This window comes from Schistocerca serialis, chromosome 3 (assembly GCF_023864345.2).
Source record: "Schistocerca serialis cubense isolate TAMUIC-IGC-003099 chromosome 3, iqSchSeri2.2, whole genome shotgun sequence".
Lineage (NCBI taxonomy): Eukaryota > Metazoa > Arthropoda > Insecta > Orthoptera > Acrididae > Schistocerca > Schistocerca serialis.
Window position 1 is genome coordinate 141,867,051 of NC_064640.1, and position 576,716 is coordinate 142,443,766.

Below are 576,716 nucleotides of genomic sequence, written 5' to 3' on the forward strand. Positions count from 1 at the left end.
AGGGACTGATGACCTTAGCAGTTAAGTCCCATAAGATTTCACACACACTTGAACTTGAATTTCTTTCCGTCACTAAAGCAGCGACTTTGTTATACTAAGTGTGTATGGACTTTAGCATATTGTACAAGCTGTTCCAGCGCGTACTGACCACTTGTGTGAAAGATGATTTCAAAGATAAGCAGAGACCACTTTTCTTCAAGTATCGTATAATGCATTTTGCAGTATTAATTTTTGCTGCAATATTCACTGCATAATTTAGCAAGAAAATATGTTCATCGAAAGTGTGGCTGAATGCTGAGCAGCTCAAAGAAACCTTTCGTCATTTTTCAATGCTTTTATTAGAATGAGATTTTCACTCTGCAGCGGAGTGTGCGCCGATATGAAACTTCCTGACAGATTAAAACTGTGTACCAGACCGAGACTCCAACTCGGGACCTTTGCCTTTCGCGGGCAAGTGCTCTACCAACTGAGCTACCCAAGCACGACTCCCCAGTCGCCCTCACAGCTTCAATCCTGCCAGTATTGCCCGCGCAAGGCAAAGGTCCCGAGTTCGAGTCTCGGCCCGGCACACAGTTTTAATCTGCCAGCGAGTTTCAATGCTTTCTATTAGTCTTGCTCTCCGTTCGCAGACAAAAACAAAATTACGCAACATGTCCGGCAAAATGTACCAATCAGCCATATTTTCTTACACTTCTTTTTTAATATTTGCTCCCGTCTTCTTAACGTCCGGGAGTTAAGTTGCAAATAAAACATTATTCACAAAAGACCAATCTATTTTTATGTAATGCGCTGCAAGTGTCAAATAACGCACTTGATTGCGTGAATCAGACCACATATCAACTGTTGCTGCACATGTTTATTAATAACTTTCTTAAAAACAGAGGGCATCGTGTTTAAAATTGTACCAACCTGTTCTTTGACATATCTGCTTATAGCAGAGGGCTGTAGTACGACATCTAAGAGCCTGACTTTTCCGTAACGTGTATCTACGCCTTCTTGGCTTAGTTGTTTGAAACCGCCAAAAACAGCATCAAAAGGTCTCTTATCTTAGTCACTCATTGCAGCACGTTTTGACGTTATTCTGTTTTCTATTCTTGCCGGTATGCCTGAAGGAGCTTTGTCGGTGGGGGATTTCTTACAACTGTCTTTCTTTAAATGAGTCGTTCCCGACTGGAACAACAACATTGGGCTTGCATTTTTTTCTGAAACCAACAGAAATTTATACCATAGATCGCTTTTTAGACTCTCTAATTTCTTCAGTGTCTACTCTACTTACTGCACTGACTTCCTCCGGCGGCATTATTACAGACACACTACTAAGGAGGAGCCTGTGTTGTAAGTAGCTGCGCGAGGACAAAGACATGTTTAAGGTCCTATACATTACCTAGGATTCGATCATGGCCTCTCTGCACGGCCAAAAAAACTGACGCGGGCAGACTGTGCAGTTAGGCTGTGCTTGCCCCATCTCACGTATTGTGCTCGCTTACTCGGTCATCCGAGACTCTAGTCCTCAAGAAAGAAGAAAACTGTAGGATGTTGGGACTCAAGTTTATTGCTGATGTAGGAGAGCCGAAGGTGAGCTAGGTATCTGAGGAGATGTGGAAACTTTAAGAACTGTTACTGGATGCAGGCGGGAGAAGGTAGCCAGATACGGGAAGAGAAGTGGAATGTGCGTCATTCCAAGAATCTGAGGGAGGAACGTAAGTCCATGTTCGACCGGTTAGTCGTTTTACTCTACTCTGAGGTTTTTTAAGGGTATTTATTATGTGAGGGTTTCAAGTTAGTTTTCGATCAAGTTTGAACGTATCATTTCCCGGCCGACCATGTATGCTAGCCCTGTTCGTTTTTTTAATCGCACATCCAGTTGATGTCTGCAGCGGAAAGTGTTTTCTCGCTAATAATTCTGAATGGGTGGTGGTCGGAGCCGACTAGGCCTATTTTAAGGGCGAGTATCTCCCCAGCTCGGTCTGTGCCTTCAACATCCACTGCAGAAAAGGTTATTACTGTCATACCAAGAGGCAGCACCTTACAGAAGGGGTGTAAGCAGAGCAGAAAACGACCAGTGAGAACGCCTACAACCCTCTCCTGATTCTGATTGTTTGAGTGGCCGATATGTTAAATAATTTCGTGGAACAGCTGCGAACTTGCGAAAACGAATCATCGGCCGGAGGGGCAGACGGAGTGTGGAAGTTGTCTGAGACGGAGGTGGTGTTTTCGTTGTGGATATCAGAAGTCGGGAGAAGGTAATCAGCTAAGTTACTTAGCGCTCCTCTTCATGAACCAATATGGGTTCGGAAAACAACGAACGTGTGAAACCCAGCTCGCTACGTCCGTCCACGAGACCCAGAAAGCAGTAGATACAGGCTCCCGTGTAGATGTCGTGTCCCTTGTCTTGAGGAAGGTATTCGGTACAGTTCCGGACTGCCGCCTAACGAAGAAAATACGAGCGTACGGAATATCAGGTCAACTGCGTGACTGTATTGAAGAGATTGTAGCACAACATGTCATTCATAACGGAGAGAAGTCTTCAAACGGATAAGTAGGTTCGGGCGTGTCCCAAATGAGTGTTACATAACCACTACTTTTCACAGGAGATATAAATGATATAGAAGACAACGTCGGAAGTTCCATGGGGCGTTCCGTGCATGGTTCTGTTGCATACAGAGAAATCGCGACGGTAGGAAATTGTATCGAAATGCAGGAAGACCTGCAGAGAATCGACGCTTGGTGCAAGGAGTGCCAATTGACCCTCAATGTAACAACTGTAACATACTGCGAATGTAAAGACAGAAGGACTCTTTACTGTATGACTACACAATTTCAGAACAATCACTAGAAGCAGTTACTTCCATAAAATATCTAGGAGTGTGCGTACGGAGCGATATGAAGTGTAACGACCACATAAAATTAACAGCGAGTAAGGCAGATACCAGACTGAGAGTCATTGGAAAAATCCTCAGGAAATGCATTCCATCAATAAAGGAAGTAATTTAAAAAACACTCGTTCGACAAATATTTGAATATTTCTCGTCACTATGAGATCCATACCAGATAGGACTGATAGAGTAAATAGACAAGATACAAAGAAGAGCAGCACGTATCCTTATAGGTTTATTTAGTAAGCGCGAAAGCGTCACGGAGATAGTCAGCCATCGCTGCTAGAGAGCCGTTCTGCATCACGGTATGGTCTACTACTTAAGTTCTGAGAGCGTGAGTTCCCAGAAGAGTCAATCAATAAGGTGCTTCCTTCTACGTATATCTAGCGAAAAGACGATCAAGACAAAATTAGAGAGCTTCGGGCCCACGCGGAGGCTTACCAGCAATCGTCTCCTCGCGAGCCATACACGACTGGAACAGAAAAAGGGGGAGGCGACTGGTACACAAAGTACACAAGCAACACACCGTAAGGTGGTTTAAGGAGTATAGATGTTGATGTGGATACAAATACAGAAGAATGAGAGGCTCCGAACTGCGTTCCCGGGCGTGAGCAACGACTCTTTCTGTAAAAAGAAGGAGCTCAGAGTAGAGCGTGGGACCACTAACCCTCTATGGACAGAATTATTAAGCTATAAATACAAAAAATTATAAGTGCTATATTATTTGTGTTACGAGCCACAAATATATTTTGATAAAAATATACACACATCAAAAAAAGTTTTGCATCACCTCGGTTCCGAGAATTCCGGAACCTGTACAGAAAATTGGAAAAGAGATCAACATAAACATCATTTCCGCCCTTTTTATTACTCATGTAAACAACACATTGCATGTTGTACCACCATACAGTGAGACCTTCAGATGTGGTGGTCCGCCGGCCGCGGTGGTCGTGCGGTTCTAGGCGCTGCAGTCCGGGACTGCTACGGTCGCAGGTTCGAATCCTGCCTCGGGCATGGATGTGTGTGATGTCCTTAGGTTAGTTAGGTTTAAGTAGTTCTAAGTTCTAGGGGACTGATGACCTAAGATGTTAAGTCCCATAGTGCTCAGAGCCATTTGAACCATTTTTTTGTGGTGGTCCAGATTGCTGTACACACCGGTATCTCTAATACCCAGTAGCACGTCCTCTTTTATTGATGCATGCCTGTATTCGTCGTGGCATATTATCCACAAGTTCATCAAGGCACTGTTGGTCCTGATTGTCCCACTTCTCAATTGCGATTCGCCGTAGAGCCCTCAGAATCGTTGGTAGGTCACATCGTCCATAAAAAGCCCTTTTAAATCTATCCCAGGCATGTTCGATAGGGTTCATATCTGGAGGACATGCTGGCCACTCTAGTCGAGCGATGTTGTTATCCCGAAGGAAGTCATTCACAGGATGTGCACGATGAGGGCGTGAACTGTCGTCCATGAAGATGAATGCCTCGCCAATATACTACCGATATGGTTGCGCCATCGGTCGGAGGGTGGCATTCACGTATCGTACAGCCGTTATGGCACCTGCCGTGACCACCAGCGGCGTACGTCGGTCCCACATAATGCCACCCACCAAAACACCGGGGAACCTCCACCTTGTTGCACTCGCTGGACAGTGTGTTTAAGGCGTTCAGCCTGACCGGGTTGCCTCCAAACACGTTTCCGACGATTGTCTGGTTGAAGGCATATACGACACTCATCATTGAAGAGAACGTGATGCCAATTCTGAGCGGGCCATTCGGCATGTTGTTGGGACCATCTGTACCACGCTGCATGGTGTCGTGGTTGCAAAGATGGATGTCGTCAGTCCCCTAGACTTAGAACTACTTAAACCTAACGTAACCAAAGGACGTCGCACACATCCATGCCCGAGGCAGGATTCGAACCTGTTGTGACCGTAGCAGCAGTGCGGTTCCGGACTGAAGCGCCTAGAACCCCTCGGCCACAGCGGCCGGCAAGATGGACCTCGCCATAGACGTCGGGAGTGAAGTTGCGCATCTTGCAGCGTATTGCACGCAGTTTGAGTCGTAAGACAACGTCCTGTGGCTGTACGTAAAGCATTATTCAACATGGTGGCGTTGCTGTCAGGGTTCCTCCGAGCCATAATCCGTAGGTAGCGGTCATCCAATGCAGTAGTAGCCCTAGGGCGGCCTGAGCGTGGCACGTCATCGACAGTTCTTGTCTCTCTATATCTCTTCCATGTCTGAACAACATCGCTTTGGTTCACTCTGAGACGCCTGGACACTTACTTTGTTGAGAGACCTTCCTGGCGCAAAGTAACAATGCGGAGGCGATCGAACCGCGGTATTGACCGTTTAGGCGTGGTTGAACTACAGACAACACGAGCCGTGTACATCCTTCCTGGTGGAATGACTAGAACTGATCGGCTCTCGGATCCCCTCCGTCTAATAGGCGCTGCTCAAGCATGGTTGTTTACATCTTTGGGCGGGTTTAGTGACATATCTGAACAATTAAAGGGCCAGCGCTGCCACCTCTCGCCGATGTCAAACCTGTCGGACACCTTTCATGGGCGGATGACACGGATTTCCCGCCTCCATCTGATGCGGAAATGAGATCTGTTTTTCCGTTAGACCAAAACTAAAATGGGGGAAGTTTCTACGGCGAATCCTGCGACTTCTATGGACTTCCAGCATCCACCACAACAATCTTCACCAGCTACGAACCTATCAACAGGACGGATCTCCCATCAGGCGTACCGAATAGCTACTATCAATACTAACAATATCGGCTCCCACGCTAAACTTCAACTGCTCCGTGACACGCTCAGAGCAGCGGACATCGACATCGCCCTGTTGCAAGAACTGAGGACAGCGACTTGGACTGGGTGTTATGGATATGAGACGTACGCCGCCCCTGCAGCTATGGAACACACAGGCGCAGCCATCCTCCTCCGAGAAGGAATTGCAGTTTCCGATGTCGCATACCTCCCAACAGCGCGAGGGGTGGCCATAACAGTTGAAGGACTCAAAATCATAAACCTCTACGCCCCATCAGGCACTGACAAACGGAGGGATCGCTCCCAGTTTTACGCAGAAGATATCACGCCTTTATTCCTCGGTCGATACGATCATCTCATCGTAGGTGGAGATTTCAACTGTGTTCTCGAGCGCACAGACCAATAGCCCCATTTCAACACATGTCCCGAACTTCGCTTCCTCGTCCGCCGCCTTCGTCTCCTCGACACTTGGCGAGTGGTACACGGCGACCGCCCGGGGTATACACACATCACGAGCCACTCCTCCAGCCGACTTGATAGAATATACATCTCTAACGCTCTAAAATCAGTTCTCCTCGACGCGGAACGTTGGCCATCTGCCTTTTCGGATCATGACATCTATATCTGTACCATGAACCTACGTCGACAATCTATATGGCGCAGTGCAGGACCTTGGAAACTCAATGTCGCGCTACTGCGGGACCCTGAATGTCGACAACAGGTCACCGACACGTGGCACACCTGTGTTCAGCGCATTATGCGTTACGAGACCACACTGCAGTGGTGGTCGCTGTGCGCCAAACCGGCCATCCGACGCACATTGACACACTATGGCAGAGCCAAAGCCAGGTGGAATCACCATACAACTGATTTCTACTATAGCGCTCTACGTGAACTCATGGATCATCCTCCATCCCCGGATCGCCTCAAAGAAGCTCAACGCATCAAGGCAAAGATTTTATCCTTGACCAGATGCCGTCTAGAGGGAGCCATTGTACGAGCCCGCAGCCAAGACAGGATTAATGGTGAGGAACCTTCTATGCATCATATTGTTCAAAATGTTCGTCGACGCCGACAGGCTTTAATGACCACTTTAGACTTACCTGATGGACGACGGCTGACTTCGCAAGCTACCATTGCGGATGCATTCACAACGCACTATAGACTTTTCTATCAAGAAGTACCTGCCGGTGCAGAGGCCATTGCTGAGGTTGCCCATGAGACACTTGGTACTCTAAACGCAGCAGCTGCAACCCTCCTGACTGCTGAAGTGACCACCGACGACGTCCAAGGCGCTGTGGCCAAGGGGTCTCTGAATCGATCTCCCGGCCCGGATGGTTTACCTCTCGAATTTTACAGAACCTTCCAAGATTTGCTGATGCCACGATGGAGGGACATGTACTGGGAACTTTTGTCCGGCGCGGCGAACCCGCCACCAATGTTCATGGAAGGCTTACTTGTACCAGTCCCGAAACCCGCAGGAGGAACACGACTCGACAGTTATCGGCCGATCACGTTACTCAATTCGGACTTCAAGATTTTCACACGCCTTCTAGCAGTGCGACTCAAACATGTCTTACGGGACATTGTTTCCCACGAACAAACATCCTTAGGCGGCGATCGTAATATACAGACGGCCCTCAGTGAATATCGAGATGTGATCGCTGTGGCAACACACTCGCGACTGCCAGGCGCTTTAATCTCCATCGACTTCAAACAAGCGTTTGACCGCGTCAATCATGCATTCCTCGACGCAGTGATGAACCGAATGGCAATTCCCCCGACGTTCACGCAAGTGATTATGCGGCTCCTTCGTGGAGCAACGTCCAGACTTCTCGTCAACGGCAGACTTACAGAACCTATACGGATTGAACGCTCAGTACGGCAGGGTTGCCCTTTGTCGACGGTACTTTATGCCATTGCGATGGAACCACTCATTTGCGGATTACGGCGACGTTTGACAGGTATTCCACTCCGGGATCATATGTTCCGCTGCCGAGCTTACGCGGACGACTTGGCCCTCGTCGTACGTTCAGCGGCTGAAGTACAAGCTGCGATGCAGTGGATTACCCGTTACAGTGTAGGGGCAGGGAGCGCTATGAACGTGGCAAAATCATGCGCCATGAAGATCGGCCGCGGCCTTCCCGCAGACAGCGTAGTTCCATTTCAACTGGTGGACACCATTCGTTGTCTCGGATTGGTGTACACGCGAGACATTCGCCGCACCTCGGCGATCAATTTTCGGGCGCTGCTGCAACGCATCCGGGCCAACATACAAAATCACATACTACGCCCGCTGAATATGTGCCAGAGAGTCACCTTCGTCAATACCCATCTGGCAGCTCGGATACCCCATATAGCGCAGATTCTGCCCATCACTGCGACAATGGCGGCCAGGTTACAGGCGGCATTCGGATATTTCATTTGTTCTGGACACATCTTCAAAGTCCAGTATGAAGCTCTCACCTTACCGAAGCGGGACGGTGGCCTCGATCTGGTTAATGTGAGAGCCAGGACAACGGCACTTTACACCAATACTATGCTCCGGTTATGGAAAAACCAAAATGCTAGTTTTACTGGAATGTTGACCACCGAGCTCGCACCTGTTTCGAGACGCCCACCGACGTCTTTGGCACACATCCCACCTCCGATGTCACATATCGGCCGTTTCTTTTTGGAGTACAGCTACATATGCACCGAGCTCCCCAGGACCAGGATGACGACCACCCGCGACATCTACCGCCTTCTCCGAAAGTCTCCACCCCGCAACCCCGTCGAAACACGTCACCCCCAGGTTTCATGGCCTACAGTTTGGAAAACGATCCACCAACCATATCACACCACTGACACCACCTCTCTGTGGTACCTTCTCGTCAACGGCAAGTATACTACAAGACAGAAACTGCATCGCATCGCACTGGTGGACTCACCCCTGTGCCTCAAGTGCAATGTCGAAGATACAGATTTACATCGTTTTGAGTGTGGGCCAGCAGCAGCTGTCTGGACCCTCGTACAGAAGATTGTGGCTTTCTACCTCCGAGTACCACCACATCACGTTTCTCCCACTATGATGATATATCCCGACACGACCTACTTTCCATCGGCTAAGTGGCACGCCATCACATGGATCAGTGGCATGGCCGTCCACTACCTCTTCCGGGACGACATCGTCGATCCGGCGGACTTTTGGACACGCCTCCAAGTACATCACCACACCCTTCGCCGGCATTGACACTATCGGGCCACTTTCGCGAACTATTTACAGAGCATTTTCACCAACCCGCCTCAAAGCTGGAATCTCAACGAACCGTGCCAGCCAAGGCTGGACAATCCCACGTTCCCCTTCAATGGTCAATGATAGAATGCATTTTGTTCTGTTGGCGCGCCAAAGTGGAGCATGGCGCAGAAACTATTCCTATTTTATTTCAGTTCTCTTTTCTCCTCCTCTTCTAAGTTTTTTTTCTCTCCTTACACATGTTTATCCTTTTCACACATAGCTCTCTATTTGCACCCTATTTGTTTTCTTTCTCTTGTGCTCCCAAAAAAAAATAAAAAATGCTGCTGATGGTGAGAAGACTGCATACTCATTTATGTTAACAAAAAACATACAAATACAAAAGAGGGCCGTTGCGGAAATATAGCTACCTTTTATGTTTTACGTTTTCACAGGATATTGTGTTATTTATGAAGAACGTCGTTTTTTATTTTCATACCCAACAAGAGGTTTTTATTTGTTTTCTTAAAAAAAAACACTTAGTAGAGCACTTATATAGAAAAAAAAGGCGCTCAGTCAGGAGCCGCGCGACTGCTAAAAAAAATAAAAATAAAAAAAAAATAAAAAAGTGGGTAGAGCACTTAGAAAAAACTGAAAAAAAAATAAAAAAAAGTGGGCAGCGCGAGAGAATGTCAATCCCAAGAGCCCGGGTTCGATTTCCGGCTGGGTCGGAGATTTTCTCCGCTCAGAGATGGGGTGTTGTGTTGTCCTAATCATCATCATTTCATCCCCATCGACGCGCAAGTCGCTGAAGTGGCGTCAAACCGGAAGCCTTGCACCGGCGAACGGTCTACCCGATGGGAGGCCCAAGTCACACGACATTATTTTTATTACTATGTTCCTGTTTGTTGTTACGGTAATTAACACAGCGGTGAAAATATTCCAGTCCAGTGGTCGGACCTCGGAATCTTTTCTTACATACCTACAGGTTACATACCTATTGGCTTTTGAGTTGTGAAGTTTGGCTTTGTCTCGCGAGTTAAAGCGGGGCTACCGATCATTATTAATATTGATTTGGTAATATAGCAGTGGTGATAATTAGAGTGGGTAGGACGGTAAACGTTTCCAATTACATCCACGGAACAATGCGTCGCGTAATTAGTCTCGTGCGCCGCACGTCGCTAATAGTATGTGGATTCTGGCCGCTGCCGCAGCCGCTGCTGTGACGCCACGGAAGACCCGAAGAAAGGGCAAAAGGATCTTTTCAAAGTGTGAGTCCAGCATACTGTAATACACTAATGGCCATTAAAATTGCTACACCACGAAGATGACGTGCTACAGACGCGAAATTTAGCCGACAGGAAGAAGATGCTGTGATACGCAAATGATTAGCTTTTCAGAGCATTCACACAAGGTTGGCGCCGGTGGCGACCCCTACAACGTGCTGACATGAGGAAAGTTTCCAACGCATTTCTCATACACAAACAGCAGTTGACCGGCGTTGCCTGGTGAAACGTTGTTGTGATGCCTCGTGTAAGGAGGAGAAATGCGTACCATCACGTTTCCGACTTCGATAAAGGTCGGATTGTAGCCTATCGCGAATGCGGTTTATCGTATCGCGACATTGCTGCTCTCGTCGGTCGAGATCGAATGACTGTTAGCAGAATATGGAATCGGTGGGTTCAGGAGGGTAATAGGGAACGCCGTGCTGGATCCCAGCGGCCTCGTATCACTAGCTGTCGAGGTGACAGGCATCTTGTCCGAATGGCTGTAACGGATCGTGCAGCCACGTCTCGATCCCCGAGTTAACAAATGGGGACGTTTGCAAGACAACAACTACCTGCACGAACAGTTCGACGACGTTTGGAGCAGCATGGACTATCAGCTCGGAGACCATGGCTGCGGTTACCCTTGACGCTGCATCACAGACAGGAGCGCCTGCGATGATGTACTCAACGACGAACCTGGGTGCACGAATGGCAAAACGTCATTTTTTCGGATGAATCCAGGTTCTGTTTACAGCATCATGATGGTCACATACGTGTTTGGCGACATTGCGGTGAACGCACATTGTAAGCGTGTATTCGTCATCGCCATACTGGCGTATCACCCGACGTGATGGTATGGGGTGCCATTGGCTACACGTCTCGGACACCTCTTGTTCGCACTGACGGCACTTTGAACAGTGGACGTTACATTTCAGATGTGTTACGACCCGTGGCTCTACGCTTCATTTGATCCCTGCGAAACCCTACAATTCAGCAGGATAATGCACGACCGCATGTTACATGTCCTGTACGGGCCTTTCTGGTTACAGAAAAGTGTTCGACTGCTGCCCTGGCCAGCACATTCTCCAGATCTCTCACCAATTGAAAACGTCTGGTCAGTGGTGGCCGAGCAACTGGCTCGTCACAATACGCCAGTCACTACTCTTGATGAACTGTGGCATCGTGTTGAAGCTGCATGGGCAGCTGTACCTGTACACGCCATCCAAGCTCTGTTTGACTCGATGCCCGGGCGTATCAAGGCCGTTATTACGGCCAGAGCTGGTACTGATTTCTCAGGATCTATGCACCCAAATTGCGTGAAAATGTAATCACATGTCAGTTCTAGTATAATATACTTGTCCAATGAATATCCGTTTATCATCTGCATTTCTTCTTGGTGTAGCAATTTTAATGGCCAGTAGTGTATGTGGACTCTGGCAATGGCCGCGGCCGTGACTGTGACGCAACGGAAGCCCCCAAGAACGGGCAGAAGGATCTTTTCAAAGTGTGAGTCCATCATACTGTAATATATTAGTTAGGTGGAATGGACAGCTGTGGACGGAATTGTCTGGTGGTTTTTCCTATAATTATTGGCTGGGTTTTTGCAGTATTGACAACGGCCTTGCAGCAGTAGGTACACTGGTTCCCGTCAGATCACCGAACTTAAGTGCTGTCGGGCGTGGATGGCACTTGGATGGGTGACCATCCGGGCCGCCATGCGTTGTTGCCATTTTTTGGGGTGCACTCAGCCTCGTGATGGCAATTGAGGAGCTACTCGACCGAATAGTGGCGGCTCCGGTCAATGAAAACCATCATAACGACCGGGAGAGCGGTGTGCTGACCACACGCCCCTCCTATCCCCATCCTCAACCGAGGATGACACGGCTTTCGGATGGTCCCGATGGGCCACTTGCGGCCTGAAGACGGAGTGCTTTTTTGCAGTGTTGATGGAAAGGTACGAGGGGCGTTTATTAAGTAATGCAACACCTTGTTTTTGTCGGTCAATTTCGCTAGAAAAAATGCGGAATTTGTTGTGGGACATTGTGTAATATTCCCGCTTCAGCCCCTATAGTTTCATGATGTTACGATACGTGGTGGCGCTATATGCAGCCTTCAAGCTTGCGTCTGTAACGGAGGTGCATTACGAGCAGAGAGCTGTCATTGACTTTCTCTTGACGGGAAACCAGAACATTACAGATGCTTGCGGAATCTGTGCGGAGACCAGGCACTGAAGAAAAGCACTGTGAGTCGTTGGGCGAAGCGTCTGTCATCGCACCAAACCAGTCCGATCTCCCGTGTGCCGGTCGGCTGCAAACGGCTCTGACTCCTGCAGTTTTAGAAGGTGCGGACAGTCTCATTCGAGCTGGTCGACAGATCACAATCAAACACGTCGCTACACTACTGGACCTCTCTGTTGGTAGTACTGACACACTCGTCCACCAGTAGGCAATGGGTTCCACGCCGCCTAACAGAGTACTATAAAAATCAACGAAGGACAGTCTGTGTGGAACGGCTTGCGCGTTACGAGGCTGACCGAGACAATGTTTTGTCGAATACCCTCACAGACAATGAAATATGGTTTCATCACTTCGAACCGGTAACAATACGGTGATCCGTGGAGTGGTGCCACACCTCCTATCCTCCGAAGAAAGAGTTCAAAGGAGCACCCTCAGCCGGCGACCGTCTTCTGGGACACTGAAAGGGCTATTCTGTTTGATGTCATCCCTCATGGTGCAACGATCAACTCTGAAGTGTCTTGTGCTACCCTCAGGAAATCGAAGAAACGACTTCAGTGTGTTCGTTGCCCAAAAATGCAAACGAGCTTCTTCTTCTCCATGACAACGCAAGGTCCCACATAAGTCTGCACACCCGAGAGGAGCTCACAGAAGTTCATCCACCTTACAGTCCGGATGTCGCACCTTCCGACTTCATCTGTTTGGCCCAAAGAAGGATGCACTTCGCGTGAAGCAGTACGTGGATGATGGGGAGGTTATTTATGACGCAAGACGTTGGCTCTGACGTCGAGTAGTTGAGTGGTTCCTTGCGAACATGCAGGCCCTCCCAGTAAAGTGGCCTAAGGCTGTCGCGTTGAACGGAGATTATGTTTAAAAAGATAGGAATTTGTAGCCAAAAGTGTGGGGAATGATGTGGTGTATTGGAATCCTAAATGAAACCAACCTGCTTTCACAAAAAAATTGGTAACTTTACTTATTGAACGGCCCCTTGTACCACTGGTTACACCACAACGTGAAGTTGAGAGCGCAGTTTTGGGGGCGACATTCTTGGATAAATTCTACACGAATTTCTTGCCGCAACAGATCTGAACGTATTTTGAAGCTTTTGACGACTACCTTTGTCGTCGTCTTATAGAGTTACATGTAGCCCGTGTGGTAGTTTATTTAGTTGGCCGAATTACGTCACAAAGATGTCACGATGTGGTGCGTGGAAGCGGGTGCGTGGTACTGAAAAGCTACGGAGAAATAAACTGATATGAAACTACCTGGCAGAACAAAACTGTGTGCCGGGCCGAGATTCGAACTCGGGACCTTTGCCTTTCGCGGGCAAGTGCTCTACCATCTGAGCTACCCAAGCACGACTGACGCCCCGTCCGCACAGCTTTACTTCCGTCAGTATCTCGTCTCCTACTTTCCAAAGCTGTGAGGACGGGGTGTCAGTCGTGCTTAGGTAGCTCAGATCGTAGAGCACTTGCCCGCGAAAGGCAAAGGTCCCGAGTCCGAGTCTCGGTCCGGCACACAGTTTTGATCTGCCAGGAAGTTTCAAATTAGCGCACACTCCGCTGCAGAGTGAAAATCTCATTCTAAATAAACTGAGTTATCCACCATCTAACGATATACGTGTCGCCACCAACGTCACTCCGTCGTAGACGACGAGACAATCTTTTCATAACATACTATGGTTCAAATGGCTCTGAGCACTATGGGACTTAACTGCTGAGGTCATTAGTCCCCTAGAATTTAGAACTAGTTAAACCTAACTAACCTAAGGACATCACACACATCCATGCCCGAGGCAGGATTCGAACCTGCGACCGTAGCGGTCTTGCGGTTCCAGACTGCAGCGCCTTTAACCGCACGGCCACTTCGGCCGGCTAACATACTATGCCCAGCTAAATAAAGTACCACGATGCTACAGCAAACTCTTGACGATGACGACAGAGGTATTCGTCGGAACGTTGTGACTATATACAAATCTGACGCGGCAAGAAATACGTGAAGCATTATCTTGTACTGAGCGACGTGGCGCAGTGGTTAGCACACTGGACTCGCATTCGGGCGAACGACGGTTCAAATCCGCGTTCGGTCATCCTGGTTTAGGTTTTCCGTGATATCCATAAATCGCTTCAGGCAAATACCGGGATGGTTCCTGTGAAAAGGCACGACCTACTTCTTCCCCATCCTTTCATAATCCGATGGGAGCAATGAAGTCACTTTTTGGTCACCTCCCCCAAATCAACCAACCAACCGAGCATTATCTTGTAGTTGAAATTTCCAGGATGGAATTGGGGGGTATCGTTGGGATTAATGGAGGGTAGAATAGACTGCAAGGATGGCTGTGACGTCGACATACTGAAGTGGATATGAAGGAACAGGCGGTTTGGGACTTAATATCGTGCAGCTATAGTCGCATTTTCATACTGTTCGTGTGAGAAGAACTTGTTACTCGACAGAAGTACTCATTTCTACGCAAGGTGTGTATCTTACGTTCATTCAGAAAATCTTTTGCCTCCACGACATGCAGACGACATCCGAGAACTGAATACTGACTCGATTCTGGATCGTTTTAGCCGGTCGCTGTGGCCGAGCTGTTCTAGGCGCTTCAGTCCGGAACCGCGCTGCTGCTACGGTCGCAGGTTCGAACCCTGCCTCAGTCATAGATGTGTGTGATGTCCTTAGGTTAGTTAGGTTTAAGTAGTTCTAAGTCCAGGGGACTGATGACCTCAGATGTTAAGTCCCATAGTGCTTAGAGCCATTTGCACCATTTCTTTTTTCTGGATCGTTTTTCTGTTGTGACGCCCGGGACAGCGGCTGTTACTCTAGCTGACCGCAAGGCTGTCTGCTGCTCAAACGGTTCAAATGGCTCTGAGCAGTATGGCACTTAACATCTGAGGTCATCAGTTCCCTAGAACTTAGAAGGCTGTATACGTGGAAGAGGCCTCGAGATACTAGAAGGTTTCAGATAGATTAAGACAGAGATTTAGGAACCAGGTTTTAAATTGTAAGACACTTCCAGGGGCAGATGTGGATTATGACCACAATCTATTGGTCATGAACTGCAGATTAAAACTGAAGAAACCGCAAAAAGGTGGGAATTTAAGGAGATGGGATCTGGATAAACTGACAGGACCAGAAGTTGGAGAGAGTTTAGAGAGAGCATTAGCGAACGATTGACAATAATGGGGGCAAGAAATACAGTAGAAGAAGTTTGGGTAACTTTGAGAGATGAAATAGTGAAGGCAGCAGAGGATCAAGTAGGTAAAAAGACAAGGGCTAGTAGAAATCCTTGGGTAACAGAAGATATATTGAATTTAATTCATGAAAGGAGAATATATAAAAATGCAGTACATGAATCAGAGCAAAAAGGAATGCAAACGTCTCAAAAATGAGATCGACACGAAGTGCAAAATGGCTAAACCGCCATGGCTAGAGGACAAACGTAAGAATGTTGTTGTTGTGGTCTTCAGTCCTGAGAATGGTTTGATGCAGCTCTCCATGCTACTCTATCCTGTGCAAGCTTCTTCATCTCCCAGTACCTACTGCAACCTACATCCTTCTGAATCTGCTTAGTGTATTCATCTCTTGGTCTCCCTCTACAATATTTACCCTCCACGCTGCCCTCCAATACTAAACTGGTGAGCCCTTGATGCCTCAGAACATGTCCTACTAACCGATCCCTTCTTCTAGTCACGTTGTGCCACAAACTTCTCTTCTCCCCAATCCTATTCAATACTTCCTCATTAGTTATGTGATCTACCCATCCAATCTTCAGCATTCTTCTGTAGCACCACATTTCGAAAGATTCTATTCTCTTCTTGTCCAAACTATTTATCGTCCATGTTTCACTTCTGTACATGGCTACACACCATATAAATACTTTCAGAAACGACTTCCTGACGCTTAAATCTATAATCGATGATAAAGAATTTCTCTTCTTCAGAAATGCTTTCCTTGCCATTGCCAGCCTACATTTTATATCCTCTCTACTTCGACCACCATCAGTTATTTTGCTCCCCAGATTGAATAACATCGGGGAGAGGCTACAACCCTGTCTCACTCCCTTCCGAACCACTACTTCCCTTTGATGTCCCTCGACTCTTATAACTGCCATCTGGTTTCTGTACAAATTGTAAATAGCTCTTCGCTCCCTGTATTTTACCCCTGCCACCTTCAGAATTTCAAAGAGAGTATTCCAGTCAACATTTTCAAAAGCTTTCTCTAAGTGTACAAATGCTATAAACGTAGGTTTGCCTTTCCTTAATCTAGCTTCTAAGATAAGTCGTAGAGTCAGTATTGCCTCACGTATTCCGATATTTCTACGGAATCCAAACTGATCTTCCCCGAGGTTGGCTTCTACTAGTTTTTCCATTCGTCTGTAAAGAATTCGCGTTAGTATTTTGCAGCCGTGACTTATTAAACTGTTAGTTCGGTAATTTTCACATCTGTCAACAACTTCTTTCTTTGGGATTGGAATTATTATATTCTTCTTGAAGTCTGAGGGTATTTCGCCTGCCTCATACATCTTGCTCACCAGATGGTAGAGTTTTGTCATGACTGGCTCTCCCAAGGCCGTCAGTAGTTCTAATGGAATGTTGTCTACTCCCGGGGCCTTGTTTCAACTCAGGTCTTTCAGTACTCTGTCAAACTCTTCACGCAGTATCTTATCTCCCATTTCGTCTTCATCTACATTCTCTTCCATTTCCATAATATTGTCCTCAAGAACATTGCCCTTGTATAGACCCTCTATATACTCCTTCCACCTTTCTGCCTTCCCTTCTTTGCTTAGAACTAGGTTTCCATCTGAGCTCTTGATATTCATACAAGTGGTTCTCTTCTCTCCAAAGGTGTCTTTAATTTTCCTGTAGGCTGTATCTATCTTACCCCTGGTGAGATAAGCCTCTACATCCTTACATTTGTCCTCTAGCCATCCCTGCTTAGCCATTTTGCGCTTCCTGTCTATCTCATTTTTGAGACGTTTGTATTCCTTTTTGCCTGCTTCATTTACTGCATTTTTATATTTTCTTCTTTCATCAATTAAATTCAATATTTCTTCTGTTACCCAAGGATTCATACTAGCCCTCGTCTTTTTACCTACTTTATCCTCTGCTGCTTGCACTACTTCATCCCTCAAAGCTACCCATTCTTCTTCTACTGTATTTCTTTCCCCCATTCTTGTCAATTGTTCCCTTATGCTCTCCCTGAAACTGTGTACAACCTCTGGTTTAGTCAGTTTATCCAGGTCCCATCTCCTTAAATTCCCACCTTTTTGCAGTTTCTTCAGTTTTAATCTACAGTTCATAACCAATAGATTATGGTCAGAGTCCACATCTGCCCCTGGAAATGTCTTACAATTTAAAACCTGGTTCCTAAATCTCTGTCTTACCATTATATAATCTATCCGATACCTTCTAGTATCTCCAGGGTTCTTCCATGTATACAACCTTCTTTCATGATTCTTGAACCAAGTGTTAGTTATGATTAAGTTATGCTCTGTGCAAAATTCTACCAGGCGGCTTCCTCTTTCGTTTCTTACCCCCAATCCATATTCACCTACTACATTTTCTTCTCTCCCTTTCTGTGCTATTGAAGTCCAGTCACCCATGACTATTAAATTTTCGTCTCCCTTCACTATCTGAATAATTTCTTTTATCTCATCATACATTTCATCAATCTTTTCATCATCTGTGGAGATAGTTGGCATATAAACTTGTACTACAGTGGTAGGCGTGGACTTTGTATCTATCTTGGCCACAATAATACATTCACTATGCTGTTTGTAGTAGCTTACCTGCAATCCTATTTTCCTATTCATTATTAAACCTACTCCTGCATTACCCCTATTTGATTTTGTATTTATAACCATGTGTTCACATCACCAGAAGTCTTGTTCCTCCTGCCACCAAACTTCACTAATTCCCACTATATCTAACTTTAACCTATCCATTTCCCTTTTTAAATTTTCTAACGTACTTGCCCGATTAAGGGATCTGATATTCCACGCTCCGATCCGTAGAACGCCAATTTTCTTTCTCCTGATAACGACATCCTCTTGAGTAGTTCCCGCCCGGTGATCCGAGAGGGGGACTATTTTACTTCCGGAATGTTTTACCCAAGAGGACACCATCATCATTTAACCATACAGTAAAGCTGCATGCCCTCGGAAAAAATTACGGCCGTAGTTTCCCCTTGCTTTCAGCCGTTCGCAGACCCAGCACAGCAAGGCTGTTTTGGTTAGTGTTACAAGGCCAGATCAGTCAATCATCCAGACTGTTGCCCCTGCAACTACTGAAAAGGCTGCTGTGGTTGCACCTACGGTACGGCTATCTGTATCGCTGAGGCACGCAAGCCTCCCCACCAACGGCAAGGTCCATGGTTCATGGGGGGGAGGTGGAGGCATATATCACTAGGGGTAAGATACATACTGCCTACAGGAAAATTAAAGAGACCTTTGGAGAAAAGAGAACCACTTGTATGAATATCAAGAGCTCAGATGGAAACCCAGTTCTAAGCAAAGAAGGGAAAGCAGAAAGGTGGAAGGAGTATATAGAGGGTCTATACAAGAACGATGTACTTGAGGACAATATTATGGAAATGGAAGAGAATGTAGATGAAGATGAAATGGGAGGTATGATACTGCGTGAAGAGTTTGACAGAGCACTGAACGACCTAAGTCGAAACAAGGCCCCGGGAGTAGACAACATTCCATTAGAACTACTGATAGCCTTGGGGGAGCCAGCCCTGACAAAACTTTACTAGCTGGTGAGCAAGATGTATGAGACAGGTGAAATACCCTCAGACTTCAAGAAGAATATAATAATTCCAATCCCAAAGAAAGAAGTTGTTGACAGATGTGAAAATTACCGAACTATCAGTTTAATAAGTCACGGCTGCAAAATAGTAACACGTATTCTTTACAGACGAATGGAAAAACTGGTAGAAGCCGACCTCGGGGAAGATCAGTTTGGATTCCGTAGAAATGTTGGAACACGTGAGGCAATACTGACACTACGACTTATCTTAGAAGACAGATTAAGGAAAGACAAACCTACGTTTATAGCATTTGTATACTTAGAGAAAGCTTTTGACAATGTTGATTGGAATGCTCTCTTTCAAATTCTGAAGGTGACAGGGGTAAAATACAGGGCGCGAAAGGCTATTTACAATTTGTACAGAAAACAGATGGCAGTTATAAGAGTCGAGGGGCATGAAAGGGAAGTAGTGGTTGGGAAGGGAGTGAGACAGGGTTATAGCCTATCCCCGATGTTATTCAATCTGTATATTGAGCAAGCAGTAAATAAACAAAAGAAAAATTTGGAGTAGGAATTAATAATCAAGGAGAAGAAATAAAAACGTTGAGGTTCGCCGATGGCATTGTATTTCTGCCAGAGACAGCAAAGGACCTGGAGGAGCAGTTGAATGGAATGGACAGTGTCTTGAAACGAGGGTATAAGATGAACATCAACAAAAGCAAAACGAGGATAATGGAATGTAGTCGAATTAAGTCGGGTGATGCTAAGGGAATTAGATTAGGAAATGAGGCACTTAAAGTAGTAAAGGAGTTTTGCTATTTGGGGAGCAAAATAACTGATGATGGGTCGAAGTAGAGAGGATATAAAATGTAGACTGGCAATGGCAAGGAAAGCGTTTCTGAACAAGAGAAATTTGTTAGCATCGAATATAGATTTAAGTGTCAGGACGTCATTTCTGAAGGTATTTGTATGGAGTGTAGCCATGTATGGAAGTGAAACAAGGGACGATAAATAGTTTAGACAAGAAGAGAATAGAAGCTTTCGAAATGTGGTGCTACAGAAGAATGCTGAAGATTATATGGGTAGATCACATAACTAATGAGGAGATATTGAGCAGAATTGGGGAGGGGAGAAATTTGTGGCGCAACTTGACTAGAAGAAGGGATCGGTTGGTAGGACATGTTCTGGGGCATCAAGAGATCATCAATTTAGTATTGGTGGGCAGCATGGAGGGTAAAAATTGTAGAGGGAGACCATGAGATGAATACACGAACAGATTCAGAAGGATGTAGGTTGCAGTAGGTACTGGGAGATGAAGAAGCTTGCACAGGATAGAGTAGCATGGAGAGCTGCATCAAACCAGTCTCTGGATATAAGACCACAACAAGAGTAGAATGTACAAATGATACTAGGGAGTTTTATCGATATGTTATTAAGCAGCGAGTGTTACTAACTTCAGTGGAACTGATAAAGTCATATGAAAAGCCGTTTTTCGGAAACGTAGGAAAGTGGAACGTGCCAGTCCATCCCCGACTGCGACTTGCGTGGTGTGTGTGGAAAGAGGTGATTGCAGCGGATGTTTGGCAGATGTGTATTTGAGCCCTTAAGGGGTACGATAGCACGGCAGCGGCAGCGCGTGTCGGACAGCGGCGTCAGCGCGAGTTTATCTGCGGCGTTGTCTGCGCCGTCAGCAGCACCAGCAGCGGCGGCGGTGGAGCGCGACCCGCGCCACTGCCTCCCGGGACGCCAGCCATCCAGCATGCTGCTGCTCGTGGCGGTCGCCTGCTGCCTCGCAGCCCTCGCTGACGGACGCGTCTCCGGGCCCTCCTGGCGCACAGGCAAGTCTCCAAACGCACCCACTCTCGCTTACGTCGTATTTTCTCTGTTTAGGGTTCCGTATCTCATGGCAAACACGGAACCCTTTGTTGCCCATCGCCGACCTAAGTGGCCGAGCGGTTCTAGGCTCTACAGTCTGGAGCCGCGCGACCGCTACGGTCGCAGGTTCGAATCCTGCCTCGGGTATGGATGTGTGTGATGTCCTTAGGTTAGTTAGGTTTAAGTAGTACTAAGTTCTAGGGGACTGATGACCACAGATGTTACGTCCCATCCCGGGTTCGATTCCCGGCGGGGTCAGGGATTTTCTCTGCCTCGTGATGACTGGGTGTTGTGTACTGTCCTTAGGTTAGTTAGGTTTAAGTAGTTCTAAGTTCTAGGGGACTGATGACCATAGATGTTAAGTCCCATAGTGCTCAGAGCCATTTGAACCATTTTGTTACGTCCCATAGTGCCCAGAGCCATTTGAACCAATTTGCTCATTTGAACCATTTGTTGCCCATTTCTCTCTCTGTGAGTCTTTCTGTCCGACTGTTAAGAACACTTTTTATCAGTAGTAGGAGTCATCTACATCTACATGGCTACTCTGCAGTTCACACTTAATTGCCGGCCGGTGTGGCCGAGCGGGTCTAGGCGCTTCAGTCTGGAACCGCGCGACCGCCACGGTCGCAGGTTTTAATCCTGCCTCGGGCATGGATGTTGTGATGTCCTTAGGTTAGTTAGGTTTAAGTAGTTCGAAGTTCTAGGGGACTGATCACCTCAGATGTTAAGTCCCATAGTGCTCAGAGCCATTTGAACCATTTGAACTTAATTGCCTGGCAGAAGGTTCGTCGAACCATTTTCATACCTTTACCATTCCACTCTCGAATGGCCCGTGGGAAAAAGTAACACCTAAACCTTTCCGTTCGAGCCCTGATTCGTCTTGTTTTATTGTGATGATCATTTCTCCATACGTAGGTGGGTGTCAACAAAATATTTTCGCATTCGGAAGAGAAAGTTGGTGATTGAAATTTCGCAAATAGATCTCGCCGCAAAGAAAATCGCCTTTCAGTGACCGTCACCCCAACTCGCGTATCATATTAGTGACACTCTCATCCTTATTGCGCGATAACATGAAACGAGCTGCCATTCTTTGAATTTTTCGATGTCATCCGTCAATCCTACCTGGTAAGGATCCCACACCGCGCAGCAATATTCCAGCAGAGGACTACAAGAGTAATGTAGGCTGTCTCCTTAGTGGGTTTGTCGCATCTTCTAAGTGTTCTGCCAACAAAGCGCAGTCTCTGTTTCGCCTTCCCCACAATATTATCTATATGGTCTTTCCAATTTAAGTTGCTTGTGATAGTAATTCCTAGGTATTTAGTCGAATTGACAGCCCTTAGATTTGCGCGATTTATCTTATACCCAAAATTTATCTGATATCTTTTAGTACCCATGTGGATGACCTCGCACTTTTCTTTGTTTAGTTCCAATCGCCATTTTTCGCACCATACAGAAATTCTCTCTAGATCATTTTGTAATTGTAATTGTTCGTCTGATGATTTTACTAGACGGTAAATTACAGCGTCATCTGCAAACAATCTAAGGAGGCTGCTCAGATTATCACCTAGATCATTTATGTAAGTCAGGAACAGCAGAGAGCCTATGACACTACCTTGTGGAACGCCAGATTTCGCTTCTGTTCTACTTGATGATTTACCGTCTATCACTACGAACTGTGACCTCTCTGAGAGGAAATCACGAATCCAGTCACACAACTGAGACGATACTGCATATGCACGCAATTTGATTAATAGTCGCTGGTGAGGAACAGTATCAAAAGCCTTCTGGAAATCTAGGAATATGGAATCGATCTGAGATCCCTTGTCGTCAGCACTCTTTACTTCTTGGGAGTAAAGATCTAGCTGCGTTGCACAAGAACGATATTTTCTGAATCCGTGTTGGTTATGTATCAATAAGTCATTTTCTTCAAGGTGATTGATAATGTTCGAGTACAGTATATGCTCCAAAATCCTACTGCAAATTGAGGTCAGTGATATGGGTCTGTAATTCAATGGGTTACTCCTATTTTCTTTCTTGAATATTGGTGTACCTGTGCTACTTTCCAGTCTTTAGGAACAGACCTTTCATCAAGTGAGCGGTTGTATATGATTGCTAAGAAAGGCGCTATTGTGTCTGCATACACTGAAAAGAACCTGATTTGTATACCATCTGGACCCGAAAACTTGCCTTTCTGAAGCGATTTGAGTTGTTTCGCAACACCTACGATATCTACTCTTATGTCCCTCGTGCTAACAGCTGTTCTGACGTATCAAGTTGAAATTTATGTCGCATACTAATGTCTATGCTCCCCTGGCGACGTAAAAAATTTAAGCTTCTAAGTCAATACGGTGAAAATATACGGCCATTTATGTCACATATTTTGATACTCGCAAACTCACTCACCAAAACCTGTAGAGCAATTCCCGTTGACCTAGAATCATAAAGTTTGGCAATCAATAAACGCATCGATTTATGTCACTAATTTTGATATCTTGACAGTATCGATGTCGGTAATAGGAGAAAATCGTCGAAATGGTTGAAATTTGTGTCACATACTAATGACTATGGTCTCCTGGCGATGTAAAAAATTCAAGCTTCTACGTCAATACAATCATAAGATACGGCCATTTATGTAACATATTTTCATACTCGCAAATTCCCTCATCAAAACCTATAGGGTGCTTCCCGTTCACCAAGAATCATGAAATTTGGCGCTGAAAAGACGCATCCATCTACGTCACTAATTTTGATATCTTGCCAATATCGATATCCGTAACAGGCAAAAAACGTCGACATCGTTGAAATTTGTGTCACATACTAATGTCTACGGTCCCTTGGTGATGCAAAAAGATTAAGCTTCCGCGTCAATGCAGTAAAAAGATACGGCCGTTTATGTCACATATTTTGATATGTAAATCACTTGATAAAAGCAAGTCTTCTGGTCCAGACTGTATACCAAATAGGTTCCTTTCGGAGTATGCTGATACATTAGCTCCATACTTAATAATCATATACAGCCGTTTGCTCGACGAAAGATCCGTACCCGAAGACTGGAAAGTTGCACAGGTCACACCAATATTCTAGAAAGGTAGTAGGAGTAATCCACTTAATTACAGGCCCATAGCGTTAACGTCGATATGCAGCAGGATTTTGGAACATATACTGTGTTCGAACATTATGAATTACCTCTAAGAGAACTGTCTATTGACACACAGTCAACATGGGTTTAGAAAACATCGTTCTTGTGAAACACAACTAGCCCGTTACTCGCATGAAATGTTGAGTGCTATTGACAAGGCATTTCAGATCGATTCCGTATTTCTGGATTTCCGGAAGGCTTTTGACACTATACCACACAAGCGTCTTGTAGTGAAATTGTGTGATTATGGAATATCGTCTCAGTTATGTGACTGGATTTGTGATTTCCTGTCAGAGAGGTCACAGTTCGTAGTAATTGACGGAAAGTCATCGAGTAAAACAGAGGTGATTTCTGGCGTTTCCCAAGGAAGTGTTACACGCCCTTTGCTGTTCCTTATCTATATTAACGATTTGGGACACAATCTGAGCAGCCATCTTAGATTGTTTGCAGATCACGCTGTTGTTTATCGACTAATAAAGTCACCAGAAGATCAAAACAAACTGCAAAACGATTTAGAAAAGATTGCTGAATGGTGCGAAGATTGGCAGTTGACCTGAATAACGAAAAGTGTGAGGTCATCCAGATGAGTGCTAAAAGGAATTCATTAAACTTCGGTTACACGATAAATCAGTCTAATCTAAAAGCCGTAAGTTCAACTAAATACCTAGGTATTACAGCTATGAACAACTGAAATTGGAAGGAACACACAGAAAATGTTTTGCGGAAGGCTAACCAAAGACTGCGTTTTATTGGCAGGACACTTAGAAAATGTTACAGATCAACTAAGGAGACTGCCTACACTACGATTGTTCGTCCTGTTTTAGGTTACTGCTGCGCGGTGTGGGATCCTTACCAAATAGAACTGACGGAGTACATCGAAAAAGTTCAAAGAAAGGCAGCACGTTTTGTATTATCGCGAAATGTGGGAGAGAGTGTCACAGAAATGATACAGAATTTGAGCTGGGAATCATTAAAAGGAAGGCTTTTTCGTTAGGACGGAATCTTCTTACGAAATTCCAATCACCAACTTTCTCCTCCGAATGCGAAAATATTTTGTTGACACCGACCTAAATAGGGAGGAACGATCACCACGGTAAAATAAGGGAAATCAGAGCTCGTACGGAAAAATATAGGTGTTCGTTCTTTCCGCACGCTATTCGAGATTGCAATGATACAGACTTGTGAAGATGGTTCGATGAACCCTCTGCTAGGCACTTAAATGTGATTTGCAGAGTATCCATGTAGATGTAGATACTCGCGAAGTCACTCATCAAAACGCATAGGGTACTTCCTGTTGACCTAGAATCATGAAACTTGGCAAGAAGCAAGCTTTTACAGTACAAGTAAAGAAAGAAATTCTAAAATACTTAATTTGTAATCATCACACGAAAAAAATATTTTTTGTTATGTTATCCGAATGTCTGTATGTCCGTCTGTTAAGACTCCCTTTTTCTCAGGAACAATCAGACGTATCAAGTCGAAATTTATGTCGCATACTAAAATCTATACTTCCTTGGCGGTGTAAAAAATTTAAGCTTCTACGATAAAGAAATCAAGGGACGGATCCATTTATGTCACTAATTTTTTTAGCGTACTAGTATCGATTTCGGTAACAGGCAAAAATCGTCAAAATCCTCGATTCACGGGTTGGATGAACTAGCTATATACATAATTAAATATGTACGGATCCCTCGGTGCACGAGTCCCAGTCGCACTTATCGGTATTTTTTGAGGGTACTTTCACTATGTGAACAAGACACTGTTGGGTTTTATTTCGCATAGATTATAGAGGGCCCTTCAGGAAGGCGGATGACCTTGGTAGCCACGCAATAAGACGTCCATCGATCCTCTGGCCACACTACGTTTCATTGCACGGTATGCTCTTATAGGATAAGGCCGTCCCATTTTCACTGTAGTGTTCGTAAACATACTGCTCCTGAGGAGTTCGACACGGTTTTGTACCCTCAGCTAAAATGGCTCTGAGCACTATGGGACTCAACTGCTGAGGTCATTAGTCCCCTAGAACTTAGAACTAGTTAAACCTAACTAACCTAAGAACATCACAAACATCCATGCCCGAGGCAGGATTCGAACCTGCGACCGTGGCGGTCTTGCGGTTCCAGGCTGCAGCGCCTTTAACCGCACGGCCACTTCGGCCGGCACCCTCAGCTAATGATCGTAATGTTCAATTAGGCTATATTGCGCCAACTTTACGACTGAATTGAGGGCTTCCTAGCCAACATACACGCGTTGGGCAAATACGCGGAAACACCAAAAACACAACGCATTACGGAGCCTAATAGAGTATGGGAAATCCATTGGCTTTCAAATCACATTCTTTCCGGTCGTCTGCCGGCCTGAGTGGTCGAGCGGTTCTAGGCGCTTCAGTCTGGAACCGCGCGACCGCTACGGTCGCAGGTTCGAATCCTGCCTAGGGCATGGATGTGTGTGATGTCCTTAGGTTGGTTAGGTTTAAGTAGTTCTAAGTTCTAGGGGACTGATGTCCTCAGGAATTAAGTCCCATAGTACTCAAAGCCATTTGAACCATTTTTTCCGGTCGTCTCGGAACGGATGAATACAGGTCCTGTACACTTTGAAAGGGAACCTTATACCATTCTCCCTGCGAAATAGTGACCCACGGTGGAAGTGGATAACGATCACGCTTACTTCTCTCCAAAGTAGATCACAAAAGCTCAATAATATTACCGTCTGGAGACTGTGGGGCCAGGGGAGAAGCGATAATTCGTCCTTGGCCGAAATTTCGTGTAGTTTTAAGCAAGTAACGCGGTTGGAAACCCGAGAACATTTAATTCAATTCGTCCTCGTGTTCACAAAACCAGTTCTGGGCGATTCGACTGTGTGAACAGGGGTCCTGCCCTCTTGGAAGATAGCGTCACCATTGGGGAACAAAAATTGTACCATGGGATGGACCTGATCAGCCAAAATGGTCCCATAATGCTTCAAAGTAATGCGACCTTTGAGAGTAACCATAGGCTCCTTGGAATATCACGATACAGCCCCCCGCATCGTGACGCAACCCCCGCCACTTTTCACTCTTGGAACGTAAACTCAGTCAGAAGTTCGAAACAGTGTGAAACAAGATTCATCCGACCAAATGACTTCCTCCCATTGCTTCACAGTCCAGGTTTTATGGCTTCGGCACCAAGTTTTCCCGTTAGGGGAATTTGCATCACTGATGAGTGGTTTTAAAATTCCAGCTTGCCCTGCAATTCCTTGTTTATGGAGGTACCTTCCTGTTGTTTTGGAACTGATAAGATTCTCGAGTGCAACACTCAGTTCTGCTTTTTATATTGGCTTTCAGGACGTGCCCATACACCTATCTCAACAGTGAAAGATACGACAGAGTGTTTCTACAATGCAGAACATTCATTAGGGCTAAGCCGTACCCTGGTACGATGTTCATACGTTTAGACTTGACATATGACGCCATGCACGCGATTTTGTTTTCAGTTATGACGGTACGAAGACATGGACATACAACACTCAGTCGCTGAGCGGAGAAAATTTCGACCCGCTCGCGAATCGAACCCGGGCCCCCTTCGATTGGAAATCTGTCGCGCTGACCCCATAGCTCCCTTAGGATGCTTTTGGGCGTACGTATACTATCTCTCGAAAGTTTAGTCGAAAGGCGGGAAGAGAATGCTCATTTGCCATAGGAACTGGTAGTTGGCCCTCAACATAATCATGATTCGCACAACTAGACATAAAGACACGTTATTATTCAATTATGGGATTGGCGATAAATCATTGGAAACAGCTACAACAACAAAATAACTACATCTGCATACATACTCCGCAAGCCAACGTACGGTGCATGGCGGAGGGTACCCTGCACTACTACTACTACTATACATTTCCTTTCCTATTCCATAATCAAGCAGAGTGAGGTAAAAACGACTATCTATATGCCTCCGTAAGAGCCCTAATTTTTCGTATCTTATCTTTGTGATCCTTACGCGAATTGTATGTTGGCAGAAGTAGAATCGCTCTCCAGTCAACTTCAAATGCTGGTTTTCTAAATTTTCACAATAGTCATCCTCGAAAAGAACTTCGGCTTCCCTCCAGGGATTTCTCCAAGCACCTCCGCAACACTTGTGTGTTGTTCGAACCTACCGATAACAAATCTAGCAGCCCGCCTCTAAACGTCTTCGGTATCTTCCTTTAACCTGACCTCGTACAGATTCGAAACACTCGATCAGTACGCAAGAATAGGTCTCACTAGCGCCCTATATGCGGTCTCCTTTAGAGATGAACCATAGTTTCCCAAAATTATCCCAATAAATCGAAGTCAACCATACGCCTTGCCTACAACAACCCTTACATGCTCCTTTCATTTTATATCGCTCTGTAACGTCACGACCAGATATTTAAACGACGTGGCTGTCTCAAAAAGGACACTACAAATGATGTATCCGAACATTACGGGTGTGTTTGTCCTACTTATCCGTATTAATCTAAATTTTTTTACACTTAAAACTGGCTGCCATTCATCACACCAACTAGAAATTTAAGTCATCTTGTATCCTCCTACAGTCCCTCACCTTCGACACCGTCCCGAATGCCACAGCATCATCAGAAAACAATAGCAGGTTGCTGCTCACCCCGTCCGCCAGATCATTTACGTACATAGAAAGTAACAGCAGTCCTATCACACTACCTGCGGTTCTCCTGAAAATACCCTTGTCTCTGATGAGCTCTCACCGCCGAGAACATCGTACTGGGTCGTATTATATGAGAAGTCTTCGAGCAACTCACATGTGTGGAACCTATTCCATATGCTCGTACCTCCGTTAGCAGTCTGCAATGGGGCACCGTGTCAAGTACTTTCCACAAATCTAGACATATTGAAATCTGCTTGTTGTCCTTCATCCATGGATCGCAGTATACCATGTGAGAAAAGGGCAAGCTGAATTTCGCACGAGCCATGCTTTCTAAAACCATGCTGATCCACGGACATTAGCTTCTCCGTCTCAAGAAAATTATATTCCAGCAGAGGCGTCGCGTGCCATTTTTTGTAGGGTAGGCTGAGAATTGCGAATGTCGGAAAAAGAAAAAATCTTAAAACAAAAGCCGGCCGGAGTGGCCGAGCGGTTCTAGGCGCTACAGTTTGCAAACCGCGCGACCGCTGCGGTCGCAGGTTCGAATCCTGCTTCGGGCATGGTTGTGTGTGATGTCCTTAGGTTAGTTAGGTTTAAGTAGTTCTAGGTTCTAGGGGACTGATGACCACAGCAGTTAAGTCCCATAGTGCTCAGAGCCATTTAAAACAAAAACTTGTCTCTATAGCTTACATGGCCACTACGTTGCGAAAGTAGGTTTTAACGCGCTTTAATGTGCCCATCCTTTTTTCGCAAGACGCTGTGGTTGCTGGAATTGCAAGACCCGATGAGTAATTTCACACATTCAGAGAACAACATTTTTAATCCAGTGTTTATAACGGATTTAAGGACATTTCTCCATACTACTGTAAATAAACGTAATGTTTTGTTCCAGTTTACCCTTTCAAAGAGATGATATATTTTAAGTCGTTTTTCAACTTCACGTATGGGGAAATTATTTGGCTTACTATAACCTGAGAACTTTTTCTGATTTACAAGTTCTGTAAAATCTGTTTCATGTAAGTCCTGGAATCTAGTTTCCATGTTTAATACTACTGTGTCAATTATTTCGAATGTTAGCCTTCACAATTTCTGAATACGTGCTTCTGTTTCGTAAAAATTAATTTCAGATACTCCTGCTGGCTTTATGGCTTCCACTACGCATTTCAGAATAATTTTCTCACATCTTAGTCTTTCAACAGTCTTAATGTAGTTTTCAATTTCGAACTTCCAGCGTTTTATGTCCACGGTTCTAATTTACAAGCTGTCAAACAAGATACTTGTATGCCGGAAAATCGAACTGCACAGCTCCAGTGGAAAAAGAAACGTTTGATCATCCAGTATGCTGTTTAGCCCAATTGCTTGACGCAAAGAATGGTCATCCCGCCCTTCCTTATTTATCATATTATTAAATGCTGCTCTCAGATTTGTATAGTGAAGAATAAAGTATTGTGCAGCGCGTGAATGAAAATTTCACCTTGTTTCACAAGGACTTGATAGTTCAAATCCCCTTTCCAGCAAAAGTTCACTTCTTTTACTGGAACGGCTAAAAAAGACGTGATATCCTAACAGATTTGGCACAAAAATTTTTACTTGAGTAATTTTTTTACAAGCACGCAGGAGGACTAGATAAAACTGATGGTCTAGCAGAAAATGCTTGTTTCACAATAGGATGGACACCATAATTGTTCCCTGCCATTGCACTGTAGTCATCGTATGTTTGCGATACTAATTTGTTTTTATCAATATTCAATCTGCTTAGCATCTGCAACAGAACAGTGGTTATGCTTTGTGCACACAGGTCTTTGGATACGTCATAAAACCCTACGAATCGCTCTTTTATTTATCCAGATCCATTATTTGCAAAACGAAAAATTACACTCATTTGACTCTAGTTAAGACATACGTTGTTTCGTCAGCTTGTACTGATATACAGAGTGTTATAAAAAGGTACGGCCAAACTTTCAGGAAACATTCCTCACACACAAATAAAGAAAAGATGTTATGTGGACGTGTGTCCGGAAACGCTTAATTTCCATGTTAGAGCTCATTTCAATGTCGTCAGTATGTACTGTACTTCCTCGATTCACCGCCAGTTGGCCCAATTGAAGGAAGGTAATGTTGACTTCGGTGCTTGTGTTGACATGCGACTCATTGCTCTACAGTACTAGCATCAAGCACATCAGTACGTAGCATCAGCAGGTTAGTATTCATCACGAACGTGGTTTTGCAGTCAGTGCAATGTTTACAAATGTGGAGTTGTCAGATGCCCATTTGATGTATGGATTAGCACGGGGCAATAGCCGTGGCGCGGTACGTTTGTATCGAGACAAATTTCCAGAACGAAGGTGTCCCGACAGGAAGACGTTCGAAGCAATTGATCGGCGTCTTAGGGAGCACGGAACATTCTAGCCTATGACTCGCGACTGGGGATGACCTAGAACGTCGAGGACACCTGCAATGGACGAGGCAATTCTTCGTGCAGTTGTCGATAACTCTAATGTCAGCGAGAAGTTGCTGCTGTACAAGGTAACGTTGATCACGTCACTGTATGGAGAGTGCTACGGGAGAACCAGTTGTTTCCGTACCATGTACAGCGGGTGCAGGCACTATCAGCAGCTGATTGGCCTCCACGGGTACAATTCTGCGAATGGTTCATCCAACAATGTGTCAATCCTCATTTCAGTGCAAATGTTCTCTTTACGGATGAGGCTTCATTCCAACGTGATCAAATTGTATGTTTTCACAATCAACATGTGTGGACTGACGAGAATCAGCACGCAATTGCGCAATCACGTCATCAGCACAGATTTTCTGTGAACGTTTGGGCAGGCATTGTTGGTGATGTCTTGATTGGGCCCCATGTTCTTCCACCTACGCTCAATGGAGCACGTTATCATGATTTCATACGGGATACTGTACCTGTGCTGCTAGAACATGTGCCTTTACAAGTACGACACAACATGTGGTTCATGTACGATGGAGCTCCTGCACATTTCAGTCGAAGTGTTCGTACACTTCTCAACGACGGATTCGGTGACCGATGGATTGGTAGAGGCGGACCAATTCCATGGCCTCTACGCTCTCCTGATCTCAACCCTCTTGACTTTCATTCACGGGGGCATTTGAAAGCTCTTGTCTACGCAACCCCGGTACCAAATGTAGAGACTCTTCGTGCTCGTATTGTGGACGGCTGTGATACAATACGCCATTCTCCAGGGCTGCATCAGCGCATCAGGGATTCCATGCAACGGAGGGTGGATGCATGTATCCTCGCTAACGGAGGACATTTTGAACATTTCCTGTAACAAAGTGTTTGGAGTCACGCTGGTACGTTCTGTTGCTTTGTGTTTCCATTCCATGATTAATGTGATTTGAAGAGAAGTAATAAAATGAGCTCTAACATGGAAAGTAAGCGTTTCCGGACACATGTCCACATAACATATTTTCTTTCTTTGTGTGTGAGGAATGTTTCCTGAAGGTTTGGCCGTACCTTTTTGTAACACCCTGTAAAAGGGCTATTTTTAACTTCATTTGAAGTTTGTTCTTTAACAACATCCGTAATACAAGCTATTAATTCAATCTGTGAGGCAGAGGAAGTGCCCTTAAACACTCCATCGGGTGATAAATGATCTCTCATGGATCGTTCTTGTTCTGCCAAGAAATCCAAAAGTTCTAAATAATTTTTACTGATCGCTCAGATTCGTCATGACCTCGAAAAGCTAACTCTTGCCGTGATAAAAAGCTGCGCGGTGTAGCCACGTGGTCTTGAGCGCCTTGTCACGGTTCGCGCAGCTCCTCCCGTCGGAGCTTCGAGTCCTCCCTTGGGCATGGGTGTGAGTGTTGTTCTTAGCTATGTTAGTTTAAGTTATCGTAAGTAGTGTGTAAGCCAAGGGACCGATGACCTCTGCAGTTTGGTCCCATAGAACCTTACCACAAATTTCCAGCCTGGAGATCCACATGGGGAACCATTTTACCTCAGGGATATTTTACCTAAGAGGATGCCATTATCATTAAGCTATACTATCGAAGTGCATGTTCTAGGGAGAGAAATAGTTTCTCCTTGCTTTCAGCCGTCACAGTACCAGCTCAGCAAGACCATGTTGGCTGGATCAGTCAATCATCCAGACTGTTGCCCTGTAACTACTGATAACGTTTCTGTCAGTTTTCAGGAACCACGGGTCAGTTTGGCCTCTCCGCAAATACTCCCCCCTGTTGTTGCACCTGCAGTACGGCTATCTGTATCGGTGAGGTACACAAGTTACCCTCTCTTCGTCACTGCCCATTTTCCATGGGGAGGGGGGGGGGGAGCAGGATCACACGTATTATGAATTTTTAAAAAAAGTACGTGGTTAACTCATAAACTATAATACCAGTTTTTAATATGTAAATCAGTTGGTAGAAGAGCAACGCCGGCCGGAGTGGCCGAGCGGTTCTAGGCGCTACAGCCTGGAACCGCGCGACCGCTACGGTCGCAGGTTCGAATCCTGCCTCGGGCATGGATGTGTGTGATATCCTTAGGTTAGTTAGGTTTAAGTAGTTCTAAGTCTAGGGGACTGATTACCTCAGATGTTAAGTTCCATAGTGCTTAGAGCCATTTGAACCATTTTTTAGAAGAGCAACTGTAAGCTCTATCACCTTGTGATTTGAACTAGGTATCCTAGAAATCCAGATGTGTATGATGCTTTCTTCTCGCATTGTTCCTTAGCCATTCGTAAAGTTATAAAACCTGTCTCCGGGTAGCAATAGCGACAGATTATAAAAATGGTCCTGCAGGTGTCTTGAGGAAAGCATAACTTCGTTCATAGCAGAACCTACTTTCAGAAAAATGGAAGCGTTATATGAATGAGTAAAACAATTTAACGAATGCTATCAATCTATTTATAAGATATTGAGCTGAGATTTAATTTCCCGTACCAAATACATCTTTTACGTTATCAGTGTGTACAAATTTCAATTTGAATGCTGAGCAACACTACATGCTAGGATATTTTGGCGATAACTACAACGTACAGTGAATTGTTTCAGTGCGTTACGGATAGCAACACAGATCCTTTGTTTTATGTCTAGTGAAACGCTGACTTTTCTTGGTGATTGTGAATTATTTGGTGCTGGAGTACAGGCGATGAAACCTAAGGCCCCTAAAGAGCATTCTCCGACACATTTATGAACTTCGTTAATTACTGTCTTCCAGATGCAGCTCAAGCCACAGACAGTTAACACGATTGTGTCGTACTGCCACGGAAGCCAGAACCGAGCACATTCTTCCAGGAAACCTTGGCTGTTTACTTCTTACCTCTCAATTCATCCTGCAAGTTCCATTTCCCGCAGGTGAGAAAAAGCTCCCGGAAAACCTGAAAATCAGAAGTTAAGAGCGTTGCCACTCTTTAACGGAAATACCTCTCACCAAGATTTTAAATCTTACCTTACAACATTTCGCACTTCTGAGGAGCGTGACTTCTTTTTAGCTGGAAGCAGGCATGCGCCTTATCTTCGAGTAAAAAAAAAATTAGAAATTATCTTCAGCGCTTCCAAACTTCGCCAGAAACCTCACAAGGGGCTCGTTTTTTACCTTCTCGGAAACCATTTCTGAATCTTCTTCTCACAGTTTTTATGTACGCATTCTTAAAGTGCAAATCGTCTTCCATTGTTTAGCTTTAACACTTCAGGTGTAATTACTGTCTTTGCGCTTGTGGCTTGGATATTCACAGTGAGCATTTCTAGACTTTTGAATGTTGTGGAACGGTACACCACACCGCCTAAAAAGTGGTTGAATCTTGTGATGCCTTTTACCAAAAGTGGATGTTTACTTTTTCACATAACAGTATCTCGAATTGCATTTATGCGTAATTAGGTTAATTTTCAACGACCTCCCTTTAAAAGGAACACACCACTCGAAACTCCGCTACAGAAAAGGCTATTCACACCATGTTTTGCGCATCTCTTCAGCGATCATTGTTACGTTTACAATTTATTCAACACATTAACTAACTTCCCAATTTTTATAGCAACCATTGGCTACACATTTGTCGAGTGAATTGCATTCCACGGTACACTGAATCATAAAAGTGCTGCTTTCTTGTGAACGCTATCAGTGGAAAGTATCTTGCAGACAAACACAGAAATTTGTGTAAAATTGATAGAAAACGACGTTGGATTTGTGGCATGTTGGTGTTCAACATTCTCTGTACAGCTAGTTATGATTAAACGACGTCCCACATGTCTGATCACAGGAAAGCATGGCGTTTTATGTACAAGGCTACACAATGTTCTTTTTACTGTATTTCGCCCTTCTATCGCGAAACTGAAGAGGAAATAGATGAATAGCTGAACTCTTTATCGCCCATACGAACGTTAGGGACAATCCATACTCATGACAGTGCGTACGAAAGATTCTCTCGTATTCTACATTTTTTAAAAAGTGCTGAGTGTTGGCACTGTGAAACACAGTTGAGGAGCTGCTGTTAGGTGACCTAGTCATTTTACTGTTAATTTTCGGAATCTGTCACTTTTTACTTATGATCACTCCGTGCTCAGTTGGCCACGCCTTCAGCAAGTGGATTTTGTTGTGTTTTGCACCTGCCATTCCATCTGCGCCATTCACATAATATGATATTTGAGGACCCAGTGATGAGACGAGAATGTTTGGTGTTGTCTAGCACTATTGGAAAAATACTAACGTTAAATGTGGCACTGGCGTTATCTGCATTTCTGCATGTATGTAAACTCTGCATTTGTTATAATGGAAGTGAATGACTCTTTACATGCTGGATAACGCTCCACAAGTGTTTGTTATTTCACATTAGATAATTTTGATATTTCGCAACTCTTAGGGGACATAGTTATTAGATATTCCAGCAGAGATTTTGAAAGTCGATAAGAATTACGCCAAAGGATCTTGAAATGCGCCAATACTTTAAGCTTCTTAGTTAGACATTCTATGTTTTATTAACTTCATGTTAAAACAACGGATTTTGATATTTAAAATAAGTGATATACGATGAAAATCAATATCAGTAAACATTCCAGATTGTACAGCAATATGCAAGATTTTGGCAGATTTTTTTTTCTCAAAATAGTATAATGTAATTGTAAGTACTATTTAATCGTAAGGTATGGTACATGAACATCGATTGCAATTCACTTGCATCCATCAAGTGTGGTTGAAATAATTTTAAATAAACTGACTGAGCTTGTAGCAGTTACTTTAGTGGGGCAACGTCAGGTGCTAATACTGTACCAGTTTGCTTTGCTGGCGCAAAAATAATACCTAAGTATATAGTTACCCTCCTGTCCTCATTAGCCACTTAATGATTTTTTTCGTGGCAGACCAACATACGTTCAAACTGATAGAATTTGAAGCAGATGGAAAAGAGGCTAAAAAGGAACGACGCATATTAAAAACAAACAAGTACGTATTTGATTTGTAGTTTCTACAAATCAAGGAAATTAAACAATTGTCTAATGGATCTCAGAGTCTCTTGGCCTGGGTATGACATAAATTTCACATTAAATATTCTGTGTGTGCCCCTGAATATATTTTCCTTATACTTTACAAATGTTTGGCGAGCAACAGTGAAGACTCGCACCTAACGAAAAATCAGAGCACTTTGTCACCTATTCCGAAGTCGGTCAGTTGGCCATAGGGTGCAACAGATCGAACTGCCCACTTCGTTACTGAAGTCCACAGGGATGTCATAAAGCAATTAGGCAGTGGATCCTCACAGCTTAGCGTCTCGTGGCTTGCACGCTCGCCAAGCCAGCCGTTGTGGCCGAGCGGTTCTAGGCGTTTCAGTCTGGAACCTCGCTGCTGCTGCGGTCGCAGGTTTGAATCCTGCCTCGGGTATGGATGTGTGTGATGTCCTTAAATTAGTTAGGTATAAGTAGTTTTAAGTCTAGGGGACTGTTGACCTCAGATGTTAAGTCCCATAGTGTTTACAGCCATTTAGCCATGCTCGCCGATCAGCCAGCGCGTCAACCGACGAACGATGTAATCGGCAGATCAGTGATGAGCAACACCAGACAGACTGTAAGATAACGTCTGGGGTGTACAGCCCCTTTTAATCCTTTCGCCTCCCCTCTACTGTACCTTCTGGGACACCAGTTTCCATTGGTTCTCTGCTATTAGCCAGAAGTAATACGTAATTCCGCCAGCGATGGAAACTGTTACTGTTTATTCAAACTTCCTACTTTTTCAAGTTTATCGGCGATTCTCGTTTGCCCTCACAGTTCATTAGGTTTCACCTCTGCATCTAAGAAATGCCATCCCTTAGGGTTTCCACCGGTTCCCAAGCATCATGTAAGCACACCGGACGAAAAATTTAGTAATTCCCAAAAAGAAACCATGCTAATACCGTATAACACTGTCTCTAGCCTTGATTACTTTACCAGTTCGGCCAGAAGAGAGTTCACAAGGTTTTTCAGGTATGCCTTTCTAGTTTAGGCTACTAACTTACGATCAGAAACCGTAGAGCTACCAAACTGCGTGGGTGTTGATTGCTACGTTTCAGTCGCCGTTCCAAATAGTCCCAGACATTTGCTATGGTATTAAGATGTGTGATTTAGAGGGAAATAATGGTGAGAGGGGTGCCTGAGTGTTTGTCTAAGCAGGAACGTATGCACGTCTATTGACGTCTTGTAAGACGGGAGTGTTCACAGTATACCCACCACGAAGACCTAGAAGAAATTCCGACCCTTTGTTATGATCTGACGAAACTACAATCGCACAGTCGCAACTGTGGGTTCCTAGATTGCTTTGGGAGATGGCTGATCGGAACTACAAGATATGAAACAGTAGTTCACTTTATTACAAGAATGGTAAAAAGATTTACTTAACTTCAGTCCATTGCCACAGAAATGTGTCGAATATTTACAACTGCCTTTGAACAGTTAAGCATCACTTGATGCCCACAGATACAAACGTTTCTCTTGAAGTCCAAGTTAATCATTTACGAAAGTACAGTTCCACCTGAGACTTGAATAGCAGTGGTGTCCTAACTAGATGATGCTGACTGCTTCATCGGAGGTCACGAACTGGGGCAGAGTAAGTCCTTAGTCTTCTCTATATCGACCTCCCTGCAATGATGCTGCGATTCTGAGACTTAGTTAGTTACATAAATAGTTAGTTAGATGTTCCAAAGATCGTCTGAAAGATTCTTTTATCGGAATGATGTGGAACGGGTCAGTTTACAGGATATGTGACATTAATGAACATATCATTTCATTCCTACTCGTGCAACTACACTTGTTACACTTAAAAAACATCTTTCTTCTTCAGAAGCGCCCACCATTCGTCGTTGCGGATTCTACGTCTACGTGATTACTCTGCAATTCACCCTCTGGCAGAGGGTTCACCAAACCACCTTCACCCTATTTCTCATCCAATCAGATGTGGATCCCACGCCTCGAAGCAGTACTACAGAAGAGGGTGGACAACCGTAGTGTAGGCAGTCTCTTTAGTAGACCTGTTGTATTTACTAAGTGTTCTCACAATAAATGGCAGTCTTTGGTTCGGTTTTCCCACAACATTTCGTATGAATGGGGACATCGCTATTGTCAGTGGTATCAATACGCGCTGCCGATTTTGGTATGGCACTGCGATATTTGGACGATATCACACCTTTGGTAATGGAGAATGTTGGAATAAAGATCATGTTGATGCTAACTATGACCGGAATGGGTGGGCCCAACTCTTGATACGAAACATTACAAAAACCTTACAGAACCACGTCCGACCTGAACTCACCCTCCACGCACTTCACATTAAACGTCTCATTGGGAAGCAAAATATCGACTCTCCAGACCACACCACACGCCTCCAGTGAGCGACTCTCCAGTGTGTGTTGTCTGGCTCAATTAGGACGCGCAGCTTTCTGTGCAGCTATCTTTTGTGAGCTATTCGGCACCAAGTGTTCATTACATGCATCCCTTCGCAATGTTCGCTTCGAAACAGGTTGAGGTGGACCAACAATTCCTGTTAGGCTTGAAAACGATGCGACGCCTGTCTCCAATCAATGTCGGTTTGGGTCTTTTTACAGTCACTGTTCTTACGCCGTATTACATGCAGCACAGGTCCTAGAACATTTTCTCGTACATGCGACTTATCATTTGGCGACATCCCCATCCCCACTTTTTCCTCGTACACTTTCATCAGTGGGAGTTTTAGCTACTAACTTACACACTGTATGAAAATCTTGCACTTGTGTACCCCTTGCGCTTCTCTCCGCTTCGCGATCCAAGCAGATGCTACCACTTGTAATAAGTCCTGTAAATAATTCTTGTGTCGCTTGGGCTTTAAACCAGCCCTGGATAAATGGCTGAGAGTGGTACGTTATTCCTTGTAGATACAGTGGACAGTCCGTGTTGACATATCTAGTGCACAGGGTGAACCAGAATTCCACCAAGAAACTTTCAGAGATGGTAGTATTGACTAAAATAAGAAAAACGTATCGAGGAAACATGGGCTGTAAAGTTTTAAATAGAAGTGGAGCCCCTGCAGGCCCGCACTAGCATGGTGACCATCACAAAAATTTCTACTGTCACCTCTGCAAAGAGTCAGTATGCTAGTCTAGAAGTTACAGGATGCAGGTTCAGATGGTTCAAATGGCTCTGAGCACTATGGGACTTAACATCTGGGGTCATCAGTCCCCTAGAACTTAGAACTACTTAAACCTAACTAACCTAAGGACATCACACATATCCATGCCCGAGGCAGGATTCAAACCTGCGACCGTAGCGGTCACGCGCTTCCAGACTGAAGCGCCTTTAACCGCACGGCCACACCGGCCGCAGGATGCAGGTCAGTGATGATGTCCGTACATCTGAGTGCGATCACCTACTAATACGACCTCTTCTAGGAGATAGATAATCGATGGAAGAGTAGTGATTTTTAAGAGCAGAGGGGAAAAAGTACCATGGCAGGTGCCTTTGGGAAAAAAATCTCTGTGACAGTCTGTACTGGTGGATTTATGCCAGCAGCGGCAGATGCATGTTGGGAAGTGTTAGTCGAGAGGTATTATCGTTGTAGCTGTTGTCCGATGGTGTCTCCTGGGCCAGTTGCAGCGTCAGCGTACCTGCAACAATCCAAGTCGTCATCTGTGTTGTCGATTGGTCTTAAATCGACCACTCGTTGTGTGGAGTCGTGTGGGGATTTGTTTGGGTGCCGTTCGTTCGGCTTCTCTGTGTGTGCCGTTTGGTAGGCTGTACGGGCGCAACTGGTGGAGCCAGTCAGACTTACTTTGATACTGGTGTTGGCCGAAATTGCAACATCTGTCTGCTGAATTTAAGCCTGCAGTAGATGGTTGTTTTCCTCTAAGGAGAAGTGGTTTGAGGCGGTTTTACTTCCTTCTATGGCTGTACAAGGACTTTAAAGAGCATACCTTAGGAGCTATGAGCAGTTTCCAAGATGCTACTCCAGGCGCGTGTAAAATGAATGTACGCAACGGAGAATAATAAACGCTAAAATGAAGATTTGGCCCTGTCTGCCTACCCCCTTAAGCAGGTCTTAGGACCTCTTAATTCAATCTAAACATAAATGAATGATGAAGGCAACTAATCCAACTAAATGATAAACGTTGTTCCTGCTTATATATTTATTGTAGATTAAAAAAAACCCTTTATACTACAAAGTTTACATTTCCTAAGTAAAATTACTAATCAATTGCCCAACACTGCCCCTTATTATAACTGCGTGGTCTAATATCAATAACACGAAATTACTGACATCATCTACGTACCAAACACTAGAAGACACTACTTTCAAAGATGATCTACGGTGGTGTGGAACCTCATTGGAAATTAACTAACGTGATCACAGCTGTTTAGCTTTATAGCCCTAATAAGCCGAAGCAATTTGCGATACCACCGTATGTACTGCGTCTGGTGCGTCGGCGTGCTGGTTCTCGTACACGTCTGCGTCGATGGAAGAACTCCACCCACAAAATAAAAACTCTTTCAAACACTAGGACGCTAGAAGGCGGTCCTCTAATATACTCGAATACTCTCTTCTCCTCTCTGTGTTCTACAAACAAGAAACACGAACTCCCAGCCACAAGGACGGAGTTCAGATAACGTCTCAACGTAAGTATAGGCAGAGGAAGTGCTCTCGATTACTGAACGCTGCGTATTCAACGACGACTCCCAACCCGGAAGTGAAGTCCAGAATCGTATAGGTTCGCAACAGTACAGTGCCTAACTGATCTAACTATAAATTCTCCTGAGAGCAAAGACAACAAGTTCGTCCGCACCAACAAAGCTGGTATCGAGCGACCGTCAGACACGGGCGCTCACAACGAAAGACCACGTCTCTCCACTGCTGTCTTCCCAGCAAGACTCGGCTCTCCACCATCGTAATTCCGAAAACGAATCATATTCCCGAAACCACGGAATATTCTCCCTCTTTACAGATTCTTCCGAACGCCGACATATTTTATCTTTAATCTTCGTTGATCCATTATGGACCATGGGACAACGGCTGGCATGTACTTCTTGATGCAATAATATACCAACAGCCGCATGTAGTGTAGAAATTTATACCAACAGCCGTATGTATTGTAGAAATTTACACCAACAGCCGTATGTATTGTAGAAATTAGAAGTTCATAAAATAAATTTCTACAATATATACGGCTGTTGGTATATTATTGCATCAAGAAAAACCATATTTTAGTATTTTGTCGTCCAGCGCGGAAAGTTTGCGAGGAAAAACCTTCACTCGTACAATGGTACGCTCCTGAGTAACAATCCTTGGAAATAACCCAGCCTGCGTGGTTTCCGAGGTGCCGCTTCTTCGTTCCTCTCATCTGCGTCCAAGATTTGCAAAGTTCGGAAGTATTATCCGGTTAACCTTCCGGCCCTACTACAGTAGCGGCCGGTCGCGACTCTATCGTGCACCTACCCTCAGTTGTCTCAACGTCCATCTTGCTACTTCCTGTGTTTAAGCAGGACCAACACACCTGTGTGGGCCTTCTACCCAGGGCTTAAGTTCAGCCTGCTGTTTCATTACCACTGTCGTTCCAACCTCTACTAGTATGATAATAAAGACACTCTGTCACCTTTCATGCAATAAGCGTTAACTATTATTTACAAGGCGTGCGTGACAATGGTTCAAATGGCTCTGAGCACTATGGGACTCAACTGCTGAGGTCATTAGTCCCCTAGAACTTAGAACTAGTTAAACCTAACTAACATAAGGACATCACAAACATCCATGCCCGAGGCAGGATTCGAACCTGCGACCGTAGCGGTCTTGCGGTTCCAGACTGCAGCGCCTTTAACCGCACGGCCACTTCGTCCGGCTGCGTGACAATGTCAGTCTCCTTTATATATTCATATATACGATGTACGACCTACCACATGATACCTAATTGTGTTTGTAGATCACGGAAAATTATGTGGATGAGTTCTTGTAAGGTGCAAAATTATAGCCACCTTACAAGTTGTAGATCTTCGCTTCTGTGAAACACATCTCTTCTACCGAATAAGGAAACTGTGTGAGAGGAAAAAAATATATATTATCTTCATCCTTAATAAAGATAGCAAAAACTTTTGTTGTAATATACAATCATTCAGCAGCAAATGAGTCAGATAAAACAGCGAGAGTGTTTCACAACAACTTGACACCAGCCGAGACGGATTCTCTGTTGTTTGTTTCGCTTGAGCTGAATCTGCAACATGTTGTTGCCCCACTTTAAAGATAAACGAGGCACGGAGTGGATAAGGGCCTTATCTCCTAAGAAGTAAATGCAAGTTCAGATGGTTGAAGCACAATATCTGATGACTATACAAGGTCAATGTCTCGGGAACAGAAAAAGGGGTTCGTCGGCTGATGAACCCTACCCAGTTCACTCACCAATGCAAGTCAGCAAACAAAAATTTCCAGACCTATACATCACAAGGAAACCATATTTCACACAGCAGTGGGACAATTCTAATTCAAATGATGACGAAACGGCATTTCCTACTATCATTAATTGCCGTTAATGTGAACAGTAAGTCTGTAAAATTCTTATGTGATGCTGAGCTAAATCTTTTGGCACAAGATTTTTAGGTAATGTAAGTAGTTTGTTGAACGTGTATTTCTGAACATCATGAGCTGCACGTAACAATCTTTAATTGAAAGATCAATGTTCGAACATATAGCCCATCATCAGAGCCATATATTCTATACGTCTATATCGAATGACATTTGTGCGGCTAGTAATCAAATTGCGTGCCTATGGGGTATAGTCTCGGTTGTGCGACTGGATAATTTATTTCCTGTCAGATAGGTCACACTTCGTAGTAATAGACGGAAAGTCATCGAGTAAAACAAGTGATATCTGGCGTTCTCCAAGGAAGTGTTTCAGGATCTCTGCTGTTGTTAATCTATACAAACGATTTAGGAGACAATCTGAGCAGCGCTCTTAGATTGTTTGCAGATGATACCTTCTTTTGATACCTTCTTTTGCCGTCTGGTAAAGCTATCAGAAGATCAAAACCAACTGCAAAATGATTTAGAGAATATATCTATTGTGCGAAAAATGGCAGTTGACAATAAACACTAAAAAGTGTGAGGTCAGCCTGAGCACTAAAAGGAATTCGTTAAATTTCGGTTACACGATAACTCACACAAATCTATAGGCTGTCAATAGCTATGTATTACATTTACGAACGACTTATAACGGAACGATCACATAGATGGTGTTGTAAAGAAGGAGAACAAAAGACTGCGTTTTATTGGCAGAATACTTAGAAGCTGCAACAAATCATCTAAGGAGACTGCCTACTTTACGCTTCTCTATCCTCTGTTAAAGTATTCCCGTGCGGTATGGGATCCTTGCCGGAAAGGAGTGATACAGAACATCGAAATAGGTCAGAGAAGAGCAGCTTGTTTTGTATTATCGAAATATAGGGGAAGAAAATCACGGACATGATACACGAAGTGGCGTAGCAATCACTAAAACAAAGGCGTTTTTCGTTGCGGTGGGATCTTTTCACGAAATTTTAATCACGGTTATTCTCCTCTGAATGCGAAAATATTTTGCTGACGCCTACCTACATAGGGAGGAATGATCATCGTCATAAAATAAAACGAACCAGAGCTCTCATGGGAAGATTTACGTGTTTACTTTTCTCGTCGAGCTGTTCGAATGTGGAACGGTAGAAATCTCAAAGGTGGTTCGATGAACCCTCTGCCAGGCAACTGTGAATGGCAGTGAAGTCATTTGGATGTAGATATTTGTTAAGTATGAAATTCTTATGATGTTAAAAATCATCTCTGTGGATCTCTGTGGCACACAGGCTGTTGTGTGTACATGCTATAGATGTTAAACTTGGTCGTGCTGGACACTACTGCCACTGTGTTAGTAGTCAGTAACGGCCGGATTCTCATCTTGTTTCAGCAACTAGCCAGATTAAAATTCTGTACCGCATCAAAAAGTGAAGTAGGATTTAGGATAAATTCACGTGAGAAAGATCAAATTTAGGTCAACGTCCTTTTGCAGTGTAGAACGCGGTTCTGTATAGACAGATGTAACGATAGCTTTAGCGAACGATGGAAGAGAGGTTCTACTCATTATCATTGTTCAGGAATAGTTGAGAACTTTAATTATTCTTACTGATCATTTAAATCGGCTATAGAATGTATGCACTTCAGAGTAAGAAATCGGTTCCATCCTATCGTTATATTTATGAATGAAATTATACCGGTTGTAAGGAAAAATATTGTTGTTGTTGTTGTTGTTGTGGTCTTCAGTCCAGAGACTGGTTTGATGCAGCTCTCCATGCTACTCTATCCTGTGCAAGATTCTTCATCTCCCAGTGCCTACTGCAGTCTACATCCTTCTGAATTTGCTTAGTGTATTCATCTCTTGGTCTCCCTCTAGGATTTTTACCCTCCACGCTGCCCTCCAGTGCTAAATTGGTGATCCCTTGGTGCATCGGAACATGTTCTACCAACCGACCCCTTCATCTAGTCAAGTTGTGCCACAAACTCCTCTTCTCCCCAATTCTATTCAATACCTCCTCATTAGTTAGGTGATCTACCCATCTAATCTTCAGCATTCTTCTGTAGCACCACATTTCGAAAGCTTCTTTTCTCTTCTCGTCTGAACTATTTATCGTCCACCTTTCACTTCCATACATATCTACGCTCCATACAAATATTTTCAGAAACGAGTTCCTGACACTTAAATCTATACTCAATGTTAACAAATTTCTCTTCTTCAGAAACGTTTTCCTTGTCATTGCCAGTCTACATTTTATGTCCTCTCTACTTTGACCATCATCTGTTATTTTGCTCCACAAATAGCAAAATTCATTTACTATTTTAAATGTCTCATTTCCTATTCTACTTCCCTCAGCATCACCCGATATAATTCGACTACATTCCATTATCCTCGTTTTGCTTTTGTTGATGTTCATCTTATATCCTCCCTTCAAGACACTGTCCATTCTGTTCAACTGCTCTTCCAGGTCCTTTGCTGTTTCTGACAGATTTCCAATGTCATCGGCGAACCTCAAAGATTTTATTTCTTGTCCATAGATTTTAATTCCCACTCTGCATTTTTCTTTTGTTTCCTTTACTGCTTGCTAAATACAGATTGAATAACATCGGGGATAGGCTACAACCCTCTCTCACTCCATTCCCAACCACTGCTTCCCTTTCATGGCCCTCGATTCTTATAACTGCCATCTGTTTTCTGTACAAATTGTTAATAGCTTTTCGCTCCCTGTATTTTACCTCTGCCACCTTCAGAATTTGAAAGAGAGTATTCCAGTCAACAGTGTCAAAAGTTTTCTCTAAGTCTACAAATGCTAGCAACGGTGTTCTGCCTTTCCTTAATCTATTTTCTAAAATAAGTCGTAGGGTCAGTATTTCCTCACGTATTTCAACATTTCTACGGAATCCAAACTGATCTTCCCCGAGGTCGGCTTCTACCAGTTTTTCCATTTGTCTGTAAAGAATTCGTATTGGTATCTCGCAGCTGTGACTTTATTAAACTGGTAGTTCGGTAATTTTCACATCTGTCAACACCTGCTTTCTTTGGGATTGGAATTATTATATCCTTCTTGACGTCTGTGGGTATTTCGCCTGTCTCATACATCTTGCTCACTAGATGGCTATCAGTAGTTCTGATGGAATGTTGTCTGCTACCGGGGCCTTGTTTCGACTTAGATCTTTGAGTGCTCTGTCAAACTCTTCGCGCAGTGTCATACCTCCCATTTCATCTAGATATACATCCTCTTCCATTTCCATAATATTACCCTCAAGTACATAGCACTTGTATGTACTCCTTCCGCCTTTCTGTCTTCCCTTCTTAGCTTACAACTGGCTGGTTTTCCATCTGAGATCTTGATACTCATGCAAGTGGTTCTCTTTCCTCCAAAGGTCTCTTTAAATTTCCTGTAATCAGTATGTATCTTACCCCTAGGGATATATGCCTCTACATCCTTACATTCGTCCTCTATCCATCCCTGCTTAGCCATTTTGCACTTCCTTTCGATCTCATTTTTGAAACGTTTGTATTTATTTTTGCCTGCTTCATTTACTGCATTTTTATATTTTCTCCTTTCATCAATTAAATTCAATATATCTTCTGTTACCCAAGGAGTTCTACTAGCCCTCGTCTTTTTACCTACTTGATCCTCTGCTGCCTTCACTACTTCATCTCTCAAAGCTACCCATTCTTCTTCTACTGTGTATCTCCCTGAAACTCTGTACAACCTCTGGGTTAGTCAGTTTATCCAGGTCCCACCTCCTTAAATTCCCACCTTTTTGCAGTTTCTTCAGTTTTGGTCTACAGTTCATAACCAGTAGATTGTGGTCAGAGTCCACATCTGCTCCTGGAAATGTCTTACTGTTTAAAATCTAGTTCCTAAATCTCTGTCTTACCATTATATAATCTATCTGAAACATTACAGTATCTCCAGGCCTCTTCCATGTATACAACCTTCTTTCATGATTCTTGACCCAAATTTTAGCTGTTATTAAGTTATGCTCTGTCCAAAATTCTACCAGGCGGCTTCCTCTTTCATTCCTCACCCCCATTCCATATTCACCTACTACGTTTCCTTCTCTTCCTTTTCCTACTGTCGAATTCCAATCACCCACGACTATTAAATTTTCGTCTCCCCTCACTATCTGAATAATTTCTTTTATCTCATCATACAGTTCATCAAAATCTTCTTCATCTGCAGAGCTAGTTGGCATACAAACTTGTACTACTGTGGTAGGCGTGGGCTTCGTATCTATCTTGGCCGCAAGAATAAGTTCACTATGCTGTTTGTTGTAGCTTACACGTATTCCTATTTTTTATTTATTATTAAACCTACTCCTGCATTACCCCTATTCGATTTTGTATTTATAACTCTGTATTCAACTGATCAGAAGTCTTGTTCCTCCTGCCACCGAACTTCACTGATTCCCACTATATCTAACTTTAACCTATCCATTTACCTTTTTAAATTTTCGAACCTACCTGCCCGATTAAGGGATCTGACATTCCACGCTCCGATCCGTAGAACGCCAGTTTTCTTTCTCCTGATAACGACGTCCTCTTGAGTAGTTCCCGCCCAGAGATCCGAATGGGGGACTATTTTACCCTTCGGAATATTTTACCCAAGAGGACGCCATCATCATTTAACCACATAGTAAAGCTGCGTGCCCTCGGGAAAAATTACGGCTTTAGTTTCCCCTTGCTTTCAGCCGTTCGCAGTACCAGCACAGCAAGGCCGTTTTGATTGATGTTACAAAGCCAGATCAGTCAATCATCCAGACGGTTGCCCCTGCAACTATTGAAAAGGCTGCTGCCCCTCTTCAGGAACCACACGTTTGTCTGGCCTCTCAACAGATACACCTCCGTTGTGGTTGCACCCACGGTACGGCCATCTGTATCGCTGAGGCACGCAAGCCTCCCCACCAACGGCAAGGTGAATGCTTCAGAGGGGGGGGGGGGGCAGCGGGGATATTAGATGTTTTAAATGTGGTTTTAATATATTATGTGAGCTCTGAAAATCTTACGGGGAATCGCCAGCTAAACACGAACAACTATCGTTATCGTATAGTAGAATGACAAGGAGCTGCGGTCGCAGGTTCGAATCCTGCCTCGGGCATGGATGTGTGTAATGTCCTTAGGTTAGTTTGGTTTAAGTAGTTCTAAGTTCTAGGGGACTGATGACCACAGCTGTTAAGTCCCATAGTGCTCAGAGCCATTTGAACCATTTGAATGACAAGGAACTGCAAAAGAAAATAATGTACCGGAGGTTATGTTGGGAATTCTTGCTGTTGGTGATAAAAATATTAGAACCAAGATTAAAATAATCTAAAGAAAATGGAAATGATTCTAGAAATAATAATAAATCTCAAAATGATGCTACATGTGTGAAAAACAGTGAGACTGTTTTGAAGTAAGCTCATTTAAAACTACCTAGAAGAGATAGGCAACCAATAAATTTTTCCCTTTCAAGGTATGTTGAACACTGTATAAACACTAAGATCATACGATGCTGATCTGTTCGGTAGGTCTGGTGGATCAAACACGTCTAGCTGAGAAACCGCCACTTTAGTTGGTGTGTGCTCGGCCTATCCATATCTAGCGGAAAAATAAGAGAGATAATCTTTTTGATAATTAAAATTAAAGCACGCTGGATATGCAGAATACATTAGACAAGGAGTTGGTAAGCCTCAGGGTGAAAAATGGCTCTGAGCACTATGGGACTTAATTTCTTAGGTCATCAGTCCCCTGGAACTTAGAACTACTTAAACCTAACTAACCTAAGGACATCACACACAACCATGCCCGAGGCAGCATTCGAACCTGCGACCGTAGCGGCCGCCTCAGGGTGAACTCAGATCTCTCTAATTTTGCCTTTATGGTCTTTCCGCGAAATATATGTAGGAGCAACCAATATACGGGTAGACTCTTCTAGGAAAGTAAGTTGTCAGAAGTTTACCAGTAAACCCCACCGTTAGACACAACGACTGTCTTTTAGCATCTGCTACTGGATTTGTATGAGCATCTCTGTGACGATTTTGCGTTCACTAAACCACCCTATGACGGAATGCATTGCTCTTACTTGCCTATTTTCTATTTCCTCTTTCAATTCTAACTCATACAAGTCCTAAGACGAGGAGCAAAATTCAAATCTTGTGCGAATTAGGATTCTGTAAGCTACTGCTTTCGTGGGTGGGCTATATTTTTTGAGGATTCTTCCAATGAATCTCAGTCTGGCATTTTATGTGGTCGTTCCACTTTAAATCGCTCAGTGGGTATACTCCCAAATATTTAATGGATGTGACTCCTTCTAGTGATAGTCGTGCAATCGTGTATCATATACCGGCGAATCTTTTCATCAATTTGTGTGCAATACGTTGTTTCATCCGTTTACGTTGAGAGTCAGTTGCCGTCACCAGCACCATGCGCCAATCTTCTGCAAGTCTTGTTGCATTTCGCTACAGTTTTCTCGTATCGCGACTTTTCTGTATACATCATCACGCACGAAAATTCTCACGAAACTTCTGACGTTATTGACTAGGTCATTTATCTCCACATATAAGTTCATAGTGCAGTACAATCGGTGTTTCTGATGGATTCACGATATGCACCCTTTTAACAGCTGAAACGTCTTATTTTCTGTCACGTAATGGCTTCCATTACATAGGGTTCTGCACCAATGGACTACGAATGTGCTGTTACATTACGGTGCTAATAATGTAAGTAACTTATTTAGTAGTGCTTATGCTGAAATTCACTAATGCCTGTCATTGTAAGAACCGTTTATACTTCGAAAAACCTTTCTCTAGATTTTCAGATTTCATTTGTATGTTTTATTTATTTTAATTGTCAATAAATTCATACAAAACAAATAATAATATCTGTTATTATTAGGTCTTCGGACGAGACGTATGTTTCAGATGTAAATTTATTCACTTTAGATAGTGTCAAAGCACAATTTTATGTTGTTGGAAGATTTCTGCAATGCATTATTCATATTTTATGTCCAGGAATATGCTATAATGTCTGATCTAGCTTTACTTTTTGTTTCAGGTTCATCGCCTGCAGGAGATGGTGGTAAGTCCACAATAAGGAGACGGCATGTACGTCATAATTGGCCCCTGGTACTACAGCCACGTTATTTTTGAATAAGTTGACAATTACACGTTCTCTGAATGTGCTGTAACAAGCAAGAATAATCTAAAATACTTTGGAATTACGAGGTATAGGAACTTAAAGGGGAGGTATTGAGTTCACATGATTTATACACATTCTCGCCGACCGGAGTGACCGAGCGGTTCTAGGCGCTACAGTCTGGAACCGCCCGACCGCTACGGTCGCAGGCTCGAATCCTGCCTCGGGCATGGATGTGTGTGATGTCCTTAGGTTAGTTAGGTTTAAGTAGTTCTAAGTTCTAGGGGACTGATGACCTCAGAAGTTGAGTCCCATAGTACTCAGAGCCATTTGAACCATACACATCCTCGATCGGGTATATGTACACTGACAAAGGAATCGCAACGCCAAAAAATAATTAATGTAAAGTAATGAAATTTCGAGAATACATTTGTCTAGGATTTAAGTGATTAACGTTGCAAGATCACAGGTTAATGTTAAGTGTGAGATAACCTATTGAAAATGTGAAATGCTAGTACATTAATAACGGATTTAACTGACAATGTTGAATGCAAGCATGTAAACGTGCATGCATTGTATTTTACAGGTGTCGGATGTCAGTTTGTGGGCTACCCGCCAGGGTAGCCGAGCGCGCTAACGTGCTACTTCCTGGATTCGGGTAGGCGCGCCGGCCCCGGATCGAATCCGCCCGGCGGATTAGCGACGAGGGCCGGTGTGCCGGCCACCCTGGATGTGGTTTATAGGCGGTTTTCCTCATCCTGCTAGGTGAATACCGGGATGTCCCCTCGTTACACCTCAGTTACACGCGTCGCAGACATTTGCAACACTGTTTCACGATTTCCACTAGACGCAGACAGTTGGGGTACACTGATTCCGTCCTGGGGGATACGGGGTGGCGGCAGGAAGAGCATCCGGCCATCCCTAACACTTACACTGCCAAATCCGTTGTAACCACGCCAACCCTGCGATTGCTGTGGGACTATGGCGTACGCGAAAGAAAGAAGGAAAAGGAAAGACATAATGTCAGTTTGTGGGATGGAGTTCCATGCCTGTTGCACTTGGTCAGTCAATACAGGGACTGTTAATGCTGGTTGTGGATGACGCTGGAGTTGCCGTCCGATGTTGGTCCATATGTGCTCGATTGGAGACAGGTCTGGTGATAGAACAGGTGAATGCAGCATATCGATACTCTGTAGAGCATGATGGGTTACAACAGCGGCATGTGGGAGAGCGTAATTCTGTTGGATAAGACCCCTGGAATGTTGCTCATAAATGGCAGCACAACAGGTCGAATCACCAGATTGACCTACGAATTTACAGTCAGGGTATGTAGGATAACATCGAGAGTGCTGCTGCTGTCAGACGAAATCGCACCCCAGACCATCACTCAAGGTGTAGGTCGGGTGTGACTAGCACGCGGACAGGTTGGATGCAGGCTCTCAACTGCCCTCCTAACCAACACACAGCCATCACTGGCACCGAGACAGAACCAGCTTCCATCAGAAAAAGCAACAGACCCCCATCCTGCCCTGCAGAGGGCTCTCGCTTGACATCACTGAAGTCACAAATGGATGTGGTCTGGGGTCAGTAGAATGCACGACACCACTGAAGTCCAAATGGATGTGGTCTGGGGTAAGTGGAATGCACGAACAGGGCCTACAGCTCGGAGTTGTCCTTGAAGTAACTGTCACATGGTGCCAACTGCTGCTCAGATTGCTGCTGCGGGCAGATGCAGTACGATTCGCCAGAGCCATACGCCAAATACGATGGCCTTCCCTCTCGGTAGTGGCAAGTGGCCGCCCGCAGCTCGACCTTATTGCGACCGTACATTATCGTGAGCACCGATGCCGGCAACCATGTACAGTGGCTACGTACCTGACAAATTTTTCTCCAGTATCGTAGAAGGAACATCCAACTTCTCGTAGCCCTTTTATACGACCCCATTCAAACTCAGTGAAGTGTTGATGATGGCGTCTTTATCGCCTTAAAGACATTCTTGACTAACATCAACTCACCACGTCCAGTTTCAAAGGTAACTAACACTCACAACCGTTTCAGCGTGTATTTAAAGCAAACCTGATTTGTATCCACATAGTTGCGCTACTAGTGCCACTCTTATGCGACTGGCGCGAAATCTGAATAGATATCTTTCAGATGTAGAAACACGCCTACCAACTTTCGTTTATGTCGCACAATTCCTTCTTGGTGCTGTGATTGTTTTCCTTCAGTTTGTTTAGGCCGAGAGTGATGGAGCGTTGGTTAACATTTTTGAGGCACATTTGGGAGGAATGGGTTCCAAATCTCTGTCCATTCGTCCAGACTTATCTTACCTTCCGTTTTCCTAAATGACTTTAAGCGAATGCTGGAATCACACATGTTACGACCTATAGGCAGTTCACTCCTGATTCTTGTCCAGTTGAGCAAATTGCTCCATGTCTAATGAGTTTAATGTCGACGGCTTATTAAACTCTAACTTCTCTCTTTCTAAAACAATGCGGTTATTGAAACGCATATTCCTTGAGTTCAACTGTGAGGTCGGACACAGATGAAGTCCACTTAAAAGAACGCTTCATTTGTTACCACGACACTGCAAAAACACACACACACAAAAGAGAGTAACATCGGTGCTAATGAAATGCGATGTAATAAACGGTAGTCGAGTGTCTCAGGAAGCGTTATTTGCTAACGAACTCACAATGCGATTTCAGAGAGGCGTCAGTTGAACCGGTCATTTCTGAAAGAATCTATCTGAGATTCTTTTAGTAAAAATGTTTAATTTTTTTGGTTCTCCTCTGGCAGATGCATCATACTGAGGTCTCTCTCCGGCAATTTTGTGCTGATGAAGAAAGCCGACGCTACCATCATTCATCTCTGAAAGGCCCCCTATCTTGAATAACGGATAGTTTACAAGGAAAACATTATTAAACTGAGCTAAGAAAAGCAAATTTACAGCCCACATGGCGCATATGTAGAAAGTTTTAGATTTTAACAGGTAATGGCCGAGTTTCTAGAAGAGAGATTAGCTCTCCAAGGAATTTAGAGGAGATGACTTCTTAATTAAAGGTAGTATTTTATCTTGCTTGTACTTTAGAATTCAGATGCAACGTAGACAATCCAGATTTTGTGACCATCTTTGATTTCATTGATGGACTTCCTCGATGCGCATTGTACAACGAAAGTGTCCGAATCATATATAAGAAAGTAGAAGACATGAGCAAACTATGTAGAATACGAGTATAACAAACAGCCCCAGCAGATATGGATTAGTGTCAATGACTAAAACATTACTAGATGTCTTGTACATATCAGTTGCAGTTATATACGCTTGTTGTAAGTCCACGGCACAGTAAGCACATAATAGATGTTCTTCTTCCACTGTAGTAACTAGTAACTGTTTTTAAAAAGACAAATCTTTAAATATTCGGGGCACAAGGAAACAGTTTTCTGAAGTCTTTACTAATAAGCCCTTATTCCACGGTATCTGGAAGCTTATGGCTTTCTGTTCACTTTTGATGTATAAAAATAGTTGTTGTGGGACCAACAGTTTGACTTTTAAATGAAGCTTGTGTCCAAACTAAGATATTCACGTCAACTTTGGCTTATGTGTCACACTATCTCACGAAGTTTTTATGTCATTCAATCAATTTCTTTGGTGGCCCGTACAGCATTCTACATCTACATCCATAAGCCCGCAAGTCACCTGACGATGTGTGGCGGAGGGTACCTTCAGTACCTCTATCGGTTCTCCCTTCTATTCCAGTCTCGTATTGTTCGTGGAAAGAAAGATTGTCGGTATGCCTCTGTGTGGGCTCTAATCTCTCTGATTTTATCCTCATGGTCTCTTTGAGAGATATACGTAGGAGGGAGCAATATACTGCTTGACTCCTCGGCGAAGGTATGTTCTCGAAACTTCAACAAAAGCCCGTACCGAGCTACTGAGCGTCTCTCTTGCAGAGTCCTCCACTAGAGTTTATCTATTATCTCCGTAACGCTTTCGCGATTACTAAATGATCCTGTAACGAAGCGCGCTGCTCTCCGTTGGATCTTCTCTATCTCTTCTATCAACCCTATCTGGTACGGATCCCACACTGCTGAGCAGTATTCGAGCAGTGGGCGAACAAGTGTACCGTAACCTACTTCATTTGTTTCCGGACTGCATTTCCTTAGAATTCTTCCAATGAATCTCAGTCTGGCATCTGCTTTACCGACGATTAATTTTATATGGTCATTCCATTTTAAATCACTCCTAATGCGTACTCCCAGGTAATTTATGGAATTAACTGCTTCCAGTTGCTGACCTGCTATATTGTAGCTAAATGATGAAGGATCTTTCTTTCTATGTATTCGCAGCACATTACACTTGTATACATTGAGACTCAATTGCCATTCCCTAGCCCATATGTCAACTCGTTGCAGATTCTCCTGCGTTTCAGTACAATTTTCCGTTGTTACAACCTCTCGATATACAACAGCATCATCCGCAAAAAGCCTCAGTGAACTTCCGATGTTATGCACAAGGTCATTTATATATATTGTGAATAGCAACGGTCCTACGACGCTCCCCTGCGGCACACCTGAAATCACTTACTTCGGAAGACTTCTCTCCATTGACAATGACAGCCTCTATTCAAGCTCTATCCACATTCAGCGCAACATACTCGCGTCAACTATAGCAATGACAGCAAAAATTCGGTTCTTTAAATCACTGATGTGGTTGACAGGCGTTTGGTTGTCTCTGTCCTTGATATGTCATCATCGAAGGAAGTCCATATGTGTAATGTGGGATGTCCAGGGCGGGCAGGGAATGGAACCATCCCTGCCAATCCAGAGATCTGGAAACATCTGGTCTGGAACGTATTGTACATTCTAACAAGGGAATAGTCGGATCCGACATGCCGAAACTTACCCTGAAATTTTCCACACAGGAAGAATACACCTAAAGAAATGCACTGTCAAAATTTCAGCTGCTAATGCCCACAGCAAGCACTTTACACATTTTTGCCGCACGAAGAACCGCTTAGAACAGTAGTTTGTGCAGCTCCTCCTGCCCAGTGTGCGATTCGGCAAATAAGCAGATGCAAACGTACCAAGAGGACGTAGCGCAGCGTTGTACGAGACCCAAGGTGCACACTAGACAATTTTAAGCACTAAAAACATACCAAAAACGTCTCAGAGCATTAATTTTTTTCAACAACTCGTACTTCGTATCGATGGCTAAATTGTTGCAGATGCAATTGTCACACAAGTGCCTACCAGAGGAAAGAAGAAAATTGCAGTATATAAAGGTACAGTCGTGGACAAAACGAGCGAGACCCCTCGCCTGTTCGTTATGCTGATCCGCACAGCTTTAAAGTCTGCTATACAGTATAACAGGCAAGGCGACGAAGTGCTACCAACATACTATGCACAGGCGTGAATTTGAAAAACTATCCGAACTTTGTCAGACTGTTTTCAATTATGTCTAAGACTATATTAATGCTGATTAGTGTGCTAAACACAACACTTAATTATAAGATATAAATGAAAGAAGAAACGCTAATTAGTATCGGCTGTACTAATAAAAATGACTTTCAGCTTATCGAGATAACATAACTGTTATAGTAAGACAAAGTACCCCAGATCGATACGAATTAGCAAAATATTATGCACATTCGGCCGCGAAACGGTCTGTGTCAGTGTTCAGACCAGTCATACTGGATTACCTTTGCTGACCTACCATGAAAGTGTGCAAATTTAGCAATGAGTGAAGATTCATAACGAAATTCATTTAAAAAGCAATTCAATTATTGACAGAAGCGGAAATAGTAGGCAGCAACAAGTATGAAATTCTACAAGAGTCTCCTATTGACATCCACAGAGCGCCGGTACAGAATAAAGGAAGCAAAAAAACGTATTGGGGGCGTGAGAAATTCTTAAAATTGCTTTGTTGATAGTCTATCTGCCTCCATCAAGATTAGAACCGAAGACAAACCACACCTCCCTTGCAGTAGCAAGCACCTTTCACTACGCTAGCAGACAGCCCAGGCAAACAGTCCTCTATTATTACCCTAAACATGAATAAGCCGGAAATTTCGCAATGAAAATGGCAAAATGATCTGCAGTTTCTGTTCATAGGGCTTTCTGGACTCAAAAACATGAATTTTCAACCTTTATGTAACCGCTTATGTGACAATCAATCGGGATGTTTATCGAAATACCAAATACTGTTATTAGCGAGTAAATTTAGTAGGTCGGCCGCGGTGACCGAGCGGTTCTAGGCGCTACAGTCTGGAACTGCGCGACCGCTACGGTCGCAGGTTCGAATTCTGCCTCCTTAGGTGAGTTAGGTTTAAGTAGTTCTAAGTTCTAGGGGGCTGATGACCTAAGCAGTTAAGTCCCCTAGTGCTCAGAGCCATTTGGACCATTTTTTGAAATTTAGTAGGATTCTGCACCACCCCAGAAAATAAACGGCGACATAGCTGCCAAAAGTATTCTACAATGTTTCGACTTCTCCATTAGACCCGACACAGCCAGGAAACGTTCATTAGCCGAAGTGTTTCTTAAGCTATGGGAATGCTCGCACTTCTAAAACGCGGTGGTATTAATGCTAGGATCTGAATTACCACATGCATAGGCAAATGGATTTTATTTGCTTTCCTGTAAACGTGATTTGGATCGAAAGCGTAGCTACGATTAATATGCTGATGTATCGACTGCAACTAGAACATTTCGAATAAAGAGTAGGGGGTGTTATTTATGCGGCTCTCATCTTCAGTAACTGTCGTAGTTATTTTCGTTGTTAGGATTTAGTGATCTAAATCGACTGAAATGGAACCCTATTAGTCTCACTTTCTTGACCGTCTATCTGTCTACCTAAACCCTAAAACCCGTGGCGTCCGTGGTGGCCGAGCGGTTCCAGGCGCTACAGTCAGGAACAGCGCGACCGCTAGGGTCGTAGGTTCGAATCCTGCCTCGGGCATGGATGTGTGTGATGTCCTTAGGTTAGTTAGGTTTAAGTAGTTCTAAGTTCTAGGGGACTGATGACCTCAGAAGTTAAGTCCCACAGTGCTCAGAGCCATTTGAACCATTTGAACCTAAAACCCGTTTACCTCGAGTACGGGTAGACATAATAAGAAGAAATGTATCGCACTTCCTACGGTATACGGTCCCTTGGTGGTGTAAAAAAGTGAGCTTCTATGTGAACGCAATCTAAAGATACGGCTCTTTATGTAAAGAAAATTTACGCAACGGTAATCCAGTATGACTGGTCTGAACGTAGACACAGACCGTTTCGCGGCCGAATGTGCATAATATTTTGCTAATTCGTAACGATGTGGGGTACTTTGTCTTACTATAACAGTTGTGTTATCTCGATAAGCTGAAATTCATTTTTATTAATACAGTTCACACTAATTAGCGTTTCTTCTTTCATTTAAATCTTATAATTACGTGTTGTGTTTAACACACTAATCAGCATTAATATAGTCTTAGACATGATTGAAAACAGTCTGACAAAGTTCGGATGGTTTTTCAAATTCACGCCTGTGCATAGTATGTTGGTAGCACTTCGTCGCGTTGCCTGTTATGCTGTGTAGGAGACTTTAAAGCTGTGCGGATCAGCATAACGAAAAGGCGAGGGGTCTCGCTCGTTTTGTCCACGACTGTACATTACAGACGACTTCCATCAATAGAGACTGTATGAAACTTCCTGGCAGATTAAAACTGTGTGCCCGACCGAGACTCGAACTCGAGACCTTTGCCTTTCGCGGGCAAGTGCTCTACCATCTGAGCTACCGAAGCACGACTCACGCCCGGTACTCACAGCTTTACTTCTGCCAGTACAGCTTTACTTCGCAGGAGAGCTTCTGTAAAGTTTGGAAGGTAGGAGATGAGGTACTGGCACAAGTAAAGCTGCGAGTACCGGGCGTGAGTCGTGCTTCGGTAGCTCAGATAGTAGAGCACTTGCCCGCGAAAGGCAAAGGTCCCGAGTTCGAGTCTCGGTTGGGCCCACAGTTTTAATCAGCCAGGAAGTTTCATATCAGCGCACACTCCGCTGCAGAGTGAAAATTTCATTCTGAATAGGGACTGTAATTTGTTGACAGTAAATGTTTAATAAGAATTCCTGTAGGACAGTTCTTATGATAATTTTTGAATAATGTGTATTTTACCAACAATGGAACAGTTCCTTATTTACTTCCTGCAGGTATCACAAAAATGCCAAGTGTCTACTGTGTGACGAAAACAAACACTTTCCCTACACGAGGCACACTTCATGAGAGATAAATTAATTCATTCAGGCAGTTCACAGTAATTACTAGTGTTTTATTTAGATAGAAGAGAAGGGCGTAAGAAATGGTCGTGGCCGTTTTTCTGCATGTTGTGCTGCCTACCAGACATACTTGATCAAATTCGTAAAATGTGGTGATATGAACTGACAAAGAAATGACTGAAATATGACGACACTGTTCCGCTGATAAACCTGAAGTGACAAATTATACTGCCCGACAATTTTCTGAAAGATGCTTTACACTGTTGAATCTTTTTAATCGAGGGACTGAATCACGCTGTTACCACCGGTTGGAATCCAACTTATATTTCGTTGTCCTCCTAAAGACAGGTGTCGTTGTGTCCAGGCCAAGAGCCCAACAAAAGCAACGATTTATTTTCTGCCAATGGTAAGGAGACGTTTCGGATGTAACATTGAAAATTATTCTCTCCCATTTTTCCAGTTATTGCTAAGTCGATTACAAGACTTTTGGAAGTAAACAGTCCTTTTTCTTAAATTTTAGTCCTAATACTTCATGTTCCTGAAGACAGAGATAAAGCTGCGGAAATGGTAACCCACTGATACTTATCATTGGTATTGTTATATACGAATGTCTCATGGCACTTGTCGGCTGCACAAGCAGTTGTGTTTTTTGCAAGAAATAGTAAAATGCGATTTGCACGAAATCACTGGTTTTATAGGCAGTTTTCAGCAGATAACAAGACGCTTCGTCTTCACGTCACCTATGAATTTCTCTATCTACATCTACATCTATACTGATACTCTGCAAATCACATTTAAGTGCCTAGCAGAGGGTTCATCGAACCACCTTCACAATTCTCTGTTATTCCAATCTCGTATAGCGCGCGGAAAGAATGAACACCTATATCTTTCCGTACGAGCTCTGATTTCCCTTGTTTTACCGTGGTGATCGTTCCTCCCTATGTAGGTCGGTGTCAACAAAATATTTTCGCATTCGGAGGAGAAAGTTGGTGATTGGAATTTCGTGAGAAGATTCCGTCGTAGCGAAAAACGCCTTTCTTTTAATGATTTCCAGCCCAAATCCTGTGTCATTTCTGTCACACTCTCTCCCATATTTCGCGATTATACAAAATGTGCTGCCTTTCTTTGAACTTTTTCGATGTACTCCGTCAGTCCTATCTGGTAAGGATTCCACACCGCGCAGCAGTATTCTAAAAGAGGACACTCAAGCTTAGTGTAGGCAGTCTCCTTAGTAGGTCTGTTACATTTTCTAAGTGTCCTGCCAATAAAACGCAGTCTTTAGTTAGCCTTCCCCACAACATTTTCTGTGTCTTCCTTCCAATATAAGTTGTTCGTAATTGTAATACCTAGGTATTTAGTTGAATTTACGGCTTTTAGATTGGACCGATTTATCGTGTAACCGAAGTTTAACGAGTTCCTTTTCGCACTCATGTGGATGACCTCACACTTTTCGTTATTTAGGGTTAACTACCACTTTTCGCACCATTCAGCTATCTTTTCTAAATCGTTTTGCAGTTTGCTTTGATCTTATGATGACTTTATTAGTCGATAAACGACAGCTTCATCTTCAAACAACCTAAGACGGCTGCTCAGACGGTCTCCGAAATCGTTTATATAGATAAGGAACAGCAAAGGGCCTATAACACTACCTTGGGGAACGCCAGAAATCACTTCTGTTTTACTCGATGACTTTCCGTCAATTACTACGAACTGTGACCTCTCTGACAGGAGCCGGTCGCGGTGGTCTCGGGGTTCTAGGCGCGCAGTCCGGAACCGTGCGACTGCTACGGTCGCAGGTTCGAATCCTGCCTCGGGCATGGCTGTGTGTGATGTCCTTAGGTTAGTTAGCTTTAAGTAGTTCTACGTTCTAGGAGACTGATGACCACAGCAGTTGAGTCCCATAGTGCTCAGAGCCATTTGAACCATTCTCTCTGACAGGAAATCGCAAATCCAGTCACATAACTGAGACGATATTCCATAAGCACGCAATTTCACTAAGGGACGCTTGTGTGGTACAGTGTCAAAAGCCTTCCGGAAATCCAGAAATACGGAATCGATCTGAAATCCCTTGTCAATAGCACTCAACATTTCATCAGAATAAAGAGCTAGTTGTGTTTCACAGGAACGATGTTTTCTAAACCCATGTTGACTGTGTGTCAATAGACCGTTTTCTATAGTATGAGCTATTAATGACATCATCTCAACACGTTTACTTGAGTTAAACCGCGTAATTTTGGGACTGCATTTCTCGTATGATTTCCTTAGCCAGTGCGTTACCCTGCTCGGTAATTTGAGGATACAGCCTCTCAAAAAAATCTTAGGAAAATGATGTTTAACTATATACCTGAAATTAATATCGAAACACACCCTTGGCTTTTAAGAAGAAATAATAAAAGTCTTTGCTAAAAGCATCTAACAAAGACCATCATTTGAATCTGAACTCAAATTTGGAAGTTGGGAATTAGCCCATGGATGGGGGTCTCTCTCTCTTTTTCTCTGAGAAGAGTGTCATGCTTTGAGATACCACGACGAATGCTCAGCACTGGAGGACAAATTCGCTCTTGCAGTATCGACAACAATGGTCTCAACAGGGCAGGTGCGGTCTAAGCGGCCGAGAGGCAAAGAATGCGTGGTCCATTTCTACAGGGTGGCTACCACCGCCAGTCACAGCTGCAGGCGTCGACACGCTTCTGCTATCCTTTACAACAGCAGAGCATCATTCATAGCGCTGGGCTACTCTGTTGGCCAGCTACTGCCAGTATGCAAGTAGCCTCGGTCTTCTGTGTGAGCACCCTAATGTCCCTTAATCTTTTAGTCAACTACCTATGGATGCTGCTTCTGCACATCCGATGGTCCGCGGTCCAGCCGGACTTTAGATACCTCCGCTATTTGGGGATGGGGAGTCTAGTTCTTACTTAGAATACGTCACGGATTCGAGGGGTCTGAACATTCAGCAATCCCTCCTCTTCCTGTACTGTACGCCCATTTCATAAACGGAAAACCAATGGAAGCCTGACTGTTCTCAATATACTTCTTGCTCTTATGCCTAAAAGAACTACGAGTATACATGAAAATAAGAGAAATTTTATTTATAAATTTGTCATGGGAGACGAACAATGGGACGAAAAGGGAAATGAGTGCCTCAGACACTGGTTCGCTGCAAGAAAACCGAAAATTTTTCATCAAAATACGGTGTGTTTTCTTTCTCAGTTATAATTCTGTTTAGATTATTGTTATACCCACACTACCATCAACGAATCAGGTGACTGAACGTTTTAAATTCTCGAAACTAAAGATATCTTGAAAATTCTAAATAAAAGATACCAGGCGTACGTTGAGACAGTGAACTAGTGGTCGAAAATGAATGTTTAGTTTCTTATTGAAATAAACAAGTTACACATTATACAAACAACTTAGTCTCATAGGCAGTGGTCAAAATAAAGACTGCCTCTCTCCAAGTATACAGCCCGAGGACACAACATTATACCGCACTCTTTCAAATATCCCTGCTGTCTTCTGAACAACGATATAAGGAACAAGCGCACTACGAACCAGTTCCTCTTCAGTTCCTGCTGAAGTTTCATACACCAGCGATTTCACGCAGCTAAAACTAAAAACGTAAATTCCGTCCATAGGTACTGGCGGACCCATCGGCTCATGTAACTGCGTAAGAAAATATCCATCATAGACACATCACAGACGGTTGTGTATTGTTTTCCGTGACAATTATTGAACTGTATGAAATAAAATCGTCATAACTTCTGAACGGTTTACGTTAGGACGTTCAAACTGTACGGTTGGCCGCGGGGCATGAGGGGAATTAGTACGCGCATGCGTCGGCATGTTATCGGCCATTTGCACTTTGGATGAGTTCGTCAATGAGCAAAAAATGGTTCAAATGGCTCTGAGCGCTATGGGACTTATCTGCTGAGGTCATCAGTCCCCTAGAACTTAGAACTACTTAAACCTAACTAACCTAAGGACATTACACACATCCATGCCCGAAGCAGGATTCGAACCTGCAACCGTAGCGGTCGCGCGGTTCCAGACTGTAGCGCCTAGAACCGCTCGGCCACTCCGGCCGGCCAACAAACAAATTGGCGCATCTGGGGAACTGAGAATCCGCATTTCGCGATCGAGAAGTCTCTTCACCCTCAACGGGTGACAGTGTGGTGTCCAATGTCCAGACACGGAATAATCGGTGCGACATTCCTCGATGGCACAGTGACTACCGACCCGTACGTGGAGGTTTTGGAAGATAATTTCATCACCATTATCCACAGTGACCCTGATTTCCACAAGGTGTGGTTCATGCTGGACGGAGCTCGACTCCATCGAAGCAGGAGAGTGTTTGATGTCCTGGAGGAGCGCTTTGGGGACGGCATTCTGACTCTGGAGTACCCAGAGGCCACTGTCATGGGCGTCGGTTGGCCGCCGTAATAACCCCAAAACCATTGCTGAGCTGAAAACAGCCATTTAGGAGGCCATCGTCAGAATCGATATTCCAACGCTTTAGTGGGTTATGCAGGATTCCGCTATTCGTCTGCGCCACATCGTCACCAATTATGGCAGGCATATCGAAATGTCATAACCTAAATCCGAATATTTGTAGTGACGTTTACATGTTCAATAAAGTGTGTGCTATCCGTAGTTTGTAACTAATTTACGTTTTTTTTCATGTAGTTCAATAGTTGTCACCCGGTAAGCCGTTTACAAACAAGTGACTCTTATACATTGCCCATTCAAGACCTTGTCCCGCATGAAATATTTATTTCCGACGACTGTTTCTTTAACGCGTAATATTCAGTTTATGATCCTCTGCGGGCTGTATAATTTGCACAGTGATGGTTTTAGACATCCTGTACATTTTCTTATTTGAGGCCTCTTGTCAAATAATATTAATTTACTTGTTGTGACCTGCTGTATGAGACCAGTTCTCACGTGACGCTCACTTTATATTGTGTGCAGAACGATACTTGCTATTCTGCAGCTTCATTATCAAAAAGACATCTATAGGAAAGAAACGAATGCAAGCGACATGTTTTCTTCACTGTATTCTGAACTTTTCTAACAGCAGAGTGATTCTGTTTTGCTAGTAATTTGCTAACGATCCACGTTTTCCCTGGAGCATTTCCACCCTACATGGTGATGATGCGGAACGCTTAAGTTAACAGTCAATTCAAGTAATTAATTTTTGTCACTGGGTAAAGCCTGGCCGTTTAGGTGTGGACAAATGCGTCAAGAAAATTAACATAGTTTAGTAATTGGAGGTATTTATGCCGCTCTTTTACACTAGCTACATAAAAACTTGTTTGTGCTATAGAAAGAGTTGTCAAGAAAAATAAAATATTTTTGGTCATTTTTAAGTATATTTCAACCTGTCTGGAATTTTACATTAATGAGCAGATGAATGGAAAATTTCTGAGCAGACGACGTCAATCTTAAAGAGTGTAATGAAGGTTGTTTTCATCGTCTGTTGTCAATATTCACTTCTATGTATCAAATTCGAACTTGGATCCTCTACTTACCGCGAACAGTCATCTCAACGAGTCAGACCATTCGAGTATACTTGATGACCGACTGACATATTAAATCACTGATTTTTTTTCCTCTTATTACACTAGCACCAGAGGCTCTTTCTCGGGGTGTGTGGGAACTTTACTTCTAGGGGCCGGATTTGTTGTGCCGCAGATCCATTAATTTTACTACTGTATGTCTGGAAATACTGAGTTACCAAATTGGGTATGGTGACTCCTTGGGACAAGCAAGATACCTAGATCGAATCCTGATCTGGTATGCTTTCTCAGTCGTTGTAGTATATGCAATTCTCTTTAACTGTAAGGCTTCATGTAGGACAAACTTTTATATGAAAACAGATGCACTGCGGAGCTAGTTATTCAATATGGCTATTACTTTAGACATATCTAGATGATGATTACCAGTAGCACCACATTTTACGCATACCACACGTATCTATGCAATGAAGATGTTCTTCAGCTGAATTAAATTAGCAAGAACGAAATGAATGGAATACGCAGATGATTCAGTGACATGAAATGCTATCAGTGAGAAATGGTAAAAAATGCTGAATCTGCAATTTTCATTACTGACCATATATTGAAAGAAAAAACCCTTCGAGTTACAAAAACAAGCTGAAAAAATAGGTCTCCACCTTCCCCTTTGAAAAGACCAAGATAATGACAAACATAAAAATCCTACCAAAACATTTTAAAGTGGGAGATCAAGAAATAGAGATCGTCAAAGAATTCGGGTATCTTGGAGAATGGGTCAGCTGGAATTCCCGCAAGGAAAAAGCAATAGAATGTAAAGGAAGTAAAGATGAACTGGCCTTCCAGCTCACCAAAAACACATGACAAGAAGGTCATGTCATGGAATGCAGAAATAAGACATTACAATACAGCAATCAAACCAGAAGCTGGAGCCGAACCATCACCAACCATGGCCCAGTTGAAAGGCTGGAGATAAAAAAAGGATGATATTACGAAAAATCCTTGGTCCCAGATTCCACAGCAACAAATTCACATCAAAAATTAAAAGTATTTACCAAACAACCAAAACACACTCAAATACAATGAGGGAAAATAGAATTGATTTTTAGACACATACTTAGAATGAACCTAATTAGATTAACAAAAATTTTCTTCTATTTCCGCGACAAAAGGACCCAACCAAATTGGTTTAAGCACACGGAGAAGGACTTAAGAGAACTCCAAATCACAGGAAATATGCTCATAGATAAAACTGAAAAAAAAACAAGGAAGAAAGATTACAAGTGAAAACGAAAACCAAACGAATAATCCAAATCTCTGAAGAAGAAGAAAGGAAAGGAAGATCAGAAAGAATGAAACAGTACTGGGCTAACAGAAAGGCACCCAAAGTAGGAAGAAACGAAAGAAGAAAAAGAAGAAATACTTTTCTTTCTGTACAGGATGTTCGGAAATTCCCGTTACAAACTTCCAGATTAGCAAAGGGAGGTGAATACATAATATTTTGAATAGGAACCCATGTTCGGAAACGTAGCGTTTCCGTTCTACAGCGGTTTCAATTCAGAGTTTTAAATCATCCACTTCTGCTTGAGGGATTGAATTAGGTATGACTTAACGAAACATCTGTTCAATACTTATTCACTTTTGTTTGTATTAACACTTAAACATTATGGGTTTACATTTTTCCAAAACAAAAAGAACCCAGCACATTGTACGTTCAGATCAATACTGATGCATTACAACTGCTCGATATGGTGACCACCAGCGTTGTTACAGACATTGTACCACGAAGCATGTTCTGGTACATACTCTTCAGTACTGTTTCCGGACATGGGTTCCTATCCAAAATATTATTTACTCAGTCCCCTCTACAAGTCTTAGAAATTTGTATCGGGAATTTCCGAACACCCTATAGATCCCATGCGACATTTGCGAATGAAAAATAAGCAAAAATAATAACTTATTGCAGAAGAAATTTTTCGAAACAGCTTTTTTCTTTTATTGGAAGTTGCACGTTGAAGTTTTCGCTGCATGTTTTTAATTAAATGAGTAAATACATAAATTCATCATTTGTTACGAGAATTATGAGGGTACATTATCAAGTGGCCGCAAATTTTTAACGCAGAGGGCTCAGAATATTGAATTAATCAACTTAAATTGTATTTGAAACACGCCTTTTCAGAATGACAAGCACAAGGTGTTTGCTGTCTAGCTGCTTGTATGAGACACCGTGTGAGCAGCAGACACGAGACATCAGGCAGTAACAAGGAAAGAAAATTAGGATTCAGTGACACGACCATGACGATATCATTAGACCAAGCAAATGCTCCTTTTCAAATGAACTATCCCTGCACTGTCCTTACTTGATTTAGGAAGTCACAGAAAACTTAAATCTGGATAGAGGGTTAAGTATTCAGGGAAGCTGTGTACGACAAGCTATCGAATGCCGCTATTTGGGGTTTTGTGTAAGGAGTTGTGGTGAGATAGTTTTCTTCACGTGCAGTCGCCACAAAAAGCGAACCTGAGAAGCACACGTGAGTTAATACAGTTTCCGCGAGGTGTTTTTGTGTGGAGAGAATGTAATGTCAGACGCTGGCGTAGTGTCTCGGGAGACAGCCTTTTCTGTGGAGTTAGCGGTTATTTCCAGGACGGGTTCCCACCGCTGTTTCTGCTACGTTTCAGACTGCTCTGAGACCGGGCAGCGCTTTCATTTTGCGCGGTTGTGATACCTTGTCATTTCTAGAGCAATCAGAATTAACTAGGAGTAAGGAAGCCAGTCTTTTTATCGTTTTAACTGTCGCATTGGTGACGCTGAAATCAGAGATTAGAAATGCAGGCGACGTAGTTATTAGCAATTATTCGCCAGAAGATACTGGAAAGCTAAACTTGTGACTTTTATTTGACTCCTGGTGCTTTTGTGGAGCGCAGTGACAGCGCAGGCACACGTGGACATGTTTCTGCTGCGTCGTTTCCTGTCATTTCTCCGAAGCATCGTCGGTTCCGATTCACTGCAAGACATCGGCCACATCTTCAGTTTCACACAAAAACAAACGTTTTAAGATACATTGTAAATTATTACTCATCAAGGAATTCACTGAATTTGCGGCGGCCATATGATGCATCCCATGACAGTACACAACGACAAAGAAAACACAGATCACGTGTGCTAGAGTAAAGTGACAATGTTAATGGTAGAATGTAGATCTGAATGGCATTCAAGACCACGATACACTGTATAGCTAAATAACGTACGCTGCCCTAAAATATTTTACAATTACATATTAAACTCTTATGAAGCAAGTAAAACGAAACACAAAGTAACCGAAGTGGTGGTAACGGTCGCTTACTCCACCTAAATTCATATGTGATAACCGTTTCAAAAGGTCTAAGTGTACTTAATGTGAAGCATTTTTCTGTTAAAGATTGTATTTGTGTTCTCAGCGATGGTTCCCGTGTTGTTGCCCGTCTCTCCACAACATAGACTGGAGTATTTAAAGGGACATATTGTTAATTCCCATACCAACTGTTGGGAAAAGAAGCAGAGCATTTCATCTGAGAGATTTGTTGATCTTCTTTGCTATTACCAGTATTTTACGGGGTCGGGATTTTTATATGGGTTTTGGTATTGTTAGTGACAACGCGTGTCCTGATGCTCTTCTGACCACACCACTTACCCCTGGATGGAAGCCATGTACCCCATCTGTCCACGTCTATTGAAAACCCAATGTTCGAATGTGAAAACGTTTCCTAAAAGTTTACGTAGCGCTTATCTGAGTCGGGATGTGGGGATCAGCCCGGTATTTACGAAGTTGTATGTGGAAAACCGCCTAAAAACCGCAGCCAGGCTGGCTGGCGTACCACCCCTCGTCGTTAAATCACGAGACGGATTCGAGCCTGGACTGGCTTATATTCCCATATCTTAGAAACGGAGCGTTAGCGCGCTTCGCTATCTGGACGGGTTGAGAGATTCTCTCTAGTTACAATTATATTCTAATTTTATGCAATTAGGCTATGATTACAGAAGCATATTATGAGAATTATATGTTGTAGTATCTTTGAAACGCCCTGCAGAGGCCTCGTCAAAAACTTGATATTATGACAGTTGTTTCACAGTACATACACTCATTAACGCCCATTGTCGTTACCTACATTTTTTCTTAAAAAACAGACACGCTCGAATATGGTCAAGAAACAACCTCTACAAACACTTCAACGGCTTAACATTAATACAGAATGAAGGCAGTTAGATGGCTACACATATGTATAACAACTTGCGGAAGCATATTATGTTGTGGATTGGCAAGAGAGCCAACCCACTATGAGAGGAAGCCGAAAGGCACGCGTTTTAGCTCACGCAGGCTGGCGTGAGGTATGGAACAGGACAAGGAAATGAGACTAGCAAAAAACGTACGTAGCTGCTGGAATACTCAACTTTAATCCATAATTGGTGAACATCGCTCTTGACGGTACATGTTTTACAGTAACAATCGTAACTGGTAATGGCGCCTTGCTAGGTCGTAGCAAATGACGTAGCTGAAGGCTATACTAACTATCGTCTCGGCAGATGAGAGCGTATTTTGTCAGTGAACCATCGCTAGCAAAGTCGGCTGTACAACTGAGGCGAGTGCTAGGAAATCTCTCTAGACCTGGCGTGTGGCGGCGCTCGGTCTGCAATCACTGGTAGTGGCGACACGCGGGTCCGACGTATACTAACGGACAGCGGCCGATTTAAAGGCTACCACCTAGCAAGTGTGGTGTCTGCCGGTGACACCACATATTATACGTTTTATAAGGAATGTGGTGGGGCTAAAACTGAATCAAAGAACTTTTTATTACAGAATTTCTATTTGAAATTAATATATTAGGTTTTAATTTAATTAATGTTAGCATTACAATACAGTAGCAACATCATAATGTTAAGTCATTTCATTGTCCTTGTGTTTTAGCCCTACAATCTGGAGACCCGGCTCCTTAGTATCCACGGAATAGGACGGACTGATTCTTTAACGAAGAAATTCACCAAACAGCCGTGCAAATTGAGAAGTTATTTTATATTCGCCACCCCTTTGGGCAATTCAATATGCCATCTTCAGGCTCCACATGCACCTCTCAAAAATGATCGATATTGGCATACTGGGGCCTTCTGTTTATGGATGTCGTGAATTCTCAAGTGCTTCCTTAGAAGATTTGACTGCAGCTCGAAGAAAACGCTTGAGGAATTCACGATTTTGTAAACTGTAGCCGCCAGTTTTGTAAAGGCCTCGTCGCTTCTGCTGTGGGGACCGAGTTGCCACTGTTGTCACGGTAGGCCGAGCTTGTCAGTTCGTGAAACGGCTTCTGGGGCAGCACACCGCTAAGGCGATTCCTACCCTCAACTATTACACAGCTATGCCCCACGGTCAAGTAACAGCATAGGAGAACGAAGGTTCTACAACACTCCAACAAATTAGTAACAAAGTCACAGAAATAAGGTAAAAAATTTTCTTATCTTTGTGACTAGTTGACTGATTAAGCGACACTGCATGTAACAGAACACGAGAAGGCCCTCAATGGCTACGTGCATGTAATTGTAGGTAAGCTTCACATCACATAGCAAACGCAATTTACAGCAACTGTCTGTTCATTTCTAAGAGTTCACTAAACGGCGTTCCAGGTCTAGGTCAACCCTGGACGATGATCTATAACCAAGTGAGCGAGAGCTGCTCTTCTATCTTCCGAGTAGGCTTCTGCTCGTTGTCCGGTCATTGGCGTTTTGTACACGGCCGGCAGCTGGCCGAGGTGAGTTCGATCTCTTCACCCTCAGCGCCGCCCGTAGCTCTGGTAGAACTCGCGCAAGTGGCGAGTCTCCATGGCACTGGCACCGGCTCGCATCTTTGCGCCTGTGGTGCTTTTGTCCTGCCTGTGACTTGTTCGGACGACACAGTACACAACATCCATAAACAGATGGCCTCAGTATGCCAAATCGATTGAAAATCACATACTGAATTGCCGAAACTGGTAATGAATACAAAATACACTACTGACCATTAAAATTGCTACACCACGAAAATGACGTGCTACAAACGCGAAATTTAACCGACAGAAAGAAGATGCTGTGATATGCAAATGATTAGCTTTTCAGAGCATTCACACAAGGTTGGCGCCGGTGGCGACACTTACAACGTGCTGACATGAGGAAAGTTTCCACCATGGAGGTAAGAATAAGGGGAGATGGCGCTACGTATCCCAGCCGTACTACGTTTTGAAGCCATGGGGGCGTGACTCGCTGCTATGACACTCTGACCAAAACAATGCCAGTGTGCTATAGCGCTGCGTGTATTACAGTCGCTAATTGCACCATATACGCATGTAACGTCATCAGATTCGTTGTTTCAAAGTTTTTGTTTAAAATAAAATCTCGTAAAGGCGAAATTCCGCGTTTCTTCTGATTTAAAATAGTTTTTAATGTAATATTACGAATAGCTAGTCTTCAATGTAAACGATACAATTTTGTTAATTCAGTAACAAACGTGTATCACAAACTGAATAATAGTAACTGAAAACTAAGTTAGCTATACCCTCCCTCCAAAGCCCCATAAATACATCTTGTTTGTAATACGCACCGGGACACTTCAGTTACGTTACACTACTGGGAAACACTGTTCATTACCACCAATATTTACTGAAATACGGTACATAGAATGGCAAATCTACACAGTGTCCTCTTTAGGCCTATACTTTACGCCAGTTAATGTAGTGTTAGCTTTTAATTTGGTACATGATGAAGACAAAGAGAGTTACTCAACACTTCGATTATCGACGATACGTACGTATTATACTGAAACGTGAACTTGAAAACTAAGAATTTAATTCTTTGAATTAACATACCTTTTGCAAATGTTTTGGGTGTGGAGGGAAAACTGATGGTACAGCATTTTCTCGGAGCCTTACTGTTGAAAGGGAAGTTCGGTCTATGTCCTCTTCTCGGAAATGCTGAGAACATATAGTGCTCCATTTAGACGCACGCCAATTCTTCCTCCTCACGGCATTCTCCCACAGAGCTTTCCGACTTTCATTTTTAGGAAATCTAAAATCATACAGGAGAAAAACACGCTATAGTACAAGTGCCGATGTAGTACACGTTCATTCACAATGAAGTTGTAAAATCACACTTAACGAGACAGCTTACACATGAAATGTTATTCCCTTCGATTTCGCATCACAATCAGAACGATTCGTACATCCGAACACCACACAAGTCACGATAATAGCGCAAAATCCTTCCAAAAGCGAGCGACAAGCCTATGCACACAAGCTTACAGCAGCAATGTTTTGGTCGGATTGAGATGGCTACCCTCGGCTTCACATGGCTTCGCAGCTGTGACGTCACGGCGTCTCCCTCTATTCTTACCTCCATGGTTTCCACCCGAATTCTCATACACGAACGGCAGTTGACCGGCGTTGCCTGATGAAACGTTGTTGCGATGCCTCGTGCAAGGAGGAGAAATGCGTACCATCACGTTTCCGACTTTGATAAAGGTCGGATTGTAGCCTATCGCGATTGCGGTTTGTCGTATCGCGACACTGCTGCCTGCGTTGGTCGAGATCCAATGACCGTCAGCAGAATATGGTATCGGTGGGTTCAGGAGGGTAATACGGAACGCCGTGTTGGATCCCAACGGCCTCGTATCGCTAGCTGTCGAGATGACAGGCATCTTATCCGTGCAGCCACGTCTCCATCCCTGAGTCAACAGATGGGGACGATTGCAAAACAACAACCATCTGCACGAACAGTTCGACCACGTTGGCAGCAGCATGGACTATCAGCTCGGAGACCGTGGCTGTGGTTACCCTTGACGCTGCATCACAGACAGGAGTGCCTGCGATGGTGTACTCAACGACGAACCTGGGTGCACGAATGGCAAAACGTCATTTTTTTCGGATGAATCCAGGTTCTGTTTACAGCATCATGATGGTCGCATCCGTGTTTGGTGACATCGCGGTGAACGCACATTGGAAGCGTGTATTCGTCATCGCCATACTGGCGTATCAGCCGGCGTGATGGCATGTGGTGCCATTGGTTACACGTCTCGGTCACCTCTTGTTCGCATTGATGGCACATTGAACAGTGGACGTTACATTTCAGATGTGTTACGACCCGTGGCTCTACCCTTCATTCGATCTCTGCGAAACCCCATATTTCAGCAGGATAATGCACTACGGAATGTTGCAGGTCTTGTACGGGCCTTTCTGGATACAGAAAATGTTCGACTGCTGCCCTGACCAGCACATTCTCCAGATCTCTCACCAATTGATAACGTCTGGTCAATGGTGGCTGAGCAACTGTCTCGTCACAATACACCAGTCACTACTCTTGATGTACTGTGGTATCGTGTTGAAGCTGCATGGGCAGCTGTACCTGTACACGCCATCCAAGCGCTGTTTGACTCACTGCCTAGGCGTATCAAGGATGTAGGATGCAGTAGGTACTGGGAGATGAAGAGGCTTGCACAGGATAGAGTAGCATGGAGAGCTGCATCAAACCAGTCTCAGGACTGAAGACCACAACAACAACAACATGCACCCAAATTCCGTGAAAATGTAATCACATGTCAGTTCTAGTATAATATATTTGTGCAATGAATACCCGTTTATCATCTGCATTTCTTCTTGGTATAGCAATTTTAATGGCCAGTAGTGTAAAATATCTTCTCAATTTGCGCGGCTGTTTGGCGAATTTCTTTGTTAAATATTTGGCCAGCCGCTGTCCCACGTCCGTAATGGATGAGCAGCGACTTAGTGTTTGGTTGGCTGCACTGCTAGAGAGGTGGACTGTGTTGCAGGGATGTGGCGGGCTCGCCAGGAGTACGAGTACGTGGTGGACGGCCGGTGCGTGGCGCACCTCCCCAGCCTCAACAAGCAGGTCGCGGGCTTCCAGTACCGCGGCCGCCTGCGCGTCCAGGTTCCGCGCGACAACACGCTGCTGCTCCAGGTGCGTAGTTCTTCTTACCTCAAAGCCCAGGGTTTATCTTCAGTGCAGACTTCACACGGGGAAATTCCAGTATCGTGTAAGAAACACCGTCTGTAAGCACTTGCCATCTTCGATCATACAGGGTGAAGCATAATAAAGAGCATAATTTCATGATCTTAAAACACATGAAAAAGCTTTTTCTGCAATAGTAAAACATCGGTTATTTCTTGAAGATAACTACAGTGTGATGGCGTTCATTTAGATGCACAAATTCCTCAAGTTGACCTAACGTTGAAGTGACTCATCACATTGCGCAGCATTGCCAGTGGGATTTGAAGAACTTCCTGTCAGATCCACTCTTTCAGGGCTTCAATTGTTCGAGGAGGCTTATGTTGCTAAAATTTGCTTCTCAGATAACCTACCAAAAAAAGTCACATGTTGTGAGGTCCGGTGAACGAGAGGGCAGTATGTAGATGTTATGTTGATGCGTTGCGGCCGGCCGGGGTGGCCGAGTGGTTCTAGGCGCTGCAGTCTGGAACCGCGCGACCGCTACGGTCGCTGGTTCGAATCCTGCCTTTGGCATGGATGTGTGTGATGTCCTTAGGTTAGTTAGGTTTAATTAGTTCTAAGTTCTAGGGGACTGATGACCTTAGAAGTTAAGTCTCATAGTGCTCAGAGCCATTTGAACCATTTATTTGATGCGTTGCGCAACTGATTGATGTGACAAGTACCGTTTGGCTCCTGCAAGAATCAATTTCCACCCCACACTACTACAGAAGTCAGACAGACGCTCCTAACGTAAGAAAAAGAAATGCCTGGAAACTTCCAGCAATAAATATCTTCTGGAGTCGTCTGCTCTCTCAATGCAGTACTGAGTAGAGACTTTGTTCCTCGCTCTCTGTGTACACGCACGAGCGCATTCGCTCCCACTACGTGTTCCTGCTTCAAGAGCGTCACTGGAAGTACCCCTCTCCACGAACGGAAAATATTATTTATTGGAAAATGTGAGAAAATCAAGTGAAACTTTTGTTTATAAACTGATACACAAATTTCCAATTTCTTTTCAGAATAGGAGGTTACCTCTTATGGATAGGAATCCTGATAATGAAATTTATGTACAAAGTGTGGGAGAGGTCTTTTATCCCTTTTCTTTAAGAATGCTGTTTACTTGGCAGAATGGCTGAGAGCCACGCCTACTCAACTTGAATAATTATCCGATTGAATTTTTGTAAGTACGGTGGAGGCTGTCGCGTGAGAAATATAATGGAGTAACGTGAATGAAGTATGTTATTTCTAATGGAGGTATGATGGGGCTCGCCTACGCTGTAGTGCACAATACCGTGAGCTGCGACGACTGCTGCCTGCATTGTTTGCCACTGAAAAATACAAAACTATATCTATCTATCTAGATTGACCTTCGCATCTAACTCTCACTACACCTTGATGAAGTCAAGGTCTCCCATAGTCTAACTACTGGCATGGTACACCAGTCAGATAGCCAGTCCACCGTGATGCCACTCAGTGTTCACTTGCAGACGCTAACTAATACTCTGTCTGTGTTCACATCGCACATTAAGTGTTGCGGCCAACACAGTTAACAAATGCTTAATCGCGAGTGACTCAATATAGAGTATCACTCCGATTCACTAGCGACAGAGGCGCTCTCTCAGTGCAGTACTGAGTAGAGTCTTTGTTCCTCGCTCTCTGCGTAAATGCACTAGGGCACTCGCTGCCGCTACGTTTTCCCACTTCAAGAGCGTCACTGGAAGTACTCCTCTCCACGCAAAAAGCGAAAGTGTATATCATTCGTTGTCTTCCCCTCACTCCTCCAGTTCATTGTGTCAGAAATAGTCCGCCAATAAGCGTTACTCTTACAAACGGGATAATGGCGCTCCATTTAAGCAGACCAATCCGGAAATATATAGCATCTGCATTAGGCGTTTACTGTCCACCGGTGAGAACTCTGAAACTGCGCACTAGGTCCGTCAAAAATGCGTATGCTGGGGCTCTCCCAAACAATGCAGCGGGTTGTGCTTTGAAAGTGAACACACAGGCCAATATCCCTTTTCTCTGGCAAAAAACTGTTATGGTCCCAAGGAAATCGGCCAGCCGGCGCAGCTGTGTGCACACACCCTCTTACGCTCTTTCCAGTGGGCTGGTTGCCTCCGCCGAACAAAAACTCCTGTGGCCGTCGTGTCTTGAATGTTTGTGTACGCCAGCCTCGACTTTTTAATCTCGGTGAGCACTTGCGATTTATTTATTAGATTTGCAAAAAAAAAAAAAAAAAAAAAAAAAAAAAGTGGGTTCAAATGGCTCTGGGCACTATGGAACATAACTTCTGAGGTCATCAGTTCCCTAGAACTTAGAACTAATTAAACCTAACTAACCTAAGGACATCACACACATCCATGCCCGGGGCAGGATTCGAACCTGCGACCGTAGCGGTCGCGCGGTTCCAGAGTGTAGCGCCTAGAACTGCTTGGCCGGCTATTAGATTTGCATATCGATTAAATGGAAATATGTAAAATTGACTCTACCCTATCGAGTTTGGGCTCGAATGAAACGTCTTGATACGCAGAATACGGTGGTGATGTAGGAATATGCAAGAAGTGAAGGTCAGGAGACCACGCCACCATATAACAGTATCCCCATTTCGGGAGATCACATGATTTGGAAACAAACGATTGACAATATTCATGCTTGTTCGAGCAACGTGAGAGGTTGCTCCGTCCTGCTGTAAAAATGTCGCATCATTCACTGCGTAGTGTGTGAGCCGTGGAGTAAAAAAGTTTTCCAACATTTCTGTGTATCTCTGTGAAGTCACTGTTACAGCACTGCCAAGGTCATCTTCAAAAAAGTATGGCACTATGATCCCTAATGAAGACATGGAGCACCACACAGTAACTTTTTTGGGGTGCAATAGCTTCTGATGCAGTTCTCTAAGATTAACGTTACTCCAAAATATAAAGTTCTGCTTGTTAACATAAACGGGGAGATGGAAGTGAGCTTCATCACTCATCCACAAACGGTCTTCCACTTTTCTTCTTTGTCGTTGATGCCGCCTCCTCAAAGTTCTCAACCCACTTTTTAATCGCACAGGCAGATGGCTCCGGACGGTTCCGATTAATGCTGAAGTAGTTGCGGAATGCACGACGTGCTAGTTGGTACGTACAACCGTTTTGATAAAATGCTTTGACAGCATACGCACGATGCTAGGCCTATAGGGTCCAGCGCTCCATTATAACTAAATACTATTTCGCGCCAAACGTAACTGACACTATCCCCTCCACCTCTCTCCTACGCAGCTTGATTCGCGCGCTTTTTAAAACCGGTCGATATTATGCTTCACCCCGTATTTTACGCTGTCTGGTCACAATCTAAAACATGCATTAATGGAACTTTGCGTGACACTACACTCACTTTCTTGAGACAATATATTAATAAAAATATGACTTCTACTTGATGATCATTCAGTGCTTCCGCTAAAATATTCTCTCCATCTCTCTCAATATGTATACAGGGTGTACCGAAACTCCGACAAAATTTTGCAGGCTTTCAGGGCTATTTTTTGAGTATTTTGATACAACGAGACTATGGTCTCAGGTGGCTCGTTACAAAGTAATAGAGTTTCGTTTGATTTCTTGTACTCATTAATCTTTGTCTCCGTATTGCTCTGAGAGTATTAGGACAAAATTACAGATGTCGACGGTATGTGCCGTGTGCCTTATTTGGAGTAAACTTGTTCCATTCCTTCAAGATACTTTCTGTGGACAACAGTAACAGCCAGTTGACAGAATGAGATTTTCACTCTGCAACGGAGTGTGCGCTGATCTGAGTCTTCCAGGCAGATTAAAACTGTGGTATCGATAGCTACGATGCCACAAAATAGGTGCTCTCTGCTAGGTTGGCACTACGACACCGACACCGACGACAGCGAACTCTAGCCGGCGCTGTGAAGCTCTACGACCGCCACTTCAGATTCAACCCATTTGATTCCGAGCCGAAGATCAAGCAGCCTAGCTTCTACTTCATAGGGAGCTAGCCAGTACAGACTTCGTTACTTCAGTTACTTCAATGATAGTTTGCCCAACTACTAATAGCAGTTAGTGTTGGTACCTGTACGGCTTCGCACCTACTTGCTCATCTCAGCCAAAGTTAAGTAAAACCACTTTTAATTGCAGTAACAAGTGTTCTACCTCACCTGCTCCTCCTAGCATCCTACATTCGGCCTACCCTTCAGTTTTCAGGAGCAGACCCACTCGCCGTCTTCCAGGCAGGATACAAAAAAACTGTGTGCCAGACCGAGACTCGAACTCGAGACCTTTGCCTTTGGCGGGCAAGTGCTCTACCAACTGAGTTACCCAAGCACAACTCATCCCCCCTACTCACAGCTGTACTTCTGACAGTACCTCGTCTACTACCTTCCAAAGTTTACAGGAGCTCTTCTGCGAAACTTGCAGAACTAGTACTCCTGAAGGAAAGGATATTGCGGAGACATGGCTTAGCCACAGCCCGGGGGATGTTTCCAGAATGAAATTTTCTGTAATGTTTGGAAGGTAGGAGACGAGGTACTGGCAGAAGTAAAGCTGTGAGGACGGGGCGTGAGTCGTGCTTGGGTAGCTCAGTTGGTAGAGCACTTGCCCGCGAAAGGCAAAGGTCCCCAGTTCGAGTCTCGGTCCGGCACACAGTTTTAATCTCGCGGGAAGTTTCAATGGCCAGTTGACTCTTCGCCCTCGATCCTGTGTTCAGTTCTATCCGTTTTCTGTCTCGGGATTGTTTTCCCGGCGGAGTTAGCTGTGCTATACACAGCAGTACGGCTAGGTTACATGTTGATGATGATGATGTTTGGTTTGTAGTTCTCTCAACTGCGCGGTCATCAACACCCGTACCAAGTCCCAATTTTTTCACAGTCCATATTTTTTCACAGTCCAATCTATCGACAGTCACGAATTATGAGGATTATGATGAAATGATGAGGACAACACAAACACCCAGGTCACGGACAGAGAAAATCCCCAACCCGGCCGGGAATCGAACCCCGGATCCCGTGATCGAAAGGTAGCAACGCTAGCCACTAGACCACGAGCTGCGCACTAGGTTGCAGGTGAATGATGGGCCGATATGCACCTTGTGTATAGGGTTGCTGAATGCAGTGGAAGCGCGACGTAACGACGCTATGCTGAGCTGTTCCCGCAGCGACGGCAAACACTTCACGAAACTTTCTCATTACTCTCTGCTTTGTGTTGGACGCTATGGTGATTGCATACTACAGGATTTTTCACTGTTGTGAAGGTATGATCACTGAAAAATGTAACTGCGATAATACATTGAGGTGTCGAAAGTCATGGGATAGCGAAATGCACAACTACAGATGGCTGTAGTATCGTGGTATGAAAGGTGAATGATGTGAAAAGGTTTCTGACGTGATTATGGCCGCACGATGTGAGTTAACAGACTCTAAACGCGGACTGGCAGTTAGAGCTAGACGCATGAGATATTCCATTTCGGAAATCGTCAGGGAGCTCAATATTCCGAGATCCACAGTGTCAAGATTGGGCCGAAAATACTAAATTTAAGGCATTACCTATCACCATGGGCAACGCAGTGACCGATGGCTTTCACTTAAGGACAGAGAGCAGCGGCGTTTGCGTAGAGTTGTCAGTGCTAACAGACAAGCAACACTGCATGAAATCACCTCAGATATCAGTGTGGGACAGTGCGGCGAAAGCTGGCGTTGATGGGCTATGGCTGCAGACGAGTGACGCACGCCTGCAGCGACTCACCTGGGCCCGTGACCGTATAGGTTTGACCCTACACGACTGGAAAACCGTGACTTGATCAGATGAGTCCCTATTTCAGTTGTTAAGAGCTGACTGTAGGCTTCGAGTGTGACACAGACTCCACGAAGTCATGGATCCAATTGTCAACAAGGGTCTTTGCAAGCTGATGGTGGCTCCATAATGGTATGGTCTGTGGTTACATGGAATGGACTGGGGTGTCTGGTCCAATTGAATCGATCATTGACGGGAAATGGTTATGTTGGGCAACTTGGAGACCATTTTGCAGCCATCCATTTTATGGATGAAAATGCGCCAAGTCACCCAGCCATAATTGGTCGCGACTAGTTTGCATAACATTCTGGACAATTCGAGCGAATGGTTTGGCCATCCAGATCGCCCGACGTGAATCCCATTGAACATAGGACATAATCGAGAGGTCACCTCGTGCACAAAATTCTGTACCGGCAACACTTTCGCAATTATGGACTACTACAGAGCCGTGCGTCTCAGTAATTCTGCAGGGGACTTCGAACAACTTTTTGAGTCCATACCACGTCTAGGTGCCGCATTGCGCGCGGCAAAAGGAGGTGCGACACGATCTTAGGAGCTATCGCATTACTTCTGTCACCTCAGTGTAAACCTAACGAATCATAATCACTTTATAAGTCTGTGACCAGCCAACACAATGGGTACCTCATACGACGATAGTCAGAAAGCATTTATGAACAATCTCCGAAATTCTGTTGGTGGAGTGCAGGTTCACCTGTACGTACACAGTATCATTTTTCGATGTACGAAGAAATCAAAAGATCGACAGTTATGTATCATTTTTCATGCAAACCAAAGTTTCGAAGCTGTCACTACTTTTATAAACTCGCAAATCTATGTCAAATGAAAAATGTTCACATTATAGAGAGTTCATACAGCTGTTTCGAGAAAAAGATGCACGTCCGTCACAAAATACACAAAAATGTTCAGAAATTAACCAAGCGAAAGAGTGTCTTGACTTTCGAAATAGAGTACTTTCTCCAAGTTTGGCTGGGAGCTCTTCTTGGCAAATGTCACCGACCGCAAGTAGAATTTATTTCCTTGTAGGTAGGTATTAACAGCACGAACAAACCCAGTTTCCGAAGGCTGTTCCTTTTATTTAAAGAAAAAAGAAAAAGACTTTGATATTAATTATTGACTAAGCAAAGAAATGGAAGACGGGTTTTTATCTGTTGCAAATTACCCGTAATATATAATTTTCTTGAGTACTATCGTCTGGAACAGCTTAAGTAGGATAATTTTACAGATTAGATTTTATAACAATATTGTTAGCCGTATAAGAGGGATTACCACGCACTAAAAAGTTTTCGCTGCGGCAAGTGTATTGCTGACACTTCATGATCCTAGCGCTACGGCAACGAATCACCGTGTCAGCGAATTTTATGTTAGAACTGTCTAGTTTCGACATGATTTCTGTTTTTTTTCTTTTTTTCTGTATTGTAATTTCATTTCTTCCCTTATAAGGGTGATGGTGACCTCTTCGGCCTAGAGCTTTTATAAAAATATACAGGCATGGTTTTAAAATATTAAAATGGTGACAAATTTACATTTTTTGAATGACTGAAATGGACGGTTGTACAATGGAAATGTTAGAAAAGTTTTTTCTCCTTTAAAACATGGACACTTTTTTCACTGTACTGTGTTGTAGTACGTGTATTGGTAAAGAATAAATGAAAAGTAGTGTGCACTGAAAGTATGAATTAAAAAACGCCTTCAGTCTAAAATTTTCGTGTTTTATTACATACACGATGCATTTCGGAACCTGTGGGTCTATCATCAGGTGTAATTTGTCTTAGTACATGATTTATTATTCCTCTTGAATGAGGTGAAATGTATGTTCCTGTCATGAAAAGGCCTGATGTTCAGTTATGAATTTCTTAAGTCAAATGCGAAAAATATGTGCAAAACAGTGGAAAAAATGAATAGTGTAAACTTACCACATAATCCAAGAAAAGCGTTTTCAATTTTTTAGCACCATCATACATTGGTTTCTCCATCCTGTTCATGCATATCACTTCACTCAAGAGGCACATCTGTATTAACATTTTTGTAAACACTGCACAGATGTTGCTGTACATGGTGCGATCAAAGATGAAATTATTCTTAGTGTCACAGGTCTAATTGCTAAACAGCTGACATATGCAGGGAATAACTAAAGAATAGGTCTTTAAAATTACTAAGATAACTGTGCCCTACGAAATCTGTCTGTTCATTTAGCATCGATTCTGGTTTTTTGATGTTATGGAGGTATACATCCAGTTGTTCTAGCGGATTAGGGTCTTACCATTGGCTTCATTATGCAGTACTAACAATTATATCCTAGACTGCTGATGATATGTTTCGTTTCCAACATACGTTGTGCAATAACTGATTTTTGTAAGTGGAGGTGAAAAGCATTTGCGTGGTCTTGAAAACAGGTTTTGAAGTTTCTGGTAGTCAGGGAAACTGGGGCATGATACTCTGTACTCGCCACTGTTGTTGAATTTTTGTGTATTTGATTTTATGTTATAGACGAGTAAGTTTCCTCCCTTATTATTAGTTGAGAATGCAACTGTTACTTTTTGTTAAGGGCTAGCGATTGTTTGTGACGTGGGACCTCGGTATTGGATACCGGCAAATATTTTCTCTTCTGAAACTTCCTGGCAGATTAAAACTGTGTGCCGGACCGAGACTCAAACTCAGGACCTTAGCCTTTCGCCTGCAAGTGCTCTACAGACTGAGCTACCCAAGCACGATTCCCGACCCGTCCTCACAGCTTCAATTCTTCCAGTACCCCGTCTCGGTCCGGCACACAGTTTTAATCTGCCAGGAAGTTTCATATCAGCGCACACTCCACTGCAGAGTGAAAAATCTCATTTTCTCTTCTTTCCCAGTGTGGCCATTTGCTGTGCCTAGCCATTGTTTATGGCAATCCTTTTTATTGTTTCTAGTTCATTCCTGAGGGTTTTCTCTTCTAAATCAAGAGAGTGTACTCTGTGTAGCATGGTCCTAACTGCACCATGTTTCTGTGTGGTGTGATGGCATGATGAGTTGCCCAGTGTTATGTCTGTGTATGTGTGATTTCTGTGTATGCTGAACGTATGTTTTGTTGGTGATTGGTGATTTTAAGAGCTAAGAAATTTACGCCTTTGTTGTCCTCATGTTCTAATGTGAATTTTATGTTTTCGTGGAAAGAATTGAGTAATGCTAGTAGTTCTTGAATCTCCTCTTTTGTTCCGTCTAATAGCAGCAAGCTATCATCAACGTATCTCCAGTAATATATTATTTTACTTTTAAGTCTATTGTTTTCTTTAAAGAGCTTACTTTCCAGATGATTGCGAAATGTATCTGCAAGGGAACTTGATATGCTACTGCCCATGGCAAGATCCTCTTTCTGTTGGTAAACTTTCCCATTAAATGTAAAGTAAATGTGTGACAATATTAACTGCATGTCCTTGACCTCTAATATTTATGCAACTGACAATTTTTATGTTTTAATAAGTTTTCAAAGATTATGTCTATTGTTTCTTGAGGTGGTACATTTGTAGATAGTTTAGTAACATCAAAAGAGGCAAAATTGGCACCTGCAAGAATTTCTATATCTTTAATTGTAGTTGCTAATTCACTTGAGTTCTTAACTGAGTATGACTTATCAAAAGTGTAGTACTGCTTCAGAATTTCATTCAGTAATTGAGAGACTTTGGAGGCAATAGCCCCCTATAGAACAATAATGACAATAGTCCTCAACAGGACATGAGATTAACGGGACTTAGGTTGAGCTTTCAGTCTTGGAGCTGTGGGATTCATTAAAATACATGTTTTTGCTTTTTTCTGTGAATAGGAAATTATATTTATTAACCATTTTCCTGCTTTTGTTTGGAATTTTACAATTAGATCTTGTTTAAGGTCTTTTATGATGCTTTCAGAAAACAACGTCAGTGATTTAGTGATGTATTGATAAGAATTGTGGCATTGTTATTATTGAAATTCATGTTTATGCTGTTTACTAGCTTTCTCTCTTGATAAACTGCTTTGGGTGTTTCTTTATGGTTACTTATGCTTTTCTGAATAGTTTTATTTATGCTGTGTGCTAGCACAGTCTGTTCAGTGTTATTTGGGTCAGCTAAATCAGCTGCTTTTTTAGTGTGTATGATGTGGTTTTTTGAGGTTACTGTTACTTAATTTGGGTTTTACATTGTTTTTACCCCTTTCCTGAGCAGATGATGTTCTTTTGCATTGAAAGTGATGTCATTTTATTAATGACTCTTTCATAATACTGTGTTTTGTTGGATGATTGGTTGTCCTGTTGATGATGCAGTTTTAGTTGCATGGCTTCTAATTTATTTTGGTGCCTGTGCGAGATTTCAGATTGCGTCTTGTTTACAATATTTTCAACATAATCGTCAGCAGCTTTTAGTTCTAATGTGTGTAGTGTATTAGCTAATTGTAAATATGTGTAATAACAGCACTTAATAATATTTTCTTCCTTCTTTTACTGAGGTTTTACTGCTGACTTCATCCACAGTATCTCACATTTCCTTTTGGCAATCTGGACTGCAGCAGACTTTCTTTTTGATCTTCACTTTGACAGAAGTAGGACGAAAATCACGCGCTAGATATTCTTTGGTGGACTTGATACTAGCATTAGCTAGCATAATTTTCATTTTGTACACTGCTTTCAGTGCCTGGCTTGGCAAATTCAATTTAGTTTTATCCATATGTTGCAGCTGCAAACGTGATTACATTCAGTACACTGGAAATATGAATTAAAATCCGTCTAGAAAACAATTTGGTAATATTGCATAATGAAGCCAATGGTAAGACGCTAAACAACTGGAGAAATACCGCCATAAAATCAAAAAACCAGAATCTGTGTTAAATTAACAGACAGATTTCGCAATCCGCAGTTATTTCAGTAATTTTAAAGACTTATTCTTAAATTATTTCTTGCATATGTCAATTGCTTAATAATTAGATCCCTGGCACTACGAATAAATTCAACTCTGATCACACCATGCACAACAACATCTGTGAAGTGTTTACAAAAATGTGTATGCAAATGTACCTCTTGAGTGAAGTGATATGCATGAAAAGGATGTAGAAACCAATATATGATGGTGTTAAAAATTTAAAAACGCTCTTCTTGGTTTATGTGGTAAGTTTACACTATTCCTTTTTTCCACTGTTTCGCCCATATTTTCCGTATTTGAAAAATGAATTCATAAGCTAACACTAAGCCTTTTCATGAATATATTTTACCTCATTCGAGTGCAATAATAAATCATGTATTAAAACATTTTACACGTGATGATGGACCCACAGGGTCCGAAATGCATCATGTATTGAATGAAACACGAAAATTTGTGACTGAAGGCGGTTTTTAATTCACACTTCCAGTGTACTGAGCGCAGTCACGTTTGCAACGGCAAAATATGAACAAAATGTAATTAGAGAGTCGCATAATTAAGTGGTTATGTAAGGAGTGGAATAGTAATAGAGTTGGTCGGTTACGTACTATGTTGCGATGTGTAGTGTGTGAGACTGAGGAAGGAGACGTGGGCTTTGGGATAGGGGTAGCTGGGATGGAGGCCAGGCCATGGGGATAGTGAGGAAAGACAGTGATAGGGTGGAACAGACTATGCGAACTCGGATGTGTTTCACTGGAAATTTAAACATAGCCAAAGCCTCACAGACAAACAAATACTGAACGAAGCCAAAATTACACTACGTACAGCCATGCGTGGAGCGTTCAACATAATTCGAAAATAAAATTCCATCTAGTTTTAGAAGTAGTTACTTCCAGTAGTTATTTGATAGTATGCATACGTAGCAATTTAAGATGAAATGACCATGTAGCAGTAATCGCCAATACGGCCAGATAGATTCATTGGAACAATCCCACGAAGGAAGTGCTGTAGCTTGTAAAACACTCTTACGATCAGTACTTGTCAGTCTGGGATCAGTTCCAGATAGAATTGATAGAGGAAAGAGGGAAGACAAAACAAGAGCAGTGCGTTTCGTTACAGACTCATTTAGCAAGCGCGGCAGCGTCACGGAGAAGCTCATCCAACTCTAGTGGCAGACACTACAAGAGAGGCTGAGTTCATCGTTGTGTCGTTTCCTTTTAAAATTCCTCGAGTGTACGCTCATAGAAGAGTCAACCAATATATTGATTTCTCGTATGCATACCTCGCTTAAAATTCGTGAAGGCAAAATTAGACAGATTTGAGCTCACAAAGAGGCTTACTAACAATAGTTCTTCCCACGAGCCATTCGCGACTGCAGCAGGAAAGGGGTACGTGACAATGGAACACAGAGGATCCTCTGGCACATCGTGAGTTTGCTTGTGGAGTACAGATGTAGATGCGTGCGTGAGAAAGGAAAAAAGAGGACAGGTTTAGACATTTTAAGATTGATAAGCGTCAGGGTAGGTTTCACTGTTTGAGAAGGGAGGTTGTAGAACTTGTATTGGAAGACAACATGGACGGTGGTATGTATTGGTATAGGCTCGGTAGCAGGCAGGTTTGATAACTAGAGGGTCAGCAATATTAGTGATTTATTTAATGTCATAGAAAGGATAGGATACAAAGAAATGTAAAAGTGTATGGCGAGGGAGAAGAACTTGATAAGTTGGTAAGGTTTCAAGTAGGAGAGTAAGCGGATTCGTTAAGCGAAACGGAATGCTTGGCGTTAAACAATTAAGAGGGACTTATAGAAAATGGGTGTTCATTCACCAGTTTCTTCTGGATGCGACTTCGTGTGGTTGTTTGTTTGCGTGCGTGCGTGTGTGTGTGTGTGTGTGTGTGTGTGTGTGTGTTTTCGATCGCAATAGAGATATCATGTTATTATACCTCACAATACATCAGTCATTCTGAACATTGCCATTTTGATCTGTTCACCACGGACAAACACTCTCCATCAGTTTGTGTTTTGGTGCACTAAATAAGAACAATAAAAATGAAATGATTGCTGGTTGTTGTGGCTACGCTATCCACGTCAAACTGTGTCTTCATGGTGATTGCGAGATAATTTGTCCGTCTTATTTGACTACAGGTGTCAGCATATAACACGATTTAAGCTGATGCCTTCCTTTGAAATTGGGTTAGCATACTAAGTAATTTGATGCAATTCAGTTAAAAAATCATATAATTAGTTTGAGTTTAGAAATGTTGCTGCCCACTGAAAGTGTCTTACTCCTTTTTTGAACTAACATGAATATGTCACTGACATGTCTTCAGTGAAAATCCTCCAAAAGCATGTACCTTTTATACCAAATTTTGACTTTTAAATGTAAATTAACGCGATCTAACAGCTCTTTGATCGATATGCTTGGAAGTGGGAAAGACTTTCATAGCGCAATGAGTAAACTAAGAGAAGCCGGAACATGCATTTAAGTGAATGCAACATTAAGATCAACATACTCCTTATGCTCCTGATACGATCCGAAAGTATTTCTACATCCTCCTTACAGAGAGGGCTAGCTGAGTACCCGGCCTTGCCTGGGTATGTATTTACTCCGAACTTCTGTTAGTCCATTTCCTCCTTCCCCCGCTCTCTGCCAATCTCCTCCACACCCTCCCCACTCTCTATCCATCTCGTACTGCCCCTCTCTCTTTCGCTCTGCTCCACTCCCATTTGTCCATATGCACTTACCCCCACTGTCCATCAACTCCTTTCCCCCCTGTCCATCTCATCCTCCCCCTCCATCATCTTCTCATCCCCACGAAGTTCATCTCCTCATTTCTCCTCTCTCCATCCATCTTCTCATCCAACCTCTCTTCGTCAATCTCCTCCTCATCCTTCTCTTCGTCCATCTCCTCATCCCCTCTCTTTGTCCATCTCCTCCTCATTCCTTTTTTTCTCCATCTCCTTCTCTCCCTCTCTCTCTACTCCTCCTCTTTCCTTTCTGTCAATTTCCTCCTCCCTGCCTCTATAAATTCCCTTCTCACCCTTCTCTCTCCATTGTTATAGTAGTATGGCTATGTGCAGTGAGGATGTAAAACCAGACTATGCATGGTCCAACACCTGTTCCCAATGAAAATTAATGCCAATAATCACTATGAACATATTCACGATCAACAGGAATTCTCAAAGTTCTCAGGCAACACAGATTTACCTTATACTTGTTGTAAAATGCATGCAAATAATTGAATAATTGAACATACTTGTGCTAATGGCACCCCATCCTTAAAACGATTCTATGGAAGGCAGAACGATACCATCAACTGCTGCTTTAAGTAAGAATACACGAGCACATGAGAACAGCTCAGAAAAACGTAATAATTTTCAGAAATGACTGTGGGATGAAAATAATAAAAGAGAAATTTAGAATAACTATGTGTTATTATCGAACAAACATACGAAAAATTGCAGCAACAAAGTTAAATTTGTTCTCTAATAGACCACTTGGAGTACCATTCCGCAAAAATATTTGAATCAGAGCAGAAAAGGAATCCGACAAAATCTTAAATTCTCTTAGTTATATTAAGTAAGTAGGACAGTAATGTATGCCATGATCTACATCCATGGATGAACAAATGAAATACTGATATTCAATCTTGGACGTGGTACAAAGCATCTCGCTTTGATCAGCAGATTTAAGCTAGTACGCCTCTGTAGAGTTGAAAACTCTGCGAATGAAATACACTGGTAAAAAACTGGTGCACTATGAAGGAATTGCCTGGTTCAAATGGCTCTATGGTCATCAGTCCCCTAGATTTTAGAACTACTTAAACCTAACTAACCTAAGGACATCACACAACACCCAGCCATCACGAGGCAGAGAAAATCCCTGACCCCGCCGGGAATCGAACCCGGGAACCCGGGCGTGGGAAGCGAGAACGCTATACATGACCACGAGATGCGGGCAGGAATTGCCTGAATGGAACGAAAATCGGTAGGTGTGATGTACATGTACAAACAAATTACTACAATTCCAGAAAATTTGGATGATTTGTTCGAGAAAAAGAGCTTCACAAATTGACCAAGTCAACAACGCGTTGGACCACCTCTGGCCGTTATGAAAGCAGCTATTCAGCTTGGTACTGAATGATGGAGCTGTAGGATATCCACATGAGGGATGTCGTGCAAAATTCTGTCCAACTGGCGCGTTATATCATCGTAATCCCGAGCTGGTTGGAAGGTCCTGCCCATAATCCTCTAAACGTTCTCAACTGGGGAGAGGTCCGGTGACTTTTCTGGCCAAGGTAATTCTCTCCGTATGCGGGCGGCCATTATTTTGCTGAAATATAAGCCCAGGATGGCTTGTCAAAGGGATCCTGCTATGGAAAGAGACCTCAGTACCCTTCGTTGTCCGGCAGTATGGCTGGTGACATTCAGGTTGGCACCCCACTGATGTCTGTGGTGTCTCCAGGCAGATCTTCGCTGGATATCGGGCTTCTTCACTGAGGGAAGTTCTACTCCAGTTAATGAGATTTACGACCGAATACGTACCTGGAGACGCCCTGGACAGCCATGGGATGCCAACCTGACTGTCGCCCGCCATATGGCCCGACAACTAAGAACGATGGTCAGGGGTGCCATTTCTTTTCATAGAAGGATTCCTGTGGTAGTCGTCCGCGGCACACTTACTGCACGGCGACGATGTTCTACGCCTCGTTTTGATGTCCCGCAAGGCAAGCCACCCAGGGCTTACATTTCAGCATGATATTGCCCACTGCGCACGGTGAGAGCTTCTAATGCTTGTCTATGACATCCAACAAAACTATCAGTCAATGGCAAGCCGAATAACTCCTTGCATAAGGACCGTAATTGAAGCAAAGCGTTATTGACTTACCCAATTTGTGAAGCTGCTTTGCTTTAATAAATCATCCAATTTTTCTGAAATTGTTATCATTTGTTTGTATATACATGTAAATTACATCTACCTATTTCCGTCTCATTAAGATAATTTCTTCGTGGCGCGTCTTTTTCGAGTCTTAAGATGAATTCCACCAATGTCCCATAGTGCTCAGAGCCATTTGAACCAATAACCCCAAAACCATTGCTGAGCTGAAAACAGCCATTCAGGAGGTCATCGCCAGCATCGATTTTCCGACACTTCAGCGGGTCATGCAGAATTTTGCTATTCGTCTGAGCCACATCATCACCAATGATGGCAGGCACATCGAACTTTTGTCATAGCCTGAATCAGAATATCTGTAGTGACATTTGTATGTTGAATAAATTGTGTGCGCTTCGTAGTTTGTAACTAATGTCCGTTTTTTGTTCACATTGTTCAATAATTGTCACCGTGTACTTTCTCTATGAAACCAAAGACTGCGGAATTCGTAACAGACAAGATCCCTGTATAGGTTGTCTTTGCTCCTCTCCAACGAGTAATAACTCGCACAAAGATAAATGAATTGAAAGACTTTTCTAGAGGATGGCTTTCACCACGTACGTGGTACGACACCGAAGGACGGTTTACAGTCCTGTGCGGTCATCCAGATTTAGGTTCTCCTTGGTTTTTCTAAATGACTTAATGCTAATGCCGTGACGGTGCTTTTGAAAAAAACACGGCCGATTTTCAGCCCCAAACTTCTCCAATCCGAGCTTGTTGTCCGTCTCTGACGACATCGTCCTCAAGCCGACGTTAAACGCTGTTCAACCTTCTTCCATCTAATATGGGAGCGCTAGGTTTTTTAATGTCTTTTCATTCCCATATCCTGCATTCACGACACTGAGTGTGTACTCAACCGTCTCCCCTGCGTAGTTAGGCACTACAGAACAGCTGGAGTGTGTGAACCCACACCAAATAGGGCTACAAACGATACTGAAAGCGTGCAACGAAGGACACCGAAAATTGTCTCAGGTTTGCTTGGTACGCAAGAGAACGTCAAGAAACTGCTGAAAAATCTAAACTAGCAGACACCAAATATCTCATGAAAGCATAAAAAGTGTCAAAATACAGTATTTCTAAAGGAATCTAGGAAATACGCTACACCCCCTACGCACCGCTCCCGTAGGGCATGAAGACGAGATTAGACTAATTACTGTACACAAGGAGTCATTAAGAGCTCCATACGTGAAAGGAACAATGTTTTGCGGAGTATGAATTTAGATGTGAAGGAGGGCGTCGAATAATAGTCTTGGTAAGAACCAAGGCGTGATGGACAAGGTTGCATTACTTTCAAACACTTGAGAAAACGATGGTAGAACTACTGATTTTATTCATTTGTCTTTTACATAAATGTGGTAATCACACCAAGGAAAGCCCCTCAAGTTACGAAGCTATCGCAAAATTTGAATGAAATCCGGAGAACCTTACTAGTTTGATCAAATAAATGTAAATGTCGTGTGACTAGGGCCTACCGTCGGATAGACCGCTCGCCGGGTGCAAGTCTTTCGATTTGATGCCACTTTGGCGACTTACGCGTCGATGGGGATGGAATGATGATGATTAGGACACCCCAGAGTGGTGAAAATCTCCGACCCAGCTGGGAATCGAACCCGGGCCCTTAGGATCGACAGTTTGTCGCGCTGACCACTCAGCTACCGGGGGTGGACACTGGTTTGATTTAAAGTTGTGGAGTGGCCATATCTGTAAAGCGTGAGGATTTCGTTCTGGACCTGGTTGGTACCTTTATGTCTTCAGAAGATCACACAAACGTGAGAAGGCTGATTTCAAAAGCGACGCCATGGCGGCACGTGGAGGCCGTGCCGAGAGGTCACGCGTGATCTGCAGATTGCTGCAGCCTCAGCTACTGCTGAACTAGAGGCCACCGAGGTTATCTCGGACTTCTGCCTGCAGTGATGCTCTCACTGGATCTCCTTGCGTGGGGGCGGAAGCTTAACACGAGGAGGCAGAATGCTGAGTGCAGGAGCTACGCATATCTCGCTGCCAAATATCGATATTTTCATATGTAAGCCACCTCATGGTGTATGGCGAAGTGTAGTTCTAGTATCACTATCATCCATTTCGTCCCTTTTCCTGTTCCATTCGCGAATGGTAGCTGGTAAGAAACGCTGTCTGTAAGCTCCCGCATTAGATTTATTTTTTGGTTTTCCTGTCGTGGTCATTTCACGAGATGTGTGTGGGAGAAATTAAGATGTTGGCCTTTCTTCATTGTTCTTTATGTAGAGCGCTGTAGTAGGATCACTTTTCAAACTTTAGCCTGTAGCCAGCCCTGTAGTGGGAGTTTAATATATTTTCTTACTGCATTTTTAAACGCTAGCATTCACTTTTTGTGTGCTGCAGTCATTTTCCGGAGTTATAAAAATTACTCTGGAAAGGTAAGGTTTTCCTAAATGTGCAAAAGTGTTCCGGGTACGACATGGTCGTGAACCTGGAAACGATATTCTGTTGCAATTTAAAACTGTTGCAGTCGATAAAATCCTGACAGTATGAGGTTAATAGCCTATCTATTACATTATTAAACTGCTACACACCAGCTATTAGAGACTGAAATCAAATTTATAAATTTTTTTTTTGTAATTTTTGGTAGTTTTCTATGGGACCAAACTGCTGAGGTCATCGGCCCCTAGGCCTACACACTACTTCATCTAACAAACTAACTTACGCTAAGGACAACGGACAACACACGCGCCCATGCCCATGCCCAAGGGAGGACTCGAACCTCCGACGACGGGGAAGGGGGGGGGGAGGGGGTGCGAACTGTGGCAGGGAGGCCGCGCGGCATCAATTGTAGTACAAGTATTATCTAAAACCAGTTACAAGTCTGAGGACGTTGCTGCAGCATAAACGCAACGTAGCGCGACTCAAATGCTGGTGTATAAACACCGACATGTAGGCAAGCGATTAGTATAGCATTCGTATCTTTCCGACGTGCGTGCAGTTAATGCGGAAACATGAACTATGTGACGTTTTTACCAGATGCTCCCAAACAGGACCAATGTGCTGTTATTATTTTCTTGGCTGCAAAAGGACAAACACCGGTAGACGTCCATCGGAGAATGAAGAATGCGTAGGCCCATGGGGCAGCATTTCTGTCGAAAATCACCGTTATCGAATCAAGACAGGGTGTGGTACTGCTTCATGATAACGCACATCTCCGTATCGCAAATGTCGTAACGCAGACGTCAGGCCAAATGAAGCACGAGACTGACTAGCACCCGCCCTATAGTCCTGATCTCTGCCCATGCGATTATAGCACCATCGACACCTTAAAAAGGGCCTTGAAGGGTCGACGATTTCAATCGGGCGAGAAGATGTACAGCAGGCGGTTCGGGACTCCTTCGCGCAGCGGAATACGGTGTTTTACCGAACGAGTATCTTCGACCCGGTGAGGTGATACGAGACTTCTGTCCATTCAGCAAATATTCACTCATTAAGTCGCTCCCTTTGTCAGAAAAGTCGGAAAACGAATTTGTTGGTCATTGAAGACCACTCACTCCCGACTTCATTCGCGTAACTCCTTTTTAAGCTGCAGTTCCGCCAGCCAGCGCCCACGACTTCCGTCGTAAGCTCGTGATGGTTGGCGGCTGGCTCCCAATTTCGCGAGCTCCAAAACCACTTCTCAGAATTATTTTGCAAGCAGAAGGTTCGTCCATTTAACATCCAGAGCAAAACGTAGGCACATCAATTGGCTGTCTCGTGCTAACTCTCGCAGTACTTGGTGTAAAGCTCTACTTCCTCTCAACCCTTTGAGAATTTTCTTTTCCAAAAGGTGTCAAGAAACACCAGCAACCTTGTGAAAATAGGTTGCCCATGGAGACAGAAGGATCGGATCAGACCGCTACAATTTACCTTCTGGCCAGCCAATCATCTCCAAGTCCCCAGCCTCCGAAATCGGAAAAACCGATACTGGGGTTCTGCGAGCAACCACCACTAACCGAGCGAAGGGGCCACAAACTGGTGTGTTACAACTTCTCTGTGATATTCTGTCTTCCAAGACTGTTATCCCAGCAATGTGTTGGCGGCTGGCTCCCAATTTCGCGAGCTCCAAAACCACTTCTCAGAATTATTTTGCAAGCAGAAGGTTCGTCCATTTAACATCCAGAGCAAAACGTAGGCACATCAATTGGCTGTCTCGTGCTAACTCTCGCAGTACTTGGTGTAAAGCTCTACTTCCTCTCAACCCTTTGAGAATTTTCTTTTCCAAAAGGTGTCAAGAAACACCAGCAACCTTGTGAAAATAGGTTGCCCATGGAGACAGAAGGATCGGATCAGACCGCTACAATTTACCTTCTGGCCAGCCAATCATCTCCAAGTCCCCAGCCTCCGAAATCGGAAAAACCGATACTGGGGTTCTGCGAGCAACCACCACTAACCGAGCGAAGGGGCCACAAACTGGTGTGTTACAACTTCTCTGTGATATTCTGTCTTCCAAGACTGTTATCCCAGCAATGTGTACAGAAGTGTTTTGTGAAGTTTGCAAAGTAGGAGAGAGGTACTGTCAGAACTGAAGCTGTTAAAGAGGAAGGAGATTGTATGTTGTGCATTGATAGATCAGTCAAGCATCTGGTTTCCAGTCGAATTAATATATAGTCACGGTATACCACTACATCCATAGTGGATAAGCTTAATACACTCTTATCTGGCAGGAAGTTTCAAAATAGCGCGCATTTCTCTGTAGTGTAAAAGTTCCATTCTGCGGGAAATTTACTTATTCCCTTTATCCAACAGAAGCAAAAATAATGTATCTGTAAATAGATGCGATTCAGACAATCACTATCCGTAGAAGCTTTTTCGTAAGTGAAGTTGTGTAACATGTTTAAAGAAATTGAAATGAAAATCTCTATTTTACTTTCGTAAACTTTTTGTAAGATGTAGGAATTAAAGATAAACGATTTGAAGGCTACATTTTTATTGTCTGCGTTTGGCTGATGTTCAGATCAACGACTGGGTACATGATTGCTTAGTTCGTATTTGTCACACTGATAACACAAAGGTTGTAGTTTGATCTCCAGGTGGTCCTTAGATTCATGCAGATACTTAACTATGGTAATACTTTTTGTACATTCAAAAACAAAAAACAAAAATGCGCTGCTCGTGGTCTTGCGGTAGCGTTTTGCTTCCCGCGCACGAGGTCCCGGGTTCAATTCTCGGCGGGGTTAGATATTTTCTCTGCCTCGAGATGACTGAGTGTTGTGTGTTTTTCATCATCATTGACTCGCAAGTCGCCGAAGTGGCGTCAACTAAAAAGGACTTGCAATACGGCAGCCGAACTCCCCCGCATGGGGCCTGCCGGCCAACAATGCCATGTGATCATTTCATTTTTTATATCCAAAATGCCTAGTTGTAGCTAGGTGTCCTCACGATTGACTTTGTGAAGTTAAGGGCAGACTATCACAAATAGACTGTGTCTGGTAGTGCAATGTGATTACGAAACCTGCAGACTGATGATTGCTTTATCTTCTTTCTTAAAACTTGTGTATCCTCTGTAGTTTCTTGGATGAGGCCTTATGCATGAGTAAGCACCCACTTTCTCTGTTCTTCTCGTCTACTCTCTTGTCCTGTCTTCTAGTTTATGATGGGAATTATTGAATGAACAGCCACGCCCACACATTGAAGCAGACACCGAGGAGAACACGAGAGGATACTGCAAGTTGTGTGTGGGGTTGTTCCAGATGGAGAACGTGACGTACGCCAAGTCGCACACGCAGGTGGTGAACAGCTGGTGGGACAAACTGCCCGACGTGGCGGACGACGACGCCTACCGCGAGTTGCCACTCAGCAAGCAGACCACCATCCTCAAGCTGGACGACGGCCTCGTGAGTACCTCTATCCAATTGCTGCGGGAAGGGGCTAGCTAGAAGACACTCGGGAAACTAATGGTTATTGAGATTTGGACCATTCTGACTTCTGTAGCCACCTATTCGTTGACACCACACGAGGTGCTCTGTGATGTTAGCACTCATACCTAAACATCTTTCGGCCCTCCTCAAAGAACCACAAACTCGTGAGAAGACACCTGGCTATCCCCGGATTTGGTCACACGCATGGGGCACGCGCTCGTGTAATGTTATCGATTGCTGAGAAAAATACCAATGCCTTTAAATGTTGCCACAGTCATAAAGCTGAGGGATTATAAGGATGTAGTACGCTTTTTTAAACATTTCATATAGAAATGTATAATACATACTTAGTTCACGAGCACATCGGACTGGCCGTAACAATCGTAACATGAAGGCATAAAATGGTAAATTAGTTATCTCTAACTTTAAAAGCCGTAAATTATTATTATCATTTATATTCCGTGTTGTACAAACACAGGGTGTACGAAAAAGGTATACCCAAACTTCCAGGGAACATTCCTCACCCGTAGAGGAAAAAAGTATGTTATATGGACATGATTCCCAAAACGCTTTATCTCCTTGTCAGAGCTCAGTTTCTACTACTCTTCAACACATTAATCATGGGAAACATAGGAAAAGAACGTATCAATAGAGTATGAAACACTATCCTAAGTGAAATGTTCAAAATGCCCTTTGTTAGCAAGGATACGTGCATCATCCCGCTGTCGCAATGAATCCCTGTTGGGCTGACGTATCAGTGGGAAATTGTGTACTGTTCCACAGCCTTCCACAATATGGACACGAAGACTCTGTACATCTTGTACCGGGAGCTTTCAAATACCCCACAAATAAAAGTCTAGTGGGCTTACATCCGGAGAGCGTGGAGGCCAAGGGATTGGTCCACTTCACCTATCCGTCTGTAACAGACTCTTATTTAGAAGCCTACGAACATTTAAGTCGAAATGAGAAGGAGCTCCATCGTGCATGATGTACATGTTTTGTCGCCGTCTTAGAGGCACACGTTCAAGCAGAACAGGAAGAGTTTTTTGTAAGAAGCATGGTAATTTTCTTCATTGAGCCTGGGTGGAAGAACACGAGACCCTAACCAACAGTCACCAACAATGAAAATCTTCGTTGATGACGCGATAGCACAATTTCGTGAGGATTATCGACAGCCCATACGTGATGATCGTGAAAGTTTCCCATCTGACCACGTTGAAACGAAGCCTCACCCGTGAACACAACATTTACGCTAAAGTGACGGTTGACACATTGTTGAATGAACCACTCACAGAAGGGTACCCGTGCAGGAAAATCAGCCGCTGATAGTGCCTGCACGCGCTGTACATGGTACAGATTTAGTAGTTTCTCTGTAGCACTCCCCAGACAAGTCTTGTGGTTAACATTAATTGTTACAGCCAATTGTCTTACGCTGACACTAGAGTTTTCGTGAACTGCACGAAGAAGTTCCTCCTCCATTTGAGGTGTCTTCGTTCTTCTAGGCTATCCCACCTCCATAGTCGCGAGCAGTATACTTAAGCTTCCCGTGCTCCCTAACACAATCAGTTGCTTCAGACGCTCTCCTGTCGAGGCACCGTCGGTCTGGAAATCTCACCCGATGCAAACGTTCAACGTCACAGCCATTACCATCTGCTAATCGGTACAGCAAATGGGTATCTGCCAGCTCCACAACTGAGTATACTTCCATTGCATTATATAGTAAACAAATTCCCTGACGTGAACTAAACAGTCGGTCCTACGTGCTTGATACTGGCAGAGCGATGAGGTTGGTCGTATATCCAACAAGCAATTAAATGAGTCACCTGTAAATATTCTTTCGTTCCATCGGAACAACAAACACTGGCGCTAAGAGTTACAGCTTACTGTAAATTCTAACCGAACGTAAGCAAGAGGATATTTTGAACGTTTCATTTATGGTGGTACGATTTGTTTCTGCATGTTTCCTATGATTACGAGGTGGAATCTAAAATTTTCGGGACTGGTGCTGCCATCTGGAAAGTAGGAGTAGTACGAGGGCAGTTCAATAAGTAATGCAACACATTTTTTTTCTGAAACAGGGGTTTTTTATTAAGCATTGAAATATACCAGGTTATTCCCCAATCTTTTAGCTACACAACACTATTTTTCAACGTAATCTCCATTCAATGCTACGGCCTTACGCCGCCTTGAAATGAGGGCCTGTATGCCTGCACGGTACCATTCCACTGGTCGATGTCGGAGCCAACGTCGTACTGCAGCAATAACTTCTTCATCATCCGCGTAGTGCCTCCCACGGATTGCGTCCTTCATTGGGCCAAACATATGGAAATCCGACGGTGCGAGATCGGGGCTGTAGGGTGCATGAGGAAGAACAGTCCACTGAAGTTTTGTGAGCTCCTCTCGGGTGCGAAGACTTGTGTGAGGTCTTGCGTTGTCATGAAGAAGGAGAAGTTCGTTCAGATTTTTGTGCCTACGAACACGCTGAAGTCGTTTCTTCAATTTCTGAAGAGTAGCACAATACACTCCAGAGTTGATCGTTTGACCATGGGAAAGGACATCGAACAGAATATCCCCTTCAGCGTCCCAGAAGACTGTAACCATGACTTTATCGGCTGAGGGTATGGCTTTAAACTTTTTCTTGGTAGGGGAGTGGGTGTGGCGCCACTCCATTGATTGCCGTTTCGTTTCAGGTTCGAAGTGATGAACCTATGTCTCATCGCCTGTAACAATCTCTGACAAGAAATTGTCACCCTCAGCCACATGACGAGCAAGCAATTCCGCACAGATGGTTCTCCTTTGCTCTTTATGGTGTTCGGTTGGACAACGAGGGACCCAGCGGGAACAAACCTTTGAATATCCCAACTGGTGAACAATTGTGACAGCACTACCAACAGAGATGTCAAGTTGAGCACTGAGTTGTTTGATGGTGATCCGTCGATCATCTCGAACGAGTGTGTTCGCACGCTCCGCCATTGCAGGAGTCACAGCTGTGCACGGCCGGCCCGCACGCGGGAGATCAGACAGTCTTGCTTGACCTTGCGGCGATGATGACACACGCTTTGCCCAACGACTCACCGTGCTTTTGTCCACTGCCAGATCACCGTAGACATTCTGCAAGCGCCTATGAATATCTGAGATGCCCTGGTTTTCCGCCAAAAGAAACTCGATCACTGCCCGTTGTTTGCAACGCACATCCGTTACAGACGCCATTTTAACAGCTCCGTACAGCGCTGCCACCTGTCGGAAGTCAATGAGACTATACGAGACGAAGCGGGAATGTTTGAAAATATTCCACAAGAAATTTCCGGTTTTTTCAACAAAAAAAAAGGGTTGCATTACTTATTGAACTGCCCTCGTAGATCTTAGGTGACGAGAGCTGCATATCTGATGAGTCAGTGTGCATAGTGGCATTCAGCTGGGAGGACGTCTTGCGTGTCCACAGTGATTTCCGTAATATCTGTGTTTGATGTGTAGAGATTTTACGATGGATCCGCGAACAGAACAGCGCGTGTTGAAGTGTGCACAGACCTTCGTCAGGCCGCATCTGATGATCCAACCTTCTTGTCACGGGTTATCACCGGCGATGAAAGCTGGATTTACGGTATGACCCAGAGACAAAGCGACAATCGTCCCAGTGGTAGGGCACGGGCTCTCCAAGACCCAAAATAGCGAGACAGGTGAAGAGCAAAGTGAAGAGCGTGATCATCGTTTTCTTTGATACCAAGGGAATTGTTCACAAAGAATTCGTCCCACACAATCAAACAGTGAATTTCGCGTACTACTGAGACGTTTTGCGACGGCTCTGTGAAAACTTGCACCGATGACGACCCGAACTTTGGCGTCAAGCGAACTAGCTGCTGCATCACGACAGTGCACTCTGTCACACGTCCTTGCTCACCAGGACCTTTTTGGCAAAAAAACACTGTACTCACCAGATTTGGCACCTTGCGACTTCGCGCTATTACTAAAACTGAAACTCAAGTTGAAAGGCCGTCGGTTCGACATTCTAGAGAGGATTCAAGAAGCATCGCTGGCGGTGATCAACACCCTTAAAGAACAGGACTTCCAGAAAACGTTTGACCAGCGGCAGAAGCGCTGGGACCGGTGTGTACGTGCAGATGGGAACTACTTCGATGGTGATGGTGACCATTAGTCCAAGGGTAAGGTTTTCAAAAGACGGCAGCACCAGTCCCGAAAATTTTGGATAGCACCTCATAATATGATTATGAAGGGCAGTAGAAAATGAGCTCTAACATGGAAATAAAGTGTTTCCGGATCCCTGCCCATACAACATTTTATTCCTCTGTGACGGATGTTTCCTGAAAGTTTGGCCATGCCTTTTTGTTACACGCTGTATAAGTACCTTTAGATCTATCTTGATGCAAGATACCGCTTTTGACAATTGACCTAAATATGTTTTAGCAACTTTTCAATAATATTTGGATTTTCTATTTATTTACTTGTTTCATATTTATTGAAACTAGTTTCTCAAATGATGAAAGTTTTGGGTGACTGAGAATAATAACTAGTACTAGTCCCCTTACTGAAAAGTCAGCTAACGAAATGTTTGAAAACATCAACAGTTTGTCGACGTCTTCACTTCTCCTCCTGGAGCCCCACAAGCTATACGAATAGCTTACTCAAACAGTTTCCTGAAAGTTAAGTACGAGAAATAGAGAGTACTAAGGTTTTGGGACTACTGGTAGAGCACATCAGTTGGGAAACTCACACCTTACTATTGATGATGCTTCTTAGTTCAGCTCTATTTGCATTACCCATGAATACTTTTATACGTGATTTAGAAATGAAGAAACTAGTCTGTCCTGTGCATATCCATTCAATAATGAGTTAGGAATCATTTTTGGGGGAACATCTTAGACGGATATCATTTGCAGAATACCGAAGCATGTTATAAGAACTATATCTGGTGTTAGTTCTAGAACTTCCTGCAGAAACCTCTAAAAATTCTTTAGTTTCAGAACCTTTTCACAATATATTGTTATTTATATGGTATTCAGTCCGCAGACTGGTTTGATACAACTTTCCGCGCTAGTCTACCTTTTAAAAGCCTCTTAACTTCGACATAAATATTGCAGTCTTTATCCACTTTAACCTGCACTGCATGTCTTTGAGGAAAAATAACGGCTGTAGGTTCCATGTACTTTCAGCTGTTCGCAGCAACAACATAGCAAGGCCATGTTGACTAGTATCACAAGACCAGATCAGTCAATCATCCAGACTGTTGCCCCTGCAGCCATTGAAAAGGCTGCTGCCCTTCTTCAGGAACGAGGTTAGTCTGTGCTCTTCACAGCTAATGCGCTGATGTGGTTACACGGCTCTCTATCGTCGAGGCACGCAAGCCACCGCAGAGACGTCCATGGTTCGTGCAGGATGGTTTCACTATATGTATATTCGTTAATGTGCTTTGTCATACCCAATATTTCTTTTTTCCCCAGAATAATGAAAAACACGAATAAACGCTAAGATCAAAAACTTCTACATTGACTTCGTGAGATTAAGATTAATAGAAAAAATTCAGACACATGGTTACACTCGTATTCAGAAAACTGATGTAGCGTATTAAATGTCAGTTGTGACAAAGCTATGTTTACTCTACTCAGAGACTTGAAAATGGTGCAATTTAACACTGAGATTGCAAATAAAATACTACATAAATATAAGTTAATTACCTTCCGGTTGAGCAGCTTCATCTACTCCACTGAATAATGCCTTCACAGGAACTCTTAAAATTATTGTTTTAGATTATTTTATAGCCAGTATTATCACTGTAATAGAACAATCATTCGTAATATTAAATAAGTTCATTACAATGGAAATGAGTAAAATGCCCATCTTTGACTTGATTTCACGTCCCTGACAACCCTCTCAGTAGGACCCATGGAATACCACTACTATTACTATTGATGTAATGTAGAGATTTTCTAGCAGATTCGGACTATTAATTTGTACGAGAGATATGTTCAAATAGCTCCGTTGGTTATAGCATTCAACTAAGAAGGCGAAGTTCCAAAAAATGGTTCAAATGGCTCTGAGCACTATGAGACCTAACTTCTGAGGTCATCAGTCCCTTAGAACTTAGAACTACTTAAACCTAACTAACCTAAGGACATCACACACATACATGCCCGAGGCAGGATTCCAACCTGTGACCGTAGCAGTCGCGCGGTTCCAGACTGAAGCGCCTAGAACCGCTCGGCCACACCGGCCGCCGCGAAGTTCCAACTTGGATTCAATTTTCGTCACAATGTTGTTAATTACCAAAGCTTTATTGCAACGTACCTTATCCTAGGAATGAAAGAATTGATAATGACCTAAAAGCTTAACGCCATAAAACACTAAACACTAAACTAGACATAAAAGGTTGTCTAAAATTTAATGTTTCCATTTCCGACATCCACAGCGTCAAGAGTGCGCCGAGAATACCAAATTTCAGGCATTACCTCTCACCATAGACAACGCGCTGGTCGACAGTCTTCACTAACGACCGAGAACAGAGGCGTTCCGTAGAGTCGTCAGTGCTAAAAGACAAGCAGTTCTGTGTGAAATCACCGCAGAAATCGATGTGCGACGTACGACGAACGTATCTGCTAGGACAGTGCGGCGAAATTTGGCGTTAAAGGGCTATGTCAGCAGGCGACCTACGCAAGTGCCTTTGCTAAGAGCACGACATCGCCTGCAGCGGCTTTCCTGGGCTCGTGACCGTGTCGGTTGGACCATGGACGACTTGAAAACCTCGGCCTGATCAGATGAGTCCCGATTTCAGTTGGTAAGAGCTGATGGTAAGGTTCGTGTTTACATGGAATGAGCTGGGGTCTCTGGTCCAACTGAACCGGTCATTGAGAGGAAATGTTTATGTTCGACTACTTGGAGACCATTTCCAGCCATTCGTGGACTTCATGTTCCCCAACAACGATGGAGTTTTTATGGATGACAATACGTCATGCCAGAACATTCTGGACAGTTCAGCGAAAACTTTGGCCACCCAGATCACCCGACGTGGATCTCATCGAACATTTATGGGGCGCAATCGACAGGTCAGATCGTGCACAAAATCCTACGCCGGCAACACTTTCGCAGTTATGAATGGCTATAGAGGCAGAATGACTCAGTATTTCTGCAGGGGACTTCCAGCGACTTATTGAGTCCCTACCACCTCGAGTTGTTGCAGTCGGAGGTCCAACAGGATATTAGGAGGTATCCCATGACTTCTGTTATCGCAGTATATACAGGGTGATTTAAAAAGAATACCACAACTTTAGGAATTTAAAACTCTGCAACGGCAAAAGGCAGAGCTAAGCACTATCTGTCGGCGAATTAAGGGAGCTATAAAGTTTCATTTAGTTGTACATTTGTTCGCTTGAGGCGCTGTTGACTAGGCGTCAGCATCAGTTGATGCTAAGATGGCGACCGCTCAACAGAAAGCTTTTTGTGTTATTGAGTCCGGCAGAAGTGAATCGACGACAGTTGTTCAGCGTGCATTTCGAACGAAGTATGGTGTTAAACCTCCTGATAGGTGGTGTATTAAACGTTGGTATAAACAGTTTACAGAGAATGGGTGTTTGTGCAAAGGGAAGAGTTCTGGACGGCCGAGAACGAGTGATGAAAATGTAGCACGCATCCAGCAAGCATTTGTTCGCAGCCCAGGAAAATCGACTAGCAGAGCTAGCAGAGAGCTGCAAATTCCACAATCAACTGTATGGAGAGTCCTGCGAAAAAGGTTAGTTATGAAACCTGAACGTCAACTACCCGAGGCGATGGATCGGCCGCCAGGCAGCCCGAGACAGAGCACTTCATCACTGGCCTCCAAGAAGCCCTGATCTTACCCCCTGCGATTTTTTCTTATGGGGGTATGTTAACGATATGGTGTTTCGGCCACCTCTCCCAGCCACCACTGATGATTTTAAACGAGGAATAACAGCAGCTATCCAAACTGTTACGCCTGATATGCTACAGAGAGTGTGGAACGAGTTGGAGTATCGGGTTGATATTGCTCGAGTGTCTGGAGGGGGCCATATTGAACATCTCTGAACTTGTTTTTGAGTGAAAAAAACCTTTTTAAATACTCTTTGTAATGATGTATAACAGAAGGTTATATTATGTTTCTTTCATTAAATACACATTTTTAAAGCTGTGGTATTCTTTTTGAATCACCCTGTATTCGCAGTGGCCGCGCGGGGTAGCCGCGCGGTCAGGAGCGTCTTTAACGGTCCACGCGGCTCCCCCCGTCGGAGGTTCGAGTCCTCCCTAGGGCATGAGTGTGTGTATCGTCCTTAGCGTAAGTTAGTTTAAGTTAGATCAAATAGTGTGTAGCCTTAGGGACCGATGACCTTAGAAGTTTGGTCCCATAAGATCCTACCACAAATTTCCAAGAAATTATTGTCAGTGCCCGATTTGTGACGGTACACCGTGCCAGTACCTCCGACGAGAAAAAGCGTTAAAATTACGTTTTAAGACTTCTAAATTTAAAAAGCGCCACCTGGAAGGTTACTGTACCGGACGATCCTGTCTTTCAGTGCGAATGCACACCATGGTCGATCTCTTTCAGGAATCAGGAACGGTGAGCAAGGGGTTCACGGGTAGGGGTCGCTACGTCAGTAGTAACAAGTTGGGAATTTGTGACGGGTGGAGGCGGGAGGGGGACGTGCTCTGATGGCCGAGGAGGTTGCCACTCATGTGAAGTAGGGCGTCCAGGTTCGAGTACCGGTCGGGCACAAATTTTCAACTATTACCATTGATATATTTCAATGCCAAATGCGTCTTGTCATTGAAACCTGTTAGTGATTAGTTGTATGGCGGTAGGATTGAACAAGGTGTCTGTACACACACATACAAAAACACACACACACACACACACACACACACACACACACGCACACAAACACACACACACACACACACACACACACACACAAACACACACACACACACACACACACACACACACACACACACACACACACACACAAAAACACACACAAACACACACACACACACACAAACACACACACACACACACACACACACACACAAAACACACACACAAAAAAACACACACACAAACACACACACACACACACACACACACACACACACACACACACCCAAACACACACACACACACACACACACACACACAAACACACACAAACACAAACAAACAAACAAACAAACACACACACACACACACACACACACACACACACACACACACACACACACACACACAGCCACACACAAACGCAGAGGGCACTCGTCTGACACTACTGAAATCGCTAATGGCCGTGGTTTCGGGTCAATGGAATGCACACTATAGTGCATCTGGCTCGGAGCTGCCCTTAAAGTAAGCGATTTGTAACAGTTGGTTGCGTCACTGTTGTGCCAACTGCTGCTCGAATTGCTGCTGTAGACGCAATACGATGCGACAGAGTCATACGCCGGACTCCATGGTCGATCAGCACAGAAATTAGTATAACATGTTGATCGATGTAGTATGCCGCTATGCCAACTTGTTTAACGGAGAACTCAATTATAGTTGGTGGTAACTTCTGTCTACCCTCGATATGTTGGCGGAAATACATATTTAAATTCTGGAGTGGACATAAAAAATAGTCTGGAATTTTACTGCGTGCTTTCTCAGAAAATTATTTTGAGCATTTAATTTAGGAGTATGCAGGAACTGTAAATGATTGCGATAACGTACTAGATCTCTTAGCAACAAACTGTACTGAGAAAATGAAGAGTATACAGGGTTTAATGAACCCAGGGTCGTTGTATCGAGACTGAATACCACAGCATCCAAGCCTATCAAAATAAAACTTAAAATATACCTATTTAAAACTATTGATAATTTGCCTAAGAGACAGTCTCCATTCCTTCCAAACTATATAACCACAGACTAGGTCTGGCTTAAATTCAAGGAAATAGTACTGAGGACAACGGAGAGTTTGATACGAAGCAGATTAACAAGAGACGGAACAGATATACCGAGGTATAAAAATCATGTCAGGACAATGTAGCGGAGGCAACGAAAAAAGCATACCATTTTAAAAGAAGCTCGAAATTCAACGTGGACCTCGGTGCAAGATGCTTTTAATAGTTTCCGAGACGAAACTCCATCTCGAAATATGACAGAAAACCCAAAGAGGCTCGGGTCGTATGTAAAGCATACCAGCGGCAATTCACAATCAATACCGTCACCGTGCTGTGGCAACGGCAACGTTGTCGATGACAGAGCCACTAAAGTGGAGTTTATTTCTTCTTTAAAGAAGTAGGTACCTTCGGTGGAGCGGAGCAACTTAGTCACTCAATAGAAGGGAATCTTTTGGCCCAGATTACATACAAGTTAGATTCCTTTCAGAGTATGCTGTTGAAATAGAATCATTATTAACACTCATATACAACCGTGTGCTTGACGAAAGATCCGTACCTAAGAACTGCAAAGATGTACAGGTCACACCAATATTTAAGAAAGAAATAGAAGTAATCAGCTGAATTATAGATCCATATCACTGACATCGATTTCTAGTAATATTTTAGAACATCACTACCTTTGAACATCTTGAAACACCTCGAAGAAAATTATTTATTGACACGCAGCCGTCACGGATTCAGGAAATATCGTTCTTGTGAGACAACTGTGATTCGTGATTTCCTATCGAAAAGGTCACAGTCCGTAGTAATTGAAGGGAAGTCATCGAGCGAAACAGAAGTTGCAGTGATGTTCCTCAAGCAAGTGTAACCTCTTCTGTTCCTATTGTATGTAAACGTTTTAGGAGACAGTCTCAGCAGCCCTCTTAACTAGTTTGCAAATGATGCTCAGGTCTACTGTCTAGTAAAGTGGTTAGAAGATCAGAAAGAACTGAAAAATAATGTAGACAATATTGGTATGAAGTGAAAAGCGCCAATTGACCCTAAACACTAAAAAGTGTAAGATCCTCCATATGATACTAAAAAAATTCGTTTAATTTCGGTTATACGGTGCATCACAAATTTAAAGGTTATCGCTTAAAATTACTTACAACTTAGAGTAGGAACCATCACATAGAAACAGTTTTTGGGAAAAGGAACCAAAGACTGTGCTCTGTCGTTAGAACTCTTTCTGAGATGCAGCAAGTCTACCAGAAAGACTGGCCGGCCGTTGTGGCCGAACGGTTCTAGACGCTTCAGTCTGGAACCGCGCTGCTGCTACGGTCGCAGGTTTGAATCCTGCCTCGGGTATGGATGTGTGTGATGTCCTTAGGTTAGTTAGGCTGAGGTAATTCTAAGTCTAGGGGACTGATGACCTCAGATGTTAAGTTCCATAGTGCTTAGAGACATTGATCCATTTTGAAAGAGACTGCATACACTACGCTTTTCTGTCCTCTTCTGGAATACTGCTACACTATATGGGATTCTTACCAGATAATGTTGACAGAGGACATCGAAAAAGTGCAGAAAAAGACAGCTCGTTTTGTATTATCGCGAAATAGGGGAAAGAGTATCAGGGATATGATGGATGTGTTGGGGTGGCAATCATTAAACCAAAGGTGTTTTTCATTACGACGAGATGTTCCCACAAAATTTCAATCACCAACTTTCTCTTCCGAATGAGAAAATATCTTGTTGGCACCCACCTACAGAGGGAGGAATGACTAAGGTAATAAAATACGATAAATCAGAGCTCCGAAGGAGAGATTTAGTTCTCAGTATTTCCCGACGACCCATTCGAAAGTGGAACGCCGATAAATAGTCTGAAAGTCGCCCTGTGAACCGTCTACCAAGCACTTAAGTGTGAACTGATAGTACGCATGTGGACGTCGATGTAGTAACACAGGATATTAAAAAGTATGAAAAGTATACAGTACTGAAAAATTAAATAAAATGAATAAAAAAGCAAAAGTTTGCGTCAGTGTGGACCCACCAATTCGTAATTGTTTTCGAGAGACAAGAACGATACGAGAGAAGGGATTACAGTGTGCAGTGGCGCAGTATAAAGGGAGTCATAAACCTTTAGAGCCACAATGATGCAGAGGCAAAAGGTTCCTAATAGATTATTTTGAGACAAGGAACCAGTGGTCGGAAATGAATTTTTCAGGATTTATGAAATGTTCTAAGAACACTAGAGCTAGGCACGCGTTTGTAAACTGCTTAGTTTTATAACAGACAACTGCCTACCACATCGTAGAACGTAACAAAAATACCATGAAATCTGACGGTCACTCGAAAAAAGTTGCCTAATATGAGTCTAAAACCTACTTAGACTTTTTAAGCAGTTTCAACGTAGAGAAGATTATTTCCGCACTTGGTGCTTGTCTTCGGTATTTTGCGAGGAAGTGCGTGTACAGCAAGCTGCGCCAGCGCGTCCCACGGCTGTCTGGCAGCTATCGTCTGTAGTCCGCGCTTTCCGCCGAGCGCAGTGAAAAACAAGCCTCGTGGAGATTGCGCATACCAGCTAGGCTTCGCTTCTTACTGCACAACAGGCGTGACACCCTGCGAATGTCCACCAGTTGTACAACTGCCCGTGTGAGCGGAAATCTGAGACACCGTGCGCTGGCCGCGCTAGCAACTATGTTGCTACTTCACTCGGAAACAACACTGCGCTCGCAGGAAAAAGGATACCTGTTGGAGCACCGGATAAATAACAGGCGGGTTTGGTGTTACTAGAGAAGTGCAGCGAGGAGGAACAAAATCTTGAGGTTCGCCGGTGGCATTGTAGTTCTGCCAGGGATGGCAAACCACGTAGAATATCAGTTGAGCAAAATGGATTACGACTCGAAAATGTGATATAAGACATAGTCGTAAACAAAGAGGTGGGGAGGGGTAGAGGGCAAATGGCCCCCTCCCCTTGAATCTGGAGTACAGAGCTTCTATTCACTACAGAATTCTCTTTCACCTCTGGAAGTGATTTCTCGCGATTTCGCGAAAACCTCTCTTTTGCCAGTTCTACCACCCCCTTAGCGTATTCATAGAGACATGGCACTCACTTCTTGAAACTGACCACCTTGTATATATAAAAAAAAAATCAGTTTTAGAGTCTTGCCCACCCTAGCCTCTCTCTTTCCCTGGATAAATACCTGCGGGCGCCCATGATACAAAATGAACATCAACAAAAGTAAAACAAGGATAATGAAATGTGATCAGATCAGTAGATGCAGAATGAATTATATTGGGAAACAAGACATTAAAAGTTTTGCTTCTTGGGCAGAAAAATACTGTAACAGATGATAACCGAAGTAGAGAGGGTACAGAATTCAAGCTGACAGTAACAAGAAAAGCAATTCTCAAAAGTTGAACATTTTAAACTCTAATATAAATTTAAGTAGGCAATGGAGAAAGGCACAGCAATCGTTAGCAAAATCCGTCGTTTCATTACAGCAAATCTAGATTTCGCTATCTTCAGTGCTAAATATTACAAAACAGAAGTATAAACAACAAATATAAGATAGTTAGCAACGAGTCGTTAGTACAGACATAAGCACCACACAGTTAGATACCATCTAAAAACCGGTGACAGGACCCGCAGTAAACAATACTGGTTGATACAGAACATGCAGAAGTCTAACATGAACTAAAGCTGTTGCTTACATGATTGAAAAGGAAGAAAATGTGACGTCAGAGATCAGTGGAGCCCTTTATTGATGCGCGGGTGAATGATTAAATAATAGCGAAGTTATACAATTATTATTAAAAAAATAGAAACACAAGCAGTTGTTAATCATAGAAAACAGATCACCTGTGTGGAGCCATAGTATAGTATGATCAATAACAGTAAGTATAGGGTAGTATTTAACGTAGCTTTGCATAGCAAACTAATGGAAGAAGATCCATTTACAATTCCATATAACAGCGAAAAGTATAATATTAAAATAATCTACTAAAATAATTAAAATATGAAGGAAGCTCTCGGCATAAACTAAAATCATACAGATGGTAAAAATACATCTCTGGGCTTGAAGAATAATCATGTGGAATGAAACAGACTTACAATGTCTACTGGTATGAAGGTAGCCAGTGGCACATACAAGATGAATAAATGCAGTAATGTATCAGAGATACGGGAAATAAAATACGTCCAAACAAACTGGAGTTATGTGAGGCCGTAGATATATTAAAAATACGCCCTCTTTGGGCTAGTGTAAGTCATAAAATTAACAACGGCATGAGATAACCAGGCATAGTGTATTTTTTTGGCATTATATCTCCAGAAGCAAATAAAAATACTAAAGTAGTAAGTAAGTTAAAGAAGCATCCATAAAAGTTATAATGTATCGGCTTGAAAAGCCAAATAACTCACGGACACTATATGTATTTCCGATATGCGCCATACTGTGACTATAAGAAAAAGGAGAAAATATAAAAATGCAAGGAGAAAATATAAAAATGCAGTAAATGAAGCAGGCAAAAAGGAATACAAACGTCTCAAAAATGAGAACGCAAGGAAGTGCAAAATGGCTAAGCAGGGATGGCTAGAGGACAAATGTAAGGATGTAGAGGCTTATCTCACTAGGGGTAAGATAGATACTGCCTACAGGAAAATTAAAGAGACCTTTGGAGAAAAGAGAACCACTTGCATGAATATCAGGAGCTCAGATGGAAACCCAGTTCTAAGCAAAGAAGGGAAAGCAGAAAGGTGGAAGGAGTATATAGAGGGTCTATACAAGAGCGATGTACTTGAGGACAATATTATGGAAATGTAAGAGGATATAGATGAAGATGACATGGGATATATGATTCTGCGTGAAGAGTTTGACAGAGCACTGAAAGACCTAAGTCGCAACAAGGCCCCGGAAGTAGACAACATTCCATTAGAACTACTGATAGCCTTGGGAGAGCAAGCCCTGACAAAACTCTAACATCTGGTCAGCAAGACGTATGAGACAGGCGAAATACCCTCACACTTCAAGAAGAATATAATAGTTCCAATTGAAAAGAAAACAGGTGTTTACAAATGTGAAAATTACCGAAGTATCAGTTTAATAAGCCACGGCTGCAAAATACTAACAGGAATTCTTTACAGACGAATCGAGAAACTGGTAGAAGCCGACCCCGGAGAAGATCAGTTTGGATTTCGTAGAAATGTTGGAACACTTCAGGCAATACTGACCCTACAACTTATCTTAGAAGATAGATTAAAGAAATGCAGCCGCGCGGAATTAGCCGAGCTGTCCAGGGCGCTGCAGTCATGGACTGTGCAGCTGGTCCCGGCGGAGGTTCGAGTCCTCCCTCGGGCATGGGTGTGTGTGTTTGTCCTTAGGATAATTTCGGTTAAGTAGTGTGTAAGCTTACGGACTGATGACCTTAGCGGTTAAGTTCCATAAGATTTCACACACATTTGAAGGAAATTCAATCCTACAATTGATTGATTTGTGGTAAGATCTTATGGAACCAAACTGCTTGGGTCATCGGTCCCGAAGCATACAAACTACTTAATCTAACTTAAACTAACTTACGCTATGGACAACACACACACTCATGCCCGAGGTAGGAGTCCAACCTCCGACGGGGGGAGTCGCGTGGACCGTGACAAGACGCCCAAGACCGTGCGGCTACCCCGCGCAGGCAAACCTACGTTTCTAGCATTTGTAGACTTTGAGACAGCTTTTGACAATGTTGACTGGAACACTCTCTTTCAAATTCTGAAGGTGGCAGGGGTAAAATACAGGAAGCGAAAGGCTATTTACAATTTGTGCAGAAACCAGATGGCAGTTACAAGAGTCGAGGGGCATGAAAGGGTAGCAGTGGTTGGGAATGGAGTGAGACTGGGTTGTAGCCTATCCCCGATGTTATTCAATCTGTATATTGAACAAGCAGTAAAGGAAACAAAAGAAAAATTCGGAGTAGGAATTATAATCCATGGAGAAGAAATAAAAACTTTGAGGTTCGCCGATGACATTGTAATTCTGTCAGAGACAGCAAAGGACCTGGTAGAGCAATTGAATGGAATGGAAAGTGTCTTGAAAGGAGGATATAAAATGAACCTCAACAAAAGCAAAACGAGGATAATGGAATGTAATCGAATTACATCGGGTGATGCTGAGGGAATTAGATAAGGAAATGAGATGGCTAAATGGCTCCTAGCACTATGGGACTTAACTTCTGAGGTCATCAGTCCCCTAGAACTTAGAACTACTTAAACCTAACTAACCTAAGGACATCACACACATCCATGCCCGAGGCAGGATTCGAACCTGCGACCGTAGCGGTGCGCGGTTCCAGATTGAAGCGCCTAGAACCGTTCGGCCACCGCGGCCGGCAGGAAATGAGACACTTAAAACAGTAAATGAGTTTTGCTATTTGGGGAGCAAAATAACTGATGATGGTCGAAGTAGAGAGGATATAAAATGTAGACTGGCAATGGCAAGGAAAACGTTTCTGAAGAAGAGAAATTTGTTAACATGGAGTATAGTTTTAAGTGTCAGGAAGTCTTTTCTGAAAGTATTTGCATGGAGTGTAGCCATGTATGGAAGTGAAACGTGGACGATAAGTAGTTTAGACAAGAAGAGAATAGAAGCTTTCGAAATGTGGTGCTACAGAAGAATGCTGAAGATTAGATGGGTAGATCACATAACTAATGAGGGGGTATTGAACAGAATTGGAGAGAAGAGAAATTTGCGGTACAATTTGACTAGAAGAAGGCATTGGTTAGTAGGACATGTTCCGAGGCATCAAGGGTTCTCCAATTTAGTGTTGGAGGGCAGCGTGGAGGGTAAAAATATTAGAGGGAGACCATGAGATGAATACACTAAGCAGATTCAGAAGGATGTAGGTTGCAGTAGGCACTGGGAGATGAAGAAGCTTGCACAGGATTGAGCAGCATGGAGAGCTGCATCAAAACAGTCTCTGGACTGAAGATCACAACAACAAAAACAAGAAAAATGCTTTTTATTTGACGCATTTCGCGATGGATTGCTGTTCTTTTTTCCATTTCCAATTTTCAACCACCGCTGCGCACAACGGGATCATATGGATTCCAATCTAATAAATTTAAGCGTTGATTCCTTCACACTTAAATTAATTAGATTGAATATTGGCAATGCGAAAAGAACGGCAGTCGATCGCGAAATCCGTCAAATAAAAGGCCTTTCTCTTACAGACACAGGATGATACATATCGGAAGTATATATCGTGTGCGTGAGTTGTTTGGCTGTTAAGTATTTTAAAATATTTATCTGGAAGGTAGCCTTGTACGGATGTAAAATGTGGTACAGGGAGGAAGAGAATAGAAAAGTGGCTCTGAGCACTATGCGACTTAACTTCTAAGGTCATCAGTCGCCTAGAACTTAGAACTAATTAAACCTAACTAACATATGGACATCACACACATCCATGCCCGAGGCAGGATTCGAACCTGCGACCGTAGCGGTCACCCGGTCCCAAACTATAGCGCCTAGAACCGCACGGCCACTCCGGCCGGCAAGAGAATAGAAGCTTTCGAAATGTATTACTCCTGGAGAATGCTGAGGATTATGTGGGTTGATCGGATAGTTAATTAGAAGGCACTGAATCCAATTGGAGAGAAAATAGAATTGTGACACAACTTGACTGAAAGAAGGGATCGAACTGCGCGGAGTGGCCGCGCGGTTGGAGGCCCCATGTCATGGATATCACGGCCGCTCCCGCCGGAGGTTCGAGTCCTCTCTCGAGGAGGGTGTGTTATTCTTAACATAAGTTAGTTTAAATAGTGTGTAAGTCTAGGGATCGATGACCTCAGCAGTTTGGTCCTCTATAAATCCACACACAAAGAAGGGATCGGTTGATAGGGCATATTCTGAGACATCAAGGAATCGTCAGTTTCGTAAGGGAGAGTGGTGTGACGGGTAAAAATTGTAGAGGTGGACCAGACTTGACTACAGTAAGCAGCTTCAAATGGATGTAGGTTGCAGCAGTAACGCAAAAATAAAGACTAGTGTTGGATAGATAGCGTGTAGAGTTGCATCAGATCTTCCGACTGAGGACCACAATAACAACAAAGAAGCTTCGCAACAGACTAAGTACGATTCTTCTGCTTTTTTTTAAATTCTTTATTTAACCATCAATGATAATTATACAGCATAACCCACTTCCTTATATGATTAGTTGGTCCTAATTTGTAAGTTTGTTCGATATCAGTTGCAGCTAATTACAATTTAGTTGATTGTGAGCTACAGTTATACTCTGATTACAATGGGCAGCTAAATTCTTACAAGTATTAGTATTTAATTTCTAAGATCTTAACTAACTCTACTGCCAGCAGCGTCACAATTGTGTCATATATATATATATATATATATATATATATATATATATATATATAAACCAATTTTATTGCCTTTCCCATCGAGCTAATCCCGATGGGCGTGCCCCTGACACTGGGCAGGCCAGGATGTTATTCGCTGCAGGTTCCTAATACTAATTTACTAATCTAATTCCTACTAACTAGTTCTAACCTAAGTCAATTCCGGTGCTTCGTCTAGTCCGTGATATCATTCCCCACTCCCCCTAGTCCCGCACGTCGTGGATTCCAGACTACTAAGGTTGGCCTATCCACGCGCAGGCGGTGTAGGAGTAGGGCGCGTGTTTGGTATTAGAATATCTCCAGTTTTACTTTAATTTGTGTTAATTTATTTCCATCAGGTATTCCTTTAGCACTTTTCGTGATATCTCGTCTGCTAGTTTATTAAGAGTTTGAAAAGTGTCTTGGTGTCTTGTGAGGTGGTATGTGTCATGGTCAGGTAGTTGGTCACGTAGTGTGGAAGCGACATCATTGAAGAGGGGGCACTCGTAAATCCCATGATCGGGAGTACCCTCTGATTCACCACATTCACACGAGGGTGTGGCCCTTTTCCCGAACCGACATAAGTATGTCGGGTAAGGCCCATGTCCAGTGAGAAAATGGATTAGTCCTCTGGTGGGTTCAAAGTATTTCATTTTTAATCGTTCCCTAATGTTTGGAATAAGTTCATATGTCCTACGCCCTGTTTCGTCCGTCTCCCATAGTTCTTGCCATAGTGTTTCACCCATTTGCCGAATCTCACCCTTGTCCCTAGCCCCAGTACCTAAAACCTCTTCTATCTTCGTAACATTTCCTTTCTTAACCCAGAACCACGCAGCCTGCTATCTAATTTTGATGTCCAATGGGCAGAGCCCCATTATGACTTATAGTGCTGCCCCTGGTGATGTTCTGTAAGCCGCCACAGATCTGAGGAGTTGACGACGATGAACTGTCTGGGATGTAGGGAAGTCTCCAGCGGTGTCATTATAGCGGCTGTCGACAGGTACTGTTTGGGGTTAGCTATTCCATGGTGAAAGTAGTGATGATGATGCGTGTTCGACAGCTAGGCCTTCAGTGCCCGCACTGAAATATCTATGAGGTCAGTGTGTTTAAAAGTGATAAAACTATGAAAATATAAGAACAACTAAAGTACAATAATTCACGAAAAACCATGAGCACTCCCTGGCACCGTACACATAAACATACGAGGAGCGTTGAGTAAGTAATGCAACACTTTTTTTCTCGACCGATTTCGGTTTGAAGAAGAATGTGAAATTTGTTGTTGGACATCGTGGAATATTCCCTCATCAGCCCCTATAGTTTCATGAAGTTCAGATAGGTGCTGGCACTATACGTAGCCTTCAAAATGTCGTCTGTAACGGAGGTACGTTGCAACCACAGAACTGTCATTGAGTTTCCTTTGGCGGAAAACCAGAGCATCACAGATATTCATAAGCGCTGGTAGAATGTCTAGCAGACCTGGCAGTGAACAACAGCACAGTGAGTCGTTGCACGAGACGTCTGTTTTCATCGCAACAGGGTCTCACAAATTATCCAATCACCTGCGTGCTGACCGGCTGCACACAGCTGTGACTCCTGCAGTGTTGGAGCGTGTGGACACTCTCATTTGAGATGATCAACGGATCACAATCAAATACGTCGCAGCACAGCTGAATGTCTCTGTTGATAGTGCTGATACACTCGTCCACCAGTTAGGTAATCAAAGGTGTGAGCCCGCTGGGTTCCTTGCCACCCAACAGAAGGTCATAAAGAACAACGAAGGACCATTTGTACAGAACTGCCTTTGCGTTGCTAGGCTGATCGTTACAATTTGTTTTGCACGACATTGGCTCCGATGTTAACCAGTAAATATAAATGCTCTAGTAGAAAGCGTCGGATGCTCTGTAAGGCTGTTTGCAGATGTTGCGGTTGTCTGTAACAAAGTAGCAACGCCAGAAGATAGCAACTATTTGCAGAATGACCTCCAGAGAACTGATGAATGGTGTAGGCCTTGGCAGTTGACACTGAACGTAAATAAATGTAACCTATTTCGCATACATAGGAAAAGAAACCCGCAACTGTACATCTACACTACTGATGTCAAACCGCTGGAAACAGTATCTACCGTAAAATATCTAGGAGCAGCTATCCAGAGCGACCTTAAGTGGAATTACCACATAATACAAACAGTGGGAAAAGCAGATGCCAGACTCAGATTCATAGGAAGAATCTTAAGGAAATGTAACTCATACACGAAGGTTCAAATGGCTCTTAGCACTATGGGGCTTAACGTCTGAGGTCATCAGTCCCCTACAACTTAGAACTACTTAAACCTAACTAACCTAAGGACATCACACACATCCATGCCCAAGGCAGGATTCGAACCTACGGCCGTAGCTGTCGCGCGGTTCCAGACTGAAGTGCCTAGAACCGTTCGGCCACACATGCCGCCTCATACACGAAGGAAGTGGCTTTTAAGGCGCTTGTTCGACCGATTCTTGAGTATTGTCCGCCTATTTGGGATCTCTACTCGGGAGGGCTGTTAGAAGATACAGTGAAGATCCAAAGAAGAGCGGCGCGTTTCGTCACGGGATCGTTCACCGTTACGGAGATGCTAAACAGACTCTATTGGCAGACGTTACAAGAGAGGCGTTGTCCAACACGGAGAGATTTACTATTGAAATTTCGATAGAGCACTTTCAGGGAAAAATCGGGCAACATATTAATTCACCCACATACGTTACGAGTAATGACCACGAGGAGAAAATTCGAGAAATTAGAGCTCTTACATACGCTTACCGACAGTCGAACTTCTCACGCGCTATTCGCAGGTGGAACAGGATTGAAGGGCTCAATTAGTGGTACGAAAAGCAGCCTCCACCACACACCAATAGGTGGGTTGCAGAGTATGATGTAGACGTAGATGTGTATGTAGAGTGGTACCACGTGGGCATACAGGTCTTCCGAGTAAGGTGGCGTAAGGTCGTCACATTGAACGGAGGTTATGTTGAAAAATAGGATTTTGTAGCCAAAAGAGTGGGGAGTAATATGGTCTATTGGAATCCTGAATAAAACGAACCTGTTTTCAGAAAAAAAGTTTTGCATTACTTATTGAGTGCTCCTTGTACATTTCCAAAAATCTGGTATACAGAAGAAATTCAGTCGAAAGATCTAAAACAATGCAACGGATAAACGTTGTTGGTTGATCATTCGACTAAGAGAGGTATGTGCCAGCCACTCTCCAACAGATGAAAACCATCCTAAACGCTTTATACTGGGGTCCAGGTATTTCACAAAATTTTAAAAGATTTACGACTCTCGTATCATCGTCAACTAAACCAGAGGGCAGGCTCCGCGTAAATTTGCGTCTTCCCTGTTGTCAAAATATGAAATGCACTCAATTAAAAAGTGACGTGCAGAAAATTGCACGCTACTGTGGAGGTAATACTGAGAAATTCGCGGATGCAGATCGATATACTGCGACGAGATCGAATTTACAATCCATGATTTTTAGCGGTTCAATGCAAAAATATATTGCGACAGTTTGTCGATATGACAAGTTACTGCAGGAATCGCTGGCGGGCGGAAGATATCTCCTTCTGGGCAGCTGTAGATGAAGCGTGACAGATTCCACCCAGAATTACTGAGTGAATTGTAAGTAAAAGCGAGTTATTTTCTGAGCGGGAACCACGGAACAAGTACCGGGGAGCGAACGACTGTTCCTAGTGGTGTACGATTGCTAATCATAGCCGACTACTACTGAGATTAGATGCATGTCGGCGGTTAGTTCTAATGGTGGCTCCAGGCCTAACTAGGAGAAAGACTGTACTTGAACGCCCCGTTGACGACGAGGTGATTAGAGATGGACCACAACTTGGACTGCAGAAGATGGGGAGTGCCTTTTATACAGCCACTAATTATTCTCATGGTCTCATTCAATTTGGTGTCAGTTTTCTTCACATGGGGGCTGTTTAACCAGACTGGTGAGCAGTAGTCGGCGACCGAGTACACAAGACTGAATGCCGATGTTCTGAGAGTGGCTGCGTTCGCCCCTCTCCCCCCCCCCCCCCCAAACCCCTCTCCCTCCCTCCCCAGTAGTGCCACATAATTTATGAATTATACGAGTGATCTCGTTGTTGAGTTTTGCTGCGGTGTTTTCAAAATACTTTTTAAAAGATAGTGTTCGGTCCATTGTTATCCCTAAATACTTTGGAAAAGGACTGTAGCGAACTAAGTTGTTGTTGAAGTATACTTGGGGATTTAGACGTGCTTGTTTATTATTGAGGTGAAAGCACGACTCTTCAGTTTTGGTCCAGTTTGGAATTAATCTCCAGTCAGCATGGCAGAATAGATTGGATCACATAGCTCCATGAAAACTAAGAAAAATAACAGTAAACTAAGTAGCAAAGACACTTATCATTGACTATTTTATGAACAGATTCATAAATACTAACAAGTTTTTATACAGTAATAATTAAAGCTTCCTAATGTAGTTTCAAAACGTTCATCTTTTGTCGACGTGACACTAAAATTTCCCAGACGCTTTCATATTTAGTATTACTAGAAGCAGTCCCGTATTACATGGTCCCATATGATAGCGCATTTCATATTCTCTAAGGAGTGAGCTGTAAAATCAAGAAAATGAATGAGAGAAATGAGAAGTGTAAATACTGTTCAAGGAAGGTCGCCGGCCGAAGTGGCCGTGCGGTTAAAGGCGCTGCAGTCTAGAGCGTTTTTGAGAGTTTTTGAGCGTTATGATAATATTTGGAAATAATTTTTAATTGTCTTTAGTAGCTCAGCTAGTTGTAAGAATTTATATGGTTGTGTCCCATACATCGTTGACATCGTGGTCATTAGAGACAGAGCAGCAGATTGTGGGTGGAAGCCAACTGTGACTTTGTCATTCAACTGAAGCTGTGTAGGAAGATTAAGGCTAAGTGAAACCCACATCAGAATGACGGTATGAGAATTTGGATCTCGCTCCTCAAAATGCAAGCCAGGATGTTAATCATTTTTATTTATTTATTTGTTTCTGTAACAAATGACTACACCGCCTTCTGATTCTAAGGCGGGTCACTATATTCTGTGCGTTCTACACGGTGTCCCAGGAGGAATGGTCAGTATTCAGGCATATGACAGCAACGATCATTCGAAGGAAAAAAGTGAAGTAAACATGGACTGTAAAATGCATACCTTAAAAGCTTTCAGCACTTCTTCATCTTCGATAGTGTACAACGAATCTATTCTTCGGCAGGCTCTTTCCTTTCCATGTTTTTTTTTTTTGGGGGGGGGGGGAGGGGGGGTGGTGGTGGAGGGGGGGGGGAGGTAGTTTGGACGAAAGCAAGAAAAAAATCGTCTAGTAAGTACGGCCACTAAACTGCATCCCTTAAGAGCTATGATCACTTGTTCAGTAGAAGAGATGTTTCGTAGCAGCGAAGAGAAAGCAGTACTGATAGCTCTTAAGGTATGAATTTTAGAGACCATGTTTGCTAAACTTTTTTCCTTCGATGTTCCTGTCATATCTCTGAATACTGAGCGTTCCTCCTAGGACTCCCTGTATATTTCTTTTCAGTGTAAGACTGATTATATACAGCACGCAGTGTTATTCCTGGCCTTCAAAAACCACGCCCGAGATTTTCGTATTCTCTTGCTCGTTACGCACAAACTATTAGTACTGCAGAAAAAGTGGACATGATCTTTGTGTAAGAAATTTAATGTAGTTAAATTTTGTACTGGGATACGTTTTCGCAAGATTCCGTAGTTTTCGAGTCCTCCAAACACATCTCCATTCCCACACTCAGCCCCAACAGGTCAGGACTTTTAGTATGTTATTCATGGCACTCCCTCCTACAACTATACAAAAATCTGCGACTGCACAAATTATTTCCCACATTTGAGCTGTTTTGTTCTTCATTGACTGGCCTTATTATCCCACGAGCTTAGTGAAGCACTTATATATTGTAAAAATGATGTTCGTATAAATTTTAACAGCATTGCATCGTTCTATTCGTGAGGCCTTTTGTCTGCGAGACTACTGTGTTTGTAGGTGTTAAGTTTGGATAAAATTTTCAACATAATTAGTTTTAGTGTTACGTTTGTAAAACTCATTTTTCTTTCATTACCCTCAGGGACATGTTTCAATCAATGATGTTAACGAAATAGCCGACTACGCTAGTGGGGTAATAGCCCAATCAATAGATGATGATGATGTTGGTTTCTGGGGCGCTCAACATCGAGGTCATCAGCGCCTGTACAAGTTCCCAACCTTCCATTTCCAATCTCGCCACTTCTAGAATGATGATGAGGACAATACAGCCAGTACTTGGGCGGAGGAAATCTCCGACCCGTTCGGGAATCGAACCCGAGACCCCGAGAAACTGGTAATAACGCTAACCACGAGACCACAAGCTGCGGACCCAAGCAATAAAGACTAAAAAACATCGAATATCGGTAATAGTTCGTGGAGGCGGAAATTTTTGTACGCTGGTAGGAGAGAGTGCCACGAACAACATATTAGAACTTCTGACTGGTGAGAGATGAGTGTGAGGGTGGAGGTGCGCTTGAAGGTCACTTTTGTACGTTTTTCTTAAATAAATCGAAAACCGTGGCCTCCAGCGGAAACGTATTCCAGGAGAAAATTTAACTACATTAAATTTCCTAGAAAAAGGCCATGTTCATTTGTTCTTTAGGACTAATAGTTAGCAGGAGAATATGAATATCTTGCACATGATGTTTCAAGGCCAGATATGTCATTGCGGGTTGCATAAAACGGCATCGGTAGGAGTAGCTGAATAACTGTGTACAATATCGAACTTGTACAACTGTGTTAAAAGGAAAACGCAGAAATGAAAGGAAGCAATAAGAGTGAAGGAAAGGTGTAGCCCATTGCAGTACTGCTCTCGATCTGTTCAAGATGGGGAAAGTATATGTTGCACGATCGTTATCAGCTTCCATTTTAGTTAGAAGTCATGGAGCGAGACGGGAAGGTATGCTGTTACGACAGGTGTCGAAAATATTGTACAGAAATCCTTCACAAACTGCATAAATTTTTGGGTGGTCTGAGACTATAATGAAGAAAATGATAACCAAATTTGATAACTGTTGCGATCATGTGAGCTACAGTTTCAAGTATTTCTTGTGCTCACAGATTTGTTGGAAACATTACTGTTAAGAGAAATCGATTCCACGACATTCACAGAATTAACACGTCCTAGAAACAGCATATTCAGATAAGAAATGTGTGTTTGCATGTCTCTAGGAGTTAGTATATACTGTTTATCCAGATTTCATGCAAATTGAATCAACTGCCAACGAAAATTCTTTGTTTATTACACAATGTGACTACTTTCCTGTGGAAGGATCTGTTATCTCCTTTGCATAGTAACGAACTACAATCAGCTCTTGCACTGAAGGCCAAAATTTAACTTATCACTTTTATAATTGTTCCTCAGTTACGCAACAAGTTCATAAATTTCACTGTAAAAATGATAATGTGCCAACAGTATAGCGTAGGGCACTCGAGTAATTCCATATTTCAGTGCCAATTGTAGAGAATTTTCTTTATACTGAGATATGGATGACTGTATATTTGTAAATTCTTATGCTGTTTGACATTCGAAAGCTGATTTCTTTTTTATGCATCCTTTACTTCTTTCTGCTGCTATAAGACCATTTTGATGAGCATTTTGGTAAGATCCTCCGAAATTATCTTCTATAGCTTGCAGCAGTTCGACGTGTATTTCATGATAGGAGCGTAAAATTAAAAAAAAAGTGTGAACTGTTGATAGCAAATGTAACTGCGGACTAGAAATATGCCCACGCATTTGAGAGAAAGGTCACAACCAGGCAGGAAAGACAGGAAAGAGAAGACGCATAATCCATACGAAACTCAGTTGGTTTTACAGTACATGTTACGACGAGAATTCCATCAGTAAGTGATTGGCCAAAGGCTATACTGAGTAAGTGAAAGTTAGTGAAGGATTACTTACATTAAACAAAATGAGAATTTAGTAAGAAATGAAAAACAAATGAATAATAACAACCACAGCAAAACGTTTATAATTTCGTATAACACTTTCACATTATGTTTTTTCCTTCTTTATACTTTTCTGGAAAAACCTACTCCCAAAGCTATCCGATGTATGATTCTAACACCTTACCCTCTTTCTGACCTCAGCATCTCAGTCGCTACAAGTCTTTCAGACTAGCAACTGGGAAGTGGTAGTACTCAAAGTGGAAACCAAACATCATCCCTACGATCCCGACATCAATTGATAGTGTGTGTTGTGTTACGTTATGAAACTATGTTTATAGTGTGTAAAGTAACTGAGAGTGAGAAATGAAAGAATAGTGTAGCACTAGCCTTTTACATTACTATATAACTTCTTTGTAAAATATTTTTGTACGTTAGGGGTAAACCAATCGAGGCAGCAGTGTTTTAAAGAGACTGGCCTTGTATTCGTGAGGCTTTACCGGGCTATCCTGATTTTAAGTTTTCCGTGGTTTGCCTAAATCACTTCAGGTAAATGCTGGAATGTGGTGTAATGCAAGGCCACTGCCGAGTACTTGTCAGTCCTTGTCAAACTAGACCTGTAAATATGTAAATGCCTGTGTATATGAATTACGTCGTTGTGGTTGCTCTTAAGTTGTAATATCAAGACATGCCCAATATTCTTGTAAAAGTGATCTACGGGTGAATATAATTGCTACTACTACTACTGCAACTACTACTAGTAGTAGTAGTAGTACTAAATAAAACGAAACGCTTCTGGTCCAAATAAGACTTAAAGCAATAGGAAAACATGGCGTAGCTCCCGTATTACTTGTAAACTGGCGAATGCGGCAGACAATCCTCTAAAAAAAAAAAAAAAAAAAAAAAAAAAAAAAAAAAAAAAAAAAAAAAAAAAAAAAAAAGATAACGAATATACAGGTGTATCTCATTCCTCACGACGACCAGTCTCAATCCTAATTTAAATATAATGTAGCCAACTTTACAATCCTGCACAAAATTTAATTTTAAAGATTTTCACTACGTTGCGTGACAAATGAGACTATTTTCCACGTTTTAAAACTAAATATATTTCAGTGCGTGCGTAACCGGGAAGCTATATACGTCAAATATTGCATTTATCAACGAGTAAATACTGCATTCGGTGACAATGGTTTACAAACTGGTGAACATCAATTGTTGAAGGATTCTTAAATTGTTATCACTATATTTGAAGTCTGCGTAAACGCAGAAAAGTTAATTAATTAATGGAATGAAATGTGAACAGAAAACATATGTACTGGTAAACGAAAACACTATGACACCTGCCCGCCTCGAGGGTGGATGTCGCCTGGTGCTGTTGCGGGTACGTGACACGGCAAGGAAAGCATGTAAGGGGATCAAAGACGGATGGGGAATCATTGTAGCGACGACGGGAGCCGCAAATCGGGAAATATACTGACGTAAGCGACTTTCACGAAGGTGATATTATTATTATCCACAGCATGTGTCGAGTATCTCGAAAACTGCGTAGCTGGTCGAATGTTCACGTGCTACCGTCGTGAGAATCTATGGAAAGTGGTAGACCGACAGTGGAACTACCGCAGGGCGATAAGTGGTTGGACGTCCACGACCCAACACAGAACGTGAGATTCGGAAGCTTGCCTGCTCTGTAAAGCAAGATGGTGATCTGTGGTATCCCTGCTGAAAGACCACAATTCTAGCGCGCGCATAAGTATTTCGGAGTACACCGTTCATCGTACATTGTTGAACACGGGCTCCACAGCAGACGACCCCTACGTGTTCACATGTTGGGCAAACGACATCATCAATGTGCAGTTGCCACGGGATCGTCGAGATTAGAACGTGGATCAATGGAAACGTGGCAGCTCGTGGAATAAATCACGTTTTTGCTACACTAGGTCGATGGTCGTCTCCACAAAAGCCGTCATCCACTCGAACGGCGGTTCGAAATGTGTACCGCGCCAAGGACGCTGATGGGAGCAGTACGAGGTGCATTCAAGTTCTAAGGCCTCCGATTTTTTTTCTCCGGACTCGAAAGAGAGAGAAACATGCGCATTGTTTTAAAATGAGGCCGCATTCATTATCAATACGTCCAAGAGATGGCAGCACCGTACGGCTGATGGAATTTTACCGCCAGCGGCGAGAATGAGAACTGATTTAAATACTTAAAATGGCGACGTTTTCCTTACTTGAACAGCGTGCAGTTATTCGTTTTCTGAATTTGCGTGGTGTGAAACCAATTGAAATTCATCGACAGTTGAAGGAGACATGTGGTGATGGAGTTATGGATGTGTCGAAAGTGCGTTCGTGGGTGCGACAGTTTAATGAAGGCAGAACATCGTGTGACAACAAACCGAAACAACCTCGGGCTCGCACAAGCAGGTCTGACGACATGATCGAGAATGTGGAGAGAATTGTTTTGGGGGATCGCCGAATGACTGTTGAACAGATCGCCTCCGGAGTTGGCATTTCTGTGGGTTCTGTGCACACAATCCTGCATGACGACCTGAAAATGCGAAAAGTGTCATCCAGGTGGGTGCCACGAATGCTGACGGACGACCACACGGCTGTCCGTGTGGCATGTTGCCAAGCAATGTTGACGCGCAACGACAGCATGAATGGCACTTTCTTTTCGTCGGTTGTGACAATGGATGAGACGTGGATGCCATTTTTCAATCCAGAAACAAAGCGCCAGTCAGCTCAATGGAAGCACACAGATTCACCGCCTCCAAAAAAATTTCGGGTAACCGCCAGTGCTGAAAAAATGATGGTGTCCATGTTCTGGGACAGCGAGGGCGTAATCCTTACCCATTGCGTTCCAAAGGGCACTACGGTAACAGGTGCATCCTACGAACATGTTTTGAAGAACAAATTCCTTCCTGCACTGCAACAAAAACGTCTGGGAAGGGCTGCGCGTGTGCTGTTTCACCAAGACACACCCGCACATCGAGCTAACGTTACGCAACAGTTTCTTCGTGATAACAACTTTGAAGTGATTCCTCATTCTCCCTACTCACCTGACCTGGCTCCTAGTGACTTTTGGCTTTTTCCAACAACGAAAGACACTCTCCGTGGTCGCACATTCACCAGCCGTGTTGCTATTGCCTCAGCGATTTTCCAGTGGTCAAAACAGACTCCTAAAGAAGCCTTCGCCGCTGCCATGGAATCATGGCGTCAGCGTTGTGAAAAATGTGTACGTCTGCAGGGCGATTACGTCGATAAGTAACGCCAGTTTCATCGATTTCGGGTGAGTAGTTAATTAGAAAAAAAATCGGAGGCCTTAGAACTTGGATGCACCTCGTATTGTGTTATGGGAGGCATTCTGCTGCCCTCGCATGGGACCTGTGGTACTAATCGAAGACATGTTGACAGTTGTGGACCACCAGCACCCCTTCATGCTTCATATCTTCCCCGCCGGAGCTGTTATCTGCCACCTGGATAATTGTCCGTATCTCAAAGCCAGAACCGTGCTACAGGGGTTTGAGGAGCATGATAGTGTACTCACGTTGATGTCTTGACCACGAAATTCGCTCGATGTGACTCCAATAGGACCCACTTGGGTCACCATCAGGCTCTATCACCGCGTTCACAAATCACCGGATCGCTATTTGAGGAAATCACATGACTTGTGCGTGGACATCTGGTGCGACATACTTCAGCAAACCTATCAACAAACTGTCGAATCCATGATGCGCAGAGTCGGTGATGTATTGCGTTCCAAATGCGGGCTTTAAAATGAAGAATGAAATGGTGACCCTCAACTACGTACCTTCTGACTCAGAGTTGAAATATTAAAAGTTTTGGCTGGTTTCGTTGTCCAGGGGCTGGGATACGTAGTTGCCGCATTACAAGCCAAATACTGCTGAGTCTACATTATACAATATGAATAGACACATGAATTGAATGGTCGAAGGTTCCTATCACTCGGCAATTGCGAATTTTTAATTCAACATTGTAATTTATAAATGAAAGAGTCCAACTAAATAAAATCTGCAGGTACTATCTTAACGACTTTAAATGATGAGTACGATAGCAGAAGTACCTTTTAGAATGCCGTTTATTACTGCAAAACACTTATTGGTGTCGATGGTCCAGCAATTAAATAAAATATAAGTTGAATAACAGGGAAACAATAGATTCCTACTTCACGTAATTAGTTGTGAAGAACAACATAGCTCGCAAGATATTCACTTCTAAACGCATACTACGTCTTCACTGCAGAAGCCACGGAAATCTCACAAGTGTACAAGTCGGCACTACGAAATATTTCTATCTCCCGCTACCACTCTCCAAGTCTTTACCGCGACTGTCCCTCGCGCTGCCCTGTTCAGAACTCCCCCCCCCCCCTCCTACCCCCACCCATTCACTTGGGTAGTCGCCTCCCTTACAAGGGAACCTCCCCATCGCACCCCTCTCAGATTTAGTTATAAGTTGGCACAGTGGATAGGCCTTGAAAAACTGAACACAGATCAATCTAAAAAACAGGAAGAAGTTGTATGGAACTATGAAAAAAATAAGCAAAATATACAAACTGAATAGTCCATGTGTAAGATAGGCAACACCAAGGAGAGTGAGAACGAAGGAGCGCCGTGGTATCGGGGTCAGCGTGAGCAGCTGCGGAACGAGAGGTCCTTGATTTAAGTCTTCCCTCGAGTGAAAAGTTTAATTTTTTATTTTCAGTTTATGTGACAAAGTCTTATGTTTTTATCACTTTTTTGGGAATGATTATCACATCCACAAGGAAACCTAAATCTGGCAAGGTAGAAGAATCTTTTTACCCATTCGCCAAGCGTACATGTTAGGTGGGTCGGCAACATATTCCTGTCATGTGACGCACATGCCGTCACCAGTGTCGTATAGAATATATCAGACGTGTTTTCCTGTGGAGGAATCGGTTGACCTATGACCTTGCAGTCAAATGTTCTCGGTTTCCATTGGAGAGGCACGTCCTTTCGTCTACTAATCGCACGGTTTTGCGGTGCGGTCGCAAACCACAGACACTAAACTTATTACAGTGAACAGAGACGTCAGTGAACGAACGGACAGATCATAACTTTGCGAAAATAAAGAAAGTAAAATTTCCACTCAAGGGAAGACTTGAACCAAGGGCCCCACATTCCGCAGTTGCTCACTCTAATCACGGGACCACGGCGCTCGTGTCCTCATATTATCCTAGATTTGGCCTACCTTGCGCATGGACTACTCAGTTTGTATATTTTGCTTATTTTTTTCTTAGTTCCACACAACTTCTTCCTGTTTTCTCGATTGATCTGTGTTCAGTTTTTCAAGGCCTATCCACTGTGCCAACTTATAACTAAATCTGAGGGGGGTGCGATGGGGAGGTTCCCTTGTTAGTAACGAGCGCTGTGATTGGAGATATCTCTCCCGTCATGTCTCCAAGAGAATGCACACTCACAAACATTTTTAAACACATTAGAAATACTGTATTTACATTTAAATTACTTGAAATTAAATAAATATTCCTACCGATGGACCATAAACACGCCCTAACACACATTATTAAATACATAAACAAATTTAATAAACATATATCAAAGGAATACAACAGCAGTAAGCCAGTAGCCTCATGTGTCTGTGCTTTCTAAAACACAGTAAATAATTGACCAATTTCTTCATGAATGGTATATATCGGATATAAACAAAGACATAGATGAATAAATATATGTATAAGGATGTTGCTACCGTTTTTTCGTGTAACTGTGGAGTACTTATGGCCTGACGCGATCGTCAGTAATAGGCCACTTTGACCTCCAATAACTCATGTACTATTCAAGTAACACGTCTGTAATTTATACCAATTTAGGTTTGCACTAATAGCTTTCCAGAGACACGTCCATCGACAAACTCGGATGAACCGTTTAGATTTTGGAAATACATTGTTGGGTGTTACTTGTATAATTTATCGTCAGATACTAAACTTTAAACTAATAAAGATACTGGAAATCTGATTACTCCATCAGAAACGTCGTGCGAATAATAGTAATGTACATGTTTCCGTGCTGACTACACTGTGAAAAAATGTCGGAAATGAATTCATATCATTCCTTTGTCACTTCATCAGTGATGCCTTGGATGAGGACATTGAAGAATTCTTTAAAGGGTGTCCCCGGATAAATAGTCAAGAACTCTGGCTACTATTAATTTCTTTACGAACTGTGAAATGTCTGCCATTAAGGTTTGACAAAGTCCGCCATCTTTGGCACTCTCGAGATGTCTCATCATCGACTCAGCGTCACCAAGGAATTCGCAGCCATGTGGCCGGCCTGGGCCCTGGCTGACGTTCGGCACCACGCGGCCGACGACGAGCCGCAGCCCGCCGAGAGGCCCCAGCGCGGCCACGCCAACTCCGAACTTAGAATATTTTAAGGGCGCCACAACTTGCCCGTTACCTCACCCAAAGATGGACCAAGTTATTAAGCAGGTGGTTGTAAGGTTTTCGCTCGTTTGTGGAATATAGCTAAAGGCGTAACTGACCTGTTTGCCAACTTATTGACTATTTACAAAGCAGATTCTTATATGATAACAATCGAGTTGGATGGTGCAGTTGCTAAGGTCCTGGACTCGCATTCAGAAGGAACGGTGTAATATAACGATCTTCATCCAGTTTTAGGTTTGCCATCGTTTACCTACATTACTTAAATAGGAGCCTCTGCTCCATCTCTTATCAACAACTCGCTGGCAGGCTGTTAAACCCTGATAGCCCTTTCTTCCTACTGTAACAACAGAAGACAGCTGTCGCTTTACGTATGTTGATTGTACCACAGTGGAGTTTGATGTCGCAAGTTACTAAATTTATAAAACAGCAGAAGTACAAAATCAAGTTCACAGTGAAGTACGAAACAAATAAGAGTATCACTTATTTAGACCCAGAAAAGACTAATCTAAACCCGAAGCGTTGCTCCCTAATAGAGAGAAAACTTTGCTATTGATATTACGGCGCTTCAGTCCGGAACCGCGCTGCTGCTACGGTCGCAGGTTCGAGTCCTGCCTCGGGCATCGATGTGTGTGATGTCGTTAGGACAGTTAGGTTTAAGAAGTTCTAAGTCTAGAGGACTGATGACCTCAGATGTTAAGTCCCATAGCGCTTAGAGCCATTTTTTGATATTACGGTAGGTAACACCTCGTGCCACCTGAACCAAAATAAATTCATACATGTTTGGTTCATGCCGTATCAAGTGCATAAAATTTTTCTGGTCTCTTCAGAATATATAGTTGAAACTGATTTAATAAACTCATTTGGAAAATAATAGTAACAGCCCTTCAGAGAAAGAAAAAAGTGTAGAGTAAAGTAAAAAAAATGGGTCAAATGGCTCTCAGCACTATCGGACTTAACTTCTGAGGTCATCAGTCCCCTAGAACTTAGAACTACTTAAACCTAACTAACCTAAGGACATCACACACATCCATGCCCGATGCAGGATTCGAACCTGCGACCGTAGCCGTCGCGCGGCTCCAGACTGTAGCGCCTAGAACCGCTCGGCCAGAGTAAAGTAAGTAGAGTACGACATTGGTGGAGAACTCTAGGTTAGCAACATTACGTCGCCACACCCTTTTACGCCTAGTCAAACATTGTTGATTACTTCCCCTTAACTCTTTTATTTAAAATAATTTTAAGGGTCTAGGGAAAAAAAACCAGTTAATTCACGTTTTATTCTTAACTGAGTTTTTGCTACAGCTCGATTCAGGCTGAGCATACGCATCTGATGGGAGGCTAAAACTGAAAAAAAAATTGACTAAGTGAATCCTGGGATAATAGCATTAAAAGTTCTGCTGTAGTGGGAAAGTACCAGGTAGGCAAGTTTTTCAGGGAAAAGAGGCAGGAAAGTCAGCTGTGACTCCTCTGGCCACGGAAGGGTAGAGCAAACAGAATTCTGAAGCAATCGCTCCCAACTGAATATCTGCATAGACTTCGAAAATATTATATCCCTGCCAAATATAGCAAGCAATGACTGTTACCTCAAGTGGCAGCTCTCGATGTGTTCGTTCAATACCGATGTTCTTGCAACAGGGTAATCCATTTTTGTGTTTATGCTGACTGCACTGTGAAAAAAGGTCGGAAATGAATTCATATCATTCCTTTGTCACTTCATCAGTGATACCTTGGATGAGGACATTGAAGAATTCTTTAAAGGATGTCTCCGGATAAATAGTCAATATTCAGGGATATGACATGAACGCTCATTCGAAGTAAAATGTCTATTAAATATGGTCTCTAAAATGCATAATTAAAAGAGCTATGAGCACTTCTTCGTCTTCGATGCTATGAAAGAAGTCACTTCTACTGCAAGCACTTTGCTTTCTATATTTTGGGAGGAAATAATATGGATCAAAGAAGAAAAAAATGGTCTAGTAAACATGGGCTCTGAAATGCATATCTTAAGAGCTACGAACACTTGTTCAGTAGAAGAGATGTGTTTCTCACTGGCGAAGATGAATAATTGGACATAGCTCTTAAGGTATTCACGTTGTAGACCATGTTCATTCGGCATTTTTGCTTGGAATCAGCGTCTTTTCTTGTGAAATCCCTGAATATTGACCAATCCTCGAGGGACATCCTGTGTATTTCGTGATTCTGCTGCTGCTCAAAATAAAAACTTCACCGTATCTCGCGTCATTCATTATTATTCAATTCGAACAGGACTCTAAAAGACCAACGGTACCGGCCGACCGCATCCTCAGCCCATAGACGTCACTGATGCGGATGTGGAGGGGCATGTGATCAGCACACATCTCGGCTGTTGTCCGCTTTCGTGACTTGTCATTCATTATGTAACTGTCAATAAAATTATGACTCGAACAAGATCAAAATTACACCCGCTGCATGTGGCCATGGGAACACCAAAGATTTCAAGGAAATGAGAGAAGTATCCAGAAGTAAGCCCTCTCTTTTGACTGTGGTCAGTGTCAATCAAAAGATGGAAAACACCGACTCAAATTATTAGTACACTACAAAATACCCTTTCAAACTCAACCTGCTGAAATAACTGCCACATGATAGAATATCAGTCGGATTATCACGGAGGTATGCAAAATGGCATCATAAGGACACTGTGACAATGTCAGTGAATGGATGGGCTGTTTGAACTGTCCGTACGTGCTTATAAGGGTATCTTTAACTTCAGAATTCCCTACTTATATAGCTTTGCAGTTATCTCCTGTTCGTTGTACCTCGAACAATTCCATTCTTCACTCCCGATTTCCAACCAATTTCCATGTTAAAATATAAACTTTTAAAAAGCTTGATTAGGTTTTTCCGTCCTAGTTCTGTGAAGTTCTTCAGTCAGCTGTCCCAAAGCTAAATGTACGTGGTGTCAGTACTATTGCTGTTTTATCATAACCAGAAATTCATTTCGTCGTGATTATTATGGAATTATTGTGCCTGTTTCCCTTAACTTGCCTGTCCCCTTCCTCTTACGGAGTGACATTTGACTGCATTTTCCGAAATTACTTCATTTTCGTAACAATCCGGATGCAAATAATTATTTCCATATTCCATGCAACCAAGATGTTTAATTTATGAAATAAAATATATTGTACTTTCTTTTATATAGATACAATCAAATTCAAACATTAAAAAAGCGTTTTCTCGAGTTTCATAAAAAATGACATACGTAGTTTTCTTCTTTATTCCAGCGATTCGTTATCTTTCTGCCCAACCTTCAAAATACAGAGGGGTCCAGGAAAATGTAGCCACTCTTTGATAGTTAATATCTTTGGAACAAAATGACATATCGTCACAGTTTTATGTGGTAGCGTAGTCCAATGTTTTCTCAACAGATCTTCATCGGCGTTTCCCAGCAGACGACAGTGCAGCATGGAATGAAGTAAGATTGTCGTTTAAGTAACACAAGACCGCATTGAAACGGTACTGGAAGTACGAAAGTATGATGAAGCTACAACGGCAATGGTGTAATCTGTAATGTGTACGGAACTCAGCCGCGAGGGATTAGCCGAGCGGTCCAAGGCGCTGCAGTCATGGGCTGAGCGGCTGGTCCCGGCGGAGGTTCGAGTCCTCCCTCGGGCATGGGTGTGTGTCTGTTTGTCCTTAGGATAATTTAGGTTAAGTAGTGTGTAAGCTTAGGGACTGATGACCTTAGCAGTTAAGTCCCATAAGATTTCACACACATTTGAACATTTTTGTACGGAACTCAGCCACTAACACGTATAACAATTTATCGTATTGGGATAAATTTGAAGGTGACGGTACTGTTCAGGATGTGCGTAAGGAAATGTCTGGCCGCCGAAAAACATTAACAAATCCAGCTTCCAGCACTGTTGTGTTGCAACAGTGAAGCAGGGTACACGTGAAAGCGTGGTAAGCCCACCAAGCGTGCGACGAATTCTAAAGGCTCCATAGTGGAAAGTGTTCATTCCAGGGAAGTCGCACGCTATGAACGAGGACGACCCGGATCAAAGGTTACAGTACAGCGAGTGCTTTGAAGGCATTCTTCGCGAGGATGAACGGTTTGCAGGGATGGTTTATCTGGTCTGGCAAGGCGTAGTTAAAACTGAACGGCAGTGCAAACCGCCACAAATGCGTGTAATGGGCTCCTGAAAAACCTGTCGTTTACGTGGAGAATAAGTTAATCTACTGGGTGTTGATGTGTCGTGTGATATTTCATCGCGCGATTTGATTGGTCCATTCTTCTTTGAAGGTACCGCAATTGATGAAGTGTATCTTCATATGTAGCAAACTTTGATCTTACCTGCCATCCGAGAGGTGTTTGGAATGAAAGATTTTACCTACAGCGAAATGGTGCTCTGCCTCACTACCATAGAGCTGTCAGAGCCTGACGGGATGAAAATTTACCTGGACGATGGATAGGTAGAGGAGGAGCTGTTTAGTACCCACCGCGGTCTCCAGACCTTACACCTCTTGACTTCTGCCTACGGGGAACCTAGGAAAATGAAGTTCATCAGCAGAAGCCAGCTGCACTGAATGAGCTACGAGAAACTTTCGAGGCGTCTTGCGCTACTATTGTAATTGGAAATTGGTGATAAGTTCTATGGGACCAAACTGCTAAGGTCATCGGTCCCTAGGCCTACCCACTACTTAATTTAACTTTAACTTACGCTAAGGACAACACACACACCCGTGCCCAAGGGAGGACTCTAACCTCCGACGGGGGCAAGGCGCCCAGAGCGCACGGCTTCCCCGCCTGCGCGACTATCAAATGGTTCAAATGGCTCTGAGCACTATGGGACTTAACATCTGAGGTCATCAGTACCCTAGAACTTAGAGCTACTTAAACCTAACTAACCTAAGGACATCACACACATACATGCCCGAGGCAGGATTCGAACCTGCGACCGTAGCAGGCGCGCGGTTCCCCACTGAAGCGCCTAGAACCGCTCGGCCACCTCGGCCGGCGCGGGACTATCACACCGACAACACTGACAGCCATATTTCGGTCAAAAGTTCAGCGGCATCGACGTTGGTTGGCTGGTAATGCGGTTCACTTTGAACACACAAAATAACCTTCCCCCGTGCAATAATTGTAACGGTACGTCATTTTGTTCCGATAATATTGACTATCAAAGAGTGTCTACATTTTTCTGGATCCTTCTGTATGAACATTTGTGTGTCTCACGAAGTTTCTAAGCTCCATACGACGTTTCCAACTCTAATATACTAATATTACCCTGCAGTTCTATACAGGTGTTAACGACATATCTATGGCCCAGTACCACAGCCTTACCTACAATTACTGGCTTCGTGCACAGTATCATCCCTTAGTGGCACCAGTACGTTGAAAAATCTCTCCAGAACTGCTTTAACAGACGTCTAACGAAGCCTACAGGGTATGCAGTAGATCTGAATATAAATTTTTATGGAGTGTTATCGTCATACAACGTTCCCATAGCTGTGTGGTCAGCACGTGTCACTGCCTTGCGAATATCGTAGGTTCAATTCACGGTCCTGCCAGGGTGGTTTCCTTAGTGGGGAATCACAAATGCGATGCACTCAGACATCAGGAACCGTCTTCAGTGTAATCCAATGTCATTATGTATTCAGAAAAGGGAAATCTATAGATGATGCAGTTAATAGAGCTCTTCAGATTTCAGAAAAATCCGACAATGAAGTATGTAATCGCTCTCAGGATTAACATCGCAGATGCATTCGATAATCTTTGATGGCCTGCCAAGTTCGCACGCCTCCGAGATCCCAGTGTCCCCAGATGTCTGTATTGTTGTAGTGGACATAGCGTTCAGTAGCTTGCAGAGCAGAGGAAAGTTATCAAAAAGATTAACAAGTGCTGTCCTCAGACTCTCTAAGTGGTGCATTGTTCTGAGATCTTAGTACTGAACCCCTGTTACATGCTATTGAAGGTGGCGTTGTATGCGCAGATGACATTCTAGTAGTTGTGTCTATAGATTTCAGGTGGGATACTTGAGGAAAAGACGAATGATATTCTTGCTCAGATGCAGAGATAAAACCTCATACAAACTTCTCAAGTGGACTTTCTCTTGTCAGAAATCCTTCGCTGAGGCTTGAAATCCCTGTAAAACGAAGCACTGTTTGACGATTTTTAAATAGTCTTCAAGTCGAGAAAGGAACTTAATAGAATGTGTAAAATTTGTTACTCACAAAGCCTCATAAATTAAGCATAAGACTGCCCGTGCTGCCATATCTGACCATAAATTACCGTTGCATGTGCTGCCGGTATATCACTAAGGTATCTTTAACGCCATTGTGGGCTTCACTGCCCGCGTGTGGACGCATCGACTTCGGCAATGCAGCTACAAAACAATACTGCGACGAATTCAGCGGAGCTTGTTTCTGAGGCTCACCAGTGGTTTTCAAACTACACCTGTCGAGGGTTTACTGGTGATTCATGGAATATGTTCGAAGGATATCGTGGTACGGTACAGGGCAGCGCTGTTTTGGTTGGGGCATGAACAATATGATCATGTATACGTGTAGACTCGAGGATTGCCGAGGCAGGCACATACCAATGTGGGCAATGTAGAATAGTACAAACCTGTCGAAGTAGGTTTAGTTGTAGTTAGTCGGCAAAACCTCGACTTATTCCGAGGCTTACAGCAACATACCTAGTAACATACGCTGAAAGTTACTTGGAACTTGAATTAAGTCCTTTTATTTTATTTTTATTTATTTTTTGTTATTTTCAATATTCTGTTTTATTTCTATATTAATATTACCAATAGTTATTGTTAATATAGCTTATTACTTTATAAATAATATAAAACATTGGAAATCACCATGATTGTTGAATATGTACGATGGAAGGAAAGAAGGAACATTGGGTTTAACGTCCCGTCAACATCGAGGTTGACGCTAAATAAGGAAAAGTGTGAAATCACATGAGTACTAAAAGAAATCAGCTAAATTTCAATTACGCGATAAGTCACACAAATCTGAAGACTGTAAATTCAACTAAATACTTAGGGATTACAATTACAAATAACCTAAACTGGCACGATCTCATAGATAATATTGTTGGTAGAGCAAACCACAGACTGCGATTCATTGGCGGAACAGGTCTACTACAGAGACTGCTTGCACCACGGTTGTCCGCCCTATTCTGGAATATTGCTGTGCGGTTTGGGATCCGCAACAGGTGGGACTGACGGATGACATCGAAAAAGTACAAAGAAGGCCAGCTCGTTTTGTATTATCGCGAAATAGGGGAGATAGTGTCACAGACATGATACGTGAATTGGAGTGGCAATCATTAAAACAAAGGCGTTTTTCGTTGCGACTGGGTCTTCTCACGAAATTTCAATCACCAGTTTTCTCCCCTGATTGCGAAAACATGCTGTTGGCACCCACCTACATAGAGAGAAATGATCATTACGCTCGCACAGAAAAATTTAAGCGCTCGTTTTTCCTACGTGCCCTTCGAGAGTGCCGGCCGGAGTGGCCGTGCGGTTCTAGGCGCTACAGTCTGGAACCGCGTGACCCCTATGGTCGCAGGTTCGAATTCTGCCTCGGGCATGGATGTGTGTGATGTCCTTAGGTTAGTTAGGTTTAAGTAGTTCTAAGTTCTAGTGGAATGATGACCTCAGAAGTTAAGTCCCATAGTGCTCAGAGCCAGCCTTCGGGAGTGGAACGGTAGAGAGACAGCTTGAAGGTGGTTCATTGAGTCCTCTGCGAGGCACTTTATTGTGAATAGCAGAGTAATCACGTAGATGTAGACTAGAGACGGAGCACAAGCTCGGATTATGTCAAGGATAGGGATTTAGGGAAATCACGAGAAACCTAAATCTGTGTGGGTGGACACGAGTTTGAACCGCCATCCTCCCAAATGCGAGTCCATTGTGCCAACCATTGCACCAACTCTCTCGGTAATATGTCCTACATGTTCAGAATTTGCAGACAACGGGTCAAAAATTTGAGGTAAAAAATTGAATTAAATTGCACTCTGACTCGTGAGGACAACTGATGGGGCCGTTGCGTGAGGCGTGTCAGTTTCTGGGTCAGACAAATGGAGAACAATGTGGTGACCACGTGACCGTCCAGAATGATGCCGTAGGCCGAGGATGACTAGGCTCGGTATTCTGGGCCTGATCTCTGTTCGTTATGGTTATTTGTGTTGTTTGCTTGCAGATCCACAGCGTGGTGGTGTCGGACGAGATGGAGGACTGGGAGGTGAACTTCGTGCAAGGTGTGGCGGGCGCGCTGCAGGCCGACCTGTCCGCCTCCCACGCCGTCCAACTGCACGACCGCGAGCCATCCAACGACATCCACGGCCGCGGGGAGTACCTAGACGCGCCCGTCTACTCCGTCTTCGAGGTCAGTCTGCAATTAGTCCATCATTCAATCACTTACTCAACGATTCCCACTCTTCAGCCAGCTTTTTGTTAAAATCCCGAATCAGTTTTCATTCTGCAGTGGCGGGATTAAAACCGTGTGGCGGACTGGGACTCGAACCTGGGACCTTTGCCTTTTGCGAACAAGTGGTCTACCGACTGAGCTATCCGAGCACAACTCATCTCTGGAGGCGACATACTGGCGGAAGTATGGCTCTGAGGGCGGGCCGTGAGTCGTGCTTGGATAGCTCATCCAGTAGAGCACTTGTCTGCGAAAGACAAAGGTCCCAGTTTCGAGTCGCGACTGGTACCCAGTTTTAATCTGCCAGGAAGTTTCAGGTGTTAAAACACCAACAATTTTTACGGAAGTGCTTATTTAATTAAAGAAAATTTGGGTGTGTAGTGTGACGCATCAGTGGGGGCTCCAAGCTGCTTGGAGACACAGCCAACGCGACCTAAACTGTTGTTCCAAAACATAGTGTAGAAAGTTACTCCGAGATGATGGCCTGGTTAAATTGGGGAGCCGGCCCGTCGTCTACATCTACATCTACATCTACATCCATACTCCGCAAGCCACCTGGCGGTGTGTGGCGGATGGTACCCTGAGTACCTCTATCGGTTCTCCCTTCTATTCCAGTCTCGTATTGTTCGTGGAAAGAAGGATTGTCGGTATGCCTCTGTGTGGGCTCTAATCTCTCTGATTTTATCCTCATGGTCTCTTCGCGAGATATACGTAGGAGGGAGCAATATACTGCTTGACTCTTCGGTGAAGGTATGTTCTGGAAACTTCAACAAAATCCCGTACCGAGCTACTGAGCGTCTCTCCTGCAGAATCTTCCACTGGAGTTTATCTATCATCTCCGTAACGCTTTCGCGATTACTAAATGATCCTGTAACGAAGCGCGCTGCTCTCCGTTGGATCTTCTCTATCTCTTCTATCAACCCTTTCTGGTACGGATCCCACACTGCTGAGCAGTATTCAAGCAGTGGGCGAACACGCCTACTGTAACCTACTTCCTTTGTTTTCGGATTGCATTTCCTTAGGATTCTTCCAATGAATCTCAGTCTGGCATCTGCTTTACCGACGATCAACTTTATATGATCATTCCATTTTAAATCACTCCTAATGCGTACTCCCAGATAAATTATGGAATTAACTGCTTCCAGTTGCTGACCTGCTATTTTGTAGCTCAATGATAAGGGATCTATCTTTCTATATATTCGCAGCACATTACACTTGTCTACATTGAGATTCAATTGCCATTCCCTGCACCATGCGTCAATTCGCTGCAGATCCTACTGCATTTCAGTACAATTTTCCATTGTTACAACCTCTCGATACACCACAGCATCATCTGCAAAAAGCCTCAGTGAACTTCCGATGTCATCCACAAGGTCATTTATGTATATTGTGAATAACAACGGTCCTACGACACTCCCCTGCGGCACACCTGAAATCACTCTTACTTCGGATGACTTCTCTCCATTGAGAATGACATGTTGCGTTCTGTTATCTAGGGACTCTTCAATCGAATCACACAATTTGTCTCATAGTCCATATGCTCTTACTTTGTTCATTAAACGACTGTGGGGAACAGTATCGAACGCCTTGCGGAAGTCAAGAAACACGGCATCTACCTGTGAACCCGTGTCTATGGCCCTCTGAGTCTCGTGGACGAATAGCGCGAGCTGGGTTTCACACGACCGTCTTTTTCGAAACCCGTGCTGATTCCTACAGAGTAGATTTCTAGTCTCCAAAAAAGTCATTATTCTCGAACATAATACGTGTTCCAAAATTCTACAACTGACCGACATTAGAGATATAGGTCTATAGTTCTGCACATTTGTTCGACGTCCCTTGTTGAAAACGGGGATGACCTGTGCACTTTTCCAATTCTTTGGAACGCTACGCTCTTCTAGAGACCTACGGTACACCGCTGCCAGAAGGGGGGCAAGTTCCTTCGCGTACTCTGTGTAAAATCGAACTGGTATCCCATTAGGTCCAGCGGCCTTTCCTCTTTTGAGCGATTTTAATTGTTTCTCTATCACTCTGTCGTCTATTTCGATATGTACCATTTTATCATCTGTACGACAATCTAGAGAAGGAACTACAGTGCAGTCTTCCTCTGTGAAACAGCTAGGGAAAAAGACATTCAGTATTTCGGCCTTTAGTCTGTCATCCTCTGTGTCAGTACCGGTTTGGTCACAGAGTGTCTGGACATTTTGTTTTGATACACCTACCGCTTTTACATAAGACCAAAATTTCTTAGGATTTCCTGCCAAGTCAGTACATAGAACTTTACTTTCGAATTCATTGAACGCCTCTCGCATAGCCCTCCTCACACTACATTTCGCTTCGTGTAATTTTTGTTTCTCTGCAAGGCTTTGGCTATGTTTATGTTTGCTGTGAAGTTCCCTTTGCTTCCGCAGCAGTTTTCTAGCTCAGTTGTTGTACCACGGTGGCTGTTTTCCATCTCTTACGATCTTGCTTGGCACATACTCATCTAACGCATATTGTACGATGGTTTTGAACTTTGTCCACTGATCCTCAACACTATCTGTACTTGAGACAAAAGTTTTGTGTTGAGCCGTCAAGTACTCTGTAATCTGCTTTTTGTCACTTTCGCTAAACAGAAAAATCTTCCTACGTTTTTTAATATTTCTATTTACGGCTGAAATCATCGATGCCGTAACCGCTTTATGATCGCTGATTCCCTGTTCTGCGTTAACTGCGGGTCTGTTTGTCACCAGAAGGTCTAATAAGTTATCGCCACGAGTCGGTTCTCTGTTTAACTGCTCAAGGTAGTTCTCAGATAAAGCACTTAAAAAAATTTCACTGGATTCTTTGTCCCTGCCACCTGTTATGAACGTTTGAGTGTCCCAGTCTATATCCGGCAAATTAAAATCTCCACCCAGAACTATAACATGGTGGGGAAATCTACTCGAAATATTTTCCAAATTATCCTTCAGGTGCTCAGCCACAACAGCTGCTGAACCAGGGGGCCTATAGAGACATCCAATTACCATGTCTGAGCCTGCTTTAACCGTGACCTTCACCCACATTATTTCACATTTAGGATCTCCGTCAATTTCCTTCGATACTATTGCACTTCTTATCGCTATAAAGACGCCTCCCCCTTCACTGTCCAGCCTGTCGCTGCGGTATACATTCCAATCTGAGTTTAGGATTTCATTACTGTTTACGTCTGGTTTCAGCCAACTTTCTGTCCCTAGTACTGTATGGGCGTTGTGACCGTTTATTAATGAGAGCAGTTCTGGGACCTTTCTATAGACGCTCCTGCAGTTTACTATTAGCACATTAATATTGTTATTCCCTGTTGCATTTTGCCTACTCCTACCTTGCCGCGTCTGAGGAGGTGTCTTGTCGGGCCTAGGGAGGGAATTCTCTAACCTAAAAAACCCCCATGTGCACTCCACACGTACTCCGCTACCCTTGTAGCCGCTTCCGGCGTGTAGTGCACGCCTGACCTATTCAGGGGGACCCTACATTTCTCCACCCGATAGCGGAGGTCGAGAAATTTGCACCCCAGATCTCCGCAGAATCGTCTGAGCCTCTGGTTTAAGCGTTCCACTCTGCTCCAAACCAGAGGACCGCGATCGGTTCTGGGAACGACACTACAAATAGTTAGCTCTAATTGCACCCCGCGAGCGAGGCTTTCCGCCTTCACCAATGCCGCCAACCGCCAGTACGAACTGAGGATGACCTCTGAACCCAGACGGCAGGAGTCATTGATGCCGACATGAGCAACAATTTGCAGTCGGGTGCACCCAGTGCTCTCTATCGCCTCCGGCAGGGCCTCCTCCACATCTCGGATGAGACCCCCCGGCAAGCAGACAGAGGGAACACTGGCCTTCTTCCCCGACCTTTCCGCTATTTCCCTAAGGGGCTCCATCACCCGCCTAACGTTGGAGCTCCCAATAATAATAAACCCCTCCCCCCGTGTGCCTGCTCGGATCTTGCTGAAGGAGCAGCCACATGTCCACTCACAGGCAGAGCCGGGGATGCCACACGGCCAGCCTCCACATTTACCCTCCGCGTCGTGTGCCGCGAACGCCGCTGAACCCGCCACCCCCCTTGGGGAGAGGGTGGCCCAACCGCGCCCGGTACCCGCGAAGATGTCTCGACAGCAGGGACCGTGGGTGAAGCATGTAACACCTGGGGTGTACAATGCGACGTACCAGACTCCCCACTGCCGCTACACTCCGAGGCAGCAGCCTGAAGACGGCTGACCGCGGCCATCAACACGCTCAGCTGTTCGCGAACAGTGGCCAGCTCCTCCTGCGTCCGTACACAGCAGTCACACATCCTATCCATCCTAAGAAATCAATTTATTGTAGAGAGTTAATCAGCTTTTAACTAGACTGCTAATTCACTAAACCCGGCTGATTGTTGACTAAACTGTGATTGCTAGCCAATTTTTGTAGAAAACAATGAAAATAGCACTACCTGTCTCTGGACTGTATTGAAACAAACACCAGCACTACTGGCACTATGGCTGACTAAAGAGACTCTCTCTGACTGTATTCAAAACAAACACGATATCTATGGAACACTGTTACTAGCATTCGACAATTAAAGCTTCCTAAAAGCAAAAACACACGGAAGAAGAAGTGACAAGTTAGAAAAATACAGTTAATACTTAAATTAAGATAGCTCGCTGCACAGCAGACGTGAAGCAGGCGGCAGTTACGACGACACTGACACTACTGGCTGGCACTATGGCTGACTAAAGGGACTCTCTCTGACAGAATTCAAAATAAACACGAAATCTATGGAACACTATTACTAGCACTCGACAATTAAAGCTTCCTAAAAGCAAAAACACACGGAAGAAGAAGTGACAAGTTAGAAAAATACAGTTAATACTTAAATTAAGGTAGCTCGCTGCACAGCAGACGTGAAGCAGGCGGCAGTTACGACGACACTGACACTACTGGCTGGCACTATGGCTGACTAAAGGGACTCTCTCTGACAGAATTCAAAATAAACACGAAATCTATGGAACACTATTACTAGCACTCGACAATTAAAGCTTCCTAAAAGCAAAAACACACGGAAGAAGAAGTGACAAGTTAGAAAAATACCGTTAATACTTAAATTAAGGCAGCTCGCTGCACAGCAGACGTGAAGCAGGCGGCAGTTACGACGACGTGTTGCAGGACTCGGTGTCGGGCCGCTGCGAGGTGACGTACGAGGTGGGCCAACTGTCCAAGATGGCGCTGCTGGCCAACCCGTCTTGGGCGCTGCGGCCGGACCTGTGCTCCAACAGCGGCATGCTCGAGGTGGTGAAGACGCGCAACCACAGCAACTGCGATCACGTCGCCGAGTCCCACTTCGGCCTGCGGCCCGCGCTGCGCTGTACGCCCGCGGACGCTAACTGTGGCGACTTCTGGACGGTAAGCACTGCAACATGTCACGTGTGTTCTGAACCTCTTCTCTACAGGGTATCCTTAATCTAGAAGGGCCACATTATGCAGATGCTAGAGGATCCTTGGCTTGGAAGCCCTAAAAATTTTACTAAGGCGTATCGTCGCTACATCATACATTCGTTCACTCTGCCGGCCTCTTTATGTCCAGGGCACGAATGTTATGCGGAGCAGTACATCTTAGTATAGTATTTAGTGCTTTTACGAGGGTCACTCCAAAACAAATGCACACTATTTTTGTAAAAATACAGTTTTCATTCTGCATGTGTGAAAGTTTTACAGTGTGTAGATACATCCTTCCCGCTTGTTTTCAAACTTGTTAAACCTGTTCCCGTGAGTGGCGCCGTCACAGCATGTCTTCAAGATGGCTGTTACACTACGTTCATAGAATTCCTGTGCTGCGAAAACGAGACAGAGGGAACATCCACAAGAGATAGGAGAAGGTGTATGGAGATGTTGCTGTCGATCGCAGTACAGTTAGTCGGTGGGTAAGCAGGTTACGTGATGAAAGCGGGCACGGCAATACTGAGGATTGCCCTCGCAGCGGCAGGCCTCGTACTGCACACACACAAAAAGAAATGGTTCAAATGGCTCTGAGCACTATGGGACTTAACAGCTGTGGTCATCAGTCCCCTAGAACTTAGAACTACTTAAACCTAACTAACCTAAGGACATCACACACATCCATGCCCGAGGCAGGATTCGAACCTGCGACCGGTTCCGGACTGCGCACCTAGAACCGTGAGACCACCCCGGCCGGCTACTGCACACTCACCAGACAATATGTAGAGAGTTAACGAATTGATGACTGCTGACAGACGCATCACAGTGAACGAATTGTTACGCTACGTTGGGATAGGGGAAGGAAGTGTTTGCAGAATACTGAAAGTGCTGGCGTTAAAAAAGGATTGTGCCAGTTGGGTTCCCAGGATGTTGACAGCGGCTCACAAAGAAACGAGAAAAACGGTATGCAGCGAACTGTTGGAACAGTACGAGAATATTGGAGATGAATTTCTTGGAAGAATTATGACAGGTGATGAAACGCGGCTCCATCATTTCCCACCAGAGACGAAGAGGCAATCAATGGAGTGGCATCATGCAAATTCACCCAAGAAAAAAAAAAAAAAAAATCAAAACCACATCTTCTGCTGGAAAAGTTATGGCTACGGTGTTTTTCGATTCCGAAGGACTCTTGCTTGTGGACATCGTGCCAAGTGGTACCACCATAAATTCTAATGCATATGTGACGGCACTGAAGAAACTTCAAGCTCGACTGAGTCGTGTTCGGCTACATCGACAAAAGCAGGATGTTTTGTTGTTGCACGACGATTCACGGCCACATGTCAGTCAAACAACCATGGAAGTGGTCACAAAACTCGGATGGACAACACTGAAGCACCCGTCTTACAGTACTGACCTGGCTCCATGTGACTATCATCTCTTTGGGAAACTGAAAGACTCTCTTCGTGGAACAAGGTTTGAAGATGATGACTCCCTTGTGCATGCTGCCAAACAGTGGCTCCAACAGGTTGGTCCAGAATTTTACCGTGCAGGTATACAGGCGCTGGTTCCAAGATGGCGTAAGGCAGTTAAGAGGGATGGAAATTACGTGGAGAAATGAAAATATTGTTCCTATAGGATGTATCTACACACTGTAAAACTTTCAAACATGTAGATGGATTTAAAAAATATAGTGTGCATTTCTTTTGGAGCGACCCTCGTAATACTAGTGTTTGCGGAGTGGAAGCAGCTGGTCCGTGTACAGAGGTCGTCGATGACGCGGCTGGTGGGCTGCGGCTCTCGGCGCGACTTCCTGCTGCTGAGCGCGTCGAGCAGCTCCCGGGTCGTGGTCAACCTGCACCTGCACAACGGCACCGAGGCCTCCGCCAGCTGCTTCCTGCGCCTCAACCTCGCAGACCTCCGCCCCATCAACGACAGCTTCCCGCTGCCGCACAAGGAGTACTCCAGGAAGATCTCCGGCCTCTCCTACCTCTTCAGGGGCAAGAAGGTGCGTACTGCTCACACGTCCGCCCACCTAGCGGTTTCCATCCTGCTGTCACTTTCGCACCTGCTAACGCTACCTTTCCCTAAGATGTGGGTGACACGTCCCATGAATCATCACTATCTATTACAGCATTTTGTTTGGAATGAACGTTTTGTCCAACGAAAAAAAAAAAAAATGTTTTGCAGTTTCTGTCCGCTCGGAGAAACGTTTTAAATTTATAATGTCTGATCAAAAACGTATTATACACCGTCCGTTCAAAATGTTCTGAGACTGATTTGTTCCTGTCGTATAAGTTACGTCAGCGCAGTAATTACGGTGGTAGCTTGAGCGAACAACTGCTGTGCATTCGACCAGTCATTTGTGAGCAGGCAGTCTTAAGTAGTTGACGTGTGACCGTAGTGTGTCAGCGTTTTGTGTTAGAAATCGCAACGCAGCAACATCTCTAAATCAAGTTTTTCAGAACATTCTCCACGACGTTTTAAAGAAGAGAAAGGCGTGTGCAAAGTATGTCCCACGCACATTCATTCTCGAGCAAATACAGCTACGCGAGGACGCCAGCGGCGACTCGACTGAAATGACAAACGCGGAATATAGTCTTCTGAAAAAAAAAAAAAAAAAATCTTCACAAATGACGAGACTTGCTGTTAACAATGCGAACCTACCACAAAACTGCACTGTGCAGAAATTCGCATGAAAGGTCAATCTATGACGACAAAACCGACATTCAAACTAATGTGACACGCTGGTTGAACAACCCAACGAAGGACTTTTCTTACAGTTTCACATGGTTGTATGAACATACTGCGTGTTGTACATAAGTGAGGGGAGACTACGTAGAGCACCTGAACCTTATTAACGTTTCTCTACGTTTTACACTACTGGCCATTAAAATTGTTACACCAAGAAGAAATGCAGACGATAAACGGGTATTCATTGGACAAATATATTATACTAGAACTGACATGTGATTACATTTTCACGCAATTTCGGTGCATAGATCCTGAGAAATCAGTACCCAGAACAACCACCTCTGGCCGTAATAACGGCCTTGATACGCCTGGGCATTGAGTCAAACAGAGCTTGGATGGTGTGAATATGTACAGCTGCCCATGCAGCTTCAACACGATACCACAGTTCATCAAGAGTAGTGACTGGCGTATAGTGACGAGCCAGTTGCTCGGTAACCTTTGACCAGATGTTTTCAATTGGTGACAGATCTGGAGAATGTGCTGGTCAGGGCAGCAGTCGGACATTTTCTATATCCAGAAAGGCCCGGACAGGACCTGCAACATACGGTTGTGCATTATCCTACTAAAATGTAGGGTTTCGCTGGGATCGAATGAAGGGTAGAGCTACGGGTCGTAACACATCTGAAATGTAACGTCCACTGTTCAAAGTGCCGTCAATGCGAACAAGAGATGACCGATACGTGTAACCAATGACACCCCATACCATAACGACGAGTGATACGCCAGTATGGCGATGACGAATACACGCTTCCAATGTGCGTTCACCGCGATCTCGCCAAACACTGGTGCGACTATCATGATTCTGTAAACAGTACCTGGATTCATCCGAAAAAATGACGTTTTGCCATTCGTGCACCCAGGTTCGTCGTTGAGTACACCATCGCAGGCGCTCCCGTCTGTGATGCAGCGTCAGGGGTAACCGCAGCCATGGTCTCCGAGCTGATAGTCCATGCTGCTGCAAACGTTGTCGAACTGTTCGTGTAGATGGTTGTTGTCTTGTAGACGCCCCCATCTGTTGACTCAGGGATCGGGACGTGGCTGCACAATCCGTTACAGCCATGCGGATAAGATGCCTGTAATCTCGACTGCTAGTGATACGAGGCCGTTGGGACCCAGCACGGCGTTCCGTATTACCCTCCTGAACCCACCGAGTCCATATTCTGCTAACAGTCATTGGATCTCGACCAACTCGAGCAGGAATGCCGGGATACGATAAACAGCAATCGCGATAGGCTACAATCCGACCTTTATCAAAGTCGGAAACGTGGTGGTACGCATTTCTCCTCCTAACACGAGCCATCACAACAACGTTTCACCAGGCAACGCCGGTCAACTGCTGTTTGTGTATAAGAAATCGATTGAAAACTTTGCTCGTGTCAGCACGTTGTAGGTGTCGCCACCGGCGCCAACCTTGTGTGAATGCTCTGAAAAGCTAATCATTTGCATATCACAGCATCTTCTTCCTGTCTGTTAAATTTCGCGTCTGTAGCACGTCATCTTCGTGGTGTAGCAATTTTAATGACCAGTAGTGTTTTAATTCAGTTTCGAAAGTTTTTGACTGACGGGTATCTTGAAAAAGCGACAACCTTCATGGTAGTTCCAACACAGTACAATACAGACAGCTGCTGAGTGGTGCCGGAGGGCTCCTACTACCACTGTGAAGTGACTGTGATGTTGTCGGATCTCGTTCCGACTGCCAGCACGACAGTCGAGCGAAGGATGACCAAGGTGTGTGATGTCAGCACCCAGATCGAGGTGCCCTATTAGTGAGACACACTGCTTCTGGACGCGTGCTAGCACTGGGCTATTCATGGGACGCTACTTCAAAGACTGTGCTGTGGGGACGTCGATTCGGAGAAAACCGCCGCCAGAGTCAACTACTCTGGACGACAACGTCTTGATGACAAGGTTCTCCAACGATTTTAACGGCGGATAGACGATCCGAGTGTACCCCATCTAATCCTGAATAACAAGAACTGGTGAGGAAGCATTCCATACAAATCCACCAACTCGGTGTGGGATGTTATGTTATGTTATGTTAACCGTTAACCTAGAAACGACGGAGAGGCTCCGTCCCCGCCGCAGCCGCAGTGGTCCGGAACCCCACGACGACTACCGCAGTCCACTTCACTCCTCCGCTGCCCCACACCGGACCCGGGGTTATTGTGCGGTTCGGCCGCCGGTGGACCCCCCAAGGAACGTCTCACACCAGAGGAGTGTAACCCCTATGTTTGCGTGGTAGAGTAATGGTGGTGTACGCGTACGTGGACAACTTGTTTGCGCAGCAATCGCCGACACAGTGTAGCTGAGGGGTCCTCGCGCACGACATGTGCATGCATGTTACTTCCACTCTAACCAAATCATTCTGAAAGCTAATTAAAATTACTCTAGGAAAATAAAATTGTAACGAATACCTATTAAGGTTTCTAACAATTTTACACGAAATTCTTCCTGGTTGGTCTTGGGGCAGTCTCAGTACTTAGCTGGCAGGGGTCACTTAAATGCTACGTGCTAAGTTCTTGGCTAAACTGCAAAAGTATCTTGTGACATGAATGATTTTAATCAAAGGCATGTATATCTATTCATCTACTCCCGTCGGAAACACATAACACTATTAACATTTCTGCAAAAAGTACGACATCAAGCGATTGTGGCAACTGAGTGATGGCGCCTATAGACTCGTATTCGGTTCGATTCGCTATCATCCTGACTGACATTTCTCGTGGTTTCCTCTAATTACTTTACAAGTCTACCGGGAAAGTTCATTAAAAAGCTAGTACCGCCGTCCACCCTCATCCTTTCCAGTATAGTTAGGAGCCTACTCCATCTCCAACGTTTTCGTAGACAACGAGACACTTCTCTTTGTTATGCCTTCCTTCAATAGACTACAAATTCCAATAAACTTTTGTGTCCCTTACATTAATTACATACACAGTATCTCAAACTGTATGAACAACCACAACCTTAGTAATGTCATTGTCGAATGGGTATTTGTGCCTGAAGCGAAGGCAGAAGTGGATTAGCATAAGCAGGCCATGAAGTAATTTCTCTCAGCCGTTATAATAGTATTGTTTTACGCTGGCTAGAAGACAATTTCATGCAACTCATTATTAGAGAGAGGAATGACCGTAGTGTGATAGATGGCTGTGAGTTTAGTGTTGCAACTAAACGAAAATTTTACGCATACTGCACTCAGATTCACTTTTTTAGGTCTGTTTTTTAAGTGAAATGTTTTTGGCGGAGTCTTGTAGTAGTTTACTATAAGTTGTTAGGTGATCACTCAGATCATAACAGTGCAAGGTACCAATTCGTGCCAAAAACGTCGCGCGCGGAGATGCGTTTTCTTCAGCGAGGCATATCACAGGTTCTGTTAATCGCACAGATAAGGGATCAAGTGTTTTGGATAACCTTTGGCCTAAGGACCATTTGTATAACTATCGAAAGAACGGAAATAATGTGGCTATTCTACAGTATAGGGACAGAATCTGAACATTACACACGTCATACAGCCCAGGCATTATTGAGCATATAGGTTTGTCCTTTTGCATTAGGTGTGTTCTATGGTGGAGCTTACGCGCCTTATAACAGCACCAATTGTTGACGGGTGGTTCCTGGTTAAACCCCGAAAAAGCATACTTATTGGGTACGAAAAGTACCAATTGTGGGGATAGCCACTACTATAATTTCTATTTATGGCAGATTATCGAAATTTATACCATACGCTCTTAACATGTTATCTCGGGGAACTTTTTTCTATATAATGATCCGTTAGCGAGATCCAGAGGTACAAAGTTACCGTATTTATGGAGAATACCACAAAAACCGGTTATCTGCCGTTTTTGCACAGTGGATGCAATGATCTAAATAACTAACCACAGCAAATGGCTCAGGTTTTTAATGTGCATTCTTTAGAGATTCACACAAAAACACCGTTTTCCCGTTTTCGAAAATCTGTATCCGTTTTCAAACTACACCCGGAAAATTATGATTTTTGGCTACCAAAAGAACCACTTTTGGGGATGATCACTTCTATAATTTCTATTCATGCAAACAGTCGAAATTTGTACCATATGTTTCTAAAATGAGGTTCTCAGGGAAACTTATAACTTTTGTCAATATCATTATCCGTTACCGAGATCCAGATATTCAAAGCTACCGTAATTATGCACGTAAAATTTGCACTTAATATTCGGTATGAGACATAAATATAGTTTTAAATAACGTAGTGAACACATAAAAAGGATTCTAGGATCATCGCAAGGCACCTGAGGTTACCGAACTATGTTTTAGTCAGTTTTTTTCACCAAGAACACTTTATGACGCAACTGGGCATTTTACACCTACACAAATATGCCCAAATTGGTATTGCAGTGACAAAAACGGGCTAAAAGAGTCTTAATATACCTGAATAGAGCTGAAAATGGCTGCGAAAATTATGTAAACCTGGAAAGACTGAAAATTAAGTAAAATATTTCTAATGCATGTGTACTCGCATAACATACAAACCACAAGCCGATCCTTTTCGATGAACTGCGATCGATGAGCAAACTATCCAGAAAAATGTAAAGCAAACAATTTCGTGGTAGTCTTATATTACGCGTACTTATTTGATGTTTATATGTGTCAAAGTGTACAAATGCGTCGAAGTATGGAAATAACTGTCAAAGCTTTGCTGACTATCGAATTCTTTTTATATAAGCAGCACACCCTGCCGTAGCAGGGAAAAGAAGGGAACTAGCAGGAAAAAGGAAAGACTGATAGAAAAGTGGGAAAGCAGCTGGCTCAATCCTCTTTCCGCCTTCCTCGCCAAAAAATTTTGGCATGCGAACATATTCGCAGTTTGTTGTGTTGAAAGAGAATAGCAGTGAGGCAGTGACGGTGGAAGAGAGAGGAGAAAGTGCCACTGGGAGGAAAAGAGAGAGCAGATAGTGATGGTGGAAGAGAGAAAGTGGCAGCAAAAGATACAGAGAGATGGATGAAGACAGAGCAGTGGGGGCCGAAGAGAGAGGAGATATGGAGACAGAGGCAGTAAAAGAGAAAGAGAGACGGATGGAGACAGAAGCAGTGGGAGCAACAGCGAGAGGAGACGGGGGAAATGATAAATACAGATGAGAGGGAATCATACAGAGGCTTGGGGGGTCTGGACCCTCACAGGCTGGCCAAATTTAACTCGTAGGTATAGAGAGGGTGCATTTTCGACAGAAATTTTTTTTAGACACGTGGGTGCAGGGGAAAAAATAAGTTTGATCCCCCAGAATTCTTGAGCTGCCGAGATTTGATGGTGACAGTGGCAGCTAAAAAGAAAGAAAGAAAAAAAAAAAACGACAGTGTAAGTCATATACAGACAATTGCAGTGTGTGGGAGGCTTAACAACAGAGAGAGACTGGGTAAAAGGATTTAGAATGTTCTCTGTTCAAACAAAGAACGCGAATATGTTCTCATGCCAAAATTATTGGTGAGGACTCCGGAGTGAGGCAGCTGATTCCCCGCTTTTCTGCCAGAGTCCTTTAAAGAGGAATATTCGCCTTTTTTGTGCATTTCTCTCATGATTTTAAATTTGTACGATGATGAAAAAGAGGGATCCTTGGTTTTTCTGTGAAAAGGATTCAGTCTAATTACGCAATGTGCAGAATGCGACTGCAAATAAGGAGCCCGTTGGACAGAGGGGTATCGATAAACGTTCTTTCTGAGTGAAATCGGCAAGGGGCTAAGAAGGGGAACATGATTCTTGTACACTGTACACACCGTGATGTACGATATAGATATCGATAAAGACCGGTCTGAATCACCAACAGGAGCAACACATTAGGACACCAATGCTGACGATCAATTTGGTCGTTTCTGGATAAGTAGTTTGTTGTTTGCAGTAGGAATCTGAAAGCCAGAAAGCTAGAGCAGTTTTCTCAAATTTCCATTTGATATATTGAATCATGCCTATGCTTGTCTTCTCAATGCAGTGATGACTGAAATACGAGAGCTATTCGGAAAGTAAGGAACGATCGGTCGCGAAATGGAAACCACAGTGAAAATCCGATGAAGTTTTGCACAGGTGTGTTGAGCAGTGTCTCTACTATGCCAATCGATCACATTACGTCGTTCTTTTTAGTTCTGAGCACACAGGGAGCACATAAAGATACCTAGAACAATAGTATCTCCCATCAAGTACGTGGGCCTGGTGAGAAATTTCGCCTGAAGCTATGCAGCCAATATTACGTAACTGTCGTGCGTTTTCTTCTCCAAGACAATTCTCGGCGGCATTCTGCATGGGCAATGAAGATGTTCCTGGATCGTTTTCAGTTGGAAATGTTCGCTTACCCACAATACAGCCCGTAATTGTCTCCCTAAGAGTTTCATCTCTGCTCACATCAACCACTGGCTATGAAGACAACATTTTGGCACAGAGAACGAGCTGTAGGCCAGCGTAGGGACTTGGCGGAAATCACTGACGGCTGCCTTCTATAATGGAAAGTTGGTACAGCTCTACGACAAACGTCGGATCGGTGACTATAGAGATAAGTAGCTGGAAGTTGTAGCTAACTGTTGCAAATACAACTGTTTTGATTCCACTGTGGTTTCCATTTCGTGAACTATCGTTCCATACTTTCCGAATAGCCCTCCTATTTAACGCCTGTACGCATATTCCCTGCTCTCATGACCTAGTCAGATCTCGAATGCTTCTCCTGACGTATATAAAGTAACTCTCCGTATTAACTGTCCCCAGTCTTTTGTGTAGGGTGGCTCATTTTCATACCGTCGAGAGTGACACAAATAGCACTTACCGCTTGCGTCGACAGGGCTTGTTTACGTGAAGTCTGCCATAAAGTTCCTAGTGGAAAGCTATTCAGACTTTCTCAGCAACAGCACAAAATAACAAAATTCAAGGTATTTTTTAAAATTGTTATGGGACCAAACTGCCGAGATCATCGGTCCCTAGACTTACACACTACTTAAACTAACTTATACTAAGAACAACACAGACACCCATGCCTGAGGGAGGACTCGATCTCCGGCGAGAGGGGCCGCGCAATCCGTAACATGGCGCCTCAGACAGCGGGGCCACTTCTCGTGGCTCAGTGTATTTTTAGACCGTAATTTCTTGTTGCACCTACAATAGAATGAATTTGTCTCAGACAGAACTACTGTTCTAGCGCAGAAAATAAAACAGCAAATTTAATACGCATATCTTGGCGATTAATGAAGTTGGAAAGATGTGTTAGTCATTATTTCATCAGCCCCTGGTCACTATTCGTCTTGGTGAAAAGAGATTACAACTGTCTTTAACGAGTCAAATGTTACTCGAGGTGAAGTTAAAATCAAATGGCTTTCAGCACTATGGGACTTAACTTCTGAGGTCATCAGTCCCCTAGAACTTAGAACTACTTAAACCTAACTAACCTAAGGACATTACACACATCCATGTCCGAGGCAGGATTCGAACCTGCGGCCGTAGCGGTCGCGCGGTTCCAGACTGAAGCACCTAGAACCGCTCGGCCACTTCGGCCGGCCGAGATGAAGTACATCTACATCTACATCCATACTCCGCAAGACACCTGACGGTGTGTGGCGGAGGGTACTTTGAGTACCTCTATCGGTTCTCCCTTCTATTCCAGTCTCGTATTGTTCTTGGAAAGAAGGATTGTCGGTATGCCTCTGTGTGAGCTCTAATCTCTCTGATTTTATCCTCATGGTCTCTTCGCGAGATATACGTAGAAGGGGGCAATATACTGCTTGACTCCTCGGTGAAGGTATGTTCTGGAAACTTCAACAAAAGCCCGTACCGAACTACTGAGCGTCTCTGCTGCAGAGTCTTCCACTGGAGTTTATCTATCATCTCCGTAACGCTTTCGCGATTACTAAATGATCCTGTAACGAAGCGCGCTGCTCTCCGTTGGATCTTCTCTATCTCTTCTATCAACCCTATCTGGTACGGATCCCACACTGCTGAGCAGTATTCAAGCAGTGGGCGAACAAGCGTACTGTAACCTCCTTCCTTTGTTTTCGGATTCTTCCAATGAATCTCAGTCTGGCATCTGCTTTACCGACGATCAACTTTATATGATCATTCCATTTTAAATCACTCCTAATGCGTACTCCCAGATAATTTATGGAATTAACTGCTTTCAGTTGCTGACCTGCAATATTGTAGCTAAATGATAAGGGAGCTTCCTTTCTATGTATTCACAGCACATTACACGTGTACTTAGGGCTTCTCATTGTATAGAGTTACTTTAGTCACTTTTGTAGACGTGCATGGGGCCGGTAGACTCGCAGATCTAGTCAGAGAGCTGGAGAAATTGCGAAGATCCACTAACAATAAGGTTGAGGTCCGATGTCCACAATCCCACGCTTGTCGCAGTACTAACTGGGGAAGACCCGCCGCCGGAAACCGCTAGGCGCTGTCCCAGCTTTGGGCCGAGAGGAAATAACCGAGCCTGAGATATGAATGTGCGTGCCGCGCAGGACGGAGACACGCCGGAAATTTGCAAGACGGAGGCGAACAGCACGGCCGCTCCCGAAGTGACCAGCAGCCTGGCAGGGGGCGCTGGCGGAGGCGGCGGAACCACTGCGGCCGGCCCTGCTCCCGCGCGCCGCAGGAGGAATGTAAGCGGCGGCCAGCTATCCTATCACTTGTGACACTCCGTGTGGAAACAGTAACAAAGGAGGGATCGTCGTTTTCGAAACCATTAGACGCGGTACACTAGCTACGTGGCCGGTGCGGGCGAAGGTTACCCACTTTCTGTCCTATTCCGCTCGCATATCGAGCTAAGGAAAAGTAGCTGTCCGTATATCGGTGTGCTCTTATCTCGCTCGTGCCCACGACGTGGTAGAAAGGTTGCGACACAGAGGACTAGGTTTGAAATCCCCTTCCGAGCAGCAACAGATAGGTTTTCCTTGGTTTCCAAAAATAGTTTAAGACAAATGTTGGGATGCTTTCTTTTAAGAGATCATCGCCAGTCTCATTCACCATTCCTCCCCCATTCTGAAATTTTGCTCCCTCTTTTTTTCCTTTATTTATTGTTGCTTTCCCCAGAGGCACGTGGGTAGACTGGCAGCGGAACAGTACTCCGCTTTAAAGCCAAATTAATTTAAAAGATACAAAGATGGAATGTGAATTTTAAGAAGATAAACTACGTACATATGTTTTTGTGGTGTGCGTACTGTAAGACCTTCGGTACACACACCATCAGATTATTTGACTTCTCGCTCTAACGAAGTAGGCGAGTGTCAGCAATATGTCTCGTGGTCTTATCGTGGCGTATTTATCTTCTGCCGTTAGGTCAGACGATAGAAATGCCACTTGCACGCTTAGAGTAGCAGATTGACTGTGACCAACTTTAAACAGAACTTGATTAATTTTCACACACATTTGTTAAAATAATAACAAGCATAAAACTAACTTAACTTGGTTCTGGATGCTATTTACAATTGACAATCTGAAGTTCCTTTGGTCTTGGTACGTTAATCTGATTCTCACATATCTCAGATACTTGACAAAGTGTCTATACATTTCTCTTCATGGCTATGTACAGGAATATGATAATCTTATTAGGCGCAGACTGAAACTTGACTACAGACTAATGCAGACTAATGGTCTGTACACTTGTTATAATACCTCGCGCGTTCATGTATCACTGCGTGAGTGTGATCCACGAGGAGAAAAGGTTCTACGTTAGCTGCAATCTCATTGGCTGCGTTACATATTAATACGCGGATCGGCACAAGCAGAATTTGGTCCGTCTCTAAGACAGCGCCATCTCGTAGTGCGGAGACGGACGAGCGCTGCGCCTGCGCTGTTGTGCTTAGCGGGGCGCGCTCTATTGGGAAAGTTGTGCACGCAATGACTACGCGGAACTATGTACACAACAGTTTTGAAACACATAAAAGGACTATTTCATTGATAGTATTTAAAATAACACATTTTATTTACTTATTTTCGTATCAGAAACATACATATTATATACACTCATGGCTATATTACTTTTGCCCAAAACTTGGTCACTTCCAATGCATTTTATGTTGAAACATTTTGGCAGATTAAAACCGTGTGCTGAACCGAGACTCGAACTTGGAACCTTTGCCTCTACCGGTAGAGCAGTTGCCGGGAAAGGCAAAGCCCAAAGTTCAAGTCTTGGTCCAGCACACAGTTTTAATATGTCAAAAAGTTTCATTTCAGCGCACACTCCGCCGCAGAGTGAAAATTTCATTCTGGAAACATGCCCCACGCTGTGGCTAACCCATGTCTCCGCAATATCCTTTCTTCCAGGAGAGCTAGTTCTGTAGGTTTTGCAGGAGAGCTTATGTGAAGTTTGGCAGGTAGGAGACGAGGTACTGGCGGAAGTAAATCTGTGAGGTCGCGTCGTGAGTAGTGCTTGGGTTGCTTAGTATGCGGCCTGTGTTCGATTCCCAGGCGATGCGTTTGTTTTTAATTTACTGTTCCGTTATCGTATGCAAGAGGTAGAAGAAATGCCGTAATCATTTTTGCCACCAAGCAAACAAAACCTCTCTCACTTCTTTTTTTCAGTTAACAAAAGTAAGCAGTAAGGAAATAAAAAAAATAAAAAGGGACAAATAAAATAAAAAATAGAAACTAGAAAAAATAAATAAGAAAATAAAAAAAAACAAGTAAGTGGTCAAGGCAATTGCCAATAAAAAGCAGTAAAACAAAAAAATTGGTTATGAATAAAGAGTTTTTAGAGTGTCACACCGTCGAATTTTACTAGATGATGCCCATAGATCGCTGATTCGATCTAGCCCGAAAAGACATTTTGACTTATTTGTAAAACGACTCGACAGTCCTCAAAAAAGTCGGTAGAAGACTTGCCCGAGAAAGGCAAAGGTCCCGAGTCCCATTCTCGGCCCGGCGCTCAGTTTTAATCTTCCAGGAAGTTTCACATCAGCGCACACTCCGCTGCAGAGTGAAAATTTCATTGTGGCAATTGATGTTCAATGAATCCAAACGATATTGCAGCTCTTTTTAACCTGTTTAACTCCTTATGAAACTGTTGTGTTTTGTCTGGAAGTTTGCGAGCATGCCGCAAGACCTTTTGTATATCAGACTGTAATCCTGCCTGCCTTATCCAAACCACACAATTTTATGAGTAACTTCTTTTTTCTAGAGGACGAACTGGAAACTGCGGTGGCGGATCTTCCTCACCATTGACTGAGCGAAAATCTTCCAAAGAACCTAAGTTACTTAAATTTCCCAGCAATGGCACGACATTCGTTCCAGGTTCCAACACTGTTAACATTAAATTTGATTTCTTCTTGCTGTCAGCCCAAGAGTCAACAAAGCCAAACCAGTCCTTGGCTAAAAGACACAAGGCAGCCATGTTTTCCACTTTAAGTGCACCATGAAGTAGTACACAAAATGAGGCGACGTTTCCTTCATCTACACCTCAATCATCATCAAAGTCTCCTTCTGACTTCATGACAGAGGAAATACCATCTGCCTCCTCCAATTTCCCTGAGCCATGAGGTAGCACCAAAAAAATGGTTCAAATGGTTCTGAGCACTATGGGATTTAACTTCTAAGGTCATCACTCCCCTAGAACTTAGAACTACTTAAACTTAAATAACCTAAAGACATCTCACACATCCATGCCTGAGGCAGGATTCGAACCTGCGACCGTAGCAGTCGCGCGGTTCCGGACTGCGAGGTAGCACCAGATGACGTGAAATAGCCATAGGGCTTCCAACATCAGCAACATCAATAAATCCGCATACTTCAATAGTATCTGATATATTCCTTTTGATATACTCAAAATCAGTGGCTTTGTTGAAAGGCTGAGGGGCAGCTGAGAGAATAATGCGGGAATCCAAATTGCCACACTCCATTGTGGCCTGAAAGGATGCAAAATTTGCCTCTGCCAGTTTCTGGAACATTGCCTTAACTGAAGAGATAGTAAGTGCTGCTTCAGGTACATGAACACAGCTATCAAGACCTGCCAATTCAACAAGACGACTATACAGAGGAAGGCCTAACTGTAATGATGGATCATCAGGCGGAGCAATGCACATGACACTCAGTTTACATGGAAACGAAAATGACAACGGGAACGGTGTAGCAAAACCTCGTTGTCCCAAAGTGCTCAGTGAATGCTTCAAAGATAATGGTCCTACACCAGGGCTGCCATCAGTAACAAGCACAACCTGGCAAGGTGTGTTCCCCATTCACTCAATATAAGTCTATTTACTCCATGAAGAGCTGTTTCAACACATGTCGTATCAAATTCTTCTAGCTGCTGAAGCTTTGATGTTATTGTGTCAAAATCTCGTGTAAAAGGTGAAACAATTTCATAAAGTGATGAAATTTCAATCAATGCTACAAATTCAAGTTTACTATGGACAGCTAGGTAGTCCAATAATGTGTTTATTCCATGAATTGCGAGGTTATGTCTGGTATATACTTCACCACTCTCAGGCAAAGCAACAGGTCTTGTCATCGACAATGACACATCAACAACTATTACCGTTGGCATCCTTGCACTGACTGTCAATTGTTAGGGCTACTCATCTGTAGTGCATTGTAGTCAGTGGTCTTGAATGTTCCTTGTTGAAGTTCATCTTCTGTGCAGGAGGCTGGACACAGTAGGTACCGAAGTATATCATGAACAGTCTGGTATTCTCCACACTCATACTGAGTATAATCTCGATCAGTGTTGCCCCATCTTGCCAAATTAACTTTTGATCTGTCACCTCCAGATCTCAATCTGTTCAGGGATTTCTAAGTCGTCGATTTCTCATCACAGCCAGGAGTTAGAGATTCTGAAACTCTTTTCCATTCAGGGCGAAGGTAAGTCGTAGCCCTCCATACTTGTAGCCTACATTTTTCAATAGTAGTTTAAAGTGCCGTCGATTTTCTAAGGAATCTTCCCCTAGACTTCAGTCGTTGCGGGTGCAGTTGCTGCCTATACAGAGGATGCGTTCTCTTCTGCTCCACTTTCTTTCTTTCTTCATTCTCAGCTGTTTCTCTTCGACCAGAAGGTGTTTCTATTTCTGCGAGGTGATAAAGCCATTCGACTGGAGTGTATTTCAAGGAATCTGTTACGATCCTGCAGATGTCACTGAGAGCTATGTCCTCCTGTTTGGCATGTGTTGAATTGTACCAAACTAGACATGCATACTCGGCTGCAGAATAGCAAAGCGCCATAGCAGACGTTCACAGAGCTTCTGGTTTACTACAGCACTAACTTGAAGTTCCATATTTCAACAGAATGTTAAATTTCGGTAGTTTAATGGAGAATATTCTAGTCTGTCTACAGGTATAGCTTTCCACTCTACCTTACTTTTATTTAACTAAAATCAAATGTGCTGTATCATTACCGACTTACTGGAGCACGGTCAAAAATTGTCATTACCATGACGAACATATCTACAAGGAACATCCAGTAATGAGAGAGACAAATTGGTGTATAAATGAAACAGTTTGTAGGAGGAGTTTTGTACTTTCACAACTTTAGGTTGACATCACAGGGACGAGGTGAGATCAGATGACGGATATAAATTGTTTAGTTTATAGCCTCAATATTGCATTTAACGATGGCGTGTCAGCTTGAAGTTTCCACATTAGTGGCAGTGGGTAGAACAGTTCAAGGGCCTGGCGAGCAACGTCCTGATCGGTCAGTTGAAGAGTCAATTTCTTCGCTTGAAACCCTCACTAACGACATTATTCCCGAATATCAACGTGTTACAGTTGAAAACGCAGCAAAAAAGTTGCAGTAAGTGTTGTTACAGTTCGTAAGGTTATAAGTAACAAGCTCAAGTACAGGAAAACGAGTGCAAGGTGAATCCCGAAAGAGTTAATGCAACAGCACATGGAAACAAGACTCAGTGTGTACAGACTTCAAAGAACGCTACCAAAGGGAAGCAGCATATTTCTAAACAAGATTTCAAAGTGTGATGAAATGTGGGTTGACCATTTTCGAGCAGAGTTTGAAAGATAAAGCATGGAATGGAGACACACCAGTTCATCTGTCCGAAAGAAATTCAGCATCAGCAGGAAATGTCATGTAGACCGTGTTTTGGGATACCAAAGGTGGCATCTTTTGTGATCATCTGAAAGAATTGCGTACAATAAACAGCATTTACTAATGAGACATGATGCTGAACAAAGTAAAGTCACTATTGAGAGAAAAAAGTCGCGGATCTCGAAGAAAAGGCTTGATATTGCTACACGACAATGTTCGCCCTCATACCGCCCAGCTGACCCAATAAATCATTGACAAAATGGGTTAGGAGATATTACCTCATCCTCCCTATATTCCAGATTTGGCTGCTTCGGATTTTCATTTGTGTGGTCCACTCAGTGAGGCGTAATGTGGAAAAAAGATCAGCAACAACGATGAGGTCACAGAATTTATGGGAAAGTTGGTCAAACAACAAGACAAAGACTCTTTGCGTCATGTATATAAAAAAAACTAGCTGATAGTTGGGACAGGCATGTTAATATTGAGAAATAGCAAAAGACTCAGTTTATAGAAACAGAGTTTTTTTCTACATGAGTTTGTCTCTTTAATTATTGAATTTCTTTCATATATGATATTTGCAAGGGACTCAAAGTCTACTCACAATTGATTACATCCGGTTTCATTTCGTCCTATATCTGCAGACAATAGCTGAGGTACAGTTTCACAATACCTCTCAGGAAAAAAATTAAAAAATTCCAAAGGGTAAACTGGGAGCTGTTAAGCCAAGTGTATGCCGATCCATAAGTAATAAACGGCAGAGGAAAATATCGAATAGAAGACTGTACTTATCACAAAGAGTCTAACTGAAACAATGAACGTCGAAATTGCTGGTGAAAGGAGAGTTGCGGCTCCAGAAAGTACCACCTGAGGAGTGGGACTTACTCAGCTGAGGAGAAGAGCCACTGAGGGTGTCAGACAAGTCTCGTGTCAAGTAGCAGGGCAGTATTACCTGTAAATCACAGGGAGCTAAACTACGCTTTCAAAACCGAATTGTATTTCTTAAAAATAATTGTGTAGGAAAAATTTGTTTGTGAACAACTGCAGATTAATCTATGGGGAACGCCGTACAAAATGGTGATCCATAAGATAAGGTAACCTGTAGTTCTCTCAGCAGCAATTGATAATGGTGATCTGTCTATTGGTCGGTACGAGTAACTCGAACTGTTATTGAAAGTGCTATTGCCTGATGTAAAAGAAAAAACACACTAATTATCTCAAGTTGTTGAGGAGATATCTTACTGGCGGCGTTAAATGGCAGCTTATTCCCAAAGTGTAATATATACAGTTATATGCACGCCCCCATGGTCAGTTTAGTCAGTCCTTTAACACTGTATCATAACAGCAATACTGCCAGTGACTGTCCAGCTAATTACTTCTTCTCTTCCGTTCCTTTTATTAAGCTCACGGGCTTGTTACTTTTCTGCAGCCTTCAAACCTTTCTAGCTGGCTCAGGCGATATAGAAGTTTAATTAAGAGGACCGGGAGGGGCTGCAAATGTTGTCAGAGCTGAGAGCAGTCCTACAGCGCGGGTAGACAATGCAGAATTCGCTTTGGCTCATCGCTGCACACCGGTCAGCCCAAGAAGTGGCCTGTCTATCGCAGAACTCTATTGTACGATGCCTAAGAAACTTTTTTCGGAAGTATAACGTGTGTAGCCAGGTGGAGATGCCAAAATGGGTAAAGCATGGAACTGCCGTTACTATGCCATTTCGACACGAAATAATGTTAATTTAAAATCCTTGCAACAGGCTCCCTGATTGGCTCACAATAACTATTTCTGTATAACGCGTGCATTCCTTTGTTTTCCTTCTTGTACACCATTCAGTACGCGTGGGTTAGAAAACTATTATGGAGTGCGAGAGCCGCGCGGAGTGACCGCGCGGTTAGAGGCGTCATGTTGCGGACTCCGGGGCCCCTCCCGCCAGATGTTCGAGTCCTCCCTCGGGCATGGGTGTGCGTGTTGTTCTTAGCATAAGTTAGATTAAGTAGTGTGTAAGTCTGGGGACCGTTGACCTAAGTAGTTTGGTCCCTTAGGAATTACCACACATTTGAACATTTGAGTGCGAGATATCTTTCCCATGCCAGGTCAGTATTGGTTGATCACGATAAAATGTGTGGGAGTGAGAGATTGTTTAACTTACCGACAAAAACTTGCAAGATCTGCTGCAATTGGCTGACGAGATTCCTACACTAGCAGCAACAACCGATTTTCAGAAGTCAGAGGACATTTTCTGGCGGAAGTTCAATGAGTAAAGACTGGCAGACAGACGATCAAAGAGTAAATACTTGCTGCCAGGTAACTGACGAGACGAGGCTTGCTATTGTACAGAAGGATTCTCCATTTCAGTACGAGTACAGAGAGCAAGCTGGACGCAGAATTTCCAGCCATTACTGTCACCGTCTTCCCCATTCACGCTGTATGAGAGTCGTAAGAATGAGCTGGCGATGCAGTAATTGAGTCGAGGGGAACGTGTTGCAAGTTAACATTCATCAGGGGATAACTGCACAGTTTTAGCGTACGCAGCCAGCTTGTTGTTCCTATGATACACTTTGGCGATTTTACTGATTTCCGTACTTATTTTTCCGTGTTCTTCCTTTAAACCACTATATTCATGATGATGCTTTTACTGTGTTCACCCTCCTGTGCCAAGGTTATATTTCACAATTACACTCGCTTCTCCTGTTATTAAATGTTAATGCTTTACTGTAATAAACCAAACTTTTACAGCGACCGCCTGTTTCTGTTGTAGATAGATGAGCTCCTGAATTAATATATCCGTGTGTTGTGTGGTATCCCTATTTTTATGCTTGTTTGGACCACACGCAATAGTTATTATTCAATAAGACGTTTCCATTGCGTGACACTGTATTTTCTTGAATTTGCATGATCTTATGGGTAACTTCCTTCTCTGTAGGTCACCAGGGATTGTACTTACAGCATCTTAGGAATATGGTAATCAGCTCAACCGGTAACTCACAATGGGTACGAAAACAGTCAGGATGTTAATTCAGGTTTTTTTTAAGAGGCCCTGGAGACGACATTAATCACTTTGAAATTTAATAAGGCATCAGGTCCAAATCAAATTTCTGCCGAAATATTACAGTATATAATATCAGCCATTGCTCCCCGCTTACACGGACTATTCAATGAGTTCCTTACCCAAAGAAAATTTCCGAACATATCGAAATCTGCAGAGGGAATAATCTTGAATACGACGAGGCATAAATATCCTACCAAAAACCAAAATCTTTTAGACCAATCTACCTTTTAAGTTGATTTGGAAAAATTCTTGAAAAAATGCTAAACAAGGGACAACTAATACAAGTAACGTACAACGTGACTCTAGAAAGAAGAAACATACTGATGATGCTATTAACCACTCTTTAGAGCTGATGCACGATTCAGAGGCCCAGTATGTCGTCACTATTATCACTGATTTATATGGTGTCTATGGCAAGCTTTGGTGACCCTCTTTGTGTACTCGACTGAGGCATCGTAACTGTCCAGGTAAACTGCAATAATAAGTTTTACATTACTGTACGTGCGGAGAAGCTACTGTTTTCTTTGAAGCCGCAACAAGAGTCTGTTAAAAACAATTACCAAAGACTTCTTCAGGACTCAGTCTCGAAACTCTTTTGATAAGTCTGCATGAAAACTCTGAAACATTGCTCGTAACTGTGTATACTGATGACCCCCTGCTGGAAGCCGAAGGTAGCAGCAGAAAATAACATGAAAATTCTGCACGACATGGGTGAGAAATGGTGTAGACTATATAAATTTTCCATCATACCTCAAAAGTCTAGCTATATAATGTCATAGAAAGCGCAGCAATTGATAGATGGAAAAAACAAGTCACATGCAGCAAGCGGAAAACTTTGGGCTGAGAAGATGATAACTTCTCCACCAGAGAGCGTGTTACAGATTTACGGCTAGAGATATGGAACTCCTCTACCTCTGAAAGGTGAAAATACTGTCTCTTCACAAATGTCTCGGAGAAACTGCAAATGGTTCATGAAACCAGCTTTAGTCTTGTTCATATCTGAAATATCTGTGTAGGACCAGAAGAACGGAGAAATCATTCTGCGGTTGCGGAGTTATTGGTTTCACCTGACCATGTCCTACTAGAATTCCCAATTGATGAGTCTTTAATACTAGAAGGCAGGCAACAGCCTCACGGCCCCCCTTCAGCGAGGCATTGCTTGTTGTGGGGAAATTTGACTTCTTCAATGCAACATATGTTATTTTCTAACAGACAGTCGAAAGAAACCGTACTGACTAACTAATGCGCGCCCGGAACAGAATGCATGGAGTAAGGTAACAGCTCGTTACAAGGAGAAGAACGAACGCCGGAAAGAAAATGGGTCCAGTACACAATTAGCATGCCTTTGGAGCAGATCCTGGGTTTAAAGGAGAGAAGGTTTCTCCAGTATTTAACCTGTTAAAGAAATGGCGAAACACCGTCAACTTGCTCTTGGATCCACCCTGTCAGGCATACCTTTTATAAAATTCAACACGCCCCTCACCGCGCGGGGTAGCCGCGCGGTCAAAGGCGCCTTGCCACGGTTCGCTCGGCTCACCCCGTCGAAGATTTAACTCGTCCCGCGGGCATGGGTGTGTGTGTTGTCCTTAGCGTAAGTTAGTTTAAGTCAGCATAAGTAGTGTGTAAGCCCAGGGATCGATCACCTCAGCAGCTTTATCCCATAGGAACTTCCCACAAATTTCCATTTCCATTTCAACCCGCTCCTCCCTACACCTTTCCGACATCAGGGCTTCCGTCCGTCCCCATCGCTCCCTTTTCTTTCATCGCCTTGACCTTGGTCTGGCCCCCATCGTAGCTGCACTACTGGCCATTAAAATTGCTACACCAAGAAGAAATGCAGATGATAAACGGGTATTCATTGGACAAATATACAGGGTGATTCAAAAAGAATACCACAACTTCAGGAATTTAAAACTCTGCAACGACAAAAGGCAGAGCTAAGCACTATCTGTCGGCGAATTAAGGGAGCTATAAAGTTTCATTTAGTTGTACATTTGTTCGCCATTTCAGCCAATAAAGTTTTTGGTCCCTTTTTCTTCGAAGGTGCTACTGTAACTGGACTACAGTATCTGGAGATGTTAGAGAACTGGCTGTTCCCTCAGCTCGAACAAGAAGCACAACAATTCATATTTCAGCAGGATGGAGCGCTACCACATTGGCACTTATCTGTCCGTAACTACCTGAACGTCAACTACCCGAGGCGATGGATCGGCCGCCAGGCAGCCCGTGACAGAGCACTTCAGCACTGGCCTCCAAGAAGCCCTGATCTTACCCCCTGCGATTTTTTTTTATGGGGGTATGTTAAGGATATGGTGTTTCGGCCACCTCTCCCAGCCACCATTGATGGTTTGAAACGAGAAATAACAGCAGCTATCCAAACTGTTACGCCTGATATGCTACAGAGAGTGTGGAACGAGTTGGAGTATCGGGTTGATATTGCTCGTGTGTCTGGAGGGGGCCATATTGAACATCTCTGAACTTGTTTTTGAGTGAAAAAAAAACCTTTTTAAATACTCTTTGTAATGATGTATAACAGAAGGTTATATTATGTTTCTTTCATTAAATACACATTTTTAAAGTTGTGGTATTCTTTTTGAATCACCCTGTATTATACTAGAACTGACATGTGATTACATTTCTACGCAATTTGAGTGCATAGATCCTGAGAAATCAGTATCCAGAACAACCACCTCTGGCCGTAACAACGGCCTTGATACGCCTGGGCATCGAGTCAAACAGAGCATGGATGGCGTGTACAGGCACAGCTGCCCATGCAGCTTCAACACGATACCACAGTTCATCAAAAGTAGTGCTTGGCGTATTGTGATGAGCCAGTTGCTCGGCCACCATTGACTGGTGATAGATCTGGAGAATGTGCTGGCCAGGGCAGCAGTCGAACATTTTCTGTATCCAGAAAGGCCCGTACAGGTCCTGCAACATGCGGACGTGCATTATCCTGCTGAAATGTAGGGTTTTGCTGGGATCGAATGAAGGGTAGAGCCACGGGTCGTAACACATCTGAAATGTAACGTCCACTGTTCAAAGTGCCGTCAATGCGAACAAGAGGTGACCGATACGTGTAACCAATGACACCCCATACCATCACGCCGGGTGATACCCCAGTATGGCGATGACGAATACACGCTTCCAATGTGCGTTCACCGCGATGTCGCCAAGCACGGATGCGACCATCATGATGCTGTAAACATAACCTGGATTCATCCGAAAAAATGACGTTTTGCCATTCGTACACCCAGATTTGTCGTTACGTACGCCATAGAAGGCGCTCCAGGGTAACCGCAGCCATGGTCCCCGAGCTGATAGTCCATGCTGCTGCCAACGTCGTCGAACTGTTCGAGCAGATGGTTGTTGTCTTGCAAACGTCCCCATCTGTTGACTCAGGGATCGAGACGTGGCTGCACAATCCGTTACAGCCATGCAGATAAGATGCCTGTCATCTCGACTGCTAGTGATACGAGGCCGTTGGGATCCAGCACGGCGTTCCGTATTACCCTCCTGAACCCAACGATTCCATATTCTGCTAACAGTCATTGGATCTCGACTAACGCGAGCAGCAGCAATGTCGCGATACGATAAGCCGCAATCGCGATAGACTACAATCCGACCTTTATCGAAGTCGGAAACGTGGTGGTACGCATTTCTCTTCCATGCACGAGGCATCACAACAACATTTCACCAGGCAACGCCGGTCAGCTGCTGTTTGTGTATGAGAAATCGGTTGGAAACTTTCCTCATGTCAGCAGGTTCCAGGTGTCGCCAGCGGCGCCAACCTTGTGTGAATGCTGAGAAAAGCTAATCATTTGCATATCACAGCATCTACTTCCTGCCGGTTAAATTTCGCGTCTGCAGCACGTCATCTTCGTGCTGTAGCAATTTTAGTGGCCAGTAGTGTATTTATGTCCGGAATTCTCTGTTTTCCTGTCAACCATCCTCCCACATAATCCATATCGCCACAACGCAACCCACCTGAACCAAATAGCTTCACAAAATACCCCAAAGAATCATTCCATCTTCCATCTCTCCATTACTCCTGCTAAATGTAGATACCTCTCATCGAGTGATAGTGAAGTGCAATACAGTGCAGAATTTGTTTCAATTTTCTCGTAACTCATTGTTTTTAAATGTCGCACAACGTTGTCAAACAGAGCATCACTTGGATGAAATATGAAAAGAGCAAATTAAACATTTTGACTTAACAACAAAGAAATTGGTTCACCAACTTTTCAACAACTTTGAGAGCAGAAGCCAAATTTCAAATGGTTCAAATGGCTCTGAGCACTATGGGACTCAACTGCTGAGGTCATTAGTCCCCTAGAACTAGTTAAACCCAACTAACCTAAGGACATCACACACATCCATGCCCGAGGCAGGATTCGAACCTGCGACCGTAGCGGTCACGCGGTTCCAGTCTGCAGCGCCTACAACCGCACGGCCACTGCGGCCGGCGCAAAATTTCAAAGATATGGTGGAAGAGCCGAGTGATTTCTGTGGTGAAACGTGACAAAGAAGGAAATGATCCAAAGAATTTTAGACTAGTCTCACTACTATGTCATCTTTACAAATAGCTGCAAAGACTGATTTTAAATCGTCTGCCATCTGTAACTGACCCTCTTACCTACACCTCAGTAACCTAGTAGTCTTTGACATGGTTAAGTTAAGGGGTGGCTGGATGCCCTTCCTGCCGCCACCCCATACCCCCTGGGACGGAATTAGTGTACCGCAGTTGTCTGCGTCTGGCGTAAATAGTGAAACAGTGGGAATGTGTTTCAAATGTCTGCGAGTCGTGCAAATGAGGCGGGATGTGGGGACCAGCCCGGTATTCACCTAGTAGGATGTGGAAAACCGCCTAAAAAACACATGCAGGCTGGCCGGCACACTGGCCGTCGTCGTTAATCCGCCGGGGGGATTCGATCTGGGGCCGGCGCGCCGACCCGAGTCCAGGAAGCAGCGCGTTAGCGCTCTCGGCTATCCTGGCGGTTCTCAGTAACCTAGAATACGACCTGGAAAAAGCTGTAGGCCCGCTGGACAGTTGCTAAATCTCACACAGTTTATAGAAGATGGGTTTGAAGCTTGTAAAATTACATGAGTGGTATTTGTCGTTTTATCAGCAGCATATGACACTGTCACTCACCAGCTACTACTATCCAAAGTCTACAACCCGACCAAATATGTTAGCCTAACTAGGCCCATCGCCACTCTTTTGCAGAATCGTAGGTTCTTTGCCGGTTTCCAAGAACAGCGTAGCAGATGGAAAACAGCCTCAGCCTCCCACAGGGAAGTGAATGACGAACCCATAGCATCCAATAGCGGGAGCTTCTTTTATACCGTTGAGATAGCTCTAGTCACCCAGAACACAGATTTTGAATCAGTGGGAAACACCCTCGCGAACGCCTTAAACATCTTTCCAGGTATTACAACACAAACCAATTTAAACCAAATCCCACAAAGACACAAGTGTGTGCTTTTCGTTTGAAACACAGGGAAGAAACTCGAAAATTAAAGACAGTAAGGTCAGATGTCGAACTGGAACAATATGAGACCCCAAAAGTCTCTGAGTAACACTTGATAGATCTCTTACTTTCAAGAAGCACTGCATGAACCGCAAGTCAAAAGTTTCCACCAGGGACAGTCTTGTGTGGAAAACAGCAGGAATCATCGCCTGCGTAAATTGCGATACAAACAGACGAAGCACAAGGATTGGAAAGGGATATCTTGTCAAGAGATAAAGAGAGACAGAAAGAGCGGACAGACCGGATGAGTGATACTTTGTATTTGGTAGAGGCAAAAAGACATTGCTGTGATTTCCAACTCTCTATAGCTACTTAGATAACTGAGTGGTGTAAACACCAGGGCTGGGATTTCAGATTACACTTACTTGTCCGACAACCGTCGATAAACGTTGAAACAGGAAAAATGTGAATTAAAATTATGGTTTGGATCTGCATGGTAATGAGCGAAGACGATGTCAACTGATACTGCTGATTCATAGATCCGAAGGCGGAAATAGTTAACTGCTGCCATTATGAAATATGATATTGTGATAAAACAGAACCTCCTATTGCTTCAATCTGGTGGTTAATGTAAGGTGCCTAATTTAGTCAAGGAACTGTTAGGACAGCTTGTCAAAATGTCGTAATTAATCAGCCTTTAACATAGTCTTTTCTATTTACAGATATTGAACGTGTGGGGTGCAAATACGCATAGACTGCATAAGGTAGCACATGGATTTATTTGTGTAGCTTTAAAAGTAAACTGACAGAAAAAGAATCGCAGCAAGAAGGAGGACTGAACGACATAAACAGAAGTTGGCAGGCGTGTTTCTGCATTTGAAAGATGACGTATATAAAAATTTCACACCATCTACACAAAAGACTGTACGAGGGCTACTCGGAAAGTAAGCAAAAGCTCGTGAAATGGAAACCACAGTGAAAATCAAAACTGTTTTATTTGCAACAGTTAGCTACAACTTCCAGCTACTTATCTCCATAGTCGCCGATCCGCCTTAGGAATTTTTCGTAGCGTTGTACCACCTTTCCCATACCCTCGTTACAGAAGGCAGCCGCCAGTGCTTTCCGCCAATTCTCTACGCTGGGCCTACAGCTCGTTGTCTGTGCCAAAATGTTGTCTTCATAGTCAGCGGTTCATGTGAGTTCAAATCGTTCAATTGGCTCTGAGCACTATGGGACTCAACATCTGAGATCATCAGTCCCCTAGAACTTAGAACTACTTAAACCTAACTAACCTAAGGACATCGCACACATCCATGTCCGAGGCAGGATTCGAACCTGCGATCGTAGCAGTCACGCGGTTCCGGACTGAAGCGCCAGAACCGCTCGTCCACGGCGGCCGGCGTTCATGTGAGCAGAGATGAAACTCAGGGGGAGAAAATTACGGCTATATTGTGGGTAATCAGACATTTCCAATTGAAAACGATGCAGGAGTATCTTTATTGCCCCTGCAGAATGCGGCTGTGAATTGTCTTGGAGAAGAAAACGCACGGTAGTTATATAATGTTGGCTGCATAGCTTCAGGCGAAATTTCTCACCATGCCCTCGTACTTGGTGGGAGACACTATTCTTCTAGGTATCCTTATGTGCTCCCTGTGTGCTCAGAACTAAAAAGAACGACGTAATGCGATCGACGGGCATACTTGAGACACTGCCTAACACACCTGTGCAAAACTTCATCGGATTTTCACTGTGGTTTCGATTTCGCAACTGATCGTTCCTTACTCCCCGAATAACCTGCATACAGGGTGTTACAAAAAGGTACGACCAAACTTTCAGGAAACATTCCTCACACACAAATAAAGAAAAGATGTTATGTGGACATGTGTCCGGAAACGCTTACTTTCCATGTTAGAGCTCATTTTAGTTTGTTCTTCCACCTACGCTCAATGGAGCACGTTATCATGATTTCATACGGGATACTCTACCTGTGCTGCTAGAACATGTGCCTTTACAAGTACGACACAACATGTGGTTCATGCACGATGGAGCTCCTGCGCATTTCAGTCGAAATGTTCGTACGCTTCTCAACAACAGATTCGCTGACTGATGGATTGGTAGAGGCGGACCAATTCCATGGCCTCCACCCTCTCCTGACCTCAACCCTCTTGACTTTCATTTATGGGGGCATTTGAAAGCTCTTGTCTACGCAACCCCGGTACCAAACGTTGAGACTCTTCGTGCTCGTATTGTGGACGGCTGTGATACAATACGCCATTCTCCAGGGCTGCATCAGCGCATCAGGGATTCCATGCAACGGAGGGTGGATGCATGTATCCTCGCTAACGGAGGACATTTTGAACATTTCCTGTAACAAAGTGTTTGGAGTCACACTGGTACGTTCTGTTGCTGCGTGTTTCCATTCCACGATTAATGTGATTTGAAGAGAAGTAATAAAATGAGCTCTAACTTGGAAAGTAAGCGTTTCCGGACATATGTCCACATAACATATTTTATTTCTTTGTGCGTGAGGAATGTTTCCTGAAAGTCTGGCCGTATCTTTTTGTAACACCCTGTATATGAGACTGTAAATTTGGTTTGCTTTAAATACACACTATAACCGTCATGAGCGTTAGTTACCTTTGAGATTGGACTTGGTGAGTTGATGTTAGTCAAGAATGCTTTTAAGGCGACAAAGACGCCATCATCGACACCTCAATGTGTTTGAATGAGGTCGTGTAACAGGACTACGAGAAGCTGGATGTTCCTTCTGCGATACTGCAGAAAGACTAGCAGGAATGTAGTCACTGAACATGAATTCTGGCAGCCGTGGTCAGGAGAATCTACGGTCGCAAGAAGACCGGGCTCTGTCTGGACGGCCAGTTGGCACTGCGGAGAGGGAAGACTATCATCTTCGGCGTAAGGCCCTGGCGCATCGTACTGCATCTCCAGCAGCAGTTTGAGCGGCAGTTGGCAGCATAGGGAAACAATGAACTGTTACAAATCGGTTACCTCAAGGACGGCTCCGAGAGAGACGCTCTGTAGTGTACATTCTACTGATCCCAAACCACTGCCATTTGCGACTTCAGTGGTGACAAGCGAGAGCTCATTGGAGGGCAATGTGCAGATCTGTTGTGTTTTCTGATGAAAGCTGGTTCCGCCTCAATGCCAGTAAAGGCTATATGTTGGTCAGAAGGAGGCCAGTTGAGGACCTACAACCAACCTGTTTGCGGGCAAGAGACGCTCTGTAGTGTACATTCTACTGATCCCAAACCACTGCCATTTGCGACTTCAGTGGTGACAAGCGAGAGCTCATTGGAGGGCAATGTGCAGATCTGTTGTGTTTTCTGATGAAAGCTGGTTCCGCCTCAATGCCAGTAAAGGTTCTATGTTGGTTAGAAGGAGGCCAGTTGAGGACCTACAACCAACCTGTTTGCAAGCAAGAGACACTCTGTAGTGTACATTCTACTGATCCCAAACCACTGCCATTTGCGACTTCAGTGGTGACAAGCGAGAGCTCATTGGAGGGCAATGTTGTGTTTTCTGATGAAAGCTGGTTCCGCCTCAATGCCAGTAAAGGCTATATGTTGGTTAGAAGAAGGGCAGTTGAGGACCTACAATCAACCTGTTTGCGGGCAAGAGACGCTCTGTAGTGTACATTCTACTGATCCCAAACCACTGCCATTTGCGACTTCAGTGGTGACAAGCGAGAGCTCATTGGAGGGCAATGTTGTGTTTTCTGATGAAAGCTGGTTCCGCCTCGATGCCAGTAAAGGCTATATGTTGGTTAGAAGGAGGAATTTGAGGACCTACAACCAACCTGTTTGCGGGCAAGAGACGCTCTGTAGTGTACATTCTACTGTTCCCAAACCACTGCCTTTTGCGACTTCAGTGGTGACAAGCGAGAGCTCATTGGAGGGCAATGTTGTGTTTTCTGATGAAAGCTGGTCTCGCCTCAATGCCAGTAAAGGCTATATGTTGGTCAGAAGGAGGCCAGTTGAGGACCTACAACCAACTTGTTTGCGGGCAAGAGACGCTCTGTAGTGTACATTCTACTGATCCCAAACCACTGCCATTTGCGACTTCAGTGGTGACAAGCGAGAGCTCATTGGAGGGCAATGTTGTGTTTTCTGATGAAAGCTGGTTCCGCCTCAATGCCAGTAAAGGCTATATGTTGGTTAGAAGGAGGCCAGTTGAGGACCTACAACCAACCTGTTTGCGGGCAAGAGACGCTCTGTAGTGTACATTCTACTGATCCCAAACCACTGCCATTTGCGACTTCAGTGGTGACAAGCGAGAGGTCATTGGAGGGCAATGTTGTGTTTTCTGATGAAAGCTGGTTCCGCCTCAATGCCAGTAAAAACTATATGTTGGTTTGAAGGAGGCCAGTTGAGGACCTACAACCAACCTGTTTGCGGGCAAGAGACGCTCTGTAGTGTACATTCTACTGATCCCAAACCACTGCCATTTGCGACTTCAGTGGTGACAAGCGAGAGCTCATTGGAGGGCAATGTGCAGCTCTGTTGTATTTTCTGATGAAAGCTGGTTCCGCCTCAATGCCAGTAAAGGTTATATGTTGGTTAGAAGGAGGCCAGTTGAGGACCTACAACCAACCTCTTTGCAAGCAAGAGACGCTCTGTAGTGTACATTCTACTGATCCCAAACCACTGCCATTTGCGACTTCAGTGGTGACAAGCGAGAGCTCATTGGAGGGCAATGTGCAGATCTGTTGTGTTTTCTGGTGAAAGCTGGTTCCGCCTCAATGCCAGTAAAGGCTATATGTTGGTTAGGAGGAGGCCAGTTGAGGACCTACAACCAACCTGTTTGCGGGCAAGAGACGCTCTATAGTGTACATTCTACTGATCCCAAACCACTGCCATTTGCGACTTCAGTGGTGACAAGCGAGAGCTCATTGGAGGGCAATGTGCAGATCTGTTGTGTTTTCTGATGAAAGATGGTTCCGCCTCAATGCCAGTAAAGGCTATATGTTGGTTAGAAGGAGGCCAGTTGAGGACCTACAACCAACCTGTTTGCGGGCAAGAGACGCTCTATAGTGTACATTCTACTGATCCCAAACCACTGCCATTTGCGACTTCATTGGTGACAAGCGAGAGCTCATTGGAGGGCAATGTGCAGATCTGTTGTGTTTTCTGATGAAAGATGGTTCCGCCTCAATGCCAGTAAAGGCTATATGTTGGTCAGAAGGAGGCCAGTTGAGGACCTACAACCAACCTGTTTGCGGGCAAGAGACGCTCTGTAGTGTACATTCTACTGATCCCAAACCACTGCCATTTGCGACTTCAGTGGTGACAAGCGAGAGCTCATTGGAGGGCAATGTGCAGATCTGTTGTGTTTTCTGATGAAAGATGGTTCCGCCTCAATGCCAGTAAAGGCTATATGTTGGTTACAAGGAGGCCAGTTGAGGACCTACAACCAACCTGTTTGCGGGCAAGAGACGCTCTGTAGTGTACATTCTACTGATCCCAAAGCACTGCCATTTGCGACTTCAGTGGTGACAAGCGAGAGCTCATTGGAGGGCAATGTGCAGATCTGTTGTGTTTTCTGATGAAAGCTGGTTCCGCCTCAATGCCAGTAAAGGCTATATGTTGGTTAGAAGGAGGCCAGTTGAGGACCTACAACCAACCTGTTTGCGGGCAAGAGATGCTGGACCTACAACAGAAGTTATTTTCTTGGGTGTAATTTCGTATGACAGCAGGAGCACTCTTGTGGTTATGCCACGCAGCCCGACTACAAATTTATACTTCAATCTCGTGATTCGACATTTTGTGCTGCAATTCATGAACAGCATTCTAGGGGGTGGTTTCCAACAGGATAACTCATTCTCACATGCCGATATTGCAACCCATCACGCTCCACAGAGAGTCAACAAGTTGCCTTGGCCTACTAGATCGCCAGATCTGTCTCCAATCGAGCACCGATGGGACATCAACGGACGTCAACTCCAGCGTCATCCACAATTAACCGTCCATTCACTGGCTGACAAAGTGCAACAGGAATGGAACTCCGTCCCACAAACTGATATCCGCCACCTGTAAAACGCAATGCATGCTCGTTTGCGTACTTGCATTTAACACCCTGGTTACACCGGTTATTAATGTGCCAGCATTTCACATTTGCAATGGCTTATCTCGCACTTACATCGGACTGTGATCTTGCAGTGTTTATCACTTAAATACGTTACCTAGATAAATCTATTCTCGAAATTTCATTACTCTACATTAATTATTTCCTGGTGTTGCGATTTTCTTTTCCGTCAGTGTGGTAGCGCCCACAACTAGCGTCCGACCGAGCCAACGCAGAAGCGCAGCCTAACATTTTTATTGCACATGGCCGCCGTAGTACTCGGTAAATCCCTGCCCCGACGTTGCTGGTTCCACGACGTGGAAATGTTGGATGCTGATTCTCCACACTATTTCTTCCACAGTGAGAAACAACAGATGACTGCCAGTTAATGAAATTGCCTGCGAAAATACACACACGTCTGAGGCGGTTTTCACTAGACAGTGCGGCTTGCCGCTCTATTTGGTGCCACTAAGAGCTGCGGTTGTACTTGGTAGAAATGCACCACACGTTACCATCAATGACGGATAAACTGGACTTGCTTGCAGAAACTCACATACAGAAACTGACATCCACATGGATTTCCTCGGGAGCTCTGAAAAAGTCGGCAGACGGAGATGGTACAGGAATTAAGACGATTTAGTTGAAATGGCGGGTAGTTATTCCGGAGCTGCAGAAATGCGAACTTCTGCTGACGATCGCCGGTGTATATGGTGAGGACGTGGCCTTCGACCGTAAACCTGAAATATTTTATGGTCTCATAGGCAGCCAGGAGCTCTGCGGAAAACGGTGGCCAAGAGCACCGTTTTTCGCTCAGCTTTTTTTGAAAAGAAATTAGGGATTCTCAATTTCCATTAACGTGCCGGTGCAGAACTGTACCAGAGAACAGGCTAAAGTGTCTGAAAAGATCGCCAAAGGGTGGCTCCAGCAACAGGATATGAAAGTCACCCAAGGATTGGCTGGTGCGCTTTGAACAGCTCCTGTAGGTCGTTAATCCACATGTACATTGTGGGACCACTCTCCGCGGAGCCTGCGAGGACCACGCAGAGTGGAGTTTGGACTTGCACGAAGCATAAGGCTGCGATGGAAATTTGTCATGCCTAGGTAACGACCAAGTTTTCCCATTGCTTTCGGTACCGGATACCCTCTCAGGTGGGTAACCCAGAGGTGGACATGTGCCATGGCAGATACCTGAATCGGACGACCACTTCGAAACATGCAGAGACTATGTACGGTGCCATACATGTTTATTTGCGTAACGTTATACTTCAAAAATGGTTCAAATGGCTCTAAACACTGTGGGACTTAACTTCTGAGGTCATCATTCCCCTAGAACTTAGAACTACTTAAACCTAACTAACCTAAGGACATCACACAAATCCATGCCAGAGGCAGGATTCGAACCTGCGACCGTAGCGTTCGCGCGGTTCCAGATTGTAGCGCCTAGAACCGCTCGGGCACTCCGGCCGGCTAACGTTATACTTGGTAACACTTTTATCTAGTGTCCAGCTGGGCAACTGCACAGGTGCATACTGAAGTCATAACGCAGGCAGACTGTCATAAGTACTTGCTAAATCTCTGCCTCAATGTTGCTGGTTCCCCAGTGTGGGAGTGTGAGACGCTGAGCTACCACAAACGCAAGCCTTTTTTCAATCTACCATTCTTCGTAAGTACAGAGAAAACAATGCCTTCTTGCGTGAAAATGCTGCATGATCAACACTACAGTCTGCAGACGATAGTATGTCTATTACAGACAAAAAATGTTTTACTTCCCTGGCTGAATGTCAGGGTAGACTCCCGTCAAGGAACTGCACGTTTGACGTGTTTGGCTGACCATTTTGAAGTTTACTTTGCGAATATTTCAGATATGAAAATCGTTGCTGACTTCTGTGTCTCTTCATATTCATAACTCTCAAATAACTGTTAGCTGAAGAAAAACTGAAATTTGTAAATAGTATACGCAGTTCATCTGAAAATAAGGCATAGAAGAGATGAGTAAATGGGGCAAAATATTTTTTATTGACTGTAAGTTTAAGTGTATTATAGTACATATTAGACGTTGTTTCCTTGAATTCTCAGTGCAATTTATTCTGCAAAAAAAATATAGTGTTCAAAAGAACTGGGGAAGCATGACTTTAGACGACTGCCACACGCCACTGAGCTACAATCGAGGACCGGGTGTGTTACCAAATTATACCTTTGTTTTACACCAATTAAGTAAATAACAAAACATCATTACATACTCATTCATTTACATAACAAGAACTGAATTGTCCAACAAGTGTCGAAAACAAAGTAGAAATAATTATTCATATCATCATCCTGGGTGCTTTTCACTGGACTTTGAGAGCTTCAAAAACGTGTCTGCCCTCCATGAGCATTAATCACCACCTGACACCTACGTGGCGCGCTTCGTATAAGTCTACGGAGGTCACCCTTTGGTATCCGTTCCCATCCTTCAATGAGACTTCTTGGAGAGTCTGTGGTGGTCAAGGACGACCACCAGTACGTGTATCAAGCATGTTACACATATTCTCGATGGGGTTTAGGTCGGGAATCGCTGCTGGACATTCCATTACTTCAATGTCCAGGCTTCGCAAGACATCCCTCATCTGTGAATAAGACGTTTTGCCAGTGACGAAGTTACCAGTTGACGTAGGAACGGCAGAACTGAAGGCGGGCTGCGGGACGTCGTTGTGCCAACAAGTGGGGTACTCGAACAGGACCTCTGGGTCTTAAGGTCCTTTCTAGTAACCGTACAGTCTGACCGGACGCAGAGACTCCAGTGGCCCTGAGATCGCCTTGCAGTGCTCTGGCGTATCCGTGCGACACCGCAACGCAGAGATGATCAGATATCGCTCTTTACGCGGGCTTGTAATGCTTCAGCGGCCTTGTCTGATTCGCCTTGTGTACTGACCTGTCTTCCTGTAGCGTGTCCAAGACCTATTGATGGTAGATGGAGAGACAATGGCATCTGCAGCAACACGACGGAAAGTACATCCTTCTTGAATAAAACAGAGTGCCCTTGCAACTAACCTGCTTTAAAATGTCCCTATGCTTGTTCTTGGTTGAATACAACGTCCAAAAATGTCAACTACCCTCTGTGTACCTGATTAAAGAACACTGGGACGCAGGTACTCATTTCTTTCAGGGGGTCACCTGATACCGCAATACATAACACAGCCCATACGTTGCGAATGTCTTAAATTGTTACATAAATTGAATGCGAAGATCTCAGACTATACAATAAGGTCGCAGTTACTGCCCGTACCAAAATATATCTAACGTGCCGGACTTTGATACACGTGTTCACCTAACTCTTTTGGGAACTGTATGTACAGGGTTTTTGTTTTAACGTGAGACGACTAAGTATAGGGAACGGAAAACTACGTTACCATACGAGTGGCTTATCTGCCACCGAGCGAGGTGGCGCAGTGGTTAGCACACTGGACTCTAATTCGGGAGGACGACGGTTGAAATCAGTCTCCGGCCATCCTGATCTAGATTTTCCGCGCTTTCCCTACATCGTTTCAGGTAAAAGCCGGGATGGTTCCTTTGAAAGGGCACGACCGGTTTCCTTCCCCATCCTTCCCTAATCCGAGCTTGTGCTCCGTCTCTAATGACCTCGTTGTCGACGGCACGTTAAACACTAATCTCCTCCTCTCCTCCTCCTCCTTATCTGCCAGAAATCTCAATGGGTAGACACATTATTTGTACTTTACAATCATATCTGCAATACTCATGTAACATTTGAACATCAGCATCAACCGTTAGTTACACAAAGCTTTATATTTACCTCATAATGAAATTTATAACCAAATTGGTCGGTCCATAGTTACAAAAATAGGCACAGTGGGTACTTATCTACTACCACGAATGGGAAGCAATGGTTTGAGTAAAACATACGTATTTTTTGGCGTAGAATCCGGAAATGCAATAAAAATGGAGGTTTCCCATTTGAAAATACGAAATTGATCCAGCCCACCTAAAAGGTATGGTTAGGAGATTGCCAGTTGTAGAACAGACAGATGTCCGCTTTACTAATACGAACTTTTGACCTAGAACATTTGTTTCGTACGATGCGTCGCTTTCCAGATAGTTGTCTCAAATTAACACAAACACCTTGTGTATACATCTTCTTTCCAAGAAACGCGTTAGTGAGACGAGTGTAGTGAAGTAGTCTTAGGTTTAGTTTATTAATTTTTGAATTTAACACCACATTTTAAGTCAAGGTAGTTGTTATTAAGTATTTATTTAGTAATATTTATTAATTGTTGCTGAAAAGGTAAACCTTTATTTGTTACAAACAGTTGGAGACGGAACCTGTCGAGTGGATAAAACCGACGGAGACATTGCCCTTCGAAGTCGCGGGTGAAGCTGCAGCTCCAGAAATAGAAATCGATGCCGAAGATGCTGATGAGCCTGGAACCACGACGGTGGAAGTACCAGAGACGACGGTACCTGAGTTTTCTGAACCCACGCGAGTTGATGCCTTCCAGCCTGACTGGGTAGTCCCTGAAGTTGAAATCGATGCTGAACCTACCGAAGAGTCCAGTCCCAATAATGTAGCTTCACTGGAATTCCCAGAGGACGCGGAGGAGACCACGTCAACGCCTGAGCCGACAGAAGCCACGGAAGTGACGACCCGGCGCTCCAGGCACAGGTCGAGGAGCAGACACAGGTCCAGGAGCCGGCTGTTCGACAGCGACAACCAGGAGCTGGAGAACCAGCTGGAAGAGAGCGGGAGGCACCACCGCCGTCGCACCAGGGACACCAGGGCAGCGCCTGTGAGGCACGGCCTCTACACTCCACTGGCCAGGTAGGCTTCGGCGCATCAAGTACAATACACACATTTACGTACCCGATACTTTTTATTGTTATTTTGTCAACGGTAGTGCCGGGGTGGGTACACTAGTTCACATCACAAAATGTCCAGATACTCTGTGACCAAAATGGTTCTGAAGCAGAGGATGACAGACTAAAGGCCGAAGTACTAAATGTCTTTTTCCAAAGCTGTTTCACAGAGGAAGACTGCACTATAATTCCTTCTCTAGATTGTCGCACAGATGACAAAATGGTAGATATCGAAATAGATGACAGAGGGATAGAAAAACAATTAAAATCGCTCAAAAGAGGAAAGGCCACTGGACCTGATGGCATACCAGTTCGATTTTACCCAGAGTACGCGAAAGAACTTGCCCCCCCCCCCCCCCCCCCCCCGCCCCTCGGCCCCTTCTTGCAGCGGTGTACCGTAGGTCTCTAGAAGAGCGTAGAGTTTCAAAAGATTGGAAAAGTTCACAGGTCATCCCCGTTTTCAAGAAGGGACGTCGAACAGATGTGCAGAACTATTATAGATCTATATCTCTAACGTCGATCAGTTGTAGAATTTTCGAACACGTATTATGTTGGAGTATAATGACTTTTCTGGAGACTAGAAATCTACTCTGTCGGAATCAGCATGGCTTTCGAAAAAGACGATCGTGTGAAACCCAGCTCGTGCTATTTGTCCACGGGACTCAGAGGGCCATAGACACGGGTTCCCAGGTAGATGCCGTGTTTCTTGACTTCCGCAAGGCGTTCGATACAGTTCCCCACAGTCGTTTAATGAACAAAGTAAGAGCATATGGACTATCAGACCAATTGTGTGATTCGATTGAAGAGTTCCTAGATAACAGAACGCAGCATGTCATTCTCAATGGAGAGAAGTCTTCCGAAGTAAGAGTGACTTCAGGTGTGCCGCAGGGGAGCGTCGTAGGACCGTTGCTATTCACAATATATATAAATGACCTTGTGGATAACATAGGAAGTTCACTGAGGCTTTTTGCGGATGATGCTGTAGTATATCGAGAGGTTGTAACAATGGAAAATTGTACTGAAATGCAGTAGGATCTGCAACGAATTGACGCATTGTGCAGGGAATGGCAATTGAATCTCAATGTAGACAAATGTAATGTGCTGCGGAATCTCAATGTAGAAAAGTGTAATGTGCTCCGATTACATAGAAAGACAGATCCTTTATCATTTAGCTACAATATAGCAAGTCAACAACTGGAAGCAGTTAATTCCATAAATTATCTGGGAGTACGCATTAGGAGTGATTTAAAATGGAATGATCACATAAAATTAATCGTCGGTAAAGCAGATGCCAGACTGAGATTCATTGGAAGAATCCTAAGGAAATGCAGTCCGAAAACAAAGGAAGTAGGTTACACTACACTTGTTCGCCCACTGCTCGAATATTGCTCAACAGTGTGGGATCCGTACCAGATAGGGATGATAGGAGAGACAGAGAAGATCCAACGGATGGCAGCGGGCTTAGGTGCAGGATCATTTAGTAATCGCGAAAGCGTTGCGGAGATGATAGATAAACTCCAGTGGAAGACTCTGCAGGAGAGACGCTCAGTAGCTCGGTACGGGCTTTTGTTGAAGTTTCGAGAACATACCTTCACCGAGGAGTCAAGCAGTATATTGCTCCCTCCTACGTATATCTCGCGAAGAGACAATTAGGATAAAATCTTAGAGATCAGAGCCCACACAGAGGCATACCGACAATCTTTCTTTCCACGAACAATACGAGACTGGAAAGAATGGGGGAACCGATAGAGGTACTCAAGGTACCCTCCACCACACACTGTCAGGTGGCATGCGGAGTATGGATGTAGATGTAGAATATCACGGTGAAACAGTATCCGATGTAGACTATTTCCACACAAGATTCGTCCTGTGCTGTATGCATCTGGTTTGGAATACGTTTCGCCAGCCGCGGTGGTCTAGCGGTTCTAGGCGCTCAGTCCGGAACCGCGCGACTGCTACGGTCGTAGGTTCGAATCCTGCCTCGGGCATGGATGTGTGTGATGTCCTTAGGTTAGTTAGGTTTAAGTAGTTCTAAGTTCTAGGGGACTGATGACCTCAGATGTTCAGTCCCATAGTGCTCAGAGCCATTTGAACCATTTGGAATACGTTTCCAGTTGTCACGTTATTTCATTCGCGCCCTGTGATGCACCTATCAACCGTACTGTACCATAACTGCCCGAGCCGCGCGGGGTAGCCGAGCGGTCTTAGGCGCATTGTCACGGTGCGCGCGGCTCCCCCTGTCGGAGGTTCGAGTCCTCCCTCGGGCATAGGTGTGTGTGTTGTCCATAGCGTAAGTTAGGTTAGGTTAGATTAAGCAGTGTGTAAGCTTAGGGACCGATGACCTCAGCAGTTTGGTCCCGTAAGACCTTACCATAAATTTCCATATTTTTTTCCTGTTTACTCTCTTGTGACAACGCCCCACTCCGTTGCGCGATGGCGATAGCGTGGGATGGCAAGTGTAACTCGCGTTTCGAAGTCCCTCTCGTGTATGGAGCCATTGAAAACTGGCCAATTCTATTCTACACGAGGCTGGTGTACAGGGCAGCGGTGGCGAGCAGCTGTGCAGGAAGGCAAGTTGATGGTGTAACACTTAGTTCACACTTCTCTCTCTTATGTACTTCGGCGCCAGAGTGATGTGACGTCCCCTCTCCCCTTTTGTTGTCGCTGTTGATGTTGAGCCGCTACTGCTACAGCTCGCTCCGTGGAATGGAGACGCGACGTGCAGTGATGGTTGTCCTCGTCGGATAACGTGGAACAGCACCCGAAAATCTCCAAAGAAAACTGTTCCTCGCGTAATGTATGAAAGTCCGTTTGCGAGTCCTCACAGTCTTCTCAGCGATGCGAACTGCTGATTTTAATTGTCTGTTATGGTTTTATTACACTCCTGGAAATGGAAAAAAGAACACATTGACACCGGTGTGTCAGACCCACCATACTTGCTCCGGACACTGCGAGAGGGCTGTACAAGCAATTATCACACGCACGGCACAGCGGACACACCAGGAACCGCGGTGTTGGCCGTCGAATGACGCTAGCTGCGCAGCATTTGTGCACCGCCGCCGTCAGTGTCAGCCAGTTTGCCGTGGCATACGGAGCTCCATCGCAGTCTTTAACACTGGTAGCATGCCGCGACAGCGTGGACGTGAACCGTATGTGCAGTTGACGGACTTTGAGCGAGGGCGTATAGTGGGCATGCTGGAGGCCGGGTGGACGTACCGCCGAATTGCTCAACACGTGGGGCGTGAGGTCTCCACAGTACATCGATGTTGTCGCCAGTGGTCGGCGGAAGGTGCACGTGCCCGTCGACCTGGGACCGGACCGCAGCGACGCACGGACGCACGCCAAGACCGTAGGATCCTACGCAGTGCCGTAGGGGACCGCACCGCTACTTCCCAGCAAATTAGGGACACTGTTGCTCCTGGGGTATCGGCGAGGACCATTCGCAACCGTCTCCATGAAGCTGGGCTACGGTCCCGCACACCGTTAGGCCGTCTTCCGCTCACGCCCCAACATCGTGCAGCCCGCCTCCAGTGGTGTCACGACAGGCGTGAATGGAGGGACGAATGGAGACGTGTCAGCTTCAGCGATGAGAGTCGCTTCTGCCTTGGTGCCAATGATGGTCGTATGCGTGTTTGGCGCCGTGCAGGTGAGCGCCACAATCAGGACTGCATACGACCGAGGCACACAGGGCCAACACCCGGCATCATGGTGTGGGTAGCGATCTCCTACACTGGCCGTACACCACTGGTGATCGTCGAGGGGACACTGAATAGGGCACGGTACATCCAAACCGTCATCGAACCCATCGTTCTACCATTCCTAGACCGGCAAGTGAACTTGCTGTTCCAACAGGACAATGCACGTCCGCATGTATCCCGTGCCACCCAACGTGCTCTAGAAGGTGTAAGTCAACTACCCTGGCCAGCAAGATCTCCGGATCTGTCCCCCATTGAGCATGTCTGGGACTGGATGAAGCGTCGTCTCACGCGGTCTGCACGTCCAGCACGAACGCTGGTCCAACTGAGGCGCCAGGTGGAAATGGCATGGCAAGCCGTTCCACAGGACTACATCCAGCATCTCTACGATCGTCTCCATGGGAGAATAGCAGCCTGCATTGCTGCGAAAGGTGGATATACACTGTACTAGTGCCGACATTGTGCATGCTCTGTTGCCTGTGTCTATGTGCCTGTGGTTCTGTCAGTGTGATCATGTGATGTATCTGACCCCAGGAATGTGTCAATAAAGTTTCCCCTTCCTGGGACAATGAATTCACGGTGTTCTTATTTCAATTTCCAGGAGTGTATGATTTGCTATGCCCGGTTAGTTAGTTATTGCAGTATTGAGTGAATCATTCATCGCCGGCGTCGTTTCAGTGCGGCACGACGCAAATCCAGAGATAATCTATAATGCTATCTTGCTTTCGTGCGTCGTCATATTATTTCGGCAAAACATTACTTTCAATGCTCAATGTTCATCAAGTCACTCTTTCAATTAAAACGTCCACAGTTAATTAATTTTGGTCATCAACTATCACACAGTTCAATTAATGATGGAGCCAACACGTGAGATTTCCATTACTGACTAACAATTTTATTGTTCCTTTTTAGTAAATAGTTTATAATCATCACACCACACGAACACCGATGGATCAGATCAATTGTGATTCTTTTCAATTCGGTGATCGTGACAATTACGACAACTTTTACAATCGTCGTATTTGTATCATCCTCGTGTGGTCGTATTAATTTTTAACTCAAGGCTGATCAGGTATTGCAGTCTTCGATACTATCTCCATTCTTCGTGTAACTGTTCACTTTGATGAAAGTTGAGTCCAACAATAATATCTCCAATAATTAGAGTTCATTAACTCGTAGTACACTATCAGAATATCGCTTCAGTTCAAGTTCTCAAGTGAGAATAACTGAGAACAAAGTCCGCGCATCTCTATCACACAAAATTACTTTTTTAAAAAAAAGATACAATCTCACAGCGTTCCGTTTGTAGTACTATAACAAACGGTGCTCTCTCTCGACTTGATAGCAAGCAAGCTAGCAAGCGACTAACTTTTCCATTATCGAGCATTGTAGACGCATTGAATTTCCTTTTCGCCGCGTTTACAACTCTCTTTCACAATAAATGTTGTCTCTGACCGACATATTACTTTGGACTTAACTTTCGTCGTACTGATATGCAGTTATTACTGAGATGTTTGATAGCTAATTAAAGATAACCTTACTTTCTTTCCAGCTTTATATCATGACACTGATTCCCGTATGGAAGACATAGTGATAGACATCCCTGGGGTTGTGAAGCAGCTGAATGGGTTGAAAATAAATAAATCGGCAGGTCCTGATGGGATTCCAATTCGGTTTTACAGAGAGTACTCTACTGCATTGGCTCCTTACTTGGCTTGCATTTATCGCGAATCTCTTGCCCAACGTAAAGTCCCGAGCGACTGGAAAAAAGCGCAGGTGACGCCTGTATATAAGAAGGGTAGAACGACGGATCCTCAAAATTACAGACCAATATCCTTAACATCGGATTGTTGCAGGATTCTCGAACATATTCTCAGTTCGAATGTAATGAATTTCCTTGAGACTCTCCCTTTTTTCACATGATATCTTGCGAACCGTGGATGAAGGGTATCAGACGGATGCCATATTCATTGACTTCCGGAAAGCGTTTGACTCGGTGCCCCACTGCAGACTCTTAACTAAGGTACGAGCATATGGGATTGGTTCCCAAGTATGTGAGTGGCTCGAAGACTTCTTAAGTAAAAGAACCCAGTACGTCGTCCTCGATGGTGAGTGTTCATCGGAGGTGAGGGCATCATCTGGAGTGCCCCAGGGAAGTGTGGTAGGTCCGCTGTTGTTTTCTATCTACATAAATGATCTTTTGGATAGGGTGGATAGCAATGTGCGGCTGTTTGCTGATGATGCTGTGGTGTACGGGAAGGTGTCGTCGTTGAGTGACTGTAGGAGGTACAAGATAACTTGGACAGGATTTGAGATTGGTGTAAAGAATGGCAGCTAACTCTAAATATAGATAGATGTAAATTAATGGAGATGAATAGGAAAAAGAATCCTGTAATGTTTGAGTACTCCATTAGTAGTGTAGCGCTTGACACAGTGACGTCGATTAAATATTTGGGCGTAACATTGCAGAGCGATATGAAGTGGGACAAGCATGTAATGGCAGTTGTGGGGAAGGCGGATAGTCGTCTTCGGTTCATTGGTAGAATTTTGGGAAGATGTGGTTCATCTGTAAATGAGACCGCTTTTATACGACCTACTCTTGAGTACTGCTCGAGCGTTTGAGGTCCCTATCAGGTCGGATTGAGGGGGGACATAGAAGCAATTCAGAGGCGGGCTGCTAGATTTGTTACTGGTAGGTTTGATCAACACGCGAGTGTTACGGAAATGCTTCAGGAACTCGGATGGGAGTCTCTAGAGGAAAGGAGGTCTTCTTTTCGTGAATCGCTACCGAGGAAATTAGAGAAACAGCATTTGAGGCTGACTGCAGTACAATTTTACTGCCACCAACTTACATTTCGCGGAAAGACCACAAAGATAAGATAAGAGAGATTTGGGCTCGTACAGAGGCATATAGGCAGTCATTTTTCCATCGTTCTGTTTGGGAGTGGAACAGGGAGAGAAGATGCTAGTTGTGGTACGAGGTACCCTCCCCCACACACCGTATGGTGGATGGCGGAGTATGTATGTAGATGTAGATGTAAATGACATACTCAATAATTATTGAAATTGGTTCAACTGGTTCAACTGGCTCTGAGCACTATGGGACTGAACAGCTATGGTCATCAGTCCCCTAGAACTTAGAACTACTTAAACCTAACTAACCTAAGGACATCACACAACGCCCAGTCGTCACATTGAAATTGGTGTCCATAAAAACTTTAAGGTGTTGCATTATTGTCAAAGTTGTCGTACCAGTCAGGATAACACTGTTCCCTACTTTAAATTATCATGACATTCTTATTTGGGTTTTCGGGTTTCTCGGGGTGTTACAGTGAGAGTGTTGTTCCAGGCCGCTGTCTCCGTACTACGTGTCGCACCGCGCGGGCGACGCGCACGCGTGCATGGTGCAGCAGCTGAAGGAGCTGGTGACCGACATCGCCAGCGACCTGGAGGAGTCGGCGCACATCGCGCAGCGCCGCACGCTCGAGAAGATGGCCGTCGCCGTCGAGATGTGCCGCGCGCTGTCGCTGCCGGACCTGCAGCGCGCGCTCGCCGGCATCATGGACGCGCGCCGCAGTGACACCAGCCTCGTCCTCACAGAGCGGTAACACTCACGTCTCTTCATTTATGAAGTATTCTTCGTCACGCAGATAAAGCCGAGCTGCGACCGTCAAGTTTGCTGATAGTGTTAGACCTTCCTTACATCATTAGAGGCTTATATTGCCTAGTGCAGTGGTTCCCGACATTTCTTACAAGGGAAACTCCCCGTCTTACCCCTTCAGATTGATGATGATGATGTTTGGTTTGTGGGGCGCTCAACTGCGCGGTTATCAACGCCCGTACAAATTCCCAACCCTCACTCAGTCCAGTCCCGCCACTTTCATGAATGATGACGAAATGAGATCTCGAGGCAGGTGAAAATCCCCGACCCCGACGGGAATCGAACCCGGGACCCCGTCCCTTCGGATTTAGTGGTAAGATGGCCAAGTGAACAGCTCATCAAAAACTGAGCACAGATCATACATGAAAACAAAAGCAAAATAGAAACAGTGAACGGTCCAAGAACAAGAAGTACAATAGAGAGCAGCCTAAAACAGCCAGAGCCTATGGTCTGGGAGTGCCAAGCAGCCGAGTCGTATTCAAAACTCCCTCACACCATTAATTTTTTTTCTCAGCAGTATGAACTGTCCGTCTGGTCATTGAAATGTTTGTTCTATTTCTGTAATCTTGGCAGTTATCGTACTATACATTTGTTATAGCATCTGAGTTATGTGGTAAGAAGACATTACCGTCGCAAATAAATGTGATGAATTGTGAAAGAAGGCTAGATACCACATAGATGTCTCACAGAAATGCCGGCCGCTGTGGCCGAGCGGTTGTAGTGCTCAGAGCCATTTGAACCATTTTCTCACAGAAATGGGACCACAAATAAACGGGTGTGAACTATGGCTCTGAGCACTATGGGACTGAACTTCTGAGGTCATTAGTCCCCTAGAACTTAGAACTACTTAAACCTAACTAACCTAAGGACATCACACACATCCATGCCCGAGGCAGGATTAGAACCTTCTACCCGTAGCGGTCGCACGGTTCCAGACCGTAGCGCCTAGAACCACTCGGCCACCCCGGCTGGCGGTGTGAACTATGTTACAAGAAAGGAATTCATAAGTGAAGACTTCCAAAATTGACCGCAAATTCAAAAACGTTAAAAACATATGTCTTGACAGCACACAGATAAACTATGTGATTGTGAAACTGTTGAGTTCATTTCTTGCAGTTTATATGACAAAATATTATGTTTTCATCATGTCCTTGGGATTGATCAGATTCACATTCATACGAACACTTATATCGGGTAAGGAGGCATATCTCACTCTCTTACCAGGGGAACAAATTAGGTGAGTCGATAAGAGGTTCCTATCATAAGACGCACGTACTGTCACTAATGCCATGTATGACACACCAGATGTGTTTCTCGGTGGAGGATTCGGTTGATTTGTCGCCTTGTCATCAAGCGTTTGCGGTTCCCATAGGAAAGTCACTTCCTTTTGACTTCTAATAGACTAGTTGTGCAGAATAAACTGTCATAGTAGGTCCCTCCTTACACCTCATTGTAGCAAACAGACATTACTCCACGACACAGACACAAAATTGAATAAAGCGAACACTGAGAGAGAGAAAAAAAAAATAGGCACGAGGGAGCTTTTAACACGGCTCAGCCGCTTGGCAATCCACCACCATAACCATTTAACCATGACGCCATATCTTTTACCTGCTGCTCTGTATTGCACTTCTTGTTCTTAGACCGTTGACTGTTACTATTTTGCTTTTTTTCACAGTCCAATACACCTGCTTCGTGTTTCCATGCTTGATCTGTGTTCAGTTTTTGACAGGCTGACCACTGGCCCCTTTTACCACTAAATCTTAGGGGGGAGCGGGGAGCGACGGCGAGCTTCCCTTGTAAGACCATTACGTTAGTTAGTACCTAGGCCCCCCCCCTGCCATCTGTAACACCCCCTCCCCCACGTTATCACCAACTTTAGCACTGCCTAAAATGCAGAATGAAAGACTTTTCTTGGTCATTTTATTTTTAAAATGATGAAATATGAATGATATTTATTTCACTCTCTCTCTCTCTCTCTCTCTCTCTCTCTCTCTCTCTCTGTGTGTGTGTGTGTGTGTGTGTGTGTGTGTGTGTGTGTGTGTGTGTGTGTGTGCGCGTGTGTGTGTGTATTAGAATGAATGACGAAGGAATCTGTGATGCATCGCAAGTGCTACCCACAACTCCTTCTCAGAAAAGAAAGCTAGCTACCCACAGTGAGGGTACACATTTCTTAGAAAACATGCTTCCCCTGCATTACCCCTCTCCATTGTGGCCCTTGCTTGACCTGCACATTGCTACCCCATTTAAAATCAAACAAGTGAAGACGTGTGCACAATACTTACTGTTCGTAAGTCACTTTACTGCTGCACTCCTTACTTCTTAACCGGCAGAAACTGGACGACTTCAGGCTGTTGATGCTTTGTGTCTAACCACTCCAACAATAATAATAATAATAATAATAATAGTAATAATGATTGTTGTGTACATAGTTCCACGTAGTCAGCGCGTGCACAACTTTCCCACTAGAGCGCGCCCCGCTAAGCACAACAGCGCAGGCGCAGCGCTCGTCCGTCTCCGCACTTCGAGATGGCGCTGCCATAAATACGGACCAAATTCTGCTTCCGCCGATCCGCGTATTAATAGGTAACGCAGCCAATGAGATTGCTGCTTACGTAGAACCTTTTCTCCTCGCGGATCACACTCTCGCAGTGATACCTGAACGCTCGAGGTATTATAACGAGTGTAAAGACCTCCGATTAGTCAGTCTGCATCAGTCTGATGACTAGCAAAGCAAGAAAGAATTCTGGACAAGTATCAGTCTGCGCCTAATAAGATTATCATAATCCTGTACATAGCCATGAAGAGAAATGTATAGACACTTTGTCAAGTATCAGAGATATGTGAGAATAAGATCAACCATGGAGGTAAGAATAAGGGGAGATGGAGCTACGTATCCCAGCCGTACTACGTTTTGAAGCCATGGGGGCGTGGCTCGCTGCCATGACACTCGGACCAAAACATTGCCAGTGTGCTATAGCGCTGCGTGTATTACAGTCGCTAAATGCACCATATACGCATGTAACGTCATCAGATTGGTTGTTTCAAAGTTTTTGTTTAAAATAAAATCTCGTAAAGGCGAAATTCCACGTTTCTATTAAAAATAGTTTTTAATGTAATATTACGAATAGCTAGCCTTCAATGTAAACGATACAAATTTGTTAATTCAGTAATAAACGTGTATCACAAACTAAATAATAGAAACTGAAAGCTAAGTTAGCTATACCCTCCCTCCAAAGCCCCATAAATACACCTTGTTTGTAATACGTACTGGGACATTTCAGTTACGTTACACTACTGGGAAACACTGTTCATTACCACCAATATTTACTGAAATACCGTACATAGAATGGCAAATCTACACAGTGTCCTGTTTAGGCCTATACTTTACGCCAGTTAATGTAGTGTTAGCTTTTAATTTGGTACATGATGAAGACAAAGTGAGTTACTCAACACTTCGATTATCGACGATACGTACGTATTATACTGAAACGTGAACTTGAAAATTAAGAATTTAATTCTTTGAATTAACATACCTTTTGCAAATGTTTTGGGTGTGTAGGGAAAACTGATGGTACAGCATTTTCTCAGAGCCTTACTGTTCGGTCTATGTCCTCTTCTCGGAAATGCTGAGAACATATAGTGCTCCATTTAGACGCACGCCAATTCTTCCTCCTCACGGCATTCTCCCACAGAGCTTTCCGACTTTCATTTTTAGGAAATCTAGAATCATGCAGGAGAAAAACACGCTATAGTACAAGTACCGTTGTAGCACACGTTCATTCACAATGAAGTTGTAAAATCACACTTAACGAGACAACCTACACATGAAATGTTATTCCCTTCGATTTCGCATCACAATCAGAACGATTCGTACATCCGAACACCACACAAGTCACCATAATAGCGCAAAATCCTTCCAAAAGCGAGCGACAAGCCTATGCACACAAGCTTACAGCAGCAATGTTTTGGTCGGATTGAGATGGCTACCCTCGGCATCACATAGCATCACAGCTGTGAAGTCACGGCGTCTCCCTCTATTCTTACCTCCATGAGATTAACGTACCAAGACCAAAGGAACTTCAGATTGCCAATTGTAAATAGCATCCAGAATCAAGTTAAGTAAGGTTTATGATTGTTATTATTTTAATAAATGTGTGTGAAAATTAATCAAGTTCTGTTTAAAGTTGGTCACTGTCAATCTGCTACTCTAAGCGTGCAAGTGGCATCTCCATCGTCTGACCTAACGGCAGAAGATAAACACGCCACGATAAGACCACGAGACATATTGCTGACACTCGCCTACTTCGTTAGAGCGAAAAGTCAAATAATCTGATGGTGTGTGTACCGAAGGTCTTACAGTACGCTCGCCACAATAATAATACTGTGTGCAGCACTATAGTAGCCATTATGTAGTTATTGCTGTGTCACGCTGTCTATTAATTGTTCTATTTTTTTCGAAGCGACTAATGAAGCAATTGCTGGACTACTGCACGTAATATATACAGCCTGGAGAAGACATTTTCGTGAGATATTTAGCATTTGTTACGTATATGTCTCACTTCTATCATAAGTGATATACGGGACAAAGCATAAAATATGTGTGTGCTAAAGTCAATGTGTTGCATTTATCTTATACATCTGTTGATTGGCGGCTCTACCACACTGACGGGACTATGGCATAAGCCATGGTATTTCAGAATTTGGTTCAGCAGATACGAACTCTCAGTCTTCAGTGGAAACGTCAGCGATAGACTATAGACAATAACGTAGCGGAGCAATTCAAATAAACTTACAACAATTGCCACTAACCGAAGTACATAATAGCGAATGGATCATTACGGCAATAGGCATCAGTTAAATCGGGAGTCAGAAATACCAGATGAAAAATGGTGGCTCATTATCTTCTGCTTCAACGGACGCATTAGGCTGATGACTAGCAAAGCAAAAAAGAATTCTGCACAAATTAGTAGTAGTAAGAACTGCTCAATATAGAGTTACTATTAACACTAATCAGAAAGTGCCACATTGCCCTCTTTGAATCAGTAATGAACTTTTTGGGCAGGACTTGAGCAGTAGACTCAGGAGTGCTATCTGTGGAGGACAGGGGAGTGTACTACTGAGACTTCAAGAAATATTCGGCACCACATCAGAGAATGCACTGTTTGTGGTGCTTGGTATATATCCAACTGACATGCCATCAGGTGATGAGCTGCATTCCTCCTGGTTAAACATGCAAGTTCTGAGAAAGTAACTGAAGTAGCCGGAGTACCTATAGAAGATGAGCACCAGATTGAACACAGGCGAGTGGGTGGGAGGGGAGGAATGGGAGGTTAGTCATAGGGAACGATACGTGTATGATTTTTTGTTTTTTGGTATTAAGAAGTGACCGAAGATGAGATATGTCGACCGCGTACACCATATACATATACATATACATTCGTGGAATGGGCAGTTTCCTGACTTGCAACGTGCTGCCATGTTCACTACAAACCTTTGTGTAACGGAGTGTAGACACATCTAACCGCCACATTCGGGCTTCATAGACGGCATATCTTCAATTGGGACAACCCTTCCTGCGACTTTTGACACTTAGCTTACATATTCTAAATACCAAGAGAATATGACCAGTTCTTTTTAGTTTTTGCTCACAATATAACCTGCAACTACTAAAAGTTAATCTAGTTTCTTGGCTAGTTATTGTGACCTGTGCTTCATGTAAGCGTCAATAGTTTTATTATTAACGTAAATGATTCTTTAGGATAGATAACTAGCAATAACCACAGTTACTAAAATTGCCCTGGAGGGTATGAGGTGCTTATTTGGCACCCCACCTATTTCTGAGCTAAAATTGGATAAACGCAATATCCGAATGGAAACATGTGCTGAACCAGGACACGAACCTTAGCCTTAAGCGAGCAAGTGCTCTAGCGACTGAGCTATGAAAGCAGGATTCGCGACCGACCCTTACAGTTTTACTTCCACCAGTTCCTTATCTTCTACTTTCCAAACCTGACAGAAAGGTCTCAGGTTCGAGTACTGGTACAGTACACAGTTTTAATCAGCCAGACGTTTCCAATCAGCTCACACTCTACTGCAGAGCGAAAATTCATTCTGGACAACGACGAGTGTCTCGGGCTCGACGCAAAATGCTGAGACAGTCACACCCGAACGACATTGGTGGCAGGACAATCATTTCTGTCTATCTTATAATTTTTTCACTCTTCTTAAACAATATGTTTACGTATTTTCATCTCCCAGAGCTGAATTATATTAAAAAAATAACTGAATTCGAAGAAAGTTATAAATAACATTCAGAAAACTTAAAACAATAATAAGAGCTGATTCACCATTTTGCTATGGGACGCTTATAGTGGTGCATCCGGCAGCAGATATTGAGAGCGACTTCGTGAGGCCGTAACTGTACTGACTAAGATGCCAGCACAACCCATTCCAAGCAATCAGAGGACGGGTCTAAATTCTGCAGCAATGGAAAAAACCATCTTATCCGTTGACACCAGCACGACCTAAGAGACGAAGTGTCTCACAAGTTGAACACCTACAGTCCGGTTTCAGTTAACGGCGCTGATGTCGTACGTCTTGCCCAATCTTCACCTGAGTGTCAAACGACATTCCAGTCACGTGACACGCTGAACTATTCCCCTCATTTTGGCGAGGTGAGTGCCGTATCTCCAACACAGCAGCTACTGGGTGGTTATCATCAATGCACCTATACACAGAGGTCCAGTGTGGGCTGTAATTATCCCGTGGCAGCGGAACTTGGTAGGTATTCTAACGTTAATGCGCATTCGACTTACACTGAAAAAACATTAGTTCCAATTTTGGCCGCCAGGTGCAGAAAGACGCACAGAAATGTTTCCATATGTCATGGATTAGGAACAACGGGAAGAGGGAAGAAGAGGTCAAACAAATGAGAAAGGCATAACGTTGATTTTACACTAGTGGCCAATAAAATTGCTACACCAAGAAGAAATGCAGATGATTCATTGGAGAAATGTATTATGCTAGAACTGACATGTGATTACATTTTCACGCAATTTGGGTGCATAGATCCTGAGAAATCAGTACCCAGAACAATCACCTCTGGCCTTGATACGCCTGGGCATCGAGTCAAACAGAACTTGGATGGCGTGTACAGGTACAGCTGCCCATGCAGCTTCAACACGATACCACAGTTCATCAAGAGTAGTGACTGGAGTATTGTGACGAGCCAGTTGCTCGGCCACCATTGACCAGACGTTTTCAGTTGGTGAGAGATCTGGAGAATGTGCTGGCCAGGGCAGCAGTCGAACATTTTCTGTATCCAGAAAGGCCCGTATAGGACCTGCACCATGCGGTCGTGCATTATCCTGCTGAAATGTAGGGTTTCGCAGGGATCGAATGAAGGGTAGAGCCACGGGTCGTAACACATCTGAAATGTAACGTCCACTGTTCAAAGTGCCGTCAGTGCGAACAAGAGGTGACGGAGACGTGTAACCAGTGGCACCCCATACCATCACGCGGGGGGTACGCCAGTATGGCGATGACGAATACACGCTTCGAATGTGCATTCACCGCGATGTCGCCAACCACGGATGCGACCATCATGATGCTGTAAACAGAACCTGGATTCATCCGAAAAAACAACGTTTTGCCATTCGTGCACCCAGGTTCGTCGTCGAGTACACCATCGCAGGCGCTCCTGTCTGTGATGCAGCGTCAAGGGTAACCGCAGCCACGGTCTCCGAGCTGATAGTCCATGCTGCTGCAAACGTCGTCGAACTGTTCGTGCAGATGGTCGTTGTCTTGCAAACTTCCCCATCTGTTGACTCAGGGATGGAGACGTGACTGCACGATCCGTTACAGCCTTGCGGATAAGAAGCCGGTCATCTCGACTGCTAGTGATACGAGGCCGTTGGGATCCAGCACGGCGTTCCGTATTACCCTCCTGAACCCACCGATTCCATATTCTGCTAACAGTCATTGTATCTCGACCAACGCGAGCAGCAATGTCGCGATACGATAAACCGTAATCGCGATAGGCTAGAATCCGACCTTTATCAAAGTCGGAAACGTGATGGCACTCATTTCTCCTCCTTACACGAGGCATCACAGCAACGTTTCACCAGGCAACGCCGGTCAACTGCTGTTTGTGTATAAGAAATCGATTGAAAACTTTGCTCGTGTCAGCACGTTGTAATCATTTGCATATCACAGCATCTTCTTCCTGTCGGTTAAATTTCGCGTCTGTAGCACGTCATCTTCGTGGTGTAGCAATTTTAATGGCCAGTAGTGTATATTAGCCGTCGTGTAGTTTGTTCAATATGAGCACCGGAGAGTGGACGAGATGCTATATAGATTTTCACCTGGTGGCCAAAACTGGAACTAATTATTTTCAGTGTAAATCAGTTCCGCATTAAATTATAACCACCCGTTATTTGTAATTCGTGAGCGCAGTGTCAATACTAGAACATGTGTTGACAGGAAGGTGTACCGTGACGTGGTGAAGCTGTGCGGCACCAGCCCGGCGTTCCAGCTGGCGCGCTCGCTGCTCGAGACGAAGAAGCTGGTCGGCGAGGAGGCAGCGGAGCTCGTGTCGGCGCTGCCCGCAGCCCTCATGGCGCCAGACGCCTCGCTCGTACAGAGCTTTTACGTGAGTGCGCTTTATCTGTTGCAGTCTGAGGGCACCTGGCGAGCACAACTGTCTCATCTCTGCATAGCACCGAACACATGAGCGTATTTGGAGTCAGTTAACTTTACGAGGTGCATTCAAGTTCTAAGGCCTCCGATTTTTTTTCTAATTAGCTACTCACCCGAAATCGATGAAACTGGCGTTACTTCTCGACGTAATCGCCCTGCAGACGTACACATTTTTTACAACGCCGACGCCATGATTCCATGGCAGCGGCGAAGGCTTCTTTAGGAGTCTGTTTTGACCACTGGAAAATCGCTGAGGCAATAGCAGCACGGCTGGCGAATGTGCGGCCACGGAGAGTGTCTTTCATTGTTAGAAAAAGCCAAAAGTCACTAGGAGCCAGGTCAGGTGAGTAGGGAGCATGAGGAATCACATCAAAGTTGTTATCACGAAGAAACTGTTGCGTAACGTTAGCTCGATGTGCGGGTGTGTTGTCTTGGTGAAACAGCACACGCGCAGCCCTTCCCGGACGTTTTGTTGCAGTGCAGGAAGGAATTTGTTCTTCAAAACATTTTCGTAAGATGCACCTGTTACCGTAGTGCCCTTTGGAACGCAATGGGTAAGGATTACGCCCTCGCTGTCCCAGAACATGGACACCATCATTTTTTCAGCACTGGCGGTTACCCGAAATTTTTTTGGTGGCAATGAATCTGTGTGCTTCCATTGACCTGACTGGCACTTTGTTTCTGGATTGAAAAATGGCATCCACGTCTCATCCATTGTCACAACCGACGAAAAGAAAGTCCCATTCATGCTGTCGTTGCGCGTCAGCATTGCTTGGCAACATGCCACACAGGCAGCCGTGTGGTCGTGCGTCAGCATTTGTGGCACTTTTCGCATTTTCAGGTCGTCATGCAGGATTGTGTGCACAGAACCCACAGAAATGCCAACTCCGGAGGTGATCTGTTCAACAGTCATTCGGCGATCCCCCAAAACGATTCTCTCCACTTTCTCGATCATGTCATCAGACCGGCTTGTGCGAGCCCGAGGTTGTTTCGGTTTATTGTCACACGATGTTCTGCCTTCATTAAACTGTCGCACCCACGAACGCACTTTCGACACATTCATAACTCCATCACCACATGTCTCCTTCAACTGTTGATCAATTTCAATTGGTTTCACGCCACGCAAATTCAGAAAACGAATGATTGCACACTGTTCAAGTAAGGGAAACGTCGCCATTTTAAGTATTTAAACCAGTTCTCATTCTCGCCGCTGGCGGTAAAATTCCATTTGCCGTACGGTGCTGCCACCTCTGGGACGTATTGACAATGAACGCAGACTCATTGTAAAACAATGCGCATGTTTCTATCTCTTTCCAGTCCGGAGAAAAAAAATCGGAGGCCTTAGAACTTGAATGCACCTTGTAATACGAGGATCACTCCAAAAGAAATGCACACTATTTTTGTAAAAATACAGTTTTCATTCTGCACCTGTGAGAGTTTTACAGTGTCAAGATACATACTTCCCTCTTGTTTTCAAACTTAGTTCATCCTGTTCCCGTGAGTGGCGCCGTCACAGTATGTCTTCAAGATGGCTGCTACACTTGACGTTCGTCAGAAGCAACGTGCTGTCATATAATTCCTGTGCTGTGAAAACGATACAGTGGGAAACATCCACAAGAGGTTGAAAAAGGTGTATGGAGATGCTGCTGTCGATCGCAGTACAGTTAGTCGGTGGGCAAGCAGGTTACATGATGAAAGCGGGCACGGCAATATTGAGGATTGCCCTCGCAGCAGCAGGCCCTAGTACTGCACACACTCGAGACGATGTGCAGAGAGTTAACGAATTGGTGGCCGCTGACAGACGCATCACAGTGAACGAATTGTCACGCTACGTTGGGATAGGGGAAGGAAGTTTTTGCAGAATACTGAAAGTGTTGGCGTTAAAAAAGGTTTGTGCCAGGTGGGTTCCCAGGATGTTGACATTGGCTGACAAAGAAACAAGAAAAACGGTATGCAGCGAACTTTTGGAACAGTACGAGAATGGTGGAGACGAATTTCTTGGAAGAATTGTGACAGGTGATGAAACATGGCTCCATCATTTTTCACCAGAGACGAAGAGGCAATCAATGGAGTGGCATCATGCAAATTCACCCAAGAAAAAAAAATCAAAACCAAACCTTCTGCTGAAAAAGTTATGGCTACGGTGTTTTTCGATTCCGAAGGACTCTTACTTGTGGACATCATTCCAAGTGGAACCACCATAAATTCTGATGCATATGTGACGAAACTGAAGAAACTTCAAGCTCGACTGAGTCGACTACATCGGCAAAAGCAGGATGTTTTGCTGTTGCACGACAATGCACGGCCACATGTCAGGCAAAAAACCGTGGAAGCGATAGCAAAACTCGGATGGACAACACTGAAACACCCGCCTTACAGTCCTAACCTGGCTCCATGTGACTATCATCTCTTTGGGAAACTGAAAGACTCTCTTCGTGGAGCAAGGTTTGAAGATGATGACTCCCTTGTGCACGCTGCCAAACAGTGGCTCCAACAGGTTGGTCCAGAATTTTACCTTGCGGGTATACAGGCGCTAGTTCCAAGATGGCGTAAGGCAGTTGAGAGGGATGGAAATTATGTGGAGAAATGAAAATATTGTTCCTATAGGATGTATCTACACACTGTAAAACTTTCAAACATGTAGAAAAAAGAGGGATTTAAAAAAAAGTGTGCATTTCTTTTGGAGTGACCCTCGTATATCCAAGTTGTATAGAATTAGTTGAGCGCAGACACTGTATCATAAATTAATCGAATAATTCGTACTGATTCATCTGCATTTTACTACAATTTATTAGCAGCGTGTTCCCATGAATTACAGTTACACATACATTAATCTTAAGTGTGGTAAGCGTCATTTATTGTATGTGCCAGTGAGGTGATGTGCCAAAATTTAACAATGTACTGAAACATTCGCTTATTTCAGTGTGTACCTTAAGTGGGTTGTATGTTTAAATCATTTAATTGAGGTATTTACCTCCATTTTGCTGGAAATTTATTTGCTTGGCACACGCTATCGCTTAGAACGTTCACATTTAGATGTTTACAGTTTACTCGTAACTGCTGAGACAAGTTTGGTTGAAATGGATCTGAGCATTATGGGACTTAACATCTATGGTCATCAGTCCCCTAGAACTTAGAACTACTTAAACCTAACTAACCTAAGGGCATCACACAACACCCGCTCATCACGAGGCAGAGAAATGAGACAAGTTTATTTCAGTTGCTGAGACAGTACAAATAACGAAAATATAATCTATTTTGTATGAATATATGAAACATTTTGATCATTTGGTATCTTCACTGCTTGTACTATCTTAGCAATTTGGGGTCTCAGTATACTACCACAAAGAACCTCTTGCCCATCGCAAAGTCCCACACGACTGGAAAAAAGCTCAGGCGACTATATTATACAAGAAAGGTAAAATAAAGTACCCGCAAAATTAAAGACCCATATCCTTAACATCGGTTTGCTGCAGAATTCGTGAATGTATTCTGAGGTCGAATGTAATGAATTTTCTTGAGACGGAAAAGCTTCTGTCCACAAATCAGTATGGATTTAGAAAGCATCGCTCATGCGAAACTCAGCATTCCCTTTTCTCACAGGGTATCCTGGGAGCCATGACTGAAAGGAAACAGCCACATTACATATTCCTAGATTTCCGGAAAGCGTTTGACACGGTGACCAACTGCAGCCTGTTAACCAAAGTCTAAGCATACGGGGTAGGTTCCCAGGTACGTGAGTGGCTCCAAGTTTTCTTATTTAATAGAACCCAGTAAGTTGTCCTCGACGGCAGGTATTCATCAGAGACAAGGGAATCATCTGGGGGGCCCAGGGAAGTAAGATAGGGCGACTCTTACTTTTTTGGTCTCTAGAAGAGCGTAGCGTTCCAAAGGATTGGAAAAGGGCACAGGTCGTCCCCGTTTTCAAGAAGGGAGGTCACACAAATGTGCAGGACTATAGACCTATATCTCTAACGTCGATCAGTTGTAGAATTTTGGAACACGTATTATGTTCGAGTATAATGACTTTTCTGGAGACTAGAAATCTACTCTTTAGAAATCAGCATGGGTTTCAAAAAAGACGATCGTGTGAAACCCAGCTTGCGCTATTCGTCCACGAGATTCAGAGGGCCATAGACACGGGTTCCCAGGTAGATGACGTATTTCTTGACTTCCGCAAGGCGTTTATACAGTTCCCCACATTCGTTTAATGAACAAAGTAAGAGCATATGGACTATCAGACCAATTGTGTGATTCGATTGAAGAGTTCCTAGATAACAGAACGCAGCATTTCATTCTCAATGGAGAGAAGTCTTCTGAAGTAAGAGTGATTTCAGGTGTGCCGCAGGGGAGTGCCGTAGGACCGTTGTCATTCACAATATACATAAATGACCTTGTGGATAACATCGGAAGTTCACTGAGGCTTTTTGCGGATGATGCTGTGGTATATCGAGACGTTGTAACAATGGTAAATTGTGCTGAAATGCAGGAGGATCTGCAGCGAATTGACGCATGGTGCAGGGAATGGCAATTGAATCTCAATGTAGACAAGTGTAATGTGCTGCGGATACATAGAAAGAAAGATCCATTATCATTTAGCTACAATATAGCAGGTCAGCAACTGGAAGCAGTTAATTCCATAAATTATCTGGGAGTACGCATTAGGAGTGATTGAAAATGGAATGCTCATATGAAGTTGTCGTCGGTAAAGCAGATGCCAGACTGAGATTCATTGGAATAATCCTAAGGAAATGCAGTCCGAAAACAGAGGAAGTAGGTTACAGTACACTTGTTCGCCCACTGCTTGAATACTACTCACCGGTGTGTGATCCGTACCAGATACGGTTGATAGAAGAGATAGAGAAAATCCAACGGAGAGCAGCGCGCTTCGTTAGAGGATCATCTGGTAATCGCCAAAGCGTTACGGAGATGATAGATAAACTCCAGTGGAAGACTCTGCAAGAGAGACGCTCAGTAGCTCGGTACGGGCTTTTGTTGAAGTTTCAAGAACATACCTTCATCGAGGAGTCAAGCAGTATATTGCTCCCTCCTATGTATATCTCGTGAAGAGACCATGAGGATAAAATCAGAGAGATTAGAGCCCACACAGAGGCATACCGACAATCCTTCTTTCCACGAACAATACGAGGCTGGAATAGAAGGCAGAACCGATAGAGGTACTCAAGGTACCCTCCGCCACACGCCGTCAGGTGGCTTGCGGAGTGTGGATGCAGATGTAGATGTAGCTGTAGATATACACGTAACGGTCGAGGGGAATAGTAACCTATGGCTGTTCGCTGATGACGTGGTGGTGTATGGGAAGGTGTCGTCGATGAGTGCCGGTCGGAGCGTATAAGGTGACTTAGAAAATATTTCTATTTGCTGTGGTGAATGGCAGCTTGCTCTAAATGTAGCAAAGTGCAAGTTAACGGAGATGAATAGGAAAAACATTTCTGTAAAGTTCGAGTACAGCGTTGGTGATGTGATGCTTGGCACAGTCATGTCGATTAAATATTTAGCCGTAACGTTACAAAGCGATATAAAATGGTACGAGCATGTGAGCATTGTGCCAGGGAAGGCGAATGGTCGACTTCGGTTTATTAGGAGAATTTTATGGAAGTGTAGCTCATCTATAAAGAAGACCGCATATAATAAACAAGTGCGACCAACTCTTGAGTACTTCTAGAGTATCTGCGATCCGCAGCATGTTGGATGAAAGGAAGAAACCGAAGCAATTCAGACGCGAGTCACTAGATATGTTACTGATCACCACAGGAGTGTTATGGAGAAGTTCCATGAACTCAAACGGGAACTCCTGGAGGGCAGAGGAGGTCCTTTTTGCAAAACATTATTGAGTTAATTTAGAGAACTGGCATTTGAAGCTGACTGCAAAACCATTTTACTGCAACCAATGCTCATTTCGCGTAAGGACCACGAAGGGCTCGTGTAGAAACATGTAAATAGACGGTCGTGTCTTTACACTGTATTTGCGAGTGTAACAGGAAAGCAAATGACTAGTAGTGGTGTAAGATGCACTCCGTCATGAAGCATATGGTGTCTTGCGGAGTTTGTATGTGGATGGAGAATGGACGTTTCAGTGTTCGTTTGTTTCAGTTCTAACAGTGCATACCCCGAAGGGATATTTCCAGTACCCATTTTTGATTGTAATAACTACTCCCCCAAATCAGTTGTCTCTATCTTTACGGGCCGTATTGTATCTCGTCACACAGAATTGCCCAACCTTCCATAATTAAGTTTCTTCCAATCCCGTAATATGAATTTTGTATTCCTTCAAGAAATGGCTCAAGCTATCCGTGTTAGAACAGGCAGAGCAGCTAAGCCACAACGTAACTCCGCCAGATGAGGGTATGCACTTGGTACTGGTCTGGAATACACACCGCCACTAGTTGGGACGAGGTCGTCTGGCAGTTAGCAGGCGAATCGCCTGTGAGCAGCTCCGATAAACGATGCAGTAACAGTGGGCAAGTCGATAGCATCGAAGGCCGGTGGTCACGTATCGTCACGTCTTGCGTATGACTTACTATTTTCTAACTGTAGTGTCTGTTCCATGGTCTTATTACAATACGTCATATTATACTTAATATGTTTCTGATTTAGATATTAAAAGCAATTTTTGTCCATAGCCAGATGGGGCCCCGACAGTAGACCCACCAACTAATTCCCTCGAAAGTGCATTTAATTACGTTATGTGGACGAGCACATTTTGGTTTTTGTACACCACTGTGATACTGTGTCTGGGTGTGGGCGTCTTGAAGGCGTTTATAGGACAGTATGACATTCTGAACGTAGGGATCTGCATTCTACATCGTATTCATGATGTGGACTGCTGTCGTAAGTTTCTGTCAAGGGAAAGTTATTTTGATTTGTCAGGTTTTCTCGTTGCGATTGACTGATAGCGTGCATCTGAGTGTTCTGTGGAGCTGTAGTTTCCGTTTCGTTCACAATATTTCGACGACTCACCCAGCCGTCTCGTTTAGGTGCTGCGAGTTTTGCTGGTCTCCAACGAGACTGTGAACTATTGTTGGTAGCCGGCCGAAGTGGCCGTGCGGTTAAAGGCGCTGCAGTCTGGAGCCGCAAGACCGCTACGGTCGCAGGTTCGAATCCTGCCTCGGGCATGGATGTTTCTGATGTTCTTAGGTTAGTTAGGTTTAACTAGTTCTAAGTTCTAGGGGACTAATGACCTCAGCAGTTGAGTCCCATAGTGCTCAGAGCCATTTGAACCATTTGAACTATTGTTGGTCTCGTGACATTATTTACAGCCAAGTTCAATTCCAGATGCCTGTAAAGCTCACTGATGCACTCTTGTGTTTCAGAACGCGCACTGGCACTCCATAAAACACAGTTTATGTAAACAAAGTGAACAAAAAACTTGAAAGTGAGCCAGCTGATTCTGTTTGAATTTCTGGATGTGTCGTGTCACTTCCGAATAGAATAGCAAATGGATAATTATCCTGCAAATCCTTGGTTCTGTAGGCTTGTCGATGATATGTTACAGTGTCACCTAACGTTTGGCAAGCTACTGATTTCCTACGTTTGTGATGTACTACATTTCATTTCTACATCTACATTTACACTCCGCAAACCACCCAACGGTGTGTGGCGGAGGGAACTTTACGTGCTACTGTCATTACCTCCCTTTCCTGTTCCACTCGCGTATGGTTCGCGGGAAGAACGACTGCCGGAAAGCCTCCGTGCGCGCTCGAATCTCTCTAATTTTACATTCGTGATCTCCTCGGGAGGTATAAGTAGGGGGAAGCAATATATTAGATACCTCATCCAGAAACGCACCCTTTCGAAACCTGGACAGCAAGCTACACCGCGATGCAGAGCGCCTCTCTTGAAGAGTCTGCCACTTGAGTTTGCTAAACATCTCCGTAACGCTATCACGCTTACCAAATAACCCTGTGACGAAACGCGCCGCTCTTCTTTGGATCGTCTCTATCTCCTCGGTCAACCCGACCTGGTACGAATCCCACACTGATGAGCAATACTCAAGTATAGGTCGAACGAGTGTTTTGTAAGCCACCTCCTTTGTTGATGGACTACATTTTCTAAGGACTCTCCCAATGAATCTCAACCTGGCACCCGCCTTACCAACAGTTAATTTTATATGATCATTCCACTTCAAATCGTTCCGTACGCATACTCCCAGATATTTTACAGAAGTAATTGCTACCAGTGTTTGTTCCGCTATCATATAATCATACAATAAATTATCCTTCTTTCTATGTATTCGCAATACGTTATATTTGTCTATGTTAAGGGTTATTTGCCACTCCCTGCACCAAGTGCCTATCCGCTGCAGATCTTCCTGCATTTCGCTACAGTTTTCTAATGCTGCAAGTTCTCTGTATACTACAGCATCATCCGCGAAAAGCCGCACGGAACTTCCGACACTATGTACTAGGTCATATATATATTGTGAAAAGCAATGGTCCCATAACACTCCCCTGTGGTACGCCAGAGGTTACTTTAACGTCTGTAGACGTCTCTCCATTGAGAACAACATGCTGTGTTCTGTTTGCTAAAAACTCTTCAATCCAGCCACACAGCTGGTATGATATTCCGTAGGCTCTTACTTTGTTTATCAGGCGACAGTGCGGAACTGTATCGAACGCCTTCCGGAAGTCAAGGAAAATGGCTTCTACCTGGGTGCCAGTATCTAATATTTTCTGGGTCTCATGAACGAATAAAGCGAGTTGGGTCTCATACGATCGCTGTTTCTGGAATGCATGTTGATTCTTTTGTGGCGGCGTTCGTAGGGACAAACAATTCGCTGTAGAAACGGCTTACGAAGTCACCGCCACACTTTTAATAGCGGGCCGACCGGTCCGCTGGAACAGTGAACAGAAAGATGAAAACCCAAACACTCTGATTAAATAAAAGTCGGTACTTATCTTTATTAACGAAGATACAGAAACACAGTAGTGAACTCCGTGTCTACAGAAATACGTCTAGTTCGAGTCGGAGCGGCTAGGTCAGCGTCGGCTGACGACAAACAACAACTCTGCTGCGATGAACACACAACCGACTAGCAAGTACACAATTCGGTGGCGAGTATACAACTGAGCGGCGAATACAGAACTGTCCTAGCGCTCGCGACTCCAGCGCTTAAGAAACCAGAAGCCAGCGGTGGCGCGCGCAGACTTGCGGCGATTTCCTGTCTCGCTGGCGCTGCTTATGCGGACGGCGTCCGGACTTTGATGCTGCCAACCTTTTGGCAGCGGGCTCGGGTGGCATTACTGGCTAGGATATAACACTCCTCCCCCCCAAATCGCCGCACCGTCGTTGAATAATGACGTGGCGAGCGTCGACGGCGGGGGAGGGGTCTGGCCGCAGGCGTAGCAGAAGAGACCGGGGCGGAGACTGTTGTCGGTGGCAGTCCCCGGTCCGCACCCCAGCATTGGCTGCGCGGGGGCTCGGGAAACACCGACTGAAAACCGAGGTCAGGGTGCACGCCTGTGACCACGGGCGCAGCTTCTGGTACTGGACGCGACGGGGCGTCGGGACCCACGAAGAGAGGCAGCGTCTCCTGATGCTGCGTCGACGGCTGCTGAGTGGGCGCCGGACAAGGCGCTGCGGTGTCAGACTCCTTGGGCGTGCCCAAGGAAAGCGTCTGCAGGACAGGCTGCACAGCCACCGCTTGGGAAGGCGGCCCGGCTGAGGGGTCGACGTCCATCAGCTCCGAAGGCGGTGGCGACTGAAGAGGGACCGCAGGCGCCGGAGCGACCACCTGGGGCGCTCCCGGATGAAGCTGCGCGGGAGGCATCAACGGGACGGGCTGTCGGCGTGGTAGCGGCGACGGCTGCTGCTGCTGCCCTGCGGGCGGCAGCGAAGTCGGAAGGCGCGGCTGGAACCCGCCGCGGACCAAATCTGTGGACAAAGAACGAGCGGCAGAATCCGGGCGGCCAGCGCGGCGCAACTGGTTCTGATGCCTCCTGTGCACCCCAGTAGCACCTTGAACAGTATAAAAACCGCGACCCTGGACACTTATCACGGTACCACGTTCCCAACGACGGCGACCGTGATAAACTCTGAAAAAAACGGCGTCGTTGCGCTGAAAACGCGTGCGATGCTCAGAAGCGGCGGGTCGATCCGGGGGGTGCAACAACCGTAGTAGGGTGCGATGACGACGGCCGTGGAGAAGCTCCGCAGGCGAAGGGCCGTCGCGTGGCGTGGTCCGGTACGACGACAGGAACGTGAAGAGGGCCTGCTGACGAGAGTGCGTAGCACGAAGGCGGTCCATATGATCCTTGAATGTGCGTACAAAACGTTCCGCTGCACCATTCGATTGAGGGTGGAACGGCGGAGTAAGAACATGGCGAATGCCATTGGCAGAACAAAAACTTTCAAATTCAGCAGAGGTAAATTGTGGGCCATTGTCAGACACTAAAACTTCTGGAAGACCCTCAATACAAAAAATTGAAGTCAACGCCTGTATAGTTTGTGCAGACGTTGTAGACTGCATGGGCACAACAAACGGAAAATTACTAAATGCATCTATCACGATGAGCCAACGAGAATTCCAATATGGACCAGCGAAATCAATATGTACTCGCTGCCAGGGATCGGCAGGGCGTGCCCACTCAAAATAGCGTTGAGGCGGAGCAGCTTGGTGTTCGGCACACGTCGAACAATCTGTAGACATCTGCGTAATCTGCTTATCAATGCCGATCCATGTACAATGACGGCGGGCAAGCTGCTTGGTGCGGACCACTCCCCAATGACCTTGATGCAACAAGTCGAGGACCTTGGATTGGAGCACTTGGGGAACCACTACACGAAGCTGGTCATTCTCGGTGCGTAACAGCAAAACTCCGTGCGAAACAGACAACAGATGACGTTGCGGATAATAGCGACGAACCACAGGATCCGATATGTCCTTTGCCTTGGACGGCCAACCACGTTGAACAAAACGTAATAATAAACTCAGATGAGGATCCGTAGCTGTCTCACGTGCCACCTGACGATAATCAATCGCAAAATCCCGGAGGGATTGATGCTCATCGGCGTCAATCTGATGGCAAGAGTCGTCAGAGGAATCGAAGACATCATCCGCAGCAATCGGCAATCTAGAAAGCGCGTCAGCGTTTGCATGCTGAGCTGTAGGGCGATACAGTATCTCATACTGGTATTGTGATAACAAAAGAGCCCAACGTTGCAGTCTCTGAGCTGTCCGCTGAGGAACTGGTTTAGACGGATGAAACAGTGACGTCAGGGGCTTGTGATCTGTTACTAAATAGAATGGTCTACCATAGAGGTAGTGATGGAATTTTGTGACACCGAACACAATAGCCAACGCTTCCTTGTCCAATTGGCTATAATTACTCTGAGCTTTGTTTAGCAATTTAGATGCGAACGCAATAGGACGTTCGGTGTTACCGACTCGGTGAGACAACACAGCACCGAGGCCGAAAGAAGAGGCATCACAAGCAAACACCAGAGGCTTGTTAGGGTCGTAATGGACCAGACAACGATCATTCAATAAAGCCTCTTTAAGCTGCTGAAAGGCTGATTGGCAATCAGCTGACCACACAAACGGAACATTCTTACGGCGGAGACGATGCAACGGTGCAGCAATCTGTGATGCATTAGGTATAAACCTAATATAATATGTCAATTTGCCAAGAACTGCTTGCAATTCATGCAGATTGCGAGGGGCGGGCAAATCACGAATAGCTGCTAAATGTGACTGGGAGGGATGAATGCCTTGAGCACTAATAACATGTCCCAGATACTCCATCTCCGTAAGGAAAAATGAACATTTATCGATGCTGCAACGTAGGCCTGCCTGAGACAACACTGTAAACAAACACTCCAAATTACGGAAATGTTCAGCAGGCGTCCGACCGGACACAACAATATCGTCCAAATAGTTGCAACACGATGGCACATTAGCCAGAAGTTGTGACAAAAAACGCTGAAAAACAGCTGGAGCTGACGCACAACCAAAAGGCAAACGCAGAAAACGGAACAACCCCAACGACGTGTTTATGACAAAATACTGTTGTGATTGCTCGTCGAGGGGCAATTGCAAATATGCTTCACGGAGATCAATTTTGGAAAAGAAACGAGCTTCCCCTAACTTATCCATCAGCTCGTCCGGTCTAGACAAAGGAAAAGAATCAATGACAGTCTGAGGATTAACTGTCGACTTAAAATCAGCACACAAACGAACTTGCCAGACGGTTTCTTTATAATAACTAAGGGACAAGCCCACTGGCTCGCTGAAACGGGTTGAATAACACCGTTGTTTTGCCAACGACGAAGTTCATCTGCTACAGGTGCCCGGAGGGCGTGAGGCACTGGACGAGCACGAAAAAATCGAGGCTGAGCATTATCTTTTAACGTAATATGAGCGGCAAAGTTCGCAGCACAACCTAGTTCGTCTTTAAATATGTCACTGTATTGTTTACACAAATCGGTTATGCTGTCTTGAGGAACAACAACAGAATTAATTTGCAACACATTGTCTTGAATAAACAGGCCAAACAAGTCAAAACAGTCTAATCCGAAAATGTTTACCCTGTCTGTAGCGCGGAGCACTGTGAATGAAACTGTTTTTGTATTGCCACGGAATGTGGCTGGCACGCTACATACACCTAACACAGGAATTTGTTCTCCACTATAAGTAGCCAAAGAATGTTTTGCCGCTGAAAGTTTAGGGCGGCCGATAGCCGCATACGTAGCACTATTTATGAGAGTCACAGACGCACCAATGTCTAATTGAAAATTGAAGGTCTTATCCTGGATGCGTAGCTTCACAAATAGTTTATTACACTGTCTCTGGATCGGTGCAGTGGAGGCGGAAGATATAAAATCAGCGCGTTTAGCGCGTGTTCGCTGCTTACGACAACTCGTGGGTTGGGCGGGTGGAATAACAACTCCCGCTTCACTTGCAGTCTGTACAGTACTTTTTACAGCGTTTGAATTACGCCTGGGTCGCATAGCAGAGGGCTGGGTGGGTGGCTTATTGCGAACAAGTTTATTACCCACACGACCCGTGGAAGAGTCTTTAAACGCGACCTTCTGGGCGGGCTGGCTTTGAAGAACATGAATATCCATGGGCTGGGCAGCACGAGAATTGTTCTTGCGTTTACGCAAACAAACAGTCTGGATGTGTCCTTTCCTTTGACAAAAGTGACAAACCGCGTTTCTTAACGGGCAACGTTCACGAGGATGAGCAAGAACACACTTAGGGCAAGACCTAACTCTATCATTTTGCACACGCGGCTGACGAATGTGTTTAACATGACGCGGCCGGCTAGTGTTTACAGTCTGACTCTGCCGGTGGGGCCGCGGGCGTGACATAACTTGCTTAGCACAGACAATTTGAGAAATACATGGCTGATCTAACTCACACTCAGCATAGTCAAAAGTATCTTCGGCTTCAATGATGTTCATCACAGTCTCTAATGACGGGTCTGGCAACTTTAAGATAGCAGCACGAATACGAGAATCTGCAATGTTTTGAGTAATAGCGTTTCGTAACATGACATCACTGTAGGAAGCTCCACACACACAATTAAATCGGCACTGACGGGTGAGGCCCCATAAATCTGTTAACCACTGTTTATTAGATTGATGTGGCAGTTTCTTTAATCTGAAGAACTTGAATCTGGCTGCTGCCACATGAACTCGCGACTCGAAATACTCAGCAAGCTTGTTAACAACACCACATAGTCTAAAGCTTCTGGCTGGGATTCCGGGAACAACTTACAAAGTAGTCGATAGACTTTCACGCCTGCAGTGGAAATTAAATAAAGCTGCCGCTCAGTACCCGTGATTTTGTAGACTGTCATGTGCGCCTGCAACTGCGCGAAATATTCTCGCCATTCTTCTCTTGATGCCTCAAAAGCACGGAAGGGTGGTGCTGCCTGTGCTTGATCCTTTTGTGTTGGAGGATTAGCCGCTTGTTTGGCGATTGCTTCCACCAGACTTTGTATTTGCTGACTCTGTAACAAGATCAACTGTTGTAATTCGGCAGACATAGTGAACACAAATTAAACCAGCCCCCAAAATTTTATCGCTATAATTAGTATAACCAGAAACAAGTTGAACCAGCCCTGCACACGAGTTCGGAAGTCCTCGTCGCCAGTTTTGTGGCGGCGTTCGTAGGGACAAACAATTCGCTGTAGAAACGGCTTACGAAGTCACCGCCACACTTTTAATAGCGGGCCGACCGGTCCGCTGGAACAGTGAACAGAAAGATGAAAACCCAAACACTCTGATTAAATAAAAGTCGGTACTTATCTTTATTAACGAAGATACAGAAACACAGTAGTGAACTCCGTGTCTACAGAAATACGTCTAGTTCGAGTCGGAGCGGCTAGGTCAGCGTCGGCTGACGACAAACAACAACTCTGCTGCGATGAACACACAACCGACTAGCAAGTACACAATTCGGTGGCGAGTATACAACTGAGCGGCGAATACAGAACTGTCCTAGCGCTCGCGACTCCAGCGCTTAAGAAACCAGAAGCCAGCGGTGGCGCGCGCAGACTTGCGGCGATTTCCTGTCTCGCTGGCGCTGCTTATGCGGACGGCGTCCGGACTTTGATGCTGCCAACCTTTTGGCAGCGGGCTCGGGTGGCATTACTGGCTAGGATATAACAGATTCCTACAGAGTAGATTCTGGGTTTCCAGAGATGACATGATACGCGAGCAAAAAACATGTTCTAAAATTCTACAGTTGCCCTCACAGTATATACAGGGTGTTTCAAAAATGACCGGTATATTTGAAACGGCAATAAAAACTAAACGAGCAGCGATAGAAATACACCGTTTGTTGCAATATGCTTGGGAAACAGTACATTTTCAGGCAGACAAACTTTCGAAATTACAGTAGTTACAATTTTCAACAACAGATGGCGCTGCGGTCTGGGAAACTCTATAGTACGATATTTTCCACATATTCACCATGCGCAGCAATAATATGGCGTAGTCTCCGAATGAAATTACCCGAAACCTTTGACAACGTGTCTGGCGGAATGGCTTCACATGCAGATGAGATGTACTGCTTCAGCTGTTCAATTGTTTCTGGATTCTGGCGGTACACCTGGTCTTTCAAGTGTCCCCACAGGAAGAAGTCACAGGGGTTCGTGTCTGGCGAATAGGGAGGCCAATCCACGCCGCCTCCTGTATGTTTCGGATAGCCCAAAGCAATCACACGATCATCGAAATATTCATTCAGGAAATTAAAGACGTCGGCCGTGCGATGTGGCCGGGCACCATCTTGCATAAACCACGAGGTGTTCGCAGTGTCGTCTAAGGCAGTTTGTACCGCCACAAATTCACGAAGAATGTCCAGATAGCGTAATGCAGTAATCGTTTCGGACCTGAAAAATGGGCCAATGATTCCTTTGGAAGAAATGGCGGCCCAGACCAGTACTTTTTGAGGATGCAGGGACGATGGGACTGCAACATGGGGCTTTTCGGTTCCCCATATGCGCCAGTTCTGTTTATTGACGAAGCCGTCCAGGTAAAAGTAAGCTTCGTCAGTAAACCAAATGCTGCCCACATGCATATCGCCGTCATCAATCCTGTGCACTATATCGTTAGCGAATGTCTCTCGTGCAGCAATGGTAGCGGCGCTGAGGGGTTGCCGCGTTTGAATTTTGTATGGATAGAAGTGTAAACTCTGGCGCATGAGACGATACGTGGACGTTGGCGTCATTTGGACCGCAGCTACAACACGGCGAACGGAAACCCGAGGCCGCTGTTGGATCACCTGCTGCACTAGCTGCGCGTTGCCCTCTGTGGTTGCCGTACGCGGTCGCCCTACCTTTCCAGCACATTCATCCGTCACGTTCCCAGTCCGCTGAAATTTTTCAAACAGATCCTTTATTGTATCGCTTTGCGGTCCTTTGGTTACATTAAATCTCCGTTGAAAACTTCGTCTTGTTGCAACAACACTGTGTTCTAGGCGGTGGAATTCCAACACCAGAAAAATCCTCTGTTCTAAGGAATAAACCATGTTGTCTACAGCACACTTGCACGTTGTGAACAGCACACGCTTACAGCAGAAAGACGACGTACAGAATGGCGCACCCACAGACTGCGTTGTCTTCTATATCTTTCACATCACTTGCAGCGCCATCTGTTGTTGAAAATTGTAACTACTGTAATTTCGAAAGTTTGTCCGCCTGAAAATGTACTGTTGTCCCAAGCATATTGCAACAAACGGTGTATTTCTATCGCTGCTCGTTTAGTTTTTATTGCCGTTTCAAATATACCGGTCATTTTTGAAACACCCTGTATGTAACGCAGGCAATGAAATTGCTGCTAACGTAGAACCTTTTCTCCTGGCGGATCACACTCGCGCAGTGATACATGAACGCGCGAGGTTTTATAACATGTGTACAGACCTCCGATTAGTCAGTCTGTATTTGTCTGCACCAGTCTGTACCTGTCTACATTTGCCTGTACCAGTCTATAGTCAAGTTTCAGTCTGCACCTAATAAAATTACCGTATTCCTGTACATAGCCATGAAGATAAATGTATTGACACTTTTGTCAAGTATCAGAGATATATGTGAGAATCAGATTAAAGTACCAATACCAAAGGAACTTCAGATTGTCAATTGTAAATAGCATCCAGAACCAAGTTAAGTAATTTTCATGCTTGTTATTATTTTAATAAATGTGTGTGAAAATTAATCAAGTTCTGTTTAAAGTTGGTCATCGTCAATCTGCTACTCTAAGCGTGCAAGTGGAATTTCTATCGTCTGACCTAACGGCAGAAGATAAACACGCCACGATTGTTGACACTTGCCTGCTTCATTAGAGCGACAAGTCAAATAATCTGATGGTGTGTGTACTGAAGGTCTTACCGTATGCACACCACAAATAAGCTACCACAAGAACTCAAAAATCTTAGCAGTAGCCCAAACACTTTTAAGTCTAGGCTGAAGAGTTTCCTCATGGCTCACTCCTTCTATTCTGTCGAGGAGGTCCTGGAAGAGCTGAAAAATTAAGCAAATTCCAGTGTTACATTGTTGATTTCTTTATTTAAACCTACGAATTGTAGCCTGAATATGTTTCTTATATTTCATTTTATCTGTTTCTACTATCGTGTTATAATTTCATGTATTGACTCGTTCCATGACCATGGAGACTTCTCCTTAATTTGGTCCCATGGAACAATAAATAAATAAATAAATAAAAACAGATCGATGTCAGAGATATAGGTTGAAACGGTACAGTAGTTTGCGCTCTATAAGCAGCAGGATTTGCTGCTCGCTCGCACAGGGAAAGAGAAACAGAGGCGGCTCCGTAGCCAATTTTATTACACGACGCGGCCAGCCGCGGGTGCAACAGAACCCATGTGGACGGGTGGAAAGAAATGTGTCAGGCTTCATAATACGTATTTATATGTGTCGTGTATTATGCATTTCTTGTACGTGAATGTGAATCTGCACATGAACTTTCCTAATCCTCCTCACGTCTTTCCGTAAAGCGTGGCCAAATCTTTGTTGGGAAGTAGTTCTGTAGTATAGTAGTGCCAACCTTACTCCTGGGTAGGGGATCAGAGAGACACCACAGGCAGGTAAAAGTCAAAGACTTTCCAGTGTCACAAGATTTGGGGTGGAGAGGTTGGTCACGGCCAAGTGGTTCGACCACCCCCTCCAACGGGGCCCAGGAAGACCTCCAGGTGCCCGCCATATTCTAGGAGTGTTACAGAAGACGGATAAGTGAGCAGACATGCCCTCAGTGCGTCTGTCTCAATGTTTAAGCATGGAAGAGAGGTATTTGAATATTTGTACTAATTCTTTTATTTCCAGCTTCGGATTGTGTAAGGAAATGAACGTTCTCGTTTAATTTCGGAAATTTGACCTCCTGTGTTAATGCATCTGGTCCCCAGTTTGCCTGTTATCCTCCTCACGTAGTGGATGTCCTATGTAAAATATTGGGATGCTTTGGTGGTATACATTTGGCCAACGCAATTCCGTCTTGCCTGTAGAAAAGTGCGTGCATATTGGTATATAATATTCCCGAGCTATAAGTTGTAAAATTGTAATATCTGTAAACTGGAACAATTGCTGCAACCGCTGTAAAATCGAGTGATAATATTTAAAAGAAATACGTAATCAATTGTCGTCAATCTTTAACACACCTTAAAAATCACAAAGAAGTCAAGTTAAAGGAATTGATTTAAAATCAAAGATATAGAATGCAGGGACCCACACATCAGCGTGTGAGCCCTCCAGCCCCTTGCCTAGTACCGTACAGAAAGGGCACGCTCTCTAGGTAGCGCTCTCAAGCTCCCCTCCCCAGTTATGCTTAAAAATGGCTTAAATGGCTCTGAGCACTATGGGACTCAACTGCTGTGGTCATAAGTCCCCTAAAACTTAGAACTACTTAAACCTAACTAACCTAAGGACATCACACACATCCATGCCCGAGGCAGGATTCGAACCTGCGACCGTAGCGGTCGTGCGGTTCCAGACTGGAGCGCCTTTAACCGCTCGGCCACTCCGGCCGGCTCCCAGTTATGCGTTGCGCAGTTTTTCATTCAGGGCTTGACGACATCAACTTTCATCTGGCGTCCCTAGGCAAGGAGGTTAGACGTTAAACTTTCAAGGTCTATAGTTTTGCGCATCTGCTCGACGACCCTTCTTGAAAACTGGGACTACCTGTGCTCTTTTCCAATCATTTGGAGCCTTCCGTTCCTCTAGAGACTTGCGGTACACGGCTGTTAGAAGGGGGGCAAGATGCAGTTGAAATGGAGCAAAGAGTGGAGAACGAAGGGGATGTCCAGGTTCCCTGGGACTGAAATACGCCAATGGCGTCTTTTGTGGTGTGCGTAGGAACTGGTCCGCTCGAAGGCGGTGCAGGAGGACGAGCCGCTGAAGGTGTCGGCGGTGCTGGCGTTCTCGCAGCTGGTGCGCGTCGCGTGCGCAGACGAGGCTGCCCGGCGCGCCAGGTTCCCGCCAGAGGCGATGCGCGACGCGTGTTCTCCGGCGCAGGCCGCGCGCTTCCTTCCCTGGCTGGCGCGCCAGGCCCACAGGGAGCCCGCCCTGCGCACTGTCTACTTCGCCGCGCTCGGCAACACCGGCTCCTTCGCCGCCGTGCCCTCGCTCAAGGTAAGCGCGTACTACGTAGGCTAGGTCGTCCTCACGCGGGACGTGTTTCTCAACGTGAAACACGCCGAAAATCGTGCACGCCTTGAATGGGTCTGGTACACCTTTTATGTGATTTGCGATATGAGAGCTCTCAGGGCATTCTGTTGCAGTCACTAACTCCAGTGCAATGCGTTTTACCTTTTCATACATGCGAGAAAGTGGCTTGGCACGGCAGTGGTTATTGTGGTACTTGGTAGTTTCAACATTATACAAATACTGCCCTTTTGCTGTGTCTCGTAAGGGGGGTAGAACTTCAAACGGGCCAACTTGGAGCAGGAGAGGCACCACAGGACATTTCAATTTCCAGTGTCTATACTTTTACAAATAAATTCATAAAACTTTGTCAGATTGACCAGGAAGGATTCAAAATTCACACTCATAGCAGTGGAAGTTCTAAAACATAACGAAGTAGTTTTTTTCACCTGTGAAATTTCATCATTTTTTTCACTTACTAATGGTAGCATTTGTTGCTATAGGTGCACTTTTCTTCATAAGTAAGAGAGATTCTTCGATGAATTTTGCACAGCATACAAACCATACTTAAAGGTGTATGAAACTCTAGAATTTTCCAAATCTATTAAAAACTGTGTTAAAAATTGAGGTAATTAACTATAAAATTTGAGTTTTTTCTAAACATGAAGTTTAAAATATAACATTTCATTAGTTTTTTCATAAATTAAATAAATTCTAGAGTTTCCTACACCTGTGAGTATGGTATGTATGCTGTGCAAAATTCATCGAAGAATCTCTCTAGTTTATGAAGAAAAGTGTACCTATAGCAACAAATGCAGCCATTAGTAAGTGAAAAAATGATGAAATTTCGCACGTAAAAAATTTATTTTGTTATGTTTTCGAACTTCCACTGCAATGGGTGTGAATCCTGAATCCTTCCTGGTGATGCTGACAAAGTTTTATGAATTTATTTGTAAGAGTATAGACAGTGGAAATTAAAATGTCCTGAGATGCCTCTCCTGCTCCAAGTCGGCCCGTTTGACGTCCTACCCCCCTTAAAACGTACATTTACTCCCTTGTCTTCATGCCAGCCACGTTGTTCTGTCTCTCGTATACACTGTACTGAACTGTAAGGGAATCAGCGAGTAATGTACAAGCAGTTTTGTAATTCAGTAAACGGTGTCCCCTGAAACATTCACAAATTGAAATTCACTCCTGAATGGTGAGTGCTATCATTTCTACATATCAACAACTATTCCATAATATACACTGCTTGGCAACTGCTAATGATCAACTGACACTTGCTAAGGAACAACTGCCAATTGCTACACAACAACTGACAATTGTTACGAAACACCTGACCAAAGATAATAAAAGGAAATGCAGAGGATGGGACACATTAACTGTAGTGAAGACTGGGCATAAATGCTCTGTATACATTCGACAGTCGGTGCAGTACAGTGTTTGACAAAAGTTGTTTTGGAACCGATAAGTGCGACATTCCACGAGGTATGGCAACATGTCTGCAAGACATCATTTGAGTTCTTCCGATCGTGGACGAACATTTGGATGGCTCTAAGGGAGTCAAAGTTTCACTACTGTGGCCATGTAATAGGTGTGGCCAAAAGTGTCATCTCACGATCAAAAAAGGCCAATGAAGGTGGAAATTCTATGGAGAAGGATGCTGGCGATCGTAGATGGACTACCACGCCGCAAGAGGATCAATATGTGGCCCTTGGGGAGAAAAGGAACGGATATCTCACTGTCAAGCAGATCGCTGCTGTCCTTGCAGTCCTGCCAGAATCATTTTGCAACGATTAAACCAGGCTGGTTTTTATGCTGAGAAGCTTTTTAAATGCATCCCACTTCAACCACGTCATCTTCGAGAAAGAATTTTGTTGTAGCGAGCATAATGGTTGGGGTTAGCTATAGTGGTCCAGAGAGATGTTCTCTGACGGATCCCACTTCAGTGTGGCAGATGATTCTAGCCACCAGTTAGTGTGGAGAGAGATGGGAGCACGTTACACACCACAAAATATTAATGAACCTCATCGATATGGCCTAGGTGCTATGCATGGTGTGGGTACACTATTGCATATCTTTGCGTGGGGTACCATTTCAGGACAGCGGTCTTGCAGGGGGATTATTCTCGACCATATCTATCTGTTTAGCGGTCCTGTTGGTCCCGACTTTCTGTTTATGAACGACAGTGCTCCCCCACACAAAGCTGCTGAATTGTCAGACACACAGGAAAGTGAAGATACTTAATGTGTGGAATGGCCTGAATACTCACCGGACCTAAATCCTATAGTGCATGCATGACAGTCTTTGTGGACGTATTTCTAAACCAACATCCTCTTCCCGAACTGTACAGGAACTGAAAACCTCCTTGAGAGAGGAGTGGGACAATATCCCCCAAGAACTCCTCAACAGTTTGGTAGCCTTCATGAATAATAGGCGCCAAATGTGCAATAGCGCCTGAGGAGAGCATATTCCTTACTGAAAGTTCGATATCGATCTTTTGTAATGGAAATATGACCTGTGTCAAAAAAGAACGTTGTTTATGTCTGTTATCCTGCTTTCTCGTGTGGTGAAGTATGTACCAATTTTCTTCATAAATATACCACTCCTCCTCTATTATGTATGTACTGTTTCATGTCATCCATCATCGATTATTCCTGTCCAACAATACATGTGTTTCTTAGTAGTTGTCAAGCAGTGTAAGTCTATTAAATTGATATGAAAACTCAGAAGCATTTAGAAAACATGGAGGCATACCAAAAAGTATTTGCTGAAAGCAGGAATCCAACCTGCAGCATTTCCGTAATACGAAAAACACCAAACAAGAAAAGCCATCCCGTGTCATCTTATTACAATAAAACGTTCCAAAACGACACATTTTCCACAGATCCTCAATGTGCTAAGAGGTTTAAAAGACCAACAGGGTGAACCTGAGTTTCACCAACATTGTTGTACAGGAATTTTTATGAGTATTGTGGTATAACACTCATTGTCTCTGGTGGTTCGTTACATAATAATAACAAGGCCCCGGGAGTAGACAACATCCCATTAGAACTACTGACAGCCTTGGGAGAGCCAGTCCTGACGAAACTCTACCATCTGGTGAGCAAGATGTATGAAACAAGCGAAATACCCTCAGACTTCAATAAGAGTATAATAATTCCAATCCCAAAGAAAGCAGGTGTTGACAAATGTGAAAATTACCAAACTATCAGTTTAATAAGTCACGGCTGCAAAATACACTCCTGGAAATGGAAAAAAGAACACATTGACACCGGTGTGTCAGACCCACCATACTTGCTCCGGACACTGCGAGAGGGCTGTACAAGCAATGATCACACGCACGGCACAGCGGACACACCAGGAACCGCGGTGTTGGCCGTCGAATGGCGCTAGCTGCGCAGCATTTGTGCACCGCCGCCGTCAGTGTCAGCCAGTTTGCCGCGGCATACGGAGCGCCATCGCAGTCTTTAACACTGGTAGCATGCCGCGACAGCGTGGACGTGAACCGTATGTGCAGTTGGCGGACTTTGAGCGAGGGCGTATAGTGGGCATGTGGGAGGCCGGGTGGACGTACCGCCGAATTGCTCAACACGTGGGGCGTGAGGTCTCCACAGTACATCGATGTTGTCGCCAGTGGTCGGCGGAAGGTGCACGTGCCCGTCGACCTGGGATCGGACCGCAGCGACGCACGGATGCACGCCAAGACCGTAGGATCCTACACAGTGCCGTAGGGGACCGCACCGCCACTTCCCAGCAAATTAGGGACACTGTTGCTCCTGGGGTATCGGCGAGAACCATTCGCAACCGTCTCCATGAAGCTGGGCTACGGTCCCGCACACCGTTAGGCCGTTTTCCGCTCACGCCCCAACATCGTGCAGCCCGCCTCCAGTGGTGTCGCGACAGGCGTGAATGGAGGGACGAATGGAGACGTGTCGTCTTCAGCGATGAGAGTCGCTTCTGCCTTGGTGCCAATGATGGTCGTATGCGTGTTTGGCGCCGTGCAGGTGAGCGCCACAATCAGGACTGCATACGACCGAGGCACACAGGGCCAACACCCGGCATCATTGTGTGGGGAGCGATCTCCTACACTGGCCGTACACCACTGGTGATCGTCGAGGGGACACTGAATAGTGCACGGTACATCCAAACCGTCATCGAACCCATCGTTCTACCATTCCTAGACTGGCAAGGGAACTTCCTGTTCCAACAGGACAATGCACGTCCGCATGTATCCCGTGCCACCCAACGTGCTCTAGAAGGTGTAAGTCAACTACCCTGGCCAGCAAGATCTCCGGATCTGTCCCCCATTGAGCATGTTTGGGACTGGATGAAGCGTCGTCTCACGCGGTCTGCACGTCCAGCACGAACGCTGGTCCAACTGAGGCGCCAGGTGGAAATGGCATGGCAAGCCGTTCCACAGGACTACATCCAGCATCTCTACGATCGTCTCCATGGGAGAATAGCAGCCTGCATTGCTGCGAAAGGTGGATATACACTGTACTAGTGCCGACATTGAGCATGCTCTGTTGCCTGTGTCTGTGTGCCTGTGGTTCTGTCAGTGTGATCATGTGATGTATCTGACCCCAGGAATGTGTCAATAAAGTTTCCCCTTCCTGGGACAATGAATTCACGGTGTTCTTATTTCAATTTCCAGGAGTGTACTAACGCGGATTCTTTACAGACGAATGGAAAAACTAGTAGAAGCCGACCTCGGGGAAGATCAGTTTAGATTCCGTAGAAATGTTGGAACACATGAGGCAATACTGACCCTACGACTTATCTTAGAAGCTAGATTAAGGAAAGGCAAACCTACGTTTCTAGCATTTGTAGACTTAGAGAAAGCTTTTGACAATGTTGACTGGAATACGCTCTTTCAAATTCTAAAGGTGGCAGGGGTAAAATCCAGGGAGCGAAAGGCTATTTACAATTTGTACAGAAATCAGATGGCAGTTATAAGAGTCGAGGGACATGAAAAGGAAGCAGTGGTTGGGAAGGGAGTGAGACAGGGTTGTAGCCTCTCCCCGATGCTATTCAATCTGTATATTGAACAAGCAGTGAAGGAAACAAAAGAAAAATTCGGAGTAGGTATTAAATTCATGGAGAAGAAATAAAAACTTTGAGGTTCGCCGATGACATTGTAATTCTGTCAGAGACACCAAAGGACTTGGAAGAGCAGTTGAATGGAATGTATAGTGTCTTGAAAGGAGGATATAAGATGAACATCAACAAAAGCAAAACAAGGATAATGGAATGTAGTCTAATTAAGTCGGGTGATGCTGAGGGAATTAGATTAGGAAATGAGGCACTTAAAGTAGTAATGGAGTTTTGCCATTTGGGGAGCAAAATAACTGATGATGGTCGAAGTAGAGAGGATATAAAATGTAGACTGGCAATGGCAAGGAAAGCGTTTCTGAAGAAGAGAAATTTATTAACATCGAGTATAGATTTAAGTGTCAGGAAGTCATTTCTGAAAGTATTTGTATGGAGTGTAGCCATGTATAGAAGTGAAACATGGACGATAACTAGTTTGGACAAGGAGAGAATAGAAGCTTTCGAAATGTGGTGCTACAGAAGAATGCTGAAGATTAGATGGGTAGATCACATAACTAATGAGGAGGTATTGAATACAATTGGGGAGAAGAGAAGTTTGTGGCACAACTTGACTAGAAGAAGGGATCGGTTGGTAGGACATGTGTTGAGGCATCAAGGGATCACCAATGTAGTATTGGAGGGCAGCGTGGAGGTTAAAAATCATAGAGGGAGACCAAGAAATGAATACACTAAGCAGATTCAGAAGCATGTAGGTTGCAGTAGGTACTGGGAGATGAAGAAGCTTGCACAGGATAGAGTAGCATGGAGAACTGCATCAAACCAGTCTCAGGACTGAAGATCACAACAACAATAACAACAACATAATTATTATTTATTCAGTGAGTTACCTTCATTTATGTAAAATTCCTACACAACAGTGAAAAAGTCTGAAAATTGTAATCACCAAAATGTACAGCACATAACGAAGAGAAATGCAAACACTCTGAGATGCAAAAGTAGTGTGATGTTAGTGCCATCACTCTCGGAACAGCTCAGCATAGCACTGTTCTTTTGCTCTTCACTCGCATTCAGTGAACCCATATGGAAGGCACACATCAGCTAACCATTCATCGGTATAGCTTTCTGTACCACTGCGTATCAGTGTTAACACACAACAAAAACACAGCTGCTAAAACGAGACAAAAATGGGCAGTATTCTATACAAGGGTGAAGACTAAAGTGACAGCTACTGTTGTTATCAACAAATATCATGATGGAATGGAACCAGTTTATTTCCAAACAAGACACGATGCGTACCATCGACACATATTCTGTTCTGCAGTTATTGTCAGTGCACATGAGATACAAACCTAAGTGGGTGTAAGAAATCAAACGAAAAGGAGATACTTCATAATGAGTCATTGGAAGCCAACAGTCCCTTGTGCCAAAATACTCATAAAGTATCGCTGAACAATCTTTGAAATGTTGTCATTGGATTTAGTGTCCACTCTGTATATTCGTAGCTCATAGGTTATACAAGGGATATTTGGAAAGCACATTCCAGTCGTCCTCGAAATTGAAGCCACTGTGAAAATCAAAAATGGTTTATTTGGAACAGTTAGCTGCCACACCTTCCAGCTATGTCTCTACATAACCGCCGCTCCAACTTGGACGTTGGTCGTAGTGTTGTACCAACTTTCCAATATCCTCATCACATCTGCGGTCTCTGCCAGTTCTTTGTGCTGGTCTATAGCTCATTGTCTGGGGCAAAATATTGTCTTCATAGCCAGAGATTGATGTAAGGATAGCTGAAACTCAGGGGGAACCAATTATGGGCTGTATTGTGGGTGATCAAACACTTCCCATCGAAAACACTGCAGGAGCATACACATTGCATCTGCAGAGTGCTGCCAAGAATTGTTACGAAGAAGGGAATGCATGACAGTTACGTTACGTGGGCTGCATGACACCAGGAGAAATCTTTCACCAGGCCTTCATATTTGTTGGGAGCCCTAGTTTTTAGGCACCTTTACGTGTTGCTGTGCAGTCAGGTCTGAAAAGGGCGACGTGATGCGATCAACGGGTATACTAGCCCGCCCGGTTGGCAGTGCCATCTAACGCACCGCTTTCCGGGCGTGAAGGAGCGCCGGTCCCCGGCACGAATCCGCCTGGCGGATTTGTGTCGAGGTCCGGTGAACCGGCCAGTCTGTGGATGGTTTTTCGGCGGTTTTCCATCTACTTAGGCGAATGCGGGCTGGTTCCCCTTATTCCGCCTCAGCTACACTATGTGGGCGATTGCTGCGCAAACAAATTCTCCATGTACGCGTTGTTGTTGTTGTTGTTGTTGTTGTTTTGGTCTTCAGTCCTGAGACTGGTGTGATGCAGCTCTCTATGCTACTCTATCCTGTGCAAGCTTCTTCAACTCCCAGCACCTACTGCAACCTACATGCTTCTGAATCTGCTTAGTGTATTCATCTCTTGGTCTCCCTCTATCATTTTTACCCTCCATGCTGCCCTCCAATGCTAAATTTGTGATCCCTTGATGCCTCAGAACATGTCCTACCAACCGGTCCCTTCTTCTTGTCAAGTTGTGCTACAAACTCCTCCCCAATTCTATTCAATACCTCCTCATTAGTTATGTGATCTACCCATCTAATGTTCATCATTCTTCTGTAGCACCACATTTCGAAAGCTTCTATTCTCTTCTTGTCCAAACTAGTTATCGTCCATGTTTCACTTCTATACATGGCTACACTCCATACAAATACTTTAAGAAACGACTTCCTGACACTTAAATCTATACTCGATGCTAACAAATTTCTCTTCTTCAGAAACGCTTTCTTTGCAACTGCCAGTCTACATTTTATATCCTCTCTACTTCGACCATCATCAGTTATTTTGCTCCCCAAATAGCAAAACTGCTTTACTACTTTAAGTGTCTCATTTCCTAATCTAATTCCCTCAGCATCACCCGATTTCATTCGACTATATTCCATTATGGGCGTTTTGCTTTTGTTGATGTTCATCTTATATCCTCCTTTTACACGTACACCACCATTACTCTAGCACGCAAACATAGGGGTTATACTCGTCTGGTGTGAGACGTTCCCTGGGGGGGGGGGGGGGGGGGGGGGGGTCCACCGGGGGCCGAACCGTACAATAACCCTGGGTTCGGTGTGGCGCGGCGGAGGGGTGAAGTGGACTGCGATAGTCGTCGTGGGGTTGCAGACCACTGCGGCATGAGACACTGTCGAACACATCTGTGCAAAGCTTCATCGGATTTTCACTTTGGTTTCCATTTCGTGTCCAACTGGAATTTTGTGGGCCACATTCCACTGCACGACGCAAAAATGGGATGCATTTGATTCTACCTTTCACACTTTGGAATGCACTGCATCATGAAATTCCACCTTGTGACGTCACAAAACTCGTCAGCTCCACGTTCGGTTTCACGTCCCGCGTGAGGATAGGTGGTGGGAAGGAGAGTGGTAAGAGTGAGTGGGGCGGTGGACAGGCGGCGGCGCTGAATGGCTCGCTGGCGGCGCACGAGCGCGCGGCGGCGCTGCTGTCGCTGCGCCAGGTGGCGCTGCGCCGGCCCGAGGCGGTCTCGCAGCTGCTGCTGGTGGTGTTCCGGGACTACGCGCAGCCGCTGCCCGTGCGCCTGGCGGCCGGCACGCTGCTGCTCTTCACGCGGCCCGGGCCCGCGCTCTGGCACCGCATCGCCACCGCCACCTGGTTCGAGCCCAGCCCCGCCGTCGTCGCCTTCGTCTGGACCACTCTCAGCTCGCTCGCCTCTTCCGACGACCCGGTCACCAGAGACATGTAAGTGCACGACTGGTACCTTCAGTTTAACACGGTTCGTTAACAAATGTGCAAGTCAAAATGATCACAGCATCAAAGAATGCACACTTTCTTGGTCTCTTTTACTGACCTTCTTCAGTTAGCAGCAGAGTGGCAGCATTGCCAAGAAGAACACCTGCACATATGTACTTGCACATCAAAAAGATTTCAGTGTCATCTCTCCAAAAGACGTAGATACTATAGATGATCTACAGGATGTGGGTCTGTGATTTTGGCCTTTTCAAATTTGCCAAGAATATTTCTGTCACTATCATAGGCTAGGATGTAATCTTCCATCGACATATGTCTGACAGCCCCAATATTCTGGGCAAGTTTGGTAACACACAAGCGAGAAGCAACACATTTTTAACATGGATGTCATGTCATTTGGCACCCCTCCCCCACTTTCAAACCCCTCCCCAGTACATTAATTGCCATTTCTTGTCCTCTTGGTAGGACCTTTAACAATAATTCTGAAATAGTGAATGTAGAAGTGGGTTGATCCTATGTCCAACTTTTACAGCTTTGCAGCCCAAACACTTGTATCACTTTGGCCTTAAATCGACTCCACCAATATTCCATCAACAAAGGAGGCTGCAGTACAGTATCTGCACCGCATGACAGTAAAAGTGAAGCACCGAGAAGACGTGGTCACATTCAATGTAACTTTGTACACATACACACCATGATACTGTACGTAAAATACACTACTGGCCATTAAAATTGCTACACCACGAAGATGACGTGCTACAGACGCGAAATTTAACCGACAGGAAGAAGATGCCGTCATATGCAAATGATTAGCTTTTCAGAGCATTTACACAACGTTGGCGCCGGTGGTGACACCTACAACGTGCTGACATGAGGAAAGTTTCCAACCGATTTCTCGTACACAAACAGCAGTTGACCGGCGTTGCCTGGTGAACCGTTGTTGTGATGCCTCGTGTAAGGATGAGAAATGCGTACCATCACGTTTCCGACTTTAATAAAGGTCGGATTTTAGCCTATAGCAATTGCGGTTTATCGTATCGCGACATTGCTGCTCGCGTTGGTCGAGATACAATGACTGTTAGCAGAATATGGAACGGTGGGTTCAGGAGGGTAATACGGAACGCCGTGCTGGATCCCAACGGCCTCGTACCACTAGCGGTCCAGATGACAGGCATATTATCTGCATGGCTGTAACGGATCGTGCAGCCACGTCACGATCCCTCAGTCAACAGATGGGGACATTTGCAAGACAACAATTATATGCACGAACAGTTCGACGACGTTTGCAGCAGCATGGACTATCAGCTCGGAGACCATGGCTGCGGTTACCCTTGACGTTGCATCACAGACAGGAGCGCCTGCGATGGTGTACGCAACGACGAACCTGGGTGCACGAATGGCAAAACGTCATTTTTTCGGATGAATCCAGGTTCTATTTACAGCATCATGACGGTCGCATCCGTGTTTGGCGACATCGCGGTGAACGCACATTGGCAGCGTGTATTCGTCATCGCCATACTGGCGTATCACCCGACGTGATGGTAGGGGGTGGCATTGGTTACACGTCTCGGTCACCTCTTGTTCGCATTGACGGCACTTTGAACAGTGGACGTTACATTTCAGATGCTTTACGACCCGTCGCTCTACCCTTCATTCGATCCCTGCGAAACCCTACATTTCAGCAGGATAATGCACGACCGCATATTGCAGGTCCTATATAGGCCTTTCTGGATACAGAAAATGTTCTACTGCTGCTCTGTCCAGCACATTCTCTAGATCTCTCACCATCTGAAAACGTCTGGTCAATGATAGCCGAGGAACTGGCTCGTCACAATACGCCAGTCACTACTCTTGATGAACTGTGGTATCGTGATGAAGCTGCATGGGCTGCTGTACCTGTACACACCATCGAAGTTCTGTTTGACTCAATGCCCAGGCGTATCAAGGCCGTTATTATTGCCAGAGGTGGTTGTTCTGGGTACTGATTTCTCAGGATCTGTGCACCCAAATTGCGTGAAAATGTAATCACATGTCAGTTCTAGTTTAATATATTTGTCCAACGAATACCCGTTTATCATCTGCATTTCTTCTTGGTGTAGCAATTTTAATGTCCAGTAGTGTATTAGATTTGCAATTTACAGTGGTAGGTGGAATGGCTACCAGAGTGCATTAGGGGTATTCATGTTTAATGTTTTTCCTGGCCTGGTAGAGTATATGTGTGGTGTGAACGGCGTCATATATTCAATGATTACTGTGAAAGACTCAGAAATGTTGTGTAATTGTGTGAGACTGAATGACCAGTGTTCAAAAGGGGTGTCGTGTGTCTCTGCTGGTATAATTGACCAATATCCAGATTTGTGTGGCAATCAGGTGTGCCAGTGGCCTGATGCTGGAGTGCAGTGGAACTTGAGGGCAAGTATACTCGCTGTGAAGGTTTCCGTCGACCACATCTGACCACCACAAGGGAAGATCGCTGCATTGTGCACCAAGCACATCGTAACCACTGCACATCTGTACTTGCCATCTGAAAACATGTAATGGATTCCCTCCAACATTCATTGTCATCTCACACAACTGGTGGAAGACTAGCAGCAGCCGGACTTCAAAATTACTGTCCCCGATGCCATTAACACCATAAAACGAATGGATGGGTTTGGTGTGGTGCCGTGACCAGAAAGTGTAGAATGCCGATGAATGATGACATCTTTTTTTCAGCAATGACTCGCAATTCTGCACTACGTGAGATGGCAATCATCAGCAAATACGGTGGCAACCTGGGTAGAGGTCTCATTCTTCCAATGTTTTGGAGTGGTTTTACTACTGGCACCGTGGTGTGGGGAGCCATTGTGTACGACTTCAGGCCACAGCTGCTAGTGGTTGAGGTTTCTCTGATGGCACAATTGTACATCAAGGACATCCTACGTCCCTGTGTTTTACCTCTGAAATGTGTTCAAATGTGTGTGAGTTCTTAAGGGACCAAACTGCAGAGGTCATCGGTCCCTAGACTTACTCACTACTTAAACTAACTTAAACTAACTGATGCTAAGAACAACACACACACCCATGCCCGAGGGAGGACTCGAAACTCCGGCGGGAGGGGCCGCACAGTATTACCTCTAATGTAACGGTATTGTGGTGCCATATTTCAACAGAACAGTGCTGGTCCACACGTGGCACATGTCTCTATGAACTGTCGGCATGATGTTGAGATGGCCCCGTGGAGAACAATTATGCCAGATCTATCTCCAGTAGAACATGTGTGGAATGTCACAGATGTCAACTTTGGTCCAAGTACTAACATCCAGGATATTAAAGGACCAGTTAGTGCAGTTGTGCGCTAGTTTGGCACAGGAGAAAATACAATGGCTTTATGATACCTTCCTCAACTTAATCGCTCCATGCATCCAGGCCAGAGGGGGATACAATGGCGTACTGATAAGTGGGCTCACACCACCCACTTCTCTGTAAATTCGAATGGATTTTGTAGCCACGTAAATAACATCACATACCCTCTCACCCCATCAAGTTTCATTTAGTTTCTATCTCTTCTACTAGGTGCTTCACTTTTTTTGTTAGGCAGTGTGTAAGAGTTTATATCCTGTAATAACCGAAACATGTGTGTCCCCTTTAGGTAATACAGAACAAGGATTGACAAATCTCAGACAGTCCTCCACCATACAAGCGCACACCACAAGCATGTGTCATATATTCAGGAACATGAGACATTCGAATAATGCCGTCATTCAGAATCTGGCGAATTACGATTGTAGCCACAGGTGGAAACGAAACTGGTCAAAAATTCTTTTCCGTAGTGTAACCTTACCATGCATGACAATTCAAATCTAGTAACATCGATAAATTAGGATCAGCGATTCCTAAACATCAGCAAATCTGAGTAGATGTGAGATCTAGGACCTGACTGCTAACATGAAACGCGGACAAAACCCACGCACCAATTAGAACGAGAGACGTGTTTTATAATCAAATTAATTACTCTGATGACGATGTTGGGATTTTACGAAACTGAGAGTGTTGCAGTTGGCCTAGGAGACATCGTAGGTGCACAGAAAGAATGGTAACTACCCATTGCAGCATTGCATGAACTGTCGCAGCTGGTACGCATGATCCACCAGGCTCGCTACTTCCCACAGATCATTGTGTTAGTTTTTTCATCCACTTTAAAGTGTTACCCTTCAAAAGTGTGCTGATACTTTTTGCTTGATGGGACCATATACAGGGTGAGTCACCTAACGTTACCGCTGGATACATTTCGTAAACCACATCAAATACTGACGAACCGATTCCACAGACCGAACGTGGGGAGAGGGGCTAGTGTAATTGTTTAATACAAACCATACAAAAATGCACGGAAGTATGTTTTTTAACACAAACCTACTTTTTTTAAACGGAACCACGTTAGTTTTGTTAGCACATCTGAACATATAAACAAATACGTAATCAGTGCCGTTACGGTAACGTTAGGTGACTCAACCTGTATATGAGTGCAGATGTATCATTATGTGACATGAAATTACGTTTCCCTTTATTTGGAGCAAACGTGAGTGTCCACAGTTTGCGGTGCGTATCATCAGTGAGGTCGTTAGGAAGAAAGCGGAGGAGGGTGCTTTTGAGGACCATCAGAGTATACAAGGTCATTCTGGTGGAGACCCTTCTGGTGGTCCTTTGGATATACAGTACATTTGTATTTACAGTTATGCAGGAAGGGTACTGTGTATAGCTTCGAAGGGAAGATATAGACAGAATTTAGTGGATCACAGGATACAGACTTGGTGAAAAGGTGGAAATAAAATGGTTGCTTGATAGAATCAAGTTGAATGGAGCAAATGCTATGAAGTTTTATGAGCTCATTCAGTGTGTTGCTGAGTAGTGCAACATGAAGTAGTTACATGTCATGAAGGCTTTCTTGACCAGTTGTGGACCTATCCCATCTATTTATTAAAAAAAAAAAAAAGCACGAGAACTGACGGAAAATGGATATGTGGTGCTGAAGGTGTGTGGCGATTTGTACTTCATAAGAGATGACAGAAAACGAATCATGAGTTCATCAGTGTCGAAAACATCTTGTGCAGTGGATGATTTTATTCGCCGCTGGGTTAGCTGATAGATTTGTTCTCCCTTAGGGAGCTCGACACATACTTGGAAACCACAGGAGTTAAATTTGTGAATTTTTTTGTCTTTTGATGTTTTTGTACCATCTACGACATTTTATGCAGTATTAGTGCCATTCCATTGTTGACTTTCATTGTATGTATGGCGTTAGTATGATTCCAGTTACATGTGATGTGTCTTGTGCCCGTGGAGGCACAACGAGAACAGTGTCCAGGTAAACAGTGTAGAAAAAGTTTATTAATAAGTACATAAACATAAACTATTTCCTGGAATCATTTATTTACAAATGAAAATCTTGTTGATTCTTTGAGTCCCAACAGGAAAGCAAATAATGATCAGCGGAAAAATGCTCTTATCGGAGCACAAAAAGGTGGATATGCTCCTGATTATTAAGAGACTCAGACTGGAAAGTGGGTACCAGCCGCCTAATTTTACCTTCCACAATACCGCTAAAAATTTTCCCAAAAATACTGGTATGCGAACATATTCGCACTCAACTCCCCTCCCAATCCCACAAACTCCCCTAATTGTAACTCGCTCACACCCACTAGTCCATCGCTGTAAGTCGATCATACCCATCCACTCCCACTTTCCCATTGTCACTCACTCATTCAGCCCAACTCATTATCGTTATCTCTTTGTATCTCTCTGACTGTCACTATCCTATGTCTCACAGCCAAAGTCTCCTTCATTCTGTCCATCCTCTGCTGTCTCTTCTCACTATCTCTCTCTTACTGCTACTATCTCATTCATAACTTTCCACTGCTGCTGTCTCTTCCTGCTATCACTATCTCTCTCTACTTTGTTGTCCTGTCATAGACTCTGTCTCTCATCATCACTGTCTCCCACCCACTTCAACTTTCCCCTTCTTACTATTCCTCTCCCACTGGCACAGTCTCATTCTTATTAACGAAGAAACAGTCACGATCGCAAAATATCATCGATAGTAACTGTTTCTTTATAAGTAAATATCAGAAGTAAGGTCGCCGACACTCCCAACCATGACGGTTAAAATCACAGTCTCCTTCGCTCTTTTCCTACACTGTTCTGTCGCTATCAGTATGTTTCATTGCCACTGTGTCCCTTTCTCTCACACCGCCATTGTCTCCTTCGCTCTTTCTATAGCACAGCCACTGTCTACTATCTTCCAGTATTTATTGCTTTTCTATCTCTTTCTCATTGCCACTTTCTCCTTTTCTCTCAGCGTAAAAAAGCACCCATTTGTTCGCATACCAAACTTTTGAGAGAATTTTTAAAGGTGCTGAGGAAGGTAGAATAAGGTAGCTGGTATCCCACTTTTCAGTCAGAGGCTTTTAATAAATAGGAGCGTATTTGTCTTTTCGGAGCTCCGGCAGGAGCTTTTTGCCGCTGTTTCACTTCTTCTCCCTGCTACAGCAGATCATGTCACTCATATGAAAAAAAAAAACCCTCATGAATCACTAAAATATTTATAGTTTACTTAAGTGAAATTGAAATGACACAAAATATATAATTTTACACCTCATCCCAGATTTTACATGCACAAAAATCGGATCAACCGCGCGATACTTCATGGAGACAGCTATGTTAGGCGCCTCGGACACAAACTCAGGAACAGCCGTGTGACACGCGTCTTTTGGTGTGCATATTCTGACGTCTACAGTGCCGCCTACGGCTCAAATTTTCGTAAATTGTTTTTGTTCCCTGACGCTTTTCTCATGCGTCAATAATATGCTTTTCAAATTTGACGTCGTTCTAAGCAGTGAGTCTCTTTATACAGAGTTTTGAAACTGGACCTTTAATTATGGACACCCTGTACATTAGATGAAATAAATTCACTGAAATGAAATAAGTGGAGATGAAGTTAGTGAAATTCAATGACGTGAAAGAAAATCATGGAAATCATTTTCCAGATGCTGAACTTTCAATGTAAGAAATGCCTGTATCGTTCCTCAAGGCGTACTTTGATGTCCTAATTGCTACTCGTGAGTTCGAACTCGTTCTCCACAACTTATTCATTACATAGCAAGTTCAGCGTCTGAGAAAGTGTGTCACTGATTTTAATTTATGTCATTGATTTCGTAGCAGTATTTAATCTGTACATGCATATTCCTTTCGAGGAAAAGATTGGTTCTCCTCCATATCCGTTGTGCCACATAGTATGAATTACGGAGGGAGTGGCAGATGGGGAGGGTCGACTGCTTTCTTAGAGAGAGCTGCTGATAGAAATGACGAATAGGAGTCCCGTCAGCAGCGAGGTAGTTAGGGATGCAGCACATGCTTGAAATGTGAAAAAATGGGCTACAAAATCTGTTGCATCGTTTCCAGAGAATCTGTATGGCCATCCACTTAAACTGATTTATGGAAATTACAGAAACCTAAATCAGGAGGTGGGGATGTTGTTTTGAATCCAATTCTTCTTGTACGCAAGTCCGGTAAAAGACCCCTACAGTCGTCAAGATTGTGCCGAGCAGGGTGCAGTGATGAGGATCTGTTTATGCTCGAGAGATCCAAGAAAACATTATTCATGGTAACATATTTATTGTTCAGAAATACAGAATTGTCTTCCCAGGGAGCTGAGAACTTAGTCGTGACGGTGGTGTACGGACCCTGTCAGCAGTAGCAGACATGCATCTGCCTGGCAGAACTGCTGCGCAGCATAGGGCTCGTGTGACAGCTGTTACGTCACGACTGGTTGGTGCCCCTTGGTGTCGCAGCTGTCGATGCCCACACTGGACACAGATGGACAGTAGCTCTGTGTCCCGATACTGAATCATTCTGATTGACGTCAAAGATGTGTGCCCAGGAAACTGGCCGTCTAGCGCAGCCTGAAATACACGTTGCCATGCAGAATTCGACCCACGGTCTCCAGTTAGAAGATAGGCTGCCGGCATCAGTGACGTCTCCAGGAATGGGGCAGTCAGCAACAGTGGCTCCCGCTCACGATGGTGGATGGCGAACAGCTTCTTGGCCCAACTGGTCAAGCGTCTGCTAGGTTATCAGGTTGATGGCAGTATCTGTACCCCATTAGTGATGACCTGGAAATTGACACTGCACAATGCAGTAGAAGAGTCTATCCAGCGAGACTTGGAGCTCCATAGATGATCATAGACGATCAGATGCACACAAGGTCGACTGGTAGAGCCTCCTCGCACAACAGGACAGCTACAACTGAGACAACTGATTAAGAATGGTGTAGTATTTATGCTGGTGTTTCCCAAGAACTCTGCTGTGGTGGGGGTAGCAATGACAGCATGTGTACTAGTTTTCTTGTTTGGTCAGCTCTTATAATGGCTTCAGATTTTCCTAAGCTCTTCTTTTGGACATTCTTTTCTACTGCATCAGTAGCTCAAGAGTTGCTTTTGTGTTGTATCTGGGCCTTCTTGTGACGTTCTGCGCTTTCACCAGTATGATGGCACCTTTCTGTTGCCGTTATGTCGTAGTGCTTTATTCGTGGACTTGGGTGCTTGGCTGGTCCCACATGTCGCAATTACTTGTGCTTTCCCCTCGACCTGCTCAGTATTATCCCATACCTTGGAGTCTACCGGTCATACGCTCAGGTGAGCTGGCTTCTGGCGTCGCTGGTGAAGAACTTTAACAAATTTTTAGTTTTCTCCTGGGACACAGTTCTCGGGACATCACCACGCTCGGTAGGGTTGGCGGATCTCAACATTTAACCGTTCATATTTTATTTAAATATAATTGCTATCTATGTTTGATCTGCAGTTAGTTGTACTAATCGAATTCGGAGAAGATAGGTTTTCATCTCAGTGTATCCGAGTTTTGCTTTAAGTTAAGAAAGAGAATACCACTCTAATGGCTCCTTACAGCGAACAGTGCACAGCTGACTGTGAGGGTGGTGTGCTGGTAGCGGCTTTGTTACCACTCTTTCGCCATTGAAAAAGACAATGTTCAGTCACACAGTGATGATGAAATACCTGTCATCATGATGATGATCATACGTGTACTACCGTAACCAATGAGACTGAAAGTAGTGAGGACCTCTGTTAACTCTAGGTAAGTGACTTAGATGGGGACAGGATAGAAAAGAATATGATATAAAGTGGATATATGATGTTTGTGAAGGAATGACGTAACAGGTAGTTCATGGGTATCATAAGGGAATAGGATTCTAGTTAAGCTGAAGGAAGATATGCTGGATGATGACGATGATTTTGGTTTAACACACCCAGTCCCCGGATGGAGAAAATTTCAGACCCGGTCGGGAATCGAACATGGGACCCAACGATCCAGGGGCAGCAGTGCTAACCACTAGACCATGAGCTGTGGACCGGTATGTTGGAGCCTGCACCAGGGACTCTAGGGTAGGGTAGGTGACACTGGATAAGAATGGTGCACTTCAGCAATGATTTTATATCTAGAAGGTGAAACCGATTAAAATTACCCTGAGAAGAAAGTAGAGTGTCTGGATATGAGAGACAGTGAGATATATGTTGGTGTGCTGAAAAGTAATGCCTCTGGATTTTTGAATAAAACAAACGTTATTAACATTCTACATCTCTATTCTTCATCTACATATTTATTCCTAAAAAAAAAAGTTTCAAATGGCTCTGAGCACTATGGGAGTTAACTTCTGAGGTCATCAGTCCCCTATAACTTAGAACTACTTGAACCTAACTAACCTAAGGACATCACGCACAACTATGCCCGAGGAAGCATTCGAACCTGCGACCGTAGCGGACGCGCGGTTCCAGACTGTAGCGCCTAGAGCCACTCGGCCACACCGGCCGGCTTTATTTCTCACCATAGACACCATGGGGACTAATAAATTTCTCCAAACAAGTAAACAGTTTGTTGATACCATCTCTGTAGAATGTTTGACTTTGTAGACGGAGCCACAGCTTCGCCTGTGCTTGCACTACTTCACTACCAAAGTGAAGTCTTTGAAGATATACTTTAAGTTTTGGAAACAGATACAAATCGGATGAGCCACGTCGGGACTGTATGGAGGACAATCGATGACAGTGAACCCAAAGTGTCGGATGGCTGCAGACGTCGCAGCGGTCGTGTGTGGTCTGGCATTGTCATGTTGAAGGAGAGTGTGCTCCGTATGTGGACGAAGGCTTCGGATTCGAAACTCGATAACAGCACGCTATTTCTCACGCACTGACATAGTTACATTTCACACTGCCATATTACGTCCTACAGTTGGAAGCCCTCTAGAGGCAGACAGCTGCACGAACAGACACGAAGAATAAAGATATACAATGTTAATGAAGTTTGTTTTATTTAGAAATCTTTACTAGCTTTCATATAAGAAATTAGGGGACATTACTTTTCAGCTAACTCTCTTAATTATTCACGATGACCCAAACTGTTAAGACCAAAATTATACAGATGGTAGAGGATTCTAAAGTGAGTACTATGAGGTAAGTACCTAATGGTCGGAAATAATTACTCAATTTCTTGTTGAAAAAAAAAAAAAGAAGAAAAGCCGCGCTGGATTAGCCGAGCGGTCTAAGGCGCTGCAGTCATGGACTGTGCGGCTGGTCCCGGCGGAGGTTCGAGTCCTCCCTCGGGCATGGGTGTATGTGTGTTTGTCCTTAGGATACTTTAGGTTAAGTAGTGTGTAAACTTAGGGACTGATGACCTTAGCAGTTAAGACCCATAAGATTTCACACACATTTGAACATTTTTGAAAAGAAGAAAAAAATACATTATGAGGATGTGCTGAAAAGTAATGCCTCCGAAATATTTGTGTAAACACTCTTAAATATTTTAAAATAAAATAAACGTTATTAACATTCAACATCTTTATTCTTCATGTCTACGTACTTGCAGTGGTCTGCCGCAAGAAGGCACCGACTTGCAGCGTGTAATATGGCTGTGTGTAACGTAACTACCCTGATGAGCCAAAACTTTATCACCACCCGCTTAATAGCTTGTTTGTCGGTCTTTGGAACGAAATACATCACTGATTATGCATATCAGGAATCCGACAGTTTGTTGGTAGGTTTGTGGAAGTATGTGTCATTAGATGTCAACGCAAAGGTCATGTAGTACGCGTGAATAACGGATTGCTGATTAGCGTGCTCGGTGATGGCATCTTATAGCGACCCAGATGGGTTTCATAGGATTTACATCAGGCGAACTTGGTCGCCAAGACAACATGAGTTCACTATTATTCTCCTCAAACCACTGTAGCACGATTCTGGCTCCGAGACACAATTATACTACTGAAAGATGACATCGCCGTCGTGGAAGACATAAAACATAAATGGATGCAGCTGGTTCATGTCTTTGATTACAACCAACGGTTCCATGCAAGCGCAGGCTCCCATAGCATTACACTTCTCCCGCCAGCCTGCGACCGTGACACGCTGCTCGTTTCGAGTCGCCGTACACCTCGAAGACGGCGTTTGTGGAGACGGCCATCGACCTAGCGTAGCAAAAACGTCATTCACCCAAGAGCCGACACGTTCCATTGATCGACGGTCGAGTCCCGATGGGTCCGTGGCCTCAGCAGTCGTAATTGACAATGTCGTTGGATGAACATCTGAATACATAGGGGCGGTCTGCTGCGGAGCTTAATGTTCTACAATGTACTGTGAACGGTGAGCTCCGAAACACTTGTGCGTGCACCACCATTTCGTTGTATCGACAAAGGTGCCACAGATCACCTTCTGTCCTACTTTTCAGAGCAGACAAGCCTCAGAACCCCACGTTCTGTGAAGAGTCGTTGACGTACAACCATTTAGCGCCTCGGGCTAGTTTCACTGTCCTTCTACCTCTTTCCGTTTGTGCTCAGGACAGTAGCACGTGAATATTCGACCAGCTTCGCCGTTTTCGAGATACTAGTTCACAGGCTCTGCGTAATACACTACTGGCCATTAAAATTGCTACACCAAGAAGAAATGCAGATGATAAACGTGTATTCATTGGACAAATATATAATACTAGAACTGACAGGTGATTACATTTTCACGCAATTTGGGTGCATGGATCCTGAGAAATCAGTACCCAGAACAACCACCTCTGGCCATAATAACGGCCTTGATACTGGCTATTGAGTCAAACAGAGCTTGGATGGCGTGTACAGGTACAGCTGCCCATGCAGCTTCAACACGATACCACAGTTCATTGACCAGACCTTTTCAGTTGGTGATAGATCTGGAGAATGTGCTGGCCAGGGCAGCAGTCGAACATTTTCTGTATCCAGAAAGGCCCGTACAAGACCTGCAACATGCGGTCGTGCATTATCCTGCTGAAATGTAGGGTTTCGCAGGGATCGAATGAAGGGTAGAGCGACGGGTCGTAACACATCTGAAATGTAACGTCCACTGTTCAAAATGCCGTCAATGCGAACAAGAGGTGACCGAGACGTGTAACCAATGGCACCCCATACTATCACGCCGGGTGATACGCCAGTATGGCGATGACAAATACACGCTTCCAATATGCATTCACAGCGATGTCGCCAAACACGGATGCGACCATCATGATGCTGTAAACCGAACCTGGAGTCATCCGAAAAAATGACGTTTTGCCATTCGTGCACCCAGGTTCGTCGTAGCGTACACCATCGCAGGCGCTCCTGTCTGTGATGCAGCGTCAAGGGTAACCGCAGCCATGGTCTCCGAGCTGATAGTCCATGCTGCTGCAAACGTCGTCGAACTGTTCGTGCAGATGGTTGTTGTCTTGCAAACGTCCCCATCTGTTGACTCAGGGATGGAGACCTGGCTGCACGATCCATTACAGCCATTCGGATAAGATGCCTGTCATCTCGACTGCTGGTGACACGAGGCCGTTGGGATCCAGCACGACGTTCCGTATTACCCTCCTGAACCCACCGATTCCATATTCTGCTAACAGTCATTGGATCTCGACCAACGCGAGAAGCAGTGTCGCTATACGATAAACCGCAATCGCGATAGGCTAGAATCCGACCTTTATCAAAGTCGGAAACGTGATGGTAAGCATGAGGCATCACAACAACGTTTCACGAGGCAACGCCGGTCAACTGCTGTTTGTGTATGAGAAATCGGTTGGAAACTTTCCTCATGTCATTACGTTGTAGGTGTCGCCATCGGCGCCCATCTTGTGTGAATGCTCTGAAAAGCTAATCATTTGCGTATCGCAGCATCTTCTTCCTGTCGGTTAAATTTCGTGTCTGTAGCACGTCATCTTCGTGGTGTAGCAATTTTAATGGCCAGTAGTGTAATGGTTCAAATGGCTCTGAGCACTATGCGACTTAACATCTTAGGTCATCAGTCCCCTAGAACTTAGAACTACTTAAACCTAACTAACCTAAGGACATCACACACATCCATGCCCGAGGCAGGATTCGAACCTGCGACCGTAGCAGTCCCACGGTTCCGGACTGCAGCGCCTAGAACCGCACGGCCACCGCGGCCGGCAGTAGTGTAATAATCTGCCCCATGTCGAAGTCGCTTATCTCAATGGATTTTTCCATTAGCAGCCCATATGTTCGCTAGGGTGATCCCCGGTCCGTGTCTGCTCCGCTTACATGTTTCTGTACAGCGGCACGTGCCACGTCGCAGTGAGTTGGTCCATCCTCGTGTTGAAGCCATATCTTCTCGCGAGCAAGAAATGTAGTCTCGAAAAACTGTGGCAGCACATCTCGAATTACCCTAATTAACACACATAAGATGCACCATTCAAACGAAGATGGTAGAAATAAATGTATATTAGTTAATCTAGACAGAGAATCGGTACTAATACTCTGGTGAGGGTGATTCTCCAAATGGCTGTTGCGGCACTTGGAAACATCTCCACTGTTGAAACTAGACTCATCCGTGAACAATAAAAACCGTAGTAGGTTGAGCACCGCGCCTCTGTACTGAATACAAGATAAACAAAACTGAGCACTGGTTTCTAAAGCATCTGGCCCAACTCCATGCACGCATTGTTTATGACATGAAAGCAATTGCCACTTCACCATAACTCTTCACGTGGTATTCTTGGAAGAGTGCATTTCACCGGCAAGTTGACAACTATTTATCGATCAATCTCCTGCATAGAATTCAATACAGTATCGTCAAGCTGTACGTTGCTAGCAACTACTTGTCGAAAAAATGGAAGGCTCTCTGTGGCCTTCTCGTAAGTTTCTATCCGCGGTGATAAATTTCTTCCAACTAGTTGCGAAACATTACTTTGCAGAATCTCTCGGATTTCTGGGTCCTGTATCTCGCTGCACCACACGTAAGATGCATGTCTGTAAATCCCAGTAACGAATAATACTCCATCTTCGACAGTCAGTCATAAAGTTTAAATGGTGATGCACTACAAAGTGAATAGATTGCATACGATTGTATATTACTTTCGGAAGTATCGCCACCAACTTCGATGTGGCAGGCAATAATTGACTTTGAAACATGAGCAGTTCATAAAGATACGCCTCCCACACATTGCTCATTCAGGACCTCCAACCCATAAAATATTCATTTCTTACCATTAGTTCCTTGTCACACAGTACTTAGTTTAGGAATTTCTGCCAGCTGTACGATTGTACAATTCTGGTTACTATGGGACTTAATATCTGAGGTCATCAGTCGCCTAGAACTTAGACCTACTTAAACCTAACTAACCTAAGGACATCACACACATCCATGCCCGAGGCAGGATTCGAACCTGCGACCGTAGCAGTCGCGCGGTTCCAGACTGAAGCGTCTAGAACCGCTCGGCCACTCCGGACGGCTGTACAATTCTGGGACACTCTGTGTAGGCGGTGCAGCATGGCAGATAGATGATGGAGCGAGTTGTTGGGATTCATGTTTGGACGATGTGGGTCATGGGATGGTGTTCCAGGTGTCTGTGAAGGTGCCTGGCATAGGTGCAACTGGCAGAAGGTAGACTGAATACCGAAAGCAACATCAAATGTATGTCGTTCGTGGATTTGAAGGCACCGGTGAAAATTGGACTGTCAGAGATTCATGCAACTGTTGGATACATAGGGATGGGGCGGATAAGGGTTTAGTATGTGTGGATAACGGTTGAGGGATGCAGACTATGTTAAGTTCGTAGGAAGGTGCAACATTTTCAGTCTGTCGAGGGGTTTTCGTTATGTGGTTAGTAAGTGGCGATACCCAATTAGTTTTCACTTAGAGTGAATCCTAGGGATTTTAGTGTTTAAATGGGGTTAAAGGGACGGTTGTGGACAGTTAGGCAGAGGCTCTAAAATGGAAATCTCTGTTGGTTTTCCTATACTTATTGCCTGGAATTTTGCAGGGTTGATGGAGAGTAACCACTGGCTACAACAATCGCTGAAGTTCTTCAGGCAGTTGGGGAGACCTTCTGGAAGAATGGAGGATTGGATGAACGATGGAGAAGGCGTGTCGTACCCATATTGGTTCAGATACATTAGAGGAGACTATTTTGCTACGTCTGCTCTTTTAGTAGATTAGGAACTCTGGGTAAGAATCCACTATATAGCTGCTATCGAGAAATCTGCAGACATTCTTGTCAGAGAACTGATGCAGCCTCTTGTTAAGACTCGACTCCACACGAGAGGATCTCAATCACTCCTCGTAACGACACTGAAAATCGAGAGCTGCGTTGAGAGCCGAGTACCTAGGCAAACTGTTTTCATGACGTCCGTGAAGGTATGTTCTCGAAACTTTAACAAAAGCCCGTACCGAGCTACTGAGCGTCTCTCCTGCAGAGTCTTCCACTGGAGTTTTCTATCATCTCCGTAACGCTTTCGCGATTATTAAATGATCCTGTAACGAAGCGCACTGCTCTCCGTTGGATCTTCTCTATGTCTTCTATCAACCCTATCTGGTACGGATCCCACACTGCTGAGCAGTATTCAAGAAGTGGGCGAACAAGCGTACTGTAACCTACTTCCTTTGTTTTCGGATTGCATTTCCTTAGGATTCTTCAATGAATCTCAGTCTGGCATCTGCTTTACCGACGATCAACTTTATATGATCATTCCATTTAAAATCACTCCTAATGCGTACTCCCAGATAATTTATGGAATTAACTGCTTCCAGTTGCTGACCTGCTATTTTGTAGCTAAATGATAAGGGATCTTTCTTTCTATGTATTCGCAGCACATTACACTTGTCTATATTGAGATTCAATTGCCATTCCCTGCACCATGCGTCAATTCGCTGCAGATCCTCCTGCATTTCAGTACAATTTTCCATTGTTACAACCTCTCGATACACCACAGCATCATCCGCAAAAAGCCTCAGTGAACTTCCGATGTCATCCACAAGGTCATTTATGTATATTGTGAATAGCAACGGTCCTATGACACTCCCCTGCGGCACACCTGAAATCACTCTTACTTCGGAAGACTTCTCTCCATTGAGAATGACATGCTGCGTTCTGTTATCTAGGAACTCTTCAATCCAATCACACAATTGTTCTGATAGTCCATATGCTCTTAATTTGTTCATTTACAACTGACGGAATCATCCATTTGTAAATGCCATTACAAATTTTAACCTGCCATCCACTAATAACTCTGAATTATGTGTTCGTGGGCCAGTGGTGAAATGGATGCACTAAGTGTACATTAAACTAGGAGGATAAATGTGACGTTTCGATTCAGTTATAGTTGGTAATTAAGACTTTATTAACAGTCAGGTGTGGTACGGCGGGTGCGATTTGAGTAATAGTCCGCCATCTTTTTTTACGAGAGCCCGGCAACTATTTTTGTGGTCAGCCAGAAAGCGATGGAGAACATACTGACCATAATTTCCAGTCTGCACGTCCACATTCTTGTCCAGCCCACTGAAAGAAATGCTTCTATTCTCTGTTTGCTTAGCGGGATAAGGATTATGATTATAAATGTAGATTTAGAGTTCTCATTATACATATATTTAGTAAAGTTTCTCAAGCACAACATGAAGTATTCATTATGTTCACACAGTAAATCTCTCTATCCTAAACAGCACAACAAGCAGTTTAGGGGCGACCTCTACGGTAAGTTCCTAGCAAATTGTCTTTCGCCCTGACTACTGATACTCAAATTAAATGCTCGAAATAAATGCTCGCTACAGAAGTGGAAAATAATTGTCACCACTTGCCATGCAGATTTGTAAATATCACGAACGGTACACTAACAGATACTTCAGCGAAATTCTATGCGATCCAGGACGGTGTACAGTCCTCGTGAGTTCACTATCAATTATTACTTAAAATCAACGTTTTGAAACAGCCTGTCTCTGATGTCATCCGTGGCAGCGCGCACTCCGGCGTTTAACTGATGCGGATCTTTCTCATCTGCCTTATCTACACGACAGTAGTCCCTGAACGGCCGCTTTCTCGGACACATAATCTTTAATAACAAAGTTGAGAATTAATTTAGAATCTTCTTATGTTTTGCATGCATGTAGGTAAGTTGGTTGATATCACAGAAAAAGTTTCAGCTCGCTTGCACAAAAACTTTGTCTTCTATAATTTTTAGAATGGAACTGACAGTAGATCGTTGCCTCTGAGCTATAACTTTAAGAGACCTTGTATTGGTTTTTATTAACAGTACGGTCTTAAAATTCGTTATAGCCCTATATTTAATAGGTTTTATGATATGCTGTAATCAAAATTTTCTATATTAAAATTACAGATACTTAATCTACTACAAAAGGGGATTTTTACCCTCCTGGAAATGGAAAAAAGAACACATTGACACCGGTGTGTCAGACCCACCACACTTGCTCCGGACACTGCGAGAGGGCTGTACAAGCAATGATCACACGCACGGCACAGCGGACACACCAGGAACCGCGGTGTTGGCCGTCGAATGGCGCTAGCTGCGCAGCATTTGTGCACCGCCGCCGTCAGTGTCAGCCAGTTTGCCGTGGCATACGGAGCTCCATCGCAGTCTTTAACACTGGTAGCATGCCGCGACAGCGTGGACGTGAACCGTATGTGCAGTTGACGGACTTTGAGCGAGGGCGTATAGTGGGCATGCGGGAGGCCGGGTGGACGTACCGCCGAATTGCTCAACACGTGGGGCGTGAGGTCTCCACAGTACATCGATGTTGTCGCCAGTGGTCGGCGGAAGGTGCACGTGCCCGTCGACCTGGGACCGGACCGCAGCGACGCACGGATGCACGCCAAGACCGTGGGATCCTACGCAGTGCCGTAGGGGACCGCACCGCCACTTCCCAGCAAATTAGGGACACTGTTGCTCCTGGGGTATCGGCGAGGACCATTCGCAACCGTCTCCATGAAGCTGGGCTACGGTCCCGCACACCGTTAGGCCGTCTTCCGCTCACGCCCCAACATCGTGCAGCCCGCCTCCAGTGGTGTCGCGACAGGCGTGAATGGAGGGACGAATGGAGACGTGTCGTCTTCAGCGATGAGAGTCGCTTCTGCCTTGGTGCCAATGATGGTCGTATGCGTGTTTGGCGCCGTGCAGGTGAGCGCCACAATCAGGACTGCATACGACCGAGGCACACAGGGCCAACACCCGGCATCATGGTGTGGGGAGCGATCTCCTACACTGGCCGTACACCACTGGTGATCGTCGAGGGGACACTGAATAGTGCACGGTACATCCAAACCGTCATCGAACCCATCGTTCTACCATTCCTAGACCGGCAAGGGAACTTGCTGTTCCAACAGGACAATGCACGTCCGCATGTATCCCGTGCCACCCAACGTGCTCTAGAAGGTGTAAGTCAACTACCCTGGCCAGCAAGATCTCCGCATCTGTCCCCCATTGAGCATGTTTGGGACTGGATGAAGCGTCGTCTCACGCGGTCTGCACGTCCAGCACGAACGCTGGTCCAACTGAGGCGCCAGGTGGAAATGGCATGGCAAGCCGTTCCACAGGAGTACATCCAGCATCTCTACGATCGTCTCCATGGGAGAATAGCAGCCTGCATTGCTGCGAAAGGTGGGTATACACTGTACTAGTGCCGACATTGTGCATGCTCTGTTGCCTGTGTCTATGTGCCTGTGGTTCTGTCAGTGTGATCATGTGATGTATCTGACCCCAGGAATGTGTCAATAAAGTTTCCCCTTCCTGGGACAATGAATTCACGGTGTTCTTATTTCAATTACCAGGAGTGTAGTTCCAATTTTAGTTTTCATTAAATTACTCGAAAACTATTACAGGTAGTTTAATGTGGTCACGTAGTTATTTTTTTAGGTTGGACTGATGCATCATACAAATTTTTACATTTCTAAGTCAAATATTTAGCGCCTTCATTTTTTCTTAAAAACGTGGAATCTGACCACAATTTTTATTTTATCGTGTTAAGACTTGCACCAGTTAATTTTGACATACCTCTGCACATTACAACCAATTTCTGGCTTTGTAGCTTTACTATTGAACGCCACTTATTTTTTTCTTAAAACGACGAATTTAGGAAAACTATTTATCAAATCACTCTTAGCTTAGACATTTAAAACAGTATTACATTAAAGTAAATGTTGACATAATTTGAAAAAGCAATTTTAACATTTAATTTTATTCTTAATTATGGTGCAATTCTTGAGCCCTACGCGCAGACGCGTTGTGGTGACATGGCCCTACTAGCAGTGAACTGGGGGAAGTCCGGCACACTCGCTCGCCTCTGTATCTCACAATCGATACATCGCTTGTTTCGCTACAAGGTTTTTGTAGGACGATTACGAAATGACTGTAGTAACTGAATAGATACCGGTTGGCAGTGTCTTAGCTGCCTGTGTAAGACAACAGACGATAAAATACAGGTATGTGCCGTTTCAGTGTTTATGTTGACTCTCATGGCTGTTGTGAGCTTCCGATGTTGCTATAAGGTTGCTAACGTCAGTATAAAATTTAATATCTATTTGCAGCCTTTGGTTCCCTGTCTCAAAGTACTGAATTTTGTATCTTCTACCATTTGAGGGACACTCGATTTAGGGTGACAGAATTACTTCTGAAGCGCCCATTTGCATCTGCCGCTACTGGACTGAGCTTTTCGTGAAACGAACAAGCATTTCTAGACTAATACCGTAAATAATGCACAGTGTAGTACGGATATATCCTCCATAAATGACGGCATAATGAGGGCTACGTCTGTTGATAAATACAAATAAGTTTTTTGCCTCAGTCACTCGTTTATTTTGCCACAACGCATTTCAATGCTTCACACCGTAATTTTGTTTATTTACGTAGCTGATTTTGGTGAAGAGGACAGATATCTTTTCACAGCAGACGACGAAAGGTAGCGTAGATTATGTTGCGTCTTTTGAGGGGCTGCAATACACAGACTTTTTACGACCCTACCGCCCATCAAAAGACGCAACATAACCTACACTTCATTTGGTCTGCTACTGTGAAGAGACGTCTGTACTCTTCACCAACACCAAATACGTAAATAAACAATTCTCCAGCTGAAGAAAGTGATATGAAACATTTAAACGCGTAGCGCCAAAATAAACAAGTGACTGACGCAGAAAACTGTTTCATTTGTAAAGCGTCTTGTGTACATTCGGGAGTTGGCACGGCGGAGAGGAAGTCAGCTTGGCGCCTGTGTGGCGGACTCAATATGGGTCTTCAGTTCGCTATTAAGGGCAGTACGAATAACAAAGGCGATCAATACAGGGCGCGCCACGATTCCTCAGCATATGCGTTATCGAGGCAGCACAGCGGCGCCAGTACACATATCTGCTGCTATCTGCGCCCTGCTCCCTGCTACACAGCTTCGTTCTCATACATCCACCGAGCTGGCGCGGGGGTTATTCCCATAACGGGAGAGCAGTGTTCACAACACACCAGGCGAATGTCGATAGGAGGAGGCCAGCACTCATTTCCGGCCCCATCCGTTTCTAATTCCAGATCGTTCTTAATTTTTAGTAACCTAATCACTTCAGCGAACGTTAAACCCTTGTTCTACATCTACATTTATACTCCGCAAGCCACCCAACGGTGTGTGGCGGAGGGCACTTTACGTGCCACTGTCATAACCTCCCTTTCCTGTTCCAGTCGCGTACGGTTCGCGGGAAGAACGACTGCCGGAAAGCCTCCGTGCACGCTCGAATCTCTCTAATTTTACATACGTGATCTGCTCGGGAGGTATAAGTAGGGGGAAGCAATATATTCGATACCTCATCCAGAAACGCACCCACTCGAAACCTGGACAGCAAGCTACACCTCGATGCAGAGCGCCTCTCTTGCAGAGTCTGCCACTTGAGTTTGCTAAACATCTCCGTAACGCTATCACGCTTACCAAATAACCCTGTGACGAAACGCGCCGCTCTTCTTTGGATCTTCTCTATCTCCTCCGTCAACCCTATCTGGTACGGATCCCACACTGATGAGCAGTACTCAAGTATAGGTCGAACGAGTGTTTTGTAAGCCACCTCCTTTGTTGATGGACTACATTTTCTAAGGACTCTCCCAATGAATCTCAATCTGGCACCCGCCTTACTAACAATTAATTTTATATGATCATTCCACTTCAAATCATTCCGCACGCATACTCCCAGATATTTTACAGAAGTAACTGCTACCAGTGTTTGTTCCGCTATCATATAATCATACAATAAAGGATCCTTCTTTCTATGTATTCGCAATACATTACATTTGTCTATGTTAAGGGTCAGTTGCCACTCCCTGCACCAAGTGCCTATCCGCTGCAGATTTTCCTGCATATATCTGCAATTTTCTAATGCTGCAAGTTCTCTGTATACTATAGCATCATCCGCGAAAAGCCGCATGGAACTTCCGACACTATCTACTAGGTCATTTATATATATTGTGAAAAGCAGTGGTACCATAACACTCCCCTTTGGCACGCCAGGGGTTATTTTAACGTCTGTAGACGTCCCTCCATTGAGAACAACATGCTGTGTTCTGTTTGCTAAAAACTCTTCAATCCAGCCACACAGCTGGTCTGATATTCCGTAGGCTCTTACTTTGTTTATCAGGCGACAGTGCGGAACTGTATCGAACGCCTTCCGGAAGTCAAGGAAAATAGCATCTACCTGGGAGCCTGTATCTAGTATTTTCTGGGTCTCATGAACAAATAAAGCGAGTTGGGTCGCACGCGATTGCTGTTTCCGGAATCCGTATTCTCATTCCTCCGTCTCTTTTTTTACACAACCGTACAGCGTGCGCCGGCAAGGTACTCGAGTTCCAGAGCACGAGTTGTCTTCTTTAGCTGCATCTGACACTGCAGAGTAAATAATGGCAAATAAAAAGGTGCTGTACTTCCCTTAAGTATGACAAGGGTAGTAACTGTGAGACAAGAACACTCATGTTGTTACTGTTGTTGTTTCATACACAATAGATAACGACACAGAGGGTGTGATGTTTCTGCTAAAACGGTCCCAAGCCACTGGAGACACAGATATAGGCGACAGAGCAAGTCGCTGGAGTGTGTCGTTCCAGAAATGTCCCTAAGCGACGTCCGCAAGACTGGGCAACAATGGCATGCTTTCTTTTGTAATTCAAAATTGCAGTGCAATGGAGCTGTCAGTCAAAGAAACAACCGCGCAGCAGTCAAAGAGATAACGACACAGGACGCGGTATTCTACAGATATCAGGAAACTAAACATTACTCAAGTACACTACTGGCCATTAAAATTGCTACACCAAGAAGAAATGGAGATGATGAACGGGTATTCATTGGACAAATGTATTATACTAGAACTGACATGTGATTACATTTTCACGCAATTTGCGTCCATAGATCCTGAGAAATCAGAACCCAGAACAACCACCTCTGGCCGTAATAACGGCCTTGATACGCCTGGGCATTGGGTCAAATAGAGCTTGGATGGCGTGTACAGGTACAGCTGCCCATGCAGTTTCAACACGATACCACAGTTCATCAAGAGCAGTTGCTCGGCCACCATTGACCAGACGTTTTCAGTTGGTGAGAGATCTGGAGAATGTGCTGGCCAGGGCAGCAGTCGAACATTTTCTGTATCCAGAAAGGCTCGTACAGGATCTACAACATGCGGTCGTGCATCATCCTGCTGAAATGTAGGGTTTCGCAGGGATCGAATGAAGGGTAGAGCCACGGGTCGTAACACATCTGAAATGTAACGTCCACTGTTCAAAGTGCCCTCAATGCGAACAAGAGGTGACCGAGACGTGTAACCAATGGCACCCCATACCATCACGCCGGGTGATACGCCAGTATGGCGATGACGAGTACACGCTTCCAATGTGCGTTCAGCGCGATGTCGCCAAACACAGATGCGACCAGCATGATGCTGTAAACAGAACCTGGATTCATCCGAAAAAATGACGTTTTGCCATTCGTGCACCCAGGTTCGTCTTTGAGTACTCCATCGCAGGTGTCCAGTCTGTGATGCAGCGTCAAGGGTAACCGCAGCCATGGTCTCCGAGCTGATAGTCCATTTTGGTGCAAACGTCGTCGAACTGTTCGTCCAGATGGTTGTTGTCTTGGAAACGTCCCCATCTGTTGACTCAGGGATGGAAACGTGGCTGCACGATCCGTTACAGCCATGCGGATAAGATGCCTGTCATCTCGACTGCTAGTGATACGAGGCCGTTGGGATCCAGCACGGCGTTCCGTATTACCCTCCTGAACCCACCGATTCCATATTCTGCTAACAGTCATTGTATCTCGACCAACGCGAGCAGCAATATCGCGATATGATAAACCGCAGTCGCGATAGGCTACAATTCGACCTTTATCAAAGTCGGAAACGTGATGGTACGCATTTCTCCTCCTTACACGAGGCATCACAACAACGTTTCACCAGGCAATACCGGTCAACTGCTGTTTGTGTATGAGAAATCGGTTGGAAACTTTCCTCATTATATGTGGTATAGCAATTTTAATGGCGAGTAGTGTATATGCAAAAATGCATTCAGAAAGGTATCTTCTTGGCGATCGTGTGTTTCCTTTCGCATGAGAAAAGAGAGCGTCTGGCAACGTACGAGGGACGTTCGATCAGTAATGCAACACTTTTTTTTCTGAAAGCAGGTTGGTGTTATTCAGGATTCCAATACACCATATTATTCCCCACTCTTTTGGCTACAAAACCCAATCCATTGGTCGGAGTCGGAGCCAATGTCTTGCAGCATCAATTACCTCCTCATCGTCCACGAACTGCTTCCCGCGGAGTGCATCCTTCATTGGGCCAAACAGATGGAAGTCGGAAGGTGCGAGATCCGGAGAAGGAAAAGTTCGTTTGAATTTTTGTGGCGACTAACATGCTGAAGTCATTTCTTCAATTTCCTAAGGGCAGCAAAAAAAACTTCAGAGTTGACGGTTGCACCTTGACAGAGGACATCAAACAGTATAACCCCTTCGAAGTACCGGAGGACCGTAGCCATGAATTTATGGGCTGAAGGTGTGGCATTGAACTTTATCTTCGGAGGAGAGGTGGTGTGGCGCCACTCCATGGATTGACATTTTGTTTCCGGTTCGAAGTGATGAATCGATGTTTTATCGTCTGTGATGAAGTTCGACAAAAAATTGTCCCGATCACCGTCGTAACGCGCAAGCAATTCCACAAAGATGGTCCTTCGTTGCTCTTTGTGGTCTTCTGTTATGCGGCGAGGAACCCGGCTAGAACACCCTTGAGTATCCCAACTCATGGACGAGTGTGTCGGCACTACCAACAGATACGTCCAGTTGAGTAGCGACGTGTTTGATTGTAATATGTCGATCACCACTAATGAGATTGTCTGCACGTTCCAACATTGCAGGAGTCACAGCTGTGTGCGGGCGGCTGGCTCGCCGGAGTTCGGATAGGTTTGCACGATCTACTGGGGCTGATGACAGACGTCTCTCCCAACGACTCACCTTTGTTCATGGCGTCTCCGTAGACATTCTGCAAGCGCCTACGAATATGTGCGATGCTCTGGTTTTCCACCGATCGGAACATCACGAAATTATAGCGGGTGAACCGGGAATATTACACGATGTCCCACTGATTTTTTTCACCCGAAACTGCCTGAAAAAATGTGTTGCAGTACTTATTGAACGCTCCTCGTAAATGAAAGTTTTTATGAAATGTTTCGACTGGTGGGAGGAAAAAAATCAAGCTGTCTAAGGAATACAAGACCGCACCATGGGCATAGTTTGCATAACGTCACACTCTTAGCCTGTAAGGCCATGTGTGGCGCTCTTTATGTCTCCTCAGATATTCACTCGGTACTTCGCTTAGGAACGCAGTGGCAATCAGTGGAGTCACTGCCACTACAGCCAAACGTCCAGTCAAGCTTGGGCCGTAGGTGTGTAAACCAGCAGCCATCCTTCACTGCTGACGGGAATGCTGCTGACGCGTGTTTGAAGTACTTCGACACTAACGTCAGCTCAGCAGCACGCTGTGTCTAGTGGTAACATACCCTATAGCCCTCTAGCGAAAGTCCACCAGCTAGAATTCTGTTTGTCTCGAAGTAAATTACCTCTGTCTTCATTTCATCACAGAATTTGGAGCTCAACTGGTAGAAACCCATCTGTCATATTTTGCATTAGCTTTGCCTTATTTTTCGATACCCAAGTATTTCCCTTTTTTTAAGTTTTCAGTGCTTGCTTTTCACTGTTTCTGCTTGTCTTATACGTCTGTTCGTAGCGGTCAGTTATGATATGCTACTTTCTTGTGGTTATATATTTTTTTTAAATTTTTGTCTTCCTGGGATTAAAGTCGCCACTACCTTTCTTATTTAAGTTGTATCGGAAAGTTTTATTGATTATTCTGCTCTTTAGCTGTCCTCTTTCCTTTTCTTACCTTGGCCACAGTTGTTCAGTCAGCTGCTTATTGAAGTTTGTTCGAAACAAAAAGCTGTTTCTTTAAATCAGTGGTGCTTGCTGTATTACTGTTGGGTGTATTTCTCATGTATCTATTCGTAACTTACGCATTTCGCAACTATGTTGGTAATTCATTACTCTGCATATTTTTTGGAGGTTCTGAGTAGATTCAGACACGTGAGGGTTTTTTCTTTTGATATGTTTATGTTTAGAAGATCAATTCACTTTCTTGTTCCTTCTCCATTGGCAATCTAATTTTCTTCCACATTCTATATATAGAATTCTATATATTGCGTAAGCGTTCAGTTCTGTTCTGAGAATAGTTTCAGACCAATAAATATTTTTTTCTTTAGTAAAAGGGAAATTGTGTGGTATTAAAACTTTCTACTAGTATTTGTATAGATTACAGCAGAATTAATAAGTTATTTATACAACAACTTAGAGACAACAAAGCCACATTAACGTATTTATGGATTAAATGGTAACAGAGCGTCGGTGGTTAACATTCAAACCTACAGAATAACAAATCCTAATTGTGATGAATGAAGTAAACAAATGACTTACTGTTTAGGACGAAATTTTTCCCTCTGTGTGAGTAGATGTTTTTAAAAGCAACTCCAAATATCAGACAAAATCGTTCGCGAAATGCAACGTCTTCCTACTAGCTTCACTTTGTTAAACACCACGAAGTGTACCAAATGCATTCTGTTACTGCAGTCGCAATGTGGAAATCGTAAATTGCCTGAGTCTCCTTCCTATAAATGAGATGGAGCCGGGCCTGGTGGTCTAGCGGCACACAGTCCAGCTGTAATGGCCGGGCGGAAAGGCTGTATTGTACTTCCGCTTGCGGAGCATGTGAGCCAAGGAGGTTAGAATAAGGAGAGATGGCACTACCTATGCCGAGGACAGATCGACTGAAGCCAGGGGAACCATCCTGCTGAGACCAGGAAGTGAGTTTCTCGGTTAAATACTGTGTGACACTTGCCCTCTTAGCTTTCATATGACTAATAGGCAGTCATTTCTGACTATGTATTTTGATACACTATGAAGTTTCACTGCAATGCAGTATAAATACTCACTCGACAACAAAAGCTATGGACACAACAATATGGCGCGGTGGCTTCACTTTTGTCGCATACAGGCACCTCGCCTTATTCTGACCTCCTTGGTGTGAGATAGTGTTTGTTTATGTTGTAACAGCCTGCGTGTGGGCTTCGCGGACTGCGATCATGTCAAATGAGTTCAGAAAATCATTACATTTGAACTTTTGTCTGGAGTATGCGCGACAGAAAGTTAGATGTGGACCGTTTCCTACGGGAGAAGGCGAAGATCTCGCCATCTGAACTTCTGAGTATCCATCTCTCGATTCTCAGTAACACCGTTTACGTTAAAACGATAAATGACGCTGCATGCGAGCACATTTAAATCGCAACCAGGCAGGGACTCGTTTCCGCCACGCTGACGGTAGCGTCGGCATGGCCAAAGTCTAACATGTGGGAATAGGTATTAGAACTATTCGCGCGTTCAAACTACCATTTCAGTAACCTGCAGAGGGCCGGCCGGTGTGGTCGAGCGGTTCTAGGCGCTTCAGTCTGGAACCGCGCGACCGCTACGGTCGCAGGTTTGAATCCTGCCTCGGGAATGGATGTGTGTGATGTCCTTAGGTTAGTTAGGTCTAAGTAGTTCTAAATTCTAGGGGACTGATGGCCTCAGATGTTAAATCCCATAGTGTACAGAGCCATTTGAACCATTTTTGAGCCTGCAGAGGACATCATAGCAGCTTTTAGGTCATATGGGGCTGTGTGTGATCTTAAGGCAGAACGCTGGGCGCACTTCCGCACATACCCTGTTCTTAATTGGGTGCGTCAGATGACAATTGATTTGCGCAGCTATGTTCCGTCTCACACCAGCGCCGGCCGTTGTGGTCGAGCGGTTGTAGGCGCTTCAGCTTGGAACCATGCGGCTGCTATGGTCGCATGTTAGAATCCTGACTCGGGAATGGATGTGTGTGATGTCCTTATGTTAGTTAGGTTTACGTAGTTCTAAGTCTACGGGACTGATGACCTCAGATGTTAAGTCCCATAGTGATCAGAGCCATTTTTCTCACATCAGTGGATGTCTGGCTGTAAACATGTACGACGGACAGCCGCGTACTTGTTCTGGGTGTGGAAACGAGAGCCACATCACAGCTGAATGTCTGCAGCGAGGGATAACACAACTGCCGACTGGAGGAGTGGTGCTTCCCTCGTCGTCAACGATACTTCCGATTACATATGCGAAGGCGCTTAAGTCTCCGGCGGCTCTCGGAATCATATGAACAGCTGATGGATAGTGTTCCGATCTGTCATGAGCCGGCTTTGGACAAGGTAACTGGTGATGTGACTTCAGCCATGTCCTCAGTTCCAGTGGTTCCTCGGGCTGCGCCCGTTGCCAACGCTGATGTCGAACGTGACTCCTGGTCGACTCTCTGGTTATCCCGACGGGTCGGCCTTCCTGCCTGACCAGCGCAGAAGGAAGATTGCGTAAACAATGCTCCCCTAAAAGACACAAAAGGAGGCACCATACGACGTCGAAACGGGACTCTTCTCGCTGACGAGATGATACACTACCTTTTGAGCAAATCCACGTTTCAGCGTCTGAGACGGTGGACGATAGCATCCTTAGTGCGTCTGTGGAACGGCGGCCTCAGTGCCTCTCGCATCGACGGAACCTAATGTTCGTACCCCTGAAATCGCTACCGAAGAAGGAAATATACCAGCCGATCTGGCGGTGCCGGCAGGCGTTGAACATATGGATACCACGGCGACGAAGTCACCGCTGGCGTGGAGAGAGGATTTTGAAGAAACAGCATATCCCGCACAGGAGTCTCCGCCGTTAGCGGTGACGACCTGCTGATGTCAACTTCGGCACAGTGCGAGGGGCGCCGTCAACGCCTGCCGCCGTGTGCCCCGCATCTTCACAGCAGCGACCTGTAGACGGTAGGCATATACTATCGCGACACTCCATGTCAACGCCGTCCGCGCGCCAGTCAGGATCCATCTCCTGAAAGAAATGATATGGGCTTCGGAACTAGGCATTGCACTGTTACAGGAGGTGCATTTAGCAGCGCTACCACGCTGCAAAAAGGTGGGAATTTAAGGAGATGGGACCTGGATAAACTGAAAGAACCAGAGGTTGTACAGAGTTTCAGGGAGAGCATAAGGGAACAATTGACAGGAATGGGGGAAAGAAATACAATAGAAGAAGAATGGGTAGCTTTGAGGAATGAAATAGCGAAGCCAGCAGAGGATCAAGTAGATAAAAAGACGAGGGCTAGTAGAAATCCTTGGGTAACAGAAAAGATATTGAATTTAATTGATGAAAGGAGAAAATACAAAAATGCAGTAAGTGAAGCAGGCAAAAAGGAATACAAACGTCTAAAAATGAGACCGACAGGAAGTGCAAAATGGCTAGGCAGGGATGGCTAGCGGACAAATGTAAGGATGTAGAGGCTTATCTCACTAGGGGTAAGATAGATACTGCCTACAGGAATATTAAAGAGACCTTTGGAGAAAAGACAACCACTTGTATGAATATCAAGAGCTCAGATGGAAACCCAGTTCTAAGCAAAGAAGGGAAAGCCGAAAGGTGGAAGGAGTATATAGAGGGTCTATACAAGTTCGATGTACTTGAGGACACTATTATGGAAATGGAAGAGGATGTAAATCAAGATCAAATGGGAGATATGATACTGCGTGAAGAGTTTGATAGAGCACTGAAAGACCTGAGTCGAAACAAGGCCCCGGGAGTAGATAACATTCCGTTAGAACTACTGACAGCCTTGGGAGAGCCAGGCCTAACAAAACCACCATCTGGTGAGCAAGATGTATGAGACAGGCGAAATTCCCTCAGACTTCAAGGAGAATATAGTAATTCTAATCCCAAAGAAAGCAGGTGTTGACAGATGTGAAAATTACCGAACTATCAGTTTAGTAAGTCACACCTACAAAATACTAACGCGAATTCTTTACATACGAATGGACAAACTGGTAGAAGCTGACCTCGGGGAAGATCAGTTTGGATTCCGTAGAAATGTTGGAACACGTGAGGCAATACTGACCCTACGGCTTATCTTAGAAGAAAGATTAAGGAAAGGCAAACCTACGTTTCTAGCATTTGTAGACTTAGAGAAAGCTTTTGATAATGTTGACTGTAATACTCTCTTTCAAATTCTGAAGGTGGCAGGGGTAAAATACAGGGACCGAAAGGCTATTTACAATTTGTACAGAAACCAGATGGCAGTTATAAGAATCGAGGGACATGAAGGGGAAACAGTTGTTGGGAAGGGAGTGACACAGGGTTGTAGCCTCTCCCCGATGCTATTCAATCTGTATATTGAGCAAGCAGTAAAGGAAACAAAAGAAAAGTTCGGAGTAGGTATTAAAATATATAGAGAAGAAATAAAAACTTTGAGGTTTGCCGATGACATTGTAATTCTGTCAGAGACAGCAAAGGACTTGGAAGAGCAGTTGAACGGAATGGACAGTGTCTTGAAAGGAGGGTATAAGATAAACATCAACAAAAGCAAAACGACCATAATGGAATGTAGTCGAATTAAATCGGGTGATTCTGAGGGAATTAGATTAGGAAATGAGACACTTAAAGTAGTAAAGGAGTTTTGCTATTTGGGGAGCAAAATAACTGATGATGGTCGAAGTAGAGAGTATATAAAATGTAGACTGGCAGTGGCAAGGAAAGCGTTTCTGAAGAAGAGAAATTTGGTAACATCGAGTATTGATTTAAGTGTCAGGAAGTCGTTTCTGAAAGTATTTGTATGGAGTGTAACCATTTATGGAAGTGAAACATGGACGATAACTAGTTTGGACAGGAAGAGAATAGAAGCTTTCGAAATGTGGTGCTACAGAAGAATGCTGAAGATTTGATGGGTAGATCACATAACTAATGAGGAGGTATTGAATAGAATTGGGGAGAAGAGGAGTTTGTGGCACAGCTTGACTAGAAGAAGAGATCGGTTGGTAGGACATGTTCTGAGGCATCAAGGGATCACCAATTTCGTACTGGAGGGCAGCGTGGAGGGTAAAAATGGTAGAGGGAGACCAAGAGATGAATACACTAAGCAGATTCAGAAGGATGTAGGTTGCAGTAGGTACTGGGAGATGAAAAAGCTTGCACAGGATAGAGTAGCATGGAGAGCTGCATCAAACCAGTCTCAGGACTGAAGACCACAACAACAACAACACCACGGATGGTAGGATATGACTTCTATGCCTCTCATGGCGATCACCTTGGCCGTGGAGTGGTGGTGTACGTACGCAAGGCATCCTGACTGACTGAATCATGTATCTCCCGTCTGCCAGGAGTATGGCGTTTACGATTAACTCCACGAGTGTCATCAATATCTATGGGCCTTTCGGTAACGGGTGTTGGCTCGGAAAGGTGCGATTTTATGCAGGGGAGATGTCTCCATTGTTCTTTGGCTGTGAAGTGGCGGTGTATGTACGTGAGGGCATCCGGACTGACGAAATCATGTATCTCCCGTCTGGCAGGGGTATGGCGTTTACAATTATCTCCACGAGTGTCATCAATGTCTATGGGCCTTTTGGTACCGGGGGGGTGTCGACGTGAAAGGGAGCGATTTTATGCAGGGTAGATTTCCCATTGTTTTTTGATCGACGTGAAAATTTTCTCTTTGTGTTCTTTAACTGTGTACTCGGCCTGAAAGATCAATACCCCTACGGGGTACATGGGATGTACGGCGCGCAGTAGACTCAGGGTTCACGTTTCACACGAGCCATTCGTCAAGTCTCTTAGACCGAAAAATTTGTCTCCCATGCGGTGCTTGATGTAAAGCGCTGGCCTTTCGTGTTCTCTGACCACTGCGCGTATATGTGTGCACTGCTCTTTCCCCGCCAGGAGGTTTGGAGGAGTCGGGCACTGTGGAAGCTCAACACTCAGCATTTGCAGGATCCTGGTTGTTGAAAAACTATCCCTGAGACGTGGACAAAGTGTGAACAACATCCGCGATCATACACATCATTGACGGACTGACGGCTGGAACGTGCTAAAGCGACGCACTGTCGTACATTCGTCACGTGCAGCAGGAAGGTGGCCGCTTGGCAAAAACACACAACAGACTTCTACTTGAGCGCCTTCCGCGACTTTGGTGGCCAGCTAGGTTCCCCAGAAGTGCAAACTGATACCAGCATGATTTAGACGAAGCTAATAGCGACTACTTACCGGAAACTACAGGAGGCAGTGGTCCGTCCGTGCCCGCAGACCTGGTATAGCGTCATATTGAGCACGATCACAGACACCGCAAACATAACTTAGTCACTGAACGCGTCCATCACCGTGTGCAGCCGGTCACCTGCTAAGTAGAAGTAGTGAGTAGCTTTGTCGAGCATCATCATCGAGTCTACCGTGCCGAAGATGAGGCCGTCCTGGACTCCGATCCTGTCGCCGTGGATGTTTCAAGTGCCCTCACGGTTTAGGAGGGGGTTACGTTAATGGAATATTTCACCTCCTGGGAGTTCACTAATTAATTAATTAATTTGTGGTAATGGCATATGGGACCAAACTGCTGAGGTCATCGATACCTAAGCTTACGCACTACTTTTTTTTTTTAATTCTTTGTTCAGAAACTACATGATACATGTGAGACCTTAACTTTTCCCGGCGAATTGAATGTTCAAATAACTGACGGGTTTGCTGCCGGTTGACGTCGTCGAACACCGCCGATATTTCGACAGGAGCACACCCTGCCATTCTCAAGGCACAAATGCAAGGAAGAAGAAATGTGCAAGGAAATTTAATACCTCGGTTCAAAGAGGAGAAATAAGGAAGATACCACACACAAAACAAGTGACAACACAAACAAAAATAACCAACATCAGGAAAATCTATATTTACTATTAATCAACAGGTGAGGTAGCACTAATTCTGTCCCTCTGTTTTTTGATGAGAGACAGATCCGGATTCCAAGCAGCATATAAACAAAATCCACCATCTCTGTTAATAAGGTTGCTTGATAGTTTGATTTCAGCAGCTTCCTTAATTACATTATCCCAATAGCTGGACGGCCGGCCGAAATGGCCAAGCGGTTCTAGGCGCTACAGTCTGGAACCGCGTGACCGCTACGGTCGCAGGTTCGAATCCTGCCTCGAGCTTGGATGTGTGTGATGTCCTTAGGTTAGTTAGGTTTAAGTAGTTCTAAGTTCTAGGGCACTGATGACCTCAGCATTTAAGTCCCATAGTGCTCAGAGCCAAATAGCTGTACGTGCAAACGAAAATCTCCGTGTTGTTGTATTCCATAGGATGACCGGTGTCAAGGCAATGTTCTGCAATAGCGGATTTACTCGGCTGTTGTAAGCGTGTGTGACGCTTATGTTCAATACACCGGTCTTCCACAGTCCTGATTGTCTGACCAATATATGACATGCCACAACTGCAAGGAATACGATAGACCCCAGCCTTACGCTAACCAAGATCATCTTTTACGGACGCCAACAGGGCCTTAATCTTAGAAGGTAGTCGAAAAACACATTTCACATCATATTTCCTAAAAATCGGCAAATCCTGTTGGAAATGCTTCCTGCATAAGGCAAAAAGATCGTAGACTTAGGTGCCACCTTGTTGCTATCGTCACTCACCCGTTGCATAGAAGGCTGATAGCGCAACGCACGTTTGATCTGCCTGAAAGGTGACTTCGAGATGTGATAGCTCAGCTGCCAAACTTTCAGGGTCTGAGATAACGTGGGCCCTGTGAACCAAGGTGCGAAGTACTCCTTCACGCTGAGCTGGATGGTGACAACTGTCAGCTCGCAGGTACAAGTCAGTGTGGGTAGGCTTCCTATAAACAGAATGTCCCAACGTACCATCAGTCTTCCTTTTGACCAACACATCAAGGAAGGGAAGGCATCCATTCTTTTCCACCTCCATAGTGAACTGAATATTCGGGTGGATTGAATTCAGGTGTTCCAAAAACCGGTTTAAATTCTCACTACCATGAGGCCAAACAACAAAAGTATCGTCTACATATCTGAAAAAATACGCAGGTTTCAAGGTCGCTGACTCCTCAAAGTACTCCCATAAACAAATTGGCCACAATAGGTGACAACGGGCTTCCCACTGCAACTCCATCAGTCTGTTCGTAGCTCTGACCATTGAATAAAAAGTAAGTGGAAGTCAGCACATGTCGAAACAAATTTGTTAACTCGACACCAAACTTAACCTCAATTAGCTGCAACGAATCAGAGAGAGGAACGCGAGTGAAAAGAGAAACCACATCAAAACTGACTATAATATCAGAGTCATTCAAACGCAAGCCCTGCAATCGACGTAAGAAATCTGCAAAGTTGTTCAAATATGTGTGAAATCTTATGGGACTTAACTGCTACGGCCATCAGTCCCTAAGCTTACACACTACTTAACCTAAATTATCCTAAGGACAAACACAGACACCCATGCCCGAGGGAGGACTCGAACCTCCGCCGAGATCAGCCGCGCAGTCCATGACTGCAGCGCCTTTGACCGCTCGGCTAATCCCGCGCGGCTCTGCAGAGTTGTTATTGTGGGCTTAACAAACTAGCAAGATGTTTAACTACACGATATGTCGGAGCACCAATATTAGAAACAACAGGCCTCAACGGGACAGCCTTTTTATGGACCTTAGGGAGGCCATATAATCCAGGTGGTACAGCACAGTAAGAATTAAGACTCTTGATAATCTCCTGTGACAAAGAACTTTTCTTCAGGAGGTTATTTGTCTTTCTTTCAACACTCTTAGTAGGGTCAGCACCGATTTTGCGATACGCCGAATCAGAAAGGAGACACTGCATCTTTTGAATGTAATCGTGCTTGTTCAACAAAACGGTGGCGTTTCCCTTGTCCGCAGGTAAAATAACAATATCAGGATCCATTCTAAGTGACCGTAAAGCAGCCGCCTCAGCTGCTGTAATGTTACACTTTAGTGGACGGTCCCCAGTCAACACACGACAAGCTTCCCTCCTAACCTCTTCCGCAGCCTCGGAAGGTAGTTTATAAACAGCCTGTTCGATAGAACTAATAAAATCAACGATTGGCAAACTCTTAGGCGTCGGTGCGAAGTTCAAACCTTTCCGCAGCACAGACAAAGCTGCGTCGTCAAACGTTTTCTCCGTGAGATTGATCACAGAACGTCGAGAATTAAAATTAGAATTAGACGCTGAGCCAAGGCAACGTTCAAACTTCGCCGAATGACGAGCAGTTACAGACTGAAATTCCCAGTCAGACTGCAACCAAGAGGCAACGTCCACCCAATCCCAAGAAAATTCAGAAACATTAGACGCCATCATTAAATGAAGCTGAAATAATTCCTTAGAAATAAAATCTAATTGACGGCGAGTATAGTGGATCCTTTCACGAACAAGAGCTAAACCAGCACGTTACTTGATGCGATTGGCGGCAGGAGAATTAACATGATGCACAACCTTAGCAAACGTTGGAACCACACTATGATTTCGACACTTCAATAAAAACGATAATGCACATTCCAACCTAGCTCTACTGCTGCGAAGTTTATCCAACCTCCTCAAGCAACGATACATTTCCTCCCCGTAGAGATAAACAATGTGAGACCTTAACTTTTCCCGGCGAATCTCATGTTCAAATAACTTACGGGTATGCTGCCGGGTGACGTCGCCGAACACCGTCGAACACCGCCGCTGATGTTGGTTATCTTGGTTTGTGTTGACACTTGTTATGTGTGTGGTATCTTCCTTGTTTCTCCTCTGTGAACCGAGGTATTAAATTTCCTTGCACATTTCTTCTTCCTTGCATTTGTGCCTTGAGAATGGCAGGGTGAGCTCCTGTCGAAATATGGGCGGTGTTCGACGACGTCACCCGGCAGCAAACCCGTAAGTTATTTGTACATGATTCATGTTTAACCCACCGCCTTAATACATTAGTGGGTCTAATTTATATTTTTGTTACAATGCTGCAACTTATCTTATTTTGTTATTACAGGAGTGTTTGTACTACTTATATTTCCACTATGGGCATGCCCCTGGCACTGGGCTGGCCCTTAATGTTGGAATCGTTGCAGTCCTTATCCTAGTGGGGTTATCCTATCTTATCCCACATATAACCTAATACTTATTTCTAATGTCATATCTGGTGCGCGTCATAATCGGTTGGAATGTGCACCGTCCCTCCTAGTCCGAGACGTGCCAGATCCCAGCCGTGAAGCGGCTGGCCGAGTCCACACCTCGGCGGAACAGCGCAGGTGCACGGGTCTAATCGGGTTGTATTTATTACTGGTTGTTCATTACATGCTCTTTTACAACTTTACTCGATATTTCGTTAGCAAGTTTATTTAGGATTTGAAAGTGGTCCTCTTGCCTGAGCAGGCAGTACGTGTCGAGATTTGGAAGCTGTTGTCTTAATTGTGCTGCTACGTCGTCGAAGATGGGGCACTCATACACCACATGGTCCGGGGTGCCCTGTAAGGCACCACAGTCACGCGTTGGTGTAGCCCACTTCCCAAACCGGCATAGGTATGCTGGGTAGGGTCCATGTCCAGTAAGAAAGTGCAGCAGTCCTCTTGATGGCTTGAAGTATTTGAGCTGTAAACGCTCCTTGATATTGGGCAGCAACTCGCGTGTTCTTCGACGCGTTTCATCGTTGTTCCACTGTTTCTACCATAGATCCTCCCCCCTTCTTTTAATTCCAGACTTATCCCCTACATGAGTCCCCATGGTTTCAACTATTGGATCCCTTTTCTCCTTTTTCACCCAGTACCATGCTACATGTTCTCTGATTTTTATATCAAGAGGACAAAGTCCCATTAGTACAAATAATGCTTCCCTCGGAGTTGTCCTGTATGCCCCTACAGAACGCAGGAGCATATTTCGCTGCACTCTTCATACGGCCATGGCGGGCATGACCCTCGTGAGCCTGTGTGCCCAGACTCCTGACCCGTATCCTACAATCGAGGTTAGAATACTGTTGTGGTATAATTTAATTAAGTCTGTTGGCAAGTGGAAACGTTTATGTCAGATCGCGATCAAGTTACTGAGTGTTTCCAGGGATCTTTGCGTTACAGTGTCGTCTCATTGACGACTACACCTAGATATCGGGCCTCGTGGCGCCGAAGAACTGGTGAGCCATTTATTCTTGCTGTTGGTTTTCGTACAATTTGTCCCTTTAGTAGTAAGTACATGGACTTGCTAGGTGCTATCGCCATTTTTGCTGTACAGCACCATGTAGTCAGGATGCATATTCCCCTTTCGAGTTTGGGCTCTAAGTCTTCGCAGCTACGACTGCCGACCAGCAGGAGGAGGTCATCTGCGTAGACTATGACCTCTAGCACATCATTTCTGTTCTTTAAGTTGTCCAAGAAAGGATCCATGTTTATATCCCAAAAGAGTGGCCCCAGGACAGAGCCCTGTGGACACCCCTTTGTTATCTTTTTGCTGATTTTTCTCGTTAGGGGACGATAGTCAGACCTCCCTTTCTTCACAATATCTCCTAAGACCGCCATATAATGGCCCTGGACACTCCTCCCACAAGCAGAAGAGCGAAGGGCACCACAGCTTGTCAAAGGGGCCACTGATATCCACTGTGATGCTGACAATGTACTTTTACGGGGCTGAATCATAGACCTCTGCGGCCAGGGCGATTGCATCAGACGCCGATCTTCCCGACCGAAAGCCGAACTGCCTGTCACTCATCCCACACAATACGCGATGTGCTACCAGTCTGTCTGCCAGCAACCTCTCAAAAAGTTTCCCCAGCAGGTCCAGTAGGCAAATAGGCCCGTAGGATTTTGCTTCTTTTGGGTCTTTATCTAGACCTTTCTTAATTATTACAACATTTGCCTTCTCCCAGATGGAGGGGAGTTTTCTGAGCCTTAAGCACTCATAGTATAACTTAGTGAGAGGCGCCACCAGCTTGAGGGGCCAGAAATTGCACCACCCGCGCTGTGATGCCATCTGGGCCAGGAGCTTTGCCGTTCTTCGGGGCCTTTATTTGGGCACCGACCTCCTCTTCAGAGAAGAGATAAACAATACTATTATTTCCATTGGCCTGTTGGTCTTCTCTTCTGATTCGTCGTTGTTCTTCTGAATCATCTTCTTGTCTATTGTCAGACAACAGGACCCAGAGGAGAATCTCAGCAGTCTCCTGCCAAGTTTTCTTCATCCAGCCCCCGTCCCTGACGGTAGACAGCACCATTGGTGATCTTATTTTTTCACATGCTAACTTGTACGGGATACCCCATGGGCCTGTAGCCAATTGGCTTTAAACATATTTCTCCCAACTCTTCAACCTTACTGCCCTCAGCTCCTGTTGAAACTGTTCTTAACCTCCCTGTAAATTCGCAACCAACGTTGCTTTTCTTCCCAGACGATACTTCGCTGGTGGTACCACCTTGCCCTCCTTACAGACTGGTGCATCTGTCCCAATTCGGCTGACCATCGTGACGGGGAAGCTGCAACGGCTCTCCTCCTCGTTGGTACAGCTTCCTTCACCACCCTGATGACTGTCTTGACCAGTTCCTCGGCGTATTCTTCCACGTTCTCGTCACCTTCTGGCAATGTCGGTATGTCACACTGCTTTGCCAAACGCTCCTAATCAGTTCTGTTCTAGTTGAACTGTATTTCGCACCCCACATACTAGTGGCACTCTCCACGTCCCAATGAGAATGTTATTAAATTGTGGTCACTGGTAGTGATTTGTTCCCAGACCGTCCAATCTCTTACCTTCGTTACGAGATTAGGCCTTACAAAGGTAAGGTCAATATTTGTGCCCTCACCCCCACCACTTGTGTGGGTAGGGCGGTGCCCTTGTTTATTGACGACCATTAATTACAATGCCATTATAGTCTCTCCAGCTTTTTCTCCTCTGTCGTCTCGGCTGCCACTGAACTAAAGGGGGGGATTGGGGGGAGGGGGACTTCGTGTTTATATCTGCTGTAACGACAAATCTGCGCCCCTGCAACGCCGTGGCCACCTGAGTTAATTTATCTAGGAATTCGTCGATTCCTCTACCGTACTGGAAGTACATATTTATAAGGTACAGCACTCCAATAGGTGACTGTAGTTCCACGACGTTGCAGTGGTCATCAGAAAACTGTACTAGAGCTGTAGCTCTCAGTGCCCTATTTGTGATCATGACTGCAGCTCTTGGTTCCACTTCACTGTGGATTACCTGCCAGCTGGCTGCTGCGAAGGGGATCTGCCCAGCTTGGCAGTATGGCTCCTGCAGACAGAGCACGTCCAGACTCCTCTCCTCCACCACTCTTCGGAGTTCCTGCGTTACTAGTTTACTGTTATGCACATTTATTTGTCCTATGTTTATCTTACGTGTGAAAAGTATGTTCGTATGTGTGAATCCGGCCAGTTCTTACTCCAATCATGCGCTATCCTCCCATTTGTAATGACAGATTGATTGTACAACTCATCTAAATCAAATTTCTCATTTCGTCTGTCAAAAACTTTTTTGACTAAGTCTCGCAGGGCCCCGAAGTCAGTGGGGAGATTTATCGTCTTAAGCTGTATCCTATCCACAGCCTCCATAACCAAGAAGGTGACGTCCCTACCGAACTCATGGCCAACACGCACCAGATGTCTCAGAGCTGTAGTGAGGACAATCGGCTCCTGCAGGAGCGCTAATTGCATATATGTTTGGGTATACTCTTATGGGGTCCACACCCAAACCGCTCTGTAAAGATGGATCTATAGGCGAAGTAGTGCTGCTCACGACATTGACCTGCACTCGTTCTTTGGTAACCATGTTATTGCGCCTTGTCATCGAAATTCTCCCTACCACAGGATGGCCTTAGTCCCCGGCTTGAAGGAGAGGGAGCATCTTTCTGACCATAAGGGTCCGTTTGCATACAATCGTCCTTCATTTCCTCTTTTTCAGTTTGTATCTTGGTGAAATTTTGTATGAATTCCCTGAATCTGCTGGCTCTCAGTGCATCCCTCAGCCTTTTACTCGGGGACTTTCTCTTAGGCTTCCTATGTACAGATATAGCCTCAGCCATAATCAGTTCTAGCAATGAGCCTTTGCTCTAACATCCTGTAGGTAGGGCAGTTTCTTCCTATAGTATTGCAGCTCTTCTTGCCTCTCCGCTTGCAGGGGATACATATCTCAGTTCTGCCACATGGTCTTCAGCCTCACACCTGAAGCAAGCCGGCTTCCGTTTGCAGTTGAAACGTCCCCTTAGAAAAATTATACATTACTGTGTTTAAACTGACACACAATATTTTTAGCGCAACGCAATCTGACTTTCAAAAATCCCTACAAAAGAATGGCCCTGACTAACATTAACCTATACCTTTCACAAATCACTTACTTCACCAAAAATCTTCGTTACTCGAACTACTGCAATACAGCGAGCGCCACTACTGCCAGCTAAATAAATGATTAAAACTACGGAAGGCACTAACTACTAATAGGCATAGTTAGCAAATGAAAGATTTTAATAGAGAACAAACAATGTATTTACCTTAATAGTGTTCAAAAGTCATAATACGTATATATAGCAGTTCATGACATCCAGTCTTACAAGTTTCAAAACTCCGCCATCTCTCTCCCCACATCCACCACTGCTGGCGGCTCACCTCCAACTGCTCAACGCTACGCGCTGTTCACATCCATCTGCCCAACACTACAATGGCAGACAACAATGCAAACTAGCCACAGACTGCACACAGCACAGCCAGTGATTTTTCATACAGAGCGCTACGTGGCGTTACCAATAAGAAAACCTAAACAGCCTACTTACATAGCCCCCATGCTCCCCACAAAAAATTTTACAAATTGTTTTGGGCACTGGCCAATACAGATTTGAAAATTTTTTTCATAATTACAGTAAGAAAGATATCAAATGCATACACTTATTAATACAATGTTGGTCAAAAGCTAAAATTTTCTCATAGTCCATAAAGACAGTCCTGATCATTCATCACAGTAAAACTGCCGTTTCTTTTCTCAAAGTCTGAGCAGTAAAAGACAATGCACACGGAAGTAGTGGATTTCCATGCAGTCTTGAAGAAGTAGTGTTGTCCTTCCAACGGAAAGACAGTGCTGACTCTTGACATGCTGACAGGTAATGGGCCACAACAGAGCAAATCCACCGCAGAGTCAGTCGAAGTTTTGAAGAATATTGGTAGGTAGGTCATCACAGAACAGACCACTGTAGTCTTGTTAGAGATTACGGTATTGGTGGGCCACCAGAGGTGCAGACCCACTGCAGTCCTTGTAGAAATAATGGTATTGGTGAGTCATCAAAGGTGTAGACCCACTGTGGTCCTTGCAGAGATGGCTAGCAGCCATCCGTTGCGACTGTGCAGATGCACAATCACCATCGAAGAGTCTTGTGGACAGTATAGCAAGTCCATAAATCACCACTTGTGCACTCGCAAAGTTTTTGGAATTGTCCTTAGAACCAGCAATGCTGTTAACCAGTCCCTTGCTGAATTATCAACACACATGGGAGCACTAACAGTCCTCTTTTTTTCACATATTGTGCATATACTACGACCAACAGAAACGTGTGCAGTGAAATGATACTTAATTTGAAGAACTGGTGTCTATACAATTATAAATTTACAACATAAGAATACAATTACAAAGGTACAAAATACATCATTAAAGAACATAACAGTACAGATAACGTTTGTAGTAACACAGGCTTTACAAAAGAATAGAAATAAACATGCACATCAGTGTTACCAGAATTATGACATAAGTACATACATAAAATAATGAAAATAGTTTTCGAAACATTAATTTCACACATGAGCATTAAAACAAAACAGAACAAACAATGTCTAAACATCTTTACAAAGCAAATAACATAGTATTAGAAAAATTCTTTAACATAACTCTTATCAGATAAACACATACAGACAGGAAAAACACAAATTCACATAGTGTAATAACACAAAAATACAGGACAGGGTTTGTTTTCAGTGTAACATTTGGTACTGCAGTCCAACCCAAAACTTCATTCCATAGATTTTTCGTCTTATTTCAACATTTGTTTCCACAAAAAAAATCCTATCCAAGCATGCTTTCTGTATTTATATGCTCACATATTTCTTACCTCATTATTTATTTTCCATTATCTTACCTCATCATTTATTTCCAAGAAAATTCTACCTATACCTGCTTTCTATACTTTTTTCGTATAACTTCTCAATGCATTTCTTCCAATTCATCGCAACTCATTCTCTTATATAGTCGACCCCCTCTTAAGCTAACTTAAATCTACTGAGCTCAGATGCTAAACTAAGGGACGAGGCAATGCAGCAGCACAAAAGAATTAACACGAACAGCAATGACAAAAAAATGGAAATTGGCAAAGCAAGCAGCAGCAAATGCAATAACTTATGTCTAAACATGACAAAGCTCAAGCAGAAAAAATATTACAGTAAAAATGGCCATGTTTAATACCTATGTCACATCTTAACACTAGAGTGATGCATCACAAAAACTTACTCTGCAAGAAAGTTACCAAGTCATTAAAAAATTATTTATGCAATTCCTGTGAAGGGAAATGTCTATTTGTGCTCTCTTTTCTAAGAAAGTACATCATAAACATATTCTTTACTGGGTCTGTAGACAGAAAATAGTGATATTAGTACATCTATTAAATTTTATAATAACCAATGCTGCAGTGCAGCTAGAAACTAGATATTAAAGAAAATGACAAATATGTACAAAGGAAGGCATGAAACATCATTCATTAGCCATATGGCATTTCATAAGGTAGTAAAAAAAATCTCTGAACTAGAAAGACAGTAGTCATAATCAGGTGTATAGACATAAAAATATTTCTCATCATTTCATTAGGCATTTCAGTAAATGTCATAAATTAAGAGCTCCACAGCGTTATCATATGTTTTCAAATTTGAGCGTGTCGTATTTACGATGCTTTCTACAAGTGAATGTCAATAGCGAGGATAATGGCCCCTTTTTTTTCACCTGTGCCTCTGAAAGGAACACACTAATGGCTTTTTTCCAGGTGACTGTCGCGCAGCTGGGTGCCCACGACTCATTACGTGAAGGTGGTCACTTAACTTTCTTACTGAAATATTTACGACACCAGTTTGCATTACAGTGACAGTCTGATATAAAAAATTTCACAGGTCGAGAATTTGCATTGCAAATGTGTGGAAACAAAATCCTATGAATATAACAGTGTTCAAAAAGTTTTTGTCAGCATTGTGATACATTCGCGCATTTACACACATTGCATAACTCTTAAACGCCGGCCGGAGTGGCCGAGCGGTTAAAGGCGCTACAGTCAAATATCAAAAACGGCCTAGCTTTCTGCAATAATGTCAAAACCTAAAAAAAGTTCTCTGCTCATTTCAATAGTGTCATCTACCTCAAACGTACTTTAAAATCATGCTCCCTTACCAAATACATCATTCAAAGCTCTCATAGTATCACAATGGTTCCGAAAAAATATGAACAGTTCACAAAGTACAGACAAAATACAATTTCATAAGTGTGAAGTTACCCAACTGTGTAATTGCGTAAACATGTGTCACTGATGTAGTAAAAAAAATGTTTATCTCTCAGTTAAATGATCAGATAGCTGTGTAATTTGTGTGTTAGAGAAATATGGTACCGATGTGTAAAGTTGTATAAGCAAATACCATATTAACTAGGGCTCCTTGAGCTTGCCAAACACATGGTACACAAAGTAAGCATGTACCCCCCTGAGGATTAATGTAATTATACCCTCGGGTGTTACAGATTACAGCAATGGAGTGAAATGTATCACGGAAAACCTTTATATCATTGTACTTCAAAATCTTTAAAAATAAATGTTTTAAGTACAAAATTAATCACTCAAATACGTGTACTGTAGCGCTAAACTGTGCGTCGTGTTGTAAGATAATCGCTGTGGAAGTGTCGTAGTTATCGTCCTCCGAAAGCTAAGTTCTGCAGAAGTCAATGTACTTACCTCCTGATAAACAAAAGTGAAATGCTTTGCGTATAGATACCTTAGTTATTACGCTTATTGCCGTGATGAAGAAAGTACTGTGCTGTAACGTATTGTTGTGCTACGGAAAAGGCTGTCTCCTTGTAGCTATACCACAAAAGTTACTACTAAAGCATGTTTTACTTTCCAGAAGAATTCAGAAAAACTGTGCAGATATAAACCAGAAACATCGCAAAAGCAACATTGTAAATTGTCACTCATTAGTAGCGTCGTGATAAAATCGTGTAGCTGTCACATAAACTAACCACTGTGTCATCTGGTATCTCACAGAAAGTACTTTAAATCCAGAATGTATTTTCAAGTAAACCAAAATGTTGCATTAAAATCTCATTAGCAGTACAGGTAAATGTTCTAAGTATGTGAGCCTTATAGTCATCACATAATCGTGCAACTAACAAGCAAGAATGTACACACACAATAACACTGTGTCGTCTGTTCACAATAACAATGCATTCGTAATTTCTGTTTAAATAAGTTCTCTTGGTTCTTGACTGGATATTTAACTTCAAACATTGTAGCATGTTAACAGATTCTAAGTTTGACAAAGCATACTAGTAATGTAAAGTGAAAAATTCTATTGCAAAGACTAAGTTAAAAGGCAGATTATCTCTCAATAAACGGTTTTACATGTGCAATGTGGTGCAATCTTTTACTCTTCATAGTACTCAGAGTTTCAACTTGAACGCAATTATCATGCGGTATACGTCGGTAATGAATACTGGAATTTTTCTCAAGGTTAGCGTCTATGTTATTTTTCTCTGAGCCAGCCGGCGCACGCGGCTGCCTGCGGTGCGAGTCACTGTCTGTCTCTTTGATGGCGCGCGTCGTTATTAGGATTAGGAGACCTAACTTCTACAAATTCACCTTGTCGAGAGTGCCCTGCTCTGTTTGTATCTCGCCAGTTCTGATGCGATTCAAGTCTGTCGTTACGATTATATCGTCTGTCGTCATGTCGGTAGTTCCTGTAGCTTCTTTCTTGTCGGTTAAGTGGTGGAGAATTTCTCCCTGAATTTTCACTGCACGGTGGACCGTTGCATCTGAAGTTATTCTGCCTCCCGTGATAATAATAGTTCTGGTTGCCATATTGTCTGTTTCTATGATTGTATCTGTTATATTCATTACTACGGAAATGCGATCTTTCTCTGTAATTATTACTACTCTGCCAACGGTTGTCATACGGGTGGTGTCTGTTTTGGTCACGATTTGTGTTGTGAGAATAGCCTTGTCGTGTATTATTTCTGTCATCGCGGAATTGTGACAGATATGATCTGTAATTGTTGTGCTCCTGTTTTCGCGTTCCGCGATTGGCAGTGTCAATTTCCACTTCTTGTAACAGTCCCTGAAAAGCTTCAATGTCGTCCTGCTAAAATAATATGTCGTAAATGTTCAGGCAGTTTGATTAAGCAAATGCGGATGAGTCCTGAGGGGCTGTATGGGTTTGAAAGATACTGATTCTTATGCAACATGTCTTCAAAATATTTCATAAGACTGGAAAATTCAGATTGTTCGAAACGTTTCATCATTATGATGCTATGTTTTACTCGGTCTTGTATAGCTTGAGACCAATACGCTGAGAGGAAGGCATGATAAAATTCTCCTTCACTGTGACAATCGTGAATGACCGATCGCATTCTTACAGCTGGTTCATTCTCTAAGTAGCCACACATAAATTCTAACCTGTGCTCCAATGACCAGTTAGGAGGAAAACAATGAGAGAATTGATGAAGCCATGCTTGTGGATGAATGTCGTTGTCAGAATTCTTAAATGTTTTGAATTTACGTGTAGTAACGAACAGCTTATAGTCAAAATTATCGTGTCGGCGAGTCGCACATCGCTCATTGTTACTTCGTTTCGGCGGTTCCATCTCAAAATCCAATGCACCTTGCCAATTTCTTTCATAGTTTCCGAAGTGTCCTGTGTTATTATTTTGTGGCTGTTCCGTATTTCTATGTCCCTCTTCCCGTGCTGGAGCGTGAGTGTCCTCTGAAATATGTAATTCTTGTATTACTTGTGCCAACGGATCTTGTACTTCACGGATTCCTCTTTTGTACAGTGTATTGATTTGCTTTTGATTTTGTTTGAATTTTCTAATATGTTCATACTCTACAGTGTCCGTGAAGGCTACAGGTCTTGTGTCATTCAGATCATCATCTACCTTTGTAGATAAGTTAGTGAACTGATCTGAAAGTTCGGCTACTTTATCCGATAGTGAAATTATTTCCTCTGTGTGTTTTTCTGAACCAAGTTTCAGAGTGTCAATTTGTGTTGAAATCGTATCTACTGTGTCCTTTAATTTTCCTGAGTGTTTGCAAGTTGCGTAACCGAATCGGTAGATGCAACTGAGTCAATTTTAGCTTGCAAGGTGTCGTGATTTTCATGAACAATAGTTTGAAGTTCTTTTATGGCTGCTTCGTGATTCTGTAATGCATTTTCATGACGCGAAGAAATAGGTTGGAAATGCTCACAAATTTGTGTTTTTACGTCATTACAGACTTTTTGGCATTTCGATTCAATGTTATGTAACTCAGTAGTTAAATCATCACGTGTTTGTTCAAGTGTGGTGTCTAACTTCCGAAGATTTTGTTCCATTGTGTCTAACTGTTGCTGTGTTTGTCTCTGGTGTAGTTCCGTTGTGTCTAACTTTTGAAGATTTTGTTCCATTGTGTCTAACTTTTGAAGATTTTGTCCCATTTGTTTCTGATTTTGTTCAAGCATTGTGTCTAACGTTTTTAGCCTTTGTCCCATTTGTTCCATTAACTGTAATAACAGTGCACTGGTGTCTGAAACATGTTCCTCAGTGCTATTCGGCAGTTCATTTGAACCGGCAATATTCGCATTTTGAAAAGCAGAAAATGTGTCTTGATTTAGTTGAGAAAAAGGTGAGGACGCAAAACCTGAATCTACAGTATTTGCAAGATTGTGTCCTATCATTTCGGAATCCTGAGGCGAGCTGTTGCCGACCGATCGATCCATAATGCTTCCCTGTTCACTAACTGTTTCACTGCCTACACCATTATTTGCAGCCCGCTCCATTTCCCTATGCACAATTACCAAATTACTACTTTGAACATTAGTTAATTCAATACATGGTGGCGCTAACACACTTCTTTCGTCTTCACTGTCATTTCTCAGTTTACTTTGGAGCCTAGTATTACGTTTTTCACATGCCATTATTGTCACGATATTTCACATGACAACACAGAAAAACACAATTTGAAGAGCAAAAATAAGAGAACACATTAACATAGCACTGAAAATAATATCTAGTTAATTGCAAGCGCAGCTGCGAAATACTTGGTGCAAATCTACATGCATGCCACAACTGTTTTACTGTACAACAATGATAGACTGCAACTACAAAGGAGATTCTCTGTACAATTACGCGCTAGCAATAAACAAAATCTACACTAATTACACAAACTACAAGAAAAAATCAGAAGATTCCAGTGAGGTATCCTCGGCTAAGGGTCGACATATGAAACGTCCCCTTAGAAAAATTATACGTGACTGTGTTTAAACTGACACACAATATTTTTAGCGCAACACAATCTGACTTTCAAAAGTCCCTACAAAAGAATGGCCCTGACTAACATTAACCTATACCTTTCACAAATCACCTACCTCACCAAAAATCTTCGTTACTCGAACTACTGCAATACAGCGAGCGCCACTACTGCCAGCTAAATAAAAGATTAAAACTACGGAAGGCACTAACTACTGATAGGCATAGTTAGCAAATGAAAGATTTTAATAGAGAACAAACAATGTATTTACCTTAATAGTGTTCAAAAGTCATAATATATATAGCAGTTCATGACATCCAGTCTTACAAGTTTCAAAACTCCGCCATCTCTCTCCCCACATCCACCACTGCTGGCGGCTCACCTCCAACTGCTCAACGCTACGCGCTGTTCACATCCATCCGCCCAACACTACAATGGCAGACAACAATGCAAACTAGCCACGGACTGCACACAGCACAGCCAGTGATTTTTCATACAGAGCGCTACGTGGCGTTACCAATATAAAAACCTAAACACCATACTTCCACAGTGTTTGTGAACGTGGTCCAAATCGCCACAATTGTGGCACAGGGGAACCACTTGGTAGTCCCTCTCGTTGATGGCATGGAAGCCCATGTATATTCTGCCCATAGTGGTGAGCCGGCGCCACATAATCCCCGAGACCTCGGCAACGTGATGTACGACATCGCGTTCCTGGGGTCCAGTTTTAAAACTCAGCTTCAACTAGTTTTTAAATGTTTCTAAATTCATGTCCTCAAAGTTCTGTTGACTAATTGTCTCATAAATATCATTTTCTTTAAGTGTATCAGGTACATCATAAAGAATTACCATTTGGTTCCGCTTTTGGGTGGTTCACATTTTATTACTTTGTTTAATTTTAAATGATTTAGGATTTTATTCCAGTCCTCCTCCGTGGCGACATCCACTATTACTACATTTTTGGTTGTGTTAACTTTGTTTGTTTTGATTTTGTCTTTTGCAGAGTCTGTTGTTGTTGTTGTTGTGGTCTTCAGTCCTGAGACTGGTTTGATGCAGCTCTCCATGCTACTCTATCCTGTGCAAGCTTCTTCATCTCCCAGTACCTACTGCAACCTACATCCTTCTGAATCTGTTTAGTGTATTCATCTCTTGGTCTCCCTTTACGACCCTCCACGCTGCCCTCCAATACTAAATTGGTGATCCCTTGATGCCTCAGAACATGTCCTACCAACCGATCCCTTCTTCTGGTCATGTTGTGCCACAAACTTCTCTTCTCCCCAATCCTATTCAATACTTCCTCATTAGTTATGTGATCTACCCATCTAATCTTTGCAGGGTCTACAGTTGTGAAAATCTCCTGCACCTTTTTAATGTCTTGACTGGGTAGGGGTCTCAAGGAACCCGCCGTGTCCGGTTTTTTTGACACTTTGGCAATTGTTTCTTTAGTGGTTTGTGTCTTGGTGGCCGCTTGCGCGACCACTCCGGCCCATGTCTTTGTTGGTTGTTTACGCAGTCGCTCATTCTCCTTCTCTAACTCTTCCAGTCGCCCCTCGAGCTTCGCACTAGCGATGGCCCAGGCGGCGAGCTCATTTTTGATAGCTGCGACTGCTGCTTGACTAATTTTACCATTTTTAATACTAGCGTCTAATATCTAATTAATTCTTCAATGCCTTTCAGTGACAGTTTCTTCTGTCCCAGGCCCTCCTCTGGGGTAGGAACAAGGAACAGTGAGCATACGAGATCTTGATAACGCACTCGTATCATTCGCCTCTTGTTCAGCCATTATTGAGAATAGACGAGTGAAAAGCTGGGAGCCCGTTTCTTGCCCTGGACCGACTCCTCTGGCAGGGGGGGGGGGGGGGGGGGGGGCGGGGGGGGGGGGGACTGCTGCGTTGACCAAGGGCACTTCTGAGCTGCCAGGTTCTGCCAAAGCCTTCTAGATACAAGGCCTACGCACAGCGGCCATATTGGCACGTGACGTCACAAACTGTTGCCCATCTTATCTTTAGTCGGCAGTCCTGTTGGCGTGTATGTTGTGTTGAAAGTGTGTGACACGTGAAAGTGATATATATTTCATACAGTATTCGCCTACAGTTCTGCGAAATATCGGATACAAGTGTTGCTTTCCTTTTTGCCAGGGAAATTATAAATCCCAAAAAGGCATTAAAGTGCACGTGTTTCGATTTCCCAAATGTGTGAAGTTGAGAAATCCATTGCACCACAATTGCCAGTTGTTTTTAAAAGCAGTTATTTATCATGTACCAGTATCATTTGTTTCTTAATTCTGGACGATTGCTGCGAGGTTAATACGAAGCTGGCTGTGAAATGTCTGTCATATATGCAACTATTGTCACACAGCATAGTTATATTAATTAGTGTTGCTCGAAAATGTTTAGTATTCCTTATCATTCCTACCAGATTATTGAGTTTCCAGTACTTTTATTTGGAAGAGCTACAGAATGATTTTGTTCAGTTTTACATGTACAGCTATTCGGAAATAACTTCAATTTGAGTAAACTACCTTAGAAAATTGCTTTAATGAATTCTGTGTTCGACAGATTAAGCAGTATAGAATGCATAATTTCGAGGTAAGTGCATTATGATTAAATTAACAGCACTCTGTGACACGAATTTCAATCAAGGATATAGGAGAAACTACCTTTTCATCTTTAAGGTTCTAAAGTTCTGGAGAGAGAGGGAAATAAAATATTTCTTCGGGTTTTTTGATTTATTAAACATTATGTCAGGAGGTGCTCCATTTCGTCGAATGATTTGAGTTTCGTGTGAGGCCAGCAAAGTTTGAAGTGGAGAGGAAAATTTACTAAAATAACCAGGGAAACAAATTCTTAAATTCTGTAGGAGCTCCAGCTGCTTTATTTGAAACCGGAAACGTCTGCTTGTTGTTGCATATTGCCGATTTTTTACTGCAAGAAAGCGTAGTTCCTGAGGTAAAATACAGAATTTAAAATTACAGTTTGTATTCGAGCCTAGAAACGTGTATTTAAGGCAAATGGCTCTGAGCACTATGGGACTTAACATCTGTGGTCATCAGTCCCCTAGAACTTAGAACTACTTAAACCTAACTAACCTAAGGACATCACACACATTCATGCCCGAGGCAGGATTCGAACCTGCAACCGTAGCGGTCTATTTAAGGCAAATCGTCAAAATAATTTTGCATCTTGAAATAACATAGGGCAGTTTTGTTCAGTTACTTTATGCAACGATATAAATTTCCATACTTTCATTTCAAGGCCTTGTAGAAGAGGAAAGCACGAGAATCCCTATGTGGTCTCAGCTCTAAAAGTCGTGAAGTTCGTATAGCTGCAGAGTGCTTAACAGGAGCGTTCCGATGCAGACCCGGACGTCAGTATGTGACGTCACAAGTGTGCGCGCAGGCCTGTAGTCTAGGTGGTGTTGGTTCAGGACGCCGTTGCCAACGTACTGGCCCCGTCATCGATGATGTCACCCGACGCTCCTCGGCAAGTACACCTCTCACTCCGGAGAAGCGGATGCACTTCTCGTCCTTGGCCGCCTACTAGCCCGAGCTTCCACCCTTCGGCCAAGCCAGCGCAGAGGGGTCGCACACAGAGTGAGCAACACCCCCCGCAGCCTAGCAGCCACGCTCAACCCTCCCTCCCGAGGGACAGATCTTCGGTCCCAGGACACAGCTCCCCCTGTGCCACACGCCCTCCGCTTTCGCATCGGGGTGCATCGCAGCTCTCCCTTTTGACGCAAGGCAACATCCGGGCCGGCCCCAGAAATACGTCCTGGTGCGAGATTCCGTGCCTTACGGCGCGCCGGCGTCGGGCGGGTCCGCACCAAAAGCACCGAGGAACTGCGAGTTTGCGCCCGCGCTCAGCTCATCCGACCTCACGCCAGACTTACGCACTACTTAATCTAACTTAAACTAACTTACGCTAAGGACAACACACACACTCATGTTCGAGGGAGGACTCAAACCTCCGACGGGGGGAGCTGTGCGCACCGCGACAAGGCGCCTCTGACCGCGCGGCTACCCAGGTCACTACCCACTACAGCTATGCAAATCGCCAGGCATCGACGGTTTCCGTACCGAACTTCATCGTACGTTTTGTGGTCTCACGTCTACACAAAGGACGAAGATGTATAATGATCTTGTCACGTCCACAGCTGCGAATCCGCAAGCTTTTGTCGAGGGCGTTATTGTACCCGTTCATAAACCGACACCTGAAATTACGACGGCCCACTACCGTCCTGTCACCTTATTAAATACTGATTACAAGACTTTTGCGCGATTATTGGCGGCGCGCTGCAGACCTCTCTTACCACGTGTCATCTCCGCCGGGCAAACGACGCCATGTGACACAGTTAACGTCCCTTTTGGACGTCAGATAAACCGCGCCGTTTCTGAATTACTACAACGACTACACTGTTTCCGCGTCTCTCCCCCCCCCTCCCCCGCCGGTCACCCACGACATGCTTTGTACACCCTCCATTGCTGGTCCTGCGCCTTCAGTATGCGAGTGGTTATTTCATTTTGACGTCGAACGTTGACGGTGATCACGTTAATGTGACCACCGTGTTTTTCTGTCACTTTCCTCCTTTCTACGCATACTTTGCAACAACATATGGGCTCTTTATACTAGCATCTCCGTACTCTAAGCCTCATGCTCTTTCCATGTTCGCCGGCCGGAGTGGCCGTGCGGTTCTAGGCGCTTCAGTCTGGAACCGCGCGACCGCTACGGTCGCAGGTTCGAATCCTGCCTCGGGCATGGATGTGTGTGATATCCTTAGGTTAGTTAGGTTTAGGTAGTTCTAAGCTCTAGGGGACTGATGACCACAGATGTTAAGTCCCATAGTGCTCAGAGCCATTTGAACCATTTTTTATTTCCATGTTTGCATATTTGCCACTGTTGTGATCGGTTTATTACTCCTGCTACACTGGAGGGCTAATAGAAATACTAGGGTAACAGAAGATATATTGAATTTAATTGATGAAAGGAGAAAATATAAAAATGCAGTAAATGAAGCAGGCAAAAAGGAATAAAAACGTCTCAAAAATGAGATCGACAGGAAGTGCAAAATGGCTAAGCAGGAATGGCTAGAGGACAAATGTAAGGATGTAGAGGCTTATCTCACTAGGGGTAAGATAGATATTGCCTACAAGAAAACTAAAGAGACTTTTGGAGAAAAGAGAACCACTTGCATGAATATCAGGAGCTCAGATGGAAACCCAGTTCTAAGTAAAGAAGAGAAAGCAGAAAGGTGGAAGGAGTATATAGAGGGTCTGTACAAGCGTGATGTACTTGAGGATAATATTATGGAAATGGAAGAGAAGGTAGATGAGGATCAAATGGGAAACATGATACTGCGTGAAGAGTTTGACAGAGCACTGAACGACCTAAGTCGAAAAAAGGCGCCGGGAGTAGACAACATTCCATTAGAGCTACTGACAGCCTTGAGGGAGCCAGTCCTGACAAAACTCTGCCATCTGGTGAGCAAAATGTATGAGACAGACTAAATACCCTCAGACTTCAAGAAGAATATAATAATTCCAATCCCAAAGAAAGCAAGTGTTGACAGACGTGAAAATTACCGAACTATCAGTTTAATAAGCCACGGCTGCAAAATACTAACACTAATTCTTTACAGACGAATGGAAAAACTGGTAGAAGATCAGTTTGCATTCCGTAGAAATGTTAGAACACGTGATGCAATACTGGCCCTACGACTTATCTTAGAAAATAGAATAAGGAAAGGCAAACCTACGTTTCTAGCATTTGTAGACTTAGAGAAAGCTTTTGACAGTGTTGACTGGAATTCTCTCTTTCAAATTCTGAAGGTGGCAGGCGTAAAATACAGGGAGCGGAAAGCTATTTACAATTTGTACAGAAACCAGGTGGCAGTTATAAGAGTCGAGGGACATGAAAGGGAAACAGTGATTGGGAAGGGAGTGAGACAGGGTTGTAGCCTCTCCCCGATGCTATTCAATCTGTATATTGAACAAGCAGTAAAGGAAACAAAAGAAAAATCGGAGTAGGAATTAAAATCCATGGAGAAGAAATAAAAACTTTGAGGTTCGCCGATGACATTGTAGGACCTGGAAGAGCAGCTGATCGGAATGGACAGTGTCTTGAAAGGAGGATATAAGATGAACATCAACAAAAGCAAAACGAGGATAGTGGAATGTAGTCGAAGTAAATCGGGTGATGCTGAGGGTATTAGATTAGGAAATGAGACGCTTAAAGTAGTAAATGAGGTATGCTATGTGGGGAGCAAAATAACTGATGATGGCCGAAGTAGAGAAGATTAAAATGTATACTGGCAATGACAAGCAAAGCGTTTCCGAAGAAAAGAAATTTGTTAACATCGAGTATAGATTTAAGTGTCAGGAAGTCAGTTCTGAAAGTATTTGTATGGAGTGTAGCCATATATGGAAATGAAACGTGGACGATAAATAGTTGGACAAGAAGAGAATAGAAGCTTTCGAAATGTGGTGCTACAGAAAAATGCTGAAGATTAGATGGGTAGATCCCATAACTAATGAGGAGGTATTGAATAGAATTGGGGAGAAATTTGTGGCACATCTTGACTAGAAGAAAGGATCGGTTGGTAGGACATGTTCTGAGGCATCAAGGGATCACCAATTTAGTATTGGTGGGCAGCGTGGAGGGTAAAAATCGTAGAGGGAGTACAAGAGATGAATACACTAAGCAGATTCAGAAGGATGTAGGTTGCAGTAGGTACTGGGAGATGAAGAAGATTGCACAGGATAGAGTACTGTGGAGAGCTGCATCAAACAAGTCTCTGGACTGAAGACCACAACAACATCAACAACACTAGATTTTAATTTAGGTTTTCATCATATCTGCTGTTATTTCACTAGCTTTCTAAAGTTTGCTCACATGGTGTATGGAACAGCGGATAAATTTACACCTCGACATATATTTGCTTTTACACTCCTGGGAAATGTGTTCCAGCGTGTCCAGCTAAATGTTAATGAGTAAGTTACAACATTTCACGTACGTACCTTTAAAATTTTCGTTTTTCAACGTTTGTCAGTGTTGTAGTTAAGTGTATTTTATTTGGTGACATGGCTTTCAGAATGCTTGACAGTGACCGTGTGTGGAAATTGCAATCACAGTAAATAATATTTTGACAGCTTGAAGGGGAATGTCTTCATTTTGAAACTTCGTGAAGGTTGTGGACCCAGTCCTCATCAAAATTCTTAACTATTCCTACCTAAGTGTGAGACTACTGTATAATACATTACTTATTCGAGTATATTGGGAAAAAGCTGTCAGCAAGGAAACTGGACGATAATTGTCACTTTTCTTATGAAGAGGCTTAACAATTGCATATTTTAACCTGCCTGGAATAATTCCCTGTACCAGTGATGCATTACGTATACAGGGCGGTATATTGATAGTGACCGGGCCAAATATCTCACGAAATAAGCATCAAACGAACAACGAAACTCGTCTAGCTTGAAGGGGGAAACCAGCTGGCGCTATGGTTGGCCCGCTAGACGGCGCTGCCATAGGTCAAACGGATATCAACAGCGTTTTTTTAAAAAAGGAACCCCCATTTTTATTACATATTCGTGTAGTACGTAATGAAATATGAATGTTTTAGTTTAGTTGGACCACTTTTTTCGCTTTTTGATAGATGGAGCTGTAATAGTCAAAACACAAGATTTAGTTGGACCACTTTTTTCGCTTTGTGACAAAACCGTATACGTACGTGGTATCACGTAACATTCCGCCAGTGCGGACCGTATTTGCTTCGTGATACATTACCCGTCTTAAAATGGACCGTTTATCAATTGCGGAAAAGGTCGATATCGTGTTGATGTATGGCTATTGTGATCAAAATGCCCAACGGGCGTGTGCTATGCATGCCGCTCGGTATCCTGGACGACATCATCAAAGTGTCCGGACCGTTCGCCGAATAGTTACGTTATTTAAGGAAACAGGAAGTGTTCAGCGACATGTGAAACGTCAACTACAACCTGCAACAAATAATGATGCCCAAGTAGGTGTTTTAGCTGCTGTCGCGGCTAATCTGCATATCAGTAGCAGACAAATTGCGCGAGACTCTTGAATCTCAAAAACGTCGGTGTTGAGAATGCTACATCAACATCGATTGCACCCGTACCATATTTCTATGCACCAGGAATTGCATGGCGACGACTTTGAACGTCGTGTACAGTTCTGCCACTGGACACAAGAGAAGTTACGGAACGATGACAGATTTTTTGCACGCGTTCTATTTAGCGACAAAGCGTCATTCACCAACAGCGGTAACATAAACCGGCATAATATGCACTATTGGGCAACGAAAAATCCACCATGGCTGCGACAAGTGGAACATCAGCGACCTTGGCGGGTTAATGTATGGTGCGGCATTATGGGAGGAAGGATAATTGGCCCCCATTTTATCAATGGCAATCTAAATGGTGTAATGTATACTGATTTCCTACGTAATGTTCTACCGATGTTACTACAAGATGTTTCACTGCATGACAGAATGGCGATGTACTTCCAGCACGATGAATGTCCGGCACTTAGCTCGCGTGCGATTGAAGCAGTATTGAATATTTTATGACAGGTGGATTGGTCGTCGAAGCACCATACCATGGCCCACACGTTCACCGGATCTGACGTCCCCGGATTTCTTTCTGTAGGGAAAGTTGAAGGATATTTGCTATCGTGATCCACCGACAACGCCTGACAACATGCGTCAGCGCATTGTCAATGCATGTGCGAACATTACGGATGGCGAACTACTGGCTGTTGAGAGGAATGTCGTTACACGTATTGCCAAATGCATTGAGGTTGACGGACATCATTTTGAGCATTTATTGCATTGATGTGGTATTTACAGCTAATCACTCTGTAACAGCATGCGTTCTCAGAAATAATAAGTTCATAAAGGTACATGTATCACATTGGAACAACCGAAATAAAATGTTCAAATGTACCTAAGTTCTGTACTTTAATTTAAAAAAACCTACCTGTTACCAACTGTTCGTCTAAAATTGTGAGCCATATGTTTGTGACTATTACAGCGCCATGTATCACAAAGCGAAAAAATGTGGTCCAACTGAAACATTCATATTTCTTTACGTACTACACGAATATGTATTAAAAATGGGGGTTCCTATTTAAAGAAAACGCAGTTGATATCCGTTTGACCTATGGCAGCGCCATCTAGCGGGCCAACCATAGCGCCATCTGGTTTCCCCCTTCAAGCTAGACAAGTTTCGTTCTTTGCAGTTTCTTCGTTTGACGCTTATTTCGTGAGATATTTGGCCCGGTCACGATCAGTGGACCACCATGTATAACACTGAGGACATTAGTTATTCGGTTGAAGCAACTTTTCAGAATTCTTTTTGAAATTCCAGCAACACCAAATGTGGTTTTTATTTTTAGAATTTTTATAAGTCTATTGACTTCAGTGAAGGGTGTTGGTTCTACTTCTAGCTGGTTAAAGTTTTGTGGATTCTCTTGCTTCTTCAACTGGGCCACTTGATCCTTTTTTTGGTGCTCCATTTAGAAAGTGACAAAAGTACTCGTTACTTGTGAATTACAGTCAAGACACTGGCATTAGTTTGAGTTTTATGGTATAAAAGCTCTTTGTTTCAATACGTTTGACTTTATATGCCTAACATTTACAAATGTTGCAACTTCTCTTTTTTCCCCTGATGAGTTTGTTCCTCAGGTGACAGCATCCACTTACTATGGCACTTAATTCCAGGTACTTTTGATCAAATAATGTGTAGGTAAGACACAGTCATATAGCGGATGGTGAGGCAAATGTGACGCGTGTGCTGCAGGAGCGAGTGGGCGCGCGGCGTGCTGAAGCTGGCCAAGCCGGCGCCGGTGGGCCCGCAGCTGCCGTACACGAGCGTGTGGACGGCGGCGTCCGCCGGAATGCGCCAGCTGCTGCTGCAGGAGCTCAGCTACGCCCCCTCCGTCGGCGGCGCCAACCTCTACTACCGCCGCCTCACGCGGCTCGGCGGCTTCTCCACCAACGAAATAGAGGTTCGCTCTTATTTACTTTATTTATCCGTTAACTATATGGCAAAGTTACAGAGAAATGTCGCACATAGAAAACTGAAAAATTACGCGCGAAGCAAACTTCAGAAAGTACACGGTCCGGTCACATTAATGAGAGCACCGCCTACGTTCGACGTCAGCATGCAATAACCACTGACAGACGACGCGTGACAGCACTAGCATTGGAGGGTATAGACAGAGTGTGTGAGTGGGGGGGGGGGGGGGGGAGGGGCACGGAAAACAGTGCAGTCGTTGTCGTAATGCAGAAAGGAGTGCTATATCTGACTTCCAAAAGGGCATGATCATTGGCTTTCGAGTCGCGGATGGAAGCATTTCTGAAACTGGAATGAAACTCTCACTCTGCAGCGGAGTGTGCGCTGATGTGAAACTTCGTGGCAGATTAAAACTGTGTGCCGGGTCGAGACTCGAACTCGGAACCTTTGCCTTTCGCGAGCAAGTACTCTACCCGCACTTGCCCGCGAAAGGGAAAGGTCCCAAGTTCGAGTCTTGGCCCGGCACATAGTTTTAATCTGCCAGGAAGTTTCATATCTGAAACTGTTCGCGTGCCCCCGTAGATATAGTATACCGTAAGTGGTAAAATGGCGCTATCCAAAACCCCATCAAGACAAATACTCTACAGCAAAGGGCAACGGCCATAGATGACTGGGGTGAACGACGACTCCGAGATGTGTACGTCCGCTTAGACGTGCAAAACTGCCGGGCAACTGACCACTCCACCCCTCCCAGATGAACCGAGGGGCCACCAATACTGTCTCCTCAACGACTGTTCAGCGAACGTTGCCGTGTATGGGCCTCTGCAGCAGGCACATCGTTTATGCACCCATGCTGACTGCTGTTCATGGGCGACGAAGGCTGGAATTTGCACGCCAGTACCGCACTTGGACGTCCACTGTATGGTGACAGGTGACCTTTCCAGATGAATCACGTCTAATGCTCCATCTGACAGATGGCTACTGGAGTGTACACCTTCAAACGTCTCAAAGCGAACGCCCTGCAAAAATAGTTGTAATGGTCCAGTCTGAGGGCATTGCCTAGGTAATTTCGTCATTCTGGAAGGCGCAATGGATCAACAGAAGTACTTATCTGTACTTTGGGATCATGTCCCCCTCTTTATCCAGTCTGTATTTCCTCGGGACCATGGTATCCATCAGCATGTCAAAGCAATGTGTCACATAACTCGCAGTTTGTGTGCGTGGTTCAAAGAGCACCAGGATGCTGGCCATCAAACGGATTGAAACCCAGTCGAGAATCTGTGGCACATCCTCGATCGAGATGTTCGTGCCATGGAACCTTGACCGAGTAAGCTAGCGCAGCTGTACGCGGCACTGGAGTTGGTAGCTTCCTGAACCTCACTGAATCTCTTCCTGCATGTCTCGCAGCGGTCCGGCTGCAAAAGGTGGTTATTCAAACTTTTGACAGGCGCTCGCGTTAATGTGAGTTGGCAGAATATTAACAAATTAGTATGAAATTATGGCGAGTGTACTTTTAATGGGTTTATTAGCAACACAGTCCCTTAATACCTCTATTTACATGGAACTTAAACATACGATTAGCTTCGATAAAGCCTTTATGAAGCCGTGCCAGTCCTGCGAAAATGTAAATTGAGCTTTCGCTAATGATGTTGAAATCTCCCTTCGCCTCGTACTCTGACCATCGTGGTGACCAGCATTTACCGGTTCTTAGCGATGTTCTGCACGAGACGTCACTCTTTTGATTAATTAGAAAGCGTTCGTTGGCGGATGCGGATTAATTCTCAGCACGGCTACATTTCAGAAAACAGTTTCACTTAGACTGCCAGCCGTCACACCAAAACACTTCCATTCCACGGAAACAATTTCAGTTAATTGGCTTCTGTTAGACTTGTCAAATTCCAGCAGTTAAACCTTGCCGATTCACCCGTACAATTTCGAGCGGTAAACATGATCCCTGCCCACACCTCCTCGATATCAGTCCCTTTGCACAATGTTTGGGTCTCGAAATCGTGTTGCACGTCCCTCCCAGAGGCGAATCCATCGCGAATCACCCTGCAGACTAAATCGGGACTCATCTGTGAAAACGGAATTGGCCCACTGCTCTACCGTCCAGGTGTCATGTTGATGACTCCACTCCTCACGTTCCCTTCTGTGGAGACGTGTCAGAGGTAGGAGTACAGCAGGTCTCTGCCGAAGCCTTCTGCACACCGCTTGCCTCGATACAACACGTCCATTGTATGCTGCGAGCTCACATACCAGTTGATGTGCAGTACTTGGGCTGTACTGTCGTGTCCTTACAGCCATATAACGGACCTTTGTTCTGAAATCACACGTGGTCGGCTCTGCCCTGGAATTCCGGATACAGTTTCGATCTGTATACATTGTCGCCACATCCGAGACACAAAAGAACGATTCACACTAAGCCATCGGCTTACGACTGTCCTGCTTCCTTTCTTTCTCTGGCCCTCCACCGCAGAGAGCCTGGCAGGCGTCTTCTCTGTGCCATACTGCGCCTTCTGTGGTTGTGTACACAGTTATTGCGGATGTGATACTACCAGGCAAACACTATGTAGTTTCATAGGTGCCGTTTCATCATTGTTGGCATGGTTGTCCGATGAGTGGGATGTCATCTTCCGTGCAGAACTCGATCGTACGGACATCTGGTTGACATGAAACTTCCTGGCAGATTAATACTGTGTGCCGGACCGAGACTCGAACTCGGGACCTTTGCCTTTCGCGGGCAAGTGCTCTACCAACTGAGCTACCCAAGCACGACTCACGCCCCGTCCTCACAGCTTTACTTCTGCCAGTACCTCGTCTCCTACCTTCCAAACTTTACAGAAGCACTCCTGCGAACCTTGCAGAACTAGCACTCCTGAAAGAAAGGATACTGCGGAGACATGGCTTAGCCACAGCCTGGGGGATGTTTCTAGAATGAAATTTTCACTATACAGCGGAGTGTGCGCTGATATGTACAATTTGGAAGGTAGGAGGTGAGGTACTGGCAAAAGTAAAGCTGTGAGGACGGGGCATTAGTCGTGCTTGGGTAGCTCAGTTGGTGGAGCACTTGCCCGCTAAAGGCAAAGGTCCCGAGTTCGAGTCTCGGTCCGGCACACACTTTCAATCTGCCAGTAAGTTTCATATCAGCGCACACTCCGCTGTAGAGTGAAAATTTCAATCTGGTTGACAGTTTGTAAGACTCTATCGTGAATTACACACACGACGGGGAAATAGCCGTTTACTGTTTTAATATTGGACATCAGTGTAGTTGTAGCATTAATCAGATCCCTTACACGTATGCATCACCAGAACACCACTAGTGACATGTGCCGTGAGTTACGAGCTTTCGACGTCACAGGTAGGAGGTGACCATAATAATGCAGTTCCACGAGGTATCAGGTCAGGTGAGCAAACTGAGTATCGTGTTGCTGCGTAGGCGGAGCTGTGGACGACGGACCCCGCTCGGCTGGTGGAGCTGTCGCTGCAGCACGCCTTCCCCGGGCCGGAGTCAGGCCCCAAGCAGAAGAGGCCCGCGCGGTCGGCGGCAGCCCCACGCAGCCTGTCCGCCATTCGGGAGAAGCTGCGCATCGCCGCGCGGAAGCTGCCGCGCCTGCAGGGCAGCCTCCGACTCAACTTCGGCGGGCTGCGCGACCGGCTCTTCCTGTTCGACAAGAACATCGTTGACAACATCGATAAAGGTAGCGCACTCTTTGCGGGTCTTTACCGCTTCCCGACCCCTACGAGGAACTGATGGTCTATTACAACTTGTAACATTGCCGTCAATAATTTTCTGCAAGTCTGTCACTGTGCTTTCGTGTTATTGTACATACCAACGTTTTGACCACTGTTGCAATGTCTTTTATTAGGTTGGTACATTTGCCAGTGCTACGTTCAGAACTTATAAAGAGTTATTTTACACTACTAGCCATTAAAATTGCTACACCAAGAAGAAATACAGATGATAAACGGGTATTCATTGGACAAATATATTATACTACAACTGACATGTGATGACGTGTTGACGCAATTTCGGTGCATAGATCCTGAGAAATCAGTATCCAGAACAACCACCTCTGGCCGTAATAACGGCCTTGATACGACTGGTCATTGAGTCAAACAAAGCTTGGATGGCGTGTATAGGTACAGCTGCCCATGCAGCTTCAAAACGATACCACAGTTCATCAAGAGTAGTGACTGGCGTATTGTGACGAGCCAGTTGCTCGACCACCATTGGACAGACGTTTTCAGTTAGTGAGAGATCTGGAGAATGTGCTGGCCAGGGCAGCAGTCGAACATTTTCTGTATCCAGAAACGCCCGTACAGGACCTGCAACATGCGGTCGTGCATCATCCTGCTGAAATATAGGGTTTCGCAGGGATCGAATGAAGGGTAGAGCCACGGGTCGTAACACATCTGAAATGTAACGTCCACTGCTCAAAGTGCCGTCAGTGCGAACAAGAGGTGACCGAGACGTGTAACCAATGGCACCCCACACCATCACGCCGGGTGATACGCCAGTACGGCGATGACGAATACATGCTTCCAATGTGAATTCATGGCGATGTCGCCAAACAGGGATGCGACCATCAGGATGCTGTAAGCAGAACCTGGATTCATCCAAAAACATGACGTTTTGCCATTCGTGCACCCAGGTTCGTCGTTGAGTACACCATCCCTGGCGCTCCTGTCTGTGATGCAGCGTCAAGGGTAACCGCAGCCATGGTCTCGGAACTGATAGTCCGTGCAGCTGCAAACGTCGTCGAACTGTTCGTGCAGACGGTTGTCGTCTTGCAAACGTCCCCATCTGTTGACTTAGGGATCAAGATGTGGCTGCACGATCCGTTACAGCCACGCGGATAAGATACCTTTCATCTCGACTGCTAGTGATACGAGGCCGTTGGGATCCAGCACGGCGTTTAGTATTACTCACCTGAATCCACCGATTCAATATTCCGCTAACAGTCATTGGATCTCGACCAACGCGAGAAGCAGTGTCGCGATACGATAAACCGCAATCGCGATAGGCTAGAATCCGACCTTTATCAAAGTCGGAAACGCGATGGTACGCATTTCTCCTCCTTACACGAGGCATCACAACAACGTTTCACCAGGCAACGCCGGTCAACTGCTATTTGTGTGTGAGAAATCCGTTGGAAACTTTCCTCATGTACACACGCTGTATGTGTCGCCACCGGCGCCAACCTTGTGTGAATGCTGTGAAAAGCTAATCATTTGCATATCACAGCATCTTCTCCCAGTCAGTTAAATTTCGCGCCTGTAGCATGTCATCTTCGTGGTATAGCAGTTTTAATGGCCAGTGGTGTAATTTGCCCTAAAATCACTTTCTGAATAACGTCATTCACCTCTATTTTTAATTGGATGACCGCTCTTCGTTTTTTAAATATCATTCGCATCGGCTGGTAGTGACGGATGAGTCGCGAGCCAGTACAATGATGCACACTGAGATGATGCACATTACAGATGGCGGCAGTATCGAGTACACAAGGTATAAAAGAGTAGTAGACTGGTGGAGCTGTGACTTGCACTCAGCTGATTCAAGTGCAGAAGTGTCTGACGTTACTACGGCCACACGACGGGAGTTAGCAGCGTTTTAATGCGGAATGATAGTTGGAGCTAGACGCATGGAACATTCTATTTAGGAAATCGTTAGGGGAATCAGTATTCGGAGACCCACAGTTTCAAGAGTGTGCCGAGAACACCACATTTCAGGGGTTATCTCTCACCACTGATAACGCAGTGACCGACGGCCTTCACTTAACGACCGAGAGCAGCGGCGATTGCGTAGTGTTGTCTGTGCTAACAGAAAAGCAACACTGCTTGAAATAGTCGCAGAAACCAATGTGGTGCATAGAAGGTGCATTCAAGTTCTAAGGCTTCCGATTTTTTTTCTCCGGACTGGAAAGAGATAGCAACATGCGCATTGTTTTAAAATGAGGCCGCGTTCATTGTCAATACGTCCCAGAGATGGCAGCACCGTAAGGTAGATGGAATTTTACCGCCAGCGGCGAGAATGAGAACTGTTTTAAATACTTAAAATGGCGACGTTTTCCTTACTTGAACAGCGTGCAATCATTCGTTTTCTGAATTTGCGTGGTGTGAAACCAATTGAAATTCATCGACAGTTGAAGGAGACATGTGCTGATGGAGTTATGGATGTGTCGAAAGTGCGTTTGTGGCTGCGACAGTTTAATGAAGGCAGAACATCGTGTGACAACATACCGAAACAACCTTGGGCTCGCACAAGCCGGTCTCACGACACGATCGAGAAAGTGGAGAGAATTGTTTTGGGGGATCGCCGAATGACTGTTGAACAGATCGCCTCCAGAGCTGGCATTTCTATGGGTTCTGTGCACACAATCCTGCATGACGACCTGAAAATGCGAAAAGTGTCATCCAGGTGGGTGCCACGAATGCTGACGGACGACCACACGGCTGCCCGTGTTGCATGTTGCCGAGCAATGTTGACGCGCAACGACAGCATGAATGGGACTTTCTTTTCGTCGGTTGTGACAATGGATGAGACGTGGATGCCATTTTTCAATCCAGAAACAAAGCGCCAGTCAGCTCAATGGAAGCACACAGATTCACCACCACCAAAAAAATGTCAGGTAACCGCCAGTGCTGAAAAAATGATGGTGTCCATGTTCTGGGACAGCGAGGGCGTAATCCTTACCCATTGCGTTCCAAAGGGCACTACGGTAACAGGTGCATCCTACGAAAATGTTTTGAAGAACAAATTTCTTCCTGCACTGCAACAAAAACGTCCGGGAAGGGCTGCGCGTGTGCTGTTTCACCAAGACAACGCACCCGCACATCGAGCTAACGTTACGCAACAGTTTCTTCGTGATAACAACTTTGAAGTGATTCATCATGCTCCCTTCTCACCTGACCTGGCTCCTAGTGACTTTTGGCTTTTTCCAACAATGAAAGACACTCTCCGTGGCCGCACATTCACCATCCGTGCTGCTATTGCCTCAGCGATTTTCCAGTGGTCAAAACAGATTCCTAAAGAAGCCTTCTCCGCTGTCATGGAATCATGGCGTCAGCGTTGTGAAAAATGTGTACGTCTGCAGGGCGATTACGTCGAGAAGTAACGCCAGTTTCACGATTTCGGGTGAGTAGTTAATTAGAAAAAAAATCGGAGGGCTTAGAACTTGAATGCACCTCGTACAACGAATGCATCCATTGGGACACTGCGGTGAAATTTGGCAACAATGGGCTATAGCAGCAGATGACCGACGAGAGTGTCTTTGCTAACAGTACGAAATCTCCTGGGCTCGTGACCATATCGGTTGGACCCTACATTATTGGAAAACAGTGGTCTCGTCAGATGAGTCCTAATTTGAGTTGGTAAGAGCTGATGTTAGTATTCGAGTTTGGTGCAGACCCTACGTAGCCATGGACCCAAGTTATCGACGAGGCACTGTGCAATCTAGTGGTGGTTCCGTAAACATGTGGGTGTGTTAACGTGGAATGGGCTGGGTCTTCTGGTCCAACAGAACTGATCATTGGCTAGAAATGATTATATTCGGCTATTTGGCGATTGTTTACAGCCAATCACGTGTTTCATGTTCTCAAATATCGGCGGAAATTTTCTGGATGACAATGCGCCTTGTCACCGTACCACAGTTGTTCGCGGTTTTGAAGAAAATGCTGGACAATTCGAGCGAATGATTTGGTCACCCAGATCTTCCGCTATGAATCTCATCGAATGTTTATGGGACATAATGCGATTTAGAAGATTTGTTTCTGAAAGTGAACAGTTACTATTTCCGCGGGTAGCTGGATATTAGTCCATGCGTCAGAACCGAGGAGAGAAAAACCTGAAACCGCAAGGCGGAAGGGCCGCGCTCGGGAGAGAACACGGCTCCAAGCGGTAGGTGAGCTGAACACGGCTGACTGACGACGCACAGGACACAGACAAGGACAAGACCAAAGCAACCTAGGTTAGAACGAAATGCAAAGCAGAAAGCTTCGTCGCAACGATGGCAATAGGCCAAAAGCAAAGAGAGATACTGTTGTGGGTTGGCAGGAGAGCCAACACCTTGTTATTAGAGGAAGCCGAAAGACACGCGTTTTAGCTCACGCAGGCTGGCGTGAGGTCTGGAACAGGACAAGGAAATTAGAATTTAGAAAAACGGACGTAGCTGGTGGAATACTTAACTTTGATCCATTAATGATGAGCGTCGCTCTTGACTGTACATTATTCACAATATCAATAGTAACTGAACATGGCGCCTTGCTAGGTCGTAGCAAATGACGTAGCTGAAGGCTATGCTAACTATCGTTTCGGCAAATGAGAGCGTATTTTGTCAGTGAACCATCGCTAGCAAAGTCGGTTGTACAACTGGGGCGAGTGCTAGGAAGTCTCTCTAGACCAGCCTTGTTGCGGCGCTCGGTCTGCAATCACTGATAGTGGCGACACGCGGGTCCGACGTATACTAACGGACCGCAGCCGATTTAAAGGCTACCACCTAGCAAGTGTGGTGTCTGGCGGTGACACCACAGATACCATCTGGATTGTGATTAGAGAGAAAGACGAAATGTCACCGCGTGGTTTGAGGCACCATGTCGCGGACTGCGCGGCCTCTCCCGCCGGAGGTTCGAGTCCTCACTCGTGGATGTCTGTGTGTTTGTCTTAGTATAAGTTAGTTTAAGTAGTGTGTAAATCTAGGGACCGATGACCTCAGCAGTTTGGTGCCTTAGGAATTCACACGCACGCATTTTTGAACCAAGTGCCAAGAGACGTTGTTATCCAACAGTCCGTAGCACAGCGTTGATAGAAACCGACAATATTAGAAGCGAGTATAGAAGTGACTGCTCTTTTTTCTTATTTATTGTTATTCCATCTGCCTGCGCCCCATTACGGCGGGCAGTGGCCTGTCAGCAGTACGGTCAACAACAACAACAAAAACTAAATGAGAAGAAAAAACTAGAAACAGAAAGGTGAATTTAAGACTTTTTAAAGGTCAAAATAAAATGGAAGTTTTTATATGGACAAGGGATATGACTTTCTGCGCTTTAGTTAAAAACATCAAACACAATATGCACACATTTAAAAATATTTAAAACATGATGCTGAAACAATTATATTTAATAGAAGCACTTTCCTGTCACTAAAACTGGAAGTACCTGCCCTGGGATAGGCAGTCTGTTGTTGAAGGGGGGAATGTTGGTCGGTGAGGAGGTGAGGAATGTGGTGGTGTAAGGGTGGCAGACTGGTGCATAGCATCGATGCGTTTGGAGTGGCTGTTGGGACAGAAGGAGGGGTGGTGTTGAGGAGGTTATTTGTATGGCTATATTTTGATGAGAAAAGGGGGTAGGGAAAGAAAGGTGGAGGGAGAAAAAGGGGGTAAGGAAATAGTGGAGGGGGAGGGAGAAGGGCCGGCCGGTGTGGCCGTGCGGTTCTAGGCACGTCAGTCTGGAGCCGCGTGACCGCCACGGTCGCAGGTTCGAATCCTGCCTCGGGCATGGATGTGTGTGATGTCCTTAGGTTAGTTAGATTTAAGTAGTTCTAAGTTCTAGGGGACTGATGACCACAGATGTTAAGTCCCATAGTGCTCAGAGCCATTTGAACCATTTTTTCTTTCCATGTTTGCATATTTGCCACTGTTGTGATCCGTTTATTACTCCTGCTACACTGGAGGGCTAATAGAAATCCTACGGTAACAGAAGATATATTGAATTTGGAATTTGGAGCTGGTGGGATGAGTAAATGTCGAGGTGTGGTTTATGTTCTGGGAGGGAGAAACGGATGAAGTTTCTTTGGGTGAGTATGTGGAGGGTATGTAGGCGAGGGGTTGGTGGGATGTGTTGGTAAAGGCGCGGCAGCGTATGAGGATTGGAAAGTAGAGAGGATACTACTGGTTTATTGGAGTAAAGTTTGTAGATGGCGTAGGTTGTTCAGAGGTGTTGAATGTGAGTGAGGAGAGGTGGCAGTTTCATGAGCTGGTAAAGGATCCTTGTGAGGGAAGGTTAACGGATACATAAAGCCAGCAGGACTGCATGGTGTTCCAATATTTGGAGGGACTGATAGAACTTGGCTGAGGCGGAGATCCACGCAAAACTCGCATAGCAAAGGATGGGTCAGATCAAGGTTTTGCACGTGTGGAGGACCGAGGAGTGGTGCAATACCCAAGTTCCGCCAGTTAGTAGTTTCAGTCTATTGTAAGCTTTCTTTTGGGTTGTTAGATGACATTTCCAAGTTAGTTGCCAGTCGATGTTTAGTCCAAGATATTTTAGTGTATTAGTTAGCTGAACAGGACAGTCGTAAATGGTAAGCTAGAAGTCATGGAGACGGGAGGTGTGTCCTATAATTGTTGCTTGGGTTTTGGAAGGGTTGATCTTGAGGAGCCATTGGTTACATTAGGAGGTGGATTTGGAGGTATCATTATGATGTCTGGAACGTAGGGTAGACAGCGAGGAAAGTGGTGTCTTCAGCGTACTGAAGGAGGTGTACTGATGGAGGTTGTTTGGGGCTATCGGCGGCATAGAGGACATAAAGGAGAGGAGAGAGGATGGAGCCTCGGAGCAGGCAAGCAGTGGCATGGAAGGTGCGGGAATTGTTGTGTTTAATGGTTACAAGAGAGGAAGTATGCAGTAAGACGGTCATCATTAATCGTAAGTGCGACTGACCATACGTTGGACTGCCGTGTATATATCGGCCACGAGGAACACTATTGATCCACATATTTACTTGGCGAGACGACTGGCACGCTCACGCTGTGAGCGCTGCGCTGCGGCGAGACTGTGCCCTCTAACAGCCATAGAGGTCCATAGACGGTTCATGTGGCTCTAAGTACTATGGAACTTAACATCTGAGGTCATCAGCCCCTAAACTTAGTACTTCTGAAGCCTAACTAACCTAACGACATCACACACATCCATGCCCGAGGCAGGATTCGAACCTGCGACCGTAGCATCCGCGTAGTTCCGGACTGAAGCGCTTAGAAACGCTCGGCCACCGCGGCCGGCCCGAGGTCCATAGACTTCCACGGATCCGGATACCAGAACGATAATGTTCTGGTAGCTGAAAATAGGATTGATGGTGTGCTTACGAGTGTTCTGCCGAACTGTTGTTTACATGTCGTCAAACTAAACAGGCGTTGCAATGAGAATCAAGAACGCCTGAGAAAGCGTTTGAGATTGAGACAGAGGAAGAGAGGCCAAGACTCGCTTGCCCACCTTATGCTGTCCCACTACCCGGAAAGATCGGTAGACTCTAGACATCCAGTGTATTTCGCTCCCTTCATCTAAGATAAAAAGTCTTGTTTGTGATATTAAAGACAATGTAGGATCTCCAAAAGACAGCTGTGTATTACGTTCCATACGAATATGGCTTGTATTACGCGGCGTGTTTTTTAAGTAAATACCGTTTTGAAATTAAAAAAAAGACGTACTAAGATATCTCAATAATTTTATTTTTGCCTGAAAGCCTGTACCTTAATCTACGCACTGACGCCATTACAGTCTGATTCTTCCTTGTTTACGTTGTGTACTGATTGTTTAAGATGCCTCCGATAATTGTGAGTCCCGCCGACTGTGAAGTACGGGCTGTTATAAGATTTATTAGTGCTAAAGGCCTAAAAGCGATCGATATTCATCGTGAGATCTGTGCAGTTTACGGAGAAAACATTATGAGTGATGGAATGGTAAGAAAGAGGGTGGGAGCATTTAAAGATGGCCGCACAAATGTGCATGATGAACAACGGAGTGGGCGTCCTTCGGCAGTTAATGAAACTTTGGTGCAGGAAGTGGACAATAAGGTGAGAGAAAAAAGACGATTTACGATTTTCTCCTTGCGGGATGACTTTCCTCATGTTTCTCGTAGTGTTTTGTAGGGCATTGTGACCGAGCACTTGAATTACCGAAAATTGTGCGCACGTTTGGTACCGAAAATTTTGACGGATGTGCACAAAACCAAACGTTTAGACAGTGCATTGACTCTCCTTGAGCGGTACCACAACGACGGTGATGATTTCTTAATCCAAATTGTTAGGGGCGATGAAACATTGGTGGCCTACGTCACACCAGAATCAAAGCAACTGTCCATGAAAGTTGAGCAAGGCCATCGTTTTGCTGCAAGACAATGCCCGTCCGGATGTGACGAATCAGACCAAATATCTTGCGCCTAGTGACTACCATCTGTTCGTGCACTTGAAGAAACACCTGGGTGGTCAGCTTCTTCAAAACAGTGGTGATGCAGTGGTTAACAAGTCAGGCGGCAGACTTCTATGAGGAGGGTATTCAAAAACTGGTACAACGTTATGACAAGTGCCTCAATATTGACGGAAGTTATGTAGAAAAGTAGATTAAGGTACAGGCTTTCATGTAAAAATAAAATTATTGAGATAGCTTAGCACGTCTTTTTTAAATTTCAAAACAGTACTTACTTAAAAAAACACTCCTCGTTCATGGGGCAGACTGTCAGAACAATCGAGAACAGATGAAGGGAACAACCAACTAAACCAACCAAGTAAATCAGCTGTCGCGAGCACTGCCACGAATATAATCGTGAAATTAAGTACGATGAGGCCAGTATTGTGATGCAAACGCAAAGCTTCTGCGATAGCGTAAGTAAGACGTCTATAAAAATAAAGCTGTCAGAAAACTCAATAAACGGGGACGGATGTTTCAATTTACACAAGGATTGTGGTCCAGCTCTTAATTTATTAATATCACACTGGCCATCTAATCCACCGGAGTTGGGATACGCTGAAAGAATTTGTGTTTTACGGAAAATAAGAGCGGTCTCTGAGAAACAAAAGAGCATCAAAGGGCATAGTGAGCGTCGGGAGCCGATCTCAATTATGAACTGCGGTGCGAGAGAAGCAATGTTTCACAGTCTGATTGGAATCCAGGCAGCGAATACAAATAACAGCAGATCTTGTAGCACATTAATAAGATGGCTGGGTGTGTCGTAGAAATATTGTACATATGATGGAGCTCTGCAGAATGCCTGGAAGCTCGCCGTGAATCAAGAAGACCGAGAAAAAGTAAATGGAAACTGTATGTCAACGATATACTTGAGTGTTATTAAACTGAGCGAGGTGGCGCAGTTGTTAGCATACTGGATTCTCATTCGGGAGGACGACAGTTCAAACCCGCGTCCTACTATCCTGATTTTGTTTTTCCGTGATTTTCCTAAATCGCTCCAGGCAAATGCCGGGATGGTTCCTTTGAAAGGGCACGGCCGACTTCCTTCCCGCCGGCCGGTGTGGCCGAGCGGTTCTAGGCGCTACGGTCGCAGGTTCGAATCCTGCCTCGGGCATGGATGTGTGTGATGTCCTTAGGTTAGTTAGGTTTAAGTAGTTCTAAGTTCTAGGGGCTGATGACCTCAGATGTTAAGTCCCATAGTGCTCAGAGCCATTTGAACCATTTGAACTTCATTCCCCATCCTTCGCTAAGGACTGATGACACTGCTGTTTGGTCCCCTTCCCTGAATCCAAAAACCAACTGTTACTTTATTTTTAGGTATTGTATTTCGTTTTGAACATGTGCGTTTCAAATTCAGGTAAGTAAATAAATGAAAGCATTCCATTCTCGTTCAGCGTCACCTAAGTCCTATGCGAAGTTTCAAGCCTGAATTTTTGCAGCATCAGATGAGATCGGAAAGGCGATATGGTGAAATAATGTGATCTTTTATCAGCACGGTCCTGTTCGAGTTAAGAAGAGTGTGCACTGTGACGATAATTTGTGTGCCCGCAGCGCTACAGAAGTTGGTGGAGGAGCTGCAGACGGGGAAGGACATGCACTACCAGAACGCGGGGCAGGACGAGCTGGTGATGGCGACCGTCAGCGAGCTGGGCTTCCCCGTCTCCTTCCAGCTCAAGTCGCTGCTGCTGGGCCGCGCCACCGCCAAGGCGCGCCTCAACCTGCAAGACCACGACCTCTCCGTCGAAGGCTCTGCACTGTGAGTACCATTCCTATCGCGATAAGGGTGTACACTGCGTGGCCAGGGTTCCCTCGGACCCGCTCCTCTGCTGTCATCGTCACCGCCGCAGTGATGGGCTCGTATTTAGGAGGAACGGGTACACTATCACCACCCGGCCATCATTTTTATAAATCGAATGACTTGAACGGTGTGTTGGTTCCTGAAGCAAATCTGTTATCACAGAATGAAGGCTTTCACGGCAGGTGTTGTCACCACTTAACACTTCCGGGCTGAGATGCCGTGGTCTATACATAAGACTCTCCCCTGACGTTTCGCCTTCGACTGCAGAAGGCATCCTCCGAGGACAATCGGTGAACTGTGATGATGTTTGGTTTGTGGGGCGCTCAACTGCGCGGTCAGCAGTACAAAGACCCAGTTTTTACGTAGTCCAATTTTTACACAGTCCAATCTAGCTACTGTCACTAATGGTGTTGTTGTTGTTGTGGTCTTCAGTCCTGAGACTGGTTTGATGCAGCTCTCCGTGCTACTCTATCCTGTGCAAGCTTTTTCGTCTCCCAGTACCCACTGCAATCTACATCCTTCTGAATCTGCTTAGTGTATTCATCTCTTGGTCTCCCTCTACGATTTTTACCCTCCACGCTGCCCTCCAATACTAAATTGGTGATCCCTTGATGCCTCAGAACATGTCCTACCAACCAATCCCTTCTTCTGGTCAAGTTGTGCCACAAACTTCTCTTCTCCCCAATCCTGTTCAATACTTCCTCATTAGTTATGTGATCTACCCATCTAATCTTCAGCATTCTTCTGTAGCACCACATTTCGAAAGCTTCTATTCTCTTCTTGTCCAAACTATTTATCGTCCATGTTTCACTTCCATACATGGCTACACTCCATACGAATACTTTCAGAAATGACTTCCTGACACTTAAATCAATACTGGATGTTAACAAATTTCTCTTCTTCAGAAACGCTTTCCTTGCCATTGCCAGTCTACATTTTATATTCTCTCTACTTCGACCATCATCAGTTATTTTGCTCCCCAAATAGCAAAACTCCTTTACTACTTTAAGTGCCTCATTTCCTAATCTAATTCCCTCAGCATCACCCGACTTAATTAGACTACATTCCATTATCCTTGTTTTGCTTTTGTTGATGTTCATCTTATATCCTCCTTTCAAGACACTGTCCATTCCATTCAACTGCACTTCCAAGTCCTTTGCTGTCTCTGACAGAATTACAATGTCATCGGCGAACCTCAAAGTTTTTATTTCTTCTCCATGAATTTTAATACCTACTCCGAATTTTTCTTTTGTTTTCTTTACTGCTTGCGCAATATACAGATTGAACAACATCGGGGAGAGGCTACAACCCTGTCTTACTCCCTTCCCAACCACTGCTTCCCTTTCATGTCCCTCGACCCTTATAACTGCCATCTGGTTTCTGTACAAATTGTAAATAGCCTTTCGCTCCCTGTATTTTACCCCTGTCACCTTTAGAATTTGAAAGAGAGTATTCCAGTCAACATTGTCAAAAGCTTTCTCTAAGTCTACAAATGCTAGAAACGTAGGTTTGCCTTTCCTTAATCTTTCTTCTAAGATATGTCGTAAGGTCAGTATTGCCTCACGTGTTCCAGTGTTTCTACGGAATCCAAACTGATCTTCCCCGAGGTTGGCTTCTACTAGTTTTTCCATTCGTCTGTAAAGAATTCGTGTTAGTATTTTGCAGCTGTGACTTATTAAACTGATAGTTCGGTAATTTTCACATCTGTCAACACCTACTTTCTTTGGGATTGGAATTATTATATTCTTCTTGAAGTCTGAGGGTATTTCGCCTGTTTCATACATCTTGCTCACCAGATGGTAGAGTTTTGTCAGGACTGGCTCTCCCATGGCCGTCAGTAGTTCCAATGGAATGTTGTCTACTCCGGGGGCCTTGTTTCGACTTAGGTCTTTCAGTGCTCTGTCAAACTCTTCACGCAGTATCATATCTCCCATTCCATCTTCATCTACATCCTCTTCCATTTCCATAATATTGTCCTCAAGTACATCGCTCTTGTATAGACCCTCTATATACTCCTTCCACCTTTCTGCTTTCCCTTCTTTGCTTAGAACTGGGTTTCCATCTGAGCTCTTGATATTCATACAAGTCGTTCTCTTATCTCCAAAGGTCTCTTTAATTTTCCTGTAGGCGGTATCTATTTTACCCCTAGTGAGATAGGCCTCTACATCCTTACATTTGTCCTCTAGCCATTCCTGCTTAGCCATTTTGCATTTCCTGTCGATCTCATTTTTGAGACGTTTGTATTCCTTTTTGCCTGTTTCACTTACTGCATTTTTATATTTTCTCCTTTCATCAATTAAATTCAATATTTCTTCTGTTACCCAAGGGTTTCTACTTGCCCTCGTCTTTTTACCTACTTGATCCTCTGCTGCCTTCACTACTTCATCCCTCAAAGCTACCCATTCTTCTTCTACTGTATTTATTTCCCCCATTCCTGTCAATTGCTCCCTTATGCTCTCCCTGAATCTCTGTACAACTTCTGGTTCTTTTAGTTTATCCAGGTCCCATCTCCTTAAATTCCCACCTTTTTGCAGTTTCTTCAGTTGTAATCTACTGGTCATAACCAATAGATTGTGGTCAGAGTCCACATCTGCCCCTGGAAATGTCTTACAATTTAAAACCTGGTTCCTATATCTCTGTCTTACCATTATATAATCTATCTGATACCTTTTAGTATCTCCAGGGTTCTTCCATGTATACAACCTTCTTTCATGATTCTTAAACCAAGTGTTAGTTATGATTATGTTGTGCTCAGTGCAAAATTCTACCAGGCGGCTTCCTCCTTCATTTCTTATCCCCAATCCATATTCACCTACTATGTTTCCTTCTCTCCCTTTTCCTACACTCGAATTCCAGTCACTCATGACTATTAAATTTTCGTCTCCCTTCACAATCTGAATAATTTCCTTTATATCATCATACATTTCTTCAATTTCTTCGTCATCTGCAGAGCTAGTTGGCATATAAACTTGTACTACTGTAGTAGGTGTGGGCTTCGTATCTATCTTGGCCACAATAATGCGTTCACTATGCCGTTTTTAGTAGCTTACCCGCATTCCTATTTTCCTATTCATTATTAAACCTACTCCTGCATTACCCCTATTTGATTTTGTGTTTATAACCCTGTAGTCACCTGACCAGGTGATGAGGATGGAATGATGAGGACAACACACACGCCCAGTCCCCGGGCAGAGAAAATCCCCAACCCGGCCGGGAATCGAACCAGGGACCCCGTGATCGAGAGGCAGCAACGCTAGCCACTGATCACGAGCTGCGGAGAAGGAAATCGATAATAGATTTCACTTAACACTTCCGGGCTGAGATGCCGTGTTCCATACATAAGACTCTTATGTATACATAAGAGTCTTATGTATGGAACACGGCATCTCAGCCCGGAAGAGTTAAGTGAAATCTATTATCGGTTTCCTTCTCCACGTCCCTCTGTTCCCAGCTTGTGGTCCATTTCGAATGACCTCGTCTAAATCTGTATTTACATACATCTGTACGGCTACTCTGGCTTACTCTACTTACGTGCCTGGCAGAGGGCTCATCGTAGCATATTCACACTATTTCTCTTCCGTTCAACCCCAGAACAGTGCGGGAAGAGGACGCAAAAGCGTAGTGCAGGCAGTCTCTTTAGAAAATCTGTTGTATCTTCTAAGAGTTTTGCCAGTAGAACGCGGTTTTTGCTTCGTGTTCCCCACAATATTTTCTATGTGAACGTTCCAGTTTAATTTGATCGTAATTCGTCATTTTGGTTTTCAGCTCCTCGTGTTGGCCGTGTTTGCAGTTAATATTGTTGGATGTGAGGTCCGCCAGTTATGCAAAACACCGTTTTTCCTCAGTAACCAACATGTTTCGGCTCCACTGCGCCATCATCAGTGGGTTTTCGTTTTTATTTATTCTGTAATGTGAAAATTTTGTTAAATGATTATAAAATTATGTGGATGTTTAGTTCAAACAATAGTTCGTTTCTTTTCGTAATTACCTTTACATTTGGAGTGCATCGATTTTCCGGATCACTTGAGTATTATGGTTCAAATGGCTCTGAGCACTATGGGACTTAACAGCTATGGTCATCAGTCCCCTAGAACTTAGAACTACTTAAACCTAACTAACCTAAGGACATCACACAACACCCAGTCATCACGAGGCAGAGAAAATCCCTGACCCAGCCGGGAATAGAACCCGGGAACCCGGGCGCGGGAAGCGAGAACGCTACCGCACTACCACGAGCTGCGGACACTTGAGTGTTAATTACTACACGAAAACGTAACTAAAATCGAAAACATCGCGAAAAACAAAATTACATTATTGAAGATAGGTTAACTCCCAGCAAAAATCTTTCTCATCAACATCGTTTGGTTGCAGATGACAAGCTACCTGTATTAATTAACACACAAGTGATCCGGAAAATTCATGCACACCAAATGTAAAGGTATTTACAAAAAGAAACGAACTATTGTTTGAATTAAACATCCACATAATTTTATAATCATGTAACAAAAATTTTCACATTAGAGAATAAATAAAAACAAAAACCCACTGATGATGGCACAGTGGTGCCGAATCATGCATGGGTACTGAGAAAAAACTGTGTTTTGTATAACTTGCAGACCTCACATCCAACAATTTTGATCGTAATTGTAGTCCCTAGGTTTTTAGTTGAATTGACTGTTGTGTCCGGCTTTGTACACAACGGTAAGGAGAGGTGGGCTACGGAGTGGTGCGGTAACTGTCGTCGTAGGAAAGCCTAGCAGGAGAATGATCAACGTACAAGTTAACAGAGCAAACAGAAGATTTTCTTAACTTGCATTTCTCCAAGCGAATGAGGACTCATTACAAAGAATACTACAAGAAACAGAGCCCAGCTATCACAATGTCAACTAGGAAGAAGCTCGCTGTACTGAAGCACGAACTATGGTGTCGGTGTTACGGCTAGGTGGCGTCTGCATAGCATCCCGTGGCGAAGTGACCGCGACCGCAAGGGAGCTGAGCCCGCTGCTACCGGCCATCCTGTATTGCGATGGCAGAGGGCATTCCAAGCACAGAGTCGCTGGAGGTGTGGCGCAGTGGACGCGCTCCCTTGGGCCCGCGCAACCGCTATCGTTGTCAGGGGGAGAATTCCCATTCCGTTACCAATGTAACGACGCCCATGGCGCGGTATCGATACGTAGTATCAAAGTGACAGTCTTTAAATTTGTTTAATTTATCGTATAACCGATATTTAAAGCGTTCCTTTTAGTATTAATGTGAATGACCTCACACTTTTCTTTATTTAGAGTCGGTTGCCACTTTCTGCAAAAAAAAAAAAAAAAAAAAAAAAAATGGTTCAAATGGCTCTGAGCACTTAATTACTGAGGTCATCAGTCCCCTAGAACTTTGAACTACTTAAACCTAACTAACCTAAGGACATCACACACATCCATGCCCGAGGCTGGATTCGAACCTGCGACCTTAGCAGTCGCGCGGTTCCGGAATGAGCGCCTAGAACCGCACGGCCACCACGGCCGGACCACTTTCTGCACTATACAGATATCTTGTCTAAATGTTTTTGCAACTGGTTTGTACTAGATGGTAAATGTACTAGATGGTAAATGGCAGCATCATCTGTAAACAATCTAAGAAGGCTGCTTTGTAAATATACATTAGGAGCTGCAGTGTAGCCGCAACACTTCCTTGGGGAACTCCACTCATCACATCCATTCGCACACATGAGGCCGTACTCCACAGGCACGTAGTTTGATTAGAAGCTACTTGTGAGGAATGGTGTCAAAAGCACTCTGGAAATCTAGAAACATGACATCAATTTGAGATCCCCTGTAGATAACACTCATTACTTTGCGTGAATCAAGAGGTAGTTGTGTTTCACAGGAACAATATTTTCTGAATAAGTGCCGACTATGTGCCAATAAGGATCTGTCCGTGGTATTTGAGAGAAGTTGGATCGGGATGTTTGGAGCCTTAGTTTTTAATTTTTTCAAATGATGCATGATTTATTCTGTCCCTATACATTAACTCACACAACACACACCATTACGACTCATAAACTCCTTATCATTTCCTGAACGGCTGTTGCAGCATGCTAAAATTTGTGTTGGGTCACAGGTTCCCAGACTGTTCTATTCTGGCCACCTTGTTCATATGTACATCAGTATGGTTTAGCTTATGTCTAACAATATGTAATCTTATTTTGAGCTATATATATTCTCAGTGATTCAATCCAACATTTTTTCCAACTGTACTCAACATTCTCCCAAAGTCTTTGTTACAAATTTTACTCTCCCTGTGCTCCTCTAGTTTTTCCACTTGGCTGCTTTCGCATCCAAGCACTGTATGCTTTAGCAAAAGCTGCAATATATTGTCCTTTCTCTTATTTTGAGCTATATATATTCTCAGTGATTCAATCCAACATTTTTTCCAACTGTACTCAACATTCTCCCAAAGTCTTTGTTACAAATTTTACTCTCCCTGTGCTCCTCTAGTTTTTCCACTTGGCTGCTTTCGCATCCAAGCACTGTATGCTTTAGCAAAAGCTGCAATATATTGTCCTTTCTTCTGATCTGGATTGATCGTAGATTTCTTACCACTACAATTCTTTTTAATGTCACTTCATTTCACAGTTAATTTGTCACTTAGCATGTTGCACCATCCTGTGCCACATTTCAAGTGCTTTCAGTTTCTTCTTTCTGATTTCGCATAAGTCTACTACAAACGTGCAAGACTGTGTTCCAGACCAGTAGTTTCTGAACTTTGTGTCACACTTCTGTTGCAATGCCTGGTAACAGTAACGCTTTTACGCTGAAAAATTGTCCCTTGCCTATACTAATTTGCTTTGGAAGTCTCCATTACTTCGTTCATCTTGTCTAACCATGATTCCTGGATAGCAAAATTCCTTCATGTTTCTACTGTATCTTCCAGTCTTTATTCTAAGATTGTCATTTTTATGCTAGTCTTCTTAATTTTTTGTATTAGTTCTGTCTGTGTTCATCCCAGCACTGTTTGAACCGAAATTTGTTCTAAATAACCTGTGCTTTCCATTCAGTTATACTACTTTTTCCTTGCTTACAGCCAGTATGTCGTCTATGAATCTTAACATCTCCCCCTGATATTTCTTTAAAAATCCGGCGTACCCATTTGGCACATACAGCCACACATACACTTGTTTCAGTTCACTCATTTTTCTGGTAATGCAGGGTGAACAGTAATGAAACCTTTAAACTGCAGGGACTGATTCTTGATTGGAAATGGAGGAAAAAAGGTCGTATGTACATGTGTGCGGAAATGCGTCGTTGCCACGGTAAATGGCTCTGACTATGTGCTGCGTGTTCCGTGTTGCAGATGATAGGGATAATAGCAGTTGTCCTGCAGGATACATGTAATCATACTTTGCATTACACCATATTGGCTGGCCACTTGCCTGGAGCTTGTACTAGGGTTCGTCTCGATATCCTATAGACCCGGTTCTCCGAATCTGGTGTATGCTTACATTGCCAGATCCGTGCACGTTCGTCTGTCTGAAAGAATGCATGATCACACAGACGCCCCAAAAGGGCCTTGGGTGTTGTGTGATGTGATTGGTGTCTGTGAGGGTGCTCGTTTTGGTATAGCCGTGCTGCCTCTCGACCTTTTCCATCTGGTTGGCCATACACAAACACAATTTCGGCTTGTTAACAACATAAATACCGAACCGTTCTGCTGCTTATAGTACGCTGTGTCAGGCACACAGTCTTCAACACACATGTAACACATGGCACGTGGCCAGAGGAACTTTCATTCGTTGGCGACATCTATGATACATTTCTGGACACATGTTTGTAGGACCTTTTTTCCTCCATTTCCAGTCAGGAATCCGTCTCTATAGTTTGTCGGTTTTATTAATGTTCACCCTGTGTACCACAAATTGCGTCACTTTCAATTAGCACACATTTGCAATCTTGCATCTAGACATAACTCAAGTAATTATTAGAAATATGAAGTCCCAAGTCAGACTTCAGTATAGAATTTAACCTATGAACGGCTATTCCAGATGCAGTGATGCACCCTAGGATAGCAAACGCCCATTCATGCGCTTTGATAGCTCTTCAGAACTTTTCTTTCACTTTTTTCGATGCTAATCTGATATAAAAGTTAAACCACAGCTGTGATGAGATACAACCCATCTTTACACACTAGTTGAAATGAGATTGTTTGCCTGTATTTTACACTTTTATTACACCACGAGATTTGGGTACATGTTTTAGAATACTCATCTGTCTGTGTAACTTATTACTATCATTGTCAGAGCGAATGTGATGTCTCTATGTGACTGTTAATCACAATGGAACAGAGAAGACAGATGCTATTAATTAAGCAGCTTCAGCCGGTGTCTACACATGATGAATTACGAGGTGCTGCAACATTGGAGTCTGACCCAACTGCAGTGGCTGCCCATAGCTATGGGTGAGTGTATGTTTACAAGGTGATGTGACAGCTCTTGTCAGTCCTGGACAAGTTCATTGGCTGACTAGCATGTTGTCATCAAGTAACAGCTGGTATCTTAGCTGGATGTATACATGGGCTGGGACAATGTGCTGTTGCGTTTCTGGGTGACTTGGCAGCTTCTGTATGAGCTGGGTGTGTACATGGGCTGGGATAACATGCTGTTATGTGCAGGGTAACACGGCAGGTGCTGTCCGAGCTGCATGCGTACGTGGGTTGGGGTAGTGTGCTATTGTGGCAACTGCTGTCTGTGCTGGACATGTACACAGGCTGGAACAACACTTTGTTGTTTGCAGGGTGACATGGCAACTGCTGTCTGAGCTTGGGGTGTACACGGGCTGGGACGATGTGCTGTATCTGGCAGCGTCGCATGCCACATCACTGGCGCGTTTGCCAAAGAGCAGGCTGCGTGCCAGCCTGAAGGACGAGGCGCTGCAGTTGTCTGTGGAGCCCTTGGCGCCGGACAACGAGCCGCAGCTGCTGTTCCACCACAGCTGCACGCCGTTCACCGCGCAGCACGACATCCTCAGCCTGGCACCTGCCAGCCTCAGCAAGAACGCCAAGCCCGACCTCACCGCGCCGGTGAGTCACATGAGCGGCTGCATGTTTTACTATCATCGTATAGCGGCTGCCCAACACTTCTTTTTGTTCTTGTGGTCTTCAGTCCGAAGACTGATTTGATGCAACTCTCTATGTTACTCTATCCTTTGCAAGCCTCTTCATCTCCTAGTAAATACTGCAGCTTACATCCTTCTGAACCTGAACCTGCTTTGTATACATCTCTTGGTCTCCTGGTCTCCTACGATTTTATCAACCCCGCCCCACCCCCCCCCCCCCCCCCGCGCCTTCCAGTAAAAAATTTCTGCTTCCTTGATGTCTCAGAATGTGTCATACCAAACCGATCCCTTCTTCTAGTCAGATTGTGCACTAAGTCTTTTCTCCCCAATTCTTTTTAGTACCTCCCCATTAGTTGCATGATCTACCCATCTAACCTTCAGCATTCTTCTGTAGCGCCACATTTCAAAAGCTTATATTCTCTTCTTGTCTAAACTGTTTATCGCCCATGCTTCACTCCCATACTAATATTTTCAGAAAAGCCTTCCTGACCCTTAAGTCTATGCTCAATGTTAACAAATTTCTTTTCTTCACAAACGCTTTCTTGCCATTACAGACAACATTTTATATCCTCTCTCATCAGTTATTTTGCTGCCCAAAAAGCAAAACTCATCTACTACTTTAAGTGCCTCATTTCCTAATCTAATTCCCTCAGCATCGTCTGATGTAATTCGACTACATTCCATTATCCTCGTTTTGCTTTTGTTGATGTTCATCATATAACCTCCTCTGCAGACACTTTCCATTCCATTCAACTGCTCTTCCAAGTCCTTTGCTGTCTCTGACAGAATTACAATGTCATCAGCAAACCTCAAAGTTTTTATTTCTTCTGTCTGGGCTTTAATTCCAATTCCAGATTTTTCTTTTGTTTCCTTTACTGCTTGATCAAATCCAGACTGATTAACATCGGGGATAGGCTGCAACTCTGTCTCAATCCCTTCCCAACCACTGGTTTCCGTACAAGATGTAAATAGCCATTCGCTCTCTGTATTTTACGTCTGCCACCTTCAGAATTTCAAAGAGAGTATACCAGTCAGTATTGTCAGAAGCTTTCTCTATGTCTACAAATGCTATAAATGTAGGTTAGCCTTTCCTTAACCCATCTTCTACGAGAAGGCTAAGGCCAGTATTACTTCACGTATTCCCACATTTCTCCTGATCTCCGAGACCAGCTTCTACCAGTTTTTACATTCTTCTGTACAGAATTGGTGTTAGTGTTTTGCAACCGTGACTTATTAAACTAATAGTTCGGTAATTTTCACATCTGTCAGCACCTGCTTCCTGTGGAACTTGAATTACTATAATTATTGGATATATGTGCCGCCTTTTACGCAAACACAGTTTTTTCTTGTTATCCAAACAGGTTTCCGCACCTCTGTGCGATCACCAGCGGGTTTTATTTATTGAAAAACTTGATCTTACATTATATGGTTTTGCAGGACAATCTGTATGGTGTCCTGCAGTGATAGCTTGTCATGTTTTGTTGTGACTGCTCCTTCTTCTATCGCGTTCTGAGGGCACTGAACACACATATTAGACGAATTTGGTGTAATTGCGGTTGTACAATCGCCTATTTGATTTGGGGAACGTAATGTGCACGATGATTGGCACACCACATTTAGTGAAATAAAAAGGACTGATCCACCAACAACAACGGAGGGCGAAGTTTTGACAATTCCAGCCACTCGTACTTGCGAAAGTTCATAAAGATCATAAAAAAAATATTTTGTATTACTTCTGTTACCCTTCTTGTAGGCGGATGTGACCTATGCTTTCTTCCAACTACTGGGCATAGTTTATCGTTAGAGGGATCTACGGAATATTATGTGGTAATTCAACCACAAATTCTGTTTAAGGAGTTCATCGGTCACTGGATCTTTGTTCAGTTTTAGCAAATTCAAACGTTTCTCAAAGACACTTACACTAATACCTATATCTTTCGTCCTTGTATTAGTGTTAGATTTAAAGTGATTGCCGGCCGCGGTGGCCGAGCGGTTTTAGGCGCTCCATGCCGGAACCGCGCTGCTGCTACGGTCGCAGGTTCGAATCCTGCCTTGGGCATGGATGTGGGTGATGTCCTTAGGTTTATGTAGTTCTAAGTCTAGGGGACTGATGACCTCAGATGTTGAGTCCCATAGTGCTCAGAGCCATTTGAACCATTTTTAAAGTGATTAATTACTCCTGGATTTTCCTTTATAAAGGAACATTTGGAAAAGAATTCAGTCATTTATGCTTCTCTTTTGACATCCTAAATTTCTTTTCCTGTGTCATTCTTTAGTTGAGTGTCTCGACGATAACTTTGGTACCACTGACAATCTCACGAGTTTCTTTGTTTTTTTTTTTTGACACGTCTTACAATAATGTTATGCAACGTTAGTCACTGAAGACATCATAAACTGCCGTTTTGTCAGCCCAAGGCGTTTCACTGAGCATCTCTCCATCCATACACCTATGCTTTGTTTTACAGCTCTCAAGCATTGGTCGCTGCTTCCATAAAAGTTTCTTTACAGAGACTGAAAACCATGAAGAGTGCCCGACTATGAACCGTTCCCCAAGGGACATATCTATCCAGAGCTCGGTCAACTATTCTTTTAAACTTAAGTTACAGTTCCTGTACCTGCTCCTGCCCAGAGCTAAATATACCGACTTCCTCGTTGAGATAGCCGGCCGCGGTGGTCTCGCGGTTCTAGGCGCGCAGTCCGGAACCGTGCGACTGCTACGGTCGCAGGTTCGAATCCTGCCTCGGGCATGGATGTGTGTAATGTCCTTAGGTTAGTTAGGTTTAAGTAGTTCTAAGTTCTAGGGGACTAATGACCACAGCAGTTGAGTCCCATAGTGCTCAGAGCCATTTGAACCAGCCATTCGTTGAGATATGACACGAAGGCATTTAGTAATGTTTCGAAGTATGTCTTCACAATCACTCCTAACAAAACTGTAGCCATCCAGATTCGTTGCTAGGAAATGGTAACCAGTTAAAAGCCACATCATTCAGCTCCACCTTCTTAGAGTGAGACACAGACGCTACTACACTCCACCATTTCCAATTCATCACTTACTTCCTCTAGTTCCAAGCAGCTATTCTTAAATTTGGAATAATTTCTACTCCTGGACCAAGAAGCAACACATTAACGGCGCCAGTTTGTCTATTTTTAGTAGCGAACTATCTGAGTACCTGGCATTGCCCAGGTATCTCTTAATTCCAGTCTTCTATTCGTCCATCTCCTCCTTCCCCCTTTCTCTGTCCATCTCCTCTTCCCCCCTGTCTGACCATCTCCTCTTGACCCCTCTCTCTGTCAGTCCATCTTCTTCTACCTGTCTGTCAGCCCATCTGCTCCTCCCTCCTCTCTGTCCATCTGCTCCACCCCATCACTCTGTCCATCGGCTCCTTCGCTAACTCTCTGCCCGTCTCTTCCCCCTCCGCCCATCTCTGTACATTTGCTCCTTTACCTTCTCTCTGTCCATCTGCTCCTCTATTCTCTCTCTCCACTAATTCATTTTCCATCCCTTTGTACATCACTTCCTCCCAATTATAAGTTAATTTTCGCCTCCCTGCTCTAAATCCATTTCCTCCTGCCCCTCTCTACGTCAAATGTCCCTCCCCCTTCAGTTCCTCTGCCCAATTCCTCCTATTCCCTTTCTCTGTTTCCTTCTCCACTTTTCTCTGTCCATCTGCCCCTCTCCCTTATATGCATCCATATACTTCTTCCCCTCTCTTTCTGGCCATCTTCTTCTCCTCCACTCTTATCTCTCCATCGCAACGTTATCATCCCCACCCCCCTCCACCCCTTCGCCATCCAAACAGCATTTCTTGTGAGATATATACCAAGTTTGGTTGAAATAGATACCTCTACATATACACTGAAGAGCCAAAGAAACTGGTACACCTGCCTAATAATGTCTGATGTGCTGGAGGGAACTGCCACCGTGAATCCTGCAGGGCTATCCATAAATCTGTAAGAGTGCGAGGCAGTGGAGATCTCTTCTGAAAAGCACGTTACAAGACATCCCAGATATGCCCAATAATTTTCATGTCTTGGGAGTTTGGTGGTTATCAGAAGTGTTTAAACTCATAAGAGTGTTCTTGGAGCCACTCTGTAGCAATTCAGGACGTGTGGGGCATCCCATTGTCCTACTGGAATTACCCATCCATTGGAGTGCACAATGGACAGGAATGGATGCAGGTGATCAGACAGGATGCTTACGTATGTGTCACCTGTCGGAGTAGTATCTACATGTCTTAGGGGTCCTACATCACTCCAACTGCACGTGCCCCACACCATTACAGAGCCTTCATCAGCTTGAACAGTAATCTGCTGGCACGCAGGGTGGATGGATTCGTAATGTTGTCTCTACACCCATACATGACCATCCACTTGATACAATTTGAAGTGAGACTCTTCCCACCAGCTAATATGTTTACAGTCATCAACAGTCCTATGTCAGTATTGACTGACAAAGGCGAGGCATAAAGCTTTTTTGTCACGCAGTCATCAAGGGTACATAAATGAGCCTTTGGCTCAGAAAGCCATATCGATGATGTTTCGTTGAATGGTTCACACGCTGACACTTGTTGATGACCCAGAATTAAAATCTGCATCAGTTTGGGGAAGGGTTGCACTTTTGTCACTTTGAATGATTCTCTTCAGTAGTCGTTGGTCCCATTCTCGAAGGATCATTTTCTGGCCACAACAATGTCGTAGATTTGATGTTTTACAGGAATTCTGATATTCACAGTACATTCATGAAATGGTTATATGGGAAAATCCCCACTTCATCGCTACCCCACAGATGCTGAGTGCGATCGCTCATGCCCTGACAATAACACCACATTCAAACTCACTTAAATCCTGATAACCTACCATTGTAGCAGCAGTAACCGACAGTAGTGGAACAAGGCCGTCACCCCACTCTCCATTGTTGCCAGATGTATCCAAGATGGCGAAGATGACGTCATCCAAGATGGCGACCTGTGACTTGGAAACAGCGCATGACGTCATCCAAGATGGCAGCCATGACGTCAGCTGATGACCCGAGTACCAGTATCCAAGACGGCGTCTTTTTTGTGGGAAAGTGCCACGCCTCCCCTGCCACATTCCCCTGGCTGGATGATCAGATTCCATCAGGACAATGAAACACACTATGGCTACCTCCACTAACGTAAGAAAATGGCGGGAAAAAAGGCTACTTGGGCTACCTCCACTAACTTAAGTCACCTGACCACCACCTCTTCCAAGGAACTGGCGGGAAAAGGACTCAGCCTGTGCTGGACATGTCTTTATTTCAAGTCCTTATTTAAACAATTATAGTCAGTAACACCATTAAGTGTGTTCACCATGGGGTCCAAAGAGCAACTGACGTAGTACACAGTACTGCCACCACAGGGCGCTGTCATCCCTTCTGTGACATAATCCAAGATGGCGGCCTGGGGTGTGGGAAACTGGTGGGGAAATGACTCAGCCTGTTCTGGATGTACGTGTTTATTTAAACACTTTGAGGCAGTACCTCCATCCAGTGTGTTTGCCATGATGTTGGGAGTCCAACTGACCTAGTACATAGTACTGCCACCAGAGGGTGCCATCACCCCTCCTGGGACGTAATGTGAGATGGCGGTCTGGAGGGTGAAGAATGGGGGGAAAAGGACTCAGCTGTTCTGGGCTGCTGCAGAGAGGAAGTAGTGTACTTTATTTATTTTTGGAACAATAATTTATAGACGGATTTGACTAGTATATTTATTACACTGATACAAAACATTCGCCCTGACATGCTTTACGTCACAATACACAGTCTGCAGTCCTGCAAACTACTAGTAAATAGTGCAGTGTCCTGACGTGCAGACATGCAAACAACCTGAAAATTACCAAAATAATGCAGTGCACAGCATACAGATCTGTAAACTAGTGCTGGCCGGGGTGGCCAAGGGGTTTTTCGGTCTGGAACCATGCGACCGCTACAGTCGCAGGTTAGAATCTTGCCTCGGGCATGGATGTGTGATGTCCTTAGGTTAGTTAGGTTTAAGTAGTTCTAAGTTCTAGGGGACTGATGACCTTAGAAGTTAAGTCCCATAGTGCTCAGAGACATTTGAACCATTTTTTTGTAAACTGCTAGTAAATCACCGAAATAATGCACTACAGTGAAGTGCAGACACGGAAACAACTCCTCATTTATCAAAATAACGCATTTAAAACGCTCTGCACACATGCTCACTACTTGTAAACTGTCCAAATAACGCATAGCACAGCCTACAGACCTGCTCGCAAAATAATGCAACTGACACGCAAATAACTCGTAAAAAAAGGCTCCAATACATGCACGCACCACCCGCCAGCCCTGTCCACTGGACCGCACAAGTCGCTACCACACACGCTCCCAGATGTCGCGATGCGCTGGCATCCCCTGTGAAATGACTACGCGGAAGCCAAGCCATGCACAGGTGCCCATTTGGGTCCTGCAAGCATGAGGCAGTGGCATCCCTTTCACACTTAACACATGAGAAATTCCTGTAGATATACGTGTTCTCCTAGGCACTATTGCTGACACAGTGATGTATAGCTGCAGTGTGGGTCCAGGGCCGAGAGAGATGTTTGCATAGCAGCTAAAAGGTTTGCAATGTTATACTGATGTCACAAGTCGCTCTATAGAAATATCTTCGACTGCGATCCTTCTGGGACAGCCTGTTAGTCACTGAATTTACCCATCAAACTACTGCCAAAGTGGGAGCACTGTCCGCCATTGTTTTCTGGAGATGAGACTTACTGCGGCAAAAAACTGTTCTTTTACTGATCGCCATATTGTACTGACAGTTAAACCCTGCTAAAGAGCCCTACGTATCATCAAATATGGAAGGACTCTTACTCAGTTACACTGCTCCACCCCTGAGGACAGAAGCAAATACCAGATGGGAGCAAAGACCTCGTTGCAGAGAGACACACAGATGCTGCAGAAATCCATTCCATTGCTTCCCAGAATCGCACAGGCTGCCTTCTCTTCCTCGCAATCCTAAAGGGACATTCAAGCTGCATCTAGCAGTGCACGTGTACTTACCTGCCCAGCATGGCTGATGCATTCCCGCAAAATGCACATGTGTAGCTACACACTATTGCAAGCGCATCTAAGAAGGTTCTCAATGTTATACTGATGTCACATGGCTATGTCAAATAAGAACCAAGTCGACCTCTTGGAAATTGTATACTGTCCCATAAATAGCTAACACTTGCTTCTGTAGGATCTTTCGTGATCTGTCAGCTTGTCTGTATGAACATTCTTACCCTAACTCAACCTGTTTACGAAAATAGCACAGAATAACATCGAATGCCTTCTTCCTCACAGTCCTAACGTGACACCCCATCCATCACATCTTACCCTTCCTGCCTTCAACATATGCAAACATTCTCTCCACTGTATAGAGACTCCTGTATCCCAGCACAAAGGATGTCTTGTAAGTGAATGGAGCATTATGATTGGTTCTTATCGAATTTACCTGTCGAATTACTGATGCCACTAGTGTGGAAGCACCGTTCGCCTTTTCTTTCTTTCTGCAGATGAGACTTTCAGTGGCAAAAAACTATTTTACACAGTACACCATATTGAACTGACAATTAAACCCTGCAAAGTGACCCTGCATATCGACTAATACAGAAAGATTCTTATTCAATCACACTGCTCTCCTACTGAGGACAGGAGCTTGAATATTAGAACGTGAAACCGATCTCTAACCCAGCAATATATCACTGCGTACTATCTTGATGTAGTAAACATACAATTCATATCCTGTGCCATACAAATTCGCCCCTTTTACGTCATTCATATATTTGCTGTGAAGACAGACAGCATAAGCACATGCACATAGGTATACTCATGGCACTAGATATGTCCCATGAGGTCGGGTAGTCATCCACACCCAACACCTGACCAGAGCGCCCTCAGTGGATTGAAGTCACTTTCAGAACTGTTGTGGAAAGACGGGCTCATTTCCTGTCAGCACAAATGCGTTTCTGTTTCTGGACCTGACATGCTTGCTTTTCTACACACATCTCCAGACTCTGGGATTACAAGAACACATGTATTAGGTCTTTACTCCCATCTGGTCTTTGCTCCTGACCTCAGTGGCAGAGCAGTGTAATTGAGTAAGAGTCCTTCTGTATTTGACGATATGTAGGGCTCTTTTGCAGGGTCTAACTGTCAGTGCAATATGGCGATCAGTAAAAAAAAATAGATTTTTGCCGCTGTAAGTGTCATCTGTAGAAAACAATGGCGGATGGTGCTTCCAGACTGGCAGCTGTTTGATGGGTAAATTCAGTAGCGAACGGGCTGTCTTGGTAGGATCACAGTCGAACATATTTCTACAGCACGACCTGTGACATCAATATAACATTGCAAACCTTTTAGCTGCTGTGCAAATATCTCTCTTGGCCCTGGACTCACACCGCAACTATGTGTCATTGAGTCAGCAACAGTGCCTAGGTGAACACGTATTTTGACAGGAGTTTCTCACGTGTCAAGTATGAAAGGAATGTCGCCGCCTAATGCCGACTTCTGGGAGTGTGTGCTGTAGCGTGCTGTGCGGTCCAGTGGACAGGGAGCTGTGGGTGGTGTGTGCACCCATTGGAGCCTTTTTTTACGAGTTGTTTGTGTTTCTGTTGCATTATTTTGCGAGCAGGTATGTAGGCTGTGCTATGTATTGTCTGGACAGTTTATGAGTAGTGAGCATGTGTACAGAGCGTTTTAAATGCGTTATTGTGATAATTTAGGAGTTGCTTTTGTGTCTGCACTTCAGTGTACTGAATTTTTTGTGTGATTTTCGAGTAGTTTACAGGTCTGTATGCTGTGGGCTGCATTATTTCGGTAATTTACGAGTTGTTTGCGTATGTGCAATTCAGTATACTCCATTACTTACGAGTAGTTTGCAGGTCTGCAGACAGTGTATTGTGATCTAAAGCACATCAGGGCATGGGTTTTGTATCAGTGTAATAAATATACTAGTCAATTCCATCCCTGAATAAATTGTTCCAAAAATAAATAAAGTACACTCCCTCCTCTCTCCAGCAGCCCAGAACGGGCTGAGTCCTTTTCCCACCATTTTTCCCCAGCCCAGACCGCCATCTTGGATTATGTCTCGGGAGGGGCGTCAGCGCCCTCTGGTGGCAGTACTGTGTACTAGGTCAGTTGGACTCCGGACCCCATGGCGAACACACTTGATAGTGGTGCTGACTCTAATTGTTTAAATATAGACTGGAAATAAAGAAATCACCAGCACAGGCCAAGGCCTTTTCCTGCCGGTTCCTAGGAAGAGGTGGTGGTTGGGTGACTTAGGTTAGTGGAGGTAGCGCAAGTGGCCTGTTTTCTTGTCATTTTCTTAGGTTAGTGAAGTAGCTGTGGTGTGTTGCATTGTCCTGATGGAATTTGAACTTGTAGCCAGGTGGGCATGGCAGGGGTGCGTGGCACTTTCCCACCAAAAGACGCCATCTTGGATACTGGTACTCGCGTCATCGGCTGACGTCACGGCCGCCATCTTGGATGATTTCATGCGCTGTTGCAAAGTCTACAGGCCGCCATCTTGGATGATGTCATCGGCGCCACCTCGAATATATCTGGCAACACTGGCGTGTGGGGTAACGCCGGCCGGCCTAACAACTGTGGCAGAACTTGTTGTTACATATAGACATTGACGAACACAGCGCCGATTTGCGTCTGTTTGCTTATCTCTGGTTTTAAATACGCATCCATATACCAGTTTCTTTGGCACTTCAGTGTAGTTCAACTGTGGTTGTTGGTGTGGTCTTCAGTCGAGAGACTGGTTTGATGCATCTCTCGATCCTACTCTTTCTGTGCAAGCTTCTTCATCTCCCACTACCTACTGCAATCTACATCCTTCTGAATCTGTTTAGTGTATTCAACTATTGATCTCCCTCTACGATTTTCACCCTCCACGCTGCCCTCCAATATTAAACTGGTGATCCTTTGATGCCTCAGAACATGTCCTACCAACCGATTCCTTCTTCTAGTAAAGTTGTGCCACAAATTTCTCTTCTCCCTAATTTTATTCAGTACCTCCTCATTTTTTTCTGATTTTCAGCATTATTCTGTGGCACCACATTTCGAAAGCTTCTATTCTCTTCTTGTCCAAACTCTTTATTGTCCATGTTTCACTTCCGTAGGAAGTTCAGCTGTATGTCTAGCGAATTTCACCCAGCAGTTTCGTTTTAACACAGCTTCATGTTTATGACATGTCGTTCAAAAATGGCTCTGAGCACTGTGGAACTTAATTACTGAGGTCATCAGTCCCCTAGAACTTAGAACTACTTAAACCTAACTAACCTAAGGATGTCACACACATCCATGCCCGAGGCAGGATTCGAACCTGCGACTGTAGCGGTCGCGCGGTTCCAGACTGTAGCGCCTAGAACCGCTCGGCCACTCCGGCCGACTGTGACGTGTCGTACAAAGATATAATTATGCAGGTACATTCAGTGGTAAACGTAGACACAGTTTTATAAATGTGTTGTGAATAAAGCTAACAGTAAAGAAATAATAAATGTGATCGTCAAGCATGATGGAGCAGTTGTTTTTGAATCTCAGTGTTTATGACGTCATATCTCCAGTTACATTCAGTTGTATATGTGAATATTGTCTGGAAAACGTGTTGCGAATTGAGTTAGTAGTTATTAATAATACTTTAAAACGTTATGCCTTATTTGGCAGTTTTTCTGCGTGGACAGCGGAAATGTAGTAGGCGATAAACATTGTTCATTTCATCATTTTGCGCGAAAAGCTCTGGTAAATGTTTAAAATTATATGTACATCTTGTCGCAAGACACTAAGTGCTCTAATTCTCAAATAATGGATGAATATACACTGAAGCGCCAAAGAAACTGGTATACGCATGCGTTTTCAAATACAGGGATATGTAAACAGACAAAATATGACGCTGCGGTCGGCAACGCCTACTTAAGACAACAAGTGTCTGACGCAGTTATTAGATCGGTTACTGCTGCTACAGTGCAGGTTATTAAGATTTAAGTGAGTCTGAACGTCGTGTCGCGGACGGGCGATTGAATGCATATCGCTACGCCATATTGGCATGCCACAGTGCATACAATGAGAAGAGGCACCCTTAACACACCCATCGGACGCTGTAATTGTGGAAAGGACACAGCATCTGCGAGGTCATTCCCGTTTTTAAGAAATGCAATAAGACAGATTGTGGTGTGCGTACTGTAAGACCTTCGGTACACACACCATCAGATTATTTGACTTGTCGCTCTAACGAAGTAGGTGAGTGTCAGCAATATGTCTCGTGGTCTTATCGTGGCGTGTTTATCTTCTGCGATTAGGTCAGGCGATAGAAATGCCACTTGCACGCTTAGAGTAGCAGATAGACTGTGGCCAACTTTAAACAGAACTTGATTAATTTTCACACACATTTATTAAAATAATAAAAAGCATAGACATTACGTAACTTGATTCTGGATGCTATTTACAATTGACAATCTGAAGTTCCTATGGTGTTGGTACATTAATCTTATTCTCACATATCTCTGATACTTGACAAAGTGTGTATACATTTATCTTCATGGCTATGTACAGGAATGTGATAATCTTCTTAGGTGCAGACTGAAACTTGACTATAGACTGGTACAGACTAATGCAGACTGGTACAGACTGGTGCAGACAAATGCAGACTGCCTAATCTGAGGTCTGTACATTCGTTATAATACCTCGCGCGTTCAGGTATCACTGCGCGAGTGTGATCCGCAAGGAGAAAAGGTTCTACGTTAGCAGCAATCTCGTTGGCTGCATTACATATTAATACGCGGATCGGCGGAAGCAGAATTTGGTCCGTCTGCAAGGCAGCGCCATCTCGTAGTGTGCAGACAGACCAGCACTGCGCCTGCGCTGTTGTGCTTAACGGGGCACACTCTAGTGGGAAAGTTGTGTATGCGCTGACTACGCGGAACTATGTACACAACACAGATCCACACAATTATAGACCTATATCGTTGACGTCAATCTGTTGTAGAATGATGGAACATGTTTTATGCTCAAGAATTATGATGTTTTTGGAAAATGAACATCTCCTCTATAAAAGTCAACATGGATTTCGCAGAGATCCTGGGAAACTCAGCTCGCTCTGTTCCTCAACGAGATCCACAGCGCAGTGGACAATGGCGCTCAGGTGAATGACATGATCCTTGATTTTAGTAAGGCATTTGACACGGTCCCGCATTGTCATTTAATGATAAAAACATGAACTTACGGAGTACCGCAGCAGACTTGTTATTGGATTCAAGACTTTCATGCAGACAGAACTCAACACGATACTCTTAAAGAACAAAATCGACAGATGTAAAGGTAATATTCGGAATACTACAGGGAAGTGTGGTAGGACCGTTGCTGTTCACAATATATATAAATGATCTAGTAGAAAGCATCGGATGCTCTTTAAGGCTATTCGCATATGATGCAGTTGTTTATACCAAAGTAGCAACATCAGAAGATAGTAAGAATTTGCAGAATGACCTGCAGAGAATTGAAGGCTGGTTCAGACTCTGGCAGTTGACCCTGAACGAAAATAAATCTAACATATTGAGCATACATAGGAAAAGAAATCAACTACTGTACAGCTACACTATTGATGACAAACAGTTGGAGACAGTGTCTGCTGTAAAATATCTAGGCATAACTATCCACAGCGACCACATAAAACAGATAGTGGGAAAAGCAGATACCAAACTCAGATTCATCGGAAGAATCTTAGCGAAATGTAACTCACCCACGAAAGAAGTGGCTTATAAGGTGTTTGTTCGCCCGATTCTTGAGTACTGTTCATGTATCTGGGATCCCTATCAAGTAGGACTGATAGAGGAAATAGAGAAGATCCAACGAAGAGCGTCGCGTTTTACCACGGAATCGTTTAGCTGGCGAGAGAGCGTTACGGAGATGCTAAACCAACTCCACTGACAAACGTTACAAGACAGGCGTTGTGTATCACGGAGAGATTTACTACTGAAATTTCGGGATAGCACTTTTGAGGAGGAGTCGGAGAACATATTACATCCCCCCACATACATCACGCGTATTCGAGCAGAAAATTCGAGAAATTAGCGCCACAATGGTATGCCACAGTGAATACAATAAGATGAGGCACCCTTAACACACCCATCAGACGCTGTAAGAGTGGAGAAATGCCACCACTTAGGGAGGGGGAGGGGAGGTTGGTTCAGATGGCTCTAAGCACAGTGGGACTTAACATCTAAGGTCATCAGTCCCCTAGACTTAGAACTACTTAAACTTAACTAATCTAAGGACATCACACGCAGCCATGCCCGAGGCAGAATTCGAACCTGTGACCGTAAAAGCAGCGCGGTTCCGGACCGAAGCGCCTAGAACCACTCGGTCATTGCGGCCGGTGGGAGGGGAGGGTGAAGGTGGAAGGGGGGAGAGGAAGGAGGGGGCAATTGTTTGCGTTATGATTCAAGAATGGCGAAGGCGAGCAAATTCATTGATTTGGTTAAGGGAACCCCGGCGTGATGTACAAAGTTAGAAGCGTAAGAAGAAAATACCTCGTTCGTCTGCTGCCAATAGTAAAAATCCAAGCAGATAAATTTTCGTAATCATTTCATTTATCTGGACAACTTTCCCCAGGTGCTGCATGCGCAACATTTGTTTAAAGTGACGCCCTCCAGCTTTTATGCAGTCATGAAAATGGACGGGCCAAGTTACGTCGTACTTGTTCGAACAACCGTGATATTGTCCGGATATTGTCGTAGCCAGAGATTATGCTTGCCGCGAGATCATCTTCGTCCTCAGAGGGTGACTCGTACGATAGACGTTTTATGCGACCCCACCAGAAGAAGCCGTGTTCGGTCTGACCAGTTGGACACGAAACAGTACCTTCCCTTCCTGACGCAGGAACTCACGAGCAACGTGTGTAATGTACGAGTAAGCTAAGACTTCATCATGCTGGAACCACATACGTGCGTGACTCTTAAGCAGGATTTTATTCAATAGTTTGGGGAATACGTCCGTGAGATTCCCCGTGTGTATATACAGGCGCAGTTAGAATTAAGCTTCCACTTACTGTGAACGTTCTGACTGTAGATGCTGTTGCCATGTTACGTTCCACACGGCACGGTGCTTTCCACACACTTCATGTGTAACTATTAGAAAGCTGATTGAATTCTCCTCGTTGACACTATCAGGTAGTGTTTCTTCCAAGGCGGTTGTTAATGCTGTTCGTTGTCTTTCTCCGTCGTTGTGTTGTGGTACCACATTATTGTTTGCAACACAAAAATTATTTCTTCTAAATCTGTAACACAACAGCACCATTTCGCTAGGAACGGTCGACTGTACACTTCAGTTTTCAGACCTGTACACAGGGACTGCAGTGTACACTTCCCTCCATTTTCAGTGGTTTAGTGGAGTTTCCTTTCCAGGCCATAATGATGTTCGCCTGCCTGTTGCTCGGGGAGCGTCTCCCTACAACATTAGCAAATACTTACATAACAAATCTGCTCATTCATCGTGCGAACTATCCGTGGGTTCTGTTATTGTGTTCTAATAGCAAAGTTATCGAACAATAGGTTTTGCTTCGTGATTTCCTTTCAGTCATTTCTGAAGCAGGGATCCCTTTCTAAAACTGACACATTCGCTCCTGCCCATCATGTGGTTCCCTAAGTCTTTTAAAGCAAATGCCGGGATGTTTATTTTGAAAGTAACACGGTCGATTTCCTTTCACATCTTTCCCCAATGCGGGCATGTACCTCATTTCTCATAATATCGTCGACGAATTGTTAAACCCTAGTCTTCTATCCTTCCCCATAATCAGTGAAACCTTGCATTGTCTTCAAGGAAACATTGAATTCGTCTTAATTTGTTTTGCACTGTAATGACAAATATAAACTGGGAAAATCATTTCATAATGGGCAATATCTCACCAGCCAAATGCTAGCCGCAGGACCAGAGTTGGTGCTGGTGCTGGTACAAGGATTCGCAGCTCTTCCTCAACATGTATGCCGCATAAATAGACGAAAGGGTAGAATATCGCCTACGTAGATGATCTGCCGTCAGTCACTGGTATTTGTTGCATCCTTCATGTACCTAGGAGTTATTATCATTAGTGGCTTAACACGAGCAACATCAACGCACTCTGGCGACCGGACTACACTGAAGCCCCAAAGAAACTGGTATAGGCATGCGTATTCAAATACAGAGATATGTAATCAGGCAGAATACGGCGCTGCGGTCGGCAACGCCTATATAAGGCAACCACTGTCTGGCACAGTTGTTAGATCGGTTACTGCTCCTACAATGGTAGGTTATCAAGATTTAAGTGAGTTTGAACGTGGTGTCACAGTCGCGGCACGAACGATGGGACACGGCATCTCTGAGGTAGCAGTGAAGTGGATATTTTCGCGTACGATCATTTCATTTGAATATCAGGAATCCGGTAAAACATCAAATCTCAGACATCGCTGCGGCCGGATAAAGATCCTGCAGGAACGGGACAAAGGGCGACAGAAGAAAATCTTTCAACGTGGCAGACGAGCAACCATTCCACAAATTGATGCAGATTTCAATAGCAGGCCACCAATAAGTGTCAGTCTGCGGACCATTCAACTTAACACCATCGAAATGGGCTTTCTGAACCGAATGCCCACTCGTGTACCCTTGATGATCACACGACACAAACCTTTACCCCTCGCCTGAGCCCGTCAACACCGACACTGGACTGTTGATGTCTGGAAACATGTTGCCTGGTCGGACGAGTCTCGTTTCAAATTGTATCGAGCGGATGGACGTGTACGGGTATGGTGCAACCTAATTATCCCATGGACCCTGCATGTCAGCAGGAGAATATTCAAGCTGGTGGAGGATCTGTAATGGTGTGGGGCTTGTGCAGTTGAAGTGATATGGAACCCCTGATACTTCTTGATATGACTCTGATGGGTGACAAGTACGCAAGCATCCTGTCTGATCACCTGCGTCCATTGTGCATTACGACGGACTTGGGCAATTCCAGGAGGACAATGCGACACTCCATACGTTCATAATTGCTTCAGAGTGGCTCCAGGAACACGTTTCTGAGTTTAAGTACTTGTGCTGGCTACCAAACTCCCAAGACATGTACATTATTGAGCATATCTGGGATGCCTTGCAACGTGCTGTTCAGAACAGATCCCCATCCCCTTGTAGTCTTACGGATTTATACACAGCCCTCCAGGATTCATGTTGTCAATTCCCTCCAACACTACTTCTGACAATAGTCGAGTTTATGCCACGTCGTGTTGCGGCACTTCTGCGTGCTTGCGCGGGCCCTACACGATGGGCAGGTGTACCAGTTTCTTTGGCTCTTCAATGTACCTGTCATACAGAGGATGACACGCGTAAAGCTGAAATACTAAACACCTTTTTCCAAAGCTGTTTCACAGAGGAATACCGCACTGCAGTTCCTTCTCTAAATCCTCGCACAAACGAAAAAATGGCTGACATCGAAATAAGTGTCCAAGGAATAGAAAAGCAACTGGAATCACTCAATAGAGGAAAGTCCACTGGACCTGACGGGATACCAATTCGATTCTACACAGAGTACGCGAAAGAACTTGCCCCCCTTCTAACAGCCGTGTACCACAAGTCTCTAGAGGAACGGAGGGTTCCAGATAATTGGAAAAGAGCACAGATAGTCCCAGTCTTCAAGAAGGGTCGTCGAGCAGATGCGCAAAACTATAGACCTATATCTCTGACGTCGATCTGTTGTAGAATTTTAGAACATGTTTTTTGCTCGAGTATCATGTCGTTTTTGGAAACCCAGAATCTACTATGTAGGAATCAACATGGATTCCGGAAACAGCGATCGTGTGAGACCCAACTCGCTTTATTTGTTCATGAGACCCAGAAAATATTAGATACAGGCTCCCAGGTAGATGCTATTTTTCTTGACTTCCGGAAGGCGTTCCATACAGTTCCGCACTGTCGCCTGATAAACAAAGTAAGAGCCTACGGAATATCAGACCAGCTGTGTGGCTGGATTGAAGAGTTTTTAGCAAACAGAACACAGCATGTTGTTATCAATGGAGAGACGTCTACAGACGTTAAAGTAACCTCTGGCGTGCCACAGGGGAGTGTTATGGGACCATTGCTTTTCACAATATATATAAATGACCTAGTAGATAGTGTCGGAAGTTCCATGCGGCTTTTCGCGGATGATGCTGTAGTATACAGAGAAGTTGCAGCATTAGAAAACTGTAGCGAAATGCAGGAAGATCTGCAGCGGATAGGCACTTGGTGCAGGGAGTGGCAACTGTCCCTTAACATAGACAAATGTAATGTATTGCGAATACATAGAAAGAAGGATCCTTTATTGTATGATTATATGATAGCGGAACAAACAGTGGTAGCAGTTACTTCTGTAAAATATCTGGGAGTATGCGTGAGGAACGATTTGAAGTGGAATGATCATATAAAATTAATTGTTGGCAAGGCGGGTACCAGGTTGAGATTCATTGGGAGAGTGCTTAGAAAATGTAGTCCATCAACAACGGAGGTGGCTTACAAAACACTCGTTCGACCTATACTTGAGTATTGCTCATCAGTGTGGGATCCGTACCAGATCGGTTTGACGGAGGAGATAGAGAAGATCCAAAAAAGAGCGGCGCGTTTCGTCACAGGGTTATTTGGTAACCGTGATAGCGTTACGGAGATGTTTAACAAACTCAAGTGGCAGACTCTGCAAGAGAGGCGCTCTGCATCGCGGTGTAGATTGCTCGCCAGGTTTCGAGAGGGTGCGTTTCTGGATGAGGTATCGAATATATTGCTTCCCACTACTTATACCTCCCGAGGAGATCACGGATGTAGAATTAGAGAGATTAGAGCGCGCACGGAGGCTTTCAGACAGTCGTTCTTCCCGCGAACCATACGCGACTGGAACAGGAAAGGGAGGTAATGACAGTGGCACGTAAAGTGCCCTCCGCCACGCTTGCGGAGTATAAATGTAGATGTAGATGTAGATGTAGAATTGCAAGTCTAATCACTTACACCCCCGACCATGGTATGTACGTATACGAAGCTACACTGCCATCCGAAAATGTCTTCTGGTTTCTTCCATTTTCTTTGTCAGACCGTGTACGTAGATTTCGTAACTCTGTTTGATAATACAAAACACAAATTAGCAGGTACATTGTGAAGAGCGTTGCTGGTGCACTAGCTAGCGACCTCATCAGAATCAGCGAACGGTGGTGTGTTGCAGGAGCACTACTCGCTGAAGGCGGGCGACCTGCACGTGGAGTACCAGTCCCACCAACGGCCTGCGTCGCTGTCCGACTGGCTGCTCAACTCGGCGCCCGTGTTCGGCTTCCCACTGCTCTGGGACACGCTGGACCACGCCAAAGTCCAGGTCGTGCTCGCACGCTGGCACCGCGTCGCGCTCACCATTACTGTGGGTAAGTCCGTGGGTACTGCACCACAGGGAAAAACGTACACTCATGTTCAGAAAAAAAAACAGAACACTTTCAACGGCTAGAAATACGATATTCATATTCACAGGACTTGTACATTAGTATGGTCTGTAGAAATGATTAGCATTTTGGTGTCCTGTTTCAGCATTTCAGCACGTGTCCTGTTGCCTAGTAGGCACAGGGTCCGGAATGGGCCCTGGTAACTTGGTACATGTATGATGGCATCGATGCGTATAAGGCAACAACGGCGTCCTGTGGTATAGCCATCCATGCTGCATTCATCTGATTCCATAGCTCATCTGTGGTGGCTGGCATTGGGTCACAGCACTGCACCCGTCGTTTCACCATATCCCACACATTGTCGATTGGCGACACGTCTGGTGATCTGCCTGTACAGGGCAAAAGGTTGACAAACTGTGACACCAAGAATGCACGTGTTCGTGCAGTAATATTGGTCGTGCGTTAACTTGCTGAAAAATGGCCTCTGCGTTGTTGTGCAGAATGGGTTTGGCTACGGGATGCAAGGTTCATTCCTGTAGGTCGCACTGGTCATGACACTGGATACGCACCAGCTGTGAGTTTTGGTAGTATCCAGTAGCACCCCACGCCGTAAGTTCTTGAGTTGGCACTGTATGTCTTGTGCCAAAGCAATCACTGTTATGCCGCTCCCGTTGTCTGCGGCGAACCAAAATGCAGCCATCATTTTCATATAAACACAATCTGAATTCGTCCGAAAACACTATCTGATGCCATTTCTGTCACCAGTGACCGTCTGGCATGTTTCTGTACATTCGTCAAAGGTAGGTGGAGAAGTGGACGACGCGCACGCAACCCATGCCGTGATAAACGACGACGGGCTGTCACCGCTGACAGTGTACAGTGTGTTCCACTGATGCACCAGAGCCGAGGAGGACGCAGATCTGTCCAGCTATGCCATTCGGATGATGTGTCTATCTTCTCGGAGGATGGTCTGGATGGGCCTGGCCCTTCTCGTCGGCCTTCCGTGCACGATTCTGCACACACCCGTTGCACTGCCGAAACACTTCGTCCCACACGAGCAGCAATTTCCCGAATGGATGCATCATATTCTCTCATGCCAATGATGCGCCATCTTTCAAACTCATTGATTTGATGGAGAGGTTCGCACATACGTCTGCAAGGCATCCTGCACTTTTGTTCAAATCACACTGGTCCATTAACTTCGGTTTATGGTGACAACGTGTTCAAGTGTGTGTGAAATCTTATGGGACATAACTGCTAAGGTCATCAGTCCCTAAGCTTACGCACTACTTAACCTAAATTATCCTAAGGACAAACACACACACCCATGCCCGAGGGAGAACTCGAACCTCCGCCGGGACCAGACGCACTGTCCATGACTGCAGCGCCTGAGACCGCTCGGCTAATCCCGCGCGGGTGGTGACAACGAGAGCCGCAGGTGCACTTTACCAGTAGGCGCTGTTGAGCTGAGATATCGATGTCGACCTAATCAGAGAAAAGGCAACTAGGATGCTTAGATACATGTAGGGTTCTATTCATGGAGTCCCAGAAATTTGCGACAGACGTCGAGGGTTGTGCAGACGCGTTGAGGAACAGATCGAGGGTAGGAACTAGAGTGTGGAGACTTCATCCACCGACGCTGCTGAGAGTCAAAGTTCCTGCTACTGGATCACCCTCTCAGCAGTGAACGTGACCTTGTACGATGACTGAAGATAGCCGGAACGTCTTGCAATGTTGTGTATTTTTCAGTGATCGCGAGTGATTGCTACGATCACCAGTGGAAAAGATGGAGATAGCTGCTGCGTAGACAGCCATTGTCTCCTATAAAAGCGATGCTCTGTCGCTTTGGCAGATGACGGTTTCGGACACGGCTTTCCATCTGCAGTTTATTTTTCTTCTGCGTACCTAAAACGATGTAGATTTTTGGATCCTCATCCACCGAGGCAACAGAGCATCGCATTCATAGGAGACAAGGCCTCTCTACACACCACTTAACTCCATCTTCTCCACTAGCGATGGTGGCAATCAGCCGCGATCATCGAATAACAAACAACACGGCGAAATGTTGCGCCCACAGTCCTTCAGCATACAAAGTCCCTTGCTGTCGAAGAGCTGGCCCAGTGGCAGGCTCTGGTGCCTATAACTTCGACGCTCTGTAGCATCGTTGGGTAAATTTTCTGGACACGGGCACCTCTACTTGTTCCTCAAGGCAGCCTCTACAATCCCTCGAAGTTTGCCGGAACATTCCTGGGACACCCTGTATTGTCGGCTATGCGTTGGTCACACTTGGCTGACCCATCACCGCATTCTCTGACATGAGCACCCACCTTAGTGCCGATGTGGTGCCCTCCTGACAGTGGCCCACATCCTACTAGATTGCCCAAATTCGGCTGCTTTGCGGCGATATCTTAACCTTCCTGACAAGCTACCTCTGGTGCTAGAGATGCCAAACTCGCTACCTGCTTTTCCGTTTTACCCGCCAAGGTGGTTTCTACTGGTCTTTGTGAAGTGGGGAACTTTGGCCTCATTGAGACGTCTGAGGGACTGGAGGAGCACCCCTCGCCTGTTATGGCCGAGGGGACATACGGCGGCCTTTGCTCAGCGGTCTGGCCTGACCCCTACCCTTACCACCTTTTTGTTCTCCTTATTCTTTTATCTTTGATGTTTTTATGTTTTGCCTTTCCTAAAATTTTGTCTCCTTGTCTGTGCTGCTCGTTTTCTTGGGGTAAAGGACGGCGAGGTGGTACTGGTGGGATGTAGAGGGTGCACTTCCATCCACTGGATACTATACTCTGGGGACCTCCAACTGCACTCTGGGCAGAGCGGCTCGCCCACCTTACCCCCTCTCACTGCCATCCTACTTCTCCTTGATTTTATCTCCTTGTTTTGTACCTTGGTTACAGTCGGGCTTCCCAGGATTTGCCTTTTGTATCCTTTCTCTGAGGATTATTCCTGGTTCGACACATACAAGATTAAGAGACTGATGACCTCGCAGTTTGGTCCCTGTAAGTCTAACAACCAACACCCTGTATACAGGGTTATTCATAAGTACCTATGGGGTTGCACATGATGAGTACGTTAAAACTACACGACAAACAGAAAAATGACATGTGTTAGCCGATAGAAAATTTAGAGAACCGGCATTTGAAGCTGACTGTAGAACAAACCTACTTCCGCCAACGTACGAGGGGGTGCTGAAAAGTAATGCCTCCAAATTTTTTATGTGCAAATTCTTAAAGCTTTTTAAACAAAACAAATTTTATTAACATTCTACATTTTTATTCTTCATGTATACATATTAATTTCTCAACGTAGTCACCCTGGCGACGAACACATTTCTCCCAATGAGAGACCAGTGAAACGCCCTGCTTAGCTCGCAGGTCAGGACAGATAGAATAAATTGTGGAAAGGGGCCAAAATAAGGGGCTGTCAGTTACAGTCGAACATACAACTTTATTATCTGATCAAACATTACAAGAGCCCCCCCCCCCCCCAAATTTTTTTAAACACATAGCTTTAATCTTTGGGACTTAATTACCGGCTAAAAGCCACTTAATCTTTGGGACTTAATTACCGGCTAAAAGCCACTTTGATTTAAAAAGGCTGAAGGCCAATAATTTAAAACGCTAGCATAATCAGAAATTTAAAAGGCAAGCCTTATCTTAAAGCAGTTCTTTAGTTAGGCTGAAGTAAACAAGTTAAATTTCTAATCGGCTGAAGGCCGAACACTGAAAACTCCAAAACATTAATTTTTTTTAAATACCAAAGTCCTTACGTGAAACAGTTCTTTAGTTTAGGCTGAAGGCCTTAAGAACCAACAACTGATACTCAAACCGGCTGAAGGTCGAAGACTTAAAATTTCAATAGGTTGAAGCAAACAAGTTAAATTCAAATCGGCTGACGGCCGAAGACTTAAAATTCAAAAAAATTTTTAAGTGCCAAAGGGATTAAGTGAAACAGTACTTTAAACTAAGCTGAAGGCTTTGAGAGTAAAACAATTCTAATTTAAAACATACAACCGGCTAGAATCCATACGAGTACCAACAACAAGAACAAATTTTAAAAAAATAAGGCACTACACACAAGGGCGCCCAGATGTTAGAGGATCGGCCTGTAATTCAGACACTAACGCTCGCTTAGGTGAGACAGGCAGTCGGGCCAACCATTCACGATCCGATGACAACCCAACTGACCGACAGTCAGTGGACTCACTGACAAGATAACTTCCACTTCACCCGACCAGGGCACATCAGGGAGTTCAGCGGAACAACGTAGAAGATACTGGCGCCCACAACTAATCATACACGGTGCTGTCAAACTACACACCGTGCTGGACACCAACAACACCATGGGGAAACTACACTGTCTGAAATTTACGTCAACGGCCAGGACAGGTAACCGGAACGTTAACGGCCACGAGGCAGAAGATTCCGCTGGTGCACTTCAATTCAAATAACCAATTATAGTGAAACTCCACCGGAGGGTGGCTAGAATTTTCCAACTCGAAAACCACGTTGCTGCTCGCGGGAATATCCCAGCAGCCGACAACGAACTCCAAATGACACAATGTGAACGGTCTTGACTTGCTGGTAGGTTAAATCAAAACTCAACTTTCGTGTCCAGGGTCGGTGAGCCACGGACCGTGTAGCAATGGGAACAGCGCCACACACTCCGACACCGCGTAGAGACCGCCAGCGGGCCCCGGCCAAACTACGCCCCGCCGAGAATTCCTCGTTGCTCCACGCCAACCGACCGACTCCCTCAGAGCCAGTACGCCGACAACATTTAAAATAACTTGTCAGTCAAAACCACACAAACTACACACAGTTTCACGAACACTTGCACTAAGAACTAGACAATGCTAACGGCAGTGCCTGTACAATAACAGGGACGAATCACGGATCGGCACACACAGCCAACCCATAAGCGATCGCCGGCAAGACGACCGACCGACGTCAAACTAAAGTCATCCCCACTCCAATCACGTGTGGCGGCAACCGTCGGGCGAGTCATGGCGGTGTGGACCTCACTGCTGCCGCAGCCGGACTGAACTTGTTCCGCGTGCCAACTCAAACACTGTACATTATAATTATCCGGGCTGTTATGCCGTGGTCGGTTGATCAATTCTGTGTCAATTCCCAACGTTTCGTCTCCGACTGCGGGAGACATCTTCAAGGGGGTCCGTAGCTCGATGATACAGGAATACCTTAAGCCTACCGAGCGAGGTGGCGCAGTGGTTAGCACACTGGACTCGCATTCGGGAGGACGACGGTTCAATCCCGTCTCCGGCCATCCTGATTTAGGTTTTCCGTGATTTCCCTAAATCGTTTCAGGCAAATGCCGGGATGGTTCCTTTGAAAGGGCACGGCCGATTTCCTTCCCCATCCTTCCCTCACCCGAGCTTGCGCTCCGTCTCTAATGACCTCGTTGTCGACGGGACGTTAAACACTAATCTCCTCCTCCTCCTCCTTAAGCCTACCAAGGACGCTCGCAAACCATTGGAAAAAGCTGGAGTGTATAGGATCCCATGCAGCTGTGGAGATGTTTATGTGGGTACCACTAAAAGAACTATTTCTAAACGTTTGGAAGAGCACAAGGGCAATTGTAGAAGAGGAGAAACGGGACGATCAGCTGTTGCGGAGCATGCTTTCCAGCCAGGGAACCACGATATTCGTTTCGAGGAGACGCAAGTACTAGCAGCCACAAGCGGATATTATGAAAGGCTCTACAGGGACGCAATCGAAATCGCTAAACACCAGAATAATTTCAGTCGAAAGGAGGAGGGCGTGAAATTAAGCGGTATATGAATGCCGGTGTTAAAGAAGACGTGTACCACCCGTCCACTACTCGGTAATGGCAACGGCGATCGACGGCGACTGACAGCGGCCAATTGCACTGACGTTTTCAAAACACGTGAAGTCACGCCGCGGCGCGGGGGCGCGCGGACACGGAATTTAGCGGCAGTCAGTAGCGAGCCAGTGGGTGTGTTGGACCTTCCATCGAGCTACGGACCCCCTTGAAGATGTCTCCCGCAGTCGGAGACGAAACGTTGGGAATTGACACAGAATTGATCAACCGACCACGGCATAACAGCCCGCATAATTATAATGGACATGATTTTTCCGGCCGTGAAAGTCTACATTTTAGTAACTCAAACACTGCCAGGTCCGAACTAACTGCTGGCACGCTCCAACTCACTTCATTGTCCGGTCCAAACTCACTCCCAACACACACGACCGGGAAGTAATAGAAGTTCAGCAAAGATAATACGGCAGGGCCTATATCGATAAGCGCTGCTGCTGCCTCTCACAGGCAGGGAAGGCAGCAACTCAGTGACACCAGTAATGGAAAATTAACATAACGAGATGGCAGTACGGTAAAAACAAGATGTAAAATAAGACATGGCACGAACACTAGCCACGCACGGCTCAACCAGTTTGTTGATGCAGTCACTATACGGGGTGAAAAGTATTTAAACCGACAAACTCTGGGAGGTTGTAGGGGACATCAAAACAAATATTTTTCCCTAATGTCATTTTTTCCTATGAGGATTGTTGAAACCGGTGGAGGCCATATTGCTCTCTTCAGTCGTTAGAGGCCATATTACGATCTTCAGTTGTTAGAGGGCGTATTACACTCTTCAGTTGTAGGCAACTGCTGTCCACCAGTGTAGTAGTGCTTTGTCTCTGTTTACTAATGAAGCGATACACCTGGAGTGGGTACATTGGTATGGTTGGTGCGTACTACGTAGCGCACCACAACGGATGTGCTGCACAGCGGGTTTATCAACAACTATATCCTATTCGCCGTATCCCGCATCATACGACCTTTGCTGCTGTATACCAACGTCTGCGTGAGACCGGGTCATTTAGCAGATTACCTGGACAGGGAGGCCGTCGCACGGTGCGAACGCTGCAATTTGAGGAAGCTGTCTTGCAGCATGTGGAGCGGGATCCTTCAATCAGCACTCGTGCAATTGCACGTAACATGGAGACGAATCAGACGAATGTAAGAACAGTCCTTCGAGAGCAATTGTTACGTCCATTTCACTCAGAGCGTGTCCACAACCTGGAACCAGTTGATTATCCACCCAGAGCACAGTTTTTGCAGTGGTACCTGGAGCAGTGTGAAGTGCATCCTACATTTCCAGCCTCTGTGTTGTTTACCGATGAAGCAACGTTCGGGCGTGATGGAGTCTTCAACATGCACAATTCGCATGTTTGGAGTGAGGATAACTCATATGCCACAGTTAATAGCGCTCATCAAGTGCGGTTCTTCGTTAATGTGTGGGTCGGTGTTGTTGGGGACTGTTCAATTGGGCCGTATCTGCTACCTAGGCCATTAAATGGCACGCACTATTACAGTTTTCTCACCAGAGCATTGCCAGAATTGCTGGAAGACGTCCCGCTCCCTACGAGACAACGCATGTGGTTCCAATATGACGGGCGGCCGGCACATTTCAGTCGTCGTGTGCGTCGATTCCTGGACCGACGGTTCCCAGAAACGTGGATTGGCAGAGGTGGTCCTGTACCATGGCCTGCTCGATCCCCAGATATGTCCCCTCTGGACTTTTTTGTGTGGGGAGAGAAGCGCAACCTTGTTTACGCAACTCCTGTCGCATCAGAAGAGGATCAGGTTGCCCGGATAGTAGCAGCAGCAGGAACAATTCAAGATACTTCTGGGGTTTCTGCCCGTGTCAGACAGAACATGATCCGACGGTGTAACCTTTGTTTACGTGTCAATGGAGGCATTTTTGAAAATCTACTGTAATTGAAATATTGGGTTGTGTTAATGTGTTGTCTCTTGGTCATAAAAAAATGGAAAAGCGCTTGTTGGTTTAATTAATTTGCCGCCAGAGAAATGTTCCTCCTCATAGGAAAAAATGACATTAGGGAAAAATATTTGTTTTGATGTCCCCTACAACCTGCCAGAGTTTGTCGGTTTAAATACTTTTCACCCTGTAGAACGTTTGACTTTATTGACAGAGCCACAACCTCACCTCTGCTTGCAGTGCCTCATCAATATCCTAAAATGTGTTCTTTAAGTTTTGCAGACAGATGAAAATCGGATGGGGCAGCTAGGGACTGTACGAGGACGACCCGTGACGGTCAGCCCAAGACGTCGATTGCTACAAATGTCACAGCGCTTGTGTATGGTCTGGCGTTGTCATGCTGAAGGAGAGACTGCTCAATGAGTGGACGAAGTTTTCTGCGGTTAGAAACTCCATTACAGCACGCTGTTCCTCATGCACTGGTATAATTATGTTGCACACCGACATGTTACACGCTACATTTCGGATCTCTCTCCAGCGGAATATGGATGCAACTTGCGTCAGTGGATCGGGAAAGTTGACTGACTAATATGAATAACATGTAATACTTCAACCAATACCGAGCGAGGTGGCGCAGTGGTTAGCACACTGGACTCACATTCGGGAGGACGACGGTTCAATCCCGTCTCCGGCCATCCTGATTTAGGTTTTCCGTGATTTCCCTAAATCCTTTCGGGCAAATGCCGGGATGGTTCCTTTGAAAGGGCACGGCCGATTTCCTTCCCCGTCCTTCCCTAACCCGAGCTTGCGCTCCGTCTCTAATGACCTCGTTATCGACGGGACGTTAAACACTAATCTCCTCCTCCTCCACTTCAACCAATATTGAGAACAGAATAAAACATTCGGAGTGTTAGTTTTCAGTACGCCCTCGTACGCTTCACGTAAGAACCACGAAAAGCGGATGAGAGAAATCAGAATTCGCACAGAGGCATATGTATGTATGCCTGCATGTATGTAGCTACATATATAGATAGAGCATCTCCAATTTTCGATTCATAATACGTGTCGTGGCGTAGTCGCGCTAGTGGGGTAATTGCGTCACAGCTTGTAAACTAATCATCCGCTCCGTATTACTGCATCGAATTAGTTCGCGCCTGCAGATAAGTAATCTAATGAACAGATTTCCAAAGCGCAGTGATGTCGCGCCTTCCCAATCAATTCGTGTTAGCAGCTTCAATTAATTGCATGCCCGGTTTGACGTTTGCCGCTTCACAAACGGTGTACATATTGGATACCTGTAATGTGAGTTAAAAGCTTGGAATGATGCGCAGTGGTGTCCTGAAATACCAGACGTGCTTATGAATAACCCTGTAGGTTACGCAAATGAGCGTACTTTCGTTGGAACATCAGTTTACTGCAGGTCGTTGGAGCAACGAAGGGTACCAAAAGGCTGGAAAAAGCTGAAAGTTGTTATTTTTGTTCTAACTCGAGTTAATTAATATTTTACAGTTCAAGCTGGCAAAAGAGGATACAGACACATACAATGACAAGCTTAGCGTGGCAAAGTGGACGTGGGATAAAGAGAGAACTGGTGTAGGTATGTTCCTAATAGGACCAGTCCAGAGCACAAATTACAATACCAGAGTTACTGTAACATCCAAAAAGCAGTCGAAGCATAATTAAGTTCTTAGCAATGGTACAAAATAATGGCACTGGGAGAAGGTAACAATAATGTTCACAACACTACCTGTAGGCTTAGAACTGGCCTCTTTATCTGCAAACTGCAATCAGTGAGGATGACCAAGAGATGCGTCAGCGGTGGCATTTACTACTGGTAGCGCCGTTGACGGTGTGAGAATAGCTAACAGTTTTCCCATATCATTTTCTGACGGGTATATCAAACAATTCATTTCCCTTTACAAGAAGTGTTGGACAGAGGAACATAATTACTGCCCTGTGACACTGACATCAAACTTCCGTTAAATTACCATACGTGTTCTATGCTCACGTGTTATGACATTCTTGAAAACAAAAATCTCTGTAGAAATCGACATGGACAATGAAAATAGTGATCTTGTGTAGCTCAGCTTGCTGTGTTCATCTGTGAGATTCAGAGGGCAGTAAATAACGACAGGAATGTTGATGACATGAGTCTTCACTGCCAGAAAGAATTTGAAATAGTCCTTTATTGTCATCTAGTGAACAAAACACGAGCAAAGGGATATTGGACCAACTTTGTGGCTGGACTGAGGACATCCTAACAGTCAGAACGATAGAAATAATTGATCTGTTGGACAAAGCCAGAAGCTCTGTCAGGCAGTTTGTAGATGATGCTGAAAGGAAAGCTGAAACGCGACTGTAGCGAAATGGAGGAATACCTGCAGAGGATAGACGCGTAGTGCAGTAACTGGCAGTTTACTCTGCCTGAATATGATACTGAGCGTAAAAAGGAGGAGCGACATATTATTGTTCATCGAAACGTTGGTGACAAACCATTGTACCCAATAACAACCGTAAAATATGTAGGAGTATCAGTCAAGAGTTAGCTAAAGTGTAACGCCTAAATAAAAATAGTTGTAGTAAAACCAGGTGCCAAGACGAGATTCATTATGCTCTCTAAATCCCCGTTCGATCGATCCTTCCGTACTGCTCGTCAGTCGGAGGTTATTTCTTGGTAAGGTTAATACAAGAGACAGAGAAGATCCAAAGAAGAGCTGCGCGTTTCATCACGGATTTGTTTAGTCGGTGGGAGAGTGTCACGTAGATGACACGTCTCCAGTACCAGAAGCTGAAACGCATGCGTTGTGCATCATTGGGAGGCTTACTGTTTACGATTCGGAGAGCGAATATACCAAGGAGAGTCAGAACTCATGTATCATCCTCCTCCATACATCTCGCGAAATGAAAACGGAAAGAAAATTACGAAGTTTAAGTTCAAGTCTTTCTTTTTTCCTGAATCTATACCTACATGAATGCTCTGTAATTCAGTCATATGTGCCTGGCAGAGGGTTCGTCGAACCATTTTCACACTGTTTCTCTACTAATCTATTAAGCCGGCCGCGGTGGTCTAGCGGTTCTAGGCGCGCAGTCCGGAACCGCGCGACTGCTACGGTCGCAGGTTCGAATCCTGCCTCGGGCATGGATGTGTGTGATGTCCTTAGGTTAGTTAGGTTTAAGTAGTTCTAAGTTCTAGGGGACTGATGACCACAGTAGTTAAGTCCCATAGTGCTCAGAGCCACCTCTACTAATCTAACCCAGCGAGGTGGCGCAGTGGTTAGCTCACTGGACTCGCATTCGGGAGGACGACGGTTCAATCCCGTCTCCGGCCATCCAGATTTAGGTTTTCCGTGATTTCCCCAAATCGTTTCAGGCAAATGCCGGGATGGCTCCTTTGAAAGGGCACGGCCGATTTCCTTCCTAATCCTTCTCTAACCCGAGCTTGCGCTCCGTCTCTAATGACCTCGTTGTCGACGGGACGTTAAACACTAACCACCACCACCACCACCATCTACTAATCTATTCAGCTCGCGGAAAAAACTAATACTTAAATCTTTCCGTGTGAGCTCTGATTCCTCTTATTTTATTTCAATACTCATTACTCCCTACGTAGGTGGGTGTCGAGAAGATATTTTCACATTCCAAGGAGAACGTTGGAGATCGAAATTTCGTGAACAGTCCTCGCCGCAACGAAATGAGAATGATACCAGAAATATCAGCCATCACCATCTTTACGGCGGCTTGTAGAGTAGGGATGTGGGTGTAGCTTAACAGGTACTTTTTTTAGTAATTATCAAACATCTCGTAGGTAGACATGCACGGAGGTAGGACCTGAACAATATTAACGCAGCCTGATGACGAGATGCATGGTGGTTAATGAATGAAAATGCGTTCAGTACACAAAACTGCACTGGTAACATCTAACTGATTTTAATGCAGTTCGCTGAGATTGGGTGTAAAATCTGAACAACAATTATTTTTACTTCCCGAAAAATTATAAAATTGTGATATTCAACCTTCTTTAAGGAAGGTGTTTACTTACATTTTGCAAGGAATATCGTGATTAAAATAATCAAAACGGCACCAACTTACTTGTTTTTTGATGCTTGCATCACCGAACATATTCCTGTAAACAAATACACAAATGAACTTGAAAATGAGAATAAATTCTCGAAACGCGTTGTGCTAAGCTTCAAAAATTAAGTAACTGGTGCAGTTTTCGTTATTTAAATCACGAATGACGCAGTTGTAGGCTTGCCTGAAACCTCAAATATGTTGAACGAAATTGGGAGGAATAACTGTAACGACGATTTGTTGGTGTGCAGATCACGCCCAAGTGGCGAATGGCGTGTACAACATACAGAGGGTGGCCCTAGCTGGAGCGCAGACGACCGAGGCGCCAGCAACCACGGAGATGACGTCTGCCACGGAGCCGCTCTCGACCGAGGCTGCTACCGAAGCCCTGGCCACCACCGCCGCTGCTGCTGCCGGCACCACCGCGCCGCCCACCGAGGAGACCACACCCACCCCTGCCTCGACAACGACAACGACAACGACAACGACATCGACTACGACGGCGACCCCTACGACTGTCGCAGAGGAAACCGCATCGACTCCGACCACGCAGTCGACAACTACCACGCAATCGACACCGACTCTGTTGACCCTGTTAACGGAACTGACGACTGTCCCGGAAAATGTGTATACGTCACCACCGTCGGTACTGCTGACTACGATGCCAGAGCCGACCGAGGCACCGAAGGTGGTCGCCAACCTGACAGTGACGCACCGCCAACCCGTGTCCTGGCCCACGCCATTCAACGCCACCGACCTCGACCCCTTTTCCGAGACCATCAACGGGAGCGGCCTACTGTATCTTCTGGACAAGGCCTTCAACGGAACAGATTGTAAGTATACTCCATGCTTATTACTTCCCGATGGCATTGTTACAAATGTGAGAGGAAGCAGGTCTACAGTGTAGAGAACAGTAATAGTAATTATTCAGTGATTTGAAAATATTGAATCTGGCTACTGTTATTGTCACCAGACAGTAAAACGTCATAATTTTACATACATTTTGAGGGTAGATAGTTCATTTTTATTTCGTCACGTCTGTGACTTAGCGGCCACTCCAATATTACAATTCTGCTGTGTTACACTTAAGTATTAATGGGTAGGAGAGTCACACAGCAGTCAGTCGCAAACCCATTACGTTTTATTACGCTTGCAAATCTAGATTTCGGCTATAAGTAGCCATCTTCAGTGGAGTTTCATTATAACTGAACAGACTCGCGGCAGTTCATGTCACCATACGTTCTTACAGGTGTGTAGGCAGAGTTCAAAATGTACATGAAATCTTATGGGACTTAACTGCTAAGGTCATCAGTCCCTAAGCCTACACACTATTTAACCTAAATTATCCTAAGGACAAACACACACACCCATGCCCGAGGGAGGCCTCGAACCTCCGCCGGGACCAGCCGCACAGTCCGAGTCTCCTTCCGCCTATACACCTGGAAGAACATATGGTGACTTAAACTACCGCGAGTCTGTTGAATTGTAACGAAAGTGCACCGAAGGTCTAGATTCGTAAGCATAATAAAAACTAATGGGATCGCGACTGACTGCTGTGTGCCTCTTCTTCCGTACAATATACGGTCGCTGTGCACAACGATTTCTGATGGAAACAAAGTTGGTTACGAGAATGAGATTTTCACTCTGCAGCGGAGTGTGCGCTGATATGAAACTTCCTGGCAGATTAAAACTGCGTGCCCGACCGAGACTCGAACTCGGGAACTTTGCCTTTCACGGTTCTGCTAGGTTCGCAGGAGAGCTTCTGTAAAGTTTGAAAGGTAGGAGACGAGGTACTGGCAGAAGTAAAGCTGTGAGTACCGGGCGTGAGTCGTGCTTCGGTAGCTCAGTTGGTAGAGCACTTGCCCGTGAAAGGCAAAGGTCCCGAGTTCGAGTATCGGTCGGGCACACAGTTTTAATCTTCCAGGAAGTTTCAAAGTTGGTTACGTAGTGATGGTCTGAAGGCGTTTCGCCCTAGGGGAGGATAGGGAAGGATTTAGGTCCATAAATAGTGACGTTATTGGTGATTTCTCCCGATACAGAGAGACATTCAGAATCGCTGTATTGTTGATAATAGTCTTTGTTTTTCGGAACTGATGCATACTATCATACCAACTGTGCTCGTTAGTGGGCAATTTGTCACGTATAGTTTTGTCTGATCCGGACTGATAAATGTCGCTCCTATTTTTTATATTCTTTTCCCACACAGTCTACATATTTTTTCTGTTTATCGTGTAGATAAGAATATTTTTTCTTAACTTTTTAACTGAATTTTATTTTCTTTCTTACCATACAATCTCATGTCTTTGTCTTAAGTTGTCTACAAAGAATGTTAGATTATTATAATTACTTTCTTACTATAAATGTTTCATTTTGTTTCGGTTAGTTTAGATATTTAATGTTTTACTGCAGCACTTTAAAGTTAACTCATTACATACATTCGTTAGTAGCACGTATTCTTACATACGTCCACTGCCTGCTTTGTTTGCCAGTCTTGACTGGAAAAACATTAAAATATCTCTTGCGTAGTTTTTCACTGTACTGAATTGCTCTGAACTGTACTTAACTCTTGTGCAAGGCTAACTGTGTAATCATGGGAAGATATGATCTATAGACGGTAACAGCGAAGAAAGGGTAGTGGGGTGGAGAAATGGGATATGATATTTGCGTCTTTGTGTGTATATGTGCATTTTATGTTTTAAGTATACTTCTCAGAAAAAACTTCTGTGAAGTTCGAATAGTGGAAGGGAGGTACTGGTAGAACTGAAGATATGAGGGAGGGTCTTCAGTTGTGATTACATTGCCCAATCAGTAAGAGCACTGTCAGTGTTAGGCAAGGTTCTGAGTTTGTGTCCGTATCCGGCCCATATTTTAATATGTAATGAAGGTTCAAAGCAGTGTTCTCGTCGCTGCAGAGAGAATGATTCATTCTACTTTACGCAGGGTGTCATAAACGTTTTTTTTTAAAGAAAGTGAAACATTCTCGGACTTCTTGCCGTCAAACAGTACTTTTTGTTTGTTTGTGAGGCTGTGCTCAGCAACTTTAGATGTCTCTAGTACTCAATTTTCTGAGAAAAAAGTTTTGCTCCATTCACCTATATATTGGGGTTTTGTAATTAAAGAGGTTTTAAAATAAGAATGTGTGAGAAGAACTTCAACCGTGACTGCAGATATAACCTTAACTGCACATGAAGCCGTCTATGGGCTATATAAGGCCAGCATAGCAGCAGTTTTGACACACAATTTATCCTGACGAAGATGATGGAGGTAATACATGAAACATATGAAATACGTCGATGGAGGTAATCGTCGAAAGCTCGAGGTTTCGTCCTGAACTGACGCGGCAGGAAGTCCGAGAATGTTCTTATATAACCCGAAGGTTGGTTTGGACACCACAGTGCCTTACAAGGCATTGTCCTGTTGGACATGTACGTCTTTGTCTTTCTGTAACCTTTAAACTGATATACCCAGTTATTAGTTAGGGACCCTCGATCAAACAAGGACTCCGAAAAACGGTGCAACTTTACATTTTTCACATTAAAAGATGATTTCTAGAGATGAGAGAAGCGAGAGTCAACAGAAAAAATCCTAGGCTGTCCTGAGAACGACCTCTATATGTTTGTATTTGTAGTTTGGCACTTACCCATATTTTTCCACACTTTCCTTTTTTCAGACTACACTTCTTCTTAAGTGCTAAAATATTCTTAGCCAATGAAATTCACACGCGCAAAATCTGTTAACAGCCCAGAATTCCTTTGCAAAACAGAATGAAGCAAGAAAGTAAAATACGTCTAAACATATTTTATTGCCGGCCAGGGTGGCCAAGCGGTTCTAGGCGCTACAGTCTGGAACCGCGTGACCGCTACGGTCCCAGGTTCGAATCCTGCCTCGGGCATGGATGTGTGTGATGTCCTTAGGTTAGTTAGGTTTAAGTAGTTCTAAGTTCTAGGGGACTGATGACCTCAGACGTTAAGTCCCATAGTGCTCAGAGCCATTTGAGCCATATTTTATTTCGAAAACATAACCTTCTTGGCAGCTAAATGTTTATGGAAAGTTAAGTCTTCTTGTGAGCTAAATATCCTTTGGAAGACTAGGTATCGCCGGCCGGTGTGGCCGTGCGGTTAAAGGCGCTTCAGTCTGGAACCGCGTGACCGCTGCGGTCGCAGGTTTGAATCCTGCCTCGGGCATGGATATGTGTGATGTCCTTAGGCTAGTTAGGTTTAAGTAGTTCTAAGTTCTAGGCGACTGATGACCTCAGAAGTTAAGTCGCATAGTGCTCAGAGCCATTTGAACCATTTGACTAGGTATCTTCTTTGAAATGACGGTGTTTCGTAAAATAAATAATCTGTTTAGGATAGTAAAGGGTGCTCTTATTAATCCGGGGGTGGGGCTGGAGAGAATAATTAAATTAACATTGAATAGGCGATGTAAAAGAAAGTAGAGAATCCGCGCAACACATGCCTATGGAAAGTCTCCATCTTGATTTTTAAATGAAACAAACTTGTTATCCAACTGTTTGCCTCTATCCGGCCGCGGTAGCCGTGCGGTTCTAGGCACGTCAGTCCGGAACCACGCGGCTGCTACGGTCGCAGGTTCGAATCCTGCTTCAGGCATGGATGTGTGTGATGTCCATAGGTTAGTTAGGTTTAAGTAGTTCTACGTTTAGGGGACTGATGACCTCACTGTTAAGTCCCATAGTGCTTAGAGCCATTGAACCATTTTTTTGATTATGTCTCTCAACGGTAGTCTTAGAGCTTTGTTTGTCGACGTTGCATATGGCGCCTAATACAAACAAACGATCGATTTAATAATCAACCAGCCCTTTTTTCGTAGGATGTATAATTTATAAACTTAAAGGTTGGAATGTACGGTCTGAATGTACGAGAGTGCAAGGGTGTGTTGTCGGGCAGACGGGCGCGCTCTGACGGTGTCCGTGAACGCGAGCGTGCTGGCGCAGGGCGAGCCGGCGGCCAGCGAGTACCACGGCGTGGCCACGCTGGCGCGCGCGCTGGATGCACGCCTCATCCGCGCCGGCGTCTTCCTCAACAGCGAGGAGGACTCCTGGCAGGTCAGCACCTTATAACTTTCCCTACTGTCTTACGAGGCGGCAGTATTACTCGATAACATCAGTCACTTTCTGTTAATGACAAACCAGAAATAATCTATATAATAAATTTAAAATTTACCTTCACTTCACTTTAATATTTATTTTATTTCATTGCACACACTATTTTATTTCTTGCTATTTCTTAGCTTTCTTCAACTATACACATAACTATAGTCACAGAAGTTGAAAATACACTACTGGCCATTAAAATTGCTACACCAAGAAGAAATGCAGATGATAAACGGGTATTCATTGGACAAATATATTATACTAGAACTGACATGTGATTACATTTTCACGCAATTTGGGTGCATAGATCCTGAGAAATCAGTACCCAGAACAACCACCTCTGGCCGTAATAACGGCCTTGATACGTCTGGGCATTGAGTCGAACAGAGCTTGGACGCCGTGTACAGCTACAGCTGCCAATGCAGTTTCAACACGATACCACAGTTCATCAAGAGTAGTGACTGGCGCATTGTGACGAGCCAGTTCCTCGGTCACCATTGACCAGACGTTTTCAGTTGGTGAGAGATCTGGAGAATGTGCTGGCCAGGGCAGCAGTCGAACATTTTCTGTATCCAGAAAGGCCCGTACAGGACCTGCAACATGCGGTCGTGCATTATCTTGCTGAAATGTAGAGTTTCGCAGGGATCGAACGATGGGTAGAGCCACGGGTCGTAACACATCTCAAATGTAACGTCCACTGTTCAAAGTGCCGTCAATGCGAACAAGAGGTGACCGAGACGTGAAACCAATGGCACCCCATACCATCACGCCGGGTGATACGTCAGTATGGCGATGACGAATACACACTTCCAATGTGTGTTCCCCGCAGTGTCGCCAAACGCGGATTCGTCCATCATGATTCTGTCAACACAACCTGGATTCACCCGAAAAAATGACGTTTTGCCATTCGTGGTCCCAGGTTCGTCGTTGAGTACACCATAGCAGGCGCTCCTGTCTGTGATGCAGCGTCAAGGGTAACCGCAGCCATGGTCTCCGAGCTGATAGTACATGCTGCTGGAAACGTCGTCGAACTGTTCGTGCGGATGGTTGTTGTCTTGCAAACGTCCCCATCTGTTGACTCAGGGATCGGGACGTGGCTGTACGATCCGTTACAGCCATGCGGATAAGATGCCTGTCATCTCGACTGCTAGTGATACGAGGCTGTCGGGATCCAGCACGGCGTTCCGTATTACCCTCCGGAACCCACCGATTCCATATTCTGCTAACAGTCATTGCATCTCGACCAACGCGAGCAACAATGTCGCAATACGATAACCCGCAATCGCGATAGGCTACAATCCGACCTTTATCAAAGTCGGAAACGTGATGGTACGCATTTCTCATCCTTACACGAGGCATCACAACAATGTTTCACCAGGCAATGCCGGTCAACTGCTATTTGTGTATGAGAAATCGGTTGGAAACTTTCCTCATGCCAAGACGTTGTAGGTGTCGCCACCGGCGCCAACCTTGTGTGAATGCTCTGAAAAGCTAATCATTTGCATATCACAGCATCTTCTTCCTGTGGGTTAAATTTCGCGTCTGTAGCACGTCATCTTCGAGGCGTAGCAATTTTAATGTCTGGTCTGATCCATGGAGAATCAGGGTACCAGTCACGTGGTTCACTAAAGCTCATAAGCATTTGAAAAGAATCATTTTTCGAAATCATCAAGAATTGCTGCTAAAATATTTGATTATTATTGCCGATTCCGATCTTCTGATCAGGTATCATAAAAGTAAGCTATTTTTTCAGTTGATGGCATTATGCGGGTTCCGTGGTTGTATTAAAAGATGCCGGAATAGCTACTAAACACTAATTTGATGACAGTTTTCTTGAACACATTTCATTGTTTCTTGCCGTTGCCGATTTGGAAGGGTTCGTTTATTGTTGGGTGATGGCACTGTCTTCACAGGACGAACTGCTAATCAGCTTTCAATGCCATGGTGCGCTACAGTGAAATCATTTCAAACTGATAAATTTTCGAAAAGGAAATTTATTTTTTAGTTAGCGTATAGCACTACACATGAAATAAAATAAAATTGGGCATAAATACAAATGATACATTAACCTGATAAACAGTTCTTGTATGTTAATGTTCAGTCTATGCTTGATGGTGTGGACAAAAAAAAGTCGATTGGATCACCCAGGTAGACTCCCAGCTCACACTCCTCGACAATGTGTCGGAAGCTCTGGTTCGATACGTCACAGTCACAGCTTGTGCTGGACTCCTTACCCCATTTGCGCACGCTGTGTGCAAGCACTCCGTGTCCTGTGCGGATGCGACTTATGATCTTCCACTTAAGCAATGGGAGTTGAAAGCCCTGGGGTCGCACTTCAGGTGGAGCATTCGTACTCCAGGTTTCACACCATTTGCCGTCAATGTTGAAATTTTTATCAGCAAACTGTTGGGCCAGTCAACCAGAGAACATTTTCATTGATAGTGGCGCGTCGAGCAGACCCCTTTTCATTTATCGGAGGAATACAAAGTTGAGAATGGAGTTTCCCATTAGGGGGTTAATTGAAGCGTCATTGGAAAGGATTTTGAAACATACGATTTTCTACCCATTTTGATATTTCCGTTTACAACGCCATCTGTCGCGAAACGAGAAAAATGTGTCAGACAACACTTTCTGTATAATCTGCATCTTTAATAGAAATGGAGTTTGTCATTTAAGATTGCAATGTTGCCCCTCCACCCCCTCCCCTTCACACACAGACACACAAGGGGTGGGGGATCGAGTTTAGTATCATTGGATGTCTCGTTCCGAAACGAACGAATTTTAACTACACTCCTGGAAATTGAAATAAGAACACCGTGAATTAATTGTCCCAGGAAGGGGAAACTTTATTGACACATTCCTGGGGTCAGATACATCACATGATCACACTGACAGACCCACAGGCACATAGACACAGGCAACAGAGCATGCACAATGTCGGCACCAGTACAGTGTATATCCACCTTTCGCAGCAATGCAGGCTGCTATTCTCCCATGGAGACGATCGTAGAGATGCTGGATGTAGTCCTGTGGAACGGCTTGCCATGCCATTTCCACCTGGCGCCTCAGTTGGACCAGCGTTCGTGCTGGACGTGCAGACCGCGTGAGACGACGCTTCATCCAGTCCCAAACATGCTCAATGGGGGACAGATCCGGAGATCTTGCTGGCCAGGGTAGTTGACTTACACCTTCTAGAGCACGTTGGGTGGCACGGGATACATGCGGACGTGCATTGTCCTGTTGGAACAGCAAGTTCCCTTGCCGGTCTAGGAATGGTAGAACGATGGGTTCGATGGCGGTTTGGATGTACCGTGCACTATTCAGTGTCCCCTCGACGGTCACCAGTGGTGTACGGCCAGTGTAGGAGATCGCTCCCCACACCATGATGCCGGGTGTTGGCCCTGTGTGCCTCGGTCGTATGCAGTCCTGATTGTGGCGCTCACCTGCACGGCGCCAAACACGCATACGACCATCATTTGCACCAAGGCAGAAGCGACTCTCATCGCTGAAGACGACACGTCTCCATTCGTCCCTCCATTCACGCCTGTCGCGACGCCACTGGAGGCGGGCTGCACGATGTTGGGGCGTGAGCGGAAGACGGCCTAACGGTGTGCGGGACCGTAGCCCAGCTTCATGGAGACGGTTGCGAATGGTCCTCGCCGATACCCCAGGAGCAACAGTGTCCCTAATTTGCTGGGAAGTGGCGGTGCGGTCCCCTACGGCACTGCGTAGGATCCTACGGTCTTGGCGTGCATCCGTGCGTCGCTGCGGTCCGGTCCCAGGTCGACGGGCACGTGCACCTTCCGCCGACCACTGGCGACAACATCGATGTACTGTGGAGACCTCACGCCCCACGTGTTGAGCAATTCGGCGGTACGTCCACCCGGCCTCCCGCATGCCCACTATACGCCCTCGCTCAAAGTCCGTCAACTGCACATACGGTTCACGTCCACGCTGTCGCGGCATGCTACCAGTGTTAAAGACTGCGATGGAGCTCCGTATGCCACGGCAAACTGGCTGACACCGACGGCGGCGGTGCACAAATGCTGCGCAGCTAGCGCCATTCGACGGCCAACACCGCGGTTCCTGGTGTGTCCGCTGTGCCGTGCGTGTGATCATTGCTTGTATAGCCCTCTCGCAGTGTCCGGAGCAAGTATGGTGGGTCTGACACACCGGTGTCAATGTGTTCTTTTTTCCATTTCCAGGAGTGTATAAATTGTTTGGATACGATGTGTGGTTTTCGAGATATTTCAATGTCTTCAGATAAATTGAACACCCTGTATAATGAAAATAGGCTACATATATATATCTCCGAATGTTTCGTAGAGCAGCATGTAAAAGTTTGAAGCAAATCGGTCAATTACTTTTCGAGATTTTAGGTAACAAAGTTGAGCAACGACTTATTTTTATACGTGTAGTAGTATAGATTTGATTTTCTCAAGCGGCTCTATAGCAGATACAGCCGTGTGTAACGTTTCCTGCAGTTCTATCTGTGGGTTCAAAAGCAAATGAAAGCTATTTTTATTGCACAGCTCCGCTTAATACGGCAAGTATTTGGGAAAGAGAACTGCCACCAGCAACACATACTGGAGAAAACAGCAAAGGTATCATCTATACAGATCAGCGGTGTCAGTTTCACGTTTTGTCAACCAAAACCGTGCTCGCGCGCGCCCACGCACACGTACACACACACACACACACACACACACACACACACACACACACACACACACGAGCACTTTTACCGGTGCTGCGGTGGACAATAACGGGTTCTGACTTTTTGCCGAAGCAAAATTCATTTATGTTCACTTTGTGACCTAAACGCGGATTCATCTACGAAGAGGAGGGTCCGTAAGCACCAAATCATCATCTGCGAAGAGGATGGTCTTCCATTGACTTGCAGTTCAGTGGATATTAGTACCCAACGATTAAGCATATTCCAAAAAAGAAGAAAAGCGAAGGAGAAAAGTGAAAAGTCAATGTAAATGATGGTTATAGTTTCCTCACAGGTCGAACTGTTAGCTAAAAGTTTTGTTTTGTACCTGCATCTGTCAGTGTAAAATACTCAGTATTACGTATACGTTTATTAGTGTCATTTAGACTCGATACATTGAAGGCTGCAATTTTTATAGTTTTATTAGGTCATTTTCGCGTGTACGTAAACGTTTGTTTACGTTATAAATACGAGGGATAATCGGTAGGTGTAGCTTACCGTAGGTTACTGTTTAATTCTTTTATAATATTCACTAGACAGTACCTAGCGGTTTACTGTAAATGGTTCAAATGGCTCAAGCACTATGGGACATCACATCTGAGGTCATCAGTCTCTTAGACTTAGAACTACGTAAACCTAACTAACCTAAGGACATCACACACATCCATGCCCGAGGCAGGATTCGCACCTGCGACCGTAGCGAACTGAAGCGCCTAGAACCGCTCGGCCACAACGGCCGCCAGTTTACTGTAGTCACTGTTTTTTTTCTTTAGTATTCACTAGATAGCCCCTAGCAGGCAAATAAGCACCAGATCTAGCTTCTACCATACATTTTTATTGTTCATCATTGTTGGGTGTCCTTTCTGCCAACTAGAGTGTAGCTGTTAACCCTGTGTGGCAGTAGGTTTCCCTAAGTTTCGCCGGCCTCTGTGGCCGAGTGGTTCTAAGCGCTTCAGTCCGGAACCGCGCTGCTGCTACGGTAGCAGGTTCGAATCCTGCCTCGGGCATGGATGTGTGTGATGTTCTTAGGTTAGTTAGGTTTAAGTAGTTCTAAGTCTAGGGGACTGATGACCTCAGATGTTAAGTCCCATAGTGCTCAGAGCAATTTGCACCATTTGAACCTAAGTTTCTTATAGTAAATCTCATATTAGCTAGATGGATAGGGACTGTGTCTGTTGTGTACGGATGCAGGAGGAGTTGGCCACAGTCCAAACGCAGCTGGAAGCTTTGTTGGCCACAGTCAACAAGCTCCAGAGTGCCACCTTGAGGTGCGGTGGGGATGTGGTGCCTGGGGCAGCCTCTGCTGTACTAGATGTGCAGGGGGGGGGGGGGGGGGATGTCACAGCTCTCTGTCACTGAGCCGACCTCAGGTGTGACTGAGCCGGCCGGCCCACTCTCACGTCAGTGTGGGTGGAGGACTGTGTCGACGTCTCGAGCCTCAAGGCGAAGGCTGTATGGAGGACGCAGGCTCCTGCCAAATCCCATGCACTTTGCTAATAGATTCAGTGTGCTATCTTTTGCAGGGGGGCGGGGGAGGCTGAACCGGATCAAATTAATCTTCTGCCAGGATAGTGGCGCCTCCATCAGCAAGGTCCGGACCGGCTCGTGGGGATAGGAGTTTGTTAGTTATTGGGAGCTCCAATGTTAGGCGGGCCATGGAGCCCCTCAGGAACATAGCGGCTAGGGCGGGGAAGCAGTCCAACGTTCACTCGGTGTGCTTGCCGGGGGGCCTTGTCCGGGATGTGGAAGAGGCTCTTCCGGCGGCTATCGAGCGTGAGCTGCAGATTGTTGCACATGTCGGCACCAGCGATGCCAGTCGTCGGGGTTCCGAGGAAATCCTTGGGAGCTTTCTACGGCTGGCTAAATTGGCGAAAGCGACCTTCATCTCTCGAGGATTGGAAGCCAGGCTGACGATTTGTAGCATCGTACCCAGGGTGGACTGTGGCCCTCTGGTTTGGAGTCGAGTGGAGAATCTAAACCAGAGGCTACGTCGACTCTGTGACGAAAATGGTCGTAGATTCCTCAACTTACTCTATGGTGTAGAAGGTTGTAGAACGTCCCTCAATAGATCAGGGGTGGACTACACACTGGAAGCAGCTACATGAATAGCGCAGTACTTGTGGTGAGCACATAAATTTTTTTTTAAATTTTTTTTTTTTAGATTAGGTTCCTCCGCAGGGGAAACATAAAACATACATAAATAAAAAATGCACATTTTTTATGACTATTGATTGATTACCTGGAACTGGCTGGAACTGCACGTAGCGATAAAGTATCACAGTGCCGATACATGTAAGTCTATTAACTTAAGATATTTACCGTAACTTAATAAGTATTCCTTAGTAGCCGGCCGCGGTGGTCTCGCGGTTCTAGGCGCGCAGTCCGGAACCGTGCGACTGCTACGGTCGCAGGTTCGAATCCTGCCTCGGGCATGGATGTGTGTGATGTCCTTAGGTTAGTTAGGTTTAAGTAGTTCTAAGTTCTAGGGGACTGATAACCACAGCAGTTGAGTCCCATAGTGCTCAGAGCCATTTTTATTCCTTAGTATTTATATCTAGCGGCAATGCCGCAAAAATTGACGGCCGGCGTGTGGTGTGTGACAGATTGCGGCTACGGGCAGCTGGGAAGTTGAGCCGCTTCCGTTCCTGGACGTTGACAGCCTGCTGCGAAGTAGCCTGGCGTCCAACATCAGCGCCGACTTCGTCTACCAGGCGAACGAGACTAGGTACATCGTCCTTGTTAAGGTAAGTTCCGTTCATACACGGCACCGCATTGTTTGCTGAAATTATGTGACTCAAAAGTCTCGTTACCACATGATACGGTCCTCTGGATATTCAACAGTGAATGTTACTGAGGAGACTACTATACTTACAACATTATGTGTCCAGAGAAACACTTGATTGCTTCGTTAAATATTACTTGCTGTGTTATTGGAGTAGAAATTACGATCGCAACACGATAAAGCTGTGTGTAGATATATTTTTCTGGAGGATTAAGTTGACAAAAATTATCAAGCACGTGCGGAATTAAATCTTTAGGCTAAGTCTCTGTCGTTGTGAACCAATAAGTTTTTCACTCGCTGAATCTATGGAATACGATATTTCACAAAGTGTGGCAGTCGTATTGAAGCTTTCATGACTTTATCTTCCTTCGATATTTGAACTAGTTAACTAACTCACCCAGTTATTTTTGGAGAAATCCAGTCGATGGTATTATTTACCTACTTTTCATGTTAAAAACGCTAGTGAAGACACAGCTTATGGTATGCCAGAATCTTACAGTGAAGAGACTGACGACGAAAATGACTGTTGCGGAGTTTTAGATAACTGTGGACTCTACAGGGTGTTCGGAAATTCCCGTTACAAACTTTTAGGACCTGTATAGGGGAGTGAGTACATAACATTACGCGTTCTTGAAAGCTGTGCCACTGAATGTCCTCCAGAAAATGTGGTTTCAGAATGATGGTGCACCACCTCAATTCTCACGTGCTGTTCGGAGACATCTCAACAGATGATACGGCGAAAGTTGGATAGGACTAGGTGGTTCAACTGCACGTCTTCTGCTGTCGCCAAATTTAACTCATATGGACTACTTCTTGTGGAGTGATACGCAAAGTTTAATTTGCGAGACTCGTGTAGAGACAGAGGAAGATCTGCTGACACTAGTTCTGGCCGCTGCACTGGAAACTGAAGAGACACCAGGCGGGATGAATATTGTGTACCAGAACATGCTTCCTAGGTACAATGTCTGTAACAACGTTGCTGGTCGCCACATCGAGCCGCTGTTGTAATGCATCAGCACTGTTCTGTACGTACAGCATGCTGGTTTTTTTGTTTTTGTTTTAGAATATTGTAAACATGTAATGTTTAAGCGTTAACACAAACAAATTTTCTTGAGAGATAAATTGATGTTTCGTTATGTTTCCTTTCGAATTGTTATCTAACGATTGTACTGCGTCTCGTCTAATTCAGTTCCTCAATCAGAAATGGGTGAGTTAAACATCTGAACTGAAACTGTCGTAGAACGGAAGCAGTACGTTTCCGGACATGGGGTTCTATTCCAGATTTTATGTATTCACTCCTCTCTACAAGTCCTTGAAGTGTGTAACGGGAATTTCCGAACGCCCCGTGAAGGTGCTTTTAATGAAAAGAGAAAGTAATTTGTTATTTATTTACAAGTTATCGAATGAAACAGTTTTACTGTTATCAGTCGCTGTTATTTATATCTACAGCGTGTTCACAAGGCTTGAACCTCCTTCATAGGTTGGATTTATGTGCGTTAATATGACGTGTGAGTTGTGTTAAGACTCTGGGATAACGTGTGACACTGTCTAGTGGAGAAACGAAACAATGTTTCAGAATATGCCTCTGTGGATGTCTTTGACTAAAAACTAAACGTACACGTAAATGTGAAAATGAAACTACTAAAACAGAATACTTCCAAAGTCGTAATACAGCACACAACACACACGCAGTAGTGACTGGTAACAGTAAACCAGTTGTTTCACGATATCAATAAAAGTCATGGTAAAGTCGAACCTAAAATGTTCGCATTCAAAATTTGCAAGTTACGTGGCTCTTAATTACGATCTCTCGCTGTGATGTGGAACGAATCTGTTTACAATTATAAAATCATTTCTCAATGAAAAATGTAGCAACACGCAGACCATTTACATCACTGTTTAAGCTTCTTTTCGTGACGTTATTTGTACTTCACTATGTTCAGTCACACCCACACTTTACATTATTACATAGTCCGAGGTTCTTGTACGGAGAAAAGTATGTTGGTAAAAATTTTGTTATTAGATGTTGTTGACACTGTAGTATTTAAATATCTGTTAATTGTGGTTTCAAATGTTTATAAGGATAAAGACAGGTCCACCTCTAGTAGAAAAAAATATAGGTTCGGTCGATGATTTTGTAGTCACTTAGAATAATCTATTGAGACGTGAACCGCGATGCTCCATATTTGTCTCCACATACTGGGCAGCGGGCACAACAGGTATGCTGCTGGAATTCTCCAGCAGCGGATAGACACGTTAGAGTTACCTTTTGCAATCACGTCAGATGAAAGTGTCGTTCGGAGAAACAGTCGTGCACAAACGAGAATTTACTTAGTCTCCGTGCCGGCAAGTTTTTACCGTAACTGCGCTCTCTGGAAAGGAAAGACCAGTTGCCGCTAACGTCTCACTCAGCCGCCGCTCACGCTAGAACTGGCACCGCAGTTTCTTCAATTACCCTCCTATTTATAGCTAACTTGTTTCTCATTAATTAATACATGTTTCTTAAAGGGTGTCTGTTACAGACTGCGCGTGAATAAATCTGAGCGAGACGAGCATACCGAAACGAGTGTTTTATAAGCTACCTTGTTCGGGAATATATTAAATTCATTATGATTCTACCAATGAATCTTAGTGTATCTGTCTAACTTGCAACTAGTTTTATGTGGTCTTACCACCCTAAATCGGTTTGGATTCAGACCATCATGACACCTGACACTCAAAGTCTAATAGTTATTTGCAGCAATTTGCGCACAGTACGTACATTTCTTGGAAATGAGGGTCATTTTCCCAGTCCTTGCCCAAATGCCGTCGATCCTTTGCAAATCTGCCAGCTGTTTGCTTCAGTGTTCTGGCATTAGAAATTCCCTATGTGGATCAGCATCATCCGCGAAAAGATTACTAGAGTTCCCGACGTTATTCAAAGGCTCACGTATAGACGTCATGTTAAAAAAAGTAGGATATACAGGGCGTCCGAAAAGTCTTTCCCTGATTACATAAATTGATAACTCAGGCTAGAAGTAAGATACAAATATGAAACTGGTGTGTAATTGTTTACGAACTATCAAAGTTTTATTCACACATCAGTAAACTTCCACATGAGCACCCTTGGTAGCACACAGCACATCTAGGCGATATTCAATTTCCGTCCACACATCAGGCAACATCACTGGAGGGATCGATTCAACGACTATGGTTATCCATTGCCGCATGGTTTCAAGATCTGGTACACGTGTTCGGTAGACCTCGTCCTTGACATAATCCCATAAAAAGAAGTCTAATGGGGTTATGTCAGGAGAGCGTGGAGACCAAACCGTTGGCCCATCACGACCAATCCATCGCCCAGGAAAGGTCATATCGAAATAGGCACGGACGTCCAAACCCCAATGAGGCGGGGTGATATTGAAGCAGCTGAGGAACAGCATACAGTTGCAACATGTCCAGATACACTGCAGATGTGATGGTAGCCTCAGCGGAGAAGAATGGCCCGATAATTCGATCGTGCAATAGCGTGCACCAAACATTCACCTTTGGACTGCCTCTGGTGCACTCCATGACCTCGCCAGGGGTTGTAAACCCCAAATGCGCATATTATGGCGATTCAATACTCCACTGACAAAAAAGGTCACTTCGTCGGAAAAGGCAATTCGTCTGAGATAACTATCATCCTCTTCAATACGTGATAGCATTTCGGCCGCAAAGTCATATCGACGCGTACTGCCATTGGGCAACAAGGCCTGAACGATTTGCACTTTGTATGCACGAAACAATAAACGTTTGTGTAAAATGTCATGGAGAGAGCTTTTTGGCATCTGTAATTCACGTGAGGCCCTGCGCACCGATTTCTTCGGAATTCGCAGAAAAGACTGCCTTACAGCTTCCATCCTGTCTGCTAAGGTTCTTGGTCGACCAGACCTCGGAAGGTCAGCAACCGATCCTGTGTTCTTGAACTTCTCATACCAGGCTTTAATGCTCTTGACATCAGGTGGATTCCTTCCAAATGTTGTCTGGAAGTGTCTCTGCACTATGGTTGGTGATCGAGTCTCATGGTACCACAGGACACACTGTCCCTTCTCCTTATTGGTTAACATGGCTTCTTGGGCACTGCATCTCATCCACTACTTACGTACTGCGAACCTAAAACAGGAAAGAACGTTGATAGTTGAAAACAATTCGACACAAGTTTCATATTTGTATCTTACTTCTAGCCTGAGTTATCAATTTATGTAATCAGGGAAAGTCTTTTAGGACACCCTGTAGTACTGGTTAAAATTAGAAAGAAGTCCTCCAACAAATGTCTGGATCCAACAAATTGTTGAGATTAAGAAATAAAACTTGCAACTTTTCCCTGCATCAGCTGTTCTGTGAATATCGTTTTAGGTTTGCGCTGGCATCAAAACAAGATCAGTGAATCCATGGGGTGTGAGCAATATAAGAAGTCAAATGGAATCGTATTACCCCACGCGGGAAATGACATACATGGTATTGTTCTTTGGTCATCTTTTACGCCGGCCGGAGTGGCCGAGCGGTTCTAGGTGCTACAGTCTGGAACCGCGCGACCGTGACGGTCGCAGGTTCGAATCCTGCCTCGGGCATGGATGTGTGTGACGTCCTTAGGTTGGTTAGGTTTAACTAGTTCTACGTTCTAGGGGACTGATGACCTCAGAAGTTAAGTCCCATAGTGCTCAGAGCCTTTTTGAACCATTTTTTTCATCTTTTACCTGCCTTTGCTTTTTCTTGTTTTCGTCTTCTGACTGGTTTAATGCGGCTCTCCATGAATTCCTCTCCTGTCCCAATCTTTTCATATCAAAATATTACTTGCAACCTACGTCCTCAGTTATTTGCTGGATATATTCCATCTGCTGTTTTCCTCTGCAACTTTTATTCCCTGATGTCTCATCATATACCCTATCATCATGTCCGTCCTTCTTGTCAGTGTTTCCCATACATTCCTTTCCTTGCCGTTTCTGCGGAGAACTTCCTCATTTCTTACCTAATCAGTCCACCGAATTTTCAGGATTATTCTTGTAGCACCACATCGCAAATGCTTCGATTTTCTTCTATTCCGGTTTTCCCACTGTCCATGTTTCACTGACATACAGCGCTGCACTCCAAAGGAACATTCTCAGAAATCTCTTCCTTAAATTTAGATCTATATTTGATACTTCTCTTAGCCAGGAATGCCCTTTTCGCCCTGACATTCTACTGCGGAAACATTGGAAGACATTGGTGTATTAGACACCCATCAACAACGTGTATACTATGGAGGAGCATCTGTCTCATAAAAGTGAACAAATTCGAGGTCCGAGGGCAGCCAGATGCTGTCGAACGAGTTCGTGATTGTTTGAGAAGGAGCGCTGAAGGATGTGTAAGAATGGCTGCACTGAGAATCTCTTGTAGTGTCTGCATAAAGTTGACTGTCGTATGTCGTCATGGCCTTCCCTCTGTTGAGAAATTTGATTTCGTTTTAATTCCACCTTCCGTCCTCCCTACATCTGTCATTTCAGAGTTCCTGCGACTATAAAAAAAGGGATATGTAGTACGATCTTCATCCGTGAAAGCATTCAGTAAACGGGATTCGGAATTTTGTGCTTTTCTCTGGCGTCGTCCTTATGTCAGTATCATTAATGACCGACTGGATGTTTCTGCAATTCGTTGACTGCCTATACCTGAGACCAAAAGTTCTTACTCTTCCTTCTTCAGTTTAGTGAATAAGGTATTGCTTTAAAATTCACTGAACGCTTCTGTCATTGCTCTCATGACATTTATTTTGACTTCGTTCAGTTTGTTTTCTATTCAACAAGGCTTCAGCTCTGTTTAAATCGGTGATGTAGCTGCCTTTCTTTTCGCAGTAACTTTCTAACATAACTACTGAACAAAGTCAGGTGTTTCCCATCCCTCTCAACCTTGGTCGCCACATACCTGTCTATTGCTTGTTGTGTTATACTCTTCAACTTTCGCCACTGAGTCTCCGTATTTTCAGTCTGAGACGAATGTTTAACGTTTGCTACAACGGTAATCTGCAGTATGTTCTTCGCCGTAATTGCTGAGCAGGAGAAATTTCATACTGTTCTTTTCATTTATTTCGAGACCTGTAGTTAGTGAAACTGTAACAGCCTTCTGCTTATGTAGCCTAAAATGGATGAAAAAAGTTCGCATCCGCTTGGTATCAGGAGACCTAAGACGCTACCCTCACGCGTCGGCTCTGTAGCTCACTACGGAATGTAATTTTCTGATAAGAAGCTTAGTACGGCATCACACGAACGACCTTGATGCTTTTTAAAGTCACGTGAATCTTCCAGTCTAAAGCTGGTTAGCTGAACAGTCGTAACATTTCAAGAACTTGCTAAAAGTGTCATGTAATTAAACTCTTCCTATCTACCAACTGAGCAGTCTAACATAGAGGTCATTAGAATGAAAGTGCACCATAATTCTTATTTAGATGGCGCAAATACAACTGCGATTTAAAGACCAGTATTTTAGATGACGACTGTGTTACTTTAATTTTAAAATGTATTGTGCTCTACTGCAGTCTTACATTAAAGTTCCTTTTTTTATTTTATTTTTAATGTAGTATCTCTTTCCCTATATAGGCTGTGATGTGCTGTGTCCATATACAACTGCTACTCCATTTCAGCAACGTACATTTCTCACGCAAGAGATTAATCTTTACTTAGCTTTACTTGGTTTCTAAAAATGGTTCAAATGGCTCTGAGCACTATGGGACTCAACTTCTCAGGTCATCAGTCCCCTAGAACTTAGAACTACTTAAACCTAACTAACCTAAAGACATCACTCACATCCATGCCCGAGGTAGGATTCGAACCTGCGACCGTAGCGGTCGCGCGGTTCCAGACTGTAGCGCCTAGAACCGCTCGGCCACTCTGGCCGGCTTACTTGGTTTCTATTCTTGATTTCTCTCAGAAACAGTTCTATCGTTAACTTTGTTTTATTTTCAACAAGGCTTCAGCTCTGTTTAAATCGGTGATGTAGCTGCCTTTCTTTTCGCAGTAACTTTCTAACATGCGTACTTTCCGAGTGCACTTAAAGTAGCGACAGTCGCAAGTCTGTATCCAGAAATACACTGACGGAAATGATAGTATTACACCATGAATGAAAAGCCCGATATTTGTCAAACTTTGTGGAGCTATTCATCACGTAAGGAATATTAAATGATTAATAAAACCTCTCAGCTGTCTTATTACACATTTATTGTGTTAAGACCGGTTTCGTTCGTTGAACATCTACAGATTGCTGAATTGTGCTAAAGTCATGATTTTAGGACAACACGGCAAGCTTAAAATGTTCAGCGAACGAAACCGGTCGTAATACAATAAACGTATAATAATACACCTAAGGTGGTTTTTATTAATCATTAAAATTGTCAACTGTGGTGCTCAAGATGATCAAGAGCATTAAATGATAAAATTTTCAGTTCATTCGGAAATTATAGTCATCAACTTCAGTATGTGGTGTGACCCCAATAGGCCCAAATAGACTGTTGTATTCGTCGTGACAGGGAAGCAAACAATCTCCGAATATCTCTTTCCGTGCCTAAAACAGGGATCAACTGACGACTATAGGAATATAATACAGCCCCCTACATACCGCTCCCGCGGGATCATGAGGACAATATTAGATTAATTACAACATGCACAGAGGCATTTCAACCGTCTTCCTTCCTGCGTTCCGTGCATGAGTGGAACCGGAAAAATCCCTGGTACCTCCTACAGTGGCAGATATTCCTTTGCCAAGCACTTCATAGCGGTTTGCAGAACATGTAGATGTAGATATGCTGTCAGTTCAGGAAGATAACTGGCTGGAGGCTGGTATACAATGTATACGTATTCCCATCGCATCCCAGACGTGCTCTACGGGTGAGAAGTCAGGGAACGAATGAGTCCCGTCAAGGATTCATACATGTGGTTCTGAAACATTACTTTTGTTTGTATGTCGGAGATTCCGTGGCGTCGTGCGCGAAACCACACTCGCGGTGACGGCTAGCATCCAAGCCACACTTGGCAACATGCGGCACGCGAGGAAAAATACTCGCCGTTCTGTTCAATAGATTTAATCGGTAACTTTCATTGACGGGGACGAATTAATTCTCTGCTCTGTTGCACTATCCAATCCCTCTAAGTAATGGTCGCTAATCTCGCTTTGACCTGCGAGACAGGTTTAAGCGTCCCACAACTTCACAGTCAATAATTTAAAAATCATGTAGCACTCCAACTACTACCACAAAAATTCAGAGATCCGACCACTGTGTACATCGTCAACATTTCATACACCGCCTCCAACTTGCTCCTAATCACTCCCGCCGATTTCCTCCACAACAACCAAGTAGGAGCACAGCTCAAAATCGATAGGCAAATAGTAACACAAATCTCATGCGCCACTTTCCACCGAAAGGAATATCATTTATTGGTTTCCATATAAACCTCTACAAGTCCGACTCTTTCACTACAACACCAAATACCCAACTATCTTCTTAGCTCTACAACCTAGTTTCAGGACTCTGCTTAATGAGAAATTCACCTGCCCTAAAAAGTCAAACTTTGCTCCACATAAAACCGTAAAACCATGAGCATTCGACACCCACGCATGAGAGACGCATTACCAGTCCTCTCAGATTTACGTACTGGAAGAAATACTTCGTGGATCATTAAGTCTCCGAACACAGAAATCAGTACCGCTCTCGAATGAGCACTTCCACTTCAGAGAGTCCGTGACCCCAACACACAGGACGACTATCGATTGACTAAGTGGTTTCGCGAAGTGCAGACCGCTCCACGAAATTATTCAACGCATAGGCCTTTCATCCAATCAGAATCGGAAGCAGAATGTAGACATTTACACTAGCCATTTTCTGTTCTTGGTTACAGCGCTTCTGTAAGGCTCTACCTCATGCAAGGACATAAAGAACTTTTTCTGCAACGGTTGTCGGAAAATAATGGACATCGTGGGGAATTTACTCGCCCTTAAAGTCAATCTACTCGACACAGACCGCCACTCATTTAGGACGATTAAGGAAAGAACCCCTTCATCCTCCTCCCGCCCCCCTTCGGGGCAGCCACAAATTAGCCAAGATAACTACAATAACGAACAGGACAAGTACACATGGGTGGTTAAGAAATGATATGTTACAATGCGAACTACTGTGTGCTGAAAGAAGTTTTACCGTTCTTGTCATACACTGGCAAGCATGCAGCCAGCGTTCTGAAATCACCAAGTCAATCCTGTTGTCATATCCAATAACTGCTAACGTCATGATTCCACACTTTGAGATGTGTGGCTCTCAAGAGCTTCTGCGTCCTGTGACCTTCCACAATGTCGTCTATGGATACATTGACATGCATGTGATCGCCACAGACAGAGGTGTGAATCATCGCTGAGCACCACAGAATGCCATTAATATTCCAGTGGACTCTGGCTCCACATCGTGCAAGTTTCTGTTGTCTGTGGAATGGTGTCAGCGACAAACGACGGGTCTCAACCCAGTTTCCAGTAACCTGTTTACAACAGTTCGTGGTTGATCGCTGCCTGTAATCACTGCTGGATTTCAGATGATACCATACGTCTAACTGAGGGAGGATTCGAATAATCCTACGATCTCCTAGAAGTGTAGTTCTTCTGGAAAGTACGCCCCCACCCATCTCACCACCACTCGGTGTACAGTAACTGCACTACATCCAACAATCAATGAAGTCTGTCAGTGTAACTTTTTCTGCAACGCTTCTCGGAAAATAACGGACGTCGTGGGGAATTTACTCGCCCTTAAAGTCAATCTACTCGACTCCGACCGCAACTCATTTAGGAGGATTATGGAAAAAGCTGCCCATAATCTTGAGGCTGAAAAGAACATCTCCCCCGCCCCCTCACCCTTCGGCAGCCACAAACTAGCCGAGATGACTACAATAACGAACAGGACAAGCACACAGGGGTGGTTAGGAAATGATATGTTACAATGCGAACTACTGTGTGCTGTAAGAAGGTTTACCGTTCTTGTCATACACTGGAAAAGCATTCAGCCAGCGTTCAGAAATCACCAAGTCAATCCTGTTGTCATATACACTCCTGGAAATTGAAATAAGAACACCGTGAATTCATTGTCCCAGGAAGGGGAAACTTTATTGACACATTCCTGGGGTCAGATACATCACATGATCACACTGACAGAACCACAGGCACATAGACACAGGCAACAGAGCATGCACAATGTCGGCACTAGTACAGTGTATATCCACCTTTCGCAGCAATGCAGGCTGCTATTCTCCCATGGAGACGATCGTAGAGATGCTGGATGTAGTCCTGTGGAACGGCTTGCCATGCAATTTCCACCTGGCGCCTCCGCTGGACCAGCGTTCGTGCTGGACGTGCAGACCGCGTGAGACGACGCTTCATCCAGTCCCAAACATGCTCAATGGGGGACAGATCCGGAGATCTTGCTGGCCAGGGTAGTTGACTTACACCTTCTAGAGCACGTTGGGTGGCACGGGATACATGCGGACGTGCATTGTCCTGTTGGAACAGCAAGTTCCCTTGCCGGTCTAGGAATGGTAGAACGATGGGTTCGATGACGGTTTGGATATACCGTGCACTATTCAGTGTCCCCTCGACGATCACCAGTGGTGTACGGCCAGCGTAGGAGATCGCTCCCCACACCATGATGCCGGGTGTTGGCCCTGTGTGCCTCGGTCGTATGCAGTCCTGATTGTGGCGCTCACCTGCACGGCGCCAAACACGCATACGACCATCATTGGCACCAAGGCAGAAGCGACTCTCATCGCTGAAGACGACACGTCTCCATTCGTCCCTCCATTCACGCCTGTCGCGACACCACTGGAGGCGGGCTGCACGATGTTGGGGCGTTAGCGGAAGACGGCCTAACGGTGTGCGGGACCGTAGCCCAGCTTCATGGAGACGGTTGCGAATGGTCCTCGCCGATACCCCAGGAGCAACAGTGTCCCTAATTTGCTGGGAAGTGGCGGTGCGGTCCCCTACGGCACTGCGTAGGATCCTACGGTCTTGGCGTGCATCCGTGCGTCGCCGCGGTCCGGTCCCAGGTCGACGGGCACGTGCACCTTCCGCCGACCACTGGCGACAACATCGATGTACTGTGGAGACCTCACGCCCCACGTGTTGAGCAATTCGGCGGTACGTCCACCCGGCCTCCCGCATGCCCACTATACGCCCTCGCTCAAAGTCCGTCAACTGCACATACGGTTCACGTCCACGCTGTCGCGGCATGCTACCAGTGTTAAAGACTGCGATGGAGCTCCGTATGCCACGGCAAACTGGCTGACACTGACGGCGGCGGTGCACAAATGCTGCGCAGCTAGCGCCATTCGACGGCCAACACCGCGGTTCCTGGTGTGTCCGCTGTGCCGTGCGTGTGATCATTGCTTGTACAGCCCTCTCGCAGTGTCCGGAGCAAGTATGGTGGGTCTGACACACCGGTGTCAATGTGTTCTTTTTTCCATTTCCAGGAGTGTACAATAGCTGCTCACGTTAGGATTCCACAGTGCATTATATCCAACAATCTATGTAGTCCGTCAGTGTAATCCTCCCATGTCCCTCGTGCCAGTGATCTTGCCTTTCTCAAAGTACTGAAGATGACGATAAGCTGTACGTGCAGTTTCTCTGGGCGTACTGTACTGCGATCTCCACTTCAAAATTCCACTGAAGTTGCGCATACCTAGTAACCATAATGCAGTCACACTATACATCTGTAGGAATGGCTTTGCTCTGCACAAATAATCTCGCATGTGGATATTTAAATCAACATATTAGATAGGGCTGCAAATACTGAAGTATAAGTTTGGTAGCGTTCAGTCAATGCGTTATTGTAATGCTTTCATTTCCTTCAGTGTAATTCAAATGGTACCAGAATATTATAGAACCAGTTCACTGTCCAGTTTGGTTATCATTCATTGTACACTTGATGGAGAGTATTCCTGCGGTTTAGAGCCAATAATTTTAGGTAGTGAAGTCTGGATGACCCTTTACCCTTATTAGCGAGCCACCAGGACCTCCCAGTGCTCACAGGGTCTGTATCATCAGCCAGGTGGACATGTAGTCCAGTGTCCCAGTTGAAAATGGTCTCCATGCCCTCCACCAGGCAACCCGTATCCTCTGTTTCAGCCTGGAACACAAAAATGGCAGTATTAAGGGCTCGCTCGCGCGTGTGTGTTTTTTGGTTGCATTGTCTTGCTGTGATTCCTGCGTATGACTAGATGTGCAATGCCGTTCCACAAATGTAGTCCCATATAACATAAAACACAAACTCTACGATGCCGTAGTAGCCCATTGCAGCGGTTATAAAAGGGTACAGATCATTCCAGTTTCCGACAAGTATCGTCGAACAGATGCACATAATTATAAAGGGGCGATCAAAAAGTTTCCGTTCGAAGGTCACACTAACTCCTTGCCTTCAAGTCAGTGCTTACATACCCGCATCGGAGTGGCGCTGGATTCCATATGCGTTGCAGCAACGCTCTCAAACGCCAACGTTTTGACCGCCCCCTGTACTGGGGCGTAACCGTATACTGATGAAAGTACACGATACTAGAAGGAAAAAAGTCTCAGTGAACACGCCTCTAAAACGCACACTTGAACAGCTATGACACTACTTCATCTTCGATACTCTCAAACAAATCTCTTCTACTTGAAGCTCTCTGCTTTCTATATTTTGAATGGTGTTAGTTTGGACCAAAACAAGAAAAAATGTCCAGTAAACGTGAGTTTGAAAGCGCATACCTTTAGAGCTATGAGCCCTTGTTCAGTAGAAAAATTTGTTTCGCAGTAGTACAGATGAAGAAATACCCATAGCAAGGTATGCGTTTCAGAACACATGTTTACTGCGACTTATTTGCTTCTAGTATTCTGTACTTTCAACTGCATGCGCTTACGACATTTATTATGATACACACTGTATATGGCTAGATCACAGACGTCAACCTGTTGTATTCTTACTATACAACACATTTTATGGTCGCATTCTGTGGTCTTTTTAATGAACGAAATTCTCCTTCGCAGAAAACAACAATCATCAACAAACACCAGTCTTGTGGAAGTCAGCTCGGTCTGTGCGTTCATGAGGTCCAGAGGTTAATGCCGCATTCCTCGACTTCGAGAAAGCATTCGATTCAGTTGCTGATTGACGCTAAATGATTATAATAAGTGCTTGTAGGAAATTGGAAGTGTTGATTCAGGGCTTTCTGGCCAACAGAAGTCAACCCATCATTCTTAACAATATAGCATGTGAAATTATTTCTGGGAGTTTCTTAAGGGAGTGTTACAGGGCCATTTCTGTTCACTATATATTAATGGCCTGGTGGATAACGAAGTAAGTTCAGGAGAATGTTCGCAGAATGCTCTACCGAAAAGCAAGAAGACCTGCAGGGGAGTGACGCCAGTGGCAGGGATATGTAGTTGACTTAAAAAAAAAAAATACATATTGCGCCTCATAAGTATCTAGCAGTATTGCAACTTTTGACGATAATTTCTATGAAATAGTAACAGCCGCTCTTATTGACCTAAACTGGAAACCCACATAAACCTAGTCACAGGAGATGCTATTCTGAGACTCGTGGGAAGAATCCTAATGATCTGAGATCCATCCATAAAATAATAAGTTTTAAAAGCACTTGGTGGATGTAGTCTACAGTATTGCTCACCAGTCTCAGACACTAGCGAGGTTGTACTGGTAGAGGAGACAGAGATTTCCAAAGAAAGGTGACGCGTTCTGTTAAAAAAAAATGGTTCAAATGGCTCTAAGCACTATTGGACTTAACATCTGTGGTCATCAGTCCCCTAGAACTTAGAACTACTTAAACCTAACTAACCTAAGGGCATCACACACATCCATGCCCGAGGCAGGATTCGAACCTGCGACCGTAGCAGTCGCGCGGTTCCGACCACCGCGGCCGGCGACGCGTTCTGTCACGTATTCATTTAGAAAGTGCGAAAGCGTTACGGAGAAGCTGATTAAACTCCAGCCACGGACGCTATTGGAGAGGCATTGTGCTGCACAGAGAGATTTGATTTTAAATTTCGGAGACCGTACGTTCACAGAATCGTGACGCAAAATGTTGCTTTCCCCCACAAATACCCCTTGAAGTCACCGTAACGGGAAAACCAGACAACTAAAAAGTTCATATAGAGGATTACAGCAAGTTGGGATTCTGATGAACCCATTTACATGTAATTGCGAATGGAAAAGGACAACAGGGGATGATAGTGGTAACTGTGGTACACTCCTTCATATACCATATGGCAGCCTGTGGAGTGTAAATGCAGATGTAAAATAACGAAGTTGATTTGCCAACAGCAAGCGGCAAGGCGGACCAAAGACTGGGCCGGAAGAGAAGTTCCACTGGTAAGTAGCGATCGATAGGTGTAATGCGTAATAAGAAGCGTAGAACCTTTAGTGCCTCAAAAACCGAACTGCTGGTGGGTGGCTGCGGTAGCCTTTGTTGACGACATGATTCATTAGCGGTGCAGTATCAGGGCTACCACCTTGAGCACATCAGCCGGCCGAAGTGGCCGTGCGGTTAAAGGCGCTGCAGTCTGGAACCGCAAGACCGCTACGTCGCAGGTTCGAATCCTGCCTCGGGCATGGATGTTTCTGATGTCCTTAGGTTAGTTAGGTTTAACTAGTTCTAAGTTCTAGGGGACTAATGACCTCAGCAGTTGAGTCCCATAGTGCTCAGAGCCATTTGAACCAATTTTGAGCACATCATACAGATGCTGGTCCTTATACCGTGGTGGCTGCAGAATGTAATGTGCAACATGTAAGCTAAAAGTGTTGTGTGTGTGTATGTTCCGTACAAAATACAGGGTCTTTCCGTAAGAGCGAGCAAAAATTAAACAGGACATAGAGAATGCTCCACTGAACGACTTGAGATAGAAAACCTGGTTTCGAAGAAGCCAGCTTAAGGAGATTTGGAAGTAAACTTGTCTACCGTTTTTTCTAGAATTACTGTTTTCCTGCTTATTTACAACTAACATGCGTTAAAGTTTTCACGTACTGTGCAGTTTATTTACAGGGTGTTTAAAAAATGACCGGTATATTTGAAACGGCAATAAAAACTAAACGAGCAGCGATAGAAATACACCGTTTGTTGCAATATGCTTGGGACAACAGTACATTTTCAGGCGGACAAACTTTCGAAATTACAGTAGTTACAATTTTCAACAACAGATGGCGCTGCAAGTGATGTGAAAGATATAGAAGACAACGCAGACTGTGGGTGCGCCATTCTCTACGTCGTCTTTCTGCTGTAAGCGTGTGCTATTCACAACGTGCAAGTGTGCTGTGGACAACATGGTTTATTCCTTAGAACAGAGGATTTTTCTGGTGTTGGAATTCCACCGCCTAGAACACAGTGTTGTTGCAACAAGACGAAGTTTTCAACGGAGGTTTGATGTAACCAAAGGACCGAAAAGCGATACAATAAAGGATCTGTTTGAAAAATTTCAGCGGACTGGGAACGTGACGGATGAACGTGCTGGAAAGGTAGGGCGACCGCGTACGGCAACCACAGAGGGCAACGCGCAGCTAGTGCAGCAGGTGATCCAACAGCGGCCTCGGGTTTCCGTTCGCCGTGTTGCAGCTGCGGTCCAAATGACGCCAACGTCCACGTATCGTCTCATGCGCCAGAGTTTACACCTCTATCCATACAAAATTCAAACGCGGCAACCCCTCAGCGCCGCTACCATTGCTGCACGAGATACATTCGCTAACGATATAGTGCACAGGATTGATGACGGCGATGTGCATGTGGGCAGCATTTGGTTTACTGACGAAGCTTATTCTTACCTGGACGGCTTCGTCAATAAACAGAACTGGCGCATATGGGGAACCGAAAAGCCCCATGTTGCAGTCCCATCGTCCCTGCATCCTCAAAAAGTACTGGTCTGGGCCGCCATTTCTTCCAAAGGAATCATTGGCCCATTTTTCAGATCCGAAACGATTACTGCATCACGCTATCTGGACATTCTTCGTGAATTTGTGGCGGTAAAAACTGCCTTAGACGACACTGCGAACACCTCGTGGTTTATGCAAGATGGTGCCCGGCCACATCGCACGGCCGACGTCTTTAATTTCCTGAATGAATATTTCGATGATCGTGTGATTGCTTTGGGCTATCCGGAACATACAGGAGGCGGCGTGGATTGGCCTCCCTATTCGCCAGACATGAACCCCTGTGACTTCTTTCTGTGGGGACACTTGGAAGACCAGGTGTACCGCCAGAATCCAGAAACAATTGAACAGCTGAAGCAGTACATCTCATCTGCATGTGAAGCCATTCCGCCAGACACGTTGTCAAAGGTTTCGGGTAATTTCATTCAGAGACTACGCCATATTATTGCTACGCATGGTGGATATGTGGAAAATATCGTACTATAGAGTTTCCCAGACCGCAGCGCCATCTGTTGTTGACAATTGTAACTACTGTAATTTCGAAAGTTTGTCTGCCTGAAAATGTACTGTTGTCCCAAGCATATTGCAACAAACGGTGTATTTCTATCGCTGCTCGTTTAGTTTTTATTACCGTTTCAAATATACCGGTCATTTTTGAAACACCCTGTACATGTATATTCTTTATTTCCTGCAAGGAAACAAGCAGGACGAGCTTGATTACCAGGAAGACATGATGCAGGTTTTGTTTACTTTACTTGTCCATAAGGTGGCTCTGTTGCATCGTATTTACACGATTCCATGGTAGAACGTGCTATGAATCTGTGGGATCCTGCCCGCTCGTCTCTTAAAGGGTGCCTAGGAAGCTGGTTTCTCGGATAGATAGGCAACATACAAGCAAATCATATTAATGGAGTTTATTGCAGTAATTGAACTGACAATACTTAACTTTCGTTTCTACATGATGGGACGCAAGCAACTGGCGACATGCAAATAATCAATGTCCTTCAATGTATACAATTTCCATGCAATTTATGATACTGTTCACAAGTCACGGCTCGACTTCCAGTGCGGCCCTTATAGTGTGGCCGAGGCTAGGCGGCGCATCGCTTTTATTCTCTTCGTGTTAAGGCCGCTCCTGTGGTGACGTCCTAGTCAGCGTGCTATTGGCTGGCGTCGTCTCACAGCCCTCTCTGCTTTATCGTTCTTGATCTTCATGCGGGTGCTTGTCGTTATACCGGAACAGAATCAACGGTACTCACAAGGGAACCTCCCCATCGCACCCCCCTCAGATTTAGTTATAAGTTGGCACAGTGGATAGGCCTTGAGAAACTGAACACGGATCAGTCGAGAAAACAGGAAGAAGTTGTGTGGAACTATGAAAAAAATAAACAAAATATACAAACTGAGTAGTCCATGCGCAAGATAGGCAAATCAAGGACTATGTGAGCTCAGGAGCGCCGTGGTCCCGTGGTTAGCGTGAGCAGCTGCGGAATGACAAGTCCTAGGTTCAAGTCTTCCCCCCAGTGGAAAATTTTAATTTTTTATTTTCAGTTTATGTGAAAAACTCTTATGTTTTCATCACTTTCTTGGGAGTGTTATCACATCCACAAGAAAACCTAAATCGACAAGGTAGAAGAATCTTTTTACCCATTCACCAAGTGTACATGTTAGGTGGGTCGGCAACATATTCCTGTCATGTGACGCACATGCCGTCACCAGTGTCGTATAGAATATATGAGACGTGTTTTCCTGTGGAGGAATCGGTTGACCTATGACTTTGCGATCAAATGTTTTCGGTTTGCATTGGAGAGGCACGTCCTTTCGTCTACTAATCGCACGGTTTTGCGGTGCGGTCGCAAAACACAGACACTAAACTTATTGCAGTGAACAGAGACGTCAATGAACGAACGGACAGATCAAAACTTTGCGAAAATAAAGAAAGTAAAATTTTCACTCGAGGGAAGACTTGAACCAAGGACTTCTTTTTCCGCAGCTACTCATGCTAACCACGGGACCACGACGCTGCTGAGGTTACATTCTCCTTGATGTTGCCTATTTTGCGCATGGACTACTCAATTTGTATATTTTACTAATTTTTTTCATAGTTCCACACAACTTCTTCCTGTTTTCTCGATTGATCTGTGTTCAGTTTTTCAAGGCCTATCCACTGGGCCAACTTATAGCTAAATCTGAGGGGAGTGCAATGGGGAGGTTCCCTTGTCAGGGCTCTATTGAGAGACGTACAGTGCAATACGATGGAGCAGTACCGGCACAGTATTTCCTGGTCGCTGGATTGGAAAGGGTCGTCCTATCCCACGCCGTGCGACGTCACCTGACCTGAATCCGCTTGATTATTTCGTATGGGAATATCTAAAGTCACTTGTCTATAAGACCGTTATGGATACGGAGATAGAATTAGTTGCTAGAATTGCAGCTGCCTGTGATGTGCCTCGAAACACACCATTGATACTTGTCAGAGTGCGTCAGTGTCTTCTTCGCCAACGTAATGCTTGCACTGAGGTTGATGGCCGTCAGTTTCAGTACATTTTGTAACATACAGAACAAATGGTACGTTCATTGTGTGAATGATGGTATTTGCAGTTAACCAATGTAAATAAAAAACACACAGTACTGTGATTTTATTCCTATTATCTCCTTAAGCTGGCTTCTCCGACCCCAGGTTTCCTATTTCAAATTGTTCAGTGGAGCATCCTCTATGTCCTGTTAAATTTTTGGACGCTCTTACGGAAACATCCTGTAGAGGCTATAGAAACCGTCAATTACGTTCATTGTTGCCAGTGTATTTGTATTTAGTTTAGCAACATCTGCTGCGATTTTTGTTGCCACAACCAAATCTTTTATTACTTTTTTATTTAAAGCCGGTTGTACATAAAATTTTAGCCCCTTACTAAGTAAATTTAGCTCGTCATCGTTGAAAACGATATCAGTTTCGTTAACAACCCTGGGGTTTTTAAAATATTTAGGAAACCAACCACAACTGATGTGTTGATACAAAATAATTCCTACCATCCTAATAGCCAGAAACTTTCTGCTTTTAGATCTTTGATAGATAGAGCCTTTAGAGTCCCTATGAATGAAGAAGACAGAATGACTGAGCTGAACATCGTAAAACAACTAGCCAGAGCTAACGGATATCACCAAAACGTTGTCAATAAATTAATACGACAGAAACAGCGCGCGAATGCAAGGAGGAATACCGCAAATAATATTACGAGAGTCTCAATACCGTACTTCGGTGATATTTCGCAAAAAGTGGCGAACATTTTCAAACCTTTTAAAGTTGATACCGCTTTTCAGACCAATAATACGCTGCGGTTTAAACTAAGAAATAATTTACAGCAGGAAAGCGATAAATATGAGAGAGCTGGGGTCTATAAAATTCAGTGTAACACGTGCAAGGCAAGCTATGTAGGCCAAACTGGTAGGTCCTTTAAAGTATGTTGCAAAGAACATAGCGATGCTTTACGGCTTAATAATTTCGAAAAGTCAGCTGTAGCCACGCATATTTGGGAAACGGGACACCCCATGTTGGGAATAGGTCAGGATCTCGTTATTTTACATAGACAGGACAAAGGCAAAAAGCTGGATCTACTAGAGCAGCTGGAAATTACGATACATAGCGTGGATAATCAGAACACACTGAATGAACAGCTAACTGGTGATACAAATAACGTTTTCAAACATTTCACTGGTTTCTTATAGTAACTACATTTTTAGCAATTGGCAGGATACCATCATTTCATGATGTCCTTGGAACATGTATACGTTATCTGTTTGTATAGACATCTCTGTCTGTGACTTCCTTGTTTACTTGCGCGTGAGGTCACTCGCGTTTCAGTGTCGTGTTTGGCTACGTGGTGTGTGGTATCAACGAAGACGCACGGGCGGTTTACGACGATAGAGGAGAGAGCCATGTGGTTAGATGTTGAACACCATAGGCGACACCATTTTAGAGTTTTTTATATTTTGACGACTATGTGGAGATGCACCTTGGAAGACACGGCTGCAACAAGGGAAGTAGCCACGATGTTTTAATTTCATTGTGCCTGGTGCATGTTCCATTTTAGCGAGTTTTAACAGGTTCTTTTACTTTTTATTATTCTGATTATGGAAGCTTGACTTCCGAAACGCGTCAATCTTAGTGTTTTACACTATAAACAAGTGGTTGAGCCGATATATTTTTTAACTTTGATATTGACAACCACGACCTCTCATCCAGTATGGATAAAATCAAAACACATGTCACAGTAAAGGGTGCCGAAACAGTCACATCAGTACATGCCGGATAAATACGATACACTGTGCCTCTGTTGTTAAGAGGTACTATACAATATTGCTTCGGACATTCAGGGTGTACATAAAGTCCGGGAACACTTTCAATTATTTATTGCACAAGAACCAAACACTGTACAGATATCGAACGTGTGTTGTTTTGAAGAGAAACCCTGAAAGTTTTTTTTTCCATACATACAACCACAGCGTAGTTTGGTAATTTGCCGATAGTCAGCGCTAGTCGCAAACATGGTGAGTTCAGGTGCGGAGCGAGCTTTCTGTGTGTTGGAGTTCGACAAAAACAAGTGTGCTACAGCTGTTCAACGGATGTTTAGAACCAAGTACGGTAAGAAGCCACCGAAAATGAACGCCATTTACCACTGGCACAACAAATTCGTTACGACGGGTTGCTTGTACCCGGCAAAGAGAAGCGGACATTCCAGTGTGATTGAAGTGGATGTGGAGCGCGTACGAGAGACATTCATAAAGAGTCCAGAGAAATCGGTGCGTCGTTGATCCCGTAAACTCTAAATGGCTCCAATGACTGTGTGGAAAGTTCTTCGACAGAAGCTGTCTATAAAACCATTCAAACTGGAGCTAGTGCAGACGACAAAGACAAGCGTTTTGAGTTCTGTTGGCAGTTGCAACAATTGAATGAGGATGGAGATGGCATTGTTGATCGCTTAATTTTTAGCGACGAAGCCACTTTTCACAATGATGGGAAAGTGAAGAGGCACAATTGTCGGATCTGGGGTACAAAGCACCCACACGAATGCACTGAATTTGAGCGTGATTCCCCAAAAGTAAATGTTTTTTGTGCTCTGTCACGCCAAAAACTGAACGGGTCATTCTTCTTCGCCGAGAGCACTGTCACTGGATATTCCTACTTGGACATGTTGCAGCAATGGCTGGTGCCTTAAATGCAATCGGAATCTCCGTTCATCTTTCAGCAGGATGGGGCTCCACCCCATGTTCATCGTGAAGTTCGTGGGTACGTGAACACGGAGTTGCCGCATCGATGGATCGACCGTGCTATAGACCGGGACAGCTGTTTCAAGAAATGCCCTCCCCGATCACCAGATCTCACTCCGTCAGAATTTTTTCCGTGGGGACACATTAAAGATCTGGTGTATGTACCGCCTCTTCCACGTGATGAAGCAGAGCTCAGGGAGAGAATACGGGAAGCGACTGCCACAATTGACGATGGCATGCTGGGATGGGTATTGCAAGAATTCGATTACCATATTGACGTCTGCAGGGTCACTCATAGTTCGCAGATAGAATGTTTGTTAAAAAAAAAACACCTTTCAGAATTTTTCTTCTAAATGCAGTATGTATGACATCTGTACAATGTTTAGCTGTTGTGCAATAAATAATTGAAAGTGTTGCCGGACTTAATGTACACCCTGTATAAGCAGGTCCGAAGGACCACTGCATAGAAGTTGTTAATAACACAGGCACTGCAGTATCGTATTTATCCGCCGATACCAGGTAGCGACTTTCAATTAAAATGTTCATCCCCTTTGTGGGAACGAGTCCAGGTTGTCACTCGTGGAAAGACGACGTTGGAAGGTTGTGAGTCGTGCACGAATAGCCAACGTGGTGAGGGAGAACGCTCGCGAAAAGCGGGAAAACAGGTCCGTGTACGCAGCTGCGAATACATTTCATGCACGTACGAAGCTTCGGCCAGCCGGAACACTCGGACTGGTCTCCAGTGGTGGGTGTGAGAGCAGAGCGATGATGCCGACTGTGTGCTCACAGGGCAGCGCGAGCCGCGGCGGGCCGCGCAGACAGCAGCTGCTGGAGGCGCTCGAGGGGGAGTGCCCCTCCGCCGCTCCCGCCACCCCCGCCGCCCGCGCACCCGCCAGCGCCGGCGCCACTGCAGCCTGCGTCCGCGTCGCTCACTCCGCCGCCCTCGCCAACAAGTACGACTTCTCGTTCAACTTCAACGAGCCGGTAAGTACCTCGCCACTTTTTCACAGCTAACAATAAATTAACACTGTAGTGATTACATTTGATAAAACCCAACGTTTAAGTCTAATTAACCCTTTCAGACCCACTGGCTACAATTGTGTGCATTAATTACACAGGTCTGCAAAAAATATTTTTTGAAAGTTTGAAATTTGATAACTGACTTTTCCGTACTTTTCAATGCTGATTTCAAAAATGCAATCCATTTATTTCTATCACGTCAGGTTTTCTCACAAAAAGGGAGTATTTTTGGGTATAATAACAAAATTTAAGCAATTTATCACATTTTTTCCAACGTTATAAAATTTTATTTTATTTATAAATCATGTTCTAAACTACATTTCCATTACTCTTTAAGCTCATAACTCCTTATGATAGCACTTTCGCTTTCTGTCGAAGCTTCTTTTATTGCTTTTCCGGCTGTGGACTCGTTGAGAACCATCCCTTTTTATCATTCAGCAGTAGTCCGCTATCATGTTACCGTTCCATCTTCCTTGATATCTTCTTTCCATTTCTTTGATGTCTTGGTTCAATCTTACGCCCTGGTCTTTACTTACATCACCAAGGTTTGCAGGTAAGTAGTCAAGATGTGAGTGGGGAAAATGAACTTTGATGTTCATGTTACAGCCCAGCTTCTTAAAGTTGTCGAGCATGTCTGCGACGATTGTCTTGCACTTTGGATCTCTTTTGTTTTCTAGGAAACCGGTAAAAACTAATTTAAAAGATGTCCATGCTGCCTTTTCTTTTGTTTCCATCTTGTCCACAAGGTTGGGATCTGTCATTAGTTTTCTAATGTCTTGTCCGACAAAGATTCCTTCCTTTAGCTTTGCCTCGGATAAACCAGGAAACTGTCCACAAAGATATCTGAAACACTCCCCTTCTTTTGGCAATGCCTTAACAAATTGTTTCATCAGCCCCAACTTAATGTGAAATGGTGGAAGTAACAACTTCTTGGGATCCACAAGGCTTTTCCTCTCAATATTTTTAACCCCTACCTGTAAGGTTTTTCTCAAGGGCCAAGCCTTTTTTTATGTAGTGTTGCTTTCTGTCCCTACTGTCCCATTCACAAAGAAAAAAAGGGAACTTTGTATAGCTACTTTGTTGACCAAGCAGCATTGAAATCACTTTTAAATCACCACATAGTGTCCATTTGTGGTCTGAACAGCAGAGTTTCCTTAAAACCAGCTCAAGGTTTATACATCCTCTGGTAGCCATTGTCCATAAAACAACTTCACAACACAAGAAAACAGTCATTACTTTAAAGCGCTAGTAACAACAACACGTGAACAACACAGAGTGAAGAGGTACTGAACTGAAGGACAATAGCAGAAGCTCACTGCTTGGTGATGGCGGGGGAAGGGGCAGCCCAACAGACAGGCATTGAGATGAAAATACTGCTGGTTTCTACTAATTACTCTTTATTTTACGCATATCTAGTATAAAAACGGCTAAATAACAGTTTATGGAGATCCTACAAAACCAAAATTCAAACTCACTAGAGTGCTGAAATATCGAAAGAAGCTAAAACTAGACAAGCAGTTTGTGAAATAACTGTACGTGATGGAATTTTTTCAGTGTTTTTCCCGAAATCAGCGTTCAAAACACTATAAAAATCACTTAATAAATTTGAAACAATTTTTATGTAGCAGACGTGTGTTATTTCTGTGTCTTAGTGGCAACAGATATATCTTTCATCAAAGGAAACCTCATCTACTTATTTGTGAATGTTCAATCTTTTCATCATGCACAAGTGACTCCACGTGTCGGGCATCACTCTAAAAATACCAACACGTGAATGTAGCAACGTGTAGCAGCTCGTAACTGCCAGAATACAGGGAAGCAGTTGGTTAAGTACATTCCATTGAGTAACTTAATGTTCTTACTGGTCTTTTGCATGGTAATTATTGAATGATCGGTCTATTTATAACAACACTGACTATTTCAATATTAATTATTTTTGTCTATAAAATGAAGCGTTGTGTAAGAAGTTTATTTTAAAAATGCGTGCTTATATTTGTGTAAATCTTGCTTCTAAAATTATTTAAAAACTCACCTGAGAAGATTAGAGGACAGACAAGAATTTTCTTTCCTCAAGAAAAAGTCGTTCCTGAAAGGGTTAACGTTAATTACGCTTAGTAAATATATGGCTTTAGAACTAACCGTCCCCGGAACCGAGGTCACTAACGCATGCCTGTTCGGTGGAGCTCGACGCGGAGGCAAGCCAGTTGAAATCCAAGCTGTCGATGAAATTTTCATTCGCAGTGTTTAGCATACAAGAGCAGGAGAGGTATTGGTGTAAAGTTACTGATCAGCAGTCTTTGGGACAATGTCCTCGATTAAATCCGAAGCTTATTCAAGGTGTCTCATGAAGAGAGGGCATGTGACGCTATTGATGGCGATCTGTCCGCAGGATAGGGTCGCTAAGCTCGTAGTCCCGTTGGTGCTATTCCAGAGGAGTAGGCGGTGTGCCGGCACCGCGTTTTATCATCTCCCTTCTCTCATCATCGCCATATAACACAAACATAACGCTATATTATACACGCATCCATTACACTCACCTGAACGCTGCTAATACTCATACGACATACACTCCTGGAAATGGAAAAAAGAACACATTGACACCGGTGTGTCAGACCCACCATACTTGCTCCGGACACTGCGAGAGGGCTGTACAAGCAATGATCACACGCACGGCACAGCGGACACACCAGGAACCGCGGTGTTGGCCGTCGAATGGCGCTAGCTGCGCAGCATTTGTGCACCGCCGCCGTCAGTGTCAGCCAGTTTGCCGTGGCATACGGAGCTCCATCGCAGTCTTTAACACTGGTAGCATGCCGCGACACCGTGGACGTGAACCGTATGTGCAGTTGACGGACTTTGAGCGAGGGCGTATAGTGGGCATGCGGGAGGCCGGGTGGACGTACCGCCGAATTGCTCAACACGTGGGGCGTGAGGCCTCCACAGTACATCGATGTTGTCGCCAGTGGTCGGCGGAAGGTGCACGTGCCCGTCGACCTGGGACCGGACCGCAGCGACGCACGGATGCACGCCAAGACCGTAGGATCCTACGCAGTGCCGTAGGGGATCGCAGCGCCACTTCCCAGCAAATTAGGGACACTGTTGCTCCTGGGGTATCGGCGAGGACCATTCGCAACCGTCTCCATGAAGCTGGGCTACGGTCCCGCACACCGTTAGGCCGTCTTCCGCTCACGCCCCAACATCGTGCAGCCCGCCTCCAGTGGTGTCGCGACAGCGATGAGAGTCGCTTCTGCCTTGGTGCCAATGATGGTCGTATGCTTGTTTGGCGCCGTGCAGGTGAGCGCCACAATCAGGACAGCATACGACCGAGGCACACAGGGCCAACACCCGGCATCATGGTGTGGGGAGCGATCTCCTACACTGGCCGTACACCACTGGTGATCGTCGAGGGGACACTGAATAGTGCACGGTACATCCAAACCGTCATCGAACCCATCGTTCTACCATTCCTAGACCGGCAAGGGAACTTGCTGTTCCAACAGGACAATGCACGTCCGCATGTATCCCGTGCCACCCAACGTGCTCTAGAAGGTGTAAGTCAACTACCCTGGCCAGCAAGATCTCCGGATCTGTCCCCCATTGAGCATGTTTTGGACTGGATGAAGCGTCGTCTCACGCGGTCTGCACGTCCAGCACGAACGCTGGTCCAACTGAGGCGCCAGGTGGGAATGGCATGGCAAGCCGTTCCACAGGACTACATCCAGCATCTCTACGATCGTGTCCATGGGAGAATAGCAGCCTGCATTGCTGCGAAAGGTGGATATACACTGTACTAGTGCCGACATTGTGCATGCTCTGTTGCCTGTGTCTATGTGCCTGTGGTTCTGTCAGTGTGATCATGTGATGTATCTGACCCCAGGAATGTGTCAATAAAGTTTCCCCTTCCTGGGACAATGAATTCACGGTGTTCTTATTTCAATTTCCAGGAGTGTAGTTCTCACAAATCTGCAAGGAAAAGGGCCAACGAGTGTGGAGGAAGAATATCCTTTCCCGCTGGTAGCTGAAACCACCCCTCGACATATCCTAGCCAATGACGCCGTACGACATTTACATTTTTAGTGGATGGAACTTGAGTGCGTCGTTTGCAAAAGAAAAATGGTTCAAATGGCTCTGAGTACTATGGGACTTAACAGCTATGGTCATCAGTCCCCTAGAACTTAGAACTACTTCAACCTAACTAACCTAAGGACATCACACAACACCCAGTCATCACGGGGCAGAGAAAATCCCTGACCCCGCCGGGAATCGAACCCGGGAACCCGGGCGCGGGAAGCGAGAACGCTACCGCACGACCTCGAGCTGCGGACGCGTCGTTTACAATTAATTTAATAAGTAAGTAGTGTAAGTGCGCAACTGACCGCAATGTTCTAATTACAATCGTTTTATTTGCACAAATGTTCTCCTCCAGAACACGGCTACTTAATTTCATTTACCATTTACGAAATACAATTACAAAACCATTAAGAAATATCAGTAAAAATTGTAACTAGATAATAATATAAATGGTCTCATACAGATATGATTATACGAGGGCCACTCCAAAAGAAATGCACATTATTTTTTTTTTAAATCCATCTTTTATTCTACATGTCTGAAAGTTTTGCAGTATGTAGACACATGTTTTAGGAACAATATTTTCATTTCTCCACATAATTTCCATCCCTCTCAACTGCCTTACGCCATCTTGGAACCAGCGCCTGAATACCCGCACGGTAAAATTCTGGACCAACCTGTTGGAGCCACTGTTTGGAAGCGTGCACAGGGGAATCATCATCTTCAATCCTTGTTCCACGAAGAGAGTCTTTCAGTTTCCCAAAGAGATGATAGTCACATGAAGCCAGGTCAGGACTGTAAGTTGGGTGTTTCAGTGTTGTCCATCCTAGTTTTGTGATCGCTTCCATGGTTTTTGACTGACATGTGGCCGTGCATTGTCGTGCAACAGCAAAACATCCTGCTTTTGCCGATGTGGTCGAACACGACTCAGTCGAGCTTGAAGTTTCGGCATAGTCGTCACATATGCATCAGAATTTATGGTGGCTCCATGATGTCCACAAGCAAGAGTCCTTCAGAATCGAAAAACACCGTAGCCATAACTTTTCCAGCAGAAGGTGTGGTTTTGAATTTTTTTTTCTTGTGTGAATTTGCATGATGCCACTCCATTGATTGCCTCTTCGTCTCTGGCGAAAAATGGTGGACCCATGTGTCATCACCTGTCACAATTATTCCAAGAAATTCATCTCCACCATTCTCATACTGTTCCAGAAGTTCGCTGCATACCGTTTTTCTTGTATCTTTGTGAGCTACTGTCTACATCCTGGGAACCCACCTGGCACAAACCTTTTTTAACGTCAACACTTTCATTATTCTGCAAACACTTCCATCACTATCCCAACGTAGCGACAATTCGTTCACTGTGATGCGTCTGTCAGCAGTCACCAGTTCGTTAACTCTCTGCACATTGTCTGGGGTGTGCGCAGTAAGAGGCCTGCCGCTGCGAGGTCAAGCCTCAATATTGCCGTGCCCGATTTCATCACGTAACCTGCTTGCCCACCGACTAACTGTACTGCGATCGACAGCAGCATCTCCGTACACCTTTTTCAACCTGTTGTGGATGTTTCCCACTGTCTCGTTTTCACAGCACAGGAATTCTATGACAGCACGTTGCTTCTGACCAATGTCGAGTGTAGTAGCCATCTTGAAAACATGCTGTGACGGCGCCACTCACGGGAACAGGTTGAACTAAGTTTTAAAACAAGCGGGAAGGATGTATCTACACACTGTAAAACTTTCACACACGCAGAATCAAAACTGTATTTTTACATAAATAGTGTGCATTTCTTTTGGAGCGATCTCGTATGTATATAGACTGAAGCGGCGAGTGAAAATTTGTCCCAAGGCCAGAAATCGAAGCTGGGTCTCCTGTTTAATAGATTGCTATTCAGAGCATACGTTCCCTCTATAATGAACTCGTTGTTTTCGGGACGTTGAACCATTATGTCGTTTGCCTTTGAGATAATTGTACAATAAGGGATCTTGGTAGCAGACAGTGGTTCCAAATGTCGATCCTTGATACACTGTGGAATTCATTGGTAAGTGTTATAAACAAAGGCTTATGTATTTCAAAGAAAGAACACCTCGAACACTAGAAGCTTCCTGGTGACAGAAATGAAAGCCAGTTTTGTCTTGTTTGTGACTCATCCTCCTTCAAAATAATGTTCAAATGTGTGTGAAATCATATGGGACTTAACTGCTAAGGTCATCAGTCCCTAAGCTTACACACTACTTAACCTAAATTATCCTAAGGACAAACACACACAGCCATGCCCGAGGGAGGACTCGAACCTCCGTCGGGGACCAGCCGCACAGTCGATGACTTCAGCGCCTTAGACCGCTTTTTTTTATTGTTCTCATTTTGTTCGTTGAATTTGTTTGGTGCGGATGTCCCAGGACATCCGTTCAAGTTCAGTGTCTAGCCGTTAACTCAGTTGTTTTATTACAGAGGGCAGCTAACCCTCTGACCGAACACGCTGAGATACCGTGCCGGCGCCGCTCGGCTAATCTCGCGCGGCCATCCTCCTTCCATTTCTAAATCTACATCTACTAAAATTTCTCAGTAGTGTTTCGCGAAAAGAACGTTATATTTCTTCCCTTTGCGAGGTCTTTAAGAACGATATGTTTCTGGTTACGAAAATAATGACCTTGTTTATGCGAATTAAAGCGATAAGGTCGTTTTGAAGCGAAATTTACTTATTTCGCGATAAATGCGATATTTCAGCTTAATTTGTGGAGAATAAGGAGCTTGAAATTTTGTTCCAAGTTTGTATGTATGAAGAGAAAGGGAAGAGAGAACGAAGATTTCTTAAAAGGACATAAATACTTGTTATCGTCAATATTTCGGAAAATGTCTTAAGGGCATCACGCCAAAGAGTGAAATTGTTTACAGAGCACCAGTAGTTTTCTAAGTAATTCGGCACAAATATTGCCGACTTTGACTCCAGGTTTCTTGCGAAACGAAATGTTTGGAATGTTGCTCTCGGGGTAGCTGGGAATCCCACCTCAGCCTGTCTCCTTAGGCTACAGTGCTAATATTCTTGCAAATCCATAATGACGTGTACTAGCCGCACAGTTGACAGCACAAAGAGATGGTGTATTTCGGGTTCCTGGTGCAGGTAAAATAAGTAAAGGGATCGCAGTCAGTAATGTATGGGAACTACGAGAAATTTGGCATGCGGATTCAGTAGTTATGATCGGTAGCATTCAGCAACAGTTGGGAGACTTCGTGCCGTAGTGATTTGTAGAAGTTCGTTGCCAGCTGCGCAGAGTACCATTAGCCATTTTTAACTACATTGTCGCCTACTTCGTTGCTGAGCTGTAATGTCACTGTTTGTGTTTTGCTGTGTTATTTTCATTGTGGCTTTTTTTTCGAAAATGAGTGATGATGAGGTTGGTGCCGCATTGTATGGTTACCTTCGACTCAGAAAAGGAAACCGATTGTCAGGAGCTCGTGGAAGCTCAAAGCACAAGTTTCTGTTGGCGGCACTGCATACTAACAGTACATGGAGGAGGAGTAGTTTATTTCCTCCAGTATCGCACGTTCTCCGCAGCATACCCTATCCGCTCTACCCGTTCCGCCGCGCGGCGTAACCGAGAAGGTCTTGGCCGCCTTGCCACGGTTCGCTCGGCTCCCCCGGTCGGAAGTTCGAGTCCTCCCTCGGGGATGGGTGTGTGTGTTGTCCTTAGCCTAAGTTAGTTTAAGTTAGATTAAGTAGTGTGTAAGCCTAGGGACCGATGATATCAGCAGTTTGGTCCCATAGGAACTTACCACCACCTACCCGCTCCCTCCAACTCCGCTCACCAAATGCCAAGTTATAATTCGCGAGCAGTAACGAAGGTAGGTCGTTCTATATGTATTACGGTGCACAACAAAGCTAAAAATTTGTGAGTGATGGTTTACACATTTCGAAAAGCAATATTTTAATATGTAAATTTTGTGATGTCTGTATCGAATGTAGATAAAATATACCTTCTCAAAATGTTGCTTTAAAAACAAGGAACATTTACAACATAAATGAAGCACTTCAACAGTGAAACGGCTGGCAACAGTTCTCGTTAGTTAAGCAAAAATATCTGACGATGAAAGAATTTATTCACGAAACAATTGCGATACTACTCAAAGGCAACATCCCGCTGGAGAAAGTAGACAACCCTGCTGTCTGGAAATGGTTCAAATGGCTCTGAGCACTAAGGGACTTAACAGCTGAGGTCATCAGCCCCCGGAACTTAGAACTACTTAACCCTAACTAACCTAATGACATCATACATATCCATGCCGGAGGCAGGATTCGAACCTGCGACCGTAGCGGTCGCGCGGTTCCACACTGAAACGCCTAGAACCGCTCGGCCACACCAGCCGGCTCTGGAAATGCTTCAAGTGTATGTACCATGTATGTTCTATCAATAAAACCTCACTGACAGTAAAACTAGGATTTCTAAGACCATTTCAGATAGTTTTCTTTTTTCAATTTTGTAGAATCTGGAAACCTTCCCACACCCAACCAGTTAAGGAAACACGTTGTGTAAACGAAATAGTAGCAAGTGTAAAACAGTCTTTAGAAGGGAAATCAGACTTGACTCTAATCCGTGATGAAACTACAGACTCTACAGCTCGTTATGTGTTCGCAGTCTTCATCAAAACTCAAGATCCACCATCTAAACAGGAAATACTTTTGTTAGAATGTGCATTTTTAGAGAGGCGAACAGCGGAACGTGTGTTCAAGCAATCCTGCATGATTTGCATATTTTTGAAATTGACTGTGAGAGCGTGAAGTATTTAATAACTGATTCTGCCCCATATATGTTAAAATGTTGTGAACTACTGAAGGGAATTATGGGAGAACATTTAATTCACACCACTTGATGGGCTCATAAAATCTGCTTGTTCGGCAATATCTTGCAAAAGCATTTGAAACACCTTAATGCCATTGCGTCGAAAACAAAGAACTGTTTTCATATGATAAGGAAACTTGTTCCGTCCCTACTTAGAAGAAAACTTCCCAGATATGTCAGTTTCATCGTATCCCGAGTCTGTTCCCCACAGTCGTTTAATGAACAAAGTAAGAGCATATGGACCATCAGACCAATTGTGTGATTGGATTGAAGAGTTCCTAGATAACAGTGCGCAGCATGTCATTCTCAATGGAGAGAAGTCTTCCGAAGTAAGAGTGATTTCAGGTGTGCCGCAGGGGAGTGTCGTAGGACCGTTGCTATTCACAATATACATAAATGACCTTGTGGATGACACCGGAAGTTCACTGAGGCTTTTTGCTGATGATGCTGTGGTATATAGAGAGGTGGTAACAATGGAAAATTGTACTGAAATGCAGGAGGATCTGCAGCGAATTGACGCATGGTGCAGGGAATGGCAATTGAATCTCAATGTAGACAAGTGTAATGTGCTGCGAATACATAGAAAGATAGATCCCTTATCATTTAGCTACAATATAGCAGGTCAGCAACTGGAAGCAGTTAATTCCATAAATTATCTGGGAGTACGCATTAGGAGTGATTTAAAATGGAATGATCATATGAAGTTGATCGTCGGTAAGGCAGATGCCAGACTGAGATTCATTGGAAGAATCCTAAGGAAATGCAATCCGAAACCAAAGGAAGTAGGTTACAGTAAGCTTGTTCGCCCACTGCTTGAATACTGCTCAGCAGTGTGGGATCCGTACCAGACAGTGTTGATAGAAGAGATAGAGAAGATCCAACGGAGAGCAGCGCGCTTCGTTACAGGATCATTTAGAAATCGCGAAAGCGTTACGGAGATGATAGAAAACTCCAGTGGAAGACTCTGCAGGAGAGACGCTCAGTAGCTCAGTACGGGCTTTTGTTAAAGTTTCGAGAACATACTTTCACCGAGGAGTCAAGCAGTATATTGCTCCCTCCTACGTATATCTCGCGAAGAGACCATGAGGATAAAATCAGAGAGATTAGAGCCTTCACAGAGGCATACCGACAATCCTTCTTTCCACGAACAATACGAGAATGGAATAGAAGGGAGAACCGATAGAGGTACTCAAGGTACCCTCCGCCACACACTGTCAGGTGGCTTGCGGAGTATGGATGTGGATGTAGATGTGATGAGCAGATGGGGGAGTTGGTTTAAAGCCGCGTGTTACGTACAACAGATTTCGATATCCTCCTCTCATGTTTCTAACAATTGACACTAAAATATGTTCCCTTGGTAAGCTGGTTGGCAGAAATGGAAGATGTCAGATTTTGGTACCTGATAAAATTCCAAGCAGCATTTGTTTTTGAAAATTGTAAGTTTATTGCAGACGTTGTTTTATAATTAGAAGGGTCTAATTATCCCTATTCTCATTTGCTGGTTTAAAAAATAACAAAACTGAAGAATAGGGTGAATGTTATTGCTTCTGATCATGTTGGTGAACTAGTTAGTAAGATTATTGAGGGGTTTGGTGACTTGTTAAAAAGTGAAGCGACTCTCCTCATGCAAAATGTTAGTATTTTAGTTGTAAACAAAACTGAAAAGCACATGTCGCGAAGTAAGGCTAATACGTTATTTGGGTGTTTCAATGATTTATTTTATCCTGATAACGTAATTAAATCGAACTATACAAACATTTCGGAAATAAGTAAAAAAACACAGAAATTATATGTCTTTAAAGTGTGAAAACAGTCTGATATTATCGCTGGGTACCCTGCTTTTAAAGATATTCTGCTTGGTCAAACTGAAAATAATCCCAGTCAGAAGATTTAAATATTTCGTTCACTGAAAGCACTGAAATTAATGCGCCTGGACTTTGTAAATGATGTCTTAAAATCTATTTGGGTTCCCTGTTCATCCATTGATGCAGAGAGTTTTCGAAGTATAATTTCACTGTCAACAATTGGAGACGACTAATGAAAGAGAGTTCCATTGTGACATGTGTTATATTATCTTTCAAGAGGTAAAGTGAGTAGGATAGCCCAACGATAGCGAATGTAAGTGTTATGTGATCGTAATCAGGAATACAATAAGATAATATTGTATGTTCAGTAATTTGTACATCTACCATTCATGTAAATAATTCAAAAACACAACAATGAAACCTTTAATGATTAATTTTAGAATTTCATCAAAGTGAAATGAAAGCGATACGTCAATATCTGTATTACGAAATAACGCAAAAATTAGTACCCTTCTCACGAAACTGCACATAAATTAATGCTAAAGAAATTACGCCTCTGCGTGTGCGTAATACTCGCATGTTGATCGAAGCTATCGATAACAAATATAGCAGCGCGGTTCTGAATTGCTTCAACGTCTTCCCTTAATCCGATCTGGTGGGGATCTCAAACACTCGAGCAGTACTCAAGAATGACTCGCATTAGTGTTCCATTCTCTTGGTCTCCTTTATAGACGAGCTACACGTTCCTAGAATTCTCACAATAAACCAAAATCCACCATTCTACTTCTTTTACTACGTGCTCGTCCCATTTAATATCGCTTTGCAAATTTAGGCCTAAATATTTAATCGATTTCGCTGTGTCAGGCAGCACGCACTAATTCTGAATTTGAACAATCCGATTTTATTTTTCCTATTCATCTGCATTAACATTGCCGGCCGGGGTGGCCGTGCGGTTCTAGGCGCTTCAGTCCAGAACCGCGGGACTGCTACGGTCGCAGGTTCGAATCCTGCCTCGGGCATGGATGTGTGTGATGTCCTTAGGTTAGTTAGGTTTAAGTAGTTCTAAGTTGAAGGGGACTGATGACCTAAGATGTTAAGTCCCATAGTGCTCAGAGCCATTTGAACCTTTTTTTTTGCATTAACATTCATTTTTCTACGTTTGAAGTACGCTGTCATTCATCACACCAACTAGAGATTTTTTAAAAGTCATCTTGTATCCTACAGTCACTTAAAGAGGACACCTTCCCGTACACCACAGCATCATCAGCGAACAGTCACAGATTACTGCTCACCCTGTCCGTCAGATCATTTACGTATGTAGGGAATAGGAGCGATCATATCACACTTCATTGGGGGCACTCCTGATGATACTCTTTTCTCTGATGAACACTCGCCGTCGGTGACAACGTACTGGGTTCAGTTACTAAGTAGTCCGCCCCGAAAGCTGATGGGCAGCGTGACGAATTGCCGTCGTACGGGTCCGGGTTCCATTCCCGGCTGGGTCGGGGAATTTTCTCCGCTCAGGGACTGGGTGTTGTGTTGTCTTCATCATCATTTCATCCCCATCCGGCGCGCAGGTCGCCCAATGTGGCGTCGAATGTAATAAGACCTGCACCACGGCGGCCGGACCTGCCCAGGAAGGGCCTTCCGGCCAATGACGCCAAACGATCATTTCCATTACTAAGTAGTCTTCGAGCCACTCACATATCTGAAAACCTATTCCGTATTTTCGAGCCTATGCTGACAGTCTGTTGTGTCAAACGCTTTCCGGAAATCTATTTGTTGCTCTTCATCTGTGGTTCGCAGGATATCTTAAGAGAAGAGGGCAAGCTGAGTTTCACTCGAGGGAAGCTTTCTGAATCCGTGCTGATTTGTTAGGCCCCAGGATCTTTCGTCTCAAGGGAATTTATTTTATTCAGTCTCAAAATATGCTCAAGAATTGTGCAGCAAACCTCATTTTCTTGGTATTCATAAAAGACCAGCAGGTACAGCTGCGCTGTAATCCTGTAAACCCTCATGATACTCGTGTGACAGTAAACCATGTGACGACGCAGGATGTCCTTTGGTTCCGCCACACGATGCATTCAGGTGCATGATTGGAATAAGTACTTTCGAGGCAATAAGTGACGCCACTCGGTTTACAAAACTCTTCTTGGTTGCTTGGATGCTTTTATTACACAGTGCCTCTCACTTAAGATTCTTCGACTTTTCAGAAAAGCATTCCTCATTTTATGACATCTTCCTTGCAATATCACCAAATGTATTTCACTGAGGAGCTGTTCACGCTCTCAGTTTGTCCGAATAAGTCCACCATGAATATCGTAGCATTCAGTCGGTTCAAGACGAGGATTCCAGACAGATGCGTAGAAGACAAGAACTTGTCGAACGAATGACCTCTTCCTAGATAAGCAGCATCTCTTCTCGAGTTTTCCGGAGGACTACAACTCTAGTATATTCTCTCTGCAATATAATAGTCTCGTTAATTGTTGTACCTTATTTAGATTTTAATGGTGTCTGCGCGAAGTGAATAGCTCTCATATTTTGCACTGTTGATACGTTCAGAATCCTTCACGTTTTCGTGTGGCTTAAAATAAAATTGTATTTACTTAATCATAGCAGCAAGTCACGGCATAAAATGTAACTGAATTTTGTGACAAATTTCTCCGAATGTACGTGGCTGCGTCTTTCGTAAATTACATTGCTAAGTCGTTTCATTTCTGTATACTCCTTCTTCACAAAATAAAATGCACTCTAGCGTTCCTAAGGGACTATTTCAGGGGGCCATGGCTGATGAACCGAGCTCTTAAGCTGTGACAAGTTTCATCAAAATCGTTCGACTCACTGTAGAAGCATACACGAAACTGGCCACCGAATTCGCTCATGTTCCGCATGCTTGCAGTACATACTTGGACGTATCAAACGCTGTTCTAGTAAGATGCGCTTCTCCGTTGTCGAAAAATCGATATTCAAAGTTTTACGAGCCTGCTGAATGAATACGAGAGCTCTAGCCGGCGAGCAGTCGGGTGATAGCGACCGGACTACACCTATGAGTGTACTGCGTTCGAATCACTCCGCTTTTTTCCCTGGTCTTCTAACAAACACCTGTATCGCTAGAACGAAAGAAAAGGAGCAATAATAATAATGAGGAAAAATGACAAAATTAACATTTATTTATGATGTGTCGACAGAAGTGCCGACACAGTGTGATTTGAGGGGACCGCAATGCACGCTATAAACACACGAAGGATGGCGTGAGGTCTGAAACAGGATACGTAATGAATGCTATAAAGAAAAGTACGTAGCTTTTGGAATACTTAACTTTAATCCATCCGTGTTGTATACATCGTTATTGATGAGACATGCTTTATACGATAAGTATCAATTGCTATGTAAGGCTAATGGCGCCTTGCTAGGTCGTAGCCATGGACTTAGCTGAAGGCTATTCTAACTATCTGCTGGGCAAAGGAGCGAGGCTTCGTCAGTGTAGTCGCTAGCAAAGTCGTCCGTACAACTGGGGCGAGTGCTAGTCCGTATCTCGAGACCTGCCTTGTGGTGGCGCTCGGTCTGCGATCACACAGTGGCGACACGCGGGTCCGACATGTACTAATGGACCGCGGCCGATTTAAAACTACCACCTAGCAAGTGTGGTGTCTGGCGGTGACACCACAATTTATCAGTATATCCATGCGTGTATCGCAGTGAAGTTATATTGGGCTATACCTGCTTTGAATAACATACACTGTATTTGCGATACGAGCATGCATGTATCGATAAATGAATGTTCATTTCATCGCAGTTCTTTATTATACGTGGAGACAAAGATACCAGAATGATTATCATTTTTACATTGACTGAAAAAAATCACAACACAAAAAAAATTGATGTAGAGAAACGAAATTTTGTGAATACAGTCGTCCAAGCAACATACGAGGGGCGTTTGATAAGTCAGTGCAAAAATAAAAACTACTTATGTGTTTGGGGTAATCCTTTTTTATTTTTCGACATTCTCCTTTTAGATTTATACACTTCGCACAACGCAGTTCTAATTTGTTGATCCTCTCCAAATAATAAGAATTGTCCACATTTGCAAAATAGATATTAGTTGCTGCAATCACCTTCTCGTTTGAATAATTTCTTCAAATTGGGGAAGAAATAATAGTCCGTAGGAGCCAAGTCTGGAGAAGAAGGGGGGGACATGTGAAACGAGTTGGAATCCTAAATCCAGTAATTTTGCGACCAAAACTGCTGAGGTGTGTGCTGATGCATTGTCGTGATTGAAAAGGACTCTTTTGCGGTCCAATCGCCGGCGTTATTCTTGCAGCTCGGTGTTAAAACGGTCCAATAATGATGAATAATATGCACCTGTAATACTTTTACCATTTTCCAGATAGTCGATGAGGATTATCCCTTGCGAATTCCAAAAGACAGTCGCCATAATCTTTCCGGCCGAAGGAATGGTCTTCGCCTTTTTTGGTGCAGATTCTCCTTTGTTAACCCATTGTTTAGATTGTTGTTTGGCCTCAGGAGTATAGTAATGTATCCATGTTTCATCCACAGTGACATAACGACGCTTAAAGTCCTGCGGATTCTTCCTGAACAGTTGCAAACCATCCTTGCAACACTTCACACGATTCCGTTTTTGGTCAAGCGTGAGCAATCGCGGAACCCATCTTGCGGATACCTTTCTCATGTCCAAATGTTTATGCAGAGTAGTATGTAGCCGTTCATTGGAGATGCCCACAGCACTAGAAATCCCACGCACCTTAACTCTTCTGTCATCCATCACCATATCATGGATTTTATCAATGATTTCTGGAGCCGTAACCTCCACAGGGCGTCCAGAACGTTCAGCATCACTTGTGCTCATATGGCCACTCCGAAAATTTTGAAACCACTTCTAAACAGCTCTAATCGAAGATGCAGAGTCACCGTAATGTTTATCAAGCTTCTCTTTAGTCTCCTGAGGCGTTTTGCTTTTCATAAAGTAATGTTTAATGCCCACACGAAATTCTTTTTCATCCATTTCTTGACAATCACTCGACTTCCTTGATTCACACGAATGCCAAACACAAAGAAATAGACCAAAATGGCTGAAACTTGGTGTGCGTTCTTTCAAAGATGCTAGTAACTAAACATGACCTCGATACGCACCGGTGGTGCCATCTCTCGGACTTTGCACGGACTTTTCAAACGCCCCCGTATTGAAGTGAATATCATTCCAAGAGCACAGGTTATTGCAAGCGCGCGATAAGCCACTGCAAATATGAAATGCTGGTACATGTGGTGTAACCGCCAGAATGTTGAATGCATGTATTGTTTTTTACAGGTGCCGGATGTCAGTTAATGGGATGGATTTCCATGCCTGTTGCACTAGGTCTTTCAATACAGGGACGATTAATGCTGTTTGTGGATGCCACTGGAGTTTTCGTCTGATGATATCCCATATGTGCTCTATTGGAGACAGATCTGGTGATCGAACAGGCCAATGCAACCTGTCGACACTCTGTAGAGCATGTTGGGTCACAATAGCGGTATGTGGGCGAGCGTTATCCTGCTGGAAAACACGGCCTGGAATGCTCTTCATGAATGGCATTACAACAGGTCGAATCACCAGATTAACGTACAAGTTAGCAGTCAGGGTGCGTGGGATAATCAAGAGAGTGCTCCTGCTGTCATACGAAATCACATCCCAGACGGTAACTCCAGGTGCCGTTACTGTGTGTCTAGCACGCAGACAGGTTGCTTACAGGCCCACAAGTGGCGTCCTTCTGACCAATACACGGCCATCACTGGTACCAAGGCAGAGCCAGCTTTCATCGGAAAACAAAACAGGCCTGCACCTTGCTGTGGTTTGGGATCAGTGGAATGCACATTACAGGGCGTCTGGGTCGGAGCTGTCGTTGGAGTAACCGATTTATAATAGTTCGTTGTGTCACTGTGTGCCAACTGGTGCTCAAATTGCTGCTGCAGATGTTGTACGAAGCGCGAGAGCCATTCGCCGAGCACGATGGTCTTCCCTCTCCTCAGTGCCACATGGCGATCCGGAGGCCGGACTTCTTGGGACCGTACATTCTCGTGACCACAGCTGCCAGAAATCATGTACACTAGCTACGTTCCTGCCAAGTATTTCTGCAGTATCTCAGATGGAACATCCAGCTTCTCGTATCCCTATTACACGACGTCGTTCAAATTCAGTGAGCTGTTTATAATGGCGCCTTTGCCGCCCTTAAGGATTTTCGTGACTAACATCAACTCAACACGTCCAATCTCAAAGGTAACTAACGCTCACGGCCGTGACAGCCTGAGTTTAAAGCAAACCTGATTTGCATCCTCATAGAGGAGCTACCAGCGCCACTCTTATGTGACTGGCGCGGAATCTGAACAGACATCATCTTTCAGCTGTAGAAACAGGCCTACCAATTTTCGCTTATGTCGCACAATGTTTTTGCGATTTTTTCCATTAGTGTGTTTTTCATTTGTGAAGAAACATAATTCGTTGCAGCAATAAAAGTGTTTGGTGTAGGGTTAGAAAAATAATGCCATAAGGGCAGCTTACCAGACTGCCACATCATCCGGTTTCGCTAACGGCACTACTCAATATGTGGTGGTCTCGCATGGCATCCAGCAGTTTTATAAAACTGTGAATCTCGATTTCTCGAGAACGTTCGAGAAGCTCACCGTTTGCTGATGCTGCAGCAAAGGCCACAGTCCATCTCGGTCGGTCCGCCTCTTACTCTGTTCCCTCGCAAGATATTCGTATTCTATCGCCGTATCACGTCACTTAGGCATGACCATTGGTCCTCCCTTCATGGGAACAACCTCAGAGAAGTCAAACCTCTCCCAACAGCTCGGTCGATTTCCTCCCCGCCGTCTCGCCGTGAGGAAGTAATCTTAGCTCGGTTGCGAATAGGGCACTGTCGCTTTAGTCACCCTTCCCTTGTTGGGTGGCGACCCTGCACCCAGCTATCCTTTCTGTAGCCAGCCATTAACAGTCAGAAATTTCCTGATCCTCTGCCCATATTTTGGCCACTTGCGTCTCAGTGTCGGGCTGCCGCCCGCTTTACCGGACGTTTTAGCGGATGACGTGCGAGTTGTGGCTCGCGTTTTAAGTTTCTTAAAAAGCAGTACTATGACAAAAGAGATTTGATTTCTATCTGGTGACTCTAGCGTCTTGTCGACGTCTTTTACATACTCTTCCGCAACGTCTTAACGTTTTAGATTTGATTTTTCTTCCTTTCTGTATTGTACCTCGAAACGGATTTTTATCCTCGCGGTCCCAGCATTCTATGGTTCCATACTGGGCGTTTATGACCTTATATGTTTTGCGTCCAACCCCCCCCCCCCAAAAAAAAAGGCTCATCGTACAAGAGAGCAAAATTGATGACCTCATGGGTGTATGATTCCTTTGTCAGTGACAACAGTTTATTACAAATGGTTTTTTGCAGTGTGCCTTGTAATGTCGTGTAACATGGACAACAGAAAAAGAAGAAGACTGACGCTGAAGATTTCTGCACCTACCAAATATGTTCAGTTAGAGGTTGTTGCCTTCCAAGTAGGACCCTGCCGAGTCCAAAACGTCCCATTCCTTCCGTCCACTGTTTGTGATATTTCTGCATGGTGCTCTCCTTGAGGCTCTGCCTAATCTCTGTTTCGGCTTTCGGTGGAGATAAAAAACATGTTTATAGGGAACTGCTCGTTCACTGCCGCTCAAGCTGATTAATTCTGGTGAAAATTGTCACAGCCTAAGTATACAATTCAGGGTCGCAGAACAGTCTAGCACTTAGTGTCGATGTATCTCTGTTGGATCCACTTCAGTTTCTTGACGAACTTCACGATTTGATTTTTTCTGGTGAAGTTTAGTAAAGTGTAGCATAGTTCTTTTACTAACTATTCAACAAAATTTCCATTTGAATCATTCCTATGTTATCTCTGTTCAGGTAGGTTACAGGCATATTTCAGATGACAACATGTACCTGTTATGATATCAAACACGTATCTTTCCCATCATTGTTTGAGCGACCGTCTCGGTAAGTCTTTAGCTCTAGTCTGTTTTTATAGATACCATGGTTCACTTTCGGCTGTTCTGTTTTCGAAATTGAGTTTGTGAGCTGTTTTCCTTTAAAAGTTTACCTATTTTCTTCATTCTACATACAGCTAGAAGCTAAGAGGTAGCTACAGCACGGCTTTGAAAATGCAGTCAATATATGCAATGTTTAAAAAAGGACTTTTCAAATTTGAAAATTCATATTAATTAATTCATAGTACTCACAGAGGAGACTGTAGTGTCAATTTGTAGAAAATACATTAAGTTTTGCCTCGCGTATTTCGCTAGTGCTGAATCGCACTGTAAGGAGCGCTAGAGGCAGTTACGTTAAAGAATCGAAGTCGGCGACAACAGTTCAGCGTAATTTCCGTACCAGTTCGCTAAAGATCCTCCTAGTAGGCGTACAGTTTATGAGTGGCGTAAATGTTTTGTAGAAATACGGTGCTCGGGAAGACACGGGAAATCATCAGCTCGTCTACGCACAACTGACGACGTCGTTGAGAGAGTGAGACAACGTTTTGTCAACAGCCCAACGAAATCGACCCGGCGTGCGTCTCACGAACTGAAAATCCCAATACGACTGTTTGGTGTGTGTTGAGAAACCGTTTGCATTTGAAACCGTACAGCCTGACGATCGTACAAATAATAAAAGAGACTGATAAAATTGCTCGCAAGAACTTCTGTGCGGATATGTTAAATCGATTACATGAGGGTGAACATTTCTTGGACAAAATCATCCTTTCTGACGAGTCGACTTTTCACTTAAGTGGCAAGGTTAACACACATAACATTTGGATGAGTGAAAATCCACATCAAACATTGAAACATGTTCGTTATAGCCCTAAACTGAACGTCTTTTGTGTATCGAGCAAGAAGAAAGTGTACAGACCTTTTTTCCGTGAGAGAAAAATCAACGGCATAATGCACCTGCATGGGTTACGACAATTTTTGATGCCACAGATCGATGAGGATGACAAAGAACGAAATGTTTATTTCTTACAAGATGGTGCACCACCCCACTACCTGGCTGACGTCCGGGATTTTCTCAGTGACCGCTTTCCAGGCCAATGGATTGGCCGTGATGCGCCAATTGCATGGCCCCCACGTTCCCAAGACGTGACACCACTCGATCTTTTTTTAATGAGGATTAATGAAGGATATCGTGTTTGTACCTCCTGTGCCGGTTTCTCTACCTGAGCTTAAGAGCAAGAGTTTACGCCGCCACTTACCAAGTTACACCTGCAATGTTACAGCGAGTGTGAGAAGTAATTGACTTGCGGTGGGATGTGTGCAGGATAACCAACGGAAGCCACATAAGACATCTTTAGTTTAAGGGAAAAAAAACTTGATGTGTTTCCCTCAAAAATAACACTAAACCCAGCTCTATATCGCCTTTCAATAAGTTTATATGAATTTTTAAACTTGTAAAGTCCTTTTTGAAACACCCATTATATTTTCACAGGCAAATACCGGACACGGGCAAATACTGGGAACCACAGAGATGTATATATATTCTTCCGGGACGCAGAAATGAGATGCAATTTGTGGATGTCAATTTCATTGGAATTTCGGTATATCTGCTTACTTACTGATATTTACTGAGCCCCGTATTCTTTCAGTCTCACTCCACCAACGTGACACCTCGTTTTCTCTATAAATAAGCAAGTGACCGTACATACAGTTTATCTCGACTTGCCGGCAAGTTAACTGAGAGAAAGCACACGTAACACTTACAAAGGCAATTTGCTTGAGGTAACCAGTTAAAGTTCTAAATAACAACGTAAATTCTAATGCGGAGAATATACAAATTTATTTTCTCTGCAATTTCAGGAAGCAGGATCTAGGAACGATGTAGGGTTGTGCTTAACTTTAGTCAGTATGTTTGTCTGGCATTGTGTACTTTACAACCGGTGTTATAAGAGGTTTTTTGTGTGGGGTCCCTGCAGCAAAGTTTAACTGAACAAACACCACCAGTTTGTTCCATGTAAAGTCACTTCTTTCCTATTTAAGCAGCAAGCAGTTCGTATGAGCTGGGCAGACCACAATTGTTGCTTACGCCTTGGAGTGCACTATATTTCTTCTCTCCGCTGCTACTACTGTTTCAAGCCAGCTTCACACCATATCTACGCTTCGTTTTTACCTATACTGTAGTGTTTTCGTATTGGTCTCGCTCAGTCGTTCTTTCATTTAAGGCCTTACAATTTTAATTCTTAGGCTCGCTAAGAAAATTGCAAAATTAGTAATAAAAATCATATCGTCGAGGAGGAGGAGGAAGAGGAGGAAGACGAGATTAGTGTCTAACATTCCGTCGACAACTAGGTCATTAGTGATGGAGGAGAAGCTCGGATTAGAGAAGGATGTAGAAGGAAAGCGACCTTCCGCTTTTCAAAGGAACAATACCGGCATTTGCCGTAAGCGATTTAGGGAAATCACGGAAAACCTAAATCAAGACGGCAGGACGCGGGTTTGAACCGACGTCGTCCCGAATGCGAGTCCAGTGTGCTAACCACCGCGCATCATCTCGTTAACTTTTTTAAATATCCTGCCTTAATTTCCTTTGAACATACCAACTTTCCACATGGTAAAGTTAGATGGGCTCTTGTATTTCCATGATGTGTAATGGGGTATAACGTGCTATACAGAAACATCAGTGATGATTTCAGGGTCTGTGTTTATACAATGTCTGTATCTTCACGTTACAGTGCCCTTCAGACGTACATGCATGTCTGGAAGAACACACACTGTACCGATGATTACAGTTATGGTATATATTATGGTATGTATTGTCATTTTGCAACACAGACACTGTTACCATCACTGATGTATCCATTCCTCGACGGGCTAGAATGATGAGAAAATATTTTTCTCTCCCTGTGCCGAATCATGAAATGTGCGTGCGCAAGAGCTGTGGACTCCGTCACATATGGAAGTTTGGATCGGTCCTGGAGTCGTGGTCGGGCTGCCAAAGTTGTTAACGCGGTAAGCGGGAAGTACTGGTCCTGCACAAATTTTCATGTGTCCCAAAGAACTGAAGTCAGTCCAGATTCGCAAAATGCGAAACATTCACTGTTCCTGAGTCCATGTGCGATGGACCAGACACCATATTCGCAGTGTCTCCATGTGAGAAAAATGCCTCTGATGGATCGTCGGGCGTATAGAGCATATTCTCGAACCGAAGATGCAGAATATGAAAGATGGTTCACAGAGAAACTGTCTCAAGATTTCTAGCCAGGGCAGGTGGTGTTCTGGTTGCACATGTTTGTGAAGTTACGGAAAGATAATGTTCCCAGTGTTGGATTGCAGCAATTGGCTGACAATGTCAATACTGCCCTCTTTGAATCATGTCTATAGTCACGAAAAGACGTCGTAGGTAATATTCAACTTCTGGCCCACCTCGTGCTGACTGGCTGAAACCAATCTGCCAATGATCCGTCAACATGTAATGTGATCCAAATGTGTTCATCGTGCTTCCTTAAGACTCGAATACTGTCTTTTTTCAAACATATACGTACATCGATACACCTCAATCCACATTAATGTGCGTTTCGGAGGGTACTTTGTATACCACTGTTGCTCCATTACTTGTTCCGGTCTCCAGCGAGTCATCCGTATTAATTCGAATCACTGATATTTTTTACCTTCGTGAGCTTTTCGAGGGATATGCAGATGGATGCATTTTTTTGGTTCTCTTTTCTCGGAATTTTAACAGTTGACAACACCTTAAAGCACAAAGCTTTTCTTGAGTCGTCTACCACTGGAGCTGATTGTACGTCTCCATGACAACTTACCACTTGCTAAACGGACCCATGGCCAACGGCCTTGCCGCGGTGGTAACACCGGTTCCCGTCAGATCACCGAAGTTAAGCGCTGTCGGGATGGGCTAGCACTTTTGATGGGTGACCATCCGGTCTGCCGAGCGCTGTTGGCAAGCGGGGTGCACTCAGCCCTTGTGAGGCAAACTGAGGAGCTACTTGATTGAGAAGTAGCGGCTCCGGTCTCCTAAACTGACATACGGACGGGAGAGCGGTGTGCTGACCACATGCTCTTCAATATCCGCATCCTGCGACATCTGTGGGCTGAAGACGACACGGCAGCCGGTCGGTACCGTTGGGCCTCCGTGGCCTGTTCGGGCGGAGTTTAGTTTAGTTTCAAACGAACCCATGACGAAAGACTTTAGCTCGTCTGTACTTCATCTATCAATTCTACCCTAGCCGGCCGTGGTAGCCGAGTGGTTCTAGGCCCTACAGTCTGGAACCGCGCGACCGCTACGGTCGCAGGTTCGAATCCTGCCTCTGGCATGGATGTGTGTGATGTCCTTAGGTTAGTTAGGTTTAAGTAGTTCTAAGTTCTAGGGGACTGATGACCTCAGATGTTAAGTCCCATAGTGCTCAGAGCCGTTTGAAACATTTGAGTTCTACCCGATAAGGAGCCCTACCTATGCAGCAATAATCGCGCATTGGTCGAATGGGGATTTTGTAAGGGCATTTAACTCATATGAAAATAAATGTATTGGCCAGTAAAATTTAGATAGTTTACTTATTTGAAATTGAAATAAACAATAACTAATTTTACACCTCAGAGCAGATTTCACGTGCAAAAAAATTCTGCGGATGCTTCAGTACTACAACATGGGGTTCTCATACCATAAAGGAGACACTTTATAGTATATTTCTCCGTGCTATGTCACTTTACGAACTATGTTTTCGCTTCACACTGGATTTTACGTGCATATTTTACCTGAAAAATTGGACTAACTTTGGACGACTGTATCTCGGAAACGGATAAAGATACGATGAAAATTTTCAAGGTTGTTCGAGATCGAAATGTTGGGAATACATCGCAAAATTACAGCTATTTGCTGTGTGTTGCCGTCTCGGAAGCAGAGGATTGGTTTTGGTCTGCTGGCGACCGGGAAAATATAGTAAAAAGAAAACTTTTTGTGGGGTTTATCGAGCAACCGTCCTTGAAGAAATGGTGCCTCTATAAGACCCATAAAGCCCACCATCGATAACATGAAATGCGAAAAGAAGCAACCGATTTGCTCAATTTGTGGAAGCAGCAGGAATTGTGTAACATTGATACACTAATGGCCATTAAAATTGCTGCACCAAGAAGAAATGCAGATGATAAACGGGTATTCATTGGACAAATATATTATACTAGAACTGACATGTGATTACATTTTCACGCAGTTTGGGTGCATAGATCCTGAGAAATCAGTACCTAGAACAACCACCTCTGGCCGTAATAACGGCCTTGATACGCCTCGGCATTGAGTCAAACAGAGCTTGGATGGGGTGTACAGGTACAGCTGCCCATGCAGCTTCAACACGATACAACAGTTCATCAAGAGTATTGTGACGAGGCACTTGCTCGGCCACCATTGACCAGAAGTTTTCAATTGGTGAGAGATCTGGAGAATGTGCTGGCCAGGGCAGCAGTCCAACATTTCCTGTATCTAGAAAGGCCCGTACAGGAACTGCAACATGCGGTCGTGCATTATCCTGCTGAAATGTAGGGTTTCGCAGGGATCGAATGAAGGGCAGAGCGACGGGTCGTAACACATCTGAAATGTAACGTCCACTGCCGTCAAAGCGAACAAGAGGTGACCGAGACGTGTAACCAGTGGCACCCCATACCATCACGCCGGGTGATACGCCAGTATGGCGATGACGAATACACTATTCCAATGTTCGTTCACCGCGATGTCGCCAAACACGGATGCGACCAGCATGATGCTGTAAACAGAACCTGAATTCATCCGAAAATATGACATTTTACCATTCGCGCACCCAGTTTCGTCGTTGAGTACACCATCGCAGGCGCTCCAGTCTGTGATGCAGCGTCAAGGATAACCGCAGCCACGGTCTCCGAGCTGATAGTCAATGCAGCTGCAAACGTCGTCGAACTGTTCGTGCAGAAGGTTGTTGTCTTGCAAACGTCCCTATCTGTTGACTCAGGGATCGAGACGTGGCTGCACGATCGGTTACAGCCATGCGGATAAGATGCCTGTCATCTCGACTGCTAATGATACGAGGCCGTTGGGATCCAGCACGGCGTTCCGTATTACCCTCCTGAACCCACCGATTCCATATTCTGCTAATAGTCATTGGATCTCGACCAACGCGAGCAGCAATGTCGTGATACGATAAACCGCAATCGCGATAGGCTACAATCCGACCTTTATCAAAGTCGGAAACGTGATGGTATGCATTTCTCCTTCTTACACGAGGCATCACATCAACGTTTCACCAGGCAACGCCGGTCAACTGTTGTTTGTTTATATGAGAAATCGGTTGGAAACTTTTCTCATGTCAGCACGTTGAAGGTGTCGCCACCGGCGCTAACCTTGTGTGAATGCTCTGAAAAGCTAATCATTTACATATCACAGCATATTCTTCCTGTTGGTTAAATTTCACGTCTGTATCGCGTCATCTTCGTGGGGCAGCAATTTTAATGGCCAGTAACGTACTATGACCCTGTACTGCAGGATAGTGACACTTCTGTTGGGTATACAAATGGTTCCTAGCCAAAAGACTATCCAAAACACTTGACACTATCTGCTTATCACCAGTAGAACCCGAGGTATGAACACCGGAAAACCCCGTTTTCATGCGCGGCGTTTTGGAACGTATTAGGTACGCATGCTATCTCATGCTTACCTATAGTCAAAAACAAAAGGTTTTACATGGAATCAAGACTGTTAGTAGTAAATGGGAGGGCTCTTGGATTGGTAGACCCATAAACCCACGCCGGCCGCTGTGGTCGAGCTGTTCTAGTCGCTTCAGTCCGGAACCGCGCTGCTGCTGCGGTCGCAGGTTCGAATTCTGCCTCTGGCATGGATGTATGTGATGTCCTTAGGTTAGTTAGGTTCAAGTAGTTCTAAGTCCAGGGGACTGATGACCTCAGATGATAAATCGCATAGTGCTTAGAGCCATTTGAACCATAAACCCACCTTCTCGTATACTAAGACAAGCTGTCCTCAGTCCAAAGGATGGTTTGAGCACGATAATCACCAGGCATATTCGTATTGGAAGGTGTGGAAGGTGTATGCCGTTGTCTTTCTCAGACCTTCCAACCTTAATTACCATACCAGTTACAATTTACCGTTGACCGAGGATCACGGTGCAGTTTGTTACTTTCTACATATGCAAATTATTACAGGAGTTTAGAGAAATAATAAGTGACGGAATAAATCCTAGAATTGACTGTGGATTGAACCATGGACGGTTGAATTTGTTGGCCGACACATTATTTCAGCCGTTTAGACGTCACACTAAACGTTACAACAATGTAGCAGAATATGAATGCAATTATATGCGTCCAGTAGCGGGAAGTAAATGATGATGGTGATGATTAGGTTATGATTTTAAATGACTTCACGAAGAACTTATCAGTCCATCTGTTGACTTGAAGTCTGTGAAAAATGGTACCTGAAAGTTGTTGTATTGCTAATCTTGTTAATGTTCACGTCTTGATTACGATGTCATGTTTTGCTCTCACGATTTGGATTAAAAGCCCAAGCAATATGTTCAGTAGTAGAGCTGGAAGTAAATCAGAATACTTCGCTAACATTGACAGTTAATGACGTGTGTAATGAAAGATATTTGTAGAACATTCTAAGTGCTGTATTACATTAATTGTCGCGCAGTGAATCTAGCATTACGATTCCACTTCGATGCGAGCCGTCCAACTTTTTGCCCGTTTTTATGGTGTATTTCTTATTGACGTAAATGTAAAGTCCGCGTATGCTTCCTGAGCGACGAAACAAATATGAAAAGAGTATGATAATGGTGTAGTATGAGCACATACGCTAATTAGTTCGTAGCTATATGCCAGGAATTTTTACGAAACAGCCGCAACGTGTGGGTAACACGAGGAAAGACGCTGTTCTTCAGCTTACATGCATTTTCATTCACACGGCCGGTTTATCCAGTCGTCCAATCGCAGGGCGTATAATTAGGTTTTTTCTAGAGGAAATGCATAAATGCATAAGAAGGCCAACACGAAGCGGCAATAATAAATACAAGTCCATACCTTCTCGCAGAAAATAAGATGAGTGACTTTCCAAAGTGATGCGGAGCAAAATCAGACGGGATGTAAAAAGGGAGCAAGCGGAAAAAGCTATTTCCATCGCTGATGATAGTTTATTTGTCGCACCCCGCACATTCGCCCTCTTTGTTATTCCTGTAACATGATTTCTGAAACCACTTTTTGTGCCTCTCAACGACATCTGCGCACTTTTTGTGCCACTGCGTTTTTAAAAAAGTAGATGATTCTGCATCCTTTCGTGCACCAAGAAATAAAACGAGCGACTGCCGTAACAGGAACAAGATCGGCGTGAACCGGTCTGATGCATGGCGTCATTCCTATCCACAATGTCGAGGAGAGCTTGTATGTTCCTGTGTTTATTCTACGGCTTGGGCTTGTGTCTACTTTCCGTTGTACTTGGACTGAAATCTGAAACTTACAAGCTCTTTATGTTTATCTTCTTACGTTCGTGTTGCAAACTGCATTCACTGAAATGTGTACATTAGCGTACTGTGTGCGCACCTGTTGTGTTGGCTGAAGAGCCAACACCGTGTTACTAATGGAGGCCGAAATGCACTCGTTTTAGCTCACGCAGGCTGGCATGAGGAGGGAAGAACTATACTGACGTGAGGTCTGGAACATGATAAGGAATTAGAATTCAGAAAGCGGACGTAGCTAGTTTGACACTTAACTTTAATCCATTAATGATGGACGTAGCTCTTGACGGTACATGATTCACAATATCAATACCAATAGTAACTGGATATGGCGCCTTGCTAGGTCGTAGCAAATGACGTAGCTGAAGGCTATGCTAAACTGTCGTCTCTGCAAATGAGAGCGTCTGTAGTCAGTGAACCATCGCTAGCAAAGTCGGCTGTACAACTGGGGCGAGTGCTAGGAAGTCTCTCTAGACCTGCCTTGTGGCGGCGCTCGGTCTGCAATCACTGATAGTGGCGACACGCGGGTCCGACGTATACTAACGGACCGCGGCCGATTTAAAGGCTACCACCTAGCAAGTGTGGTGTCTGGCGGTGACACCACAGCACCCATCTCCGTAACCGAGCTGGCTTAATGATGCCTATACGTTAGCGCTCGACTCGGAGGTAAGCCTTTTAAAGTCCAGGAGGTGGATGAAATTTTCACTGGCAGTATGTGGCCCTCAAGGGGAGCGTAGATGATGGCGTAATGTTCCTGATCACTAATCTTTGTGTCAACGTCAGAATTAAATTCATAATCTCTCCGCTGTATCTCATAAGCGAGGACACTGCTGATGGTGATCTGTCCGTCGGGTGGTTACGTCAAGGTCGGTCGCCCCCTTGGTGCTTTTCTAGAGGAGTCGGCTATGTGCTGGCACTGGTCTCCCCTCCCACTTCTCTCATCATCTCCAACACGAATACGACACTTCACTACATACGCATCCATTACAGTCACCTACACTTAAGAGATACACTTACACTCACAGCTCATACACTCACGTTCAGAAAAAAAACCCACCTCGAACGACTAGAGACAGAACGTTCATATTCACAGGACATGTACATTAGTATGGTCTGCAGTAATGATTAGTATTTAACTCACCTCGGTTCAGCATGTGTCCTGTTGCCTAGGAGGCACAGGGTCCGCCATGGTCCCTGATAACTTGTTCCATGCGTGATGGCATCGACGAGTACAGCATCGAGCATCCTGCGGTATAGCCATCCATGCTGCATTTTCCTGGCTCCAGCTGTGATGGATGGCATTGGGTCACAATGTTGCACCCGTCGTTTCATCGTATCCCCCATATTTCGATTGGCGACAAGTTTGGCGATCTCGCGGACCAGGGCAAAAGGCTTACATCCTGTGACACCAAGAAGGCACGTGTTCGTGCAGCAACATATACAGTCGTGCATTGTCTTGCTAAAAATTGGCGTCTCGGGTGTTGAGCAGAAAGGGTATGGCTATGGATCGCAGGATGTCATTCACGTAGGTCACACTGGTCACAGTGCCCTGGACGCCCACCAACAGTGATTTGTGGTTGTATCCAACAGCACTCCACACCATAAGGCCCTGAGTTGTCGCTGTATGTCTTGTGCGAGTGCAGTTACGGTGTTGCCGCTCCCCCTGCCTGTGGCGAACCATAATGCAGCCATCATTTTCAAACAGACAGAACCTGATTCGTTCGTAAACACCATCTAATGCCATTCCTGTGCCCAATGACGTCCTTCCATACAACATTGTCGTCTAGCATGATTCTGTACATTCGTGAAAGGTAGGCGGAGAAGTGGACGACGTGCACGTAACCCATGCCGTAATACACTACTGGCCATTACAATTGCTACACCAAGAAGAAATGCAGATGATAAACGGGTATTCATTGGACAAATATATTATACTAGAACTGACATGTGATTACATTTTCACGCAATTTGGGTGCATAGATCATGAGAAATCAGTATCCAGAACAACCACCTCTGGCCTAATGACGGCCTTGATACGCCTGGGCATTGAGTCAAACAGAGCTTGGATGGCGTGTACAGGTACAGCTGCCCATGCAGCTTCAACACGATACCACAGTTCATCAAGACTAGTGACTGGCATATTGTGACGAGCCAGTTCCTCGGCCACCATTGACCAGACGTTTTCAATTGGTTAGAGATCTGGAGAATGTGCTGGCCAGGGCAACAGTCCAACATTTTCTGTATCCAGAAAGGCCCGTACAGGACCTGCAACATGCGGTCGTGCATTATCCTACTGAAATGTAGGGTTTCGCAGGGATCGAATGAAGGGCAGAGCGACGGGTCGTAACACAACTGAAATGTAACGTCCACTGCCGTCAAAGCGAACAAGAGGTGACCGAGACGTGTAACCAATGCCACCCCATACCATCACGCCGGGTGATACGCCAGTATGGCGATGACGAATACACTCTTCCAATGTTCGTTTACCGCGATGTCGCCAAACACGGATGCGACCAGCATGATGCTGTAAACAGAACCTGGATTCATCCGAAAAAATGACGTTTTGCCATTCGTGCACCCAGGTTCGTAGTTGAGTACACCATCGCAGGCGCTCCAGTCTGTGATGCAGCGTCAAGGGTAACCGCAGCCATGGTCTCCGAATTCATAGTCCATGATGCTGCAAACGTCGTCGAATTGTTCGTGCAGATGGTTGTTGTCTTGCAAACGTCCCCATCTGTTGACTCAGGGATCGAGATGTGGCTGCACGATCCGTTACAACCATGCGGATAAGATGCCTGTCATCTCGACTGCTAGTGATACGAGGCCGTTGGGATCCAGCACGGCGTTCCGTATTACCCTCCTGAACCCACCGATTCCATATTCTGCTAACAGTCATTGCATCTCGACCAACGCGAGCAGCAATGTCGCGATACGATAAACCGCAATCGCGATAGGCTACAATCCGACCTTTATCAAAGTCGGAAACGTGATGGAACGCATTTCTCCTCCTTACACGAGGCATCACATCAACGTTTCACCAGGCAACGCTGGTCAACTGCTGTTTGTGTATGAGAAATCGGTTGGAAACTTTCCTCATGTCAGCACGTTGTAGGTGTCACCACCGGCGCCAATCTTGTGTGAATGCTCTGAAAAGTTAATCATTTGCATATCACAGCATCTTCTTCTGGTCGGTTAAATTTCGCGTCTGTAGCACGTCATCTTCGTGGTGCAGCGATTTTAATGGCCAATAGTGTAAAAAGCGACATGTTGTCACCCCTGATAGTGTACAATGTGTTCCACTGTTGCAACAGAGCCAAGGGAGAGATCTGTCCTGTAATGCCATCCGGATGACGTGTCGATCTTCTCGGAGGGTGGTCTGGGTGGTGCGACCTGACCCATCTCTTCGTGTACTACGGCCTTCCGTGAACCATTCTGCAAACACCCGTCCACTGCTGTAACACTTCGTCCTACTCGAACAGCAATTTCCCCAATAGATGCATCACATTCTCTCATGCCAATAATGCACCCTCTTTCAAATACACTGATTAGACGGTACGGTTCGCGCATGCGTCTGCGAAGTATCTTGCACGTTGATCCCACTACCTTCGGTTATAGCGAGAACGTGAGCCGCGGGCACATTCTACCGGTAGGTGGTGTTGCACCGTGGTATTGATGTTGACCTTGAACCGGCTGGTCGACATCGTTCAAGTGCTAATCATTTCTCTAGAACATACTAATATACATGTCCTGTGAACATGAACTTCCTTTATCTAGCAGCTCAAGGTGTTCTGTTTTTCTTTTTTTTCTGAACATGGATGTACTTTGCCATGGAACGGTGCCTGCGGGCGCGAAGGATAGGAAAAACCTTTCCAGTTATGCGACTGAACCTGCCCTTCAGGGTCACCCAGCCATTCATGTTATAAGGTTCAGAGTCTGTATGAAGAAAACCTAGCGTAATCGGGGCGTCAAAAATGGACAATTGACGTGAAATCTACATATCGGAAAAAAGGAAGTAATGTCTGACGTTTGACGTGGTACGAGTCGAAAAGGAACTTTAAAACAGTCAATGCAGACGTAGAACTGAATCACTGAAGACACTGCTCAACTGTAACATTGCATGTGGAAAGCTTCTGGTCTGAACATGTTCGTAACGTTCTAGTGTTATCAAACACAGTATTTCCAATGACTTTATTAACTATGAAAGTACATGAATAAAAATGAATGAGAACAAGAATCCGACATATTCACTGGTAGAAGCTGACCGTTAGGTGACGAGATCGTTAGGTTTTGTCTTACGACATTATGAGAGAGAATAAGACTTAAGTGGTGCAGACGTTACGACATTGGATTTGCATTTAGGTGCAAGGAGGATCAAATAAAAGTCCGACCATCCAAAATTAGGTTTTATGAAGTCCCCCACATAACTTGAGGCAGGTTTCAGGAACGTTCTTTCAATAGACGAAGGTCGGTTTCCTTGTCCATGATTAGTCTTTCCTCTCTAGCGAAGTTCTTACCCATCGGATATTATTAATATCACACCATAAGAATAAGTGCTAGTGTCGAATTTAGAATAACCGGTGTACGTGTTTTTGAATTATAAAAAAAATGACAAGAGTACAGAGCTTGGATTCTACATTAATTCATTGCCCTGAAGTAAGAAAATTTGCTCGTTTCCAAACGTTCCAGTTGAGTCAGCCGTGAAGACTAAGAAAATCATAACAGTTTACCACAGACTGCTGTCTGATGGAAGACAACGATGTGAACCGACGAACGGAACGGATATCCAAATACGCGGTGTTGTGAGAACCATCGTCTGAGGCAGTCCCTGTTGCAGTCGCTATCGACTTTCTGATGAGTATGGCGAATGTTGATCGTTGTGTGACAAGGGAAAAAAGCACAAAGCATCAAGATAAAATTGTTGACTCAAAGGTTTCCCGAAGAAGTATACAAACTAATAAACTTGTAACCTGATCTGGTTTTAATATTTCGTAGGATGTCGGCTTCAGTTTTAGTGCGAGTTTCAAGCTTCAAAATTGCGTGGTTTACTTATGGGGTGTTTCCTTTAAGGTCCCCACAAGTGGTTCTTCACTCTGACGTTGCCCAACTGAGCGAATGCTCCGTCCCATTTCACCTGCACTCTGCAGGACATATAATCAGAACAGGAAAACAAATTATTTCTCAGAGTTTTCAAGTGTGGTTGATAAGATGGTTAGAGTTAAGTTAGTGGGTACACGTTCCATTATCGGGCGCAGGGTTGGGGTTGGGTTGGGTTGTCTGGGGGAGGAGACCAGACAGCTAGGTCATAGGTCTCATCGGATTAGGGAAGGAAGTCGGCCGTGCCGTTTCGAAGGAACCATCCCGGCATTTTCCTGGAGCGATTTAGGGAAATCACAGAAAACCTAAATCAGGATGGCCGGACGCGGGATTGAACCGTCGTCCTCCCGAATGCAAGTCCATTGTGCTAGCCACTGCGCCACCTCGTTCGGTCGAGCGCTGCATTTTGCGGATACGTCAGTCGTCGAAGTATTGTACATCAAGATTTTTTTGTAGGAAAAGTCGGAATGGCTGGATTGTGGAGCGCAAGAGTCATGGGGACGCACGCAGATGTCGACGACTGTTTGGAAAAAAAGAGACAGAGAGGTCACACCAGTCTACAGGAAGCGCAGCAGAACTGATCCACAAAACCACTTTACAATATTTTTGAAATGCGTACATTGTGCGTTCTTAGAATATAGCCTGAGATGTAAGGTAATAAGGTATCTCGAACACAACGACGCTCTCTACATCATTCAACGTAAATTACATAAAGATTGGTCTTGCAAAACTTATCTTGCGCTTTTCTCGCTAGATATCCTGAAAGCCACGATTAAGGCAATCAGGTAGATACAGCATTTCCTGACTGCCAAACAGCATCTGGCCAAAGAAAGTAAGGTAATGTAGGGTATCAAACGAAATTTGTGACTGGATTGAGGATTTTTCGTAGGGAATGCATCATCATGTTATCTCTGATAAGTTTTGAAAGTGGTACAAAGGCTGGCAACTTCCTTCAAATGTTCAGAAATGCCGAACTGTGCACTTCACAGAACAAAAAACGCAGTATCCTATGACTTAAATATCAGTGAGTCACTACTGTAATTGGTCATATCTTATCAATACCTGGTTGTAACAATATGAAGGAATGTGAAATTGAAGGATCAAATACATTTAATCGTAGCTAAAACAGGTAGCAGACTTCGGTTCACGGGCGGAATACTGGGAAACTACATTCAGTTTACAGTGGGCAGCTAGTGGAAATTGTAAAGACTGCCAGTCTTGCTTACAAGATTAAGGCGGAGCTCGCCATCTGCAGCATCGTCAATAGAACCGACTGTGGTCCTTTGGTGCAGAGCCGAGTGGAGGGTCTGAATCCGAGGCTCGGGCGGTTCTGTGACCGTGTAGGCTGCAGATTCCTTGACTTGCGCCATCGGGTGGTGGGTTTCCGGGTTCCGCTTAATAGGTCAGGAGTCCACTACACACAGGAAGCGGCTACACTGGTGGTGGGGGCTGTGTGGAAGGGACTGGGTGATTTTTTAAGTTAGAGGCCCTCAGGGAACCACAGAAAGGGCGTACGTCTAAAAGGGGGCAGGTAAAACACAGTAAGTTAATTGTAGAAACGATCGGTATTGTAGTTGTAAATTGTCATAGCTGTGTTGAGAAAGAACCAGAGCTCCAAGCCCTAATAGAAAGCACTGAAGCTCAAATAGTTATAGATACAGAAAGCTGGCTAAAGCCGGAAATAAGTTCAGCAGAAATTTTTTCAAACGATCTAACAGTGTTCAGAAACGATAGATTAAATACAATTGGTGGCGGAGTATTAATTACTGTCAGAAGCAGGTTGCCTTGTAGTGAAATTGAAGTAGATAGTTGTTGCGAAGTAGTATGGATAGAGGTTATACTTGACAATCTGACTAAACCATTAATTGGGTCGTTTCACCGACCGCCCGACTCAGAAGATATAATTGCTGAACAGTTCAAAGAAAACTTGAATCTCATTTCAAATAGGTACCACTGTGGTGTCACCGTCAGACACCACACTTGCTAGGTGGTAGCTTTAAATCGGCCGCGGTCCATTAGTACGTATCGGACCCGCGTGTCGCCACTGTCAGTGATAGCAGACCGAGCGCCACCACACGGCAGGTCTCGAGAGACTTACTAGCACTCGCCCCAGTTGTACGGACGATTTAGCTAGCGATGCAACACTGACGAAGCCTCGTTTATTTGCAGAGAAGATAGTTAGAATAGCCTTCAGCTAAGTCAATGGCTACGACCTAGCAAGGCGCCATAGCAATTGATAGTTGTCGTATGAAGCATGTCTCATCAAGAACGATGTATACAAATGATGGATTAAAGTTAAGTATTCCAGAAGTTACGTACTTTTCTTTATAGCATTCACTACATATCCTGTTTCAGACCTTACGCCATCCTGCGTGAGCTTATAGCGTGCATTTCGGCCTTCTCTAGCAATATAACAACCACACTCATACAATTATAGTCGTCGATATGCTGGAAAAATTATACGTTTAAAGCCGGTGGCAGGCATAAAACGTCATCCGAAATTGTACTGAATGCTTTCTCAGAAAATTATTTTGAACAATTAGTTAATGAACCCACTCGAAGCGTAAATGTTTGCGAAAGCATACTTGACCTCTTAGCAACAAATAATCCTGGACAAATAGTGAGTATCTTGACGAATACAGGGATTAGCGGCCACAAGACAGTAGCTGCCAGGCTGAATACCGTAACTCCTACGACCATCGAAAAGAAACGCAAAGTATATCTATTTAAAAAAGCTGATAAAAATGCTCTTAACAGCGTTTTAAGAGACAGCCTGCACTCCTTACGATCTGATCATGTGAGCGTAGAAAAGTTGTGGAATGGTTTCAAAGAGATAGTATCGAGAGCAATTGAGAGATATTTGCCACATAAACTAATAAGTGATGGTACTGATCCCCTATGGTACACAAAACGGGTCAGATCGCTGTTGCACAAGAAGCGAAAAAAGCATGCCAAATTTAATTTAAAAGAACGCAAAATCTCCAAGACTGGCAAAGTTTTCAGAAGTTCGAAATATAGCGCGTATTTCATTGCGAGATGCTTTCAATAATTTCTACAACGAAACTCTGTATCGAAATCAATCAGACAACCCAAAGAGATTCTGGTCATACATAAAGCACCCCAGTGGCAAGACGCAATCAATACCTTCACTGCGCAATAGCAACGGTGATGACAGTGCCACTAAATCAGAGTTATTAAACACGATTTTCCAAAACTCCTTCACCAAAGAAGACGAAGTAAATATTCCTGAATTCCAATCAAGAACAACTGCTAAGATGAGAAACATAGAAATAGATATCCTCGCTGTCGCAAAGCAGCTTAAATCACGTAATAAAAGCAAGGCTTCCGGTCCAGATTGTATACCAGTCAGGTTCCTCTCAGAGTATGCCGATACAATAGCTCCATATTTAGCAATGATATACAACCGCTCGCTCACAGAAAGATCCGTACCTAAAGACTGGAAAATTGCTCAAGTCACACCAATACCCAAAAAGGGAAGTAGGAGTAATCCGTTGAATTACAGACCCATATCACTAACGTCGATTTGCAGTAGGGTTTAGGAACATATACTGTATTCGAACATTATGAAGTACCCCGAAGAAAACGATTTATTGACACGTAGTCAGCGCGGATTCAGAAAATATCGCTCTTGCGACGCACAACTAGCCCTTTATACCCATGAAGTATTGAGTGCTATCGACAGGGGATGTCAAATTGATTCCATATTTTTAGATTTCCAGAAGGCTTTCGACACCGTTCCTCACAAGCGTCTTCTAACCAAACAGCGTGCCTATGGAATATCGCCTCAGTTGTGCGACTGGATTCGTGATTTCCTATCAGAAAGGTCACTGTTCGTAGTAATAGACGGAAAGTCATCGAGTAAAACAGAAATAATATCCGGCGTTCCCCAAGGAAATGTCGTTGGCCCTCTATTGTTCCTGATCTATATTAACGACATAGGAGACAATCTCAGTAGCCGTCTTAGATTGTTTGCAGATGTAGCTGTCATTTACTGTCTTGTAAAGTAATCAGATGACCAAAACAAATTGCAAAATGATTTAGATAAAATATCTGTACGGTGCAAAAAGTGGCAATTGACCCTGAATAAAGGAAAGTGTGAAGTTATTCACATGAGTACTAAAAGAAATCAGCTGAATTTCGATTACGCGATAAGTCACACAAATCTGAATGCTGTAAATTCAACTAAATACTTAGCGATTATAATTACAAATACCCCAAATTGGAACGATCTCATACATACTGTGGGTAGAGCCAACCAAAGATTGCGATTCATTGGCAGGACACTTAGAAAATTCAATAGGTCTACTAAAGAGACTGCTTACACCACGCTTGTCCGCCCTATTCTTGAGTATTACTGTGCGGTGTGGGATCTGCATCAGATAGGACTGACGGATGACATCGAAAAAGTACAAAGAAGGGCAGTTGGTTTTGTATTATCGCGAAGTAGAGGAGATAGTGCCACAGACTTGATACGTGAATTGGAGTGGCTATCATTAAAACAAATGCGTTTTTCGTTGCGACGGGATCTTCTCATGAAATTTCAGTTACCAATTTTCTCCTCCGATTTCGAAAACATTCTGTTGGCACCCACTTACATAGGGAGAAATGATCATCACAATAAAATAAGAGAAATCAGGGCTCGCATAGAAAAATTTAAGTGCTCGTTTTTCCCGCGCGCCATTCGAAAGTGGAACGATAGAGAGACAGCTTGAAGGTGGTTTATTGAACCCTCTGCCATTCACTTTATTGTGAATAGCAGAGTAATCACGTAGATGTATATGTGCCTGAAGAGCACTCGTACGATCCATTCTAGAATAATGCTGAAATGTGAAGGTTTCGTAATGGACAGGACTAACAGGAGATACTGAATAAATGTAAACAAAGGCAGCACAAATGAAAACAAGTCTGACCCACGAGCGTAATGACTTAGTAAGAAACCTCAACTGGCATACACTGAAGGAAGACGCCCACTTACAATGTTCCAAGAACGAGTGTTAAGTGAGTGATCTACACGGTCTACATCTACATCTACATCCATACTCCGCAAGCCACCTGAGGGTGTGTGGCGGAGGGTACCTTGAGTACCTCTATCGGTTCTCCCTTCTATTCCATTCTCGTATTGTTCGTGGAAAGAAGGATTGTCCGTATGCCTCTGTGTGGGCTCTAATCTCTCTGATTTTATCCTCATGGTCTAAATGGTTCAAATGGGTCTGAGCACGATGGGACTCAACTGCTGAGGTCATTAGTCCCCTAGAACTTAGAACTAGTTAAACCTAACTAACCTAAGGACATCACAAACATCCATGCCCGAGGCAGGATTCGAACCTGCGACCGTAGCGGCCTTGCGGTTCCAGACTGCAGCGCCTTTAACCGCACGGCCACTTCGGCCGGCTATCCTCATGGTCTCTTCGCGAGATATACGTAGGAGGGAGCAATATACTGCTTGACTCTTCGGTGAAGGTATGTTCTCGAAACTTTGACAAAAGCCCGTACCGAGCTACTGAGCGTCTCTCCTGCAGAGTCTTCCACTGGAGTTTATCTATCATCTCCGTAACGCTTTCGCGATTACTAAATGATCCTGTAACGAAGCGCGCTGCTCTCCGTTGGATCTTCTCTATATCTTCTATCAACCCTATCTGGTACGGATCCCACACTGCTGAGCAGTATTCAAGCAGTGGGCGAACAAGCGTACTGTAACCTACTTCCTTTGTTTTCGGATTGCATTTCCTTAGGATTCTTCCAATGAATCTCAGTCTGGTATCTGCTTTACCGACGATCAACTTTATATGATCATTCCATTTTAAATCACTCCTAATGCGTACTCCCAGATAATTTATGGTATTAACTGCTTCCAGTTGCTGACCTGCTATTTTGTAGCTAAATGATAAAGGATCTATCTTTCTGTGTATTCGCAGCACATTACACTTGTCTACATTGAGATTCAATTGCCATTCCCTGCACCATGCGTCAATTCGCTGCAGATCCTCCTGCATTTCAGTACAATTTTCCATTGTTACAACCTCTCGATACACCACAGCATCATCTGCAAAAAGCCTCAGTGAACTTCCGATGTCATCCACAAGGTCATTTATGTATATTGTGAATAGCAACGGTCCTATGACACTCCCCTGCGGCACACCGGAAATCACTCTTACTTCGGAAGACTTCTCTCCATTGAGAATGACATGCTGCGTCCTGTTATCTAGGAACTCCTCAATCCAATCACACAATTGGTCTGATAGTCCATATGCTCTTACTTTGTTCATTAAACGACTGTGGGGAACTGTATCGAACGCCTTGCGGAAGTCAAGAAACACGGCATCTACCTGTGAACCCGTATCTATGGCCCTCTGAGTCTCGTGGACGAATAGCGCGAGCTGGGTTTCACATGACCGACTTTTTCGGAACCCATGCTGATTCCTACAGAGTAGATTTCTAGTCTCCAGAAAAGTCATTATACTCGAACACAATACGTGTTCCAAAATTCTACAACTGATCGACGTTAGAGATATAGGTCTATAGTTCTGCACATCTGCTCTACGTCCAGTCACATTAATGTGGCCACTGCCTATATTCGACGTCAAAGAGCAATAATCACTCACAGACGGCAGGTGGTACCACTAGCAGTGGAGGGTATATAAAGCGTGTCTAGGGGGACGCGGAAGACAGTGCAGTCGTTGTCGTAATGCGGAAACGGGGCGATTTATTTGACGTCCAAAGGGGCATGATCATTAGCTTAGGAGTCAAGGGTGGAAGGATTTCCGAGTAAGCTAAGTTTGTAAACTGTTCGCGTGCCGAAACTGGCGCTATCCAAAGCCTTTGCCGAAGTACCTGTGGTGCACCACGGGCCATAAATGAAAGGTATACTTAATTGGATATGGTGTCTGTTCTTTCAGACACCATTGATGACCTGCAGCCGTCCAGAACGAAATTAGAATTATATTAATACCTTCAGCTGCTGACGGGCGTTGATATATATCAACGGGGACAGGTGAAAATGTGTGCCCGGACCGGGACTCGAGCCCGGAATCTCCTGCTTACATTGCAGACGCTCTATCCATCTGAGCCACCGAGGACACAGAGGATACCGCGACTGCAGGGACTATCTCGCTCAAGCCTCCTGCGAGACCCACGTTCTCACCTTGTATGTCCACACACTACATTCGTAGTGTCCCACCCCAACACACTCATTACTCGTGGAAGACATTCTTTCCGAGTCCCGTAAGAGTTCGGGGAATGTGTGTGCATCCGCACAGAAGATGGTGGTCATGGCCGGTGTTGCGAGAACTACACTCCTGGAAATTGAAATAAGAACACCGTGAATTCATTGTCCCAGGAAGGGGAAACTTTATTGACACATTCCTGGGGTCAGATACATCACATGATCACACTGACAGAACCACAGGCTCATAGACACAGGCAACAGAGCATGCACAATGTCGGCACTAGTACAGTGTATATCCACCTTTCGCAGCAATGCAGGCTGCTATTCTCCCATGGAGACGATCGTAGAGATGCTGGATGTAGTCCTGTGGAACGGCTTGCCATGCCATTTCCACCTGGCGCCTCAGTTGGACCAGCGTTCGTGCTGGACGTGCAGACCGCGTGAGACGACGCTTCATCCAGTCCCAAACATGCTCAATGGGGGGACAGATCCGGAGATCTTGCTGGCCAGGGTAGTTGACTTACACCTTCTAGAGCACGTTGGGTGGCACGGGATACATGCGGACGTGCATTGTCCTGTTGGAACAGCAAGTTCCCTTGCCGGTCTAGGAATGGTAGAACGATGGGTTCGATGACGGTTTGGATGTACCGTGCACTATTCAGTGTCCCCTCGACGATCACCAGTGGTGTACGGCCAGTGTAGGAGATCGCTCCCCACACCATGATGCCGGGTGTTGGCCCTGTGTGCCTCGGTCGTATGCAGTCCTGATTGTGGCGCTCACCTGCACGGCGCCAAACACGCATACGACCATCATTGGCACCAAGGCAGAAGCGACTCTCATCGCTGAAGACGACACGTCTCCATTCGTCCCTCCATTCACGCCTGCCGCGACACCACTGGAGGCGGGCTGCACGATGTTGGGGCGTGAGCGGAAGACGGCCTAACGGTGTGCGGGACCGTAGCCCAGCTTCATGGAGACGGTTGCGAATGGTCCTCGCCGATACCCCAGGAGCAACAGTGTCCCTAATTTGCTGGGAAGTGGCGGTGCGGTCCCCTACGGCACTGCGTAGGATCCTACGGTCTTGGCGTGCATCCGTGCGTCGCTACGGTCCGGTCCCAGGTCGACGGGCACGTGCACCTTCCGCCGACCACTGGCGACAACATCGATGTACTGTGGAGACCTCACGTCCCACGTGTTAAGCAATTCGGCGGTACGTCCACCCGGCCTCCCGCATGCCCACTATACGCCCTCGCTCAAAGTCCGTCAACTGCACATACGGTTCACGTCCACGCTGTCGCGGCATGCTACCAGTGTTAAAGACTCCGTATGCCACGGCAAACTGGCTGACACTGACGGCGGCGGTGCACAAATGCTGCGCAGCTAGCGCCATTCGACGGCCAACACCGCGGTTCCTGGTGTGTCCGCTGTGCCGTGCGTGTGATCATTGCTTGTACAGCCCTCTCGCAGTGTCCGGAGCAAGTATGGTGGGTCTGACACACCGGTGTCAATGCGTTTTTTTTCCATTTCCAGGAGTGTATATACTTATATGGATATGGTGTCTGTTCTTTCGGACATGTCTCACCCTCCAAACCAAATAGTACCATGGTTTAAATGTGAACATAATCTCTAAGGCTGTATTTGTATACAATTTAATCACAATTACACTCCATCTGAATTAATTATCTTACAGAATTCTATGAAAGTATTAGTTTTCTTCACTTTTATGTTCATAGACTCTCATAACTGCAGTCTGGCTTTTGTTCAAGTTGTAGATTACCCCCCCCCCCCCCCTCCCCCCTCTGTATTTTGTGTTTGATAAATTAAGAGTCTCAAAGAGCGCATTATATTCAACAGTGTCAAAAGCGTTTTCTAAATACACAGATGCTATAAATAAGTCGATCTTCCCCCAGGTTCCCTGCTACCATTATTTATATTTTTCTATAGATAATTCGTATTAGCATTTTGTAATCGCAGTTTATGAATCTAATGTTTCGATGCGAATCACAGAAGTCACCGACGATGTGACACAGTGGCTAACACATAACACAGACGTTCAGTAAATAATGCAACACATTTTTGCCTCAGACAGTTTCGATTGCAAAAATGAGGAATTTGGTGTGGGACATCGTGGAATATTCTCGCTTCAGCCCCTACGTAGCATTCAAAATGGCGCCTGTAACGAATGTACATTCCAAGCAGAGAGCTGTCACTGAGTTTTTTGGCGGAAAACCAGAGGATCATAGGCGCTTGCAGAATGTCTACGGAGGCTTGGCAGTGAACAAAAGCACGGTGAGTCGTCGCGCGAGGCGGTTGACATCATCGTAACAAGGTCGCTCAAATCTGTCCGATCTCCCTCATGCCCTCTCGAATCATACAGCTGTGACTCCTGCGGTGTTAGAGCGTGCGGACAGTGTCATTCGACGTGATCGCAATCAAATACCTCCTTGGCAACTGGATGTCTCTGTTGGTAGTACTGACACACTCTTCCACTAGTTGTACTCAGAAGTGTGTACACGCTGGGTTCCTCGTTGCCCAACAGTATACCATAAAGAGCAACGAGTCTGGCCCAATGAAGGATGCAAGCCGCAGGAAGTATGATGATGATGATGATGATGATGATGATGATGATGCTGATGTTTGGTTTGTGGGGGCGCTCAACTGCGCGGTTACCAGCGCCCGTACAGATTGCCAATCTTTGCTCAGTCCAATCTCGCCACTTTCATGAATGATGACGAAATGATGAGGACAACGCAAACACCAGTCATCTCGAGGCAGGTGAAAATCCGTGACCCCGCCGGGACTCGAATCCTGAACCCCGTGCTCAGGCCGCAGGAAATAGTACGTGGATGATGGGGTGATTATTGATGCAGAAGCCGTTGGCTTCGACATCGACCGGTGGAGTGGTACGATGCGGGGATGAAGCTGGCGTAAGGCCGTCGCGTTGAACGGGGATTAAGTTGAAAAGTAGGGTTTTGTATCCAAAAGAGTGGGGAAAAATACGGTGTATAGGAGTGTATTGGAGTAAAACCAACCTACTTTCAGAAAAAATGGGTTGCATTACTTACAGCAAGCCCCTCGAACGACTCGCATTCTGGAGGACGGTGATTCACATCCCATTCCGACCAAGCACGTTAAATGAAATGATAATTAAATCAAGACCCTAAGCAGTCGACATTAACGGGGAAAGTTGAAAATGTGTGCCTCGAACGGCACTCGAACCCGGGATCTCCTACTTACGTGGAAGACGCCCTATCCATCTGAGCCACCGAGGGCACAAAGGATAGTGTGACTGCAGGGACTTATCCCTTGCACGCTCCCCGTGAGACCCACATTCCCAACTTAATGTCCACACACTACTTTCGTAATGCCCCTGCCCATTACACTCATTACTCGCGGCAGACAGTCTTACCGAGTCCCGTAAGAGTTCGGGCAATGCCTGTGTACAGAAGAAAAAAGTCAATGGCTGGTTAGCCTTAACTTTATAAAGATGGTATCCGTCCGAAAGAACAGATACCATCTTTATATATGCAGGTTAAAGTTCTCTATGGTTTGCCAAAAACGCTAGTGGCAAATGCCACAATTGTTACTTTGAAAAAAAAAATGAAAAAACCGCTGCCGAATGCTTTCCCCGACCTCCACCAATGCGATCTTGGATCCATCCTTGGTGTCCTCATCAGCAATGGCAAATCGGAGACGAGCTACGTGAGGCGTTAGCCTCGGTTTGTGAACACCAGGAGAGTAGCAAGTTACATATTTAGCTTTTTATGTGTGTTTTTATAGTGTAACTCTTAGATTCGTAGTAGCAGCATGGATAATGCATGCTGTGTGCAGGCACAGGAGGAGGTGGCTGCAGTTCGCGAACAGCTGAATACGCTGTTGTCTGCGGTCAGCCACCCGTGGCTGCTGCCTCGGGATGTAAAAGTGGCGGAGAATCTGGCGCGTTGATGGGACACCTCAGGTGTCGCATGTTTCGTCCACGGACAGTTACAGAGGGGCCTCATAGCATATCCGACGCGGCAAGCCACACTCACCGCAGCATGAGTGACAGGTTGTAATGCGTTCGCGTCGCACGAGGCTCAGAGTGAAATATGGGGACTGGCCGTCTAGCCGCGCCCATTCACTCTGCGAGTGGACAGGTGGCCGTTCCTTCAGCAGGGTCCGAGCAGGAAAAGGGGGAATGAGGCTTATTGGTTATCGGGAGCTGATGTGTGGACCTCCGTAGTGGGGTGGAGAGTCGTGGGGCTCCCCTTGATAGGTCATGGGCGACGCAGCTACTCACATAGAAGAGTACTTGACACCTGAAACTTCCTGGCAGATTAAAACTGTGTGCCGGACCGAGACTCGAACTCGGGACCTTTGCCTCCGCTGGCAAGTGCTCTACCAACTGAGCTACTCAAGCACGACTCACGCCCCCTCCTCACAGCTCTACTTCTGCCAGTACCTCGTCTCCTACCCTGTAGGAGTGAAAATCTAATTGTAGAATTTTCGATGTTTTCCACAGCACAGGAATAGCGGTATAAAAGGTTGCAAGGGTGACTGAAAACGAGAGGGGGCATTTTTAAGGTGTTGACAGGTGATGCGGTTGTGACCATAACATGTGTTGCATTTTCTGTGAAGTACTTGTTTTATGTCATGTTCTGAGATTGATGAGTTTAATTATGTTTGTTGCTTGTTGTCCAAGTACTGAAAGTTGAGTATCAGGGATGGGACATGGGACATGGATGGTAGGGAAGAGGGCGTAGTTAAAGTGAGGGTCATCAGGGATTAAGACGATATCAGAGAGATAGGGTAAAAATCTCATTCTACTTGACACCTGTTTTCCTTTTTAGGTTAGGTGATAGTTTGAAGTCTTCTGACGAACGCTAACCAGTCGATTTACAAAGAGTGGATCGTGTACACAGTAGACACACATCGACTGTCAGAATTTTAACATTTAAGTGCCGAAGCGCTCATAAAGTCTCTGAATTTACCACCATCCAGGAAACCTGCGCTCTCAGGTCATTCTCGGAACCGAGAGCTGGAGGAAACCCGGAGTAGAAAACTCTGAAATATTTAATGAGACATGGAACGCATACCGAAGTGAAAGATTAGACGCCATAGCAAGAGTGCTCATTTCAGTGGAAAAAATATGGTGTCTATCGTGGTCGAAACCCTTAAATTCTGTCTCGTCGTCGAATATGGGGTGTCTAGGAAACTTGCTTTCTCGGATCGCTAGACAAAAAGTTCAAACAAATCGTACACACATCAAAAAAAGTTTTGCATCACCCCAGTTCCCAGAACTCATGAAGGCAGACGTTGACTGTGGATGTTGTATCACAGACATAGTCCTTTTAATTGTTCAGATATGTCATTAAAACCGCCCAAAGATGTAAACAACCATGCATGAGCAGCGCTATTAGACGGAGGGGTTCTGACAGACGATTAGTTCCAGTCATTCCACCAGGAAGGAGGTACACAGCTCGTGTTGCCTGTAGTTCAACCATGCCTAGACAGTCAATACTGCGGTTCGACCGCGTCAGCATTGTTACTTTGTGCCAGGCAGGGGAAGTGTACAGCCGTCTGAGAGTGAACCAAAGCCATGTTGTTCGGACATGGAGGAGATACAGAGAGACAGGAACTGTCGATGACATGCCTCGCTCAGGTCGTCCAAGGGCTACTACTGCAGTGGATGACCGCTACCTACGGATTATGGCTCGGGGGAACCCTGACAGCAAAGCCACCATGTTGAATAATGCTTTTCGTGCGGCCACAGGACGTCGTGTTACGACTCAAACTGTGCGCAATAGGCTGCATGATGTGCAACTCCACTCCCAACGTCCACAGCGAGGTCCATCTTTGCAAACCACGACACCATGCTGTGCGGTACAGATGGGCCCAACAACATGCCGTGTGGACCGCTCAGGATTGGCATTACGTCCTCTTCACCGATGAGTCTCGCATATGCCTTCAACCAGACAATCGTCGGAGACGTGTTTGGAGGCAACTCTGTCAGGCTGAACGCCTTAGACACAATGTCCAGCGAGTGCAGCATGGTTGAGGTTCCCTGATGTTTGGGGTGCCATTATGTGGGGCCGACGTACGCCGCTGGTGGTCATGGATGGCGCCGTAACGGCTGTACGATACGTCAATGCCATCCTCCGACCGATAGGGCAACCATATCGGCAGCATATTAGCGAGGCATTCGTCTTCATGGACGACAATTCGTGCCCCCATTGTGCATATCTTGTGAATGACTTGTTTCACGATAACGACACCGCTCGACTAGAGTGGTCAGCTTGCTCTCCAGATATGAACCCAATCAAATATACCTGGGATAGATTGAAAAGGGCTCTTTATGGACGACGTGACCCATCAACCACTCCGAGGGATCTACGCCGAATCGCCTTTGAGGAGTGGGACAATCTGGATCAACAGTGCCTTGATGAACTTGTGGATAGTATGCCATGACGAATAGAGGCATGCATCAATGCAAGAGGACGTGCTACTGGGTGTTAGAGCTACCAGTGTGTACAACAGTCTGGACCACCACCTCTGTAGGTCTCGCAGCATGGTGGTACAACAGGGTACAACATGCAACGTGTGGTTTTCATGAGCAATAAAAAGGGCGAAAATGACGTTTATGTTGATATCTCTTCTGTACAGGTTTCGGAACTCTCGGAACCGAGGTGATGCAATACTTTTTTTGATGAGTGTATTAATGAGTTTTATTACGAAAAGTAAATGACAATACTTAACTTTGAGAATTACATAGATGTGTCACAAGCGAAGGGCGACATGCAAAATAAACAAGCTTCTTCAGTATATACAATTCCTAATACAAGGCCGGCCGGAGTGGCCGAGCGATTCTAGGCCCTACAGTCTGGAACCGCGCGACCGCTACGGTCGCAGGTTCGAATCCTGCCTCGGGCATGGATGTGTGTGATGTCCTTAGGTTAGTTAGGTTTAAGTAGTTCTAAGTTCTAGGGGACTGATGACCACAGCTGTTAAGTCCCATAGTGCTCAGAGCCATTTGAACCATTTTTGAATAGAGGCATGCATCAATGCAAGAGGACGTGCTACTGGGTGTTAGAGCTACCAGTGTGTACAACAGTCTGGACCACCACCTCTGAAGGTCTCGCAGTATGGTGGTACAACAGGGTACAACATGCAATGTGTGGTTTTCATGAGCAATAAAAAGGGCGGAAATGACGTTTATGTTGATATCTCTTCTGTACAGGTTTCGGAACTCTCGGAACCGAGGTGATGCACTACTTTTTTTGATGAGTATATTAATGAGTTTTATTACGAAAAGTAAATGACAATACTTAACTTTGAGAATTACATAGATGTGTCACAAGCGAAGGGCGACATGCAAAATAAACAAGCTTCTTCAGTATATACAATTCCTAATACAAGGCCGGCCGGAGTGGCCGAGCGATTCTAGGCCCTACAGTCTGGAACCGCGCGACCGCTACGGTCGCAGGTTCGAATCCTGCCTCGGGCATGGATGTGTGTGATGTCCTTAGGTTAGTTAGGTTTAAGTAGTTCTAAGTTCTAGGGGACTGATGACCTCAGCTGTTAAGTCCCATAGTGCCCAGAGCCATTTGAACCTAATATAAGTGAAGTAGTACAGCTGACGCTTCTATTCAGATCGCTAGTCGTGAGGCTGGTGTTCGGCTGGGTCGTGATCAGTCAGGATCGGCGCTTATGTTCTCTTCGCATAGAGGCCGCTGCTGTCGCTTTGTCATCCTGGAGAGGGGTAGGTATGCGAGCGATTGACTGACCTCTTCTCACAACCGTCTCAGCCCTCTCTGCCATGACGGCGCTTGACTTCACGCCGTAACAGAAACTGAGCTTGCCTGGGAAGTTATCTGGACAGGATAACTCTGTATTCAAATGCAGAGATATGTAAACGCAGAACACGGCGCTGCGGTCGGCAACGCCTATGTAAGACAAGTGTCTGGCGCAGTTGATAGATCGGTTACTGCTGCTGCATTGGCAGGTTATCAAGGTTTAAGTGAGCTTGAACGTGACGTTATAGTTGGAGCACGGGCTATGGGACGCAGCATCTCCGAGGTAGCGAAGAAGTTCGGATTTTCCCGTTCGACCATTTCACGAGTATACCGTGAATATCAGGAATCCAGTAAAACATAAGATCTCCGACATTGCTGCGGCTGGAAAAAGATCCTGCAAGAACGGGATCAACGATGACTGAAGAGAAGCGTTCACCGTGACACAAGTGCAGCCCTTGCGCAAATTGCTGCAGATTTCAATGCTGGGCCATCAACAAGTGTCACCGTGCGAGCTGTTGAACGAAACATCATCAATATGGGCTTTCGGAGCCGAAGGCCCACTCGTGTACGCTTGATGACTGCACGACACAAATCTTTAGCCTCGCCTGGGCCCGTCAACACCGACATTGGTTTGGTGATGACTGGAGACATGTTGCATGGTTGGACGAGTCCCGTTTCAAATTGTGTCCAGCGTATGGACGTGTATGGGTATGGAGACAACCTCATGAAACTAAGGACCCTGCATGTCGGCGGGGACTGTTCAAGCTGGTTAAGGCACTGTAATGGTGTGGGGCGTGTGAAGTTTGACTCTTCATACATCTAGATACGACTCTGACAGTTGACACGTACGTAAGCATCCTGTTTGATCACCAGCATCCAATCAAGTCCATTGTGCATTCCGACGGACTTGGGCAATTCAAGCAGGACAATGCGACACTCCACACGTCCAGAATTTGTACAGAGTGGCTCCAGGAACACTCTTCTGAGTTCAAACACTTCCGATGGCCACCAAACTCCCCAAACATTAACATTATCGAGCATATCTGGGATGTCTTGCAAAATGCTGTTCAGAAGAGATCTCCAACCCCCTGTACCCTTACGTATTTATAGACAGCCCTACAGGACTCATGGTGTGAGTTCGCTCCAGCGCTACTCCTGACATTAGTCGAGTCCATGCCACGTCGTGTTGCGGCAGTTCTGCGTGCTCGCAGGCGCCCTGCACGATATTAGGCAGGTATACCAATTTCTTTGGTTCTTCAGTATATGAAATTATCTAACTTAACTTCCAGTTCACTCGTAAGCACAATCGCTCTTCCCATTTTGCTAATGGTCACATTGTTTTTGTCACCATCACTGTGGTCTACATAGTCTTTCAAAGCACTCCATGGAATGGAGACGTTCAAAAATGGTTCAAATGGCTCCAAGCACTATGGGACTTAACATCTGAGGTCATCAGGCCCCTACACGTAGAACTACCTAAACCTAACTAACCTAAGGACATCACACACATCCATGCCCGAGGCAGGATTCGAACCTGCGACCGTAGCGGTCGCGCGGTTGCAGACGGTAGCGCCTAGGACCGCTCGGGAACTCCGGCCGGCGAATGGAGACGTGTTTAGGGGCTGTGTATATCCACTACTTTCCTTCCAAAAGTTTCTGAAGTGCTCCACAAAGAATAAAATTACAAGTATGTTGCATTAGTAATACAACTGCATATAAACATGTGACTGATTACTTGAACAAGTTATATTACTGAGCTTGCATTGCAGAATCAGCACGGCAAACCACGTATTTCCCTCCAAGTAACAAACAATAAACATCAGAGTTTATTCCCCATCAGAATGTCTTTCCCGTGCGCATACATTTCTGCCATCAATTTAGGTCAGTTGGAATCGTGCGTAAAAGGCTTACCTTACTTATGGACAAAGAATGCGTCTGCTATCAAGAACGCCGGCCGAAGTGGCCGTGCGGTTAAAGGCGCTGCAGTCTGGAACCGCGCGACCGCTACGGTCGCAGGTTCGAATCCTGCCTCGGGCATGGATGTTTGTGATGTCCTTAGGTTAGTTAGGCTTAACTAGTTCTAAGTTCTAGGGGACTAATGACCTCAGCAGTTGAGTCCCATAGTGCTCAGAGCCATTTGAACAATTTTTTTTTTTTTTTTTTTTGCTATCAAGAAATAAAATATGTCACTGAGTTAGGTAGCTTTACCCTATATTGCGTCGTCTCCTTACTGGTAACAACATGTATCATCAAGAGTAATTATTTGTCTGTTAGATAGCGCTTCAGTTTACGGAGCTAAGGTGTTCAGTAATACATCGTTATTATTGTAATATAAGATTAATAGGGCACTCGCCAGTAAAAAGTTATTTATTGAGGGATTTAACAGACGCCCATGTGACTTTCATAAAGCGCCACAAAGCCGAAGTATGACGGCAGCGAAGCGCGGTCGTTGCGGAGGATGTGGAAGTGAGCACTTTGATGACCCGGCCTTACGGATTCAGCAGCCAATCAGGTGGAGACTGGCGCCTCAGCGGCAAGTAGGAATGCGATGGCCTCGTTTGTGTCCGCTATCCAGGACAGCCAATCTACTTTTATTCTCTTTCCCTGGGGGCCAACTGCAGAAGTTCCTGCCGCCGCGCGAACTCCTCCACTTAAACCCTGCGGTGGAACTCCGACTCTGTCATTACTTTTAAATGGCCAGATCATACTGATATAGTTTGGCTTTACTACTTATCTGGATGAAACCCTCTCCTACTTGACTTAGCCTAAGAACTTAGTCAGCGGAGAGAAAGCGAATGAATAATCTCAATGAAACTCTGGGCTTGAACTTCTGCTAACTATCTGGGTGGATCTCTTTTGCTTCTATTTATATTCTAGGTAAAACACGAAAAGGCTAATCTCTTGGTAGCAGATAAGTTTGAATCATAGTAATAGTAGAAAGCTCACTGTCAAATACGCAATACACATTTATTATAGACTATATGTTCTTCAAGCATATACATATCGGGGCCATGTACTCGCAACAGTGTTCAAAAGGTGGAAGAAATTCTACGTAAATTACGTGAACTGGAGTACTGGAAGTATGGATAGACTTCCAGAGAGGCCATGGCAAGTGATAATAACAAATTTACCAAACACGAATTGCGTCAAGGCAAGTTCAAAGGACTTGGTAAGATAATCGATCGTCGTGACAAATAAATACATGCAATAATATCTCTCCAAAATGAACATCAAGTCTATAAATTTCATATTGTATGGATATATATGTAATTGTTGAGCCGGCCGCTGTGGATGAGCGGTTCTAGGCGCTTCAGTCCGGAATCGCGCTGCTGCTACGGTCGCAGGTTCGAATCATGCCTCGGGCATGGCTGTGTGTGATGTCCTTAGGCTAGTTAGGTTTAAGTAGTTCTAAGTCTAGGGGACTGATGACCTCAGATGTTAAGTCCCATATTGCTTAGAGCCATTTGAACCATTTTTGAATGGTTGAGGAGAGATGTTGTTGGCTCAAAAGATGCTTATGAAAAGAGATTCTGTGTCTTGAACATCGGCGTTACCAAAGCCATATTCCGGAAATGAAAAACAATCGCGGCTCATTCGATAAATGTAAGCATGTTTATTAAGGGATAAAACAAAAGATATGTGGTATGTACCACAAACCATGCCCGGTTACAACAAATGTGATCGTCAGCTGTATTAGAGCGACTAAAGTTCATAAACGAAATGTTTTTTACCAATTAAGGGAAGTAAATACTTGGTCGAGCCACCGAGGACGGCGGTTCAATCCCGCATCCGGCCATCCATCTTTAGGTTTTCCGTGATTTCCCTAAATCGCTCCAGGAAAACGTCGGGATGGTTGCTTTGAAAGGGCGGTCTGTTTTCGGCAGTTATGAGGCGAATACGACTTATTTGCGTGTCGCCTGTTGTGCTGTTTGCGAGCGTGGGTTTGTTTGTTTACTTCCGTGTAGCGGCTTGTTTTCGTGTCCGAATTCATCGACCATTATGGCGTTTTCCTATCAACAAGCCACGATTAAATTAAAGTTTCCTTTGGATCATGAACAACCCAAAGCACATGAAGTTAACAGTTTATACGGGACGAAATGCGGTTCAAATGGTTCAAATGGCTCTGAGCACTATGGGACTTAACATCTATGGTCATCAGTCCCCTAGAACTTAGAACTACTTAAACCTTACTAACCTAAGGACATCACGAAATGCGGCTCGCACCGCAGAATGTTTTCGGAATTCATTTTTCGATCCTTAGTGCCACCGTGTACAAAGGCTGGTTAATGGAGAGCTGTGCGCCTAGGTTGTGCGGCGCCATGCTAAGAATCTCAAGTTCCGATACTCTGACGGCCATGTAGGAGCTGTCGTGGTTGATTACGCTGGTTTTGGCCTCCAAACGTTGTGGGTTTTCGACCTCCCGTTTGTGGTGCCGTCGGGTGTTGTGGTGGCCGCATTTCAACCTTATGGCAACGTCGTCAGTCACGTTGCTGAAACGTCGATGACGTTCGAAACATACCGTGTCCTCAACAGTGTCCGGCAGATAAAAAATTGAACTGAGGAAGCACGTGCCTTCTTCTTGCTACCTGCCGGCTGCCGAGCTGTCGACATGTACGATGGCCAGCCGCGCACTTGTTCAGGCTGTGGCCAGCAAGGCCATGTCTGTGTTGAATGTCTCCAATGTAGACTGGTACATAATCCGATCGGAGGCAGCGCCCACTGTTACCTTGATCTTACACGTCCGCGGGTGGGCTGCCTAATGTGTACACTCTGTATCAGTTGGTAGCGGCGTCGACTCCTCTCGACAACGCGATGGACAGTTTGCCTGTCGCTCCCACATTGCCGTCGGAGCAACACCGACTCAAAGGAAGGCCTCGGCGCTTGTTCGTGACGTCACGTCAGCTAGGCACGGCGAACGCCAGGTCTGTTGCAGGCATACTCATAATGGTGCTGTCTTCCTCTCTGACACAGGAAAATGTGAAACTATTGGCGGTAGTTGACCAACACACATTGTTCTCAGAGATTTCTGCAATCAATTAATTGCGCAATTCATTACACTTCTTAACATATAGTGTACTCCTAAACTTAAATTTCCACCTGTTTTAAGGACTGACATACAAAAACAACTTCATGGTCCAGCTGCAACAGAATTCGTGCTTCTTTACCTTATTTGTAAATCTGAGGAAGTTATGTTTGTACTGGGTTGCTTTTACAAGAAACTGAACATATTGTTGCTCTTCTTTAGGTATCTTGGTTGACTATGGAGTGAGGAGCACTGAATGTTAATGAAATATCTTGCGATTGTACACGTTGGGGGAGGGGGAGGAGGACAGAAGAAGAGGCAAAAGAGAGATACTTGTTTTATCAAATAAATTTTTTTTATCTTATAAAGATTCTCCTTTCAGTTGCAAGAGGGGAATATTTATCTTTTCTAATGTGCATGTTTAAAAAAGTTTAAGCTCAGCAGTATTTTCGATGTATGAAGCTATTTTGTTTCCTGTTTAGAATTCCTTTCGTTGAAAACGACTGTAATCTAATGACTGGCAACAGTTGGACATTTACACATGTAAATTAGTTCACATTTCCAGTGACGATGTCAAACGAAAATAAATAAATAAATAAATAAAAGAAACGAGTTCATTGTAAGGGGGTTGGTGGTAAGTTTCGATAAGATAATGGATCAAGTAAATATAGTTACTTGAATGTAAAATTTCCGAAGCTTGCAATGGGGCAAAGCATCTTCTTATATTGATCTACGTTTGTTTCGACAGGATTCAGTAATACAGAACTATGACCTTCATTTGTAGCAATACGATAGTAATAAAATCTTTCATCTAAATAAAACTGCAGAATCCAAAACAATACCAAACATTTTGTCCAAAAATAAGAGATTTACAGTGATAAGCACGCCCAGGCGTTTCTGCTTGCAACAGACCTGGCGTTGGCCGTGCCTAGCTGACGTGACGTCACCAACAAGCGCCGAGGCCTTCCTTTGAGACGGTGTTGGTCGGAGGCAGTACCAATGGACGATGGCCTTGAGCAGCGCAAGCCGTCTGTCTCGACTCCATGGTTGTTTATTATGGAGCTTTACCTCCGCTTTTCTGCCGTCTGGCCACATGTCGAAGATAGCCACCCACCATCCGACGCGGAACGACATGATAGGAAGCAACGTTCGCCTAGGAAACGACGTACCTCTTCTGATGACTGCCTCCATCGGATGTGTGCACATGATGACGACAATCCTACTGAAGATGCGCTGTCCCATGATGACCAAGCGCCTGATGACGCGACGTCTTTACCCGCCTTTGTCTCCAGTCAGCATCCACCTATGGACACCGACCTTCCTCCGCCTGCGTCTGTTGCGACTGTCTCCCTTTCTGTGTCTGACACTACCTGTGGGCACAGCTGTGATAGTGTTCCACTGAACCGGCCCAGTGAGACTTCTGTCTCCTGGGCGAACGACTCAATGCCGAGGATGGACGTTCTGGAGGTGTAGAGAGCGATGGACCCCTATTGGTGGGGTCAGCTTCCAGTCACAAGGATTTTCACTTCCACGAGGGCCTTACAGGGAGCTCCGTCTGCTTCCCTCGTGTTTGAATCGCTTATCCTCCTGAAGCTTTTCAGACTTATAATATAGCCATGGTAGATGTCAATACCATTCGCGTATGCTACAAACTGGCTGCACTCCATGACATCCTGTATGCTGCGGACGTTGACGTTGCCCTCCTTCAGGAGGTGTACGTTGCATCCTTTCTTGCTCGCCATGGTTTTACATCACACATCTCCCATGCTTCCCTTACTGGTAGTGGGGTGGCGATTCTCTAACGTGACGGTACCCTCGCTGGTACAGTTGCTTATCTCCCTGATGCCAGAGGTATGGCTCTCACCTTTAGTGGCTTCAAGATCGTTAATGTCTATGCGCCATTTGGTTCGAGTTGCTGCTGCGAACGTTTCGCTTTCTTCTCCGAGACAGTCACGTCTCTTTTCCTGGGTCGGCAGTATGCATTGATCATGAGAACTGATTTCAACTCCACCAAGGCACCCAAACACCAGCTACTACGTCACTCTCCGTGTGCGGCGCGAGGTCTCCAGCACCTCAACGTTTTAGATTATTGGGAGCATGTTCATGATGATCGTCCGGGGTTAACCCATTTCAGCATCCATTCTTCCACCCGCCTCGATCGTGTTTACATCTCCCGCGATATTGTCAATGGGATGTAGGCTGCTGAAGTCTTGCCCGTTAAGTTCTCTGACAAGGACGCATATATCTGTACCAGCAATCACTGCCGCCAAAGGATGTGGCGCGGACGTGGACCATGGAAACTGAATACAATCCACCTTACTTCACCCGACTGCCGGCAGCTCATAGAGACCACGTGGACAGCTTGTCATCACCGCCGTGATGCGTAACGTCTGCCCTGTCATGGTGGGCGCTCTGCACAAAGCCTGCCCTCCGAAAGGCCTTGATTGGTTATGGAAGGGAGATCGCGGCGTGGCGGCGACGAACCCAGGGTTGCTATTTCATCATTCTCCGGAACTGTGCTATGATGCTGTATTCACCAGAGCGCCAGGCGACGGTGAATCGTGCCGAGGCACAGCTCACATCCGTATCTCGCCGTCACCTTGAAGGAGTTGCGGTCAGGATGTGTACTCACTAAAGGGTAGCGCAAGAGCGTCCCTATATGTATCATGTGATAGCGGAACGGCGCTACCGACGGGAGACTTTGATTAACGTTCTTACGACTGATGGTGGACGACGCTTAGATACCCAACGCGATATAGGGTGTGCCCTCCATGCACATTATGTTATGCTGTTCTCTGAACATCGTCACCACCCTGCCAACGTTATGGCGGTATACAGACTCTCCTTTGGATCTGTTCCTGGGATGCAACGATGGATCTGCTTGCCGACGTCACGGAGTGCAAAGTCGATGATGCTATCCGGGGAAGCTCTACGAACAAGTCGCCTGGCTGTGACGGCCTCCCACTGGAGTTTTATCGGGCATTTCGTCCCTTACTGGTGCTAGTGCGGACGGAAATTTAGGGTCTTATATCAACTATCGAGCGGATCCCAGACGGTTTCCTCAACGGTCTTCTCATTTCCATCCGCAATCCTCGCGGTACCTCACGGAAATGCGATTACCGCCCCTTGACGTTGCTCAAAACGGACACAAAGATCTTTACCCAGCTGTTGGCTGCACAACTTAAACGGACGGCCTGTTATGTGGTTTACCCTGATCAAATTTCCTTGGGAGGTGCCAATAGCATCCGCACTGCCCTCTGTCGCTATCGGAACATAATCGCTGTTGCTCACACTCGGCGCATGACTTCAGCAAGGCGTTCCATTGGGTCGCTCACGATTACCTGGAACGGATGCTCAGCAATATGGGCTATCCTGATACTACCGTCGACGTCATAATGCGCCTCCTTAGTGGAGCTACGTCTCATATACTCTACTAAGGCCGTCTCACCCCTCCCATCTTGATCCGCCGTTCGGCGCGTCAGGGCTGCCAGATCAGTGCACTGTCGTATGCTTTCGCCATGGAACCATTGCTCGGCGGCCTCCTTCACCGCCTGTATGGGATGTCTCTCGGTGGCTATGTATTCAGCTTCACTGCTTATGTGGACGATCTCGTCATCGTTCTCCGTAGCGGTGCTGAGGTCACGGGGTCAGTGGCATGGGTTACCACCTGCGGCGAAGATTCTGGTAGCTGCTTTAACGTCCGAAGATCGAGAACGATGGCTATAGGTGCGGGACTTCCTGCGGACAGCGCTGCTCCATTGTGTGTGGTTGCTACTGTCCATTTTTGGGACTTGATTTCGCAAGTGATCTGCGGCTCACGATCGCCTTCAAATGCCGGCGCCTACTGTCCCAACTACGAGCTGGGCTCCTAGATCATTCTAGACAAAATCCGAGCTTGTGTTCCGATGTGTGACCTCGATGTTGACATTACGTTAAACCCAATCTTCCTTCCTTTTTACTTGGTCTAGTCAATCAATAAATTTGGAAGCAGTAAGAATCAACAGAAGAAAATGGTTCAAATGGCTCTAAGCACTATAGGACTTAGCATCTGAGGTCATCAGTCCCCTAGACGTAGAACTACTTAAACGTAACTTAATCTAAGGACATCACACACATCCATGCCCGATCCAGGTATCGAACCTGCAGCCGTAGCAGCAGCATGGTTCCGGACTGAAGCGCCTAGAACCGCTAGGCCACAGCGGCCAGCAATCACAAGAAAAATTACAGAACAGAGTGCATTAATACGTATGGAATATTGCCAACTCGGTAGAGCACCACGAATCGCTCAGTGCTAGATGTAGACGGGTCCAGGAAACAGAACAGAATGAAATATTGGCTTGCGTGGTTAACGTGCACACGAGGGATATGGGGCAAAAATGAGTTCAGAACAGCGTGGCTTCAAAGATATTACTATGATGATAGCCGATATTTAACATATTGCAGAGATCGAGAACAACCTAGTTGTAATTTATGTGTTGATGATGATAAACTCCTGTGGCTCAATGGCCTGGTGAAGTTCTCTCGACCGGCCGCCACTCCATCCACATACGTGCCCCCAATCTGCCCGAGTTTGCCAACTGGAGAAAGGAACCTACAGTTCAACATCGTTGAGACGTACAGGCTAGATTAGAATCAGGGTAAACATGTCGGTGGTCTGACCTGGATTCGATCCCGCTATCTCTAGGTTTTCAGGCACACGCTTTATTGCTTTTTCTCTTTTTTGACATGGGGATTCGATTAGCGAACATACATGTACACGTGTCCTTCCCCTACATTACCCTTCAGGTGTCATGTGCTTGAAATTATATGACACGTGTTGAAAAAATAGAGTTAAAAATAGCTAACGGGACTCGATCCATAATTTCATAGCTCACGGATCTCAAATGCCTACCACTTTGTTATATCCAAGGTACAACCAAGAATCGATCCCACGACCTCTCAGGCTCCAGATACGGACTTTACCGCTAGACCACGATTTTTTAACCTTTCGATTTCAATCCAGACGCTTTACCGCATTTTTCCCTAAAATATCGAATGAGAAAAAACCACAACCAAGAAACGGACACGGACCAGCGATTTGGTAGTCTAACGCTACGCCAGATTCTTTTTATGTCTAAAAAACACCAACAGGGCCACAAAAATGAATATAAACTGCGAAAGAGTATACCTAAGGGATCATGACTAGAAAGCCACAAGAACCGGTTAACTCAACAGATACCTTGACGACAAAATACAAGGTCCAACTTACTGGCGAATAAGTCACGATACCAGGGCAGGTGCAAACACTTCCATTATACAGTGGCCATACATTGGCAGAAGGCGAGTGGGTCCGTATCGCCCCATTCATCTACAATGTAATGAACGTAGTGGTTCAACAGTCAGGCAATTGTATTTGACTCTTCCCTCGGAAAGTAGAAGGGCCGGCCGCGGTGGTCTCGCGGTTCTAGGCGCGCAGTCCGGAACCGTGCGACTGCTACGGTCGCAGGTTCGAATCCTGCCTCGGGCATGGATGTGTGTGATGTCCTTAGGTTAGTTAGGTTTAAGTAGTTCTAAGTTCTAGGGGACTGATGACCTCAGATGTTAAGTCCCATAGTGCTCAGAGCCATTTGAACCATTTGCCAAAGTAGAAGGAGTTCGGACGCAACAGGATATCAGCTGAAAATGCAGTCTCAACCAATCGAATTAGAAACGCTAATTGTCTTTTAAACCAGAGCTAGTTCGCTTCGCCCCAATGAGAGGTTAATCTATATTGTAGCGTGTCAATGGCGGGACAGCGACTGCACTGATCCGTGACACGAAGTCCAATACGAAATAGGCGCTCCTCTGTGGATAACAGCTTGTGGAGCACTTGGTGCCACTATGACGCCATAGACATTGGTAGAATAGGAAGGCTAAGATAAAACCACACCGTCTTCCAAGAAGTTTGCGGCCATACTCTTTCAACAGACGCCATACAGTAGATCCTTCCCCCTCGTATTAACAAAAAAACTGGTAGTGAGATGCTGCCTCTGAAGGATATCAGCCCACAAGTACCTGACAGCAATATCAAATTGATGGACATGTTTTAACTAAAAATTCAGTCGACCGACATCGACAAGCGGATCAAGACTACCGGCCGCAGACAGGAAAACAACCGAGACGTGAATGTGTGCATTGCGTAAGAGATAGTCAACACGGTGCGTCGAATAAATAACAGAAACGATTTCCTTTTAGTATCGAAAAGTCCCGAACCCCCGGGAGAGCGCGCGCGTGCAACTATCTCGTATTGTAATCGAAAACTGTAATGCTTCCATAAAAAACGCGGCTAGACAGTTGTTTGTTTCCTTGCCATCATTGCTGCAAGTGAAAGACCCGAGCGATGCAATATGCTCTGCACAAGACGTAGGTATCCTGAATCCGAATTATCTGAAGGGAAGGCCGTTCATGTTCAAGGACTGGACCTTCTATCTTCCCCGTAACCGATTTATAATTAAGTATAGCAATTTTAATTGCGGAGCGATCAGTTTATTATGACTCCCAAAGGTTTAAGTCGATCGACCACGGTTGCCTTCGAAATGACATAATTATCAAAACCCCGCACATTCATCAACCGACTTTTGGCTTCATTGACGCGGGCACGAGATACAAGCCAAAAGCATCCACGGTAGCCTTGAGCAACGGAATCTCAGCAAGAGTACGGAGAAACACCATCACATCGTCCGCGTATGCATGCGCCGAGATCGTCTCGCCCGAGAGTGTCCACCCTTGTAAATGAGCTGCGATCCTTCGAAGAAGGAGCAAACGACGACACTGAAAGCCAACTTACCGCAGGAAAATCTCTACAGATGTTAATCAGGGGTTTCAGTTGTCCATTGACAGCCACCGAAGCTTTGATACCCGTTAACAAATTAGAGAAGACTCTTTGTGTGTCAGTAGAGAACCCGGCGGCTTCCAGTATCTGGGCATATTGTAGAGATCGTGAACAACTAAATTAAAATGCATCCAGTGGTCCAGTACAATTCTCTCGACTAGCTGCCACTTCGTCCATTTGCGTGTCCCTCATCTACGTCAGTTATCGAACTGGGGAAAGGGACCTGCAGTTTGACATCGTTGAGAGGTAAAGCCTAAATTAAAAGCAGAGCGAAAATTTCCATGGTTCAGCCACTATTTGATATCGCGATCCCGCGCTCTATAGGTTTCCATGCACGCGCTTTTCCGCTGCTTTACGCTACCGTCCCCCTTTACATAAGTGCTTTACCGGTTTTTTCAGCAATCTACTCAGCTTTTATTTACATATAATTTGATTCGCAAAAGCCAGAAAGGAACAATAGAGAAACTTATTTACAGTAAAACGTACTTTATAAGGGAAGGAAAGGGAGCGGAGAAACATCGGGGCTACACATCCGTACCTCGGTGGCGCCTGAGGGCAGGGGTCGTAATTGAGGCCTGGCCACAGTGCCCCCGACCTCTCCGTGGTCGGATGCATAGGGACGGTAGTTAGGATGGGGTGAGGACGACATCTATTTTTTTTATCGCAGTTCATTTGACATGGGAGGAGAGGGTAAAAAATCATGGTGCAGCCTTATGTGGGCTGCCTTGTGCAGCGAAAGATGCGATCGCCTTAGTGACGTCCTAGGAAGGTGGGGTCTAAAGACGCAGGTGCAGCGAGAAGAGCGAGAGAGGAAGTTAGTTAAGGGGGGAAGGGAGTGAGGATAGCGGCTATGACGCTCCAGTTGGGAGGTCGGGGACATGAATACACCACACAAGCAGTTTGGCAGACAGGACCGGTAATTGGATCGTCGCTCCAAGTCGGCGTGGGCGTACTGTAACCTGCACCAAAAGCCGAGGCCCGATTTGTCACCGTCGCCGTATACGTAGCTGAGCGTCCAACCCTTGTATTCAGAGTATGGCGCTGGTTTTGGTAGCTAAGAAGTACAAGCTCTCAGGAAAGATGTATGTTTGACGTTCAACCATGGTCGGAGAAATGCGGAGAAAGGAGGCGATCATCTTGCGGCTTAGTTTCCAGACGTCAAGGGCTGATGGGTATCTGAGGCGGTGGATGTCATCGTTGAGGTGTTGACAGGCAGCACACAGTGCGGTTCAACTAATCCAGCTGCATGTAACTTCTGTCGTGTCGTAATTTTGCCATTGATAACCAAGTACCATGTTGCTGTAACGCATGTGGGGAGGTAACTTGGAGGATAAAGAGTCATGCATTCGACCAACGACCAACGGACCACAGGATACTTCTGTACGACAATGTCGCTTGACACTCGAAGTAGCAGAGTGAGATAGATGTATTTGGCCAAGGTGGAAGCGTGGTCAGGAGTGCAGGATGCTCTTAGCTGTAGACCACAATAAAGGTCGCAATATGTGAAAATGAGATATGAATGTCACCAGCTGGCACAGGTGGAAAGATGGCTCCTGGGCTGAGGGTGTCCACCAAACTGCATTTAATGGATGCTCCCGTTCCAATCCATTGCTTCCAGACGGTTCGCATTTACAGGGCATCAGCCCTGTGCCGTACTTTGAGCAGACCAAGTCCTCTCTCACGCGAGGAGAGGGTTAGCATTTCATACCGGACCTTAAAGATTGTTCCCACCGTCAGATAATTGCCGAAGGCCGCTTGTAAACGAAGTCAAGTTGTGTGCGGTGAGGGTGGGACTTATTAAAGTGCACCAGTTTCTGAGCAACACGTCGATTGAGGTAAACCACCAGCTGAAGTGGATTGTTGTAGATCTCGGCGCGGACACACTGCAACACGCTCCGAAATTTAGTGGTCATCGAATGGGATGTATTGGGGGTGAAGGCAATTCCCAAGTGCTTGATGGTCTGAACTCATGGGGAGGGCGCTAGTTTGGCACCAAGGAGGCTGCATCCTAGTGCAGGGTTGTAGATGTATCCACATTCATCGAGCTGCCTGCCGCTGCCCTGTATTTCATGATTGCTTCAGTAGTCTGTCGTGTTTTCGCTCCGTTTCCGCGAACCAAAAGGAGCAGTTCGTCGGTGTATGCTCGAGAATAGCAGGTGTGCTGTTGTAGCATGAGTCCCGTAGCATAGATTTCAGGTTCTGAATGAGGGGCTCCAGTGAGACGGCATAGATCAGGGTTGAAAGGGGCAGCCATGTTAGATAGATCCTCGTATCAGAACTGGACTCATTAAGTAACCATTGACTTGTATGTGGGAGCTAGAGCTGTCATAAATGCCATGTATGACGTTGAGTAAGGAGACTGGGAAGTCCATTCGAGCCATCTCAGAGAACAGGAAACCGTGATTTACTTTATCATATGCGCTGACGAAACCGATATCGATCATAGCTGCCCAGAGCCGACACGTTGTAGCCAGTGCTATCACACCGTGACATTCGCCGGTTGTTGTCTGCATATTCACCTGTCCATTTGGGGTCATCTGTTGTAGTGAAAGGATGCTGGGAAGAAGGGGACGAAGGCGTCTCATCAAAATGAGCCCAAAGATTTTGTAGCCCACATTAACGAGGGTAAGTGGACGATAGTCGGTGATCATCACACCACAGCGAGACTTATGTGTAAGCATGATGATGCCTCTGACAAACCTGGGAGGGACAACATGGCCCAGCGTGAAAAGTTCTTGACACATACTGGTTCGCCTCAAGACCATTAATGTCTGGAAGACACGATAGAACTCTGTAGGTAGACCATCCATGCCAGGAGATATGTTATGTGCACCCTTGTCAACGGTAGCCTCTACTTCGTCCCTGGTGATCAGTTCCATCAAATGGGTGTTCTCTCCACAAGACAAGATGTGACCAGTTGCTGCTACGTCGGCAGTCCCGGCGTCAGAGATGTTCTGGTTGTGATCGGCGAAGGTGGTGACTATTGCAGATTGTTGGGTGAGAGTCTGTGCCTATAGTGTGACGAGCTGGATTATGATCTGTCGTCGTCGTAGTCGGTCGTCGGTTGCGATATGATGCTTGGTAGATATCTCGTGGACCCGTGAGTCCGGTAGACGTGCTCTCATGGATGTCCATGCAGACGATATTGGGCCATCATCACTATGCACAACTTAATCTGCTGTTGCTCCCTCTGGACGGTCAGGTCGGGTCCTTGGGTGACTAAGTCTCGGAGGATGGCATTGCGCAATGTCCTTCACATATCGCATAAGGATTTACTGTAAGAAGGGCTTCATATACCCGAACCACCACTCTAAAGTTCTGTAGGTCGTCGTTCGCAAGTGGTCTAAGTCTCTGTTATGGATCGTTGATATCCTGTATCCTGTTGATGAGTGATGTTCATATTCCTCAGCGTACGACTGCGCCAGACTGCTTGTAATTTGAGAAGACTCGTGCAATGTCTGTGGTCTGAGAAAACCAGCGGCCACAGTTCAGGGTCCTGAATATCAGATGCTAGCTCCCAAAGACGTAAATTAGATCAAGTCGACTTTCCAAATGGTTTGTTTGATAAGTGGGGCCACGGGCATTGCCAAACTTCTCTTTCCATGTGCCGCTGAGCTGGAAGGCTCACACGTTCATGTGGGGTTCTTGACAGGTGTTAAAGTAAGGCGCCTGATCTTTCTGTTGCGAGACACAGTTTAAGACGCCTCCAAATATGCAAGCAGCATAGCTTTCTAAGAACAAGAGTAGATTGTGGCTCTCTCCCATCAGTGAGTGGAACCAGATGGGGCAAAGATGTCGATGATACGCATGTCCAAAGTGGTGAAGGCAATGCCTCGTGCTGTTGGGTGAAAGGCGAGATCCATGATGGGGAGTCCTTCGTGAACATATGCAGCCACGTACCTGCCAAGAGAATCACCAGCAGAAGTATTAAGTACGTATCTGGCAACATGGGGCAGAGCAGTCAGTTGTGCTTCCTGTAGGAGTGAAATGTCAGTGTCAGATGATCAGGTCACATCTCGTAACAGAGGTAATTTCGGGAGCGATCTGATGTGTTTGGAATTGATCGTTGCAATTCTGCATGATTGGCTGCGCAGTAAGGGGAGGTTCGGTATCACGTTGTAGATAATCGAGAGCGAACAAGGAGGTTATAGACCATCCCGTCCAACCTCCAGGGTTGAGCCTAGCTAATTTTTGGTCGTGGCTGCCAGAGGCGCCGCCGTCGACTGGGGGTCAGGGTCGATTTTGATGTCGTCGCCCCACACCGAAGTGTGAAGTCCCGGCGAGTTTCGCAGGTTCGATTCCTGCCTCGGGCATGGATGTGTGTGATGTCCTTAGGTTAGTTAGCTTTAAGTAGTTCTAAGTTCTAGGGGACTGATGACCACAGATGTTAAGTCCCATAGTGCTCAGAGCCATTTTGAACCCGGCGAGTTATCTTTTCGCTACCGTGGTACAGGGTTCTGGACTGATGAAGAAGCGTCCAAAGACATGGACGTGTCCTCCGGTTCGACAACCCTTTGACTTTCTGTCAGGGTTGATGGCTATTCGTTCGTGGGAGTCGGAGTCACATTGTTGTCCTCGACTTCAGTCGACTCCTGGTCCTCGTTTGTAGGAGCTATAGGTGAGGCGACATCGGGAGGCGAGGCATCCTGGTCGGAGACAATACAACGTCTGCGCTTAAGGCGCCTAGGTGATTGCTGCCTCCGTGACTGGTCTTCCATGTCTGAAGATGGGAATGAATCGAGTCGTTCTGGCACGAAGGCTGTCACCAGTACTGTCGTTGATGTAAACTCCATCGGGTGGTCTGAGGGTTGAACGGTTTACGCTGGTGTCGACACTGCCGTTTCTTGCTGTGTCGGTTGTGCAACGGTAGTACCGGTACATCAGATAATGGCGCCGGTACAAGATTCAGGGGCGACAAGAGCCTACGCAGAGGATACTGGTAGGGACGTCGGTTGCGGGGCGGGTGTCACGTCAGGGGCCGTCAGTTGTGTAATGTGACGATGGAGACATTCTGATCGAACGGGCCCTTCCTTGTCGCATCCTGAACAAGCCCGCGGTTGGTCGTCGTAAATGAGGACCGCCCGCAGCCGCTTATCTGGAGATAGGATGGCACATGACGATGGAGTTCTGTGGTTATCTGGGGGGGGGGGGGGGGGCACCATTGAGGACCGGATATGTTCGAAATTGTGCACCGTTCTGCTACATGGCCGTGAACGGTGTCGTAAGGACGGAAGGCGTCCATGACGTCAGCCACAGGGTGTTCGAACTGCAGTTCAGGGACCCGAATTGTTGACATGCCTGATCCTGCGCGATCGACCGTCATCGGGCCGACGTTACCGTCGGCTTGGCAGAAACGGAGCCCCTGCTCCATATTCCGAAGGATCTCGTCGAAAATCGCATCATCGGCGACTTTAACGTACACCGTACTGCTCACTATTGGTAAGTGGATGCCTACTAAGTCGAGCGCCTTTGGTCATGAATAATCGTTGCAGAACGTGAAACGGATGTTGATTTACGGCATATTTTCGCCATTACTCTGGAGTACTAGCCGGTGCGCAAGTAACGGCCGCAGAAGGTAAACAAAACTAGCAGGCGCGCTCTGCAGGAGGAATACGGGATGGTCGCATTACTCGCCTGCTAAGGCCAGACTGTAGACCACCAGGCCCGAGAGCTGTAGTCGATAAAAGGAGTGAAACGTGATTAAAAGAGAAGAAACAGACTTACATCAATACGTAAGTAGAAAAACAGTTTAAAGTGTTGCTGACATTACAGTTAAGCCTGCAAACATTTATCGCAGTAAAAGTTTTGATTCTATATACAGAGTGTCGCAATAACATTTTTGATAATAGATTTTACTAGAAAATCTGGTTAAAACCTTTATAGAACGCAGGTTATTAGAAATTATATGCCTGTGCAGCTACGATATTAAACACAACATTTCGTTTTGACACAGAAGGTCTTTGACTTGTTATCATGAGCCAGTGAAGCCGTTCATGCGCTTTCAGTTATGGTTCAGACGTTCATCAATAAGGGTTAGTTCTGTCATCCAGTTCGCGTTTTGAAGTTATGTAGATACCGTAATTCATAAACTTCCTGCAAGAACATTATTCGATTTACGATATATACAGGGTGATTTTTCTAAAATCGAGACAAACTGCAAGAAACAACGCCGGTGAGGATAAGGAGCAAAAAACGTCTTATGCACATGTGGCCAGAAATGCGTTCCAAGGCAGGTACACCTACTTGAATGTGGGAACAAAAGATCTTTGACGGTGTAAGTTCCAGTAATTGTAAACACACCTGTGAACACATTAGGCAAGTGAAAATGTTTTGTGAATACTAGTGTTTTAGCTTCGTAGTCAAGAAGCGGTCCCTAGTAATCCCCGCCCACACATTGAGGCTGAACTTGGGCCCATAGTTCATTGACACTATACCACGGAGATTCTTTGTAGAACATAGGTGAGTGTTTTAAGGTTTGACGATGCCACCTCCAGTCAAGTTTGCCTTATCTGTGAATAGGATGGATGACAGAACCGAATCAGTTGATGCATCCAGGCTACAAGGGGTGCAACGTCATGCTGATAAGTGGGCTCATACTTCCAAGTTTTGTTTTGTTTTGTTGGCTGTGTGTATGTGATAGGTTCAAATGGCTCTGAGCACTATGGGACTTAACAGCTGTGGTCATCAGTCCCCTAGAACTTAGAACTACTTAAACCTAACTAACCTAAGGACATCACACACATCCATGCCCGAGGCAGGATTCGAACCTGCGACCGTAGCAGTCGCACGGTTCCGGACTGCGCGCCTAGAACCGCGTGACCACCGCGGCCGGCCTATGCGATAGGTATGGGTCCAAAACTGAACACTGTGGGACATCATTGTGATTTCTCTTTTGTAACTTAATCAGTCGTAGATACATTTTCTTTAGACTTGCAACAACATTTTGTGTCACCACCGCTGTTTTACGCAACTAGTAACACAACTTTTAGTTGTGTGTAGGTTTATTGTTAGCAGTGCTTTTCCCTTTCTTACAGCTGACCCCCAGTAATTCACTCCTTTTAATAAACCTGCTCCAGCTTAAGCCAGGATGAAACGGAGTGGCATACGTAACAGTGCAGTCCAAAATCACAACAAACCATGCTCTAACGGTATGTGTCGTCTACATATCGTTGAAGAGCAAACTTACTATGTAATACAGAACGAAATGCGACGACTGTACCGTTATAACCTAGTTAGCGCTTTAGCACAGTCGTAATTTAAGCTTACAAACATTTCCATTCTTTAGTTCTTTTACCCTTATACATTCTAGGTTTCCTTTTCGTCAAAGAGGATAATGTCTCCTTTGGACCACACGGGACGCTGGCTTTGCTCATACGTACCCAAATCCAGAAAAGAAAATTGGAAATGACATACACATTCATCCCAGTTCCCACTGTGGATCACCTAAACTTAACCATAAACGTTCATTTCGCTGCTGCTTCCATATCATGACACGCCGCCTCGATTTTTAGGGTGAGTTGTGCACGCCACATGGTGTTTCAGCCGTTGCTTCTCGCCAGCCTACATGCGTGGTTCTGATCAGGCCCAACGTTGTTCATTTCCCGTCGCTTATAAGACAGACAGACCACTAGGTTTCGTTGCTCGTTATGAGGGTCTTTCTACCACCATGTTCAGATCAGGAACTTTGGTGGCTGTCAGGGAAGTGGGATTGGAAACAATTCGAGCCTGCCAGCCCTGACAGCTACTCAGCATATTAGTACCCTAGCGAATCACGACGTCTTCAGAATCACTCAGTCACCGCGAGGTACGAGGAGACGGGTCCATGATTTTATACTGTACTCTTAATGTTACTGCAGTTGTTATAAGTTAGTACCGTGTGGCCTAAGTTAATTCTAGGTTAGTTATAGCCTTCAACATGTCCTTTTTACAACGATATGAATCATGGTTTAATCTGTAACGTATTTCTACTTTCATTTCAAGTGCACATACGGCTGCGACAAGGGTGCACGATTTAAAGCTGTGGACTGCACGACTGCTTGCCACGTGTAGTGAGGTGGTGTGTTGCGCAGGTGCTGGAGTTCCTGGAGACGCCGGCGGAGCAGAAGACGGCGCGCGTGGTGCTGGAGGTGGACGAGAAGCGCGACGTGCTGGAGGCGTGGCTGCGCGTGCCGCCGCGCAGGGAGCCGGAGTTCCGCAGTTACGCGCTGGGCCCTCTGCTGCCGCAGCTCATGCTACTCAACCCCGCCACCAGCTTTGACCAGGGCCTCTACACTTCAGGTCGGTCGCGATGTCACCAGTCCCAGAATGCCTCAAATGTATTCGCAGTTGCGAATATGAACGACCGTCACCTATATAATGGAATGGCGACACACATTTTCATTGCCGTCATTCCATGCCATGGCTCGAAGACTTCTTAAGTAATAGAACCCAGTACGTTGTCCTAGATGATGAGTGTTCATCGGAGGTGAGGGTATCATCTGGAGTGCCGCAGGGAAGTGTGGTAGGTCCGCTGTTGTTTTCTATCTACATAAATGATCTTTTGGACAGGGTGAATAGCAATGTGCGGCTGTTTGCTGATGATGCTGTGGTGTACGGGAAGGTGTCGTCGTTGAGTGACTGTAGGAGGATACAAAATGACTTGGTCAGGATTTGTGATTGGTGTAAAGAATAGCAGATAACTCTAAATATAGATAAATGTAAATTAATGCAGATGAATAGGAAAAAGAATCCCGTAATGTTTGAATACTCCATTAGTAGTGTAGCGCTTGACACAGTCACGTCGATTAAATATTTGGGCGTAACATTGCAGAGCGATGTGAAGTGGGACGAGCATGTAATGGCAGTTGTGGGGAAGGCGGATAGTCGTCTTCGGTTCACTGGTAGAATTTTGGTAAGATGTGGTTCATCTGTAAAGGAGACCGCTTATAAAACACTAATACGACCTATTCTTGAGTACTGCTCGAGCATTTGGGATCCCTATCAGGTCTGATTGAGGGAGGACATAGAAGCAATTCAGGGGCGGGCTGCTAGATTTGTTACTGGTAGGTCTCCTCATCACGCGAGTGTTACTGAAATGCTTCAGGAACTCGGGTGGGAGTCTCTGGAGGAAAGTAGGCGTTCTTTTCGTGAATCGCTACTGAGGAAATTTAGAGAACCAGCATTTGAGGCTGACTGCAGTACAATTTTACTGCCGCCATCTTATATTTCGCGGAAAGACTACAAAGATAAGATAAGAGAGATTAGGGCTCGTAGAGAGGCATATAGGCAGTCATTTTTCCCTCGTTCTGTTTGGGAGTGGAAAAGGAAGAGAAGATGCTAGTTGTGGTACGAGGTACCCTCCGCCACGCACCGTATGGTGGATTGCGGAGTATGTATGTAGATGTAGACATTATACAGCTAATGGTTGTTCATATTCGCAACTGCGAATACATTGCATGTATTACATAACGACTGTAGTCGCCACAGTGCCTGTTCCTTTGGAAGTGCATGCATGTCCGAAGGAAACTTCGCATCCCACTTCTGAACAACAGCTCTACAATATCGTAATCGTATAATGTGTGAGTGCCTAACACTCCAGACGAACTAATGACCTAGCCACGGTGTAGCTGGTCGTGTGCCTCAACGATACCGGTAGCCATACCGCAGGTGCAACCACATCGGGAGCGTATCTGTGGAGAGGCTAGACTAACATAAGGTTCCCGAGGAGGGACAGCAGCATCTACAATTGTTGCAACGGAAACTGTCTGGATGATTGACTGATCTGATCGTGTAACAAGAGCCAACGTAGCCTTGTTGTGTTCATGCTGCGAACGGCTGAAAGCGAGGGAAGCTACATCAGCTATATTTCCCAAGGATATGCATCTTTGTTCTATTGTTTGATGATGCTGGCATCCTCCTGGGTAAAATTTTCTTGAGGTAAAGTACTATCCCATTCGGATATCTGGGCGCTGATTACTCACGAGGATATCGTCATCAGCAAAAGCAACCTTGGCCTTCTACGGATTGGAGAGTATAATGTTCCATCTACTAACTGGATACGTAGGTTAAAGAATTTAAAAGGAAAAATGATAAATTGAAGGAGCAATGGGAAGCAGGAAGAACACGATTTCTGGTCAGCTGAGTACAGAATGATCAACACGAAATAGCGGTGATGCAGGAGTAGGTCTAATTATGAGTAAGAAAACAAGAATACGGGCAGCTTCTAAGAATAGCATGGTGAGTGCATTATCACAGTGAAGACAGAAGTCAGCACCTACCACAGCAGTACAGATTTCTATGTAACTAGTTATGAAGATGAAGAGATTGAGGAGGGGCAGTCAAATGAAAACCGAACACCCATCCCAACGGGACCATAGAATGGTTCCATTCATAAGTACTCACCACATGCGTTAAGACGTTCATCCTACTGGGAGACGAGACAATTCCTGTTTCCTAGAATATGGTCGGCCGCTGATGAATCCACAGCTGCACCAAGTCTTCCACCTCCTTATGCGATTAAAACCGACGTCCACGCATGTCTTTCTTCATATTACCAAAGATGTGAAAATCGCGCGGTGAATGATCCGCACTGTACGGAGGCTTTTGCAGTGTTTCCCAACAAAATCACTGAAGCGTAGCGTTCGTCAGATTGGGAGTGTGGGGACGGGCGTTATCGTCCAAGCGGATGATTCCTTCATACAGCATTCCGACTGGCCGAGGGCAAAGGACCAAGTGAACGGTCGAAACACCCCACACTCCCCCGCCAATGAAATCCAGAACTGTTCACACAAGTTCCCGTAAGGTCATGATGACTTTTGTCTTCTACTGCAGGAGCCCTCTCCTCATCCAGATCGCCGAGCGTACGACCACAATCAATATGCAGAGATATGAAGACACTTTGCAGCCGGCCGTGGTGGCCGTGCGGTTCTAGGCGCTGCAGTCCAGAACCGCGGGACTGCTACGGTCGCAGGTTGGAATCCTGCCTCGGGCATGGATGTGTGTGATGTCCTCAGGTTAGTTAGGTTTAAGTAGTTCTACGTTCTAGGGGACTGATGACCTAAGATGTTAAGTCCTATAGTGCTCAGAGCCATCTGAAACATTTGAACACTTTGCAGAAACTGGTACACGCCATTAAGTCAAAACACCACGGGATACTGTCGGACGGAATGATCCTGTTCCACGTCCCCACACTGCCAATCGGACAAAGACAACGCTTCAGCGATTTTGTTGGGAAATACTGCGACATCCTCCGTACAACCCAGGTCGTTTACCGTGTGCTTTTTCACATCGTTGGCGGGCTGAAGAAAAGCTTGCGTGGACATCGGTTGCAGTCGAAAAAGGAAATACAAGAGTGGGTGCTGTTGTGAATCCGTCAGGGCCGATGGCGTTCTACAAAACAGGTTATCATCTCGTCTCACTGTGGGATGAATATCTTAATGCGTGTGGTTTACTTTTGAATGGGACCATTCCACAGTCGCATTATGGCATGTGATCGGTTTTCATTTGACTGCCCCTTGTATGGTGACATACAAGACATTATTCAGACACTTGAGAAAGACGAAAATTTAATTATAATAGGAGATTACAATTCGAAAGTAGGCACGGAAAGGAAAGAAAAATAGTCAGAGACTTGTGGTCTACCTAAGCCAAGAAAGTTCTGGTGCTACCTAAAATCACTGGTCGAATCGAAGGCTTCTAACCAATCACTTGTCGTCTAATCTGGTGTGACAATCCAAGACAGACAAAGGAAAGCTAGATTTCTAAATTTCGCGTTTAAGAAATCATTCACGCAGCAGGATTGTTCAGATGTACTCTCATTTGGCCGCCCAACAGATTCCCGTATGGAGGACGTAGGAACAGGCGTTTCTGGCGTAGAGAAGCAAATGAAAGAGTTAAAAGCAAATAATTCGCCAGGTCTGGATGGAATCCCATTCCGGTTTTGCAGAGTACTCTATAGCATTGGTCCCTTACGTATCCAATTTTCACCGCGAATCTGTCGCCCATAGGAAAGTCTTAAGCGAGTGGAACAAAGCACAGGTGACACCTTTACGTAAGAAGAATAAAAGAACAGGCCCGAAAAATTACGGACCAATATTCTTAACATCGGTTTGCTGCGGAATTCTTGAATATATTCTAAGTTCAAACATAATAACTTTTCTTGAAACAGAAAAATTTTTGTTTAAAAATCAACCAGATGTAAAAACATAGCTGGAAGTAAAGCTGTGAGGATGGGTCGTACTTGGGTAGCTCAGTCGTTACAGCACTTTCCTGCGAACTGAAAAGGTCCCGAGTTCGAGTCTCGGTCCGGCACACAGTTTTAATCTCCCAGGAAGTTTCATATCTGTCCACATTCCGCTGCAGAGTGGAAATTTCATTCTGAATACTGATGTATATTCCAATGTTAATTTAGCATTGGAGGGCAGCGTGGAGGGTAAAAATCGTAGAGGGAGACCAAGAGATGAATACACTAAGCAGATTCAGAAGGATGTAGGTTGCAGTAGGTACTGGGAGATGAAGAAACTTGCACAGGATAGGGTAGCATGGAGAGCTGCATCAAACCAGTCTCAGGACTGAAGACCACAACAACAACAACAACAACAACAACATTCCAGTGTTCTTACAAGCGGAGCTCTGTCACACGCCACCTGTCTTTCATCACGTTTACAAGCGCCACAATTTGCGGAAGACGAATATCGAAATTCGAACGCGGTGTTCGCTGCCGTCCTTAATGCTACACCGGAATCTATTTTGCTAATCCGATCAAATATCGGTTTCCAAGTGTCGCTTGTCTAACACGAGAGGATTATGTAAATCTGCTGTTCCGATTTAGTGAACTCTGTGGAGTGGGATTACCAGTGCCTTCGTAATTTTTTTTGTTTAATAAAGGGAGTATGTTATTCAAGAAGAGTACTTTGAAAATATTATCCATGCGCGACTGTCTTACAACTGCCACCACATCACGCGCGTTACCGTAAGTAACTGCGAAGTGATAACTGGTTGAACATTATCGTAACAAACGGTTTTAAAACTTACAATGGCCAGAAAGAAATATTCCGAATGGTTAAAGACATTGATAGTAATCAACAAAAAGTATTTTGCGCGATAATCTAGAGCTTTAAAATTAGTAGTGTTGTCCTAAGCAGTGATGTAGTGTAGAGGGTAAAGGCATATTCGCGACGAATCCCTACAGGTGATTGCCGGCCGGAGTGGCCGAGAGGCTCTAGGCGCTACAGTCTGGAACCGCGCGACCGCTACGGTCGCAGGTTGGAATCCTGCCTCGGGCATGGATGTGTGTGATGTCCTTAGGTTAGTTAGGTTTAAGTAGTTCTAAGTTCTAGGGGACTGATGACCTGAGCAGTTAAGTCCGATAGTGCTCAGAGCCATTTGAACCTACAGGTGATTGTATGTATTTTTATTTCTAATCCTTCGTCATTCTTTTTTATCTGCCCACCACCTTATAGACTATTACAAAAAATCGATCCAACCCCAACCAACGAGAGTTACCAAACGTTTTGTCACCAGCAAATAATTACGGAAGAGAGCGTTTGCCAGTAAGAGAAATTGGGTATAACGGTTTACAAATTATACTATGAAGGATAATATGATTGTCGCCAATTAGTTTTGTTTTGTTAATTTGGAAAATATTTCAGAATTTTTGATATTTGAGTCATATATGAGAAGTGAATCCTTAATGAATCCCATGCCACCGCCTGTATGCACAACAATTAAACATTGATCGGCGCTTTCCTTGGACTGTACCCCTCACACACTGCCACTTTGCCAACATTTATTTATGCTGTAATGTGTGTGAATCCACGTGTCAGCTAAGTAAACCACTGGCAGCTTTGATTCAGATGCTTCAGTCTTCCGTAGAAACCTAATGTAGTATGCCCTTTTTGCAACTATGCCCTCTCGTTAACACATAACTCGTTTATTTTGGCACCTTTCAAAACTAAATCCCATAGACACAACAATTTTTCTTACAGTCTCATTGCCAGCCTCAAAGTTCAGTTCTGTGTCACCAAAGCTTTGAAATTTTCGCAAAGTTGATACTTCTTTATACTGTTCGTAATAGCTTAGAAATTGCTGCCTGATAAAATATTTACCGACATCATCAGTGGAATGCTTATTGTGAGTTCCTTTATTCGCCTCCGTTGACGTAGAAGTCTGAATCCTGCTCTGCTCGGCTTCGTGTCCCTGCTTCCGTAATTTACAAACCACCTTCTTGCTCATCTTAAACAATCTGGCCGCACATTACGTCACCTTCTCCACTGGTAGAATTAATCTCGTCTCTTTCCCATCGTCCACCAATTTAATAAAGCCAACCGCAAGCCGTTGCGCCTGCCCGCGAAGACATTTTCCACACCCATCTTCCGTACCTGCACCGCGACGTAATATTGCTCATAATTTTAATCAGAGCTTGGCTGTACGTAGTTGCGTGACCAAGTTAGCTCTTGCTACGGTCGCATTACCACTTCGCCTTGCCGGGTGATACCATCGAGGGTTCTTCCTGCTGCTTCGCAACTATGTTTGATCTTTTACCCAGTTCTGTGCACAAGCAGTGTACATGTAGGACATCCAACCAGTCAGTTCGCTTTGCTGGCAACTGGCCAGTTGTGGTGTAGACATACCAGATGATGCTTCATTGTGGTGACCTCATTTATCTGTGGATGTATAACACATCGACTGTGCGCTGTCTATCTAAATATAAATCCTTTTGTGTTTTGGAATAGATCGCCTAATAATAAAAATCATTCAATACAATTGAAACTTCCTGGCAGATTAAAACTGTGTGCCGGACCGAGACTCGAACTCGTGACCTTTGCCTTTGGCGGGCAAGTTCTCTACCAACTGAGCTACCCAAGCACGAGTCACGCCCCGTCCTCACAGCTTTACTTCTGCCAGTACCTCGTCTCGTACCTTCCAAACTTTACAGAAGCTCTCTAACCTTCGAGCACAAAAAAACATTTTCATTCCATGCGGTCACTTGAATTAAAAAAGTAGTATTAACCGAAACTATTTAGCGACTGGACTATTTAAGAGTATGTTGGCAGTAAGAGGAGAAAAGTTATGAAAATGTGAGAAGGATACTGGAAAAGGTGAATAACAGCACCTAACCTGTCTAAAAAGCTTTTAGCTTCTGGACATCATCCATCCACGCAGCATCTAATACACGAAATGATTATTTGAATAAAATACAATTTTTAATATAACACGATTTTATGTCGGACGAAAAAGTATAAAACAATTTCTCTTAGACTCATGCGGATTCATAACCCAATTCAGATAGTTCTGAAAGTTTGTGATTGTGAATTTTTAATAGCCAAGAAAAAATTAGTAAGATTTATAACGGAAAACGTAGGACGCATGCAACAGTTACGAGGTGAACTACTAATGCGTCAGTTATGTATTGCATGCGTCTCACGTTTTTCGTAATTTTCATAGCTATTAAAAATTTACAATTACAAATACCCAGAACTACACACATCAAAAAATGTTTTGAATTACCTCAGTTCCCAGAACTCCTGAAGATAGACGTTGACTGTGGATATTGTATCACATACACAGTCCTTTTGACTGTTTAGAGATGTTACTAATCCCGCCCAAAGATATAAACAACCACGCATGAGCAGTGCCAATTAGACGGAGGGGGTCCGACAGCCCATCATTTCCAGTCATTCCACCGGGGAGGAGGTACACGGCTCGTGTTGTGTGTAGTTCAACCATGCCCAGACGTCAATACCGCGGTTCGATCGCGCCCGCATTGTTATTTTGTGCCAGGAACGGCTCTCAACAAGGGAAGTGTCCAGGCGTCTCGGAGTGAACCAAAGCGATGTTGTTCGGACATGGAGGAGATACAGAGACACAGCAACTGTCGATGACATGCCTCGCTCAGGCCGCCCAAGGGCTACTACTGCAGTAGAAGACCATTACCTGCGGATTATGGGTCGGAGGAACCCTGCCAGCAACGCCACCATGTTGAATAATGCTTTTCTTGCAGCCACAGGACGTCGTTTTACGACTCACTGCATGATGCGCAACTTCACTCCCGACGTCCATGGTGAGGTCCATCTTTGCAACCACGACACCATGCAGCGCGGTACAGTTGGGCCCGACAACATGCCGCATGGACTGCTCAGGATTGGCATCACGCTCTCTTCAGCTATGAGTGTCGCATATGACTTCAATCCGACAATCGTCAGAGACGTATTTGGACGCAACCCGGTCAGGCTGAGCACATCTGACACACTGTCCAGCGAGTGCAGCAAGGTGGAGCTTCCATACTGTGTTGGAGTGGCATTATGTGGGGCCGACGTACGTCGCTGGTGGTCCTGGAACGCGCTGTACGATACGTGAATGCCATTCTCCGACCGAGAGCGCAACCATATCGGCAGCATGTTGGGGAAACATTCGTCTTCATGGACGACAATTCGCGTCCCCATCGTGCACATTTTGTGAATGACTTCCTTCAGCATAACGACATCGCTCGACCAGAGTGGCCAGCATGTTCTCAAGACATGAACCCTATCGAACATACCTGGGATAGATTGAAAAAGGCTGTTGTGGACGACGTGTCCCTCCAACCACTATGAGGAATCTACGCCGAACCGCCGTTGAAGAGTGGGAGAATCTGACCAACAGTGCCTTGATGAACTTGTGGATAGTATGCCACGACGAAGATGGGCATGCATCATTGGAAGAGGATATGCTACTGGGTATTAGAGGTACCGGTGTGTACAGCAATCTGGACCACCATCTCTGAAGGTCTCGCTGTATTGTGGTACAACATACAATGTGTGGCTTTCATGAGGAATGAGATGGGCGGAAATAATGTTTATGTTGATCTCTATTCCAATTTTCTGTACAGGTTCCGGAACTCTCGGACCCGAGGTTATGCAAAACATTTTTCAATGTGCGTATATTTGTATGGGTTATGAATCGCCGGCTTAGTGGCCGTGCGGTTCTAGGCGTTACAGTCTGGAACCGCGTGACCGCTACGGTCGCAGGTTCGAATCCTGCCTCGGGCGTGGATGTGTGTGATGTCCTTAGGTTAGTTAGGTTTAAGTATTTCTAAGTTCTAGGGGACTGATGACCACAGATCTTAAGTCCCATAGTGCTCAGAGCCATTTGAACCATTTGGTTATGAATCTGTATGGGACTAAGACAAATTACTTCATACTTTCAGTCCGATATAAAAACACGTTATATTAAAAATTCATATTGTCTACATTATTATTTTTTGATGTTTACACTCATGTGTGTGTGATAATTTTCAGTCGATCTTGATGAGACTACAACGGAGATATGTGGTAAAATTTCAGGTGCATTTCAGTTTCTCTTCATCAGAGTCAGCCAATTTATTGCTTCGTCCTAAGGTATATCTCTCGAAAATTAGAGAGTTCGAGTTCATACGTTGGCTTACCAGCAACTGTTCTTCCCATGAACCATTCCAGACTGGAACAGGAAGAGGGGGAAATGGGGGCGGCACGCGAAGTATCCTCCGTCACACAGCAGACAGGAAAGCAAGTTAATATTGCATTATCATCCAGTTCTGAGCTATGTTGAAAGTTTCAAGTCTATAGCTCATTGGTAAGTTAGTTTAACATCAATTGCAAAATTTGTGCTGAAAAGACAGAAAAGAAAGCCACCTAATCAAAATGTGTTATACAAATTACGTTCTAATTCGAATTAAAAGTCCCATATCTCATCACATCTGCACGTACGCACTATCCCCCCCCCCCCTCCCCCACACCTCCCACACACAATATGCTTCAGAATCATATATCGGGGACTTAACAATTTAGCCATTTCACTACCATTTTTTTCAGAGTGGAAGCCGCTAATATACCGTTATTTTAATTAATGCCGTTGTCTGAAGCAACAATACGAAAGAAATATTTCCCGCCATTTCGTTTCCTAATGCGGGAAGGTGTGGAACATACAGGGTTACTGACATGTGCCCCTGGGGTTTCAGAAGTCGACTGCGTCTAGTTATTTACTTTCAGGTTCCATGGACCATTTAGCACGATAACTCGTCATGATGTGGAGGAAGTCATTTTACATTCATATTGCATATTAATTTGTACATCTATTTCTACTCTAAACATCACCATAAAATTTTTCCTCCGAAATGAAAACAAGATATACACATTGAGTTAGCAATTCATACCCACCACCTTTTACACATTAAAAACATAGTACTTCTTCTATGGAACAGAAGGAGTTGTGAAGGAGAAACTTTTTAAATTTTTTTTCAAATTTTACCTTGCTGTCTGTTAGACATTTTATATCACTGAGTAAGTGGTCAAAAATTTTTGTTGTGCACCCCTTTTTGTGCTAAAGACAACCTTAGTGTTGAGTAATGAATGTCATTTTTTCTTATGGTATTGTAGTTATGTACCTCATTGTTTCTTTTGAACTGTAATAGATTGTTTACAACAAACTCCGTGGGGGAATACATATACTGTGAAGCAGTAGTCAGAATGCGCAACTCTTTAAGCAGATGTCTACAAGACCATCGTGGCTGAGCATCACACACAAGTTTTACAGCACGTGTTTGGGCAATTAAGACCTCATTTCTGAAAGATGAGTTAACCCAGAACATTATTCCATATGACAATACTGAAAGAAAATAAGCAAAATATGTCAGCTTACTGATTTCTCTCTCCCCAAAATTTGTTATAATTCTAAATGCAAATGTGGCTGAACTAAGTTGTTTTAGAGGTTCCAATATGTGTTTTTTCCAATTTAAATTCTCATCAATATGAACACCTAAGAATTTTGGTTTCCACCCTATGTATTATTTCATCACCATGTGTTACACTTATCGCTGGTGCAGCACCCCTAGAGGTGAAGAGCTGAATATTATGTGTCTTTGTGAAATTCAGGGTGAGATCATTCGCAGAAAACCAGTCAATGATACTTTTGAGAACTTTGTCCACCGTTTCTTCCATTTCTGTATGTGATTACAATACTGGTGTCATCTGCAAAAAGAACTAATTCTACTTGTTGTACATTAGACGGTAGATCATTTAATATATGAGAAACAGTAGTGGACCTAAGATTGAGTCCTGGGGAACCCAATAAGTGATTTCTCTCCACTCAGAATTATGTCCCTGGATTGTGTTGGTTTAATTAGTACTAAGTACAATTTTCTGTATTCTTTTGGTTAGATATGACATGATCCATTGTTTGGCTATATCATCAATCCCACAAAACTTCAGGAGTATACATGATTCAAACACTCAAATGCCTTGAATAGGTCACAGAAAATACCTACCGGTGCTATTTTATTATTTAACGCTTGTAATATCTGGTGTGTGAAAATGTAAATGCCATTCTCAGTAGAGCAATCCTTCTGAAACCCAAACTGTGATTTCTACATTTACATCCATACTCCGCAAGCCACCTGACGGTGTGTGGCGGAGGATATTATTCTTGGCAAGGTAGATACTATTCTAGAATACAGCCCCTTGTCAAAAAATTTGGAAACTGATGACAGCAGTGAAATGGGTCGGTAATTGCTTACGTCTCTTTTATCACTCTTCTTAAAGAGGGGTTTAACAACGGCATATTTTAGTCTCTCTGGTAAAATGCCTTGAGTTTTTGATGCATTACATATTTCGTACCATAATGGACTTATTATATGGGAACAAATCTTTAGTACTCTATTGGAAACAATATCAAAACCAGAAGAGCTTTTATTCTTGAGGCAATGTATGACCCTCTTAATTTCAGAAGTAGAAGTTGGTGGCCCATTCATATGATGTAAAATTATGAGAGTTACTTCTTCAATATATTTCTGTGATCTTCCTCTTGAACTGTTGGTCCCTATGCTTTCTCCTATGTTTAAGAAATGACTATTAAATACATTTGCTAGCAGTGACTTGTTACACTGTAAGGCACTACATCATTGATCCTGTCTAACAGTGCATCATGATCAAAGAGAGCATTTGTTACTGGGTAAACAGTTATTTTCTTGCTTTGTGCCTCATGAAAGAAAACATTATCAACTAGGGACCTACTGCCTTTATCCACCCATGTTGGGAAGTTAACTACTGAGAGCAAATTGTAGAATACAAATAAAGTTTCCGGATCATTTTTCCTATCAGAATCCTTTAGAAAATCTACATTGAAGTCACCACAGACTATTGACTGCTTGCTGATGTATGACAGACAGCACAGTAAAGAATCCAGGTTCCCCATAAATAATTCAAAATATCCTAGTGGGGATGTATATACTGTTACAATTAAAAGTATATACTGTTACAATTAAAAGTGACTTCACAAGCACACACTTCTGTGTGCTGATCACAAAACCCACTTGTATCAGTGCTTTTGAACTTGTGTTCTGTCTTAACATATTAGTTCTGCATGAGTAGGCTGCTAGACTGTATCTTTTATATGTAACTTATCTAACCCTGTGGTTATGTGGTGCTCGGACAGGCACATGATGTCTATCTTTTCCTCTAAATTTTGCAAGCAGGCAAGAAGCTCTTCTACCTTATTACTCAATCCTCTAATATTTTGGTGGAATAAGCTAACCTTACTTTTCTGTGCATTCTTGTGGAGTTCTTCTTTTATAGTGACTTCTTTCAAACCAGAGTGCCTGAAGCTTGGTTCTAACCTAAAAAAGGTGCTCCTCTGACACCAGTAACCACAGGCATCTTGCATTGTGTGATGGTCCCCCCATACATTTCCTACAAGAAGTTCAGCCAACCTATCTTTCCCTCTCTTGTTCAGGTGCCGGCCATGTCTAGTATAACCCTATCTCCCAATTGTAGCACCAGGCACTGCACTCATATGAGAATTCATTTCAATCAGCAGTAACCTGCTCAACTCAAAGTTAACACGGTTCACAGCAGTATTAACCCAGGGCTGGTCATGGCGCTGCAGGACCTCCATGAAACTCACATTTGTGTGTGTAGTTGCTACTCCTGTTTTTTCCAGGTCACCCCTAATGCTGTTATTAGCCAGGCTGTTTCCTGCTCAACCTACTATAACAACCTGATCCTCCTTGCCAAAACCAAAGATACACAGAAAACAGACACTTAGCAGTGGAAAGAGCGTCTCTCCAACTTATTAGCACACATTTCAGGTATTCAATGTCGGCTCCATTTGCGATGCGGGTAATGTCAATACGCGCATGCAGATTCATTGGCCCTAATTTCCCGGGAAGGTGCGACAGCAAGCCGCTTTGGAAGCCTGTTGATTGGGTTGCCTATGGGAAGGCGCTAACTAATGATAGGCGAAAATACAGAGTGGAGCAGAGCAGAGGGTTAACAGTGAAACTTGAAGACAACACAACCTACAAGTGTATGCTACAATTATAAGAATTCTGCAAACCATTAGCAAGCTTCACTTCACTTCACCAATATATGTATGCAGAAAATTCCCACTTGTTCTCTGATAAGCTATCGTGGGACACGTACATCCCAAAGATAGTAAAAGGGTCAAATGTTGCTTCTGGTGGTAAGATACAAAACATTGTGACTAATAAGTAGTAGTTATGCAGGGTTCTTTCTATATGACTCTGACCTTTGACTTAAATGATGTCACTTTTGACGTCAGGTGAAGCAATTGCGCAATTTATATTCACGGTCAAAGGTCCAAGGTCAAGATAATCTAGGAAGAACCCTGCATAAAAGATACGAGTGTTGGAACTTAAATAATGGCAACTATTTGTTCACAACCGATACAAAAGAGTTACATGTTTGCACCTGTTACTGTCCTTCGGAGTAGTCACCAGTGTTGTGTAGAACCCGTTGCCAGCGATGTGGAAGGCGTAGTATACCGTTAGCAGAGCCTGTTCTGTTGATGGTGCGAATGGAGCGGTCTACTGCCTGTCGAATCTCTGGAACAGTTCTGAAGCGAATGCCAAGAAGTGGTTCCTTCATCTTCGGAATCAAATCAAAGTCATAAGGACTTAAGTCCGGGGAGTATGGTGGATGGTACAGCACTTCCCAGTCCCATAGACCGAACAGAGCAGCCACAGCTTGCGCTGTATGCGCCCGCGCATTGTCGTGCAAACTGATGGGTGGGTTGCGCAGGAAGTGTCGCCACTTCTTTCGCAAAACCCGGTCGCAGGTGATGCTCCAAAAACGAACAGTAATACCGTGCATTGATGGTCTGCCATGGAGGAACGTAATGCGTTAGGATAACACCATCACAGTCGTAAGCGAGACTCACCATAACTTTAGACCGCTCCATTCGCACCATCAACAGAACAGGATCTGCTAACGGTATACTACGCCTTCCACATCGCTGGAAACGGTTCTACACAACGCTGGTGACTACTTTGAGGGACAGTAACAGGTGCAAACGTGGAACTCTTTTGTATCGGTTGTGAATAAGTAGTTGCCACTATTTAAGTTCCAACCCTCGTACTTATCAATTACTGTGTTTCATCTTATCAACGCCGTCCGATGTTTACCTGGTCCAGAAACTGCACTAAATAATTATTAATGGGTAATCATTATCCACACGTATCTAGGTGGTGTTGTAAGCGAGCTATTCTTCGTGATCACTAGAGACCAGCTGGTGATGTTATGGTTAGTGTTGCACTTACCCAAACAGTTTAGTGGGTAGATTTACTTTGAGCTTGTCTTATTGCAGCCTAGTTATGTTGATTGGAGGTGACTTGTGTGTTACAGCGTACTGCGGCGTCAGCGGACAGGTGTTCCACACGTTCGACGGTGTGGAGTTCGAGTACGTGCTGGGGAACGACTGGCACCTGCTCACCAAGGACTGCTCGGGCCGCAGCGGCGTGGCCGTGCTCGTGCGACAGCCCACCGTCTCCAGCCTCGTATGTACACATACCACCAGTTCTGCATCTACACACACAGGCTCATTCATACAGGACAATTATTGAACTATATGAAATAAAATAGTCATAACTTCTGAACGGATTGCGTTAGGACGTTCAAACTGCTCGATTGGCCGTGGGGCATGATGGGGATTACTATGCGCATTATTGTTTGGTTTAGTGACGAAGCTCACTCTCATTTGGATGGGTTCGTTAATAAGCAAAATTGGAGCATTGGGGACTGAGAATCCGCATTTCGTGATCGAAAAATCTCTTCACTCTCAACGGGCGACTGTGTGCTGTGTAATGTCCAGTCACAGAATAATCGGTGCAATATTTCTTGATGGCACCGTGACCACCGAACAGTACGTGAAGGTTTTGGAAGTGGCCCTGATTTCGATAAATGTGGCTCATGCAAGACGGAGCTCGACTCCATCGAAACAGGAGATGTTTGAGGTCCTGGAGGAACATTCTGGGGACCGCATTCTGGCTCTGGGGCACCCAGACGCCACTGGTTTCGATTGGCAGCCATGTCCTCCGGATCTGAACACATGCGACTCCTTTTTGTGGGGCTATATACAAGACAAGGTGTACAGAAATAATCACAAAACCACTGATGAGCTAAAAACAACCATTCAGGAGTTCGACAGAGTCGATGTTCCGACACTTCAGCGGGTCATGCAGAATTTCTCTATTCGTCTGTGCCACATCGTCGCCAGTGATAGCAGATGTATCGAACATGTCATAATCCAAGCCCGAATATCTGTAGTGGCGTTTACGTATTGAATAAAGTTTTTGCACGCCGTAGTTTGTAACTAACTTACGATTTTTTTCATATAGTTCAGTACCGTAAGTGTCACCTTGTAAGTACCTCCAGCGTTTCAGGAGACGACTGCCCAAAAACAACAAGACATCCCGAAAAATGAGACGTATCAATGGACAAAGTATCTCTCCAAATGTCGATTCGTAATACTCACCGCGGCGTAGTTGCACTAGGGTACAGGTGTGGCGTAACATGTGGAAACATCATCCACTCCGTATTGTCGCATCGAATTAATTGGTGCCTGCAGGTGGACAACCCAATGAACAAATTCCCAAAGCAGGCTGTGTCGCACTTTGCCAAGCAGTTCGTGTCTGTGACTTCAATGAATCACACACGTCTTGGCTTTTTCTACACCACAAACGGTGTCCATAGTAAGCAACTGCATTGGGAGTTAAAAACTTAGAGATATGCTCTGTCCACTTATTTTTGTCTATTTTCTGTATGTCTCTTCTGAAACCACAAAGTTTTCCCATATAATACTGTATAGCTCATAGCTGAGGGTACATAGTAATCAGTGCTGGTGATGATCTGTCCTATTTGATTCTCTAGGGAAAGAATGAGTGTGTTAATGGGTATGTTCTTTCGCTGATCACTCTTATTTTATTTTCGTAATGCCTACGCGAGACATAAAGGCCACACTTTTTCCACCGAGTGCAGGGTCTGCAAATATGCCAAAAAACGTTTCGCAGATTACGTCGCCTCCCTTCCAAAGATTCCCATTTAAGTTACCCGATTATCTCTATTGCAGTTTCATATAGGCTGTACTGACCTGTTAAGACAACAACAATGTGTCTGTGAATTCGATATATGTCTGTTATCGTACCTACTTGATACGAACACCAAACGCTGGAATAATATTCTAGAATTTGTGAGACGGAGTCTAGTATGCAATTTCCTCTACAGATGCACTGTACTCCATCTACACTGTATGGAAACTGCATATATGTTAAATCTTACTAAACTGGTGGTGAAGGGTTATTACATAAGTAAGTTAAACATGTCGTACGACGCTCAGACCATTTCCCAATAAGAGTGACGAACTATCAGAAGAGAGTTCATGTTCTAGGTTTCCTGCAGGCACTTTTTATGCTGCAGTTCGGATGACAGGTGCATTAAAGTGTGCGATTGAAATGGGATGGGAAGCTGGCATACATTAAATGTATTCGCTATTGCGAAAACGGACAACCATTAGCTTTAGAATGGATGACAACAATGAAAATTTGTGCCAGATTTCCCGTTTATCGCGAGCGGTCGCCTTACTATTTGTCTCAGGACCAGACCCAAACTTCCGTATGTCGTCAGCCATGCGTCTACAACCGGACCTCGCACATCTGTTATGTATGTTCCCATACAAGTGATACATTTCACTTGAAAGTCGCATGCCTGGTGCCGGCGGATAAGTAGTGCCTGTGTGTGTAATATCGTACGTACTCCAAAGATGAGGTACCAAATACAGCAGGAATCTTGTGGATAAAGCGGATAAAATGCACACAAATTAACCTTGAAATTCTGGTGGTACATGGACCAAATGCCATACCGCGTCCAGGCGTAGTGAAATGGCATCAACAAATCGATCAAGGCTGCACAGATGTAAATTTGGAAATTTGTGGTAAGGACTATGAGACCAAACTGCTGAGGTCATCGGTCCCTAGGCTTACGTACTACTTAATCTAACTTAAACTAACTTACGCTAAGGGCAACACACACAACCATGCCCGAGGGAGGACTCTAACCTCCGACAGGGGTGCACAGATGTCATCGGGAAGAAAGTAAGGAAGATCTTACACCATGCGATTCCCATCTCTCCAGCAAGCTTGAACAACATCTAGTAGGAAATAGATTTTGCGACGATGAGCAGGTACACATAGCGACTCTGGAATGGCTTCGTCACCAAGGAGCGGATCTCTGTCGTCGAGGAAGTGAGCGATTTGAAGGTCGTTCCAATCGTTGCTTAAAAAGACGTGATGACTATGTTGAAAAACAGTGTCACGTATCTGTGAAGTGTAGTTCAGCATTCAATTAAGGATACTTAAACGAGCTTCCAGTCCAGCCGTGAAGGCCCAAGAGATGTCTACCGGCTGTCGCGTCGTTCTCTGCCTTGCAGCGTAATGAGGATGCGGTATTGAGGGGCATGTAATGAGAACACAACTCTCCCGGCCGTTTTACAGACTTCCTAGGCTGTAGACCCGTTACTACTCGGTGAGGTAGCTCCTCAATTGGTATCTGGATGCTGAGTGCGCCTCGTAATAGTCTTCCCACCAATGAAAAAATCCTCGGCAGCACCGAGAATCGCGGCCAGTCCTCCGCAGGGCAGCCCTCCACGCTGACCACTCAGCAACGGTGGCGAACTGCGAAAGTTGAATAAAAAGTTCTCAGGTTTCCAGCGGTGTCAAATAATTAAAATTACACGCGCTTTCGACCAAGTACTCCTTGGGCGTTGTCAAGAGGTATGACTGCCAGTGGGCTGCTGGTGCGCCCCTTATATACATTAACTGACGGATGTGACGTCACTGGTGCCTGCGGCATCGCCATATACGGGCATATTTTGACTCGGCGTTCGTTGCGCCCGCTTGAACCGGCGATCGCTGGATCCCACGCCGTGCTGAGCTGGATGTCACAGTCTCTATTTAGAGTGTCATTGGTGATTTTTATTTAAGTGGTTTCTTTAATTACACACTCCCACAAGCAGTTTGCGCGAGCCACGACCGATGCTTCGTCAAATTTTATCCGGTGTCGGTTTTCTAAAGCATGTTCAGCTAAATCAGATTTCTCTGGTCATAGACGGACCACCACACTGCAAGAGGGTTGGTATGTAGCCCTAGTGGTGAAAACGAACAATCTTCTCACTCTCTGGCAGATCGCTGCGGACCTGCACTCGCTACCGCTACACATTTGTCTGCCAGAACCATTTCAAGGAGATTAAATCAGGCTGGTTTGTGTGGTCGTAAGCCTGTTAACTTTAACCACGCCATCGTCAGGAGGAAGAGTTTGTTGGTGTAGGGGGCATGTTAGCTTTTGTCAGCAACAATGGTAGAGAGTGATATTCTCCGACGCATCGCGCTTCACTGTGCCAAGTGATTCACTGCAACCAGTTAGTGTGCGAATTTAGGATTTAGTTTAATAGTAAATAGAACAGACACAATTTAAATGCTGTTCTATTATTCGTCGACTCTGTTTTTGGCAGACTTCAGTGTTTTTTAGGCACGCAAGACTGCACTTTCACAAAGGGCTATCGTGTCTCTTCGAAGCCCTGGCAAGCCTGGCTGGCTGTTTTCCACTCCGAGATCATCACGTTATTTTTCAGCGCATCCACGGCACCTGACGCTAAAACTGCCTGTTTCCTCATTTGTACGCCCCGTTCCATCACAAAATTTACGTCCTAACGACAGTATGGTTGAACAGTAGTCATAAAAACGGCGGTACTCTTTCTCCAATGTACATCTAAGACAAAAAAAAGTACAGTTTTAGAAAAAAATGGGCGAGTTATACAAGAGGAAGAGCATTGCAAACTGATCAGTTCAACAATAAGTTGGTCCCTCTTCTGGCCCTTATGCAAGCAGTTATTCGGGTTGTCATTGCCGCGTGGGATTAGCCGAGCGGTCTAAGGCGCTGCAGTCATGGACTCTGCGGCTGGTCCCGCCGGAGGTTAGAGTGTGGGTGTGTGTGTTTGTCCTTAGGATAATTGAGGTTAAATAGTGTGTCAGCTTACGGATTGATGATCTTAGCAGTTAAGTCCCACAAGAGTTAACACACATTTGATTTTTTTTTGTCGGGTTGGTATTGATTAACAGAGTTGCTAGATGTCCTCCTGAGCGATATCGTGTCAAGTTCTGCCCAATTCGCGCATTAGATCGTCAAAATCCCGAGATGGTTGGAGAGCCCTGCGCATCGTGTTCCAAACATTCTCAACTGGGGAGAGATCCGGCGACCTTGCTGGCCAGTGCAGGGTTTGGCAAGCGCGAACACAAGCAGTAGGGCCTACATTTCAGCAAGTTCATGACCGCCTCCAGACGGCGAGGGTTCCTATTGCATGTCTTGGTGCTCGTCCAGCGATGTCGCCAGATCTCTTGCCAACTGAAAAAGTTTGGAGCATTATGAGCAGGGCCCTCCAACCACCTCGGGAGTTTGATGATGTAACGCGCCAATTGGACAGAATTCGTAACGATATCCCTCAGGAAGACAGCTAACAACTCTATCATCCAATGCCAAGCAAGAGTAAGTGCTTGCATAACAGTCATAGGTGGACCATCGCTTTGTTGACTTACTTAGTTTGAGAAGCTCTTTCTCTTGAATAAATTGTTCGATATTCATGAAATTGTAAAAATTTGTTTGTCAGCACAAGTACAGTCGTGGACAAAACGAGCGAGACTCCTCGCCTTTTCGTTATGCTGATCCGCACAGCTTTAAAGTCTGCTACACAGCATAACAGGCAAGGCGACGAAGTGCTACCAACATACTATGCACAGGCGTGAAATTGAAAAACTATCCGAAATTTGTCAGACTGTTTTCAATCATGTGTAAGACTATATTAATGCTGATTAGTGTCTTGACCACAACACCTAAATATAAGATATATATGAAAGAAGAAACGCTAATTAGTGTGAAATGTACTAATAAAAATGAATTTCAGCTTATCGAGATAACATAACTGTTTCAGTAAGACAAAGTACCCCAGATCGTTACGAACTAGCAAAATATTATGAGCATACGGCCGCGAAATGGTCTGTGTCAACGTTCAGACCAGTCGTACTGAATTACCGCTGCTGACCTACCATGAAAGTGTGCAAATTTAGAAATGCGTGAAGATTCATAACGAAATTCAGTTAAAAGTAATTACGTGCCACACTTACGTCGATTCAATTAATGACATAAGCGGAAAAAGTAGGCAGTAACAAGTATGAAATTCTACAAGAGTTTCATATCGACATCCACAGGGCGCTGGTACAGAATAAAGGTAGCAATAAAATGTACTGGGGGCGCGAGAATTTCTTAAAATTCCTTTACTGATTGTCTATCTGCCTCCATGGAGATTAGAACCAAAAAACAAACCAGACCTTTCACTACGCTAGCAGACAACTCAGGCAAACAGCCCTCGGGAAGTTTATCGAAATAACAAAAAACTGTTATTAGCGAGTAAATTTAGTAGGATAATTCTGCACCACACCAGGAAATAAACGGTGACGTAGCTGTCAAACGTATTCTACAATGTTTAGAATTCTCCATTAGACGAGCCACAGCCAGAAAACGTTCATTAGCCGAAGTGTTCCTTAAAGTAGCTAGCAATGGGAATGCTCGCACATCTAAAACGCGGTGGCATTAATAGTAGGATCTGAATTACCACGTGAATGTGCAAATGGATTTTATTTGCATCCCTGTAAACGTGATTTGGATCGAAAGCGTAGCTACGATTAATATGCTGATGTATCGACTGCAACTGGAACGTTTCGCATAAAGAGTAGGGGAAATTATTATGCGGCTCTCATCTTCAGTAACTGTGGTAGCTATTTTCGTTGTTAGGATTTCGTCACGTAAAGCGGTAAAAATGGAACTCTACTAGTCTCATTTTCTTGACCGTCTATCTGTCTATCCAACCCTTAAAACCCGTCTACCTCGAGTACGGGTGGACATAATAAGCGGAAATGCATAGCACTTCCTGCGGTATACGGTCCCTTGGTGGTGAAAAAAGTGAGCTATGTCAACGCAATCTAAACATACGGCCGTTTATGTAAAGAAAATTTACCCGAAAAGTAAAAAAAATGGCTCTAACAAGGGGAAAGCCTCAGACACGGCCAACCGATTCAGCTCAAATTTTGCAGGTCGCTTGTGTACAACATAAAACGAAGGACTCTAAGATATTTTGGGTCAACACCCCGCAATTTTGAGAAAATCGCCCCTAAAGGTTATGACTAGGAATCGACTCAAAATTGGCGGGATCGATAAATAATTGTAAATAGAGCATTTTTCATCATCAGATATAGGGTCCGAAAATGCATACTTTTCCAGAAATCGAAGTAAGAAACTTTTATAACTGCCGCTTCTGTACCCACAAGGTAAACGCTTTTCACCGACGGCACCGATAACGCAACGGCCAAGGTAACTGGCTGGGACTCGGAGAACCCGGGTTTGAATCTCGAAGAAACCTAGCGGACGTTGTTCTTCTCGTTTGTCTTTTTCCATATCTCAATTAATAGGGATAGGAGTGTTAATAAGGTAAGTATTATTATCATTCCTTATTGATTTACTTACCTTATTAACTCTCCTATCTCTATCAATTGAGATATGGAAAAATACAAACGAAAAGAATAACATCGGCTACGTTTCTTCGAGATACGAACCCGAGTTTTCCGATTCCCAGCCAATTACCTTGGCCATTGCGCTATCGGCGCTGTCGGTGAAAGGGGTTTACCGTGTGGGTACAGAAGCGGCAGTTGTAAAAGTTTCTTTCCTCGATTTCTGGAAAATTATGCGTTTGCGGACCCCATACCTGATAATGAAAAATTCTCTATTTACAATTGTCTATCGATCCCTCCAGTTTTGAGTCGATTGCTCGTCAAAACCTTTAGGGATGATTTTCTCAAAATTGCGGGGGTGTTGACCCAAAATATCTTACATTCCTTCGCTTTAGGTTGTACACAAGCGACCTGCCAAGTTTGAGCCGAATCAGTTGGCCGTGTCTAAGGCCTTCCCCTTGTAAGAACTATGCCACCTGCCGGCCGCGGTGGTCTAGCGGTTCTAGGCGCGCAGTCCGGAACCGCACGGCTGCTACGGTCGCAGGTTCGAATCCTGCCTCGGGCATGGATGTGTGTGATGTCCTTAGGTTAGTTAGGTTTAAGTAGTTCTAAGTTCTAGGGGACTGATGACCACAGATGTTAAGCCCCATGGTGCTCAGAGCCATTTGAACCAACTATGCCGCCAAACTGCTTAGGTCATCAGTCCCCTGGATCTAGAACTACTTAAACCTACCTAACCTAACGCACATCCATGCCCAGGGAAAGATTCGAACTGATGGCGCAAGCAGCCGCGCGGTCCGCGATATGACGCCGTTGAGCGCACGGCTAACCCGCGCCGACAAGCTGTAAATATCATATGGTGTTACTAAAAAGTTATTCACTTCTGGTGAATGATTTTCTGCGCAGTTAATTTGAGAAAGAATAACTAAAACATATTTGATTTTACGGATAAGGAAGGACGCCTAATTAATTTCCAATTATCTTTATTCGTGATGTTAGATTCGATTTGTGAGCATACGTACTATCCAGCACTTTAGATCGAGGTCATAGTCACAGATATGCGAATACAACACATTGGCTTATACTTGAGGTATTTCGTTTCCCACGAAGTGGTGGCAGGCGACGCTGTGGCGTCTTCGAAGCGCGAGTTTCTCTCAGCACATCAGTTGAGCGAACTTGCATAGTATGTTGGTAGCATTTGGTCGCCTTGCCTGTTATGCTGTGTAGCAGACTTTAAAGCTGTGCGGATCAGCATAACGAAAAAGCGAGGGGTCTCTCTCGTTTTGTCCACGACTGTACATCACATCTACCGATTTCTGTCCCATTCAGATAATTCTTTCGTGGTGCGTCTTTTCTTTATTGTGTTACAGTGTAAATGTATCGAAGCAAAAAAAAAAAAAAAGTGTTGTGTTGCTGGTGTGAAATCGGTGCAGCTCTATAGACGGACTGATGGCTGAGCAGGGTGTCCTGTGCTGTTGCAGGAGGTGGAGGTGAACGCGGACGACTACCGCGTGGCGAGGCTGGGCCCCGGCGAGGCGGCGTCGGTGAGCGGCCAGCAGCTGCGGCTGGCGGCGGGCGACGCGGCAGACGTGCGCGGCGCGGCCGGCGCGCTGCTGATGCGGCTGTCCGCCGGCTCCGACGGCGCGCTCAGCCTCGTGCTGCCGCAGCACGGCCTGCACCTGCGCTTCCGCAACGCCACGCTCCTCGTCTCGGTCAGTACCTCTGCTCTCCTGCACTCGCAATACCGCGCAGCACGCGGCAGAAATTAACAAAAAGGCCAGTTTGCGTTTCATCTACACCGGTAAGATATTTGACACCCACAACTGGATAAACATCTACTCTAGACCTTTCCTTGCAGTACGGTCATCCCTTTCCAACGTCGCCTATCCATTAGGTTTCTTGTCAGTTTTTCTGATTGCACTGAATCCAGCAAAAAACTTATCTATGAAGCATCCAATTGTGCAGTCTACAGGGTGAAAAGTATTTAAACCGACAAACTCTGGGAGGTTGTAGGGGACATAAAAACAAATATTTTTCCCTAATGTCATTTTTCCGTATGAGGAGTATTTAAACCGGTAGAGGAAGATTTCTTTGGCGGCAAATTAATTAAACAAACCAACACTTTTCCATTTTTTATGACCAAGAGACAACGCATTAACACAACCCAATTTCAATTACAGTAGATTTTCAAAAATGCCTCCATTGACACGTAAACAAAGGTTACATCGTCGGATCATGTTCTGACTGACACGGGCAAAAACCCCAGGAGTATCCTGAATTGTTCCTGCTGCTGCTACTATCCGTGCAACAAGATCCTCTTCTGATGAAACAGAAGTTGCGTAAACAAGGTTGCGCATCTCTCCCTACACAGAAAAGTCCAGAGGGGACATATCTGGGGATCGAGAAGGCCATGGTACAGGAGCACCTCTGCCAGTCCACGTTTCTGGGAACCATCGGTCCAGGAATCGACGCACACGACGACTGAAATGTGCCGGCGCCCCGTTATGTTGGAACCACATGCGTTGTCTTGTAGGGAGCGGGACGTCTTCCAGCAATTTGGGCAATGCTCTGGCGAGAAAATTGTAATAGTGCCTGCCATTTAATGGCCTAGGTAGCAGATACGGCCCAATTAAACAGTCCTCAACAATCCGACCCACACATTAACGAAGAACCGCACTTGATGAGCGCTAGTAACGGTGGCATGTGGGTTATCCTCACTCCAGACATACGAATTGTGCATGTTGAAGACTCCATCACGCCCGAACGTTGCTTCATCGGTAAACAGCACAGAGGATGGAAATGTAGGATGCATTTCACACTGTTCGAGGTACCACTGCGAAAACTGTGCTCTGGGTGGATAATCAACTGGTTCCAGGTTGTGGACACGCTCTAAGTGAAATGGACGTAACAATTGCTCTCGAAGGACTGTTCTTACATTCGTCTGATTCGTCTCCATGTTACGTGCAATTGCACGAGTGCTGATTGAAGGATCCCGCTCCACATGCTGCAAGACAGCTTCCTGAAATTGAAGCGTTCTTGCCGTGCGACACTGTCCAGGTAATCTGCAAAATGACCCGGTCTCGTGCAAACGTTGGTACACAGCAGCAAAGGTCGTATAATGCGGGATACGGCGATTAGGATACTGTTGTTGATAAACCCGCTGTGCAGCTCGTCCGCTGTGGTGCGCTACGTAGTACGCACCAACCATATCAGTGTACTCACTCCAGTTGTATCGCTCCATTAGTAAACAGAGACAATGCACTACTACACTGGTGGACATCAGTTGCCTACAACTGAAGAGCGTAATACGCCCTCTAACAACTGAAGATCGTAATATGGCCACTAACAACTGAAGAGCGTAATACGGCTTCTACCGGTTTAAATAATTCTCGTAGGAAAAAATGACATTAGGGAAAAATATTTGTTTTGATGGCCCCTACAACCTCCCAGAGTTTGACGGTTTAAATACTTTTCACCCTATATATCCATTTCCTTTCATTACATTGTTACTGTAGAGAAATTTCCAAAAATTCTCTAAAATAATCCTAAAAATCCTACGAAAACTTTTTTGAAAAGAGTGAAAATTCTTCAGTGCGAATTACCTGTATAGGGGAACTCGGGGCAGAACGGGATAGCGGGGCACAATGGGAAAGTGCTCTATTCTAGACTGGCCAGTGTTGCAAGCAAATGTTCTTTAGCCGTCAGGGGGGCATCAATCAGCATGATTGCTTTTGTTGTTTTTTTACAAAGATATGAACAGCGGTATGACTTTTTTAAGTGGCACCCTGTATTTTTTATTCGTTAATTCATTTCCTCTGCTAAAGACCTATTCAGAAATGTATCACAGTGTACCATTCACTGAAACACAACGTTATTAATTACATAACCCAACATTGACTTAAGCCCAGGATCACAAACTCTTCCATTTGCTGGAGTTATCAGAAAACAAATGAAAACCAAGTAAAAACATAACACAAAATTGACTTTGACTGTGCTCAAAGTGGTGACCCCGGACACCGATTCACTGGTGCACTCGTTGAATGAAAGTTATTTACTGCTTCCAGTGTTGCCTGCTAAAGAGAATTACAAGCAAGCTCGATACGTTCCTGGATGTCCTCAGGAGTTGTTGGAATATCGCGATAGACAACGATTTTAAGGCATCCCGAAAGAAAAAAGTCCACAGGATTTAAATCAGAAGACCTAGCAGGCCAAGTAACTGCTCATCCTGGACCAATCCATCTGGCAGGAAACCTTCGGTTCAGAACACGACGTGCACGCAAGGCATTCTGTGCTTGACATCCATCGTGTTGATACCACATAAGCATTCTGGTTTTTAGCGGCACTTCATCCAGAAGAGGAGGAAGAATTCGTCTGAAGAATTTGGCATACGCTGTGCCGTTTAGACTGCCATTGATGAAATAAGGACCAATAATTGTAGTACCAAGAATCCCACACCAGACGTTAACTCTCCACTGACGCTGATGTTCCACATGACTAAGGCATCGTGGGTTGTCGCTTGACCAATAATGCATGTTCCTTGTATTTACCTGTCCTTTGAGAAGGAACATTCATCGGTAAATAGAACATTGGAGAAAAAGTTCGTGTTGGCGAGGATTTGCTGCTGTGCCCACTGACAAAACTATACACGATTCTGGAAATCATTCTCATGGAATTCTTGATGAAGTTGTACATGGTAAGGATGGAACCGGTGACGTGTAAGAATGCGATGCACACTGGTTTTAGGAATGCTGATCACGTGTTCAAGCTGTCGTGTGTTCACATGTGGATTCATAGCAACGGGAGCGAAAACAGTAGCTTCGGCAGCTTCGTCTGTGCGAGTGCTACGACGATTGCGTTGTCGTGGGTTGAAACTTCCCGTTTCCTGAAGCGTCGCAACAAGACGAGGAAACATCCGTTGGGAAGGTGGGTTCTTGTCAGGATATCGCTCTCTGTACAGTTCCGCATTTCTCCTACCTTCAGCAGTAACAACAACAACAATGAAAGAAACGTTATGTCGATGCAGTTTGTAGGAAGGGCAGCCTTTACTGTATGCCAACTCTACACAACAGTATTTAAAACGAATAAACTACTGTACTATATGTACCCGTACATAAGAAAACAATATTGCAATAACTGTTCTGCTCACTTACATTCCCCATAGAAGAGCAGCATTTCTACCTTCTCTTCGTTGGTGTACATGCTACTCACACAACTATTCAACTGACGACGGTTGACGGAATGACGGGTGTGCATTCTACTTATGTTTACATGTGTCCTCTGTCAACGTCGGCACGTGGATGTGTTCCATTACCCCGAGTACCTGCAGTAAGCGCTGGGAGCGTCAGCGTCAATGTTGTGTTATGTAATTAATAACTTTGTGTTTTAATGAATGGTACACTGTGATACATTTTTGAATAGGTCTGTATGAGAGGAAATAAATTACCGAATAAAAAATACATGGTGCCATTTAAAACAGTTATACCACTGTTCATATCTTTGTAAAAAACAAAGCTACGACGAAGGCAGTCATGCTGATTGATGTCCCCCTGACGGCGAAAGAACATTTGCTTGAAACATTTTGTAATTTGCATCTATACAAATGGTTGAGATAAATCGGACACCCTGTATATACAGGAGACAGGAAAAATAATGTGAACACATGTACTTACTTGGGAATGGTTTATTAATAAGGGGTTGGACACCGGTTTGCCCGTAATAAAGCTGCGATTCTTCTTGGAATACCAGCATATAATGATTGTATAGTCTCCAGTGGAATTTTATACCAGTCTTCGATCAGAACCCCTTGTAACTCCTGTAGTGACGAGGGACGCGGAAATCTGCTCCGGAGTCTGCGCTCCGATACCGCCCACAAGGGTTCGATAATGTTGAAGTCCGGGAACTGTGCTGGCCAAGGAAGGCGCTGCAGTTCAGTTGCATGCTCCTCATACCACGATTGTATTGTCCTGGCTGTGTGAATGCGTGCATTATCGTCCTGAAATGTGGCATCGTTGTTGGGCAAAAACATTTGAATCATGGGGTGCACCTGGTCACCAAAAACGTGTACATAATCGTTGGCTGTAACACGGCCTTTGAGAATAATTATGGGACCAGCAGAATACCATGATATGGCTCCCCACACCATCATCCTTCCACCTCCATGCTTAACCGTTGGAATTAAGCAATCAGAATTGTAGGCTTCTTTTGGCGTTCTCCAGACGTTAACCCGACCGGATGTTGGAAATAACGAAACCTTTGACTCGGCGGGTCATATGACGTGTTTCCACTGATCAGCCGCCCAGGATTTAAGCCCCTGACAATTCGCTTTATGGAGTTCTCAGCGGACAGTGTCGATAGATACTGGGTCTCGAAGATGGCTATTGAGCTCTGTAGTCACTTTAGCCACCGTAGTATTGTGTTGATTCGACACTATTCGTGTTAGCCTAAGACGATCTCTGTCCTTTAGTTTTGATTTGCGCCCACTATTACGTTTACACGATGATGTCTTTTCATGTTTTGTGTAGGCTGTCATGACTGTTGAAATAGTTGCTCTGAATGAAATGAAATGTCGTGTGGCTAGGGCCTCCCGTATCTGTATTGCCAAATTCTGTTATAAATGGAGACATCTTTCTCTGGCGACTAGGGTGACGTGGTTAAAGGTATATATGCACGAAGCCCATGGCGCAACTCATATTGTCGAGATGTGTCACCTCTCTCTCAGATAAATAAGGAATGAAGTTGTTACTCGCGGAATTGTTGAATGGTGTTCCATTATCAGAAGCATTGGTCCTTGCATGACATGTGCAGCATAGGTACAGGAAAAATGCCTGTAAGACGCATTTTTAATTTTATTTTTCGGTCTACGCGTCGAATGGTGTTCTCCAGGATTTATATTAAGAAATCGATAGTGATCCGGAACGTCTCAACCATAAGGTCTGGTTTTTATCATCTATTCATGTATAGATGTGCTGTAAGCATCGATTGTGCTGCCGAATATTTCGTCTTTTTCGTAATTTTCATGACTTACACCGATAAATGACGTGACTAATCGAACGTGGGCCACATAACGGAATCAGCTGGTTTTGTTTGAAATTTAATGTTTGAGTCACTCTCAATTACTCAAGATAAAACAATCTATTTTCTCATATCTATCGTTGTCGTTCTTTACCTTCTGATATGAGGAATTCCATAAGATATAATTAGTACAGTATCACATTACGCTAAGTTATTACATATTTCGCTCTTTTCGATCTATTTGACTCAGACGCAGATATTAGCAAAAAAAAAAAAAAAAAAATCGAAATCAAAAATCATGCGTCCACTCTCCAAACCTTTCTTTTCACTAATTAGTCATGTTTTAAATGTTATAAATCGTTAATTAAATTGTCTGATGGTAAAATTAAATACAGTATCACATCATTAACGTTTTCAACTCCTAAAAACTTAATTTCAGTATATATGACTCAGTAAATGTGAATTATGTTGCAAAATACTGACACGAATTATTTGCACAAGAATAGAAAAACTGGTCGAAGCCGATCTCGGGGAATATCGGTTTGGATTCCGGAGAAATGTTGGAACACGCGAGGCAATACTGACCCTACGACTTATCTTAGGAGATAGATTAAGGAAAGGCAAATCTACGTTTATGGCATTTGTAGACTTGGAGGAAGCTTTTGATAATGTTGCCTGTAATACACTCCCTGAAATTTCGAAGGTAGTAGGGGTAAAATATAGGGAGTGAAAGGTTATTTACGACATGTACAAAAACCAGACGGCAGCTAGTCCTCTCTGTTATTCAATCTGTTCATTGAGCAAGCAGTATACGAAGCCAAAGAAGAGTGTGAAGGCGGAATTTAATTCAGGGAGAACAAAAATAAATAAATAACTAAATAAATAAAAATTAAAACTAAAAAAAAAACATGAGGTTTGCCAATGATATTGTAATTCTGTCAGAGACAGCGAAGGACTTGGAAGTACAGTTGAACGGAATGGACAGTCTCTTGAAAGAGGGTATATGAGATGAATATTAACGAAAATAAAACAAGGGTAATGGAATGTAGTCGAATTGAAGCAGGTGTTGCTGGGGGAATTAGATTAGGAATCGAGACACTAGAAGTAGTAAATGAATTTTGCTGCTGGACAGTAAAATAAATGATGATGGCCGAATTAGAGAGGATGTAAAAAGCTTACTGGCAATGACAAGAAAAGCGTTTCTGAAGAAGAGAAATCTGTCTACTTTTCATATAGATTTAAGTGATCGGAAGTCTTGTCTGAAGATATTTCTCTGGAGTACATCTTTTACTCTAGTGAAACAGTTCAGGCACGAAGAAAATAGAAGTTTTTGAAATGTGGTGCAATAGAAAAATGCTGAAAATTAGTTGGGTAGATCATGTAGCTCATGAGGAGGCACGGTGTGGAATTGAGTAGAAGAGAAATTTGTGGCACAACTTGACTAAAAGAAGGTATCGGTTGATAGAACAATTACTGAGACATCAAGGGATCACCAGTTAAGTACTGGAGAGAAATGTGTGGCTTAAAATTGCAGAGGGAGACCTAGAGATGAGCACGGTACAGGAGAGAAATGTGTGGCTAAAAACTGCAGAGGGAGACCTAGAGACGAGCACGGTAAGCCGGTTTAAATGGCCATGGCTTGCAGTGTAGTTATGCAAAGATGTAAAGGCTTGCAAAGGATAGAGTAGCGTGGCGAGTTATATCAAACTAGTCTTTGGACTGCAGACCACAACATGACCAATATGTGAGTTACGAGTTTATTCCTGCACTTTTCGCATTTCTCGAGAAGCTGTTCGTAGAAACGGTTTGAAAACTGTAACGGTAACTTGACATTTTACAAATAGTTCACTGCAACTCGAGCACCACCATGTTTCAGCCAAGTCTCATCTCTTACCATTTCTGCCGCACAAACTGTAAATACGTTACAAAAGAGAGCCGCGTGGGATTAGCCGAGCGGGCTAAGGCGCTGCAGTCATGGACTGTGCGGCTGGTCCCGGCGGAGGTTCGAGTCCTCCCTCGGGCATGGGTGTGTGTGTTTGTCCTTAGGATAATTTAGGTTAAGTAGTGTGTCAGCTTAGGGACTGATGACCTTAGCTGTTAAGTCCCATAAGACTTCACACACATTTGACGTTTTGACATTACAAAAGAGTGTTTTAAATCTACAGAGAAATAAATTGGGGGTGAGGTGGAGGAGGAGGTAAAATTCAAGGAAAATACAAAACAGGAAGAAGGGTTGTTAAGTAAATCGTCTACATCAGTACGACGAAATCGTTTTAACATAATTTTTCTTCCTGAGATGCTACGGACTGAAATAAGAGCTTAAACAGGTAGCTAAATGAAATAAGTTAGGCATTTCGTTTGTTGTGGCATGTTGCTCGGTAGGCCGCTACGTACACACCAACTGAGTTGCCAAGGTGAGCTAGGTCTTGTTTATCCTCTCCGAAGAGTTGCGCTAGCATTCTGAGAAGTCTGTGTTTGGGCGTTACCTATTTATTCATTACACACCAGAAACTGATTCTCCCTCTCTGATGCAGACATCTTCAGTTTTAAAAGGACGAAGATGAGAACACGTGGAAACTGACTACGGTCTCGGGCCGTAAGACCGTGAAAGAAAGTAGCTCTCATTTGACGCACCGAGCGAGTTGGCGCAGTGGACTCGAATTCGGGAGGACAACGGTTCAAACCCGCGTCCGGCCATCCAGATTTAGATTTTCCGTGGGTTCCTTAACTCGCTTAAGGAAAATGGGATGGTTCCTTAGAAAGGTAGGAGTCTCTTTCCTTCTCCATCTTTCCCAAATCCGAGCTTGTACTCCGTCTGTAATGACATCGATGTCGACGGGACGTTAAACACTAATCTTCTCCTCTTATATGACGTCCAGATATAAGATATCACTTTGAGCTTTTCCAGTGGTCCTTCAGACTGTTGGAATGATGTTAGGAAGCAGTGAAGAACTCCACAGGTGAAGAGAGGTTGTTTGTGTGTTGCAGGCGAGCATGGGCACTCGTGGTCGGCTGTGCGGCATCTGTGGCAACAACGACGGCGAGTACGTGGGAGACCTGACCAACCCGCGCGGCAACCAGGAGAAGACGGCCACCAGCTTCGCTGCGTCCTACAAGCTGTAGTCTGAGCCTGACCTCTTAGCATTTCCTCTTTTGTACACTTTATTCACGATTTACTGTATCACTTACGTCCACTGAATTTAAAGAACAGTGAGTAATAAAATGACAATAAAAGATTAACTACAGAAGTCCTGTCTTCCACTAGCACCTGAAAATTTGAGACTACTATACAGGGTGTAAATTTTAAGTTGACCAACCAGAACAACTCGAGAAATAAGCTTCACACGAAAAAATGTGTACAGTATAAAGTTCCTTATTTTCGAGGGGGACATCTGCTGGTGCTAAAATTAGCCCGCCACCCCAGCCGCCTGGGGGTGCGGCGGGAGGCAACTTTAAGATTTCAAATGGGAACCCCCATTTTTTATTGCAGAATCAGATTCTTCGTAAAAAAAAAACTACGTACATTTTGTCTTAAACATTTGTTTTGATTCTTGGTAGTTGGCACTGTAATTCAAGAAAATCCACACTCTCATTTTTGCGTGGAAAATGGTTACGGATAAATAAAAAATACTTGTTTACTTCCTAAATTTTGATTCGCTAAAACTAAAACTCTCCCTCTCGCCCCACAGGGTGGGGTTTGAGTGAGAGGAGTTAGAGTTCTAGAAATGTTGACCCAAACAAAACGTATCCGAATCTGCGGAAAAAAAATTAATATTTGGGTCAGCATTTGTAAAACTCTAATTCCTCTCACTCAAACCCCACCCTATGGGGCGAGAGGGAGAGTTTTAGTTTTAGCGAATCAAAATTTAGGAAGTTAATAAGTATTTTTTATTTACCCGTAACCATTTTCCACGCAAAAGTGAGAACATGGATTTTCTTGAATTACAGTGCCAACTACCAAGAATCAAAACACATGTTTAAGACAAAATGTACGTAGTTTTTTATGTAGAATCTGATTCTGCAATAAGAAATGCGGGTTCCCATTTGAAATTTTAAAGTTGCCTCCCGCTCCACCCCCAGGGGATTGGGGTGGGGGGCTAATTTTAGTACCAGCAGATGTCCCCTTCGAAAATAATCTACTTTGTATTCTACACATTTTTTCGTGTGAAGGTTATTTTCGAGTTTTTCTGGTTTGTCAACTTAAAATTTACACTCTGTATACAAGGTGACACATCGATACGAATGACAGACAAGTCTGCAAAGGATCAAAAGGTGATGTACCATTTTGCATGAAAATCAGTAATCAGAGAGCTGTTTCTCTTTTTTGGTAGCTCAAAAACATCAATTCGAAAGTGCATGAAACTAATTATTACTTGAAGTGATCACATTATAAAGATTTCATAGAGCTGTAAGCTCAGGATTTGAGTAGGTGGTAACGCTATGTACCTGCGATCCGCTTCTAGAGCCACCGCACAAATGTGACGAGCAGGTCGCAAGCTGATGAAATCTCAGACAAGTCCAATGGGCAGCTTGATACGGAATGAAAGTCGGAGACGAACTGGAGTCTCAAGCAGAAAATTGAGATGTATCTAACACAGAGTATTATCTTTTTGGAACTCAGGCCTGGGGACACACTTAAAGAGGGTACCATTTCCAGTTACAGTTTGGAGCACCAAAGTCCACCAGTAGCACCCAACACCTTTCCAGGTCCTGGTGCGTTATCTCGCCACTCCTTCCTTCCTCCATCTTTTGTTCACATTAAACAATGCTCAGTCCAAATAATTAACAGGCAAAGTATTTTATGAAGAGTTGAGAGGACTGAAGATTACAATAAACTTTCAAGTTTACTTAGTTTGTCATGTTGAGATGGCTCCAGTTATTCCTGTCTAGGGGTCTGATTCTTGAAGCTGAAAATCTAACATCAGGTCATCGCGGTTTGTTTTAACTAAATAACTTGGAAGATCGTTGCTGCAAAATTTTTTACGTAAATATATTTTCCACTGCTTTTCTCACATTTCAGTGTATCATACAGTATTTTGATTTTTCACATTAACAAAGCCGAAATTACATTGTTCGCACCTGTTATACGAAAATAAGTCCGATCACATCGGCGGCAAGCTTGCGACTCTCACATTCTGCGGAACTAACAATATTCCAAAGGGTTTACAATTTTTCTTAACAAATGAATTCCTACCAGTTTTCGTTACATTATAAATTTCGATTATTATTTCATAAATGAATCCAGAAATAAACATAGTAAACAGTACAGGATTGCGTAATTAATAACAGTGTCAAATAATTTCAAATGTTTCTAAAAAAATCATTTTAGCAATACTTTCATAACTACTACTTATCGATCATAACATAGAAACTAAAATATTTTACAAAGTAATTCCTTTTCATAAATTTTAGCTTGAAATATAACATACTGTGTATAAAATTATACGAAATTTTCAGAAAAACAACTGAGACAATACTGACCTGTCCAAAATCAGAAAAAATAACTCAACTACTGTTGGGAAAAAGTAATGCTACAGAAGGATGGCCTGTTACACACTGAATGGAACATTAAGGGGGATGGAGCTCACCTGTATAGCTTTTAAAAAATGGTTCAAATGGCTCTGAGCACTATGGGACTTAACATCTGAGGTCATCAGTCCCCTAGAACTTAGAACTAATTAAACCTAACTAACCTAAGGACATCACACCCATCCATGCTCGAGGCAGGATTAGAACCTGCGACCGTAGCGGTCGCGTGGTTCCAGACTGAAGCGCCTAGAACCGCTCGGGCACACCGGCCGGCGTATAGCTTCTCACATTGACTCTGCAATCACCAAACTTGTGTGCATATCCCGTAAACTGATTCGTTCCAAATCATCAGATAAAATAATCTTTCAAATGATGTATGGAACATATGACTAACTAATTAATGAAATAAGTTCTCGAGACTACTACAATAATTTCTTGTAACAACGTCTCTGTGGAACGAGGCTCACGTCTTTCTTTTATCCAGTCACGAATCCAAACACATCTACTATTTTTCGTGTATCGATCTGATGCAGAAAAGTATGGACTCCGCAACTACTCGTGCAGCGGCCAGAACCTTCAATTAAGTGACGACTCCGTCAGTTACAAAACGACGAAGCTTAAGTGAACACTTGTGTCACTGTGTCTAGTTGTATACGATATCTGTTTCGTGGCACTGATTTTTATTCTTTATAGTTTTTAGTTATTTAATTTCGATACGTTTTTTTTTTATTTTTTTAATATTTTATTGACTTTCCGTGCGTCTCCACTCAACCATCTCAACAGTGGAAGGACGAGACGACAGTTTCCTTCGAAAATTCAGTGTATTAGTTAGAGTCAAGCAGTACCCCGTTACGAAATTAGTCTTAGACTCGTCGTGTGACACCATGCAGATGATTTCCGTGTCAGTTACAACAGCAAGGTAAGAACAACACAACACCGCGTCACAGAGCGGAGAAAATCTCCATCGAGGCCGGGAATTGAACCGGGGCCCCTCCGATTAGCAATCTGCCGCGCTAGCGCCGCAGCTACCCTTTCTCTCCCCCTCTCCCTCCCACCCTCTCTCTCTCTCTCTCTCTCTCTCTCTCTCTCTTTCTTCCTACCGACGCTGACTAGCCTTTATCCTCGTATGCATTCACCGCGTAATGACAACACGAACCAGGAAGTCTTCTATGTGCCTGCTTGTTCCGACACCCATGCACAGCTGCGTGTTCCAGTAGCAGATTGTTTCTAAAGGTCACTCCTGTAAACAAAAAATGGTAACGCTAAATATTGGCTTAGCCACCGTTCAAACAAAAGCTTAAAGAGGGATTGAAATTATCTACTCTCTCTTCAGTCGACGTTTTTCGTGCACATTAGACGTCCTGTATATTTGAAAGTAATTAGGGCAAAAATACTGCAGTGTACACGTTCTACCATTACAAAAAGGTTACTACATACACTATGTCACAGCAGAGAGGAAAATGATGTACGTCCGAAGTAAAGACGTGATGTAACAATAAGTCTATTGTTTATACCTGGAGTCCCAAATATTTAAGATCTAAATTATGCAGATGGTACAGGATCTTAAACCGAGTCAGAAATATATATTTATTCCGTTATATATATAAATGTTCGTATTCTTCATCGCAGTTCAATCGATAGTCGCTAAATAACTGGTTTCGGTGACAAACACCCATCTTCAGATCATCTTTCCGTGTAATGGGTAGCCGGCCGCGGTGGCGCTTCAGTCCGGAACCAGCCGACTGCTACGGTCGCAGGTTCGAATCCTGCCTCGGGCATGGATGAGTGTTATGTCCTTAGGTTAGTTGGGTTTAAGTATTTCTAAGTTCTAGGGGACTGATGACCTCAGATGTTAAGTCCCATAGTGCTCAGAACCATTTTTTTTGTAATGGGTATCTGGCACACAAAAGACTGTTGACCAACACAAAACCGCTACTGCGAGTAACTCGACCAAAATATTTAACATCTGGTTGTTAGTGATGGGAAGTGAGGGCACATATCTCGAGAGACATGCTTCATGAGACGCGCGTATCTGACGTCACGATTCCGTGGAACTCTTAAGAGTCTGAGGGTAACAACAGACGCAAACTTTTGCGGTATGGACCAGTGGGCCTACAAAGTAACTGCGCCTACTCGTCATCACCAATTTCTTTCAAATTTATAGTATGCTGGGAATTCGCAACTACGAAATCAATCAATCACCACATGTTGAATGGAATGACGACATTGAAAATTTGTGCCGGACGAACATGAACCGGGGTTTCCCGCTTGTCGCAAGCGGTCGCCTGTACAGAATCGGCTACCCGTGCGCGCTTCACGACCAGACCCAAACTCCCATACGTTGTCGTCCATGTGACATCAACCTGCACTCGTCACTTGCTGAAATTCCTGTAGAGGGGAGACATTAAGCCATAATCTGTAGCCTGGTATCGGCAGATAAATACGATGCGATGTTCCTCCGGACATGCATGTACAGGGTGTTTCAAAAATGACCGGTATATTTGAAACGGCAATAAACACTAAACGAGCAGCGATAGAAATACACCGTTTGTTGCAATATGCTTGGGACAACAGTACATTTTCAGGCAGACAAACTTTCGAAATTACAGTAGTTACAATTTTCAACAACAGATGGCGCTGCGGTCTGGGAAACTCTATAGTACGATATTTTCCACATATCCACCATGCGTAGCAATAATATGGCGTAGTCTCTGAATGAAATTACCCGAAACCTTTGACAACGTGTCTGGCGGAATGGCTTCACATGCAGATGAGATGTACTGCTTCAGCTGTTCAATTGTTTCTGGATTCTGGCGATACACCTGGTCTTTCAAGTGTCCCGACAGAAAGAAGTCACAGGGGTTCATGTCTGGCCAATAGGGAGGCCAATCCACGCCGCCTCCTGTATGTTTCGGATAGCCCAAAGCAATCACACGATCATCGAAATATTCATTCAGGAAATTAAAGACGTCGGCCGTGCGATGTGGCCGGGCACCATCTTGCATAAACCACGAGGTGTTCGCAGTGTCGTCTAAGGCAGTTTGTACCGCCACAAATTCACGAAGAATGTCCAGATAGCGTGATGCAGTAATCGTTTCGGATCTGAAAAATGGGCCAATGATTCCTTTGGAAGAAATGGCGGCCCAGACCAGTACTTTTTGAGGATGCAGGGACGATGGGACTGCAACATGGGGCTTTTCGGTTCCCCATATGCGCCAGTTCTGTTTATTGACGAAGCCGTCCAGGTAAAAATAAGCTTCGTCAGTAAACCAAATGCTGCCCACATGCACATCGCCGTCATCAATCCTGTGCACTATATCGTTAGCGAATGTCTCTCGTGCAGCAATGGTAGCGGCGCTGAGGGGTTGCCGTGTTTGAATTTTGTATGGATAGAGGTGTAAACTCTGGCGCATGAGACGATATGTGGACGTTGGCGTCATTTGGACCGCAGCTGCAACACGGCGAACGGAAACCCGAGGCCGCTGTTGGATCACCTGCTGTACTAGCTGCGCGTTGCCCTCTGTGGTTGCCGTACGCGGTCGCCCTACCTTTCCAGCACGTTCATCCGTCACGTTCCCAGTCCGCTGAAATTTTTCAAACAGATCCTTTATTGTATCGCTTTTCGGTCCTTTGGTTACATTAAACCTCCGTTGAAAACTTCGTCTTGTTGCAACAACACTGTGTTCTAGGCAGTGGAATTCCAACACCAGAAAAATCCTCTGTTCTAAGGAATAAACCATGTTGTCTACAGCACACTTGCACGTTGTGAACAGCACACGCTTACAGCAGAAAGACGACGTACAGAATGGCGCACCCACAGACTGCGTTGTCTTCTATATCTTTCACATCACTTGCAGCGCCATCTGTTGTTGAAAATTGTAACTACTGTAATTTCGAAAATTTGTCCGCCTGAAAATGTACTGTTGTCCCAAGCATATTGCAACAAACGGTGTATTTCTATCGCTGCTCGTTTAGTTTTTATTGCCGTTTCAAATATACCGGTCATTTTTGAAACACCCTGTATGTACCTCTGTTTTAAGAAGTACGATGTAGTGTGTGGTATCGATAGCTACGATGTCACGGCGTAGGTAAAAGTTCTTAGCTTGGTGCTACGACAGCGCCCTCTAGCCGGCGCTGTGCAGCTCTACGAGCGCCGCTCCAGATTCAGTCCATTTGATTCCGAGTAGACGACCAAGCAACATTGTCTCTATTTCGTAGTGTAGCTTGATTGATGTACAGCTTCGCACCTTCGTGCTCATCTCAGCTAAAGTTAAGTATTATCAGTTGTATATGTTCATACACCAGCAAAAGAGCTATAACCTACACGCAGTACCGAAGCATTTCACCTTTTCCTGCTTCTACTCATTTCCTACGTTCGGCCTACACTTCAGTTTACAGGAGTAGACCCACCTGCCGCCTTCCAGGCGGGATACAAAACAATGTTCTTTGGGACATGGATGTATGTACAAAGGAACAATGGAATGTATTTCGTAAAACACAGATACTGTAATATTGTATTATTGTCCACTTATCATGGAGAGGTAATTGCAAAAATTAATAGCTGAAAACAAAAAAAGAGCGTACAAGAAATAAAATTTTAAATAGAGTTTCTTTTTCATGATACCCGGTCGAAGATGGCGAACATGCCCAAAAATTTCGCATGTGGCAACAAACGGTTTTTATTAAATTGGTAAAAAACGATTACTCCAATCGCACATTGTTCCATAAAAAAAATTACAGGGCTTCAAAAGATCTATCGATTGCTTTTTAGAAGTACTAATTGCTTTGTTACGTGTCGAAATATATCGAAGGAAACGTTAAAAGTTGGCAAGGTGCCAGTAAGACTCTCGCACTGAGCGTTCTGTACAAACTCAGTTGTGTATATAGACAGTCTATCATTCTGGGAAGCCGGCCGGTGTGGCCGAGCGCTTCTGGGGGCTTCAGTCTGGAACCGCGCGACCGCTACGGTCGCAGGTTCGAATCCTGCCTCGGGCATGGATGTGTGTGATGTTCTTAGGTTAGTTAGGTTTAAGTAGATCTAAGTTCTAGGGGACTGATGACCTCAGATGTTAAGTGCTCAGAGCCATTTGAACCATTTTGAACCATTCTGGGAATCGAGAACCTCTGTAATTAACATTGATACTGGCAAGAAATCGGTCCCAGGAATCCCAAGATTTTCGGAAATGTTTTAATTTCAATAATATAAATGTGACATAAAATCATGCATTAAGCAGGCGATTATTATTGTAATAATCAGCACTTCTGTTGACTGAGTCACAAGGTAAGAGTCAAACATCGGGCACGGAATGATTTTATTGCTCATACAGAGTGACAGTTACTGAACTATATGAAAAAAAACCTAAATTAGTTGCAAACTACGGCGTGCACGCACTTCATTCAACATGTAAGCGTCACTACAGATATTCGGCTTTAGGTTTTGACATGTTCGATGAGGCTGAAATCATTGGCGATGATGTGGTGCAGTCGAATAGCGACTGAAGTGTCGGAACATCGATGCTGTCGTTGACCTCCTGAATGGCTGTTTTCAGCTCAGCAATGATTTTGGGGTTATTGCTGTACACGTCGTCTTTAATATAGCCCCACAAAAAGGAGTCGCATGCGTTCAGATTCGGAGAATATGGCGGCCAATCGAGGCCCATGCCAGTGGCCTGTGGGTACCCAGAGCCAGAATGCGGTCCCCAGTGTGCTCTTCCAGAACATCAAACACTCTCCTGCTTTCAGGGGTCGAGCTCCGTCTTGCATGGACCACATCTTGTCGAAATCAGGGTCAGTTTGGATAATAGAGATGAAATCATTTTCCAAAACCTTCACGTACCGTTCCGTAGTCATCGTGCAATCGAGGAATATCTTACCAATTATTCTGCGACTGGACATCGCACACCACACAGTCACCTGTAGAGGGTGAAGCAACTTCTCGGTCGAGATATGCGGATTCTCAATCACCAAAATGTGCCACTTTTGCTTAGTGATTAACCAATCCAAATGAAATGGCTGAGCCGGCCGCTGGTAGCCGAACGGCTCTAGGCGCTTCAAAATGGTTCAAATGGCTCTGAGCACTATGCGACTTAACGTCTGAGGTCATCAGTCGCCTGGAACTTAGAACCAATTAAACCTGACTAACCTAAGGACATCACACACATCCATGCCCGAGGCAGGATTCGAACCTGCGACCGTAGCGGTCGCTCGGCTCCAGACTGTAGCACCTAGAACCGCACGGCCACTACGGCCGGCTCTAGGCTCTTCAGTCCGGAGCCGTGTGACTGCTACGGTCGCAGGTTCGAATCCTGCCTTGGGCATGGATGTGTGTGATGTCCTTAGGTTAGTTAGGTTTAAGTAGTTCTAAGTTCTAGGGGACTGAGCACCTCAGATGTTAAGTCCCATAGTGCTCAGAGCCATTTGAACGATTTGAAATGGCTGACAACAACAAGACGTGTGCGCATACACATACTGATTTCCATCATGCCCCGCAGCCAACTGTGTAGTTTGATCGCCCTTACGCAGACCATTCAGAAGTTATGGGGACTTTACTTCATATAGTTCAATAATTGTCAGCCTGTGTTATATTTTTCGGAATTTATTCATCATCACATATCCAAGAGAGATTATTGCGTGTAGATCTGACGTTTCAAGTTGTATTCGAAACCCTGACGATTTTTCGTAGATTCAGTTTGTGTTTTTAAATGACAAACTGCATATAATCGCTTCAAGTTTCTTGACAGTTATTATAAAACTGATATTTTGTGACCAATTGGCCTTATATTGTTTTTTACATGTGTTAATACCGTTTAAATACACCAAGTATGATCAAACTTTTATACTCAGTAACGAAGTCGGACACTGCAGCTGCCGTCTGCTCAGCCGTCCCGGGTTCCCGGGTTCGATTCCCGGCGGGGTCAGGGATTTTCTCTGCCTCGTGATGGCTGGGTGTTGTGTGATGTCCTTAGGTTAGTTAGGTTTAAGTAGTTCTAAGTTCTAGGGGACTGATGACCATAGATGTTAAGTCCCATAGTGCTCAGAGCCATTTGAACCATTTTTGCTCAGCCGTGGCACGTGGCCTTAGCAATAGCACAGATCGTAATTTTAGCCTTCGAAAAGTTTTCAGTGAACACAAAAGATTCGCCATGTCACCCATTGGAGTATCTGCACTGTATTTATTTGAGCTACCAACGATTTATCATCACCTTTCTTTATGAATTGAACAGTGTGCGTTCTAAATGGATTGCTGTTAAACAATTAATGTGATCAACTATAAGTTCTGAAGTAACTTATGGGTGCAGTGGTTCGATCGTAAAATTCATTCTCTATTACAAAAACACTGCAGTATCGTTTTGATACTGTAATACATTCAACCAGTGAACAGCTTAAGTTGCAGGTGAAGGGAAAGATAAGATTGTGTCTTACCTTATTAAATCTTCTGAATCAAATATTATGTCTACGTTGGTACGGTTGCCAAGCTCTGAAGGAGGTAATTTAATTTTACCTGATTGTGAAATTTACTGTCAATTTAAAAACATAAAAATATGCTAAGATGTTAGCTAGCCATGTTGATTCTAATACCATGATCTGGCGGCTATCATTAAACTATTTTACATAATCAATAATAGAAATCCATTAACTGGATTGTAAACTTTCAGTTAACAACATTTACGTCAGGAGGTGGTAAAGTAAAGGCGACCAGTGCATAGATACTTAAAATTGCTATTCAAATGCACTGCATTGTTAGCACTGTGTCCTGCAGTACTATAGTCCTTGAAAATATGATGACGATTCTAAAGGTCGTAATTTTCATACAAGTTCTTGTTTGCAATAGATGACACAGGACGGAGGATAATGATGGAATAATCAAATAACTGTCTGATTACTGTTACTAATAAACTGTAATGTTCAAGTTAAATGCTGTTTCACTTTGACTTAACGTGACCGATACTCCGTTAGCAAAAGTACTTTATTTAACAAAATGGAAGTCTTCATTTGTGGTTTTCGTGAACGAAAGTGTGATTGTGGTTTCGTCGTCGAAGCAGCGGTGGACGATGATCTCACGCAACTTCTTCACGTCTCTGATAACTTAATAAATGCCGAGAATTCCCAGAGCAATTTTTCTAGCGGCAGCCATAGCTCACAATATTCCACAGCCTCGTAAGTCCGGGAATTCTTGCATCCACGAATTGATGATTGCAGAGACGACTTGATAGCGTTCTATTAGTATGGAAGTTATCTCACTAACGATTTGCTACGTTACCTCTACCTCGTCTTCTCATTATAGTAATTTGTGATTCATTCCGGTCACCCCTATCATACACATTCACCTGCCTAAAGTTCCGATGTTCACGAGATTCGCGCCATCATCTTAATTCTCTACCTCTTCCGAAAAATATTCGAACGTTTTATGGTTATTCCCAACGTAACGCCTGAAGTCGTCTGAAATTATTTCCAGAGTTCCCATATTTAGACTGTCTGTCTTTCAGGTAATCGAGTTTTCGAAACGATAATTTACAAAAGTTTCATGGAATTCGTTCCTTTATTATCGGGCATTCGAGCGATGACAGATCCACGTCAGAAACGGGCTTGTTTTTTGATATGCTGTAATTCTTCCAAAAATTTTCCTTTAAATTCTGGAAATGTCGTGTTAGTGGTGTCTGGATTCAAACCCCACCTTTTTACATTACCGTACCTACTAAGGTATCAATCACTAAATTGATTTTCGCCTTATTACTCATATCATTCTGTAGTACTTGCTCACAGCTCTTTGTAACATCTGAAGAGTCCCAACTCCCTTGTTTCTTCAACGGATCGTATTTCTCTTCTTCACTCAGTAATTCAGATTTCTGTACTACTAGCGGAAGGCTGCTATTCCTATTTGTAACTGTTGACACAACAAATCCATTTCATTGTGAATTTCAGTGGTAGCATTTCTTACAGTACGTAACGACCTACAGTATTTTGAACAGTCATAACTCTGTTTCTTAACTATCAAATTCCTAATTCTAGACCTTATGTCGGTATCTTTCCATCTTGCATTGGGTCAACACTTTCTTCGATTCGCTGTATTTCCGAATCAAATCTGAGGTTGATACCAGTAACTTGCTTTTGAATATTTTATACTCCCTTTTCATAGATTTACTAAGCTATGTCACGCTACAGCTTTTTTGAATCAAAATAGATAAATTCGTCTCCAGTTCGTCTTCCAATTTCCTAGTATCCTTTTTCAAGTTTTTTAACTGACTAGTAAATTTAGCCTCCTGTTTCTTACCATCCGTTTTCAATTCTTTAAGATTAGCCTCCATTATCTTGTTGGTCTCTTCCAGTTGAGTTGTGAAATGAGTATGTAAAATATCCATATTACTGTTCAACGTTTTCATATTTCCAGCCACGATGCTCATTTTCCCACTCATGTTTCTTAACATTTGTCTTATTTTGGTCTCGAAAGGTTGTTCTACCTCTACTGCACTCTGATCTAATAGCTCATTTTCTGGCTCGTGAGTTTCATTATGCGTTTTCACTTCCACTGGATGTGGGGTGATTGGTCCTGATTTTATTACTGCAGACACAAACTGTCTTCACATCCTGAGGCGTCTACCCCACTCGCGCCTGTACATTTCGCCATAGGTGTCATCTGTTGGTAATCAGGTGAACCTTCCATGACTGCATGTATATTGTTCTCATCTGCTGCGACACTATTTGGCTCCATCATGAATTCTAATACTAGTTCTTCATCGTGGTTTCAATTCCCGTTTCGACAACCTCTTTGCCGTCTTGCTGTTACGTACATGCACTTTATTCAGTTTTTTTCAACGTTTCGGAACAATTTTCCATTACCGTTTTGCAAGCTCACGTCCTTAGACTTTACAAAAACGTGACAAAAACACTTTAAGTTATGTCACCGTACAGTGACATGTTACCAAAATTGCCAAAATAGCCCTGTTTATGCAATAGAATTTAAGGAAAACTCTTTAACGCCAGATCACATGTTATCGAAGTTTACACGTAACACAGGCCTATGCAATTGATCAGTCATGCCATGAGAAAGCCATGTGACTGAAATTTTGCTTGATTACGTCACTGTTTATGCAATAGAGATTTTGTAACGTCCTGTAATAGCAAAGCCACGTGTGCTTATATCCTCACGATTTTACGTAAGTACAATTTGTGCTTTTAAATGACGACAAACTGCGTATAATCGTTTGAAGTTCCTTATTTGACAGTTATAAAACCGATATTTTGTGATCAATTTGTCCTATAATTGTTTGTTGCATAAGATAATATCGTTTAAATGAACCAAGTATGGTCAAAACGTTAATACTCATTGAAAAAAGCTATTGTCATCGGCCGCTGCGCACGAAATCGGACGCTAAAGCTGTCATCTACACAACGGTGGCGCATGACCATCGCTATAGAACAGATCGTAATTTTAGTCTCCGCTTTGATTCTGGAGTTAAAAGAAAAGTTGTTAACTGTACTTTATGCTCAAAATTCTAAGGCGTAAGCAAGCCATGTTGATTCTAATGCCATTATCTGGCAGTCATCCTTAAACTGTTTTATATAATCATCTACTGAAATTTATTAACTGGATTGTGAACTTTCAGTTAGCAACATTTACGTCAACAAATGGAAAAGTAAAGGCGACTGATGCATAGATAATTAAAATTTCTATTCAAATGAACTGCCTTGTTATTGTATTCGGAATACTATAATCTTTGAAAATATTTATGCGATTATAACGATCGTAATTTTGACAGAAGCTGTTGTTTGTAGTAAATGACAAAGGATTGAGGATCGAACAGTAATGGAATAATAAAATAAAAGTCTGATTACTGTTACCAACAAACTATAACGTACACGTTGAACGCTGTTTCACTTTGACTTAACGTGCCTGATACTCCGTTAACAAAAGTACTTCACTAAACAAAATGGAAGTCTTGCCGTGTTGTGGTTTGCGTCAACGGAAGTGTGATTGGAGACGGTAGTGGACGATGATCTCACAGGGCTTCTTCACGTCTCTGGTAACTTAACACGCCCAGCAACATGACGCTTTCCAGAGCCATAGATCCAGCAGCAGCCATGTCTCACGAAACTTCAAAGAATCATATCCGGAAACCTTGCATCCGTGACTTGATGATTGCAAAGACGACTTGATAGCTTTTAAGGGTAACGTCACACCACTTTGGATTATTCGACGCACTTTAAGCACCAGAATTATTTTACATCCGCACCAACCCACATGCACCTACGCCATTCAGCTACTTTTCACTCTTTCCTTCTTCCGTTACGTTTGCGCACGACACCACCGAGCGTACCGAGCCCATCGTCCAACCCGATTGCTACATTTTTCTCTTAATTAAATCATCAATTAAACCCTCGGAGTAGAGCAGTCGTTAACAATTTGATAAGTTTTCATCGTGTTAAAATAGTACACATGAAACAGTAATAAATATTACAAGTTCACAGAGATATATCTGCTGCCAATCTTCACATATAATTTCAAGATTAACCGATCGATATTAGTATCGAAAGCGACTTTAAAAAATTATTGTTTACGTATCTGGTACAGCTGTTACGTAACACAAGAAACCACGGATATAGCATCATTTCACCAAACAGAGGCGAGGATAGGTGGTGCTGTACAGCTTTGAAGTTATTTTTATAGAAATTGCAGAGGTGCATTATCTCAAAATGAAAGTAACTGAATACTAGGTCTTGTACACTTTATTTATAATCCCTTCTTGGAAAGTTATTTGCAGGGTCCTAGTGGACGCATTCCCAAATTATTTTTGGCCTTTCCGTTTCTTGTCTAGTATGAAAATATGAATAAATACCATATACTGAGGACTGTTTCGGTTTACACACATCAAAAAAAGTTTTGGATCACCTCGGTTCCGAGAGTTCCGGAACCTGTACAAAAAATTGGAATAGAGAGCAACATAAACGTCATTTCCGCTCTTTTAATTGTTCATGAAAACCACACATTACATGTTGTACCACCATACAGCGAGACCTTCAGAGGTGGTTGTCCAGATTGCTATACACACAGGTACCTCTAGTACCCAGTAGCACGTCCTCCTGCATTGATGCATACCTGTATTCGTCGAGGCATATTATCCACAAGCTCGTCAAGGCACTTTTGGTCCAATTTGTCCTACTCCTCAACAGCGATTCAGAGTAGATCCCTCACAGTGGTTGGTGGGTCACGTCGTCCATAAACAGCCCTTTTCAATCTATCCCAGGCATGTTCGATAGGGTTCATGTCTGGAGAACATGCTGGCCGCTATACTCATGCGATGTCGTTATCCTGAAGCAACTCATTCAAAAGATGAGCACGGTGGGGGCGCGAATCTTCGTACATGAAGACGAATGCCTCGCCAATATGCTGCCGGTATGGTTGCACTGTCGGTCGGAGTATGGCATTCACGTATCGTACAGCGGTTACGGGGCCTTCCATGACCACCAGCGGCGTACGTCGGCCCCAAAAACAGTAGGGAACCTCCACCTTGTTGCACTCGCTCGACAGTGTGTCTAAGGCGTTCAGCCTGACCGGGTTGCCTCCAAACATGTTTCCGACGATTGCCTGGTTGAAGGCATATGCGACACTCATCGGTGAAGAGCACGAGAAGCCAATCCTGAACGGATGTTGTTGGGCCCATATGTACCGCTCTGCATGGCGTCGTGGTTGCAAAGATGGACCTCGCCATGGACGTCGGGAGTGAAATTGCGCATCATGCAGCCTACTGCACACAGTTTGAGTCTTAACACTACGTGTTGTGGCTACACGAAAAGCATTATGCAACATGGTGGCGTTGCTGTCAGGGTTCCTCCGAGCCATAGTCCGTTGGTAGCGGTCATCCACTGCAGTAGTAGCCCTTGGACGACCTGAGTGAGGCATGTCATCGACAGTTCCTGTCTCTCCGTATCTCCTCCAAGTGCGAAAAACATCGCTTTCGTTCACTCCGAGACGCCTGGACACTTCCCTTGTTGAGAGCCATTCCTGGCACAAAGTAACAATGCGGACGCGATCGAACCGCTGTATTGACCGTCTAGGCATGGTTGAACTATAGACAACACGAGCCGTGTACCTCCTTCCTGGTAGAACGACTGGAACTGATCGGCTGTTGGACCCCCTCCGTCTATTGGAGCTGCTCATGCATGGTTGTGTAGATCTTTGGGTGGGTTTAGTGACATCCCTGAACAGTCAAAGGGACTGCGTCTGTGGTACAATATCCACAGTCAACGTCTATCTTCAGGAGATCTGGGAACTGGGGCGATGCGAAACTTTTTTTGATGTGTTTATTTGCAATATAAGTAAGGTAAAAATTGTTAGTAAAAATGTTTGCGCAAGGGGGCTCGACCACACGACCCTCGAGTTACAGTTATGAACTCTTTCTGCTGATCCTACCGCTGCCTGGCTACTACGCTCACATAAATGGGTCATAGATCGCCTGACCCGCACCCAAAATGTCATTTTTTCCAAACGCTTGGCCATCGGGAGCTCCCACGTCTATCACTTTCGTGTCTGACCACACCCTGTATGTACCATAAATTTGGACGAAATCGGTATGACGCATAGGCGCAGTCCTCGATGCGAGACATAAACGGAGATATGACTTTCCGTTCACAGCGAATAGAAAACGAGCCATCTGGTAGGACGGTAACGCTAAACAAAATGCATGGGAAATTCAGTCATTTTATTTAAGCTGTGTCATTCGTCTGGCGTGAGTAGGAAACAGTTGTATTAAATGCGATACGTTTAGCGCATGTTGATGAAAACCAAGAGCAAATCGCGGTCCCGCTAATATTTCACGTATCTCTCATGAAATAAAATGCAATGTCGTATCTGTTCCCGGTATATTAGCTTTGAAAGCCGAAATACACGGGCCATGATTTAATGTACCTGGAAGCTTAAAAGTGGCAAACTGACGTTGTCGGTTGTATGGGGAATAAATACTGTGGGCTGCGCGGAGTAGCCGTGCGCTTTGAGGCGCTATGTCACGGATTGCGCGGGCGCTCCCGCCGCAGGTTAAAGTCCTCCCTCGGGCATGGGTGTGTGTGTGTTGTTCTTAGCGTAAGTTAGTTCAAGTAGTGTGTAAGTGCAGGAACCTAACTAACGTAAGGACATCACACACATCCATGCCCGAGGCAGGATTCGAACCTGCGACCGTAGCAGTCCCGCGATTCCGGACTGCAGCGCCAGAACCGCACGGCCACCGCGGCCGGCTACCTCAGCGGTTTGGTCCCTTAGGAATTCACACACATTTGAAATACTGTGACTGTATCAACATACAGAATAGGTTAAAAATGAAAATTGTGACATTTACCCACCAACAAAAAATAGAGAAAACGTAAAGAAATTGGTAACGTACAGCGTCCTGCTAAGCGCCATCGTAAACAGATGCCTTCTGTCTTCTACGGAAGTGGATTTTTGGAGCATTTATTAATTGATTCCATCAGTTGCGATGTTTCCACTGCCAATACTTTGCCACAGGCGTGCAGAAGTGGCTTCATTATATTCACTTTATTTACTACATGAATGCTTTTACTGCAAGCTTCTAACATGTCCCACAAAATTTAAACATACACAAATCAAAATCAAAGTGCCAGTTGTTATTTAGTTGGATGTAACATTAACTGTGAACTTGAGCAATATTCCACATATGGGAGACACCTTTCGCTAGATGACAGCACACTCCTCAGATATGCCAATTTACTCACTATATAGTAAAATTAGATAGGACGTCAGTATATGTTATAGTTATACTGACAGGAAAACCTATTTTTTGGGTTTCTGAATGAGTTATAGAATATTAAGTTTTGCATTTTATCATACAATAATCCATTTGAGATGCTGAGAACCGTAAAGTACATTATCGCCGATTATGAGACTAACATTTATTCATGATTCTGAAATCTGTCTATCTTATGGTGAGTCAGCCCACATTGCATATGAAAATTCACGAATGCTTTGCCACTGGATTCCCTGATATTCACTTAAAAGTGCGATCGATGACGGTGTGTTTTAGGCCCTTATGGATCTCAGCGCCTCATTTGTATTCTACTCAAGTGACCATTCTCGAGTTTAATCATTTCTATAAACGGCAGTTTATGTTTGGAGATGGTTGTTTACTGTGCGAGGATCGACTTTTTTGTGCAACGTAAACACGAACTATGTTGAATCTATTTTAAATGCTAACAGAAAAGTAAACCTGTGAGGATAGGGCGTGAGTCGTCCATGGGTAGTTCAGTCGGACGCCGGCAAGGTAGCTCAGAGGGTTTGGTGAGAGGGTTAGCTGCCGTCTGTAATAAAAAAATCTGAGTGAGTGGATCAACAAAGAACTTCAACGGATGTTATGGACGTCCGCCCCGAACAAATGCAACGAACAATAAAAAAAAAGAAGAAGAAAAAAACGACGTCGGTAGAGCACTTGCCCATGAAAGGCAAAGGTCTCGAGTTCGAGTCTAGGTACGGCACACAGTTTTAATCTGCCAGGATGTTTCATATCAGCGCACATTCCGCTGCAGAGTGAAAATCTCATCCTGGGGAAAAAAGTAAACTATGAGGTAAAGTTAGCCGCAAGGGAACTATGAACTCCGCGACCAGATCCGTTGATTGACAGAGCAACGGCATCAAATAAGCGAGAGTACAAGTGAACAGCAAACAGGGAAGTATATAATTAGTATGTGTTGTTGCGTGGGTGCAATGTAAAACTATCTGATTTTCAGCCCGGAATTAAATTCGAGGAATAGTGGATCTGTTAGGGATCTAGTACATTTGTCCGAAAAATGGAAAAGCATAAAACGCCTACTTACATAAAAATGCGAAATGGGGAGTTGCGAATGCTTACACATTATTTCGGTCTTGCCGTAGACTGTACTTAATTATGTACAAAACAACAACATTCCACAGAAAATTTCTTTCTTTTGTCAGATAAGTTATGCATATTATTATTATTAAAAATATTATTATTACTGGTATTGTTATTATTATAATTGGCAGTGGCTGTTGTATAAACTTGTTGATAAGTAAAACTGTTATACAGCAGGTGATATTAATTTCACACTTTCAAGTTTATCTGAAATTGTGAACACTCAGAATGTATACTGACGAACCGCCATTGTGCATATGATGCATCTCCTTTCGGGCCCGTGTTGTTTTACTGGCGCCAAACGGTGCTTAGAAAGTCGCTTTCTTGAATCCTCTATGGTTTTTCCTTGTCTGATGGACTATCTCCTGATACTTTCCTCCTTGGTGGAATAAACTGAGATGAAATTCCTGTTGTGAACTTTGCAAATAACGTGGGACTTTAACAGGCAATATCTAATGAGCGGAAAAAAAATTATTTGTGCCATTTCAGTGATTTTATAACTGATTCCGCTGAGTTACATATCATATCGCATTTGACATCTACTCCCATAGACTCGTAATCCAGCACATATTTTCATTTAAGTTTCTCGGTATTAATTTGGTAGTCGATCTTACCAGTTTATTTCATTGGAGCTGTATGGCATGTCGTCACATACATACGTCTCTATTGTCATGCCACTTGATAGCCATTATAGCGTCTCTTGACCTAAATACCATATCTCCTCTTTGCTGTTCGGCTTCATGTTTTGCCGTATCTTTTCCATTCATGCGAACTCTACCTACTGCGTTTCTTCCTCTTCCCATAATAAAGCTCCTAAAGTGTTGTCATAATATTACCAGTAATTCCCATGTAATCTTCACTGAGTAATATGTCACGCTGTGCACCAACACAAACAAAAAAAATGAAGCATAAAACTAATTTCACAATCACACAGAACAAATATTTTTGTCCAAAACGATGTCTTTTACATGCAATGTACTGCTTGAAAGCCAAGCGTCCCTCGAACAATAGGAAACTTTTGTCAATACAAACTTTTTGGAAAGAACTGAATGCTCTTTTCAACTCCCCTCTCATTTATGGAAGAAGCCGATCAGCTTGAGCAGAACATTGCTATTACCAAAAACGCAGCATTCGTAATAAAAATAATTATCTAGCACGAGAAATTATTTAACCAATAATCGGAGTTTAGAGGCGAGGATCATTTGAACAATGTTCAGAATATTTCAGTTTTTTAGTTCTCACCATGAGAAGAGCTACTGCCAGGAAACAATACATTCCTGCTATCCATGTTCTTTCTAGGCCTTCAAACAACTTTTCTAATAATGATTACACCTTTGAAGAGTGTAGTAACTGTTAGCCTCATTTATAACTGAGACTAATCCCTCCGTATCAGTGTCTCGGAGTGTAAGAGTCTGGAAGTGTAAGATTCACATCTGAATATGCTGTATCAAACTCATGAACCTTGCAATTCAGCCCCTTTCTGCACCACTAAAATTCGTCCACATACGTGATTTTGTTCATTGGCGGCACGTCATCTTCATCTTCAATATTTTTGTCAGTCATACTTCTGCGAGGCGAAAGTATGCAGCGAGAAAAACGGCTTTCCAGCCTCAGAGAAGTCGAAGAACGAGAGTTAGGAGACACAGTGCCCTCAGTCCTAGACGAAGAAAGAGAGGACTCATTTTCACTACCATTTACCATGAGAATAAGTTCTATTTCCTCATCAGAGAGCACATGCTTACACATCTCCAAACACAAAGCAACAACAGAAAGGAAGCCACGAGGCCGACAACCAGCCGCGTCTGCCATTAACAACTCTTGGAGCGCTATCAGTGACACCGTGTTACCACGTAGGTTAAAAATATGGGTTCCCGGCCTTTGACCTTTTTGTGCGAACGCACACGCTATGCCCGAACTCGTACGGGACTTGGTAGATTAATCTGCCACGAGTAATGAGTATGATGGGCAAACATCTACTAGGCGCACTACGAATGTAGTGTTGTGGACATGTTGGGAATGTGGATCTCACGGGGAGCGTGCAAGGGATAAGTCCCTGCAGACGCACTATCCTCTGTCCCCGCGGTGGCTCAGATGGATAGAGCGTCTGCCATGTAAGCAGGAGATCCCGGGTTCGAGTCCCGGTCGGGGCACACATTTTCAACATGTCCCCAATGAAGTGTATCAACGCCTGCTTGCAGCTAGGGTGTCTATTTAATTATCATTTCATATATTAAGGAAACCTCGAAGCGTATGTATCCGATGCTTAACACTCCTGGCATGCACAGTTCCTGTTGCATATATATGCTATTAGCAGTGGAGGCACGAGGGCTGTGCACGAATATATACAGTTGAAGGGCGAATTACTGTGATTGCGGTGTTCAGACGTGAGCCTAATAGGTGACAATTCGCTCACAGCTCCAGGCCGTGACGGCTTCAGTCATGCAGCTTGAGGCTTTAGCAATGGACATCACCTACATTAATAAACAAAACGACTAGTCGAATTCCCAGACGTAATTGTTTGTCCTAAGTGTACTCGAGGGCAGCACATATTACTCACTACACCACCAGACCACGACATAACGTTACAAAAAGCTTTCTAAAACCTCCCAGGCGCTGTGGTCTAGTGCAACCTCCCTGAGTGGGGGTGGCGGCCAGCCAATCGTCACAAAAAACGACCCCATGCGCCAAACGCTTTGCCCAATCGGGTGGATGTTAAAAATTTTTGCGTAATTGTGTATTTATCAGGCACAGTTCCGAGCTTTGTTAACTGTGTCATGCACAGAAACGCAGTTTGCAGCGCGCCAGGCACGTATTTTGTGTTTCAAGAGTCACTTGTAGTACTTAGATCCCTCAGCTGAATGGTAGCTCTCAGAGCAGCACAGTGCATCGGAGTACTGAGAGTTGACACAGCTGTACATAAGAAGTGGCCTGTTTTAAATTTCGTCCGTGCTCTTTAGCTGCAGCTCCTATTTTTCGTGCTTGTCTTTGTATTTATGAGGCCATCTTTAGAATGGATAGGGACTGTGATTGCTGTGTTCAGACACGAGCCTAGTTGGTGACTCTCCGCTGACAGCTCTTGGTGGTGATGTCTTCAGTAACGCAGTTTGAGGCTGTTACCAATGGGCATTACTGTGGGGAGCCGGACAGAGCAATCCAAGGGACGTACAGTACGACCCGCATGTCTCCCATTCGGTTTACTACGGTGGCCGCCCCAGGCACTGCCTAAACTGAGGTTGACCCCACATCCATAGTCGAGCGAGAGATCGTTCCAAACTGCAGTCGTCACCAAAAGCCTTTCCGGGGGCCGATCGTAGGGCCTCCCCGATTCGTCTCACTAACAGGTTTAGAGCTCTATCTGTGGCTGACGAAGTCCCAGAGCCAGATGAAGTCGATCGCCCCGTTCCAGAGGAAGCTTCTCGACCCACGAGGTCTGAGCGTACACAGAGGGTTGGATTACTGGTTGTTGGGAGCACCAACGTTAGGCGTGTAATGGGGTCCCTTAGGGATATAGCCGCGAAGGAGGGAAAGAATTCAGTGTGAACTCCTTGTCACTACATGTAGGAATCATTCCAGATGGAAGTGGGTGCTTCCGGAAGCCCTAAAGATTACAGGGTGCAGCCAGCTGCAGGTGGTGGCTCATGTTGGTACTAAAAATGTCTCGGGCAAGTGCTCTACCAAGCACGACTCACGCCCCGTCCTCACAGCTTTACTTTTGCCAGTACCTCGTCTCCTACCTTCCCCGCGAAAGGCAAAGGTCCCGAGTTCGAGTCTCGGTCGGGCACACAGTTTTAATCTGCCACGAAGTTTCATATCAGCGCACACTCCGCTGCAGAGTGAAAATCTCATTCTGGAAACATCCCCCAGGCTGTGGCTAAGCCATGTCTCCGCAATATCCTTTCTTTTAGGAGTGCTAGTTCTGCAAGGTTAGCAGGAGAGTTTCTGCAAAGTTTGGAAGGTAGGAGACGAGGTACTGGCAGAAGTAAAGCTGTGAGGACGGGGCGTGAGTCGTGGTTGGGTAGCTCAGTTGGTAGAGCACTTGCCCGCGAAAGGCAAAGGTCCCGAGTTCGAGTCTCGGTCCGGCACACAGTTTTAATCTGGCAGGAAGTTTCGCACCAGAGATATTTGTCAGTGTGCGTCAGAATCTTGTTCGCCGATGTCATGCTTGCATTCAGGTTGATGGCCGTGAGTTTCAGCACATTTTGTAAGATATAGTACAAATGGTACGTTCATTGTGTCAATGATGGTATTTGCAGTTAACTAATGTAAATAAGAAAGCACACAGTAATGTGGTTTTATTCCTATTATCTCCTTAAGCTGGCTCTCTGACCCCAAGTTCCCTACCTCAAATTGTTCAGTGGAGCATCCTCTATGTCCTGTTAAATTTTTGCACGCTCTTACGGAGACACCCTGTATACCGAATAAATTAAGAAGAGATGATACTGATCCCCCATGGTACACAAAACAGGTAAGAAAACTGTTGCAGAAGCAACGAAAAAAGAACGCAAAATCTAAAAGACTGCCGAAGCTTCACAGGAGCTTGAAATTTAGCACGAACTTCAATGCGAGACGCTTTTAATAGATTCCATAAGGAAACTCTCTCTCGACATCTGGCAGGAAACCCAAAGAGATCCTGATCGTATGTAAAGTATACCGGCAGCAAGACGCAATCAGTACCTTCACTGCGCGATAACAATGGTGACGTTATTGACGACAGTGCCACAGTAAATCGAGTTATTAAACACGGTTTTTCTAAATTCCTTCACATAAGAAGACGAAGTAAAGAATTTGAATCAAGAACAACCGCCAACATGAGTAACTTAGAAACACCAGGTTGCATTCCATTCGGAAAGTGGATGCACTCAGCGACTGTATGTGACTTATAAAGAACTGTGACTGACTCCCAAACAACAGGGACTTACATGCATAGAGAATAAAAAATAGCGCATTGAGAATGGCTAGTTACTAGCCGAAATCCGGATTTACATAATAAAATCTAAAAAGGACCACTGATTGCTACACTCTATAATTTATAACTTAGAAGTAGGTATCCTTGGAGTAGCAAAGCAGCTTAAACCACTGAATAAAGGCAAGGCCTCCGGCCCAGATTGTATATCAGTCGGGTTCCTTTCAGAGTTTGCTGATACAGTAACTCTACACATAGGAATGACATACAACCGCGTGTTCGTAGAAAGATCCATACCCTAAGACTGGAAACTTGTAGTACAAATCACACCAGTATCCAAGAAAGGATGTATGAGTCATTATCATCATCAGTTTTCTGCTATATTAGCAGGTCCTTTGCCTCTCCATTTTCTGCGACTCATTGCTTCCTTCTTAAGGCTGCTGTATGTTGTACCGTCCATCACATCATCCAGTATCTGAAATCTCTTCCTTCCTCGCTTCCTTTTCCCTTCTACATAACCTTCTAAAACTGTTTTTATCAGTTCGTCATTCTTTCTTAATATATGCAACAAACCAATTTCTTTTTCTTCTTATTATTACATCTACTGTCTACTGTCTTATTATTACGTCTACTGTCTTTTCCCTCCCACTCTCCGCAGTACCTTTTCATTTTTTACTATGTCCATCCAACTTATTCTTTCCATCCTCCGCCATGTCTACATCTTAAAAGCCTCTAGCGGTTCTCTGTCTTTCTTCCTCAAAGTTCATGTTTCAGCGCCACACAGAAGAACACTCCATACAAAACATTTTATGAGTCTTTTCCTGAGTTCTCTGTCCAGACTGCTGCAGAAGATTCTCCTTTCCTTATAAGAAGCCTATTTTGGCATTGCCATCCTTGTTTTAATTTCTGCGCTGCACCTCCAGTCGGTGTCTATCTGGCTTCCAAGATACTTAAAATTTTCCATCTGTTCTAATATTTCTCCATTCAGCATAATTTTTATTTCTTTATTCCCTCCTAGTGCCGATACTTTTGTTTTCTTTGTGTTAATTTTCATTCCATAATTTTTTCCGTTAGCTTGAATGGTGTCCACTAAAACCTATAATTCTTTCTCCCCTGTGGCTAGAAGGACCATGTCATCAATAAACCTCAAACACCCTACTCTTCTTCCTACTCCTTCGTCATCTAATGAGCATTGGCCAGTTATATCATCAAGTGGAAGTTGAAAAGGGTCGGTGATAGACAGCATCCTTGTCTTGTTCCTTTTCCTAGTCCGATCCACTTTGTGCTTTCTCCTCTCGCTTTAACTGAGGCTTTGTGATTAAGATGTAATGAGTTTACAAGTCTTCTGGTTTTCCAGTCCACTCTCTTTTTCCTCATTATAGTCGTCAGCTTGTCGCAAAACACATTGTCAAATGTCTTTTCTAGATCGATGAAGCACATATAAAGCTCTCTTCCTTTTTCAATAAACCTTTCTCCCAAGATTCGTAGAAGCCCTATTGCAACTCTGGTGCCCGTATTCCGTCTAAAGCCAAACTTCTCCTCGCCAAGATTCTCCTCCATTACTTTTTCAGGTCTCTTATTATTTATTCTTAACATCACTTTGACTGCATGTGAAACGAGGCTAATTGTCCTGTGAAATACTGACCCATATCAGTAACATCGATTTGCAGTCGGATTTTGGAGCGTATACTGCGCTCAAACAGTAAGAATGACCTCGAAGAAAAAGTTTTATTGATAAATAGCTGACACACATTCAGAAAATAGCTCTTTATTCTCACTAAGCAATGAGTGCTATCGACAGGGGGCGTCATATTGATTCCATATTTTTAGATTTCTAGAATGCTTTTGACACCGTTCCCCACAAGTGACTTCTAATTAAATTGAGTGTCTATGGAGGATCGTGACAGTTGTGTGACCGGATTCGTGATTTCACGTGAGGAAGGTCACTGTCCATAATGACTGACGGAAAGTCATCGAGTAAAACAGAAGTAATATCTGGCGTTCCCCAAGGAAGTGCTACAGGCCCTCTATTGCTCCTTATCTATATAAAAGATTTAGGAGAAAATCTAAGCACCTTTCTTAGATTGTTTGCAGATGAAGCTGTCATTTACCGTTTTTTAATTGAATCATATGTACAAAATGAATTACAAAATGATTTAGACAAGATCTCTGTCTGGCGCAAAAAGTCACAATTGACTCTGAGTGATAAAAAGTATGAAGTCATCCACATGAGTACTAAAAGAAATCCGCTAAATTTCGGTTACACTATAAATCACACAGATGTAAAGACCGTAAACTTAACTATATACTTTGGCATTATAGTTACGAATAATTTACGTTGGAACGATCTCACAGATAATGTTGCGGCGAATGCAAACCAAAGACTGCTATTTATGGTCAGAACCTGTAGAAAATACGAGTATAACAAGTCTACTAAGGAGACGGCTTCTTGAGTATTGCTGTGCGGTGTGGGATCCGCATGAGATAGGATTGACGGAAGGTATCGAAAAAGTTTAAAGAAGGGCAGCTCGTTTTGTATTATCGCGAAATAGAGGAGAGAGTACCACGGATATGATACAAGAATTGGGGTGACAGTCATTAAAACAAAGGCGGTTTTCGCTGCGGCAGGACCTGCTCATGATATTTCAATCACCAACTTTCTCCTCAGAGTGTGAAAGTATTTTGTTGGCGGCCACCTAAGTAGGGGAAAATAATCATCATAATAAAATAAGAGAAATCGGAGATCGCACGGAAAGATTTAAGCGTTAGTTCTTCCCGCGAGCTGTTTGAGAGTGGAATGGTAGAGAAGTAGCTTGGAGGTGGTTCGATGAACCCTCTGCCAATACTTAATTGCGAATTATAGAGTAATCATGTAGATGCACATGTAGAACGCCAACACTCATTACTCAGTCTCATACTAGTTTTCCGAGCAAAAATTCGAACAAGAGTTCGGTGGAAAATTCAAAAATGGAAAATGACTGTGTGGACGATGTGGCCTATTTTACACCATATGTTAGATTTATGTGGCGATGTTGGGCTCAGTATATTTGTATGTTTTGACGATGCCATTACGGCCTTATCACATTAGGACATGGTGTAGAGCAGATCTGAAGATAGTCATTATTGACTGAAACCGGTCATCATCAAAGGAATTGATACTGTGATCAAAGACTGGAATAAAAAAAACATTTGAATCATTTACAGTGGCTACATTCCTGCCAAGTCTTCCTGCAGTATCGCAGAAGCAACATCCAGCTTCTCGTAGCCCTATTACACGATCCCATTCAAAAACCAAGTGAGGTGCTGTAATGGCTTCTTTGTCGCCTTAAATACATTCTTGACTATCGTCAACTCAACATGTCCAATCTCAAAGGTAACTAACGCTAACGACCGTTACAGCGTGTATTTAAAGCTGGTGCTAATAACGCCATTCTTATGCGACTGGTGCGAAATTTGAATAAATATATTTTAGATGTAGAAACACACCTATCAACCTTTGTTTATGTCGCACAGCTCCTCCTTGGTGCTGCGATTTTTTTTTTTTTCCGTCAGTGTATATTGTGTCCACATTACGCGTGCTTGGAAATATTGTATACAGTATATTTGTTTGAATGTGTATGTATATGCGCGGTTCCACCTGATGCTGCTAGTCCACGTTTCCCATGCATATAGTATATTGTACATAGAAAAAATATGATCGGACAGCAATGATTGAAACCTAAATACTGCATGTAAAGAAAGAGAATGTAAACGAAATGATTAAAATAAAATTATAGTACATAGAAAGACATTGGGAAATTTAGCATTTAAGTTAATTAAGTTTTAGTGTGCCTGACTGCCGTAAGTCTCCAGAAAAATTACTTTGTAATTAAGTCTAAGGAAAAAAGTCTGTGTAAATGCACCAACAAAAATTATGTAAATTTTGTATCTTTAGGGAAAAAGTTTATTTCTGAAAAAAATATTGCATAGCAAATAGCTTTGTAAATAAGGGAAAATGTTAAAAATAACAAATGATTGTAAATTGGAAAGTACACTGTATCTATAACAGATAATCTTGTAAAAGAAAAATTGTTAATAAACAACAATAACAACAAATGATTGTAAAAATAATTGCAAAAACAAAAGTGTTAATAATAAATTATAGGTTACTTTGTTATATCATTGTCATTATTTCCAAACCCGTTCACTACAGAATTATTGTTTATAACAAACCTGAAGCACTCATTATAATGTACAATGAAGACACACAAGCAGTTGAGCTAGTTATAAAGGATGATAAGGGGGAGATATAATCTTATTGGTCCAGGGGTTTCCCGCCATTTTAATGTGTTCCCATTTATATAGTGGTTTCCCGCCAATTCTATATCACGTGGCCGGAATCGAGCTACTTCATGACCTTGAATATACTTAGGCCAATTGCCTAAGGTGTGTGTGCAGTGCGGGGGTTCCCCTGGCTACCACTGATCAGTTGCCGGTGGTTTCCTGAGGGGACGGGAGTGGAGGGCGACCATGAATATAGACTATGTGCTCAAAAGTATCAGGACATCTGGCTGAAAATGACAAAAGTTCGTGGCGCCCTCCATCGGTAATGCCGGAATTCAGTATGGTGTTGGCCCACCCTTAGCCATGATGACAGCTTCCACTCTAACAGGTGCTGGAAGGTTTCTTCGGGAATGGCAGCACATTCTTCACAGAGTGCTGCACTGAGAAGAGGTATCGATGTCGGTCGGTGGGGCCTGGCACGAAGTCGCTGGCAGATGACGTTCACCGGGCATTCACCATACCCACACCCTGCCATCGGATCGCCATATTAGGTACCGTGATTCGTCAGTGCACACAACGTCAACGTTTTTCCACTGTTCAGTCGTCCAATGTTTACTCTCGTTACACCAAGCCAGGCGTCGTTTGCCATTTACCATCGTAATGTGTGGCTTATGAGCAGCCGCTCGACCATGAAATCCAAGTTTTCTCACCTCCCGCCTAACTGTCATATTACTTTCATTGGATTCTGACGCAGTTTGGAATTCCTGAGAGATGGTCTACATAATTGTCTGCCTATTACACATTACAACCCTCTTCAACTGTCGGCAGTCTTTGTCAGTCAACACACGAGGTCGGCCTGTTTGCTTTTGTGCTGTACGTGTCCCTTCACGTTTCCACTTCACTAGTACTTTGGAAACAGTGGATGTAGGGATGTTTAGGAGTGTGGAAATCTCGCGTTCAGACGTGTGACACATGTGACACCCAATCACCTGACCACGTTCAAAGTCTATGAGTTCCGCGGAGCGCGCCATTCTGCTCTCTTACTATGTCTGATGATAACTAAGGTCGCTGATATGGAGTAACTGGCAGCAGGTGGCAGCGCAAAGCACCTAATATGAAAAACGTATGTTTTTGGGGGTGACCGGATACTTTTGATCACATACTGTATGTTGTCCAAATTTTGCCGGAAAGTCCGCTCTCGAAATTCCAGTAGTAAACCTCTCCGTGGTGCACAACGCCTCTCTTGTAACTTCTGCCAATGGAGTCTGCTGGGCATCTCGATAGCGTTCTCTCGCCGACCAAACGAACCCGTACGATCTACTTTGCCTCTTCTGTCAGTCCTACCTGCTAACGACCCAATATCGATGGACAATTTTCAAGAATCGGCCGAATGAGCGCCTTACAACCCACTTCCTTCGTCGATGTGTTACATTTCGTTATTATTATTCTTATGAATCTCAGTCTGGGATCTGCTTTTCCTACAATTTGTTTCATGTGGTCGTTCTACTTAAGATCACTCTGGATAGTTACTCCTAGTATTGTACGATAGATACTGTTTCCAGCAGTTTCTCATCAGTAGTGTAGATGTACGGCAGTGCCTTCTTTTCGTATGCATGCGCAATATATTAGATTCATTTTCATTCGGGGTCAACTGCCAGATCTTCCACTATGCGCCAATCCTCTGCAGATCATTCTCCAATCGGTATTGTCTTCTGGTGTTGTTACTTGTTTTATAGACAACCGCTTCATCTGTGGAACAGACTTAAAGAGCATCCGACGCTTCCACTAGACCATTTATATACACTACTGACGATTAAAATTGCTACACCAATAAGAAATGCAGATGATAATCGGGTATTCATTGGGCAAATATATTATACTAGGTATGACATGTTATTACATTTTCATGCATTTTGGCTGCATAGATCCTAAGAAATCAGTACCTAGAACAACCACCTCTGGCCGTAATAACGGCCTTGATACGCCTGGGCATTGACTCAAATAGAGCTTGGATGGCGTGTACAGGTACAGCTGCCCATGCAGCTTCAACACGATACCACAGTTCATCAAGACTAGTGACTGGCGTATTGTGACGAACCAGTTGCTTGGCCAACATTGACCAGACGTTTTCAGTTGGTGAGACATCTGGAGAATGTGTTGGCCAGGACAGTAGTCGAACATTTTCTGTGTCCAGAAAGGTCCGTACAGGACCTTCAACATGCGGTCGTGCATCATCCTCCCGAAATGTAGGGTTTCGCAGGGATCGAATGAAGGGTAGAGCCACAGGTCGTAACACATCTGAAATGTAACGCCCACTGTTGAAAGTACCGTCAATGCGAACAAGAGGTGACCGAGACGTGTAACCAATGACACGCGATACCATCACGGCGGGTGATACGCCAGTATGGCGATGACGAATACACGCTTCCAATGTGCGTTCACCGCGATGTCGCCAGACACGGATGCGACCATCATGATGCTGTAAACAAAACCTGGATTCATCCGAAAAAATGACGTTTTGCCATTTGTGCACCCAGGCTCGTTGTTGAGTACACCATCGGTGGCGCTCTTTTCTGTGATGCAACGTCAAGGGTAACTGCACCCATGGTCTCGGAGCTAATAGTCCATGCTGCTGCAAACGTCGTCGAACTGCTCGTGCAGATGGTTGTTGTCTTGCAAACGTCCCTATCTGTTGACTCAGGGATCGAGACGTGGCTGCACGATCCGTTACAGCCATGCGGATAAGATGCCTGTCATCTCGACTGCTAGTGATACGAGGCCGTTGGGACCCAGCACGGCGTTCCGTATTACCCTTCTGAACCCACCGATTCCATGTTCTGCTAACAGTCATTGGATCTCGAGCAACGCGATCAGCAATGTCGCGACACGAGAAACCGCAATCGAGATAGGCTACAATCCGACCTTTATCGAAGTCGGAAACGTGATGGTACGCATTTCACTCCTTACACGATGCATCACAACAACGTTTCACCAGGCAACGCCGGTCAACTGCTGTTTGTGTATAAGAAATCGGTTGGAAACTTTCCTCATGTCAGCACATTGTAGGTGTCGCCACCGGCGCCAACCTTGTATAAATCCTCTGAAAAGCTAATCATTTGCATATCACAGCATCTTCTTCCTGTCGGTTAAATTTCGCGTCTGTAGCACGTCATCTTCGTGGTGTAGCAATTTTAATGGCCAGTAATGTACATTGTAAATAGTAACGGCCCTACCAAAGTTCCTTTGTGTACTCCGGATATTACCTTTATATCTGTAGATATTGTTCCGTTATGAGAGACGCGTTGAATTCTATCTGCAAGGAAGTATTGAATCCAGTCGCAAATCTAGTCCGATTCTCTAGAAACCAGCATTTTTTTTTCCACTAAACTCGAACGCGCATTTCCCACTTAACGCGAACGGTCGCCTTAACTGCTTCGGCTGTGGACAAGTGTGACACCTTGAAGTTTGGATCAGACACGGATACGTGCTCGGATAGCCGAGGTGTTTTACGCGGCCGCTCGCGCTAAGCGGGAAATCCAGGTTCGAGTCCCGATCCGGTACAGATATTCACGTCACCGATAAATAGTACAGCTGAATTCAATTTAGATTCGCTTTTTTTGCGAATTAAGTTTCGTAATAAAAAATACCCCTGTTATTCCCCAATAAACTCCCACAGTGTAACATATTACTAGGTAATGCATATTACCGGCATTTGAAGCTGACTGCAGAACGATCGTACTGCCACAAACACACACTTCGCGTAAAGACCACGAAGATAAGGTAGGAGAAATTAGAACTCATACGGGGCAGATAGCCATTAATCCCGAAGATAAGGTGAGAGAAATTAGGGCTTATACAAAGGCAGATAGTCGTTATCCCTCGCTCTATCTGCTAGTTGCAGAGGAAAGGAAAAACTGGTGCTGTTACAGGGTACCGTCCGCGAGTCCGCCACCCAACGTACGGTGACTTGTGGAGTATTTATGTCGATGTAAACCTACTAGCTTGTGCAGATGAGCAGGAAAAACAATTCTGCAGTGTTCGAATGTCTATATTAGTGTTGTGCTGCATGACACAGTCACATCAATTAAATATGTGGACTTAATGTTGCAAAGCGATATGAAATGGAACCAGCACGTGAGGTTGATCGTAGGGAAGGTGAATGGTCTATTTTGGTTTATTGGGAGAATTCTAGGATAGTTTAGCTTTTCTATTAAAGCAGACCGCGTCTAGAATGGTTGTACGACCCATTCCTGGGCACCACTGGAGTGTTCCGATCAAAGGAATACATCGAAGCAATTCAGAAGCACTCTACTGGATTTGCTATTGGTAGGTTTGATCAACAGATGATTATCAAGGAAATGCTTCGTGAACTTAAATGGGACTCCCTGAATAGAAGACTGTTCTTTTCCCGAAACATTATTGAGAAAGTTGAGAAAACTGACATTCGCTACTTACTGCAGAATTATTCTACTATCACCAACGTCGATGTAGCGTGAGAACCGCGAAGACAAGACAAAATAAGAAAAGTTAGAGCTTATGTGGAGCCACACAGACAGTCGTTTTTCTTTGTTCCGTTTGCGAGTAGAAGAGGAAAGAGAATGACCAATAACGCTACAGGTTACCCTCCGCCATGCACCTATGGTGGCTTAGTACAGGTGTACTGTATATGTGGATGTATCCGAAAACCTTTCGATCATTATCCGTCATGAATAATACGGATTTCTTAGTCTTCTGACCGTAGCATCTAATTCACAATCGAGGGATGGTGAGTCAACTTTTCACGTACAAAGCGCGATCGTCATGAATAATACGGATTTCTTATTCTTCTAACCTTAGTATCTAATTCACACTCGAGGATGGTGACTCAACTTTTCACGTACAAAGCGCAATGGTCATAACAGAAATACAGTAGTGTCGTTACTGTCCTCACTGTCCACTAACGAATGAAAACGAAAGGTAGTTCAGATATTTATAACTCTGAACTAATTTTTTTCTGTACAGATGTAAACTTTTTATGCATCATTACATGGGTTTATAACTCGGAATTAAATTTTTCTGCACAAATAAACATACGCAAACTTCGTGTGCACCCGTACGTAGATTCATAACTCGGAATTAAATTTCTCTGTACAAATGAGAAGACGCTAACTTCGTTTGCAAGCATCTTCTAAGGCCATGAAACCTCTACCTTCCAGTGGAATAAAACTTTTAAAAGCTAACGTCCAGACAGAAGCCCCATCCCGATTTCTATTACACACGACGGAAAATATCCCAATGGGTGAAGAGGACAGAAAGACTGGCATCAAAAAAACATCGCAAAAGTAGTGAAGGCGAAATGGTTACAGGGAGGATTTGTTGCGCGGAAAAGAAAAGAAAAAAAAACAAGACTGGGACACAGGAGAAAAAGGTAACGCTTTCACCACATTATGGAAACATTTCACAGGAAATTGCCAACACGTTTCAACCATATGAAATGAAAGTAGCGTTTTGCAGTAACAGCCCAGTTATATGCAAACTGCGGCACAAACTGGGGTTTAAGAGGAGTAAATTTGAAAGTTTGTGCGGTGTATGCAGTATCCAGACTGTGAAGCTAAGTACATCGGACAGACTGGAAGGACCTTGCGAATTAAGACAAATCAGTTGTTGTCAAATGTATGTGCACGACGGGACACCGATGCAAAAGTATCGTAAATTTAAAAATTTTGCACGCGAAGGACAAAGAAAGGAAGGAGGACTCGTTGGAGCACTTATATGTCGCGATCCACAGGAGAAGATTTGACGGCGTACTGAATGAACGGACTGTAAAGGATTCATTTAAAGGCGATTCATTTCTCAACTGCTTTACTAAAGTATTATGATATGTTAGTGCTTTGGTTAACGGTCGATCATCTTTGGCTTACGCATACGGAGAAGGATATAAACTTATTTAGTCTGGCAATACATGTGGTGTGTGAGATCCCCGTGTAATGACAGACGGCAGAACGAGACATCGAGTAGCGGCGAATGCTGTGCGGTCATTGTAGAGCGGCGACTAGAACAACACTTATGTGGCCTGCACGTCACTAGCGTGAGCTGACTGTTGGACGGTGTTCTACGTTAAAGTAAAACAAAAACATGATACGACTATGTTTCAGTGTATGGAGAGGAGAATTTTTAATGATTCATGGGACAGGTTGTAAGACAGCCGTTGTTTATACACTATCTTAAACTTTTAATTATTGGTAATTGGTTCTTTGGAGGACCGCTCATTCGTCATATAACATGGACTTTTGGTAGCCGCGAGCTTTCTATTGAGAAAGGCAGTGCTTAACGTCGTCTAGCTTCCTTTGAATGCCAGCTGGAGCGCCAGAAATATGAAATTAATTTAACCTTAAGTTACATTACAAAGGAAAGGCGTAACGGAAATCTAACTATGGTACTTCACATTGACCGATCAGGGATTGAACTGCACTAAATGCTTCCTAGAAACTTTCTATTGCAGGATACATGATGTTAGTGATCACAGGAGGAGGGAAAACATGCTGATATGCACATTGGCGAAAAGTTTAGCCAATAAAATTGACGTTAAAAGGACATTTATTCACGAAGTGGGGTGTATTTCTGAACTTTATTAAATGTGGAACATGTATAAAATCCTAACACTATGGTTTTGTAAGAGTAAACTGTATTAACCATCATTATTCTGCGAGGAGTAGATTGGCTCAGTGATGCTACATGTGCTCACACGCAAAGACTCAAATATCCACATAATAACCGATGATAATATTCACCGTTTTCTGGAAAAGTTGAGTAATCAAAAATGGCTTGTGACTCGCAGCGGAAAGAAATACGGAGCTCAGTGGGGATCACAATGCATGAAGTGAATCGTGACTGGATAAGGAATAAGTTAGGTCCCATCTGAATCTAGTTAAAAGCCAGCAAAATTATCACTCACGAGAACGATGAAGTGTTTCTGACAGACGACTTTAAAATTACAGAAAGTTCCTAACTCGAGAAATCTGTATAAACTCCCACCCAAAATCACTGTCTAAGTCAGTACAGAAGCGGCACAACATACTCACTACACACCATTCTTCTGCGACAGATTAAACACGTGGAAAATTCAGTATGCCTTGCCATCGTGCACAGAGACAGAAAAAAACTTGGAGGGAGCGAACTAACCAATCAACAAGACGAAGTTTAGTGGTACCAGATGTCCCCTCCAATCAGAAGACTGGAGAGGCGACGCCTGTTTCCTCTCACTCAAGATTTTCCATCAGCTAAACGTCTAAAATTCAGAAAAAAACCCGTCCCTTGCACATGGGTCTGAATTCGTGAGCCGGCCATTAAGAAAACGTTTGCAGATGACCTCCCACCCGAGTGGTGCCTCAAGCCAGTTTCGAAAATTAAACTCAACTGCCGTTCTCATGCCTCTGCTGCAAAGCTGAACAAAGAAAGTTCACTTGAATTCACTAAGTTCCATGTGTTTTCAATTGCACCCACTTACATTCAATCCGGCGATCATTTATGTTTAGGAAAGATGGTTACAGGCACATGGTGTGCTGAACGTCAAATATAATAAAACATGAAAATAGAACGCACAATTTCGGTACTCAGCGTGGTCTTCCCCCTGGCATTGAAAAAAATATGAGAAAATATAGGCACAGTAAAGGCACTCTGCGGTACTTGGTAAATCCACAAAATTATATCAAAGGTGAACTGACTGACGACTTTCAAGATCACAAAGACAAGATTTGGATATAATTCACTAGTGGGAAACTATTAATGTAGTTCAATCGCACTAAACCTGAAAATGGGAGCATGTTATCTCCAACTCATAGTTCACGAGAAGTACAATATCACGCGGTTGTATCCAGTAATTCAAAATATTAATAGTTAAGAACGATGAGAGCGATGTTTTGAAACCCAACTGTAGACGTACTAAAAACTGAAACGCAGAGTAGTAATTTTCCTCAATAATATTTATTTTGTATATAGTTGTGAACCGGCTTTAGGGTTTCTAGGCCGTCATCTGACAATTTAAGACTGTACAGAAAGTCCATACAACATCAGCGAGAGCCTCTAGTTGTACAAAGACTTATTTCCAAAAATATGTGAGGATTTGAAGATAATGGATCTATACAAAAGACACAAATTATAATGCTTCAATTTGACATAATTACAAAAGAAAAAATATTATGTAATGATGTATTGAATGTTTTAGACTCTAAATATAGCAGTATATATCCCTAAACCCAGTGATTAACTGACATAAATATATCGTATTGCACACGTTTTACAGATAATAGTTAAATTTCTTCGAGGAAATCATCGCCCTGAGTAGGCTGTTGTTTTATTTAGAAATGGATATTTTATTTGATAATTAGCAATTACCTAATTCCGCCCCCTTTACGTTATTAAGCTGCATCACATATAAGTTATGTATATGGCATGATCTACTCCACACATCAGTGGTGTGGAAGGAGCATGTGATGGCGCCCATAACAATATTTCTCACATCCATATCACAGCTATCTCAGAGGTGAAGACTGTATGTGCGTTTTCACTTTAATAATTACGTGTTAGATATTTGTGCCCGTACCTACAGTGCTTGTGCAAAATTCTTATTAGAGACGTCATCACATGTGGAATATATCATTCCATACAAATAATAATTTTTCCTGAGATGCTGCTTGATAATGTCCAAGGGGGAGAAATTAGCAAATTGCTAAATTATGAAAGAAAATGTTAATTTCGAAATAACACAATAGCCTACATAGGACAATGATTTCTTTCAAAAAATTTAACTAATATCTGTATAACGAGTGCAGTACGATATGTTTAGGTCAGTCAGTGGGTTTACAGATTTATACTCAATTATTTAGATTCTAAAACATACCGTACATCATTACATATTACTTCTTGTCTTGTACCGATGTCAAATTGTAGCATTGAAATTTGTGTTTTCTTCGTATTGATGTATAACCTCCAAATTGTCACATATATTTGGAAGTAACAGTATTTGTATATCTGGAAGCTCTCGTTGCTGTTGTGTGGACTACTAAATTATGAAATAAAGTGTTTATTCCAAAATAAAACAGCATACACAGGACTATGACTTCAATCAAGAAATTCACAGCGGTTGTGGGCTCTTACATACAAAAGGCTACTGATATTACTTAGTCTCTACGCTATATAAAAAGTGATCCCAACGCAACTTCGACCGACTCCCCTCCGAGACAATGAAATCCACTGCGATACTTATCCATCTTATCAGCTATAACTGCTCCCCATCAAGCCCATGTCACATCATGGCTCCCCTTTCCCTCTTCATTCTTCCCTCTCTATATTTCCCCAGCCCTTCTCCTCCTTATAGTACTGCCTTCTGCCCACAGGCCAAATTCCTCCTCCTTTCCTGTCTTCCCACTGACCACTCAAACACTTAACTTCATTTTCATAGATACCGCCCAACGCGCCCCTGTATATGTACCCACACCCTTCAGTCTTACGTAATACCCAATGCTTCCTTCTTCCGTAAACATTTTCCCCAGTGGAGGTCCTTCAACTTTGTAATGAAAGTGCAGTGCTTCTTTTAACAAACGTCGCCGTTTTTATGATGGTTCCGTAACTCAGTCAGTAAAAACGAGAGCCTCATAGGATTACTTTGTTTTCTGTCTCTCTGTCCGTCAAGACCCCTTTTTCTCAGGAAAGAGTAGGGTATCAGGTCTCTTGGTGGTGTAAAAAATTTAAGCTTGTGAGCCAATTCAGTCAAAAGATATGGACATCTATGTCACATAATCCAGTACGAAATTTTCACGCTGCAGCGGAGTGTGTTCTGACATGAAACTTCCTGGCAGATTAAAACTGTGTGCCGGACCGAGACTCGAACTCGGGACCTTTGCCTTTCGCGGGCAAGTGCTCTCCCAACTGAGCTACCCAAGCATGACTCACGACACCTCCTCACAGCTTTAATTCCGCCAGTACCTCGTCTCCTACCTTCCAAACTTCGCAGAAGCTCTCCTTTCTTCCAGGAGTGCTAGTTCTGTAAGGTTGCAGGAGAGCTTCTGCGAAGTTTGGAAGGTAGGAGACGAGGCACTGGAGGAATTAAAGCTGTGAGGAGGTGTCGTGAGTCGTGCTTGGGTAGCTCCGCTGGTAGAGCACTTGCCCGCGAAAGGCAAAGGTCCCGAGTTCGAGACTCGGTCCGGCACACAGTTTTAATCTGCCAGGAAGTTTCATATCTATGTCACATATTTAGATGCTCGCAAACTCACCTATAGATGAAATATCTGTATACATAACTGAGTTTGTACGGAACCCTCAGAGCTCGCGTCCTACTCGCAGTTCTGCGGTTTTATTTTCAACGTGTTTTAAAAACATTTATTTTCATCTTTACCATTTAGACTTCTTGAAATTAATTAAAAAACAAAGCAAACCAAATTTCTAATTTTATGTGAATAGCATTCAAAAACCTTTTTCATACTTTAGTCGTATTTATAACGTCGTTATGTATGGTGTGAAGCATTTGGTTGAACAGCAAGATGTTGTACCGCTGATAGCCCACCTTCCTCCTTTATGGGGCGTGGGGGATGAAATAATAATTATAAACTGGACAAATTGATAAACTGTAAACATATAAAACAGTTACGTAGTTTGTGAACATATCTTCTTCTTCTTCTTTCTTGGCTCTACAGCTCATTATGAGCCTTGGCCTCTTCTACAATTTCCTTCCATCTCTCTCGGTCCTTTGCCAATACTCTCCAGTTTCTATAGCCCATCTTCCTAAGATCTTCGATTACTCCATCTTCCCATCTGGCTCTTGGTCGACAACGTCGTCTCTGCCGTCCTGGCTTTCCTTGTAATATTCTTTTTGGTACTTCTCTATCATTCATGTGAGTCACATGTCCCGCCCACCTTATTCTGGATGATTTCACTATCCTTCTGATGGGTTGGTCTTTGTATATTGTATACAACCCATGGTTGTATCTCCTCCTCCATCTTCCTCTTTCACAGATTGGGCCGACAATTCGTCTAAGTACCTTTCTTTCAAATGCATCCAGTGTTTCAATATCTTTAGTTGTTAATGTCCAGGCTTCAGAGACATATTTAAGCAATGGTCGTATAAGTGATTTATACATAGTTAATTTCGTGGTACGAGTCAGGAGACTTGAGGATTGAAGTCTTGTTAGGGCAAAATAGGCTCTGTTGGCCAATATTAATCCCTGCTTAATTTGTGAAGATATGAACAAGCATTATAGATGACGTAATAGCTGAGCAGATGGAGACCGCAAAAAAGTTAGTAAATAAATAAACTTAAAAAAAACTGGATTTGTGACTTGTTAAGTGAGTTACGTGAGCCGCAGCGATCCGTTTTGAGCTAGGTAGATGCGTTGCCAGCTGGGAGTGCGTCCGGGCGGGGTTCGAACTGCAGACGGCGCGGCCAGCGAGGCGTGCAGCGGCGTGCGCGGTGCGCATGCGCGTCGCCCGCGTCCGGACAGATCGATGCGGCGTCGCGAGGCGGCGGCGGCGGCGGCGGCGGCGGCAGAGGCAGGACGAAGCGGCAGTCGGGCCTGGAGCGGCGAGGCGCCGGCCGCGGCATGGACCACCTCCTGCACAAGCTCCGCCAGAACATGGTATGCTGCGCGCTGCTCGCTGCGCCCTGCCCCGACCCCGCCAACCAGCTAGACCACCAGTTAGCGCAGCTCTTCCCGTCCAATCCGTACATTCGTTACGGCATTTCGACACTAGAGCGAGTCACTCCAGTTCGGATTCGTTTGTACTACATCTGCTCAGTCCGAAAAAATATATTCGTTTCAGCTATGAGTATTTGATGTCTTCCTCATCATGAAGTTGGCTTTCGCGCGCGTCACGGGCACGTAGCTTCCCGCGCTCCCGTGTGACGGAGCAGCGGCGATTAAGGACGCGCTGTCTGCAGTGGCAGTGAACAAAACGCCCCACCGACAGATCGTTAACCCGACCCGGCGGCGCCTACGACAGGCGGACCTAGGGTCACGCACCTGCTCCATTGTCAGCTTCTCCGGCAGCGCGCTCGCATTCGCACGCCGCTGCGAATTAAACGGCCGCTTTGTTTACAAAATTTTACGTTGCTCCAGCTCGGCTGAAAGAAAAATTTATTAATTCTCCTAAAGTGACACTACGTCACTAATACCATTCGACACAGAAGAATCCTTTGTCAACGAAATATTACAGATAGCTGCGATCGATTACTTATGAAATATTTATTTCTTTTCGCAACTTACTTTTACAGGTTTTCAGCCTTATCGTCACACGAGGCACGCAAAAGTTTAAGTATTTATACTTACAGCACTTTGCTGAGCACCGGATGTTGCTTCGCTGGGACAAGAAGATGGGAAACATTGCCTCGTGTGGCAGGTATTTGGCTAGTTGTGTTGAGAGGTGAATTTATTTACTCACAACGTGCCAAATATCTGCCATACTAGGCGAAACAGCACCAAGCACCACCATACTACAAGTATAAATATGTGAACCTCTGCATTTCTCACCTAATGAGCCAGAAAAGACTCGAAAACTGTTTCCTGAAAATAAATGAATATTTCGTAGAGTGCAGGTGACATCAATATTTCATTTAATATACAGTCACAGAGCTACAGTCTCCAAAATGGATAAGCTTAAACTTATTTCAGTTACTTCAGCGTCATTCATTTGAGTGATCATAAACCTATGTAAATGCTTAAAATAGCTGTTATCGGTAAGCGACTACGTGAGTATATTTGGTGCGTAATAGTCTCATAGTTGAGTAGTTTTAACACTGTACTTCATACCATGTAAGTATCGCTTCATAGTGACGCACCATAGCCTCATTTCTACTCAGCGGTTTCGGCAGCGCTCAGAGGACACTGCTGTCCTAGTATAACTTCCGTAGTTTTGCAGGGAACTGCTAAAACGCGTTTGTCATCCTCAGTTTACTGGCGAAATTTCTCGCCTCCAAACAAGAATCATCCAAGTACTTGCAGCATCAGTTATCGGGTCTGATGAGTATTTTCTGTGCATAATATTATAGCGCTGACTGAATACTTGTGGCATAGTTGTTTTAACTTATGAGGAGTAGCGCCATGTAATGTCATTTCTCGTGACCGGTATTTCATACGCAGCTTGAAGTTTTTTCTATTTGCATCCACTGGCTCGCAGTCCAATTTTTTCAGAGTGATTAGTGAATAACAGAACTAGTAAACCATCAAATATCTTCATTATTATGGTCTAAATTTCCACCACGCAATAAAAGTTTTTGGAGGAATGGACATGGACTCGAACCCATACCTTAAACTTTCGCAAGCAGTGGTAAATACAAGTTTCAGTTACGGTTCGGACACAATATCTATTTACAGAAAGTTATAGTCGCCATTATCTTCTTCGGAAGTAGCCATTGCACAGAAAAGCGAAGATATTATTTCAATACATATTTTTGGTAATGTGTGACTATCACTTGTGCAAACGAATTCTTTTTAATGCATAGATGACGAGTTTATATTATTCAGTGGCGTATCCAGTCTTGGCGTACTAAGCGCTTATTTTTCGACGTTTCTGCAAATTCTACGGCTACATGATTAATCTGCAATTCACACTTAACCGTTTGGCATTGGGTTCGTAGTCCGGGATAATATTCGCAAAACGTCGTTGCTACACCTTCTACTTTGGCGAAACTTAGTGCTCGCAACTTTCTGCTGCGTATCTACGGTCAGATGTACTCGCGGTTCACCTACAAGAATCATTGTATGTGGCATGTACAAGCCATCGCTGCCCGGTTATTTCATTTACTTTCAGCCTACGCGTTGTGTCGGTATAGTCCAAGTTGCTATCTTCTCTTCTAGTTCGGACTAAAAAAGAAGAATGCTTATTTCATGTCGGGGCATTTTTAATTTAGTTTTCAACATACACTGGCGCCAGACTAACAGTGATAGTATTCAGCTAATGACTTCCACGAATATGACGTACTACAGTCGAAAATCTTACAAACAAATTTGAAATGAATATATATTTCCTGATGAAAAAAGTGTCTCCCATATTAAAAATTTAGTACAGATGTAATCAAAAACAATTCTCACACACCTTTGTCACAATTCCACGCTCTTCTTTATCTTTCTTTCGACTGAAAATATTTATCAATGCTTTTATCTTGTTGTTGTATCTTTTATTGAACAATGTTATCCTGTGTCTACAAGAGTGGATTTAACGAATGGATAAGAACGCTTTATTAGTTTTTCAGCTCACTCGTCCATGAAAATATCTACGGGTGCTAATAACCTAGATGCTGAGCGCCCTAAATCCAAACAGAAAACAGACTTAAATGGCTTATAAAAACGAATGGGCATTTAACAAGGATCTGAACTCTTATCCTTCCAAACGTATTGCTCAGTTTGACGAAATATCCATTGCCTGTGTATCGGATATTACATTCTCATGTCCTGAGTAGTAAGAAATGAGCACAGTCAATGTTAGTGTAAAGGTTCGTGTCGTCAGTGGGATAAGAGCAAAAAAAAAAAAAAAAAATGGTTTAAATGGCTCAGAGCACTATGGGACTTAACTGCTGTGGTCATCAGTCCCCTAGAACTTAGAACTACATAAACCTAACTAACCTAAGGACATCACACACATCCATGCCCGAGGCAGAATTCGAACCTTCGACCGTAGCGGTCGCCCAGTTCTAGACTGTAGCGCCTAGAACCGCTTGGACACTCCGGCTGGAGGATAAGAGCAAAAAGAGTACACAATGACTAAGACGTTTACTCTGTTTTCTTTACTCGAGCCTAATGATTAGTGGCCCGCAACAGAGCATCTGATTATCAAAAGGAATAACACGCTTCATTGGGTGCATGTTAATGTGAGGTATTGTCGGCAATAGTTTTTTTAACGGAATCCGTATAAGACATAAGGCAGAACTGCTTATTTACGTCACTATAATCACAAAGACTCTTTTAATGAAAAATATTAATTTCATTCATCCCACTGGAATAAAGCAGAAAGTTGTCTAATCATACAGCCAATGACCTTAGAACACACTTCATTGCAGAGAAGGTATGAAGTTATATTGCCAAGACAACAGCAGCGCCGGCCAGGTTGACCGAGCGGTTCTAGGCGCAACAGTCTGTAACCGCGCGACCGCTCCGGTCTCAGATTCGAATTCTGCCTCGGGCATGGATGTGTGTGATGTCCTTAGGTTAGTTAGATTTTAAGTAGTTCTAAGTTCTAGGGGACTGATGACCTCAGAAGTTAAGTCCCATAGTGCTCAGAGCCATTTGAACCATTTGGACAACAACTGCTTACTGCAGTATCTATGAAAAGTAATCTAAGATGGACTGATTTGGTTCTATAAAATTAAACATGGAAGCAACTGCAGTTAACATTTCACAATAAGAACAACGAAAACAGAACACACATCAAGCAAAACGTATGCAGGTATGATGAAAAAATCTACAGGAGTCGGTCAAAAATATTGAAACACCAAGAGAAATGCATGCTTGAAGAGAAATGCAGAGCTGGCCAAGCCTGCAGATTACACTGTTGTATTATATTTGACGACGACTGGCACCTCAGTACGTTGCAAGAGGCAGTCGTGGGCACGACAGTGTTCTGTGTAGTTTTGTATACATAGCGTCGGAGCTAAGCAAAGTCGAACGTGGCCAAATTGTTGGTGCTCGTACAGTGGGTACTTCAGTAACCGAGGTAGCTCACGTGTTCGTTGTTTCGAGACACATTGTGTCGAAGATTTATACCGCATACAGGAAAATCGGAAAATCATCCGCTAAGTCACAACGCGGACGAAAGTGTGTGTCGAGTGATCGTGGTGTATGGTCATTGAAGCGGACTGTGACCGAAAACAAGAGGACGAAAGCTGTAAAAGTCACTGCAGAACTGAATGTCACACTTGCTAACAGTGTGGCTGGCTCTGAGCACTATGGGACTTAACTGCTACGGTCATCAGTCCCCTAGAACTTAGAACTACTTAAACCTAACTAACCTAAGGACAGCACACAACACCCAGCCATCACGAGGCAGAGAAAATCCCTGACCCCGCCGGGAATCGAACCCGGGAACCCGGGCGTGGGAAGCGAGAACGCTACCGCACGACCACGAGATGCGGGCGCTAACAGTGTCAGCACCAAAAGGACACGAAGGGAGCTGCAAAAGCAGGGAACTGTACGGCAGGCTGGAATTCCAAAAACAACTCATCAGTGATATAAATGCTCTTAACAAGGATTATGGAGCAAGCTACGGATGTCATTTGGTCGAAAGAGTCTCGTTTCACACTGATTCTCACTTATGTCCGAGTTTACGACCCCAAGAGTGAAATATGGCGTGGATTTGGTTCAAAATGGTTCAAATGGCTCTAAGCACTATGGAACTTAACATCTGAGGCCATCAGTCCCCTAGACTTAGAATTACTGAAACCTAACTAACCTAAGGAGATCACACACATCCATGCCCGAGGCGGGATTCGAACCTGTGACCGTAGCAGAATCCCCCGGCCACAGCGGCCGGCGGGGGTCTGGTGATGACTGGGGTAGGCATATCGTGACCCCAGGTTACCCTGCAAAGACGCATTACTGGCAAGGATTATATGGCCATTTTGACTGATTAGTCCCATCCCATGGTATAATGCTCGCCCCACAACAGTGAAAATGTGTTCCAAGACTACAGGGCCACTGTTCACACAGCTCATATCGTCCAGGACTGGTATATATGTACTTCAGAAAAGTTAGACCTGTTGTCGGACGCTAAGACCACTGTGCAACAAGAGCATCGCAAGGTCAGAAGAGAGTACCAGTTCCAGGATAGCTGCGGTGAGGATAACAGTTGCACCACACGGAGCGAGTGAAATGACGCGGAAACTGGAAATGTCCAAATGGTTCAAATGGCTCTGAGCACTATGGGACTTAACTGCTGCGGTCATCAGTCCACTAGAACTTAGAACTACTTAAACCTAACTAACCTAAGGACATCACACACATCCATGCCCGAGGCAGGATTCGAACCTGCGACCGTAGCAGTCACACGGTTCCAGACTGTAGCGCCTAGAACCGCTCGGGCACGCCGGCAGGCAAACTGGAAATGTACTTCAAAGTTTAAGTACAAGGGACGTTAATACTCTTGTGAGTAAAATGTCTGAATTGCACAGAGATTTACTTTGGAATTCTGGCGGTATATGGACCAAATACAATGTCACTTCCAGATGCAGTGAAATGTTGCCAATAATTTGACCAAGGCCACACAGAGCTGGGTGATACTGATCGGGAAGGAAGGGTATCGACATCGACCACAGACGGCAATCTCCAGACCATCTTTTCGGTAAGCTGAAAGAACATCAGGGCGAAGGAGATTTCCCAACGATGAGGTTATTTACATAGCGGTGCTCGAATGCCTCCGTGACTAAGAAGCGGATTTCTATAATCGACCGAGCGAGGTGGCGCAGTGGTTAGCACACTGGACTCGCATTCGGGAGGACGACGGTTCAATCCCGCGTCCGGCCATCCTGATTTAGGTTTTCCGTGATTTCCCTAAATCGCTCGAGGCAAATGCCGGGATGGTTCCTTTGAAAGGGCACGGCCGACTTCCTTCCCCGTCCTTCCCTAATCCGATGAGACCGATGACCTCGCTGTTTGGTCTCTTCCCCCAAAGCAACACAACAACACTCTATCGTCGAGCAATTGAAAGAGTGGTAGAACGCTCTGATCGTTGTTTGCAGAGACTTCGTAACTATATTGAAAAATAGTGTAAGCTATCCATGTTATTCTGATACGTAATGCAGAATTCAATAAAACTTACTTGGCCTGCCGTAATAATACGTAACTTACATTCTGAAGTCTTTTGTAGTCGTTAATTAATGTATGTTATTTTGTCCTATTTCTTTCTTTCTTTGGGCCTTGTCCCTCGCCAACGCATACTCAAAGTTATTTTACAAACTAATACATACCATCCGTATATATAGATTTCGAAACAGTGGGAATTGGAAGGAATAGTGCTGTGTGTATATGGGGTATGGGGTTCTAAAAATAATGGAAAATGGAAGGACTGGTGATTATATATATATATATATATATATATATATATATATATATATATATATATATATACGGATGATATATATTAGTTTTTTAAATAGCTTTGAGTATTTTTATTGTACCTCACGTGCGCTCTTAAACGTTGTTCAGTATTTAACCATTGATGTCTTCAGTAGCAATTATGATTTTCCGTTAATGGAATTCTGGAGGAAAGAAGAACGTTGTCGAACCCGGGACCTTGACTTTCGGAAGCAATTCTCTTACCGGTTCAGCACTCCAGGGACAAGTAATGATGCGTACTCACAGCTTCAGTAGCACAGTGAGTCGGTCAGAAAACATGGTAAGAGCATGACATTTCTACTTTTAGGGATAAGGCGACAGTATGTCGGTCTTTTGAGAAATTAATTGTCCTCTAAATTCTAGTAGGGATTAATGTGATGCCTGAGGCAACGTAAGTGCAAAGTTATGAAGCACATCGTAAGGAGAATTTGGAAATTGAGGTTCAAGGAATGACTTAAAAGTTGAACACATCACTGTAGAGACTGGCTGAACAACCTCGCTGATCCGAGTTTAAGGCCACTCACAGATATCGTTTTGTTGATTTATAAAAAAAGTTTGGAAAGTAGGATAGAGTTACAAGTATGTGTGTGGCTCGAAGACTTCTTAAGTAATAGAACCCTGTACGTTGTCCTCGATGGTGAGTGTTCATCGGAGGTAAGGGTATCATCTGGAGTGCCCCAGGGAAGTGTGGTAGGTCCGTTTTTGTTTTCTATCTACATAAATGATCTTTTGGATAGGGTGGATAGCAATGTGCGGCTGTTTGCTGATGATGCTGTGGTGTACGGGAAGGTTTCGTCGTTTAGTGACTGTAGAAGGATACAAAATGACTTGGACAGGATTTGTGATTGGTGTAAAGAATGGCAGCGAACTCTAAATATAGATAAATGTAAATAAATGCTGATGAATAGGAAAAAGAATCCCGTAATGTTTGAATACTCTATTAGTAGTGTAGCGCTTGACACAGTCGCGTCGATTAAATATTTGGGCGTAACATTGCAGAGCGATATGAAGTGGGACAAGCATGTAATGGCAGTTGTGGGGAAGGCGGTAAGTCGTCTTCGGTTCATTGGTAGAATTTTGGGAAGATGTGGTTCATCTGTAAAGGAGACCGCTTATAAAACACTAATACGACATATTCTTGAGTACTGCTCGAGCATTTGGGATCCCTATCAGGTCGGATTGAGGGAGGACATAGAAGCAATTCAGAGCCGGGTTGCTAGATTTGTTACTGGTAGGTTTGATCATCACGCGAGTGTTACGGAAATGCTTCAGGAACTCTGGTGGGAGTCTCTAGAGGAAAGGAGGCGTTCTTTTCGTGAATCGCTACTAAGGAAATTTAGAAAACCAGCATTTGGGGCTGACTGCAGTACAATTTTACTGCCGCCAACTTACATTCCGCGAAAGACCACAAAGGTAAGAGAGATTAGGGCTCGTACAGAGGAATATAGGCAGTCGTTTTTCCCTCGTTCTGTTTGGGAGTGGAACAGGGAGAGAAGATGCTAGTTGTGGTACGAGGTACCCTCCGCCACGCACCGTATGGTGGATTGCGGAGTATGTATGTAGATGTACTGGCAGAGCTGATGATGTAAGGAATGAGCCTGAGACGTGCATGGACAGCTCAGCCGGTGAGGGCAATGCCCGCGAAAGGCGAGGTTCCGGCTTCGTGTCGCAGTCCAGCATCCAGCACAAATCCGCCAAGATGTCTGAAAACCACTGCACGCATCGCTGCGAGCGAAAGCTTTATTCTGAAATCTATCTCTCTTCTTTACCAAGTACGTTATCTAGAAATTTTGATAAAACTGTCTCGAATATTTTCCACCTGTTTGAAATCCCCACAAGACATAATCACCTGAAGTGATATAATGGTTGAAAGAACAGTTGTACGATTTGTCACATCTACGTCTACATGCATACTCCGCAAGACATCATACGGTGATACCTTGTACATCTACCAGTTCTGCCCTTTCCCGTTACACTCTCAAATGGAGACTCCAAATGGCTCTGAGCACTATGGGACTTAACGTCTGAGGTCATCAGTCCCCTAGAACTACGAACTACTTAAACCTAACTAACCTAAGGACATCACACACATCCATGTCCGAGGCAGGATTCGAACCTGCGACCGTATCGGTCTCGCGGTTCCAGACTGTAGCGCCTAGAACCGCTCGGCCAGAGCGGGCGAATGGAGACGCCATATGAGCGCTGATTTCGCTCATCTTATCCTCGCTGTCATTAGGCGTAACGTACGTTGGCATCAGAAGAATCATTTTGCAGCCAGCCGCAAATGCCGGTTCTCTAAATTTTCTAAATAGATTATCGTGAAAAGATCCCAAACACTCCAGCAGTAAAATGGCTCTGAGCACTATGAGACTTAACGTCTGAGGTCATCAGTCCCCTAGAACTGCGAACTACTTAAACCTAACTAACCTAAGGACATCACACACATCCATGTCCGAGGCAGGATTCGAACCTGCGACCGTAGCGGTCGTGCGGCTCCAGACTGTATCGCCTAGAACCGCTCAGCCACTCCGCCTGGCCTCCAGCAGTACCCAAGAATGTATCACACTAATGTTCTATACCCTGTCTCCTTTACAGATGAGTTACATTCTCCTGAAATTCTCCCAATTCAACCATTCATCATCCCTGTCAATGGATCATACTGGTGTTCTATACCCTGTGTTCCTTATAGATGAGCTACACTTTCCTAAAATTCTTCCAGTCCGATCATTCACCTTCCCTATTACCGACATGATGTGCTTGCTCCATTTCGTATCGCCTTGCAAAGTGCCTCTGTTGAGCACGAAATTGTAACTGATATACTCAACAAAATTAATTGGAAGTCTGTAAAAATGTGATGTTTCATCGCTATGAGGATTACTTTCAACATTGAGAGTAAGTGTTTAGTGGTTGTGAGTTCGAGCATTTATACGTACTGTTTTGACATTCATCACATAATAACAACAACGTTAAAACTAGATATATTAAAGCATGCGTATAGGTGTCCAGGCAATCTTCTGCCCGCACTGCTTTCGTCAGTGTAGTGGGAACGGGCATACGTGCTGCTGGTACATGACATCGTATCTGCAACAATTTTTACATCTATACTCAAGATACCACCTTTCAGTGTGTAGTGAAGATACTTCCCGTACCACGAAGATTTCTCCTCTTTCCTTTTACAACCGCGAGCTATGCGCTGTAGTAGCGACAAGTTCGAATTTCTCTGATTTTCCTGTCACGATATGTATGTGGGTGGGGGTAATACGTCGCCTGACTGTTCCTGCAACATACAATCTCGCAATTTTACGATGAGAAAAGTGTGGATGTCGCTGCACATGACTACCTATCTTTATGCAAAGCGTTAAACCAAACAAATATGGTGAATATTTCTTTCCCTTGGAGGGTTAAAGCCTATAGTAAAAACTGAAGAAACAACCAACAGCATACTTTTTGAATCTGTTTAAACAGCAACATGTGTGATTTGAGGAAACTAAAAAATAAATATTAAGACATCTTAGAACCGTAGCTTTTCCTCTGAAATTTGCAGTGCATTTTTGTGTGTGACGATGCTGCGAATTAACATTGAGTTACGTTGTGCTCCGCCAACGGCCTTGCCGCAGTGGTAAGACCGATTTCCGTCAGATCACAAGAGTTAAGTGTTGTCGGGCTTGGCTAACACTTGGATGGGTGGCAGTCAGGGGCTGCCAAGCGCTGTTGGCAAGCTACGTGCACTCGACTCTTGTGAGGTCGAGTGAGGAGCTACTTGACTGAAAAGTAGCGGCTCCGCTCACGAAAACTGGGAACGGCAGGGACAGCGGAGTGCAGACCACATGTCCTTCCATATTCGCATCCAGTGTCACCTATCGGCTGATGATGACATGGCGGTCGGTCGGTGACTTTGGCCTTCCGAGACGTGTTCGGACGGAGCTGTGTTCTGCTCTAATTCAGCGCGTAAGAATCTAACGTAAATTTTGTGAACCAAAGTGGATATCGATGGAAAAGTAAGATTAGAAGGCACAATCTGCCAAAATTTAAACTCAATGTTTAGCCTCTGTCACATGTGACGCTTCACTCGGATTGGCGTATTCTACCAGATTCCTACGTCTCAGGACCCACACAACTAGATTATTTCCACGAAGTATTCACCAGCATGTACTTCTCCTACCTTACGCTGCATTTAGCATTTGGTCCAAAATTTAGGGTTGTTTAAACGGACGACACCCTCCTGTGTGAAACCGGGTGTTGTGTGAAACTAATTTGTTAATTCCGTTTGATTCTAAACTCACCAAAGTAGTAAGCGAATTCGTATTTTTGGAGACAACGTCTGAGCGGGTGATAGTGTATAATGTTACTATATACATGGAGAAAAAAATTCGCTCACACTGACTTCGTAGCGCGATTCCTCACATACTAGCAATACAAAAATGCCTCTCACAAAATTTCGTCCTGCGCATTCTGCGGCAGTAAATGGACGTTAAAGATTGGCAGTCTAGCAACACTGTAATCACAGGCACGGTAACTATCTCTGTCAGGGAATCGTAGAAGTGCTGCACAGTTGGTGCAGTGGATAACGTTTTGGGTTAGCATGCAGGAGGTCGATGTTTCGATTCTGGGTCGAGGCTTATTTGTTTTTATTTTCTGAAAGTAGTCTGCGTGGTACGACATCTGGCGTCTTAAACATCAAACAGCGGTTACAGTGGGTCTTGTATAAAACATTTACTCTTACATACTACGAACACAGAAATGGAAGTACAGTCGTTTTCATTGTTCAGCTTTTAAAGAAGGCTTTTGTTTGTCGTGGATGCGAATTGTTTCGCACCATTGCATGTCCTACATTCCAAACTTCTGTGTCTGTACCTCCCCCAATGCTCCCATCGACTATTATTTTTTCCACATTCAGGTCCATTACATTTTGTTAGGGCGTTACGTAACTGGTAGCTAGCAGCTTTGCAAATAATTTCGATGGGACCATTTGGAAGGTTACATAGAGAACAGGTTTGGATTCTAGTAGATGCAAAGGCGCGAAACAATTCGAGTCCACGACATGCAAAAGGCTTCTTTACAGCTGACCGATGAAAATGATTGTACTTTCATTTCTGTGTTCATAGTACGTAACTGGAAATACTTTGTAGATGACCTACTGTAATCGTTGTATGGTGATAACGACGCCAGAGACCGTACCACGCAGACCAGTTTTAGCAAATAAAAACAAATACGCCTCGACGCAGAATCGAACCTTCGGCTTGCTGCTTGCTAACCCAAAATGCTGTCCACTGTACCAACTGCACATCACTGTTCCACCTGCTGGCAGATGTAATTATCGTACATGTGATTACAGTGTTGCCACTTTGCCCATATTTAACGTCCATTTACTGCCCGAAATATGTGCAGGACTAAATTTTGTGAGAGACATTTTTGTAGTGCTTGTATGTGAGGAATCACGGTGGGAAGTCCGTGAATTTTTTTTCACCCTGTATAGCGATTGAAAGGGGACAAATTATTGGCACTCATCTCAGTGTACAATATTTCATCGATATAGTGAGGTATTTAATACAATGGCATATAGGAAACTACAAAAAATGAAACGGTCGCTTAACTTAAACACGAGAAATGTCGAATGTGCAGCCTGAAAAACAGAGACAATCACAGAGACAGGCTGTGGCCAATAACGACAAGTCGAGGTAGCACAGTGGTCTGATGCTTGGCTCCAGACTGCAGTTCGATCTCAGATTGACCACCCAAAATTATATTTTCCATTGTTTCTCCAAACCGATTAAGTCAAAGGCTGGGATGATTTCGTTGAATAGCACACCTTAACTTTTCTTCCCCAGCATTTCACAATCCGAATTATTTCTCCATCTGACGATCTTATCGTCGATAAGGCGTCGAAATTCAACATTAATTAATTTCTTTTTGTGACAAACAACAGAAAACAGATGCTGCAAATGTGTCTTTTAAACGACATATTAACTGTGCCAACCCGTGTGTCGCTGGTAGGTGGAAACTATGTAAAGATAATGCTCATGTGCAGTTTGCAACTGCTACAGGTTGAAGGCGTAGAATGTAAATTGCGCATCAGCTGAAAATTACACTGATAACACAAGACATTATGACCACTGCTCACCACAAGAATGAATGCTGCCTGGTGGTGTTGCATGCACGTGAGAAGTTGAGACAGGTATATCAGCTGAGCAGAGACGACTGGGGAATCTTTCTTGAGATGATATGGGTCCCAACTCAGGACATATATTGACATAAGCGACTTTCACAAAGGACAGATTGCTAGAGCCCTGTGGAACGAGCATCTCCAAAACGGCGAAGCTGGGAAGCAGTCACCGTGCTGCTGTCGTGAGCATTTATGCATAGTGGTCGAATGACGGTTTTGACGAGTAGGCGACAGTAGTAGGGCAAACTGCGTTGTGGTGCATTTTGTTGGTGCAGGGTGCCTATATCAAAGGCAGGTATGCACTCAGGGGCAAACCTATTGTTCTCCTTTGATTCACAGGTCATTAATGTATTGTTCTGCTAAGAGGATTAAGAGCCCCTGGGGATAATCCTTCCTTCTGATTGAAAGGTCCTTAACCTATTGTCCCCCAACCCCTTCCCCTCCTCCTCGCAACCCCTCAGAAAATCTCCAACCTTCCCCCCTCCCCCTCGCTGATACAGATACACTTTCAGGACTGAGTTATTTAAATAGCTCCCTCTCACTCTTATCAGTCTGATAAGAGTGGGAGGGAGCTATTCGAATAACTCAGGCCTGAAAGTGTATCTGTATCAGTGAGGGGGAGGGAGGACAGTTGAAGATTTCCTGAGGGGTTGGTAAGACGAGGGGGAGTGGTTAGGGGACTAAAGGTTAAGGACCTGTCAATCAGAAGGAAGAATTATCCCCAGAGGTTCTTAATCCTCTTAGCAGAACAATAGGTTAATGACCTGTCAATCAAAGAAGAACAATAGGTTTGCTCCTGAGTGCATACCTATCCCTGATGTAGGCACCCTACACTAACAAAATGCACCACAACATAGCTTGCCCTATTACTGGCGACAAGACATTGCATGTCAGCGCCTCATCATAGAATGTAGAGATCGGAGGCTTGTCTGCTCTGTGAAACAGGATTATCTGTAAGTAATATGATCACAGAGCACGATGCTGGTGCAGGCAAAAGTATTTCGGAGCACACCATTCAGAGCACATTGTTGAATATGTGGCTTCACAGCAGATGACACCTACATGTTAGAACTACGTTATTTAATCCATAATTGTAAACCCCGAGACCACGTGTCCCTTGCACAAAAATATTCAATAAGTATCGCTGATGAACCTTGAAATTTTATTGGTACAGCCTTTATATTCTCCAGATGTGGAACACGAGTTGACACTGGGTTTCTCTCGCTGAACCTTCCACGGATCAGAGAGTGCAAATCTTTGTTCACATAACTGCACGATTGCAATACTTGAGATACGTAAACGCATAGTGTTATGTCGTAGAGCCGACCGACGTGCGCGAAGTTTTTGAATTGATACGACGTCGAAGCGCACTTAGCGAAATCAGTCATTAGGCGGACGCAGGAAATGGCCGAGACGGCGTGGCGGCCGCTGTTTGGAAACAACGCGTCTGCACCGTCCGTATTGATTCCGGCAGCTTTTCGCCTGCCCAGCTCTCACGCACGTGAACCCCTGTCACGGCTGCGCGCCGGCCGGGTCTCGAAAACTCGCTGACAACGCGCTCGACTCCACCTCGGACGGACTGAGAACTTCCTGGTAGGCCGGACGCATCACGTTATCAAGAAAAAGGGAAGATAATAGTTTAAAGTTCCGCCTACAGAGCGGTTATTACAGTTGGAGCACAAGCACAGATTATACGAAATTATGGGAATGGAACCATCCAGGCATTTGCCTGGAATGATTTAGGGAAATCACAAAAACCTAAATATGGATTGTCGGATGTTGATTTGAACTGTCGTCCTCCAGAATACGAGTGCACTGCACCACCTAGCAAGGTCTTGGATGAAAGGTCATCGACAAACGCAGAAGTAACTTCAGGCGTGCTCGAGGGAAGTACTTTGGGACCCTTGTTTTGCGTGGTGTGTATTAATTACTGTCAGACGACATTTATACTAATCTTATAATTTTTGCAGATGAAGCAACGAATTACTGTCTGAAAAAAAACTGCGCAAATATTCATTCAAATCTTCATAATATTTCAAAGTGGTGCAAAGACTGGTAGCTTCCACAAACGTAAATTTGTGCACTTCGCAACACACAGAAAAGAAACATGCTATGATAGCAGCATAAATAAATCACAGTTGGAACATGTGAACTCATACTGTGACATTTCCTAGGGACGGGGAAGGGGATGTTTAAACCGACTCGGTCGCAGGGAAAGCGGGTGGCAGACTTCGGTTAATTGGAAGGAGACTGGAAAAATGCAGTAAATCTGCAAAGGAGATTGCTTACAAATCACTTTCTGTGGCCTATCTTAAAATACTGGTAAAGTGTGTGGGAACCATATCAGTTAGGACTAATAGGGGATATTGAACGTATATAAAGGACATCACAGGTTTGACTCGCGGGAGAGCGTCACAGAACTGTGAAAAAGCTGAATTGGATAGACGATAATTACTCTTGAAAGTTTACTTACAAAGTTTCACGAAACAATATTAAGGGAAGAATCTAGAGATATTCTTCAATCTCCTACCTATCTCTTCCTTAGGGAGTGCCAAGCAAAAGTTCACTAATTACAGCACGCGCAGTGGCATTTAAGCCGCCATGATTCCTGCGCTCTTGTGCGACAGGAAAGGGAAGAAAGCCTAAATGTGGTACAGTACCGTCGGCCACGCACTTTACAGTTAGAGGCTGTGTAAGGGGCACCAAACGGAAAACGAGTCAGATGGAAAAAGTAAGTAAACTGTTTATTATTTCAAAAGTAATCGCCATAAATGTTAATACATTTATCCCTCCGTGAGATGCCTTTATGAAAAAGTGTTTGCGGCAGCCTGAGGAACCTTGGATGTCCCCAGGCGTCCACCTCTTCGTCTGAAGGAAATCGACACCCACGAATGTCTCTGTTTAGGGCTCCGCAGATATCGCAATCGCATGTCCCCGTGGCACTTTGCAAAAATTGAAGCCGGGCAATCGACTCCAAGCGCCCAGGAAAGTTGAAGGATGGCAACATTCCGTCACAGGATAATGACCGCCCACATGTCACCAAGGTTGTTTCGGCTACTCTGCAGAAGTTTCGCTGGGTAGCCCTTACACATCCTTCCCACAGTCCCGATCTCTCCCTATGCAATTTCCATATTTTTCATGTCCCAGAGAAAGACATTAGTGGCCGTCGATTTTCTTCGGACGAATAGGTGCACTTCTGGGTACAACCACGGTTCCGTACACAACCGCAAAGATTTTTTCGTGAAGGCGTTGATCGTCTTGTCGTGGGATTAATTTTATTAACAGTTATGGCGATTGCTTTTGAAATAACAAACAGTTAACTTACTTTTTCCCATCTATCTTGTTTTCATTTGAGTACCCCCTATATCTAGATGAGGCCGAACTTCAAAATGTACTATCTCCGCAACAAAACACGAGACCAAGTACTTGCATAAATATTTTAGAATAGGGGAATGACGATCGGAGGCGCATTACTGGATGATGCGCAGCTCGGTCGAAATACACTATGTAATCAAAAGTATCATGACATCTCCAAAAACATATATGTGCTGCCACCTACTACCAGGTACAACATATCAGTTACCTCAGTAGTCATTAGACATCGTGAGAGAGCAGAATGGGGCACTGCACGGAGCTCACGGACGTCGAACGTGGTCAGGTGATTGGGTGCCACTTGTGTCATACGTCTGTACGCGGCATTTCCACACTCCTAAACATCCCTAGGCCCACTGTTTCCGATGTGATAGTGAAGTGGAAAAGTGGAGGGACACGTACAGCACAAAAACGCACAGGCCGACCTCGTCTGTTGACTGACAGAGACCGCCGACTGTTGAAAAGGGTCGTAATGTGTAATAGGCAGACATCTATCCAGACCATCACACAAGAATTCCAAACTGCATCAGGATCCACTGCAAGTACTATGGCAGTTAGGCGGGAGGTGAGAAAACATGGATTTCGTGGACGAGCGGCTGCTCATAAGCCACACATTACGCCGGTAAATGGCAAACGACGCCTCGCTTGGTGTAAAGAGCGTAAACATTGGACGATTGAACAGTGGAAAAACGTTGTGTGGAGTGACAAATCACGGTACACAATATGTCTATCCGATGGCAGGGTGTGCGTGTGGCGAATGCCCGGTGAACGTCATCTGCCAGCGTGTGTAGTGCCAGCAGTAAAATTCGGAGGCGGTGGTGTTATGGTATGGTCGTGTTTTTGATAGAAGGGGCTTGCACGCCTTGTTGTTTTGCGTGGCACTATCACAGTACAGGCCTACATTGATGTTTTAAGCACCTTCTTGCTTCCCACTGTTGAAGAGTAATTCGGGGATGGCGATTGCATCTTTCAACACGATCGAGCACCTGTTCATAATGCACGGACTGTGGCGGAGTTGTTACACGACAATGACATCCCTGTAATGGACTATCCTGCACAGAATCCTGACCTGAATCCCATAGAACACCTTTGGGATATTTTGAAAGCCGACTTCGTTCAAAATGATTCAAATGGCTCTGAGAACTATGGGACTTAACATTTGAGGTCATCAGTCCCCTAGAACTTAGTGCTACTTAAACCTAACTAACCAAAGACATCAGATACACCCATGCTCGACGCAGGATTCGAACCTGCAACCGTAGCGGTCTCGCGGTTCCAGTGTGAAGCGCCTAGAACCGCTCGGCCACACTGGCGGGCGCCGACTTCGTGCCAGGCGTCACCGACCGACATCGATATCTCTCCTCAGTGCAGCACTCGGTGAAGTATGGGCTGCCATTCTCCAAGAAACTTTCCAGCACCTAACTGAAAATATGCATGCGAGAGTAGAAGCTGTCATCAAGGCTAAGGGTGGGCCAACACCATATTGAATTCCAGCATTGCCGATGGAGGGTGCCACGAACTTATAAGTCATTTCAGCCAGGTGTCCGGATACTTTTGATCACATAGTGTATCAGCTAAGGCGTGCTGCTTAAATCATGTGCGGTTTTTCTATATCGTCAAGATTGTTTCTACAATAACGCTGGCAGTATTAATCTCCTAAGATCTCCTACTTCGCTAACACGACGTAAACATTGAGGTTATTACAAATGGTGGCATCCTGTCTCGGGCATGGATGTGTGTGATGTCCTTAGGTTTGTTAGGTTTAAGTAGTTCTAAGTTCTAGGGGACTGATGACCACAGCAGTTAAGTCCCATTGTGCTCAGAGCCATTTGAACCATTTTTTTGAACAAATGGTGGATAACTAGATTAGACGGAGATGGAGTCCTGATGAATTAATCGTCTGAAGTTATTCAGGCGAAACGCAGAAAATTTAAAACACGATAGGTGGACGAAGATTAGAATTCAGGTCATCTCATGTAACCCGTCCACCACAAAAGAAGCTATTGCTTCGTCTCTATAATTTTAGGTTCAACAAAACTTCAAAATCAAGGAAAAGAGAAGATTTCGGAGGACATTATTCGATGTGATGCAAGGAAGTATTTTACTCTCTAACATGAACGACATACATATAGGCTAAATACGTTTCTGTGCAAGATACTTGCCATAATTACTCCACAAGCAGTTTGCTACTTCTCATTTCTTCAACCTACAAGATAAACACTTAATTATCATTTGACACAATTACAAAACGCTTTAAAACTTTATCCATTATCGGGCTGCAGTGGTAGTCATCAGAACCAAAAGGGAAACAGAGAGAAAGAAAATTGAACTTTTATCAATTTTCCCAATTCTACATACAGAGGAATAAATGTTGAATATTTGTCTCATCATATTCACCTACTTACCGAAAGTGGCAACACCATGACATTTACAATCGACGTTTTGATATGAAAATCATTATATGTTTGCATACACAGATTATGTAATGTTTCTTCTTTAAATTCAACTCGATGATTACTTTGGATCTACATGTGGTGTCTTGACATGTTAATCCCTTTACTCCTTGTGAGGCTAGCCGCCGGATTCTGCAATCAAATAGGCATAACATTTCAGTGATCGTTTGGCCGCCGTATTCAGATGCTGGACCTTGACGAAGTGATGTGGTACTCTTCTCTGAAGATGGTGCACTGCTGACATGTTATGTCTCAACGACTGTGGGATTTGGAACTAAATGTAAAAAAAATTATAATATTGGTTGCTTCATGGCTCTGAGCACTATGGGACTTAACATCTGTGGTCATCAGTCCCCTAGAACTTAGAACTACTTAAACCTAACTAACCTAAGGACATCACACACATCCATGCCCGAGGCAGGATTCGAAGGTTGCTTCATATTAATAGCGTTGTTAACTTGTCAATATTTTCCAACATCCTCTTGCCTCTCCTGTTCATTGTACATGTCAATATTTGAGGATCACAGTGTAAGTACTGTGGATAATCTGTCTTTCACAAACAGAATATCAAACACACTCTTTTGATGAAATCTGTTGCGTCACAGTTGATCACCAGCTTGAAATGAAAACTTCAGGTTTATTCGCTTTTTATCTGTTTACTTGCGTCCACAGTGAAGCAGAATTTCAGACGCAACAACATGTCCCAAGGGGTACATTCTGTTCTTTATAATCAATTATAAAAGACAAATTGCTTTCAATTTTTTACCACTTGCCACTTACTATGCCACTATTATGAAGTCCATACATATTCACAAGTGGTAACAGGAAAACGTTCTGTTATCGACAATATTACATAGGCCTCTTGCACGTCATACATATAAGAAATAAGATTCCTTCCTACATTTCTCATCGAAACACTATACATTTAAAGAAGTTTTCTAGTTTCTAATTAGGTACTGTAACGAACGAACAGGGAAAATTAAGTAAAACGATATCTCTGGGACAACAGATATGATGTTTGGCTGGTAGAATCCAGTGCTTTCACACAACTGTAGTTGTAAAATGCCACAGCTAGTGCACGCACTGTGATAAATAAGCGTACGATATATACACGAATTAGACAGGAATTACTGGGTGATTTCATATTTAAATATTTCGTCGAGATAGTGTTATCGGAATTAGTGAAGTCTTACGTCTCATTAGGATTGGATTGATTTGGGGAAAGAGACCAAATAGCGAGGTCATCGGTCTTGTCGGATTAGTGAAGTATGGGGAATGAAGTCGGCCGTGCCCTGTGAAAGGAACCATCCCTGCAGTTTCCTGAAGCGATTTAGGGAAATCACGGAAAACCTGAATCAGGATGGCCGGACGCGGGATTGAACTGTCGTCCTTCTGGATACGAGTCCAGTGTGCTAACCACTGCGCCACCTCGTTCGGTCGTCTCATTAGATAGATGATGAGTAGTCTGCATATGAGATGAAATATGTGAATATAGTTTACATGAGAACAATGACCTCTTAACAGTAGGAAGTATGCACTGACGCACTTAATAGTGAGGTAGGGTTAAAAAATGTTTCAAATGGCTCTGAGCACTATAGGACTTAACATCTGAGGACATCAGTCCCCTAGAACTTAGAACTACTTAAACCTAACTAGCCTAAGGACATCACACATATCCATGCCCGAGGCAGGATTCGAACCTGCGACGGTAGCAGTCGCGCGGTTCGGGGCTGAATCGCCTAGAACCGCTCGGCCACAGCGACCGGCAGTGAGGTAGGGAACAGTGTTTTTAATTTAAATTATCTTTTACAAAAATATTTAAGAACAGGATGCATCTTTACAACTGAATTGGTGTTTAGCAGTTGTGCGTAGTTACAGCAGTTCCTGAGAATGATACAGTGGCCTAAATTGCAATCCTAAACAAATAAATTTAATAACATGTTTCTAAAGAACTTCATTCAGTGCTCTTTTGAAATTTTTAAGTGTTTGACGTTTATGATTAATGAATTCGTTCAGGTGCAAGTCGTTTTTACCGATACTCTTTTCATGTGTTATACGACTCAGGATACATCTTGGCGGGGGAAAAACGCTCGGTTTCCATTCCTGTCCTGACGACGCGGTGCTAATTGTCAAGTGAGTTGCGAATACTATATTTAATAAGATGTACATTATTTCTTAACTTTAATCATGGTTTCGAAAAAGAGTCAGCCACAATCTGTTGTGAATATGATTCCAGTTTATCAACTTCCTCAGCCCCTAAATTGAGTAGACGACATCAGTTTAGCTCTTTTCGCAGTGAGTAGAAGTGTAATACATTTCTTGGTACACTTACTCAAAACATCAACGAGCTACAGCAGGTATTACTTAACTAGGAACTTCATACAGAATATCTCCATAGCTCCATTTACTGCAGCGGAACTGCGAACACGCTGTGACACGGCTGGGTAAGTGGAATGGTATAGCAGCCGGGTCTGGTTCGCGGGGAGTGCTTTCGGCTGTTTCCTCTGCTAGCGAAAGCGCCGCCGTCTGCTTGACAGGCAGCATTTACTGGTGTCTGTCTCCTCGTCCCCAGCACAGAGCCGCGACAGACGGAGAGACACAAAGAACTTCCTGTAGCTCCCAGCTCCTTGTTTTGTCGTTAATGTAGCTGAGTGTGTCACGTTTCATGCTGAGCTTTATACTAGCTTACAATTTTACAAACTACAAACAGGAACCAACATATAAGGCTGACATTCGAATCCCAGTCGTTTATTTATTCTTTTATTTACTTTACAAGGTGTTGCACAAAGCTGACGTCGTTCAGTTCAATTGACCTTGCATATCAATAAGAATTCTGTATTTACAATTATAAAGAATGTAGCAACCAGTCGCGGATACATAATTTATTTATCTTGTTGCAAATCGATTTCGACTGATATCAGTCATCATCAGTGCATTTACCTAACCGATACATGCCATAAGTAGAAGTTCTGTCCTTGGCAGATCTTGCAACAAGATGAATAAATTATGTTACCGCGACTGGTTGCTACATTCCTAATAATTTTATATTCCACGGTCGCTGCACAGAAAGGGAACCTTATGGAGCCCAAATTTCCAAAGTTCTGTATTTGTTTTTCAGCTACACATATATACTGAAGAACCAAAGAAACTGGTACACATGTGTAATACCGTATAGGGCCCCCGCGAGTACATAGCAGTGCCGCAATATGACGTGGCATGAATCCTGCAGGGCTGTCCATAAATCCATAAAATTAAGAGGAAGTGAACATCGCTTCTGGACAGCACGTTGTAAGGCGCCCCAGATATGCTCAATAATGCTCATGTCTGGGGAGTTCGGTGGCCAGCGTAACAGTTTAAACTCAGAACAGTGTTCCTAGAGCCACTCTGTAACAATTCTGGACGTGTGGGGTGTCGCATTGTCCTGCTAGAATTGCCCACGTCCGTCGGAATGCACAATGGACATGAATGGACGCAGGTGATCTGACAGGATGCTTACGCACGTGTCACCTGTCAGAGTCGTATCTAGACGTATCAGGGGTCCCATGTCGTTCCAACTGCACGCGCCCCACACCGTTACAGAGCCTCCACCACCTTGAACAGTCCCCTGCTGACATGCAGGGTCCGTAGATTCATGACGTTGTCTCCATACCTATGCACATCCATCCGCTTAATACAATTTGAAACGAGACTCGTTCGACCAGGCAACACGTTTCCAGCCTCGGTGTTGACGGGTCGAGGCAAGACGTAAAGCTTTGTGTCGTGCAGTCATCAATCGTACACGAGTGGCCCTTCGGCTCCGAAAGCCCATATCGATGATATCTCGTTGAATGGTTCACACGCTGTCGCTTGTTGATGAGCCAGCATTGAAACCTGCAGCAATCTGAGGAAGGGTAGCACTTCTGCCATGTTGAAGGATTCTCTTCATTCGTCGATGGTCCCGTTCTTTCAGGATGTTTTTACGGCGCAGCGATGTCGGACATTTGATGTTTTGCGGGATTCCTGATATTCACGGTACACTCGCGAAATGATCGTACAGAAAATCCCCACTTCATCGAAGATGCTGTGCCCCATCGCTCGTGCGTCGATTATAACATTACATTCAACCTCACTTAAATCTTGATAAGCTGCCATTGTAGCAGCAGTAACCGATCTAACAACTGCGCCGGTCACTTGTCGTCTTAACGTAGGCGTTGCCGACCGCAGCGCCGTATTCTGCCTGTTTACATATCTCTGTATTTGAATACAGATGCCTATACCAGTTTCTTTGGCACTTCAGTGAATTTGTTTTAATATTTAGAACCGTATTTAAAGGTAATGATCAATCCACGGATTTCATGGCTCCTCCAACGTATGTTACACATAACCATTCCTTCACATGACTCGTAGACTTGTCACTGATTTACCTATTCATTTATGTTAACGGGAGGATTTAGTAACAGCACGTCCCATTTGCTATGTTCCTTTTCCTGCCTGTCTGGGGCACCGTTGTCGACAGTTAAATCGTAACTTACAGATCATGTGTATTTCGCATGATCTCTACAAACTGTACTTTAGAAACTTCAGCGCATCTAAAGGACGACACGTGGAACCACCACAAACTGTTGTAACGACTATTTATATAGAAATAACTACGTAATTCCGGTCAGGCTTCAGCTTTAAGCTATATATATACTTATGCATACAATAGGTGTATGTATGTATTGAACTGGGACGGAGAGGCTTCGTCCCCGCCGTAGCTCTGAGTGGTACACAAACCCACAACAGGCTACAGCAGTCCACTCACCCCACCGCCGCCCCACACTGAACCCAGTGTTATTGTGCGGTTTCTCAGCACATACTATCCTGCAACAACTTTACAAGCTTTTCAGACTGTTTCTGACCACGCTGATCATACGTCCTCCATCATCCATTTAACACTTGTGACTAACTGTAAGCAAGTCGTTCACATATTTTAATGGAATGCTGAATCGGGATTGCTGTTACAAGTACTGCGTTCTTTCGCTGCGTCAGCAACATCTGAGAAACCGAAATGGGTACCTCTGTCGTCAGCGACCATACATACGCCTACTTCTAAAACTCTTCTCCATCTGGAACTTCTAAGACTGATAATCTAACAGTATCACTTTTTAAGGAGTTGGCTTTCGACGAAATAAAAAGATTCAGAAACTGACCAAATATTCAGTGTGTCAATTTAAGAAAAATGACTGAAAAGTTACATACAGTTACACTATTGCCCAATAACAGAAGACAGATCAACATATATGTAATGTAGAAGTCGTGGAGCATTTACAAAATAGAAACATAGTGGACACTCGTTCCTACAAGTCTAGGAAAATTCGGAAAAAAAGTAATAACGCAGGAAAAATAGAGAGCAGTTGGCATAGACGTTGGATAAATTATTACTGTTATTAGCGCAAAAGTACTACGTGTAAACCAGCGGCTCTGTGAACCTTCTGTTTCCTTTGTAGCTCGCTTGCAACTCAGTGTTTATGACTGGAAGAACGGTTAGAGGGATTGCAGGGATAATCATTTTGATCTACCATCAATCATCATAGGATTTGTGATGGAGGGTCGCTGGCAGGAAAAAAGACAGGCAATACTTCTACGGAAGTGACCAGATGATTAAATGTTCGTCCTTCCATTGTGAATGCACTAAGATAACGAAGTCATATACTTCGACCAAACATGCAGAAAGTGTACATCAAACAAATTACGCACAAGATGGGACTCGAATGCTGACCACTGCACTACGTAACACGTCCCCTTGACCATGTACTTGAGTCGCATTTTGAAGCGCTCTAATCTCCACCTGGACAAGTAGGTTCGTGCTTTCTCTGGTATCTCTGAAACTTTAACGCAAGTGTGGTTGTTTTCAAAAAGATACATTCTATTTCCTTCTGCATTCCTGTCCACTTCGAGCTCCCACTCCTTCCCTAATGTCGTTGTCGGAGGAATGTTGAACCCTTAGTTTTCTTTTCCTTCCTGGACCACGGAGTCCCGACGCATAGGCTGAATGGCGAAGGATAGATCGATGTCCGAGGTTCACCAACATCCACTGGAAACAAGGAAAGGAAGCGATGCACGGATACCATCAACAACTAGTTTTGTCAATGCTCTTTTCTCTAACACCAGTTATTTCCCTAATATCTATAACCAGAACCGTCAGCATGACGCTAAAAACAGCTCTAAGAACAGCTACTTTTTCTTCAGGAAACTTATAGAGATTTGAACTGCACGCCTCCTGACTAAGTTCAGTGCCTTACAACTACTCTATCTCGCACGCTTTCCGGTTAGTGCTCCGCCAAAGAAGGGACTTTCTAACGCATGTAATGCTACCCACGCCTCCCTAGATAGCTTTTTATTTGTAGGAGAATTGTACTTGTGACTAACCAAGCAGACAACGAACTGATGTGGTGATGTAAGCGTAATGCGGAAGACAACGATTCCAATACGAATCAGGCTAGTATCAACAAAGATGTTGTCTACTTTCCGAAGGCTCTAAGTGAATATCTATGTAGTACCTGAAGAAAGCCTTTGTACCGTTTTTCAAATGGTTCAAATGGCTCTGAGCACTATGAGGCTTAATATCTGAGGTCATCAGTCGCCTATAACGTAGAACTACTTAAACCTAACTAACCTAAGGACATCACACACATCCATGCCAGAGGCAGGATTCGAACCTGCAACCGTAGCAGTCGCGCGGTTCCGGACTGAAGCGCCTAGAACCACTTGGCCACCACGGCCAGCTGTACCGTTTTTCTCTCCATTAATGTCGACGGAAAGTATGTGGTCTCGAAGGTAAGTATGTGGTCTCTGCTAACATCTTTATGGGCACGCCATTATGTTACAATAAAAAAAGTACGGTAACGGGAAATGCTGTAGCACTAAATACGACGACGACGAAAAGAATTCGTAGAACAAAACGACAAATGATCATCGTGGATATGCCTCTGTTACAAATTCGTGCCCATGGCTATGTCCAAGGATTGCTATTTTTTGTGTGTTAATATTCTACCAGGCATCGTTCCTCATGTTTGCGAACGATAAGAGCCGTGGGCGAACTGTGGCCCTTCTCAGTTACGACGATAGCGGCGTAGAGCTCAAATTTGTCGAGCTATCTGCTGGCGATATCGACCGGAAAATATAATTTACACCGGTTCGCGGAGCGTTCAAAGGTAATCAATATGCGTGAAATTACTTGACGCCGGCAAAATGAGCCAGCAGTGATGCGGCTTACACTAACGTCCTTACGTTCGATACTCGAACTAATAACGACACTGGCGTTTTGTAGTAGGTCTGTTGTAACACAGTTGCTGTGTATCCACCGTGTTCCAGGCAGGAGAAGGCACTCCTGCAGGAAGGCGTGGGAGTAATTCTTACCACATTACGGATATTTTCTAAAAGATGTTCATTTGTTTGCTAGGTCTAAGGAATCCTAACAGCAAGATGAATACGATTTTGCGAGGTTCTAATTTGGGAAACTGTTTAGCTAATGAATACTGTATGGCATATCTTCAAGTCTTTATCGGATGAACGGTTTCCGGATGCCATGACATACAGCAGATATCAAATAGTAACGTCTTTTCTCAGCCGTTTCCACTGAGTTGATCAACTTTGTGCGTGAAGACACAATTCAAAGTCGAGAAGCATTCGCGCACTATCACTAGTATCTCACGAGAAATAGTTCCATAGCAACGTGACGAACCTCATCCCCCCTTCCTCTCTCTCTTTCTCTCTCTCTCTCTCTCCCCTTGTATCTTCTTTTTCTCTTGCAGATCTGAATTTTACAAACCGCTCCACCATATTTTCCATTCTACTTGGAGACAATATGAAGAGCTGCACTGAAGGTATTTTTCACATTATCAGATAGCTGCTAATTGTAACGATCACAATACACTCGTTTTTTCTTAGACATCCACCAAATGTTAATGTTAAATACGTAATGTGCACATAAATACGTTCAGAGTATAAGTGGTTTTTTGTCTTGCTTACAAGAGAAGTACCGCAGCTCGGAAACTCATTTTAAATATTGATATGTGTCTATTCTACCACCTATTAATGTCGTTTATCTGTAGAACTTGCCATTTATGTACAATCGCTGTTTGAAAGTAGTGTAAAGACCAAAGCAACACAGTGGTAAGATCGCTGTTTTTCTCTGTGTACATAAATGATTTGGCGGACAGGGTGGACAGTAACCTGCGATTGTTCGCTGATGACGCCATGGAGTACGGTGAGTGACTGTGGGAAGATACAAGACGATTTGGACAAAATTTACAGTTGGTATGATCAATGGCAGCTAGCTTCATATGTGGAAAAATGTAAGTTAATGAGGATGAGTAGAAAGATGAAACGAGTAACATTCGGATACAGTATTGCTAGTGTCCTGCTTGGCACAGTCAAGTAGTTTAAATATTTGAGCGTAACGCTGCAAAGCGATATGGAATGGATCGAGCACGTGAGAACTGTGGTAGTGAAGGCAAATGGTCGACTTCAGTTTATTGGGAGAATTTTAGAACAGAGTGGTTCGCTGTAAAGGAGACGGCCTACTGGACGTTGGTGCGACCTATTCTTGAGGACAGCTCGGGTGTTTGGGATATGTACCAGTCGGACTGAAGGAAGACATCGAAACAGTTCAGAGGATGGCTACTAGCTTTGTTACCGGTAGATCAAAACAACACGTAAGTGCTACGGAAATGCTTCGAGAACTGAAATGGGAATCCCTGGAGGGAACGCGACGTTCTTTTCGCGAAACACTATTGAGAAAATTTAGAGAACCGGCATTTGAAGCTGACTGCCGAACAGTTCTAATGCCGCCAACATACATTGCGCGTAAGGGTCACGAAGATAAGGTACGAGAAATTAGGGCTCATACGGAGGCATATAGACAGTCGTTTGTCCCTCGCTCTATTTGTGAGTCGAACAGGAAAGAGAGTGACTAGTAGTAGTACAGGGCACCCTCTGCCACGCACCGTTCGGTGGCTTCCGGAGTTTCGATGTAGATGTACGTCGCCGAAGAGACAACACCACTCACAAATAATCATCACTCTTAGATTCATTACAGTCATAAATGAGGTATTGTTTAGGAAACAGCTAGGCATCTACAGGGTGGCCCATTGATCGTGACCCGACCAAATATCTCACGTAATAAGCGTCAAACGAAAGAACTACAAAGAACGAAACTTGTCTAGCTTGTGAAACAGTACCAGCGATGGCGAGGCATGACAGAATCTCTCACCAGAGAGTTATTTATCGTTGCTAGTCTGCGCTTGACCGCGCGAGTGTTCAGTTGCGAGTAAGTAGTTGCGTGTAGGGAGTCGCGAGGAACAGTTGTGAGTTGGACTCAGTCGATAGTTGTGTGAGAGGAGTCGGCGGGCGTCGACATGGATCTCTGGTCACAGTTCTGGACGAGGTATACTGTTATCGAAGGTAATGAAGCAGCATTGCGCACATCTGATAATGTAACATATGTTAATTGTAATTAATTTGTTCAAGAATGGACCCAATAATAATTTTGTTTTCAAAGTAATCGTTTTAAGAAAAGAATCATTCCAATTGAAACAATATTTCCTATGTTTTTCTTCCCAGAATCAATTTATCAGATTAATTACTGCACAGGGCCAAGGTCAGCGATGCTGCCCTATTATTGTGGGTTTAAGGATTAATCTTCATTTCTTAATTTTTGTGTCGAGTTTACATTTGGGTCATTATTATTCTATAATTTTTGTGGGGACCAAATATTTGGCTCGTTTTCATTGTCATAGAATTTTATTTATTTCTGCTGGGAGGTTACGTTATACAGCACGATGTCCGTTCACATTTAATTAATTATTGTCTTTTCAAAATTCTCCGGGAAGGTTACACTTAGCACGATGTCCAATTCACATTTAAATATTTTTCATAAATTTTTGTGGGAAGGTTACACTTGAAGGGGGAAACCAGATGGCGCTATGGTTGGCCCGCTAGATGGCGCTACCATAGGTCAAACGAAAATCAACTCCGTTTTTTTGAATATGACCCCCATTTTTATTACATATTCGTGTAGTACGTAAAGAAATATGAATGTTTTAGGTGGACCACTTATTTCGTTTTGTGATAGATGGCGCTGTAATAGTCCCAAACATATGGCTCACAATTTTAGACGAACAGTTGGTAACAGGTAGGTTTTTTAAATTAAAATACAGAACGTAGGTACGTTTGAACATTTTATTTCGGTTGTTCCAATGTGATACATGTACCTTTGTGAACTTATCATTGCTGAGAACGCATGCTGTTACAATACAGCGTGAGTACCTGTAAATACCAAATTAATGCAATAAATGCTCAAAATGATGTCCGTCGACCTCAATGCATTTGGCAATACGTGTAACGACATTCCTCTCAACAGCGAGTAGTTCGCCTTCTGTAATGTTCGCACATGCATTGACAATGCGCTGACGCATGTTGTCAGGCGTTGTCGGTGGATCACGATAGCAAATATCCTTCAACTTTCCCCACAGAAAGAAATCCGGGGACGTCAGGTCCGGTGAACGTGCGGGCCATGGTATGGTGCTTCGACGACCAATCCATCTGTCATGAAATATGCTATTCAATACCGCTTCAACCGCACGCGAGCTATGTGCCGGACATCCATCATGTTGGAAGTACATCGCCATTCTGTCATGCAGTGAAACATCTTGTAGTAACATCGGTAGAACATTACGTAGGAAATCAGCAGACATTGCAACATTTAGATTATCATCGATAAAATGGGGTCCAATTATCCTTCCTCCCGTAATGCCGCACCATACATTAACCCGCCAAGGTCGCTGATATTCCACTTGTCGCAGCCATCGTGGATTTTCCGTTGCCTAATAGTGCATGTTATGCCGGTTTACGTTACCGCTGTTGGTGAATGACACTTCGTCGCTAAATAGAACGCGTGCAAAAAATCTGTCAACGTCCCGTAATTTCTCTCGTGCCCAGTGGCAGAATTGTACACGACGTTCAAAGTCGTCGCCATGTAATTCCTGGTGCATAGAAATATGGCACGGGTGCAATCGATGTTGATGTAGCATTCTCAACACCGATGTCTTTGAGATTCCCCATTCTCACGCAATTTGTCTGCTACTGATGTGCGGATTAGCCGCGTCAGCAGCTAAAACATCTACTTGGGCATCATCATTTGTTGCAGGTCGTGGTTGACGTTTCACATGAGGCTGAACACTTCGTGTTTCCTTAAATAACGTAACTATCCGGCGAACGGTCCGGACACTTGGATGATGTCGTCCAGGATACCGAGCAGCATACATAGCACACGCCCGTTGGGCATTTTGATCATAATAGTCATGCATCAACACGATATCGACCTTTTTCGCAATTGGTAAACGGTGCATTTCAACACGGGTTATGTATCACGAAGCAAATACCGTCCGCACCGGCGGAATGTTAGGTGATACCACATACTTATACGTTTGTGACTATTACAGCGCCATCTATCACAAAGCGAAAAAAGTGGTCCAACTAAAACATTCATATTTCTTTACGTACTTGACGAATAGGTAATAAAAATGGGGGTTCCTATTTTAAAAAACGCAGTTGATATCCGTTTGACATATGGCAGCGCCATCTAGCCGGGTAACCATAGCGCCATCTTGTTTTCCCCTTCAAGCTAGAAGAGTTTCGTTCTTCGTAGTTTTTTCGTTTGGTGCTTATTTCGTGAGATATTTGGCCCGGCCACTATCAATGGACCACCCTGCATATATGTTAACACATGCTGTAGCTACACAGTCGTATTTCCCAAAGAAAAAATCTCTGTGTTGTCGTACGTCCTTGCATTATTCGTCATCAAAGTGCAAAGTCAGAGTTTCAATTAAGTGATTAAGTCACAGCGTGATGTAGAGTTGAAATCAAGTGAGTGGCCAGATCCAGATGGAATTCCATTTCGGTTTTACAGAGAGCACCCTGCGCTATTGGCTCCTTAGCTTGCATTTATTGCGAAACTCTCATTCAGTGCAAAGTCCCAAACGACTGAAAGAAGGGTAAAAGAAAAGACACGCATAATTAGAGACCAATATCCTTAACATCGGTTTGCTGCAGAATTTTTGAACACATTCTGAGTTCGAATATAATATATTTCCTTCAGGCAGAAAAGCACAGATTTAGAAGGCATCGCTCATGCGATACTCAGTTTGTCCTTTTCTCACATGATATCTTACAAATCAAGGCTGGAGCGCAACAGGCAGATTCCATATTCCTCGATTTCCGGAAAGCGTTTCACATAGTGCTTCACTGCTGACTCTTGACGAAGGGCCTAGCATACAGTTCAGATTCCCAGAAATACGAGTGGCTCGAACACTTTTTAAGTAATAGAACCCAGTACGTTATCCTCTACGCCGAATGTCCATCAGAGGCAAGGGCATCGTCAGGAGTGCCCCAGTGAAGCGTAATAGGACCGTTCTTATTCTCTAAATACATAGATGATTTGGCGGTCACGGTGAGCAGCAATTTACGGCAGTTTGCTGGTGACGCTGTGGGGTATGGCAAGGTGTCGTCTTTGAGTGACTGTAGTAGTATACAGGATGAATTAGACAGATTTTCTAGTTGGTGTGATCAATGTATAAAAATGTAAGTTAATGCAGATGAGTAGGAAAAACAATACTGCAACATTAAATTAATCAATCTGAATAATGACAAGCTATCTGTAAGTATTCAACTTGAAGATAGACAATTTCCCAGCCAAGATCACACTTACGAAACTTTTATTTACGATAACCGGCTTCGGTAAACAGAGTTTCCATCAGCAGATTTGTGGACAGTGTGCATAAAGTGTAGAATATATCACATGACAAGAACTAGCGTTCATGTCATAATTATGATACATAGATTGAGTTACTATTGCAGATATTTCAATATAGGTTAATCTATATCCCCAATTGGAGTTTAAATGTACTTAATATCTTACGTAGCTGGACAGTTGACGTAAGATGCATTGGCATACGAAAATTAAAACCAGTACGTACAATGTCTTCAACGTTAAAACCAGTATTTACCTGTACTGAGGCCTATGTAATAATAATTCAATCTATGTATCATATCTATGACAGTTTTCATAATGTAATATGTTTTACGTTTTACGTACACTGTTTACAGGTCAGATGACGGTACTCTGTGTACCTGAACCGTTCATCGCAAATAAAGGTTTTACAAATGTGATATTGGCTGAGAAGTTGTCTTTCTTCAAGTTCATTCCTTTAACGTTCGGATACAGCTTTAGAAGGGTGCTACTTGACTCAGTCAGATCGATCGCAAAGCGATATGAAATTGAATCAACATGTCAGGTTGGTAGTAGGGAAAGCGAATGCTCGACTTCGTTTTATTAGGAGAAGTTTGGGAAAGTATAGCTCACTCATATAGCAGGTGACCCATTCTTGAGTACTGCTCGAGTGTCTGGAATCCCCATCAGGGCAGATTAAAGGAAGACATTGAAGCAATTCAGAGGCGAGCTGCTAGATTTGTTACCAGTAGGTTCGATCAGCACACAGGTGTTAGGGAGAAAGTGCATCGCGAACTCAAATGTGAAGCCTTAGAGGGAAGACGACGTTCTTTTCGCGAGGCACGATTGCGGAAATTTAGAGGACCGGCGTTTGACGCCTACTGCCGCCAGAATACATTTCGCATAAGGATCACGAAGATAAGTTGCGAGGAATTAGGGCTCATACGAAGGCTTTTAGAGAGTCATTTTTCCCTCGCTCTATTTGCGAGTGGAACAGGAAAGGAAATGACTAGTATTGGTGCGTGGTGCTCTCCGTCATGACGAATAAGGAAGAACGTATGACGAGACAGCAACTTCTATGTTGGGAAACATGACTTCGTATGTACTATACATCTAACAAGTGACAAGGACTCAAGCGGAAATGAATTTTGAAATTCTAGAGCTTTTTCCTAAGTGAAATGCAGCACAATATTTCGTTCACAAGGTATATCTTCAGGCGAGTCTAAGTGGAACAAAGACGGGAGCAAATATCGTACTAGAGATCTCAAATGTGTGTTGTCTGTTGAATTCTGGAACGGCAGTTCCCATAAATTTTTAGTTATGCATTGGTTTAATGATGAGAGATGTCAGGAGCTATAGTCGGGGCTCACTGTACTCAATCGTCTCTGAGTCTGTTAAATAATGGATCCACGTTCGTGTTTGAGGCAAGGTTACCTGACGAGAATATTGGAATGACGTTCAGAGCAGAAATCCGTGTAGTGATTCATAGTGTGAAGGCCCGAAGCCGAATTTCCTCCTTTTTACCGAAATAGTGATATTTACTTTTGAAGTCAGTGATTAGAGTTATTCAGGAGTACCTATACGCATGTCATACGCCTCAGAGGCCACTGAATAATGGATGCGCTTCGATGCCTGCGAGAAGCCAGTCGGTTACACAGTGGAAGCTGGAAGCATTTCCATCGTCAGGATGAGTAGAGAGATAAAAGTGATGAAGTTGGCTTCTCACCCGCGTCTGCATTTTACGTTGAACACCAAAGCGCAGCCTGGAATTTTGTGACGATATGCCGTTTGAAACGAAGCCCTCCTACAGTATGCTTTCAGATGTTTACATTTATTTTTCTCTATCTGTATTTCTTTTAGTTAATCAAAGTACGTAAATTAATTTTTGAGTGTAAAGGTCAAGCGCTCAACGTGGGCTGAGACTGTGAATATAAACTGTTTATTCATTGGAATATTATGAATGTTACACATTTTTCGACGCTCTGAAGTTGCTAGTGTACTGTAGGTACCGCTGTTACTCTATGTAACATAACGTTGTTGTTGTTGTGGTCTTCAGTCCTGAGACTGGTTTGATGCAGCTCTCCATGCTACTCTAGCCTGTGCAAGCTTCTTCATCTCCCAGTACCCACTGCAACCTACATCCTTCTGAATCTGCTTAGTGTATTGATCTCTTGGTCTCCCTCTACGATTTTTACCCTCCACGCTGCCCTCCAATGCTAAATTTGTGATTCCTTGATGTCCTACCAACCGATCCCTTCTTCTAGTCAAGTTGTGCCACAAACTTCTCTTCTCTCCAATCCTATTCAATACCTCCTCATTAGTTACGTGATCTACCCACCTTATCTTCAGCATTCTTCTGTAGCACCACATTTCGAAAGCTTCTATTCTCTTCTTGTCGAAACTGGTTATCGTCCATGTTTCACTTCCATACATGGCTACGCTCCATACAAATACTTTCAGAAACGACTTCCTGACACTTAAATCTATACTCGATGTTAACAAATTTCTCTTCTTCAGAAACGTAATATTCGAATATGTGCTAGGCAAGATGGGTTGTTCTGTAACGTGTTAAAATACAGATTCATAGTATGTAATACTGTACCTTTTATTCAAACACGCAACTTATTTGAAGACACGGATCGCTTTTTATTTTAAAGTATACTGTTTGAAGAGAAGCGATTATTAGTAAAAAGGAAAGAACGTGAAACGCGGGATGATAAATATTCAAGCAAATAATTCAATATTTGTCAACATATGCGGTAAGAATTTTATGTGTTTCACGTCCGTGTGCCAACTGGTTAATATTTGCACTATCAAGTCAGAATGGAAACGCAACACTGCACACTAATAAAAATTAAATCATGAAATATCAATTCAAAGCGCGGCTTCCTTTCTGATGCCTCATAACGATTTCCCAATAAGTACCAGGCATCTTTGTCCGCTTTTCTCCTCACTTTTACCGGCCGGAGTGGTCGAGCGGTTCTAGGCGCTTCACTCTGGAACCGCGCGACCGCTACGGTCGCCGGTTCGAATCCTGCATCGGGCATGGATGTGTGTGATGTCCTTAGGTTAGTTAGGTTTAAGTAGTTCTAAGTTCAAATGGTTCAAATGGCTCTGAGCACTATGGGACTTAACATCTGTGGTCATCAGTCCCCTAGAACTTAGAACTACTTAAACCTAACTAAGCTAAGGACATCACACACATCCATGCCCGAGGCAGGATTCGAACCTGCGACCGTAGCAGTCGCGCAGTTCCGGACTGAGCGCCTAGAACCGCTAGACCACCGCGGCCGGCAAATAGTTCTAAGTTCTAGGGGACTGATGACCTCAGCTGTTAAGTCCCATAGTGCTCACAGCCATTTGAACCATTTTCTCCTCACTTTTAGTCTTACACTAGAGTAAATAAATTACATTTAGTATGTAATAATTGCTGTCACTGTAGACCACATCCATTTGAAGCTTACTCAAGACAGTAATGGTGGATTCTCACGATCATCTCTGTAGGTTGAAAGTCAGGATAAGGCACTTAAGTACGCAAAAAGTGCTCTAGGAAATATACTGAACGATCTTTTCAATACGGATTTACCAGTGCTAAACTGAGCTTCTTTAATTCTATAAAAACTGTTATATAATTATGTCTGAGATTGGCACAAGTATTTCTGGGACGAAGATATTTACTGTAGAATTTGCTGCGAGATGATGCAGTAGATAATGACGGCTGACAGTGGAAAGACAAAATATTTTGATATTTGCTTCTTACACGAAGGTAAGCGAAAATTTCCTGTGGAGTCAGGTACGCTGGGTGATAGAAATTTCCTCGAAGAAGAGAATGAAACTTGGGCGCGAGCGCAAACACTTGCTTATCGGATAAACTCCCTTAAGCAAACCTCGTTAGCAGAGATTCATGTTTACGGTGGAAGCGCCGGCGCTAAGGAGCTGGCTCGGCACATTTCTCGCAGCTATTCCGAGTAATGGAAGCACCGGCCGAGGGCCGCGCCCGTTACGTAATAAACGAATTACTGACGAGCCATGAGCTGCGCGCCAGAGGCTTACCCGCCCGACGTAACAACGCGCCGTCTTTCGCCTGGCCTTGCACTCGTTTTTGTTGAGCGTTTTACCTTGACGTGACAAGTCATGAAATACCGGTATGCACATATACAGATAGTGCCAGTTTCGCGAACGCAGGGTGTAAAAGGGCAGTGCATTGGAGGAGCTGTCATTTGTACTCCGGTGATTTATGTAAAAAAGTTTCCAACGTTATTATGGCCGCAGACCTGGGCTAAATGTATGGGACATTCTGTTTCCGAACTAGTTGGGGAATTCAGTATTCCGAGATCCACAGTGATATGAGTGTGCCGAGAATAGCAAATTTCAGGCATTACATTTCATACAGACAACGCAGTGGCCGAAGGACGTCACTTAACGACCGAGAGCAGCGGTGTTTTGCTTAGAGTTGTCAGTGCTAACAGACAAGCAGCACTGTGTGAAATAACCGTACGAATCAATGTGGGACGTACGATGAACGTATGCTTTAGGACAGTGCGGTGAAATGTGGCGTTAATGGTGTGCGGCAACAGACGTTGACGCGAGTGTCTTTGCTAACAGCACGACATCGCCTGCAGCATCCCTGTCCTGAGCTCGTGATCATATCGGTTGGACCCTAGACGACAGAAAAATCGTGATCTGGTCCCGATTTCCGTTGGTAAGAGCTGATGGTAGGGTTCGAGTGTAGCGCAGAACCCACGAAACCATGGCACTGCGTTAGCTGGTGGTGGCTCCATAATTGTGTGAGCTGAGTTTACGTGGAATGGACTGGGTCCTCTGGTCCAACCAAAAGATCGTTGAATGTTTTTGCTTATGTTCGTCTGCTTGAAGATCATTTGCAGCCATTTCTGGACTTCACGTTCCCAAACAACGATGGAATTTTTATGGATGACAATGCGCCATCTCACCAGGGCACAACTGTTCGCGATTGGTTTGAGAAACGTTTTGGGCAATTCGAGCGAACGATTTGGCCACCCAGATCGCCCTACATGAATCCTATCGAACATTTATGGGACATAATCGAGAGGTTAGTTCGTGCACTAAATCCGGCATCGGCCATTCTTACGCAGTTATGGGCGTCTATAGAGGAAGCGTGGCTGAATATTTCTGCGTGCAACTTCCAAAGACTTGTTGAGTCCATGTCTCGTACGCCGGGCAACAATAGGTCCGACACGATATCATGAGGTACCCCATGGCTGTTGTCACCTCTGTGTAATGTTCTGTCGAATGTGAGGTCAATACGGAAGAAGTGCTACGACTTGAAAACGCCTGGGAAAGAAATCCGCTGTGAGCTTACTGAAAACTTTGAAAAATGTGAACAGCGAAATACAAACTACGAATTGTTTTGCTTCTGTCGTTTATGTCTCCTTTTCGCAGTCATGCCATCGCTATTCCTAAACACTGGAAATGAATACTTGCGAGACAGAAGGAGAGAGCAGTAAATAAAATTTCACCTCTTCTCAAATTTCCTTCATTTATAGTGCTACTGGTTTTAATCCTTCATCCTCAGGCATCTATCAAACGGGATTATATTTCTGAAACAGACCAGATTTAAATGAACCGAAAGTAATTATAGTTAATACCACGACAGTAAAACCGTTTACGTAGAAGCATAGATCACTTTGACACGGACAACTGCAGCCACATGGGGAAGTATAAGCTACCAGCTTCCAATTGTACTTGAGACTTGGGACCTGTTACGAAAAATTAACTGTTTCAGTTAAACCTTCGACATTGAAGCCCATAACGTTTCAATGCCCAATGCACATTAACGACTGTTAACTGTAAGGGATTACATATTTAGTTATAACATGTCAAAAGCACCATGTCGACGTTATATAACGAACTTGAATGTGAGAACGGAATGGTCAAACCACTTATTAGTCATAAAAACGAAAGAGTGCAAGTCAGAGCGAATACCTAAGGATAACCTACATGGGAACACTAGTAGCCTAAGAAATGGTTCAAATGGCTCTGAGGACTATGGGACTCAACTGCTGAGGTCATTAGTCCCCTAGAACTTAGAACTAGTTAAACCTAACTAACCTAAGGACATCACACACATCCATGCCCGAGGCAGGATTCGAACCTGCGACCGTAGCGGTCTCGCGATTCCAGACTGCAGCGCCAGAACCGCGCGGCCACTTCGGCCGGCTGTAGCCTGAGAGGTAAACCCACAATGCCAAGGCGTAAGTGAAGCTCGAATACTCACTTCCAGACAAGGTCAATTACCGCAGTCCCCTGACCTGCAATAACAAACTGTCACGTATTTAAAAGCGTCGTCAAACCATACAGAAGGGATATCCGTTGACAAACCTGATAATTAAAACATTGATGCGAATACGGAATATAACCACCATCTACAATTCAGCACATAACGGAAATACGTAAACAGTCTTAGTAAACCCTGTCCAAGACGTCAAGCTTACACAACGAATTGTGAATGTGGTAACATGCAGGTCCTGAAAATCTATACCGTGCGGGAGATAAACAATCGCAGTCAAGCATCCAGTACACAAATGCAAGCTAAAAATGAACACACATGGAGTACCAAATACGACGGTACAAAATCCGTTACCCAAAGATGTGAAAGTCGTAGGAGACATAAAAAGCACTGCCTAGTCATTACGTATTCGATTATAAGCGGAACGTGCCCTTCCTACTACAGTTCGCAATTACTGGTCCATGTTGTAAATGCAGCGAGTGTACGTATTTTCAGCTTGCATTTGTGTATGGTAGAACATGTAAAATTTAATTGTAATGTACTGTTGGGTTATTCTGCATTCGCGTTCAAGCCTCTTACGTACCGTCGAATTAGTGATTTTGCCACGTGGTATCTAAAGATGTCATGCCTTATAATTCGTGGTTATTACACTGTGCTTAAATATTTTAAGATTTAGGATAGATGCATCGAAACTCAGGTTTTATCTTCCAATACAAAATTGAAGAACCAAAGAAACTGGTACACCTGCATAATATCGTGTAGTGCCCCCTCGAGCACGCAGAAGAACCGCAACACGACGTGGCATGGACTCTACTAATATCTGAAGTAGCACAGGGAGGAACTGACAGCATGAATCCTGCAGGGTTGTCCATAAATCCATAAGAGTACGAGGGGGTGGAGGCCTCTTCTGAACAGCACGTTGCAAGGCATCTAATATATGCTCAATAATCTTCATGTCTGGGGAGTTTGATGGCCAGCGCAAGTGTTTAAACTCAGAAGAGTGTTCCTGGATCCTTTTTGTAGCAATTCTGGACTTGTGGGATGTCGCATTGTCCTGCTGGAATTGCCCAAGTCCGTCAGAATGTAAAATGGGCATGAACGGACGCAGTTGATCAGACAGGACGCTTACGTACGTGTCACCTGTCAGAGTCGTATCTAGAAGTATCAGGCGTCCCGTATCACTGTACACGCCCCCCATCATTAGAGAGCCTCCACCAGCTTGAACAGTCCCCTGCCGAATGCAGGGTCCATGGATTCAATGGGTTGTCTCCATACCCGTACACGTCTATCCGCTCGATACAATTTGAAACGAGACTCGTCCGACCAGGCAACATGTTTCAGTCCTCAATACCCAATGTCGGTGTTGACGGGCCCAGGCGGTGCGTAAAGGTTTGTGTCGTGCAGTCATCAAGGGTACACGAGTGAGCTATCGGCTCAGGAAGCTCATATCAATGATGTTTCGTTGAACGGTTTGCACGCTGACGCTTGTTGAAGACCCAGTATTGAAATCTGCAGCAATTTGCGGAAGGGTTGCACTTCCTCTTCAGTCGTCGTTGGTACGGTTCTTCCAAGATATTTTTCCGGCCGCAGCGATGTTGGAGATTTGATGTTTTACCGGATTCCTGATATTTACGGTACTCTCGTGAAATGGTCGTACGGGAAAAATCCCCACTTCATCACTACCTCGGAGATGCTGTGTCCCATCGCTCGTGCGCCGACAACAACACCAGGTTCAAACTCATTGAACTCTTAATAACCTCCCATTGTAGCACCAGTAACCGATCTAATAACTGTGCCAGACACTTGTTGTCTCATATTGCGTTGCCGACAGCAGCACCGTCTTCTGCCTGTTTACATATCCCTGTATTTGAATACGCATTTCTATATCAGTTTCTTCGGTGCTTCAGTGTAGCAGGATTATTAATAAAGGATATTACGGCAGGGATGCAATTTGTCTTACTTAATAACTGCCATGGATGCCTCACAACATGGATATGCACAGGAAACGAGAGAATAGTATTGGACTCCACAAACATTATGCCAGGAGAAAGTGATCAAAACGCAAAGGCCGAAAAACCTGATGGTGCATCTAGAAATGCTTATGGTGTCGGACAGAGAGACAGCTAACTGTTCTCAGCACCTGTATTTGACCCCATGACTAACACGCTAGTCCTGGGCGTGACGTTAAACTGCGATCGCATACCAAATGACCACCGGTATAAATAATAAAATGAAACACCTACGCCGGCCGCTGGTGGCCGAGCGGTTCTGGCGCTACAGTCTGGAACCACGCGACCGCTACGGTCGCAGGTTCAAATCCTGCCTCGGGCATGGATGTGTGTGTTGTCCTTAGGTTAGTTAGGTTTAAGTAGTTCTAAGTTCTAGGGGACTTATGACCTCAGCAGTTGAGTCCCATAGTGCTCAGAGCCATTATTTGAAACACCTACAGCCGTCATTTTGATGTTATGTTATTATAGTGTGCACAAACAGCTTACTAACCATGCAAGTAAAAAGACAGATTGAAAAAAAAAAAAAACAGAAATCAAGGACAATACTATATAAGTCAATTTACAGTAATCGTTTGATAAAAACCAACAGACACATCCATTGCCACATAATATAACGAATTTCCATTCTATGCGTTGTACAAATGTAATATGTATTAATAAAATCATTAAATAAGTATTCCTTGATTAAAAATTGGTGAGTTAGATGATACACTAAACTGCAAAATCCTGAAGTAACTTACCAAACCACAAAATTAACTGTAGAAAATGCTAGATGTAGGAAAGAAACTACAACACCAGAAATAAGTAAACTAAAGTAATATGCATCTATGCGCAAAAGGACAGCATCAACAATATCTAAGTGTCAATATAAGTAAAGCTTTCAAAATAACAGTATAAATATTTGTATAAGTCACGACGAAGTTACAAAACGCTGAGTTGGAAACCACTCATGGGCCTTTATCTCACAGACATAAAATGAATGTCCAAGAACGTGTCAAAAAAATCAACTGTAGAGAACCACCTATTTCATACCTTATGCGGAATATAAAAAACCGAAGACAATATTCAGGATGAACAATATATACCCATCTATGTGCAAGTAGCCCTGGGAAAAGAACAGCATTGAAGCTTCCTCGGAGGGTGCATGAGCGGATAGAGGCGTAGGGCACCGTCTTTCCCTTGGAGTGGGAAACAGCCCCTAAAAGTGGGAGAGACCCCAGGCCACCATCGGCATAAAGATCAGGAAAGCAAGGGGAAAGCATCTGATTAAAATCCCACGAACGCATCACGAAAAGTCAAGAAGCGAAAAATGTCATGCCGAGCGAAAAATGTCATACCGAGCGATGCGAGTAGTGATCGGCGTCGATTTGGGTCAGGGCCAAACGATGTGAGATGTGCGACCGGACGTGCAGAGGTGAACCATCAGGCCTTGCACGGTCACTCTGCTACTGAGTGATCAAGGACAGATCAACGTCGCAAAGGTAAAATAACAGCTACATGGAACGCGAGAGGATTTCTTAGGATGGGGAAACTTCACCTTGTGGAACGAGAACTAATGAAGAAACTTATTGACATCTGTGGCTTATCACAAACTCACTGGAAAGGGTCTGGGCATTTTGAAACTGATGATAACGTCACTTACATTGCCGGAGCGGATTCTTCGGAGCAGAATGGCGTCGCGCTTCTTGTCAGCAAGAGTATGTCGCAATATGTTGAGGCATACAGACCTATCAACGAGATAATATTGACCCTCACGCTCACTACGAAACCATATAAATAACATCTTTTGCAGAAATATCTGCCCACCAAGGCTGCAGACGACCATGGAATTGCAGACTTCTATGAAAACATAGAAGGCACCATCACTGTCATGAAACCTAGAGGAGCCATGTTCATATTGGGAGATTGCAATGCTAAAGTCGGAACCACTTGCGAGAGACTGTGGGACAATATGGCCTGCGAATACTCAATGAGCGAGACAACTGATTTCTACACTTTGTAACCTACAATAACTTTTCCATAACGAATGCCATGTTTAAACATCACATTCACCGTCTCTTTATGTGACTTTCCCTAAATGAACATCAAAAGGACCAAATGGACTACATCTTTGTTGATATGAGAGGGAGAACCTCTTTCCGCTATGTCAAAACAAAACCTAGTGCCGAATGCTGATCTGATCACCGTCTACTGTAGGCGTACCATAAAATTAAGCTGAGTAACCCAGTGGCTAAAATAAAGTCGAAAAGGCTGAGAGCACGTGACCCCCAGTTACTTTCCACAAACTACTTCCAAACACTGGACCACCTGACCTAGAGATAAATTGCGACATAGATTGGATGACGATAGGACAATGGATCGCAGATACAGTAAGCAAGATCCCAAAGATCATGGTGAAGCGACATCACTGGATGTCTCACGAAACTTCGGCTATGATTGAAAACGACTCAACAAGATAACGAGAAAAACTTATAAAAATAGTGAATAATGAAATCAAACACTCTTGCAGTGAAGATGAGAATGATCATACTAAGAAAATTTGCACAGAGCTAGAGGCACATGCGATAAAGAACCACAGCTCAGAATTATACGAAAAGGTCAAATTCTAGCACGGGTGTTTTCACCCACGACTCAGATTATTAAAGCCGACCGACTGAATATCATCACAGACGCAAAAGGCACTGCCAAAGTATGGAGTGAATACTGCATGAAGCCGTTCACTGAGGACTCGATGTACCAGAGCACAAAAGAAACTGAACCAGCAGTCCTTAGAAGTACAACACGCGCTGAAAACATTGCGATATCAGGAGGCACCAAGCCAGGGTCAAATTATTGCTGAAGCCCTAAAGAAACATGGATAACTTGCGTGTGGAAATAATGCGTAGGCTATGTTAAAAGATCTGGATATCTGGTAACTGGCCGGACCAATGATTTCACCCCCTTTTCGTGCCACTGTTTAAAAAAGTTTCTCCATTTCATTGTGCGAACTATCAAACGATAGTCCTTGTCCCCCACGCCATTAAAATCGTGCTCACAATACTAAATAAGAGGCAGAAGACCTTCTTACTTCCACAAACATCCGATGAGCAAACTGGGTTTGTTCCATGCAGAGATCCCGTGAACAGATCCTAGACATCCGGCAGCTCACAAAGTTGCCAAGGGAATATAATACCAAGATGTTTATTTGTTTCGTGTATTACGAGGAAGCTTTCGACAAGTGAAATGGTCAAAGCTATGGACTAGCCACATCGAGGTGGCTACGCCAAGACACCTAGCATACCTGATCCAGTACACTTCTCGAACACTGCGACAGTGAGGATCAGTAACACTTTCTCAGATATCTTTTCTAGTAATGCTGGCGTGAAATAAGGTTACATTCTCTCTCCACTCTTGTTCAATGCAAACAGTGAGCACATTACACTAAGGTGACAACAGTAATGGGTTAGTTATATGCACATATACAGATACGATAGTATCGCGTACACTAGGTATAACAGGGCAGTGCATTGGGGGAGCTGTCATTCGTACTCAGGTGAATCGTGTGAAAGGGTTTCCGGCGTGATTATAGCGGCACGAAACGAATTAAAAGACTTTTAAAGCGGAATGGTAGTTGGAAATTGTTAGGGAATTCACTATTCCGAGATCCACAGTCTCAAGAGTGTGCCAAAAATACCAAATTTCAGGCGTTACCTCTCACCATGGACAGCGCAGTGGCCGACGGTCTTCACTTAACCACCGAGAGCAGTGGAGCTCGCGTGGAGTTGTCAGTGCTAGTAGACAAGCAAAACTGAATGAAATAACCGCCTAAATCAATGTGGGACGTACGATGAACGTATTAGTTAGGACAGTGCGGCGAAAACTGGGGTTAATGTGCTATGGCAGCAGACGACCGACGCTAGTGCCTTTTCAAACAGCACAACATCGCCTGCAGTGCATCTCCTAGGCTCGTGACCATATCGGTTGGACCCTACACGGCCGGTAAACCGTGGCGTGGTCGGATGAGTCCACATTTCAGTTGGTAAGAGCTGATGGTAGGGTTCGAATGTGACGCAGACCGCACGAAGCCATGGATCCAAGTTGTCAACAAGGCACTGTGCCAGCCGTTGGTGGCTCCACAATAGTGTATCTGTGTTTACGTGGAATGGGCTGAGGGCTTTGGTCCAACTGTACTGATCAGTTACTGGGACTGGCTACTTGGAATTGACTAGGTCCTCTGGTTCGTCTGAACCGATCATCTGCGCCTGAAGGTAGTCAAACCCAACTCGAGGAGTGTCGAAGGGTTGCCTAACCCTCAGGCGCCAGACCCGCCGCCAGGCTGATTTGGTGATTCATAGGATACATTTCTAATGCGCTCAAAAAAGGTACGTATGTGACACCGAGGGTGTTGCCGAACTGGGGTTCTTTGAAGGGCCCTTTGTCGTTTTATTCACGCACATGTTAACGTTGCACTCCCATGTGATCACGCCACAGGACAGTGGAAAAGGGGAGGGCTGAAAAAGCTTAAGTACTCTTTGCTGCTTCGGATCACATTCAGATTACACCGAATGGTTTTCAACGGTCCCTAGTGGTTCTCACCTGTACACGAGAACAAAAATTGTGGTCGCTCTTGCATCACTGTAAAGGAAAGTTGTACACACCTTTGAGCCAAATTTCAAACTTATGCATTGCAGTGGGAGGTAATTTCGGAGTTTCGGAAAAGTGTTTTTTTAATTATGTTGGGCATTGTATGTTTACAGCTTTTCTGGAGCCCCATTTTTGTGCTATATTATCTGGAATCAAGTCCACACACTACTTCATTCGAAGGATTGTCGCTGCAGTTTAGGTGGGGACTTTGAATTGGGTCGTCCTCATATTTGTCCTTGAACCTCAATGCAATAATCGTTGCTTTAGGAAGGAGATTGTTACCACGCTCGCATAGGCTCGGTTCCGTTCCCACACTATTGGCACAGTTTTCTAAAGTATTTTGATAAGAATCTACGTTCACTTTGCCAGCAATTAAACTGACGCCACGAGCATAAATCTCGAAAAACCGGTCCAGCTCATCACACGGCTGTTGTCACGGAATATTCAGATAAATATTATTCACCAAGCATCTCGCATGCCAACACTCGCTTCTCAGAGTGCTGCATTGCGCGCCGTAATTCACGTGACGTGTCCCGAATCATCCCAGAGGTGCCTCATGATGACCAAAATAAAAGTGGGCCCAAAATGACTTTCCACATTTCTTGAGAATGCAATATAAATACCAAATAAACCGCTGCAAATAACATCCGAACAAACAGGAAACAGATAAACTGCAGAAAAGTCTTGAAAAATTACAACGACGATTAGCTGCGCAAGTGCGAATTAAAATATCATCGTATCGGAAAAGTTTCAAATAGGACCTGCCTCTTTCCTTCCAGATCTTCAATACTAACCAGCGCCCGTGCGATTCTGCTGGTGGTTGCTTTGAACTCACCAATCATTAAGTTGAACAGTCGTTGTCTAACGTTAAGATTGGGGTATCGTGCGCTATTTATGAGACGATTTAGTGCGTGTTAGAATTCACAACGACTTGACCTGTCGAAATTCCGAAAGTGCGTGCTCCAAAATTACTTAGAACCTTTACTGTCTCTCACATAAGTCTCGGGAATTAACCACGAGGAGAAAATCGGGGAGATTATATTGAACACGAAGACTTACCGACAATAGTTCTTCCCACCCGCCATTCGCGAATGTAAATGATAGGGAGGAAATGGTAATCGTAACACAAGAATGCTCCGCCTCACACCATGAGGTGACTTGTGGAGTGTACAAGGTGTAAGAAAAAGACAAAAAGGTATGGCCAAACTTTCATGACATTCCTCGCACACAGTGGAAGAAAATATGCTATGTAGACAGCGATCCGCAAACGCTTTATTTCCGTTTTAGAGCTCCGTTTCTGCAACTCTTCAACACATTAAACGTGTGAAACACACTGGAGAAGAACGGACCAGCACATCAAGAAACGCTTCTCTCAAAGCAATATTCAAAATATGTAAACGCGCCGTCGCAATGACTCACTAAAGAGACAGCCTACATCACACTTGTCCGTCCTCTGCTAGAATACTGCTGCGCGGTGTGAGATCCTTACCAGGTAGGATTGACGGAGCACATCGAAAAAGTGCAAAGAAGGTCAGCCTGTGTCGTGTTATCGTACAATAGAGGTGAGAGTATCACTATATGATACTCGAGTTGGGGTGGCAGTCACTGAAACAAAGGCGGTTTTCTTTGCGGCGAAATCTATTTACGAAATTTCAATCACCAACTTTCTCTTCCGAATGCAAAAATATTTTGTTGACACTCATCTACGTAGGGAGAAATGATCATCATAATAAAATAAGAGAAGTCAGAGCTCGAACATAAAGATTTAGGTGTTCCTTTTACTCACGGGCCATTCGAGAGTGGAATGGTAGAGAAGTAGTATGAAAATGTTTCGATGAACCCTCTGCCAGGCACCTAAGTGTGAATTGCAGAGTAACCATGTAGATGTAGATGTAGATGTACTAATGTATCACTAAGAACTGAGTGTTGCCTCACAGCCTTCCTCAATACTGGCACGAAGAGCCGATACACCTTGTATCAGGGTTCCGTACCCAAGAGCTATCAAATGCCCCCAACAAATGGAAGTCACATAGATATAGGTCCGGAAAGGGCGGAGGACAAGGAATTGGTCCACCTCTGTCTTTCCATCTATTACGAAACCGGTTATTTTGCACCCTACCAACAGTAACACTGAAATGAGGACGAGCTCCTTCGTGCAGGAAGTACATATTGTGTCGCAGTCGCAAAGGCACGAACAGGTGGAATATTTTCTAAAAAAGCATGGTAAGTTTCTCGGTTGAGCCTTGGTGGAAGAACATGTTGCTCTAACAGTCACCAACAATGTGGGCCCAAACGTTGACAGAAAATCGTTGATGATGACGTGATTGCATTATTTCGTGAGGATTCTCAACAGCCCATACGTGCTTATTTGTGAATATTCACAATCGGATCACCTTGAAAAGAAGCCTCATCAGTGAGTAACACATTTGTAATAACGTGAGAGTTGACACATTGTTGAAAGAACCATTCACAGAAGTGTATCCCTGCGGTAATATCAGCTGCTGATAGTGTCTGCACACGCTGTACATGATGTGGATACAGCAGGTTCTCATGTAGGACTCTCCAGACAGTAATGTGGTCGCTGCTACTTGCTGGAGCTAATTGTCTTACTCTGATACTAGAATTGTCGTCAACTGTACGAAGGAGTTCCTCCTCCAGTCGAGGCGTCAGCGTTCTTGTAGAAATCCCCCAGTCGCGAGTGGTAGGCTTAAACGTCTCATTCTTCAAACGTCTTCCTGTCAGGGCACCGTCGTTCTGGAAATCACCCCGATGCCCCCGATGTAAACGTTGAGCGCCACGGCCCTACCACCTGCTAATCTCTACACCAAGTGGGCATCTGCCAACTGCGCATTTGAGTACACTTCCATTGCACTGTGTCCGCAGCTCGTGGTCGTGCGGTAGCGTTCTCGCTTCCCACGCCCGGGTTCCCGGGTTCGATTCCCGGCGGGGTCAGTGATTTTCTCTGCCTCGTGATGACTGGGTGTTGTGTGATGTCCTTAGGTTAGTTAGGTTTAAGTAGTTCTAAGTTCTAGGGGACTGATGACCATAGATGTTAAGTCCCATAGTGCTCAGAGCCATTTGAACCATTTTTTCCATTGCACTGTACCTTCAACAAACACAGTGATGAACCCTAAACAATTGATGCTACGTGCTTCCACAGTCCGTGATGAACACTAAACAGATAATGCTACGTACCTGCACAGTCATTGATGAACACTAAATAGCTGACGCTACGTAATTGATGTTATTAGAACAACGAAATGGTTCAAGTGGCTCTAAGCACTATGGGACTTAACATCTGAGGTCATCAGTCGCCTAGACTTAGAAGTACTTAAACCTAACTAACCTAAGGGCAGCACACACATCCGTGCCCGAGGCAGGATTCGATCCTGCTACCGTAGCAGCCGTGTGGTTGCGGACTGAAGCGCCTAGAACCGCTCGATCACAACGGTTGACCCGAGCAACGAAGTTAGTCACATGTCAACATTAGCTTCGTTCAGCTAGGACAACAAACACTGGCGGTGAACGTAAGAATAACAACTTAGTGTACGTTCGAGCTAAACATAACCACGAGCGTAACTGGAACATTTCATCTAAGATAACGTTTCTTACGACGCTGGTACATTCCGTTTCAGTGTGTTTCCATGATTAATGTAATTATGACGAGAAAGTATAAAATGAGCTCTAACATAGAAATAAAGCGTTTCCGGGGCCATGTCCACGTAACAAATTTTATTTCTCTACATGAAAGGAATGTTTCCTGAAAGTTTTGCCATATCTTTTTGTTACACCCTGTAGATGTAAGCGGAGCTCGGTGCCAATTTAGGCAGCCGCATTAACAGCCCAGATGCGCTGGTAACATACATAGACAGGCGCACACCCAGTATAGGCTTACAAATTCAGAGGGATAGTGGCATTTAATGTAATCTTGTGTCTACCTTTCATTGTAACACTAATAGCGTAATCGTCCAGGTAAATCAGCGAAATGGTTCGTTTTAAGTACGTAATGGTTTGCGATTTTGCTGAAGATGAATTTCGGAAAAATTCATAAGTAAATACCTTTCTGCACGGGGGGTAACACAGCCGTGAATTTGTTAAAGGTTCAAGCCGTTGCTTACATCTAGGCTCTTTATTTTAATTTATCTGCAACGTTTTATTCAATACATATATACAACTGACGGATTTCTGCCCAGTATTAATAAATGAAAGATATTCCCTTAATGAGTCTACAGTCGTGGATCTTTACGAATACTGTCATTAAAATCGCTTAATATTCTCATAAAAAAAATAATCAACTCATGTTGCTCTCACCTGGAATCAACTTACTGATGAAGTAAATATGTTCTCTAAATGATTCTTCGATCATTGTGGTTTTTTCCGAATAAAGACGTGTAAGTCACTTAGTCTTTATTCGAGAAAAAAACGGCCGAATATATCTATTGCATTTGAAATTCGCCTTTTAAGGCGAAATGGTTAGTTGTGTACATACATTGAATGAGACTTTCGAAGGAGAGTAATAAAGAACATGGCGGAAACGATGGCTTTAACGTTTAATTCACAAGGAAAATTAGCGTATTACAAATTCAAGACTTAACTCGAAACATACGTCTCTGAGAAGGAAAATGAAAAAAGTTTCTAGCTATATTTGGATTTATTGTATATGAGCTGAATTAAAATGTGTCCTGTATCAAGAACGCGTCAAGAATTATAGAAGCGCAAACAGTTAGAAAAAAAAAAAAAGACGAAGATGCCATCCAGGGGTTTATGAATTTCAGGCCAGAATTCCATCTTGTCGTTTATGAAAAGTTAAGGGAGAAATGTTCAAACGTTCTGAAGAATTTTAATTTTCATTCATTCTTCAGCTTCCGTCATTATTGTTCTGAAGGAAGTTGTACCTGAAATGCCATATTCGAAAGTCGCAGGGTATATGCACAGAACAAATTAACATGAGTGGATTTCTATAAAAACGCGCTTAAAATTCATAGAGAGAAGTCAGGTTGTAGATTGTCCTGTATAGTTGTTACTCCCTCACTCATCGCATCTCACAAGGATGGTATATTTCACGTACAGGCGTATCTATGTGACAGGCCGTTTGCTTTCTTATGATGGAACATACCACGTGCTTGGATGTCTTACAAAAGGTTAGTTTATGTTTTTTACTTTTTCTTAGACCCTGTCTGTCGTCGTGTGTTCCGCGAGTGAATCGTATTAGCTCGTAACCTTGGGAAGTGCTATGACATCATTGTTATTCACACTTTACATTAATGACTGCACAGGCAGTGTCGCTGATCTTTATTTACCTAAATGAAATGTCTACATATAACGGTTACTAAGTCCATAACATCGTACAGATAAGCAGAAACTCTGCGTGTATGCCTGTGCCTCAGCGTACGAAGTAGATGGAATGATTTCTCTGTATTCCAGCACCGTTATGTATCTTTCATGCAGCTTAGAGTGCCATTGATTTTACGTAGCTCTGTACATTTCTATGTTAGCGGGGATTTTATGAAATTCACGCACGACAGCCGTACATTGTAGTATCCCGACTATGCAGGGAACGCACTATTGATGACCGAGCTATTACATGCTGAGCAGCAGGTCCAGTTCGTTTGGGGGTTCCTGAACTCACGGCAATGGCCATTAAACCAGATGGCCATTACTCTGGTTGGATAGTGCCCTTGGGTAGAGCTCTCGTTCAGAGCAGGCGGCATCGGGGCGGAAATCTCGCGCAGTGAAAATACCAAAGGTATCAACAAGTGGTCTTGCGGCTTCAAATATCTCTTCAGATAGACCAGAATACTTCAACGTGATATACCATGGGAAGAAAGCAATATCAAACGAACTGTAGACTCTTATTCCTCCAGTCCTCGATTTACACCCGGACTAATGGAGGTCCTTTTTATCTATTAAGCCGATTTTATTCTTAGAGAACATCGAAATATGTTTGGAACAATCTCTCCCCTCAGCAAATTACGAAGTGATTTTCTCTTAATTAAAATAACACATCCTACCCAGTCCCGAGCGGTATTATTTTCTAAGAAACTTGATGATGTAAGTACTACCGTAACACCAAATAAGGGCATGGACATTGTACAGTGTTTAACATTTTACCGGGACTGAAGCTACAGACGGATGAGGAATTACGCGACAATTTGGAGAAGAGGGGCTCAACTTCATATACTGCGTACGTCGAAGCCCGCCAAACAACGACGTTGACTGCAGAGCTTTCGTCCTCCATTCTGAGGGCTATTCACTTCCTAAAAAATTTAAAATCGTGGTCTCCTTCCATTCCCTCAATGTCTACCTCTGGCAGTCGCGCAAGTAAATTAGCTGATGTACGAGGTACGTACTCTTGTCTTGTGGTCCTCCTGCTCTGCGATCAATGTTGCTCTCCAAGGAACGCATTTCGCTGATGCACATTGTTCAACTTTTTGAGGTTACTGTGCCTTCTGTCGGAACCATACTAACACCGAGAGATTATCTGGAGCGGTTTGCACGGGTGGCGTCAGTGAGTGGATTACTCTCCATACATCTACATCTACAGCATACTCCGCAAGCCACCTAATAATGTGTGGCAGCGGGTACTTCTGGTACCTCTAAGTAATTCCCCTCCCCTATTGCACTAGCGAATGGGGCGTGGAAATAATGACTGTCAGTAAGAATCTTTATTCGCTCTAATTACACTTATTTTCTCGTCGTGGTCACTATGCGAAATGTGTGTGGAAAGAAGTAATATATTGTCAGACTCCTCGTGGAAAGTGCTATCTCGAAATTTCAATATTGAACCTCTCAGTGATGCACAACATCTCTCTTGTAAAGTCTCCCTATCCTTTCTTTCAGGAGTGCTAGTTCTGCAAGGTTCGCAGGAGAGCTTCTGTAAAGTTTGGAAGGTAGGAGACGAGGTACTGGCAGAAGTAAAGCTGTGAGTACCGGGCGTGAGTCGTGCTTCGGTAGCTCAGTTGGTAGAGCACTTGCCCGCGAAAGGCAAAGGTCCCGAGTTCTAGTCTCGGTCGGGCACACAGTTTTAATCTGCCAGGAAGTTTCATATCAGCGCACACTCCGCTGCAGAGTGATAATCTCATTCTGGAAACATCCCCCAGGCTGTGGCTAAGCCATGTCTCCGCAATATCCTTTCTTTCAGGAGTGCTAGTTCTGCAAGGTTCGCAGGAGAGCTTCTGTAAAGTTTGGAAGGTAGGAGACGAGGTACTGGCAGAAGTAAAGCTGTGAGTGCCGGGCGTGAGTCGTGCTTCGGTAGCTCAGTTGGTAGAGCACTTGCCCGCGAAAGGCAAAGGTCCCGAGTTCGAGTCTCGGTCGGGCACACAGTTTTAATCTGTCAGGAAGTTTCTCCCTATGGAGTTTGTTGAGCATCTCTATAACGCCCTCACACCGACTAAACGATCCTGTGACGAAGCGCGCCGCTCTTCGTTGGATCATCTCTCTCTTTTCTATCAATCCTACCTGGTAATAACCCCATATTAATGAACAATACTCAAGAATCGGTCGAACAAGCGCCTTATAAGCCACTACCTTCGTGGATGAGGTACATTTCCTTAAGATTCTTCCCATGAATCTCAGTCTGACATCTGCTTTACCTATTACTTGCTTTATATGGTCGTTCCATTTAAAGTTACTCTGCGTACCACATTGGAAGCAATAGCAGTGTGATTGTGAACGATCCCAGCGACTCCCATTTGAACAGTTATCTGCCCATAGGTAGAACACTTACATAATCTTGAGATGGCCACCTTAATCTGACAAATTTAGACCTCCTTCCCCTTATTCAATGATTTCAGTGCACGCCAACCCCTGTGGAAGATTACATCGTTCTGACTGACCGATTTCTTTTTGATATTGATCTGTGTCTCCCCAACAACGGGATCGGTACCCACTTTAGTGCCAAGCTATCGACCTCTTCTGCCAGTGTCGTGCCTTCACTACAATGGTCGCGATACGAAAAATTTTGTGACTGTGAACGCTTTTCGGTGTTCCTGTCACTTGATGGAACAACTGCCACTCTGTACTCTGAGAAATGCCAACTGTCCGCTGTATACCTCTGTAGTCACCTTCGTCCTCTCTCGGTCAGTTTGTATATACGATTTTGGAGACGTTTTCGGCGAGACTCGCGCCGCTTGACCTGCTGTTACCCTTCCTTCAAGCCCCCTCCACCGGCAGACAGTAGACAAAAGACGTGGAAAAAGGTATTCAAGACCGTCGAAAGGCTTTTGAACATCTAAAGTGAGATTCTTTACCAACAGCCATCATAATTTTGATGTAAATGTATCTGTACACAGGCTCGCAACCCTATTAAACGCAGTAAGAAGGAATGATAGGGATGCTACGTCTCCTCCTCGTGTACATATGCGTCTTCATCCCATGTGCGGATCGAGTTCCATAGTCCACTGGATTTTCAGAGATCAACAACTCTTCCAGGTCTCCTGGTTCATGGTGGTATTTCTACTGATACGTCTGTTCTTGCTGGATACCTCGCGACGCAATTTGCTTCATCTTACCCCGCAAGCTTTCGAGCGCATAAAAGACAAATTAGAGACATCCCTCTATCCTTTGCCCGCCGTAGCCCTGACGTATATGATAAACATTCCACTGAATGCGAGCTGCGTCCTGCTCTTGCCGCGTCCTACGATACGGCCGCAGGCCTTGATGCGATTGATAATCAGATGACCCAACATCTGAATGTGACTCACAGACTCCTACTCAGAGTCTTCAACCGTATATGGCGAATAGGTGTTTGCCGTTCACAATGGAAATACAGTATACTCATCTCTATCTTTAAAGCAGGCAAAAACTCAACTTCCATCGACAAATACCGATCGATTAGTCTCACCAAGGTGCCCTTGCATACTTCTTGAATGTATGGTAACCCGACAATTATGCTGGTTCTCTAATCGTGGGACCTCTTCCCCCCTACCAGTGAGATTTCCAGGAGGGACGGTCCACAAGTAACCCGCTGGTTAGGTTGGAAACATCAAGCCAACAGACTTTTCCAGAAAGCGAATTTTCTTTTTCGACTCACATAAGGCAATGAGATACTGGTTGGCGGCATGACATTTTACTTACTCTCCATGACTGGGCCTTTCAATGCTCCCCACCAATTTCATTCGTCCGTTTTTATCCCTGCGATCATTTCAGGTTAGACTTGGTACATTGCTTAGCTGCTCATGTGTCCAAGAGAACAATGTCTCCCGAAGCTCTGTGCTGAGTGTTAAACTCTTTATTATCACTATCAAACGGCTAGTAACCTCTGCCGAAGCAGTGATTACCCCTGCACTTTACGTCAACAACTTTTGCTTTTGATATAACTCCCAATCTGTAGCCCTGCCTTAATGTCAACTCAAAGGAGCCAATTGGAGGGTCTCCATTACGATTCTTGCCCATGACGTCTAATTTTCTCGCGCGAAAACGCGAGTTATGTATTGCTACCATTGTAATACAGTCTGTCCCGACAAAGAACTCTGGACGATGGATTTTGTTGAATAGTCTCGATTTCTGAGACTCCTCTTCGATAAAAAGCTGTCATAGCTGCCCCATATTCGTCAATTTAAAACCAACTGCAGGCGAAAGCTTAATGCTCTATGCTTCCTCGCCCACAACATTTGGAGTGTGGCTCATGCTGCTCAACTCCGTATTTACTGGGCCCTCGTCTCGTCCCAACTGGACTGTGGTTACCTGATTTATGGCCCTGTGACACTTTCAGCTTTGAAATTACTGGACCCAGTACATCATCGAGGAGTGAGAGCGACCACTGGCGCCTTCTAGACTAGTCTCCAGACCAAAGTGGGGCTCTTACCTTTTCGTTTCCGACGATATTAACTCTTGCTCCGTTTTATACAGGGTTATCGACCCCCTGACACTCACCCTCCCCGTCGGAATGCTCCTAGAAGCCCTTTGACGGGAACTCCTCCGGCTCCCTTCTTGTGTGCTCCCCGTATAATATCGTGCTCTCCCCCTTGGTTAGTACCCAGCCCACGAATTAGGACCGATCTGTCACAAGGATCTGAAGTTTCAGTCGTCCTCACGACCTTCCAGCGTCTGTTCCTCTGAGTTCTTCATGAGCAGTAGGATACTACCGTCATTTACACTGGCAGCTCTGAAACCAAGGGCAGACGGGATATGATTCTACACCTCCTGCCAATCAAGAACAGTATTCGTTTCAGGTAACATGTAGTGTACGTACGGCGGATTTGAGTATCATTAGCAGAGCCAAATGTTACATTAAACGAATTTCCATCGACCGCGTTTAATTCATAGTAACTCAATGAGGAATCTCCAGGCTCCTGATATTACCCTTATCGACTATTCACAATCTCTCCTCTAAGTCATACTACCTGCTCAGCTGTCTCTGGGTCACAGGTCATGTGAATATCTCTGGGAATGAACTGCCTGACAGTTTGTCTAGGGCAGCGATTACTAGCTCAACACCCGTTTTGACGATCACAGGTGCCGATAAAGCTTCTTCTCTCTCGGAGATGGAATGGCATACTGCCCTCTGAATAAACTCCGCAGTATAGAGAAACTATGGCTGCATGGCATTCCTCTCTCTGTTCTTCCTGGGAAGAATCCCCCGCCTACCGTCGCCTCCGAGTCATTTGTACCATATTAACCCATAGATTTATATTAGGTAATAGCCAACCCCATACACAGCAGTCTTACACACAGTAGGTCGTATCATGGTGGAAAGCCGTCAGCTTCTGCCTCTCCATGCCGAATATGTACTTCCGTATATCTTGACATTAATTTGGGTGGTCCATCTGAACAGTTATTTGTTGTACTTCATAAACGTATTTTTAACTAAAATTAGTAGCATGTGCAGCATGGAAGGCGAAGAAATTTGCTTTTGGTGAGAAACTGAGGCTGTGTTTGTGGGGAAGGAGCCACACGAAGACAGAGGAGAAGGGGGTCCAAGAGTGCCTCGCGTACGTATAATTTACACTGCGGTGACAAAAATCGTGGAATACCCCCTAATATCCTGTCGAACATCCTTTTGCCTGGCCTACTGCAATAACTCGAGGTGACGAGGACTCAACAAGTCATAGAAAGTCCTCTGCAGAAATACTGAACTATGCTGCAGTCCACAATTGGGAAAGTGTTGCCGGTGTATGATTTTGAGCTAGAACTAACCTCTGGGCTACACTGAAACGGTATTGCCTGTTTCTGGAGGGACTTTTTGTGAACCATCGAGCAGTATTGAAACAGCGAATGGGACTTTGGTGGTTCAAATGGTTCAAATGGCTCTGAGCACTATGCGACTTAACTTCTGAGGTCATCAGTCGCCTAGAACTTAGAAATAATTAAACCTAACTAACCTAAGGACATCACACACATCCATGCCCGAGGCAGGATTCGAACCTGCGACCGTAGCGGTCACGCGGTTCCTGACTGAGGCGCCTAGAACCGCACGGCCACAGCGGCCGGCTTTGGTGGTTCAAACCCCTGTCCGGCTATCGAGATTTAGGTTTTCCGTGGTTTACTTAAACCGCTGAAAGGAAATGTCGTGATGGTTCCTTTGAAAATGGTACGGTTTATTTATTTCCTAATCCTTCCCCAAGTGGAATTTGTAGCTAGTCGCCGATGGAACATTACACGCAACTCTTCCTGCATTCTTGTTTTGTCTCGTGGACTGTGGCTGAGAAAAAAAATTCTTCTTGTCTTTGAAACGTTCTGTATTGTATGCATAACAATCACATCCTGACACGTAATAGTATTTTCTTTCCGTTAAGATACAAGAAATCCCCTTACGGCAAAAGTTTTTGTTGAAGCAAAGCAGTAATAAAACAAAAAAAGTAGCGTATTAAGAATTATTGGACGAAACAAGCTTCAGGAAAACAATTAACACTCTAAAAGAGACGTTAAAGGAAAGGACTTTTCAGTTTCGGGACAAAATACAGATTTTAGAATAAATTAGGTCCTACTACTCCACCATTTGTTTACTGTGATTGCATTATTTAACGGACTGTACCCGGCTACATTCATAAATACTGGGTGTTTTCGTAAGCGCGTGCAAAAATTTAACGTGGCATAGAGGATGCTCCACTGAACAATTTGAGGTAGGAAGCATGGCATCGGAGAAGCCAGCTTAAGGAGATAATAGAAATAAAATCACATTACTGTGTATTTTTTATTTGCATTAGTTAACAGCCAATACCATCATTGACACAATGAACGTACCATTTGTACTGTATCTTACAAAATGTGCTGAAAGTGACGGCCATCAACCTCAATGCCAGCATGACACCGGCGAACAAGATTCTGACACACCGTGACAAAAATCCCTGATATGTTTCGAATCGCATCACAGGCAGCTACAATTCTGGCAACTAATTCCATTTCTATATCCACTGGGGCCTCATAGACAAGTGACTTTAGATATCCCCATAGGAAATAATCAATGGGATTCAGGTCAGGTGACTTTCCAGTCCATGGAATAGGACCTTTCCTTCCAATCCAGCGACCATGAAATACTGTACCGGTATTGCTCCATCGTATTGTGCTGTAGGTCTCTGAATAGCACTGAGTAATGAATGGGTCTGTCGTTGATTCATAGCACGTTCGGTCTTGGCACAATATAAATACGATACGATAGAGCCATCTGATGGACAAGTAAAGTAAACAAAAGCTGCATCTTGACTTCCAGGTACACAGGTTCGTCGTCCTTGTTTCCTTGCAGGAAATAAAGAATGTTCATATAAATAAACAGCACAGTGTGTGTAAACTTATATGAATGCTGGTTATAAATAAGCTGGAAAACTGTAATACTTGACAAAACGGTAGACAAATTTACTTCCATATTTCCTAAGGATGGCTTCTCCAATCTCAGATTCCCTACCTCAAATTGTTCATTGGAACATTCTCTATTTCCTGTTACACTTTTGGACGCTCTAACGGAAACGCTTCGTGTGTGGCAATACTGGTACTGAAAATATTTCACGGCATGTGTTATAATTTTCTATCCTCATCGAAAAATAAAATCTTTGTCAAAAGTCACATAGAGAAACAGAGTCATTCTTGAAATTAGTTTTCTTCTCAGCCAGACAGTGACCTTTGTCTTCAGAGAGAACCTTGTAATTAAGTGGACACCATAATTCCACAAAGGAAATACTTTTGCGTTGCCTCCCTCCTGCATGTGTTTTCCCGCCATTCCGTCGTGTAGGGCTGCATATTGCATATTTTACAATTAGTTCATTAAGACGCGAATAACCTTTTCTTGCTAGCGAGTTGAGGGTTCGTGTTTTGATTAATAGATACGGCATTCCACTACATTACACTTCACCTGACTATCCCTAGACTGATTCCGTAGTTTCCTAAACCTTTTCACCCTCATACCAGAGCTCTTCTTCAAAACGACCATTCTGACTCCCTTCCCCACCCCTGTACAACTGAGTTAGTGCTCGTGCTCCTTACTGACCTACATTTCAGCGGCACGCTTCCTGTTCGACTCTGTTTCAGTTTCTTACGTGGATACTTTGTGACACGGTGCCGTATTTCTTGCGTATAAAAGCTCGGCTATGCATCACGTACGGCGCGGGCAGCGTAACGCCCTACTGGCCGGTTCCAGTAAGCTCACATGCCAAGGGGATATTTATGTCAAGGAGAACAAAACTCCGACTTATTTTAGCGGTCGTGCGGCGCGATACCGCAAGTTCCTGAAATTTGAGCGTCGCATGGCAACCGGTTGTAACGGGGAGCAGCGCGCAGGCAGTGATACATGGCTTCCCCACGGAAAATCTGCCGCATTTTGTAGCAGCGCGCGCCGCCTACTATACTGTATCGCTACTCACTTCCCCTTCACGTCTCACGTGCTTAGTTGATTTTCTTCAGGCTCCTACGAGGAATTTCTTAAAGGAAGTCAATAAGAATTTTCCTCATTTCATTGTTAAATAAAATAAAGCGGAAACTGCAGAGGAATTACCGTGGCTAATGAACATGAGGTTGTGAGGAAAGCCAAATACGCCTCGGTACTGTATATTGGTAAACATTCGAACAGAATAGCACGTTTTTAAAGTAAATATCAACTCCGTATTGAGTGTACACTGGATAGGTCGATGCGCCACACAACAGCAGTAAATATCAACTCCCTACTTAGTGTACATTGGTATAAACTCTGTAGTTAGTGCACACTGAGTAGGTCGATGCACCACACAACAGTGTCGGATCTATAAAATTAACTGTAGGAGATGCCAAAAATGTATAGGTCCGACGGCAGATAATGTCAACATCAGACAAGTTATTCGAGACCAATTATTCCATAGTGGCAGTGTATATGGAAGAGACTCTCCATACTATTTCAGAGGCCACCAAACCCCTAAAAATACCACATACAAGCAAGAAAGGAACATTTATGAAAACACTCGAGGAAGTGGATATACAGGGTGTCTCATAAGTGATGATCCATGTCCAGGGGTATGACAGGAATGATCATTCGAAACAAAAAGGTCAGTTAAATATGGTCTCTAAAACGCATACCGTACCTTAAAAGTTATGAGCAATTCTTGATCTTCGATACTGTGAAACCAATGTCTTCTACTGCAAGCTGTTTGCTTTCCACATTTTGGGAAGTGGTAGTATGGACCAAAACAAGAAAAAAATGTCCAGTAAACATGTGCTCTGAAATGCATACCTTGAAAGTTATGAGCACTTGTTTATTAGAAGAGTTGTGTTTCAACGTAGCGAAGATGAACAAGTGTTAGTAATTCTTAACGTATGCGTTTCAGAGAACATTTTTTCTTGCTTTGGTCCAGACTACCATTTTCCAAAACATGGAAAGCAAAGAGCTTGCAGTAGAAGAGATTTGTTTCACTGTATCGAAGATCAATAATTGCTCATAGCTCTTAACGTATGCGTTTAAGAGCCCATGTTTACTTGATTTTTTTGTTTTGAATGATCATTCGAGTCATATCTCTGAATATTGACCATTACTTCTCAAACTTCCTGTACATTCGTATGCTGAAAGAAGGCGGCACAATATGTTGAACGAACACAATTAAGTAGCATAAGGTTTCTGCAGAATCCTAGCCTCGTATTTCATGAAAAATAAAGATTTAAATGTTGCAAATAAGTGACCAGACTGTGCGTAATTTCATGTGTGTTATTATATCACGAGTTGAAACTTGGTCAAGCTTGTAAAAGTTGTAAATTTCAGTTCTTGCAAATCTTTGTTTTTAATATTTTGACTTCATTTTATAGAATGATTTACTATATTTTAGAATGACTTGCTATATGACACTATAGAAGCATGAACATATTTGTTTGTGTGAGGTGCATACATGTATTATCACAATACCAAAGATGCAGACAAAGAATATATAATAGAGAGGCACCATGAACCCGGCACACATCGATAGTTGTGATCTGCTGTAAGCGATGACTGTTCGTCGATATATCTTTGAACAGCTGTTCATTGTAAACTGGACAGTGTCAAATCAACCCGGTTAGTGCATCATTCTGTGCGATATGAGTTTTTTGATATGACACTAAAAGGTAGTATATGTACATCTAAAACAGCTCATACCTCCAGACAGTAAGCGAATGAGTTATTTACGTCACGTACCTATGAAATGAAATGTGTGACGAGGGCCTCCCGTCGGGTAGACCGTTCGCCTGGTGCAAGTCTTTCGATTTGACGCCACTTCGGCGACTTGCGCGTCGATGGGGATGAAATGATGATGATTAAGACAACACAACACCCAGTCCTTGAGCGGAGAAAATCTCCGACCCAGCCGGGAATCGAACCCGAGCCCTTTGGATTGACAGTCTGTCGCGCTGACCACTCAGCTACCGGGGGCGGACCGTACCTATGAAACTACGACAGTGATGGTATTTTAAAGCGTTAACGAATAAGGAACGTCGTTCTCGCTCGTGTTTTCTACGACAGTGGTTACGGATTGAAATGGCAGATGTACATCTGTATACAGCCAGGTGACGGTGTGAACTTATGGGTATTGAAGTATGTACTTGACAATGGAATACAGCCAAAATCAGCTGATAGTTATACAATATAACAGCCACGGTTGAAACTGCAATTATTTTTCAATAAAGAAAGTCATTTCGCTGGGTAAGCACTTTATTTCATTATTAGCAATTAACTATCTCGCCCCTGCAAAGCTACATTACAGAACAAATTGCTATGCTCATTGCACTAAACGACATGAGGTCATCCTTATTAAGAGCTTTGCACAAGCGTGATAGGTACTGGTACAGCTATCACAAATGTGAAGTCCATATGTAAAAAGGAAAATGTTCAATACTAATAGTCAGTTCATTTTTAGTAAGGGCGTGTTGTTAGATGTATCGTTTGAGGCTGGCACAAATGCCCCACTCGCGATCGTAAATAAAGAAATTCAACAACGTTCGGGAGGAACTCTACGTTTCTTAAATTCTGTAGGACCTTGGACACAAAAACAGGAAAAAATCAGGTGCAACATAACGCTCAACACCAAAATTAAAAAAAAATTCAATAGTATCGAATTACTCGTAAAATATGTAGTAGGGAACCCGAGTGGAAGACTTAGAATTGAATGGAAGACTTACGAGGGCGTGCTGAAAAGTAACGCCTCCAAATTTTTAATGTGACTAATCTTAATGCTTTTTAAATCAAGCCAGCAAGGGTGGCTGAGCGGTTCTAGGCGCTACAGTCTGGAACCTCGTGACCGCTACGGTCGCAGGTTCGAATCCTGCCTCGGGCATGGATGTGTGTGATGTCCTTAGCTTAGTTAGGTTTAAGTAGTTCTAAGTTCTAGGGGACTGATGACCTCAGAAGTTAAGTCCCATACTGCTCAGAGCCATTTTTTAAATCAAAATAAACATTATTTGGATTCTCCATTATTGTTCTTCATGTCTACGTATTTATTTTTCTACATAGTCACCCTGACGACTAACACATTTCTCCCAACAAGAGACTAGTCTGTTGGTTCCGTCACTGTAGAATGTTTGACTTTGTTGACGGAGCCACAATCTCACGTTTGCTTGTACCAGTTTCATCTATGGTGTTCTTTAACTTCCGGAAACAGATGAAAATCGGATGCTGTCAAATCGGGTCTTTATGGAGGAGGATCGATGACAGCGAACACAAGGCGTCGGACTGTTGCAGGCGCCGCAGCACTCGATTGAGATCTGGCATCGTCATGCTGAAGCAGAAAGTGTTCCATGTGTGGACGAACACTTACAATTTGAAACTCGATTACAACACGCCATTTCTCACGCTCCAACATAGCTACGTTACACATCGCCATCTTACGCGCTACAACTCAGAGTATTCAAGCAGCAGGGAGGCAAATATGTAAACATGAAGAATAAAGATGTAGAGTGTAAATGATGTTTGTTTTATTTAAAAATCTTCAAGAGTTTTTGCTACAATTAGGAGCCCTCTAGCGGCAGAGAGCCGAAATATGTAAACATGAAGAATGAAATTGTAGTGTTAGTAACGTTTGTTTTATGTAAAACGCTTTAGGATTTTCGCATAAAAGATTCGTAGGCAATAGTTTTTAGCTCGCCCTCGTAGATTTGTTGTACTGATTCCGGAAATGTGCATACAAGAAAATTTCATCTAATACGCAAGTAGGACTAATTCTAGACTGTTGTCCCATAGTTAAGAGAGCTTATAAAATAGGCGTTATAGCAAACATTGAGACAACATGTAACCGAACCTACCAAGCCTACTGGCAACATCTGCACAACGCCATATCACCAATAACTCTCTCCGTCCACCTCCCACTGCTGAAGACATCATCAGATTGCTCACCATCTTCCTCAAAAATGTCCGCCCTTTCCAGCGGAAGCATACGCTACAGAAAAATTACTCTTGCCACCGGCTCCATTTTCCACCTCAATACACAAGTCACCTACTCCCGAAACCAAGCCCACTTCGTTTTCCACGTCGTCATTTAAGCTTCACCCCGTCATCCACACAAACCACTCCCTGGGCTCCTATCATGGTGCTATAACAACACGGTATCCTATGCGACAACATCCGCTCCCTATCCACCAACAAGCCCCTTTTAATGCATACTCTGTCCCAACACAAAATCGACACCTTTATCCTTAATAAAACGTTCCTCCACGCATCTGAATTTCTCTCTGTATCCCCTGTATCTCCTTCCCTAGCCAGAGGTGGAATTGCGATCGCCCACCACAAAAACATCCCCTTACTCAATAATCCTGCCGAATACCTTATCCTTAGCCTAACTGCTATTTGTGCTGCGATCTACATCCGAGCTAATAATCCACTCCCGTATGATTTACTAACCCTCACCGACCATACATTTTCCATCTATATTATTCCCATTGACCAGAACATCCATAGTAGATTCACTGCAGAACTCCAGCGGTGGCGTCAGTTTACAGACTCTGTCCAAGGTACATTGTCTTCATCCCACAGCACACCTGTCCTGAAAGCAACATAAAGATGTCTTTCTAGCGTCTCCCAGCCTCCTTGGATGTCTCACTGTAGACATCCTCGGTGCAGTTGTAAGTGATTACCTACCTGTGCTCCTCACCATCTCCTACACATAACCTCAGCCTCATGCACACGACCCCAACCTCCATCCAGAAGTTATCAACTACTATTCCCCTGCCATCTGAAATGTCTACTGGGAATCCATAGATATCCATATTGGAAGCCACCCCCAAACCTACTAGCAACACAACGATATCCGCCATGCTAGGGCCTTTCTGCAGCTCACCTTGTCGGACCCAATATTCATCCACATCCCTAATAAGGCCATACAACCCCATCACCCCATTCTCCCCCCACAAGCCCTACTGCCTCTCCCAGAATCCCTTCCCCTATACCGCTCCCTCGTAAGGACTCGTGACCGGGATACAGTCATTCCCCACCGCTAAATACAGAGTCACAACAGGAAATTACAGTACTAAATGCTAAAAAAAGGCCATGACTGGGGTCAGACATGTACCAGACTCGCGCTACTCTCCCCATTAACTCCTCCAAATACTAGAAACTATTCCACCGACTCACTGACATTTATTCCATCCCTCACTACCCGCTCCTCCATAACAAACACCCCTTACCTGACAACCTGAGCATAGCTGACCACTTTACATCCTATCTCTCTGACATCTCATCCATCCCTGATGGCCCTCATTTTGATTACTCCCTGTTCCCTACCATCCATGAACGCATAAATACCGCTGTCCCACCCCTGGCTCCCAGTTGCCAGTACTTGGATAACGCACCACAAACAGAACTAAACAACTAAATTACAGTTGTGGTTGTGGTCCTCAGTCCCAAGACTGGTTTGATGCAGCTCTCCACGCTACTCTATACTGTGCAAGCCTCTTCATCCCCTAGTAACTGCTACAATCTACTTCCTTCTGAGTCTGCTTCCTGTATTGATCTCTTGGTTTCCCTCTACGTGTCCCCCCCCACCCTCACGCTTCCCTCCAGTACTGACTGGTGATCCCTTGACGCCTCAGAATGTGTCCTACCAACCGATCCCTTCTTCTAGTCAGGTTGTACCGCAAATTTCTCTTCTCCCAAATTCTATTCAGGATCTCCTCATTTGTTACATGATCTACCAATCTAATCTTCAGCATTCTTCTGTAGCACCATATTTCAAAAGCTTCTATTCTCATCTTGTCTAAACCGTTTATCGTCCATGTTTCACTTCCATACATGGCTACACTCCACACGAATACTTTCAGAATCGACTCCCTGGCACTTAAATCTATACTCGATGTCGATAAATTTCTCTTCTTCAGAAACCCTTTTTGCCATTACCAGTCTACATTTTATATCCTCCCTACTTCGACCATCATCAGTTATTTTGCTTCCGAAATAGCAAAACTCGTCTACTACTTTAAGAGTCTCGTTTCATAAACTTATTCCCTCAGCATCACCTGATTTAATTTGATTACATTCCATTATCATCATTTTGCTTTTTTAAATGTTCATCTTGTATCATCCTTTCACGTCACTGTCCATTCTGTTCAACTGTTGTTCCAAGTCCTTTGCTGTCTCTGACAAAATTACAATGTCATCGGCAGATCTCAAAGTTACTATTTCTCCTCCGTGGATTTAAATTCCTACACAAAATTTTTATTTTGTTTCCTTTACTGCTTGCTCAATATAGATATTGAATAACGTCGGGGTAGGCTACAACCCTGTCTCACTCTCTCCTCAGACACTGCTTCCCTTTCGTGCCCCTCGACTCTTATAACTGCCTTCTGGTTTCTATACAAACTGTAAATAGCCTTTTGCTCCCTGTATTTTACCCCTGCCACCTTTAGAATTTGAACGGTAGTATTACAGTCAACAGTGTCAAAAGCTTTCTCTATGTCTGCAAACACTATAAACGTAGGTTTGCTTCTCCTTAACCCATCTCCTATGAGAAGTCGTAGCGTCAGTATTGCTTAACGTGTTCCTTCATTTCTCCGGAATCCAAACTGATCTTCCCCGATGTCGGCTTCTACGAGTTTTTCCATTCATATGTAAAGGATTCGTGTTAGTATTTTACAGCCGTGACTTATTAAACTGATAGTTCAGTACTTTTCACACCTATCAGCACCTGCTTTCTTTGAAATAGGAATTCTTATATTCTTCTTGAAGCCTGAGGGAATTTTGCCTGTTTCATACATCTTGCTCATCAGATGGAAGAGTTTCGTCATTGCTGGCTCTCCCAAAGTTATCAGCAGCTCTAACGGAATTTTGTCTACTCACGGAGCCTTTTTTCGACTTAATTCTTTCAGTGCTTTGTCAAATTCTTCACACAGTATCAAATACCCCTTCTCAACTTCATTTACATCGTCTTCTATTTTCATAATAATGCCCTCAAGTGCATTTCCCTTGTATGGACGCTCTATACACTCCTTCCACTTTTGTGGTTTTCATTGTTTCCATATGAGCTCTTGATATTCATACAGGTGGTTCTCTTTTCTCCAAAGGTCTATTTAATTTTCCTGTAAGCAATATTTATTTACCCATAGTGACATATGCTTCTATATCCTTTCATTTGTCATTTAGCCATTCCTGCTTAGCCATTTTGCACTTCCTGTCCATCTAATTTTTTAGACCTTTGTACTGCCTTTCGCCTTCTTCATTTATTGAATTTTTACATTTTCTCCTTTCATCGACTAAATTCAATCTCTCTTGTGTTATCCAAGGATTTCTACTAGCTCTCGTCTTTTTACCTACTTGATCCTCTGCTGCCTTCACTATTTCATTTCTCAAAGCTACCCATTCTTTTTCTACTGTATTCCTTTCCCAGGTTCTTGTCAATCGATCTCTAATACTCCCTCTGAAACACTCTGTAACCTCTGGGTCTTTCAGTTTATCCAGGTCTCATCTCCTTAAAAGCCTGCCTTTTTCAGTTTCTTCAGTTTTAATTTGCAGTGCATAACTAATAAATTGTGGTCAGAGTCGACATCTGCCACTGGAAATGTCTTAAAGTTTAAAACCTGATTCCGAAATCTCTGTCTTACCATTATATTATCAATCTGAAACCTTCCGGTGTCTCCAAGTCTCTTCCACGTATAGAACCTTCTTTCATTATCCTTAAAGTAAGTGTTAGCTATGATTAAATTATGCTCATTGCAAAATTCTACCAGGCGGCTTCCCCTTTCATTCCTTTTCCCCTGCCCATATTCACCTGCTACTTTTCTTTGTCTGCCTTTTCCTGCTACCGTATCGCAGCCCCCCATGACTATTATTAAATGTTCGTCTCCTTTAACTATATGAATTATTTCTTTTATTGCATCGTACATTTCCTCAATCTCCTCGTAATCTGCGTAGCTAGTTGTGACGTAAACTTGTACTGATATGGTGGGTGTGGGCTTTGTGTCTATCTTGGCTGCAATAATGCGTTCACTATGCTGTTCATAGTAGCTTCTCCGCTTTCCTACTTCTTTATTCATTATTAAACCTACTCCTGTATTAGACCTATTTGATTTTGTATTTATAACACTATATTCACCTGACCAGAAGTCCTGTTCCTCTTGCCACCGAACTTCACTAATTTTCACTATATCTGACTTTAACCTATCCATTTCCCATTTTATATTTTCTTACCTGCCTGCACTATTAAGGAATGTGACATTCCATGCTCCGATCCGTAGAACGGCAGTTTTGATTCTCCTGATAACGACGTCCTCCTGATTAGTTCAAAAATGGTTCAAATGGCTCTGAGCACTATGGGACTCAACTGCTGAGGTCATTAGTCCCCTAGAACTTAAAACTAGTTAAACCTAACTAACCTAAGGACATCACAAACATCCATGCCCGAGGCAGGATTCGAACCTGCGATCGTAGCGGTCTTGCGGTTCCAGACTGCAGCGCCTTTAACCGCACGGCCACTTCGGCCGGCCTGATTAGTTCCAGGCCGGATACGAATGGGAGACAATTTTACTCCCGGAATATTTTATCCAAGAGGATGCCATCATCATTTAACCATACCGTAGAGCTGCATGCCCCCGGGAAAAATTACGGCTGTAGTTTGCCCTTGCTTTCAGCCGTTCGGAGTACTAACACAGAAAGGCCGTTTTGGTTGATGTTACAAGGTCAGATCAGTCATTCATCCAGACTGTTGCCCCTGCAGCTACTGAAAAGGCAGCTGCCCCTTTTCAAGAACCACACCTTTGATTGGCCTCTCAACAGATACCCCTCTGTTGTGGTTGCACCTACGGCATGGCTATCTATATTGCTGAGTCAAGCAAGCCTACCCACCAACGGAAAGGTTCATGGTTCATGGAGGAGGTGGTGAGGGGGTGAGGAGGGGGGATCACAGTACAAGACATAAAACAAGTAAGTTACAGAAAACGCAACATATCCCCTAGTCACGACCGCATTACCTATCGTCAACTTAAATAATCCCCTGGCTCCTTTCTAGTCACCCTTGGGAGCGATTGTACCACTATCTTCCCAGCATGTCACTACCCTAAACTATGGAGAGCCTCCGAAATCCCACTTACCCTCAAACTACACAACCCCCCTACTGGTAGCTCCCCCTACCGCCCCATATGCCTCACCTCAGCGTTTAGCAATGTCTTCCGATCCATCTTCTCCCGACACACCCTTCAACACCTGAATCAACAACACCTCCTTCCCATCAACCAGTGCGGCTTCCAGCCCACCTTGTCTTCTTATGACCAGTTCCTGCACCTCACTCATCTCCTATCCCACGAGCTCAACACCCGTAAATCCGCTAGTTTTGTCTCCCTCGTTGTACAGAAAGCCTACTACTGTGTATGGCATTCCATTCTCCTTTTCAAACTCCAGACTTACGCACTTCCATTTAACTATGTTCAACTTACAGTGTTCTTCCTCTCTCATCGCCCAGCCTTCGTCACCATTAATAACACCAGTTCCCATACCTTCCTTCCCACTGCAGGTGTGCCCCAAGAGTCGGTTTTCCCTCATCTCATTTATCTCTTCTACATTGCCAAAGTGCCCAAACCACCTCCATCAGTCCACCTTATTCACTGTGCTGATGGCACTGCTTTCCACGTTCTCTATCGTGCACTCCATAAATCTCAAAGATCCCATCAAATCCACCTCAGTCAGTTTACCTCCTTGTGTGGATAGGAGGAGGGAGGTACTAGTGGCAGTGAAACTGGGAGTCGTGCCTGGGTAGTTCATTGAGTAAGACGATTGGCCACGATTGTAAATTTTCCGTTAGCACACATTTTTAATCTGCCGCAGGAAGTTTCAAAAAACGCAAATTCTACTGAAGGGCAAAACGTTTAATTTGTTCTTATCCTATCCAAAGAATTATATCAGAAACGGAAAAGAAGGATCGCTACGAGAAAATTAGGGGTGAGAAGTACATAATACCGCAAATAACTAAAAGATTTTACTTATTTTTACTTGTCTCTCCCCATCAAATATCAATGGCTGTTTTTTCGATTAAAAATGGGGTGGAGTAACGTGTAAAATTTTAAAATCATACATTATTGCTCTCATATTTAAAAACAAACTGAATACTGAAGATTAGTTTCTCCATCCTGTATAGTGGATAGTTGAGCAGCGTTGGGCACGGCATTGATCGAAATATATGACCCCATACAAATTATTGGACGAAACTTCTGTTTAAGGGTCAGCCCACGAGCACAGTACGTTCCATACGTTCCCAGTTAACTTCACAAAGTGCCAAATAAATAATATAAAAAATGATAATTATATGTGCTGGGTGTATGATTTGTATCTTGATTAAAAGATACAATAAAAAAACTGAACTATCTGCAGTACTCTGTCTCTTAGATTATTTTTATTCCTGTTGATGCCTATGTTCTGTGTAGATATAACGTCCCTTAATTGAGTGATGTTCATATTCCAGCTCTATATAACTGCCACAGGTCCTACGAGACCTTTTCTACATCTACATATATACGCCGCTAGCCAACAAGCGGTGTGTGGCGGAGGGCACAATTGGCGCCAAATTCATATTCCCCCCCCCCCCCCCCCCCTCTGTTGCACTCGCGGATCACGCGAGGGAAAAACGACTGTCTGAACGCCTCAGTACGAGCTCTAATTAGTTAGCAGTCCCTTCCGTTTAACAAGTCGTCTATCTACAAGTATGCCCCACTTCAAACTTTCAATGAGATCTGTAACGCTCTCTCGATGGCTAAATGTACCAGTCACGAATCTTGTCGCTCTTCTTTATACCTTCTAAATCTCTTGAATCAGACCCAGGTGGTAAGGGTCCCACTCAGACGAAAAATACTCTAAGACTGGACGAACTAACGTATTGTAAGCTATTTCCCTTGCTGAAAGACTGCATCGCTTCAGGACTCTACCAGTAAACCGCAATCTAGAGTTCGCCTTGCCCGTTACTTATGTAATCTGATCATTCCATTTGAGATCATTTCGAATAGTCACACCCAGATACTTGTCGGATGTTACTGGACATTTATTTTGTACTCGTACATCAATGGGGATTTTCGCCTTGTTATACGCAGTAGGTTACTAATATTGAGAGGTAACTGCCAGTCATTACACCACGCATTTATTTTCTGAAAATCCTCATTGATTTTTTCACAAGTTTCGTGTGATACTACTTTCCTCTAGGCTACAGCATCATCGGCAAACAGTCTAATGCCGCTGTCAATACCATCAACCAGATCGTTTATGTACATCGTAAAAAGCAGCGGACCTATTGCGCTGCCCTGGGGCACACCTGAAATTACGCTTGTTTCAGTTGAAGTCAACCCATTCAGGACGACATACTGCTCTCTGTCTGTTAGAAAACTTTCCATCCAACCGCATAAAGAAAGGAAACTTTCTCAATATCGGTGGTGTCCTTTTCCTCCGCTCGGCTGCCTTCACTGACGTTGTTTTCACGGCCGGTGTAGTTGCCGACGGAAAGTCGTCTCGTGGAACAGATGAGAGAGCTTGGCGTAAAGTGGTCGTTGCCTTCACACGCCATGTGGACGGTAATAGAGTTCAGGCGTCGGAGCAGGCGATGGAGCTGCCTGAGAGCAACGATATGCTGAAGTTTCAAGAACGTTCTTTGTTCAACGAACAAGGTTTGCTCGTTTGTCGCTGCGTATGTCTTTGCACGTCCCCATAGGTAACTTTTCAGTTTTACGCATCTCTAGCATTTACGTAACCTAGTCACTTTCTGTTGTAATCATTTCGGAAACTACCACTGACATGAGGTCTGTGGAAGCTTCCTCTGCCGGCCGCGGTGGTCTAGCGGTTCTAGGCGCTCAGTCCGGAACCGCGCGACTGCTACGGTCGCAGGTTCGAATCCTGCCTTGGGCATGGATGTGTGTGATGTCCTTAGGTTAGTTAGGTTTAAGTAGTTCTAAGTTCTAGGGGACTGATGACCACAGATGTTAAGTCCCATAGTGCTCAGAGCCATTTGAACCATTTTAAAGCTTCCTCTGATTCCTTGTTTAAGACATGTGGTCTTCGAAGCCAGGAAGTGTTACTACTTTAACTCAACAGTTTCTCTTTCTTCAGAAAGCACCTCGTGAACGGGAATAGCACCGTCCACCCGCTGAGGCGTCTTTGTAAGAGGATTGTTTCAGTGCGTAAACAGTATGTGAAATGACAGTGCGCCCTGTTGGTTGCTGGGATTCAAATCAGCTGTTACGACAGTGTCAAGACACAATTACCTATAGGGGAAGGCACTGTATTTCGTACTTGTTTCCCTTAAAAGGATTATGCAAAAACTGCAACCAGGCAACTCGAAAATAATATGTATTTCATGCCACAATTTTGTTGTAACAATGTCAAAGAATTCACTCGATTGTCCCGGCCGGATCCTAATCAAGAATCACATTGTCTAAGCTCAATTTAACACATTATGTTGTTTCCAATAATTCTTTTTCAGCTTCTTTTCATTTTTTTTTTTAACACTTCACATGCAATAATGAACTGAGCAGCCTGTTACTTTTAGTCGTACTAGTCGCATCAAGCTTCCTGATTTATTGTGATTTTGGTAGCATTCTATTTGTGACGTTCTTTTGAACGATGTCTTCTTTTCGAGACGGTCTTGTACGTTCATTGTGACGATGTTACTTTGGCTCCACGCTGAATTATGTTGTTATTCTGTCTATCTGTATTCAGACCTAAGGATGGCCATTACTGACCGAAAGCGACAGCAAACAGATCGGAAATAAAGAAATAAATTCCTAGTCATCAAAAAAAATGGTTCAAATGGCTCTGAGCACTATGGGACTCAACTGCTGAGGTCATTAGTCCCCTAGAACTTAGAACTAGTCAAACCTAACTAACCTAAGGACATCACAAACATCCATGCCCGAGGCAGGATTCGAACCTGCGACCGTAGCGGTCTTGCGGTTCCAGACTGCAGCGCCTTTAACCGCACGGCCACTTCGGCCGGCTCCTAGTCATCGCTACATCTCAACTTGTAAGACGGCGTTAAATGACTAAACGTTTGGAGTGTAAAAAAATTATCGGATTTATGTGCACTTGCGGAATCTTGGAGTCGCTTATGGACTCCTGTGAATACAGAAGATAGATTCTGGTATTGAGTCGATAATGGAACTAACGTGATCACTTATGATAGAGTTTCATCTTCTAATAAGAAGGTCATTGTCGATAGGATCGTATTAGATATGTTTAAGTGCACAGAATTAATGAGAAATCATATTTACGTTTTATATTGTGAGCAACTTCTGTAGAACGGGTTATTGGGGGGACGTGTTTGTGTTTCAGATTAAGTTTACAGAGTGAATCGGCGGCATGGTTGTATGAGGTGGTAAAGGAATTAGTTGTATCGAGAACGTTTTGGTTAAAGAAACGGACTTGGTGAGGTTTGTTTAAGTGGAAATAAGCCATGTTGTTCATGTGGAAAGTAAAGTGTTTGATTTTGGGCAGCTCTTTGTCTTGTACATTTGTACTACTATGCCGAGACCTGTCTTTTCAGAAATTCCGCACATGTTGCAACGACCAGTTTGGAGGTTAGCTGTATGCTGTTTGTTGTGAATTACTGTATTTCCGTCTCATATATCGCATCAAGACTTTCCTTATGTTCAATGAGGTAGCTGCAAGATTGAAATCAGTAGGAATCGTAGCTATTTACGACCCTTCTTGCAAATCAAAGCAAATAACAAAACATTTTCACAACTATAGGAGTGCAGGAGGTTTCTTCATTTGGAGCGAACGACATACGGAGCTCATGGGCGACAACTGGGACCTTTTCTATGGGACTTGGTGCCCAGACAACGAGCGAGATGGTACAGTGGAAGGGGTGGGAAAATTGTGTGGTAAGTTCCTATGAGACCAAACTGCTGATATCATCGGTCTGCAGGCTTACACACTACTTAATCTAACTTAAAGTAACTTACGCTGAGGGCGACACACGCGCACGACCGAGGGAGAACTCGAACCTCCGACGGGGAAGGCCGTGCGAACCGTGGCAAGGCGCCAGGACCACGCTGCTACCTCGCGCGGCGGAAGGAGTGAGATTCAAATCCCCGTGCGGTAAATCTGAGTAAGTTTTCTGTGCTTTCGGTACATCGATACAACGAGAATCATGGGATGGTTCCTTTGGCTAAGACGTAATTTATTTTTTCCCCATTCATGTCCCGTCAGCAGTTCTGCTCTATCTCTAATGACCTCTTCGTCGATTGGTTGTTAAACATTAATCTTCCCGCTCTCCTCCTTTGCGACGAGACGGAGAGAAGGAATATTATACTTCCTTTTTATTGTTTCATTAAAGATTCGTATTTCTTAGCCAAGGTAGCAAGCTGTCTTTAGGAGTGGATATA

General features: G+C 44.3%; 1 protein-coding gene and 2 non-coding genes across 3 annotated transcripts; all 3 read left to right on the forward strand.

Moving 5' to 3' along the window:
- The first annotated feature begins 13,561 nt into the window (after positions 1-13,561).
- LOC126470722 (vitellogenin-like) lies at positions 13,562-465,359 on the forward strand. Its single transcript, XM_050098725.1, has 26 exons — positions 13,562-13,580; positions 20,807-20,950; positions 49,769-49,792; positions 72,427-72,575; positions 93,893-94,036; positions 134,915-135,100; positions 140,299-140,535; positions 142,331-142,573; positions 176,187-176,695; positions 183,775-184,029; positions 192,571-192,739; positions 211,617-211,892; positions 220,453-220,760; positions 277,846-278,053; positions 281,498-281,759; positions 291,790-291,994; positions 300,814-301,099; positions 319,374-319,566; positions 331,675-332,256; positions 336,331-336,488; positions 343,854-343,994; positions 366,012-366,206; positions 433,459-433,666; positions 448,021-448,172; positions 456,707-456,769; positions 465,225-465,359. The coding sequence occupies exons 1-26, from the start codon at positions 13,562-13,564 to the stop codon at positions 465,357-465,359; spliced, it is 5,451 nt and encodes a 1,816-aa protein (XP_049954682.1).
- A 20,351-nt stretch (positions 465,360-485,710) lies between these two features.
- On the forward strand, positions 485,711-485,787 carry Trnat-ugu (transfer RNA threonine (anticodon UGU)). The gene has a single exon. It is a non-coding gene; the product is annotated as a tRNA-Thr (tRNA).
- Positions 485,788-487,646: 1,859 nt separating this feature from the next.
- Positions 487,647-487,721, forward strand: Trnas-cga (transfer RNA serine (anticodon CGA)). The gene has a single exon. It is a non-coding gene; the product is annotated as a tRNA-Ser (tRNA).
- The last annotated feature ends 88,995 nt before the right edge of the window (positions 487,722-576,716 follow it).

Excerpts from the sequence above, each read along its gene's own strand:
- LOC126470722 (XM_050098725.1), top strand. Across the intron at positions 301,100-319,373 it reads AGCCCGACCTCACCGCGCCG|GAGCACTACTCGCTGAAGGC; the intron begins GTGAGTCACATG and ends GGTGTGTTGCAG. Across the intron at positions 332,257-336,330 it reads GGCCTTCAACGGAACAGATT|ACGGGCGCGCTCTGACGGTG; the intron begins GTAAGTATACTC and ends GTTGTCGGGCAG.